This window comes from Pristis pectinata, chromosome 29, assembly GCF_009764475.1.
Source record: "Pristis pectinata isolate sPriPec2 chromosome 29, sPriPec2.1.pri, whole genome shotgun sequence".
Lineage (NCBI taxonomy): Eukaryota > Metazoa > Chordata > Chondrichthyes > Rhinopristiformes > Pristidae > Pristis > Pristis pectinata.
The window spans coordinates 19,939,766-20,425,476 of record NC_067433.1 but is presented as its reverse complement, the minus strand read 5'-3'; the positions used below and the strand labels follow the sequence as shown (position 1 = coordinate 20,425,476).

Here is a 485,711-nt window from a genome sequence, read left to right as displayed (position 1 = left end):
CCACGAAAAAAATATTTTAAACAGAATCCAGTAGTTTCATGATCCCATCATCATCTCCGATACTAGCTTCTTATTCCATATTAATTCAGCTCCCACGTGCATTCCACTTGACAAATCCTAAACCAGGTTTCCTACAACCTATGAAAAATAAATCTGAGACGAAAACAGAAAAGGCTTGAAGCGCACTTCAGGCCGGGCAGCGTCTGTGGGGAGATTCTCCGAGTTCTGGTGAAGGGCGCCGGCTCTGAAACTTTAACTGCTTCCCTTCCCGCAGATGCTGACGGGTGTTTCCAGCATTTTCTGTTTTATGGCAGTAAAGGAAATCGAGACAAAATTACGCACCAACGACTCCAATGTTAATGTCAACACTGGTCAGAGAAACAAATATTCTCTGAATAAAACACGCGCTGGACAATGCACGCTGCTATTTAGTTTCAGGAACCATCATGTAAACTCAAATACAAATTAAAACAAACGAATCACACACTGCAAGTTATTTACAGCTTGTTTTAGTTGTTTAGCTGAATGTGGTGTCATTTTCAAGCTGCCACTTATTGTCACTGCCCGTTGTATTCAATGAACTATTGGGCCATTTCAGAGGGCAATTAAACCCACCAAACTGGACTGGGATATCGGCCAGAGCAGGTCGGGACAGCAATTTCCCTCACGGGACATCAGGTTGTTTTTTTTTAAACAGAATGTGGTAGTTTCACGATCACCATTATTATTTCTGATACTTTGTATTAGCTTTTTATTCCATATTATTTAACACCCATGGTAACGAGAGATGCCGCCGCACACATCCCAAACCCCACACTGAACACAGACAAGTATCCCCACACTTGTGTGGAAGTTGCGGAATAGCAAGAGTTACAATAGTGTGCAGCTGTACAAGGTCCTTGGAAGAATAAACTCCCCCGAGAACAGCATGAAATACCAAGGACATGACCAGACTCAGCAGACCAGACAAAGTGAAGATGCTAATGAAGGGAAGCACGCAGGAACTATTGGACAATGACTCTCTCCTAAAACCAAGATATGATGGGCCGCTTCTGATCAGAGTAAATGTAAATAAAGGATTGAATAACGTGTGGCTTCTACTGGTCATTAATGCCTGTAAGTACATCGTGACTGGTGATTTTATTCCTTGTATGCTAATAAAGAATGGGAAAGGATGTAAAATTTCAACTGGTCAGTGGTTGTATAAAACTGACAATTCTGAGCAGAAGTTTTCGAGCGGTTCAGTAACTGGTGTCGGGCCGCCCTCCCTGTGCACAGGTAAATAAAGCTCGATTGGGAAACGTTTACTGGTTGTCAGAGTCCAGTTGATCGGCGACAACACACTCAATGGAGAATGAATCTGACAACGAAACACACACAGACCTACAAATAGTAGTGATGCAGAATGAATTCCACAAGCGTGTTACACGGGACTAGCATGTACAACATGGTAAACATGAAACAGCCCCGGTGAGTTGGGAACGGGGCACAAAGCAGAAGAACGACGCGTTATTTCTGTGGTGCCACCATTCAGCAAGGTTGATTTGTGGCTTTATTCTACATGGTTGGCTTAACATAATAGAAAATCTATGACACAGATGGAAGCCTCATTTGTCCCTGTTCCAGTCAAAGGGAACAATCCAGCCTAACCCCTCTCTTCTGTATCTGTTACTTCGGCTTAAACAACCTGTCAATCTCAGATGCAAAATTAATAAATACCCAAGCATTTGCAGAAAAGAGTTACAAACGTGTGTGTGTGTGTGTGTGTTTGTTTGTTTTTTAACTGACAATCTCCCAGTATGACATACCCCTCAGTGCCAGAACAACTCGGATGTGGTATTATGCGGGGCATTATACAACTGATATTCATATACAATAAGCAGCATTTCATAAGACTGCCTTAAATATTTTCTGTAACTATACATGAGATATTAATGTACTTAGACAAGGTCTGGCTTTTGACTGTGTCTACCTAGTCACACTGTTCCACTATTTCATGTCCAAAGTAGAATCTTCACCCCATTTACTCAGACTCAGAATTATGCAGCACAGAGAGGGGCCCCTCAGCCCAACTGGTCCACGAGTCAGTCCCATTTGCCTGTGTTTGGCCCATGTCCCTCTCGACCTTTTCTGTCCATTGCTGTTGTCACCGAGTAACTGGACTCTGACAACTTGCTGTCATTTCTCAATCACACTTCATTTACTTTTGCACAAGGAGGACAGTCCAGCCCCCGTCACTGAACTATTCTGAAGTTTCTACACAGAATTGTCAATTTTATGCAGATATTGACCAATTGAAAATTTGCACTTTCCAATCCCTTATTTGCATTAAAAAATATACCAATCCTGATACATTCTTCAGGTGTTAATAACCAATAGAACTACACACTACTCAATCCTTTATTTGCATTTAGTCTGATCAAAAGCAGTCAATTATACCTTAGTTTAAGTGAAAGCTATTTGTCCAATTGAAAAATGCACATTTCAATCCTTCATCAGCACCCTTCTCTGGTTCCGGTTTGCCTGGTGACCTCGGGCCCCAGGCTGTACAAAGAGGAGCTCTGCTCTCAAGGACCTTGCTCAGCACGGGTGACTGCACACTGTTGGCACGCTATCTCTGCCTGCACACTGTTTAACCCTCGCCTTGCCACAGCTTCCACAATATAACTGTCCAAATGTCATTGTAATTGTACCACCTCTACAGCATCCTCTGGCAGCTCGTTCTACACACCCACCACCCTCTGTGAAAAGCTTGCCCCTCAGATTTCCTTTAAATGTTTCCCTATCACCTTAAACTTGTGCCCTCTAGTTTTAGACTCCCCTACCCTGGGAAAAAGACTGACCATTCACTTATCTATGCCCCTCGTGATTTTATATACCTCTACAAGGTCTTATACTCTAGGGAGAAACCCCCCAACCTATCCAATCTCTTCTTTAGACCTCAAGCTGTCCAGTCCTGGCAACATCCTTGTAAATCTTTTTTGTGCCCCTTCCTAGAGCTGGGGACCAGAGCTGTACACAATATGCCAAGTATGGTCTCACTTGTACAGCTGTAACCTGATGTTCTCACTCCTGTACTCACTGCCCTGTCCAATGAAGGCAAATGTGCCAAATGCCTTCTTCACCACCCTGTTTACCTACTAATATCTTTGTAACTTAATGTTCCATTCACACTTCTAATGGTTCCTCCAAACTTTGTGAGATATTCCATTTTGGATATGTGAATCCCCATCCCATTATCTTAAATAATTTACCAGATCACGGATAATAATGCCCCAACACAATGGCAGAGTGCTGATGGTGGTAGAGCCACTGCCTCAGAGTTCCAGAGACCCTGGTTCAATCCTGCCCCCTGGTCCTGTCTGTGTGGCCATTGCACATTCTCCCTGTGATTAGAAGCAAAGTACAAATATTTGTTCAAAGGAAACACATCTTCTGATTAAAACCAGCAGCAGTGGTGTTTTTCCCACAAAGACGTGCAGATCAGTGGGTTGCTGGCCACTGTAAATTGCCCCTCATGTGTAAATGAGTGGTAGAATCTGAGATGAGGTTTCAGGAAAAGTGGGAAGAATAAATGGGCCTGATGTAGGGTTCGTGTAACTGGGTGCTTCATGGCTGGCATGGACTCAGTGGGCTGAAGGGCCTGTTTCTGTACTGTATGAACATGATTCCATGAGAGAAGGACACCAAGAATCACACGCTGTTGGTTAGTACATTACTCCACTATCTGTCTCCTAACCCGCCACTAGAGGAGTCCACTTGACTAAATGGACACATGAATAGAGTGATGTGGGGCACATGTGGTTAGTCTGTGGAAGGTTGCAGGGAAGATTGAGAATGTGGTTAAGACACATTCAGGATCCTGGGCTGTATAAATGGACCCAGGAAGGAAGAACAAGGAAGTCATGATGAACCTTTAGAAAAGGCTGGTTCAGTCACACCTGGATTACTGTGTCCCGTTCTGGGAACCACATTTTAGGGAAGATGTGGAGGCTTTAGAGAAAGTGCAGAAGTGATTTACCAACATTAGTCCAGATACGAAGGATTTTAGTTAGATGGACAGATTAGAGAAGCAGGGGTTGCTCTCCTTGGAACAAACAAGGTGTGAGATCTGACAGAATATTTAATGTTATGAAGGGGAGGAACAGAGTAGAGATGGAAACTACTCTGTCTGGTAGAAGGATGAACAATCAGCCAACATGGAATGAAGATGACTGATAAATAACCCAAAAGGGACATTGCAGTGAGCGGCTTGGGTGTAGGGTGCACTGCCAGGGGTGGGGGGGGGGGGGGGGGGGGGGGGGTTGGTGTGAGGGAGCTGCATTACAACACTCAGACAGAGGGGTGGATGCAGAGCAGCAGGGCACACTCCCTCAACATGGGGACTGATCACATTTTAATGCAATTATTTTCGACATTACTGTTTCTTTTCCAGCATTACTTTTGCCAAGGCCCTGCCCCTGATGAAGGTCAGGATGCCATTCCTGTCCTCTGTTGGAGGCACCAATGCAGAGTCGTTTCTTTTTTGGGATCCTTGTCATTTCCTCACTTTCATTTACAACATTCCCCACAACTTGTTTTCACGGGGACACTGCAAATGACCATCATCGTCCTACTGATATCATCGTAAAGGTGTTTGGTGTTGAATTGGATGTTCACAGGTGGAAAGAGCAGTTAAGAAGGCCTATGGGATGTTAGCTTTCATAAGTCGCGGGATTGAGTTTAAGAGCCGCGAGGTTATGATGCAGCTTTACAAAACTCTAGTTAGGCCACATTTAGAGTACTGTGTTCAGTTCTGGTCGCCTCATTATAGGAAGGATGTGGAGGCATTGGAGAGGGTGCAGAGGAGATTTACCAGGATGCTGCCTGGATTGGAGGGTATTGAATATGAGGAGATGCTTAAGGTGCTAAGGCTCTATTCATTGGAAAGGAGGAGGATGAGAGGAGACATGATAGAGGTATATAAAATATTGAGAGGAATAGATAGAGTAGACAGTCAGCGCCTCCTTCCCAGGGCACCAATGCTCAAGACGAGAGGGCATGGCTTTAAGGTTATGGGTGGGAAGTTCAGGGGAGATGTCAGGGGGAGGTTTTTCACACAGAGAGTGGTTGGTGCATGGAATGCACTGCCTGGGGTGGTGGTGGAGGCAGATACATTGGACAGGTTCAAGAGCTTGTTGGATAGGCATATGGAGGAACTTGAGATAGAGGGATATGCGGGAGGAAGGGGTTAGGTAGTGTGAGGGTGCTCTGATGGACGGCACGACACAGTGGGCCGAAGGGCCTGTTTTGTGCTGTATGGTTCTATGGTTCTATGGTTCATTCCAAGTTTGTTTTCATGTTTCCTTTGCAGCTGAAATCACTGAAGTCCCACCACATGACTAGCAAGCAGTTGCCACGGCGGTGAAGTATTTGAAACATTAGTGCCTGTGTGTGTAACGGACACTATCTCCAGTTAAACTGATCGCATTTTATTTTCCACCTCACCTGTTTGAAGGCAGCAGCGTTTGTTATCTTGTAAACAGGCAATATCTTGACAGAGTCAGAAAAAGTAAAACATCAGCTCCCCATCAGGTGCAGGATGGAACGTTGTCACTCAGGACAAAATCCATCCACAGAGGATGGACTGATGCATTCTGTCCAGTCCCAAAGCCCAGCATTCATCAGGTCGAAGAGAGTCCGATAAACAGCAGGGAGAAAATAATGTACCAGACTGAAAAATAGAAAATAAACTCCAAGATTCAATCACGGAGAATTACAGCATGCTTCTATCTTACACTGAGATGCAAACCACTTGAAATTTTTATAACACTATTGAAGTAAAGTAATTTACAAACTGGACACCCCACCATAAGTCAGCTACATTAAGAAACTGAAATGTACAGTTTCAATACAATAATGCTACATATCAGTTTAAAAATCTCAGACTGAAGTGTTGTTTATATGAAAAAATGTAAACCAGTGGGATATGCCACATCGAATTTAACATTGTGTCACTTGCAATATCGTTCAGGAATGAATATTTAGGTATGCACCTCAACTGTGACTGCAATTGGATTGAAACTATTTATACATTTTGATATTAAAGTTTCAGGCACTGAGATACAAATTCAATAAAGGTAACAAATGAACCTCACACAAAAACATTGAGCCACTGACATACACAGCGAAGTCCTGGTGACTTGCCCCCGGATCTGATGGAAACAGAATGAATCCCACACACAGTGAATGCCGGAAACTGGAACACAACTGGAAATAAACATGGAAATGCAATGTAGAAGCAGTGTCATGGACAGATTATGGATCTAATTCAACACTCATTATATCAGAGATACTGAGTGTATCAACCCACAGTACAGCGGACAGAGAGATGCAGAATGAATCTCACCATTACATTCAATACCCAATACAATCCCGGAGACTGAAAAAAAAAGAATAATTCACAATTCATATAGAACCAATAGCAAATCCACACACAATCATCATCAAAAAAATGCTAAATGAAACACGTAGATATAGAGTGAATCCCATGCTGACCTATGACACACTGACAGGTACAGAGTGAAACCCACACTAACAGATTCATCGTTCTCTGAGAAAACCCATCTGGCCCATCGAGCCTGCTCCACCAATCAAAAAGATCACGGCTGATCTGGCCGTGGACTCAGATCCACCTACCTGCCTTTCCCCGTAACCCTTCATTCCCCTACTATGCAAAAATCTGTCTCTTAAATATATTTAATGAGGGAGCCTCTACTGCTTCCCTGGGCAGAGAATTCCACAGATTCACCGCTCTCTGAGAAAAGCAGTTTCTCCTCATCTCCATCCTAAATCTACTCCCCGAATCTTGAGGCGATGTCCCCTAGTTCTAGTCTCATCTACCAGTGGAAACAACCTTCCTGCCTCAATCTTATCTATCCCTTTCATAATTTTATCTGTTTCTATAAGATCCCCTCTCATTGTTCTGAATTCCAGTGAGTATAGTCCCAGGCAACTCAGTCTCTCCTCATAGGCTAACCCCCTCGTCTCCAGAATCAACCTGGTGAACCTCCTCTGCACCGCCTTCAAAGCCAGTATTCCTTTCCTCAAGTAAGGAGACCAGAATTGCACACAGTACTCCAGGTGCGGCCTCACCAGACCTTGTATAGTTGCGGCAAACCAACCTTGTGCGATTCATGCACTCCTGAGTCGCTCTGCACAACAGCATGCTGCAATCTTTCACCATTTAAATAATAATCTCATCTTCTATTTTTCCTTCCAAAGTGGATGACCCCGCATTTACCAACGTTGTACTCCATCTGCCAGACCCTTGTCCACTCACTTAACCCATCTATATCTCTCTGTAGAGTCTCCGCATCCTCTGCTGTGTGATTCGGAGCGACAAGGCTACGAGTGGAATCAGCCGAGAAGCTAAGTTTTTTTTTACACTACTCGGGAATAGTGGGGCAAGACTGCACAGGCACATGACGTCAGCCAGTAGAGTGCGTGATGTTTGAAAAGAAGACCACCATATCCAGTGGGCAGCTTTCGGAGTGGGCAGTGGAGTGTGAGGTAGCAGAGTAACTGGGCTTTGGCTCAACGGGCTTAGGTGGTAACGGGGCAAGGCGAGGTAGGTGCTAATAGAGGAAAGGAAGTAGAATGAGTATGGTTTTCTGTGCTTGGTGTTACATGTGGGAGGTCCTGGAGTCTTCCAACCTCCAGGATGGCCACATCTGCACCTGGTGTGTTGAGCTGAAGCTCCTGAGGGACCATGTTAGGGAATTGGAGATGCAGCTCAGTGACCTTCGTCTGGTCAGGGAGAATGAGGAGGTGATAGAGAGGAGTTATAGGCAGGTGGTCACACCGGGGCCGTGGGAGTCAGGCAAGTAGGTCACAGTCAGGAGGGGGAAGGGGAAGAGTCAGGTACCAGAGAGTACCCCTGTGGCTGTACCCTTTGACAATAGGTACTCCTGCTTGAGTACTGTTGGGGGAGACAGCCTACCTGGGGGAAGCAACAGTGGCAGTGTCTCTGGCACAGAGCCCGGCCCTGTGGCTCAGGAGGGCAGGGGAGGAGAGAGGAGGGCACTAGTGATAGGGGACTCCATAGTTAAGTGGGCAGACAAGCGATTCTGTGGACGCAGGAAAGGAACTGGGAAGGTAGTTTGCCTCCCAGGTGCCAGGGTCCGGGATGTTTCGGATCGCGTCCAAGATATCCTGAAGGGGGAGGGAGAACAGCCAGAGGTCGTGGTACATATTGGTACCAACGACATAGGTAGGGAAAGGGAAGAGGTCCTGAAACAAGACAACAGGGAGTTAGGAAGGAAGGTGAGAAGCAGGACCACAAAGGTAGTAATCTCGGGATTACTGCCTGTGCCACGTGACAGTGAGCACAGGAATAGAATGAGGTGGAGGATAAATGCGTGGCTGAGGGATTGGAGCAGGGGGCAGGGATTCAGATTTCTGGATCATTGGGACCTCTTTTGGAACAGGTGTGACCTGTACAAAGAGGACGGGTTGCGCTTGAATCCCAGGGGGACCAATATTCTGGCGGGGAGGTTTGCTAAGGCTACTGGGGAGAATTGTTGGGGGGTGGGATCCGAACTGGAGACACTGGGGAAGAAGTGTTTGGCTCTCAAATAGAGAAAGCTTGTAGTTGGTACGAGAGGAAGTATAGGCAGGTGATAGAGAAGGGACGTGCTCAGACCGATGGTTTGAGATGTGTCTATTTTAACGCAAGGAGTGTTGTGAACAAGGCGGATGAGCTTAGAGCTTGGATCAATACTTGGAGCTATGATGTGGTGGCCATTACGGAGACTTGGATGGTTCAGGGACAGGAATGGTTACTTCAAGTGCTGGGTTTTAGATTTTCAGAAAGGACAGGGAGGGAGGCAAAAGAGGTGGGGGAGTGGCACTGTTGATCAGAGATAGTTCCACGGCTGCGGAAAAGGTGGACGTCATGGAGGGACTGTCTACGCAGTCTCTATAGGTGGAGGTTAGGAACAGGAAGGGGTCAATAACTTTACTGAGTGTTTTTTATAGGCCACTCAATAGTAACAGGGATATCGAGGAGCAGATAGGGAAACAGATCCTGGAAAGGTGTGAGAATAACAGAGTGATTGTGATGGGAGATTTTAATTTCCCAAACATCGATTGGCATCTCCAGACAGTGAGGGGTTTAGATGGGGTGGAGTTTGTTAAGTGTGTTCAGGAAGGATTCTTGACACAATATGTAGATAGGCCTACAAGAGGAGAGGCTGTGCTTGATTTGGTATTGGGGAATGAACCTGGTCAGGTGTCAGATATCTCAGTGAGTGAGCATTTTGGTGATAGTGATCATAATTCTATCTCCTTTACAATAGCACTGGAGAGAGATAGGAACAGACAGATTAGAAAGGCATTTAATTGGAGTAAGGGGAATTATGAGGCTCTCAGGCAGGAAATTGTGAGCTTAAATTGGGAACAGATATTCTCAGGGAAAAGTATGGAAGAAATGTGGCAAATGTTCAGGGGATATTTGTGTGAACCTCTGCATAGGTACGTTCCAATGAGACATGGAATTACGATAGGGTACAGGAACCATGGTGTACAAAGGCTGTAATAAATCTAGTCAAAAAGAAAAGAAAAGCTTACAAAAAGAGCTAGGTAATGTTAGAGATCTGGAAGAGTATAAGGCTAACAGGAAGGAGTTTAAGAAGGAGATTAGGAGAGCCAGAAGGGGCCATGAGAAGGCCTTGGCGGGCAGGATTAAGGAAAGCCCCAAGGCATTCTACAAGTATGTGAAGAGCAAGAGAATAAGATGTGAAAGAATAGGACCTGTCAAGTGTAACAGTGGGAAAGTGTGTATGGATCCAGAGGAAATAGCAGAGGTACTTAATGAATACTTTTCATCAGTATTCACTATGGAAAAAGATCTTGGTGATTGTAGTGAGGACTTACAGCAGGCTGAAAAGCTTGATCATGTTGATATTAAGAAAGAGGATGTGCTGGAGCTTTTGGAAAGCATAGTTGGATAAGTCGCTGGGACCGGATGAGATGTACCCCAGGCTACTGTGGGAGGTGAGGGAGGAGATTGCTGAGCCTCTGGCAATGATCTTTGCAGCATCAATGGGGACGGGAGAGGTTCCGGAGGACTGGAGGGTTGCGGATGTTGTTCCTTTATTCAAGAAGGGGAGTAGAGATAACCCAGGAAATTATAGACCAGTGAGTCTTACCTCAGTGGTTGGTAAACCAATGGAGAAGATCCTGAGAGGCAGGATTTATGAACATTTGGAGAGGTATGATATGATTAGGAATAGTCAGCATGGCTTTGTCAAGGGCAGGTCCTGCCTTATGAGCCTGATTGAATTTTTTGAGGAAGTGACTAAACACATTGATGAAGGGAGAGCAGTAGATGTAGTGTATATGGATTTCAGCAAGGCATTTGATAAGGTACCCCATGCAAGGCTTATTGAGAAAGTAAGAAGACATGGGATCCAAGGGGACATTGCAGTGTGGATCCAGAACTGGTTGGCCCACAGAAGGCAAAGAGTGGTTGTTGATGGGTCATACTCTGCATGGAGATCAGTGACCAGTGGTGTACCTCAGGGATCTGTTCTGGGACCCTTACTCTTCGTGATTTTTATAAATGACCTGGATGAGGAAGTGCAGGGATGGGTTAGTAAGTTTGCTGATGACACAGAGGTTAGAGGTGTTGTGGATAGTGTGGAGGGCTGTCAGAGGTTACAGAGGGACATAGATAGGATGCAGAGTTGGGCTGAGAAGTGGCAGAGACAGTTCAACCCAGATAAGTGTGAAGTGGTTCATTTTGGTAGGTCAAATATGATGGCAGAATATAGTATTAATGGTAGGACTCTTGGCAGTGTGGAGGATCAGAGGGATCTTGGGGTCCGAGTCCATAGGATGCTCAAAGCGGCTGCACAGGTTGACTCTGTGGTTAAGAAGGCATCTGGTGTATTGTCCTTCATCAATCGGGGAATTGAATTTAGGAGCCGTGAGGTATTGTTGCAGCTATATAGGTCCCTGTTCAGACCCCACTTGGAGTATTGTGCTCAGTTCTGGTCACCTCACTAGGAAGGATGTGGAAGCCATAGAGAGGGTGCGGAGGAGATTTACAAGGATGCTGCCTGGAATGAGGAGCATGCCTTATGAAAGCAGGTTGAGGGAACTTGGCCTTTTCTCCTTGGAGAGACGGAGGATGAGGGGGGACCTGATAGAGGTATATAAGATGATGAGAGGCATTGATTGGGTAGATAGTCAGAGGCTTTTTCCCAGGGCTGAAATGGTGGCCACAAGAGGACACAGGTTTAAGGTGCTGGGGAGTAGGTATAGGGGAGATGTCAGGGGTAAGTTTTTTACTCAGGGAGTGGTGAGTGTGTGGAATGGGCTGCCGGCAATGGTGGTGGAGGCAGATACGATAGGGTCCTCTAGGAGACTGTTGGATAGGTACATGGAGCTGAGAAAAATAGAGGGCTATTTTCTCAGGGTAGGGATATGTTCAGCACAGCTTTGTGGGCCAAAGGGCCTGAATTGTGCTGTAGGTTTTCTATGTTCTATTTTCTATTTCTTGGTTTATTGTCTGTGCCACTGTAATATTATTATTTGGTGACCTATGGACAACTCCTACCAGCTATTTTTTTCCCTTTACTGCTCCTAAGGGCAGGCATGGTAGTGTAGCGGTTAGCGTAACGCTATTACAGCACCAGAGACCCGGGTTCAATTCTGCTGCTGTCTGTAAGGAGTTTGTACGTTCTCCCCATGTGTTTGCGTGGGTTTCCTCCGGGTGCTCCGGTTTCCTCCCACATTCCAAAGACATATGGATTAGGAAGTTGTGGGCATGCTATGTGGGCACTGGAAACGTGGTGGCACTTGCGGGCTGCCCCCAGAACACTCAAGGCAAAAGATGCTTTTCACTGTGTGTTTCGATGTACATGTGACTAATAAAGAAACCTTGTCTTGTCTTATGGGACTAGGCATCAGCAGACACGGAATGAATCACAAACTGATACCACAGGAACAGAAACTGAACGGAACAATTTCTGCTCCTGAGCTTCACATCCATGCACTGTGCTGCGAAGATCAAAAGTTGCAAATGATATCAATATCAACTCAGGATCTTATCACTGTGTTTGGAAATAAGTGATGGTTAAGAACACAGCGAACCCTTAAAAACTAATTACTATTAGGATATTGTACTCACATTAAATGATTACCCTGGGTTTGCATTTACAGTAAATTACCCCAAGGAGATTAACACTAAATCAGGGTGATAAACTCTACAAAATTATTATAGTTAAACATATAAAGGAAGATGGGATCAGTGCAGTCATCTCAAATGTGAGATTCCTACTTCAAATGATTGGCACTTTGTCTCCACAAGGTCCACTCCACCCATTCCTAATATTGGCTACAGTGGAGTACAGCAGGATTGGTGCTTGGTCCCAATCACCCATCTCAAAGATTTGGCTGATGTGACCAAGTTTACTGATGATACAAAACGAGACAGGGTTGTGAGAATGAGGAGGATGCAGTGAGTTTCAGAGAACAGACAAGGTGAAAGGGTCACCAGCTGGAGCAGTGAGCAAAGCTGTGAGTTTCTGCACATTGACAGAAGAAAAAAAGAAATGCAGAGTAAATCTTAAATAGTGAAATTGTGATGTTCAAAGGGATATGGGTGTCCTTTTAGAACAGAGAACATTACAGCACAGTACAGGCCCTTCGGCCCACAATGTTGTGCCAAACTTTAACCTGCTCTAAGATCTATCTAACTCTTCCCTCCCACATACCCCTCCATTTTTCTATCATCCATGTGCCTATCTAAGAGTCTCTTAAATATCCCAAATGTATCTGCCTCTAGCAGCAACCCTGGCAGTGTGTTCCACGCACCCACCACTCTCTGTGTAAAAAAACTTACCTCTGGTATCCCCCCTCTGTACTTTCCTCCAATCACCTTAAAATTATGCCCCTTCGTGTTAGCCATTTCCACCCTGGGAAAAAGTCTCTGACTGTCCACTCGATCTATGCCTCTTATCATCTTGTACACCTCAATCAGGTCACCTCTTATCCCCCTTTGCTCCAAAGAGATAAATCCTAACTTGATCAACCTCTCCTTATAAGACATGCTCTACAATCTAGGCAGCATCCTGGTAAATCTCCTCTGCACCCTTTCTAAACCATCCACATCCCTCCTATAATGAGGTGACCAGAACTGAACACAATACTCCAAGTGTGGTCTGACCAGAGTTCTATAGAGCTGCAACGTCACCTTGCGGCTCTTGAACTCAATACCCTGAGTAATGAAGGCCAACACACCATACGCCTTCTTAACAACCCTATCGGCCTGCGCAGCAACCTTGAGGGATCTATGGACGTGGACCCCAAGATCCCTCCACACTGTTCCTCCCCACTGCTAACAGTCCTGCCACTAACTCTGTCTTAAATTTGACCTTCCAAAGTGTATCACTGCACACTTCTCCCTTCCACATCCTCATCTAAGCTATTTAAAAATCACAAAGAGCAGGGGTCTGGAACAGATCCTTGCAAAACACCACTGATCACTGACCTCCAGGCGGAATACACTCTATCTACAACCACCCTCTGTCTTCTATGGGCAAGCCAATTGTGAATCCACATGGCCAGGTTTCCCCGAATCCCATGCCTCCCAACCTTCAGAATGAGCCTATCATGGGGAACCTTATCAAATGCCTTACTAAAGTCCATATACACCACATCCACTGCTCTACCTTCATAAATGTGCTTTGTCACATCCTCAGAGAATTCAGTCAGGCTTGTGAGGCATGACCTGCCCCTCACAAAGCCATGCCGACTAGCCCTAATCAGACTGTGCTTCTCCAAATATTCATAAATCCTGTCCCTAAGAATCTTTTCCAATAATATGCCCACCACTGAAGTAAGACTCAGGGTTATCCCTGCTCCCTTTCTTAAACAAAGGAACAACATTTGCCACCCTCCAATCATCTGGTTCTACTCCTGTGGCCAGTGAGGACACAAGGATCATTGCCAAGGGCTCAGAAATCTCTTGCTTTCCATAGTATCCTGGGACATATCCCGTCCGGCCCTGGGGACTTATCTATCCTAATGTTTTTCAGAAGTTCCAGCACATCCTCCTTCCTCACGTCGAGATGTTCTAGCGTATCAGCCTGTTTTACACTGTCCTCGCAAACATCAAGGTCTCTCTCTCTGGTGAATACTGAAGCAAGGTATTCATTAAGGACTTCCCCTACCTCTTCTGACTCCAGGCTCATGTTTCCTCCTGTCCCTAATCGGTCCTACCCTCACTCTAGTCACCCTCCTGTTCTTCACATATGAAGAGAGCACCTTGGGGTTTTTCTTAATCCTTCTCTCCAAGGCCTTCTCATGCCCCCTTCTAGCTCTCCCAAATCCATTCTTAAGCTCCTTCTTGGCTTCCTTGTAACTCTCTAGAGCCCTGTCTGATCCTTGCTTCCTGAACCTTAAGTAAGCTTCTTTCTTTCTCTTCACTAGATATTCCACATCCCTTGTCAACCATGGTGCCTTCACTCTCGCATCCTTGCCTTGCCTCAATAGGACAAACCTATCCAGAGCCCCACCCAAGTGTTCCCTAAACAACCTCCACATTTCCACTGTGCACTTCCCCAGAGTACAGAGGACAGGAGTCCAGAACCAGAGGGGCACAGGTTTAGGGTGAGGGGGCAGATTTAAAGAGGTCCTGAGGGGTAAGTTTTTCACCCAGAGAGTGGTGGGTGTGGATCGAGCTGCCGGGGGTGGGGGCAGAGGCGGCACTGATTACAATGTTTAAAAGATATTTGGACAGGAAAGGTTTAGAGGGAGATGGGCCAAATGCGGGCACGCGGGGCTAGTGTAGAGGGGTTTCAGGGTCAGCATGGACGAGGTGGGCCGAAGGGCCCGTGTGTGTGTGCGCTGTACGTTTAATCTACAACTCGCCGTCCCATCCAGCAGTCCGGTCCTTCGCGATGTTCCGGCCGCTGGTCCACGGACTCTCGCAGCCGCTCCGTCCCGTCCGTACCCGGGCCACGTCTACCGGCCGGGCTGCCCTACCCCGGCCCGGCCCCCGGTCAGCACCCCCAGGCACTGACGGGTCACGTCCCTCACTGGGACGGCGGATCCTCGTCCCTGCTCTGCAGTCGAGGTGGTCACCGAGGGGAGACCTGCGACAAGGGGGTTGAGTCAGGTTTACCGGGACCCCCTACCGCTGATGCACACGGTCACCCCAACAACGGGTGGTGGGAGCGGGATGGGGGGTGTATCGGAGCCGGGACACGGGACGGGGACGGGGGGGGGGGGGGGTGGTGTCTCCGGGGCCGGGACTCGGGGCGGGGACGGGGGGGGGGGGGGTGTCTCCGGGGCCGGGACACGGGGCGGGGACGGGGGGGTGGGGTGTCTCCGGGGCCGGGACTCGGGGCGGGGACGGGGGGGGGGGGTGTCTCCGGGGCCGGGACACGGGACGGGGACGGGGGGTGGGGTGTCTCCGGGGCCGGGACACGGGGCGGGGACGGGGGGGGGGGGGGTGTCTCCGGGGCCGGGACACGGGGCGGGGACGGGGGGTGTCTCCGGGACTCGGGGCGGGGACGTCTCCGGGGCCGGGACTCGGGGCGGGGACGGGGGGTGTCTGGTGTTTGCATTGCTCTGTTCGTGCACCGTCTAATCCAGAGACCCAAAGGAGGAGAGACATGTCGGGAACATTTTTGCTCCCTTTCTCTGGAAATTTGTGCAACGACTCTCCGTGGACAAGATCCATTTTTGAACTGCAGCTGAAGTGGAAGTTCGCTGCAGTGTGGGAGTGGGGAATGGGCCACCTCACAGCCCGCGACACCCTCACAATCCCAGCCTCCGCCTCTCCCGGCCTGGACATCCCACGCAGCGCTTGCCTCCTCCAGGGCTGCCTCAGACCTGACCGTGAAGGAGACAAGTTGGACCAGTTGCCATGAAACAGACAACGCTGAAAACACCGGGTCAGCCACCCACTGTGGAAGAGTTCGTGTTATTCTTAATTCTGACAAGGGCCCTTCAACCTGAAAACTTACCTCTGAACGAGATCGCGCCTGGTGCCCCTTTGAAAGGGTTAACGTATGAGGAGTGTTTGATGCCTCTGGGTCTGGGATGGGCGGGGGTGGGGGGGGGGGGTGGATCTCATTGAAACCTACTGAATATTGAAAGGCCTGGACAGAGTGGACGTGGAGAGGATGTTTCCAGTAGTGGGAGAGTCTGGGACCAGAGGGCACAGCCTCAGAATAGAAGGACATCCCTTTATAACAGAGATGAGGAGGAATTTCTTTATCCAGAGGGGGTGAATCTGTTGAATTCACTGTCACAGACGGCTGTGGAGGCCATGTTATTGGGTATATTTAAAGCGGAGGTTGATAGGTTCTTGATTAGTGAGGGTGTCAAAGGTTACGGGGAGAAGGCAGGAGAATGGGGTTGAGAGGGAAAAATAAATCAGCCAGGATCGATTGGTGGAGCGGACTCGATGGGTTGAAAGGCCTAATTCTGCTCCTATGTCTTATGGTCATTCTTCTGAACTGCAGAGAGCGTGGCCTGCTGGACAATCCCGCTGTCCCAGGAACTAGTCTGGTGAACTTTCCCTCGAATACAAGCATGTCCTTCGTTGGACTAGGAGACCAGGCCTGTACACTCTCCCTGTTGTGTCCTCACCAGGATCTGTCCTAACTGAAGCAGGACATCTGTAGGTGTGTACGCAAATCCTTGCAATGAAAGCCAACATACAGCTTTTCTTCCAGTAGCTTTTTGTACCTGCGTGTTAACCTTCAGTGCTACATGTACAGTAATACTCAGGTATTCTGAACACTGACACCCTTCAGTCTTTCACCATTTAAACACAACAGTCCACCTCTCCGTTCTCTATGTTTTCTAGCAAAATGGATGACAGAGTGGAGTACATCTTTCCATAGGATCCTCCCCCGCCACGTCCTCACCATCTCGTCCATCCCTATCTCCCCCAGAACTTACACAATGGGGGTACATTTGCTGTAGGATTACAAGGTCATCACTAGTCTAGCCTGTTTTGGGACAGGTGATCGATCCAAACCAAACCCGCTCTCTACCTGATTACCTGGCTGATTATCAGTGAGATTACCTTGCTGCAACTGCTTAAGGCATTGGTGAGACCACACCTGGAGTATTGCACAGATTCTGGTCTCAGAGACATACAGCACAGAAACAGGCCATTCGGCCCAGCACACGCATGTGGACCAGTGGGCACCCATCTGTACTAACCCCTTCTTCCAGCACTTGGCCCAGAGCCTTCTAGGCTCAGCTAAACACTTCTTAGACAGCAACTCAGCTTCCACCACTCTCCCGAGCAGTGTGTTCCAGGTACTCACCGCTCTCTGGGTGAGGAACATCCCCCTCAGATCTCCTCTGAATCTCTTCCCCCTCACCCTAAATCTGCATCCTCTAGTGTTATTCACATCTGACATGGGCAAAAGCTTCCTGCAATCTCCACTGTCCCCTCATCATTTTGTATACCTCAATCATGTCCTCTCTTAACATCCTCCTCGTAAGACCCAGTCTCTCCTCGTTACTGAAACGCTCCATCCCAGGCACCGTCCTGGTGAATCCCCTCCACACCCTCTCCAGCACCATCACACCCTTCCTGTAGTGTGGTGACCAGAACTGCAGGCAGTGCTCCCGCTGAGGTCTGACCAACGTTTTATAAAGTTGGACCATTATCTCCCTTTAGCTTTATTCACCTCTGATATGGGGAAAAGATTCCTGTACTCTTCATAAAATATACCCTTAGTCATGCCCTCCCTTAACCTCCTCACAGGCATCCAGTCACAAAAAGAACCCCTTTACCTCTATCTCCTATTGCCAAGTCAACTTTAGATCCAATTTGCCAACCTGCCCTAACCCCTTGGACCAGTCTCCCATGCAGGACCTTGTTGAAGACCCTGCTGAAGTCCATGGAACCACATCTCCTGCACCGCCCTCATTGATACACTTTGTCCAGGTGAGACAGGACCTGCCCTGGACAAAGCCTCGCTGACTGTATGATCACTCCCTGCCTTTCCAAGTGATCATTAATCCTGTCACTCTGAGCTATTTCCAGTTACCTCCCTCCCCCTGAGGTTAGGCTCACAGGGCTGTAATTACCAGACTCTTCCCTGCTGCCCTTCTTGAAAAGGGGGGGGGGGCACGTTTGTCATCCTCCAGTCATCTGGCACCTGATATGTCAAGCGAAGGCAAAAATCCCAGCCAGAGCCCAAGCAATCTTTTCCCTTGCCTCCCATTGCAGCCTGGGATAAATCTCAACCAGCCCTGGGATTTATCCACCTTTAAACGTGCTCGGGCATCGACTACCCCCCCCCCCTTTATTTATGGAGCCCTGCACTGGACTTTCACCCTCCCCTTCACTGAATCCTCCAACTACAAAGTCCGTTTCCTTTGTGAGTACTGATGAAAAGTATTCACTTACGACCTCACCTGCTCTGGCTCCATGCACAGGTTGCCCCTGCTGTCCTAATGGACCTACTCTTTCCCTGGTTATTCTTTTGCCCTTTATATACTTACAGAATGCCTTCAGATTTACCTTAATCCTGTCCACCAGTGATATTTTGTGACCCCCCCCCCCTTTGCCTTCCTTATTTCCTCTTTAAGAGTCTCCCCACACTTTTTATACATTTGGCCTCCCCCATCTTTTGTTCCCAGTACCTGTATCAAACTTTTTGTTTCCTCTTTGTCCAGACCTCGACACCCAGAGCGCTCTATACTTGTTACCCCTGGCTTTTACCCTTATAGGAACATATTAACCCTGAATTTTCATTAGTTCTCTTTTGAATGCTCCCCACTGTACAGGTGTTGACTTATCTGCCAGTAGATGCTCCCAGTCTACCTTTGCCAGGTCCTGTGTAATCTCGATGAAATTAGCCTTCCCCCAATTTAAAACCTTTATTTCTTGGTACATCCCTATCTTTTTCCAAACCACTTTGAAATATATGGAGTTACAGTCACTATCTCCAACGTATCCTCCCCCACTGACACTCCCTCCTTACGTTCCCCAGGACAAGCTCCAGTGATCCTCCCTTCCCTCTTGGTCCATCTACAACTGCATCAGATGTTCTCTTGAACACACCTCAAAAATTCTGCCCCCTCTGAGCTTTTGTATCGAGGAAATCCTAGTTGCTGTTGGGGAAACTGAACTCCCTTCGTACTATAACCCTCTCTGACATCTGCCTACACCTCTGTTCCTCTTGTCTCCTGTTGACTGTCGGGAGGTCTGTCATACACCCCCAGCAAAGTGACAGCACCTTTTTTGTTGCTTATCTCTCCCCATGTGGCCTCGTCTCAGATATCCTCCCTCAGTTCCATTCTTGACTAACGGTACAATGCCATCTACACGGCCTTACCGGAAGATTCTGTGTCCCACGACACTGTCCCTGAAGCTAGAGGGTGACAATTGGTATTGAGCAGGGGCACAGAACTGGATCCAGGGACGGCAGGTCTGAATTAGGTCTGTATTGTCTAGAGAAGGATCAGAGATCTCATTGAAACTTAAAAGCTCAACAGTCTGGATGCAGGAAGGATGTCTCCTTGCTGAGGAGGTTACAAGGGCAGGCACGGTAGTGTAACGGTTAGCATAATGCTTTACAGCACCAGTGACCCGGGTTCAATTCCAGCCACTGTCTGTAAGGAGTTTGTAAATTCTCCCCGTGTCTGCGTGGGTTTCCTCCGGGTGCTTCGGTTTCCTCCCACATTCCAAAGACGCACGGGTTAGGAAATTGTGGGCGTGCTATGTTGGTGCCAGAAGCGTGGCGACACTTGCGGGCTGCCCCCAGAACACTCTATGCAAAAAAGATGCATTTCACTGTGTGTTTCGATGTATATGTGACTGATAAAGATCTTATTAACCAGGATGGGCCATTTAGGACTGAGACAAGAAAACTCCTCACCGGGGGGGTGAACCACTGGACTTCTCTACCCTGGAGACTCAGTCAGCACAGATCCATAGGGATGTGAATGTGAAGGGATATGGGGACAGTGCAGGGAATGGTGTTGAGGTGGATCAGCCACGGACCTGATGAATGGCGGGAGAGGCTCGAAGCTACTGCTCCCATTCCTTACGTCCTCACAATACCAGGGCTCCATGTTCTCCCGAGACCAGACCCTCGTGAACATGGAGCGGATTCGGCCCGGACTGCCCGGTGTTCACCGGACCACAGCTCCTTGTAACTAAATGCTGAGAATAAGCAGCAGATCCAAACGGAGAGGAAGGTGAACGGGCAGAGGTATCTGCAGCTCTCAGTGGCTCTTGCTGGACAGGGAAAGGGGAGGGGAGGGAGCGAGGGGGAGAGTGGAGGCGGGGAGGGAGGGTGAGGTGGAGGGCGAGGGATGAAGGGAGGGGAGGTGTGTGAGGGGAGGGCAGGGGATGAGGGGAAAGGGCGAGGGGAGTGGGTATGAGGGGAAGGGATGAGGGGAGGGGAGGGCGAGGGCGAGGGGAGTTCACGTGAGGGGAAGGGGCGAGGGGAGGGGGCGAGGGGAGTGGGTGTGAGGGGAGGACAGGTTGAGGGGAGGGGATGAGGGGAGGGGGCGAGGGGACTGGGTGTTGAGGGGAAATGCTTCTTCACCAGAACTTGCAGACAGGCACCGAGCTCAGCTGTCTGGCAGTGAGAGGGACCCTCCCGTCACATTCTTCCTGCCCAAAGGGTCACGACCCAAATCATCGACTGTCCATTCCCCCCACAGATGCTGCCTGACCTGCTGAGTTCCTCCAGCAGTTTGTTGCTGCAGATTCCAGTATCTGTAGTCTCGTGTCTCCACTCTGATCTCCAGGTACTGTGGTGAGGACGAGATGCCATCCATCTCCTTGTGGACGCTGTGTCTGCTGAGGACATCTGAAAAGGGATCCAGCAGCAGCAAACCCCGGACTGCGGTCCTTCTCCACAGAGGCCTCGTGTTGACTGCACCGAGCTTCATCGCTCAGCATTACACTGGGCTCTGCTCCAGGGGTTGAGACAAATAGGAGCTGCTGCCAGAAGATGTACACTCATCTGCCTTGTCAACCTAAAGCCTGAAAGCACATACCACTGGGCTCAAGGACAGCTGCCGTCCCGCTGTTATAAGATACTGAACGGTTCCCTAGTATGATAAGGTGGACTGTTGACCTCACAACCTACCTCATTATGACCTTGCATCTTATTGTCTACCTGCACTGCACTTTCTCTGTAGATGTTACACGTTATTCTGTAATTGTTTTACCTTGTACTACCTCGATGCACAGTGTAAGGAAATCTGTAAGAACGGTATGCAAGACAAGTTTTTCCCTGTACCTCGGTACATGTGACAGTAATAAACCAATTCCAGTGAATTTATGCATTGAATTGTTTTGTCCAGTAAATGATAAGAACAACATGTTCTGATTATTCATCGTACATACAGCAAGATCGAAGGATATTTTTGGAAAAAAAACACTGACCTGGCAAGATGCTGGGGTTAGTCACAGTAAACAGAGAAACTGTTCCCATGAGTACATGTGTAAGTAGCAGGGGACCCAGATTTAAGTCAATGGGCAGAAGTAGTGGGGGTTGTGAGAATAAACAAACTTTAACGTTGAATGTGGTTCTGGTTTGCACTGATGGTCTTACACTGACAGTCTACACTGATCCCACGTAATCAATTTGTGAAGCAGAGCGGGGGAACAACATTATTTCCACATTAATATTGAAAGTACAATACAACATCATAACTGCAGTCAGGGTGAAAGAGGCTGTGTCAATGTACCAATGGTGTAGCCATAGCTATTTGTTAGAATGCACAAAGTTATACTCTAAAAGCTCATTGGTGTCCACAGATTAACATCACCTTAATTAGGGAGTTAAATCAAACAACTTGTTGACATGGTGAAGAAAGTATCGGATTAAAACCAACACCATACTTCATACAGCAATATTCACAAATTACACATTGGACAAGAAGCTATTTCTACATCAAATCAGCTTTGTACTTGTGGGTCTGGCTGCAAATTTCTGACCAACCCAGACACAATGGGCTGAACAGTCTCTCCTGTGGTGACCATTTTCTATGATAATCTCACTCTGGGCCTTTGACTTCTGAAGAAGGAAAAGCAACGGACACTCCTTGATTAATGAAAACAAGGCTTTCCTGGAAATAGATCTGTTAAGTAGAATTTTATAGATCAAGAAACCCTTAGATTCTCTTAGATAGCCACATGAATGATAGAGAAATGGGAAGGAAGGGTTAACATTTGGAAGGCAAGGGTTAGATAGATCTCAGAGCAGGATAAAATGTCGGCACAACATTGTGGGCCAAAGGGCCTGTACTGTGCTGTAGTGTTCTATGTTCTAAACCCAGGTGAAAGACATTCTGGTTGTCTGGGCTGTTCCCACATGCAGAGAGTAGTACCAAGTCTTTATAGAAAAAAATACCTTCTTAAATAAAAAACACATTTCCCAAAGAATTCCCTCCCTGGCACAACCTGCCCGTCACCTTTCACCCCTCCTCAGTCCACCAATCACCTCGGGCTCCTGTCTCACCCCTTCTCCTGATATTGGCCATCTCCCTTCTCTGTCCTAATGCAGGGGGTCCCCCCCCCCACCCCACAGATGCTGCTCAACCTGCTGAGTTCCTCCAGTAGATTGTTTGTTGCTCCAGATTCCAGCATCTGTAGCCTCTTGTGTGTTCCCCAAAGAATTAATGCTCTTATAACAAACACTGTGCAGTTACTGCGATCTTCTCACAGATGTGGTGAGTTAGGGTATAATTAGGACTGGGGTCAGTCTGTGTGTACATCAGCCTACCCTCTGTGCCCAAAACTCCCCCATAGAAGGAAAGGACATTGGACGATCAGAAGGGAAGTCCCCTTGGGCTCAGCCTCAGCAACAGGCAGGATTTAAAATACATTCAAATTCAAACCCCGAGCTTGTTTTATGAAGTGTTTGCATCAGCCAGGGTTCAGTTACACTCTCCACCTCGGAAGGTGGCAGGTTTATCCGAGAGCAGGGGTCGGAACATGAACTAGGCTGACGTTCCAGTGTGGTACTCAGGGAGTTCTGCACAGTCAGAAGTGGCACCTTTCAACCCAAGCTCTCCAGCTGCTCCCAGTGAGCAGAACCCCACCCCCCCTCCCCACCCCCAGCACCCAGGGGTCACCCTGGGAGTCCCCGAGCCCACTCCGCAAACAACAATCCAGTGGTGATCACATTACTGTTTGTGGGAGCTTGCTGTGCCGAATGCACTTCCTCATTTCCAACGTTACAACGTGACTTCACTTCTAAATACCTGCGTCTGTAAAAAGCCTGAGGCTGCAAAAGGTGCCACAGGACCTTTTTTATGGTGACAGGGGTTAGAGAGGTCAAAGCAACAGATCCCTGGCTCAGCCACTGCATGTAGGAAACAGTAATCTGTACAACTAAAATAATTTCCAAGCATTTATTGCTGAATACGTTGCTGGAGCCCAGCACTAGGGAGGACGCCAGATATTAGAAAGAGCTCTGTGCTGTCGGAAGGCACCGATCACCACTGGACCCACAGGCGCCACCTGTGAACACACAGTCTGCCTCGCCCGTCACGGACACCGCACCTCGGCAGCAGTCCGCAAGGAATCTGTGGTCACAGCTGCCTCAGCCGGCCGAGGTTCCTTCCTTTCCTTCGTGCCGGGGGCAGTTCGAGTCTCGGTGTTTCCTGCCCGCGGCACAGCTCTGCCTGTAGACGTGCAGGTCATCGATTGCAGCATCCCTCTGAGAGTTCAGGCCCAGCACCCCTTCAATTATCACCTGGAGACACACAGAGCAGTCAGGAGAGAGCTACAAGAACCTCCCTACCTCCGGTTACTGGATGCTGGAGGCTTCTCCCCGTGGCTGCTGCGCTCAGCTGTAGAATTAACTTAAAAATGCACAGATGTTACAGCAGAGAATCAGGCCATTCGGCCCAACTAGTCAGTGGCAGTGGTTACCCCCCACATCTTCGTCTACCCAACCTCTTCAATTCAAAAGCTGACCCAGCTTCCGCGTCCAGCATTAACGTAGAACATAGAAGAGTACAGCACAGTACAGGCCCTTCGGTCCACAGTGTTGTGCCGACCAATATAAACCTAATCCCCATTCAATCTATCACCCTCTCTACTTCACCTCCCTTAACCCTCTATTTCTCTTTCATCCATGTGCCTATCAGCCTCCACCACCACCCCCAGCAGTGTGTTCCAGGCACCCACCAACTCTGTGTAAAAAACCCACCTCTGACATCTCCCCTGAACTTTCCTCTGTGCACCTTAAACAGATGACCTCTAGTATTGGCCATTACTGCTCTGGGGAAAAGGTGCTGGCTGTCCACTCTGTCTATGCCTTTCCTAATCTTATACACCTCTCATCCTCTGTAACTCCAAAGAGAAAAGCCCTAACTCACTCAACCTTTCTTCATAAGACACGCTCTCTAATCCAGGCAGCATCTTTGTAAATCTCCTCTGCACCCTCTCTAAAGCTTCCACATCTTTCCTATAATGTGGTGACCAGAACTGAACACAATACTCCAAGTGTGGTCTAACCAGAGTTTTATAGAGCTGCAACATTTCCTCTCGGCTTTTGAATTCAATCTCCTGGCTTGTGAAGAACAGCACACCATACGCCTTGTTAACTGCCTGATCCACTTGTGAGGCAACTTTGAGGGATCTACTGTATATACTTGGACCCCAAGATCCCTCTGTTTCTCCACACTGCTAAGAATCCAGGCAATAACCATGTATTCTGCCTTCAAGTTTTATCTTCCAAAGTGTATCACTGCACACTTCTCCAGATTGAACTCCATCTGCCACTTCTCTGCCCAGCTCTGCATCTAAATCCCATTGCAACTTATGACAAGCTTCTTCACTATCTACTACACCACCAACCTTCGTGTCATCTACAAAGTTACCAACTCATCCTTCCACTTCTTCGTCCAAGCCATTTATAAAAATCACAAAGAGCAGGGGTCCCAATACAGATCCCTACGGAACACCACTAGTCACCGACCTCCAGGTTGAATACTCCCCTTCTGCAACCACTCTCTGCCTTCTGTGGGCAAGCCAATTCCGAATCCACACAGATAATTCTCCATGGATCCCACACCTCATAACTTTCTGGATGAGCCTACCATGGGGAACCTTGTCAAACGCCTTGCTAAAATCCATATATACCACATCCACCGCACTACCTTCATCAATTTGTCTTGTCACTTCCTTGAAAAACTCTATTAGGGTCATGAGGCACGACCTGCCCCTCACAAAGCCACATTGACCATCCCTAATGAGACTATACTTCTCCAAATGCTCGTAATTCCTGTCCCTAAGAATCCTCTCCAATGGTTTACCCACCACTGATGTAAGACTCACTGGTCTATAATTCCCGGCATTATCCCTTTTACCTTTCCTGAACAATGGAACAACGTTTGCCATCCTCCAGTCCTCTGGTACCACTCCTGTGGCCAGGGAGGACTCAAAGATCATCGTTAATGCTCCAGCAATCTCTTCCCTCGCTCTCCATAGTAACCTGGGGTATATCCTGTCTGACCCCAGGGACTTATCTATCCTAATGCTTTTTTAGTAGCTCCAACACTGCTTCTTTCTTAACCTCGACATGCTCCAACACATTTGCCTGTTCTACACTAACCTCACAATCGTCTAAGTCCCTCTCCCTGGTGAACACTGAAGCAAAATATTCATTTAGGACCTCCCCTACCTCCTTCGCCTCCAGACACATTTTCTCCCCCTTATCCCTGAGCGGTCGTACCCTCACCCTTGTCATCCTCTTGTTCCTCATATACTTGTAGAACGCCGTAAGGTTTTCCTTAACCCCACTTCTCATGTCCCCTTCTAGCTTTCCCAAGTCCCTTCTTAAGCTCCTTCCTGGCTACCTTATAACTCTCAAGAGCCCTGTCTGATTTTTGCTTCCTAAACCTTAAATATGCTTCCTTCTTCCTCTTGACTAAAAATTCCACCTCTCTTATTAGCCACGGTTCCTTCACCCTACCATCCTTTCCATGTCTCAGTGAGACAAACTTATCCAGAACCCCATGTAAGTGTTCCCTAAACAACCTCCACATTTTTTCTGTGCATTTACCAGAGAACATCTGTTCCCAGTTTACGTTCCCAAGTTCCTGCCTAATACCATTGTAATTTGCCATCCTCCAGTTAAATACTTTCCCATATTGTCTGCTCCTATCCCTGTCCATGACTATGCTAAAGGTCAGGGAGTTGTGGTCACGATCCCCGAGATGCTCGCCCACTGAAAGGTCTTTCACCTGACCAGGTTCATTGCCTTGTTCTAGATCCAGCATGGCGTCTCCTCTGGTCGGCCTCTCCTCTAACCCTGCGAACTATTTAGAGGCCTCTCAACTTCCAAAGTCAAGAGATTTGCTTCCCCTAAATTCCATACTTTATTTAAAACTGTACCCTCAAGTAAGATTACAAAACCCTGGGGATGTGTAGGGGGTTTAGCCTCGATGGTCCAGCTTTCAAGACAACGGGTAGGTTTGATGTACGAGCTGGTCTTGCCATCAATTCTGTTGGTCCCTGGCCAGTTACAGGAAAAGCAAAATACTGCAGATGCTGGAAAACTGAAACAAAGGCAGAAAATGCTGTAATAATTAGCAGGTCAGGCAACGTGTGTGGAGAGAGGAACAAAAGTTAAGTTTCAGATCAATGATTCTTCATCTGAACTGGGCCAAATGGGGGCAATTGGAACTAGTGTGGATGGATGTCTTGGTCGGCATTGACCAGTTGGGCCGAATGGCCTGTTTCCATGCTGTATGACTCTGTGACTCCCATCTAATGGAGAGAACAAGACAAGATACATTTCAGAGGCAATGCGTGGAGTTGGGCTTTCAGGCAAAGAAATGCCTCTCACTTATTACATTCCAAGTTCACGGGCACCGAGCTCGAGGCAGAAATTGGGTCAACTTTAGATCTGAACAGGTTTGGGCTTGTCACCGAACATACTGACAAACTTCTACAGATGTCCTGACTGGGTGCATCACGGTCTGGTACGGAAATTCAAATGCACAGGAACGTAAGAAGCTGCAGAGAGTAGTGCACTCCGCCCAGTACATCATGGGCACATCCCTCCCCACCATCGGTAGTATCTACAGGAGGCGATGCCTTAAGAAGGCAAGATCAAAGATCCCCACCATCCGGGCCATGCCATCTTCTCACAGCTCCCATCAGGCAGGAGGTGCAGAAGCCTGAAGTCCCACACCACCAGGTTCAGGAACAGCTACTTCCCTTCAACTATTCGGTTCTTGAACCAACTGGCAAAACCCTAATCACTACAGTATAGCAACACTATGACCACTTTGCACTAAAATGGACTGTTTTTTTTGTTCTAATTGTGTTCTTGCTTGTAAAAATTATGTATAATTTATATTTAATGTTTTTCTTGTGAACGCTGTTTATCTGATGCTCTGTGCCTGTGATGCTGCTGCAAGTAAGTTTTTCATTGCACCTGTGCACACACAGACTTGTACACATGACAATAAACTGACTTTGACTTGAAACTCGACTTTGACTGCACAGGCAGCATAAATGTGTGCATCAGGACACCAGTCAGGCAGCAGGACTTCACCGGGTGCTGGAAATAGCACAAGAGAGCAAGCAGACAGGACACGTTCTCCAGCCGACTTCTTCCTTCCGCTCCTTACACCCTGCGTCTCCCTGTGCATCAGGTTTTGACTTACTCGATATGCCTGTCCATTGGTGAGCACATCAGCCTCAGCCTTCAGCCACTTGCGGTCCTGGTTTCCCGTGACAGACCACAGCTCGTGCCAGTGTGGGGAGCTCTCGTACCTCAGATATACATTTAAGGAGCCTGTTAAGGAAACAGATTTAGGCTCTTGAGATAAAAAAGGATCCTGTTAGCATCACCCTTGTTCTCAGTGTGAAGGTGAATATCAAATCCAATCGGTTGGCAACATCCATCTGCTGAATTCACCACTGGGTTGGGATGTTAACCCTAGGATGTCCCCATCACACCCAGCCACAGGAGGCTGTACGACACCCCCCAAGGTGACACCACCATGAGGGGCTGGGACGTCCCTTCGATATCCTGATGAAAACGTATCCCTTGATCAGCATTGGGTCATTGGCACATTGCTGCTGCTGTGTACAAGTTAACCCCCGGTCTCCCACATTACATTGCTCAGAACACGTCAGAAGTACATTAGCAGCTGTGGGAAGTGCTAAGTGAAAGGCGCTATATAAATGAGTTTATGTAGGGAGTGAACCAGAAGTTTTACTGCTCAATACTGAAGGAGCAGCTCCTCTCTCTGCATCTCTGCACACTGTAGATTCCACTGACTCACACATACACCAGAACACACACAGTTCTAGAACATAGACAAGCACATACACACACGCAGCTCAAGTGCACACACACTCATACACAACACACAGCACAAGCACACACAGCACACACACGCAGCACAAGCACACTCAGCTCAAGCGCACACACACACATGCAGCACAACCACACACGCAGCACAACACACGCAGCACAAGCACACACACACACAGCACAACCACACACACAGCACAACCGCACACAGCACAACCGCACACAGCACAACCGCACACAGCACAACCGCACACAGAGCACACACACACGCAGCACAAGCACACACACACAGAGCACAAGTACACACACACACACAGAGCACAAGTGCACGTGCGCACACACACACGCAGCACAAGCACACACACAGCACAACCGCACACAGCACAAGTGCACACAGAGCACACACACACGCAGCACAAGCACACACACAGCACAAGCACACACACAGCACAAGTGCACACAGAGCACACACACACGCAGCACAAGCACACACACACAGAGCACAAGTACACACACACACACAGAGCACAAGTGCACGTGCGCACACACACACACATGCAGCTTACATACACAAACGAGGCCATCTCATCCTTGCAGTGCCCCGAGCTGTCCCTCTGCTCACTAGCAGCCTTCCTCACACTGAAACCCTGGAACAGGTAAACCCTTTCAGAACAACCGCCCTGAGCTACACACACAGCGCAGTGTCCGGCTCTCTCACCACTCACCTATGTGCTTCCCGTACATGTTGTACCAGAACGACAGGCACCTGTGTCCCCTCAGTAAAGGACTGATGAGCACAGCCTTCTCTCCACACTGCCGAGGGAATGATGCCTCCAGGTACAGGTAACGACCTGGAAAAGAAAATCCGCCGGATCACCTCGCAACCCCAGAAATCGAGGAGTCGCTGAAACTAAAGTGGACCCTTTATGTGATGGGCTGTTAACCTGTCTGTGACTCCCATGTCTGTGTACTACAGCACGGCCCACTGGCTCATCCAACCACTCACTCCACTGATGGACTCGGCACTGGGGACTCTGGAATGTGTTGGGCCGAGGGGCCAGGTGTGAAGTGCAGCTGGTGACACCCCTTGATAAATACTATGATGCTGGAGGAACTCGGGTAGAAAAAAAGATAGAGAGGCTGGGAAAAGGAAGAAGAAGAGGGATAGGCTCTTTTTTCTACCACCCCCACCTTTTTTTCCTCCTTACCTTTGACCCATCCCCCAATGGATCTGCTCCCCTCTCCTCCCCCGCACCTGCCCATCACCATCTCTTACCTTCATCTACCTATCACCACCTTGTGCCCACTCTGCCTCCTCTCTTTTGCCCACCTATCACTGCTCTGCTTTCCCCTCCTATATATCGGGCTTCCCCTTTCCCCATCCTCAGTCCTGAAGAAGGGGCCTGACCCGAAACGTTGACCGCCTGCTTTTCTCCACGGATGCTGCCTGGCCTGCTGAGCTCCTCCAGCATCAGCGTGTTTTTCACCTAGATTCCAGCATCTGCAATCCTTTGTTTCTCTGGTGACACCCCTTCATTTGCTGACCTGCATTAAACATTTGTCTAGCTAAAGTTTTTAACTTTTCTATTTCTTTAGGTACATTTCTAATTATGAGTAATATGTTTTAACAAATTTATTTTTTTTCCAATAATTTTTGTTCATAATAGATTAACTACAATGAACTGTTTCTGAAGATTGGGGACATTGAAATAATGGAATACACCTTTAACAGCAGGAACAGTGTAGGGGCAGAGCTGTGAGACCCCCACCTCACCAAACTAACTTTGTTTCTCTCTCCACCAATGCTGCCTAACCTGCTGAGCATTTCCAGCATTGCCTGTTGAAATAAGTGAACCAGACAGATTTTAACCACATCCTGTCAGTGTTACAGTCACCATGAGTGATACTGACATTCTGTATTCACTTAATTGAATTTCAGATCCCCAGTTGCCAGAGCAGGATTTGAACGAGATCACCAGTCCACGTCTCCAGGTTTAATAGCTGCGTTACTGTGCCCTTCATCCCGGTGGTCCGGAGAACACAGCCCACTCTCTCCGCATGGCCAGATCCCTTAACTCCTGGAATCGATCCTATGAACCCAGCAGGCATTTCTTCGCAATGATTCAGATGGACTGCTGTAACCAGGAGCTCAACCTGGCCCCAGCCTAACCTGGAATCAGAGTGTAATCGCTGATCCGTACATCACAGGAGGAGCCATTCAGCCCATCAAGTCTATGCCAGCCCTTTGTAGACCAATCCAGGATTGTAGCCCTGTGAACTATCAACAACTCAATTCTGAAGAACACAAGCTTCCATCTTCACAGATGTTTCTGATTTACAGAGTCGGTGGTTACAACTCCACTTTTTGACAACAGTAACAGAACCATAGGAAGGTTACCGCCAGGAAAGAGCCTTTCAGTGTGTGCAAGAGCAGTCCAGCCAGCCCCAGTCCCAGAAAATGTAGGAAACACTCAGCAGGTCAGGCAGCATCTGTGGAGAGAGAAATAAAGTTCATGCCCCACCCTGGCAGGGCTCCAGATCCCAAACGCTTGCTGCATTAGATTTGCAAATGCTCTTCACAGCATTCTAAGTACAGGTTACACATCGGAGAGGCTACATTATCAGGTGATTTGATACACAGCTTTACCTACAGGGTGTGTGTGTACAGACATTACTGCAGCCAAGCTCTCACTATAGCTCAGAACCGTGGCTCAGAGGCCGAGCGAGTTCCAGCTGTCCATTGCTCCACCGTCCCTTGAACTGGGACCATTTTGCCTTACCTCCTCGCCCTTTACACTGGCCTTTGCTGTGATCTGCTTTCGGTCCCATCTTCCTCGAGAACATTTGGTAGTGATGAGGCATCCAGTCGAAATCGTCGGTCTCACACTGTTGCCAGCCACACAGACCGTGCTCGAAGTCACACAGGAGCTCCTCGGATGGGTCTCCAACGCCCGAGGCCCAACTGGGGTGAATCCAATTGGTGTCGCCCAAGGGGTCGCTCGCCATGGGGCTGTCCAGTCCGGTGGAAGTCCCTGAAGGAGCAGCTGCGGAAGTGGGGACCAGCTCTGCTGAAGGACCACTGGGTGGGAGGGTTTCAGTAGTGGGAGGCAGCACTGAGGGTCTGGAGCCCAAATGGGACTCGGTAGAGGTCACAGCAGCCAGATGGGTCTGACCAGAGGGCAGGGTCTGGTCAGTGGACGTGGTCTGGTTGGAGGGGGAGGTGTCAGTGGGCGGGGCCTGGTCAGTGGGCGGGGCCTTGTCGGATGATAGAGCCTGGCTAATGGGCGGGGCCTGGCCAGTGGGTGGGGCCTGTCTGGTGGGCGGGGCCCGGTCAGTGGGGGACCAGGTTGGTCCTCGTGTGATCACATGGACGGGCGGCGCAGTGGAGGCGCTCCCTCCGGCGCTCCCTCCCTGGGCTCTCCCGCTCTCGGCCGGTCCGGAGGGCAGGGACGCACCTGGCGCTTCAGCTGACCTGTCCCCCCCGGCCGGAGTGGGAAGGGGCCCCGGGGACGGCAGAGACACGGGCGGGGCGTCTGCAGGGAGCCCCGGGGCGTCTGCAGGGAGCCCCGGGGCGATGGCACCGCCGGGGCCGGGCAGTGACCCTGCCTCTGGGGGATGGATCGCACTGGGTGCGGGACCCTGGTGCCCGGTGGGGAGGGGCACCCCCGAGCCGGGAGGGTGGGTGGTGAGACGGGGGGAGGAGGGCAGCTCTGCCCCTCCGGTCAAGCGGGACACAGGTGGCTGGGAGCGGGCGGTGGGCGGAGGCTGCCCGGGCGGGGCAGCGGGGGACAGGCGTGGGGTGGCCGGCTCCGCGCTCCCGGTACCCGGGCGCCGCCCCTCCCGGGGGTCCCGCACTCCCGCCGTGGGCTGCATCTCTGCGGATCCGCTCCCGGCAGGAGCCCCCGCCGCCCCAGCGCCGGCTCTCCCAGGGAACGATGCCGGTCTCTCGGCCTCCGTGCCTCTCCCCGGCTCCTGGGTGGCACCAGCTCCGTCCAGCAGCAGCTTCCCTGCGGTGGGGGGAGGAGGGGGGGAGGAGGGGGGGAGGAGGGGGGGAGGAGGGGGGAGGAGGGAGGGAGGGAGGGAGGGAGGGCGGAGGGAGGAGGGCGGAGGGCGGAGGGAGGGAGGAGGGAGGGAGGAGGGAGGGCGGAGGGAGGAGGGAGGAGGGAGGGCGGGCGAGAAATGCAAGTGCGGACTTTAACCGGTGAAGTGGCAGCTCGGCTTCCCCGAATCAAAGCCTGAAGCAGATCAGAAAGGCGCCCAACCCCCTCGTGTGGCCCCGTCGCTGGGAAGAGAAGCAGGGCAAGGCCACTCGGCCCTTCGTGCCCGTTCCTGAAGATCATGGCAGTTCCTTTACCTCAGCGCCACCTGAGATCCGTTTAATACCCGAGAATCTATTGGTCACCTTCTTGGATAAGTCAGGAACCTCCGCATCCCCTTGGATAGAGAATTCCAAAGATTCACTGCCCAATGGGTGAAGAAATTTCTTCCCACCTGCCCTGCACGGCCGGCCCCTTATTTTGAGACTGTGATCCCCAGTTGTAGACGCTCCGGGCGGGGAAGTCAGCGCTGTCCCTTCCCTGACAAGCCCAAAAAACAGTTGGTATGCTTCAATGAGGTCGTCTCTTTTTCTTCTAACCTCATGGGATATAGCCCTAGATTCCTCAGTATCTCCGCATGCAACAAACTGGCACCCCAGGCATCAGTCTGGTAATCCTTCACTGCCGTCTGAATACATTAACTCCTTCCTCATTGGGATATCAGACCAGGTTCCAGACATTTCTTGACCGCAAATCCTTCTGAAATAAAGGCCGTCAAACCATTTGCCATCCTCATTGCCTGCTGTGTGTGTGTGTGTGTGTGTGTGTGTGTGTTCAATAATTCATGTCCGGGGCACCCAGATTCCTCTGAACACCAAAATCTTTTAGTTGTTCCATTAAAAGATACTTTGCCTTTATGTTATTTCTACCAAGGTGGATGAGATCACATCGATCCACATTACAGCCAATCTGCTACGTCCTTGTCCCTTCACCTAACCCACCTACAGCTCCCGGAAACCTCCCAAGCCCACACTGCCATCCCACTTTGTACCATCAACATATTGCACTTGAGCCCATAGGCTGGTTAATTGATACACATTATGAACAGCTCCTGCCCAGCATCGATCTCGCCCATTAACAAATTCTCACACAATGCATTCTAATTTTTTTTAATAATCAGGCATAGCACCTTCTCAAAGGCCTCCTGAATGCTTAAGCACACCACATTAACTGGTTCATCCTGATCTATCCTGTGAGATACACATACAAAAATCTCTGCCGATCAGTCAAACATGATTTCCCTTTCATTAGTCTTTGTTCACTCTGCACAATCCTACTTTCATTTTTTTCCTTGGGACCCAGTCGGCACTTTCTTGAGAATAGATCCCAGCGTTTCCTCTACTACTGACGTCAGTCTGTGGTTCTGTGGTTTCTATCTCCTTCCTGTCCTGAAATTGTGGGGTCACATTTGCTATTTTCCAATTGATGTGAACCATTCCCACATCTATGGAAGATGACTCCAATGATCTACAATCTCTGTAGCTGCCTCCTAAACCCTCTAGTGCAGGTCATCTGCTCCTGGGAATTTATCAGCTTTCAATCCCATCAGTTTCTCACACTCGACCTCGGGCGGCCCAATTTGTCTCACTGTCTCTCTGCGCGATAACCTTTATTTTATTTATCATCTTCAAGTAAGATAGAATAACCAAATATTTACCATACTGGAGGCCAGGCTGCTCCTCAAGCCCATCTTGGTCCATCCCATCCTCCAAGGACAGCCCCTCTTCCTAAACCCATCACCGTCCAGCACTGGGGCTGCAGCCCTGCAGGTCAGAGCCCCTCATGTACACCCCCAGGTGGTTTACAGGGGTAGGGGTTCTTCTGCTTCAGGTAGACCCCCCCCCCCCCACCCCACCACCACACTGGTGTAAAGATATTTTCCTCCTCTCCCATCTAATCCCACTAACAATTACTCTGAACCCATGGCCTGGGGATTGATCCTGCAGCTGAGGGAAATGGTTCAGAGGGGAACAGCACTGAACCAGGCCATTCAGCCCATCGAGTCTGTGTTGACTATCAACCACCCATTTACACTAATCCTCGCCCAACACATTTTATTCTCTCCATACTCCCATCAACAGTGGTGCAGCAGGTAGAGCCGCTGCCTCACACCACCAGAGACCCTGGTTCAATCCTGACCTCAGGGGCTGTCTGTGTGGAGTTTGCAAGTTCTCCCTGTCACTCTGTGGGTTTCCCCCGGGTGCTCCTGTTTTGTTCCCACATCCCAAAGACATGGGGGTCAGTAGGTTAAATGGCTGCTGTACGTTGTCCCTAGTAGGTGGGTGAGGGGTAGAATCTGGGGGGAGTTAATGGGAACATGGGGAGAATGAAAAGGGACTAACGTAGGATCAGTGTAAACGGCTGGTTGGAGTTCAGCAGGAACAGTGGCCAAAGGGCCCTGTTTCCGTGCCGCATCACTCTATGATTCTACACGCCCTTACACACCAGGGACAATTTACAGCAGCCAATTAACCCACCAACCTGCACGTCTTTGGGACGTGGGAGGAAACCAGAGCACCCGGGGGAAACCCAAACGGTCACAGGGAGAACGTGCAAACTCCACAAAGGCAGCACTGGAGGTTGGGATTGGACCTGGGTTGCTGAAGCTGGGAGACAGCGGCTCTTCCAATGCCACCCGAGAATGTCCATTCTATTTACTCCAAGTAGTTATCAAAGTTTCTTTTATTTTCAAGTCTGATCTCAGTGAATGGCGGAGCAGGAGTGAGGCATCAGATGACCCCACCACTGCTTTGGTTTCTTGTGTTTGTTCTGCTCTCAACCGTCTCTCAGAGTGAACATTCCGGGTCACAGGAGCAAACCTCGTTCCTTCCTTTTGCCTCTGGTTCTCCTCCCTCACCATAACAGGCCACGACTCTGACGCCTCTGTCTAATCTCCTCGCGGTCCCTGATCAAAACGGAAGCCAAAATGCCTGGTGCACTTTGCACTGCTCCTTCTGCTGGGACATCAGGGAAACGTCTCTCCACACTGCAGGGGAATAAAAAAAGGAAAGTTGCCGAAAGGAGTGTGGGCTTTTCTATCGGAATGTCAGGGGAACTGTTGGATCACGAGTGGATCAGTGCAGCAGAACTCCCTCCCTAACTCCTGAAATGTTTGATTCTTGCCAAAAGGTTTCATTTCTGTCGATACACAGAAAAAGAAACTGCAAACAGCAAAACAAGCCAGAGAGAGTAAAATTAAACACAAGGCTTTTGGGTGAAGGGCATGCAGTCACTGAAAGGTGTCCAATCAGTGCGGCAGTGCCTTAGAAAAAAAATAATCAATGGCATGTAATCAGGGTTATTTTTCCTCCACTCGCTCTGTTCTTGGTGACTCAGGATTTGTTATGGGATCATGACCTTCCTCTCGCAGAAGAACATTTGTATCTATAATCCAGAGACATATACAAGCAGCACTCTGTACCAAATGCTCTGATAGAAGGCATCCTATCTACATACAACTGCCTCTGCAATGTCAGTTTTTTAAAAAAAAATCAGACAGATAAAGGGCTCACTTCACCCTCAGGATGGACGTTTGCTTCCGTGGGGGAAGAACAGACCAAGTCGCATGGTCTGCAATCTCAAACCCTACAAAGGGCAAAGGATGACTGTCAGGAACTGGTTAAGACATTTTAGAGACAGTGATTGTTGTTTGAAAGTTTCTTTGAGGGAAGTTGCAATGCTCGGAAGTTATTGGAAGCCACATACTTCAGAGAACTGTGCAGTCATTTTTGAAGGATTAAGCCAATTATAGTATTCCTTGGAGACATGGATAGGAGAGGTTTAGAGCACTATGGGCCAAACACAGGCAAACAGGACTAGCACACTGGGCAACAGTTAGCGTGGACCAGTTGGGCCGAAGGGCCTCTTTCCATGCTCTATGACATACACTGGTGAGCAGTGAGAAAATGGATGTCTGTGCCTTCCACAAATAACAGACACATTTTGATGATATTTTTCATACTCCAAATACCTTGGTGCTAAAAGGCACGTTGGTACAGTTGGAATGAAGTCTAGTCACTATTGTAATGTTGGAAACACTGCAGCAATCTGAACACAGCAAGCTCCCACAAACAACATGATCAGGACCAAGTCATTTGTTCTAACTGCACAGAGTGAGGAACGACTAAATCGGGCAAGTCCTAGGGCGGGCACAGTTAGTAGTACAGCCGCTGCCTCACACCTCCAGTGACCTGGGTCAACCCTGATCTCTGGTGCTGTCTTGTGTGCAGTTTGCACATTCTCCCTGTGACCGCGTGGGTTTGCCCGGGTGCTTCAACTTCCTCCAACATCCCAAGGATGTGCGCATTGGTAGGGGAATCAGTTGCTGTAAATTACCCCTAGTGTGTAGGCGAGGGGCAGCATCGGGGGGGGGGGGGGGGGGGGTGGTTGATGGGAATGTGGGGAGAATAACATAGGATGAGTGTAAATGGGCATTTGTTGGTCACAGACTGTGGGCTGAAGGGCCCCGTTTCTGTACTGTACAATTCCACACTGTTTCTAACACAAAAAGCTGCTGGGATCTTTTCCATCTTCAAGAGATGTAACATCTCAGCCAATGAGGGAGAGCTCTTCCCACAGCATGACTGCAGTACCAGCTCACATTGGGGCACATTTATTATGCAACCTTTCATCAGGTGACAGAAGGCCCCATCTGCCACCTGAACTACAGGGAGTGATCCCCAGTATTTAATCCATGTTAGTGCTGTGGGTGTGGGATATCTGGGAACTATCACCCTGGTGTTTGTCAGAATTGCTGTGTGCACGATGGTTACTGGGCTTTCTACGTTGCATTGGAACGGCGACCACACTTCACAAGTACACAGGACGCAGATTCAATTCTCTCCTCTACTGAGCCACAGCTGACACTTTATGAGTCACAGAGCTCTACAGCACAGAAACAGCCCTTTCTGCCCATCTAGTCCATGTTGACCTGATCTTCTGCCCAGCCCCATCTACCTGCACCTATACCATATTCCCATCCATGTACCCATCCAAACTTCTCAAAGTTTACAATTGAACCTGCATCCATCACTTCTGCTGGCAGCTCATTCCACATTCGCACCATCCTCTGAGTGAAGAAGTTTCCCCTCAGATTCCCTTTAAACATTTCACCTTTCACCCTAAACCTATGTCCTTTAGTTCTAGTCTCACCCAACCTGAGGGGAAAGAGCCTGCATGCATTCACCCTATCTGTACCCCTCATAATTTTGTATACTGTACTTCTATTAGATCTCCCCTTATTCCCTGGAGCGCAAGAGAATGAAGTCCAAACCTATTCAATCTTTCCCTATAATTCAGGTCCTCAACTCCCAGCAACATCCGTGTAAATTTTCTCTGCACTTTTTCAAGCTTATTGATATCTTTCCTGTAGGTAGGTGACCAGAACTGCACACAATTCTCCAGATTTGGCCTCACCAATGTTTTGTACAACTTCAACATAACATTCCAACTCCTGTATTCAATGCCCCGATTTATGAAGGCAAAGTGCCAAAAGCTCTCTTTATGACCCTATCTACCTGTGACGCCACTTTCAAGGAACTATGGATCTGGATTCCCAGGTCCCTTTGTTCTACCGCACACCTCAGTGTCCTACCATTCACTGTGCAAGTCTTACCCTGGTTTGTCCTCCCAAAGTGCAACACCTCACTTGTCTGCATTAAATTCCATCTGCCATTTTTTAGCCCATTTTCCCAGCTGGTCCAGATCACTTCACAAGCTTTGAAAGCCTTCCTCGCTGTCCACTACGCCCCCAATCTTAGCGTCACCTGCAAATTTGCTGATCCAGTTTACCACATTATCAGCTAAATCATTAATGTATATGATAAACAGCAATGGACCCAGCACTGATAAAGTAAGTTTTTCCTCCACATTTAATCTGTAATGTCTCAGAGAAGCAAAAGAACTTCGTGAAATGACAGTACAGGTTGGATTGTGTCAATTACAAATCCCACACAGCCACTCAACAACTCATGAACTATTTCTGAGATCCATACAGATCCACACTCTTCCTAATCTGACGTCCAAGTAATTTACGGTTGTACTCTGAACTACCAGCAATTCCCTTTTTCATTTTTTTTTTAAGAAAGAAAAGCTAGAATTCCTTCCCTCTGTTCCCACAAGTAAGGAGCAGTCAGACCAACCATCAGGAGTCTGCCCACGGTTCAAAACCCACAAAACTAAGCAGAAGTATCACTGATGGAATCTGAACAACTGAATTCAACTTCACATCTGCTCGCCTCAGACACGGCTGGTGTGAAGTGACTGACTTTGGTAGGTTTCAGTTTACTGGGAGCCACACATTCTCTTAAGAGCATGGGTTCCTCGGGCCCTTACGTTTCACTGCGTCAGCCTGGTCTTTGAGATGTGCCGTGCAGTTGTAGAGCCGGTTAACCTTCAGCAAGTCCAACTCACTCAAGCGGATTCGTTGGCCAATCACAGCATCTGTATCCATCAGCGGCGTCAAGGTTGGCTGTCCATTCTTGGAAAATGCTGACCTGTAATTGGACATCAATACGCATTAAAACTTGACAATAACAAAGCCTGCATTTATGTAGCTGCCATTTTTAGAGCAGCTTTGGGCATTTTGCTCCATCAAAGAAAACAGAATTGCAAACTAGGAGAGCCAAGGACAAGCAACGCTGACACTGGCAGGGCTGAAAGGACAGTTTTAAACAGAAGATGCCGAGGTTTAAAGGAGGAAATCTCCAAGTTTTGTACCAGGCAGCAATTACATTCAGGGCCAGGAGTGGAGATAGGAGAGGGTTGCAGGGCCAAGAAGGTTACATTGGAATCATACATCACAGAAACAGGCCCTTCAGCCCAACTCGTCCATGCTGACCGTGGTGCCCACCAAGCTAGTCCCATTTGTCAACGTTTGGCCCATATCCCTCTAAACCTTTTCTATCCGTGTACTTATCCAAGTGTCTTTTGAAAGTTGTTATTGTACCTACCTCAACCACTTCCTCTGGCAGCTCGTTCCATATTACCTTGATTCTGCTCTAACTCCATCTACAAGTTTGCAGATGACACCACCGTTGTAGGCCGTATCTCAAACAGTGATGAGTCAGAGTACAGGAAGGAGATAGAGGGCTTAGTGGAATGGTGTCATGACAACAACCTTTCCCTCAATGTCAACAAAACTAAAGAGCTGGTCATTGACTTCAGGAAAGGGGGCAGTGTACATGCACCTGTCTACATCAATGGTGCCGAGGTCAAGAGGGTTGAGAGCTTCAAGTTCCTGGGTGTGAACATCACAAACAGCCTGTCCTGGTCAAATCACGTAGATGCCACAGCCAAGAAAGCTCACCAGCGCCTCTACTTCCTCAGGAGGCTAAAGAAATTCGGTTTGTCCCCTTTGACTCTCACCAACTTTTACTGATGCACCATAGAAAGCATCCTATCTGGATGTATCACGGCTTGGTATGGCAATTGCTCTGCCCAGGACTGCATGAAGCTGCAGAGAGTTGTGGACACAGCCCAGCACATCACGGACACCAGCCTCCCCTCCTTGGACTCTTGTCTTTACCTCTCATTGTTTTGGTGTAGCAGCCAGCATAATCAAAGACCCCACCCACCCGGGACAATCTCTCTTCTCTCCTCTTCCATCAGGTAGAAGATACAGGAGCCTGAGGGCATGTTCCACCAGACTTAAGGACAGATTCTACCCCACTGTGATAAGACTATTGAACGGTTCCCTTATACAATGAGATGGACTACAACCTCATGATCTACCTCGTTATGACCTTGCACCTTATTGCACTGCACTTTCTCTGTAGCTGTGACACTTTATTCTGTACTGTTACTGTTTTTACCTGTATTACCTCAATGCACTCAGTACTAACTCAATGTAACTGCACTGTGTAATGAATTGACCTGTACAATCGGTTTGTAAGACAAGCTTTTCACTGTATCTCGGTACAAGTGACAATAATAAACCAATGAAGAAGTTGCCCTTCAGGTCCCTTTTAAATCTTTCCCCCCTCTTCTTAAACCTGTGCCCTCTAGTTTTTAGTTCCCCTTCCCTGGGAAAAAGACTGTGCGCATTCACCCCATCTATGCCTCTCATAATTTTATACACCTCCATCAGATAACCACTTAGTCTCCTACACTCCAAGGAATGAAGTCCTAGCCTGGCCAACCTCTCTCTATAACTCAGGCCCTCGAGTCCTGGCAGCATCCTTGTATATGTTCTCTGCGTTCTTTCCAGTTTAATCACATCCTTCCTATAACAGGGCGACCCAAACTGTACACAAGACTCCAAGTGCAGCCTCGTCAATGACTTGTACAACTGCAACATAACATCCCAACTCTTGTACTCAGTGCCCTGAGTGATGAAGACCAGTGTGCCAAACACCTTCTTCACCACCTTGTCTACCTGTGACACCGCTTTTGATGAACTATGTACTTGTACTCCTAGGTCCCACTATTCCGCAACACTCCCAAGGGCCCTACCGTTCACTGTGAAAGTCTTACCCTGGTTTGACTTCCAAAAGAAAATGCAACACTTCGAACTTATCTGAATTGAAAGCCGTTTGCCAATCTTCGGCCTGCTTACCCAGTTAATCAAGATTTTTGATAACCATCTTTACTGTCCATGACACCAACCATCCATAAACTTACCAGCTGTGCCTTATAAATGATTTGGATGAAACTGTATATAAATAACGAACAAAGGTCCCAGCACTGACCCCCAAGGCACACCACTAGACTCAGTCCTCCAGTCCGAGAAACAACCTTTAACCAGCACCCTCTGCTCCCTACCATGGAGCCAATTATGAATTCAAGCAACTATCACCCTGGATCCCATGTGATCTAACCTTCCAGAGCAGCCTGCCATTCGGGATCTATCAAAGGCTTTGCTGAAGTTCATATAGACAATGTCCACTGCCCTACCCTCATCTATCCTCTTGGTTACCTCTTTGAAAAACTCTAATAGATTTGTCAAACATGATTTCCCACACACAAAACAGTGCTCACTATCCCTAATCAGACTTTGTCTATCCAAATGTTGATAGATCCTGTCCCTCAGAATTCCCTCCAGTAACTTAACCACCACTGATGTCACACTCACCAGCCTGTATTTCCTCGGCTTGTCTTTGCTGCCCTTCTTAAGCAATGGTAAAACATTAGCCATCCTCCGTTAGCCACCTTCCAGAACTTCACCTGTGGCTAAAGATGAACCAAGTATCTCTGCAAGGGCTTCTGCAATTTCTTCCCTAGCTTCCTACAAGGTCCGAGGATGCACTCGATCAGGCCCTGGGGATTTATCCACCTTAATGCGCTTTAAGGCTGCCAATACCTCCTCCGTGGTAATTCGTATGTGGTCCAAGTCATTTCCCTCATTTCTTTAGCATCATTTTCTCCACAGTCAAAAATGATGAGAAATATTCATTAAAAATCTCGTCCACCTCCTGTAGCTCCACACATAGACAGCCATGCTGATCTTTAAGAGGACCTATTCTCTCCCTAGCCATCCTTTTATTCTTAATATGCCTGTAGAATCTCTTGGGATTTTCCTTAACCCTACCTGTCAGATCAATCTCATACGGTCTCTTTGCCATCCTAATTTCCCTTAAGTGTACTCCTACACTTCTTATAGTCATCAAGGGTTTCGCTTGTTCTCGATTGCCTAAACCCAATGTATGCCTCCTCCTTTTTCCTGGCCAGAGCCTCAATATCTCTTGTAAACCAGGGTTCCCTAAACCTGCCAGCCATGCCCTTCACCAAAGCAGGAACGTGCTGCCCCTGGACTTATTGCACTTTTAGACACCTCCCACTTGCCAGTTGTCCCTTTACCCACAAACAGTCTCACCCAATGGACCTCTGCAAAATCCCATCTAACATCTCCAAAATTGGCCCTGCTGCAGTTTAGGAACTTAACCTGTGGACCAGTCCTGTCTTTCTCCATAACTATGTTAAAACTAATAGAATTATGGTCACTGGTCCCAAAGTGCTCCCCTACTGACACTTCAGTCACTTGCCCTACCTTGTTCCCCAAGAGGAGGTGCAGTGTTACATCCTCTCTAGTAGGACCCCACAGAGATAACACGGGCCAAACACTGGCAATGTGCAAACGGGGCTCCACGTAATTTAGCAGAAGGGGAATGAAATTTTGGACAAGCTCAGTTATTGAGGTGGCAGGTTCCAAGTAACTGCCATAACTTCAAGCATTCAGAGCAGGATCTGAAAACTGAGACCTGGAGACCTCCAAGAGAGACAGACAATACTCCACCCATCACCCTTAGACCATAGAACCATAGACCAATACAGCACAATACAGGTCCTTCGGCCCACCATGTTGTGCCGACCTTCAAACCACTCCTAAGATTATCTAACCCCTTCCTCCCACATATCCCTTTATCTTAAATTCCTCCATATGCTTATCTAACAATCTCTTGAACTTGCCCAACATATCAGCCTCCACCACCATCCCCGGCAGCACATTCCATGCACCAACCACTCTGGGTGAAAAACCTCCCTCTGATGTCTCCCTTGAACTTCCCACCCAGTACCTTAAAGCCATGACCTCTTGTATTGAGCATTGGTGCCCTGGGAAAGAGGGCTGGCTGTCCACCCTATCTATTCCTCTTAATATTTTGTATACCGCTATCATGTCTCCCCTCATCCTCCTCCTCTCCAATGAGAACAGCCCTAGCTCCTTTAGTCTTTCCTCATAATCCATACTCTCTAATCCAGGCAGCATCCTGGTAAAACTCCTCTGCAACCCTTTCCAACGCCTCCACCTCCTTCCTATAATGAGGTGACCAGAACTGGACACAGTACTCTACCAGAGTTTTGTAAAGCTGCATCATTACTTCGTGGCTCTTAAACTCGATCCCACGACTTATGAAAGCCAACACCCCATAAACTTTCTTAACTACCCTATCCACCTGTGTGGCAACTTACAGTGATCTGTGGATATGAACCCCCAGATCCCTCTGCTCCTCTACACTGCCCAGAATCCTGCCATCTACCTTGTATTCCGCCTTGGAGTTTGTCCTTCCAAAGTGTACGACCTCGCACTTCTCCAGATTGAACTCCATCTGCCACTTGTCAGCCCAGCTCTGCATCCTATCAATATCCCTCTGTAAGCTTCGACAGCCCTCCACACTATCCACAGCACCACTGATCTTTGTGTCATCTGCAAACTTGCTAACCCAGCCTTCCACCCCCTCATCTTAGTCATTAATAAATATCACAAAAAGTAGAGGTCCCAGAACCGATCCCTGTGGGACACCACTAGTCACAGCCCTCCAATCTAAATGCACTCCCTCCACTACAACCCTCTGCTTTCTACAGGCAAGCCAATTCTGAATCCACACAGCCAAGCCTCCCCGGATCCCTTGGCCTCTGACCTTCTGAAGAAGCCTACTATGCGGAACCTTGTCAAATGCCTTACTAAAATCCAGGTAGATCACATCTACTGCACTACCCTCATCAATCTTCCTGGTCACCTCCTAAAAGGATCCTATCAGGCTTGTGAGGCAAGATCTTCCCTTCACAAAGCCATGCTGGCTGTCCCTAAATCAGTCCATGATTCTCTAAATGCTCATAGATCCTATCCAAGAATCCTTTCCAACAGCTTGCCCACCACAGAAGTAAGGCTCACTGGTCTATAATTCCCTGGACTATCCCTGCTACCTTTTTTTGAATAAGGGGACAACATTTGCCACCCTCCAATCCTCCGGTACCATTCCCGTGGACAACGAGGACTCAAAGATCCTAGCCAACGGTTCAGCAATCTCCTCCCTCGCCTCACGAAGCAGCCTGGGGAATATTCCGTCAGGCCCCGGGGACTTCTCTGTTCTAATATTTTCTAACAGCTCCAACACATCCTCTCTTGATATCTACATATTCTAGAACATTACCCTTACCAACACTGTCCTCAGCGTCATCAAGACCCCTCTCCTTGGTGAATACTGAAGAGAAGTATTCATTGAGAACCTCGCCCACTTCCACAGCTTCCAGGCTCATCTTCCCACCTTTGTCTCTAATCGGACCTACCTTTACTCTAGCCATCCTTCTGCTCTTCACATACAAGTAAAAAGCCTTGGGATTCTCCTTAACCCTACTCACCAAAGCCTTTTCATGTCCCCTTCTTGCTCTCCTCAGCCCTTTCTTAAGCTCCTTCCTTGCTACTCTATATTCCTAACGAGCCCTGTCCGATCCTTGCTGCTTACACCTCATGTATGTTGCCTGCTTCTTCCTAACTAGTTGTTCCACCTCTCTCGTCACCCACGGTTCCTTCACTCTGCCATTCCTTCTCTGCCTCACCGGGACAAATTTATCCCTAACATCCTGCAAGAGATCCCTGAACATCAACCACATCTCTATAGTACTCTTCCCTTCAAAAATGTCATCCCAATTCATACACTCACAAGTTCTAGCCTTATAGCCTCATAATTCACCTTTCCCCAATTAAATATCTTCCCGTCCTCTTTGCTCCTATCCCTGTCCATGACAATTCTAAAGGTTATGGAGCAATGGTCACTGTCCCCCAAGTGCTCACCCACCGATAGATCTGTCAGCTGACCCAGTTCATTACCTAAAACTAGATCTAATATGGCATTCCCTCTAGTCGGCCTGTCAACATACTGTGACAGGAATCTTACCTGCTATAGTGCAGGATGGAGCCATAATCATATTTGGACTTCAAATTATTGGTGTTTTTCTTCAAGAAATTATGTTCATAACCTGAAAGAGAAACATGGCAGAAACTGACCAATCACAGCACACTTGGATATTCCTGATGTCCTGCAATGAGACCATTGCTGACAGGCCACAGGACAGCACAAAACACAAAGGCAAATGGTTCTCAATTTGTTTGAGGAAAGAAAGAGTTGTTTTCTTTGTGTATAAGAAGTTTATTTTGAATTTCACCATTCTGAACTGTTTCTACATTTATACAGCACAGACCCTTCGGCCCACCTCGTCCATGCTGACCCAGATGTCTGTCTACACTAATCCCATTTGCATGAATCAGACCTGTATCCCTCTACACCTCTCCTGTCCAAACACCTTCTAACTGCTGTAAATGTATCCATCTCCACAACCTCCTCTGGCAGCTCACTCCAGGTAACCACCACCTTCTGTGTGAAAAATCTAATGCTCAAATCTTCTTTAAATGTCTCCCCTTCCACCTTAAACCTGTGGCCTCTTGTTCTAGACTCACCTGCCCTAGGGAAAGAAAGACTCTGCTCATCTATCCTCTCTACATCCCTCAATTTTATAAACTTCTATGTCACCCCCTCAGTCTCCTACATCCCAGTGAGAACAAACCCAGCCTGTCCAATCTCTCCTTACAACTCCAGCCCTCCATTCCAGGCAACATCCTGGTGAACCTGTTCTGCACCCTCTCTGTTGTCACCACACCCTTCCCGTGGTGCAGCAACCAGAACTGCACACAGTATGCCAAGTGCGGTCTGTTTTGCAAAGTTGCAGCATGACGTCAGTGGCCCAACCTACCAAATCACTGCCCAATCCACCTGTGTCGCCACTGTCAGGGAGCTATGGACTTGCAGCCCAAGGTCCTGCTCTACATCAATGCTCCCAAGGGCCTTGCCATCTACTGTACACGTCCTGCCCAGAATCTGACTTTCCAAGGTACATTACCTCACTTGTCCTGATTAGATTCCACCTGTCAATGCTCCACCCAACTTTCCAGGCGAGCCACGTTCCACTGTATCCTTAGACAACATTTTTCCCTATCTACAACTCTTAACAAGTTTGTAGAGGACACAAAAATTGGCAATCATCCATGTTATACAAGGTCCCAGCACCACTGGTTACAGACTCTCAGCCCTCCACCTCTGCTCCTGTCACCAGGCCCCTTCTGGATCCAGTTTGCCAAATGCCTTGGATCCTTTCTGCCTTAAGTGCCTGGACCAGCCTACTGCATGGGGCACAGTTGAAAGTCCACATAAACCACATCTACTGTGCTGCCTTCAAATTTTCTTAGTTACCTCCTCAAAAATCAGATCGACGAGACGTGATCTCCCCCCGCACAAAACCCTGCCGACTCCTCTTCCCATCTTTCCAAGCGAATCCTGTCCCTCAGAATCTTCTCTGGCGACTTCCCCACCACTGATGCCAGGCTCACTGGCCTGTAGTTTCCAGGCTTGTCCCTATGGCCTTTCTGAACAAGGGGCAACATTAGGTGTCCTCCAGCCTCCTAGTACCTCACCAGTGGCTAGTGAAGATGCAAACACCTCCATCAGATCCTCATCAATCTCCACCTTTGCTTCCCTTAGCATCCTGGGATAGATCCCTTCAGGCCCTGGGGATTTATCCACCCTAATGTGCTCCAATATTTCTCACACTTCCTCCTTCCTGACACAGATGTGCTCCGGAATATCAGCATATCCCTCGTGTCGCTCCTGCCTCACCCCCTCCTCCCTGCTGAACACCAACAAGAAGAATTCATTTATGACCTTTCTCATCTCCCCTGGCTCCAGGCACAGATGACCCCTCTGATCCCCAAGGGCACCTACTCTTTCTTTAGCTACCCTCTTGCTTCTACTAAACTTATATCAGGCTTTAGGATTCTCCTTAATCCTACTTGCCAGGGCCAGTTCATGGCCCCTTTGTCTCCTATATCCCCTATAAACTTCCAAGGATCCATTCTTTACCAATTTCCTAAACCTGACACATACTTCCCTTCCCCACCCCCTCTCTGATCAAAACCTTCAATGACCTTTGTTACCCAAGGTCCCTTCATCTTACCATCTTTTCCTCTTATCCTTACAGGGACACGCTGACTCCGATCTCTTTACCACCTCACTTTTAAACACCTCCCACCCATCAGATGTTGCTCCCCCTCTGTAGCAGCTGCTCCCAATCTACCTCCCCCAGGTCCTGTCCTACACTATTGAGACCCACCTTCTCCCAGCTTAGGGGTCTACTGAGGATCAACCTTATCTTTTACCAGGAAGCTTTACCAACCTATGGTCAAGATTTCACCACCACTTACCCATCCTCATTGCCCAAAGTCTAATAAAACCACCACCTCCAAGCAGACCAGTGACAATTCAACCTTCTGAGGTGGTGACCTTCCTGTGATGCAAGAATTCACCCCTCCCGCTCTGTAAATACATCTCACACTCCCTGCAACCTGTCTTCACCAAACCTGCCCTCCAGGAACACACAGGGTAGTAGGAGGCGGTGGGGTGGGGGGAATTGGCCCAACAGTTACATCAGGGTCTGAGGGCAGTCTTTAGATATTGCCACTTTGAAACAAGAATTAGGGACCAGATAGGAAAGTCATGCAGGGATCCAGGGGAATTCTGGAGAAATTCCTTCACCAGGGAGCTGCCAGAATGCAGTGCTTATTCCCATGGGGAGCAGTCGAGGGCTGTGTTCAAGGGGTGTTAGAAAAGCAGAAGGAATTGACACATGTTGGTGAGATGTACCTTGTGTGAAGCATGGACTAGAAGGACTGAATGGTCTGCTTCCCTGCTGTAAACATTCACTAATGGAATGTGAATGTTGCTGGGACTGCCAGCCTTTACGGTGCATCCCTGACTCCCCCCCCCCCCCCCGAACCGAGGAAGCCGTTATGAACCAACCGGACCGGTGGACCTGCGGTGACTGGGCAAGGACAACACACCTCCCCTCCCAAAGGGCATTAGCAAACCAGGTGGGTTTTTGACAACAATCAGCAGTTGTGTCATTGCCATGGTCAGACCAATCCCAGGTGTAACTGATGACTTGAATTCTCCAGCTGCTGTGGTGGGATTCAAACTCACGTCCACGGGTCAATGGTCCACAACCCCGTACCGCACACCTCTATCCAAATGGAGCTGAATATCTCTGCCAGACCCAGAGAGACAGGAGACTCCGAGCTTAGGGTTAACCCTAACCTGGAGCTGGAGGACAGGAAATGAAAGGGAAGCAGGGCGTTACCAGGCCACACGTTCTTCCACTCGATCTTGATGTACTTGTCTCGGTCACTCCTCGCATGTTCGTGCCAGAAGCCCAAAGAGTGCATGATCTCGTGTTCAACAACTCCCTTCCCCTTCTTCAGGCAGTGCTGCTGCAGCGAGATGAGCTGCATCCCACCAACCCGTCCCACAGACGCAGAGCACCTGAGAGACAGAGACAAGGACCATTAGCCTCACGCCCAGGGAGAAACGGAAATACAGAGCTCCGAGTGATGGAGCACTGACACCCTGGGGATTCACAGGTCGTGGGCAACACTGGCACAAACCCAGCAGACATCTGCCCTCTGCATTGTGTATGGACTCAGGTCAGCTTCGCTTTGCTGAAGTCAGTAAACCGGAAGGTTTTACAGCAAGATTTCCAATATGGCCATTTCATTCCTTAAATCCACATTTACTTAAATCACTTTAATTCATTCAATTAAACCTCCCAGGTTAGGACCAAATCCCGAATGTATTCGAGACAGAGCAACTTTCCTTTTTCAAAACAGAGATCTGAAAGGAGATGTGGTTATGGGGCTGGCGAAGTGAAAGGGCGCCGGGTTAAAAAGGAAATCAGTCATGGAGCTGAACGGCAGAGCAGGTACGAGGGGCTGGATGTCTGTGTCTGCTCCCATTTCCTCTGTTCTGTGTTTTTATTAAACAGCCCTTGAAATACTAGCTCACTAATTGAAACCACAATGTTACCACATGGTAAAGGATGCCATTCTCAGGGTTGGGTGCACCCGCCCATACATCAGTTGTAAACTTGCCCTTTTCTGCATCAGGAGAGTTCCAGGGGTAACTGGGGACTGGGGGAAGTAGCTTGCATCCAGAGCAAGGAACCATCCGACCGGTCATGCCTCACCTCACTGCTGGGGGTTCTGTACATACCCGTGAATCGGCTGAATAGAGATGAAGTCCCTCTCGTCGGTGTGAGGAACAAATCGGATGCAGGTGAATTTTTCAAAGTCCTTAAAGCCTCGGCTGATGGCTTCCCGGGTCTGCTCATCTGGAGGGAGGGGAAAGTTTTAGGTTTTAGGTCATTTAGGTTTTAAAAACTACAAATCCTGCAGATTAAAAACGGAAAACATGGACGCAGATTCCGAATGTGGAAGGACGTGCATACGTAAATGACGTGGACGTAGGTGGGTGGAGATCAGTGGAGTTGTTGACAATGTGGAGGGTGGTTTTAGGCTACAGGGTGATATCCACATGTTGGTGACATGGGCTGAGGAGTGGCAGATGGAGTTTAATCCAGATAACTGCAAGGAGATGCATTTTGGGAGTACTAATGAGGTTAGATCTGAGGGAGTTTTGAGGAACAGAGGGACCTTGGTGTACTAGTCCAAGATCCTTGAAGCAGGCAGCACAGGTAGATAACATGGTTATAACAGCATATGGGATACTGGCCTTCGTTAGTCGGGACATGGAATACTGAGGCAGGGAGGTTATGGTCCAACTTTATCCAACAGAGGGGATTCACTGGGGTGTTGCAGTTCAGTTATGAGGAGACTGGAGAGGCTGGGTCTGTTCTCCCTGGAGCAGAGGGGGTTAAGAGGGGACATGATTGAGGTATATAAAATTATGAGGGGTACAGATGGGGTAGACTGCAGGAAACTTTTCCCCTCCTCAGAAGGGAATAAAACTAGAGAACACATATTTAAGGCAAGGGGGAAGAGATTTAGAGATTCCCTGAGGGGGACCGTGACCCAGAGAGTGGTGAGTACCCGGAACACACTGCTGAGAGAGTGGTGGACGCAGAGTCACTGACAGAGTTTAAGAAGTGTTGAGATGAGCACTTGAATCGCCCAGGAATAGGGGGCTACGGACCAAGTGTTGGGAGGTGGGGTTAGTACGGATTGGTGTCCACTGGCCGGCATGGACCTGGTGGGCCGAATGGCCTGTTGCCATGCTGGACAAGTCTATGATTTTAAAGAGCATCCAAATGTTGTGGAGTCATTTCTCCCATCAGAGCAGTAAAACACACCCTCTCTACCCTTTCGCATCTTTTAAACACAACATTCCACAGGAAGCAAACCACACCAGCAATCCTTCTGTGTGCACAACTTGCACACGAGAGCTTCTAACCATTAAGAAATTCTGCTGAATTTAAGAAACTGTCTAGGACCAAGTTTTTGCAGCAGGGGTGATGTCCTTGGGTGGAAACTCCAAGTTAGCCCTGCTGTTAGTGTGTGGTGCCCAAGGGCAGACTGTGGCCCTCAGAAACAACAAAGTTGAGAAGTTATGTCTCCGGTTAATTCCCAACAAGGTTCCAAGTCGAAGGGTTGCCACGATCCCTGGTGACCACTGGGGGAGGGACAGGCTCCAGCAATGCACCTCTCTGGTAGTGAGGAGCAACAGTCAGTGCCCGGAACAAGAGCTCACCATCAGAACCAGAACCTGGACCAGGGGTTGGAAGTGGCACAATGACAGCTCTAAATCAGATGTGACCACCTTTTATATCAACAGAAACCCAAATCAGATCAGAGGTAAAAAGGCAGCAATGAAAGTCAAACAATGCCCGAGACAGTGAAGTGGGGGCGTGGTGTTTGACAGCCACCGTGGGCTAAAGGCTTGGGCTCCTCCCTCTCGGATCTGTGAGAACCTCCCCGGATCATTTCCGAGATACTCAGCCAACATCCAAGAGCAGTGACAGACACCATAAACATGTGAATTGTGATCACTGCTGTTCGACAAAACGGATAAACCTTTGCATTTGCTGGAGTGCAGGAACAGACTGCGCGAGAAGATCTGTAGGGTGTCAATTAATCTGGTAGTTACACCTCCACGTTCACTGGAGAAGTACAAACATCGTTGGGCCAGGATCGTGCTCATTAGGCACCGGGTCAGGCTCCTGTTGTCCAGTTTCTCATCGGTTTCAGTTAAGAAGAAAATAAAATCAGGTAATAAGTCAAAGTCCTGTACTCAATCAGCTGACCTCAGCCAGGGATCCCCAGTCCTAATCAATGGAAGTGGCGGAGACAGGCTCACAACTGTGACCGAATTATGGGCTGTTCCACCACAAACCACTGGTCAAAGGCTTTCCCCCATCCTCATCTACCCACCCCCCCAATCGAAGCAGTCAACGCTCGTGGATCAGGGCAACCTCAGGTAATTCTGCGCTCAGTTAACCAGTTTGAAGGACAGAAGTGGAAGGTATTGTAAAGTCTCCAATGTCCTTCAGTTAGACAGAAGGTGTGGCTATTGCAGAGAAAGAAGCAGGCTTCGCTCTCAGTTTTAGTCGAATGTCCAGACAGCAAATCCCTGAGCTCAGGGAAGGAGCAGGTTACACGTCCTACCCTGTCCTACAGGCACTCGGCTCCCAGAGAGAGATTCACGTCTACCCTCGCATGGATGGTCACGGTGAAGATACTAAAGGACTTCAGTATCTTCCAGAAAGGAGCCATGTTTACCAGGCAATGGCCCAACTCAGCAAGGCAATGGTCAGTAGTACCCACACACCTTCAAGGTGGAACAGGGATTGGTTCAGGAACTCCGAGAGGGAGGCAATTCATCCCTCGGTGGTTTGGGGGAAGGCAGTGAGAGCACAGGGATCACCAGCGGTTACATGGAGGATCGAGACCTCTGGGTCTGTGGGTCACATCTCCAAACCTTCAGTGTGTAGGAATGTAACCCCACCAGGTCTGTACACACACACCTTCTCAATGCCAGGTGGGTGCCTCTATTAACTCACTACTTCTCCAAAGATTGTGGGGAGAGGGAGCCATGTCTTTCATCGGCCCCCTTGCACCTGTTCCCACCCGTCAATGCAGGAACACAGTCACAGCCCACTGATTCATACCAACCAGGGCATTTAAAGCTGCCATCTCCGTGTGGAGAGACTGTCCTTCCAACCCCATTGCCACCTACCGTACTGCAGTGAGATCTCGTACGGAATCCTCACCACACCATCCGGTGACTTCTGCCACGTTTGGGTTTTGGACGTTACAGCATTCCGCCAGAGCTGAGTGGGAGAGAGGAAACAGACTTACAGTCACACTGGGCACCTAAAACTTACACCGTGTCAACCTGCTGGCAAATCGTCAGGGTCCCGCTCCCCCAGAGAAGCTTCAGGCGGTGTCCAAACCCAGGTACCACAGTAAGGATTGGCAAAACAAAAGGATGGTACAATGTATCCAGCAGTGTCGACGGGCCACTGAAGGCATCGTGAAGACCCTGCCCCTTCTCCAGGAACAGGGATCAGAAGATAGACAAGCCCATAGATGAAAGGTAAGCAGTGCAAACACTCGGCTTCCCCGCAAAAGATTCACGTCAGCCCTTGCACAGACAGTCACACCACAACTTTACCTGCTTCGGGCAGCTTCAGGAGCAGACTACACACAGATCAGGCATCATCCTGGCAGGAGACATCAGCAGACTGGGACTCACCAGCTTCTCTTCCCCACCCCGCTCCCCACAAGACAAATAAATTGGCACACCAGTTCCAACAAGTCACGAGCCAACGGAGCAGAGCAATGTCACATGAACAACCAGAAACTGAGCGAGAAACTCACAGGTTTGATGATGTCTCCTTCAATGAGGAAGCTCCTCCAGGGCTTTTCGTACTGAAGGATACCTGCAGGCAGAAGATCAAACAGCAGCCGCTCAGACAGAATAAAAAGCAGAGCAGCCAGAGGGAAGTGACTTAGCACGGCTGCTGACTGCCACACACTTCATGATCAGGAATCAGTTTTAAACAACGACACCAGGGCAACCGGTAACTTTCTGAAGTACGTTTCCATTTGCTGGCAACCTGAGATTTCTTTCAGACAAGAAAGCCCAGTTACAGTCATTAGTAAAAGCTTCAAGCAAACTCCTACAGTAACTGCCAAGGACAGCTTACCCCATTTACACTGAAATAAACAGAAGAAAGTTAGGAACATACCTTGGTTAATCCCATCAATTGCATCTTCTTTTGTAAGCACAGTCTTGGCTTGAGCAGCATCCAGCTGAAATTTGCTGTCTTGCACTTTAACTTCACTCTGGCCTGTTGTTGCAACAGGAAAAGAAACAGTTGTTCAATGCAGAGAGCTAAGCAAAACACACAACTCCCAAAACAAAACAGTCACTACCTTTCTGCACAAGAGCCAGAATGAACCACAGGAGCTTCCACATTCTGCAACTTGAATCCGTGACTTAGGAAAAATTGCAAAAACTAATATTCAGCATCAGTGACTCTGTAATATTGGAGACAAGAAAAGAACTTTTAATCAAGTTAATCAAAACTGTTTTGCTGCATGAATGAGAGTTTGAATCTTTCTCCAAACTTGATTGCCAATTTGATCAAAGCCATTCCACCTGTTAACCATGGACAGAAGCTGTTTTAACCCTTTCAGAACTCTATCTATTCAAGCTGACTGCTAACAACATCATACTGTTGTAAACCAAGAGTGCCACTTTGAACAACAGGTATTTCTCCCCATATGAATTTGTACACAGACAAAGGACAGAGAACCACTCTTGCACAGTATGAGCTCACCAACACACCTTCCCAGCCTGTGCCATATTCTCCTCTTCTATCCTGGCCCCTTCTCTTCCCTCTCCCTCCCACCTCAAGGGCTAATTAACCTCAATAGAGTCAGAGCAGAAGTGTGTGTAAAGTACACACAGCTGACGAGGGGCAGGGAGTGAGGAGGAGACAGCCAACTGAGGGTGAGGTAAACACAGAGAGAGATGGAAGGAAGAGCAAGTGTCTTAATCTCAAATATGTGCTGAATGTGCATTGTTTTGTTAAGTGGCTGTGGTATATCTCTGTGTTGTCATGATTTCAACAATGAAAATATCTTTCAGTTTGGCATCCAACAAGATGAACGATACCAGAGTAGCCTGTAGTCTGTCAACACTTCTCAGAGTTGTCCAGAATTCAGCTTCTGAATTCTGAAGAATGATATAAGTGGCATCTCGACAAGTAAAGTAAAAGAAAACGCATCCAGCCTTTACCTCAGAAAAAGCAAATTCAAATCCTGCTCGAAACTGGGGTTAAAGTCAGTTTGTCGACTTTAAGGAATTTAATCCAAGTGAGTCACTTCTGACTTGCACTGGTCCCAGATAAGCAACAGCTTAGTTTTAGAATTCTCATCCTTGATCAAATCCCTTTTTAACCCATCCCTTCCTTTCTCTGTAACCCTGTCCACTTTAGTTGCTCAATCAATGGCGACTGTACCTTTAACTTCCTCACCTCTAAGCTGTAGAATTCTCTCCATAAACCTCCCTTCCTTTGAGGGGATTCTTAAAATCCTTCCTCTTTGACTAAATTTTTCATCATCTGTCCTAACAGCTCATGTGCCTTGGTGTTAAATTGTTTGGGAACTCCAGTTACAATATTCCTGGAGGTTTCAATCTGTTAATGGTGCTTTATAGATACAAGTTGCTAGATCCATTGAGCCTGTTTCACCATCCACACAAACTCTGCATTCTCCCCTCAGTGGATAAGCATTGCCTGGGGAACGTAGTGATTCCAGTCCACTCCCGTGGCTCAGTGCTGGGAATCAAATGTTGATGCTTTCCTGCAGGTCTTCACTCTCTTTGATCTGACCTGGACGTGATTGGTTAAAATAAATGATTCTTTGACAGACATTTCACCTTTAACATTGGAAGTGATAGAACATAGAACAGTTCAGCACAGGAACAGGCCCTTTAGTCCACCACGTTGTGCTGAACTAATTAAACTAATAATTAAATGCCCAACTAAACGAATCCCTTCCGCCTGCACAATGTCTGTATCCCCCCACTCTCTGCACATTGATGTGCCTGTCTAAGAGCCTCTTAAACACCTCTATTGTATCTGCCTCCACCACCACCTCTGGCAGCACATTCCAGGCACCCACTACTCTCTGTGTAAAGAAAGACTTGCCTTGCATATCTGCTTTGAATTTACCCCTTCTCTTCTTAAATGCCCTCTAGAATTAGACATTTCAACCCTGGGAAAAAGACACTGGCTCTCTACTCTAGAGACACAAGAGATTCTGCAGATGTTGGAATCTAGAGCAAAACACACAGCATGCTGGAGGAATACTTGAGACACTTCATCAGGACTCATGAAGGGTCTCGACCGGAAACGTTGACTATTTATTTCCCTCCGTAGATGCTGCCTGACCTGCTGAGTTCCTCCAGCATTTTGTGTGTGTGGCTGTCTACTTGATCTATGCCTCTCATAATCTCATAAACCTCCGTCAGATCTCCCCTCAGCCTCCACCGCTCGAGAGAAAACAACCCAAGTTTGCCCAGCCTCTTCTTAGAGTACCCTCTAATCCAGACAGCATCCTGGTAAACATCTTAAGATATGTATTTATTAGTTAGTCACATGTACATCGAAACACACAGTGAAATGCGTTTTTTCACGTTACTGAGAGTGTTCTGGAGGCAGCCTGCAAGTGTCACTACTCTTTCGGCGCCAACATAGCATGCCCACAACTTCCTAACCTGTACATCTTTGGAATGTGGGAGGAAACCAGAACACCTGGAGGAAACCCACACAGACATGGGGGGAACGTACAAACTCCTTACAGACAGCGGCGGAATTGAACCCGGGTCGCTGGCGCTGTAATAGCGTTTCGCTAACCACTACACTACCGTGTCGCCAATAAACTTGACTCTGACTTTGATCTTTAACAGAATCAGCTTCATTCGAGAGTGAATTAAATGGTGCACAGTGCCTGAACAGAGAGTTGAACCCTGGACCCTCAGATTAAAAGGCTGATGCTCTGCCGACTGAGCTACACAGGCTCCATGGCCTCTCTTCTGCACCCTCTCCAAAACCACCACTTTTTTTTTTACAAAACGTTTATTCACTAAAAGCACTACAAAAACCAACCAACATCAAATACAGTACATCTAATACAGAAGGAAACAACTAGGCAATACTAATACCTGCGCAACACTATGCCCGCCACTGCAACACGCAACACTTCATATCAAAATCGCATCGGAGCCATCCACGACACACGCAATCCCCTGAGGGGCCCACCGAGCGCGGAACTCGGCCAGGGTGCCCATGGAGACAGCGTGCTCCCGTTGCAAAGACACCCACACGCGCACGTAAGCACGGAAGACGGGCAGGCAGGCCGACCTGCCGGAACCCTCGGCCGCCTGCCGCAAAACCACCACTTTCTTCCTATAACGGGGCAACCAGAATGCAATACTCCTGATGTGGCCTAACCAGAGTTTTATAAAGCTACAACATAACTTCCCGACTCTTGAACTCAATGCCTCGACTAATAAAGGCAAAGATGCCGTATGCCTTCTTATCATCCTATCAAGCTGTGAGCTATGGACTTGGACCCCAAGATCTGTCTGTACATGAATGCTGTTGAGGGTCCTGCCATTAACCGTATACTGTCCCTTTACATTTGAACTCCCAAAGTGCAACACCTCACATTTAGCCAGATTAAACTCCATCTGCCATTTCTCCATCCGTATCTGCAACTGATCTATATCCCATTGTATCCTTTGGCAGTCTTCTACACGATCCACAACACCACCAATCTTTGTATGGTCTGCAAACTTGCTAAGCCACCCAACCATATTTTCATTCAGGTCACTGAATCACAAACAGCAGAGGTCCCAGTACAGATCCCTGCGGAACACCACTAGTCACAGACCTCCAGCTAGAATAAGTCCCATCAACCACCACCCTCTGTCTTCTATGGGCAGGCCAATTCTGAATCCAAACGACCAAGTCACCGTCGATACCATGCATCTTAACCCTCTGGATGAGCCTCCCATGAGGGACCTTGTCAAATCCATGTAGACAATGTCCACAGTTCTACCTTCATCAACCGCCTTTGTCACCGCTTCGAAAAACTCAATCCAGTTTGTAAGACATGGCCTGCCCCACACAAAGCCCTGCCAACTGTCCCTAATTAGGCCATGCTTTTCCAAATGCTCATAAAGCCAATCCCTAAGAATCCTCTCCAATAGCTTCCCCATCACCGACGTGAGACTCACTGGTCCATAGTTTCCAGGTTTTATCCCTATTTCTCTTCTTGAATAAAGGAACAACATTAGCTACTCGCCAGTCCTTCAGGACCTCACCTGTGGCTAGAGAGGACACAAAGCTCTTGGTCAAGGCCCCAGCAATCTCATCTCCTGTCTCTCTCAGTAACCTGGGGTATATCCCATCAGGCCCTGGGGACTTATCCACCTTAATGTTCTTCAAGAGACCCAACACTACCTCCCTTCTTTATCTCAAAATGCCCTAGCATATTAGCACGCTCCACAATGATCTCACTATCCTCCATATCTTTCTCCTTGGTAAATACATGCAAACTACTCACTGAGGGTCTTGTCCACACCCTCTGCCTCCAAGGACATGTTCCCTCCTTTATCCTTGAGTGGCCCCACCCTCTCCCCATTGTCCTCGTGCTCTTGATGTGATTGATACCGTGGCTTTGTTGTTAAGTTAGTGAACGAGCAGCCAGAGTTCTGGAGCATTGATCAGAGATACGAGTTTGAATCCTGCTGTCCTAGTGGGGAAATTAAGAACATAAGAAATAGGAGCAGAAATTTGGCTTGTGTCTGCTCCCCATTCAGAAAGGTCACGGCTGATCTTTTGCCTCAATGCCACTCTCCTGCACTAACCCCACATCCCCTGATTCTGTCTGTACCTACACATCTAGTGATCTCTCCCTTCGATGTACTCAGTGACTGAGCCTCCACAGCCACGGTCGGGGAAGAATTCCAGAGATTCACCAGCCTCTGGGTGAAGACATTTCTTTTCATCTCTTTCCTGAATGGCTCACCTCTTATTTTGAGACCTTGTTTCCCCTGGCTGCGATGTCCAGTACATCGATTTTACATCTACTCTGTCAAGTTGTGTAAGAATTTTGCACATTTTCAAAGCTCCCCTTTCATTCTTCACAAAATGAGAGGGTAGCCCCAGTCCGCTTGATCTCTCCTCGAACAAACCTGTTGTTCCAAGAAATGATCCAGTGAACCTTTGCTGCACGCCCTATATCGCACATATATCCTTCCTTAGATAGGGAGACCAGAACTGTACATGGTGTTCCAGATGCCAGGGCCTGATTGTAATTGGAACTAGGCCTGCTTTACCTGAATGTTAACATTCAGTGATTCCCAAGGACATTCAAGTCCTTCTGAGGAATCAGTCCATTCAGTCTCATTTTAAAAAAATCACTCTGCATTTTCCACCAAAATAAATGAGCTACCTTTTTTTCCAGTAAATGAAAATTAAAAAAAAACTGCAGATGCTGGAAATCTGAAGTAATTCCGAGATTCCACCACCAGATGCACATTCCCCTCCCCTTCCCTTCCAGCACGTCGCAGGGATCACTCCCTGATCCACTCTAACATCCCCACCCACTGCTCCCCTTCACGCGGCATTTCCCCTCACAACCAAAGGAGCTGCAACACCTGCCCTTCCACCTCTTCCCTCCCCACAATCCAGATACCCAAACTGGGTGAAGCACTTCTTCCAGCCTAGTGTACTGCATTGGTTGTGCACAGAATGGATGGGTAATCATTTGTGGAGCAGCTGTGCTCAGTCCACAGGAGTGACCCTCACCAACTGGCTGCCTGTCGCTTTAATTGACCGTCCCGCTACCACTCCAATCTCTGTCTGTGGCCTCCTGCACTGATATGGCGAGCCCAACGTAACCTCGAGGAACACCTCATCCTCTGGGCAGATGGCAGCCTGCAGGATCCAACATCGAAATCTCTGACATCAGATCACTTGGTCTTTCTTCCTGCCTGTATCAGGGCCGGCCATTTCTCCTGCCGTCTCCCTCCCCCCTTCTCCCCCCACATCTGTATATTCTGGCACATCCCAGTGGACTACACCACATCCTGACTTCACAACATCTGCCACACATTACACAGACAGTGGAGCTTAACTGTCCACCCAGTGGGTTTCCACCGTTTCACCCTACCACAGACGTTCTCTGTGCTCCACCCATTGTCATCCCCTCACCCACTTAGACTAACTTCTTGTCTCTCTTTCTCAGTTCTGATGAAAGACCTTCGACCTGAAACGTTAACTGTTTCTCATTCCACAGATGCTGCCTGACCTGTTGAGTTTTTCCTGCAGTTTCCGTTCTTATTCACATTTTTCCATATTATATTCATTTGCCATATCCTTGCCTTTTCACTTAACTCTTGATGTCCCCCAAAGTCTTTTTTGCATTCACTTAGGGCCCACACCACTACCCACCTTTATGTCATTCGCAAACATGGATGTTCCCCTCATCAGCACCAATCCTGGTGGCATCCCACAGCTCACAGCCTCCTAACCCAGGGGCAGCCCATTTATTCTTACTCTCTGAGTTAACCAATCCTCAAACACAGTGGTATATTACCCCCAGAACCATCCCAATTTTGTTTAATAAGCACTTATGTGGCATATTGTTGAGGCCATCTGAATGTACATACATTGCACATCATCTGGGGACCAGCATTTTGAATGATGGGGGATTGAAGGGGTTGCAGATTGTCAGTGATATCTACACCTTGTGAACAAATGAATAAGGACAAGCCATACCCTGTGTAACAATGGGATCACATTGACCCAGGAACAACCATTGTTGAACACTCCTAGGACAATGTGGTCTTAGCAGCAGAGTGCTGGATTGAGATGACTAATGCTTAATGAATGCCATTATTTTTTGGTTGACCTTTCCCTATACTTTACCAAACTCCCCATTCCTTCCCTCTCCCACCCTGATGAAGAAGGCACATCTGTGCATTTACTTTCTTAGACATCTGAGAAGATTAGGCTCGTCCATGAGAATTCTCTTGAACTTCTACAGATGCGCTATAGGAAGCATTCTGATGGGTTGCATCTCAGCCTGGTACGGCAATTGCTCTGCTCTGGACCGACGGAACCTGCAGAGAGCGGTAAACACTGCCCAATCCGTCACAGGCTCCTCACTTCCAGTCCATCTTCACGGTGCATTGCTTCGGGAAGGTATCGTCAAGGACGCTGCCTCCCTGGCCATTCCCCTTCATCTCTTCTGCCTTCCAGGAGACGATATAGGATGAAAGACACTGTGACGCTAGAGGAACTCAGCAGGCCAGGCAGCATCCATGGAGAAAATTTCATCTGGATTCCAGCATCTGTAGTCCTTTGTTTCTCGAGAAGATACAGGAGCTTGAAAGCCTGGACATCCAGACTCAAGAACAGCTGCTTCCCCACTGCTGTTAGACTCCTGAACCAGTCACCTCTCTCACACCCCCTTCCCAGTGGTACTGCCACATTCTTGGACTTTTAACTCGACCTCTCTCGGTTACTCCATCATTGCAACTTCAGCATTTCTTTCTGTGCTGCCTCAGACTGCACCTCTACCTTTGCACCATCTGTATTGATTATAACCTGGTACACTGTTTACTCTGAGTTTTATGCAAACAAGGAATCTCATTGCACCTTGGTGTATATGACAGTAACCCAATCTCATCCAACTTCCTCCCACACAATCTGTGGGCCCAGATGATCTGCCAGCATTGAAAATGCCAGTTCTCAATTTTCCCGACCTAACTGTGCAAACACTGCTCCTGATCCCAGTTCCTCATGTTGGCTTCCAAAGATCTGTAACACTTGTCACACTCAGCCGAAGTTTACAACGATGCAAAGAGTCACCAGCACCTGTTGCCAGTGCCTCCAGCCCACCCCTTATCTCTAAACTGTGCACTCCCAACCACCCTCTGAATTAACCCAGCAAGTCATCCAGTTAGGGACAGGCTTTAAATGCTGGCCTTGCCAGCAACACCCACATCCTGTGAATGAATAAAAAAGTCTAGGGACACAGATGCTGGAATCAGGAGCAAAAAAACAAACTGCTGGATGAACTCAGTGGGTCGGGCAGCATCTGTGGAGGGAGGCATCAACCTTCCATTTCCCTCCCCTATGCTGCCTGACCCAGAGTTCGTCCAGCAGTTTGTTTCTTTGAATAAAAAAGGTCTAGCCCTTTCACATCTGGCAGAAACATCCCACTGTGCTTCAGCTAAGGAGGTAAATTTGACAGGCGTTACCCACAGCGAGATCCTACAAATGATGGGCTTGATTGACAGAGAATCTCAGCTGAGGAGGCAGGAGAATGATTTTTTTCCCTTTGAACAGTGGCCAAATTTCACACCCGACTGCACAGGCTTAATGTCTCATCTTAAAATAACACTGTCAATACCTCAACTCTCCCACAGTACAGCCTACAAGCAATAACCCGTTACATTCTCCAATTCTGGCACGAGGTTCAAACCCGCAATTTTCTGATGAGACAGCCTCACGAGTAAATGTCACAGTGTCACTGGGCTGACCAGGCAATTATAATGAACAACTTGTATATCACAAACACTGCTTTTTCTTTATTTGGGAATCCCTTGAAGGTTATTTAGCAACATTGATTCACTATTTATCCATATGGTTATCAGTGTAGCTACTTTCAAAGGAAGACTGGAGAAGCATGAGGGAGAAGGGAACAGAGGGTTGCACTTTGAAGATGGGTTAAGGCTCAAGGGGCACGGCTTGGTGGACTGAGGACCAGTTTCCCACCAATGGATCTAATCCCATTACAGAATCTGAAATGCAGACGAAGTTCTGGCAGATGTTGAACATGAGGGACTCCCTTCCCCCGAGGCCTGATGACTGTGCCTTGCAGTGTACTGGTGCTGTATAATATCCTGGATCAACAATTGAAACATTTTGTCTAGGCTGATCTGGACCCTGAGGAGTTGCAGTGCTGTGTCAGGGGAGGTCACCACAATGCAGTAATTGTGCCTGCTGTGCACACCAGACAAGCAGGGGAACTTCGCAATGGTTAAGTGCCATTAGATGAATTCAAAGTGGGACTTGCACCTGAACCATCAGCTGGCTCAGGGCACCAGCAGCATGACTCCCCCTGTAGGACTCAGCAGCAAGGAGGCAGGGCCGACAGAATTCTCCTTCCTCAGCTTTTGCTTCCTCTGTCAGAATAAGCCAGGTTTAGGCAAATGAAGATTCCAGCGCCAACATTGCCTGTGACCATTCCCTTCCGACACCCTTAATGGGCTTATGCCAGGAGTGTCACTGCCTGGCTTCTCTTGTCCCACAAGATAGGAGACCTGCATCTTATGTCGGAGTGAACCCAAAGATGAATGAAAGTAACGAATCAACAACGTTCCCACCAAACATCTCTTTGGACAATCTGCCACGTGGTCGCTGCATTTTTTGCTATGTACTGAATGTGAGGAAGCTGCGTTCTCTCCCACCTTCAGAATCAAACCACAACGACAATCCTGCCTCAATTTTACTTGGAAAAATAAGCAGTTTGCTTTTTCTTGTTCTTTTATCAACCTAGAACCTTTTTGTTGATGGCAACAAACTTATGGATAATTCAGTGTCTGCTACATTAACAAGGATGTTTGACATAAAACAAACATTAACCATCTTACCCCACCCCACTGCAATAAAGTTTACTCCCATCAAACAGTAATTATAAGCCTCGGCTCTGTTTGGATAATCACAGCCACATCATATCTTTTGGTTAAACAATGTTCACACAAACAATATTGTTTTAAACATGTATAAGAAATTTATTTAAAAATTTTTTTTCTCCCAGTCCAATAATACAATATGTACCAAAATGGGCAAAGTACGGGAACAGAAGGATTGGACACACCAGGGCAATCACCAAGTTCTCAGAAAGCTGGTTGCCCGAAACGTTTCCAGTGTAGCAGCTTCCTCTGTCCATGCACGAACCGTTACATTAACACCACAGATTCTGAACAAAGTGCATCACACATCAGCAATGTCAGAACTCCATACAAAGGGGTGAGCTGGAATGGGACTGTGGGCTAACTGGAGAGCTTACAGCGACCCCTACTCACCGCTACTTACAGAGTGGATCTTGCTTGAAAATGAAGAACAAGATGACTGCTGGGACCAACTGTAAACATTATCCACTGGGCAGAAACCCCGCCAGTGGGCAGTTAAAATTAACCCAGAGCCATAACCTGCAGTGATCCTTTTGCCTTCACCACCAGGTCAGGGCCCAGTTAGCATGTGTGCTGACAAAGGCTTCCATACAGAGCAACTTGCTGGGGAGAGAGGCCTGGACTACAAATGGAGCAGACATGGCTGTTTTCTACAAGGGGCATCTGAAGACCTCACAAGAAACCCAAGGCACTTCCCCCACCCCTGGCCTTCCCTCCCTCTCCTGGCCAGGATACCAAAGCAACATGGTGGGGGACCTGGTAGCATCCTGATTGGCCACAGCTCCTAGGACTTGTGCAGCTGAGGCGTGCACCCCTGTCTGCATGGAGAGCTAAAGTCAGGCTCTTTAAATTTTGCTTCTGAGTCACTGCTTTAGAAGAAAAGTTAAACAGGTCACTTGGACAATACAAAAGGTCACAGAGGTAGAACATCAGCTTCTCCCAGTCTCTGTTCATATGTAGAACAGAGTTCCAGAAATAATGCTGGTCACCTACCCAAACTTGTCACAATGAGGGCCCTTACAGATGGAGACCAGAAATAATCCAGAGATTACAACTGGCGTGCCCCGTGCAGGGTAAATAGAATTGGGTATAAGGGTTTCTGTCGAGAAGTGAGTGTGAAAAATTCCTCCCTTCAGTATATTTCCAACCATTTCTTTCCCCCAGGTTTGCTTCTGCTGCTTGTTTTGAGAACCAAGGAGAATTTCACCAAGTTATAATTTAAGAGCAGAAGGGAAATGTGTCTGGGTTCTCACTAGTGACAAATGCAGGAGGCAGGGTGGTCTGATCTCAGTCCAAACTGTGTTGAACCCGAAACACTTCATTAATTCTGCACTTTGTGGAAACCCAAGGTGGCATTTTATGAAAATTTTGGCAAAATGCAAAGAACTCTTTGGGATGGCTGCATTCCACAGAAAGGTTTGCTGTGATTTTTCTCAGATCCAAAATGTATGATCAGGAACGCAGTCTCTTCAGAAGGAAGCTCCAACTTGCAATCTACAATTACAATTAACTATGAACTAACATTTCTTCACAGACACACTGGGGACCCCCTGTACTAACTGTTCCACGACATGTAACCATTTTATATGTAACCAAACTTTTGCTTCCTAAACTTTCCAAAGGAGCTTCTAGTACCACACGAAAAAAGTCACACTGTACTGCAGGTCAATGAGGACGGGGGTGGGGGGGGGGGGGGGTGAGTTTTGCTGTCACGTTCTTACAATGATGACAACTGACAGATGTCTACACCAGTTTCTTAGCCTCAAAGAAGCTCTTCAGATGCTTCATCTGCCAGATTCCAGTTAGGATCAGAATAATTGTCTGTGCAATCGACCACCACAGAACACGCTGGTTCGTGCTTTCACTGGTCAGCCGGAATCGCTCTTCCCGATACTGTACATAAAAGGAAAACAAGATCAAACTTCCACTTATAGGAACAACACGTTAAGCAACAATAAGCAGATGCCCATCACTTAGTTGGCAAGGTCACCAAGTTAAAGTACCAGGTTCAAGTGCTGGTGTACAATGACCTCTGCTGGCACAACAGGCAACGTAGAAACCTGAGAGGAGTGTAAACTGTGGAAATGGGGACTGAGGGGTTAAAATAAGGGACCAGAAGGCACTTCTCAAAAGGTACAATAACAGGCAGGTAGAGAAAATGGTTAAAAGCATACAGGATCCTGGGTTTATAAACAGCAGCACAGAGTACAAGAACAAGGAATTCATGAAGAACCTGATTTTGCCATGGTTGGAGAACAGTACACAGTTCTGGGCAATGGACTTTGAGGAAGATGTTACGGCCTTGGAATGAAGGCAGATTTACTAAAACAATTCCAGGGATGAAGGACGATAGTAACGTGGGCAGCATTGAGAAGTTGGGTTATGCTCCTTGAAACAGAAAAGGTTGCAAAGAGATCTGTTAAGAGGTAATTAAAACCACAAAGGCCATAGAGGATGGAATCTGTTCCCGGTAGAGGGTTTAAGAACTAGAAAACATTATTGGCAAAAGAACAAGGACAAACGTTTACGAAGGATTTTGCAGGGCTGTGGGAAGAGAGGGCAGGGGAAGAGTCTAGCTGGAGTACTCTAACATGGAGCCAGTATAGATGCAATGAGTCTCCTTCTCTCTATTAGCGAACATCACCGAAAGCCTGTCCTGGTCCAGCCACGTAAACGCCATGGCCAAGAAAGCTCACCAGCTCCTCTACTTCCTCAGGAGGCTAAAGAAATTTGGCATGTCCCCTTTGACATTCATCAACTTTTATCGATGCATCATAGAAAGCATCCTATCTGGATGTATTATGCCTTGGTATGGCAACTGCTCTGCCCGGGACCACAAGAAACTGCAGAGAGCTGTGGACACAGCTCAGCACATCACAGAAACCAGCCTCCCCTCCGTGGACTCTGTCTACACTTCTCACTGCTTTGGTAAAGCAACCAGCATAATGAAAGACCCCACCCACCCTGGACATTCTCTCTTCTCCACCCTCCCATCAGGCAGAAGATACAAAAGTCTGAAAGCACCTACCACCTGGCTCAAGGACAGCTTCTATCCTGCTATTATAAGACTACTGAATGGTTCCCTACTACAATAAGATGGACTCTTGACCTGACAATCTACCTCATTATGACCTTGCACCTTATTGTCTACCTGCACTGCACTTTCTCTGTAGCTGTGACACTTTACTCTGCATTCTGTATTGTTCTACCTTGTACTACCTCAATGCACTGTGTAATGAATTGATCTCTACGAACAATATGCAAGACAGGTTTTTCATTGTACCTCGGTACAAGTGACAATAATAAACCAATTTCAATTCTAACCCTCTGATGCTATGAATAGAAAACCAGAGACAGAACTAATGATTCAGAGTCAAAATTCAAATCACAACACAGTAGCTGGATAATTTAAATTACTAATTAAATAAATCTGGCATTAAAAAGCAAGCAGTTATGGTAACCACTGTAAAAGTCCGACTGGTTCAGTACCTGCTTCTCTTTCCTTTATCAGGCCTATATATGATGCCAGACCTAAAGCAATGTGACTGGCTCTTGGCCACCAGGAACCCACTCGGTTTAATAAGGGACAATCTTCAAATCTTGACCTTGCATCAACCCTCACATTAAAAAAAGTGCAGGAAATTCTGGCAGGTCAAACGGTCTGTGATGATTTAACATTTGTATTTTTATCTGTAGAGGACCTCTACAACCCTCAACCAGGATGTATGGCTGGGGGGCAGGGGGCTGGGGGGTAGTGCAAGAGAAGAAGTTGCAAGAATTCTGCCAGCATTCCCACTCACACAGCCAGTCAGTGACACCAATGCAAGGTGCAAGTTCAAAACAGAGGATTGACCTTGGTGATCTTCACAGGCAGCCTGGATGAAGATTGGACATAGGGGGAAGAAGCTGAAGGTGCCCGCAGAACCTTACAGGAGTCAGTGTCTTCAGGGCAGGAGGGAAAAGTATAATGGAAATCAAGTTCATAATAACCATTTGTTGTAATATTTGAGACCAATATATTCAGCATCATTCAAGCTGGGATTGCTCACTGTGGCTGTGTCGAAACTGCATGAGAAGAGGTATCTGCCCCTTACATCTGCTACAGTTGATGTACATGAAAAGGTGGGCATCAGTAAAGCACCGATTTTGGGACAGGACAATTAAATAAGCTGCTCCTGGTTATCTGAAGATTCACCCTCGCACAGTATACACAAGAACAAAATCAAACAGAGTCAGAGGCCAAGGGATCCAGGGAGGCTTGGCCATGTGGATTCAGAATTGGCTTGCCTGTAGAAAGCAGAGAGTTGTGGTGGAGGGAGTTCATTCAGATTGGAGGGCTGTGACTAGTGGTGTCCCACAGGGATCGGTTCTGGGACCTCTACTTTTTGTGATATTAATGACTTAGATGAGGGGGTGGAAGGGTGGGTTAGCAAGTTTGCAGATGACACAAAGATCGGTGGTGCTGTGGATAGTGTGAAGGGCTGTCGAAGCTTACAGAGGGATATTGTAGGATGCAGAGCTGGGCTGACAAGTGGCAGATGGAGTTCAATCCAGAGAGTGTGAGGTGGTACACTTTGGAAGGACAAACTCCAAGGCAGAATACAAGGTAAATAGCAGGATTCTGGGCAGTGTAGAGGAGCAGAGGGATCTGGGGGTTCATATCCACAGATCACTGAAAGTTGCCACACAGGTGGATAGGGTAGTTAAGAAAGCTTATGGGATGTTAGCATTCATAAGTCGTGGAATTGAGGTTAAGAGCCGCAAAGTAATGATGCAGCTTTACAAAACTCTGGTTAGGCCACACTTAGAGTAGTGTGTCCAGTTCTGGTCACCTCATTAGAGGAAGGATGTGGAGACGTTGGAAAGGGTGCAGAGGAGATTTACCAGGATGCTGCCTGGATGAGAGAGTATGGATTATGAGGAGAGACTAAAGGAGCTAGGGCTTTACTCATTGGAGAGGAGGAGGATGAGGGGAGACATGATAAGAGGTATACAAAATATTAAGAGGAATAGATAGAGTGGACAGCCAGCGCCTCTTTCCCGGGGCACCAATGCTCAATACAAGAGGGCATGGCTTTAAGGTGATGGTTGGGAAGTTCAAGCGAGACATCAGAAGGGGGTTTTTCATCCAGAGAGTGGTTGGTGCATGGAATGCACTGCCGGGGGTGGTGGTGGAGGCTGATACGTTGGGTAAGTTCAAGAGATTGTTAGATAAGCATATGGAGGAATTTAAGATAGAGGGATATGTGGGAGGAAGGGGTTAGATAGTCCTAGGAGTGGTTTGAAGGTCAGCACAACATGGTGGGCCAAAGGGCCTGTATTGTTCTATGGTTCTACACACATCTGTGATGCCTGCACAGTTGAATATTCTCCTTTGCAAAAAAAAACCTTAAGAATTTAAAATCCTTCAAGACACCCCAAACTAGTCAGAAACTCCAATGTCCACATGCAGATGTCATGGTTAACTCCAATGCAACACTACCTCACCACACTAACTGCAGTCAGCTTCTGAACAGTGCTTACTACTCTCTTTCCACAAGATTCAGGGTATGAGATGCCTGGATATTTACATCTCTTACTCCTGTCACAGTATAACACCAGGTGCAATATGTTGTTGGAAACACAGGAGAATGCAGGAGGCACATGTTGCCTTACTTTCTAATTCCACACCAGACCATTCCAGAGACTGTACATTGTGAATGGGGATGTGGCAGTGTTTTAGATTCCTGGGTCACTCTTTTCTCCTTACTCACCCTCTGGTAGTTCTGTTCTTTCTGAATCTGTTCGACCTGGTCCAGCAACTGTCGAACTCGTAGCTGCAGTTCTGTCAGTTTATCCTTTGCGGCAATTTCTGGATAATTATTGGCATGTTCCCCCACTTGGATATCAAGGTGCACCCGCTAAAATAGAAAAAATGAAGGAATTCAAAGGTGTGCATTTAAAGCCACGTTATAATAATGTCACATAATAACTCCAATTAACGTTCGCTGAAACGAAGAGGTATGGATGCATGTGTACTGCCAGTATCACTGAACCTCACACAACTAACAAATGCAAAGCCAAACAGTATCAGCGAGGTATTTAACCGTGGAGGCATTCCCATCTTCAGAACTCCAGCTGAATGCACAGGTGTACAGTAAATTTCCAATTTAGAAAAATACAAATAACTTTGAGTAGAAACATCTGGAGGTTTGACAGAGGCAAAGGGAGAAAACAATTAAAAAGTGAAAATGTGCACTGGAATAAAGCTGATGTGCACTGAAAACAGCTGATAAAAACTTCATGAAAACGAGATTTTCAACTTTAGGAAAGAGCATATTAACACACTGAAGATCTTCAATCTAATCCAAGAGTTGCCAGAGTCCAGCACACATTCTATTCCTTTGAATGCACTGTTCCGAGTTTCACTTTGAGATAATAATGCAGCAAGGCAGAATACAGAAGAACACCAACTGGTGAAAACTCTGACTGGTTTCTTTACAAATAAAATATATCAAAGTACCTAATGCCCAGCTCTTACCAGTTTGCCACCTGCAAACAATGACATCTTTGTCGAGTTGGAGTGGAGGCAAATCTGATGCTCACCCGGAGTGTGTGAGGTGAAGGTAAATCGTCCTTCAGAGCCATACTGTCGGGACAGGATCACCTGTGAAATGGAACAGTCAGTCTACAGGACCCAGAGTGCGAGAACACCAGAATTCATCACTTAGTGACGTAAAACATGTTCAATCAACAGCTCTTGAGAAGAGAACAATGATCAACTGCCTGCATTTTATATCTGAGAACTTTCCCTTCATAGGACAAGGATGCTTGGTTGGTATTCTGCACCCTTACTCAGTGAGCAGTTTCACAGGTCATTTGATTATAGGGCATCACCTAGGAGTCTGAACTCAGCTGCACAGATTACCGTACAGAAATGTGACCAGACACATTCCCAAGTCCAGGGATGCCAATTACAATCCTTCAAGTGCTATCTCATCAACACAGCAGACTTTTCTAATCCAAATGATTCAATTTCCCTCTGTAATTACACTCCTCAGTGGACCTCTGCTTCAGTACTTTAAATTAACCCAAAAGACTGCACTAAAGAACACTGTGTGGGTTATTTCTCCAGCAATGTTTCAGTCCAGCTGCATACTGGAAGGTGCTTACTGAATTAAGAATAATGCACAAGATGAAAGGCACTGTATGACATTCACTGCTATTAAACGCAGCAATTAAAAACATCATTTTCAATTTCCCATTCTTCAGCTGAGAACTTGAAACTTCTTGTACTTCACAGGGCTATACTCTGTCCCAATGTGCAAAGGTGGGATTTTTGGATCATTTGAAATGTATTTGGCAGAGGTGGCTGACTAATTCTGCTAAATACTGCTAAAAACTGTATTATAGCCTCCTTCAGAGATTTGGGGACCAACCTTTCATCTCGAGAACCAGTGATCCCACAATGGAACTAATCAAATTAGAGGAAGACGATTTCTCATTAAAAGGCTATACCCTGTGAATGCCTGCACACTGCTTTGGCACCACAGGAGTCCCGTTTCTTGCTATATGACAACATTTGGGGCAGCACAGTGTCGCAGCCAGAGCCACTGCCTTACAGCTAGGTTCAATCTGACCTTTGGTGCTGTCTACGGGGAGTCTGCAGGTTCTCCCTGTGACTGTGTGGGTTTCCTGCACCTGTTCCAGTTTCTTCTCATGTCCCAAAAATGTGCAGGCCGGTAGATAATTGGCCAATGCAAGTTACCCAGTGTGTCCATATAAATGGTAAAGTCTGAAAGGAGTTGATCAGAATGTGTGGGGAATAAAATGGATTAGGGTAGGACTGCTGTAAAAATGGATGGTTGATGGCTGGCACGAATTCATAGAAACATAGAAAGACTGCAGCACAATTTAGGCCCTTCGACCCACAAAGCTGTGCCGAACATGTCCCTACCCTAGAAATTACTAGGCTTACCCATAGCCCTCTATTTTACTCAGCTCCATGTACCTATCCAACAGTCTCTTGAAAGACCCTATCGTATCCGCCTTCACCACTGTTTCCGGCAGCCCATTCCACGCACTCACCACTCTCTGAGGAAAAAACTTACCCCTGACATCTCATCTATATCTACTCCCCAGCACCTTAAACCTACGTCCTCTTGTGGCCACCATTTCAGCCCTGGGGAAAAGCCTCTGACTATCCACCTGATCAATACCTCTCATCATCTTATACACCTCTATCAGGTCCCCCCTCATCCTCCGTCTCTACAAGGAGAAAAGGCCGAGTTCCCTCAGCCTGCTTTCATAAGGCAAGCTCTGCATTCCAGGCAGCATCCTTGTAAATCTCCTCTGCACCCTCTCTATGGCTTACACATCTTTCCTGTAGTGAGGCGACCAGAACTGAGCACAATACTCCAAGTGGGGTCTTCAGTGGGCCAAAGGGCCTGTTTCCATGCTGTATCCTCTATGACTCTTAACATGCAGTTTGTGTCAGCAGTAGCTGTTCACAGCCCAGGTAAACATTGTACAACTTCAGAACCAAGTCAGTTCTGCACATCGCAAACATTATTGTTCCAACAGGATAGTTCTAGTGGTCCCCTCCATCGTTTTCCAATCTCAGTCACACATACACCTCAACTCCATGCTGCATCCTACCTTCATATCAGGATCACGCACTTCAACGTGCATCCCCAGTCCTGGAGTTGAGGGCAGAAAGGCTTCCAACTGTTTATCCCATAGCTGAGTCCGGTAATTACCTGGATTAAACATTTAGAAAAAGAACTCGGTAGAATCACTCAAACACAGAACGGGTCTTTCACCTCAACAAGTCCACACCAAGGTTATGCTCCACACCAATCTTATTCCAAAGCAGCCTATTCTGTTTTCCTTCACTCCAGCAGCTACTTAAATGCACTCAAGTGAATGAGTCTCAACCGTTCCATGAAATGGTTTCTCTGGAACAACCAATTCATCGGTGACAATCTTACATTTATGATCACTAGTTCTAGTCTAGCTTGAAAATTACTTTCACTGGCTATTCAAGATTTTTAAAGTAAAATGCCCCAGGGTGGGTGGTGCAGCTGATAGAGCCTTTGCCTCACAGCTCCAGCGACCCGGGTTCAATCCTGACCCTGGATGCTGACTGCGTGGAATCTGCACATTCTCCTGTGACCATGTGGGTTTCCTTCAGGTGCTCCAGTTGCCTTCTGCATCCCAGAGATCGAGTGACCACTGTGAATTGTCCCTGGTGTGTAGGTGACTGGTGCAATCTGGAATGGAGGGGGTAGGGGGGAGAATAAAATGGGACTGGGTAAGATTACTGTAGGAGTGGATAGTTGATAGCTGATGTGGTGGGCTGAGGGGCCTGTTCTGGGCTGCATCACTTTACGAAGGCTGAGCACACAGGTCATATCTGGGGCTTCCAACCAAGTTTTGTTGTTACTCTGTAACAACAATCATTAACATCAGCCCAGCCTGCAGAAAGACATTTACCACAGGATGATTCACCTTGTGCAATAAAAAAACAGGATGTCATTAATCAGCACCTTACAACCAAGATTAGGCTTCTATTACATCAATGCAAACTGATGATTATATGGATAGCATATTGAATGTTACCCTGTGGATGACAGGAAGAGGATTTTAATTAGTTGGTATTCACATCCAACTGAAATGATTGTAGATTACAGGCTTCCCCTAATGTTGTTTCAAGTTCCACTTCAGAGCCACAAGCATAAAGTGAGGGCTGACACTCCAGTACAACAGTAAAACAATTTGGTTGTTTATTACTTTCTTGTTTGTGGGAGACAATTGTCTGGCAGCTTTCCAATGTTACACCAATAATTACACTTCAAACAAAATAAAACCTCATTGGTTGGAAAGCACTACTGAGAAATCACAAAGCCATGAAGTTTGGGACATGAATAAATCACCTTTTCTCCTTCACTGCTGGGTCAAAACCTAGTGTGTCGTGTGTGTTGGGGAGGGGATAGGAATGGTGTGAGAGGGAGGGTTCTAAAACAAAAGGGAAGAGTATACTATTACAAGCTGTGCTTCAAGGACCACAATTAAAGGAAAGTTAAAAGGTGTAATTAAACCAGAGGTGAGAAATAAACGTGTGAACAAAATATATATAAAGAGCCAAGCAACCAGTAGAGATTAAGAATAGAGCCTGGTCTTTAGTTTTCTTAGCACTGAATCAAGACTGCACTCTGTCAAGCCCAGGTGGCCACTCACATTACAGCAGCAGCAGCCATTTCACATTAAGTCATGGAAAACAGTTTGTAGGCACCGAAGACCCAGGTCCAACAAAAACAGTGACCTCAAGGACATCTCCAGCATAATTACATACAGTTGACTCTGATAGGTAGATCATGTCATCTACACGCCTGACACCAGACTCCCCAAGCAGATGCTCTGTGATTCCATCACTGTAAGAGATCACCAGATGGACAGAGAATAAGGTTCAAGGATGTTCTCAAAGTCTCCTTGTAAAGGTGTAACATCCCCACTGACTTGTGGGGATCCCTGACCCAAGACCATTCTAAAAGAGCATTTGAAATGGCACCAAGAACCTTGAGTCTCGTCATTAGGAGCAGAGGGAAGCTCAACATGATTAGTGCAAGGAGGGCACCACCTCCCAAACTATCAACCACCGACTCTGTCAAGCACCTCTGCTCCCATTTGTGGCAGGGTGTACAGGTCCCACATTGGGTCCTGAGGCGGCTGATGAAGCCAATGAACAGAAAATGCTGGAAAAACTCAGAAGGTCCAGCGCCAGTGGAAAGAAATAGTTAACATTCCAGGTCTGCAACCTGCATCAAAACAGAGAGAAAACTAGTTAGGCTAGGTAGCAAAGATGAGGGAGGGCAATGGACAGAACAAAGAATTTCTTTGATAGGATTAAATAATATGGCAGGTAAGGAGCAGTCAAGCTCCACAGTCTGTGTGATGTGTTGCTGGTGAAAAGCCTGTATAATGTTGTTTAGTCTGGCCTGATAGGATATGGCCAGCTGGTCAGACTAAACAAATGAAAGAAAAAAGGGGCAAGGGGCAGGCAAATACGGGCAGTGCTCACAGTCAGAAACAGCAAATTATCTGAAGATGAAAAATCAAAATTGAGTTCAGAGGGCTGCAACTTGCCCAGATGGAAGATGAGGTGTTGTTCCTCGTGCTTGCACTGGGCCTTGTTTTAATAGTGCAGGTGGCCACAGACAGAGAGGTCTGAGTGGGATGGCAAGTTAAAGTGGTGGGTAACCAGAAGCTCAGGGTCACTTGTGTGCACTACGCACAGGAGCTCCACAAAGTGATCACCCTATCTGTGTTTGGTTTTTCCAAAGCAAAGGAGACCACATTGTCAATGCTAAATGCAGTACACTAGATTGGAAGAAGTGCAAATGAACAGCTACCTAACCTAGAAAGACTGTTTGGGAAGGGAAGAAGGGAAGGGAAGAAGTGGAAGGACACGGGTTGCATCTCCTGTGGGACGTATGGGAAGGTGCCATACGATGGGAAGAGTAAGTGGGACGTAAGGGTGGAGCAGGGAGTGCTGAAATGAATGCTGAAAGGCAAGGGGAGGGAATTGTGTATCTAGTGGCAGAGCCTAGTCCAAATATTAGAGCCAGGCTAATTTAAGAAACACTACTACATACAATGTTAAGCAGAAGTTTGGAACTCCCTTCCACAACCAACAATTGCTAGATCAATTTTAAATATGAGATTAATAGTTTTTGATAAATAAAGACAGAGGTTTGAGTGAGATCATAGATCAGCCATTAGCTCGCTTAAGGTCAGAGCACACTTGAGTGACTCAATGAGCTCCTCCTGTTCCTGCATTCTCCAAAATATTAACTGCCTAGCTGTGGACAAACTTTGATTTAGGGCTCTCCCTTCGCTGTATGGCCAAGCATTCTTAGCTTGGCAAGTGAAAAAGTTTGGGCTTCACCATACGCTGTGCTGGCCAGAAGTGACAATATTAATGGTGCCAGCCAGTTGGATACCATGAAATCAACTGCCCAATGCCAAGCAGTTGGAACTTCACCTTCCAGTGGCAGGCAGTTGGGAAAATAGTGCCAAGTGCCAACCTGTATGAGTTCAAATGCCCTGCAACATGCAGCCCAATGTCAGTGCAGGGTGCAAAAATGACCACTGTCACTCAGTAAAAGCAATGAAACCTAGTGCCAGCTAGTAGGGATATGGTGCCCAATGTTACCCAAGAGGCACAAAGTACATGTATCCAATACACGGTACCTTGGATGACTATTACATAGGTAACAAGATGCCAGTGGAAGATCCCTTGCAATTATTTGGGGGCAAGGAGCACAGAGCCAGCTAGGAGGACACAGACCGGCCAATAGCAGCAATTTTGAGTAGAGTTCATTGTGATACTCAGTGTCCAGACATCGAGTGGCAAAGTAGCAGACAGTGGAGGGGGCATGTTTACCATAGGACAAGTGGATGGGGGAAAGGAAAACATAGTGCCAGTGCCAGCAGTGAAGAGGGCACACAGCATCACGAGTCCTGGTGCTCAATGACAGCCAGCAGGAGACACACCGCACTATGAGGAGAGTATTTTGATGTCTAATGTTGGCCAGTGAGGCAGGTGTCTTTGGGGGGGGGGGGGGGGGGGGGGTCCGGTGACGGTCAGTGTGGGGGGTCCGGTGACAGTCAGTGTGGGGGGGGGGGGGGGGGAGGTCCGGTGACGGTCAGTTGGGGGGGGGGGGTCCGGTGACGGTCAGTTGGGGGGGGGGGGGGGTCCGGTGACGGTCAGTTGGGGGGGGTCCGGTGACGGTCAGTTGGGGGGGGGGGTTCAGGTGGACGGTCAGTTGGGTGGGGGGGGTCCGGTGACGGTCAGTGTGGGGGGGGTCCGGTGACGGTCAGTGTGGGGGGGGGTTCGGTGACGGTCAGTTGGGGGGGGGGGTTCGGTGACGGTCAGTGTTGGGGGGGGGGTTCGGTGACGGTCAGTTGGGGGGGGGGTTCAGTGACGGTCAGTGTTGGGGGGGGGTTCGGTGACGGTCAGTTGGGGGGGGGGGTCCGGTGACGGTCAGTGTGGGGGGGGGGGTTCGGTTGACGGTCAGTTGGGGGGGGGGTTCGGTGACGGTCAGTGTTGGGGGGGGGGGTTCGGTGCCCGCGCCTCTACCAGGCGGTGACGTTGCGTCCCCCGATGCGCCGGCCACGGCCGCCACGCTCACCGATCACCATGGTCTCGTCGGGAATCTCCTCTATGAAGCATTTTCTCTCGGTCTCGCCGATGTGGAAGTAGATACCGTGCGCCAGGCCGAGCCACAGGCCCAGCCATGCCGCCAACAGCCCACCACCCGTCCGCATCCCCGCCGCTGCCCGCCCCTCACTACGCCTGCGCCCCGCACCCGGGCCAGCGGCGATATGCCTTCGTCATGAGGAGAGCAGTGCGCATGCGCTCTCCGGGCCCAGCCTTTCACCACGCGTGCTTCGAGAGCCGGCTGCCATAACGCGCATGCGCAGCCCAGTGAGGCTTGCGCTGGATAACTTTGGCATTTGGGTTTGTCAACTTTAGAGGTTGGACGGAGTCTACAGGAATAAACCGGTAGAGAAATCTGTACAGTGTTATCTGCATACCAAAGGGGAGGGGTGATATCATCCTGATATTATTGTGCATTTTCTTTGATAACATTATTTCATAAGTTCTAAAGATGTTGCAGAATGGAATAAAGGTAGTTCAATGAAGTTCAGGTTGATGAAGATGTCACATTGATGGTTGTGGGAGCCTCCTGTGTGAAGATTGCCATTGCACTTCCTACAGTAATAACTATACTTAATTATCCATCTCTTTGTGGACTGTGCTTTGGAAAAGGATGCAGTGTTCCTCACTGAGATTCGCCCTGAGCAGCTTGTAACATTGAATCCTCTGATCTGCGGCTTTTCGCAGCGATGCACACTGAGACAAGCATCAACCTACTGGAAGGTCATCAATTCAGCAAAAGATGCACTTTTCTCTGCCCCAAAACAAGTTGGTCTTCCGGTGCAATAAGGTGTCCATAATCAAATGCTGCCGCCTGGCACATTCCAGGTTGCAGAGGGATCACTGCAGCTTGGTGCAGCCACCTCAAAGACTTTATGGTGAAGGACGGCCCTCTTAGGTCTTGCCACCACTGGACACTAAGGGGCAGGGCCCTCAATAACAGCCTCTCAAACACTTCATGGGTGCATTGTTTAAACAAGAAACATAAGTAGCATTGATGCATTGTACTAGAATGTATTGATTTGGTGGTACAATGAATGTAGTAAAAGGCATGAACTGATTGTATTGAATTTCCTGGATAAATTTTATCAATGAAGTATATTTTAGAAATAAAAAAGTAACTACTTAAAAAGCACTCAATTGGCTGTGAAATGCTTTGGGAAGTTATGAAAGGGTTGTGAAAAGTAATATTTAACAATGTCTCTCTTCCTTTCTTTCCACACTGTTTCAGGCTCATGCCATTGATTGGGCAACGAGTCAAACTGCAGCGCACCTCCTTCCCAGGCCAATTGAGAAACATATCAGACTCTTCTGCTAATTAAAGGCAGTGGACACTGGAGACAATCAGCATGTGTGTAAAGAAACAATTATTGTTTCAGATTGAAGACCCTTCATCGGAACAAGGCCACAATGTTGACTTGTGGCCCAATCAATGCCAACAGCCTGGGATCAAGTGAAGGCATCAGGAAAGAAAGGAAGAGAGAGTTTTTAAATGGCACCTTTCACACTTTTTCATAGCATCCCAAAGCATGTTACATGCTTTTTAAGTATAATTATTGTAATGTAGGAAGTGTAGTGGCACCTTGTACACGGGAAATGCCCACAAGTAGCAATTAGATAATCATCAAATGAAATGTACTTAGTAATTTTGATTGGCCAGCACATCAAGTAATAATTCCTCAGCTCTCTGTGAAAGAGTACCATGGGATTTTTTACAAGCAGAGTCTTACAGTTATACAGCATAGAAACAGGCCTTTCAGCCCACCACATCCATGCTGACCTTTCTGCCCATCTGCACCAATCCTATTTGCCCACATTAGGACTGTATCCTTCTTATGCCTTGTCTATTTGTGTCTGTCTAAATACTTCTTAAATTGTATCTGATTCCACCACTTTCTCCGGCAGCACGTCCCAGATATCACTCACTGTGTAAAGAACTTACCCCTCAAATTCCTTATAAAAACCCTTCCTCTTACATTAACCTCTGCTCTCTTGTTTTTGATACCCCTACATGGGAAAAAGATTCCCCTCAACAAAACTAATGCACAGGGGTTGCTATTACATCTGTACATTGATCAGGCATCTTCACTTGCTGAAAATGTCTTGCAAGTAATTTGTGCAAATGCCAGTACAAAGCAATCAGCAGGCAGTGTAAAAATAGGTTATGGTAAAGATAGCTATTTAGCTACATATTATTGCAAGGACTACTGTACCTGCACCATAACCTTGATCTGTCCAGGAAATACCTGCAGAGAACTGCAGATCCAAAGCTGTACCCACTGCAGTAGTTCTCCTTGGTGTGGAACTCTCCCAAACAACATTATTCAAAAGACACCAACTGGCTACATGAAGAGGTTTAACCATCCCATGCAAGCAGGATACCAGATTCTTAATTGTCCAGTCCGGAAGGTAATGCTGTGCAATTTGGTTCCCAATGCAGTTTACTCAGATACTTGATGGTTCTAGCAAAAACCTGACCTAATTCTGAGACATGCTGACTTTGGAGTTTTGGTTATCCCAGCTGTAATCAAAGCTCATATAAAAAAGTCCATCTGCTAATAAGTTAGACTGAAATATCAGGGAGCTCACCAGCGTCTCTACTTCCTCAGGAGGCTAAAGAAATTTGGCATGTCCTCTTTGACACTCACCAACTTTTATCAATGCACCATAGAAAGCATCCTATCTGGATGCATCACAGCTTAGTATGGCAACTGCTCTGCCTGGGACTGCAAGAAACTGCATAGAGTTATGGACACAGCTCAGCATATCACGGAAACCAGCCTCCCCTTCATGGATCCTGTCTATACTTCTCGCTGCCTTGGGGAAGTAGCCAGCATAATCAAAGACCCCACCCACCCAGGACATTCTTTCTCCCCTCTCCCATTAGGCAAAAGATACAAAGGCCTGAAAGCACCTACCACCAGACCCAAGGACAGCTTCTATGCTGCTGTTATAAGACTATTGAACGGTTCCCTAGTACAATAAAATGGACTCTTGACCTGACAATCTACCTCGTTATGACCTTGCACCTTATTGTCTACCTGCACTGCACTTTCTCTGTAGCTGTGACACTTTACTCTGCATTCGGTATTGTTTTACCCTGTACTACCTCAATGCACTGTGTAATGAATTGATCTGCATGAACGGTATTCAAGACAAGTTTTTCACTGTACCTCGGTCCAAACCAATTCCAATTCCACATTGGAAACTGTTGAATTACATTTGTGTTCAATAGGTTTCTTGGAGGAGGTGCTACAGAAGGAAATTGTATTCTCTAAGCATCTATCACAATTGCCCATTTAGGTTGTGGAACAGTTAAATATAGACCAGTCATAAACTACCCGAATGGTGGAACAGAGTCAAAAGGCTGAATGGTCTACTGTTCTGTTGTAACCTCAATCTACAAAATATCGTGAAATTAACAGCTGCCTGCTTTAGATTGATTTTAATTACCTTGAATGTAGAGAATATATCACTGACAACTCAAAATAATCAAAGTGTGAGATTTTTTAATGTTTTTAATTGAAAAATGATCTTATAATTATATAGAGCATAATGAAATATCAACAGTTCCATTAACATACAAACAATCAGAAGCACAACAATCTTTCATAAAAATGGAAAATGCTTGAATTTTTTGTTACTAAGCATCCTAATCATCGTCTTATACCTCTTACACAGAAACCAGGGAAACCAGTACTTGCTGCACAAACACGCTGTGACATCATCATTATTGCTGCTCGGTTTCTGCCAGGAAAAGGTCTCCTTAGAACTTGTTTCCTGAACAGATGTGATTATCTAGTGTGGATGTTATAGGTTTAGTGATGGTGCATTAAATCCTAGAATTCACTGAAATTACAACTACAACAATTTGTACTTGTTACAGCACTTAAAAGTGGTAAAATGCTCCAAGGTCTTTCACATCAAACAAAATCTGACACTAAGTCATGTGAGGAGATACCAGGGCAGACGATCAAAAGCTTTGTTGAAGTAGATTTTAAGGAACTTCATATCAGAAAGAAGAATGGAGTGGCAATGAGATTTAGGGAGGAATGCCAAAGACAGGGCTGACAGCTGAGCCAAAATGGTGAAGAGTTTGAATCTAGGAATACTCAAGAAACTAAGTCAGGTAACTCAGTTATCTCGGTGGGAGATTGCAGGGATAGAGAGGGGTGAGACCATGAAAGGATTTGAACATAAGATGAGAGCTGTAAAATTGGTCTAACGAGTGTGGGGGACTAAACACGGGAATAAATGGGTTACCCTGGCAGCAAGTGGTGACCTCAGAGGAATGTGACCCTTTCAATTTACTGATCTGATGGCAGATGTTGTAACCCACTGCACAGGTCTCTGGGTTATCTCTGTAATTAATCCTCGATGGGATACCTGGAAAGGAATCAGTTCTCGGAGCCCCACTGCACAGTAAATGCAATGACTGTCACCAGGTATTTTTCTGACATTGCAAGCTGAATCCATGTTGAGTTACCATAAATCAAACAAATGGCAATCCAAAAAATCATAAAATGCTGGAAATACTCGGCAGGTCGGGAGAGAGAAACAGAAAGGTCATTAACTGTTTCTCACTCCACAGATGCTGCCTAACCTGAGTGTTTCCAACATGCTCTGTTTTTATTCCATGTTTAGTTACATTTGTCTTCAACTATGTCAGATAATATTTATGCTGGAACTATAAGGGCAGCACAGTGGTACAGCTAGTAAAGCCACGATTTCACAGTGCCAGTGACCCAAGTGCAATCCTCACCTCCAGTGCTGCCTGTGTGGAGTTCGCACATTCTCCCTGTGACTGAGTGGGTTTCCCGCGGGTGCTCTAGCTCCCTCCCCCACATCCATAATATGTGCGGGTTGGTAGGTTAACTGGCAACAGTAAATTGCCCCTAGTGTGTGGTTAGTGGTAGAACCTGGGGGGAGTTGATGAGATGTGAGGAGAAGAAAACGGAATTAGTGCAGGATCAGTATAAATGGATGGCATGGAGGGAAGAATTAGTTTCTAAATATCTACAGGTTGCGGATTGAGGTTTTTACATTTGGACATGGTCTCTATGCTCCACTTCTTTATAATATTTCTTCCTAAACCCATAATAGCCTAACACTGACTCCTACAACCTTCTCTCTGCTCTCCCTTCCTTCCAGTAAGGTGCAAGATGATGCAACATTCTCCTTGGAAGCAAGAGAGTTAAATAGTGTGGATACATGCCCAGGAAATTCCTTCATAACATCAGTGCACTTTGTGAAGGTTTGTGTAGTACAGTGTAAATACAGACTGAGTTGCTGAATAATTATCAGCCTATCCTGATTATAATTCTAGAACAAACATTTTCATGCTTATGGCCACTGTTATTATGGCCAATGTGGCAGCTTCTGGAACAGCACTTTGGTCAATTTGAGTCACTGGTTGTAATGTGAGAACTTTCAGGACAAGAAAGATCACTTAGTCACAGAGTTTACTGGCTATAAACAAACGTAGAGGATCAATGTTCCAGTTGGATCATGGACATCATCCCAGCTCACTTCAGATTTGTTACTTTGGAGTCACCTCTGAAAATCAGGAATGTTTCTCAAAACCAATGGACCAATTAATTAACACCATCAGGAAACTGAATGTTTTTACTTTTCTTCCTCCTCTATGCTTGCATCAATTTCGTAACTGTTACAAGAACCCTGAGTATAGGGCAAAGAGAACATTTAATTTTAACACCCTTCAATATAATCTCAAAGAAACAGTGAAAAATGCACATGGAATAAAGTTAACTAATAGGGGAATGAGAGGACTGTAATTATCTCACTGAGCGGAAGGCAAAAATGAGCCTGATCTCCCCAGATGCAGGAGAGGCAGCAGACAGGAAGCAAAGCATGAAGGTTTGACACTGGACATCTCCCTCCTTGGTGAGGTCCAAGGACCTCCATGGAAAATAGTGAGACCGGCAGGAATCAATTATGGAGGATAAGCTATAATGCAATTAAAGCTATCTCTGTTGAGGAGGAAGTACCAACACTCACTCTTCTCTTTAAGAAGAGATTCACTGACCTGATGGCTCTCACTGGTTGTTTGGGAGTGGTTCTTATGCTTCTCTAAGAAGCCATCCATATCACTGATATCCAGAGGGATTTGCTCGACCGTTGATTCATGGGGCATCTGCAGAAAGGAAACAATCTCTCAGTAATCAATATTCAACACCGTCATTTCTCTAAACTGGGCAGCTGGCGCCAGGCCTTGAAGTTCCAGAACAAAAAAACAAACAGCCAGAGCAACTCAGCGAGTCAAGCAGCAACACTGGGGTGGGTGTGGGAAGGAATTGTTTGACATTTTGGGTCGAGAATCTGCAGCAGGGACTGAGAGTGGAGAGGGAAGAAAGTCAGTATAAAGAGCAGAGGGGAGAGGAGAGACGGGGCTGGTAGGTGATAGGTGGACCAAGGAGGGATGAAGGATGACAGGCAGATGGAGCCAGGTGGGGGAAGGGGAGGGTGAGGGTGGACACAGAGGCTGGAGGGTGATAATCGGGGACACAAAGCCTATTGCGGACAGAGTGCAGGTGCTCTGCAAATTGGTCATCTTGCCTGCACCTGTTTCACCGACGTAGAGGAGCATAGACTAAGCAACTGAGTTTGCAGAGCACCTATGCTGTGTACGCATTGGTTGTTCCGAGTTCCCAGATGCATGCCATTTTTATTTGCACACAGACCCGTCTTTCCTTGGCCTTCCTCCACTGCCAGGGTGAGGCCCAACACAAACTAGAGGAAATTTTCTGCCTGGTTAATCTACAACCCAATGATATGAATATTGAATTTTCCAATTTCAGGTAACCCCAGCTCTCTGTGTTCCCCTCTCCTTCCCCCTCCCATCCATCCTCCAGTCCTCCCATTTTGTCCCCTTTCCCCCCTCCAGCCCGCCCTCACGTTATTTTGTCCCCTCCCCCTCTTGGACCCATCCATCTGCCACCCACTGTGTCCCCTCCCCCATCTGCTTCCATCTGCTCTTCACCTGTCCCCCCATGGTTCCCATTATCACCGTCCTTACTCACAGATTCCGGCACCTGTAGCCCTTGTGTTCCTGCTTATCAGCCCCCAGCCCTCCCCTCTCCCTCCCCCCTCGCTCCATCTGTCCCTTCAGTTTGTCTGCTTCCACCTATCACCCACCTGCCTCTGTCACCCAACCCCACCCCTCCCTCCCCCACCCAACCCCACCCTCCTCCCTCCCCCCCCACCCAACCCCACCCTCCTCCCCCCCCCCCCCCCACCCCCCACCCAACCCCACCCTCCTCCCTCCCCCACCCAACCCCACCCTTCCCCCCCAACCCCACCCTTCCCCCTCCCCCCACCCAACCCCACCCTCCTCCCTCCCCCACCCAACCCCCACCCTTCCCCCTCCCCCACCCAACCCCACCCTTCCCCCTCCCCCACCCAACCCACCCTCCCTCCCCCCTCCCCCACCCAACCCCACCCTTCCCCCTCCCCACCCAACCCCACCCTCCTCCCTCCCCCACCCCAACCCCACCCTTCCCCCTCCCCCACCCAACCCCACCCCTCCCTCCCCCACCCAACCCCACCCTCCTCCCTCCCCCACCCAACCCCACCCTCCTCCCTCCCCCACCCAACCCCACCCTCCTCCCTCCCCCACCCAACCCCACCCTTCCCCCTCCCCCACCCAACCCCACCCTTCCCCCTCCCCCACCCAACCCCACCCTCCTCCCTCCCCCACCCCCCCCACCCTTCCCCCTCCCCCACCCAACCCCACCCCTCCCTCCCCCACCCAACCCCACCCCTCCCTCCCCCACCCAACCCCACCCTCCTCCCCCCCCACCCAACCCCACCCTCCTCCCTCCCCCACCCAACCCCACCCTTCCCCCTCCCCCACCCAACCCCACCCTTCCCCCTCCCCCACCCAACCCCACCCTTCCCCCTCCCCCCCCGGCTCCACCCTTCCCCCTCCCCCACCCAACCCCACCCTCCTCCCTCCCCCACCCAACCCCACCCTTCCCCCTCCCCCACCCAACCCCACCCTTCCCCCTCCCCCACCCAACCCCACCCTCCCCCTCCCCCACCCAACCCCACCCTTCCCCCTCCCCCACCCAACCCCACCCTTCCCCCTCCCCCACCCGGCTCCACCCTTCCCCCTCCCCCACCCAACCCCACCCTCCTCCCTCCCCCACCCAACCCCACCCTTCCCCCTCCCCCACCCGGCTCCACCCTTCCCCCTCCCCCACCCAACCCCACCCTTCCCCCTCCCCCACCCAACCCCACCCTTCCCCCTCCCCCACCCAACTCCACCCTTCCCCTCCCCCACCCAACCCCACCCTCCTCCCTCCCCCACCCAACTCCACCCTCCTCCCTCCCCCACCCAACCCCACCCTTCCCCCTCCCCCACCCAACCCCACCCTTCCCCCTCCCCCACCCAGCTCCACCCTCCACCCTCCTCCCTCCCCCCCTGACTCCATCCCTTGTCATCCTTCACCCCTCCTCGGTCCACCTATCACCTACCGGTCCCTGTCTCATCCCTCCCCTCCTCTTTATGTTGACTGTCTCAACTATCAGTCCTGATGAAGGATCCTGACCAGAGACATCAGTAGTTCCTTCTCTGTTCCCACCCCCCCCCCCCCCCCCCCACAGATGCTGGTCGACCTGCTGAGTTCCTCCAGCAGTTTGTTTTTGCTCCATATTCCAGCATCTGCAGCTCTTGTCTCAAGTTCCGGAAGTTCTTTTAGTTCTTAACATAAATGTCCATTAAACATAATGTTGAAGCTTTCCCAGTAGTCAATGCATAAATCACAGAGTCTATTTGTTCTCAGGTTCAATTCCAGCCTGTGCCAAGTTAAATTGGTACAAGCAGTGGAGCAGTAAGTACACCACGATAGGCTTCAGTGCCCTTGGGGAAAGGAGGAGGTAAATCAGATCCTGATCATTATGCAATGACGCTGCAGAGAAGTGTGTGGTAGCTGTTATGTTGGGCGAGGGACATTCGGTTCAGCTGTGTTATCCCACCCAGTAGCAAAGATTGCAGACTGTCCAAGCTCACATCCAGAATGAGTGAAGTACTGAAGCGCTTTCAATGGGAAGCAACCTGTAGCTCACCAAAAGTCCTGGCCTGAAGGAAAGCACGAGAGAAACGGTACAGTGGTTTATTATTAATAAAAGTGAAACAGCTTGGCAAGTGTGTAAAGGGACGATTAAATATAAATCAACAAGGCAGGGATTCAGAATGTATTTTTTCCAAAGAATATGGGGAGACAACAGAAGTGTATACCAAATAATTAAATTTGGTATATACTGTTCTATCAACCTCACCAGAGGAATATAAGGACCAGAAAAACTGCATAGCATAGCAGCGGAGGCACTCTGACAGGCTCTGACGTGACTTTGCGTCACTAATAGTAGGGTTGCAATAGAGGCAGATTCAATTGTGGCACTCTGAAGGGAGGTGCATAAGTAATGGAAAGGGAAGATTTTGCAGGGCTATGGGGAGAGGGCATGAGATTAGCTGGAAGTTAACAGGCCAAATGGCTTTCTATACTATAACTTTACTGATTTCACTTGGGGCAAAGGAAAGAACAAGTCTGTTCAATCAAACTGACAATTCCACTCTGTGTAGAAAGAAATGGTGATAAACAGGTCGTCCTTATCCTGAACTCAGCAGCAGTTGCAATAACTCTTAAATGTGCCACCTTCAAAGAGGGCAACATGTGCTAGACATAGTGGGAGGATTTTTAACATTCCCTCCACTGTCTGAACAAATCAGCAGTTGGTTGTGGGAGTGGGGAGAGGGAGATTAAACTGTTAATAATTGAAAATCTGACTCCAACCTGTCTACTAGAGTTCCTGCCTCCTGTTGAAGCAGAGCCGACTAGAGGACAGGCAAGAAACTGCTTCTGAGAATTCTGCCAGTAATTAAAGTGGTTAATGAGAGCCGACCTTCACACATTAGATGTAATGATTGTGGACCAGGTTTGCCAGGGCTCAGGAAACCTGACTGCAGACAGGTGGTGACAACAGCCATGTCCAGCTTGCAAAGGCCTTTGCTTGGGTTCCAGAAGGATCCTGGGTGTCAGAGGAAGCTGGAATGATCATCTCCAATACCCTGTTCCCCACTATCTAATGCCTAATCAGTTTGCCTCCCTGTGATCCACTGATCACCTCCTCTAGTGAAGTATTACCACTTCTCCAAGGCCAATTGGCCTTCCCCTTGTACAATTCCAAGCAACCTCTGGTACCACATCCAATGGTCAGCTGGCCTCTCAACCTGGCTGTCTTTCAATGGGATGGGAGCTCTGCACCACCCACAAAGAGGAATCATGGTGCAATGGATATGTTACTGGAACAGCAGTTGACGGTCTGGACCATTGATCCAAAGGCACAAGTTCAAGTCCCGTAACAGCTGAAGAACTCTGGAATTTAAATATTAACTTAATCTTGGTGACAATAACAATGAAACAATAGGATTGTCATAAAAAAAAGTACCGGTATGTCATGAAAATCCATCTGGGTTGTTGCTGTACTACAGGGAACAAAATCTACTGTCTGGTCTGCATGTTATTCCAGAATCACCAATGTGGTTGTCTCTTCACCACCTCCTCAGTGCAGGGGGAGATAGGGATGGACGATAAATGCTGACATTACCCCCCAAACTCCAACTCACAGTCACCTTGGGCAACTAGTCTGCAGCCTCCCAATGCCCAAAGATCATGCACCTGGCTTAGCACAACATTTCAGACAGAGAATCAATCCATCTACAGCAGATCCCAGTTAAGAATACTTGTGATCCTGTGAGGCACTGAACTGATGAATTGTCCTTCTAACCTCACATTCCCAAGTAATGATTATTTAATAAACACTCTGAGAGAATGCCTGACGTACCAGTACAGGAGGTGCTCGGAACAGGTAGCTGAAAGGGTAATACAAGAGATTTATACAAGAGGCAGCATACAGGTCAGCATAGCGCATCAATTGACTGGCAAAAAGGGTCTGCCTGGAGCCACATCGTAACAAGCTTCCCATCTTTCCGTAGCACATGTCCATCTCATGGGTCACCATCTGGAAGCATGTGGAAAAGTAGATTGGATTACTGGTAAATAAAAAGGAATGCACCTCCCTTCAGAACAATCCCCACCAGAACACTGCCAACTTCTCACAGCCTCACACAATAACTGTGGTGGTGAAAACCCTTTCACCTTTGTACCCTCAGAAGACTAGCATACCATCTCTGCATGCAGCTTCTTGCTGTTCCTAAAAACAATCTTGGACGCATACCCTTCCTGACAAGTCATTCTACCTGCTGTTCACCCTCAATCTAAGTCATTGTTTCCTGGCACCTGATCTGAACTTCCTCCAGTGTCTGGAGCTTGTATCTTCCTTTCCATTGCTCTGCTGTGTTGGGAAATCTTGCTCTGGCCTTATTTTCTTTATCCCTTTTACTATTGTATATGGTTCCATAGTGGCTGCTCACAAATGTCTCTTTAGTTACAAGGAAAGTAGACAATTAAGTCGTTTTTCTCTGACTCCATGGTATCAGCCTTGTTGCCCTCCTCTGTACCTCTTCAAGGCCTGAGTGACCACTTTACAACACTTTGCCTAGATCCATGCAAACTGCTTCACTTATGGGCTGGCCACAATGCTGAATGATTTCTGGGAACTTGGAGCACCTACAGGATGCCATGCAGCAATGTGCTAAGCTTCCTTCAACAACACCTCCCAGACCAGCTGTCTCTACCACTGAGGAAGAATGGACACCAGTCTCAGAGACATTCCTGATATCTAGATCCAGGTCACAAATCTTGACTCGGAAACATATTACCATTTCTTCACCAATAGCAGGGTCCAAACTCTTGTGCATCTTCTCTAACAACACTATGGGAGTTCCTTCATCAGAAGTACTGCAGTGGTTCAAGGCAGTAGTTCTCCACCATGTTCTCCGGGGTAATTAGCTGGCCTTGTACGAACTGGGAAAAAGATCATGGCATCTGTGGCTCCACTTCCCTGGTGAGCAGTGAGTCAGTTTACTCTGCTGGTTCTGTTTCAACTGATGGCATGTCTTATGGTTACAAGAGTGAAAAACAAGTGGGGCAGGGAGCAGAAAGCATTAAACTTCAAGAACAAGTATAGGGGTGAGTAGGTGATCAAAATAATAGACAGAAGTTTCAACAGCAAACTGGTTCTGGCAAGATCATTTCCCTGCTTTAACCATATGAATGCCTATGAGTAGCCTATTCAACATAGTTGGGTTCTCAATTAATGCAGGCAGACAAGTATTAATCACAATGCCTAAACAACCTAAGGAGTTTCAATATGGTCTTTCACTGATTGTTAAGTATAACACCTCCACTATCATTGTCTATCAGGGAATCATACACTCCACACTATCTGTGGTCTGCAGATTTGAACAGCTGTACCATTACTGATTTATTTCATTTCATAGCTAATTGGAGATGCCCACTAACCTTAATCCGCTTCCGAACTGAGGTGATATCAGGCCGTTCATTGCTGCTGCTGTCGAGGTGCCTAAAAAGGAGACAAGTGTAAGTTAAGTCGTTCCAACAGCCAACTTCTCAATGGCAGTAGCTCAGCGAGTCAAAAACTTTCTTCCAACTATTGGCAAAGACATAATTTACATCTGACATAATATTTAACCCTTTATTGCTCAGTTTTCTAACAACACAAAAAATTTAAAAATGGGTTTAATGTAAATGGGTGGTCGATGGTCGGTACGGACTCGGTGGGCGAAGGGCCTGGGCTGTATCTCTCACTCACTCTATGACACTGGGAGTACCTTCACCACAAGGATTACAGCCAGTTCTCCACCACATTCTCCAGGGAGTTAAACTGTGAGCCTGGCATAAAGCCAACTTCTTAAGTATGAATAAAGAAAGGCAGGTGAACACATTCAGATACTGGACTTCCTATTCATGGCCAGACTGCTAAGGACTAGTTCACTTCTGCTTTCATTCGCTCTCTTTAGTGTAAATTCCCAGCCAGCTCTCAGATTCAGCACCAATAGCGGCATACATAAGGTGATTGGCCGCTGTCTTTTCTCCAGGATAGGAGGGTGCGAAACTAGAGGACATAGGTTTAAGGTGAGAGGGGAAAGATTTAAAAGGAACCTGAGGGGCAACTTTTACCACACAGAGGGTTGTGAGCATACGGAACAGACTGCCAGAGGAAGCTGTAGAGGTGGGTACAATTACGGCATTTAAAAGACATTTGGACAGGTACATGGATAGGAAAGGTTTAGAGGGACATGGGCCAAATGCAGCCAAATGAAACTGGCTCAGTTAGACAACTTGGTCAGCATGAACAAGATGGGCCAAAGGGCCTGTTTTCCGTCCTGTATAACCCTATGACTCTAATTCATTTCTGATGGTGAACTCACTTGTAAAATTCAGCCAAAAATATATCGAGATTACGAAGTTCTTCAAAAAGAGCTGCAAGAAAGCAGAGGAGATGGTAAAATATCACTCAGTGTTATTACCGAGCAAATTGCCAAAGATCAAAGGTACTTATCTATAATGCCTTAATCTAAGAAATTCATCGCAAGATGTGCACAAGTCCTTAATTAGGCAAGTGGACATCAAGCCAAGGATGATATTAGCTCTAATTGATCACAAATGTTCCATAAGTCAGCAGACTGGAAGCTGGAATATTATTCAACAGCTGGGTCTCAACAAAGCTGCAGAAAACGTCTACAAGTCACAGGCGACCAGTACTACTGGATAGGAGTGGTGATGAAGCTTCTGAAGAAAACTCAAAAAGGACTGAACATGACAGATATGGATAGGTGGAGTGAGGAAGAGTTCTAATGTCAGAGGAGAGAGGAAGGTAGTGGATGAAGCTGAATAAATACAAAAGGGAAGATTGCTGCAGGAAAATGAAACTCAAAAGAAAACTGCAAATGCTGGAAATCTGAAATAAAAGCAGAAATTGCTGGAAAAGACTCAGGACAGGCAGTATCTGTGGAAAGGCCCTTCATCAGGACTGGTGCTGTGTGGGCTTGTTCAAAGCAAACCAAAATTACACACAAAACTAGAAATGACCAGAACTACACTTCTGAGGAGAAAAACTCAAATCAGATCTGTGAGGCATGACGTTCCCTGCACAAAACTGTGCTGTTCCCCATAATCAGTCCCTGCTTTTCCAAATGAATGTAAATCCTGTCCCTCAGAATCTTCTCCAACAACTTCCCTACCTCTGATGCAAGGCTCACTGGCCTGTAGCTTCCAGACTTATTCCTCCTGCCCTTTTTGAACAAGGGACAACATTAGGTGTCGTCCAGTCTTCTTGTACCTCACCAGTGGCTAATGAAAATGCAAAAACCTCCGTCAGAGCCCCATCAATCTCCTCCCTTGCTTCTCTTAGCATCCCGGGATAGCTCTCGTCAGGCCCTGGAGATTTATCCACCCTAATGTGCTTCAATATTTCTTGCACTACCTCCTTCTGGAATATCACTGTATCCTTCTTGTGGCTCTCCAGCCTCTACCCCCTCCTTCCTGGTGAATACCAACGAGAAGTATTCATTTAAGTTCTTGCTCATATCCCTGACTCCATGCACAGATTACCCCTCTGGTCCCTAAGGAGACCTTTGCCTTCCTTAGATACCTCTTGCTTCTAATATATTTATATCAGGCTTCAGGATTCTCCTTAATCCTACTTGCCAGAGTCAGCTGACAGTTAGACAGTTGACTCTCAAGTGGCGAGTTGAGAACCTGGTTGAACCCTTCATCTGAGTCCAGATGAAGGGTCCCAACTCGAAACGTCGACTGTCCACTTCCCTCTACAAACGCTGCTTGACCCGCTGAATTCCTCCAACAATCTGTTTTTTGCTATCGGATGTTGTTCTCCTCCCTAGCAGCTGTTCCTCATATACCTCTCCCAGGACCTGTCTTCCACTATTGAACTTCACCTTCCCCCAGTTTAACGCACTCACTCAAGGACCACCTTTATCTTTTTCCTTGACTTCCTTGAAGCTTTACCGAACGATGGTCACCGTTCCCAAAGGGGTCCTCCACAGACACTTCCACCACTTGTCATTCTCATTTGCTAATACAAGTTTGAGTATAGCCCCTTCCCTAATAGGAATTTCTGCATACTGCTTTAAAAAAAATCCTCGCACGCTTTTTATAAATGTCACCGCATCTAAGTCCCTTACACTAAGGCAATCCCAATAAGTACTGGGAAAGTTAAAATCCCTCACCACTACCACCTACCAAATCAGCGATTTGCCTACATATCTGTTCTTCTAATTCTTGTTGACTATTGGGAGGCCTGTAATATAACCCTATCAAATTGAAAGCCCCTTTCTTAATATTATTTTCTTATTTTATTTTATTATTTTTAACTACTATCCATATAGCCTCATTGGCTAATCCCCTCAGGACATCTTCCCAGAGTACTGCCATACTACTGTCCCTGATCAGCAGTGCAACACTCCCTCCTTTTTTGTACCTCTTCTGTCACGCCTGAAACTTCTATACCTGGAATATTGAGCTGGCAATCCAGTCACATTTCCGTGATTGCAATCCCAAGAGCTGATCCATGGCCTCAGCTCATCCATCTTACCTGCAAAGCTCTTTGCATTAAAGTAACTGCAGTTAACCCTACCAGCCGTCTTGTGCTTCCCCACCTGCTTCTGTCTGCTCAGTCGACTGGCCTTGCCTGCTCCATTTTCTATGTAAGATTTTGTCTCCCCACCTCCTTGAGGTAGGGTCTTAAATTGAGGCAGGGTCGACTTCAATAGTATAAGCCAGGATCTGGTAAAAGTAGATTGGGAGCAGCTGCTAGAGGAGAAAACTTGGATCATTGGGATCTCTTCTGGGGCGGGGGTGACCTGTACAAGAGGAACGGGTTGCACCTTATCTGGAGGGGAACTAATATCGTGGCAGGGAGGTTCACTGGTGCAACTCGGGAGGGTTTAAACTAGTTTAGCAGGTGGATGAGAAGCAGAGCACCAGGTCAGAAAGTGGAGGGATTGAGAGGAAGGTAGATGTCAGGGCCAGTAAGTCCGGAGGAAGGATAACAGGCACAATGGGATGGATGGTTGAAGTGTATTTATTTTAATGCTAAGAGTATTAAGGGTAAGGGTGATGAAATTAGAGCATGGATTAATACATAGAACTATGATGCTGTGGCCATTGTCGAGGCTTGGTTGAGAGAGGGACAGGACTGGATGCTTAGTTCCAGGGTTTTGATGTTCTAGAAAAGATAGAGAGGGAGGTAAAAGAGGGGGTGAGAGTAGCACTATTAATCAGGGACAATATCACTGCTGCACTCAGAGAAGACAAACTGCACGGCTCATCCACAGAGTCTATGTGGGTAGAACTCAAAAATGACTCCGATGGGATTATACTACAGACCCCCACCCCCACCCCCAATAGCCACCGGGACATTGAGGAACAGGTATGCAGGCAGATTAGGGAAAGGTGCAAAAACGACAGAGCTTTTGTCGTGGGTGACTTCAACTAGCCCAGTACAGACCAGGACCTCCTGAGTGCAAGAGGTTTAGATGGGGCAAAATTTGATAGATGCATCTAAGAGGGTTTTTTAAATCAGTATGTAGATAGTCCAACCAGAGGAGTACTGGACCTGGTGTTGGGAAATGAGCCTGGCCAGGTGACTGACCTTTCAGCGGGGGAACAGTTAGAAAACAGTGATCACAAGTCCTTAAGTTTTAATATAGCTACGAATAAGGATAATTATGGATCTTGTGAGAGAGTATTAAATTGGGGCAGGGTAAATTAAATATTAGGCAGGAACTAGGGAGTTAACTGGGAACAGATGTTTTTGGGCAAATCCACATCTGACATGTGGAGGGTGTTTAAAGACCAACTGCACAGAGTACAGGACAGGGATGTTCCAGTGAGAAGGAAGGACAAGGATGGCAGGGTAAGGAGACCTTGGATGTTGAGAGAGGTGGTGAATTTAGTCAAGAAGAAAAAGGAAACATATGTAAGGTTTAGGAAGCTAAAGTCAAACAGAGCCCTTGAGGATTATAAAGAAGCTAGAAAAGAACTCAAGGGAATTATGAGAGTCAGGAAGTGCCATGAAAAGTCCTTGACAAGATGGATTAAAGAGAATCCTAAGGCATTCTATACATACATCAAGAGGAAAACTAAGGAAAGTGTAGGACACTCAAGGATAAAGGAGGCAACGTGTGCTTGGGCATGGAGGACGTGGGCGTGGTCCTAAATGAGTACTTTGCGACGGTATTTACTGAGGATGTGGAGGATAGGGAGATCAGTGTGAACTGTACTAATATGTTAGGGCATTTTGAGATAAGGAAAGAGGTAGAGTTGTGTCTCTTGAAGAACATTAAGGTGGATAAGTCCCCGGGTCTGATGGGATATACCCGAGGTTATTGAGGGAGGCAAGAGATGAGATTGCTGGGGCCTTGACCAAGATCTTTATGTCCTCTCTAGCCACAGACGAGGTCCTGGAGGACCGGCGAGTAGCTAATGTTGTTCCTTTGTTCAAGAAAGGGAATAGCGATAATCCTGGTAACTATATATCGATGAGTCTCATGTTAGGGAAGCTATTCTTAGGGATAGGGGTTATGAGCATTTCAAAGACCATAGCCTAATTAGGGACAGTCAGCATAACTTTGTGCTGGGCAAATCACGTCTTACTAACTTGACTATGTTTGTCAAGGAGGTGATGAAGGTGATCGATGAAGGTAGAACTGTCGATGTTGTCTACATGGATTTGAAAAGGTCCCTCATGGGAACTCATCCAGAAGATTAAGATGCATGGGATTCATGGTGACATGGCCATTTGGATTCAGAATTGGCTTGCTCATGGAAGACATAGGGTAGTGGTTGACGGGACTTATTTTGGCTGGAGGTCCATGACTAAGTGGTGTTCCACAGGGATCCGTACTGGGACCTCTGCTTTTTGCGACATAAATATATGACTTAGATAAAAACGTGGATGGGTGGGTCAGTATGTTCGCAGCTGATACAAAGGTTGATGGGTTGTGGATAGTGTAGAAGATTGCCAAAGCATACAGCAGGAAAAGAAAAGCATACAAAAGGTACAGAGAGCTAGGTAATGTTAGAGATCTGGAGGAGTACAAGGCTAAAAGGAAGGAATTTAAGAAAGATTAGGAGAGCCAGAAGGGGCATGAGAAGGCCTTGGCGGGCAGGATTAGGGAAAACCCCAAGGCGTTCTACAAGTATGTGAAGAGTAAGAGGATGAGATGTGAAAGGATAGGGCCTATCAAGTGCAGCAGTGGGAAAGTGTGTATGGATCCGGAAGAAATAGCAGAGGTACTTAATGAATATTTTACGTCAGTATTCACCACGGATAAAGATCTGGGGGATTGTAGTGGGGACTTGCAGTGGCCTGAAAAGCTTGAGCACGTAGATATTAGAAAAGAGGTGGTGCTGAAACTTTTGGAAAGCATCAAGTTAGATAAGTCGCTGGGACCAGATGAGATGTACCCCAGGTTGCTGTGGGAGACGAGGGAGGAGATTGCGGAGCCTCTGATGATGATCTTTGTGTCGTCCATGGAGAGGTTCCGGAAGATTGGAGGGTTGCGGATGTTGTTCCCTTATTCAAGAAGGGGAATAGGGATAGTCCAGGAAATTATAGACCGGTGAGTCTTACCTCAGTAGTTGGTAAGCTGATGGAGAAGATCCTGAGGGGCAGGATTTATGAACATTTGGAGAGGTATAATATGATTAGGAATAGTCAGCATGGCTTTGTTAAGGGCAGGTCCTGCCTTATGAGCCTGATTGAATTTTTTGAGGATGTGACTAAGCACATTGATGAAGGGAGAGCAGTAGATGTAGTGTATATGGATTTTGGCAAGGCGTTTGATAAGGTACCTCATGCGAGGCTTATGGAGAAGGTGAGGAGACATGGGATCCAAGGGGATATTGCAGTGTGGATCCAGAACTGGCTGGTCCACAGAAGGCAAAGAGTGGTTGTTGAAGGGTCGTATTCTGAGTGGAGGTCGGTGACCAGTGGTGTACCTCAGGGATCTGTACTGGGACCCTTACTATTTGTGATTTTTATAAACGACCTGGATGAGGAAGTGGAGGAGTAGGTTAGTAAGTTTGTGGATGACACAAAGGTTGGGGGTGTTGTGGATAGTTTGGAGGGCTGTCAGAGGTTACAGAGGGTGCAGAGTTGGGCTGAGAAGTGGCAGATGCAGTTCAACCCAGATAAGTGTGAAGTGGTTCATTTTGGTAGGTCAAATATGTTGGCAGAATATAGTATTAATGGTAGGACCTCTTGGCAGTGTGGAGGATCAGAGGGATCTTGGGGTCCGAGTCCATAGGATGCTCAAAGCAGCTGCACAGGTTGACTCTGTGGTTAAGAAGGCATATGGTGTATTGTCCTTCATCAATCGGGGAATTGAATTTAGGAGCCGTGAGGTATTGTTGCAGATATATAGGTCCCTGGTCAGACCCCACTTGGAGTACTGTGCTCAGTTCTGGTCGCCTCACTACAGGAAAGATGTGGAAGCCATAGGGAGGGTACAGAGGAGATTTACAAGGATGTTGCCTGGAATGCGGAGCATGCCTTATGAAAGCAGGTTGAGGGAACTTGGCCTTTTCTCCTTGGAGAGACGGAGGAAGAGGGGGGACCTGATAGAGGTGTATAAGATGATGAGAGTTATTGATAGGGCAGATAGTCAGAGGCTTTTCCCCAGGGCTGAAATGGTGGCCACAAGAGGACATAGGTTTAAGGTGCTGGGGAGTAGATATAGAGGAGATGTCAGGGGTAAGTTTTTTACTCAGAGAGTGGTGAGTGAGTGGAATGGGCTGCCGGAAATGGTGGTGGAGGCTGATACGATAGGGTCTTTTAAGAGACTGTTGGATAGGTACATGGAGCTGAGTAAAATAGAGGGCTATGGGTAAGCCTAGTAATTTCTAGAGTAGCGACATGTTCGGCACAGCTTTGTGGGCCGAAGGGCCTAAATTGTGCTGTAATTGTTCTATGTTCTATATAGATCAGTTGTAGATAGGGGTGGAGAAATCACAGATGGAGTTTAATCCGGCCAAGTATGAGGTGTTGCACCTTGGGAGATCAAACTTAAAGCAATGGTACACAGTTAATGGCAGGAACCTTAACAGTGTTGATGTACAGAGGTACCTAGGGGTCCAAGTCCATAGCTCCCTGAAACTGGCTGCACAGGCTGACAGGGTGGTAGAGGAGGGGTATGGAATGCTTGCCAGGACATTGTATCCAAGAGTCAGGAAGTTATGTTGCATCTTTATAAAATTCTGGTTAGGCTGCATCTGCAGTATTGCATTCAGTTCTGGTCGCCCCATTATAAGAAGGATCTGACGCTTTGGAGAGGGTGCAGGAGAGGTTCACCAGGACGCTGTCTGGATTAGAGGGCATATGCTATAAGGAGAGGTTGGACAAACTTGGTTTATAAGATTATGAGAGGCATAGATAAACAGCTAGTATCTTTTTCCCAGGGTCAAAATGTCTAATACTAGAGGACATACATTTAAGGTGAGGGAGATAAGTTCAAAGGAGATGTACGGGGCAAGCTTTTTACACAGAGAGTGGTGGGTGCCTGGAATGCACTGCCAGGGTGGTGGTGGAGCAAATACCATAGAGACGTTCAAAAGGTTCTTCGATAGGCACATGAACGTGCAGAGAATGGAGGGATATGGACATTGTCTAGGCAGAAAGGATTAGTTTAGTTAGGCATTTAATTACTAGTTTAGTAGTTCAGCACAACATCGTGTGGGCCGAAGGGCCTGTTCCTGTGCTGTACTGTTCTAAGTTCTAAAACAATGTCTAATAAAAGGGAGGCGTTTAAGACAAAATGGTAAGAGTTCAGTGTCAATATGAGCCTGTAAGCGTAAGAAACAGAGCTGGTAAGACGAGGGAACCTTGGTTAACAAAGGCAGTTGAAGGTTTGATCAGGAAAAAGAAGGAAGCACATGTCAGGTATAAGCAATTGATATCAAATGAATCCTTTGAAGTTTGCAGGGGATATAAGAAAGAACTTAAGAAAGAAGTTAGGAGGGCAAAAAGGGAAATGAAATGACCTTTGACAAGCAGGATTAAGGAGAATGCCAAAACCTTTGATGTATATTAGAAGCAAGGGGATAGCTAGGGAAAGAGTAGGTCCCTGAGGGGAAGATTTAAACATGGATTTGCACAAAAGGTAGCTGCAGATTAGGGAGGTAACAATGTGCAGTAAACAGGGTGTTAGAGGCAGGGTGGAAACTTAGGAAAGAGTGGTTAATTGGAATTTCAGAATGGTGGGCGGGGAGGGGGTGGTGATTCTGGAGATTTATCAAGGAAAGTGGAAACCAGAGATAACTCACCTGCTCTTCTTTAAATAATGTCCTGGGATCTTCTTCAATTTGACAGGACAAGTGGGACCTTGGTTTACCATTTGTGGAAATTGAGTACCTCAGTACTACTCAGCCTCACTGTTAACATTGTCTGCAGTAGGCCTTGAACTCACAGACTTTTAAATCAGATGCCAGAGGGCTACCCACTGAAACAGAGCTGACATGCTGGGGTGATGAAGTTGGGAGAGGAGATGGGAGAGACACAAAGACATGTTTTCAGAGCCAGGTACTGATGGGCAGAACAGAGATCATGTTGGGGTTGAGGTTTATCTTGGTAAACAAGGGAGAAGGATGATGTGGCAGAAGTTACACAGTGCAGAACACTGTGAGAGAGCCATACCTGAGCTTCTTGAAATTGTTGAGGAAAGGATGAATGTAAATTGATCTAAGGAGTTGGTTTGTGGGGAAACAAATCCAAATATCTTCATTCCTGACTGATGACTGGTTTTGGCAAGAGTGAACCCTGTAGCATGTGATGGTTCAGTCTGATCAGGTAATAAAAAGTTTAACCAATTGTGCACCCTCAGCTCTCTCCATCGTCTCTCCCAGACCTGAGGAAGTGAAGATGAGGACCGATGGGTGTATGTACAATGGAAGCAGACAACCAAATTCACTCAAGGAACGGAGACTGCAGAAGCTTGAATCTGGAGCAACAAACTAACTGCTGGAGGAACTCAGTGGGTCAGGCAGCATCTGTGGAGGGAAAGGAAGACTGATGAGGCAGGGTTTTGACCTGAAACGTCACGTTGACAATTTCTCTCCCCTCACAGATGCTGCTCGACCCGCTGAGTTCCTCCAGCACTTTGTTTGTTGTTTACTTAAGAAACCCTTAAACCATCAGATCTTCAAATGTGACAGTGGAAGTTTGCTCTTACTTATCAAATAAGGATAGTGGAAGACAATGCTGGCAGGAGCTTGGAACTCACCACTCTTCTCAGTCCAGACCTGCAGTTCACGTGCCAGCTCAGGCACAACCAGGAAGGTCCTCCAGCCTTGTCGTTTCTTGGACTTGAGGATGTCTCCAAAGATGTGATCTCCAATGTACAGAATTTCTTTACCCTTCACCCCCAGCAAGTCACAGATCATGTCTGAAGACCCTAGGGCAGCAAGGGCAGGAAAATCTTTAGACAGCTCAACATGTTTAATTCTCAGGAGGGCCACCTGCATTTTAAACCCGTGCACCATGAGCCATGAGCCATGAGGCCCAACCCATCCATTTTCATATTCATTTTCATATTCCACGCCCTAATCCTTCTGATTGCTTTGTTCTCAAGTTCCTTTAATTCCCTTTCCTTCAATGACTCTCCAGCCCGTTCTCAAACGTTGGCATGGTCTCAACTTAAATCACCAACGCCAATACTATGGCACTCCCTCAGTACCACACAAGAGTCAGTCTTGAATTTTTGTGTTCAGTTCTGGAGGGTGAGGAAAAGAAGATTGAGGAGGTCCACAAGAATCCTCGTCAACATTCATCACTGAACTAATGGATTTTCTAGTTAAAGATCTCATCATCTGTTTGTGGGATCTGAAAGCTGCATTTACCTACAGAAGAAAATGACTTTGCTTCTCAATTCATTTATTGGTTGGATAAACTCTGAGTTGTCTTTGCGATGTGAAAAGCATGATATAATGAAAATATTTCCTTTCTGCAATATGCACACTGATGTTCCTGATACAATTTATGGTGAGCTGTGATACTTGAATGGACCAGGGAGTCCACATAGCAGAGTAGGAAATGCATGCTTTTAAATGGATTAGAACCAATTGGTCAGTATTGGGCCAGATCCTGCACCTTGCTGCCAAACAGTTGCCAATAACCTTGAGGCATCCACTCTGTACCAGCCCCAGGAACAGATTGAGCAGCAGGTGCTGACCAGGCCTCTAGGTATTCTGGGGGTACACCCTAGCACTGTCATGTTGCTAAAGGCCTGATTCACTGTTTTTAAATCTCTTGGATAATCAGAGACATTTAGAAATGAATTTTCTTTGACGAAGAAAAATTTCTTGTTAAAACATACCAAATTTATTTAAAACACATTAAAATATAGAGAAAAATAAACAAATAGCTAAACTTTCTCTTTTTAATGAAGGTTGGCGACCCCATTGAAGCAAAGGGAACCAGGCTTGATGCATCGTTCATGGCTGGCGTAAAGATGCGGGGCCACAAATGATGTGTCCCTGGCTACTTGGTTCATTACACCACTGAGCTCAAAGGTATAATGCTGTTTGATTTGCATTTTTTATAATTTTTTAAAATTCAGGCCGAGTTTCAAGTGTTGCCCTTACGTGGGTGGCATTCATTATTCTACTGGAAAACATGTGCAGTTGTGTAAATGTCATATAGACAGCACAGCTGACTCACCTCCAGAGTAAACAACACCATGTTGTAAGGGGCCAGTGTATGTGCCAATCCGCAGCTTTCCTGATTCCTAGTTTGAATGAGACAAGAACATAAATGAATACCATGCACTGTCTTAGCTCAAAACTCAAGAAAGGAATGAAATATGACAGGTCACTGTGAAAATGCAGTTCTGTCGCTGTATTTGCAGCCTCTAGAATTAGGACAGAACATTGCACTATGCACAGAAGACTTTGACTGAACAGACCTCACAACTCAAAGCCATCGCAGGGAGCAACAGGAAATGTTAATGCAGAACGGCAAACTACCCTGGGAAATGGTAATCCAAATAAGCGAATCATAAATCTCTGATAAACAGCGGAAAACCCTGTCGCAGCAGGAAGAAAAGTGCAGACTTCACACCTAGCCCCTTAATCAGCATGTAAACAGATCTCCGTTACTCACGTTGTCAACCTGCCTGACCACGGTCCCTTCTCCAAAGAAGAGAGGCTTCCGTGTGTCCACCACAATCAAGTCGAAATACGAATGCCAGGAGCGGTGCAAAGTATCTGGCTGGAAATAGGAAAACAGAGTTATCGTGTTTCTGTGTGCTCACCAACCCTCACTGGCTCTGCCATTTAAACTGTTTCCAGTCTCTGTGTGCTCTTTCTCCCATCCTATTTCTGTATTTTCTTCCAGCCCTACAACCCATTGAGATCTCCAATAGCAGCCTCGTGCCTCCCTGATTTTCATTAGCAATCACCTTTCCAGAGTCAAAGCCAAAATCTCTGGACCCCCTCCCCAGGCCTGTGTACTTCCACCTCTCCCTTTACCTCTTTGACCAAACTTCTACCAACCTGGTAACCTTTGTGTGGCTTGATATTATACTTGGTTTATTAATGTTCCCCTGAAGCATTTCCGGACTTTAAAAGCACAATGTAAATCTAAGTAATCACTGGTGCTTTGTAACTGACAAAGACATGAGATTCAAACTTCTTCAACTGTTTCTTTGCCCAGTTTACCTAACCTCATCTGTATATGATTTCAGACCCACTAATGTGGTTGGCCCATGGGATCTCTCTGAAAGGGCCAATAAACCATGGACATGTCAAGAATGGACAGTACAGTACATTCTGGTGTTGCAAGCATCGTCCACATCCCTTGAAAGAATAAAAATAAGTTTTCTGTTGCCCCATTGAGGAAGTGGATAACCAGAAACATTTAACCTTATTTCCAATCTATTCCAAGAGCTGAGATGTCAAACATTGAAAGGGAAAAGCAAGACATAAGACATCTTGTTGCTGTCCTGCACTACTTGATTTGAATCTTAGGAGGGCACTGTAGGTTTGATCTCCTGTGGAAACAGGGTGCAAGAAGAGGACCTGAGCACATTTCTGCCCACATTTGTTGAAGGCAGAGGTGTTCAAATACGTTGAAGGAAATACCGCATGTGGTGCTTATTGTAAGGAGCAGTGGTGTAGCAATATGTAAGAGAATTATTCCTCATTAAATCTAGGATATAGGCAATATCTGTCAGTGAGAACAGGAATTGCCTATATTTGTGTGTGTGTGTGTGTGTGTGTGTGGTGTGTGTGTGTGAGAGAGAGAGAGAGAGAAGAGAGTCAGTGAGAGAGAGGTGGCGAGGGGAGGGTGGAGACAAAGAAGCAGGGAGGGACAGTGTGTGTATGTGTGAGAGAGAGAGAGAGGCAGAAAGAGAGAGTGAGGGAGAGGTGTGGGGAGAGAGGAGGGAGGGAGAGAAACAAGAGGCAAGGAGGGACAGACGGAGAGAAAGAGGGAGAGGAAAAGAGAAAAATGGAGGGGCTTTCATGGATTCATAGAGTTATACAGCACAGAAGGAGGACCTTCGGCCCAACTTGTCCATGCCGACCGTTGAACTAGCCCCATTTGCCTGTGTTTGTGACGGTGAGAAAATGAGGAAAGGGAGAGGAAAGGAGAGGGGGGAAGAGAATACAGCAGGAGATTAAGTGAGAGTGAGGGAGGGAGAAGGAAGAAGTGTGAGAGGGGAAAGGGAGGGACGGGGAAGAGAATGACGCCTGCATATATCTTCACAATGACATCCTGCTCACTTCCCCACGTCTGGCCTCCAAGTGTCCTCACAGAGACATTTAACACCAACAGCTACAGATACCAGGCAGCCAGAGATAGAGCTATAGAATCGTAGAGGGATACAGAATGGAAACAGGCCCTTCGGCCCACTGAGTCCGTGCCAACCATCAACCACCCATTTACACTAATCCTCCATTAATCACATTTTCTTATTCTCCCCACATTTTCATCAACTCCTCCCAGATGATACCACGCATCTACATAGTAGCGGCCAATTAACCTACCGACCCTATGTCTTTGAGATGAGAGAGGGAACCCATGCATTCACAAGGAGAGGTTATAAACTCTACACACACTGCACCGGAGCTCAGTTTTGAACCCGGGTCTCTGACGGTGCGAGGCAGCCACTCTATTAGCTACGCCACTGTGTGGGAGGAAACACACTGAACAAAAAAGCTCAATGAGAAGGTTAGGTGAGGAATTGGTGATGTAGGGCTTGAAGGAGTGAATGGGAGAGATCATGAGCAGACTCCTCATGGTCAGGCAGAGCACTGGAGATAGCGACTGTGAAATTTCATCATTGCTGTTCACGCAGATTAAAAATATAAACAAAACACTCAATACTGAGGGACTGAAGCAAAACGGTAATCAGCCAAATATAACTATGCGTAAGTGCATGAGAAAATAAAGGTCCTGCTAGAGGTTCCTGGTACTGATTCATTGGTGAATCATTGCTTATATTGGCTGGATTGTTGTATTTTTTCACATTCTAGCACACAAATTCCTCTTGGTTCAAAAAGCCTAAGTGTGACTGAACTTCTACACTGAATGTACATGTTCCTTTTTATGCTGGTGAGACTCAAACTAAAATTGATGAAGAGTGAGGCTGTATAGCCCGAGGTGACGGATAAAGCTACTCATCACTTCTACCTCCACTACTTAAGAACACAACTCAACATTCTAGTTCTGGTTGAAAAGGATATTATTTTTTCATATCCCACTGTAAGAGATGATGAGGATGATGAGGATCTGTTTCAAATCACCCTTTTCACTCATTGCCTGGATGACCCGCTCAGTCAGTGTGGCTTGAACTGCATTGGTTTGGATCTTTACCTTCAGCCCAGGTGGGAAGTCAAACAAGAAGTTCATTATAGCCTGCAAAAGAAATGAGTGTGAAGATCAGCACATCATAAGTCAAGGGGTGTTGCTAATTAGAGACATCTCCAGCCTTGCCTCATCACAGACACTCTTCAATGAAAGTCTTTCACTTTCCCTTGTCAAGCCTCCGTGTGTCCCCAGAGATATGTTTAACACCAACAGCTGCAGACACCAGGCTGCCAGAGATAAAGGCATGGAGTCACAGAGAGATACAGCACAGAAGCAAACCCTTCAGCCCACCGAGAAACTTACACTTGTTAGCTGATTTTTTTATTTACTCATTTTCCACAATCCGAGCATAGCTGGCAAGGCCAGCGTTTGTTTCTCATCCTCAGTTGTCCTTGACAATGTGGTAGTGAGCTGCTTTCTTGAACTGCAACTGTTGGGGAGTGAGTCCCTGGATTTACACCCAGCGAAGATGAAGGCCTGGTGATATATTTCCAGATCAGGATGATGTGTGACTGGTGTTCCCATGCACCTGAAGCCCATGTCCTTGACGCTAGAGTCAGGGATTTGGGGGGAGCTGTCGATGTAGAAGGACATTTTATAGACAGCACGCACTGCAGCCACTGTGTGCTGCTGGTGGAGGAACAGAATATTTAGGGGTGCCAAACTGGGGTGTGCATGACCTCCAGTTCTCAGTGGATATTCTTCAGTGAACCTCAACAGCAGGTGTTGGGAAGCTGTGACCAGCTCCAACAGTGGTTCCTAACATGGTCTTTGCCTCTTATGTTTCATAAGTTCAAACTAATTTGTCTTCTGCAGTCCTTCATCCATGAAAGAACCATTTCTGCGAGTGTAATAAACTGAACTGAAAAATATGATCTCAAATGTAAAGGGTCAGTACATAGTTAATGGCAGGAGCCTCAACAGTGTTGATGTACAGAGGGATCCTGGAGTCCAAGTCTATTGCTCCTGGAAAGTGGCCGCATGAGTTGATAGGTAAAGAAGGCATATGGCATGCTTGCCTTTATTAGTCGAGACATTGAGTTCAAGAGTGGAAGTTATGATGCAGCTTCATAAAACTCTGGTTGGGCCACATTTGGGGTATTACAATCAGCTCTGGTCACCCCATTAGAGGAAAATTGTGAAAGCTTTGGAGAGGGTACAGAGGTTTACCAGGGTGGTGCCTGGATTAGAGGCCATGTGATATAAGGAGCGGTTGGACAAACTAGTAATGTTTTTTTCTGGAGCGGTAGAGTTAAGGGGAGACCTGATAGAAATTTATAAAATTATGAGCGGCATAGATAGACAGCTGGTATCTTTTTCCCAGGATCAAAATATCTAATACTAGAGGGCATGCATTTCAGGTGAGAGGGGGAAAGTTCAAAGGAGATGTGCAAAGTAAGTTTTTTTTACACAGAGTGGTGGGTGCCTGGAATGTGCTGCCTAGGGTGGTAGTGGAGGTGTACAATGGTGGCATTTAAGAGGCTCTTCGATAGGCACATGAATGTGCAATGTAGGGATATGGACCATGTGCAGGCAGGAGGGATTAGTTCAGTTAGGCATCATTAGCTTAATTAGTTCAGCCCAACATCGTGGGCTAAAGGGTCCGATCGTGTCTTGTACTGTTCTATGTTCTATAATCCACTATTGACACTATTGACACTGTAGACTGACAGATGCAGAATTCAGTCTACATTTTATAGTGTCAAAGAATATATAGTACTTATTTTCAATAAAATGGAAATGCGTGAGCATCCTCACCCCACCTCAGCACAGCTCAGCAGAGTGTGCATGGACTAAACAATTCCGGGTTCTAGGGCAAACAGTATTGAGTGTACAGATCAGCCACTGAATGGGAAAGTAGCCCCAAGGGGCTGATTGGCCCACTCCTGCTCCAAATGTGCCCAGATTCAATGTTGTGTTCTGTGCTAAACTACCTGACTCAGTCAGGGGTCTGATGAGTGGTGGTAGCTGATACTTTCCTAGATTTGGAAGGGGAAGATCATCCAGAATTTGTGTTCTCAATCCCTCTCCAGGGATTTCAGCAGTTTCGGGAGAAATTAAAGTAACACACAAGGGTAAGTGGAGAGAAGTAACAGTCTGAATTGGCATCAGCCAATTTAAGGACTGGGCCAACTTAGGATTTCACTCTTTACATTAATGACAAATTCCAAACATCAGAATGGATTGAGGATGCAAAATGGGGTCTTTGGGTTTTAATGTTTAGTAATTTACAATCTTGGGATATTGGAAATCATTTCATGGGTGATGAACATTTTGAAGTTAGACATTGTCACAGTCAATGTGCACAGAGCAGAGCACAGCCTCACCAGAAACAATGACCTGAATAACCAGATAGGCTGCTTTAGTGATGTTGCTTAAGAGATAAATGTCCGGCAGGAATCCAGGGGAATAGCCCAGATTCATGGGATCTTCTACTCCATCATGAGGGATAAAATTTTGGAAAAACTAATGGGACTAAAGGCAGACAAGTCACCAGGTCCTGATGGTCAATGCACAAAGGTTCTAAAGGGAATGGCTGCAGGCACAGTGGGGCCAAACACTGAAGTTTTTTAAAACTCACTGAGTTCCAGGAAGGCTTATAAAGTCATGAGGGGCATAGATAAGATGAATTTTCACAGTCTTTTCCCAGGATAGGGGAGTCTAAAACTAGAGGGAATAGGTTTAAGGTGAGAGGGGAAAGATTTCAATGGGGCCTGAGAGGCAAGTTTTTCACATAGAGGGTGTGGGTATATGAGACAAGCTGCCAGAGGAAGTGGTAGAGGTGGGGACAATTACAATGTTTAAAAGATATTCGGACAGGTACGTGGATAGGAAAGGTTTAGAGGGATGTGAGCCAAACACAGGTAAATGGGCCTAGCTGAGGAAGACACCTTGGCTGGCATGGACAAGTTGGGCTGAAGGGCCTGTTTCCGTGCTGTATAACTCTATGTCTCTATGAGTATGACTCTATAAGGGTACCATGGATTGGAAAACCACAAATATAGCATCCTTGTTCAAGAAGAACAGAAAACAAGAAGTGGGTAACTGTAGGTCAGTTAGCTTAACATCTGTTGGCAAAATGGAGTATATAAATCAAGGAAGAAATAACTGGTCATTTAGAGAAGCTTAATGCAACCAAACCAAGTCAACATGGTTTTGTGAAAGGTAAATCCCTTCTGACAAACTTGCTGCAGAATGTAATGAGCAGAGTCGACAGAGGGGACCTGCAGATGTACTTGGATTTCCAGAAGGCTTTTGACAAGGTGCCATATAAGAGGCTTGTGCACAAGTTAAGAGCTCCTCATATGGGGAAGTATGTTAGTATGGATTGAATATTGGTTACTACATAGAAGACATAGAGTTGAGAAAATTGGGTTTTCAGGCTGGAAGGATGTAACTAGTGGAGTGCCCCAACAATCAATTCTTGTCCCTCTATTATTGACTATGTTAATGACCTGGAAAAGAGAGGGCATAAGGTGTCCAAGGTTGCCAATGATGTTAAAATATGTGGGAGGGCATGATGCAATGAGGATATTTGGACTCTGTAACAAGATATATATAGTTTGAGTGAGTAAATGAAAACTTGGCAAATGCTGTTTAATGTGGGTAAGTGTAAGGTTATGCACTTCAGTAAGAGGAATCAATAGGCAGGCCATAATCCAGATGGAAAAGACTGCAAATAAGTGAGGTACAGGAAGATCAAAATGTTCTTGTGCTCGATCCACAAAAAAGTTGGCAGGCAAGTGCAGCAAGTTAGGAAGGCAAATGGTATATTGGCCTTTACTGCAAGAGGACTGGAATTTAGAAACAGGGAGGTATTGTTGCAATAGTACAGGGTACTGGTGTGATCATACCTGGGTTACTGTGCAGAGTTTTGGTTCTCTTATTTACAAAAGATATATTAGCATTGGAGACAGTGCAAAAAAGATTCACTAGGCTAATTCCAGAGATGAGACGGTTGTCCTATTATGAGCAGCTAAAGAAATTAGACCTCTGTTTGCTGGAGTTCAGAAGAATTGTTGAAACATGTAACATCCCCAGGGAACACGACAGGGTAGATGTTGAGATGCTTCCACTGGTGGGAAAATCTTGAACAAAGGGACATATAAGCGGCCAGTTATTTAAAACCGAGATGTGCAGACGTGCGTCACAGAAAGTGGTGTATCTCTGGAATTCTCTACCTCAAAGGGATGTGGAGGCTGGATCATTCGGGGTATTTAAAAGGAAGTATACATATATTTTTTTGAAAGATTGGGAATTGAGAGCTGTGGGGAATCAGCACAGAAGAGGAAATGAGGCATAGGGCAGAGCAGCCATGATCAGTACAGGTTTGAGGGGCCGAGTGGCTTATGCCTGCTCCTATTTTTTTGCGTTCTCTTATTTTAAAAAGACGTGGAACTATAATTAATGTTTCACAAAAGCTTGTTTGCTAACCATTTGTTTTATGCATTAGGATGATAGAGCCAGAGGATTTGGCACTTGCTGTCAGAGTAGCCCAGGCAAGTAACAGTTTAAGGTGGTGCGCACTGCAGCCACTGTGTGACAGTGCTGAAAAGTAAAAGAGAGAAACTGTGGCTATTCTAGGTTTCCTCAAAGTGCTAAAGGGAAGCGCTGGAGTGCTGCTTTCTGCTTCTGTCACTGTAGTGGGGATTGAACCCGTAACCCTCGTACCCAGAGAGAAGCTAAGGCAAGTCTTCCAGACTGGTACCAAATTATCATCAGTTATGTGCCTGGGGCTATTTTCATACTCCGAGCTCATTGATAGAACAATCTCTTCACTGACAGGTTGAGGATGTTCTCTACATACCGCTTGTCCCTGAGCGTTATATTAATTTGTCCCATCCAACATGATAAGAATTCAAGGAACCACTTAGCCCCTTTAACCCTTCCAAAAACAAGTGAGCTTGAGTTGGGTGGTACACTATGTGACAAAAATGAAGTTTATCCCCAAAGGAAGAGTGGCCGGCCCAAGCCCAGTGTTATTGGAGGAGTGAAAAACATGATGATGCTGGAGGAACCCAGCAGGCCAGGCAGCATCCATGGATAAAAGCAGACAGTCAACATTTCGGGTCAGGACCCTTCTTCAGAACCGAAAATAGGAAAAGGGGAAGCCCAATATATAGGAAGGAAAAGCAGAGCAGTGATAGGTGGACAAAAGAGGGGAAGTGGGGTGGGCACAGGGTGGTGACAGGTAGATGCAGGTAAGAGATAGTGATAGGCAGGTGCGGGGGAGGAGGGGAGAGCAGACCCACCGGGGGATGGGTTAAAGGTAAGGAGAGAGAGAAAAAAAAGGGGTAGAAAGAAAGATAGGCTAGGAAAGAGAAGAAGAAGCATGGTTGGGGGGTTGTGGGGAAGGGGTGTGGGGATTACTTAAAGTGGGAGAATTCAACGTTTATGCCCATTTCCCTCCTATATACTGGGCTTCCCCTTTTCCTATCTTCAGTCCTGAAGAAGGGTCCTGACCCGAAACGTTGACTGCCTGCTTTTCTCCACGGATGCTGCCTGGCCTGCTGAGTTCCTCCAGCATCATCGTGTTTTTCATCGAGATTCCAGCATCTGCAGTCCTTTGTTTCTCTTTTATTGGAGGAGTTATGGGACTGGGCCACCCACCACTTCTCTGCAGGTTATTGAACATTACAATACTTTAGATTTAATGCTGGTGGGTCAGGTTTCCACATCACCACTAGATCCGCTGCCACCACGCAGCCCTCCAAGGCCAATCACAACCCCCACCATGATAATACTGGCCCTGAGTGGTCTTTTCATTTCCTGCTCCGAGGGTTCCTCTTCTGGTTTCCCAGCCGCAGATCAGTTCCCCTATTCACTGCTGCTCCTCTGTTAATGTTGACTATAGGTACAATGTTGCGTATTGGTAAATGGAATGCTGTGGTTGAGTACAGGGTGGTGTCATTTGGTTCCTAGCCTGTGCAGCAGATTTTATTTTTATTCACTAGCTAGCAAGGACTATTGCTCATTCCTAACTGCCCCCTGAGAGTGGTGATCCATGCTGCACTTGTATGCTGTTGAGTAGGGAGGTCCACGATTCAGACCCAGCAACAATGAAGGAACATTAACACATTTCCAAATCTTCATGGTGTGCAACTCAGAGGGGAACCTGTAGGTGGTGGTGTTCCCCTGCACCTGCTGCCTTAGTCCTTCTTGGTGGTGGAGGCCCAGGTTTGGGAGGTGCTGTTGGAGTAGCCTGGGCAATAACTACAGTGCATTTTGTCGGTGGTACACACTGCAGCCACTGTGTGGCAGTGGTGAAGGGTGAAAGAGAGGAAGTGTGTGTTTTCCCCCAAGGTTTGAAGACATGCAGTGGTGACTGTGTGGGAAACTAAAGGACTATATGGCAGAAGTGAGCAACGGAACCAACTCAGTCCTACAAAGATTGCCACATGACAGATCAGCAGTATTACTTCTGCTCTGCACCTATTTTATACAGGTATAAAAATAGGGGTAAGTGAATTAATAGCAATGTTTTTAAAAAATAAAGCTTTTTATGCAGCTTGTGGTTGGAATCTCGTGGAGGCAGGGTCCACTGTGGCCTTCAGGAGTGAACTGGATAAATGTATGGTGAAGAAAAATTTGCAAGGCCACAGCAAAGGGGTCGGGTTAAGGACCTAGTGTACTGTTCTGGTAACAGTGCCAGCATGGCTATTAATTCACTTACCCCTATTTTTATACCTGTATAAAATAGGTGCAGAGCAGAACTAATACTGCTGATCTGTCATGTGGCAGTCTTTGTAGGACTGAGTTGGTTCCATTGCTCACTTCTGCCATATAGTCCTTTAGTTTCCCACACAGTCACCACTGCATGTCTTCAAACCTTGGGGGAAAACACACACTTCCTCTTTCTGTGCTGTAATCATGCTGTTTCTATTCTATAATTTCCCACATCAAATGGATAGGGTTAGGCTTTGTTACACAATTATACAGAGGTCACTACAAGTGTCTATTGGACACATAACAAAGATACAACAGATATTCCTGAACTTAAAATTAAAAAACTTTAAGGTATTGGAAACAGACAAGTAGAATGAAGAGAGGCTATTCAAGCCAATGCATCTCTGTCACCACTTTAACAGAGTGTTCTTTTGAAAGTTATTACTGAATTTATTTCCACTACCTTCTCAGGCAGAGCATTTGCAATTAGAACAGCTTGCTGTGAGCCTGAGATCAAAACATGAAAGACTCAGTTGATGGAACGTTGACTGCAAACAGAAACACGTCTTGAAACTGGAGTGCATAATGCCTGTTATTTTAAAAATAAAATCCATTTTGTGTATGTTTAAAAATATTTACATTTAATTTCTAGTGGAAACTCATAATTGGCGTGACCACTTCCAGTTGTGACGGACCTTTCACATAGCTGCCATTTTCCCAATATTGTTCATGCATGCAATGACATCATCAAAGTACTTGCCTGCTACTTATGCTGTTTTGGCAGAAATTGGATCTAAAAATCATGACCTACAGTCTTCATTTTTAACTTAGCAAGTTGGCATACACGTGTAAATTAATGTGTTCCACATAGACATCAATGTTTTGGCCACAGACTGTGCCACAGTGATTTCTATACACAGCACTCTTCCTCACAGGCATTGCTGAAACAGATTGCAGCATTCTGGTTTAATGCACCTCAGTGTCCTGCAGTAGCTTTGGGCCACTGGTGGGACGGTATTCTGCAATCCCATTGCAGGCTTCTGTTTTCCCTTCCCAGCCCCTCAACCACACCGCTTTCCCTCACTTCCACAGCTGCATGGGGAATGGACTTCAAGGCTCTGACTCACTTCCTAGCAGCTGGCACATGAATGATGTGGCACCAGTGAACTTCGCTTTAGCTGCTGTCAGAACCGGACAAAGACCATCTTAATGAAAGATAAAGAGTGCAAACCACAGTAACAATTTTTTAGAACAGTAAATTTCACAAATTTAGTTTGTTTTCCATACGGGTCCCCAGTTGATTGTTGGGACAAAATGCAGCACACTAGCAGTGGGTGAAACCTAATTCCAGAGTAATTTTGTGTGTTTTAAGCTTGTTACAGTTGCTGATTAACCTGGCCTCTACCCAGCTGCGGTTCTCTGCAATTTACTCAAAGGTCCTCAGAAGCCCAGGACAAATAGAACTGTACACTTACATCTGTGTAGGGGTAATCACTATTGGTGGCAAGGAAAACCTTTCCCACTTCTCTCATTCGACCGAGGAGCAGGGGCAATCGAGGCTGTGGAGAAACAAGAGTTACGTCACAGCTGTTCAGCAGTTGTTTTCCTAGAGTGGAGGAGGTTATGGGATGAGTTGGGGGGGCGGGGGGGGGGCGCGCAGGGTTGAGTTCACTGATAGATGGGACAGGACAGAGATTGGTGGTGGGAGTAGGGGCCTCAAACAAGAGGAAACAGACAGCCATTAAATGTAGGAGACAGGGTGGAAAAGTTTCCTTCAATACAGAGGGTTGCAAAATACACTAGATGCATTGGTGACTGAAGTAGAAAACCTCAAGGGTTATGCTGCTGAATAAATAGTTCAAGGAGAGAGGAGTGGAGCAATGTGGAATTAGATAAGAACATGAGATTAGGATTGCATGCGGAGGAACAGAGACAGCATGGATTGGACAGCTGTGATAAAATTCTTATGTCCTTCTCTCTTCTTCTAGGGAAGACAAGGACAGCTGGCACCTAGGAACACAACATGATGATCGAGAAATACATGTTCCTTCCTTACTCTGGATGTTATAAACCTGGAACTCCCCCCACCATCCCCCCTCCCCCCCACCCCCCCGACAGCACTGTGGGAGTACTGTCACCTCTTGGATCCAATGAGGGCAACAAAGGATGGGCATTAAATAGTGGCCTTGTCAGTGATGCCCATATCCTGGAATGAGCTAAATAAAAGTCAGAAGCTCCACATTTTAGCCCAGAGGGACCAGCTCAGAATGTCACTGTGATCTGCAGATGCTTACTTTGTGGTTGGAAATTTGCAGCTTGTCACAGCTGCCAGATATGATTTTCACCATCAGCAACGGAGGCGGTGAATTACAGCCTGTGGAGTGTTTGCTGATGGATCAGTAACATTACCAATAGGGTTTACATTCCCTGAATGAATAGCACATTGACAAAGTATGAGGATCACAGGTTACAAAACAATGTCTATGCAATGTGACACCAGCACACAAGCTATATTTTTGCTGCTTAAATGATACATTTCTGACAAAGCAGTTCAAAAATGATAGCAATGCCTCTGCAGTCAGCAAGTAACTGACTGCTGGCTGGGCAGGTTGCAAACCCACAATTTTATTGCAATGTGCTCCAAACTTCCAGCTACATCAGGAAGATTGTGTAGATATTTGCAGAATAAGTAATATCATGATATCATATTGGAATGGCATGGACAAGTCTCAGAGGAAACAGGATGAATGCCTGGAGACTGCAGTAGGTGCTATCCTTACCGTGAATGCAGAGGCCAATTTCATTTCCTACATTTGGGTATTTCATGTACCTATGTCATCGCTCATTGAAGAAAGTGTGCAAGCAGGTGGAATCAAGGAAACCTACAGAATAGGTGAAGACCATTTGGCTCATCATGTCCTCGTCAGCCAAGGGAATATTATTCAGAGGATTCCCATTTCCCAGCTCTTGGTCCTCAGCTCTGTACATTTGAGCACGTTCACCCAGGATGATTATGGTTTCAGTTTCCACTGCCCCTTCAGGCAGTAAGTCTTTTCATTATTTATTTATATTTTGGGATCTGGGCACCACTGGCATGACCAGCATTCAATGCCAGCCCTAACTGTCCTTGAGGAGGTGAGCCACATTTTTGAACTGCTGCTGCCCTCCTTGTGAAAGTACTCACACAATGCTGCTGGGGAGTGAGTTCCAGGATTTAGACCCAGAAGTGATGAAGGATGGACAATATATTTCTAGGTCAGGGGGCTGCACAGTGTGGAGTGAAACGTAAGTGACGGCATTCCCAAGCAACAGCTGCTCTTGCCCTTCTTGGTGGTAGAGGTGGTGGATTTGGGGGGTGCTGCTGGAGTAGCCTGGCTGAGTAACTTCAGTATATTTTGCAGCCATCATGCATGGAGAGAATGAAGGTACAAGATGGTGGATGGGGTGCCTCTCAAGCGATTTATCCTGGATGGTGTCAAGCTTCTTGAGAATTGTAGTTGCACTCATCCAGGCAGCCGGAGAGCATTCTATCACACTTGTGCATTGCCTTGTACACTTATGCCTTGTAGGTGGTTGAATGGCTTTGGGTGTCGGGGAGTGAGTCACCCGCCACAGGATACCCAGCCTCCGACCCATTCTTGTTGCCATGATATTTATGTGGGTGTGAGGAAGCAAAGGGTTAAAAACTGTCACCATACCTATAGCTGATAGAAAAAATACCTCGCAAGCAAGAGCACGCAAGCTGCTGACTCAATGGATAAGGTGTTCATTACTTTGTCCGGAACCTTGGTTTCAGTCTCGTTATGCTAGACAATAGGAGCACTGGGTGCAATAAACAACAAGTGGGAAGCTTGTCCTAAACAATGAGGGGTGATACCTGTCTTTGAATTTCTTGATTATAACTCAATAATGCTGGACAATAGGTGTAATGTCTGTCTCAGGATCTCTGTGGCTTGACCGAAACTAGCGGCGCCGCATGCATTAAGTGTACATGACAATATCTGTATAAATTTCTGTCTGCTCCTTTGTACGGAGAGACCTCGGAAAGCGACTCTTAACGAGTGCTGAAGAGACCTCTCCTTAGCGGTGCACTGCTAATAAACGCGTTTTATCGAATCGACCTCATGGCACTGTGTTACTTTACAGCGGACAGAAGTGAGAACTTAATTCCGAGATGACAGGTGGTCCAGTTGAGTTTCTGGTGAACTGGTGACCCCAGGATGTTGACAGTAAGAGACTTGGCGGTGATGCCAATTAATATTCTAAATCTTCACCGCTCTGAGGGTGAATTTTTCATGTTTTTCACTCTCTACTGCACAACCACTTCTGCTATAGGAGATTGATCCATTCCTGTAGCCAAGTGGGAAAGCTGAGACTTTATCAGGTCTTCCTATAACTGTAGGAAGCTGGAGACACAGTCGGGATTGGCAGTGGGGATAAAGTGTTAATGATACAGCAAAGTATGCCTCAAATATATCACAGACTGAGTCACAGGGACTGGGGTATGGGTCAGTCACATGACCAACACTCCAAACATAATCAACACAATCACTCCTACTGGAAAATGTGAGATGCTGCTGGCTGGACAGACGAGGCAAAGGAATAGAGATGAGATTTTTTTATTCTTTGCAAACTTAGGCTTATTCAGACAGTTGTTTACAAGCAGATGAGTCAAACTTTGCTTTTCTTTGACAAGGTAGTGCATCAAGGATCAGCAGTGATGACTACTGCTTCTGAGGAATTGCTGCTGAGTGTAAGGAACAGGGGATATGACAGCCATTTGTTTAAGCAAAAAAGGTAAGTTCCTTTCTCACCTATAAGAACATCTCACAGTCACCTCCCATGCAAACTCTGCCTTCCATTTACCTCATCACACAATAGCTGATCTGCTCAGGCCTCTTCTCCTCCTCTGTGCCAGTTCCCCATAGCTATCAATTCCCTCTTTCAAAAATGTAGCTACCTTCTCCTTAAATACCCCCAGTGATCTGGTCTCCACAGCTCTCTGGGGTAGAGAGTTCCAGAGATTCACCACCCTCTGTGAGAAGTAAATCCTATGCACCTCAGATTTAAATGACTGCCCTATAATCTTGTAACCATGTCCCTTCACCTGAGATCTCCCACATGGAAACGTTTCGATATCTTCCCTGTCATGCCCCCTAAAGGATCTCATATTTTTCAATAAAATCACCCTTCATTCTTCTGAACTCCAAGGAATAAACATGGAAGCCAGAAGTCATTAAATAAGTGCAGATTGCCAGCTCTGATTGAGTACCTTCCTGGAGGTTTATTCTTGCTTCCAATCAACTGACACAGTCAAAGAATAATTCCTCTGCACTCCTTGTTATTTTTATTCAGAACAAAAGCATTCATCAAAACGTAGAACATATTTAAAAGTCCTCATTTTGTCTTTTCCCAGAGATTAGTCTGTAATTAACGAGGACTCCAGGACAGCCTTGTCAGGCTGGCAACCCCAAACCCACCAAACAACAGGTGACGAGGAGGTGTACGGGAGTGAGGTAGTTTAGCTGGGTGAGTGGTGTTGCAACAACAACCTCGCACTCAACGTCAGCAAGACCAAGGATCTGATTGTGGACTTCAGGAAGGGGAAGTCGGGAGAACACACCTTGTCCTCATTGAGGGGTCAGGGTGGAAAGGGTGAGCAGCTTCAAGTTCCTAGGCGCAAACATCTCAGAAGATCTACCTTGGACCCAACATACTGAGGCAATCATGAAGAAGGCACGCCAGCCGCTCTACTTTGTTAGGAGTTTGAGGAGATTCAGTATCACCAAAGACTCTTACAAACTTCTATAGATGTACGGTGGAGAGCATTCTGACTGGTTGCATCACAGCCTGGTACGGAGGCTCCAATACACAGGATCGCAAGAGGCTGCAAAGGGTTGTAGACTCAGCCAGCTCCATCAGGGGCACAACCCTCCCCACCATCAAGGACATCTTCAAGCGGCGGTGCCTCAAGAAGGCAGCATCTGTCACTAAGGACCCTCACCACCTGGGACATGCCCTCTTCTCGTTACTACCATTGGGGAGGAGGTACAGGAGCCTGAAGACCCACACTCAGCGATTCAGAATCAGCTTCTTCCCCTCCACCATCAGATTTCTGAACAGTCCATGAACCCATGAACACTGTCTCGCTATTCCTTTTTCTCGCACTATATATTTATTTTTGTAATCTACAGTAATTTTAGGTCTCGGCACGTACTGCTGCCGCAAAACAACAAATTTCACCTCATATAAGTCAGCGATAACAAACCTGATTCTGATTATCATCTGGGAGTTGCAAAGAACCCCCCTGAATCTGCTCACAAATAAAAAGCAGTAAAGTTTCTACTCACATCTTTCAGCACGTATTTTTCTAGATTTCCCAGAGTTTCCTTCTTTAAAATCCCCTAAAAAGAAAGAAGTGAAACAGTTCTAATAAATTTCAACAAACTATTTTATAATCCACTGAAGCAGGGGCAGCAGTCATAGCCTGCACTTCATTATAAACTTAAAATGATCAGAATCTAACCTGGCACTGGGGAAACCTCACCTGGAGGAGCACACAGTTTTGGTTCCATAAGTAAGCAGGAATATACTTGCATTGGAGGCAGTCAGATTAGGTTGTTGGTATTGGTATTGGTTTATTATTGTTCCTAGGCTGAAAGGGGCTGAAGAGGGAAGGTTAAATAGATTGGACCTACCCTGGATGGAGCTGGAAGAATTCGAGGTGATTTATCAAAATGTGTAAGATTCTGAGGGTCTCAACAAGGGTGATGCTGAAGGGGGAATCTAGCACTAATAAGGGGTTGCTCTTTTAAGATGGAGATGAGGAGGAACTTGTGAATCTTTAGAATTCTCTCTCCCAGAAAGCTGCAGAGGCAGCGTCATTGAGTATATTCACGGCTGATATAGACAGATTTTTGGTCTATGGTGGACTCACGAGTTATGGGGAACAGGTAGAAATGGAGCCAAGGACCAACTAGACCAGCAATAATGTTACTGAATGGTGCAGCAGGCTCAAGGAACAACTTGGCCTCATCAGGCTCCTGTTTGCTTAGGATCTTATGAGCAAACCACAGCCAATATGAAACTGCCTCAAGCCCAAGTATTTATAATCTTCCATACCTGACCTTGAGGCACTTTCAAAGATGGGAAAAAAGACGTTATGCTGAACGTGTATCGCTATTGATCAAGAACATTGGATAATATAGTAATATTAAACAAATCATCCTGACCTGGATAAAGTACTAAACTGTTCTTGACCCAAACCCTAATGTTTTATCATAAAATATACCCAACTAAACCAAACCCAATATTCACAGCCAGGTCCAGTTGGCCTCAGGTTTAGTAGCCATGCTCTTGTCTGACCCAACCCAAACCCACCTGGATTTGTAAGCTCACGTCATTTGTGTTGTCAGCTGTGCCCCACCATCCCTCACTGGACTTGCTCAACCTCCTATTGGGTCAAAGGCAAGTCTTCCTTGATGGTTCACACGGCTGTCGTTCAAAGAAGCTGCCAGGGTGAATTATGCCAACTCCTCCATGTTCCACCCACTGTTGCAGTCACCAGACACTTTATTCTCTTATAACTGGACCAGCTATCTCTGCCCATCTTTATATTCCATGCTAATATTTTGCCACCAACATGAAAATAGGTTGTGATGAGGATAGTAGAACTCTGCAACAGGATATAGATAGGTTGAATGAGTGGGTGGGTGAAAATTTGGCAAATGGAGCTTAATGTGGAAAAATGTGAGATCATGCACTTCGGTAAGAGGAATAAAAAGGCAGATTATTATCTAAATGGAGAAAGATTCAGATGAGCAAAGTATGGAGGGATCAAGATGTTCTTGTGAATGATTCCAAAGAAGTTAGCAGGTAAGTGCAGCAAGTGGTTAGGAAGGCAAATGACACATAGTCATAGAGCCACACAGCACAGAAACAGGCCCTTCAGCCCAACTTGTCCATGCCGACCAAGATGCCCATCTGAGCTACTACCATTTGCCTGCATTTGGACCATATCCTTCTAAACCTTTCCTATCCATGTACTTGTCCAAATGTCTTTTAAATTTTGTTAGTATACCAGTCTCAACCACTTTCTCTGGCAGCTCGTTCCATTTACGTTCCACCCTCTGTGTGAAGAAGTTGCCCCTCAGGTCCCTTTTAAAACTTTCCCCTCTCACAAACCTACGCCCTCTTGGTTTTGATTCCCTTTCTCTGGGAACAAAAACTGTGCATTCACTCTATCTATGCCCCTCATGACATTATATACCTCTATTGGTCTTTATTGCAAGGGGGTTGGAATTTAGAAACCGGGAAGTAGTGTTACGGTGGTACAGGGTCCAGTATTATGCACAGTCTTGGTCCCCTTATTTAAGGAAGGATATACAGGCATTGGAGACAGTCCAAAAGTGAGTCATTAGATTAATTCTTAGGATGAGAGGGACGTTAGATCTGTATTTGCTAGAGTTTATAAGAATGAGGGGTGACCTTATGAAAACATATCATATCCTCAGGGCTATGATTGGTTAGATGTCAAGATGCTTCCATTAACAGGGGAATCTTGATCAAGGGGACATGGTTACAAGGGGGCAGCAGTCATTTAAAACTGAGGTGAACAGGAACTTCTCTTTGCAGATGGTGGTGAATCTCTGGAATGCTCTTCCCCATAGAGATGTGGAGGCTGGATCACTGGGGGTACTTAAGGAGAAAGTAGATGCATTTTTGAAAGAATTGGGTATTAAGAGTATGGAGAACCAGCCCAGAGGAGGAGATGAGGCTTAGAGCTGATCAGCCGTGATCAGATTGTACGGTGGGACAGGCTTGAGGGGCTGAGTGGCCTACTCCCGCTCCCATTTTCTAATTTTCTTCTATAAAATGAGTGCTTGCATGAATTAGGTGTTTATCACCTGTGAACTAATGAATGGTTCACTGACCTCTGGCCTGGACAGACGAGGAAGGCGAAGGGGTAATGATACACACAAAATGCTGGAGGAACTCAGCAGGTCAGGCAGCATCTACGGAGGGAAATAAACAGTCGTCGTTTCGGGTCAAGACCCTTCATCAGGACAATAGATATCTCCATAGATACTGCCTGACCTGCTGAGTTCCTCCAGCATTTTGTGTGTATTGCTCCAGATTCCAGCGTCTGCAGAATCTCTTGTGTCTAAGGGGTAATGATACGTTTTCCCCTTAATGAAGCCTCTGTACCTGGCTACACCCCCCATCACCGCATCAACTGTCCTAACTCACTCATTACTTCTTTGACAGCTCCTTCTCCTTTGAGCACCCCATCCATCGCCTCTCATTTATCCTTTATCATCCATTCCAAGTTTCTCCACAAGATGTCATCACTGCTTTTCCCTCTGCCCTGGCACTGAGAGAGTTCCCATCACCAGCATATTCAACTTCTCTGTTCCTCCCCATAAACATGGCCACCTCTTCGATCCTGCCTCTGCACTCTCATGTCCAGTCTTTCTACACCTCCATTCTCCATTAGGAAGGTCTTAAAGCTCTCCGCTTATTTCTGCAACAAAGATCCAACCAGTTCCCCTCCATCAACACTCTCATTACCCTGAACAACTTCTCTTTTGACTCCTCTTACTTCCTACAAATCAAAGGTGCAGCCATGGGCACTCATCAGGGCCCCAGCTACGCTGTGTATTTGTTGGCTAAGTGGAACAGTCCCTGTTCCAAACTTGCTCTGGTACCACTCCCCAAAGCATTCTCCATTACAGCAACGACTGCATTGGTGCTGCTTCCTGCATCCATGCAGAACTTGTCGATTTTATCACCTTCACTACTAACTTCTACCTTGCTCTCAACTTCACTTGGATTCATTTCCAACACTTCTCTCCCTTTTCCTGGATCTTTCTGTCTCCATCTCAGGAGACAAACTATCCACCGACATTTTCTATAAATCCACTGCTACCTAAACTACATCTCTTACAACCTTGTCTCTTGTAAGGATGCCATCCCTTTCTCCCAATTTCTCTGTGTCCGCTGCAAGTGCTCTCAAGATGACACCTTCCATTCCAGGACATCTGAAATGTCCACCTTTTTAAGGAATCATGGTTTCCCTTCTGCTGTGGTTGATGGAGTGCTCTCTCACATTTCCTCTGCTTCTTGTTTTGCTCTCAGCCCACCTCCCTTTAAACATGAGATAGGCATCCCCTAGTCCTCACCTTTCACCCTCCTTGCCTCAACATCCAGCATGTCATCATTTCCGCCAGATGCAAAGGGATGCCACCGCTAGCCACATCTTCCCCTCCCCACCCCTTTCCACCTTCCACAGGGATCACTCTCTCCCTGGTCCACTCATCCCTCCTCATCTGCCCCACCCTGACCTCTGGCACTTTCCCTTGCAACCACAGGAGGTGCAACACTTGTCCCTACACCTCCTCCCTCACCACCATCCAGGGACCTAAACAGCCCTTCCACGTGAGGTAAAGATTCATGCGCACGTCCTCCAACCTCATCTATGATGTGGCCTCCTCTACATCGGGGAGACAAAGCGCAGATTAGGCGACGGTTTTGCAGAGCACCTGCGCTCTGTCCACAATGGCCATCCCAAGCTCCCAGTTGCGTGCAATTTCAAATCCCCTTCCCTTCCGGCCTTGACCTTGTCCACTGCCAGGGTGAGACCTAATGCAAATAGAAGAACATTGTCTTGTCTTCCCCCTGGGTAGTCTACAGGCCAACGGTATGAACACTGGATTTTTCAGTTTCAGGAGCACCTGCCTTCCGTGTTCCCTCTCCTATCTCTCTCCCCTTCCCATCCACCTCCGGTCCTCCCATTCTTGTTCCCTTTCCCATCCTCCCTCCCCACCTCCGCAAACACCTCCTTAATCCACAACGTCGACGATTCATTCTCCCCCCACAGATGCTGCTCGACTTGCTGAGTTCCTCCAGCAGATTGTTTCCTGCTCTTCAATCTGATCTCGACTATCATGGATGGCGCAACCCCTGATCAGATTCTCACTCCGTTCCCCACTTACATTCCTACCTTCTTTCAACATCTTAATCCTGGAAAACGTCTCAATTCCCTCACTGAAATATTAGGTATCCAGTTTCTGGCCCACTATTCATCAGCAGTCCCTTGGGATCAGGTGACTTGTTTCATGGAGACACAAGACGCTGTGGATGCTGCAACCAGGAGCAATAATCTGCTGGAGGAACTCAGCGGGTCGAGCAGCATCTGTGGGGGGGGGGGGGGGGGATGGAATTGTTGATGCTTCGGGTCAGAACCCTGCATCAGAACTGAGAGTGGAGAGGAGAAATAGCCAGTATAAAGAGGAGAAGGGGAGTGGTGAGACTGAGGAGAGAGGTGCGTAGTGGACTGAGGGGGAAGGGGCTGTTGAAAGATGATGGGCAGATCAAGCCAGGAAGGTGGGGTGGGGGGCAGGGGCATGATAATGAGGTAGAACAAAAAACAAGATGATGGAGCCAGGAAGGGGGCTGAGAGGGTGAAGGTGGAGACAGCTGCTGGAGGGTGATAAGCAGAACACAAAAGATGACTTGTTTCCATTCCAATTCTGTGGGTTCTAAGGTGACTGATGAAGCCGTTGTGGAATTCAGACTCTGCCATAGTGGGACAGCGGCTGCTTGACAGGGAGGGTGAATGGTTTGCTCGGGGACCTCTGCGCTGCTTCCACAGTCTTCTTTTGGCCTCTACGTGCACCCGACAAAGAAAAACCTTCTCGAGTGCTCCTCCTCCATTTTGATGTCACATACCAGGGATTCTCACAAGTCACTGAGGACATTATGTTTTCTCAGGAGGGCTCTGAGAACATCCTTGATGCATGTTCTCTAATCCGGTCATCTGTTTTGGTGGTTTGGTGCCAGGGCTGTGAATAATGTGCCCCACTCATTGGAACTGATTGAGTGTAATCAGAGCCTCGATGCTGAGGGTGTTGACTGGAAAAGGATGGTGGCGACAGTCTGCTCACCCTGCCAACCAATTTTCCCCGGATTTGATCCCATCTCCGGTCTCACACTCTCTAGCCGCACCTTAATGGTGAACCTCCCCCACCTCCCCATTCAGTTGATTCTACTGCAACTAATTCCAACCCAGCTTCTTTACTGGACCCCACTCTCAGCTGATATTCTGAAAAGTTCCCTCTCCTTGGATATAGTTCCCTCTGTTTTTAAATTTCCTAACCATCCTCCCCATTCTTGACCCCACTGAACCTACTTCAAACTCTCTTTCCTATCTGAAATTATTCAATGCATTTTCACCTGCCAAATTCATAACATCTTTCCTTAATTCTTTGATCAAATCCCTTTCATCTATTTCCGGCTCAAATAGAAATGATCAAAGTCATAAGCGTCATTCTTTGAAAGCTCAGCTGTGATAAACTGTTCCTTTCCTCTTCCCAACTTTATCTGCAGGTGCCACTGACCAGTCCATTCTCCCACAGTGCCTCTCCCCTGCTGTCCAGCTAGATGACATTGACCTTGCTGATTTAGTGAATCTGCTGAATCACTTGCAATCATTTCTTTGCCCACTCCTGCACTGGACTTCCACAAGGATCTCTCCTTAGCTTCAATGGTACTCCTTAGTTATGTGAAGCCTTTTATAAGAGTTTAAATAATATTTCTGTCATATTAACTAAACAATTGAATAAACTCTAATAAAAGTCAGATATGACCTAAGCTTCCAGTCACCTTTCACTTCAATTATACCATAGTCTGATTTCCACGCTCTTGTCTGTCTACACTGTTCCGAGAAAATTCAGCCTTAACTCAGGAACAATCTTCATTTTTCATTGAGACACATTACAACCTTGCATATTCAACATTGAGTTCAAAGATTTCTCATCGATTCTGAACATCAAATGTCAAAAACTATCTATCTGTGTACCTCTCTTTCCTACTCTCATTCCTTCTCTTTCTCTGGGCGAAATTTTTAGTGAGCATTTCTCATCAGTTTTTACTGTGGAGAAGATCATGATGCTAAGGAACTGAGGCAAATGAGTTGTGATGTCTTGATATTGTCTAAGGTATTTGCGGCCTTAAAGCACATTAAGGTGGATAAATTCCCAGGGCCTGACTGAGTGCATCCTCGGGCCTTGCTAGGGAAGAAATTATGGAGACCCTTGCAGAAATATTTGCTTCATCTTGAGCCACAGGTGAAGTTTCGGAAGACTGGAGGGAGACTAATGTTGTACCATTATTTAAGAAGGGCAGCAAAGACAAGCAGGGAACTACAGGCCGGTGAGCTTGATATCAGTGGTGGATAAGTTACTGGAAGGGATTCTGAAGGACAGAATCTACCTGCATTTGGATAGACAAGGTCTGATTAGGAATAGTCAGCATGGCTTTGTGCATGGGGAATCATGCCTGACAAATCTGTTAGAATTTTTCAAAGAGGTAACCAAGAGGATAGATGAAGGTAAGGCATATGGACTTTAGCAAGGCCTTTGACAAGGTCCCGCACGGAGGGCTGGTCTGGAAGGTTAGATTGCATGGGATCCAGGGAGAGCTAGCTGACTGGATTCATAATTGGCTTGATGGTAGGAAGCAGAGAGTGATGACGGAAGGTTGTTTCTCGGACTGGAGGCCTGTGACTGATGGTGTGCGACAGGGGTTGGTGCTGGGACCATTATTTGTTATTTATATGAACAATTTGGATGAGAATGTGCAAGGCATGGTAAGTTTGTGGATGATACTAAAATATTGTAGACGATGATGAAAGTCATCAAAATTACAGGGGCTCTTGATCAGCTAGGTAAGTGGGCCGAGGATCGGCAAATGCTTTTCAATTCGGATAAGTGCGAGGTGTTGCATTTTGGGAAGTTAAACCAGGGTAGGACTTACACAGTGAATAGGAGAGCCCTGGGGATTGCTGTGGAAATGAGGACCTGGGAGTACAAGTACATAGGTAGACAGGGTGGTGAAAAAGGTGTTTGGCAAGTTGACCTTCATCAGTCAGAGCATTGAGTATACGAGTTGGGACATCATGTTGTAGTTATACAAGATGTTGATGAGGCCACACTTGGGAGTATTGTGTACAATTTTGGTCGCCCTGTTATAGGAAAGATGTCATTAATCTGGAAAGAATACAGAGAAGATTTACAGGAACGTTACCAGACTCGAGGGCCTGAGTTATAGGGAGAGGTTGACAGGCTAAGACTTTATACCTTGTAGCATAGGAGACTGAGGGGTGGCCTTATAGAGGTGTATAAGATCATGAGGGGCATAGATAGAGTGAATGCAGACAGTCTTTTTCCCAGGGAAAGCAAAACAAAGGCGAGGGGGCACAGGTTTAAGGTGAGAGGGAAAAGATTTAAAAGGGACCTGAGGGGCAACTTCTTCATGCAGAGAATGGTGAGTATATGGAACAAACTGCCAGAGGAAGGTCCAATAAGAACATTTTAAAGACAGTTGGATAAATAGATGGATAGGAAAGGTTTAGAAGAATATAGGCCAAACATGGGCAAATGGAACTACCTTAAGTAGGCACCTTGGTCAGCATGGACAGGTTGGGCTGACAAGCCTGTTTCCGTGCTGCATTACTCTATGACTCTCCTGTTCACTCTGTCTAACAGCATCTCAGATTTGTCACACTGCTTGTCTGAATTCCAGGAACATGCACATAAGTTTAAATCTGATAGCTTCTGGAATTGGGCCGATATTGCAAGCATTGGAATACACTCAAAATTTCAATGAAAGTCCATGCATTTGCAGCCTCTTCCATATTTATATTATGGATAAGTCAGTCTCCACTCCAAGATCTGAAGTTGTTGAAGACAAGTTTCTGCCTGACAGCTGCAGGCTGTCCTATTGAGGAAAGCCTTGTGGGCTTAAACTGTGGTTTCATCTGAAACCAAAGTCCTAAGGTGCAAAAGTTAAAGGATGAAATTGAAGCCTGTGTTCTTTATGAATCTTCACACGTACCAGAAAAAAATTGCATTCTCTGATCACCCATCATTTAAAATAGGTTCAATGTGGTGTAAGATGTTTACAATAGGTTCAGTGCAGTGTACAAATAAATTGTATAGCATTTCAAGGATTTCAGAAGTGCTCCTTTTCTATTAAGCAATTTTAAGAATTATTCATAATTGCTAGACTTTGCAATGAGATAGAACGTGGCTTTGATTAGTTCTGAAGTTTTCTTTCTAAATGGTCTATTAATTTCATTTATAATAAAGACAGAAAATGCTGAAAATACTCAGCAATTGGTCGCCTCTGTGGAAAGAGGAAGCTTCAGGTCCTAAAAAGTTAATTCTGGTTCCCACTCCAAAGACAAAACCTGACCCACTGAGTGTTTCTGCTTTTAGATTTCCAGCATCTACAGGTTTTTGATTTTCATTTACTGTTGATTTCACTTATTGCATGAAATGCAGAGAAAGAGAAATCGGCTTTATAATCCTGTTCAGAGGATAGAAAATTCCCTGATTCCATATTGCTTCTGGGAAACTAGTCCAGAATGTTTGCCTTTTCTGTCAAGTTACCACTCCTTATTCAGATCAGTGGCCTGATGTTCGGTCTTCATCCACTCCCTATTTAGGAAAAACTTTAAAATAACTCTCCACTGCATTTACTACATGGGCAGAATCGTTGTTTGCCTACTGCAAGGAAGTTCTGGTACAATGCATTCAGCTTAACATATCCAAATAATACAAAGAGCATTATTTGTTTATGTGAAATCCACCTGTACTGGAAGTCCATCTGCTGCTGTTAATCGATGCGTTTTGGTGCCATTCTGCTGAATAATGACTGAAGTATCTCTGATACCAGAAACCTGTTCCTCTATGACCAGGGAAGTGTGAATGTCAGGCTCGTAGAAAACCTGCAACCAAACTCTCTTTTGTCAGCGTTGGGACATCCTTCTGTGTTGTTTTAAAGCTGGTGACAGACATATCCAAGTTCTGAAGAAATGGCAGAAGAGCTGAAGGCATCAACCACAGTCAACTTTACACAATAACTAGGGAAATATGTTTTAACTCTTTTTTGTAACACAGATGCATGACTGCATACATTTCTGCTTCTTTGCATAATTTTCAATGGACGTGTTTGTTGTAAGAAATGCATTCTCTTGATCATGAAAACCCATTGCAGCTGCTGTGTTGTCATATCTTGAAGATTTCCAATTGACTCAATAATTTCACAGTCACCATCGCTTACACATCAAACTGCACTGACTGTTTGCATCCTACAGGTTTGGGAATTTTGTCTGAAAGAATTGACAGTGACCAATTCATTTCTGATCTGTGTAATAGCAGTTAACTCCAATAAAACGTCATTTTGAGAATGATTCGATACACAAGTGGCACTTTTCAGCACATTAGCCATCCTTTCTTGCCTAAAGGGGTCCCAGTGAATCAACCGTCTCCAAGAAAAGCATTTTCACTTTGATCAGATTCTCAAATTGGTCATCCAATGCATGGCACAGGTCGAACAGTGTCTGACATACAATCAGTTTTACTCCCTTTCCATTGTTTTCTCTTAAGGTGCCTCATCTACCTAACATCAATTCCAAATGTAATTATTTTCTCATTAGAAGTAGCTGTTACACTTAACTGTCATTCTGTGTGGATTGATTACTGAATGCTCTTTTGTTGTTTCTTTAGGTCCTTTTCACCTTTGCTTGTTAAATTTTATGAAAACAAACTATTCTTTTACTTATTTTCTTGAATATTCATGCCATGGGTCTGTTTTGAGTATATGATAGGTTGCTGCATTGAAACAGCAAGATTTCTTGTCCAAGCTTTGTAGGGATTCATAGATTCATACAGTACGGAAACAGGCTCTTCGGCCCAACACGTCCGTGCTGACCAAGTTGCCTACCTGAGCTAGTCCTGCCTAAATGTCTTTTAAACATTGTAATTGTATCTGCCTCTGCCATTTCTTCTGGCAGCTTGTTCCATATACCCACTGCCTTCTGTGTGAAGAAGTTGTGAAGGGTTAAATTTTTCCCCTCTTACCTTAAACCTGTGCTTTCAGCCATCTACGCTCCTGGGAAAAAAAATTCTAGCCTCTCCAGCCTCTCCTTATAACTCAAGCCCTTAGTATTGGCAACATCCTCGTGAATCTTTTCTGCATTATTTCCAGCTTAATGACATCCTTCCTATACCTGGGCAACCAGAACGGCACACAATACTCCAAGTGTGGTCTCACCAACGACTTGTACATTTGTAATATGTCGTCCCTTGTAAATGCCCTGAGCAATGAAGGCAAGCATGCCAAGCACCTTCTTCACCACCCTGTCTACCTGTGCCTCCACTTTCAGGGAACTATGTACTTGCACTCTCTGTTGAAGAACTGTCTTCTGCTAAACATGCCCTTGTTTTCTTCAGTGGAAGGTCCAGACTCATGTTAATATGATGGCTGAACCTTAGATACATTTCTAAAGGATTCTCTTTGGTCCATCACGTTGATTATTTGTCTTTAGTTTGTTTTTAAACTGTTTTTTCCTCTTTCCTGTTTTAACACCACAGCTGAATTCTGCCATTAATCTACCATGAATGTCCATGCATTCCTTAATGTTATGGGAAGAATGTGAGCAAACCCATTATGCACACATCCACAACTGCATGCTATGAGAAAATACATTTACTAGGTTTATGAATTCCAGTGATAGAAAGCACAAAACATAACCAGGGACATGAGCATCACTGGCAAAGCCAGCATTCATCAATCATCCCTGCTTCATTTATCACTTATCCCTACCGGGAAGATTGTGGTGAGCCACCTTCGTGAACTACTAGATTCTCTCTGGTGAAGGTACTTTGGAAGCATCAGTTACGATGGAACTGAGTGGCTTGCTCGGCCATTTCAGGGGCATTTAAGATTCAATTACATTGGTGTAGGTCTGGAGTGACATTCAGGCCAGAGAAGGTAAGGACAGCAGATTTCCTCTCCTAAAGAACTTCAATATACCAGATGGGTTTAAACAGCAAAATAGTGGCTTTGTGATTACGCCAGCTCCTTGTAGAGTCATAGATTGTTAGAGCTATACAGTACAGGAGCAGGGCCTTCAGCCCAACTCATCCGTGCTGACCAAGCTGCTTAACTGAGCTAGTCCCACATGCCTATGCTTCGCCCATATCCTTCTAAACCTTACAAATATCTACAGCGGTATGGTGGAGACCATTCTGACTGGTTGCATCACACCTGATATAGAGGCTCCAATGCACAGGATCGAGAGAGGCTGCAGAGGGTTGTAAACTCAGCCAGTTCCATCACGGCACAACCCTCCCCACCATCGAGGATATCTTCAAGAGGCGGTGCCTCAAGAAGGCTGCATCCATCACTAAGGACCCTCACCATCCAGGACATGCCCTCTTTGTATTACTACCATCGGGGAGGAGGTACAGGAGCCTGAAGACCCACACCCAACGTTTTAGGAACAGCTTCTTCCCCTCTGCCATCAGATTTCTGAACAGTCCATGAACCCATGGACTACCTTGTTATTCCTCTTTTGCACTATTTATTTATTTTTGTAACTGATAGTAATTTTTATGTTTTGCACTGTATTGCTGTCAATAAACAACAAATTTCACGACATATGCCAGTGATAATAAATTTGATTCTGATCCATGTAACTGTCCAAATGCCTCATAATTGTACCTGCTTCTATCACTTCCTGAGGCAGCTCGTTCCATATACCCACCACCCTCTGTGTGATAAAGTGGCCACTCAGGTCACTTTTAAATCTTTCCTCTCTCACTTTAAACCTATGCCCTCTAGTTTTGGACTCCTCTACCCTGGGGAAAAGACTTTTGCTATTCTCCTTACCTATGCCCGTCAAGATTTTACAAATCTCCAGGTCACCCCTCAGCCTTCTATGCTCCTGGGAAAAAAGTCCTAGTCTATCCAGCCATTGCTTATAACCCAAGCTCTCCAGTTCTGGTAACATTCTCAAAAATCATTTTTGCACCCTCTCCAGTATAATGACGTCCTTCCTATACAAGGTAACCAGAATTTTATGCAGTGCTCCAAATGTAGATCAAACTGTTCATACTTATTACCAGACTTATTATCGCCTTAGCACTGCAAATTATTGTTTCTCAAATGCCTATTCAATGCTTGTTTGAAAATCCTAATTGACCCTGTCTCTACTTTCATTGGCAAAGAATTCCAGATCTCTTTTTATTCCTAAATGTCTCTGCTGTTCTGGGATACTCAGGGAAAGAGTAGAAAAAAATTAAAATGTTAAAAATTATTTATCACGTTATTACTTTAAATTTAAACACTATTAATAATTATTACAAAGTAAATAAAAAAGCACTGACCTTATTTAACAAATGGAGCTACACTGGATGTGTATCCAGATCCTTGGCTCAGGAATTACAGAATGCTGCTGGTCTTAGCGGTGAGCAAGAGGTCAAATATGGCCACAGTTCGCTACAATAAGCAGGCGCAGAAGTCTGCTGATGTCTATGACACAGTTACCTAGTGATTCTCAACAGAATTGCCAGCTAACCTTCAGAAGGATCCAGCCTGTTGTTGTTCATTAAAAGAGGTGGGGCAGGAAATGAATGGACAGGTAGAGGCAGACAGCAAGAGGTAGACAGATAGACGTTAAGAGATAACAAATAGAGGCAAAAAGCAAAGCCAATAAGGGAGAAAAAGATAATGAGGAAGAGAGGGGGAGAGAGAGAGAGAGATAGGAGGAGTTGCATGTTGACAGCTTCAGACTCCCAACTGCAGATGCAACTAAGATTCATCACAGATGCCTCACTACAAGTCTTTATTAGTAGTGTTATAACCTTGTTAGTCTCACCAGTCCAAATATGCACCATTTGTGCAGTAACAACAAACTCAGTATTGCAACAGCAAGCTTAAATGTATAGGAATATGATGAAGGAGAAATCCTACAGAATCATGCACGAAATCCATTGTGTCTCGCACATCCTGGAACATATTCCGGTATGACATGAAGAGATCACCACTTTTAAAGCCTGCTTGACAGCTAGGAGAGAAACAAGAGGAAAATTTAGCAATAATGTCATACTTGTAAATCAAGGTACTTTATCAGTGACCACCATTTACAAAGTCTGCAAAATACATACATCTAACCCCTTATTTCCTGTACAATCTCAACAACAGAAGCTTGCATATATTTGTGTCCCATACTACAGAAAATTATTTCAGTGGCCTTTTGGTGCGGAGAGTCCAGAGCAGAGTAAAATGGAAATTTTGGAAGTGATCAGAAGTCACCAATGGGCTAAGGACGTTTTTGAAGAGGGGCATAAGATGGAGTGAAGGATCTGGGGCAGAGGTCCAAAGTGTAATTCATGTGAATGAATGTTAGGCCACTGACTGGATGGTCAGGAACTGGGAACGTAGACTAGAGCCGAAGTAAAGAGCATGAGCTGAGATTATAGACTGCAGGAAGTTACAGAACCAAGGAGCAGTGTGGCTTTGGGGGGATTTCTGGACTCTGGAGGACTTAGAAGTCACACTTAGCTGGGGAATGCATAAAAGTCAGGGAGGTAAATTGTGAGAATTACTTACTGGACAAATTGAAGCATTCTGGATGAATCAAACTGTACATTGAACAGATCACAAGAGGCTGGTCTCAAGGTGACAAAGATCTGAATGAGAGTGAAAGGGAGCTGAGCTAGATGGACATAAATGTTGGCAGACATAGTGCTGGATTAGTTTAAGGTCTGGTTGATTGAATAAAAAGCCTGGGTGCCATTGGTGTAAGTCCTTTTAGGCATACGGAAAGGGGGATAGAATTTGGGGTGAGGCCATGAATTGAGGCCAGTATTTAACAGCTAAAAGTTCTGTTTTACTTCAGATAGGTCTCAGGATGTGGTGTTGTTGGTAAGCAACTATTGTCCTTCACCCCTGAGTTGGTAAACTACTATCTTGAACTACCACAGTCATTCTAGTGAAGTTGCTCCCAAAATGTGGTTGTGTAAGGAGTTCCAGAATTTTGACCCAGTGACAAAGAAGGTAGGGCAACATACTTCCAAGTCAGGATGGTCTCCAACTTGGATGCTGTTGGATGAGTAGTTGTGCTGCGTTTTGTAGATGGTACGTATTGCCAGTGGTGGAGGGAAAGAGCGTTTAAGGTTAGGATGGGACGCTAACCAAGAAGAATGCTCTTACCCTAGATGGTATCAAGCTTCTTGAGGGGTGTGGGAGCTGCACTTGTTCAGGCAAGTGGAAAGTGTTTCATTTTTCCTGACATGTGCCCTGTAGATAGGGGAAAGGCCTTGGGGTGTCGGGAGTGTGTCATCCACTTCAGGATACCCAGCCTGATCTGCTCTTGTGCCCTGTAGATAAGGGAAAGGCCTTGGGGCGTCGGGAGTGCGTCATCCACTTCAGGATACCCAGCCTGATCTGCTTTTGTGCCCTGTAGATAGGGGAGAGGCCTTGGGGCGTTGGGAGTGCGTCATCCACTTCAGGATACCCAGCCTGATCTGCTCTTGAAGCAACTGTACTTGTGTGGCTGGTCTAGTTGAGTTTCTGGTCAATGGTGATTATCACGATATTGCTTCTGGAAGACTTGTGATGGTAATACTACTGACTGTGGAGGGTGTGGAGGGTGATCAGACTCTCTCTTGTTGGACGTGGTCATCACCTGGCACTTTGGTGGCACAAATGTTACTTGCCACTTATCAGCCTATGCTGGAATTTTGACTTGGTCTTACTGCATGCAGTCTGAAGAGTTGCAAACAGAATTGAACTTTGGACAATAACCAGTGAACATTACAACTTATAACCTCATGATGAAAGGAAGGTCATTGATGAAGCAGCTGAAGATGACTGACGCTGACATTGGGCATGCAATGAAAAACAGAGTCCAACACGAAATTGAGGGTTGTACTGAAAGGGAGGTTTGGCCATTAATGAAAATTGGTTTTCATGCACTTGGATACTATCATTGACAGAAAGGAGAGAAGTAGGATGTTACTTAGTGGGAGGTCAGATTCAATCCCATAATTAGCATCTCTTTATCTTTGGTTCTGTCATCCGGTTTGGGTGCAAAACAGTTCCAGATTCATCCATTGTGGGATGAACTAAACTCCTGATCCAGGATGTTAGTGCTAGCGATTGTTCATTGTGGTAACAACGAGGGAAACCTGACAATCTCTCAGGACTGGGGTTACCAATCATGAGCATGACAAACAAGGGCTATAAAACCACAGAGACCAATAAAAACAGATAAAAGAGTACATGTTATTAACTTCATGGAACACCCTTTGAGGGCTGGTTTAAGCAGTCAAAAGGAAATGACTAACAAGGAGTTATATGGATTCGTACCTGCTGTATTCCGAGCAATTGATGAAGAAATCCACTAGACAGGCATAGAGGTAGGTTTCTGCAAAGAAACAATAGATGTTTGAAGCAGTACACCGAATCCAGACTTCAACCAATTTCCTGCTGGAGACCCAAGAGAGGCAACACCTTTATCAATCAATTGTTCTAAATGCATCAACAGTTCTCCACATTAATACAGAGGATTTAGATTGCCACTGAGACATTGTCCATCCTGGGACTGCGAAAATTCACACAGATTAGATTGTTTGTGACTGTGAGCCAAAACTACCACATTGAATTTGCAAATGCCACAAGAACAATGGCCAGGTTAATCCACATACAGTCCACTGCAGGGGCCTGGTTTGCAAACTGTCAAGTGCAGAAGAGGCATTAATCAGATATGAAATGAAGGAAAACTATGATGTGAGGTTAAAGAGAAGTTTGGTATGATTAACTCAGAATCTGAGGGGAGGACAGTGACTTTAAAACTAACCATGCACTACATGCACTGGAGCAGCCGCAGACTTCCACTGGTCCACCTTCCTCCTGGCGATGTTTGTGCATGCAACAAAAACATTAAAATCTTTGTGTTCCCCATCTCTCCTGAAGGTGCCAACTAACACTGACATATTGTTCACAGAAGATGAATACTTTTGTAATCTCCATGTGTGTGCATTCCAGCAAGTGCCAGCAACCTCTTCAACCATAAAAACATAAAAATTTTACAAGACAGAGCAAACCATTCAGCCCATTTTGCCTGTTAGTGGAAGAAGAGCTTCTAGCTTAATGTTAGCATCCAGCACTGGGTCCAAAACCCTTCAAATATATAACAAACGCTTGTCAAATGTGATGAGCATTACTACCCTTTCAGGCAATGAGTTATTCGAAATAGGAGCAGGAGAAGGCTTATTGCCTCCTTAAACCTCTCCAGCAGAAAGGTGAGGTGGGGGAGGGTGGATAAACAAGGATGGGGGAGGGGAGGAAGGGAGGCAGGAGAGGGAATTGATGCTCTGAGGAGGAGAGTGAAGGCAGGTGGGGGCGTGGGGGGGTGGAGTGACCATTATCCTTGTGGAGGAGAGCAAGGGCAAGTGGAAGAGCTAAACCAGCTGCTGGAAAAGGAGGGAGGACGGGGTAGTAAGGAAATGCGGCCGATATGAGGACTTCCAGAGCCCTACTACCCCTGGGATGAAAAAACAAATCTCATCATCCTTCTAGTCCTTCCACCAATTATTTTAAATGTATCTTCCCTAGTTTTTGACACCACAGCTAAGGGAAATATATACGTTATCTACGACCCTTATAATTGTATGCATCTGAATGAATCTCTTTTACTCAGAGAGTGGTGAGTGTGTGGAATGGGCTGCCGGAGATGGTGGTGGAGGCGGATACGACAGGGTCTTTCAAGAGACTGTTAGATAGGTACATGGAGCTGAGTAAAATAGAGGGCTATGGGTAAGCCTAGTCATTTGTAGGGTAGGGACATGTTCGGCACAGCTTTGTGGGCCGAAGGGCCTGAATTGTGCTGTAATTGTTCTATGTTCTATGTCCTAGGTCTTCCCTCAGCCTACTCTGACCAAAAAAAAACCCAGCTTGTCAAATTTAACCTATGGCTAAATGTTTCCAGTCCAGGCAACATCCTCGTAAATCCCCTCTGCACCTTCTCCAGTGCAATAATGTGGTGACCAGAACTGCACGCAGTTGTCGAACTGTGGACTTACCATGAGGCCCAATCTCCACAAGGTGAATGGTTGTACAGTACTTGTGAACAATCAGACTGTATATTCAAAGACACTCTATGTGTCATGAAAATCACTTTCATTGCTTTTGTTTTAACTTGCATCCTGACCACCTCCCTGACCCACTGCCCTTTGACAAAGAGTGAAGGCATTGAGATTTAGCGCTCATTTCTAATCACCAAAAGCTGTTAAAAAATGTTTCAGTTTTCATAATTGTGTGAGTTTAACTTTAACAATCCTGGATTCTATCCCCAGGTTTGGTCTGGTGAGACTCCACCGCATGTTGAGTGAGTGGTGCACTGTACCATCGTTTGGATGCAACAGTAAAGGTGAGCACTTGTCTACTTGAGGTAAATGTAACAAAAAAAGACTCCTGGACTGCTTGAAGAGGAGGAATGGATATCTCAAGTGTTCTGACCAAAATATATCTCAAACAACACTCATTTCAGTCATTGGAATTTGCACATACTTGTTCCACATAAACTGGTTGCCACATATCCCAAAGCTACACTTCAAAAGAATGGGTTTGAGATGCTTTGAGGCAATTTGACATTTGAAAAGTTTGATGAAAATCTAGATCTCCTTTTCTAAATGTTATCTGCAGTTATTTTTAAAATGCAGAATTTTAGGAATTAATGCCTTTACTGTTGCATCCAAACAATGGTACAGTGCACCACTTACTCAACGTGCGCTGGAGTCTCACCAGGCCAAACCTGGGGATAGAATCCAGGATTGTTAAAGTTGAACTCACACAATTATGAAAACTTCAACATTTTTAACAGCTTTTGGTGATTAGAAATGAGCATTAAATCTGTATAAAATCTCAACAACTTTTTTCAATTGAAGGAAGCCAGTTGTGACTCGGTAGCTGTGCTCTTACCTCTGCTTCATATGGACTCCTTCAAATGAGGACAGTTAAATAATGCTTCATTTTATTGCTTATTAATGAAAAGAAATGAAAAAAAATCCTAAATATTAAACTTGCTGGAAAAACTCAGCAGGTCAGCAAGTATTTATGCAAAGAGAAACAACATTTTTGAAGATCTTTCATCAGAATTGGAAGGGTGAGAAAACATGTTCGTTTTCCAAGAAACAAACTGCTGGAGGAACTCAAGAGGGTCAGGCAGCATCTGTGGAAGCAAAGAGATGGTCAGTGTTTTGGGCTGATAGCCTGCATCAAGACAGAGTGTAGAAGGGAGATAGCCAATATAAAGAGATGAGGGAGGGGCAAGGCAGGGCTGGCAGGCACACCAGATGAGGAGGGAGATGATAGGCAGGTGGAACCAGGTAGGGGTGGAGGTAATGGCTGGTGGCTGATAGGTAGAGACAGTGGGGGAGGGGTGGGTGGAAGTAGAGAGAGAGGCTGGAAGGTAATAACTGGAAACAATACGCTGTAGATGCTGGAATTTGAAGTAAGGAAGGGGAACCAGATAAGGGGGGGATGAGAGGCAGGTGGAACTAGTTGGGAAAGGGGATAGGAGAACCAATCCTCTTCTATCCTCTCCCCCACCTGGTTCCATCTGCCCATCATCCCTCCCTTATCTGGTTCCCCTTATCACCTTCCTTACTTATCAGATCCCAGCATCAGCAGCCTCTTAATACAGAACATACAACAGCACAGGAACAGGCCCTTCGGCCAATGACGCCAGTGCCAAACTAAATTAAATCCCTTCTGCCTGCACAAGATCCATATCTCTCATTCCCTGCATATTCATGTGTCTATCTAAAACCCTCTTAAACACCATTGGCGCCCGTTCCAGGCACCCACCACTCACTGTGCAAAAAAACTTGCCCCACACATCTCCTTTAAACTTTCCTCCTCTTACCTTAAATGCATGCCCTCTAGTACTTGACATTTCTACCCTTGGAAAAAAATTCTGACTGTGTACCTTATCTACGTTTCTCATAATTTTATAAACTTCTATCAGGTCTCTCCTAATCCAGGGAGCATCCTGGTAAACCTCTTCTGCACCCTTTCCAAAGCTTTCCACTCTTCCTGTAATGGGGCAACCAGAATTGCACACAATACGCCAAGTGCGGGCTAACCAAAGTTTTATACAGCTGCAACATGACTTTCTGACTCTTATACTCAATATCCCAGCCAATGAAGACAAGCATGCCATACACCTTCTTTACCACCCTATCTACTTGGACCCCAAGATCCCACTGTACATCAATGTTGTTAAGGTTCCTGCCATTAACTGTGTACTTGCCCCTTACATTTGACTTGCAAAAAGTGCAACACATCACACTTGCCCAGATTAAACTCCATTTGCCATTTCTCTGTCTATATCTGTAACTGATTTATATTCTGATGTATCCTTTAACAACCATCTCCACCAATCTTTGTGTCATCTGCAAACTTACTAACCCACCCATCTACATTTTCATCCAAGTCATTTATATACATCACAGACAACAGAGGTCCCAGCGCCGGTCCCTGCGGAACACCACCGGTCACAGACCTCCAGCCAGAATAACACCCTTTCACCACTACCTCTGTCTTCTATGGCAAGTCAATTCTGAACCAGCTCTTGTTTCCATTTATCACCTTGCAGCCTGTCTCGACCTTCACCCCCCCACCCTCCACCTAGCTCCATCTGCCCATCGTCTCCCTCCACATCTGGTTCCACCTATTGCCTGCCAGCTCCTGCCTCACCCACCCTCTCAGCTCCTTATGCTGGCTCTCCCCTCTCTACACTCTCAGTCATGATGCAGGGTCTCGACCTGAAATGTCAACTATCCCATTTCCTCCACCAATGCTGCCTGACCCATTGAATTCCCCCACCAGTTTGTTTTTTTGCTCCAAATTCCAGCATCTGCAATCTCTCGTGTCTCCAGGATAGTTTTCAAGTTCAGATTAAGATTCTTTGACCTGAAACCTAAGATGTTAACCCTGTTTCTCTTTCCATAAACGTTGCCTGACCTATTGAGTGTTTTAAGCACTTTCTGTTTTCATTTCCAATTTTTGGTATCTGCAATTTTTTTCCATTTTCAAGCCTTAAAAAATATGTGAACAAAAGAAAAATGAAAGAACCACACAAATATTTCAGGCAGAATCTGTGGAAAGAGAAAAAGAGTTACGTTTCAGGCTAAAGATCTTTCCATGGACCCTTTTCATGGGTTAAGCTCCTGTCAGGTGACTCAGTAAACAAAATATTGTCCTCTGTGCTACTTACAAGACAACAAGTGTTCAAACCTACCAGCAAGGTTAAAGAGAGTGTTAAGGATGTAAAACCGTTCTATGTCATCTCTTTGGATAAACTTGTTGGAGTATTGCTCAAGAATCTCTGACCTGAGGGAAAAAAATGATGAGAGGTTGGTCTGAGAAAGCTCAAGTCTACATGGAGAGAATCTAACTTGCAATTGTAGCAACAGAATGAAACTAACTCCAGTCTTACAATGAAATATCACAGGTATTGGAGTGAAGGTCAGGTTTATTGGCATCTGGAGTAGAATCAGTGAAGGTTTCAAAAGGAATAGTCAAAGACAGCAGTGAATCTGTGGAAGTCTCTGCCCAGGGAAACAGTAGAGGCTACCTCATTAAGTATAGTTAAGATACAGTTAGATAGATTTTTGCATCGTAGAGGAATTAAGGGTTATGGGGAAAAGGCAGGTGGGTGGATCTGAGTCCATGGCCAGATCAGCCATGATCTTATCGAATAGCGGAGCAGGCTCAACGGGCCAGTTGGCCGACTCCTGCTCCTGTTTCTCCTTGTGTTCAGAGATTTTGAAAGAGGATGTTAAAATATCACACATTGAAGAACTTTGGGAATAAAATATTCCATCAAGCAGATTGATGGAAGGTTCAATCCCCATTGTTCAGGAACCATGAAAGGCAGTTGATTAACAGGGAGGGACATATAGCTGGAGATGTTTAAGGAGTTGGTGTGAGTTGAGGACACGCAGGGCTTTGTAAACCATGGCAGTGTTGCACTGGAGGAGAGGAAGTCGAAGGGGATCAGCGAGGATAGGGTTGATAATAATACACAAACTGGAGTTCCAGAGAATTTGCAGCTTATGTAAAGGGACACTTTGGTGGTCAGTAAGGAAAATGTGGAGAAATTAATTCCTTTGTCTACTGAAGGCATTTATCATTGGTTGCAGCAGCGGTGATTTGGTGAAGATGGAGATAGAGATAACGATAGGGACAGATGAAGTGGATACTTTAAAAAGCAAGCAACAAGTTAGTTTCAACCTAAGCAAGCGATGAAGAGGAGGTAAATGTCAGGATCAGACTGGATGATCACAATGCGTTTGTTGTTCTCACGATGTAAACTGAGAAAGTTCAGCAACTAAAGCGGTGAAATAATTGGACGGGACAGTGACATTTATAAATCCAAAGATGGTGATGGAGAATTAAAGGTGGGCTTTATCAGCTTACACACTAAAAGTTAACTCGTGCTTTTAACAGCATCCATTGGTATAGCATCTCTAACATAATAAAAACATGCCAAGGCAGGACCATTATCAAACAAAAATCTGTTAGTGAGCCATTTAAGGAGATATTAGGGGAAGGAACATACGTTTATGGGGAATATTGTCTGCATGCAGATGCCAAAAATTAGCAGGCAAAGAATTGAACTTTTGAACATTTTCTTAACAGTCCAGGGGTGATATGGGGGGGTGGGGGGGGGGGGGGTAGCGAGATCTATTTCTGGGGAAGAGATATGTTGGAATGGGTTCTGTGGAATAAGGTGACAATGGAGAAGAATTGCACAGTGGTCTTTAACAAAAACTGTCAGAAGAGGAGAGACAAAGTGCTGGGGCCATGTTCATTCAGAGCAACAATGTGATCCTGAATAGGGAGAATTTGGCTGTGGGAAATGGGAGCAACGTGACCAGAGAGATCCAAATGGAATGGTGGGAGAGCTGGCCAGAGAAGAGTGGCAGAAAAGTGGTAGGTTGGAGGGAGCAAAAAGGTAAGTTTGTAGGGAACAGATGGTATCAGGGTTTTGAGAAGGGAGGAAAATAGAAAATAGCTGCTGATGAAAGAACCAGATTGGGGGAGCTTTCCTCTAGAATCGGGTGTATGTTCTTCTGGAACAGGGCCACATATTAGTATGATGATACATTTCATTTAAATGAATTCTTGATCCAATTCCTCAATGCCCAGGGAACAAAGAACTATTGCAGCAACAGGAGAAAAACATTAATGATGATTATACTGGAGCCTGGCCACATGCTTATCTGAGAAGCTCAATGGAACTTTGGGGATGAGGAGGGTTGCAACTTAATTCTTTTAAATTTCTTGGACAATTATATCCGAGTCTCATTTTAGATTGTGATTAAGTGCATTTTGCGCATTTCCTTTGAAGTGGATTTCTCAGCATTCTGGAACGTAGCAACTGGAGAGATACTCCATATCACCCAGTTGTTTGTTCCGTCAGTCACTGCATTTCAACAATAGCTGCTCTCCTGTCAGCAAGGGTTTGGGACAAGAGTAAGCAGTTATAAATACACAAGTGTTATTTTCACTGTGTAAGACACAAGAACTCATCCCTACATTCCAGATATTGTGAAACCTTCCACATGCCAAATCAACTCTAGTTTCGACTTTACTCAAAGATTCTGTTTCATTTTATTTTGCAATTTCTCCATTCTCCTTTGAATTTCTCACTTAATTAATGTTGCTGATGGCACGAAGTACAAACTACCATCTACTAGTTTGGAACTCACACAACCAGTGTGGAACTCATAAACTACACATGCACCATAGAATGACTCTCACGCTAGTGAAAGAATTTTAACCCTCTCCACACATAGCTAGTTAAGATTGCCTGGAAGGGACTTTCCACTGGGGCCATACTACCTTCTCTTGTGCTATGATTTTAATATGTTCTACAGAGCAGGAATGGGGGACCTTTGCCATAAACTGGCTTGATTCTTTAAATATGCAAATCAACCAATTACACCACTGTGACCTGAGCAAGACGAAGTGTTGCGATTTTCTCGTAAGGCCAACCAACAGGAAGAAAAAGTCTGGGGCAAGAAGGCCAAAATCTTTTTATTCTTTTCTCATTTCCTTTAAGAAAGTAACAGAGCAGAAAGTGAATGGGATTGCCCTCACGTCAGAGCATGGGTCCACTGCACACTGATTCTAGGCCATTGTCAGTCACTCTGCACTCATGATTGTATATTTTTACAGGAGAAATTTCTCCAGTAAAGGCCAGACAAAGATGAAATATACAGTGAGCTCACCTGGGGGAATAGAGGCAAAAACAGAGCCTTCACCCATTCCCTCACACTGGTCTAGATCGTGCAAATGGAAAGTGATCTCTGCCTATCGTACAATGGCTACTGACCATTACTATGGAATCTCTCTTATTCCAAAGCTTTTTGCAAGTGCAATAGAGACATAATTCTCAGCAGTGACATTCCTGCCTCCTCAGTGTAGTCCCAGAAAAGTTGAAACCTCTACATTGCCTGTTTTTCTTCCATTAATTTTTTAAACTGGGATTCAGTATGAAATAAACTGCTGGCTGTTTGTAACTAATTTTCCAGAGAGGCTAGGCCATGAGACAATGGTTGAGAATGGCCCAGACACAACACTGCCCTGCAGGGCTTATCCCCAACATTTTATTTTGCTGCATTCCTCCTTGTTGATTGTGGCCAATTCTTTTGATCTTGTTTTGAAACTATCAGAGTCTGTGACCACCAAGTGGAACAGCAAGGGAAAAGGGCAGTTTATAACAAAGTGGAGTTCACTTAAGCCGCAGCTATGTGAGGAATCTCAGGCACAGGGCTTAAGAACCAGCTATTTATATCAAAGGATTAAATGCTAAATGTCATCAGAAGCTACTCTTTGGTAAAGAGAACTTCAGATTTGCAAACCAACTGACTGATTTGGAAAACAAATGCTGTGTAGGTGGGAGTAAGGGGTAATAACTCCCCAAAATGTCCTTGGCAGATAGGGGGCCAGTTAAAATTGCCCAGTTGTCTGAATGATTCAGGAAGCAACTGCTCAACCACAAGGAAACCCAGAAAACAGTAGAGGGATCCTCTTTGGCATTTGTAGAATTCAGCAGCGTTTACCAGGAACCTGTGGTTTATCACCAGGTCATTCCAGAAGGGCCCAAGGGATCCCAAAAGGTAAGGTTTTCCAACAGTTTGGGGAAACCCAACCTACCTCCTGGTTCCCCAAGCACCATTACTGAAGGATCACACTGTACTTCGCAATTGTGAAAATCACTATCATCCCCACAGAAGAGCACTGCCATGTAACCAGCCCCACACCTGGTCTCAGCAAGTGGCCCCCAGGCCCTCCAATTTTACCCATTTCTTCCGATTCTTGCCAAAAAGGCTGAGACAGTGACCTGTAAGACTCATGGTTGTTAAAATACACCGTGCTAATTTCTGGGACAGTGGGGAGATGGGGCATGGGTAGGGGTGGGTTTGAACACGCATTAATGCAGGGAGCCAATGCAACTTAGGAAAGACAGAAGGGAATTGCTGAATGGGGTGTTATATGGCACTGGGGCTATGGTGGGTTGTGAGTTTATCCAAACGTGAGGTAAGAAGAGGCAATTGGTGTCCACAGAGCAGCCTTGATAATGGCCTAGATGTGGGCTTTGCAGCTTGGTGCATGGCCCTGATAATTGTGTGTTGTTGAGGACAGCTTTATTGTACAGATGGCAAAGGGGGTGGATTTAGGACATGAGTTTTAGGTGGGAGCCAAACAGATTTACCAATTTCACCAATTCTGAAATGAAGGCTGTGAGGTAGGTAAATAGACAGCACAACCATTGCGAACCAACCCCGATGGTAAAAAGGTAAAGTTGAATTACCTTGGTGCCTTCGTGGAAGGAATGGGAACAGGAAGTACCACTGAGTTACTCTCATATGTCAACCGCCATACCTTCCTTTGTATCTTTTGTCATGCTCATGTGGCACCAGTCATCTTCTTCTGTGATATGATTCTATAACTAGTGAGTTGCTCTGGTTGAGAGCCAGCAGGGTCACAATGGGCTGAATGGTCTCCTTCTGCATTGTAACCATTCTCTGATTTTATGATATGGTCTCTGGGAATAGTAGTCCCGACTGTTTCATTATCCGACTGAACCAGACTGTGTTGAACCTCTGCATGTCTTGTTCACCCACAGTTCAGCTTTGGTTTCCAGAATCTATCTCACCATTTCCACCTCCACACCTAACTCAGTCAACCTCATAACCTGTATACGTCCCTTGTGGACCACATATCATCAATTGTACCTGGAGTAGAACGCAAGGTTAGATTCAAGCGGACCATATGATAAGACTTTTGAAACATAGAAACTTATGTAACATAGGAAAATAGACCTAGGAGTAGCCCATTTGGCCCTTTGAGCCTGCTCTGCCATTCAATATGGTCATGGCTGAGCCTCCATCTAAAGACCATATTTCTGCACTCTTCCCATACCTATTGAGGCTTTTTGTGTCTAGAAATCATTCAACTCCTTCTTAAATATGTTCAGCAACTTGGCCTTCACAGCCTTCGGTGGTAGAGAATTCCACAGGTATCACCATCCTCTGAGTGAAGAACTTTATCCTCCTCTCAGTTGTACATATCTTTTCTGTATCCTAAGACTGACCCCTCATTCTAGACAACCCAGCCACGGGAAACATCCTTCCTATGTCCAGCCTGTCTAGCTCTATCAGAATTTTATACATTTCAATGAGATCTCCTCTCATTTTTCTTAACTCTAATGAGTATGGGCCTAGTCAATCCAATCCCCCACCATCCCAGGAATAGCCTGCTGAACCTTTGCTGCACTCTCTTTATGGCAGGTATATCTTTTCTAAGGTGTGGACACTAAAACTGTACAGAACTGGTCTCATAAGGGCCCTGTATAATTGTAGCAAGACATCCATGCTCCTATACTCAAAACCTCTTGTAATGAAGGCCAACATACATTTGCCTTCTTAGTTGCTTGTTGTGCCTGCAGGTTTGCTGTCAGTGACTAGTGTACAAGAACATCCAGACCCCTTTCTGCATCCACATCTCCCAATCTACCACAATTTAAATAATACTCTGCCTTTTCATTTTTCCTACCAAAGTGGGTAAGTTCATATTTATCCACATTATATTGCATCTGTCGTGTATCTACCCAACCTACTTTTCTAAATCACCTCAAAGCCTCTTTACATCCTCTTCACAGCTCATGCTGATGTCACAAAACTTGATATTACATCTGGTACTCTCAACCAAGTCACTGATATAAATTATGGGGCCCAAGCACTGATCCCTACGGTACCCCAAAAGTCACTACCAAGCACTGGAAAAGACACATTTTGCTTCTACTTGCTTTCTCTGTACCAGAACCAGAGAGTTTTGCTGTTGGTTATCCATCTGTAACATTGACTCAGTTTTTTTCTCTCAACACTTGTAGCGGTTGCTACCGCGGAATGAACACAAGACGCGAGTCGTAGAGTTTCAGAACAGAACTGGTTTATTTTCCTGCCTTGCGCGGGCCTTTTAAGGGAGACTGTTCCTGCCCAATGCAACCGTCATCAAGTCTTTCCCGCGCGCGGGTTCTCCCCGTCGCTCGGGGAAGACGAAGGCCCGCCGCCATCTTGGGCCTCGCCGCTCCGACACCGTGCGACCCGACTGCTGAGCCGGTTCGCTTACCCGGACAGTGAGTCGCTACACACTGGCATAGCCTGATGTGCTGGACATTCCTACAGCTCGACACTTCACAGCTTTTACATGCACTACTGATTCTCTCTCTCTCTCTCTTTCTCACACACACCCTCGTCACCCTATCAACCAGATGGCTTTATCAATAGCTCATCACCACAGCAATGCTGGCCTCAGAGATTTAATCTTTGTTGTGTCCATCTGTAAGCAGAGAATTAAATTCATTTTTGATTCCTCCTTAGTATGTGCAAAGGCCTGTAGCACTAACTGGCACTACTTGGAATGTGGTAATGCTTTGCGAACTTACAGGAGTACACAGCCTTGACATTAGATTATGGTGAAAGCATGTCTCTACATGCTGTCTCTGACTTTAAGTTACGTGCCTAGGCTGAAAGCCACGAGGGATAAGAAGGTACAGACTGGTATCATGACTGAATGGAAAAGTACTAGGGTAGAGGTTTTGAAGGGTATAAAAAGGGACTACTCCTTTGTGCAGAGGAAGTCTCGCCTTGGGCTGGGGCCGTGACCAGTGCTAACTGGTTTTGCGACCCCAGCCTGAGGGACAGACTGACACAAGGCTGAGAGACAGCTGCAGGACAGGCTGCTGCTGGACACCTGGGCTTCCCTCCGGCATTGCACCCGATCGGTTGATAAGTACTCTTTTTCTGTTATTAAGAGTTCTTTCTTTCTGTATTTTATTCCTTAAAATTCTAATAAAGTAGTTTTTATAACCTTTAACATGTGTATAATGCCTCCTTTGTTTGCGAATACCTCTTGCTGCTGAATCAGAAAAAACAAGGAACAAAATTTTAAAATATTTTCGTTACACCATCTCTCCACCACCACCTTTGCAACTTTAAACTAACTCACTTTTCTAATTCTGACAAGCAGTTAACCCTGCATCTTTTTCCACAGATGCTGTCTGACCTGCTGAGTGTCTCCAGCATTTTCTTTTTAGTCCAGATTTCTAGTATAGCAGATTTAGATTTATTCCCAGTTTCTGTCTCCTACCTGTCAACCAATTCACAAACCATGCCACGTATATTACCCCAAGCCCATGGATTTTAACTTTGCACACTAACCACTTTATGTGAGACTTTATCTAAGGCCTTCTGAAAATCCACATTCCTTTCTCCTTTATCTATTCTACCATCCTCAAGATATATTCATAAATCCGTGTTGACTTTGTACTTTGTTGTAATAGCTACTGGTGTGAATTAAGAGTTGACTGTCTGCAATAAAGAATGCATTGTTGGTAGCTCTGCCTCTGTTATTTGCCTTAGTAAGCTGAAACATCAAAGAGTTACAGACACTACAGTCTCCTAACCATCCATAAGCCATTTTATGCTTTCTCAAATAGGCAGTAAGATTAACATCAATCCAAAAGGTCCAAATTCAGCTGATCACTAATCAAAAGATACAGCAAAGCTATTCTGTCCACAGTTGCTCATATCTTTGGTAAACCACATTCCATAAAAAACTTGATTTCTGCATAATTGCTTAAATTCCCCTCCATGGACACGCAATATAAAAATATTCCAAAAACAAGAGATGATGGAATTGGAATATTTCCTTTGATCTTTTCTCTATTTCTAGAACAGCACAGACAGCCATATCTATCAAGCATTTCTGTGTCTAAAGATGAAATATCCAGCACTGCAACACTTTATTCCTTTATACCTTTGTTTCACAACCTCTCATTAGTATTCCTCTACCTTTGATTCACAACCTCTCATTAGTATTCCTCTGTGAAGACCCTTTTACAGAATGCCTCATCTCCTATACTAAAATCCACAACCTGTCTGAATACCCACATGGTAGAGATGAACGCCCACCTCTTCCTGATGTCTGCACATCTTTCGTCTATTTATTCGTTCACAGGATGTGGACTCCCCCAGCAGGGTGGGGGACACCTCTCTTAGACCAAGAGAAGGCCTCTGAGAGAACATCACACATCTGCATGATGGATGTTCTCTCCACGACAGGCTTTGGGGAGGGAATTCAGAAATGGATATAAGTTTCTGCAGACATCAGTAATGCAGTACACATTAACAGACGGGAAACAGAAAGTTTCCCTATCAAATCTGGAGTCAGGCAAAGCTGCCTTCTCTCCTGCATCCTGTTTGTGTGAGGTATTAAGCCTTTTGCTGAATCCATCAAGAAAGACACTGGCATAAAAGGAGTGACAATCCCAGGCAGCAGAGGCACTCAGGTCAAGTTATCCTGATATTTGGATCATGTTGTTGGTTTCTGCTCAGACCCACAGTCAGTCTGCAGATTGATCAGCGTTTGCAACCAGCCTGAACAGGCCTTTGGAGCCAGAGTCAATCACAGCAAGAGTGAGGCCATGTCCTTTGTCAATTGGTTCCCTTCACTATCAGGTGCGACACCTGAAGGTGCTGGGAATCTGGTTTGGAGGAAGTGGAGCATGCGGCAAGAAATGGCTGCAGCAAGTCATCAAGGTGAAGCAGAAATTGGTGACATGGAAGTGGCATTCCCTTGGAATGGTGAGCAAGAGGTGCTCTTGGTCTTGCTATACATGGCACAGGTGATGCCTGTACCCTCCTCCTGTGGTGTGGCAGTCAGCTGAGCTATCTTCTGTGTCATCTGGAGATCTAGGATGGATTGCATCCATCAGGACAGGATGTACAAGTCTCCAGAGAAAGGGGAGAAAACATACCCAAACATACTTCATCCTGATGGCCACCTTTGTGTGTGGCTGCATCAAGCTGTCCATAAAGCCTGATTTCAGAAATGTTGAGATTCTACATCCCTGGAAAGCATGAGCTTGACCCTTTTGCCATGGAATGTTCCATTCAGTTGCACCTTGCTGCACCACCAGTCACCCTTAGAAAAAGTTCTGTGTAAAAACACCTATAACCACAAGTCAATCAGGCAGTGGTCGGCATGGGAAGTCCTCCTGTCCATCAGAAGGATCCTGTGGGATGGCTCCAGGAAGAGACTGTCACAGTCATTTGCCAGAATGGCTCATCACCAGAACTAGTGTAGCAGTTAGTGTAACACTATTACAGTGACAGCGACCCAGTTCAATTCCCACCACTGTCTGTAAGGAGTTTGTACGTTCTCCCCGTGTCTGCATGGGTTTCCCCTGGGAGCTCCGGTCTCCAAAGAGACGTAGAGGTTACATGCTATGTTGGTGCCGGAAGAGTGGCGACACTTGTGGGCTGCCCCCAGCACATTCTCAGTAACGCAAAAAGACGCATTTCACTGTGTGTTTCGATGTACATGTGACTAATAAATATCTTATCTTATCTTAAGCAAGCACCAAGCTAGCTAGTGGTGAGAAGGGTTTTCCTGGTGATCTGAGCATTTGCCAAGGTCTGGAAAGGGATGACATTATCCTTGGTGTAATTTGTCACAGGATTCTTGTGCTATAACATCGACTGCTGGTGAAAGATCATCAATTCAGTGAAAGATGCACTTTGGTCTGCCTGAAACTTGTTGGTGCAAGAAGATGTCTGCAAGAGAACCTTGCTAACTGACACACTCCAGGGCGCAGTAGTACAAACTGAGGGACACACTCAAGCTTGGTACAGCGACCGCAAAGGCTCTTTACACAATTAGAATTCTGTGTGATGCCAGAAAGAGAAGATGACAACAGAAAGTAAGAGCAGGAGTAGGCCACCCACCCCTCAAACCTGCCACACTATTCAATACAATCATGGTTGATTTGCTCCAGGCCTCAATTCCTCTTCCATGCCAGTTCCCATTGCCCTCAATTCCCCAATCATTCCAGCCAGGCAAAACATCCTCCCAGCAACAAGAATTTTGTACGCTTCATTTTTCTAAATTCTGGAGAATACAGGCTTAGTCTGCTCAATTTCTCCTCATATAGCAAACCCCAGGATCCTGCTGCTGATGCTTAGAAGGAAAATGTTAGGTGGAATGGTAGAAGCTTGCTTCAATAGTTCAGACCGGAATGGACTGGCTCTCTGTACACCTGAAATCACAGAACCAGGACTACTTTCACCCTGCGAGTGTTATACAAAACTCAAATTGTTTTACTCACCCCTTGAGGAAACTGAATCCATGAGCACATACCAAGATGTTTCCATGGGAGTCCACTTTCAGAAGGTTCCCATGTAGCGTATCAAACACAAGTCCTCTGCAAAATATGGTTGAAATGTGAGTTTCCAACACAGATATGCAAAATCTACAGACAAAAGCCAACAATTCATTTACACCAAAGGCAATATTTAATAGGGCAGGGAGATGGTGGGATCACTTTCTCCAGTCATTTAATTTCCACATCTCTCGTTATTTCTCGATCCATCTACCATCAAATAGAGATCTTAAAGAACAGTACCCTATCTAAGAAAAATGAAAAACACAATGATGCTGGAGGAACTCAGCAGGCCAGGCAGCATCCGTAGAGAAAAGCAGACGGTCAACGTTTCGGGCCAGGACCCTTCTTCAGGACTGAAGATAGGAGAACGGGAAGCCCAATATATAGGAGGGAAAAGCAGAGCAGTGACAGGTGGACAAAAGAGGGGAGGTGGGGTGGGCACAAGGTGGTGATAGGTAGATGCAGGTAAGAGATAGTGATGGGCAGGTGCAGGGAGGAGGGGGGAGCAGATCCACCAGGGGATGGGTCAGAGGTGGGTAGAAAAAAGGGAGGTAGGCTAGGAGAGGAAAGAAAAGCAGAGGCATGGTTGGGGGTGGGGATTACTTAAAGTTGGAGTATTCAATGTTCAAGGTTCCAGGATGGAAAATGAGGTGCTGTTCCTCCAGTTTGCACTTGGAATTCTCCTGGCAGTGGAGGAGGCCGAGGACCAACATATCTGTGATAGTGTGGGAGGGGGTATTGAAGTCCCTTCTTTTGTCCACCTATCACTGCTCCGCTTTCCCCTCCTATATATTGGGCTTCCCCTTTTCCTATCTTCAGTCCTGAGGAAGGGTCCTGACTGGAAACGTTGACCGCCTGCTTTTCTCCATGGATGCTGCCTGGCCTGCTGAGTTCCTCCAGCATCATCGTGTTTTTCATCTCGATTCCAGCATCTGCAGTCCTTTGTTTCTCTACCCCAACTACAAAGGTGCCCTAAAAAATCAGTTATCTTAGGTGGAATAAATGTTTCCTGATTCATTAGGAAATTTTCCATCATTATATAGCCAATCAAATGAGACTTGTCACTGTAGTAACTGGAACAAAGGCTTTTGATGAAAGGTCATCAACCTGAATGTTAACTGCATTTCTCTTTCCATAGATGCTGCCTGACCCGTTGAGTGTTCCAACACACAGAGGTTTTATTCCAGATTTCCATCATATGCATTTTTTAAATTTAAGATGCCCAGGTCCAATCTGTCCCACAGTCACATAAAATATATCATCAACACAAATACCCAACATGGAAAACTGCGTAAAATTACCATGTGTGGAAAAACTAAAAATGTGCCAACCCAGCGATGTGTCACAAGAAAGGAATTATATACTTCCAGAAAAGGAATCAGCAAGGATAGAAACATTTTTTTAAAAAAATGGATAATAACCAGAACAATTAACAATTTCTCATGTGATAAAATACAAGATGAATTAGTATTCCAGTAGCTCAGGAGTAGACGAGGGTGAGTTGGATCAGGAGTAGCCACCTGGAGAGTGGGTACAAAGCTAAGGCCTGGCCTGAACTATGTGGAGCCTGGAAACAGGCGAATTTCAACTCAAAGCAGACCTCTTAGACAGACAGTCACATGTTAAGATTGCAGACAAGTTGTCCATTCGGGCCCAAAGCTTAATCTGAATAAGACTTCAGGTCAAAATCAATCCATCAGTAAGCACAGCTCAGTTTGTGATCAAACATGATAAATTGCATCTAAAAGCAATTCACTGTGGGACACATAGAACATAGAGAACGTAGACACATTCAAAGACAACGGTGGAGCTCCCCTAGTCCTCACCTTTCACCCTCACAGCCTCCATATCCAGCACATCATCCTTCATCATTTCCAGCAGCTGCAACAAGATCCCACCAATAGTCACATCCTCTCCTCTCCAGTCCTCTTCGCCTCCTGCAGGGACCACTCTCTTCGTGACTCCCTGGTTCACTCATCCTTCCCCTCCCACCCCTCCCTGACCCCTGACACCTTCCCGTGCAAACTCAGGAGGTGCAACACTTGTCCCTACACTTTCTCCCTCACCACCATCCAGGGACCTATAAAGCCCTTCCAGCTGAGGCAAAGAGTCACGTGCAACTCCTCCAAACCTCATCTACTGCATTCAATGCTCCCGATGTGGCATCCACTACATCAACAACACCAAGCGCAGACGAAGCGATCGACTCAAAGAGCAGCTGCAGTCTGTCCGCAATGGCCATCCCGAGCTCCCAGTTACATGCCATTTCAATTCCTCTTCCCAGTCCCACACCGACCTCGGCCTCCTCCACTGCCAGGGGGAGGCAAAATGCAAGCTTCATCTTCTACCTGGGTAGTCCTAAACCAAATGGCATGAACATTGAGTTTTCCAATTTTAGGTAACCCTCTCCTCTGGCGGGTTGTTTCCCCCTTTCCCCCCTCCTCCCAATCCTCCTTGGGTCCTCCCATTTTTGTCCCCTTTCCCTCAAAGCTGCCCCCAGCCCCCGATCGGCCATCTTCATTCCCCTTCCCCTCTTGGTTCCATCCACCTACTACCACACATTTTACCCCCTTCCCCACCGCCCCCCACCCCCCCATCTGGTTCTGGTCCCAACTCAATGGTATGAACATTGACTTTTCCAGTTTCAGGTAACCCTCACCTCTGTCTCTCCCCACACACCCCCCCCACCCCTTTCTCTCTCTTTCTGATCCTCCTCCAGTTCCCCCCATTTTATCGCCTTTCCCTCACACCCTCACGTCACCCATCTCCGTCCCCCTCCTGGGGTTCCATCCACCTACCACCCACACATTTCACCCACTGGCTCTCCCCCTCCATCTAGTCCTAGTTCCTTCTGCCTTTCACCTCTCCCCTAATGGCTCCCATTAACACCTTACTTACTCATCAGATTCCAGCATTTGTAGCCTTTGTGTTCCGGCCTTACCCTCCTGCGGCTGGCTCCACCTTCACTCTCCCCAATTCCATCTATTATGTATCCCAACTCCACCCCTCCCCCTCCCTTATCTGGCTCAATTTGCACACCATCCTGACTTGGAAATATATTGCTAGCCCTTCATTGTTGCTGGGTTTAAATCCTGGAACTCCCCGCCCAGCAGCAGTGTGGGAGCAGCTTCACCAGGTTCAACCCCACTCTCTCACAGGCAACAACAGATAGACAATAAATGTTCAGATCCCAAAAATGAATGTATAGGACATGCATTCTGTCTATAGCCCTATCCACTTGTACATACTATACAAACATCAGTGCCTCCATTATCAACACAGCCTGTGTGATCCTTGAAAACACACACTATCCACTGGAAAGTATATAATTTTCCAGCTACCAGAACCGAGTTTACTGAGGCTGACAATAGCCCACTGGCCCACAATGATGCTGCACCCCTTCCCCCATAAGTCACTTCCTTATTTATTAGTTTTCAGAACAGACAGGCAAGCAAGCTCCAGTTAACAAAAACTGTCTTTGCAAAACAGCTATTCAAAGTAATTATTCAAATTCCAGTAATATCCTTCCAAATTAATTCTTACTGGTGGTTGAACACAGCATTTTGCAGTGTGACAATGTAATACACCAGAGAAAACATTTGAGAAGTTTGACATGAAGCACAGACGGATAAACTGTTTGAATATTATTCTCAATATTTGCCCTAATACATGACTAGGATTGGCACATCACTGGTTTGATGCAGAAAGTGGTTTAACCAAGGTGAACTCAATTGGACTTTCTTTTAATCATTGATAATCCAATAGTTGGCTTTAAAGAAAATCCAAGTGACAAAGTCATTGAACTCAACCTATGACTCAAAAAAAATTGCTTAAGCTTTGCAGCGTTTGTATAAAACTCTTAATGTGCACTCAGACCACTGTTTGCACTATTATACATTAAGAGATAAAAGAAGGGTTCACCCTGGACATGTATATGTTACTGAGGTCAGTTCTGGATAGCCAAACAAAGATGGATGAGCAGTCATGATTTGACCTACATGCTGAATGAAGGGTATCCTCTCGACATGCTCATGGTATGAAAATGGACAGATTAGCAAGTTGCGAGGAGGACACAAACAGCCTGAGAAGGGATATATACAGAGGTTAAATAAGTGGGCAATGAAAACGCTAATTATCCTTTACACAGAGTGAGACTACAGTATGTTGTGGTACAAAGGTGTCTGGGGGGGGGTTCCTAGCACATGAAGCACAAAATGTTAGTGTGCAGGTACAAGTAATTAGGAAGGCTAATGGAATGTTGGCATTTATAACAAGGGGTATGAAATATAAAAGTAGGGAAATTTTGATATAACTTTAGAGGGTGCTGGTGAGGTCACATATGAAGCACTATGTATAACTTGGTCTCTGTATTTAGGGAAGGAAGTGCTTGTATTGAAGGCAGTGACTAGCTTGATTCCTGGAATGAAGAGGTTGGAGTCTGAAGAAAGATTGAGAAGATTGGACCAATACTTATTGGAGTTTAGGAAAATAAAAGATGATCTTACTGAAGCATATAATATTCTGACGGAGATTCATAGGGTGGATGCAGAGAGGTTATTTTCCCTGGTGAGGGCATCTAGAGCTGGGAGAAAGGTTTTAGAATAAGAGGTTGCCCATTTAAGACAGAGATGAAGAGGAATTTCTTCTTGCAGAGGGTTGTGAATCTTTAGAATTCTCTAACCCAGAGAGCTATGGAGATGGAGGAATTGAATATCTTCAAAGTGGAGAGTGACAGACACTTAAAACTACATGGGAGGCAAGGATTATGTGGAGAGGCCAGTAAAGAGGGGCTGAGGCCAAGGTTGTTACTGAATGGTGGAATCGGATCAAGGGGCCGACTGACCCACCCCTGCTCCTGTCGCATTATTTTCTAACACAGGCTCACCATGCAACTGGATGCCACTGCCATATCATTAATTATTCACACACATCAATGTATCTGCCTTGGAGATTTCCTTACTCCCAGCCTACACACCAACACACACATGCAGCCTCAGAAAATTTATCATAGATAAATACAAGCAAAACATTTTGTAGAACAATGTAAGAGAGGTCAATTCAGTTTCATCGTGACCATAACTGTGATAGCTCTTCCTAGTAAAGCTTCGACTCCCATTTTATTGCCCAGCCTTTGCCTGCATTTCTTTTTTCAAACACTCGTCGGGTTCTTTCAATCAATGCATTGCCTTAAATAGGCCACTCTATGCTACCATAGATCTATGTTAAAAACATTTCTAACTCCCTGTTCTTTATTTTAATACTAATCCTGAATCTATCAACCAAAATCATAATTAATACCCATGTGTTTTCATTCTGAATCCTCTTAAAACATCACCATAATTTTGAAAACCTCATAAATTTTTAGGCGGGCAATCCCTTCACAAATAGTTACTGATCATTGACCCAGTCACATCCAGTATGTGATGGTGTATTTCCTGGTGAACAAACATGATGCACAAATAAGATGAGGGTTTTACCACAGACAAATGGTGCAGAAGGCTATTGTGATGGCTCTGTTCTCTACTTCACTTTCAATGATGCCCATGTGCATTCCTATGGGTCATGTAATATTTGCCCATCTAAGTTTATGGGATAAAATATATTTTTTTAAATTTTTATTTACAGCGTGGTAACAAGCCCTTCCGGCCCAACGAGTCCGCGCCACCCATTTTAAACCCAAATTAACTTACCCGTACATCTTTGCAATGTGGGAGGAAACCGGAGCACCCAGAGGAAACCCACGCAGACACCGGAGAGCCTACAAACTCCTTATAGACAGTGACAGGAATCAAACCCTGATCGCTGGGGCTGTAATAGCATCGCGCTAACCGCTACGCTACCATCAATCAACAGTTCTGAGGCAATTTATCCTGAATATTTACGGTAAACTGCCACATATTAAGAATGGTGAGTCGCTTCATAAATCCATAGCCATTACATTACAGTAGGTGCTGCAGTCAACATGAATGGATGTGACCAATTGGAAATATTAGTGCATTGCCTTGTGCTACATGATAATCAAAATGGCATTAACTTAAGACACAAATTAAACGAGGGAAGAAGTACAGACAATTACTGGAAAAGAAAGTAATCTTTCTTTCTTGTGGGAGGAAAGCGGAGCACCCGGAGGAAATCCATGCAGTCACAGGGAGAACGTACAAGCTCCTTACAGACTGCGGCCAGAATTGAACCCGGGTTGCTGGCGCTATAATAGCGTTACACTAACCACTACACTACTATGCCTCTAATTGATGCATTCTCCAAGTAGAACACACTGATTAGCCGCACCTCCTAAGATGCCATTAATTAAACATTGTTGAAAATACCTGGCAAGAACCAAGGGCAACATCCAGACTCTTGAGTGCATGTTTTAAATACCCCGTGGGCACCTCATTTGCTCTCAGATTCACTGGATTTCTATTCACGATCTCTCTCCAATCCCCATTTTATAGATCATCCTCTTTGACCCACTGTTTCCCTTTTCAGACTTCTTTCTCTGCTTGCTGTTCCCTCTTCAATGATCTCTGTAGTTATCACACTCATGGAATGGGAAAGCCCGTCAAGCTCACCTTATACTTACATAGCAAAATGTCCCATGGAACCTGACAGGAGCATTATCAAACAAACATCAAAAATTGCTCTCTTCTGGCTACTACCATCGAGGAGGTGGCACAGGAGCCTGAAGACCCACATTCAATGATTCAGAAACAGCTTCTTCCCCTCCGCTATCAGATTTCTGAATGGTCCATGAACCCATGAACACTACCTCGTTATTCCATTTTTTTTGCACTATTTATTTATTTTTGTAATTTATAGTAATTTTATATCTTTGCACTGTACTGCTGCCACACAACAACAAACTTCACCTCACAAAAATCAGTGATAATAAATGTGATTCTGATCGACACTGAGCCACGGGAGATATTTGGAGAGATAGACAAAAACTTTGTCAAAGAGTAGATTTGAAGGATCAAAGAAAGGTAGAGGAGGAGAAATTGAGGTTGGGATTTCCAGAGCTAAAGGAACTGCTGCCAGTGGTGGAGTGACTACATCTGTGGACAGCTAGTGGTCACAATTAGAGTAGTGCAGATATCACAGAGTATGACACAGCTGTCAGAGGTTACAGTAGTGGGAAAACACACAATCACATTGGCACCCCACTAATGTCCAGCTGCTTTGTCTCAACCTCCCACTACCCCAGTCCAAAAGTATGCGTATGGAGCATTTTTAACCAGCAAAACAACCAGCTCCCTCCAGATATTCATCTGTCCAATCTTTCTCTACAGGCCACATCTCTGTTTTATTTGAAGTCAAAGAGTCATACTTAAAAAGGAGCTTAATGACTTAGCATTTCCTTACTGATAGAAAGCCACTTTACCCAAAAATATTTAAGAATAAGAACCCCATGGCTGGAACTGTTCACTGTCTCTACTCCACCACCTCCAGTGATTTCAGCTGAAGTTCAAAATGTCCTTCCATCTATCATATTTGCACTTTTCATTATTTTATACATATTTTTCAGTCAAGCTAGCCTTGTTTCTCTGTAAATCACATATAAACATATGGTTTTGGATAAATAACATATCCTTTGATTTACAATTATACTGCAAGGCACATCTGTCCAATTGATTCCTATTGTTTTCAGATGAAGAGTGCAGACTTTCAATGTGCAATTGTTAATCACATCTAAATCTTTCTCCTCGTCCAGCCTTGTCAATGGAGGACCAATCACTGCATTTACATGGCTATTGTTCCTTTTAACAATGTTATTCCTTTATACTTCTCTGCACCAAACTTTCATTTGGCACTTCTTGGACAATATCCTATTTCCTCAAGTTAATTCAAGTATTGCTGAGGGGTGACCTTCCAGAAGTTTATAAAATCATAAGAGGCATAGAAAAGATGGATTGTCACAATCTTTTTCCCAGGGGAGTCTAAAACTAGAGGGCATAGGTTTAAGGTGAGAAGGGAAGAATTTAAAGGGGACCTAAGGGGTAAGTTTTTCACACAGAGAATTCTGGGTATATGGAATGAGCTGTCAGAGGAAGTGGTATAATTGGGTACAATTACAAAAGACATTTGGACAGGTTCATGGATAGGAAAGGTTTAAAGGGAGATGGGCTAAATACAGGCATATGGGACTAGCTCAGGAAGACAACTTGGTCGGCATGGACAAGTTGGACCAAAAGGCCTGTTTTCTGTGCTGTGACTTGACTCTATTTTCTACCTCCACATCAAGTTTAGTTATATTACAAGTCACCCTGCATCTCATCTTATTTACAGGGACTATCTTATTTAAAGTTTTAAACATTGAGCTCTTTAGCTCCTCTATCTCGGACACTACAAAGTGATCCTGCTGAGAGCAGAGTACTACCCAGCTCCCATAAGGGACACAGCAGATTAAACATTAAATATCAGAGCACTTATGATATATGCCAGGTGCACAGCCTTACAAAGACCAGAAAACAGGAACTGCAAAGCAAAAAAAAACAGCAGGTGCTGGAAATCCTAAATAACAACAGAGACTGCTGGTAATACTCAGGTCAGGCAGAGAAACTGTGTTAATGTTTCAACTCAATGACTTTTCACCAGCATCTCTCTCCATAAATACTCTCTGACTGCTGAGTATTTCTAACCATTTCTGTTTTTTATCATGGATGTCAGGAAATGAGTTTTACCTGGTGGGGAAGGTTGGATCATATGTGTAGAGAAGCAATTCCTGGGGATATCCAATTGACACCAAGTGATTTACCATCAGCTGAAAGGCTAACTCTTCATACTCAGGAGATCTGTACACTGTAAAATTAAAAACATTTCAGTGTTTTAACAGTATTATCAAATGCAGATCATTAGACAAAGTCTGCCAACAGCATAAAAAACCAATCAAACTGACTCAGCAAAGAGTTTCTTTTCATTTTTTACTGTCTTGTGAATTTTAAGATGCTGGTTCTTGCCAAAGACATGTTATTTAATTATTTAGTAAGCATCTATTTAATCTTCCACTTTGCTGCATGAGGCAGTTCCTCAAGGTCAAGTATGACGTGTTCACTCCAGTTCTTTGTGTTTTGAGGTGGCTGAGTGGGTGAATGTGGCCATTTTGGGATCCACAGACTCTGGGGCTTGAAGGGACAGGTGGATGATATGTTTGGGAGCACCTGCATTCTTTCCACTATTTTTGTATTGCTTCTCTGTGGTCCCGCAAAGATTCTAGCTCCTTCTCTATCTATGTTCTATGTTCTCCATCTTGACTGGACATGGGTCTAGGATTCCCAAGAGCCGATGATGAGGTTATAATTTTTTAAGGAGGCTTGGAGAATATCTTTTAAACATTTTCTTGAACCGAGAAATCTCTTGCAGTAATGGAATTTGGAGCAGAGTACTTTGGGAGTTTTGTCAGGCACAAGGGCGATATTAAAAGCACTCTATCTATGAACATTATGTGTCTTTCCTGTATAATGAAGAACTATTCTGCAGACACAAACATGGATTTGTTTAAATTTCTTTTTGATAATTTTCTGCTCCTGTATTAATAAATTCTGGTTGGAATATAGATCAATTCCTTTTTAGCACCTTGCTAGAATCCAATATTCTTCTTTAGGCAAAATAGACAAGCCTTGGTAAAGCAGCCAGCATAATCAAAGATCCCACCCACCCCAGATATTCTCTCTTCTCCCCCCTCCCATCAGGCAGAAGATACAAAAGCCTGAAAGCACGTACCACCAGGCTCAAGGACAGCTTCTATCCTGCTGTTATAAGACTATTGAATGGTCCCCTCATACGATAAGATAGACCTCACAATCTACGTCGTTGTGACCTTGCACCTTGTTGTCTGCCTGCACTGCACTTTCTCTGTACTGTGACACTTTACTCTGCACTCTGTTATTGTCTTACCTTGTAATACCTCAATGTACTGTGTAATGAATTGAGCTGTATGGACGGTATGCAAGGCAAGTTTTTCACTGTACCTCGGTACATGTGACAATAATAAATCAATTTACCAACTTAATTTACCAATTTAGGACAGTACAGCACAGGTACAGGTCCTTCAGCCCACCATGCCCGTGCCAACTATGATGCCAATCTAAACTATTCCCATCTTCCCGCACATGGTCTGTATCCCTCTTTTCCCTGGCTATTCATGTCTCTGTCTCCATACTTCTCGAACATTGCTATTGTATCTGCTTCTACCACTTCCCCCAGCAGGGCATTCCAGGCACCAACTACCCTCTGTGTAAAAAACTCGCCTAGTACATCTCCTTTAAACTGCCCCCCTCTCACCTTAAACCTGTGCCCTCTAGCATTTGACATTTCCACCCTGGGATAAAGGCTCTGACTATCTACCCTTTCTATCCTTCTCATTATTTTATATACTTCTATCAGGTCAGCCCTCACGTCTGATGCTCCAGAGAAAACAATCCAAGTTTGTCCAAAAAGCGAGCTGTTGGAGGAACAGAGCATATCAGGCAGCATCTGTGAAGGGAAATGGACAGTTGATTTTTCGGGTTGAGACCCTTCGTCTGAACCAGACAGGAGAAACCTTATTCCCTCTCCAATTATGTCAACTATTGGAACCTTACTGGTGCTCTGGCAGGGACTAGAACCAATCGGGGTACGAACCCAGGCCCTTCCAGTGAACCAGAGGCAGCAGGAACATAAACATTAAAAAGAGGAAGTGGTTCAGGCAGGTACATTTACAACTTTTAAAAGACACATGGATAGGAAAGGTTAAGAGGGATATAGGCCAAAACATGGGCAAATGGGATTAGCTTCAATGGTGTCTAGGTCGGCGTGGACCAGTTGGGCCGAAGGGCCTGTTTCCATGCTGTAATGCTCTATGTGCCCCCAAAGCCAGCCCAACCATTCAATAATAAAAGCAGAAAATGTTGGAAACACTCAGCAGGTCAGTAACATTAGTGGAAAGAGGAACAGTTAACGTTTCAGGTCCAGGACTCTCCTTCAGGGTCAACTGTTCCTCTCTCCACAGACACTGCCTGACCTGCTGAGTGTTTCCAGTATTTTCTGTTTTTATTTCAGACTTCCAGCATCTGCAGTTTTTTTGATTTTCAACCACCATTCAATATCACAGCTGATTCTCCGTGTGGTCCACAATCGTACCCAGTCCCCATATCCCCTGATGCCCTAAACATCCAAAATACTGGTGGTTCCCTACTCTTTATAGTGGAAGTCCCACTGGTTAATACTCAGTCAGGTATACACCCTCCCACAAACACTTAATGACATCACAAGCTGCTCAGTTTAAGGAGTTCGGGCTGTCCTGCAGATTCCCGGGGCTGTAAACATCAGGTTTCTTTAAATGCCAAGCATTTTAAATGCTATTTTTAGTCAATTTGTTAACATTTTAACTAAATCACTGCAACGTTAATCTCTGTTTTTTCTCTCTTCCCCCCCCCCCCCCCCCCCACCCCCACCCTCGCCCTCAACACCACCAGAGGAGATGAAGATTTTTTAAAAACTGCAGATGCTGGAAATCTTGAATAAAAACAGAAAATGGTTGAAAAACTCAGCAGGTCAGGCAGCATCTTTGAGTTGGGCACCACCAGGACTCATGCACATCAGACAGGGAACCATTGTAGAAATCAAGCGATTCCAGCCTTTACAATGAAACATTCACAACTCTCTGGGGTAGAGAGTTCCAAAAGAATTGCAACCCAATGCATAAGAAAAATTTCTTCATCTCAGACTTATACAATCTACCCAAGTTCAAGACTCTCCTGCTAAGGAAACAAACTGGGAAACCCCTTGGAATCTCCAAAGAGCTCACCTCATTCCTGTTACTCTGTGTGGTTTACACAGGTCGTTGGATTCAAGGGCTCTGCTTTCTCCCAACATCTCACAGAAGTTACGAAGTTTAACCAGTGGTGTTCAGGATATGAAAGCTGATGTACCTACCTGCCAAGGTGTAGTCCATGTCGAATCCAAAACATTTAATCTTCTCAAGTGCCAGACTCCTGTTCACAAACACTCTAAAGACCAAACATAAAAATATGCAATTCTCAAACAAATGGGCACAAAAAGTAAATCGAGTCCACTGACAATATGACACCTTTGAACAAAGATGTGTTAATGTCAAACAAAATACCACAGAAGGCCATTCTGAATTGCTTTCATAAATTATCTTGGTGTAATTTAAGAGATGTCCCCCTGGCTTTCACATTGTATTTGGGAATAAGAGAAGACAAAAGGAACGGGGAGTCAGAATTGCTACTGGTAGAGAACCTAGACTGGGAGAATAATTTTGTATGTCCCACTGCTTCTACATTAATGACTCTATGTGGTACCAATCTCAATCCTGTCCTACTACGACATCGTGCAGTTTAAGATACAGTGTGAGCACTGTACGTACCAGTATTAATCTTGTCCCATTGATGTTCTGTATGTACCAGTTTCAGCCTTGTTGTACTGTGGGTTCTGTCTGTACTAGATTCAGTACCTTTTCTCTCTGCCATTGTCAATACAAGTCTCAAGACTGTTCAGCTGTAGCCACTCCATGCACCAGACATAATCCTGTCAAATCCAGGCTGATTGTCCAAACCAAGATCTGGACTAATGCTTCAGAGACACGAGTTCAAATCCCTTTTACTGGGAATTTAAATTCAGATTAATTAAGTGATCTAGATTCTTAAACAAAATAGTATCAGAAATAATTACCATGATGAACTGGAATGTCAGAAAACCGATCTAATGCAAAGGAAGTTCATCGTACTTACTCAACCAACTCCAGAACCACTCTTAACTGCCCACTGAACTGACCCAGCAAAGCACTTGGTTATCAAGTGACAGCCCAGCATCACGTTCTCAAGAGCTATTAGCAAAGGGCAGCTAAAAGGGCTGTTTGCGAGGTGTAAGTGCTGAGCTTGAGGACTAAGTACAGAGGCTTTGATGGGGGGAGGCTTTGGCGAGATGGCTAAGTGGTGACAAGGTACAGTAAATCAAAGTAAGGTCTTTCTTTTTCTCTTTGTGCCAGCAGTAAATTAGGGGTAGAAATGGCAGTCAGTGGAGTAGTGGAGTGGATGCTCCTCCTGTGAGGTGTGGAAGATCAGGGAGAAGTCAGGTGACGACCATGTTTGCTGGAAGTGTGTCCAGCTGCAGTTCCTCTCAGACCACATGGATCGATTGGAGTGGTAGCTGGACTCACTGAAGGGCATACAGGAGGCATAAAGTGTTATAGACAGGGGTTTCAGGGAGGTGGTCACACCGCAGCATCAGCTAGATGGATGGGTGACAACCAGGAGGAGAAGGCAGGTAGCACGAGAATCCCGTGTGGCTCTTCCTCTCTCACACAAGTACACCGTCTTGGATACTGTTGGGGGGGATGGCTTCTCAGGGGAAAGCAACAGCAGCAGCCAGATCAGTGGCACCACATCTGGATCTGTTGAACAACAGGGAAGGTTGAAGTGTAGGTGAGTGATAGTGAAAGGGGACTATAGTCAGGGCCACAGATAGGTGCTTCTGTGGCTGCGACCAGGATGGGTGTGTTCCTCCCAGGTACCAGGGTCAAGGAGGTCTGACAGTGCATAGGGCATTCTGAAAGGAGAGGGTGAGCAGCCAGAGTTTGGGGTTCATATTGGTACCAAAGACATATGCAGGAAGAAAGATGGGGTCCTGCAACGGGAATGTAGAGATAAGAGGAGAGTTTAAAAGCAGGACCTCTAGGGTTGAAATCTAGGGATTACCAGAAGTAGGAAGAAAGTACAGTTGAACGTGTGACTAAAGAGCTGGTATAGGAGGGAGTGCTTCAGATACCTGGATAATTGGGATCTATTCCAGGGCGGGAGGGACCTCTACAAGAAGGAACAGATCACCTCACAAGCTACCCACCCTTCAAAGTCCCCTGTCCCATCAGCCATACCTGCCCCACTCCTGGAAGTATTTGAGGTTCCCACATTGACCCCATCAGCCACCTCAGCACCCATAAGATCAGACTGGAAATAAATCATCCTTGATCTCAAGGGACTGCCTAAATAGAAGAAAAAGTAGAAGTACTTTCAAAAGATATCTAATGACATATTGCATAATAGATGTTCACAAAATTGAAGGTAGTGGGTTAAAGGGAACAGTTGCAGCATGGATATAAAGCTTTCCAAAGCACAGAAAATTAAGTGTTTGTGAATGATTCTCTTTTGAACTGGAATGCAACTTATTACTGTGTAACTCTGGATTTAGTAGCAGGGGCACAGGGGCTTTCAAAAGACATTAATAACTTGGATTTCACCCTAATTTTGAATGCAAAAATGATCCAAAGCATGGAAGTGTGGTAAACAATGAAGACATTGACACAGTAGTGGATCAGGAAACACATGTGGGGTGAAAATTAATGCAGGAAGGTAAGGGATAATCCGTCTTGGTAGGGAAAATGAGGAGAGCTAATGTATGGCGATGGTTTCATCTTACTGAGCTTGCAAAAACAGAGAGATCTGGGGTGTTGTGCACAAATCCTTGAGGGTTATTGGTTAAGTTAACAAAGCAGTTAACAAAGTCAACAAGCAGATAGGATTTGGATTGCACTGTCTGATAGGCTGGTCGATGTAGGCCCAATAGTATCCTTTAAAAGGGAATTGGACAAAAACTTTAAGGGAAAAAAATTGCAGGATTATAGGGAAAGGATGAGGGATCGGGCTAACTGGGTTCTTCTTTGAAAGAGCCAGAGCTGAAGGTATATGCTGTACTATTGGATAATTCGATGATAGGGATAACATTCAACATCTTACCAGGTTATGACTTGATTCCAGTTGCCAAAGTAGTTTGGCAAATTATGATCAGTAATTTATTTTTGCCTGACCACATTTCACAATTCAAGTCTGCGATGAAAAATGATAATCTCTGAGCATTTAATAAAGTACCTTTGAATCTGAGTAATGGAAACAGGCAATGATAACTTTATCTCTCTACTGTGGACATTAACCTACATACAAGGCTGCAACATGCTTACTGATCTTTATCATGTTTAGAAATTTAAGGAATGTCCTCTGTAGATCCAAGTACTCAGCAATTTGAGGTTCTAGCACTTTGGACATGGTACTGAATTACTTACACAGTGCAATCCTGGTAATCCTAATGTTGCAGGAAATTAAAGCTCTTCTCACAATAATGAGAGCAGGTTTGTATCATAGAATGGATAGGACACTGAAGGAAGCCTTTCAGACCATTGGTTCCGTGCACAAGTAATCCAGCCGGTACCGTACCCCACCCTCTCCTCATAGTCCTACAATTTGTTTCCTCTCAGATATCCAGCTCCCTTTAAATGCCACAATTGAATCTGCCTCCACTTCTCCACCTCCCCATAACTATTTGTTGTGTAAAAAAGGTTTTTTTTACCTTATGTTAGTTTTTGTTCTTTTGCCAATCACCTTCCTTCAATATCCACTATAGACCCTCCCCAAGTTACAAACGCCAAACTTATACGTAGTCCGTACATACGAATGAGCATCTGGGAGACTGGTGGGATGGATTTGCTGACTGTTGTGGGCTGCAGACATCCTCTACCATCTGCAAACTTGTTTTGTGGCTGCATTTCTGACTTGCGAACTGTTTGGGTTATGAACAGTTCACAGGAACAGAACCCTGCTGTAACTTGAGGACCAGTGGTTCTTAACCATATTTCATATATTTCATCTTTCTTAACGACATAGGGGAAGACTATTCAGCCCATATAGTTAGGCCGAATATAGATTCTCAGAGAATCCCATCGGTCCCATTTCCCCACTTCCTTCTCCCTCAAATGTCTATCGACTCCCCCCGATTTTCCTACCACCCACCTAAATACTGGAAGTAATTCACATACAAACTTCACACAGACAGCACCTGAGGCCGGGATCAAACACTGGTTGCTGGAACTATGGGGCAGCTACGTTAACTGCTGCGTCACAGTGCCACCCTCCACCTGTAGGAACAGCCTTCTCCACCTCATCCATCTGATTCAGTCATGATTGTAAATACTTCCATCAGGTCCTCTTGCAACCTCCTCCATTCTAAGGCATCCAGCTTCTCCCGTCTATCCAGCTAACTGAGGTCTCTCATCCCCGGACCTGTTTCAGTAAAGTTTGGTGCCCTGAACTCGATAAATAGTCCAACTGTGGCCAAACTATTATTTTATGAAGGATCTTCAAGTCTTCCTTGCTTGTTTCTTCTCTGGTCTTCTAATTGCTCATTGGCATTGGGAGTTGCTTTCCACTGGACATTCTTTCCAAGCCCAGATGCCAAATGCTAAATTGGAAGCCCTGTTTCATAAGGAAAACACCACAGTTACTTGCCTATGCTACTCTGACAGCATCTCCCAAACCTATGACCTTTACCATCAAGAGAGAGAAGGGCTTCAGGTACATGGGAACACCACCAGCTGCAGGTTCCTCTCTAAGTCACAGTTTGTTCGTCACAGTATAGAACAGAGAACAACATAGAACAGTACAGCACAGGAACAGGGCCTTCATACCTGTACTGATCATGATGCCAGTCTAACTAATCCCATCTGCCTGCACATGGTCCGTATCCCTCAATTCCCTGCCTGTTCATGTGTCTGTCTAAATGCCTCTTAAACATTGCTATAGCATCTGCTTCTACCATCTCCCCTAGCAGCATGTTTTAGGCACTTACCACTCTCTGTGTAAAAAAACTTGCCTCCTTCCACCTTCTCACCTTAAAACCATGTAGAATTTGACATTTCCACCCTGGGAAAAAGACTGAACATCTACCCTCTCCACTCTGACTACCTACATAGAAAAGACATTATTGCTCCAAAGAAGATGCGGAACAGTTTAACCAGGAAATTGCCTGGGATGGAATGTTTCAGTTATGGGGAGGGAGTGGATTCATTTTCCCTGGAGCAGAGAGGGATGAGGGGGGTCCCAATAGAAATGGACAAGACTATGTGGCGCCTAGATAAGGCAGACAGTGGTAAACTTTTCCCCATAGGTTTAAGGTAAGGAGTAAGAGGTTCACAGGGGATAGTTGGGTGGATGTGATCTGAAACACACTGCCTGAGAGGGTGGTGGAGGCAGAGAGTCTCACAACATTTAAGAAGTATCTAAATGAGCACTAGAATCGCTAATGCATAGAAGGCTATGCATCAAGTGCTGGTAAATGAGATTAGTATGAATGGGTACCTGATGGACAGGGAGGGATAAGGGCCTGTTTCTGTGGCTCAAAGGTGCCTCACCACCTCTTCCAGACATGGGCAATAAGTGCTGGGATTGTCAGGTGATGCTGAAAAAAATCAACTAAAAAAAATCAAAGCATCAGAGAAAAATAGTTGCAGAAAATGTAAGGGAAGGATGAACAAATTAAACCCCGAAGCTTACTGTATGTCTTTTTGTTGAACCATAATACATACTGATTGTACAGCAGAATATCCACATTACAACATCACACAACACCAAATATAGAACCATAGATGAAAATGTAACCTCAACTTGCCCATATGTTCAACAATCTGAAAAAATCGCCACAGTACCCCACGGCCAAAATTCATGCAAAAAGCTCTTGGAGGCTACAGCAGGATCACAAAGATTAGCTTATTACTTAAGTGGGTAGCACAGGGGCACAGCAGTTAGCACCACCAACTCCTAGCTCCAGTGCTGTCTGTGCACAGTTTGCACATTGCCCCTGTAAATCCATGAGCTTCTCCAATTTTCTGGTTTCCTCCCACACCTCACAGACGTGGCAGTTGGTAGGTCAATTAACTTACCTCTAGTGTAAGTAGGTGGCAATAGAATCAGGGGGAGTTGGTAGGCACAAGGGAGAGAATAGGTTACAGGGAAATAAGTGGGGAAATGGGACTGATGGGATGTTCTGAGAGTCGGCATGGATTTGAAATGCTCTATAAACTCTGTTACACAGAAAAACACAGAACAGTACAGCACAGTAGGACAGTACCGACTTCAGCCCATGATGTCTGTGCCGACCATGGCACCAACTTAAATTAATTCCACCTGCCTGTACATGGTCTGTTCCCTCCATTCCCCTCCTGTTCATCTGTCTGTCTAAACGAATATTAAATGTTACTATCCTATCTGTCTCCACCACCTGGTACTGTGTTCCAGGCACCTACCACTCTCTGTGTTGAAAATTTGCCATAACACCTTTGAACTTTCCTCTCACCTTAAAGCTATGCCCTCTAGTATTTGACATTTCCATCCTGGGACAAAGACTGACTACATACCCTATCTAGGCCACTCATAATTTTATAAACTTCTCTCAGCCTCCAACACTCCAGAGAAATCAATTCAATTTTGTCTAATCTCTCCTTATATTTGGTGCTGGAGACACAAGAGACTGAAGATGCTGAAGCAAAAAACCAGCTGCTGGAGTAACTTTGTGGACGAGCAGCATCCGGGGGGGGGGGGAGGGATAGCTGATGTTTCAGGTCAAGACCCTGCATCAGGACTGAGAGTGTAGAAGGAAGACAGCCAGTATAAAGAGGTGAGAAAGAGGGTTGGAGGCGATAGGTGGAATCAGGTGAGGTGGGGAACGATGGGCAGACGGAGTCAGGTGGGGGAGTGGGGCAGTTTTGCAAAGAGGCTGGTGACTGATAGGTGGAACCAGTTAAGGGAAGGATGATAGGCAGATGGAACAAGATGGGAGAAGGAACAGGAAAGGGAGACCAGGGGAGAAGAAACCCAGCTGGATAAGTGTGTGGGGGATGGGCAGATGCCTCCACAGATGCCACTTGATCCACTGTTCCTCCAGCATTTTGCATATTTGGTGCTGATGGAACAGTGAGCAAGTAAACTGCCAGAAAGTCACTGATAGCAGTCATGCTGCCGGCAGTAGATTCCCATAAATCCAACCTAAAGTGGGTATGCTGATAGCAAATAATCAGTTGTGGTCAGACCCTGGGTTACAGTCCTGATAACACTGATAGGGATACAAAACCCTAGAGGACAACCTGATAACCCACGGCATCAGGGAGTTGACCATTCGGACCACATAGTCAAACCTCCAATCAGAGCAATTTCAGCTTAACAAAGTTTGCACCCCTCCCACCCTAGTTCAAAGATCATGGGTTCAAATCCAACCGCAGAGGTTTGTGAACAAAATTTAGGCCAACATTCCAGTGTACTTGTTGTATCAGAGCTGCTATCTTCAAATGAGCATTATTTTGAGCTAGAACATGGGAGAACTTCCCTGTGTCCTGGACTATATTTATTCCCTCAATCAGCATCATTGAAACAGATTATCTGGTCGCTATCACTGTGCTGTTTGTGCAAATTTTCTGTTGGCAAATTGGCTGTGATGCTCTCTACACTGCAAAGGGAATATACTTCAAAAGTATCACTGTAAAATACTTTAGGATGCCCAAAGAATAGGTAAATAGGTGTGCCTTTGTGTTTTGTAATTTTGCACTAGGAAACTAAAGTAAGACCTGTAAACATGAAAGGACTCTATACAAAATTGAAACAAGCTCAAAAAAGGTGGCGATCACGTTAAGCACTCTACAGGTGACCCCTGTGTTATCAAGGGTGGGGGAGCTGCATTCTTAGAAAACGGTCTGCATTATGATTTTCCGTAATGTGAAGCTGTGTCATCACTGCGTGCATCAAGAAACGTGAATGGAAATAAATGAATTTTGTGTCTATTTATTTACTTTTTCCACATAAATTCTCTGAAAGTGAATTTTATTCCAGATCTCAAATTTTTGGGTACTGATTTGTGAATTCTGTAAAGGTGAATTTCTGTTACCTGAACACCTGTAATGCAGGGGTCACCTGTACCTGAAACAGTAACAGAAAACTACAAGGAAACTTTCCTGAAGTGTTTCCACTGGGATCCATTCTTGGAGCATCATCTTGGACTTCATTTATTTGTCTGGCATCAACTGAGGCCATTCAGCCATCAAGTACAAGCTGGCTCTCTGTAGAGCAATGCATTCAGTCCCATTCACTCACTCTGTTCCCCAAGCCCTGTGTTCTCTCAAGTGCCTATCTAATTTCCTTTTGATTGTTTCCATTTCATAGTAGGCTGTGACTTCCAGGTCTATATTAGTCACTGGTCACAAGGAAAATACATTTTCCTCACATTCTTCCTGCATTTCTCGCAAAACTTTAAACATGTTTGCCTCCCAGTTATAATATCAGCAGCTACTGGAGACAGGTATTCTCTGTCAACCTTATCTAATCCCACGAGTCGTGTATACCTCTACCAATGCCCCTTCAATACCCTCTGCTGCAAGGAGAACAAACTCAGCTTCTCCAGCCTAATCTTGCAGCTAACCTCATTAGGAGGATAGGATGAACTGATTCAGAAGTGTGGAGCAAGGTGTTAACTTTTCTTGTTCAGGCCACTGTGATGCCATTTTCTCTTTCCTCTCTTTCCTGTGGATTCTGCATCTGATGGTTCATTTCAAAGATGACTATGTTTTTTTAAGTTGTTTGCATTTACTTCAGAGATTAATGGTCAGGTGTTCTAATTTTGTATTTTAAGATTATTTCATTTTCTATCACTTCAATTTTTTTTGAATGTGACTACCACTTTGCACATGACTATGCCTACACATTTAAATTCTGCTTCACTAACTTCTCTCAGCCAGGGAATCTGGTGCAGCGTATTTTGTGTGGTATCGGGTGCTCATGGCACCCAGAATCAAAGTGTACATCATAAGTAGGAAAGTCATACCTTGCTGAATATCTGTGCCAAGTAATGTCTTAACCCCCAGGCAAAACAACTCTGCACATTGTAAACTAAATCAAACCCACTTTATACAGTGTAGCAGTAATAACTATTACTTTCTTTGAATACAAAGTCTTGTAACATCATAGCTTTGAATAAACAAACAAAATACAATGCAGGTGATAAATAAGTGAGCAAACTGTAACTGTATCTGCAGTGCTGTAAAGACTGAGAGCACTATTACATTGCTCAGTGTGCATATTGAAATTCAACATGGAGTTTGCAGGTTTTATTATTAAGAGACCTTACATGGAAAACAATTACTCTTGGTCTAAAATTCTTGGAGAATTTCTTAAGAGTTTTTTTTTCCCAAAGAACCCCTATTGCATGTACATTTAAACTTTTAACAAAAGCATCCGAAACTACTGCCCCAGTTGATTTAAACTGCATTCTTTGAACTACATTGAGTGTCTTTACCTGTGGTGATAGTCTCGTTTCAACAGCCGATAATCAATATGATGGCAGTCCCCTGCGCTCCGGAAGCTGAAATGGTTTTCATGAGGAGAGGGCTGATTGCCATGATCTGAGTATTCATCTGTTACACTTCCCATGCTTATCACTTGCTTTCAAACTTGTTTGGTGCAAGTTTCTGGTATAATGCTGCGAAGAGAATTGGAGAATCAATCTTTATCCTACGACGGTTCCAAGAGAAATTGGTCAATTCAGTTCTAGCTTTTCACTCTTGATACATTAACAGTCGAGCTCAGCAGAGAGGCTCCAGTTTATCAGAAGAGCTGTGAGCTTCATCTGACAGGGAGCTCAGCACGTTTCAGCAGCTGCTGCAGTAGATCGAACAATCCCTTGCCGACCTCCTGATGACTGTGTGACAAAATAAATGTCCCAGTACTACCTCCACTCTGCAAATCTTTCTCAAATCTGGATAAAAGCTTGCACAATGTCACAAAGATTTCCCATGGACTGGAGGACAAACAATTCCTAAACTGAGTTATTTTAATTTTGCTCTGCTCCTCCATCTTGTCCAAAACCCATTTTACATGTCACAACTTGCTATCATAAATACTTAATCCAGTTTTTAATTTAGCACAGCATAGGAAAACAAGAGGACAGAAATTGCTACATAAATAATAGTATAGCTAATGTTAAAGAAAGCAAATTTAAATTCAAATTTTCATCTATCCATCTCTGTCAATATAATTTTCTTTTTTTTTTATTTCTCTTCCTCCACTGATTCTTCATTCAATTTGCCTTTTTCATTTACCCTCCTTTTGCTGTGTTTATTTCCTTCTCCTTAAATCTCATCAGTTACCCCATTCACTCAGATCCCAAGTGATATGTGCTGTGCAATAATCAACTTGCACTTTGAGAGTAAGAATACACAGAAGTGAAGAATGCACTCACAAGACTAAATGTTACTCCACGGTCGGCATGGATGAGGTGGGCCACAGGGGCCCATTTGTGCTGTACGTTTCCATAATTCTAAGATACAACCACCAATTTACTTTGTCTGGATCCCTTCATTCCACAAAAACAATTTTAAATGCCTAGTGGACACCAAGGTTTCACCAGTGGAAACAGCGTTTCATAATCTGAAAGTAAATCCCTTCTAAAGAAATTTAATCAATTGGTATTTGTTGGATTATAATTCTGATCAGCTGCTTGTATGACTAGAGGATTAAAGTATTAGGCCCACCTCAAAGGATTTGGGTTTATTTCTGAAACTAACAACCAGAAGTGACCAAGGAATGTGTTACTCTTCAGGGGGCTCAGTGATGGGATAATAAACCAAGGTTACCCCAGACTTTCCTGGTGAATGTGAAATATTCCACTTCTCATAAGGTGTAAAATCCCGTGTTTGTTGGAAGATGTTCCTGCAAACAAAGCACTGCATTTCACTGACAAAGTCAGACATTCATAGACTGAGCTGTTCACAGATTCGATTATAGCATTTAGAAACGATCTGAATAAGTGTCTTGCAGGCCTATGGCGTAAAAGGCAGGGGAACAGGGCTACATAGATTGCTCTCACATGGAATTAGTACAGATCCAATGGATCGAATGGCCTCCTTCCATCCTGAAACTGTTCTGTGAATTCGTGGACGTGTACCAATAAATGTGACCTGCATGACTTATAGTCAGAGAGTTACACAGCATGGAAACAGGACCTTCGGCCCAATGTCCATGCCACCCGATAGCCTTCCTGAGCTAGTCCCACATGCCTGTGTTTTGCTCATATCCCTCTAAACCTTTCCTATCCATGTACCTGCCCAAATGGCTTTTAAATATTTAATTGTACCCAGCTTTACCACTTCCTCTAGCAGCTCGTTCCATATACCCACCACCCTCTGAGTGAAAAACTTGTCTCCCAGATCCTCTTTAAATCTCCCCCCCCCCCCACCTTAAACCTGTGCCCTCTAGTTTTAGACTCCCCTACCCCTGGGAAAAAGACTGTGACCATCCACTGTATCTATGGCCCTTATGGTTTTATGAGTCTCTATAAGGTCACCCCTCAGCCTCCTTTGCTTCAGGGAAAACAGTCCCAGCCTGTCCAGTCTCTCTTCATAACTCTAGCCCTCCAGTCCTGGTAACATCCTTGTGAATCTTTCCTGCACCATCTTTAGCTGGGCAACCAGAACTGCTCATAATATTTCAGGTGTGCTTGCACCAACGTCTTGTACAGCTGTAACACGGCGTCCCAACTTTTGTACTCAATGCCCCATCTAATGAAGGCAAGCAAGCCATGTGCCTCATTCACCGCTTTGTCTACCTGTGTTGCCACTTTCAGGGAACTATGTACTTGTACCGTTAGGTCTCTCTACAACACTCCCCAGGGTCCCGTCATTTACTGTGCAAGTCCTGCCCTGGTTTAACTTCCCAAAATGCAGCATTTCATATTTGTCTGAGTTAAATTCCACCTGCCATTCCTCTGCCCACTTTCCCAGTTGATCTAGATCCTGTTGTAACCTTAGACAACCTCCTCTACTGTCCACCACGCCACTAATTTTGGTGTCATTCAAAAACTTATTAATCATGCCAACTACATTCCCATCCAAATCAATAACATATGAACAACGGGGGACCCAGCACCAATCCCTGTGGCACACCACAGGTCACAGGCCTCCAATCTAAAAAACAACCCAATCCAGATGGAGGGTCTCAACCCAAAATGTTGACTGTCCAATTCCTTCAATTGATGCTGCCTGACCCGTTAAATTCCTCCATCCAGCATCGTGTATATTGCTCCAGATTCCAGCATCTGCAGTCTTTTGTGCCTTCACTACCACCCTCTGCCTCCTACCACCAAGACAATTTTGTATCCAATTGGCTAGCTCATCCTGAATCCCATATGATCTCACCTTCTGGACCAGGTTGTGGACTTCAGTGCTAAAAAATAGGATTAGGTTGGGTACCTCTTTTTTGACCAGCATGAACACGACAGGCTTAATGGCCTCCTCCTGCATTGTAAATTTTCTATGATTATGTAGCCAAACGCAATGCATTGCTGAAAGGAAAACTCAGAGACGTGGAGGCCGAACTGGAACACACTTTACTGTAACAAGCAAAATGCGCGCGCGCGCAGAAGTACCTGAAAGCCTCTCCGGCGGACGTGACATAAGGTTCCTGCTGGAAGGCCCGCCCCCCAGTTAGTCTACAACGCACTCCCGTGCCTCCGCCCGCAGCCGCCGATGGCGGTTCGAGTCCCATGAGTATGGGCCGCTACAATTCTAATTTTTCACAGTCCTTTGTTCATTCCCATGGGTGCTAAATTCTGGGATGAATCTACAGAACAGGTACCCTAGTTTGAGTCTATTTAAGGGAAGTGGGAGAAACAAAAAACCACCAAATCCCATCCCCAGGAAGCGTTGGATCTCACAACTCTCATATGCTGTGCCAGTACTTTTAAACATGGTTTGATCTGCAGTTCAACTAAGCAGGCTTTGGACAAACTAAACAAAAAGCCCCTAGGCAAAAGTGGGATTGTGCGCATTTAAATTTAAAATATAGCCAAATCTGCTTATAAATGAAGCAAAGTTTCCAGTGCTTTATAAGGCACTTTGTCAATATTTAACACACAGCTTTAGATTTGCTACAAAGGCCACTTGCAATGCATAAAGTTGTTCAAACTGTGTCGTTGATGAGTGGTTTTGCAATTCACAAACCATTCAGAGATTTGGTGATGCAACGGTGAGGAGACAATAAGTAAGAGAGTGTCTGGCCAGCAGTACTCACTCATCTCTGGTTATCACACAGACCAGTCCATGGGTTCTGGTGGAGTGGCCAACCCTCTTCATCAGACATTGACTGACTTGTATACAGTTACTGACATGGCCCGCCAGCCCATATCCAACTCTTTCATAGAGTTACCCCACAAAATGTGATGGTTCACGCAAATAAACGTTAAATATAGATAACACTTGAAAGGGTAGATGAAAACGTACAGTGACTGTATTTTCATCTCCCACCCAGTCTCCAACTCTTTAGGTTCCATACAGGCTGTCCCTGGTTAATGAACCGGTTCCATTTTTACATACGTTCATAAATTGATTTTGTCCATAAGTCGGAAAATACACTAAAATCACTCGATATGGTAACGATACCTCCACAGTATTGTGATGTGTGGCATCGATGCACATAAAGCTGATAACTAAGAACAATTACTAAAAGAGGAGCGAGAGAGAGAGGAATCTAGTGCTGCCATTTGTAAGAACGAACGTACATATAATTAAACTAATTTAATATTATGGGAGGTCGCTCATAGAGTATGTAGGTGTGTCCATAAGCTGGGCATTCGTAACCCAGGGACAGCCTGTATGACATAGGAGGAGGCCATTCGGCCCATCAAGTCTGTGCCAGTTCCAACATCAGAGATCACTTTGCAATGTATCTGAGTAAGAACCCCTATCACAACCAGAAACAAGAACCCTGAACCCTGAGTGGCCTAGAAATTAAAGGGAGCTACTGCTTTATAATTCTTGCTAAACAACTTAAAGTATTAACCAGTCCATGGACTTTGAAGCTAGTTTATGTTTATTAACTTCCCTCCAGTATAAAACTGCAAACACTTGACAGATTTTGGTGAATACCTGTTAGAAAGGAGCAAGTGGATGGCCATAGTTCCTGCTTGCTGATGAAAGATTCACTGGTGAGCTTCCTGGTAAGCCATCAGCTGGAACTGCTTTGCAATTATACTGGTGAATGCAGCCAGGTGGAAGAGATCTGAATGCATTTTTATTTCAATTATTTTTTGGGACCTGGGCATCATTGGTAAGGCCAGCATTTATTTCCCACCCCTAAATGCTTTTGAGCAGGTGAGTGCATTTTGCAGAATTCCTTGACTGATCTAAAAGGTGACATCAGCCGAATGTAACCTTCTAACAGAACCTCAGGGATACTCTCACCAGTTTTCCCCTCCCAATCGGTGAAGATCAGCTAATGTGGTTTTGAGGCAGAATCTAACCTTGGGCCATGATGCAGTATTCACTGCCTTAAAACAGCAAAGGGGTCTCCACTCTTATTCTTGGTCTGTTTCATGGCATACTTGGTCCAATAATAGTCAAGCTTTTCACCAATATAATTTAGACACCGGTTTAATACAATATCCCTAATTTTCTGTACACAATTAGTGTACAGAAAATTATTGGGCTTCCCTCCAATTAGGAGTTCCATAGTGTCTTGCTGGCATCATTTGATGTTATGCATGGTCGTGCAGTCCTATCTGATCCAAGAGCTTATATTTCAGTCATTCTGTGGGCCAGCAAGCAGGGAATAAATAGAAGCACAAAGGCGACAAGCCTATCACATGGAATTCCAGATTTGTAGTATCAGCCGAAAAATGCCTCAGTGACTCCGACTTTTCCTTCACATCATCAGGCACAAACTGCCCAACATTTCCTAAGAACAAACAGGTGCTGGGATAACTTCCATTCCACTGCTGAACCAGTCTGATAGATGTCTATGATTGGAATACTTACTAGTGACTAAATTAGCCTGATGACATCTACCCAGTCAGGCACTTGAGGATTTGTTTTGCTATCAACTGCTGTGCTACTTTCCACAATTCTCTAAACTCAGCTAGTTGCTGCATATTCCTCCCAATTCTAGGAATGCTTCAACCATGTGATCAGAGCTAAAAGGTTAATCTCTTCTGGGAGAACGTCTGATAGCAGAAACATTCGTATTCTTTATTTATGAGTCAGTTCTCTTCAAATCTCATTTTACCTGAAATCTCTGCTCCTCTGAAATAAACAATGTCAAAGCTTTTGCTTGCTCCACTCCTTCCACAAGGAAGAAAACAGAAATTTCAGTTGAAAGTGTTTACATCTTCAAAGCGCTATCAGACATGATAAAATTCTGTAGTGTTATCAAATGTGGAGTCCAGGAGCAATACAGAGTTAGCTTGTAAATTCTTTTTTTGTTTTTCATAATTCAACATAAATCCTTTTTTCATGATTTGGCATTTATTATCCACCCCTAACTGCCCCTAAACTGAGGAGACACTTCAGAGACAACCACATTGGTGGGTCTGGAGTCACAGACACACCAAAATGGGCAAGGATGGCTGATTTCCTTCTGTGATCCAGATGGTTTTAATGACAATCATGGTTACCATTACTGAAGCCTGTAACTTTTTATTTAGGTATTTGAATTTAAGTTCCCCCTTGCTGGAATTTGAAAGTCTGTCCAGATCAATGGTCCAGAACTTTAATGGTTAGGCCATAACATTACCATATCTTTACAAATATAGCTGCAAAGTAGATAAAGAGCAACAACAATCTTTTTGGCTCAACAGCCCATGTCAGTTATTGCTCAACCTGAACCTCCCACCATTCATACTCTGACCTCTCCACTCTTCCCTTTCTCCCTCATGTTTATCTAATTCCCTTTATGTTCATCCCAGATACTTGGGCCAACAACCTCTGCATTCTGTTTGTCCTGAATCCCTATCAGGTATATTGTAGAAACCTTATCGTATGGCTCCTGTAACAGGCAAATACCAGTATTACAAAGAACAGAGATAGTTCTTCAGATCTCTCCAACCAACCCTTTTCTTCCCAACCACATACATCAAGTGCCTGCCAAAGGTTTTGGTCACCTTTAGGAGTGTGTCCTGTTGCTGGATATCCTGGGAGCCACCTCTGCAAAGGAAGACATTGACAATGAAATGCACTGTCATCTCTGATGCACCAGAACAGCCTTCAGCCATTTAAAGAAATAAGCCATCAAAGATCAAGACCTCAGACCTGGAACTAAGTTCATGGGCTACCAGGCAGCAGTGATTGCCATCTTCCTGTATGCTTTGGAGACATGGTGAACCTACAGCAGGGAGCTAAAATATTGGAGAAGTATTACCAATCAGTCTCCACAAAATCCTTTAAAATCCACAGTCTACCAGCATTTGAATAGACAAGAGTCTGATTAGAAGGAGACAGCATGGCTTTGTGCATGGGAAGTTGTGCTTGACGAACCTTTTAGAGTTTTTTGAAGGGTAGATGAGGGTAGGGCAGTGGTTGTTGTCTACTTGGGCTTTAGCTAGGCCTTCAACAAGGTCCCACATATAGGCTGGTCTGGAAGGTTCAGTCCCATGGAATCCAGGGAGAGCTAGTTAGGTGGATTGAAAATTGGTTCGGAGGTAGGAAGCAGAGGGTGGTGGTTGAAGGTTGCTTCTCGGAATGGAGACTAGTGGGACACTGAGGAGCAGATAAGTAGGCAGATCTTAGAAAGGTACAAAAATAACAGGGTTGTTGTTATGGCTGACTTCAACTTCCTTAATATTGATTGTCACCTCCTTAGTGTAAAATGTTTAGATGGGGCAGAATTTTTCAGTGTGTCCAGGAAAGATTCCTGACACAGTATATAGGCAGGCCGATGAGAGGTGAGGCCATGCTAGATCTAGTACTAGGCAATGAACCTGGTCAGGTGCAGACCTCTCGGTGAGCGAGCATTTCGGAAATAGTGACCACAACTCCCTGACCTTTAGCATAGCCATGGGCAAGGATAGGAGCACACGATATGGGAAAGTATTTAATTGGGGGAGGGCAAATTAAGATGGTATTAGGCAGGAACTTGGGAGTGTAAATTGGGAACAGATGTTCTCAGGGAAATGTGGAAGTTGTTTAGGGACCACTTGCATGGGGTTCTGGATAGATTTGTCCCACTGAGACAGGGGAATGATGGTAGATTGAAGGAACCATGACTGACAAGAGAGGTGGAACATTTAGTCAAGAGGAAAAAGGAAGCATACTTAAGGTTTAGGAAGCAAAAATCATACAAGGCTCTTCAGAGTTATAAGGTAGCCAGGAAGGAGCTTAAGAAGGGATTTAGGAGAGCTAGAAGGGGACACGAGAAGGCCTTGGCGAGTAGGATTAAGGAAAACCCCAAGGCATTCTACAAGTGTATGAAGAACAGGAGGATGACTAGGGTGAGGGTAGGACCGCTCAGGGATAAAGGGTGAACCATATGCCTGGAGGCAGAGCAGGTAGGGGAGATCCTTAATGAAAACTTTGCTTAAGTGTTCACCATGGAGAGGGACTTAAACAAATGTGAGGTCAGCGTAGAACAGGCTAATATGCCTATGGCACATGTTGTGGTTAAGAAAGAGGCAGTGTTGGAGCTTCTGAAAAACATTAGGATAGGTAAGTCCCTGGGACCAAATGGGATATACCCAAGGTTACTACGGGAAGTGAAGGAAGAGATTGCTGGGGCATTGATGATGATCTTTGCATCCTCCCTGCCCACAAGGGTGGTACCAGAGGATTGGAGGATGGCAAACGTTGTTCTGTTGCTCAAGAAAGGTAATAGGGATAATCCTGGGAACTATAGACTAGTGAGCCTTACATCAGTGGTGGGCAAACTATTGGAGAGGGGTCTTAGGGACAGGATTTATGAGCATTTGGAGAAGCATTGTCTTATTAGGGATAGTCAGCATGGCTTTGTGAGGTCATGCCTCATGAGCCTAATTGAGTTTTTCGAGGAGTTGACAAAACAAATTGATCAAGGTAGGGCAGTGGATGTGGTGTATATGGATTTTAGTAAGATGTTTGACAAGGTTCTCCATGGTAGGCTCATCCAAAAAGTCATGAGGCATGGGATCCATGGAAACTTGTCTGCTTGGAGTTGGAATTGGCTTGCCCACAGAAGGCAGAGAGTGGTAATAGATGGAAAGTATTCTGCCTGGAGGTCAGTGACTAGTGGTGTTCTATAGGGATCTGTTCTGGTTCCCCTACTCTTTGTGATTTTTATAAGTGACTTGGATGAATAAGTAGAAGGGTGAGTTAGTAATTGACATTAAGGTTGGTGTTGTGGATAGTGTAGAAGGTTGTTGTAGGTTACAATGGGATATAGACAGGATGCAGAGTTGGGCGGAGAAGTGGCAGATGGAGTTCAATCCAGAAAAGTGGGAAGTGATACATTTTGGAAGATCAAAATTGAAGGCAGAGTACAAGATTAATGGCAGGATTCTTAGCAGTGTGGAGGTACATAAGAATCTTGGGGCCCAAGTCCATAGATCCCTCAAAGTTGCAGCATAAGTTGATAGGGTGGTTAAGAAGGCATATGGTGTGCTGGTCTTCATTAGTTAGACCACACTTGTATTGTGTTCAATTCTGGCTGCCTCATTACAGAAAAGATGTGGAAGCTCTAGAGAGGGTGCAGAGGAGATTTGCCAGGATGCTGCCTGATTAGAGAATATGTCTTATGAGGAAAGGTTGAGCGAGCTAGGGCTTTTCTCTTTGGAGTGACGGAGGATGAGAGGCGACTTGATAGAGATGTATAAGATTATGAGAGGCATAGCTAGAGTGGACAGCCAGCACCTTTTTCCCAGGGTGGCAATGGACAATACCAGAAGACATCCCTTTAAGGTGAGTGGAGGAAAGTTTAGGGGAAATGTCAGAGGTAGGTTTTTTACACAGAGAGTTGTGGGTGCCTGGTATGCACTGCCAGGGGTGGTGGTAGAGGTTGATACAATTGGGACATTTTAGAGACTCTTAGATAGGCATATGGATGTAAGGAAAATGGAGGGTTATGGGCTGTGTAGGAGGGAAGGGTTAGATTGATCATGGAGCAGGTTTATATGGGTCAGTACAACATCGTGGGCTGAAGGGCCCGTACTGTGCTGCACTGTTCTATTATTACTGACATATGACGTGAAATTTGTTGTTTGGTGGCAGTAGTACAGTGCAAAGAGATAAAAAGCTATAGATCAAAAAATAAATAAATAATGTGATAATGAGGTAGTCTTCATGGGTTCATGGATTGTTCAGAAATCTGATGGCGGAAGGGAAGAAGCTTTTCCTGAATCATTGAGTGTGGGTCTTCAGGCTCCTGTACCTCCTCCCTGACAGTAGTAACGAGAAGAGGGTATATCCCAGGTTGTGAGGGTCCTTAGTGATGGATGCCACCTTCTTGAGGCACTGCCTCTTGAAGATGTCCTTGATGGTGGGGAGGGTTGTGCCCATGATGGAGCTGGCTGAGCCTACAACCCTCTGCAGCTTCTTGCGATCCTGTGCTTTGGAGGCTCCATACCAGGTTGTGATGCAACCAGTCAGAATGCTCCTCACCATACAGCTACTGCAGAGAGTTGTGGACACAGCCCAGTGCATCATGGACACCAGCCTCCAATCCTTGGACTCTGGCTTTACCTCTCACTGACTGGGTGAAGCAGCCAGCATAAGCAAAGACCCCACCCACCTGGGTCATTCCCTCTTCTCTCCTCTTCCATCGGGTAGAAGATACAGGAGCCTGAGGGCACGTACCACCAGACAGCTTCTACCCCACTGTGATAAGACTATTGAACGGTTCCCTTATACGATCAAATGGACTATGACCTCACGATCAACCTTGTTGTGACCTTGCACCTTATTGCACTGCACTTTCTCTGTAGCTGTGACACTTTACTCTGTACTGTTATTGTTTTTACCTGTACTACATCAATGCACTCTGTACTAACCCAATGTAACTACACTGTAATGAATTGACCTGTATGATCGGTATGCAAGACAAGCTTTTCACTGTACCTCGGTACAAGTGACAATAATAAACCAATACCAATAGCAATCTATAGAAATTTGTAAGAGTCTTTGGTGACATACCAAATGTCCTCAAACTCCTAATGAAGTAGAGACGCTGTAGTGCCTTCTTCATGATCGTATCGATGTGTTGGGCCCAGGAGAGATCTTCTGAGATGCTGACGGCCAGGAACTTGAAGCTACTCACCCTTTCCACTGCTGACCCCTCAATGAGGACTGGTGTGTTTTCTTCCGACTTTCTGACATGCAAAGATGACGGAGAACTTTAATCTATATACGGACCGGGCATCCTATGTATGGAGGACCAATTCATATAGAATAAAAGAGGTAGTCTTCTAGGCCAGTACATTGAGAAATCAACAAGGGTACAGATTATTTTAGATCTAATAATGTTCAATAAGAAAGAGTTAAATGATGATCTGGTAGTTAAAGAGGTTTGAGGGAACAGTAATCATAACATCATAGAAATTTACATTAAAAATGGAGGTGATTTAGCTCAGTACGGGTTTTAAATCTGAATAAGGCAAACTAGGAAGGCATGAGGTGTGAATTAACTATGCTAGATTGAGAAATTACATTAAAAATATTAAATGAAACAAGCAATAGCTAACAGTTAAAGAATTAAGACATAGCTTACAAGTAATGTATATCTGATATCTGATTCGGGGGAAATGACTATCAAGAGAAGTCAAAGATTGATAAAAGATTGTTGACTTGATACATTAACTCTGTGTCTCTCTCCACAAATATTGCCTGACCTGGTGAGTACTCCCAGAACTTTTTTAAGTTAAAGATGTTTTTTGATTAAAGGAAAAATTAAGAGCCAAAACACGCAGTAAGCCCAAGGATTGGAAAATGTTCAGAATTCAGCAAAGGAGGATTAAAGCACTGATTAGGAAAAGGAAAGCAGAAGACCAGGGGAGACTAACACAAAACATTAAAATACATTGTAAGTTTCTACAGATATATGAAAAAGAAAGTTTAGCAAAAGCTATAGACTGAGACAGAAGAAATTGTGTTCAACAATAAATAATTGGCAAAGAAACTAAACAAATATTTTGCATCTGTCTTAATGAAAGACACAGAAAACCTTCCAGATATAGTGGAGGATTACAGACCTAGAGTAAAAGAGGGCCTCAAAGCTTTAAAATTATGTATAAAGGAAAAACTGAACTAAAGTTAATGTGGATCCCCTGCAGGAAGTGACTGGAAAAATGTACTGGGGAACAAAGAAAAGACAGGGAAAATAAACAAATATTTTGTGTTGTCTTCACATAAGAAAACACAGAAAATTTCCTGGATACAGTGAAGGACTTCAGGTCCAGAGTGATCAAGAACTGCACAGATTAGTATTGGAAAAATTAATGGGACTCAAAAGTAAAAGATCCCCAAGTGCCGATGATCTGCATCCTGAGGTTTTGGAGAAGTGGCCATGGAGATAGTGGTTGCATTGTTCAAAATCTTCAACAAATTATTTATTTTGAGGTTGTAATGAGCAGTATAGATCATGGAGAGCAAACTGAAGTGCTGTATTTGGACTTTTAGAAGGTCTTCAATATGATGACACTCAAGAACTTATTAAAGTGCACAGTAGTGGGTAACTTACGCGTGGGGAGTTAGGAATGATTAACAAAAAGAAAACGGAGAATAAGAATAAACCAGTCATTTTCAGGTTGTAAGGCTCACCAGTAGAGTCGTGAGGGGCTGTGTGACTGATCATACAAGTGGCAGTGTGGACAAGGAGGACAATGCAGAGGGGCTTCAAGGGATATTGACAGGTTAAGTGAATGGGCAAGGACAAGGTGGTTGGAATAATGTGAGGTCATCCTCTTTGGTAGAAAAAATAGAAACCTGACTTTTTTTTAAATGGTGAGAGGATTGGAAGATGTTGGTGTTCAGAGTAGTCTGGATGTCCTTATACATGAATCATTGAAAGTTAACTTGCAGGTGCAGCAAGAAATTAAGGGGGAAAATGGTATATTGACCTTTAATGCAAGAGAATTGGAATTTATCTTGCTTCAATTATATAGAGGATTGGTGAGACCACATCTGGAATCTTGTGTGCGGGTCTAACCTTCCTCTCGAAGGAAGAAAACTTGCTATGAAGGAAGTGCAGCAAAATTCACAAGATTGATTCCTTGGATGGTGGGTCTGAAACATGAGGAGAGATTAAGCATTCCTGGCCTATTCTCTCCAGAATTTAGGAGAATCTAAGAAGGTGAATCTCAGAAGAATCTCAAAAGGTGATCTCATTGAAAAGTACAAAATTCTTATGGGGATTTACAGGGTATTATGGGAATGATGTTTTCCCTGGCAGGTTGTAGAACTGGGACCACAGACTCAAATCAAGGGTCAGGCATTCAGAAGTGAGATGAAAATAAATTTCTTCACCCAGAGGATGGTGAATCTTGGGAATTTTCCACCCAAGGCAGTTCAGACGTTGGGTATATTGGTAGAAGTAATCCTGATAGAAGTTTATAAAATTTTGAGAGGCATAGATAAGGTAGACGTTTAGAATCTTTTTCCCAGGGTAGAAATATCAAACACTAGAGGACGTGCATTTAAGATGAGAAGGGGAAAGTTTAAAGGAGATGTGTGGGGCAAGTTTTTTGATTACACAGAGAGTGGTGGGTGTCTGGAACAGGCTACTGGGGGTAGTGGTGGAAGCAGATATGAGGCTGTTAGATAGACACATGGATATTCAGGGAATGGATTGATATGGCCAAAGAGATTTAGCTTAATTCAGCATCATGTTCAGTGCAGACATTGTGGTCCGAAGGGCCTGTGCTATCCTGTTGTGTGTTTTATGTTTTATCTATTCAAGGCAGAGGTGAATAGGTCATTAAATACTGACAGAATCAAGGGATATTGTAATAGTGCAGGAAAGTGGTGCTGAGGTAAAAGTTCAGCCATAATCATACTGAACGGTGGAGCAAAAACAAGGGGCCCTAATTATTCAGTATGGCTTACCCTTGTGGGTTTATGATGAGGTATGACCACTGGGTGGCAGCAGGTCACACAAACTAATTAATAAACAGACCAATGATAGCCCAAGGAATGAACAAATTAGACCAGGAAGACCAGAGACTTTGTAAAGTTCTTGTGTATGTGTGGACCTATAGGAATTTCACTGTGCAGGCTAACACAGGCCAGCTGTGTTAATGCTTCTTCAAAACAGGCAAAATTTAATTTTTCACTTTATCTATTTTGTTCTGCAGTTTCATATCCACTTCTTATAATCAATGTTAGTCTTAATATAGTTATCAAAAGGACAACTGTGTTCTATTTAACTGGGTGCATCAGTCCCTGTTATGTGTGACTATTTATATAAAAATCAAATGTCTATTGGGCACCGTGATTTTTCTCTGCCATTTGCTCAGTCGCATAATGTTTAATTACTTCTGCTGCAATTTCCTCTTTTAGTTTGTCAGTCTATGCCTTGCTGTGCAATCAGTTCTTCATTCAGAGCCTTCCTCCTCTCCTCACAGACTCCATCTCTGTGTTTAGCACTCTGTGCAGTTACACTGCAGTCTGTGTAATTAGGTCAGACTCCAAACTCAGTCAGGAAGCATCATGTCATTGAGCAAGGTCGCAATGCCAGTGTGGCAGTGATCCTGCTTAGCAAGAGATGCTCTGAAAGTGAGGACAGTGAGAGCAGAAATAAAATGCTCTTTCAAATCTCAGCCGTGCACTGCTTGATCTGAATTAACTGCTGTCCTGGTGCCTGTGATGTATCAGCTTATTTACCTTGGTGGTTGCTATTTTCTTTTAAACGGAAAGGCAATGCTGATGCATAATAACATGAGAAATTGAAACAGAAATAGGCCATGCAGCCCCTTGAGCCTGCTCCATCATTCAATGAGACCTTGGATGATATTCTCCCTCAGTTGCATATTCCTGAGCTAACCTTCCATTCCATTAATATCAAAAATTCTGTCTTGAATTACTCAACAGCTGAGCCTCTGCATTCCTCTTGGGTGCAGAATTCCAAAGATTTACTTACCCCTGCATGAAAAAAATTTCTTTTCATCTCTGTCATGAATAGCCAACCCCATATTTTAAGATATGACTCCTGGTTCTCAGCACCACAGGAGAAATGTCAACCCTGTCAAGCCCTGTAAGAATATTGCAAGTTTCAGTGAGACTCCTCTAATTCTTCTAATCTTAAAACAGAATAGACCCAGTATGTCAAATCTCTCCGCCCTCCACGCCGCCCCCTGACAAACCTGTAATCCCAGTAATCAGTCTGCTGAACCTTTGCTATGGGAAGGATGTGACTGTGCTGGAGGTGCAGAAGAGATTCACCAGGATGTTGCCCATATTGGAGGACTTCGGTAATAGGGAGGGACTGGATCGTCTGGGTTTATTTTCCCTGGAGCGGCGGAGGCTGAGAGGTGATCGGACTGGGGTACATAAAATATGAGGTGGACAGATGGGGTAGATAGTAAAAATCTTTTTATCCCATGGTGGGGGTGCCAAAGACAAGAGGGCACATGCTTTAAGGCGAGAGGTAGGTTTAGAGGAGATCCGAGGGGGATTTTCTCCCCACTGAGGTGGTTGGAATCTGGAATGTGCTGCCTGATGGAGGCAGATGCTCTCAGAATATTTAAGAAGCATCTAGACAAGCACTTGAACCGCCAAGGCATAGAAAGCTATAGACCTAATATGGGTAAATGAAATTAGTGTAGATAGATATAATAGGTGTCATGGACACAGTGAACTGAAGGGCCTAATAACTTTATGACTCTAAGACCCTTCACCACACTCCCTCAATCACAGTGCATCCTTCCTTGGGTAGGGAGACCAGACCTGTGCACAATATTCCAGATGTAGGCCCACAAGACCCCTAAATAATTAGAACATCTCTGCTCTCGTACTCACATACTCTTGCAATAAAGGCCTTCCAGACTACTTGCTGTACTTGTGTGTCAGCTTTCAATCATTCATGTACAAAGACATTTAAAACATTTAACGAATACAGTGTGTTTCTCTTTTTCTACCAAAGTGAATGACCTTGCATTTTTCCACAATATATTTGAACAGCATGTCCTCAACCATTCACTTCATCTAGCTATGTCCCTTGAAGGCTCTCTGCATTCTCACAGTCCACACTGCACCCAGTTTTGTTGAATCAGTAAGCTTGGATAAATTACACTTCATCCCTCCATTAAAAGCAATGACATAGATTGTAAACAGCTGCAGCCCCAGTACAAGCCCTACAGCAGCCCTTTGTCACAGCCTCCCAACCTGAAGAAGACCTATTTATTCCTACTCTGTTTTCTGTCCAGTATATTATCTCCAGTCTGTATGCCCTGACTTTGTTTAATAATCTTTTGTGTGGCATTATATCCAAGACTTGATGAAAGCCCAATTTCAACACATCAGTTGGTTCAACCTGATGTGTCCTGCGAGATACAACTGAAAACTACCTCTAACACATTTGACAAAAACAATTTCCCTTTCATAACTTCATGTTGATTCAACCCAATCTCATTATTTTTACTGTGACCTGCAACTACTTCCTTAATAATATTTTCTAACATTTTCCCAACCAGTGATATCAGGCTAACAATCTACAGTTCCCTGTGTTCTCTCTCCTCATTTCTTAAGGAGTGAGGTTACATTTTGCTACCTCCCTATCTGAAGGAAGTGTTTTAGAATGTAAAGAATTTTGGAAAATTACAAACATAGCCACCACCTCCAAAACCCCAGGATGCAGGTCAGCTGGTCCTGAACGTCAACTACCGTCAGTCCTTCACTATTTCCAGGAGATTTTCTGTGCCTTCTTCCATGAAGGCAGACACAAAATATTTGTTTAATTTCCCTATTTCCGTCGAACAGAACATAGAAGATATAGAACATAGGCCTGTTTCACAGGCCTGTGCAGCACAGGAACAGGCGCATCGGCCCACAAAGTATGTGCCAACCAGGACGCCAATGTAAATTAATCCTACCTTCTGCACTCAGCCTCTTAAATGTTGCTGTTGCATCTGCTTCCACCACGAGCCCTAGCATCTCTGTACCTACCACTCTCTGTGTAAAAACTTGCTTCACATATCTCCTTTAAACTTTCCCCTTCTCATCTTAAATCCAAGCCCTCCAGTATTTGACATTTCCACCCTGGGAAAAAGGCTCTAACTATCTACCCTATCTATGCCTCTCATAATTTTATAAACTTCTAACAGGTCTCCCCTCAGCTTCCAACGCTCCAGAGCAAACAATCTTAAGTTTGTCCAACCTCTCCTTATAGCTAAAACTCTCTATTCAGGCAGCAACCTGGTTCACTTCTTCTGCACCCTCTCCAAAGCCTCCACACCCTTCCTGTAGTGTGGCGACCAGAACTGCACACAATACTCCAAATGTAGCCTGACCAAAGTTTTACACAGCTGCAACATGACTTCCTGACCTTTACACTCATTCCCCACTATATTTTCTCCTGTCTCAGTCTGTAAGGGACCCACATTAGTTAATCTTTTTCATTTCACGTTCCTGTAGAAGGTTTTTCAATCTGTTTTCGTGTTTCTTGATAGTCTGCTCTTGAATTCCTCTTTCCCTTTCCTTATTCCTCTTGTTCCTCTTTTGCTGAATTCTGAATTTGTCCCAATCCACACCCTGACTGCCTTTTAGGCAACATTAAAAACCTTTCCTTTTGATTTAGCACTACCTTTAATTTCTCTTGATAGGCACAGCTAGACTACTCTGTTTTTTTTTGCCTTAAAAGATAATCATTACTTGTAAACTCCCGATTAATTCTTTAAATGCTAGCCATTGCTTATTTACTGTCATACTTTCAATCATAGTTTCCCGATCTACTGCAGCACTACACGCCCATCCTTGGTAGCTAGCTTTGTTGAAATTTAAGACTCTGGTTTCAGACTGAAGTAAATAACAGTTAATTTTTATACAATATTAATTCATACTTATGATCATTGTCCTCTAAAGGCCCTTAACAACCAGATCATCAATTAACATTTTCTCATTACACAATACTAGATCTGATATATAATAGTGGTGAACAATCTTTTGCAATCAGGAACAGATTTACAATCCAAACCATTTCTGGGGACTGCTCACAAGAACACATTTTATTTCAACTGTCCACAAGAAGATACTAATATCTTTAGTCATGCTTAAAGACACATATGCGATAGTTCCTGCTGCTACCTCAGATTGCTTATGGCTGCACTAAACTGTTCCCTTAGTGCTCCACTCTCTGCCACTCTGCTGCGCCTCGATGCCTCCTCACCACCTCAGTCAATATCTCTTCCTAGCTCCACTCACCATCCCCTTGCTGCTTCACCCATTGCCCCAACATGTCTCACTTGACACATCTTGTACCCTTTGTGTTACATAGCAAGGGATCTATGCCCAACAGGGTGTGTTGTATCTGGGTAGAAACCTGTGAATGGATCTGGATCGAGACAGGCCCAGAAGTTAGGACTGGGACCTACATGGTCTCAATGTATCTCATTCCTGTGTCCCTGGTCACAGGGCCAACACTTCGGGACAGGAGGGCCCTGGGGACCTGAGCCCAGCATCTGATAGGCTGCAAGGATAGCAGCTATGTGCTGGAAGGAGCCATATTATGGACCTTTTGTTGTGCACCATAGGTTTCAAAGAATGAGACATGATCTCATTGAACTGGAAAAGGAGCTTGACAGAAAATATGCTGAAAGGTTGTCCCTGGTGAGGATAATCTAGAACTAGTGACCATGGTCTCATAATACATTTAAGAAGGTGAGGAGGAATTTCTGCTCGAAGAGATTTGTCAACTTTGTAACTCTCTTCCTCGGAGACTGGTGCCTGATCATACAGTGGATCTGTGCAAAGCTGAGACTGACAGACTTTTGAATGCCTACAGAGGCAAAGATTACAGGGACAGAGCAGGAACATAAAGTCAGGATAGAAGATCAACCATAATCTGATTGTACTGTATGGTTTACTGCTGTCCTCATTACATTCCCTTATGAGTGGATTAAAGCTGTGAGCTGCCTGCATAGATTCAGTCTGACTTGATAAGGAAGTTTTATTTTCTGAATTTAAGTTACAGTTGTGTTTTTCTCTGAGCAATAATTTACTTATAAGAGCCTTTTTTTTTGAAAAGGAGCCACTGGGTAGAAAATTCCCCAACATTTGAAACATATTTTAATCATTGGCCCATTGAATAAAGTGTGGTCAATTCATCATTTAACTGTTAATACATGTTGAAAAATAGGAACAGCATTTAATAGGAAACAAAATAAGGAAGCATGTGGTTACTCTTTTAACATATTCAATTTTCAGGACCTGGGTATTATCATTCATGGGAAAGGCTCAAATGAGGGGACATGGTTACAAGATAAGGGGGCAGTCATTTAAAACTGAGGTGCAAAGAAATTTCTTATCACAGAAGGTGGTGAGTCTCTGGAATTCTCTACGGAGGTTTGTGGTGATTAGATCATTGGGAATATTTAAAGAGGAGGTAGATAATTTTTGAAAGATCGTGGAATTGAAGGCTATGGGAACTGGAAAAGAAGAGAAGTCGAGGCCTGGGGCAGATCAACTGTGATTGTATTGAATGGTGTGTCAGGTTTGAGGGGTGGGTGGCCTGCTCCTGCTCTTACTTTATTTTGTGTTCTTCTCTTACGGTCATCACACAGAATTCTACGCGTGTAAAAGGCCTATGAAACTATGTGAGCAGGTCCTAAATGAAGAGTTCACACCCCTTTCTATGATGGTCAAAGGACTTGACAACACATGGGCCACTGATAGGGAATCTGAGGTGTCAGTACAGTCGAACTCAGTGTTGGTAATTTCATTAACTCTCCATCATCACTGATTGTCCCAACAACTACCTCCCTCCCCCCACCCCCCGGTGGAAGATCAATGATGTCGTCTATGTGTGGAACCACATGAGATGGTGAGCTCTTGAACAAATACTTCTCGTCTGTATTTACTGTGGAGAAAGACATGAAGTCAAGGGAACTTGGGGAATTTAATAGTGATGTCTTGAAGAGAGTCTGCATTGCAGAAGAGGAAGTGCTGAAGGTCTTAAAATGAATAAAATGTATAGGAAGGATGTCACTAAATTGGAAAGGGTGCAAAAAAGATTTACGAAGATGTTACCAGGTCTGGAGAGTTTGAGTTATAAGGAGAGGCTGGATAGGCTGGGAGTGTGTTTACTGAAGTGTAGGAGGCTGAGGGGTGACCTCATAGAGGTTATAAAATCACAAGGGGCACAGATAGGGTGAATGGCCACAATCTTTTCCCCAGGGTAGGGAAGTGCAAAACTAGAGGGCATGGGTTAAAGCTGAGAGGCAACTTTTTCACTCAGGGGCTGGTGCGTATATGGAACAAGCTGCCACTGGAAGTTGAAAAGGCAGGTACCATTATGACATTTAAAAGACATTTGGACAGGTACATGGATAGGAAAGGTTTAGAGGGATATGGGCCAAACACAGGCAAATAGGAATACTTAGTTAGGCTTTTTTCAGTGCTCTTTGACTCCCATCCCCACTCCTGATGTCCTCAAAATGTCCTCAAAATGTCCCAGCATCAGCCACCTGCTAGAGTCCCCTGTAATCACATATTCAGCATGTTCCCCATTGCCACAATCAACTTCCTGCTTCTCCTTCCAACCTTTCCCAATCACCTGCTCATCCTGCCCAAGGATCAGCTGCCTTACAATCCCCTCCCCAATCGTTTGACATCCCTCCTCCAGTTGCCACTGCCATCTCCTCCATGATCTCTTCCCCCCAATAATCTGCCCAACTCTGTCCAAATCATCCTAGCAACACCCACCCCCCTCCCCTCTATACTGCCATCATGTCCCCCTAAACCTCAGCCTGATCACCAGACACTTCCCGTCTAATCTCCACACTCCATAAGAGTTTGGTGAGGAAGAGCCTGTTCCACTTCACATGTGCTTTAAGACTTGTACATGACAGAACCTCTGTAAATCCCCCTCAGTAGTGCTCCCTTTCAGTGGGCCAACCAGGTGTTGTCATAGGACATTTAACCCAGGGGCCATGGTGTCCCTGATCTACTCTGATGTAATGGAATCTGTTGAGGTACAATGTCACACATGAACTTCAAAACTTGCAAATAAATTCAAAAGCAACAACTCCCAAATATATATTAATGATGCAATTCCTGAGGCCTTTTATGGTTGTAGAGACCTTTTCTAGGAAAAGAGGAAGTCAGAAAGACCTGTTAACATTATTGCCTGACTTCTTTGATACCCAAGGCAGTTTCTATGTACATCATTCGAACTTCTAGACTACTTACTGGGCCTGGAGGACTTGAGTTATAAGAAGATGCTACATAGGCTGAGACTATGGAGCTTATTAAGGCTGAGGGAGACCTTATAGAAGTATATAAAATCATGCAGGGCATAGATAAGGTGGATGGTCACAGCCACCTTATCTATGCCCTAGGGTAGGGGAGTCTAAAACTAGAGGGCACTGGCTTAAGGTAAAAGGGGAAAGATTTAAAAGGGACCCGAGGGGAAACTTTTACACACAGAGCGTTGGGTATATGGAATGAGCTGCCAGAAGAAGCTGTACGGGTAAGTACAATTACAATGTTTAAAAGACATTTAGATTGGTACATGGACAAGAAAAGTTTAGAGGGATGTGGGTCAAGTTGGTAAATTGGTTTAAATTGGTAAATTGTTTTATTATTGTCACATGTACCGAGGTACAGTGAAAAACTTGTCTTGCATACCATCCAGATCATTTCATTACAACAGTGCATTGAGATAGTACAAGGTAAAACAATAACAGAATGCAGAATAAAATGCTACAGTTACAGAGAAAGTGCAGTGCAGGTAGACAATAAGGTGCAAGGCTATAATGAGGTAGATTGTGAGGTCAAGTCATCATACTAGGGGACCATTCAATAATCTTATAACAGCGAGATAGAAGCTGTCCTTGAGCCTGGTGGTACGTGCTTTCAGGCTTTTGTATCTTCTGCCTGATGGGAGGGGGGAAAAGAGAGAATGTCCTGGGTGGGTGGGGTCTTTGATTGTGTTGGCTGCTCTACCGAGGCAGCAAGAAATGTAGACAGAGTCCATGGAGGGGAGGCTGGTTTCCATGATGTGCTGAGCTGTGTCCACAACTCTCTGCAGTTTCTTTCAGTTATGGGCAGAGCAGTTGCCATACCAAGCCGTGATGCATCTGGATAGGATGCCTTCTATGATGCATCGATAAAAATTGGTGAGTGTCAAAGGGGACATGCCAAATTTCTTTAGCCTCCTGAGGAAGTAGAGGTGCTAGTAAACTTTCTTGGCCATGGCATCTACGTGGTTGGACGAGGACAGGCAATTGGTGATACAGGCTGTTGGTGATACGCAGGCAAATGGGACTAGCTTGGATAGACATCTTGGTCAGCATGAATAGGTTGGGCCGAAGGGCCTGTTTCTATGCTGTATAACTCTCTGACTCTATGACTACCTTTTAACCTGTAAGATACTGTAAGTTAGTCTGATCTCAAACTTCTGCCATCTGTTACCCATTGATTTGTGTACAGTTGTCTGTAAAAACTCACGACTGTAGACACAAGAGGTCAAGTGTGTACACACATATAATACGTCCAAACATGACTGTACCCGAGCATAGGCACACCCGAACATCCATGTGCACACATTTGAATGTACATGTGTAATATATGTGATTAAGCAAAACACAATTTATATTTATAATCTGGAGGCCTCCAAGAACATTTTGGAAAAAAGAATTGCTGTAGATCCTTTCAATAAATTTACTTCCACTGCTTTTTCTTTATATTAATGCAGAATCACAGCAAAGTCAGGGAAACAGACAATCTGACTTCAAGGAAGTGGGAAAATTGAAGTTTAGCAAAATAGCCTTAGAGAAGAGAGGTCACGTACGTTCGTGCTCTTGATAACCAATCAAAAATCAGAAACTGCAGATGTTGGAAACCTGAAATAAAAAAAAACAGAAAATGCTGAAAACCTCAAAAAAGTCATGCAGATGTATGGAAAGAGAAGCATAATATTTCAGGTCAACATTTCCAGTTTAACATTTTCACGTTAACATCTCCACAGATGCTGCCTGACCTGTTGAGTGCTTCCAGCATTTTCTGCTCATATTTCCACCCTAATTGTTTCATCTCACCTTGGCTTTCTTCATAATCTTCAGAGCTGCTGCTTCAAAAGGTGGCAAGAGGCAGATTCTGGTGTGCTCTCCGGATCAGAAGTCATAATTGCCCAGATGCCCCAGCTTGCGAGTGCTCCGTTCCTTCACACAGCAACATATCTGAAACATTAGCAACTCTAAATTAACACAAAGTACTGGCACACATCACATTTCTACTCTGACATAAAATGTTGATGAAAAGTTATTGGCCTGAAGCTCTGGTTCTATCTCATTCTCTGAAGGTGCTGTCTGAATTGCTGAATCTTTCCAGCAGTCAGTATTTTTTAAATTATAAATCTATATTTATCACACAACCAGTATTATCAATGGGGTGAGGGAGGGGAAGAGGAGCTCACAAAACAAGTAGTCATCATTAATGATGATGACAAAACTACTGGATCATTGTAAAAACCCATCTGGCTCAGGGAAGGAAATCTGTCATCCATACCCAGTGTGGCCTTTATGTGTCTCCAGGCACACCGTGAACTCTGAAATGGCTAGTGAACTACTCAGTGGAATGTAAGAATTAGAAGCAGGAGGAGGCCATTCCACCCCTCATTTCTGTCTGCTATATAGCAAGATCACATCTGCTCTTCTACCTCAAACAATGTCCTCCTACCCTACCTTGCCTCATGACTCTAATGTCCAGAAAACTATCCACCTTTGTTTTGAATGTAATAGATGATTGCCTCTCCACTACTCTCTGGGTTAGAGAATCCCAAATATTCACCACTCTTTAAGTTATAGAATTTCTCTTCATTTCCATTGTAAACAGCTACTAATTATCTTGATACTGTGACCCCCTAGCTCTAGAATCCTTAGCCAGCGGAAACATCCTTCCTGCATCTACCCTGTCAAGCCCAGCATTCGCAGTGCTTTGTTTTCTTCTTTTGGAAAAAATTGACACTGTCTCTGCTGATGTTTTCAGTGTTTTGTGTACTTCTACCCCCAGATCTCTCTGCTCCTCTTCTCTGTTCGGACACATTTTCCAGGAGTTATGCAGTCTTCTTATTCTTTTAACCAAAACCCACCATCTCACACATTTCACTGCTTTTGCTAGTTACATGCTCATTCCAATTTTATCCATATGCTCCTAAATGTTGTGGCAATCTTGCTCTGTTTTAGCTATTACTTTCGATTTGGTGTCTCTTGCAAATTTTAAAAGTTTACTTCCAATTCCTGAGTCCAAAGCATTCACATGGGACAGAACTTCCCATCTTTTTGCTGAACTCCTTATTTCCCCACGTTCCATATATGTTGGCATTGACCAGTGGTACCTTCCAAAAGCTTTTTGGGAGTGTAAATAGATTACATCTCCTGCATCATCCTACCCTTTCCTATCAATTACCTCTTCAAAGAATTTTATACTTTTCAATGAGGTCATCTCTCATCCTTCTAAACTCTAGACGTTTAAAAGGACGTAACCTGCTAAATTCCTTCTAAAATGACAGACCCACCATCCCAGGAAGCAGTCTGGTCAATCTTCACTGCACTCTGTCTAATGCTAGTGAATATTTTTTAGATACAGAGACTAAAGTGCGTAATTCTGCAGGTATGGTCCTATGTTAACCCTGTGGCCATGTTTCCCTAATGGCAATTAGTTTACACCTATTAATGACTACTTGTGCCATTAATTGATCCACCTTGTTATGGATGCAGCAGAGAGTTAGATATAGGTGGCTTCTGGCCTTTTAACATTTTCTTTATTCGTACTCTCATTGCTGCTTGCCTTTGCTTCAGCTGCTCTTTTATTTTGCTTTAGCTGCTCTTCTATTTTGCTTTCTGCTTTTCTAAAACTTTTACTTCCCTATTTGCTTCTCTCCCTCCCTAACTATTGTTATTTTAAAGGTCACGCATGGAAGGCCATTCTGGAATGTGGGATCCAGGGAGAGCTAGCTAAGTGGGTACACAATTGGTTTGATGATAGGAAGCAGAGCATGATGATGGAAGGTTGTTTTTTTTAGACTGGAGGCCTGTGACCAATGGTGTGCCACAAGGATTTGTGCTGGGCCCATTGTTGTTTGTTATTTGCATAAATGATTTGAAGGAGAATGTACAAGGCATGGTTGGTAAGTTAATGACACTAAAATAGGTGCCATCGTTGACAGTTAAGAAGGTTATCAAAAATTACTGGGGAATCTTGATCAACTAGGTATATGGGCCAAGAAATTGCAAATGGTGTTCAATTCAGATAAGTGCGAGGTGTTGCATTCTGAGAAGTCAAACCAGGGTAGGACTTTCACAGTGAACAGTAGGGCCCTGGGAAGTGTTGTATAACAGAGAGACGTCAGGGTATAAGTACATGTTTCCCTGAAAGTGGCATCACAGGTAGACAGGGTGATGAAGAAGGGAACTGGCATGCTGGCCTTCATCACTCAGGGCACTGGGTATAGGAGTTGCGATGTTATGTTGCAGTTGTACAAAATGTTGGTGAAGCCACACTTGGTGTACTGTGTACATTTTTGGTCATCTTGTTATAGGAAAGACATCATTAAGCTGGAAAGAGGGCAAAGAAGATTTAGAAGAACGTTGCCAGGTCTTGAGGGCCTGAGTTAGAGGGAGAGGTTGGACAAGCTAGGACTTTATTCCTTGGAGCGTAGAAGACTAAGAGGTGATGTTATAGAGGTGTATAAAATCATGAGGGCCATACATAGGGTGAATGCACACAGTCTTTTTCCCAGGGAAAGGGAATTAAAAACTAGAGGGCACAGGTTTAAGGTGAGAGGGGAAAGATTTAAAAGGGACCTGAGGGGCAATTTCTTCACACAGAGGGAGGTGCATACATGGAACTAGATGACAGAGGAAGTAGTTGAGGTAGGTACAATAACAACATTTAAAAGACATTTGGACAGGTACATGGATAGGAAAGGTTTACAGGGATATGGGCCAAACACGGGCAAATGGGACTAGCTTTAATGGGCATCTTGGTCGGAATGGATGAGTTGGGCTGAGGACCCTGTTTCCATGCTCTGTTACTCCATGATCTCTTTCAGCTTGCCATCCCTCTTCCAAACCTTCCTCATAACATAGAACATAGAACAGTACAGCACTAGACAGGCCATTCGGCCCACAATGTTGTGCCGATCTTGATGCTAATTTATACTAAATGTCCTCCTCCTGTTTATCATCCATGTCCCTCCATTCCCTTCATATTAATGTGTCTATCTGAAAGCCTCTTGAACTCCACCAAGCTGCCTGATTTCACTAGTACCCCAGTAACCCATTCCAGGTACCTACCACTCTCTGCATGAAAAACTTGCCCTTCATGTCACCTTTAAACTTCCTCTCTCTAACCTTAAAAGCATGTCCTCTGGTGTTTGACATTTCTACCCTGGGGAACAGATTCTGACTGTCCTCCCTATCTATGCCTCTCATAATTTTAAAAACCTCTATCAGGTCTCCCCTCAGTCTCCGATGCTCCAGGGAGAATGACCCAAGTTTGCCCAACCTCTCCTTATAGCTCATACCCTCTAAGCCAGGCAGCATCCTGGTAAACCTCTTCTGCACCTTTTCCACATTCTCCACATCCTTCCTACAAGGGGCGACCAGAACTGCACACAATATTCCAAGTGCAGTCTGACTATATAGCTTTGTATAGCATGACTTCCTTATTCTTATACTCAACTCCCCTACCAATGAAGGCAAGCATTCCATACACCTTCTTTATCGCCTTATCCACTTGTGTAGACACTTTCAGTGAACTATGGACCTGGACCTCAATGTACCTCAATGTTATTAAGGGGTATACCATTAACTGTACACTTTCTCCTTTCATTTGACTTCCCAAAGTGTATCACCTCACACTTGCCCGGATTAAGCTCCATCTGCCACTTCTCTGCCTATATCTATATCCCGCTGTGTTCTTTGATAGTCCTTTACACTGTCCACAGCTCTACCAATCTTGGTGTCATCTGCAAACTTGCTGATCCACCCATCTACATTTTCATCCAAATCATTGATAATTATCACAAACAGCAAAGGTCCCAGCACCAATCCCTGCGGAACACCACTGGTCACAGACCTCCAGCCAGAATAACACCGTTCCACTCCTACTCTCTGCCTTCTATGGGCAAGCCATTTCCAAATCCAAACTTGCAATTTATCCTGGATCCCATGCATCTTTACCTTCTGACTCAACCTACCATGAGGGACCTTATCAAATGCCTTACTAAAGTCAATGTAGATAACGTCCACTGCCTTACCCTCATCAAGCACCTTTATCACCTCTTCAAAAAACTCAATCAAGTTTGCAAGGCCTGACCTGCCCCGCACAAAGCCATACTGACGCCCCTAAGTAGGCTGTGCCTTTCCAAATGTGTATAAATCCTACCTCTCAGTATCCTCTCAATAGCTTCCCTCCCACTAATGTGAGGCTCACTGGCCTATATTTACCTGGATTATCCCTATTTACCTTCTTGAACAAAGGAATAACATTTGCTACTCTCTAGTCCTCTGGGACCTTGCCTGTTGCTAGCAAAGGACATAAGCACAAGCAAATGCTGCAGCTACGTCCCAGTCCTGTTATTGTATAACCCATTTTACTTATATAGTCCCTGCTGCCCCAGAAATGGTCCTGACATCTCAGAAATCTAAAGCCCTCCCTCCTGTACCATCTCTCCAGTCACCATTCATTTGCTCTATCCCCCTGTTTCAGTTCTTGTTTGCAGTTGGCTCTGGGGATAATCCTGAGATTACTATCTTTGAGGTCCTGCTTTCTAACCCCTTTCTGAGCTCCCTAAATCTGCTTGTGGGACCTCATCCTTCCTTTCATCTATTGTGTTGCTGCCAACGTGGACTATTTTTGGTTCTTCTCCCCCCCTCCCCCTTTCAGGATGGTCTGCAGCCCTTCAGTGACTCAAGTAACTTTACCACCACCACTACATTGAAACAGAAAATGAATAAAACTGCACGATGAAGCTAAGCACCAAATTCAGAGACAGCAAAGTTGCTCCCATTCCAGTAAACCTAGAAAAGATCTCCGGACAGGCACCCGGGGAATGGTGTCTGGAGACTGGTCAAGTCTGACAGAACTGCACTCACGGAATCATAATTTACAGAACATGTGTTGGACTCCTATGTCACAATCCTGAATGTGTTCTGTCCACCAGGGATGGCTGCAGTGTATATAAGTGGGGTTGGAAGGAGGGAGTAGTCTTTGGAGTCTTAACACTGACTCCTCACTCCATGAAGTCTCATGGCGTCGGGACAGACATGGACGATGAAACCTTTTCCTTATTGTGATCCCACAGCTAATGATGTCCATGCTGAGCCATACTTGGAAGTAACACTGAAGATAGCGAAGTCACAGATGTACTCTGAGTGTAAGACTTCAAACTCTACCACCAGGAGTAGGACCACTGACTAATCCAGCTGAGTCTTGAAGGACACAGCTTTCCACCATCTCCAAGGCACAAGTCAGGAGTGTGATGGAATACTCTCCCCTTGCCCAGGTGTAGCCCTACTTACCTGACGCCTCATTAGCAGCCCTGTAAATGGTTTCATCACTGGGACACCATCATTGCACTGTATACCATTTACAAACTGCACAGGAGTTGCTAGTCTAGGCTACGCCAAACACCTCCCAAGCCCACAAATCTACCACCAAGAAGGACAAGTTCATGGGAACATAGCCACCTGCAAATTCTCCTTCAAGATTCACACCACCCTGACTAGTAAATTACCTTCCTTACAGACTTACTGGTCATGGCATCTACCTTCCTTTCAATCTGAAAGTGGCTGCACAGGTTGATAGGGTGGTAAAGAAGGCATATGGCATGTTTGCTTTATTAGTCAAGGCATTGAGTTCAAGAGTCTGGAAGTTACGTTGCAGCTTTATAAAACTCTAGTTAGGTCGCATCTGGAGCATTGTATTTAATTCTGGTCACCCCATTACAAGAAAGATGTGGAGGCTTTGGAGAGGGTGCAGGAGAGGTTCACCAGGATGCTGCCTGGATTAGAGGGCATGTGCTATAAGGAGAGGTTGAACAAACTTGGGTTGTTTTCTCTGGAGCAACAGAAGCTGAGCGGAGCCCTGATTGGTTTATTGGATTACAAGAGGCACAGATAGAGTAGACAGATGGTATGTTCTTCCCAGGGTCAAAATGTCTAATACTAGAGGGCATGCAATTAAGGTGAGAGGGGATAAGTTCAAAGGAGATGTGCAGGGCAAGTTTTTTTTACACAGAGAGTGGTGGGTGTCTGGAATGCACTGCCAGAGTGGTGGTGGAGGCAAATGTGACAGAGGCATTTAAGAAGCTCTTAGATAGGCACATGAATGTGCAGAGAATGCAGGGAGATGGACCTTGTGTAGGCAGAAGGGATTAGTTTAGTTAGGTGTTTAATTACTACTCTAATTTGTCCGACACAACATCGTGGGCCAAAGGGCCTGTTCCTATGCTGTACTGTTCTATGTTCTAAATATATCGGCATTCCTTCAGAGCTGCTGGATCTAAATCCTGGATCACCCCTCCCAGCATTATAGTTGAAATACATTCACCAGACAAAATGCAACTACCTGAGGGCAGTAAGTGCTGGCCTTACTAATTCAAAAAAAGAAATTTAAAAAATTACAATAATTGCAGCACTTAAAACTCAGTGTTCTAGTACGTTTTCTCAGAAATGTGATAATTCAGCACCACATATGCAACATAACTATCATCTCCACTCACTCCTTTCACTTTGAACATTCTTTGGCTTCAGTGTTTACCAGCAACAAAATATACTGGGGCACCTCCCAAACATGTGACCTCCACCACTGACAAGGACAAGGGTAGCAGCGCTTCCCCTGGAAGTTCTCTTCCAAATCACCCACAAATCTGACTTGGAAATACATCAATATTCCTTCATCATTGCTAGATCTAAATCCTTAACAGCCTCCCGCTTTGCGGAGGATCTACAGATGAAGGAGAGCAGCTGTTCAAGCCAGCAGATGCCCTTTAACCCACTTCCCAAAGGCAATTAAGGATGGGCAAGAAATGTTGTTGCTTGCGTGATATTCACATATAAGATAATCTGCAGGCGCTGTCACAACACTCACAGCACGTAAACCTTGAAGTCAGTCCATGTTACTTGGTGAAAGAGCTTCTGCAACAACAGAGACTAGCTTGATCACAATCTTTTTGGTGAGTGCACAATTGGGGTGGGTGGGGCTTATAGAATTGTTATTGTTATTGGTATTGTTTATTACTGTCACTTGTACCAAGGTACAGTGAAAAACTTGACTTGCATACCAATCGTACAGATCAATTCATTACACAGTGCATTGAGATAGAACAGGGTAAAAACAATAACGGAATACAGAGTAGAGTGTCACAGCTACAGAGGAAATGCAATGCAGTTCAGTAGATAGTATTGTCACCATAATTAGATAGTTTGGGTTCCAGACCCATTCCAGAGACTTGAGCCCCAAAATTTAGGATAATACTCAATGCACTCCAATGAGAGAGGTGTCTTTTAGGTTACAAATTAAATTGAGGACATTATTCAGAGGTAGGGGTGGGGGGGGTGGGGGGGAGAGACGGAAAGCAGGAAACTGCAGGCTAGTTAGCTTAACGTCTGTCATAGAGAAGTTATTGTTAAAGATATTATAACAGAGTACTTAAGGAAAATTCAAGGTAATCAGCCAAAGTCAACATTATATTGTGAAAGGGAAATCACATTTGACAAATTGGATGTCTTTGACAAAGTAGCATGCTGTGGATAAAGGGGAATCCACGTATGATTTCATTTAGTACCAGATAAAAATTGTAGTGAAAAATAAAAGCTCATAATGTAGAAGGCAACATATCAGCACAGAAAAAAGATTGGCTGGATAACAGGAAAGAGAGTTGGCAATCTAGGTCCTTTTCTGGATGGCAAGATGTGCCACATGGATCAGTGTTGAGACCTCAACTTTTTACCAATTTACTTATAAACTTAGATAAAGGCACTGAGGGATGGTAGCTGAGTTTGCTCATGAAGTTCAAGGTAGGTAGAACAGTAAATTGTGAAGAGGACACAAGGAGGCTACAAAGGGAGATGGACAGGTTCAGAGAATGGGCAAAGATCTGGTAAATGGAGTACAATGTGGGAAAATGGGAAAATGTCCATTTTGGCAGAAGATTGGAAAAGTAATATGTTAACTAAATAGTGAGAGATTGCAAAGCTCCAATATGTAGATGGATCTGGGTATGCAAGTGCATGATTCAAAAAGAAACAGTACCCAGGTATTGCAAGTATTTAGGAAAGCCAACAGAATGTTATCACCTATTGTCAGCAAAACAAAAGAGCTGGTGTTTGACTTTAGAAAGGAGGGCAGTGCACATGCCCTGTCTACATCAATGGTGATGAGGTCAAGAGGGTTGAGAGCTTCAAGTTCCCAGGAGTGAACATCACCAGCTTTCCCTTTCCAAACACATAGATGCCATGGCCAAGAAAGCTCATCAGTGCCTCTACTTCCTCAGGAGACTAAAGAAATCTGGCATGTCCCCCTTGACCCATTTATCAATGCACCATAGAAAGCATCCTACCTGGATGCATGACAGCTTGGTATGGCAACTGCTCTGCCTAGGACTGCAAGAAACTGCAGAGAGTTGTGGACATAGCTTAGCACATCATGGAAACTAGCCTCCCCTCCATGGACTGTCTATACTTCTCGCTGCCTCAGTAGACAGCATAATGAAAGACCCCACCCACCCAGGACATTCTCTCTTCTCCCACCTCCCATCAGGCAGAAGATACAAAAGCCTGATAGCACATACGACCAGGCACAAAGACAGCTTCTATTCCGCTGTTATAAGACTATTGAATGGTTCCCTAGTACGGTAAGATGGACTCTTGACATCATAATCTACCTCGTTATGACCTTGCACCTTATTGTTTGCCTACATCCGTAGCTGTGACACTACTCTGCGATCTGTATTGTTTTACCTTGTGCTACCTCAGTGCACTGTGTAATGAATTCATCTGCATGAACAGTATGCAAGACAAGTTGTTCATTGTACCTCAGTACAAGTGACAATAATAAACCAATTTCAATTCTATTGCTAGGGAAATTGAATACAAAAGTAGGGAGATTATGCTTTAGTTGCAAAGGGCGTTGATGAGACCATATCTGAGGTACGGGGTACAGTATTTTTCTCTTTATTTAAGGAAGGATGTTAATGTATCAGAAGAACGTTTACCAGACAAATTTCTGGAATGGGCAGGCATTCATATAAGAAAAGGTCGGACAGACTAGGTTTGTATTTTCTTGTGTTTAGAAGAGTGAGAGGTGATTTGATATATATGAAATATATAATCTCCTGAGTGCCCTTGACAGCGTGGATGTGGAGAGAATGATGCTTCTCGTGGCAGAAACTAGAACTAAGGATCACTTTAAAATTAAGGGATCACCCATTTAAGACAGAGACAAGGCATTTTTTGTTTTCTCACAGGGTTGTGAGTCTATTTCTAAGGCAGTGATGGATAGATTCTTGATAAGTAAGAAAATGGAAGGTTACCACAGTAGAGAAAAATGCAGAGTTGAAGGTACAATTAGATCAGCCACGATCTTATTAAATAGCAGCGCAGGCCTGACAGGCTGAATGGCCGAGTAGTAGTTATGCAGCATGGAAACAGGCATTTCACCCATGCCAACCAAGGTGCCTTCCTGAGCTAGTGCCATGTGCCTATGTTTTGGCCCACATCCCTCTAAACCTTTTCTGTCCATGTAACTCTCCAAATGTTTTTTAAACATTGTAATTGTACCCATCTTTGCCACTCCCTCTGGCAACTTGTTCCATATACCCACTACCCTCTTACAAACTTGTCTGTCAGGTCCCCTTTAAATCTTTCCCCTCTCACTTTCAACCTATGCCCTATAGTTTTAGACTCTCCTACCCAGGGAATAAAAAACCCATGGCCATCTACCTTATCTATGCCCCCTCATTTTATAAACCTCTATAAGATCATCCCTCAGCCTCCTGTGCTCCAAGGCAGTCCCAGCCTATACAGTCTCTCCTTATAACTCAAGCCCTCCAGTCCCAGCATTATCCTTGTAAATCTTTTCCGCACCTTCTCGCCTAATCACGTCCTTCCTATAGTATGGTGACCACCAGGCTTCTATCCCGCTGTAATAAGACTATCGAACAATTCCCTAGTACGATAAGATGGACTCTTGACCTGACAATCTACCTCATTATAACCTTGTACATTATTGTCTACCTGCACTGCACTTTCGCTGTAGCTGTGACACTTTACTCTGCGTTCTGTATTGTTGTACCTTGTACTACCTCAATGCACTGTGTAGTGAATTGATCTGTACGAATGGTATCCAAGACAAGTTTTCACTGTATCTTAGTTCAAGTGACAATAATAAACCAATTCCAATTCCAGAACTATACACAATATTCTAGGCACTGTCTCGCCAAGGACTTGTACAGCTGTAACCTGACATCCCAAATCTTGTACCCAATGCCCTGTGCAACGAAGGCAAGTGTGCCAAATGCCTTCTTGATTACCTTGTCTACGCGTGTCGCCACTTTCTGGGAACTATGTACTTGTACCCTTAGGTCTCTTGTGCCAGGGCCCTGTCATTCACTGTGTAAGTCCTGCCCTGGTGTAGCTTCCCAAAATGCACCACTTTGTACTTGTCTGAGTTAAATTCCATCTGCCTTTCCTTTGCCCACTTTCCCAGTTGATCTAAATCCTGCTGTAATCTTAGACAATCTTATTCACTGTCCACACCTTCTTCACTTGCTTCCCACAACATCCTTCACTTGGCTGGGCCCCAGGGATTTATCCACCTTTATGCGCCTCAAAATTGCCAACACCAGCAATGTCCTGAAACATAATGATATTATGCAAAAATGTTTCAGGACATCGCTGCACTCTTCCCTGAATTCCCTAGCTTCTATGACCTTCTCCACGGTAAATCTAAATGAGAAGTATTCATTTAAGATGTTGCCCTTCTCCCATGGCTCCACACATAGACAACCACACTGACCCTTAAGAGGACCCATTCTCACCCTGATTACTCTTTTGCCTACTTCTGTTCCTAATTTGTACATTTGCATATTAGCTTTCCCAAATGATTTAAAAAAAGCCCATAGCACTATTTTGTAAAAAGCAAGAGAGTTATCTTTCACACCTTTGCCAATATTTATACCTCGACCAACAGGATTAAAACAAAACAGATATTCAGTGTACATTTGGATATGTGACTTTTGTGAGCAAAGCTTTCCTCTAACAGTGATCACACATCTAAAGTATGTTCCGTAGCAAGCACTCTGGATTGTTTAGGTGCCATAAAAAGTTGTTTCTAATTCCTTTCCTTAAAGCATCATTTTCTAAAATATAGGAGGCAAATTGATGATTCTACGGGCCTCTGAAAGTTGCTTTTGGTAGAACTGGTAGCTTGGTACTGGGACAGTACCATGTAGATACATTCGCAGGGAGTTTGCACGCCAAACCCAACTCCATCAATTTTACAGATTGCGGTCAGACAGAGGCCAAGCTCTTCCTCACAGATACGGGTGTAATAGGAATGGGTGGATAATTCTCCCAAGCAGACAATATCAGTGTCCTACCAGCTGACTAGATAACAACACTTGTAGAGGCCAGGGAATGAATTTCCCAACAGGCAGTCACGTAAGTACAAGATCAAAATGCAAGCAGATAAAAAAGCTCCAGCAGATCTATATTTCAAAATTTCAATTCAAAGAGATTAAATTCATTGAGCACAATCTGATCACCACCAGTGAAGTTATGCAACAATGACATTTAAATCTGGTTCAGACAGGAACAGTTTAATCCCCAAGCTCCCAATGCTCCACCGAAAAACTCTACCATCTCCAGTTTAATCATCTTGCACTGTTTCCTTCCCCTGACATTGCTGCATGATGCTTCTCATAACTGTTTAAATCACAGCTGTTCTGTTGAATTGTTAGGTTCTAGATGTTTTGCTTTGTGTGGGGCAGAAAGATATTCAGCACATCATTTTTTTGGCCAGTTCTCCCTCTTTGACAGCTCTTCACTTAGCCTCATTCCCTGTTCCCTGTTGTCCCAATTCTGGTTATCGTAAACTTGGTGATTTACCACCACCACACCGCCCCCCCCAACCCCCTTTACCTTACCACAACTTCTCATTGCTGAAAATCGTTACCTGAGTCCCGCTCAAATTTAGCTGCTGTAACAAACCAAGACCATTTGTTTCTGCCTATCTCTCTTTAACCATGGTTATGTTATGCCTCAGCTATTTCAATTACTTTCACTCAAAGATCCAGTAACAACCAAGTTGGTCCTCCAGTCTCTCAAGGTCTCAGATGCTAGTTAGTAAGATCAGATCTTGACCTCAGTTCCACTCTCATGTTTACTGAGTGGCTTTACATTGTATTTACAGAACAAAAAACAGGCCATTTGGCCCAACAGATCTCTGGTCATGTTTATGTTCCATGCAAGGGCCCCAATCTCCCATCCTTGTTCACAAAATTTCATTAATGTCGCTATATTCCTTTCTCCTTCACACATTTGCCGCATATGTATCCAAGTTAGATGCCATGACCACTCCTTGTAGTGTCAAGTTCCACATTCCAGTCAGTCCCCAGGTGAAGATTATTCACATGAATTCCCATTGATTTATTCATAACTGCTTTATATATGCTGCCCCCTAATTCTGGTCTCAGCCAGAAGTGGAAATATCTTTTCTATGTGTACCTTATTAAACACTTCAATAATCTTTAAGGATTTTGTTTTATCAGAAAAGAGACCAAACCTGTTTAACGTTTTCTGATCATTCTTGTATTTCATATCTTCCCTAGTGCCCCCGTATGCTCTCCTTAACAGAGCACAATTGTTTCCAATATTCTCAATGTATGATACAACATATAATTCATCCTGCACTGCAGAAATGTGGAAGTTGTTTAGGGACCACTTGCATGGGGATCTAGATAGGTTTGTCCCACTGAGACAAAGGATGGTAGGGTGAAGGAACCATGGCTAATAAGAGAGGTGGAAGGTTTAGTCAAGAGGAAGGTTTAGTCAAGAGGAAGAAGGAAGCATATTTAAGGTTTAGGAAGCAAAAACCGGATAGGGCTCCTGAGAGTTATAAAGTAGCCAGGAAGGAGCTTAAGAAGGGACTTAGGAGAGCTAGAAGTGGACATGAGAAGGCCTTGGCAAGTGGTTAAGGAAAACCCTAAGGTGTTCTACACATATGTGAGGAACAAGAGGATGACAAGGGTGAGGGTACGACCACTCAGGGATAAGGGGGGAAAAATGTGTCTGGAGGCAAAGGAGGTAGGGGAGGTCCTAAAGGAATATTTTGCTTCAGTGTTCACCAGGGAGAGGACTTAGACAATTGTGAGGTTAACGTAGAACAGGCAAATGTGTTGGAGCATGTCGAGGTTAAGAAAGAAGCAGTGTTGAAGCTACTAAAAAGCATTAGGATAGATAAGTCCCCAGGGTCGGACAGGATATCCAGGTTACTATGGGAAGTGAGGGAAGAGATTGCTGGAGCATTAACAATGATCCTTGAGTCCTCCCTGGCCATATGAGTGGTACTGGAGGATTGGAGGATGGCAAACATTGTTCCATTGTTCAGGAAAGGGTGGTACATATGAGTGGTACTGGGAGTTATAGACATCAGTGGTGGGCAAACTATTGGAGAGGATTCTTAGGGACAGGATTTATGAACATTTGGAGAAACATAGTCAACATGGCTTTATGAGGGGCAGGACGTGCCTCACGAGCCTAATAGTTTTCCAAGGAAGTGACAAGACAAATTGATGAAGGCAGTGCGGTGGATGTGGTATATATGGATTTTAGCAAGGCATTTGACAAGGTTCCCCATGGTAGGCTCATTCAGAAAGTCATGAGGTGTGGGATCCATGAAAAATTGGTTGTGTGGATTCGAAATTGGCTTGCCACAGGAGGCAGAGAGTGGTTGTAGAAGGGGAGTTTTCGACCTGGAGGTCGGTGACTAGTGATGTTTTGCAGGGATCTGTTCTGGGATACCTGCTCTGTGATTTTTAGAAATGATTTGAATGAGAAAGTGGAAGGACGGGTTGGTAAGCTTTCAGATGACATGAGGGTTGGTGGTGCAGTAGATAGTGAAGAAGGTTGTCATAGGTTGCAATGGGATTTAGATGCAGAGCTGGGCGGAGAAGTGGCAGATGGAGTTCAATCCGGAGAAGTGTGAAGTGATACACTTTGGACGAAGGAATTTGAAGGCAGAGTACATGGTTAATGGCAGAATTCTTAGCAGTGTGGAGGAACAGAGAGATCTTGGGGTCCAAGTACATAGATCCTTCAAAGTTGCCTCACAAGTGGATAGGGCAGTTAAAAAGGCATATGGTATGCTGGTCTTCATTAGCTGGGGGATTGAGTTCAAGAGCCAAGAGGAAATGTTGCAGCTCTATAAGACTCTGGTTAGACCACACTTGGAATATTGTGTTCAGTTCTGGTCACAACATTATAGGAAGGATGTGGAAGCTTTGGAGGGGTTGCAGAGAAGATTTACAAGGATGCTACCTGGGTTGGAGAGCATATCTTATGAGGAGAGGTTGAGCGAGTTAGGGCTTTTCTCTTTGGAGCAACAGAGGATGAGAGGAGACTTGATAGAGGTGTATAAGATTATGAGAGGCATAGACAGAGTGGACAGCCAGCATCTTTTCCTCAGGGCAGCAATGGCCAATACTTGAGGTCACCCGTTTAAGGTGCATGGAGGAAAGTTCAGGGGAGATGTCAGAGATAGGTTTTTTTTTTACAGAGAGTGGTGGTTGCCTGGAATGCACTGCTGGGGGTGGTGGTAGGGGCCAGTATGATAGGGTCATTTAAGAGACTCTTAGATAGGCACATGGACAAAAGAAAAATAGAGGATTATGGGTGGTGAAGTAGAGAGGGGGATAGATTGAATAGGGATAAGGTTTATATCTGGGCCGAAGGGCCCATACTGTGCTGTACTGTTCTATGTTCTAAACTACCTCTTAAATTTTAGCCATTCAGAAATTAATCCGAGCACTTGTTTTCTTCTTTTGGCTAAAAAGTCCTTACTTGTCTCTACTGATGCTTTTACGTTTTGTGTATTTCTACCCCCAGCTCCTCTTCTCTATTTAAACACATTTTCCAGTAGATAGTCTTCCTATTCTTCCAAGACACATCACCTCACATGTTTCCCCATTTCTGTTCTTTTGCCAGTTAGATGCTTGTTCTATTTTCAGTAATATGTTCCTGTATGTTTTGGCCATTCTGCTCTGTTTTAACTATTATTCTCAATTTGGTGTTGTTTGCAAATATTGAACATGTTCTTTCAATTCCAGAGTCCAAAACATTTACACAGCACATAACTTTCCATCTTTTTGCTGAACTCCTTACTTCCTACTTGTCCCCACATTCCACATATCCTGGCATTGATCAGCAGTGCCCTCCTGAAGGCTATTTGGCGACACTATTACAGCACCAGCGATCGGGGTTCAATTCCCGTCGCTGTCTGTAAGGAGTTTGTAGGTTCTCCCGTGTCTGCATGGGTTTCCTCCAGGTGCTCCGGTTTCCTCCCACATTCCAAAGACGTACAGCTAGGTTAATATGAGTTTAAAATGGGCGGTGCGGACTCGTTGGACCGGAAGGGCCTGTTACCACGCTGCAAATAAAATTTTTTTTTAAATTTTAAAAAAAGATTACATCTACTGATTACTATCCTTTCAATGATTTCTTCATAAAAGCCCTGTTGGTGCTGCTGTCTCAGCTCTGGTGAACCGGTTTGAACCTGACCTCAGTTGTTGTCTGTGTGAGTTTGCATGTCTCCCTTCAGCCATGTGTGTTTCCGTAGGTGCTCTGGTTTCTTCACACATCCTGATGACGTACCAACAGACTAAGTGGAAAAAGAACCAGACAGTAATTGATGGGTATGTGAGATAGATTAAGTTGGAGGGGGAAAAGAAATGGGATTGATAGGATTGCTCTGCTGAGAACGACGGGTTTGAATGGCCTCCTTTTTTGGCATAATACTTTAAGCAAGTAAAAATTCAATAAAATTGTCCAAACAACTTTTGAAATTCATGGCAACAATTCTTTATTATTTTCTCATTTTTTGTGACACCTTTGAACAAGGATTTCATTGCCTTTCCTACCACCAACATTAATTTAATAGTCCTTTTTAAACATGGGAATTTTATTATCTGTCCACCAACCATCTCCTACTTTTTCTTTATATCCATTTTTACATCAATACAACAGTGCCTTCACTGTATTTTCCCTACCTACTTTCAACATGTATGCAATGTGTGCAATCCTTGGACTAGTTTCAAGCACAAAGGGGCAACACCAATTTAAATTTCCCTGATTGAAAAGAATATCAGAGATCTACATGGCAGCTCAGTTGCAGGATTGTATTGTGCTCTGCTTGACATTGCCATACTCCCAGCCTGCCCTTATTCTCCACATTTAGGCTTCCAAATCTAATTATTGACTCTTTTCTCCCCCATTCAGCATCATTCTGTGCACCTTCTTATTACAAAGCAATCACCACTGTGGATATTAAAGGACAGATGTAGATGATCAATGAGGTTTGTAGATTGCAACTCAGTGAACTATATTAAACTTTCAAAGCTACATACATCAAAATGTGCTTGTTTTACGTTTTAAATTATCCTTTGAGTGAAACTTTGCAATAACTAGTCACAAAATGTGGTAAGGCCTGGAGAAACTCATTACCCTATCTTCTCCCTGAGAGAATGGAAACTAAAAGGGGGGAGACAAATTGATTAGGAACACATTTTTGAAATGATAGTAATTGGTTAAACATAGCATTTAAAAAAACATGCTTGGAGCTAGAATTTAAACTTGAGTACCGTTAATGCATGGTTATTCTGTATTTATCATGTAAACAAGAATTACAGAAATAGGATGCAAATAGCAGTCTTACTGATGACGCTCAGTAGAAGTCAAAGATAAGGTGGAACGGTGCCATCTCCACCTGGTCTGATTTGCCTTATACATAACCTGTTATGCATGACATGGTTGATTCTCAGACTTATACAGTTGCCAGGACAGGTAGAAATGGTAACTAAGTGCTGGCTTACAAGCAACATCCAAACTGAGATTAAAACAAAAGGGAAAAAAGTAAAAATAAAGGCACAGAAAATACAAACACACGTCGGAATCTGTAAAGAGTAATGTCAGGATTTTAAAACTGTAAGCAAATAGATCGGATGCACTTTTGATTACATACCCCCAAAGTCAATATCCTACTATTGAATCGTAGACTGGCGTGCCTCGCATTTATAGAAGTTTTGGTGTTTAAGAGAAAGACATTTCCTGGTAATAGACTTAGCAATAACCTGACAAAATGTAGGATTTGTATAATCCTCCATAATTTCCCAAAAGCAACTGCAGAATTTGATAGCTCAGCTGCTGGTAATCCCAACGACGATGCTAAAACTAAAAACAGCATAATAACCAAGTGATATATTTAGATACAAATGTTGTCTGTAACCCATGGAAGCCTATAGTGCTACATATACATCACATACTAACTCTGCTGTAAAACTGTACATTGCACCTACTGATTCCAATGTTGCTCCAACACTGGATCCTCAGAATGGTGCCCTCCGAACACCACTTCTGGGATGTGTGCCCCTAACATCATCCTCCAAGCTCTGCCAATATTGTCAAATGAAGGTTGCTTGTATACTGTGTGTTCTCTCTGTGCCAAACAAGATATGCACCTTCATTGCTGCTCTTCCAAACCTGCCATTACACTACGTGCTCCCATTGCTGCCCTTTTAGCACTGCTCCCACTTCCTGGTTGATGCCATTCCTGCACTTATTCTTGCTTGACAACCCCCTGAAATGGCCATAAGCCAATCAGTTGCATCAAACCATTATATTAAAACAGAGAAAGGGTAAAATGGTCATGGATTTAGACAAAGTTACTCCCAACCCAATCAACTTGTCAAGTCCTCCTCATGATTACCTGGGAAGTCTAAATTGAGAAGAGCTATCCCACAGACTAGACATGCAACAGCTTGGCAAGTATAACAGACAATGTTCCAGATCCCTCCATTATAATCCTTGGGTCAATCCTTTCCCACCTGAAATGGTGGTAATGGTATACGAGCAAGAGGAGTTCTCAACATTGACTTTAGACTCCATGGAAGTCTCATGGTATCAGACTGAGCATAAGCAAGGAAACCTCCTGATTTTGACCCACTGTTAATGAATCAGTGCTCTATGTTGAGCAATGCTCATTATTGGAAGTAGCAAGAGCTCTGAGTGTACACTGCGTGGGGTACTTCAATGTCCATCACCAAAGAGTTGCTTGGTGACCACACCACTGACTGACCTAGCTGTCATGAAGGGTACTGCTGCCAGATTGGGTCTATAGCAGGTGGCAATGAACCAACATAAGGGATAAGCCTACATAATCCTGCCCTCATCAATCTACCTGCTGCAGATACTTTATGTCTGTGACAATATTGATAGGAGGGACCACTACACAGTCGTCATAGAGACAAAGTCCCATCCTCTCATTGAGGATACTCTCCATCTGTTTTGTGGCTCTATCAGTGTGATGTGAGGGAAGCTGATCTGGTAGCTCGCTACTGGGGGTCTGTGAGATGCTGCGGATCATCAGCAAAAGGAACAGGAAGATACATCATTGTCATCTATAAACTCAAAGCTTGATATATCCCTCACTCTGCCACTACAGTCAAGCCAAGGCATCAACCCCTAGCTCAATGAGGAGTGCAGAGAAGCACCAAACATAGCTATAGACATGGTTCTAACCTGGTGAAGCTGAAACATACTAATCAGAAATAAGGAGCATGTAATAGACAGAGCTAAGTGATCCCACAAGAAGCTGTAGGAAGATCGTTTTCAGAAGTCAATCATCCCAGCCCCAGGACATTGCTGCAAGTGTTGCTCGTGACAGTCCTGAAGCCCAATCATCTTTGCCTCCCTTCCTTCCTTCACAAGAACAGCAGTGGGGATGATCACTGATGATTACACATTGCTCAGTTCCATTCATAATTTCTCAAAAAATGAAGCAGTTCATGCCTGCAACCAGCATGACCCAGATAACCCCCCCCACTGTGGTTCTACCTATCGCCTACCAGCCTCTGTCTCACTCACTTCTATATACCAGCTACCTTCCCTCTACACTCTCAGTTAGGGTCTCGACCACATCATTCCACACCTCACTTGGTTCCATCTATCACCTCCAACCCTCCCTCTTGCCTCTTTCTCCTGCCTGTCTTCCCTCTATACTCTCAGTCCTGATGCAGGATCTCGACCCAAAACATCAACCATTCCTTTGCCTCCACAGATGTTGCTTGACCCACTAAGCTCTTCCAGCAGTTTATTTTTTGAGCCAGATTACAACATCTGCAGTCGCTTATGTCTCCTGATTAAACATCTATCTCAGCTTTGAATAAATTCAAGGATTCAGCCTCTGCAGCACTCAACACTTACAATCCCTTATTCAGAGGGCTTACTGGTCCTAGAATCTCCAAGGAAGAGAAGCATCCTCCCAGCTAACCAGCGAGATGGTGGGGTGGGGGGGTCATTTTCAGAATGGCAACCTGTAATCAATGGGGTAGCTCGGGGATCAGGGCTGAGACCACATGATTTGGAGGAAGGAAGCAAATGCACTGTAGCCAACTTTGCGGATGATACAAAAGTGTTAAAGGCAAGCTACAAGAACACTATAATATTAACAGGTTAGGTGAGTATGCAAAAAGTTAGCATATGTGGGAACATGTTAAGTCATTCACTTTGGAAGGAAGGAAGGTAAAACAGATTATTATTTCAAAGGAGAAAGCTGCGGTGCAAGAGGATTTGGGGTCCTCATACATGAAGCACAGAAAGCTGGCACACAGATGTGGCAGATAATCAGGATTTCTAGTAGGATGGTGTCTCTTATTTCAAAGGGGTTGGAGTACCAAAGTAGGGAAGACTTACTACAACTGTACAAAGCACTAATAAGACCGCATTCAAAATACTGTATGGTGTTTTGGTCCCCTTATTTAAGGAAAGCCAGATCATTATTGAAGGCAGTTCAAAGAAGGTTTAGTAGGATGGTCCCAGGTATGGAGAGATTGCCTAACCAGTTGGACAAGTTGGAATTTAATAGAATGATAGTCCATCTCATTGAAGTTCTTACAGAGCTTGACAGGCAAAATGCTGGCAGGATGTTTCTTCGCATAGTCATAATCTCGGAATAAGGGTGTGCTCATTTAAGACTGAGATGAGGAAGAATTTCTTCTCTCAAAGTTGTGAGTCTTTGGAATGTAGAGCTGAATCATTGAAAATATTCAATGCTGAGATAGCCTTTTAATCAGTGAGGGAATCAAGGGTTATGGGGGTAGAATGGGAAAGTGATGCTCAACCATGATCTCATTGAATGGTGCAGCAACTTCGAGTGGCCAAACTGCCTACTTCTGTTCTTCTTCCTTATAGTTCTTGACTTGCTGAACATCTTTTGGAAATCCAAGTATTTCACATCTACTGGTTCCTCTCACCACTCTGGCTGGTATCTCCTCAAAGAATGCTAACTAATTTGTTAACATAATTTTCACTAAAAGAAGCAATACTAACTCTGCATGATCAGCATATGACTTTCCAATGTTCTTCTACTACCTCTTAATAAATAATTGTAACATTCTCTAATAATAGATATTAAGATAACTTGCTTGTAATTACCCACTTGTTGCCTCCCACCTTTCTTGAACAAGAGTACGACATTGGCTGCTTCCCAATCCTCCAGTACTTCTCCAGAATCTGAGGATTTTTGGAAGAGTAAACGCAGTGCATCTATTATTGCTGTTGCCTATTCTTTTAGGGTTGTAAGATGCAAACTATCAGGTCCAGGAGACCTATGAACCTTTAATCCCATGATATACAATGATGCATCACAGCACCAGCAACCTGGGTTCAATCCTGACCTCTGGCATTGTCCATACGAAATTTGCACGATCTCCCTGTGACCTTGTGGGTTTCCGCTGGGTGCTCTAGTTTTCTCTCACAGGCAGGCTAATTGGCTTCTGTAAATTGCCTCTAGTGAGTAAAATCTGGCCGGAGTTGAATGTAGTGAAAATAAAATGGGATAGCGTAGGGTTAGTATAAACGGGTGCTTGATGGTCAGCACGGACTCGATGAGCCAAAGGGACTATTCCATACTGTATGACTCTATGACTAATTCTTAGTAAAAAGGCTGGTATTTAATTCTTCCCCCATTTCTTTAATATTAAAAGAATGTTTGTAGCATCTTCTATCATAAACTGCGCAAAATATCTGTCTAATTCCTCTGCTATTTCTTTGTTCCCCATAACTATTTCTCCAGACTCAGTATTCACTTTGACCTCTCTCTTCTCTCCTATATGTGTAGTTACACAAACCCATTTTATATTTCTCATTACTTTGCCCTCATAGTTAAATTTCTCATTCTTTATTTTTTTGCTGGATACCAATCTTTGGGGCTACCTCAAATTTTTGCCACTTAATATGTTTTCTCTTTCAACTTAATGCGTTCCTTAACTTCCACAGTCAGCTGTGGATGAGTCACATCCCCCTTAGAATCCTTCTGCCTCATTGAGATATATTTTTGCTGGCAGTCATGAATTGCCTCGTTAAATATCTGCCACTACTTGTCTATTGTCTTAGCTGCTAATCTGTTGTCCTGTCTACTTTAGCCAACTCTATCCATATTTCTCTGTAATTTCCCTTATTTAGGATTTACCCGGATATTTCAGATCCAAGTTTTGAACTCTTGAGCAGATTGGTAAATTCTATTATGCTGTGATCACTATTTCTTTGGGTATCTTTTACTCTGAGATCATTTATTAAACCTGTCTCATTACACATCACTAAATCCAAAATAGCCTGTCCCTGTTTGGCTCCATAATATATCACTCTAGGAAACTATCACAATGCACTCTATGGATTCATTCTCGTGGCTACCATTTCCAATTTGATTAACCCAACATAGATATGAAGATTAAAATCAACCATGATTAATGCAATCCTCTTTTTACACGTCTATATTATTTCTTGATTTATATTCTTTGCTGCAGAGCACTACTCCGACCGCAGTCTTCTTTCCCATGGTATTTTGTTTATCTCCACCGAAATGAACACTAGATATTCTAAGGCTGGATTGTCTCTCATTATTTATTTTATCTCCTATTAGCAGAGCTACCCCACCACCTTTTCCTTCCTGCCTGTCTTTCATAGAAATGCAGAGGATGTGGAAAAAATTCACAAGGATGTTGCCTGGACTGGAGGGCTGAGTTATAAGGGGTGACCTTATAGAGGTTTATGAAGTTATGGAGGGGCATAGATAGGGTAAACAGTCTTTATCCCAGGATAGGGGAGTTTAAAACTGTAGGGTATAGGTTTAAAGTGGGAGGATTAAAATTAAAAGAGGATCTAAGGGGCAGGTTTTTCCACAGAGGGTGGTGGGTATATAGAATGAAGTGGTAAAGGCAGTACAATTACAATATTTAAAAATCATTTGGACAGGTACATGGATAGGAAAGGATTAAAGGGATACAGGCCAAATGCAGGCATATGCATTAAATGCAAATAGTTTAGATAGGCATCCTAGTTGGCATGGATGAGCTGGGCCAAAGGGCCTATTCTTGCGCTGTATAACTCTATGAATCTATAAGTTCACACATTCATGAATATTGAGTTCCCAGCTTTGTTCTTTCTGTAACCATGTCTTTCTTGTACCTACCAAATAATAGCTGTTTATCTCTATTTGTGATGTTAAGTCATTGGTTTTGGTTGGGATGATGTGTGCACTTAGATATAGAGCTCTTAATTTCATCTTTTCACCACCTTTCCTTACATTGTCCAGTGGCCAATTGTGGCTCGATTTGTTTTTTGCCCTTCTTTCCCCTCACTTCCAATTTATCATTCATTTCTATCCTTGTTTCCTTCTCCTCTACTCCCTGCTCAGGTACCCATCCCCCAGGATACTAGTTTAAACCCTCCCCAACAGAACTACTAAACCCCCCCATGAGAATATTGGTGCTGGCCCTGCCTTGATGTGACCTACTTAGTTGTATCAATCCCACCTTCCCTACAACCAGTCCCAATGCCTTGGGAATCTAAATACCACCCTCCTAGACCATCTCTCTCACCATGAATGTGGCTGAAGGTTCGCTGAGCATGTATAATTATCAACGTTTTAACCAAATGCTGGGGAAGGGATGAACAGGCAGCTAGGAACTGAGGAATGATGGCAATGGCTTTGGGCTTCCCAATATTTAGCGGCAGCAAATTTCTGCTTATCTCCTATTGGGTGTCAAGTATTGTTACAAATTAGAGTATGTGGAGGGGTCAGGACAAAGGATGGCAAGGTAGTTTTGGTTTTTGTCAGCATGGGTGTGGAATAATATTGTATCTAATGTTGCTAGAGCAATACATAAATGTGAAAGAGAACAACAGGACCACAGAGGCATTGGTGCAGGAGGCATCCATAACATAGATGACAATGGAAAAGGTTGAGTGCGGCCCCAACAATAGGAGAATATAAGAAAATAAGAAATAGGAGCAGGAGGAGGTCATTCAGCCCTTCAGGTCTGCTCCGCTATTCAACAAGATCAGATCTGTCTTTCTACCTCAAACATCATGTTCCTGCCCTATCCCCACATCCTTTGATTCCTTTAACATTCAGAAATCTATCAATCTGTGTTAAATGCAATTAATGACTGAGTCTGCATAACCCTCATAGAAAATTCTAAAGGTTAACCACTTAATGAGTGAAGAAATCTCTCCTCATTTCAGTCCTAAATGGTTTACTCCTTAATTTAGATTAAGGGGTAGGCCACTAAAATAGATTAAATTGACAATAAACTAATCTAATCCGAGTCTGTGACCCCCTAGTTTTAGATTCCCCAACCATGGGAAACACCCTTCCCACATTTACCCTCTTGCATTTGCTAAGAATTTCCTATTTTTGAATAAGATCACTTCCCTAAACTCGAGAGAGCAGGGGTCTTACCCACTTGACAGACACATCAACACTAGAAACAGCCTGGTGAATGTTCACTGCACTCCCCCATTAACCAGTAATTTTTCTCCAAAAATGTAACAGTATTCCTTTCCAGGGTCTGGTGTCATTGGCAAGGTATCTATTGGCCATCCCCTGCTGCCCTTGAGAAGATGGTGATAAGCCACCTTCCTGAATGGCTGTCCTCTGGTGGGAGTACTTCCACAGTGCTGTTGGTGACAGAGTTCCAGGACTTAGACTTAGTGATAATGTAGGCCTAGTAATATATTTCCAAGTAGGGTGATGTGCAACTTGGAAAGGAACCTGCAATGGTGTTCCCATGCACCCACTGCCCTTGACCTTCCCAGTAGTAGAGATCATGGGTTTGGGAAGTGCCGTCAGAGTAACCTGGGTAAGTAACTACAGAGCAATTTATAGATGGTACTCACTGTTGCCACTGTGCACCAATGGTGAAGGGGGTACCAATCAAGTGGTTGACTTTTCCTGGATGGTTTTGACCTTTTTGAGAGTTGTTGATGATGCAGAGTGGAGAGTACACCATTACTCGCATGGCTTGAGGCTTGTAGATGATGGAAAGACCTTTGGGTGTTAGGAAATGAATCACTCACGGCAGAGACACAGCTTCTTACCTGCTCTTCTATCCTTCTACCACAGTATTTATGTGGCTGGGCTAGTTGTGTTTCTGGTAAATATTGACCCCCAGGATATTGATTGGGGTGAGGGTGGGGAAAAGAGGGAAGGAGACTGCCCTTAGGATGGGAGGAAGGGACAGTGGAACAACTATCCATTTCCCTCCACAGATGCTGTCTGACTTACTGAGTTGCTCCAGCATCTTGTTTGTGGCTCCAGATTCCAGCATCTGCAGTCTTGTATCTCTAGCTAGCTTTCAGCGACTGGTGAACAAGGACACCCATATCCCTTTGAACATCAACATCACCTAATCTCTCACCATTCAATGAAAACTTTCAACATTTTTCTTCAACTGAAGTAGATAACCTCACATTTTTCACACAGTACTCCAGTTTTGCCCACTCACCAAGCTAATCTACATCCCCTTGAATCCTCTCTGCATCTTCGTCACTGCTCTCATTTTGTGGTCTTTCATCAGCAAATCTGGAAATAACATTTGATCTTCTCAGCCAAATCGTGGATACAGATTGTGGATAGAGGTGGCCCAAGCACAGAACTGCCATTAACTTTTCCAGCAGCAATTTCTTTACTAGTGCTAGAGACGTGACTTAGTTATGATGACGGAGAAGTTGGCCATTCCGCCCATTGCTTCCATGCTGCCTCCAAGCAGCGCAGGCTCCCGGCCGAGGTCAGGTGTTGTCCGCCAGGAGCTTGCCTGCTCTCGCTACAGTTTCTTCCCACAGGGACGTTAATTAGCTCCTGTCAGTGCGGTTCGGTGGCGAAAGACGTCAGTTCGCCCGTCCCCGCCTCCCCCTGCACCAGCTGAGCAGCGGGCCGCCGCTTCCCGTCCCGCCCATAGCGGGGTCCGGCCGCTCGACGTGTGCGCCGGGCCGGGCCGGGCCGCCGTGCGTCAGCGCTGCTATAAGAGGCGGCGAGGCGGGGCCGCGCAGTAGATGGCGGATTGCTGGCCGGCGGAGGCTGCCTTTTGTACCGAGTGTCATAGTCAAGGGTGGGAGGCGAAAGCGCGCAGGGGCCCGGCGCCCGTCCGTGCCCGTGCCCGTCACTGAGGAGCTGCTGGAGCGCCGTGCCTGCCGAGGAGAGCGCGGCGCCGAGCCCGCGTGTGGCCGGCCCTCGCTGCGTGTCCGAGCCGCACTCGCTCTGCCCTCGATCCGTCGGAGTCGCACCATTAATTGGTGAGTGAGTTGGGGGGGCCGTTCGGCCCGTCCTGCTTCTGCTCCCCCTGAGGTGGTCGGAGAGGGGGCGAGGAGCTCGGAGAGGGAAGGGGTCCCGTTCCGCCTGGGCCGCCGGCGGCTCCGGTGTGTTCCGGAACAATCCGGCGGAGCGGCCTCATTCAATCCGGGGGCCGCTGCGCCAGGGGGCGCTCGGGGGCGGGCGGAGGCGGCGGGACGGCGCGCGTGATGGGGGCCAGGGTCCCGGGAAGGGTGAAGGGGGGGGGGGGGAAGGGTGAAGGGGGGGGGGGGGAAGGGTGAAGGGGGGGGGGGGAAGGGTGAAGGGGGGGGGGGGAAGGGTCCCGGGAAGGGTGAAGGGGGGGGGGGAAGGGTCCCGGGAAGGGTGAAGGGGGGGGGGAGGGTCCCGGGAAGGGTGAAGGGGGGGGGGGGAAGGGTCCCGGGAAGGGTGAAGGGGGGGGGGGGAAGGGTCCCGGGAAGGGTGAAGGGGGGGGGGGAAGGGTCCCGGGAAGGGTGAAGGGGGGGGGGGGGAAGGGTCCCGGGAAGGGTGAAGGGGGGGGGGGGGGAGGGTCCCGGGAAGGGTGAAGGGGGGGGGGGGGAGGGTCCCGGGAAGGGTGAAGGGGGGGGGGGGGGAGGGTCCCGGGAAGGGTGAAGGGGGGGGGGGGGGAGGGTCCCGGGAAGGGTGAAGGGGGGGGGGGGGGGGTCCCGGGAAGGGTGAAGGGGGGGGGGGGAGGGTCCCGGGAAGGGTGAAGGGGGGGGGAAGGGTCCCGGGAAGGGTGAAGGGGGGGGGGGAAGGGTGAAGGGGGGGGGGGAAGGGTCCCGGGAAGGGTGAAGGGGGGGGGGGGAAGGGTCCCGGGAAGGGTGAAGGGGGGGGGGGGAAGGGTCCCGGGAAGGGTGAAGGGGGGGGGAAGGGTCCCGGGAAGGGTGAAGGGGGGGGAGGGTCCCGGGGGGGTTTAAAGAGAGGGAGGGGTGCCCGTGATTTGGGGGGGGTTTAAAGAGAGAGGGAGGGGTGCCCGTGATTTGGGGGGGGTTAGAGAGAGAGGGAGGGGTGCCCGTGATTGGGGGGGGTTAGAAAGAGGGGTGCCCGTGATTGGGGGGGGGTTAGAGAGAGAGGGAGGGGTGCCCGTGATTTGGGGGGGGTTAGAGAGAGAGGGAGGGGTGCCCGTGATTGGGGGGGGGCGTTAGAGAGAGGGAGGGGTGCCCGTGATTGGGGGGGTAGAGAGAGAGGGAGGGGTGCCCGTGATTGGGGGGGGGGTTTAGAGAGAGGGAGGGGTGCCCGTGATTGGGGGGGTAGAGAGAGAGGGAGGGGTGCCCGTGATTTGGGGGGGGGTTTAGAGAGAGGGAGGGGTGCCCGTGATTTGGGGGGGGTTTAGAGAGAGAGGGAGGGGTGCCCGTGATTTGGGGGGGGGGGGGTTTAAAGAGAGGGAGGGGTGCCCGTGATTTGGGGGGGGTTTAAAGAGAGAGGGAGGGGTGCCCGTGATTTGGGGGGGGGTTTAAAGAGAGGGAGGGGTGCCCGTGATTTGGGGGGGGGGGTTTAAAGAGAGAGGGAGGGGTGCCCGTGATTTGGGGGGGGGGGTTAGAGAGGGAGGGGTGCCCGTGATTGGGGGGGGTTAGAGAGGGAGGGGTGCCCGTGATTGGGGGGGGTGGTGGAGAGAGGGAGGAGTGCCCGTGATTGGGGGGGGTAAAGGGGGGGAGGGTGCCCGTGATGGCGGGGATGGGGAGAGGGGGTGCCCGTTATTGGGGGTGGGGGGAGGGAGGATTGTGGGTACCCTTGATTTGGTGGGGGGGGGGGGTGAGAGAGAGAATGCGCCCTTTAGACGGGGGCGGGCGGGCGATGTCTTGCCAGCACCGGGCTCCGGTGCCCGGGTGCTGACCGTGCCGAGGGGCGGCTGCGGCCCCCCCCCCCCCCCCCCCGGTTACGGGAGCCGTCGCTTTGTTGTTGGCGGGAACACGTTTCCTGTTGGATGTTTTGAAACGTTACGAAGAGGCGCGAAGAGGATGGCGCTTTAAAATTGTTCCAACTAATTGCGCTTCCGAACCTGATTGAGAGGAAAGGCTGGTACTTTAACTGCCTTGTCGCTTTTAGATAAAGTTGTTGACTCGATATTCTTATTCGATCATTATTCTTATCGGTATCTTATTCGAGTTAAATATTCTTAATACTTTCCTCCATTTTAGATGTGGCTGCATTGAGTGAAACCTTCTGACATTTATATCGGATTAAGTTGCTAATATAGATTACAAAAAAATAGTGATTATGGAGTTGGCAGAGAAAACAATTTTATTTCTGACCAATCCTTCGGTCACTGTCTTCTGCTTTGGTTCAGCATTGTGTTTTTAAAGTGTTCAGAAATGCGATTTTGAATACTTCTAATTTCATTGGGCTACATCAGTGCTCCTTGTTTCCCGCGGTTTATTAAATCCCATATGCACATTATAAATATGAAAACTATTATGATAGTTTGGGATATTGCTTGTTGAGCCAGATTGTTGGGACTATTCAGAAGCTTGGATGGTTTGTGACAGTGAATTGGGACAAATGAAATTCGGAATGAGGTATTGTACGGCCTGTTGTGAGGGAGGTGGGTGGGAAGCAGATTTACTTGATTTCACTGACTTTTCATTATACAAACGTGTTAACATTATTATGGATTGCTGCAGTTTGGTTTCTGATCCCTGCAGCCATGTCAGTGGTTATTATATTTGTGGAACTTTTCGTGGATTCTTAATGCACTTCAGTTATTTCAAAATCCATTTCCACAAACTGGCAGTAATTGGAAATCGCAATAGCCTCATGAATACAGAATTTAATTCAGTTAAGTGAAGCTACGTTTGGTTTGACAGTATGAATGTTATTTAAATATACAAACTGAAGTTAAATGGCTTGATTTCTGCTTCTGAGGCTTTAATGTGAATAAAGTTCAAATCTTTGAAAAAATTCTAATGACACTTGATACCACTGACACCAAGTATATTGATTGACATGAATTTAATCTGAATTTGTTGTTCACAATTTTGTTTTTGAATCTTCATGTTGGAGATCATTTGGCTTGTATACTACTGGATGAAATATCAATATAAGACTTTTCATTTCTAATCTGCTTAACAGTGCAGTATCCAAAATTGATCTTGTAATAGGAAAATGTGATTTTAAAGATATATTGACAAATTGACCATTTGCTATTGAAATTTGTGGCAGGTGTGATTGCTGAAATATTACTGTACATTTATGATGTGTCCTCTACTTCCTCACAGGATGAAGAACGGCCCAAATCTGTTGCTGTGTCCACAATGGATTTCAATTCAATCCCTGTAACTGCTGACTATTGTAAAGACTGTGAAAGACAGACTATCAAACACAGTGGATAGCGAATACTGCTGCACAGTACTTGTGTAGTGCACATTAATCTTCATTCTATTTAATCCATTTATTTATTAATTACATATCAAGATATTTTGTTACCTCATTTTGTATATTTAAGTCAATAGTATTTTTTTTAAAAATCTGTACCTCTAAAGCATTACCAACTTGAGTGACCATGGCATTGGAGGAGTATGTATGGATGGTTGTGGTTGGATTCATCATTGCATTTGTTTTGGCATTCTCGGTGGGAGCCAATGATGTTGCCAATTCATTTGGGACAGCAGTTGGTTCTGGAGTGCTGACACTCAGAAAAGCTTGCATCTTGGCAACAATCTTTGAAACATTGGGTTCTGTACTGCTGGGTGCCAAAGTCAGTGAAACCATTCGTAAAGGAATAATTGATGTGGACATGTTCAACTCGAGTCAACAATTGCTAATGGCTGGGTCAGTCAGTGCCATGTTTGGTAAGTAACAAGTAATGCACTTTCCCTAATTTTATATAAATGAGTCAGTGCCAGGAAGTCATGAAGTTGTTTTCCTTGTATTTAAAAAAAAAGTAATTGTTGTGATGGTGTTCTAGGAAATTATTGTTAATACTGTAAATGTAATTTTTGAAATCAGACAGATACTTTGAAATGAAATGTTCTTTGTCTTCTACAGGTTCTGCTGTCTGGCAGTTATTGGCTTCATTTTTGAAGCTCCCTATATCTGGTACCCACTGCATTGTGGGTGCTACCATTGGTTTTTGTTTGGTGGCTACAGGTGCTCATGGTGTCAAGTGGCTGGAGCTGCTGAAGATTGGTGAGTTGTAATTTGGGCTGAGTGTTCGGAGTATTTAAATGTGTAATGCTACTAAATGTTTTCATTGTTGTGGGGGAGGGGGGTGGTTGTGGAATAAAGTTAACAGTTGCAGAAGGAAAGGCCCTCCATCCCTTGTCAGTGGCCCTGACAATTTTTAGTGTTTATTGTCCTAAGCAAAGATAATCCTATTTTTCATGTTAATGGCTGTTATTGATCCCGAGTACTTGTTTAAATCATTATCTTTATAGCTGGCTCCAGCTTGTTTCTTTGCTATGGGTTGTGTAATAATTTGATTAATTTAAGTCCTCATGGCACTAAGTAATGATTTGTAAAATCCTTCAGAATTGTGGACATCACCCTCTTTGATCCTGCCACTGGTATATAAATGTAACAATCTCAAATGTGCAGCCAGCAGTGTGAAAACATTGTAAATTCCTAATCTGATGCTTAACCAGCTGATTGCAGCATTTGAGGTTGTGGTGGGCACCACATATCTGAACCTATGCTATTTCATTGCATTTTCGGGAAAAAGGTTATTTGTCTCTACTAATATTTCATTTTTCCAATTTGTACAGTTGCTTCTTGGTTCATCTCGCCTCTGCTGTCTGGAATCATGTCTGCTGCTGTCTTTTACTTGGTCCGCTGCTTTATTTTACATAAGGTAAGTTGTTGTTCATTGTGGGATATGAGTATTGGCAAAAGCTATACATAGTCATTTGTAGCTGTGCTTGCTGATGGCAAGCTGCTGCCCTTGGTGGTGCTGATGGAGAATTCCTGGAATGTCCTGTTAAAGGATCAGCAGGATGCCAGCAATGTGACTTGGAGGTAGTGTTCCCATGTGTCTGTTACCCCTTATTCTTTCAAAGTGGCTGAAATGGATTTTGGGAGGTGTAATCAAAGCAGCTTTAACTTCTGCAGTGGAATTTGTAGATGGCATCCCTTGGGTTGCAAAGCACTGGTGAATTCTTCATTTTGAATAAGTGAGATGTATGGTCTGTGCTGCATACCAAGGTTGTGATGGAAGAAAAATTCACTAGAATTTGGTGCTGAATTTTCCAAGTTGGTGCATTTTCAGTTTCCACTAATAGAGGCTTGCAGCAGGCCACTTGTTGGCAAGCTGCACAAGTGATCCATTCTGGCCTTCCACAAACTTGTACACCACTAATCTAATGCTTTTATTGGATGGTGGGATATAGACTATAATGACATGAAGTTTGATTGCTGATCTAATCTTGCAGCAAGGATTACCAGTATGCCGCCTTGAGCTAGTGTTGATCACTATAATAGATGCTTGTGTTCCACTGAGAATTAATAGTAACTATACTCCAACAGTTCAGGGGAGAAGAATCTGGCAAAACAAACTGCTGGAGGAACTCAGTGGGTCAGACTGCATCTGTAGAGGGAAATGGGTGGAGACGCTTCATCTGGCCTGAAAGATTAGAGGGGAGATGGTCAGCATAAAGTGAGGGGAAGGGATGGAGCAAGAGCTGGTGATAGGTGGATCTAGGTGAGGAGGGATGATTAGCAGCTGGTGGAGGCAACAAAGGGCTGATGGAACCAAATAAGGGAGGGATAAGGAACCAAATGTTAATGCAGACTGCCTTTTGTTAGGCACACTGCACGGTCCGTTCATTCACCATCTGGCTCATTTTTGACCTTGCATGAAATTTTCTCCTTTTTTGGAATACATTTCTTGAAGTTTCTGTAAAATTGTTGTACCCTATGTTCCTGAACTATTAACATCAGAGCCCACTCCTGAGATTTCAATTTATGCCGCTAGAGACAATTGAAGGGGATCTGCCTTTGCTTGGAAGGGAATGTGGGCTTGTGTTTCTTGGATTGCTATTTATTCCACTAAGTTGGGTTGGAGTCCAAGTTTGTATGAATGGTAACCCAGGTGAAATGAGGCCCCACTGCATTTTGGGAAATGCCATTTGATCTTGTGTTTAAATAAAAAGATTGCCAATTATAGCAACCATTCTTGGTTCAAAGGAGTCCAGAACCTAATAACCTGAAGCTCTCCAGCAGCTCATTGTTACAGTAGAGACTCTGGGTGAAATAAAACGCTCCTGGACACCCGAGTTGTAATTGCTTGCAAATATTAGCAGACAGTAGCAAACTCAGGACTTAGAGAACAGTGCCTATGTAATTGTTCTTTCTCTGTAGCCTCCTCCATTCCTACAACCTTTTTTCCTGTACTTCCTGGCCTCCACTGTATCCTCTATTTAATATTAATAGCTGTAAGATCTGGAATTCCTCCTCAGATTTTTCTGCCCTCTTTAGGGAACTTCTTAACCTGCCTCCCATCTGTCTCATTTTGTCCATTTAGGTTGGTGTTAATAATGCATGCCTGGGGCATTTTGCTTCATCGAGGCTTTCCAGGTTTGTAGCTGTCGCAATGAACTCAAATGTACATGAAATATGCTTCTCGGTCAGATTCTGAAAATTGAAGATTAAAGTGGAATTAAAGGGAAGAAAGTATTTTATTGAATCCAACACTTTGTGTTGCAGGCTGACCCTGTGCCAAATGGACTCCGAGCTCTGCCTGTCTTCTATGCCTGCACAATTGCAATTAATCTTTTCTCTATTATGTACACGGGAGCACCTTGTAAGTATTAACTAGGTTGGAACTTAAGTGGAGCAATTTTTTTTTAGTGTCCTGAGTATTTTTGTAAAGTAATACTTAGTTGTACAGCACAATATGGACATTTCAGCCCACCAGGTCTATGCTGACATTTGCCCATCTATAATGCATTTACCAGCACTTGGTCTTGTTTTGGTCATTCAAGTCTGGAGACTTGAATGTTGAGTTTCTGTCTCTGCCAACCCTCAGGCAAGTGCTTTCCAGATTCTGTGAAAATTCTTCCTTTGATCTCTGAACCAGCCCCTTGTCTTAAACCTGTCCATTCTGGCTCTAGATATCACTGCCAAAGGGATATGTTTCTTGCTGCTTGTCCATGTCCCTCATAATTTTGTGCACTTCAACCAGATTCCCCTCCCAGCCACTCCTCAATCTCCTCTGCTCCAAGGAAATCAGCCTTTTGCATGACGACAGACATCTGACTTCATTAGTCTTCAGGCCAGAGAATACAACTTCTATGCTTCATAAATCAAGCTTGTGATTTGTCATTACCTGGTGGGTTTGTTTTTCAAAAATAAAACACCTAGTTATGATGTTTCATTATTAATGAACCCAGGACACTCTGCCTGGCAGTAGTGGTTCAAAATGAAGATTGCCAACTGGTGAATAGGTGAAAATGATGTAGAAGCTGCTTCAGTGTGGCTTTCTTGATCACTGCCATAGATGAGTTTTTTCAAAGTACTCTTTATATATTTTGTCCATACAGTAGTTTGTACTGTTGCATTTTGAAATGCAAAATAAGGATAAAACTGGAACTTATTTTTTTTTGCCATTCTAATACTGCAATTTGTGGACCACACTTCAGTAATGTCAGAACTGGATGGCAATGTTCTTTCAAGCCAGCTTTCCTAATGTCATGAGTTTTACTATACTGCTTTCTGTGGGACTCAAGATTCTCATTGGTACGAAAGCTAATTATCCACTGTTTTATTTGAGAGGGGTAGAAATGATATGTTGAAAGACTAGTTCTCTTGTGATTCTGAAGTAAACCTTTTCACATTCCTAGTACTGGGATTTGACCGGATTCCACTCTGGGGTACAATTTTGATTACATTGGGAAGTGGTGTGATCTGTGCATTCATCGTCTGGTTCATCGTCTGTCCCAGAATGAAAAGAAAAATCGAAAGTAAGTGAAATTTAGAGACTTCAATGGTCGAAATGCCACGGTGAGCTTTCAGGTGAGTGCAAGGACATTGGAGGTGCAGGGTGAGGGGAATGTTCAGTGTATAAGTTAACACTTTTTCTGAGTTTACTGAAAAGCAATGTTCCACAATACTCATGATAACTGTAACATCTTTTACTTTCCCTTCATAATGAATAAAATACAAATTTGTTGTGGCTAACATTTGTTTAGAGAAACAATGTCACCAGGCTAAAGGTGGGCTGAGAACTACAAATGTAAACTTCCCACTTGCCCTCACTTCCAATGCCCACCCCTACTCCCAAGATGCTGGGAAATATGACATTATAGAGCTGGAATAAAACAGAAAATACTGGAAACACTCAGCTGGTCAGGCAGCATCTGTGGAAAGAAACAATTAATGTTTCAGATTGAAGACCCTTCATCAGACAGCTTTATAAAGCTGATCTTTGATTCCTTTTCAGGTACCTAGTTATGCTAGAATCTGTAAGTACACTTTGTAGGAAACAACTCTGAATAATTGTACTGCTCTATTACTGATCTAGAGTTTAAGTAGTATTTGGGGAGGGTTAATCAATGTTTTTTTGCTGTTTCTTTATACACAATGATTTTGCTGTAAATAACTTAAGGCTGAAAGAATAAATTGGTGTGGAGTAAGGAGTAGACGCTGCCTCCAGTTGAGATTGTGCTCAACTGAATTGTGGCTTTATTGCTACAGATTGAAAGCATAAAGCCAGATGCAGTCAAGTTGACTGTTAGGGATTCTTGAGCCAGTGGGACAATGCCTGGGATGTCTGGTTGAGGAAGCCATAATACAAGTATGTTCCATCAAACTATCAAGTCAGTAATAAAAAAAATTGAATGTGGAATGTTGCAAGCTTTTCACCTTGCTATTTGCTCTGTACTATTGATGTTCAATTCTATATGGAAGTAGGATGCTTCTGGATGTAGGGGGGTAGTACTTAGTAAAGCTAAGTGACTGATCCACAGTCAAATTATTAATTGAATTTCATTTTCATAAATTTTTGAATTTAAGATTGATGGTTTCAACTGTAAATTTCATGTTCAGAGGCTAAAAATTACTCATTTTGGTATGTGCTCAACAGGAGAGAGAAAAGTCTCTAATTTAGATAATGTACTGGACAAGAAGAGTGAGGATTACTATTCGGTATCCAAGGAAGATTTGGAAGAGCCCCATTTGAAAGTTCCTTTGACTGATGCAGCATCTGAAATCAAGACTCCTGTGACTGATGCAGTTTCTGCTGTTTTGCCTATGAAACAGAGTGGAAGAATTGCTTTCATAGGGGATTTGGCAGAGGATGTGGGAAAGGATGGTGTTTCCAGTGGAGAGATAAAAGAAACCAATATTGATCGTGTGATGAATGGTAAGAGTAAATTGTAGAATAAGTGCTAAATATTTCAATTTTCACTAGTTTCTTGCCCAGAACTCCATACTGGTACAGTTACTTTATCTGGGTTCAGATGGTCATTGGGTAGGCAGTAGTTTGAAGCAAATTCCAACAATTTAGTTTAGTAGATTTTTAGTCTTAAATATTTGTAGTTTTAGAAACTGCTGGTGTTCTAAGTGAAACTATAATAGAATCATAGAACCATACAGCACAAAACAGACCCTTCGGCCCACCATGTTGTGCCGTCCATCAAAACACCCCCACACTACCTAAGCCCTTCCTCCCGCATATCCCCCCATCCCACACTCCTCCATATGCCTATCTAACAAGCTCTTGAACCTGTCCAATGTATCTGCCTCCACCACCCCAGGCAGTGCATTCCATGCACCTACCACTCTCTGGGTGAAAAACCTCCCCCTGACATCTCCCCTGAACCTCCCACCCATAACCTTAAAGCCATGCCCTCTCGTCTTGAGCATTGGTGCCCTGGGAAGGAGGCGCTGACTGTCTACTCTATCTATTCCTCTCAATATTTTATATACCTCTATCATGTCTCCTCTCATCCTCCTCCTTTCCAGTGAATAAAGCCCTAGCACCTTAAGCCTCTCCTCATATTCAATACTCTCTAATCCAGGCAGCATCCTGGTAACTCTCCTCTGCACCCTCTCCAATGCCTCCACATCCTTCCTATAATGAGGTGACCAGAACTGAACACAGTACTCTAAGTGTGGCCTAACTAGAGTTTTGTAAAGCTGCATCATCACCTCGCAGCTCTTAAACTCAATCCCGCAATTTATGAAAGCTAACATCCCATTGGCCTTCTTAACTGCTCTTTCCACCTGTGAGGCAACTTTCAATGAACTGTGAATATGAACCCCCAGATCCCTCTACTCCACACTGCCAAGTGCCTTGCCATTCACCCAGTACTCTGCCCTGGAGTTTGTCTTTCCAAAGTGTACCACCTCACACTTCTCTGGATTGAACTCCATCTGCCACTTGTCAGCCCAGCTCTGCGTCCTATCAATATCTCTCTGTAAGCTCCGACAGCCCTCCACACTATCCACAACACCGCCTATCTTAGTGTCGTCCGCAAACTTACTAACCCAGCCCTCCACCCCCTCATCTAAGTCATCTATAAATATCACAAAAAGTAGAGGTCCCAGAACCGATCCCTGCGGGACACCACTAGTCACTGCCTTCCAATCCGAGGGCAGTCCTTCCACCACAACCCTCTGCTTTCTACATGCAAGCCAATTCCTAATCCACACAGCCAAGTTTCCTTGGATCCCTTGGCCTCTGACCTTCTGAAGAAATGGTGATTATTTTTGCATTTTGAGTTGACATTTTGTCTCCAAGTTATAGTGTACTTGCTGACCTTGAATTCCAAACTTGTTTACAACCAAAGGAATCAAATTCTGAAGTTCAGTTGATTATCTTGTGATAGGATAACCTTGAAAGAGGCATGTTTTTTACATTTAGAAATGCAATTTTCTTTGTACAAGATTTTAAATTTGATTTAAATAATGATTCAAACTTGTATTTTTAACAAGGCTGCTCATTTTCTCCCTGATGAGATTTAATGGGCTTTCCTGATTTATTTTAAATTGGCCTCCAGTCAATTGCTGCTTTTCTGTATGGAGCTAATCAAAAACTTGCCTCCCAATTTAATTGTTACTGTATCTTTGAACCATAGAACACTACAGCACAGAAAACAGGCCATTCAGCCCTTCTAGTCTGTGCTGAAACGGTATTCCACTAGTCCCATTTACCTGCACCCAGTCCATAACCCTCCAGACCTCTCCGGTCCATGTATCTATCCAATTTATTCTTAAAACTCGAGTGAGCCCACATTTACTACATCAGATGGCAGCCCGTTCCATACTCCCACCACTCTGAGTGAAGAAGTTCCCCCTAAACCTTTCCCCTTTCACCCTAAAGCCATGTCCTCTCGTACTTATCTCTCCTAATCTAGGTGGAAAGAGCCTACTGGCATTAACTCTGTCTATACCCCTCATAATTTTGTAAACCTCTATCAAATCTCCCCTCATTCTTCTACGCTCCAAGGAATAAAGTCCCAATCTGTTCAGTCTTTCCCTGTAACTCGACTCCTGAAGACCAGCGACATTCTAGTAAATCTCCTCTGCACTCTTTCAATCTTACTGATATCCTTCCTATAATTAGGTGACCAGAACTGCACACAATACTCCAAATTTGGCCTCACCAATGTCTTATACAACCTCACCATAACATCCCAACTCCTATACTCAATACTTTGATTTATGAATGCCAGGATGCCAAATGCTGCCTTTACAACCCTGTCTACCTGTGACACCACTTTCAGGGAACTGTGTATCTGAACTACCAGATCCTTTTGCTCCTCTGCACGCCCCAGTGCCCTACCATTTACTGTGTATGTCCTACCTTGATTTGTCCTTCCAAAATGCAACACCTCACACTTGTCTGCATTAAATTCCATCTGCCATTTTCTGGCCTATTCTTCCAGTTGGTTCAGATCCCTCTGCAAACTTTGAAAGCCTTCCTCGCTGTCCACTACACCTCCAACCTTAGTATCATCAGCAAACTTGCTGATCCAATTTACCACATTATCATCTAGATCATTGATATAGACAACAAACAACAATGGCCCCAGCACAGATCCCTGAGGCACACCACTAGTCACAGGCCTCCAGTCTGAGAAACAATCATCCACTACCACTCTGTCTTCTCCCACACAGACAATTTCAAATCCAGTTTACAACCTTTCCATGGATACCTAGTATCTGAGCCTTCTGAACTCATCTCCCATGTGGGACCTTGTCAAAGTCCATGTAGACAACATCCACAGCCTTTCCTTCATCTACTTTCTTGGTAACCTCCTCAAGACTCTACAAGATTCATTAAACATGATCTACCGTGCACAAAGCCATGTTGACTATCCTTAATCAGCCCTTGGCTGTCCAAATACGTGTATATCTGATCTCTCAGAACACCTTCCAATAATTTCCCACTACTGATGTCAGGCTCACTAGCCTGTAATTACCTGGTTTACTTAGATCCTTTTTTAAACAACGGAACTACATGAGCTACCCTTCAGTCCTCTGGCACCACACCCGTGGCTAAGGACACTTTAAATATATCTGCCAGGGCCCCTGCAATTTCTACACTAGTCTCTCTCAATGTCTGAGGAAATATCAGGCAGGGGGATTTATCTACCTTTATTCACTGTAAAGCAGCAAGCACCTCCTTTTTAATCTCTATGTTCCATGACACTATTGCCTGTTTCCCTTCCTTCCATATCCACTATGCCAGTTTCCTGAGTAAATACTGATGCAAAAAAACTGTTTACGATCTCCCCCATCTCCTGAGGCTCCACACACAGACGACCACTCTGATTTTCTAGGGGACCAATTTTACTCCTTTTACTCTTCATATACTTGTAGAAACCCTTCAGGTTTGCCTTCACATTATCTGCCAAAGCAACCTCATGTCATCTTTTTGCCTTCCTGATTTCCTCCTTTAGTATTTTCTTTCTTTTTCTATACTCTTCAAGTACCTCATTTGTTCCTAGTTGCCTATACCTGCTATACACCTCTTTTTCTTAACCAGATCGCCAATATCCCTTGAAAACCAAGGTTCCCTATGCTTGTTAACTTTGCCTTTAATCCTGGCAGGAACATGCAAACTCTGCACTCTCAAAATTTTGTCTTTGAAGGCCTTCCACTTACTGAGCACATCCTTGTTAGAAAACAACTCATTCCCAATCCACTCTTCCTAGATCCTTTCTCATTTCCACAAAATTGGCCTTTCCCCAATTTAGAACCTCAACCAGAGGACCAGACCTGTCCTTATCCATAATTAACTTGAAACCAATGACATTATGGTCACTGAACCCAAAATGTTCACCTACATATACTTCTGTCACCTGACCTGTCTGGTTCCCTAATAGAAGATCAAGTATTGCATTCTCTCTTGTTGGTACCTTGTATCGACTTAGAAAACTTTCCTGAACACATTTGATAAATTCCAAGCCATCCAGCCCTTTCAGTGTGGGAGTCCCGGTCAATATGTGGAAAGTTAAATTAAATCCCCTACTATTACAACTTTTTCTTACATCAGTCTGCTATCTTACTACAGATTTGTTCCTCATTCTCTGACTATTGGGCAGTCTATAATACAACCCTATTAGTGTGGCCACACCTTTCCTATTTCTCAGCTCCACCCATATGGCCTTGGTAGACAAGCCCTCCGGGCTGTTCTGTCTACACAGCTGTTTTCCCTGACTAGTAACGCCACTCCTCCCCCTTTCATCCCTCCCCCTCTATCACGTCTGAAACAGAACCCCGGAACATTAAGCTGCCAGTCCTGTCCCTCCTGCATCCAAGTCTCACTAATAGCAATAATGTTGGAATCCCACATGCCAATCCATGCCCTAAGCTCATCTGCCTTACCTACAATACTCCTTGCATTGAAATAGATGCACCTGAGAACATTGCTATTGCGTACAACCCTTTGATTTCTGTCGATAGCTGCAGTCCTCACATGATGTTTTTCCTTCTCCATTTCACTATCTGCTCTAACACTATGGTTCCCCTCCCCCTGCAAATCTAGTTTAACCCCCCCCTGCCTGCAAGTATGTTAGTTTAACCCCCCCACTACCTGCAAGTATGTTAGTCCCCCTCCAGTTCAGCTGCAAACTGTCCCATCAGAACAGGTCCCACCTTCCCTGGAACAAAGCCCAATTGTCCAGAAACATAAAGCCCAATTGTCCAGAAACATGAAGCCCTCCCTCCTGCACCAATTCCTTAGCCACATTTAGCTGTATGATCCTCCTATTTCTAGCCTCACTAGCTCATGGCATGGGTAGTGATCCTGAGGTTGCAACCTTGGAGGTCCTGTCCTTCAACTTTGCACCTAATTCTCTAACCTCTTTGCAGGACCTCCTCCTCTTTCCTATCCACATAATTGGTCCCTATGTGGACCATGACATCTGGCTGCTCACCCTCCCTTCTGAGAATATCAAGAACTCAATCTGAGATATTGCGGACCCTAGCACCAGGGAGGCAGGAGACCATCTGGGATTCTCGATCTCTTCCACAGAACCTTCTATCTGTCCCCCTAACTATCAAATCCCTTATCACTACTGCTATCTTTTCCCTTCTTCCATTCTGAGCTGAGGGTACCATCTTGGTGCCAGAGACACAACCACCGCAACTTGTCCCTGGTAGGTCGTCCCCACCAGCAGTATCCAAAACGGTATACTTGTTGTTGATGGGAATGGCCACAGGGGTGCTCTGCTCTTTTGGTCTATACCCCTTCCCTTTCCTGACAGTCACCCAGCTACCTGCCTCCTGACTTTTAGTGGTGACTATCTCCCTGAAACTCCTATTTCTGCCTCTGCCTCACAAATGATCCAGAGTTCATCCAGCTCCAGTTCCCTAACTGTTTGTAAGGAGCTGCAGCTGAATGCACCTTTTACAAGTGTAGTCATCAGGGACAAGTGTGTTGTCCCTGACTTCCCACAGACTGCATACAGAGCACACGACTGCCCTAGCTGCTGCCATCACTATCTACTCCTATGTTGGAGCAATATTATCCAGTAACTTGTTTACAATAAATTTGCACAGTAACATTATTCCTAGTTACTCGCACTGAAGCTTCTTCAGTGTTCACCTGATGCTGTAAACAAATTGAATACAACTACAGATGCTGGTAATCTGGAATAAAGCAGGAAATGCTGGAAATATTCAAGTTAGGCAGCCATGGGCTAATGACTTGTTTGGGTTTTCCTAGATGATTGAAACTTAAGTTGCATGGAAGGGGTGGAGAGAACAAAGGGAATATCTGAAAGTCTTTTGGTCTCAAAATTCTAATGCAGAGTGGTGCTGCTGGTTGAGAGGGTGATGAAGGCTTATTGGAGATGCAAGTAGGCGAGGGGAAGGATCCTGGAACTGAGCTATGAATACCAGTTACTGGAATTCTGAGGAAAAACAGTTAACGTTTAGATGATAGACTTGTTGTCAGAACTAGCCATTTCTGATTTTTAAAAACTAGAGAGCATTGAATGTAGTTATGAAGGTTGTAATACACCTAATCAGAAAAATCAGAACTGGATTTATTTTCACTGACATAACTCGAAATTTCTTGCTTTGTGGTAGCACTAGTGCAAAGACAAAATCTATAAGTTTTTAAAAAAAAGTAAATCATGCAAGAAAGGAATAATGAGGTAAATAGAATGCTGTTCCTTCAGCATGTATTTTTTTAAATTAGAACAGTGCCTGTGATGCCAAAAGCAGATTGGAGAGGGATGGAGAATTAAGTAATCGCAGTTGGAAGCTGAGTCATCCTTGCAGACTGAATGGGGGGGGTATCCTGTACTGTAAATGCAATCTTCAGTGTAGAGGAGAAGATGTTCTGAACACATAGTACACCAAATTTTAATCACTGCAGGAGTTTTGCCCTCTGGTGGGAAGGCATAAGGGGTAGGTGTTGTATCTTCTGCAGAAGGACTGAGTGGGATATTGAGCTACAGAGTTGAAGGGACTATCCCTTCAGAATACTGGAAGGAGATGTCTCTTTGTGATGAGAAGGTGGCATAAACCAGAGGATCTGTTGAATCTGGAGCTGGGGTGGGAGGTGAGGATAAGGAGAACACTATCCTTGGGGTGAGGGGCGGGGGGTTACCTGTGGTGTTGTAAAGGACATTAGTCACTAATGCTACCCCTTGTTGGTGATGGTCAAAAACAGGAAGAGTTGGAGATGGGCCATGTGAAAGTGAAGGTAGAGGAAATTGGCAGCAAAGGCAAACAGTGGTTGTTGAAGGGTCACATTCTGCATGGAGGTCGGTGACCAGTGGTGTGCCTCGGATCTGTTGTGGGACCCTTACTCTTTGTGATTTTTATAAATGACCTGGATGAGGAAGTGGAGGGATGGGTTAGTAAGTTTGCTGATAACACAAAGGTTGGGGGTGTTGTGGATAGTGTGGAGGGCTGTCAGAGGTTACAGCAGGACATAGGATGCAAAACTGGGCTGAGAAGTGGCAGATGCAGTTCAACCCAGATAAGTGTGAAGTGGTTCACTTTGGTAGGTCAAATATGATGGCAGAATATAGTATCAATGGTAAGACCTTGGCAGTGTGGAGGATCAGAGGGATCTTGGGGTCTGAGTCCATAGGACGCTCAAAGCAGCTGCACGGGTTGACTCTGGTTAAGAAGGCATATGGTGTATTGTCCTTCATCAATTGGGGAATTGAACTTAGGAGCCGGGAGGTAATGTTGCAGCTATATAGGACCCTGGTCAGACCCCACTTGGAGTACTGTGCTCAGTTCTGGTCACCTCACTACAGGAAGGATGTGGAAGCCATCGAAAGGGTGCAGAGGAGATTTACAAGGATGTTGCCTGGACTGGGGAGCATGCCTTATGAAAACAGGTTGAGGGAACTTCTCCTTGGAGTGACAGGAGGAGAGGTGACCTGATAGAGGTATAAGATAGAGGCATTGATTGTGTGGATAGTCAGGGGCTTTTTCCCAGGGCTGAAATGATGGCCACAAGGACACAGGTTTAAGCTGCTGGGGAGTAGGTACAGAGATGATGTCAGGGGTAAGTTTTTTACTCAGTGGTGAGTGCGTGGATTGGGCTGCCGGCAACGGTGGTGGAGGCTGATACGATAGGGTCTTTAAGAGACTTTTGGATGGTACATGGAGCCTAGAAAAATAGAGGGCTATGGGTAAGCCTAGTAATTTCTAAGGTAGGGGCATGTTTGGCACAACTTTGGGCTGAAGGGCCTGTATTATGCTGTAGGTTTTCTATGTTTCACAGGTAATAAGACTTGAGTTTGAGAGCAGGAAGTAAATCATGAACAAGTGTGTAACCAGCTGTGCCTTGTTTCTGTTCATAATCTCTTACAGGAACTGTGCAATTTGGAAGTAGTCATGTGCAGTTCAACCAGGCTATCAATAATCAAACCAGTACCAACAGCTACAGTGGTCACTATCACACTGTACACAAGGATTCGGGATTGTACAAAGAACTTCTTCACAAGTTGCACTTGGCTAAAATGATCGACTGTGCTGGAGACTCGGGTGAACCAGGAAGTAGGCCACTACGTCGCAACAACAGCTATACCTGTTACACCATGGCAATTTGTGGCATGCCTCTTGATTCTTTCAAGCCCAAAGAGGGAGAAGCAAAGGCAGAGGAAATGGAAAAACTGACATCTGGCCTGGAATCGAAGAAACGTATCCGGCAGGACAGTTACAGTAGTTACTGTAATGCTATGGCTGACTCAAATAAAACATCTGAGGATAGAGGTGTGAAGCTTGAAATTGAAAAGACAGACCGCAAGTGCAGTGATGGGTCTATGGATGAATGGCGTGAGCAGGAGAAGCCTGAAGTTTCATTACTGTTCCAGTTCTTGCAGATCCTAACAGCCTGCTTTGGCTCATTTGCTCATGGCGGCAATGATGTCAGGTGAGTAACTTTGTTTTATCCCTTATCTGGAATTAAAAACTTTTCTCAGTTTGGTTGTGCTTGGTGTTTGTGGTAGGGAGCTGTTAAACAATATTAGTTTTCCATAACTTCTATATTTTAGGCTTCCTGATTAATGCATGAGAGAGAATATATTGAACATACAAGATTTGTTTTCAAAGTAGGTAGGTAGGCCATTACAGACATGGAAGAGTACATTGAAGTTCCACAGGCATATCCAAAATTGATGATTATTAATGAGGTTTAACATTGAGATACAGGACCAAAATTTGAGGAGTGACACAAGATTGATCAAATCCATAACAAGGAAACACAAGTATAAAGAAGTTTAAAACTTGAGTCGATAGAGACATGTTGCTGAAGCACAAAAGGGACTGGATTAGTATTTAAAAGATGAATACAAAGAAAAGGGATTGAACCAGTTATAGAACTAGTGTTGACGGGTATTCTGTTCCATGGCTTCATAAGCAGATATTTGTTTACATGAAAACTAAATTCTTGATTTGTCAGCTTGCCTTTATTCCACAATGCTAAGTGAATTCTCCTTCTGTTTTTTTTAGCAATGCAATTGGTCCTTTGGTTGCTTTATGGGTTGTTTACTATACAGAAGATGTTAATTCAAAAACTGAAACTCCAATCTGGCTTCTGCTATATGGAGGTGTGGGCATCTGTCTTGGTCTGTGGGTCTGGGGTCGTAGAGTTATTCAGACCATGGGCAAGGATCTGACACCAATTACCCCCTCAAGGTAAGCAGTCTTCTATGTTGAGGGTGCTGCATGTAAATGATTTGAGTGATTACATTAGCTTAAATCTGCAGAAGCTCATACAAGAAACTGCCTGAAATGAGGAATTTTGATTCTTGTAAAATAGGGAAACTCCCATTTCTGACTAGTTTTGAGCAATCCTACCAGATCAGGTACAGTTACAAGCTTTACAGTCCTCCTCCAAAGATCTGCAGTCTTGAATTGTACTGCAGTAGCAGTGGCATGAAATAAAAATGTAGTGTAGTAAAAATATCAAAATATATATTTAAAACAAAACACTTTTTCAGAATGGCCATCCCTCATTGACCAGAACCCAGAAACGATGAGCTTAAAGCTTTAAGTATGTTACCTAGCGGATTCATTCTTTTGAGTAAATCTAATTTTTAAACCCTGCATCTATTTTAAGGAAATGGCTGAAAGCTGTAAAACTTTGGGCAAAATGCCTGTTTTATTGCAAAAAAAAACCAAACTGTTGGAGGAACTCAATAAGTCGGGCAAGGTTTGGGGGGGGGGGGGAGTGGTAGACTGTGGACATCTTGGGTCAAGACCCTTCACCTGGACAGTTGCAGGATTGCTTGCAGGATTCAATTTCCAGGAAGTAATGGGATTAGACAATTGTAATATTTGATTTTTGTTTTGATTTTTGGATTTAATATTGTGATTTGTAAATTGGCTAGAAATTCCATTCTGGCACACTAGCCAATGAAATGGACTGATGTTGTGTATTTTCTTTTACAGTGGCTTCAGTATTGAATTGGCCTCTGCTCTGACTGTGGTTATTGCTTCAAATATTGGTCTTCCTGTTAGTACAACACATTGTAAGGTGAGTGCCACTTGCATCTTCCAATTGTGACCATGTGATCAATAAGTGTTTAGTGCAACAAAGTAAGATGAGATCTTTAGTCACATGTATATCAACACACAGTGAAACACTGTAGACAATGCCCTTGCATAGTCCTGAATACTGCAATGTTCATGGCTGGCCAGTTTCAATGACTGAGCTTGAGACTTGCAGTTGGCATTTTCACCCAGTCCATTACTGTCAAGACACTTCAACATATGATAGAATTTGCTAAAGTGCACTTCCTCTGAATTGCCTTTTCACTATGTACTGTATTTGTTTCTGCAGGTTGGTTCAGTTGTAGCTGTTGGCTGGATGCGTGCAAAAAAAGCTGTTGACTGGCGCCTCTTTCGAAACATCTTCATGGCGTGGTTTGTTACGGTCCCAATCTCTGGTCTTATTAGTGCTGCCATCATGGCTTTATTCAAATATGCTATCTTGCGAATGTCCTGAGTACCATCTATCTTCAGAGGAGTATTGCTATGGTTGTTACCCTGTGCTACTGTAGACCTGTTCATTCAGATTGTTTAATGTGAAACCTGTTCAATGGAAGTCAAAGCTTTAACTGGAGTCTTTTAACATCAGTATATGTTCAAGGAGTCCAACTTGATTGAATATATGCTGTTCATTTTTTTTTACTTTTTGACTGCTTGCTTTTTAATTTGAGAACCCTTGTCTTTTTTTTGTATAGTGTTTATTACTGCATGTTTTTAAACAAGGTGTAATGCTATTTAATACTGTGAACTGAGCTTTTTGACATTTAACAAATGTATGCATAAAGCACTAGATTCTGATTAAGCCACATGGTAAGCAACCTGTTAGTCCATTTAAGGCCATGTTGAGGTACCAAAGAGTGGGGCAATCAAATGTGCAGTTGTTTTAAAGTCTTCCATTTAAATCTAATGATTATAGAAAATTATTCATTTGTAATTGAATTGGTCAAATGTTCATTAAAGATTAGCACACCTTGTATTATTCTTCTGTATTTTTTTATAAACAGTTGCTGTAGCAAAATGGCACTAATGTGCAAAGCAGGAAACATTTTCACTTGCTGACAGAAGATTAGGAGGTATGGCACCCATGGACACTGCATTTGATTAACGTAATATCCCAAATTTGTGGATCTTGGAGTCTCAATGTCCTGACTCATTGGAATAGGTGACCATTTTGCAGAGCACTGTGCTCTGAATGCAACAGACATCTTGAACTTGCAGTTACATATCACTTCAACCCCTCACATGCACACTTGCCTGTCTGACCTCTGGCTTCTCCACTGCCACTAAGGCCAAATGCAAACTAGAAGAGCACCTGATTCCACTTCAGTAGCCTATAATGCAACAGTACGAACATTGAATTTTCCAAGGTAACCCATGCCCCTCGTGTTCCTTCCCCACTCCTGCCAATCCACCTGCTTATCTCCCTTTTTTTGTTCACCTTTTTCCATTTGTTCTTTTCACTTTTTCCTTTCCTTCCCTCCACTGCTAGCTATCACTACCAGCTCCTGTCCACCTCTCCAGATTTGGAATGAAAGTTCATCAATCTTAAATGTTAACTAAAATTCTCTCATGATAGATGCTGCCTTAGCTGATGATTGGATACTGTACATTACCCCTAGTGTAGGTGGAGAGCTGATTGCCATTTTAGGGAGAATGGGTTGCAAAAACATGTGGAATAAGTAGGAGAATGGTATTACTTGTAGGAGGCCATTCGGCCCATTGTCTATGCCACAAAGCAAGTAATGAAAACTGGATTAAGGATAGACCCTTGTCCCCATTCTTCTGCCACAAATAATGCATTTGTACACCTTTGTGGTTAAGTCGGATTTTTGTTATTTAAATGTAGCTTTTTGTAGAGCATGGGTGAATTATGTGGCAGTCAAACCTCACTGAAGTAGAACTTAAATAACAATGAAGATAGGGTTTGAACAACTTAAAGCAATAACTTCAAATTTTCCAGTACTGATATTCAGTTTATTCCACTTTCTATCTGCAATCTTGGTTTCTAATATTATGGAGTACATTTAGTTTATCAGATGTGATAAACCAGTTATTGATTAATTTGAGGCAAATTATGTATTGAGGAATGATTGTGGTAGGCAAGGCCATTAGTTTCAAGGATAGGACACCATCACGGTGATAAGGGGGTGAGGTGGGGAAGATGGTGCAAAGCATTAGTTATACATTATCATCTATGTATTTGGACAGGTTGGTGGGGGAGGAATTGTACTGGACAAAATGTGACTGAATGGATTCTGCAGGTTTTGGACATAACCAGAGACTTTTAAAACCCCTCTCCATATAAAAGATACAGCAGCAAGATTCCAGAAGACACTAAGAAGGATGTTAACAGGAGTCCTAAGTTTTACACAAGGATCAAAATAATAAAGCTATTAAATACTGCTCAGATATATTTTTAAAAATAAATTAAAAATTCAGACAATGGGTGTATAACATTTTGTATACCTTCAAGTGTAGCTCAAAATTTCATTTGATTAAAAAATATAAAAAAAGAACTCACTTGTGGAACAGGGTAATGAAAGGTATGTTAAAGCAAATTACAAATCAAGTCATAAGAGACTGCAGATGCCAGAATCTCCAGCAACAGTGCTGGAGGAACTCAGTAGGCCAGGCATCATCTTCAGAGGAAATGGACAGTTGCTGTTTCATATTAAGACCCTTCATCTGGTTTGGAAAGAGGGGAGATAGGCATCCCTTCCCTCCACCTTTTTATACTGGCTATCATCCCCCTCACCTGGATCAACCCATCACCTGCCAACTCTTGCTCCACCCCCTCCCTCCACCTTTATACTAGCTTTTTGTGTTGCTACAAATAAGTCATAAGGGATGAGCACATCAGAAGTGCATCCACACAGTTGTCATGTGCTCAGCTTTATTTAAATTTATAATCACAATCTGGGTTGGGTTACATCTGTATGGCCAGTTCCCATCAGCATTCATTATCACTGAATACATTATCTCAAAACACACAGGAATACTGGAGACACTACTCCAGATGCTGGAATCTGGAACAAACAATCTGCTTGAGGAACTCAGTGGGTTGAGCAGCATCTGTGCAAGAAATAAATTGTTGGCATTTAGGGTTTAAACCCTGCATCATAGCTCCAGAAACCCAGGTTCAATTCTGACCTCCAGTGCCGTCTGTGTGGTGTTGTCCACATGGGTTTCCTCTGGGTGCTTGTTTCCCCCTGCATCCCAAAGACATGCAGGTCAGTAGGTTAACTGGCAACTTAAATTGCCTCCAGTGTCAGTGAATGGTAGAGTCTGGAGGGTGCTAATGGGAATGTGGGAAGAATAAAAAGGGATTGGTGTAGGATTAGTTAAAAATGGGTGCATGATGGTGGGTGTGAACTTTGTGGGCCAAAGGGCTTATTTTCATGATGTATGACTTGTAAGAAAGGTTCTTTGAGGTCTCAAAGGGTAAGGACTCTGGACACAGTCTCTGGAGTTTAAAAATGATTTATTCACAAAGAAACATGGGACAGAATGAACAGGAATGGATGCACATTTGCGCGCACACACGCACAAGTAATCGCGAATGTGGGGGAAATCGCAATGAGGGTGAGATGCACAAGCTGGTTACAAATGATCAGGGAAGAAACAATACAATGCCTGACCCCACCGATCAGTACAAGCATCGACTCTATGCTCCCGGGTATCTACTTAGGATGCTCCTAACCCCTGTGGAAGTGCACACTTACCAATGGTCTCTTCGGCATTGTTATGATTCCTGCAGCAATCAAAAAAAAATGAAACACGTACGTGGAATTTTTTATAGTGCTGGAGGGCTGGGTAGTCCAGCCCAGGTAAATCAAACGATCCAATGATTCACGGCCAGGTACAAAGGTGTGTACAGGAGCCAATGGTCAAGGCTGTGTACTAATAGGTGGGTGGAGCCAGACCTTGATTGACAGTGGTGTTGCTTCTGCCCATGTGCTCAATGGTGTCACGTGACAGCCATGACCCTTCACACTACATTTCACCCCTCAAAAGTTACACCAATAGCCAATCATGGGAATAACCATCACTAAGCTAAGAAATATGTGTCAGTGTGCAGTACTGATGGAAGGCAGAAGTGGTTCTAATAATCTGACAAGCACAGCACAAAATACAGAGCACTATAACAATTAGAACGAGGGAGGTGGCCCAGTGGGTGACAGTTGCCCACCATCCCCCCAGTGACCCAAATGGCAACCACCGAGGAGCTGATCCCTTGCCTTTTGAATTTTAGCCACCAAGTCCTGAATGTGAGCAGCCGGGTTGGTGATGTTGCTGGACTCATCAGGGATAAATGTACAGCACTCCCTACCAATCACTGCACAGGTGCCACCATCTGCAGCGAGTAGGTAGTCCAGGGCCATCCGATTCTGCAGGGCCAGCTCCACTGCCATCCTCGTCAGGGCATCCTTGGTGCGTTGCAGTGACATTTTTGTTTCAGCAGCCAACGTCTAGAGCACGCTGGTCATCCGGATGACTTCATGGGACAGTCAGGCCGTGCCACACATGGGAAAGGCTATCATCCAGAACCTCTCCGCCTCCCTGATGGCTCTTTTGTCCCGGTGGCCGCTGTATGCTGGGTGCTCCCCAAGGTCATTGAGAGGGCACCACAAATGCTGGAAAGCAGCAACCGTACCAGCTTGTGGGGAGCCACAGGTAGACACGGCAGCCACAAATCCAGTGGGTCCCGTTCAAAGTCCAGAGAGCCCCCAGCTTAGCGGCGCCACCAGCGGTGGTCACTGATGCACATGGGTACCAGTTTCGCTCACAATCAGTGTGGCCAACTGAAAAGGTGGACCTGTGCTCATTCTGGAGTCTGCACCAGCATTCCCTCGGTTTACTCAGCAGCTGTGGGATGACTCTGAGGGTTGGGACTTGGGTGGAGGTCAAATTGTAGGAAGGGAAATACTAGTTCCTGAAACACCAACCCTATCGGGAATCGCTGGAAGGAATGTCCTGTAGTGGTGAGGGGAGTGGCGGGAGACTGCCATCGGCGCCCCCCCCCCACCCCCAACCAAGATACCAAACCTGACAGGCGCAAAAAGTCTGTGTAAGCAGTTCATTTGAAGATCATCCGGGGGATCAGTGTAAGTGGTAGAGTTTCACCGGCATGTGCTGGGGTTCGGACACAAATCCAGCAGTCTGATTGGTTGGGGGTGTTGGCAAATTCATATGCCATTCTGAGGAAGGTGTTAGCAGGCGATCCGATGCCGATCATCGCAGTGAGCAGGAGTGACTGAAGTAGTGCCATTATCCTGTAGGGGTGGGGGGTTGAGAAACAAACTCATTCTTGGCGGGGCAGGTGTTGGGTATGAAGACAGGTAGGTTAGTTTGACCCAGAATCACGACCCAACGGACCACGCGCAACGACTTCTCCCTTCTGAGGGGGGCCCTGTGGCTGTCGGACCCAAATTCTCCCTGAGCCTTCGGTCTCGGAGGGTTCGGGGTTTTGCAAGTCGGGAGGTGGGGAGTGAGCCAGATGGCGGGATAATGGGGACCCCCCTTGGCCAGTGGGCCGTGTATTCAGCTGTTCGACAGCCTGTTGTAGCACACCCGACTACCCCTGCAGTGTGCGGGAAGGCGTTAGCATGCGTATTGTTTCCTTCAGCAGGCCATTCATTCTTTCTGTCAGGCCTGATGCCTGCAGATGGTAGGGGATATGGAACAGCCACGAGATCCCCACCTCAGCCGCCCAGTTCTGTACTTTAGCCCCGGCAAAGTGTGAGCCCTGATCGGATTGCACCTCCCATGGGACTCCATAGATGGAGGAGAGGTGCTGCAATCCTTTGATTGGGCTGTTCTGGTCAGCCGTTTCACAGGGCACCGCCACCAGGACACCCGAGTATGTGTCCACCATCGTCAGGGCGTATTGCTTTTTATTGTGGCGTGGGAGCGGTCTGATATAGTCTATCTGCCGCACGCAACCCCCTCCCATGCCACGGTGGATGTGACCTGGTGGCCCTGCCAGCCAGCCTCGTGGTTTTACCTGCTGGCAGATGGGGCAGTTTACCACAGTGGTCTTGCACTGGTCCACTGTGAGGGCGACTCCGAACTCCTCTGCCCAACGGCGTGTGCCGTCAGCCCCTAGGTGACCGCTCTTGCAGTGCGCCCATGCAGCTAGAGCACTGAGGTCAGGTTCCTCTGGATAGGCAGTAGTGCAGCATATCTGGGCAGCCTGGTCCACGACAGCATTATGTATGACCTCCTGGGTATTTTTGTGGGTGTGAGCATCCATGTGGTGGACCAAAATCTGTCTTTGGGCGGCCTGATCCCAGATAAGACGCCAGTGTCCCTGTCCCTGGGGGCGTCCATGAATTTCCCACCCCGTTTCGTGCCACCATGCCATCCACACTGCCATACCGTTGGCCACTGCCCAAGAGTCAGTACATAGATGTGGACTGGGCCAGTGGTGTTCTTTGGGGTGAGTGCTACTGCCGCCAGTTTGGCCAATTGGCTAGACACAGCCGCTCCCTCTTTACCCATGTCGGTTTTCCCCGTGTCAGGATGAAGAGCCGCTGCTTTCCAAAATTGTTTCTCCTTTTTCCAGCAGCTGGATCCGTCTGTGAACCAGGCATGCAGTTTTTGTTCAGGGTCGAGGGAGTCGAAGGGTTGGCCCCAGTGCACGAGGGAGGGCTGGATCTCAGACATGCCTTGGGGTGGGTCCTGGGACTGGGGTAAGGACATGACCTGTCTGTGGAGCCGGCTGACCCCTTCTGGTCCGGGTTCGGCCCGGTCCACGATGTACCACTTCCCCTTCACTATCAAGGACCTCTGGGCTCAGCCCTCCGTGTGTGGAGTCAGGGGACTTGACCCAACGCATTATGGGCAGGTGGGGGTGAAGGACCACGGGGTCAGTTCCGGTTTGGTGCTCAGTGGCGACGAGCAACAGGTAGCAGGCAAGCAGCTGGTGCTCAAAAGGGCTGTAGCGAGTTGCAGCCTCAGGCAATGATTTGGTCCAGAAGCCAAGCAGGACTCTGCGCCCCTGGACCTTCTGCCAGAGGCTCCATTCAGCAACCAGCTCGCTAGCAGAGACCTGCAGCTCGAAGGGGACCCCTTCCTAGCGGGGGGCAAGTGGCAGGGCTTGCTTGGCTGCCTCAAAGGCAGCCTGCTGTTCAGGTCCCCAGGAAAAGGTGGCTTTCTTGCGAGAGACCTTATAGAGGGGTCTCAGAAGCATGGTGAGGTGGGTTATGTGCTGCCGCCAATAGCAAAGGAGACCCACGAAGCTCTGGGTGTCAGTTTTGTTGCAGGGGATGGCAAAATTTTAAATTTTGTTTCAGTCAGTCTCAGGAATGTCTCATTTGCCTGCGTGCCACTGGATCCCGAGAAACAATACATTCTGGGCTTGGGCTTGGCCTTGCACCTTTTCCATATTAATGATCCAGCCCCGCTAAGGGAGGAGATTATCATATCAAGAGCCTCTAAGACAATGGCCTTGGAAGGCCCTTGTAGAAGTATGTCGTCAATGTGGTGGGCGGTTGACACCCCTGGGGGAAGTTGAATGGCTTGCAAGTCCCAGGAGATTAACCCATGGCATATTGTGGGGCTATGAATGTACCCTTGTGGTAGACGTTGGAAGGTATATTCTCTCCCGTCCCAGGTGAATGCAAATTGGTCCTGGGAGGTGTGGTGGAGGGGGATGGAGAAGAATGCATTGGCCAAATCCACAACAGCATACCATGGTTTGTCTGGGCCCCTGAAATATCCTCCAGCAGAGTGACTGTCAGGTACAGCGGTGGGGGGGGGGGGGCAGACTTGTTCAGGTGTCTGTAGTCCACTATCATGCACCACGTTCCTTTCTTCTTGCATACGGGCCAGACGGGGCTATTGAAGGGAGAGGCTGCGGGCCGAATGACTCCCTCCCGCGGCAGGGCTTGGACGGCCTCTGTCATGTCTTGGTGTCCCCCGGCACCCTATACTGCTGGCTGCAGACGACCTTGGGAGGGAGGGGGAACAACAGCCGGTTCCCACTTGGCCGCCCCGACGACCACCGTAGCCCGGGAGACTCCAAAAGTGAACTTGCCCCAGTTGGTGTGTAGGGACTGTCCCTTTAAGTCATTAATCCCCAGTATGCACTCAGGTGAGTCTGCTATTAAAACAGTTACAGTTCAAAGAGGCTGGTTCCCGATAGTCATGTGGACCCTGAGTTCCTTCGCGGGCAAAAGGGAACCCCCAACCCCTCTAGCTGCATCTGTGCCCCCCTCCACGCAGCAGGGTTCCCCGAGACAGTGTGTTGGGCACCTGTGTCGGGCACCTGTGTCGCCGAGTGCCATCCACCTCTGCACATTCCCCTTTCCCCAGCAGACCACTACGGGTATGTGTGGCCTCAGGTCCCCCGGGTGGGGGAGGGTGACGGAGCAGACGCGCTGGGGACCCTGGCCTTCATCCTATGGGAGGGGGGTGGAGGTCTGCCACCCTGTGGGTGAGGGTTCCTGCTGGCAGAGGTGGGATATCTCCTGTCGCAGCAGGTCCCAGAGCTGATCCCTGAGAGCAGGGAGGATTGTTTTGAGTGGGCAAGGGGCGGAGGCAGGCTCAGTGTCTGCGGGGGCAGCCCACGTTGTCTGGCGGTTGGGAGCGCCCCTTATGTCGGATTTGGACCCGGGGTGGCTGTGGATCTTCCCCCGGCTGGGCTTCCCTGCCCCCCGCCACCCCCCCCCCGCAGACCCTTTCCAGCACGCGTAGAGAGCGGAGGTCGGGACCCCACCTATGCTGGCGCGGTCCACCCCTGCGTGCAACAGGTCGTATAACTGCTTGCACGTGGGATGGGGGGTTCGTGTCCCTAGCCCTCGTGTCTGCTCTGTGGACCTGGGTGGGTGCCCCCCACTGCATGTACTCCAGCCCTTCCAGGTATCCTGCTACTCCAGCATCCCATACAGTCTTCCCACTAACTGGTGCCACGAGGGACAAGACCACTGGCCTCAACTTGGGGCGCATGGTGGTGACCAGGTATCCTGTTAGCGCACTGGTTGCCATGGTGTTCTCTAAAAGCTCAAGGTCACCAGTCCTCTCAAATGCCTGTCACCAGCGCCATTCCCTGACGACCCCAGTGCCCTCACTGACCGTGCTCCACTGCAGTCACCCATATAAATCCCATTCAAGGAGGGTAGGGTACCGGACCCTCACTGCGGTCACTACCCAGTCCCACAGGGTAGTGTTGTTCCCAGTCCCTCCATGTGGCGCCAGCAGGGCATTGTTAACACTCTGTTGGTCAGACAAGCTCCCCAGGGAGCTCACCTCCAGGTGAGTGAGGCTCACGTTGGGGGCCCCCTCATCCCACAGTCAGAGCAACCACACAGCCAGGTGTTCGCCCGGCCACTGGTGATACCGATCGGCCAGCTGGGTTAGCTCCTTGATGGAGAAGTCCCGAGTCTCCGTGGTCTCGTGCGCTCGCCCCTGAGGTGGCCTCATCCCTGTTCCCCTCCCTCTTGTGGCGGACCCGGGACCGTGTTTGGACGGGTCGAGCCTGCAGGGGTTCGGGTACATAGGGTGGAGGGCGGGTGTGATGGGGCCCCAGCTCTTCGGGCACCCCCTCCTTGTCAGTATCAATCCATATATCCCCATCCCCCAGCCATGCATCCAGCTTGTCGCCGTGCCAGACCAGGGCTCGAATTTTAAATGAATCTGGCTGCTAGCCAGACCTGCGGGCTGCCTGCACCTGCTGTAGCTGAATCAGCCTGCAGGCGACCTCAGTACCTCTGGCCTCGAGGTCATTGGCTCGGGTCTGGGCAGTCTGAACTGCCTCCTGTAGCATGCAGCACCGCTGCTGGAGTGTCTCTATCTCCCTTTCCTTCTGGAGACATGTATTCTGCAACTGGCTAGTAATCCCAGCCTGGCATCTCAGGAGGGATGCAAGCAGCCAGTAGGCACCCCTTTGACCCCCTTTGGCCCTGGGGAACCCCAACTTCTGGAGGAGGGCAACCACGTGGTGCCCCAGTTCCTCACCACGTGGATCTAACTGCTCAGCCCAGTCCACTGGCTTTACCGTGGTCTGCCAGCATGCTGGCCAAGCTCCCAAATCCCTCACTCTCATCTGTCCACCCGGGAATCCTCTCCTCAGTGCCTGCACTGGCCTTCTTCCCCCCTGTTCCAAAACGTCTTTCCCTCGTTTGTGTCCAGCCAAGACCTTTAAGACCCTGCTCGCAGTGCCAAATATTGTAAGAAAGGTTCTTTGAGGTCTCAAAGGGCAAGGACACTGGACAGTCTTTGGAGTTTAAAAATGATTTATTCACGAAGACAAACGCAGGACAGAATGAACGGGAACTGATGCGCGTGCACGCACACACACACACAAAATCGCGAACGTGGGGGAAATCACAATGAGGGTGAGATGCACACAAACACAACAAACTGGTTACAAATGATCAGGGAAGAAACAATACAATGCCTGACCCCTCCGACTCAGTACAAGCATCGGCTCTACGCTCCCAGGAATCTACTTAGGACGCTCCTAACCCCTGTGGGTGCACAATCTTACAATAGTCTCTTCGGTGCTGTCTCGATTCCTGGAGCAATCAAAAACAAGCGAACCACGCACATGTGGCATTCTTTATAGTGCTGGAGGGCTGGGTAGTCCAGCCCAGGTAATTCAAACGATCCAATGATTCACGGCCAGGTACAAAGGTGTGTACAGGAGCCAATGGTCAAGGGTGTGTACTATGGGTGGGTGGAGCCAGACCTTGATTGACAGTGGTGTTGCTTTCGACTATGAGCTCAATGGTATCATGTGACAGCCATGACCCTTCACACTACAATAACTCAATCACTTTCACTGGCAATAAATGAGAAAATCCAGCAAGTAAAACCTAGGAACCGTTGCACAGACTAATATGAAGACCTTATTTTTGCCAGATGAAGGTGCAAAAGAACATGAAATAATGTTCTCTATTCACTGATCCTAGTAAGAATGATGAATCTTGGTTAAAGATCAAATTTCAAAAGCAGCAAGAGAAAGGTTAAAAATGGGTATCCTACAGCCCTCACAACCAATGAAAAGCAATTACACAATATTGAAAGTTTACTAAGAATTGGAAGCTAGAAAACAGCAAAAAAAATTACCTTTTCAATTTATTTTCTTCACTTGTGCTGTCCAAGTCTGCAAGAGACTAGGAGGGTGTCATGTGGCTAGCCAAATTTGATGCATAGCGATTCCAATAACTCAAAATGAACTAAAGTAATTGGTTGGTTAGTTTGCAAGACATGAAACACTCACATTTTCACAGCCTCCTGTTTATTAAGTGAATGATTATCGAGCCAAGTGGCAGCTTTGTATGTTGCCGAATTCAGTGCTTTTCTGCTCTTGACTTTGGTTAGAGGATTTTTGACCATGTGCAACATTATGCCTTGCCACAGTTGCATGATCAGCAGAAAGCCCCCAGTGATGAAGATTGGCTCCATCACGTCACTGGTACTCTAAATCATTAGGGTCAGTGTCACAGCACAGAAACAGGCCTTTCAGTCCACCGAGATCCTGCTGCCAACCATCATCCACCTACTTAGACAAGTCCTGCACTTCAGGTGTGATAGCGAGGGAGGTAATAGAGGTGGAGGAGTTGCTGTTCTAATCAGGGAGAATGTCACAGCTGCATTCAGAGGGGACATACTGGAGGGATCATCCGCTGAGGCAATATGGGTAGAGCTCAAAAATAGGAAAAGTGCAATGATGAGATTATATTGTAGGCCAATAGCCAACAGAAACTAGAGGAATAGATATACAGACATTATGGAAAGATCTAAAAGCAACAGGGCAGTTGTAGTTGGTGATTTTAACTTTTCCGATGTTGATTGGGACTTCCTTAATGCAAGAGGCTTACCTGGGCAAGAATTTGTTAGGTGTATCCAAGAGGGTTTCTTGAAACAGTTTGTGGGTAGTTCAACTAGAGGGGCCATATTGGACCTTGTATTGGGAAACAAACCTGGCCAGGTGACTGACGTTTCAGTGGGATAGCATATTGGAAACAGTGATCATAACTCCTAAGATAGTTATTAAAAAGGACAAGGAGAAAGTATTAAATTGGGGCAGGGCAAATTACAGTGTTATTAGGCAGAAGCCCAGGAAAGTAACTTGGGAGCAGCTGTTATTGGGCAAGTCCATATCTGTCATGTGGGAGTCATTTAAAGACCAGCTGACCAGAGTACAGGATAGGCATGTTCCAGTAAGGAGGAAGAACAGAATGATTCGGTCAGGGAACCTTAGATGACAAGAGAGGTTGTAAATTTAGTCAAAAAGAAAAAGGAAGCATTTGCAAGGTTTAGGAAGCTGAAATCAGACAGGGCCTTAGAGGAATATAAAGTAAGTCAGAAAGAACTCAAGATATTAGGGGAGTCAAAAGGGGACATGAAATGTTCTTGGCAAATACAATTAAATAGAATCCCATGGCATTTTTTACGTACATTGAAAATAAGGGGTGACTAATGAGAGGGTAAGAGTGCTCAAGGATAAAGGAGGGAATTTATGCTTGGAGTCAGAGGATGTTGGCAAAGTACTAAATGAGTTCTTTGCATCAGTATTCACTAAGTATATTTTAATGGTGTATTAAAATATACTAGGCATTTTGAGATCAAGCAGGAGATGGTGTTGGGTCTCTTGATGAGCAATAAAGTGGAAAAATCCCCATCGCCTGATGGGATCTATCCCAGATTATTACTGAGAGAGCCAAGAGAGGAGTTTGCCGAGGCTTTGACGAAGATCTTTGTATCCTCTCTAGCCACAGGTGAGGTCCCAGAGGACTGGAGATTAGCTAACATTGTTCCTTTATTTAAGAAGGGAAATGGGGATAATCCAGGAAATTAAAGGCTACTGAGCCTCACAGGGAAGCTATTGGAGAGGATTCTTAGGGATAGGATTTACTCATATTTACAAGAACATGGACTAATTAGGGACAGTCAGCATAGCTTTGTACAGAGCAGGTCATGTTCTTAACTGAGTTTTTTTTTTAAGGAGGTGACTAAGGTGCTTGATGAGGGTAGGGCAGTGGATGTTGTCTACATGGACTTTAGTAAAGCATTTGATAGGGTTCCTCGTGGTGGGCTGATCAGGAAGATTAAGATGCATGGGATCCACGATGATTTGGTGGATTAGATTCAGAATTGGCTTGCCCACAGAAGACAGAGGGTAGTGGTGGAATGGTGTTATTCTGGCTGGGGTCTGTGACCAGTACTGTTCCACAAGGATCAATGATGGGACCTTTGTTTTTTGTGATATGACTTGGATGAAAAGGTAGATGAGTTGGTTAGCAAGTTTGCAGATGACACAAAAACTGCTGGAGTTGCAGACAGCGAAGAAGGTTGTCACAGGATCCAGCAGGATATAGATCAGTTACAGGTATGGGTGGAGAAGTGGTAGATGTTTAATCAAGGCAAGCGTGAGGTGTTGCACTTTGGGAGGTCGAATGTAAAGGGGACGTATATGGTTAACGACAGGATCCTTAACAACATTGATGTACAGAGGGATCATCTCCAAGTTTGCAGATGATACCACTGTTGTAGTAGGCCGTATCTCAAACAGTTATGAGTCGGAGTACAGGAAGGAGATAGAGAGCTTAGTGGAATGGTGTCATGACAGCAATCTTTCCCTCAATGTCAACAAAACTAAAGAGCTGGTCATTGACTTCAGGAAAGGGGGCGGTGTACATGCACCTGTCTACATCAATGGTGCTGAAGTCAAGAAGGTTGACAGCTTCAAGTTCCTGGGAGTGAACATCACCAACCACCTGTCCTGGACAAACCACGTGGATGCCATGGCCAAGAAAGCTCACCAGCGCCTCTACTTCCTCAGGAGGCTAAAGCAATTTGGTTTGTCCCCTTTGACTCTCACCAACTTTTACTGATGCACCATAGAAAGCATCCTATCAGGATGTATCACGGCTTGGTACGGCAACTGCTCTGCCCGGGACCGCAAGAAGCTGCAGAGAGTTGTGGACACAGCCCAGCGCATTACTGACACCAGTCTCCCCTCCTTGGACTCTATCTTTACCTCTCGTTGTCTTGGTGTAGCAGCCGGCATAATCAAAGACCCCACCCACCCGGGACATCCTCTCTTCTCTCCTCTTCCGTCGGGTAGAAGATACAGGAGCCTGAGGGCACGTACCACCAGACTCAAGGACAGCTTCTACCCCACAGTGATAAGACTATTGAACAGTTCCCTTATACAATGAGATGGACTATGACCTATGACCTCATGATCTACCTTGTTGTGACCTTGCACCTTATTGCACTGCACTTTCTCTGTAGCTGTGACACTTTACTCTGTACTGTTATTGTTTTTACCTGTACTACATCAATGCACTCTGTACTAACTTAATGTAACTGCACTGTGTAATGAATTGACCTGTACGATCGGTTTGTAAGACAAGTTTTTCCACTGTACCTCGGTACAAGTGACAATAATAAACCAATACCAATCTTGGGGTCCAAGTCATACAAATAGATAGAGTGGTAAAGAAGGCGTAGGGCATGCTTATATAAGAGTCAGGATGTCATGATGCAGTTGTATAAAACTTCGGTCAGGCTGCACTTGGATTATTGTGTGCAGTTCTGGTTGCCCCATTACAGGAAGGATGTGGAGACTCTGGAGAGGGTTTAGAAGAGGTTTACCAAGGTGCTGCCTGGATTAGAGGGTATTAGTTATAAGGGGAGGTTAGACAAACTTGGATTGTTTTCTCTGAAGCATCAGAAGCCAAGAAGAGATCTGACAGAAGATTGAAAAAAATTATGAGGCATAGAATCTTTTTCCCAGGGTAGAAATGGTGAATACTAGATGGCATAGCTTTAAGGTGAGAGAGGGAAAGGTTAAAGGTGATGTGCGGCTCCTGTGCGTTTTTTGTTTTATACAGAGTGGTAGGTGTCTGGAATGCGCTGCCAGGGATGGTGGTGGAAGTAAATACAATAGTGACATTTAAGAGGCTTTTAGATGGGCACATGAATACGCAGAGAGTGGAGGGATATGGGTCATGGGCAGGTGGAAGGGATTAGTTTAATCTGGCATCATGCTCAGCACAGACGTTGTGGTGCTGTACATGTACTTTGCTCTGCTGTACTATTCCATTTTGTCCTAATCCCATTTTTTATTCTCACCACAGTCTCAACCCTCTGCAGATTCTACCACTCACCTACACACTAGGGCAATTTACAGTGGCCAATTAACCTACCAACCTGTACTTCTTTGGGATGTGGGACGAAACCAGAGCACCTGGAGAAAACCCATGCAGTCACAAGGAGAATGTGCAAACTCCACCCAAATAGGACTCCATGCACTCAAATGCAATAAAGGCAATCCCTAGGGTTAATAACAAGGTGTTTGTCTGCCATTTCCATTGATACCAATTCCTCACTCCAAATGGTTTCTGGATATGCAGGTCATGCCTAGTCAAATAGGCTGTTCCATAGAAAGGGCCACAACAGGAAGTAACAGCAATTGGATTGAACAGGCCACTGTACAGAGGCACGTCAGGGGAATGTTCTCAACTAGCTTGCAGACTACAAACATGTTTACGGAAGTAATGTCAGTAAGGAAGTGATGACAGTAATGTCAGTAAAAGAGTTCCAGATTTTGTGTGATTGGGCACTTTGGTTGACCACAAGTGGAAAAGATAAACCAATGCATTACTGCACGGCTCTCAACTGGCCCCAACTCTCTTCAATCTCTAAACAAATGACCTACCAACAATCAGATTCCCCAAGTTCACTTCTGTGAATAGCATTTGCTTGTACAAAATTCTGGTCATAAATAAAAGCTTGAGAAAAGTTGCAGACTATTTACTAAAACAGGTGAAAACCTTGCTAAAACTGTCAAGTGTATTCAATTTTAACAGTGATAGCGCCAAATAAGAACTTCAGAAGTTAAAGCATAACCCTACAACAAAACATAGGGAATGGCATTGGGCAAATCTTTGACCTTTTGGGAGCAGTTTAGGAAAACTAGCAAATTCAAATTACAGAACAACTCTATAATCAAGTTAGCAGGGACAAGATAGAAAGTGAACGCAAATACACCCAGGAACCTCGTCCTTGCCTTCGCACACCCCTCACCAGAGTACAGTGCGCTTCTCTGACACTGGCTCTCACAGCTCTCTACAGAAATTAATACTCAATAGTATAAGACAATACTCAAGACTTCAGAATAAATCGGACAATGCGCAATCTAAAAAGTCCAGCCATCAAATAGGAAGAAAAATAGCAAGTTACATAAATAGAAAAATATTGAGCATGCTGGAAATCTGAAATAAAATACAAATATCTGGAATTTCAGATTTTGGTAAAGTATCCCACACCAAATAGCGACAATTTTGGAACACAGGGGGAGCACCGAAGAAATCAGGCGCAGGTTATGTTTTTGCAAGGAAGCAAACAGTTTCACCAATATACTGCAGACGTCCATTTTCACGTCCGACAGCGTTAACACGGGCGTCCGGGATGGGCAGGCTGGGCGCAATCAGCCTGCGTGCAACAGACTGTGTGCATCGTGCTACAGCTGGTTCTGATATCCGTGCCCAGCCCGTCCATGCCCGCGTCCCTCGCCACCGGCCGCGGCCGGGCCAGGCCCACACCAAGAGCCCCACTCACTCACCGGGCAGCCTAAAATGGCGGCCGAGTCAGCCGGCCCAGCCGGTGCGGACAAACCCCCGGCAGAGCTCACTGCACAGAACCAAGGTCGATGCCTCCGCCGGCGGGGACAAACCCCAACAAACGTCGGGAGGGGGTGCCCGCGTTCGCCGCCCAGATGTGGACGGAGACGACACGCAGTAACCATGGAGACCGCTCAGCCCTAACCCGGAAACGCACGCTGCTGCCGGAAGTCGGGTTGGAAGGTGGTGGGGACGCTGGGCGAGTGGAGCGGCGGCAGCCATGGCGGACGTCACCGCCCGCAGCCTGCAGTATGAGTACAAAGCGGTAAGTGGGGCGGGCGAGCTGCTTCGTGCTGGGCTGGAACCCGGGGGATTCCTCCCACGTGTGGCGCCCCTGAGTTAAATTGCCGGCGAGGGTTGGATCCTGCTGGTGGGATGGGTCGGCGCCGAGGCTGAGGCCTGCTGAGGTGCTGAGCCCACGGTGGGTGGTGGGCGACGTTGGGGGAGGGTCTGATCCCACCTGTCCTGGGGTGTGTTAGGGGTAGAAGGCAAAAATAACAGGGGTATACACCAAATAAGCTTTGATCTGTGAAGCCTGGGACCTTGCATGCAACCTCCCACATGTACTTGTATCAGTTCAAAAACCTGGGTAAAGGTTCGCGCTGTTGGGATTGTAAAATGATTAACTACAGCAGTGGTTTAGTGGATTGTGACTTTTTCTAAGAATCACAATTACATTCACGCAACAGGAGGAGGCCTTGCTGTCCATTGTGTCTGTGCTAGTCAAAAGGGAGCCCAATCCTGCCCTATATCACTGGGTCAGTGGTCATGCAGGTCACATCTCCTCAAATGCACATCCAGGTGCTATGTAAATGCGGAGTGCTTCTACTGCTGTCAGACATTGAGTTCCAGATCTCCAACACTGCCTAAGCAAAAAATAGACCAAAAATTTGTCTCTCTGTGAATTTTGAATACATTCAAAGACTTGATCTTTACAGCTCTCTGCAGTAGAGAATTCCAAAGGTCCAGAATACTCTGAGAGAAGAAACTTCCTGTGTTTGCCTTAAATTGGTGACCATGAATTCTGAGACACTGCACCCAAGTTCTCGATCAACAGATTTCCAGCATCTGTAGTCTCTTGTGTACCCAAATTCAGGATTCTCTGACTGGGGAATCATCCTCTTGCTATTTGCCCTGTCAGTCTTGCATGTTTCATTAAATCACCTGTTCTTCTAAACTCAAAAGGGTAGAATATTCTTCAGGGGTCCAGTTGAAAGTAAAGAAAGAGATCTCTAAAGTTGAAGCTTGAAATATTCAATAGGTCAGGCAGGATCCATGGAGAGAGAAACAAAGTTAGCATTTTAAGTTGATGATTTCATCAGAATGTTGACCTGAAGTGATAACTCTCCATTGATGCTGCTTAACCTGCTGAGTATTTTTAGGTGTTTGTACTTAATTGAAATGTTTGCAGTATTTTGCTTTTGGCTCAGTGGTTACTGTCTAGCTACGGTGGATCTATAGTTTTTCTGAGAATTTAGGACAAAAGAAAGGTCAAAACCATCAGTTTTGGTACATCTGTTTATGTTTCTTTCCCACTGGTCTTACTGGTCCACTGCTTTAAATAAATACATTGTTTGTTCCACACTCTTTCCAAACAAGACATATTATTAATTATCTTCACATCATTGTCTCAGTTCTGTTTCTCAAAAACACCAAACCAATTATGTTTCTCAAATGACACAGTGCCCCTGAATTCCCTATTGAGTAGTTGGGGAAGTTTCTTAACTTTGCAGAGCTTTATATATACAGTTGCAAATCTTGGAAAAAGGTGTGTGTGAGTTATTGTTCATCTTGATAAATTTATATTCTTGTAGTAATTTATTTTTTCTCCATTGCAGAATTCCAATCTTGTGTTACAAGCAGATCGTTCCTTAATTGACCGAACAAGGCGAGATGAGCCAACAGGAGAGGTACTATCGCTGGTGGGAAAACTGGAAGGGTCTAGGATGGGAGACAAAGCTCAGAGAACAAAGCCACAGTTACAGGAGGAGAGGCGAGCAAAGTAAGTAAGGCTTATATTACCAACATTTTAAGATTGCAGTTAATTTGGAAATGGGGACATTGATTGTCTCCTAGTCATGGTATACCAATTTGCATGTTGCATGTGTTGTTTTTGAATGGTAAAATTGTTTAAGTACAACATCTGAATGATATAATTGGTGAATCTGAAGTTATTGAAATATTTACATTCAAAAGTTGAACATTTATTTGATGTATTAAAATTTACAGGGCTTCCAGATGATAGGACTAAACTAGAATTAGAAGTTAATTAAATTGATGATAAATGTTTCCTTCCACTTGATCAGCCTTCCAAAAGATCTTCCATTATATGAAATGAAGTAAATTGGTAAATTGGTTTATTATTGTCACATGTACTGAGGTACAGTAAAAAAAACGTCTCGCATATCATTCATACAGATCAATTCATTACAACAGTGCATTGAGGTAGTACAAGGTAAAACAATAACGGAATGCAGAATAAAATGTGTTACAGCTACAGAGAAAGTACAGTGCAGGTAGACAATAAGATGCAAGGTCATAAGGAGATAGATTGTGAGGTCAAGAGTCCATCTCATAATACTAGGGAACCATTCCATAGTCTTATAATAGTGGAATAGAAGCTATATCTGTCTAGTGTGCACCACAACAAATAGTGCAAGTAATATTGGGGCTTTGCAGCTGTTCACATTAAACATTTACATTCTGCTTTCCTGTCCATATTAAGGGAGATTCTATTTTTAGTTGGTGATTGGTTTATTATTGTCACATGTACTGAGGTACGGTAAAAAGCTATGTTTTGCATGCCATCCAGACAGATCTTCCTCGATGTACTTTTCTTTGGAATGTAGAAAAGGAAAAGCAACAACATATAGTGTTACAGTTACAGAGAGAGTGCAATGCAGGTAGACAAATAATGTGTAAGGGCCATGATGAGGTCGATTGAGAGATCAAGACTAAGAGCTCATCTTTAAGTACAAGAGCTCCATTCACAAGTCTTAAAACAGCGAGATAGAATTCGCTGATAGATAGAAAAAATAAATTACTACAAATTATCTATGCCCTTGAGCTTGGTGGTAATTGTTCTCAAGCTTTTGTATCTTCTGCCGATGGAAGGTGGAGGTGAAGAGAGAATGACCAGGGTGGGAGGGGTCTTTGATTATGTTGGCTGCTTTTCCAAGGCAGCAGAAAGTGTGAATAGTGTCAATGGAGGGGAGGCTGGTTTTCGTGATGGACCGGGCTGTGTCTGCAATTCTGCGATTTCTTGCGGTCTTGGGAAGAGCAGTTGCCATATCAAGCTGTGATGCATCCAGATAGGATGCTCTCTATGGTACATCTATAAAAATTGGGGAGGGTCATCGGAGACATGCTGAACTTTGTTAGCCTTCTGAGGGAGTAGGGGTGCTAGTGTGCTATTTTTCTACAATTCACAACGATTGTGAAAGTTCAGGAAAGAAGAAACTACTTACTTGGTAATTTTTGTTTACGAATTCTTGCATCTTATAAATTTGCTGCCATTTAGAACATAGAACAATTACAGCACAATTCAGGCCCTTCGGCCCACAAAGCTGTGCGGAACATGTCCCTACCCTAGAAATTACTAGGCTTACCCATAGCCTTCTATTTTACTCAGCTCCATATACCTATCTAACAGTCTCTTGAAAGACCCTATCGTATCAGCCTCCACCACCGTTTCCGGCAGCCCATTCCACGCACTCACCACTCTCTGAGTAAAAAAAAACTTACCACTGACATCTCCTCTATATCTACTCCCTAGCACCTTAAACCTTTAAAACTTAAACCTCGAACTCTATACTGGAAAATAATGAGAACCAGGCTTGGAAATGATTTAACAGAGGGCTGATCTCTGGGGACTTTCTAGGTGGTATGCTGAAAAACTGTGTGAATGTAATTTTTGTATTCAGTATTTTGGTCAATACATGAATAAATGTGTGCCATTCAGTTGTGGAAGGTGTTTAGACAAGTCTGGTTGATTTAATTTGTTTTGCCTAGGAGTTTACTAGAATTTTTCTGGTCAGACTTCTAGGTCATTTCGCCCTGCTCTGTGAGCTGGATAATGTTTTCCACACAGTGTGTTGCTGTACTCAAATGTGACTTCCTATTTCATCTTGTCTTTCATTTGGGTCTTTTCACGTAGGCGGAGGAAGCGTGATGAAGATCGCCATGACATGAATAAGATGAAAGGATATACATTGCTATCAGAGGGCATTGATGAAATGGTTGGGATTGTGTACAAACCAAAAACAAAAGAAACCAGAGAGACTTATGAGGTGCTACTTAGTTTCATTCAGGCTGCACTTGGCGACCAGGTAAGAGTTTCCAAGATGTATGTAACCTAGACAGCTAGACTACTTTCATTGCCAGTTTACTGGGATAAAATTTTAATGCTTAGCTCCATTGTTGATACAAGGTCCATTGTTGATATAAGCTACAATGAGGCTTCATTTTCATGCTGAGGTAACATTGTTTTGTCAAGGGTTGCTGTCTTCTCAGTGAGACACTGACTTACTTGCCTGCAAGAAATTACATGCGACTTCAGGCAGAAAGGTCGATAAAACAGAATATTGATTTGATATCACATTAGTGTTTTTGGGAGTTTGCTGTGCATAAAATTGGCGCTTGCTTTTGTTACATTATAGTGTTGACTACAGCTCAAAATGTAGGACATCTCAAGTTTGTGAAAGTTGCTATTGAAGTACAAGTCTTTATGGATAGAATTCTGAATGTTAATCATACTGTTTCATATTGTTTTTGCATGATTAACTTATGTAGAAGTAAAGAAGGATAAATAATTCAAAACAGTACTTAAAGATTTCATTATTTCAGCTGCCAGTTTCAATCCAGCTCCTTCCCCACAAGGTTCATCTCTGATTCTTCTCTTCCCTTTCTGGATCTGTCTCCATCCATCTCTGGGGATATGCTAATGGCAAACATCCAGTACAAGCCTAAAAACTCCCACAGCTATTTTCACTCTACTTTCCACAGGGGAGGCTGGTCCAGAAGATTAAGTTGCTTGGCATTCAGGATGAAGTAGCCAATTGGATTCAAATTGCCTTAGCAGGAGAAGCCAGAGAGTGGTAGTAGACGGTTGTCTCTCTGACTGGAGGCCTATGGCTAGTGGTGTGCCGTAGGGATCGGTGCTGAGTGTTGTTGTTTATCATCTATATTAATGATTTAGATGATGATGTGGTAAACTGGATCAGCAAATTTGCAGACACCACCAACACTGAGGGCGTAGTGGACAACAAGGAAAGCTAGCAAGGCTTGCAGCGTGATCTTGACCAGCTAGGAAAATGGGCTGAAAAATAGCAGATGGAATTTAATGCAGACAAGTGTGAGGTGTTGCACTTTGGGAGGACAAACCAGGGTAAGACTTACACAGTGAATGGTGGGCTCTGAGGTGTGCGGTAGAACAAAGGGACCTGGGAATACAGATCCATAATTCCTTGAAAGTGGCGTCACAGGAAGATAGGGTTGTAAAGAGAGCTTTTAGCACATTGGCCTTCATAAATCAGGGCATTGAGTACAGGAGTTGGGATGTTCTGTTGAAGTTGTACAAGACGTTGGTGAGGCTGAATTGTGTATTGTGTGCAGTTCTGGTCACCAACCTACAGTAAAGATGTCAATAAACTTGGAAGAGTGCAGAGAAAATTTACAAAGATGTTGCTGGGACTTGAGGACCTGAGTTGTAGGGGAAGGTTGAATAGGTTAGGACTGTATTTCCTAGACCACAGGAGAATAAGAGGAGATCTTATAGAGCTGTACAAAATTATGAGGGGTATAGATAGGGTGAATGCATGCAGGCTGTTTCCCCTCAGGTTGGGTGAGACTAGAACTAGAGGTCATAGGTTTAGGGTGAAAGGTGAAATATTTAAGGGGAATCTGAGGGGAAACTTCTTCACTCAGAGGGTGGTGCGAGTGTGGAACGAGCTGCCAGTAGAAATGGTAAGGTTCAATTGTAACATTTAAGAGAAGTTTGGACAGGTACCTGGATGGGAGGGGTTTGGAGGGATATGGTGCAGGTAGATGGGACTAGGCAGAAGATCAGGTCAGCATGGACTAGATGGGCCAAAGGACCTGTTTCTGTGCTGTAGTGCTCTAGGACTTCCTCCCACCCTACCTCCTATAAGGACTGTAATCAATTCTCGCAGTTTCTGTGTCATACTTGCTCCGATGAGATCTTCCATGTAAATGCCTCTGAAATACCTTCCTTCTTTGTGAACTGCAGCTTCACCTAATAATTGACATGAGTCCTTGACTGCATCCTTACCTATTTCCTGCACCTCTGCACAGTGCTGCAGCTAGTAGAGCTGCTTCGTCAAAGCTCCCAGCTCAATCCTAACCTCTGGTTCTGTCTATGTGGAGTTTGCACGTTCTCCCCGTGACATGGGTCCTTTCACCTCATCTCTTCCCACCAACTAGTGACCCAAGCAGCTCCTCCAGGTGAAACAGCAATTCATTTACATTGATTGCGTGACACTGCATTGGAAGCAATGTCACAATGTGGCCTCCTCTACAGAAACCAAATGCAGGGTGTGTGCCCATTCTGCTGAGCACCTGTGGGTGTGACCCTAAGCTTCCAGTTGCTTGCCACTTTATTTCTCTGCCCCACTTCCATAGTGAAGTACCTGTCTGTGGCCTGCTATACTGTTATAACAAACAGTTATAACATTACAGGAGGCCACCGACAGGTACTGCAATGTGGAAGCTTGAGAAATAGCGCCTTTTGGACTAAACATTGAATTATATAACTTCAGGTAATTAGTTTTCTCTGTCTGTAGCAGAGTTAGTCATTTGTGAAATTGCCTCAGGTTTTCTCTTCCGATTAGTGCACCTGACCTGTTGGGCACATCCTACAGCATTTCTCAACTTTCTATGCTTGCTTGTTTATATTCTCACCCTCCAACTGCCTCCAGTAAAGTGTCAACAGGCTGACCTCTACATCTTATCCCCATGGCAGCTCCAGCCTTGCCCTGTCACAGATGTTCCCTTTTGTCCTTTCCATCCCTCCCCCATCACCCTACCCCCCACCCCCCCCCCCCCCCACCACCCTCTCTTCAACTAACTTTTCCAGTTCTGACAAAGTGTCTTCAATCTGTTTCCCTTTCCAGAAATGCTGCCTAACCTGCTGGGTGTTTTCAGCATTTGTGTTTTTTTTATTTCAGATTTTCAGCATCTGCAGTTTATTTAATTTTCACTTAAGGTAGATGAATTTGAGGGAATTATTCAATACAGATAAATAGCCAAGAATTTAGAAATTAAATCTAAGTATGTAAGAATGTTATTTGGAGAATTTGTAAGAAAGGTAGGAAAGAAATTTTGAATTTCTCTGCAGGTTGAAATTAAGATGAATGGTTTTAGGCATCGTAAATTCATAAGATCCATCTTTAGGTACTATGGTTTCATTTTGAACCAAAAGGCTGCTGTAGACTGGTCTTTGAAGTAAACATACAATCGACTTCCATGCATTGAAACCGTAAACAAAAAGTGAGTCTTGGTGTTGCACTGATAGTTTAAGTGATTCGTTTCCACTGGATAAACCAAGCACAGGCACGTCTCCACTATTTTCAGGACAGTGATTGGTCTACACTGTGTAACATATTTTACATAAGACCAGTACTTGCTCATCTAAAATTGTTTAATTCTTTGTACAAAGCAAATGATTAGGTAGTAACCTTATACTGATATGACATTATCAAATCAATTTTGCCCAATGAAATTATTCATCAGTAATGGAAAACAAATAAAACTGCAGATGCTGGAATCGGAAACAGAAAGACAAGTGCAGGAAGAACTCAGCCAGGCAAACAGCATCAAGATTATTCACCAAATAGTGCTAACATCTTTCTCTTTTCATATGATTACATTTTGGCAGGTTAATATTTCAATACTTTTCTTTAACTTGTTTTCATTACTTAAAATTATTTTAATTTTTAGATTTAATCAGAGTTGATACACTTCATTTCTTATTGTTTATTTCGCCCTTGTTCTGTCACTTAGTTGCGTGTATCTCATCTTGTCTGCCGTGTGTACCCATGTCACTGCGAAGATGTACTTATCTATCTATTCCATGTGCATTGTTCACTGTATATCGTCTTTGCAGTTACATCTGAAACAAATAATGAGCAATTTAATGTGGGGAAAGGCGGGAGAAGCGAATTAATAAATTTACCACTGTCTGAATGCCATGACATTAATATTTCTAATGTGACCAACTTTACACATACAGCAAGATTATCTTGTTTCTTTTCTAGCCCCGTGATATTCTCTGTGGAGCAGCAGATGAGGTCCTGGCTGTGTTGAAAAATGATAAACTGCGTGACAAGGAGCGGCGAAAGGAGATAGAAATGCTGCTGGGACAGTTGGAAGATACTCGCTACCATGTGCTAGTAAATCTGGGAAAGAAAATTAGTGACTATGGAGGAGACAAAGAGGTGCAGAATATGGGTAAGCAGGACCGACATTTCCCAGTTAAAAAGGAAGGGGTTGGAACTTATCACAGCAAAACTCTGATCATCTGTCATCTGACTGCTCAGAAATCCCTGGGGTTTGAAGTCTGGCTAACCAGGTAACGTTTGCTGCTCTCCAGAACGCCAGTTCCCATTCTCCCTTCCTACTCACTGGGGCCCTGGTTCCTGCACTGCCTTGAAACTTACCGTGTTCACTGGAGCATTTATCATGCTATTGTGTAACATCTTAAAACAAAAGTTAATTTAAAATATGTTGGAATATGAATCGAATAACATCCAATAGTCCAGAAAATCCACTGGTACATTAACCTAAGTTCTGAGTGTGCTGAATTAACAAAATTCTACTGTAAAACAAAAGTAAGTCAATGAAGTGGGACCAGAGGTTTGTTTAGGTATTTCTGTCCTCTTCCCCCACCCATCTCCCCCTTAACACCTCTGCATATTATTAAAACATCTTCTCCCCCCTCAGATGGGTGGAAGTGTATCTGCTGATTTGGGTTTCTGTCAAAGATGTAATACAGGTAGCAGTTTGAAAAGTTTGAGGTTTTTGCTGCAGTATTATGTGTCCTCCTCCCTAAATATTGAAATAGACTCAATGGCAGAGTGCCCTCTATCTCATTCCTGTTGAAATGGTGGATATAGTGTCTGGTCCAGACATATTCGAGCTTTACAGTGTTTGTTCCTGGGTGTCTGCTTTGGGGACGTGAGGTACATTTTTAGAATTTAAAGTAATCAATTGTGCACACCACCTGATCTAAGAAGCAAGTAGCTGGCAAATGTACATCTTTTCCTTTTGATTGCTCTGATTCTTTTCAGACGTTCACATGGAGTCATCCTCCACCACTTAGTAGTTTGAAAACATACATCCTGTGTGTATCGTTATATCAGTTTTGGAGCCTAAGTTTACCCTTGATCAATCAGCTGTTGTAAAGTTACACAATTTTTTCTTATAAACAATGTCTTGAGAAAGCCTGATTGTCTGAACACCTTTCTAATGTTTACTACCATCTCTACCTTGGACTATAAGACATAGAAGCAGAATTATGCCATTTGGCCCATCAAGTCTGCTCTGCCATTCAGTCACAGCTGACTTTTCAACCCCATTCTCCCACCTTCTCCCTGTAACCCTTAGCCCCCTTACCAATCAAGAACCTATTAATCTCTGACTTAAACACACCCAATGACTTGGCCTCCACAGCCCTTTGCGGCAATGAATTCCACAGATTCACCACCCTCTGGCTGAAGAAATCTCTCCTCACCTCAGTTTTAAAGGAACGTCCCTTCATTCTGAGGCTGTGCCCTCGGACCCTGGACTCACCTACTGATGGAAACATTCTCTCCACACTCTACGCTCTTCCACCTTCCTATTCAGGCAGCATATCCCATGTTGGACTTTTACCAATTCCCTTGCCTTTGGTTGCTCTTGAATTATTTATTTTCTGCCATGCGTACATAATTCCATGGCATTAAAAGATATTCACATCTTCTAGGTTTTTCCATTATCTGTGGAACAACAGAATTGCTATTTTTCCAGGGCTGCGGTGTTCCGTAACAATGTTTATCATTACCTGTAATTTGCTTAAAAGCTAGAAATCTTTACCCATTGTTCCTTCGTTTTCTATCTTAACAGTGTTTTGCAACCTGCATTTTTACCCCAACAACTAAATGGGTGTTTTACTACACTGTTTCCCAGACAGTGCCCAGCCATCTCCAGCCACCTTCACTCGTTCCACTGCAACATGGTTTTTAATTGAACTTTTATTTTAAAATTAGCCCCTACCATGAGCCTGCTACCGTGGGGAATACTTCAGAGCATTTCAGTTACATACTGTTAACTTTACAGCAAATTATACCAATTGGGTCACAATAGTAATATAATGCAGTGGTACTGTTGGGTATTTTTTTTTAGTAACAAATGATGTCTCCCTAAATCTAGTACAAGAGTCTATCAGAGTAGGCCTGTACTTGGATAACCTGTGTTTCAGACCTAAACAAAATGAATGGAAATACCAGGCAGTGGTAAGCTTGATCTGTGTTCAAATTTTAGGTGTATGAACCTATGAATTCATATATCTGAAGTCACATTAAAGGTTTCATGAATGACGAAGTAGTGCAGAAAGCAGCACTTTTCTCAAGTCCACAGCTACAGTAAACAGAAATTGATTTGCTTAGATTTTGACAACCAGGTTACTTCTGGACATTCTTATAGTTTCCTACACAGCGGTAGGTATGGAGGCATCCTGTAACACTGCAAGAAAACAGCAACATTATAACATATGTTAGTAATAGATGAGAGTGAACTTCATTTAAGAAATTACATTATTTTTATGTTCTGTATCTGGCAGCAAGGGCTGTATTGTAAATGGCAACGTCCTCTTCTGCCATAATCCCCTTCTCTTTTCACCAGCACTCTTTTTTTTCAACCTGCCCACTTCACCGCTTACCCAGTTGATTTATTAAAACAGTCCAAGATGGGGCAGGGGTATGCTTCCATTTCTTGGTTTTGAGATGTTTGAATTAACAGTGCATTTTCCTCTTTCAGATGACAATATTGATGAGACATATGGAGTTAATGTGCAGTTTGAGTCTGATGAAGAGGTGAGTAAAGCACCCTTGCAGACAGATTACCCTATGCACTTTTGTAACTTAGGTCAGGAAGTTTGCCCATTTGGGGGAGTGGGATGGAGGGGGTGGTAAAGGGAAAGCTAATTTACCCCATTAAACATTTAGAGGTTATAAATGGGGCATAATGCTGATATTACAAAGCTGAGTGTCACTGTGATTTGTGAGGAGGTTGCATCAAGACTACACAGGGAAATAAATGGGCCGAGTGAATAGCTGAGGTCATGGCAGATGACATATCATGTGAAAAAAAATGTAGAAATGCACTATTTTTTAAACAGTGAGAAACTGAAAGATGTTGGTGTTCAAAGAGACCTGGGTGTCTTTGTGCATAAATTGCTGAAAGTTAAGCTACAGGTACAGCAAGTAATTAGTAAGGCAACAATATGTTGGCCTTTATTGCAAGATGTTTTGAGTACAAGAGTAAAGATGTCTTACTGGAATTGCATAGAGGCCACATATAGAATATTATGTGCAGGTCTGGGCACCAGAGGATGTACTTGTGACAGAGTACAGCAAAGGTTCACCATATTAAATCCTGGGATGTGGGTTTGTCCTATGAGGAGATATTAGTGGATAAGCTGATGCTCTGTGGAGCTTGATGGTAGTTTCAGAGATGTTTCCCTTGGCTGGGGTGCCCAGACCTGGGAATCATGGATTCAAAATAATGGGTTGGCCATTCAGGACTGAGATGAGAAAAAAATTCTTCTCCTAGAGACACTGAATCTTTAGAATTCTCCACCCAGTAAGGCTCTGAAGACTAGGTTGCCGACTATACTCAAGACAGAGATGAATAAATTATTAGATATTAAAGTACTTGAGGGATATCAGGTTAGTGCAGGAAAATGGCAGGTGAGGTAAAAGAGCAGCCATAATTTTGTTGAATGGCACGACAGGCCTGAGAGGTTGAATGGGCATCTTTTAAGGTAACATTTCTTTATTAGTCACAGGTACAACGAAACACACAGTGAAATACATCTTTTGCGTAGAGTGTTCTGGGGGCAGCCCGCAAGTGTCGCCACGCTTCCGGCGCCAACATAGCACGCCCACAACTTCCTAACCCGTACGTTTTTGGAACGTGGGAGGAAACTGGAGCACCCGGAGGAAACCCACGCAGTCACGGGGAGAACGTGCAAATTCCTTACAGACAGCGGCCGGAATTGAACCCGGGTCGCTGGCACTGTAATAATGCTATGCTAACCACTACACTGATGTTTTTAGCGTCGTTATGAAAGTGTACATTCATGTATGGTGGGCCACCTGGCAGACAAGGGTAGTGGAGTTGGTGTTATTCATATCTTGTGTTTTTTTTCACATGGGCCTGTGATTAGGGCTGTATCAGTAGATAGTCCAGATATTTATTATTGTTGCAATCAGATATTGCCTTCTATGATGTATGTAGCATTTCTAGGCATTGCACAGTGGTACAGCTGGCAGAGTTGCTGCCTCACAGCTCCTGTAACCTGGGTTCAATCTTGACCCATGATGCCGTCTGTGTAGAGAGTTTGCATGTTTCTGCCTGTGACCATGTGGGTTTCCTCCAGGTGCTCTGGTTTCTTCCCTGATCCAAAAGACGTGTGGGCTGGTATGTTAAATGACCACTATAAATTGCCCTGTTGTGTAGATAGAGTCTGGGTGGTGAGAGTCTTGGAATGTGTGGAGAATAAAATGGGTTAAGTGTAAATGGATGATTAATGGTTGACACAGACAGTGGACCAAAGGCCTGTTTCTGTGCTCCATGACTCTAAAATGGGAACAGCATTGTCATGCCAGTAGATTCTATGAAGTGGCAATTTGTAATTGTGTGGATTCCTGGAATGGGAAATCCTCAGTAGATTATTTATTTAACTTGGCCTTTTTTCTGTTTTTCTGTTCAATTTCTACTTCAGGAGGGAGATGAGGATGCATTTGGTGAAGTGCGGGAAGAAGCATCAGATGAGGACACAGAAGGGGAGGAAGCAGACGTCAGCTGCACGCTTTCTGCTAATGTAAGTCTTGGAATGAGTAGTGTGGTGTGACCATGAATGCCCTGAGCAATGGGGTCCTGTAAGGGAAGCTAGCTGATTGGGAAAATGTTGTTTTGTTTTGCCAGGTTCTGTATTATTTACAAACGCTGACACTGAGTCAGCTTAAAACAAAATACCCACCACTATTGGAAGCAAGCGTTAATAAGAATGACCATTCCAAACTAAAATTGTTGGTGGGTTAACTTAAAATTTGAGACTGGGGTTAATGATACCTTGTGTATTGTGCCACTGTTTAGTGAGCTGTTTTTCCTTTCCTTAGCTGGGTACTGCTGGAGATGTGCTCAGTGCAAAGAAGAAAGACCTTCATCCCAGGGACATTGATGCTTTCTGGCTCCAGAGACAGCTCAGCCGCTTCTATGATGATGCTATTATGTCACAAAAGAAAGCTGATGAAGTGCTGGATATTCTAAAGGTGAGTTCCAAACTGATGGTAGAATGCCCAGAAATGGGCAATGTGTTCTAAATGTAGCCTTTCTTTTAGTTATCATAGAAACATAGAAAAACTACAGCACAATTCAGGCCCTGCTGTGCCGAACATGTCCCTACCCTAGAAATTACTAGGCTTAGTCATAGCCCTCTATTTTTCTCAGCTCCGTGTACCTATCCAACAGTCCCTTAAAAGACCCTATCGTATCTGCCTCCACCACCGTTGCCGGCAGCCCATTCCACGCACTCACCACTCTCTGAGTAAAAAAACTTACCCCTGACATCTCCTCCTTACCTACTCCCCAGCACCTTATACCTATGTCCTCTTGTGGCCACCATTTCAGCCCTGGGGAAAAGCCTCTGACTATCTACCTGATCAATACCTCTCATCATCTTATATACCTCTATCATGTCCCCCCTCATCCTCCGTCGCTCCAAGGAGAAAAGGCCGAGTTCCCTCAACCTGCTTTCATAAGGCATGCTCCGCATTCCAGGCAGCATCCTTGTAAATCTCCTCTGCACCTTTTCTATGGCTTCCATATCCTTCCTGTAGTGAGGTGACCAGAACTGAGCACAGTACTCCAAGTAGGGTCTGACCAGGGACCTATATAGCTGCAACAATACCTCACAGCTCCTAAATTCAATTCCCTGATTGATGAAGGACAATACACCATATGCCTTCTTAACCACAGAGTCAAGCTGTGCAGCCGCTTTGAGCGTCCTATGGACTCGGACCCCAAGATCCCTCTGATCCTCCACACTGCCAAGAGTCCTACCATTAAGACTATATTCTGCCATCATATTTGACCTACCAAAATGAACCACTTCTCACTTATCTGGGTTGAACTGCATCTGCCACCTCTCAGCCCAACATTGCATCCTATCTGTGTCCCTCTGTAACCTCTGACAGCCCTCCAAACTATCCACAACACCCCCAACCTTTGTGTCATCCGCAAACTTAATAACCCACCCCCCCACTTCCACATCCAGGTCGTTTATAAAAATCACAAAGAGTAAGGGTCCCAGTACTGATCCCTGAGGTACACCACTGGTCACCAACCTCATATTAGTTATCATATCAGGCATATTAGTTATCAGTGTCACAACTTTTTATTTTTGTACAGCATTGGCTAATTTATATATAAAATGATCACTTGACAGTACAGCTGGAGTTGCACTTAATTGTTCTTTTCATGTTATTTGTGTTTTTTTTTCATAGACGCAATGGGCTAAATGGCCATAATAGATTCCTTTCTCTCTTAGATTTATTGTGCTTTTGTTTCAGACAGCTGGAGATGATCGAGAATGTGAGAATCAGCTTGTCTTGCTTCTTGGATTTAACACTTTTGACTTTATCAAAGTCTTGCGACAACATCGTATGATGAGTGAGTATTCAGATGTATGTGTGCAGAATAAAAAATATACCCTTTAACTGTATCTGTGCAGAAAGCCGGATATTCCTTCTCTCACTTGGTACTGGTTCCAACTGATACTCAGAACTGCATATACTTCCATAGCTTTTGGTCACCATCTTAGACTAATAGGGGTGAGAACATCTTTTGCTGGTTGTATGTGCCATGTGATTATGAGTCAACGAAAAAGGAGAGTGGGAACAACCATTAGCATTTGATTCTAATGGTTAATGCTCTTATTTTGGAGAGTAAGGGTGGGGCAGTGGTGCGGTAGTTAGTACCTCTGCCTCACAGCTCCAGCAATCCAGGTTCAATCCTGACCTGTGTGGAATTTCCACTTTCTCCCTGTGATCGTGTGGGTTTCCAGTTTCCTATCACACGCCAAGGATGTGCTGGCATGCAGGGAATTGGGGACTGTAATTGACCCCCAGTATAAGAGAGTGGAGCAATGGGATTACTCTGAGAACCAGCATAGATTTAATGGGCTGAATGTCATTCTTTGTCATAATAGAATATAAATATGAAAGGTATGCAAATAGTTTATGCCTCTGTCTATATCATTAAACACCCTTTTCCCTCAGAAAAAAAGGCACATCCACCAGTCTCTGTTGGTATTGGTTTATTATTGTCGCTTGTACCGAGGGACAGAGAAAAACTTGTCTTGCATACCGTTCATACAGATCAATTCTTTACACAGTGCATTGAGGTAGTACAGGGTAAGAACATTAACAGAATACAGAGTAAAGTGTCACAGCTACAGGGAACTGCATTGCAGGTAGACAATAAGGTACAACTCACAGTGACATGGACTGGTGAAAGTAGTGGTTTTGGTCAGGCCGATGAGTGTCACTGTTTCTTGTGACTGGCGTGCTGTATTTTTTCCAGTGTGCAGTCTTACCTGATTTATCTTCTCTTTGTGAAAGACTGGATGGAGTAAAGATTATAGGATTGTTGCTTATGGTCTTGACAAATTGAGTAGCATTAAATTGTGGGTTCAAAGTGGGAATAATAGTATGTCCAAGCCCTCTGTCTTAAATATGTTACATAATTTCACAAACAGCTGTACTTACCTGACAGTAAGTACACTTCACTTATCATTTTCTGTCTGGTCCTGGTAGTTCTGTACTGCACTTTACTGGCTAGTGCTCAGAGTGAGGCAGAGAAGGAGAGGATCCAGAATAAGATGGAGGCAGATGCAGAGCTTTCCAAGGTTCTCTATAAACTTCAGGAAACTGAAAAAGAGGACATAATTCGGGTAAGTCACAGTATAGTCCTCAAACATGCCTGTCCATACCATCATCTGGTTTACAAACTAGAAGCTAAATGAATTTTTAATGATGCTCATCAAAATGATCTGTCCCTTTGTAGGAAGAAAGATCTCGTAGAGAACGAGTTCGCCAGTCTCGTGTGGATACAGACCTCGAAGCAATGGATCTCGATAGAGAAGGGGAGGTGAGTCTAGTTTAAGTGTGAACTTAAAGCAACAACTGTGATATGTCGTAGAAAATCAGATGAAGGCAAATGATTAAGATATGCTAATTAATTGAAAAATTATTCATCTTGGCCTAATTCAGGGATAAGAATAGCACTGTCCCAAGGTGGTTATGAAGAATAAACAATTAGCCAGGGTTCCTGCTGTTGATGCTATTCTGTGAAAACTTGTACTGCATTGGTGAAGCTAGTATGTGCAAACTTATCCTGGAAGTGGGACTCCTTTAACAATAGTCAAGCAACCGAGAGGATTCTCAGTTTTAGAGGTTAAACAGAAGAAATCAGAGGTAGTTATCCTTCGATGATCTAATTGAAGTCCTCAAAATTACTGAAGGAACCAACAACCAAATTGTTTAGAGACATAAGAGGCTACAGATGCTGGAACCTGGAGCAACAAACAATCTGCTGGAAGAACTCAGTGGGTCGAGCAGCATCTGTGGGAGGAAAGGAATAGTTGATGTTTTGGGTCAAAACCCTGCATCAGAACTTGTGTCCGTGCATCAGCCAAGTTGTTAAATCTGGTGAAGAGTTGAAGCATAAGGGTACAATTAAATGAAAGGACTCAATTATATAAAATTAATAGGGACGTTCTCAAGTCCAGGCCTCTCATTTTAGAGAGAGGAAAAACTGCAGGGGGAGAAATTCACCATGCATGGTCAAAGTAATGAAGTTTCAGGAGGTTGCAGTTATTTAATTTTTGGTTTACAGTAGAGATAAATAGATTCTTTATTGGGTCAAAGACTGATGTTTCTATAAGACTGCTTATGCACACTGTGGATTCACTTTTGACAGTGATTGAAATATTTGCCCCTCACTACAACACTGTTGCGTAAAGATGTCAGGATGAAAATTATAATTGGTAAACTGCCAATAGCTGAAGTTGTTGCAACTACAGATATGCTATGAAATAGAGCCTTGGGCTGCCTACAGAGTGGTGATAACTTTGCATAGCCAATAGTGTTCCTGATGCGGCATTATTCTGTTGTTTATGGAGGGAATGACTCGTCTTCAAGACAGTAAGCATTTATTTGTTCAATATTTGTGGTTCCTACTATTAAGAACTGATCTGCTCTTTTAGGTTCTGGCTCCCAGACAAGTTTTGGATTTGGAGGACCTGGCCTTTGCACAGGGAAGTCACCTCATGGCAAACAAGCGATGTCAGCTGCCGGATGGCTCATTCCGCAAGCAGCGCAAGGGGTATGAGGAGGTGCATGTACCAGCTCTCAAGCCCAAGCCCTTCAGTTCAGATGAGGTGAGAGATCAGTGTGAGATCCTTATTTCATTGTAGTTCGTATATATGGCAATTTCTGTTTTGTAATAAGTTGCCTGGTTTCATTGTTGACTGACTGCTAAGCAATCTGTAATTAGTATGCTTTGATAAGTACTGATGATATGTAATTGGCGAAGTACATAGGTGTATCAGTATCTGAAATGTTAACCTGTCTTTTCCCTGTCAGATATTGATTTATTAGTTCAAGCATAAGGTACATGGTATTTCCCAAGAAGGCTGTCATCCTGGTGCAGAGGTTAACCAATAAACCTGCCCTGGTGAAAGCATTGAGCATTTCCTGATGTCTGCCCACAACTGTCCTGAGCCTTATTCGTTGAATGAGATTAATCAATCGTCCCTTGTCCTGAAAAGTAAAGAAGTAATACTTAAAACTCTTGGTAGGTCAGGCAGCACCTTTACAGAGAGGAGTGAAGTTAACACTTTGTTAGCATGAGTCCAGACCAGCGAAGTTAACTCTTCCCTTCTCTCAATTGATGATGTTTCCTGAAGTAATGAAGTCCAGCACTTTCTCTTTGGATCACATTTGCAACATCCACAGTCCCTTGTATTTGAGGTGACTTGTTTCCCTGAGCTGGGCAAAGTAGCATTGATTATAATTACACTGAGATGTAGTATTAATGCATTCTGGTTAAACTTCTATCTGACTTTGATGTAAAGCAGGAAAAGTGGAAAAGTTCTGTGACTGTGACACTGATATTCCTCAGTAAATCACATTCTGAATATTAATTCGTATCCCATAGCAACTGATATCCGTTGAGAAGATGCCTAAGTATACACAAGCAGCATTTGAAGGCTTTAAGACACTGAATCGAATTCAGAGTAAACTATGTAAGGCAGCCATGGAAACAGATGAAAACCTTCTGTTGTGTGCCCCCACTGTGAGTATTCACTAGTATGTTACCATAAATCTGTTTACTGTGTATTCTGCAGTGATTGTACTAGATACCGGCCTTTAATCTAAATTATTTTTCTTTTTACCTGTTTTAGGGTGCTGGCAAAACAAATGTGGCTCTAATGTGCATGTTGCGTGAGATTGGAAAGCACATTAACCTGGATGGGACCATTAATGTGGATGACTTCAAGATTATTTACGTGGCCCCAATGAGATCTTTGGTTCAGGAGATGGTGGGCAGTTTCAGTAAGGTGAGCTTGTGATCATGATGGTGTTCAGAAGCTAAATGCATGGTAGCAACATTCAATCCTTTTGTTTCCTGTCTTGCCTTTTTTCCTTTTAACATCTCCTTCTCATTTCTCTTTTACATTCTCTCCCACCCCAAATGCACCATCAATTGTATTTTTACTTGGGTCAGCCAACTCTGAAAATTCCGGCGTCCCTGGTCGGTATGGCCAAGCAACAAAGGATGCTGTGGTCCTCACTAAAGCAAGCTTCTGTTGTGTCAGTTTGTATAATGTACAACGTGGTGGCTGAGCGCAGAGTCACTACAAGTGCCCTACATGAATTGACTACAGTTATCCAGAGTTAGTTAACTTGCATGGGCTCATAAAGTAGCATTGATTTTCTTTTTTATTTGCAGCGTTTAGCTAGTTATGGGATCAGTGTTGCAGAACTGACAGGGGACCATCAGCTGTGTAAAGAGGAGATCAATGCAACCCAGGTGATAGTGTGCACCCCAGAGAAATGGGATATCATCACTCGTAAGGGAGGAGAGCGTACCTACACACAAATAGTACGACTCATGATAATCGTAAGTATGAAAATAATCACAGGCCGTGAGTCTGAGTGTTCCTCTTGGTGCCAGTGTACATTTTCTGACAGACGTCCCTAATTCAGCACCAGTTTAAACTTTGCCTCAGAATTCATAAGCTATTGAATCAAAAATGTTCATTCTGTTCTCTGAAAGTGAAGCCACAGTAGTAGAGCAAAGAGAGTTTTCCTTTTGATGTTACTTACTCAACCCAGAAGCACTTGTTGACACTGGATGCCGACAGCTCTGAGCAGAAAAATAAAAGCCTGCTAGTGGCAGCATTTATTTTGCTTTATAGACTTGCCATAAGCTATTTATTCCCTGACTTCTCCCTGTCTCAGGATGAGATTCACCTTCTGCATGATGATCGTGGTCCAGTACTAGAGGCATTGGTTGCCCGGACAATTAGGAACATTGAGATGACTCAGGAAGATGTGCGTTTGGTTGGGTTGAGTGCCACGCTGCCCAACTACGAGGATGTTGCCACACTACTGCGAGTTGATCCAGCTAAGGGCCTTTTTTACTTTGATAACAGGTAATTAATTTTGGGACCTGTGGTATACCTTGTGTTTACATGATGGCACCATGCTACTAATTTAGTAATACAGTTACTTGACTAAGTTACTGGCAACTGAATATTGCAATGCCAGTACTCGGTGCATGAATCATTTTGTTAAACATTGTTCAGTTAGTCTTCATACATGAGTTACTTGGAAGGGGGTGGGGTTGTGCCGGAATGGTGATGCAAAGCGCAGGTAACATAAAGACAAGTTAGAAGGGTGAAATGGAAAGCATGGTCTTCATTCAAGTTGCATGTCCATTCAGTGTGAAATACTTATCCGGTCCTGTGTCTTTCACTTCAGTTTCCGTCCTGTTCCTTTGGAGCAGACGTATGTCGGGATCACAGAAAAGAAAGCCATCAAACGTTTCCAGATTATGAACGAGATTGTGTATGAGAAGGTGATGGAGCATGCTGGGAAGAATCAGGTCAGTGAACTTATTTGGAAGCACAAATCCCCCTCACCTTCTGGATTGTTGCATATAGACTCCAGGACAGTGAAATGCAAACCTGCAGCATCCCTGAGTGAATGTGTGCTGCCAGTTTGGATCTGGTTCCTGTATGTCTGAAAATGGAAAAACCAACAATAGGGCTGGTTACCACCAATTCTGTTCACTCATAGTTCTCCCACAGCACAGACAACCCATTCAAGCTCTGTACTTAAATCTCTTAAGAATGCTGTGACTGTATCAGCCCTTAAGGTAAAAATTTAGAAGGCTAGAGGGCCAGCTTATTATTGTTGACATAAATGTCCCTTCGTACTGAACTGACCTGCTCCCATTATGGTGAAAAATTACGTTCTGCTGAGCCAGTGAAATGTTATTTCCACTCTTATCAGCAGAATAGCACGTGATGTGTCTAGAAATTGAATTGTTTTGAATTAAGGCAATCAGACAATAAAAATGTACTATATTCCATATTCTTTTATCCTAGTAATTAATTGATGCCAGGAGTGATAGAGTACTGCTTGTTTGCTGCTCCAAATTCCAGCATGCGCAGTCCCTTGTGTCGCCACCCTAGCGACACTGCTGCTTGGCTGTATTCATCCAGTGAACTGTGCGCCCATGGGGGTGGGGGAGCAGAATTTGTAGAAACTGATGATCTATCTTAAAGTAAAAAACTGAAATTGCTGAAAATCTGAAATTAAAAGGGAAAATACTAGAAATAGTTAACAGGTAGTGGATTATCAATCCTATCAGTGATGGGAAGTGTAAGGGGCTTTCTACCTTTCTGGAGAGTGTTCTGTTCTCTGTGGATAAAGCCTGCACTTCTTTTATCTCTCCGGCTCTCTTTGTCCTCCTTGCAGGGATCCTCTCTCTTCATTTCCTTATTCAACATAGCCCCTTCCCTGCTAAATTTACCATCAGTATGCAGGAGTATCTGAGATAGCCTGGCCTCTAAGTAACCTTTCCTCAAGTTGTATCTTTCATATTTTTGGTTCCTGTTGAACACTTGTAAGAAGATTGATTTTTTTTTAGGTGTTGGTGTTTGTTCATTCTCGTAAGGAGACTGGGAAGACGGCACGAGCAATTCGAGATATGTGCCTAGAGAAAGATACACTGGGCTTGTTCCTGCGAGAGGGCTCAGCTTCCACAGAGGTGCTGCGCACAGAGGCAGAACAGTGCAAGGTACAGCACTACGTTCTTTACTGGCCTTCCTGGAACTACTTCTGTACCTTGTCTCTTCGTTTACTGTAGTGCACAGTTGTCGCATCATTGTACGTTACAGTACTATGTTATCTGGAAGTAAAAAAATACAGAGGTGAATCTCCGTGAGTTGTGAGGAGTGGGGTGGTTTTTCTTGATCATTTGTATGGCTTCAGCAGAACAAGTAATTCCTGAGAAACAGGACAAGCAGTGCTTGTTCTCTCTTCCTGCAGGTAACAAGCCTCAAGTACCAAATTATAGCAAATAAACAGGAGAAACCCTTTGGCAATACACTTCCATTGTGCTTAAAGCATTTAGCAAGCTTGAAACTTGGGGATCTTTCAATTTTAGATAGTGAAACCAGGTGCACATTCCTCCTGTTTCAAATTTCCTGCACCACCTGCTCTTGTTTAATATATTGGACCGAATGTGGGAAAATGGGACTATAGTGTAGATGAGCAGAAGGATTGTCCTGGATGTAACGGGCCAGAGGGCCCGTTCCTGTGCTTTACAACTCTGAGTCTATAAATCCATAACTGTCTCTCTTTCAGAATCTGGAGTTGAAGGACCTGCTCCCCTACAGTTTTGCTATTCACCATGCTGGCATGACCAGAGTGGATCGAACACTGGTAGAGGATCTGTTTGCAGACAGGCATATTCAGGTATGAGTTCTTACATAACTAGTTCCCAAGACTTCTGTTTCCTCTTATGTTTGCATCATGTAGAATTTATCTGCTACTGTACTTTAAGTAAATGGTTCAATGATTGGAGCCACAAACATTTCTTGGTGCCTTGTCTGCCACGCTGCAGGTTGTCTGTACTTGTGCTTGATGGACTCTAGTGGTTTCTAGTTTCATTAAACATAGAGGTCTGGGAGTGAGGGGCATGATGGATAGTCTCCAGTCAGTATTTACAATTCACTTTCCTAGTGATTGGAAATAAATGCTCAAAGGTTCCAGTTACCTTTTCACAAGACAAGGGAGCAGAAGTAGGCCATTCGGCCCATCAAGTCTGCTCCAAAGAAAAGGGGAAAAAGAAAAGAGAAATGGTTGGGGGGGGGGGGGGTGGAGTCTGCTCCATGAGCAAAATAAAAATGGTTTTACATCTAAGAATGACTAATTATGGTCTCACTTGCTTCAGGTGCTGGTCTCCACAGCAACTCTGGCTTGGGGTGTGAATCTGCCTGCGCACACTGTTATTATTAAAGGGACACAGGTGTACAGCCCAGAGAAGGGGCGCTGGACTGAACTGGGTGCACTGGATGTACTTCAGGTAATATAACCAATCATTTTTACTGATCATGTCTTTGCCAAGTGCCCTTTATATTGATAACATCCAGAAACAATCCCTTTTTGACTGTACCAGGAACCTCAAAGACAAAAAAAATACATTGTATTGCCCTTAATGCTACTGGTTGGGAATCAGATAGATTTGCAGTTATCCAGTTGATTGTCCAGTTATTTCTGTTGTAAAGCTCCCATGCAGATGTTTAGTGAAGGTAATACTGCAGTCGGTATGCACAGTTGAAACATCAGCTGACAAAATAGGAGGAAGAACAAGATTAGGGTGGGGCTTGGTAATATCAAATTTCATTTGTATTGGTGTAAATTTCATACAGTATTCATTAAAATAAGTAATAGTGCCCATTGTTCTATTCTAAACAGAGATAACAAAGAGTTGGGATAGAAAGCCAAGGAGGTGTTGGCAAGAATGCCCTGCAGCCATAGTGTGACATTGGGGGAGATTTTTTTAAAATTACATGGTACTTTGTTCACAAATGAGGGTATTGAGAGTATGGGGTTGCCACACTCCTCTCATTCTGAGTGCTCTGCTTCCACCGAGATCTTAGTTCTGATTTATTCACTTTGCTGTTAATATATTTGCAGATGTTGGGCCGTGCAGGGCGACCACAGTATGACACCAAGGGCGAAGGTATCCTGATTACGTCACATGGCGAGTTGCAGTATTACCTGTCCCTTCTCAACCAGCAGCTGCCCATTGAGAGCCAGATGATCACCAGACTCCCTGACATGCTCAATGCAGAGATTGTCCTTGGAAATGTCCAGACCGCCAAGGTGAGAAGCCGGTGTGTTGTTGGGACCTCGGGTTACTATTGACATTATGCCTTAAGTCCAGACCAGAAGTGGAAAGTTTCACCTGCCGTTTGGGAAATGGTTACTAGGGTTCCAGAGCTGAGAAATCACTTTGAGACCATTAATAGAATTTGAACTATAACCTTTGACCTTGCAGGATGCCATTAATTGGTTGGGATACACTTACCTCTATATCCGGATGCTGCGAACCCCCAATCTATATGGGATATCACACGATGAGTTGAAGAGTGATCCCCTGCTGGAACAGCGCAGACTAGATCTCATCCACACTGCTGCCCTCATCCTCGACAAAAACAACCTTGTAAAGTACGATAAAAAAGGTGGAAACTTCCAGGTAAGTGCAAAGCTTTAACAGCTGGCAAGCCTTAACTCGTCTATCATCAGGTTGGGAAATTGCACACAACATGACTAAGATTTAAAGAAACTCAGAAATCTGAGTCAAGCATATTTTTAATGCTAATTGTTAGTTTTGTCCTTTAAATAATTTTTGTTAACAAGTTCGAAGCTACTAATTTCAAATGAATACAATGCATTGTTGTTACTGGAGTTTTTCTGAGTCAGAAATTTTATCCTTTTTAATCCTAAAATGTCTTGTGCAGGTTACAGATCTGGGCCGTATTGCAAGTCACTATTACATCACACATGAAAGTATGGCCACCTACAATCAGCTTCTGAAACCCACCCTCAGTGAGATTGAGCTGTTCAGAGTCTTTTCACTGTCCTCAGAGTTCAAGAACATCACTGTACGGGAGGTAAGTGATTCTAGCAGGTGTGCTGGGCCGAGAAGGACTTGTCCTTCCTGTAAGGAATTAGCAGTGAACCAATCTCTGTCAGATTCCTATGATCCCACTGCAGTGTTTAATATTCAACTAAAATACCTGTAATTCTACAGAGGGATTGAAATATTGTAACGTAATATATATTCTAATACTTCTCAGAGTGGCTGCGGAGCATTCTGGAGGTAGTGGATGTCAAATGTCTTGAAGCACTTGCAGGACATTTTGGAGCAGGGAGTGAACAGCCAGAGGACATGGTACATGTCAGTAACAGCATAGGGAGAAAAAGGCGTAAGGTCCAGCAACATGAATTTAAAGACTTAGGAGGTAAATTAAGAGCCTGGACCTCAAATGTAGTAATCTCGTGGTTACTTCTTGTGCTAGCACTAATAAGTATAGGAACAAGATACTAGATCAGGTGAAAGCATGACTAACATTGGGATGGGTTCTACAGAAAGGTGGAATGTGTCCAAGTGGGATGGGTTACACATGGACAGGACTGGAACCAATGCCCTCACATGCTGTTGGGGAGGATTTAAGCTAGACTGGTGGGGGAGGGGAACCTGAGTGGGGAGAATGAGGAAGAGGAAAAAAGGATGGAAATAAAAAGCAGGAAACTAAAGGAGGACAGAGAGATCAGGGGTGCAAGGCAAGCAGGATCATAGTGTGAAATAATGCTCAGAATGTTAAAGGGGCAAGCCTGAAGTTATTATGTCTAAAGGCGCAATGTATTCACAATAAGATGAATTAATTGCACAAATAGATATAAATGGATATGCTATAATTGTGATTAAGGAGACAATCTCAGGGTGACGGGGGTGGGAACGGAACATCCAGGGGTACTCAATACTTAGGAAGGACCGGCAAAAGTGGAAAGGAGGTGGAGTAGTGTGCTTAGTAACAGAGGAAAACTATACAATAGTGAAGAAGGATATTAGCTGCAAGAAACTGATATAAAATCTGCATGAGCACAGCAAGGGAACACCAAGGGAACAGAAAATGTTTGTGGCAGTTGTGTTATAGACCACCCAACAGTAGTGGTGATGTAGGGAATGGTATTAAACAGGAAATTAGAGACCTGTGCGACAAGGATGCAACTATAACTTCAATCTCCATTTAGATTGGGCAAACCAAATTAGCAATAAGAATGTCGAGGGTAAATTTCTAGCATGCATTGTTCTAACTTTTTGGCCTGTGCATTGAGGAGCCAAGTAGAGCAGGTCATTTTAGCCTTTTTCTGCTTATGTCATTGGTACTGATACTGTGTAATGCGAAAGAATTGATAAACAGTCTTGCTGTGCAGGGCCCCAGGGAAGAGTGACCAAAACATGATGAAATTCTTCATTAAGATATAGAAATGAGAGATTTAATTTGAGACTGGAGCCCTGAATCTAAATAAAAGAAACTGGAGGTATGAGGTGTAAGTTAGCAAAGATAGATTTGGCAATGTTACTTAGAGTTGACAGTGGCAACAACAAGCTTTTATAGAGAGCTGTCTGGCACAAACATAAAACAGCAAAGATGGCTCAAGCATGGATTTTAAAAGGAATTGGGGACAGAATTAGAACCAAGGAGGATAAATATAAAAAGGCCGGTGAAATTAGAAAACCTGAGACTTGGGTGCAGCTTAGAATTCAACAAAGGAGAACAGAGAGGTTGATTAGGAAGGGGAAAACAGAGTATGGGAGTAAGCTTGCAGAGAACATAAACACTAACAGTAAAGGTTTCTGAGAAAATAGTAATGGCAGAGCACTGGGAGAAGAGTGACAAATCCATGTTGACCATGTCCGATCTTGTCAAAGAGAAATCATGTTTGATGAATCTACTGGAATGTTTTGAGGATGTAAATAGATGAGGGAGAACACATGAATCTGGCATATTTTTCACTTGCAGAAAGCTTTCAGTAAGGTCCCACATTAGCGTCAAACTTAAAGCACATGGGATTGGTTAAGGTAGTGATATGGCTGAGAACTGGTTGGCCAGCAGGAAGCAAAGATTAGGTAAGCATTGAGCAGTGACTAGAGGAGTACCACGGGGATCAGTGTTGGGACCCCAGCTATTCATGATATGCAAAGAAAAAAATGATTTGAATGAGGGAATTAAATGTAATGTCTCCAAGTTTGTGGATGACACGAAACTGGGGGGAGGGTGAGCCTTGAGGATGCAAAGAAGCTCCCTAGGTTGATTTGAACAGATTGAGGAAGGGGACAGATACATGGCAGACGCAGTAAAATGTGGAGAAATGTTATGTTTCCAGTTTGGTGGCAATAACGGGAAGGTAGGTTGTTACCTGAATGGTAATAGATTGAGAAAGGGGGAGGTGCATCCGTCGTTGTACTCCATTTGCTGAAGGTAAGCTTGCAGATGCAACAGGCGATTAAGAAAGTAAATAGTCTTCTGGCCTTTATAGTGAGAGGATTTGTAATGAGGAGCAGGGAATTTGTACAGGGGCATGGTGAGACTGCACCTTGAGTATTGTGTGCAGTCTCCTTATGTGAGGAAGGATGTTCTTACTATGGTTGAGTTCAGCAAAGATTCGCCAGACTGACTTCTGGGATGGCAGGAGATTGGGACATTCAGGCATATGTTCACTACATTTTAGAGGGATAAGAGGGGTCTCATAGAACCCCTCAAAATTCATCCAGGACAGATTAAATGCAAGAAGGATGTACCTGATGACCAGGGGGTCCAGGACTAGGTGAGGGGCAAGAATTTAAGACTGAGATGAGGAGAACTCTCTTCTCATAGAGTTCCACAGGTTCACCACTCTATCACAGAAAGCATTTGAAGCCACTTTATTAGATATATTCAGGAAGGAATTAGATAATGGTTTTGCGGCTAAAGGGATAAAATATGAGGAGAAAGCTGGAACAAGAAAATGTATTTGGATGATCAGCCATGATTATACTGAATGCTGGAGTGTCTCAAAGGGCCAATGGATACTTTTGTTCCTATTTTCTATGTTAAGGTACATGTGAGTATATTTAGGGCCGAGGTAGATGTTTGGACTGCAGGGGATGAGGTTTGAAAGTGAATTGACACTAACCATCACCCTATACGTGATCCCGATTGGAGGAGCAGGCTTGAGGGAGTGTGTGTAGGCTCATGGGCTTGTGTATGTTCCAGCTCATTTTTAAGCTTACTTTCTCTCCCTACCCTGCCCCAACACTGCCAAGTAACAGTAGAGCCAGCAGGTATGTGCCCCTCTTTTATAATGTTACCACATGCAGAAGCACAATGAAAATCAGTCTAATTGCTGTGAAAAATTGGGGAAGAGAAGCAAAGGGTCTTTGACCCTAAATGTTAACTCGGTTTTCTGTTTTTATCCTCAGCCAACTGTGTATTTTGGGTTGTGCTGAGGTAGTCCCAGTAGCTTGACATTATAGCAAAGCCTTCTAACAACAAGTAAAATATAGTTCTTTGCTTCATGCATGTACTACATCTTAGTCATGAACAGTGATGATTTTCTCCTTATCTCTGACCCTCAGGAAGAGAAACTTGAACTGCAGAAATTGTTGGAGCGAGTGCCTATTCCCGTCAAGGAGAGCATTGAAGAGCCCAGTGCAAAGGTAGTGGGAATAATCCAGCTCTCATAACCAAGTTCTTTGTGTTCTACCTATTCAGACACTGTGGAGTCACACTTGTTAGAGATGGGGATTTCAAAGTTGAGAATGATGCTGCAAGATCCCATCATTGGGATATTTGAAATGTACTTTTACACTGCTCTCCAGAAACACTTGTGGGCATATTCTGGTGTAATGTATTGGAGCAGGATGAATTGGCATCTATGATGACAGGCCTGAATTGCCATGTCTGAAAGATCAGGCAGCTGTGACTGTAATGGATTGTCTGTCAGGTAGATGGTTGGATGAATTTTGGGACTATTTATTAGGAAGGGACTGCTGTAACTACGTTGGGAGAAATGGTAATATGTCTTGCGAGAAAATTGGTGGTACTGCGATATTGTATACGAGTGAGTGTATGTAAAACTGCACCGCCATTCTGTACATATTGGGAGTCCTTCATCCACAAATAGGAGGTGCTGTTTGGTGGCTGGGGACTGTGTTACTTTATATCAGTGTGCCATTCAGTAGTTGTGGGGTGAGAAGGTGTCGTTGCTGTGCCTGTATACAAGAATGCTGGGAAGCTGACTCGATCTCACATTTCACAACTTCGTGTATGCTGTGTTTCAGATCAATGTGCTGCTGCAAGCCTACATCTCGCAACTGAAGCTGGAGGGATTTGCGCTGATGGCGGACATGGTCTACGTCACTCAGGTGCGTCAACGGGCGTAATAGGTTCATTTGGTTTGGTAATGGTCTTAGTTTCTTTTTTGTTCTGCAGGTTTTGGTTTGCTAACACATTTGTACTGGTGGAGGTGATAGGGTTGCTTACACAAGTATTGAACTTCTGATAAATTGCCTGTTTTGAACATTTGTTCCGATTGTGCTCCAGTCTGCAGGCCGTCTGATGCGTTGCATTTTTGAGATTGTTTTAAATCGAGGCTGGGCCCAGCTGACAGACAAGACCGTGAATCTCTGCAAAATGATTGACAAACGAATGTAAGAAACTGGCGTTAAGTCACATTCTGGACTTGTAATAAAAGAATCTTTAGTTAACTGCATAAAAGAAAACATGAAACTACTTGGCTGTTATCCACATTTCTCCAGTGGACACTCTTCAAACAAGGGTGTTCTTGCTAGGGAATGCAACATATTCCAACCACCCATTTTCAGCATTAACCTGTCTCTAACGTGTACAATGCTAAACAGAGCTGCCTATACTTTCTGGCTATTGGCATTTACTTCTTTGCGTTAGAATTTGGATATCTCGTATTTTGTATAACACAGAAAGTGAGCATTCAGTAAGTTATTTGGTTATTAATTAATTTATTTTTGAGGATATTGGCCACCATGTTTCCTTGTATCATCACTTTTTTTAAAAAAAATGTAGTTCCTTGGTTCTGTGATAAATGGGTTCTTGTTTCTTTGCTCTATCTGGCTTCTCCCAGTTAGTACTGAATGTAGTTATCAGGTGTCTATTCACCTGGATCTGCACTCCACATTATAACTGTTACGTAGTTGTGAGTATCTGCTGGTTTGAATTTGAATCCTGAATGAAGTGTTTGACCCAATTCTTGATCCTGTATCTGACTGTCCTCTTTTGCAATTGAAATTTAATCCACACTGTATCCTGGTGCTTATCAGTAATTTATGGTGTATGCTTGTGGAATCAACAACTGATGGCTTTGTACTTCTGGCAGGTGGCAGTCAATGTCGCCTTTACGACAGTTCAGGAAGCTGCCAGAGGAAGTCATCAAGAAAATAGAGAAGAAAAATTTCCCATTTGAGCGACTGTATGACTTGAATCATAATGAAATTGGTAAGAACTGTGAAATGCATTACAGCACAATATCTACACTGACAATGTGGGATTTTATCCTCCAAGCTGACTGCACGTTCACTGGTTGGAAACATGATTGGGTTTGTATGTTTGTTGGTGATGGGTGGTTCCTTTGTTAAGGGGAGGATGTGCTACCTGTCGGTTAGAATTGCAGAAGGACCAGGCTGAAGATTTTATACTTGTGGCCAGTACAATGTTACACAGGCCTTGATCTTGGGAGTTGTTGTAGTCGCTATTGGATGCTGTCTAAGGTTTGGCCACCAACTGATTACTTCCACTTTTTTTCCAAACAGGGGAGTTGATCCGAATGCCAAAGATGGGCAAGACAATCCACAAATACATTCACCAGTTCCCAAAACTAGAACTCTCAGTTCACATTCAGCCAATCACGCGCTCAACACTGAAAGTGGAACTCACCATCACACCTGACTTCCAGTGGGATGAAAAGGTACAGTCAGTTATAGTTTCTGATTGCAGAATAAAACCCAGTTGCAAATTCGGTTAGAACATAGAACAATTACAGCACAATTCAGGCCCTTCGGCCCACAAAGCTGTACCGAACATGTCCCTACCCTAGAAATTACTAGGCTTACCCATAGCCCTCTATTTTACTCAGCTCCATGTACCTATCTAACAGTCTCTTGAAAGACCCTAACATATCAGCCTCCACCACAATTTCCGGCAGCCCATTCCATGCACTCACCACTCTGAGTAAAAAACTTACCCCTGACATCTCCTCTATATCTACTCCCCAGCATCTTATACCTATGTCCTCTTGTGGCCATCAATTCAGCCCTGGGGAAAAGCCTCTGACTGTCTACCCTATCAATACCTCTCATCATCTTATACACCTCAATCAGGTCCCCCCTCATCCTCCGTCTCTCCAAGGAGAAAAGGCCAAGTTCCCTCAACCTGCTTTCATAAGGCATGCTCCGCATCCCAGGCAGCATCCTTGTAAATCTCCTCTGCACCCTCTCTATGGCTTCCACATTTTTCCTGCAGTGAGGCGACCAGAACTGAGCACAATACTCCAAGTGGGGTCTGACCAGGGACGTATATAGCTGCAACATTACCTCCCGGCTCCTAAATTCAATTCCCCGATTGATGAAGGACAATACACCATATGCCTTCTTAACCACAGAGTCAACCTGTGCAGCCACTTTGAGCGTCCTATGGACCTGGACCCCAAGATCCCTCTGATCCTCCATACTGCCAAGAGTCCTACCATTAATACTATATTCTGCCAACATATTTGACCTACCAAAATGAACCACTTCACACTTATCTGGGTTGAACTGCATCTGCCATTTCTCAGCCCAACTCTGCATCCTATCTATGTCCCTCTGTAACCTCTGACAGCCCTCCAAACTATCCACAAGACCCCCAACCTTCGTGTCATCCGCAAACTTACTAACCCACCCCTCCACTTCCTCATCCAGGTCATTTATAAAAATCACAAATAGTAAGGGTCCCAGTACAGATCCCTGAGGTACACCACTGGTCACTGACCTCCACTCAGAATACGACCCTTCAACAACCACTCTTTGCCTTCTGTGGGCCAGCCAGTTCTGGATCCACACTGCAATGTCCCCTTGGATCCCATGTTTCCTCACCTTTTCCATAAGGTTAATTGAATTTCTTTTCAGCTCAAGATGTCCGAGTGACTGTCTATGTCTAAGTGCTTACCTCAGGATTGTTAACTGTAATTTAATATTTTAAGGTTCCTATCTATCAAATGAAGGTAGAAAATCATGTGGTAGGATTGCTGCTCTTTGTCTGAAAGAATGAGCTGATAATTTTTGATGTGTCCTATCTCTCCACTGCTACAGATTCACGGATCCTCGGAGGCATTCTGGATCCTCGTTGAGGATGTGGACAGTGAAGTCATTCTTCACAATGAGTACTTCCTGCTGAAGGCAAAATATGCCCAGGATGAACATCTGGTCATGTTCTTTGTACCGGTCTTTGAGCCCCTCCCTCCACAGTACTTCATCAGAGTGGTGTCCGATCGCTGGCTCTGTAAGTAACTTGTATTTTAAACAGCAGCTGATGTGGGCAAAAATGCATGCTTCAGTACATGACCATCAACCATCAGCAGCAAGACCCAATTTACTTCTATCCTCGTAACCTGATTAATGTAGATTAAAGTTAATTAACTAATTTCAGTAAGGCCAAATTTAATAACAATCCCCTTATGACTACGGGGAAGATGCCTGAAGTCATCCAAGAGTTGTAGAGTTGTTCGGCCCAGCTCATTCATGCCGACTGTGATGCCCATCTACGCTCATCCCATTTGCTTGCATTAGGCCTGTATCGCTCTACTTTCCTATTCAAAGAACCTGTCCAAATGCCTTTCAATCATTGTAATTGCACCCTCGTCTACCACGTCCTCTGGCAGCTCATTACATATACCCACCATCCTCTGTGTGGAAGCACTTGCCCCTTGGATCTCCTTTTAAGTTTCTCCCCTCTGACCTTAAACCTGTGCCCTCCTCCATCCTAGGAAAAAGGTTCTGACTATCTACCCTATCTATGCCCTCATAATTTTATAAACCTCCAAAACGTCACCCCTCAGTTTCCTGCACTCCAGTGAGAATAAAACCAGCCTATCCAATCTCTTCTTATAAGTAAAGCCCTCCATTCCAGGCAGCATCCTGGTGAATCTCTTCTGCACTCTCTCTCTTGTGACCACATCCTTCCTGTAGTGTGGTGACCAGAACTGTACTGAATACTGACCAATGTTTAGTACAGCTGCAACATGACGTCCAAACTTTTATACTCAATGCCTCGGCCTGTGAAGGCAAGCATGCCAAATGCTGCCTTCACTACCCTATCCACCTGTGTCACCATGGAGCTATGAACTTGCACTTCAAGGTTCCACTGTGCATCCAACTCTCCTGAGGTCCCTGCCATTTATTGTATATGTCCTGTTAGTATTGATGTCCCAAAGTGAATAACCTCATACTAGTCTGGATGAAATTCATCTGCTGCTGCTCCACCCGACTGACCTGTGGCCCTCTGTATTCTTTTACAACCTCTTTCACTATCTCCAATTCCATCTATTTTTGTGTTGCCTGCAAACTTATTAATCAATCCACCTATATTTTCATCCAGGTCATTTGACAAACAGCAAGAGCCTCAGCACAGATCCCTGCAGTACAGACTTCCAGGCAGAAAAACACCCCTTGACCTCTACCCTCTGCCTCCTATCACCAAGCCAATTTTGTGTCCAGTTTGCCAACATTCCTTGGATACCATGTGCCCTAACCTTCTGGACCAGCCTACAATGCTGGACTTACCAAAAGCCTTGCTAAAGTCCATGATGTTTTCCGCAGTTTTCTTTTAATGATCTTTGTTCTTATTGGTTTATTATTGTCACATGTACCAAGGTAGTGAGAAACTTTGTTTTGCATGCCACCCATACAGATCATTTCATCACATCAGTGCGCTGAGATAGCACAAGGGAAAACAATAACAGAATGCAAAAGAAAAGAACGTTATTAGTAATTCTTGGAGCCAAAGAATTTAGGTTTAAAAGAGTAGAACAATTATAATATAATATAGTAATGGATGGATCTGGAGAGAGCAGCTTGCAACGAGTCATCACGGTTTTGCCAATCCTGTTGAAAGAGAATCCTGTTATTTCCCTTGCAGCCTGTGAGACTCAACTTCCAGTTTCATTCCGACATCTGATTCTTCCAGAGAAGTATCCTCCTCCCACAGAGCTCCTGGACCTGCAGCCATTGCCCGTGTCAGCACTGCGGAACAGTGCCTTTGAACACCTCTATCAGGATAAGTTCCCCTTCTTCAACCCAATCCAAACTCAAGGTACTGTCTCTATCATCCAGCACTTTCACTTCTCTCAGTGGGTTTTGTGTGAACTTATTTTCTTGGCAGCGATTACAAATTTATTTTTAAGAACATGTAGAAGTGGATGTAGACACATTATTGATTGAGCAGATGACATTTAATAGTGAAATGGGAAGTGATCATTTTGAGAATGACCAAGAAGAGAACAGAAAGGTTGTGTGTGTCGTGAGGGGAAAAGGCTGAATTGTCACTTTTATTAGAAGATGGTGACTGAAATGCTGCATGAGTCCCAAATAATTGATTCCTTGCATCAGGAAGGTGTCCTGCAGAGTTCTACTGTTCTTGAATGTTAAAATAGCTCCGGTAGAGCTCTTGCTGCTCAGGCAGGCAGTAACCTTACAGCATGAGGTAGTTAAATTTAATGAATTTCCCTATTCTGTGAAAGATCACATTTTATTCTGAGCTTTTTTAAAATGTTCTTTCACGGGATTCATTGGCAAAGTCACCACTTATTCTCCATCCCCAATTGTAACTAAATGAGTGGTTTTCAAGGCCATTTCTTTTCAAAGGTTGCTAAACCCGCCTACTGCACATTTCAGCCAGACAAATAAGCACGTCAGATTCCCCTCCCTGAGGATGCAGGAACCAATTGTCCTTATATACAATAATCTGATAGTGTCATGGTCACCATTGCTGATACAAGCTTTTTATTCTAGATTTCTTTCTTTTATTTAATTAACTGAATTCAAATTGTCCAGCTGCCAAGGTAGGATATGAGCCCATTTGCTCTGGTCATTAGTCCATGCCTTTGGATTATTAACCAACTAACAAAACATTGTTAATGTACTTCAAACATAACTGCAACTCAATCAGTGAGACTGTACTTTTCACCAAGAGTAATGTCTCCTTCCGGGATCCTGGTTTTCATTTTGTTTATCCGGTACCCCAGTGAACTTCCATTTGACCAGTCAGATAGGTAAATCCCCAAACTCTCATTACCACTTCATCTTTACTCTGTTTATCATGGGAGAATTTCTGCAGTAGCTTCAAGGTAAAGTTTCCTGATTTTTGGAATAGCTGATAGTCCTAATGATAGAAGCTGAGGGTGGTGAATGTGAATCTGCCCTCTCTTGCTGCATGTCCTCCGTGGGTGAGAGGTAGTGTTTAACTGATGACTCCAGGTGATTTCTTTCGTGTTTGGTTCATTTTGATTGACAGCCTGTAGTCATGAAATCAGTTGTAAAATAATTCTTTGTCTACTTCCAGTCTTCAATGCAGTTTATAACAGTGACGACAATGTGTTTGTTGGGGCCCCCACGGGCAGTGGGAAGACGATTTGTGCGGAGTTTGCTATCCTGCGAATGCTTTTGCAGAACTCTGAAGGGCGCTGTGTGTACATTACTCCGATGGAGGCTCTTGCTGAGCAGGTAAAATCATGAGCTACAGATGAAGGGAATATAAACAGGTCATGGAAATCAACAAAAAAGTGTTGCTTTGATCTGTTGCTAAAATGCTGTTTTGACCTGTTCTTGGAAACAGATCCCTTTACAATTTGGAGGATATATTTCAATAGTTTTTCCATTAAGTACCCAAACTAAACAGACCACGGCACCCCTAATTTTATACTACCTTAACTCAACCAGGGCAGAAACTAGTTTGCTGCAGTTCAACTCAGTGGTCCAGGGTCAGAATGTGGCAGAGGTGCTGAGTTATTAGCACTGGTTTCAGCACCTCTTTGTGCAGTGTGCCAGCGGCCCAAGTCGTTCCCAGTGGACAAACGTCTTCCTGTCCCTCAAATGTAGCTGACGGAGGGGAGTTGATGCCTTCTGGAGAGGAAGGGACAATTTATTTCCAGATTAAATTTAGACCGTTACATTTGTGTGTTAAGTACACAAGTTTAGAGCTGACAATACCTGTTAATCATCAATTGAATCCCTGGTCCTGGTAAACGGAGGGTCAGTGAGTTTAGTCTCTATTTGGTCAATGTAGAAAGACTGTGAATAAGGAGGTATGCTCAGTGAAGTCGGGGAATATGTTGGTGAGTAAGTACAGTTCCAACAATGCCATCTTCCTCACTGCTCTGCCTGCCATTTGGATGATGCCTGTGTATCGTGGTCTTGGGTATTTATTGTTCTTGATCAGGCTATTGTTCAGAATGGATTGGATATTGCAGCCCTTGTTCCTATGGAAGCTCATGTCACTAGCTGTGAAGGCTGAGTTACAAGCTGCCTTTGTTGATAACTCTGTATCACATTCCTATGCTAACCAGGCTTAACCAGATATTGATTGAGATTAATAGTGGATGTGATGCCATGATGCTCGTAGTGTTGAATAGTCGGATTGCTGGAGTATTATATCCAGTTCTGGGTGAGGCTCTTTAGGAAAGATGTAATGGCTTTAAAAGGGGTCCAAAAAGATTTACTGAAATGATTCCAGGGATAGGTACATTTTGGAACAGAGGAGGATGCGATGGGATTTGTTTTGAATCATGAAGGTATGGAGAAGGATCAAGAACATGGGAACAAAGAATGAAGATGTATGGCAAAAGCACCAGTAGTAACACGAGGAGAAGTGTCCAGAACACTGCCGGGGAGGAGTGGAGGCAGATTCAGTTGTAGCATTCAAAGGGAGCTGGATGAATATCAGGGCAGTGGGGTAAAGTGGGACTAGGTGGATTGTTCTTGCAAGTGGCTGTCTTCTGTACTGTAACCAGACAATGATTTTGCCTCCTTAGGTTTATGCAGACTGGTATGAGAAGTTCCAACAAAAACTGGGCAAGAAAGTCGTCTTGCTAACTGGGGAGACGAGCACTGATCTCAAACTGCTAGGCAAAGGAAATATCATCATCAGCACCCCAGAGAAATGGGACATCCTTTCCAGACGATGGAAGCAGAGGAAAAATGTCCAGAACGTAAACCTCTTTGTTGTGGATGAAGTTCACCTGATTGGTGGAGAGAATGGGGTAAGGTAACGGGACAGAAAGCAAAAACTGCAGATGATGGAAATCTGAAACAAAAGCAAAATATGCTGTCGACACTCAGTCAGTCAGTCAGCAGCTGTGAAGAGGAACAGTTGGTTATCAGTTGGTTGACCTTTCCTCAGAACTAGGGAGATGGTCACACAGCACAGAAAGCAGCCCTATGGCCCCCCCCCAAGTCCATACCTTTACACTGATCCCATTTTCCTGTCCCCCACCCTCCCATCAACTCCCCTCACCTACACACTTGGGACAGTTTAGTGTGGCTAATTAGCCAACCAACCAGCATTTAGTTGGGACGTGGAAGGAATCCGGAGTGCCTGGGGAAACCCATGCAGTTACAGGGGAATGTGCAGACTGCAGACAGGTAGTCAGGCCACTGGGTCAGTGAGGCCGGGGCTCTTCTAGTTGTACCTCTGTGCCACCCCAACGTCAGGAGTTAAAATCAAAGATGTTATAATTTGGAGAGAGGGTTCAGAGGTGGGGAGGGTGTTGATGGTAGAGGGAGGAAGACCAAGAGAAGCTGCAATGACACAAACGGCGGTGGTGCCAACAGAGAGCGGGTGGTGAAGGCTTGTTACTCGCAGCCAGCCTGTTAGTAGAAGGAGATCAAGGACGGGATTGAGAGGAAAAAAATGAATGCTGCAACTATGAGGTACCAAACCCTGCAGGTGCTGGAAACTGGAAGCAAAGGAGAATACTGAAGATACCCAGCAGGTCAGGCAGCGTGTGTGGAGAGAGAAAAATGGAGTTAATGTGATTGTTTCACCAGCTGCTGAAAAGTAGGCAATGTGCCCCCTATTACTTCCTATTTTACTTAACAAATTGATCAAAAATGTGCAGGATTGCTGTTTATTAGCATTAATTATGTGCTATTAATTGACAGGCTGGAAGCACAGTCGGGATACACAACTTAAGTTGACAATTGAATAAAATAGTACGCTCTCCCTGTGGGTTCTGATTCCTCTCAGTGAACCTGTGACTGATATCTTTATTCATTTTCTCCATTTTCAGCCTGTTCTGGAAGTTATCTGTTCCCGAATGCGATATATCTCGTCTCAAATTGAGCGGCCAATTAGGATCGTGGCTTTAAGTTCATCATTGTCAAATGCGAAAGACGTGGCGCATTGGCTTGGCTGCAGCACCACAGCGACTTTCAACTTCCATCCCAACGTGCGTCCGGTCCCCCTGGAGCTGCATATACAGGTACGATGGTGCAGGCACCAGAACCACAACCAGACTTATTACCAGGCTCCAAAGTTGCCTGAAGCTCTAGTCACAATTTTGAAGACATTTAGCCAAAACTTATTTAGTTCCAACACAAGGAATTAGAAAAAAATTCCCAATATCAGAGCAGTCTGCTCCTTCTGAGAAACTTGCCACAGATGTGGGAACTGTGCTCCTTTGGGGTATTCTCTTCACTGCGACACTTGAAGGGGTATCATCTTTGTAGATTCTGAGTAACTGAAGGTATCATCTTTGTAGATTCTGAGTAACTGAACTGTATCGACCTGGTTCTATCCCCAGGTTAGTGCTGAATGAGCTCAGTTGGTGAAGCGTTGTGGGGGTTAGGGTTGCACTAGTTGTTCTCCATATTCCTGATAAGGAACCAAACATTCAATGCTTGATAGCTATCCAGGAATCCCTGCTGGAAAGTGCATATACTAGAGAAAGTAAGGGGAGGGTTTTATTTGGTTCAATGTTGTGATATTGTTGGCTTGCAATAAAGAATGGGGACTTGATCACGGTACAGCTGAGTGTGCATGCGGGACCTGTGCCCCATTAAGAGGCAGCCTCTGCAGGAGAAAAAAATTAGGGCTTGACTGAGGTGCAGGTGGAGGAAACGTTTGACGTTTTAAACCTTTTACTTTGCAGGGCTTCAATGTCAGCCACACTCAGACACGACTGCTGTCCATGTCCAAACCTGTCTACCATGCCATCATGAAGCACTCGCCCAAGAAACCAGTCATTGTCTTTGTCCCCTCCCGCAAGCAGACCAGGCTGACGGCCATCGACATCCTTACGTTCTGCGCCGCTGACATCCAGCCACAGAGGCAAGTTGTGGTAACTTTATGAAAATGTTCTTTCTTGGAATGCCGCCATAGCTTTGAAATGGAGTCATTTTTTCATTGTGGGAGGGTGAGTACTGGAGTAACGATGTCTTACTGCAATTATAAAATTACCTTGGAGTGTTGTGTACAGATTTGGCCCTGAACCTGAAGAAAGGATACACTTGTCATAGTGGGAGTGTGGCAGAGATTAACAGGACTCGATCAGGGATGGCAGGTTTTCTGTGTGAAGGAGGTGTTGAATACCTCCTTGTATTGAATAGATAAGACGTGTTCTCTGGAATTTAGAAGAATGAGAGGTAGTATCATTGAAACTTTAGGGCTTGGGAGGGTGGATAGAAGGGGGGATGTTTCCCTTAGCTGAGGAGTCTAGAACCTTTGGTCTCAGAATAAGAAGTAGGATGAAGAGATTTTCTTCACATACAGTCTGATGAATCTTCAGAATTCTCTACCCTGCAGAGCTGTGGAGACTACATCATTGAGTATCATTCAACACAGAGATAGATTTCTGGCTGTTTGGGGAACTGAGAGATGTGGAGGCAGGATATGAACATCAGAATCAGATTTATTCTCACTGACTTAAATGGTCACTAGCGATGACCTTGATGAATAATGGAGAAGGCTCAAAGGGCTCCTCCTGTTTCTTATGTTCAACTGTTTGTACTCTGGGTATACTGCTGTGATGTCTCATTTTGTTCATGAATTTCGATCTTCAGCCAGGCAAGGTTTAACCTTCTCAATATCTAGTTCAGTGTTTGGGAGAGGAAGTCCACCTTCCTGATGAATGTGCTGGGTGTCACGAGCCTTGTTGCTGTCTTCCCCGGCCTCAGGTTTCTGCACTGTACAGAAAAAGATTTGATTCCATACCTTGAAAAGCTGAATGACAACACTCTAAAGGAGACACTTGCCAATGGAGTCGGTTATCTACACGAGGGACTCAACCTGACTGAACGTAGGATTGTGGAACAGCTCTTCCGTTCCGGTAGGATCCAGAGCTAACAATGGGTCCAAAACGTGGTTCTGTTTGGTGCTAACAACAAATGCTTTTAGCAGTGCAATGAATCCATCCCAAATGGATAATAAGCCCCAGTGCCCCCTCCTCACCTCCACTTGCGCCTCATCCCTCCTCATCCCCTCTGCCTGGTCCTGATGTAGGTGGAGCCCAAAAATGTCAACACACCTTTTGCCCTCCATGGATACTGCTTGACCCACTGAGTTCTTCCAACATTATGTTTTTTGTTCCATTTTGCACAGTTTTGGATTCATTTAGCCAGCTCGCTTTAACCTTCTGGGACCAGTCTCCCATGTGGGTCCTTGTCTAATGCCTAACAGAAGTCCTCTCCATCTGCCTCTGCCAACTCTCTCTTGGTCCATCTCCTGCTCTTTTTCTCTCTTTCCCACCTCCACACTCACTCTCTCCATAATTATATTTACATTATTTTACACAAAAGGTACATTCATACGTTATAAAGGTAAATGCTACATGTGTCTTTAGAAGTACCCAACTGTGTGAAGCTGATAAATGCCCTCATTCTTCTCATTGTTGCAGGTGCGGTGCAGGTGGTGGTGGCATCTCGCAGTCTGTGTTGGGGAATGAACATCTCCTCCCACCTTGTCACCATCATGGATACCCAGTACTATAATGGGAAAATCCATGCGTGAGTATTTTAATTTTGTGTACTTGCTTGTTATCTCTGTAATTTCCAAAGTTTAAGGAAATGGTGTGTAGCACTTTTGAGAACGCTGTTTCAGCACATTACACTGCATCATCAGAAGTGACCTAAATTGACTCTTTTGCTGCTCCAGAAGTCCCTTCTTTTTTACTTATTTTTTATAGTTTGAAACTGTCTCTAGCGGCTGTGGAATTTGAGCACAGGAACTAGCCATGCTGACGATCACACTCGTCACATTAATCCCATTTACCAGCACCTCTAATCCTCAGTGATTCAAGTGTTCATCAAAATACCTTTTTAAGTGTTGTGAGACTCTCTGCCTCCCACCACCCACTCCACCATCAGGCAGTGAATCCCAGATTTCAGCCACTTTCTAGGTTTAGAAACAAGTCTTCCTCGTATCTGCTCAAAACGCACTTTAATGCTCACTTTAGTTTCCTACTGTCTAGCTAGACCTGTCATGATTTTCAAGTTCCCCCCTCCAAGGGAAGCAAACACAGCCCATTCTATTCTTTTGTCCTGCTTAATGCACTTTGTCTCATCAACAACATTTGAGAGATTCTTTTTCCTGTTGTTCATAACTATTGTAAGTAGCAGAAGGCTCTAAGAATAAGTACCAGTGGAACACCAACACTGTTCATTGTGTCAGTGGGACTAGCGGAGTAAAGTTTCAGCACAGACTGTTTTCTGGTCTGTTTTCTGTGCCGTAGTTTTCTATGGTTCTATGATTGAACGCAGAACAGTACAGCACAGGAGCAGGCCCTTCAGCCCACCAAATCTGCCCTGACCATGATGCCAATCTAATTAATCCCATCTCCCTGCACATGATCCACTTCCTCCATTCCCTGCCTGTTCATGTGTCTGTCTAAATGCCTCCCAAGTATTGGTATTGTATCTGCCTCCACCACCTCCCCTGGCAGTGCGTTCCAGGCACCCACCACCCTGTGTGGGGAAAAGACTTGTCTAACATATCCTTTAAACATTGGTTTGTGTTGCTCAGTTATTCCTAATGCATCCGGACAATTTATCTTTATTGCTTTAGCTTCCCTACTTTGTCTTTGGAAATCCAAGTGCACTTTATTTTATTAAGCCACTATCTTAATTGGCCCCTTGAGGAATTCCAGTTGGTTTGTATAGTATATCCCCAATTCACAGCAGGTGTGTTGTGTGAAGCAGATTGCCTTTCTTCACGAATATGACTTATAATCTCTAGTGCACACATGTAAGTCAACTCCATGCTCAGTAAATATTCAGAGTTCTGTATACTTGGGTGCCAATTGACTTGTACTTTCATTACTTTAGGTATGTGGATTACCCCATTTATGATGTTCTGCAGATGGTAGGACGTGCTAACCGTCCCTTACAGGACGACGAGGGACGTTGTGTCATAATGTGTCAAGGGTCAAAAAAGGTGAGCACAATAGGTTCCTAATAATGTGCACCTTTGTTGTTGTTCTGAATGAGCACTCGAGTTTTGACGTATGTCTACATAGTTACCGAAGCTTGGATTCCTCCTTTTTTCCAGGATTTCTTCAAGAAGTTCCTGTATGAGCCACTGCCAGTTGAGTCCCATCTTGACCACTGCCTACATGACCATTTCAATGCTGAGATTGTCACCAAAACCATAGAAAACAAGCAGGATGCTGTGGATTACCTGACTTGGACCTTCCTTTACCGGAGGATGACCCAGAATCCAAATTACTACAATTTGCAGGGTGCGTTATATGGATTATTCACTTAAAGAGGGCTTTGGATGACTTATTCAGCAAAATTGTCTCACTGGCACTTGCAGCTTTTGGTCAGATGATTTCATGTTTAAATTCCACTCCATCATCTAAGCTGACACTCCAGTGGAGTACTGAGGGAGTGCTGCATTGTCAGGGGTGCCATCTTCCAGATGAGCTGTTAAAGTACAGTTCTTTCTGACCTCCTGGGTTGTTGTGAAAGATCCAATGCTAACGGTGGTGTTCCTTCTGGTATTCTGTTCCTCAGACAACAACAACAAGCTTGATCTGGTCATTTGACTCATTACTGTTTGTGGAAGCTTGAACAATGTAGCCGCTACGTTTACTGCATTGTAGCTGTGACTGCACTTAAAGTAGGTCGCTGACTTTGGTGATGCAGAATATCTGAGAGTTGTGAAGGGTTAATATTAGTGTGGGTTCTTTCTTCCTCCTTTACCTGTTCTCAGTTATTCTGCCATTATTTACTCTACAAATACAAATTGAAAAATGCTTGTGCAGCACCAGCTGGAAACTGAGATTGTAATTGTGCTTCATTTGTACCACACAGATCAACTAATACCAGTGAGTATCTTAAATAGGAGAAGGAAAATGAGCAGAATTCTGCTGTGCATTGTGCCACTGTTCAGCGTGCATATATGCTGAAGTCAGTCCCGCAGCAGGGAAGTGAGAGTTCTGGTGCCTGTGGTTCCATCATTGCAAACTCTAAGTCAGTCACTGGAAACATAAGGGGCAGTATAAATTCACCTGATGAATACCTGATATTATGCTGTGGAATTGATTTTCTGGTGGTCAGAGTGAGTTTGTCGGAATGTGATAATTCCCACAAAGTTCTCTAGAAGATTCCAGGCCGGCAGTAATATGTGCTGATTTTTGCATTGCAGGTGTGTCCCACAGACACCTTTCAGATCATCTCTCCCAGTTGGTGGAAAACACTCTTAATGACCTGGAGCAGTCCAAGTGCATCAGCATAGAGGATGAGATGGATGTGGCTCCATTGAATTTGGGAATGATCGCAGCTTATTATTACATCAATTACACCACCATTGGTAAGCACTGGAATATCAGATTCATTGTGGGTTCCATTGTAAAAGTAGTTTCCAAACACCAGTGCTGTAGGTTGATCCTCCAGTATATCTCTGACCCACTGAAGGTGGTGGCCTTCTCCCCTGTGCCTGGGCCGATGCTGTCAGTCATGCTGCAGCATGAAACTGGAAACTGACTTTCTTTTTGTGCGTGTGCTTTGATTTGTAGAGCTGTTCAGTATGTCTCTAAATGCCAAAACAAAGATTCGAGGCCTCATTGAAATCATCTCCAATGCGGCAGAGTATGAAAACATCCCCATCAGGCACCATGAGGACAATCTGCTGCGACAGGTCAGTGGCAAGTCAGGAACATTAGAGGCTGCTGGGTGTAGACTGAGGAGGGTCACAGTGACGGGGGTGTTGCTTGTAGACTGAGGAGAGGAGGGTCACAGTGACATGGATGGTGGGTGTTGGCGGAGGAGGGTCACAGTGACGTGGATGTTGCTTGTAGACTGAGGAGAGGAAGGTCACAGTGACGTGGATGGTGGGTGTTGGCGGAGGAGGGTCACAGTGACGTGGGTGTTGGGTGTTGACGGAGGGTCACAGTGACCTGGGTGTTGGGTGTTGACGGAGGGTCGCAGTGACATGGGTGTTGGGTGTTGGCGGAGGAGGGTCGCAGTGACTTGGGTGTTGGCGGAGGAGGGTCACAGTGGCGTGGGTGTTGGGTGTTGGGGGAGGAGGGTCACAGTGACGTGGGTGTTGGGTGTTGGGGGAGGAGGGTCACAGTGACGTGGGTGTTGGGTGTAGACTGGGGAGGGTCACAGTGACGTGGGTGTTGGGTGTAGACTGGGGAGGGTCACAGTGACGTGGGTGTTGACGGGGGAGGGTCACAGTGACGTGGAGGATGAATGGATGCATTTACTGTTTTGTGTTCCTCACAAGGTGTCCTTATTCCTTGTTCCTTTTCACAGCTGTACCAGAAGGTTCCTCACAAACTGAACAACCCAAAATTCAACGACCCACATGTGAAGACAAACCTCCTTCTGCAGGCACACCTTTCGCGCATGCAGCTGAGTGCTGAACTACAGTCTGACACAGAGGAGATACTCAGCAAGGTGAGGAGCAATGCTTAAGCTTAAGTCTAGTGTAGTAAGATGTTTCTTAACTTAGGATGTGGTTGGTGAGACTCAAATCTTTCTTAAATGTGCTGACCTGCACTATTATTTCCCCCCAGGCGATCCGTTTAATCCAAGCTTGTGTGGATGTGCTGTCCAGCAACGGCTGGCTTAGTCCAGCTCTGGCTGCAATGGAACTGGCCCAGATGGTAACCCAGGCCATGTGGTCTAAGGACTCGTACTTGAAGCAGCTTCCACACTTCACATCAGAACATGTCAAACGCTGTACAGACAGGGTAAGGTCATGGCTGGGTACCAAATACTCTAACCTAGAGTTGTATTGGCAGGGGGTGAGGGAGAGGTCACATCTGCCCACATGGTAGCTGGACCTACAGTTATAACGATACAGTGACCATACAACTAAACACTCAGGACTGTAGCAATGGATTTTGGACTACTTTACTTTTCCTCTACCTTATCCAGTGCCATGCAGTGAGATCTTGTATTGACTTGAGACCAAGGGAGAGAAGTTAAGGTATACTTTGAGAGAGATGAACAATCCTAGAAATCTAATGTATATTGTGTAAACTCCACTAAGGCTTTGCAGCTGTGAATATGAACATTTTCATGGTCTGCCTTTATGCTTTGCTTTGAGAACTGATGTTGGCTGTAACTGAAGGTCTGTGTTTGTTGAGTGATGTGCAGTGATTTTCCTGCAGGGGACCGACAGTATCTTCGATATCATGGAAATGGAGGACGATGAGCGCAACATGCTACTTCAGCTCACTGACGCGCAGATGATGGACGTCGCCCGATTCTGTAACCGCTATCCCAACATTGAGCTCTCCTATGAGGTGATCGAGAAAGAAAACATCAAAAGGTGAGAGTGATTTACTGAAAGAGATGTCAGAAGGCATCGATTGGCCAAGGGAACAGCAGAGATCTTGATTGGTTAAGTGAGTGAGAGTGAGCAAAAGGAAGTGTCATAGAACTGTGCAGAACAGCAACGCGCCCTTCAGCCCAACGGTCCTTGATGCCTATCTGCACTAATCCCATTTGCCTGCATTAACCTGTATCCCTCTACTTTCCTATTCAAGTACCTGTCCAGGTGCGTTTTAAACATTGTATTTGTTTCTGCTCTGCCTCTTCCTCCAGTCCCTCGCTCCAGATAACCACCTTCCTCTGTGGAAAAACTTACCCCTCAGATCGCCTTCACATTTCTCCCCTCTCACCTGAAACCTGTCCCCTTCAGTTGTAGACTTCCCTACCTTGAGAAAAAGGCTCTGAACATCTACCCTATCTATGCCCCTCATAATCTTATAAAACTCTATAAGGTCACCCTTCAGTCTCCAACACTCCGGTGAGAACAAATCCCGCTTATCCATCCTCTCCTTGTGACGAAAGCCTTCCATCCCAGGCATCCTGGTGAATCCTCCTCCTCTCTTGAAAATGGCAACAAAAGGTAGATGGGGCAAACTATGAACTTGTACCTCAAGGTCTCTGTATCAACACTGCTAAGATCCCTGCCATTTACTGTACATGTCCTGCCAGCATTTGACATCCCAAAAAAACATCAGTCCACACTTGTGTGGATCAAGTTCCATCTGCTGCCAGTCCGCCCAACTTGCCAGCTGATCTATGTCCCTCTGTATCCTGAGACAAACTTCTTCACTATCTTTGACTCCACTGATCTTCATGCTGGCAGCGAACTTACTAATCAGACCACCTACAATCTCATCCAGGTCATTTCTGTATGTGATTAACTGCAATGGTCCCAGCACCAATCTCAAGGCTACATCATTAGTCACAGACTTCCAGTCAGTAGAGTAACCTTCCACCACTATCCCCTGCCTCCTGTCGCCAGGCCAGTTTGGAATCCAGTTTGCCAAAGTGTGCTTTAACCTTCTCGACCTGCCTACCATACGCGATCTCATCAAAAGCTTTGGTAGTCTCCGTAAATCCCGTCTACTGGAGGAATGAAAACCAGATTATATAAATGGAGGGACTGCAGAAAGCTGCTACACAGGGATTTGGAGATCCTTGAACATAAAACACAAAGCTGGCATATAGGTTCACTGGGTAATTGGGAGGTTCATGGACTGCTTTCTGGTATTTCAAGGAGTACGAAAAAGATGAAGTATTTTTATTAAGTGAAAATCAAGAAAATGGCTGATGCTAGAAATCTCAAATAACAGAAAATGCTGGAAATACTCAGCAAGTCAGGCCGTACCTGTGGGAAGAGAAACAGTCAACGTTTCAGGTGGAGGGTCTCTGATCTGAAACATTGACAACTGAACAGGGCACTGGTGGGATCACATCTAGAGCACTGCGAACAGGTTGGGTACCTTTATAAAGGAAAGGTGTATTATCATTGGAGGCAGTTTAGAGAACGTTCACTAGGGTGATACTGTGTATGTAGGAATTGTCTTATGAGGAAAGGTCAAACATGTTGGATCCATTCTCATTGGAATTTAAAAGAATGGGAAGTGATCTTATTGAAAAGTTTGGGATTCTTGGCAGGCTTAACGGGGTGAATGGTGGGAGGATGTTCCCCTCGTGAGATTTTGTTGCCACAGAAAGCTGTGGAGACTGAATCCTTGGAATATCTTCAAAGCCGCGATAAATAGATTTTTAATGATTATGGAAATGGCGGGTTATGGGGAGAGTGTGGGAAAGTGGAGTTCATAAAATTTGGGTAAGCCATGATCATGATGAATGGTCGAGCAAACTCGACGGGGCCAAATGGCCAGTTGCTGTGACCTGTGAACAAAGCCCTCATTAAACGGGCTCTTCAATTGACTTAACATTATGAATGATGTGACGTGCTGAACAATGGTTTTTAGGGGCTGAAAATGATCGCGTTCTGAAATATCACTTTATGCAGATATTGAGGCATCAGCTTGCATTGCCAGTGCAGCACTAATCACAATCCCTCCTTGGTGAACGGAGCAGTGGTCTTTACTGACTACTTCAGTAGCTCAAAGGTAAATGAAAACTGACTCAACCAAGCAGGCAATGAAGGACCCACATTTTGACTGAATGGGGGAAAACAAGAATCCAAGAGTACTCCAACTGACATTAAATCTGTTCAAATATATTTCAGTTTTTAAAGGCAACGGTTGCCAGTTACTCACGTAAACATAATGTGCATTTTTGTGCAGTGGTTCCTCGGTTGTGGTAATGGTGCAGCTGGAGCGTGAGGAAGAGGTGACTGGACCTGTCATTGCACCCCTATTCCCTCAAGTGAGTACATAAATCAGTAGGTGAATTTTTTCTAGGTGTCAGTATGTTTGATTTTACTTTCTATTTCTCTAAACTTTATTTAATCTCCTTCAGAAACGTGAGGAAGGATGGTGGGTGGTGGTTGGTGACCCTAAGACAAACAGCTTGATATCCATCAAGAGGCTGACCCTGCAACAGAAGGCTAAGGTTTGTCTCATCCTTTTGCTCGAGGGAGGGAGATGATTATTCATGAGTTATTAACAGTCATGCATGAGAGTGGCTTCCTGTGCTAAATAGGTAGTACGCAGCCTATGTATTTTTTACATTGACATTTGTAGACCAGATGGGAATTAGCAGACAAGGTGGGCTCCCACACTTGGTCCCTAATAACCAAGTGTAACAATTTACTTACTTGGGTAACAATTTACTTGGGTCCATCTCTGACACCTTGCTCCCCTTTCTGGATCTCTGTCTCCATCTCTGGAGACACATTAACCACCGACATCTTTTACAAACCCACTGATTCCCATGACTACACCTCTTCCCACCCTGTCACTTGTAAAGACGCCATCCCCTTCTCTCAGTTCCTCTGCCGCATCTGTTCCCACGATGAGCCTGTCCATTACAGGACATCTAAGACGTCCTTTTTCAGCAAATGGGGTTTCCCTTCCACCACCATCAATGCTGCCCTCACCTGCATCTCCTACATTTCCCGCACATCTGCCCTCACCCGATTTCTCCTCTTCCCCCACCCCCCCGACATAATAGACAGGGTTCCCCTTGTCCTCACCTACCACCCCACAAGCTTCCACATCCAATTCTCTGCAACTTCCTCCATCTCCAGCAGGATCCCACCACCAGGCACATCTTCCTCTTCACTTTCAGCGGGGATCGCACTCTCCGTGAGTCCCTTGTCCACTCATCCCACTCTGATAATGACCCTCCCGGCAGAGGGTGTCATTTATTGCATCCAGTGCAGCCTCCTCTACATCGGTGAAACCCAACACAGATTGGGTGACCGCTTCATTCGAGCACCTTCGCTCCATCTGCCACAAAAGCAAGGATCTCCCGGTACCACCCACTTCAATTCCACATCCCTCTCCCATACTGAGATGTCTGTGCAGGGCCTCCTCTACTGCCACGTTGATGCCAGACGCAGGTTGGAAAAACAACACCTCATATTCCGTCTTGGTAGTCTCCAACCTGACAGCCTCAACCTTGATTTCTCTTGCAGTAACCCCTCCTCCCCTTGCCTTGTCTTCCCTCATTCCTGTAGCCCCCTCACCCCTTCTCTTTACCCTTTCCCCACCCTCATCACCTGCCGATCTATTCCCTACCTCCTTCCCTTTATTCCATGGTCCACTCCCCTCTCCTACCAGATTCCTCCTCCTTCAACCCTTGGCCTCTTCTACCTATCACCTCTCAGCTTCTTACATCTTCCCGCTTTCACGTGGACTCGCCTATCACCTGCCAATGTGCCTCCTCCCCTCCCCAACCTTCTGGCTTCTGCCCTCTTCCTTTCCAGTCCTGATGAAGGGTCTCAACCCGAAACATCGACTGTTTATTCCTCTCCACAGGTGCTGCCTGACCTGCTGAGTTTCTCCAGCACTTTGTGTGTATTGCTCCAGATTCCAGCATCTACAAAATCTCTTGTGTCTCCCACACAAATCTCTTTATTTACTTTGTGACATTATAGTTGGGTACTGAATGAAAACAAACTTCAAATAGGGAAAATACATCATTCTTTCCTGTTGTATAGCCTATAGACGCTGGCAGGACTATAGGCTTACAAGCAAATGCACACACAATGAGGAGAAAATGACTTCAAGATAATGCATTAAAATGGTTAGCTCATGTGTAATGCTGCTCACCATCTAATATATCGTTCTAATTTTTTTCTCAGGTAAAACTAGATTTTCTTGCACCAGCTCCTAGTACCCAACACTACACACTGTATTTCATGAGTGATGCGTATATGGGCTGTGACCAGGAGTACAAATTCAACATTGATGTCAAAGAAGCAGATAGTGAAGGCGAGAGTGACTCTGACTAAATAGCTGAATTCAAGTTCCTTGGCTTTGTAAAAGGGGCTGTTGCTGTGCTTGGAGAACTTCCTACACATTGTCTGTAATTTCACTGTTTTAACTTGAGAGGATAAAGAAATTGAACTGCTTTTGTTGTGATTATATTTTCCAGTAAATGTGGACTGTTGGCTGCTTCCAGCAGTAGGTTTGAAAGTTTTAAGTTACTTATCACTGGCTTGTGGCACAGTTTATGAAGTGTATCTAAAGTTGACCAAGATTTAGCCAGTTTTTTTTATAAAAATCCCTTAATTTGTACATTTTTATGCTGATCCCTTTGGTCTAAGATTGAGCTGTGGTAGATCTTACCCTATATGTGACCATGGTTGCTCCAAATAAAATATGAAACACCCTTGTGTTCAATTTTTGACTTCTGTTCTCCACAGGTTTCAAACTCTGAAGTGATAGCTAGACAATTTTGCACTGCAGGCTTGGGGTGAGAAGTTTTATCCTTGATTCATTAGGGGCTCTAGACATACTGATTTATTGAAGACCATTCAATAAATCATGGCTGATTTTTTTTTGTCAGTGCTACTTTCCTACATGCCCTTGATACCCAAAAGTCAATTATAATCATTCATGAACATACCCTTATAACTGATCCTCTGCGCCTTTTGACACCGACCAAACATTAAGCATAACTTTGGCTGTATTTGATTGTGGACCATTCCAATAACCATAAGCCATCATGTACAAAAGGCACTGAAAAGAAATAAGCCATTAAACGCCTTTGAACCTGCTGCATCCATAAATTAGTATAAATCTCAACTGCATAATCCCTTAGCCAATACCTTGAGTACAAACTTACAGGATTTTCACTATCTTTTGCAAGAAAAAAAAACTGCATTTCTAAATGACCTAAATCTAATTTTAAGTTCTCACTGACACCCACTTTTTCAGCAAGTCCCATGTTATAATTCCTTAAACATTGAGGTTTAGGGGTTATTTCCAAAGGAATTTGATCACTTTATGCAATGATGTAGTGAATCTATATTGTAACCTTTAAGACCAAATTATTCAAGGTTTATTACATGCTATTTCATGAATGATTCATATATGGTCTATTATCAGGAGTACAAATTCAACATTGATACATGTCCTGTAACTTTGGATTTGATCTCCATCTAGAATTAAGCCAGGATCAAGGTTTTCATTTCCAGAAATGACATTTTTAATTCCAAAGCTCCAAGAATTCCACAGAGTTTGAGTTCCTTTTCACTCTTACCCATCAATAACTTAGTCTGGGGAGGAGCAGGTATTTTGGTAGAATACTGACTTACTAATCTTACTCATTGCCCAACCAAAGGCCGTCAGTAGTAAGTACTTTAACTGACATTAAATTGCATGTTATGTTGCACACTATAAGAAATGCAAATATGGAGTTAAGGAAAAATTACAAAACTAGTAGCATTGCTTGTAAACATCTCAACTGGAGCCAGTAGTATGAATGACTTTATTAAACTGTTTTCTTGGAATTCACTCATGATAATAAATGTCAGAACAAGATGGGCAATGGAGAATCAGTTTTATATCTAATGGAACATCAAGAAATAACTACATTTAATAGGACAGGGACAAGAATCAAATTTTGCAGGAATGATCTCATGTAGACCTAAAACCAACAGCAAGATAAATGAGTGCTGATTGTACTTTTTGGCAAATTATACTTAATGGCAACTTATGTTCTGTACAACATTTACTGGTAGATAGAACATCAAGTAGTAAGGTTTTTAGTGCAAATTTGAAAATGGTTACATGAAGTAGTCATAATGATTAATTTAAAAACTGGGCAGCTATTGCACACTGCAATGGTCAGGAACACAGAACAACTAATCTTCAAACTCATACTTCCAGATGCTAATGTCCCCGTCATCACTACACGATGCCAGAATTCCTGCCTGTTTTGGGTTCCATGCCACACAGTTGACGTCCTGAGTGTGCGCTTTTGGGATGTGTGCTGTGAGTGAAAATGTTGGCTGGTGTGGGTCTGAGCCAGGATCCTCCTCAAATATCCTGATCGCATCATCACCACAGGCAGTTGCTATAGCACCTGTTATGTGGCACCTGAAAAAAAGACAGCAAATGTTCATTTGCATTACATAATTGTCCTTTGTTTTTAAAAAGGTTACTTAATTTTGGGAAATAATCTAGGATAATTAAGACTTTTGGAAACCTTCCTGAAAGCCAGATTTGAAACGAGGTTACAGGAAATATTTAGCAAAAAATGAATAAGGGTGATGTTCACTGCTGCACTAAATCATCACATTGCTATGTCCTCTACTCATTAACAGATTAAAGCAGAGTAGTGTGTACTGATCATGTAGTAATTCTAAATGAGAAAGCTGGTTTTCTTGACAGGGGCCTAATAATTGACAACTTGAAACTTACCAGGAAATGTCATAGATGGTGCGTGTATGGAATCCAGACAGGGTGCAGACACATTTCCAGGACAGATCTGACCCACTGCAGACCACACCTGCATGTAGAGAAAAATCACTCAACACATATCCACTTGCAATGCACCCAGGCTGGTCCCACTATGCAAGGCATCTAACCTTTGTGGAACCCTGCTCTTAAAAGAGAAGTAACAGGAAAATATATTCTCGATTCTGACTGATCTGATTTGCTCAATACAAAACATGACACTCATTGTGCATTTCAGCATCAGCAATCTCTGCCTCAAATTAATCCCTCCAAGTAAATACTCAATTAGGATAATGTTTGCATAATTAAATATTTCAACAGTAATCTGCTCCTCATTCTCCTATCCATATCCAGTAAGGCCGATTTCCCCCAGATATTTGGTTTGTCTGTTGCTTTGAACAAAGTCAGCATGAACTGGTTGTGCTGAAGGGCCTGTATCTATGCTGTATTACTCTATAGTCATAAAATAAGAACTTGGTTGCAACCAGTTTAATTTCTTTACCTTGTTCATTACCAGGACTGTATGCTTTCCAAATTTTCACAGTTTTGTCATCACTGCAAGATACTAGATGGCCCCCTGTTTTATCAAAAGCAATGCTCCACACTGTGGACTCGTGACCTTCCAGGGTGTTGGTACAGACCCAGTCATCGTCCTCCTCCTTGTAAAGTTTAATGCTGTTATCGTAACTTCCAGAAGCCAGGAGCTGGTGTAGAGTTCAGAAATATGCATTAAACATCCAAAACAGATCAATTGTTATATTAGTCTGCTAATATTTCAACAGTAATCTGCTCCTCATTCTCCTTAACAGTGTTGATGTACAGAGGGATCTTGGGGGTCCAAGTCCATAGCTCACTGACAGTGGCTGCACAGGTTGATAGGGTGGTAAAGAAGGCACTGAGTTCAAGAGTCAGGAAGTTATGTTGCAGCTTTGTAAAACTCTGGTTAGGCCACATCTGGAGTACTGTATTCAATTCTGGTCACCCCAATATAGGAAGGATGTGGAAGCTTTGGAGAGGGTGCAGAAGAGATTTACCAGAATGCTGCCTCGATTAGAGGGTATGTGGTACAAGGAGAGGTTGGACAAACTTGGGTTGTTTTCTCCAGAGTGGTGGAGGCTGAGGAAGTTTATAAGATTATGAGGGGCACAGATAGAGTAGGCAGCCTGTATCTTTCTCCCCAGGGTCAAAATGTCTAATACTAGAAGGCATGCAGTTAAGTTGAGAGGGGATATGTTCAAAGGAGATGTGCAGGGTAAGTTTTTTTTTTGAAAACACAGAGTGGTGGGTGCCTGGAATGTGCTGCCAGGGGTGGTAGTGGAGGCAAATACGATAGAGGCTTTTAAGAGGCTATCAGAATGGAGGGATACGGACGTGTAGAAACTAGTAGATTATTAATTACTAGTTTAATTAGTTCAGCACAATAGTGTGGGCCGAAGGGCCTGTTGCTGTGCTGTTCTATGTCTCACAACGTACACTATCTGACCCTGGCTTGCCCACTGTATTACAATACAATCTCAATCATTGAGCCACAGTGTCTTGAAACAGGAAAGTCAGGCACAGTGGAATTTATTTCTTATTGGAAACTCTTACCTCTCCGCTTGGGTGCCAGATCACATGTTTGACATCTTGGCTATGAGCATTCAACACACTCACACATTCGTAATCATCATCCTCATCCACTACAACAAAAATAAGAAGTCCGTGTGTAAATGATACCCAGCCCTCATTTCACAAAACAGATCTGCAATTTATGAATGTCAAAAGCTCATAGCAGCCAGGCACATTACAAAACACGTGTATTTTGGTTTCTTAGTGATCCAACTTTGATGTTCTTCTTTAAGATGTTTCCTTTTTTTTAAAAAATATTCTAAATCATTGACGCCATGGATTACTGTACAACAATATAGATCTAAGAACAGGCCCGTCACCTGTTCCATCGATCAATCACATGACTCAATTCCATTTACTGGTCTTAAATCCATGTTCCTTGGATCATCGTCTCAAAACAAACACTTGATTGCAATGAAAAATTTCAAATGTCTGCAGCTTCCACAATTTTGGAAAGCAAGTTAAACATTTACACGTGAAGGTGATTCTAAATTTTAGTATGAATTCACCCGATTCCAATACAACCGATGCCCCATTATATTCCAGCCCGCTTATAATGAAGAATCACATTCCATCCGTTTTCCTCGACTACTTTTTGTACATAATTAGCCTATTTCTCCTAATATTCATGGATGCACAAATATCTGCGTTTCTCCAGGGATATTGGTTTTGCCAATTAGAAAATATTGAGGTGCTTTCTTGGACACACTCTTCCCCATGGCAAACGTATAAAACATTGGTTAGTCTGCAGTTCTGGTCACCACACTAAAGGAAAGATATGATTAAGCTGCAGAGAGGGAATGACCAGGATGTTGCTGGGACCGGACAGTTTGAGTTACAAGAGATTGTTTAAGTGCAAGGCATTGCATTTTGGTAAGTCAAACCATACAGTGAACAGTATAGTCCTGGGGACTGCTGTAGAACAGAGGGACCTAGGAGTACAAGTACATAGTTCCCTGAAAGTGGTGTTACAGGCAGACAGGGTGGTGAAGGCAGCTTTTGGCACGCTGGCCTTCATTAGTCAGGGCACCGAGTATAGAAGTTGGGATGTTATGTTGCAGTTGTACAAGGTGTCTTTTTCCCCAAGGTTGGGGAATGAAAAACCAGAGGGCATAGGTTCAAGGTGAGAGGGGAAAGATTTAATAGGCATCCAAGCAGCAACTTCTTCCACCCAGAGGGTGGTCAGTATGTGGAATGAGCTGCCAGTGGAAGTGGCTGAGGCACAGGTACAATAACGACATTTAAAAGATATTTGGACAGGTACATGGACAGGAAAGGTTTAGAGGGATATTGGTCAAATACAGGCAAATGGATGACCATAGGTGGGCATCCTGGTCGGCACGGATGAGTCGGGCCGTACAGCCCGTTTCCGTGCTGTATGACTATAGGGCTGGGACCGCTTTCCCTGGAGAATTGGAGGCTGAGGGGTGACCTATAGAGTTCTATAAAATCATGAGGGGCAGAGATAGGGTAGCTTGTAACAGTCTTCCCCCCGACCCCCGCCTGGTGGGGAGTCTGAAACTAGAGGGCATGGGTTTGTGAGAAGGGAAAGATTTAAAGAGGACCTGAGGGGCAACTTTTTCCACACAGAGAGTGCTGGGTGTGTGGAACAAGCTGCCAGAGGAAGTGGTAGAGGCAGTTACAATTGCAATGTTTATAAAACATTTGCACAGGTACATGGATAAGAAATATTTAGAGGGATATGGGCCAAACATAGGCAAGTGGGATTAGTTTACATAGGCATCTTGGTTGGCATGGAGGAGTTGGGCCAAAGGGATTGTTTCTATGCTGTAAAACTCTACGAATCATCTGCCACCCTTACTCATTCATGTAGTTTATTGATGTATCTTTGCAACTTTATTCCCATTTATACATCTTTACACTCTGTTCAACAAATTTCCTCAAGTTTTTTACTGACAGATCTTTAAATAGGCTCAATTTGCTAAATATTCTCTCACCTTCCCAAACCCAAACACTTTTATCTCGGCTGCACGTTGCCAGGAGGTTACCAGATGGAGCCCAGGCAACAGACTTCACTTCATTCTCATGCCCTTCCAAAGTTGTCAGACACTGTTAAGAACAAAACATTTGGACTAAGCATCTTATAATCAAACCACAAACAAGACTTAAGAAATTTTGCTGCTTTAAAGTAACTTTGCTACTTCAATATTATGCAAGGAATTTATTCAAGTCCGAAGGGATTCCAAGATAAAATTAATAAAAGAACCAAGTTTGCGTTACCTGTGATCGTCAACCCTGACATCTAAGTCCCAGGCTTGCTCTGGAAACACTTTAGATAACCATAACTTAGTTCCAGATAATCAACAATTCACTTGTTTACAATTCCAGTGACAAGTGGAACATAGACCAATTTGCAGTGGAATAATACATCTCTTCAATTGTTAGAACTCTACTATCTAAAATAATATCATACACCCAAAATTCTCCCTACAGACAAGTTTAGAAAGGTTCTTGAGGGGATGCGCGCGCAGGGGAACTAGAATTCCGCAGTTAGGCATTGTGCATTTAGTTAAAACCAATATGAAAATGCCACCCATCACTGTCATGCCCAATGTTACACTTGCATTACTGGAAAATTATTGGCAGTCAACACATTATTAAAATTTAGCACCAAAACTTGGATCCTCCTGGAATGGCTCCCTGGATCAACCCCATAAGAAAGCACTACAGAAAAAGATGCCAAAATATGCTCTGCCACACCTTGGGTTTTCTCTACTATTCACAAAGACCATGGCTGATCTGATCTTGGCTTCAAATTCACCGTCCTGCCTGTTCCACATAACTATCAATCCCCAGGTCCCAAAACCTATTCTGCTCAGCCTTAAATCAGGTTTGATTTAGCTTCCACAGCTCTCTGGAGTACAGGATCTTAAAGATTTATCACCTTCAGAGAAGGAATTACTGGTGCCCATCTTAAATAGACAGTCCCACTGAACATTTGGAATCGTTGGCAAAAAATCACTAACCAAAGGCTGAGAGACACAGCTTTTTGGTCAGCAGAGGTTACAGTGAACAGGCAGGATAACGCTGCGTGGTCAACTCTTGCTTCTATTCCTTAAATTCTTTACCCTATAACCAAACTCCCTGGTTCAGGTTTCCCAATCAAGGGAAATATTCTCTCAACCTCGCCAAGCCCAGGCAGAACCTCATGTTACATCTCCCATGTTTCCTCACCTCCAACGACTGCATGCGCCCAATCTACACAAACTTTCCTCCCAAAGAACCATCCCAACAAACTCAACCCCCCCCCCCCCCCCCCAATCAGGGGACCATAACTGAACGCAGTCCTCCCGGTACGTTCTCACTGGAGCCCCGGGCAGCTGCACCGAGACCCGTTATACCCCGTGAACAGCCACTCTGTCCCGTCCCCCGCCTGGGGTGAGGGGGGGGGGGGGCGGCTCAGGGGCCCCGAGCTCGGGGTGCGCTACCTCAAATCCCGCCTCCTTCTTCCTCCAGATGCAGGTCGTGGCATCGAAGCTGACCGAGGCCAGGTAGGTGCCGCAGGGCGACCAGGACACCTTGCGGACGGTGCGCTGGTGCCCGTCCTCCAGCAGACACTTGCACAGCCAGGCGGCCCCTGCAACACAGCGAGACACGAGTGAGCAAGGCGGCGGCCCCCGGAGCCCCGGCCCCCCTCGGCCCCGCACCGGCTCGCACCTTCTCTGGCCCAGATCCGCACGGCGCGGTCGCCCCCGCACGACGCCAACAGCGTCCCGGCCGGGTTCCAGGCCACGAACCAGGCCCGGCTGTCGGGATGCGCCGGGAGGCGCGACTCCAACTCCAACCGCCGCTTCATCCCCCGCACACCACCTCCTCACCGCTGATTGGTTGGAGGACTTCCCCCCGGAGCCGGGGCCGATTGGTTACTGACGCAGTCAAACACGCGCCGGACCGCCAATCGTAAACCGACCGTCGATCACTCCCCGCCCCCAGACAGGCGTCACGTCCGGTGACAGTGGGCTCGGTTCCGCTGGGAACGGGGAAGGAGGCCGGGTGCGGCCGCCGGTTGTCCGCTCGGTTATCGCGGTTGGTCGCCGGCGGGGGCCGAGGGAACATGTACGGACCGTCGGGATCGGGTCTGTCGGGGGCGCGCAGGCGGCCCGGGGGCGCGCTCCCCAAGCACACGGAGCGGAGCCTGGCGTCGGCGGTACCGGGCGCGCTGTCGGTGACCGCCCTGTGCACGGCGCTGGCCGAGCCCGCCTGGCTGCGCGCTCACGGCGGCGTGTGCCCGCGGCAGGAGCTCGGCGTCGCCGATGTTTTGGGACACTTGGACTCGGCTCTGCTGGAAGGTAATGGGATGGGGGCGGATTCCTCATCACTGACCCCGTCTCTGTGCGTCGGCTGCGGGCGCTCCCTCCTCCTCCCCCGGGCGCTCCCCCCCCCCCCCCGCCGCCTGTCCCCCGGGGGCTCCCTCCTCTTCCCCCCTCCCCCCCCCCGCCGCCGGTCCCCCGGGGGTTCCCTCCTCTTCCCCCCCCCCCGCCGCCGGTCCCCCGGGGGCTCCCTCCTCTTCCCCCCTCCCCCCCCCCCCGCCGGTCCCCCAGGGGCTCCCTCCTCTTCCCCCCTCCCCCCCCCCCTGCCGCCGGTCCCCCGGGGGCTCCCTCCTCTTCCCCCCCCCCCCCCCCCAGGCCGGTCCTCGGGTGCTCCCTCTCCCTGCCTCCCTGACGTGCGCTCTCCTCATTAAATCACCTGCCCCACGCTCTTGGTTCCAGGTGAGGAATGGTCACTTGGGATCTGACACCTGTGGGGTCGTTGCCACGGGAGTCATCACATTATACTGGGAAGGGTCTAGAGGAGCTTTACCAAGATCTGGTTGAAGAAGTTGCTTCTCATCTCCATCCTGAATATCAGACCATTTTGAGACTGCAAACTCTGGTTCTAAATACCCCAAGCTAGGCAAACCATCATCCCCATATCTACCCTGTTGAACCTGGTATGAATTTTGTACATTTTAATGAGATCAATCCTCTTTTTTCTATTCTCTGGAGGGAATAGCCCTAGCCTGTTTATCCTCCCTTCAAAAGGACAATACCCACCAGGAATAATCTGGTCCCTTTGTTGCAGTCCCTTGTTTTGCATGTCGTTAAATAGGCCAGACCAACACACAATATTCCTTCCATGTTTGGTCATGTCGGGGTCCTGTATCACTGCAGGAAGACATCTTTGCTGTTGCTTTGAATAGCAACAAAAAGCAATGTGCATTTGCCTTCCTAGTTTGTTGCTGTGCGTGTAGGTTAATTTCTGTAATTTCCAAAATTTAATTAATTTTTTTAACTGATGCTTAAAACTGATTTCTTTCAGTTCCTCATTCACTCTAGGCCTGTGTTCTCCACTGTTTCCCGGAAGTGTACAGAAGGATGAGGGCCCTAGATAACCTAGGGAGGACAGTTTCCCAAAGTTGAGGAGGCAAGAACAAGGGACAGAACCTTAAAATAATTCTTAGAAATGTTGTCATCTGGAGTGGTTGGGATCTGGAACTCACTATTGAAAGGCAGATACCCACATCACATTTTTTAAAAAAATAAATATTTGAAGAGCCATGATCTATAGACCAAATGTTGGAAGCTGCAATTAGTCTAGGTAGAACTTTTGCAACTGGGCTCATGAATCTAGCTCGTCTGTCTAGCGACGTAGACTCGTTTCTCATGATTGAGTTTTTTGAAGTAACTTAGAAGGTCGATAAGGGCAGGGCGGCAGATGTCGTTTACATGTCCAAACCAAATCTTTGAGGTTTCGCATGGTAGGCTGCTTTGGAAAGTTAGATCGCATGGGATCCAGGGAGAACTAGCTAATTGCACTCAGCATTGGCTTGATGGTGGAAGGTTATTTTTTGGACTGGAGGCCCGTGACTAGTGGTGTTCCCCAGGGCTCGGTGCTGGGCCCATTGCTATTTGTCATCTATATCAATGATCTGGATGAGAATGTACAAGGTATGATTATTAAGTTTGCAGACGACACTAAAATAAGTGGTGTCATAGACAGTGGAGATAGTTATCAGGAATTACAGAGGGATCTTGACCAGCTGGGTAAGTGGGCCGAGGAATGGCAAATGGAATTTAATTCAGATAAGTGCGAGGTGTTGCATTTTGGGAAGACAAATGAGGGTAGGACTTTCACGGTGAACGGTAGGGCCCTGGGGAGTGTTGTGGAACTGAGGGACCGTGGAGTAGAAATACGTGGTTCCCTGAAAGTGGCGTCACAGGGTGGTAAAGAAGGCTTTTGACACGCTGGCCTTCATCAGTCAGAGCATTCAGTATAAAAGTTGGGATGTTATATTGCGGTTGTACAAGACATTGGTGAGGCTGCATTTGGAATATTGTGTTCAGTTTTGGCCACTGCGCGAGGAGATATGCCATTAAACCGGAAAGAGCACAGAAAAGATTTGAGGATGTTGCCAGGGTTATACGGAAAGGCTTGGCAGGGCTATAACTTTATACACTAGAACATAGGAGACTGAGGGGTGATCTTATAGACATGTATAAAATCAAGAGGGGCATAGATGGGGTGAAATCAGCCTTTTTCCCAGGGTTGGGGAATCAAGAACCAGAGGGCGTAGGTTCAAGGTGAGAAGGGAAAGATTTAATAGGCGTCTGAGCGGCAATTTCTTCCACCCAGAGGGTGGTCAGTATGTGGAACAAGCTGCCAGAGGAAGTGGTTGAGGCAGGTACAATAACAACATTTAAAAGGTATTTGGACAGGTACGTGGATAGGAAAGGTTTACAGGAATATTGGTCAAATTCAGGCAAATAGGTTAGGTGGGCATCCTGGCCAGCACAGATGAGTCGGGCTGTACGGCCTGTTTCCGGGCTGTACAACCCTAGGACTGGGACTGTTTTCCCTGGAGCAAAGGAGGCTGAGGGGTGACCTATAGAGGTTTATAAAATCATGAGGGAAAATAGATAGGGTGAAAGCGAACAGTCTTTTTCCCAGGGTTGGGAAATCAAGAACTAGAGGGCACAGGTTTAAGGTGAGAGGGGAGAGATGTAATAGGAACCTGAGGGGCAACTTTTTCACCCAGAGCGTGGTCAGTATATGGAACGAGATGCCAGAGGAAGTGGTCGAGGCAGGTACGTTAACACTTAAAAGGCACTTGGACAGATACATGGATAGGAAATGTTTAGAGGGACATGGGCCAAAGAAGGGATAAAAATGGACTTTGTATTATGGGTTCCCATAAGGGGGAATCTTATAGAAACATAAAATTATGAAAGGGATAGATAAGACAGAGGCAGGAAGGTCATTTCCACTGGTGGGTGAGACTACAGCTAGGGGACGTAGCCTCAAGATTTGGGGAATAGATACAGGATGGAGATGAGGAGAAGCTGCTTTTCCCAGAGAGCAGTGAATCTGTGGAATTCTCTGCCCAGGGAAGCAGTAGAGGCTACCTCATTAAATATGTTTAAGACACAGTTAGATAGATATTTGCATAGAACCATAGAACAATACAGGCCCTTCGGCCCACCATGTTGTGCTGATCTTCAAACCACTCCTAAGACTATCTAACCCCTTCCTCCAACATATACCTCTATCTTAAATTCCTCCATATGCTTATCTAACAATCTCTTGAACTTGCGCATGTATCAGCCTCCACCACCACCCCCGGCAGCGCATTCCACACACCAACCACTCTCTGGGTGGAAAAACCTTCCTCTGACGTCTCCCTTGAACTTCCCACCCATTACCTTAAAGCCATGCCCTCTTGTATTGAGCATTGGTGCCCTGGGAAAGAGGTGCTGGCTGACCACTCTATCTATTCCTCTTAATATTTTGTACACCTCTATCATGTCTCCTCTCATCCTCCTTTTCTCCAATGAGTAAAGCCCGAGCTCCCTTAGTCTCTCCTCATAATCCATACTCTCTAATCCAAGCAGCATCCTGGTAAATCTCTGCACACTGTCCAACACCTCCACATCCTTCCTATAATGAGGCGACCAGAATTGGACACAGCACTCTGTGTGGTCTAACCAGAGTTTTGTAAAGCTGCATCATTACTTCGGGGCTCTTAAACTCGATCCCACGACTTATGAAAGCCAACATCCCATAAGCTTTCTTAACCACCCTATCCACCTGTGTGGCAACTTTCAGTGATCTGTGGATATGAACCCCCAGATCCCTCTGCTCCTCTACACTGCCCAGAATCCTGCTATTTACCTTGTATTCTGCCATGGATTTTGTCCTTCCAAAGTCTACCACCTCACACTTCTCCGGATTGAACTCCATCTGCCATTTCTCAGCCCAGCTCTGCATCCTATCAATATCCCTCTGTAAGCTTCGACAGCCCTCCACACTATCCACAACACCACCGATCTTTGTGTCATCTGCAAACTTGCTAACCCAGCCTTCCATCCCCTCATCTCAAGTCATTAATAAACATCACAAAAAGCAAAGGTCCCAGAACTGATCCCTGTGGGACACCACTAGTCACAGCCCTCCAATCTGAATGCACTCCCTCCACCACAACCCTCTGCTTTCTACAGGCAAGCCAATTCTGAATCCACACGGCCAAGCCTCCCTGGATCCCTTGGCCTCTGACCTTCTGAAGAAGCCTACCATGCAGAACCTTATCAAATGCCTTACTAAAATCCATGTAGGCCACATCTACTGCGCTACCCTCATCAATCTTCCTGGTCACCGCCTCAATCAGGCTAATGAGGCAAGATCTTCCTTTCACAGATCCATGCTGGCATAGATGGGGAATTAAGGGTTATGGGGAAAAGGCAGGTAGGTGGATCTGAGTCCACGGCCAGATCAGCCATGATCTTATTGAATGACAGAGCAGGCTCAACGGGCCAGGTGGCCGACTCCTGCTCCTGTTTCTTATGTTCTCAAACATGGGCAGGTGGGAATCTCGGTTGGCATGGAGCAGTTGGGCCGAAGGGCCTTTTTCCGCGCTGTCTGACTCCGACTCATGAAATCACAGAAATGTATAACTCAGGAGGCCAGTCAGTCCATTGTGTCCCTGCCATTGTCACGTAGTCAGGAGTTCTCGGTAGGTCTAAAATGATTTGGAGTTACTCCCAAATTTAAAATAGCACCAATTGTTTAATCTTGAAATTAGTTTTAAAGAATGTCAGAATGTAGTTTTTAAATTATCTTTATTCTTGATACTTCCATGGAAGATTCTTTTATCATCTTATGTGTAGAGATTAACCCCATCTTCATTTTCTGCAGAATATTGTATGAACTCTCAGACTGTGCTGCTACTGCGGGTTATTGGTGCCTTCTGTTTCCTGGGGATTCTTTGCAGTTTGTCGGCCTTTCTGCTTGATGTATTTGGACCAAAACACCCAGCACTGAAGATTACCCGCAGATATGCATTTGCACATATTCTTACAGGTCTGTTTAAGTGAAACTGCTTGCTCTTGCGTTATACCAAAGCAGGGTGTGGCTTTATTTTTGATTCTTGCACAATCACTTCGAAAGTGAAAGAAACACAAAATCGTATGGATGCTGTACACACTGAACATATTTAAAGAAAGGATACGCTCAGGAGCTCAGATGGTGAATTGTTAAATAATCGGTACATTACTGTGAGCTTATCTCATCCTTGACCGAGTGATGTTTTTTTTGATTTGACATGTAGTGTTAATATGTGGTGCAAATTCCCCACTAATTTATTTCCTACTTCAGCTATTAATGGGAGGAGGTACAAGGGGTGAAGGCCCTTTGACTACCATAGAGTAAATTACCTTTGGGTACATTGATGATACTCCCTCTCAATTACAAACATTGAGTAAGCTCATTGCCATCGTCTGTCGTCTTTAATATAGTCAGACCACTGATCTGTTGTGAGAATTCCAGGGGATGTAACCTGCCATATATTCCATGCTCCACTCACTGGCTTTCTTTGTTATTACAGTTCTCCAATGTGCCACAGTGATAGGGTTCTGCTACTGGGCATCAGAGCTAATCTTGGCACTTCAGCAACAACACAAGAAGTATCATGGTTCTCGTGTCTACGTGACCTTTGCAGTCAGCTTTTATTTGGTGGCAGGAGCCGGAGGAGCATCCATCCTAGCAACAGCTGCTAACCTGTTGCGACACTACCCAACAGAGGAAGAGGAACAAGCACTGGAACTGCTCTCAGAGATGGAAGAGAATGAACCATATCCAGTAGAATATGAGATTGTTAATCAGTTCCAACCTCCCCCTGCATACACACCTTGATTAGCAGGACATATTACCATTTTTCATCTTAAATCTGTCTTCATTTGATTATTTGAACTTGTACTTTATTTCAGTAGACTTTTATCTAGAGCAGCTGCCTCCAACCCCTTATCACTTGAGCACCTCAGTTCTGCTTGCTGGTGTATTGGGGGTCAGGAGCTGCAGTCATCTTAAAGTCAGAAGTTTGTTGATTGTTCTGCTCCCTTACTGTTCCCCAAGATATGATAGTAGCCTTCTGCAGATGGGTGACGGGAGCTGGAAATCCTTTCATGTAAGCAAAGTACTTGTTCACTGCTATTTAAAGAGACAGTATCTTAAACTATAAAATCTAAATTTGAAGCTTATAAATTTGAAGCATTCTTCCCCTCCCCCCAGAGCTTTTAAATAAACTAGAATCATGTAGGGCTTCTGTTACTCAGTTATGTTTCATTTCACAAACACAAGTGATTAAAAAGTTCAAATTATTTTAAAGGATTATAGCTGGCATTTGATTTTAACTGGCAAGTGTCTTGCATTATACAAGGTACTGTCTCTAGACCTTTGTTCTCATAGCGTTATTGTCATCTGTTCACTCACTTGCTGTTGTACAGTGTCTTAATACCGGGAAATACTTTTCTTTCACTCAGTTAAAAAGTGCCAGCCCTGAGCTTAAGGGAACCTATCAGCATTTGTTAGAGAGGGGTTACTAGACAAATCTATATCGTGAACAGCCAAATGATTCTGTCAGATTGTGCTTCTGGCCATTTGAGGTTATAATATTTAAAGTCTGATTGTCATTGTTGGAAGCCTGTTACCCTTCCCTAATGTCACTTCAAGATAGAAGAAAGCACTTTACGAGATTGGTTTTAGAAACAACAAAAATAATTTGCATTTATATAGCACCTTTTAGCATAGCAAACCATTCACTGCGCCTTGCATCAAAAGATTAAATCTACTTAATATCTGACCAATTTTATGTCTTAAAGGAAGATAAAGAGGTAGAAGTGGGAGAATTTCAATTTCTTCCAATTCACACAATCCATAGCAGCCCTGATTAACACACAGGTTTATGTACATCAGTTGATGTGAAGGAATGTCAACACTGTTCACTTCAGACATTTGGTTCTGATATCAAAAGTTTATTAGTTTAATGAATGCAATGTGAAGATATACAATGGGACCTGTCTGATACAAACAGTATTAATGAGGCTCAAGTGAAATAGGAATTTAATCATGCAACTTTTTAATCAATTGTTTCACCAGTTAAATATGAAATAAATTTTACATTGGAATTATGGTGGCTGGTCACGTTATATTTGTTTTCCAATATAAGCAATCCCAGTTTTAATTAATTTGGATATCCATAATCTTATGGATTATGTGAATCCAGAAAAGTCTGGTGCTTCATTACTGAGAAGCAGTGCACTGAAGTGCAGCAACCTTATCCCTGCAAGAAAAGCGAGCCTTGGGTTTTAGGGGTCCAAATGGGAGTAACTATCTTGGCAAAAATACAGTTGAGGTTATTTCAGTAAACTGACTTCAGTAACTGATGTACTAAATGGAACTTGTTTTTAACAGAATCATCTCACATACATTTTTTTTATTATTTATTAGTTTACCAAGACCACTCCCTGGTGGATGTTTAGCATTGCCTGCTGCCAGTTCTTGGTTGTTCCCTCTCTGCATTAAGCCAGTAATGGATACTGGAGGAGCAACTGCAGAAATGGGAAGAAGCTTATCGAGCCTAGCTCCTGCACATCATTCTCAAGTCATGTGTTATCCTTCCAGCCACTTTACACATTGAGAGTTGGAACAATGTTACTTAAGGGAGCTTAGTCAACAAATAAAATGTAATCAATGCATCATTTCTGATGGGAAATAAAAGCACTGTCAACAAAGGCACATTTAGAGCCACAGAAAGCTGTGCCATGTCTCAGTATCATAGACAGTTGAGAGTAATGGATTTTCCATCTCAGAAGCCAGCGTAACTAACATTTGCCACAAATTAAAAGACCATAAGAATTTCCACATTATTGAAAATAAAATTCTGACTAGCAAAAGCAATCAAAATATTAAAATTATAGAATCAGTGCCAAATGTGTTACACACTGTACACTAAGTAAATGCACCAGAGACCAAAAAAGCTGATGAATTCTACTGTAGAAAGATTGGATGAAGCCTGCATTTGTACAACTGATAACTTGTAATAAAATGTTGAATGTTGAGCCATGATGAGTGGCATTTATCATTACAAGCAATCTGCAAATCCCATCCCTGTGTTAATGTTGATCAATATCTTTAGAAATAAACTTTTCAAAGTGGTAATTGGAGGGCTGTCTTAATCCTTCCACTTGAAATCTCTTGGGCAAAATAACCATGTTCCGATTGGATACAGCTCATGTGTTCAGTCACTGTGCCTAGCTTCTGGTCAACATTCTATTCTGTTAATGTAGCTGCTGCTATTTGTGGGAAATGAAAGGTTAAACCTCTAGCAGAAAATATCTTTAATTGGAACTTATCTCTAGAGTACAGTTGAGAAAGAATAAGTGGGTTTCCTGTGAATTGCCGCCAAGAGGAATGTGCCCAAACAAATAGGTATTTATATCACATCTTTTACATCAGGAAGCTCCCAAGTAATGAAGGACTGATGAAGTATTGTACATATGGAAATGGAAACGGGCAGAAAATGATGATGGACTTGGTCAGGATAAATATTGGTCAGTGTACCAGAGAGTGCTTCCTACTCTTGCAAAATTGTGGGGGGGATTTTCTGGCTCACCTAAAATAAGCAGACAGAACTGGAAGTTCAGTAACCTCAAGCCATAGGTTTTAATTGAATTTTCATATTTTAAATTGACATTATTAAGTAAGGTACACAACTCAGTTTTTGTAATTTTTTTTAACAAAATTGAATAATGATCAAAGTAAAGGATAAAAATGTCCTGAAATGACAGTCATAAATCATAGGTACAAAAAGTTTATTTATAAATTTTTCTGCCAAAGGAGCAATGAGTTTAGCCATTTAAAATAAATCAAAAGTGTAATTTCAAGATTGGCAAATTCTCATTTGGTTTTCTAAATACACCACTTCTGTGAAAGTAATAAGAAAAAAAATGTTTTAGACCACTACCTATAAACCTTTGTGCAAACATTGGCTGCTCACTCAGCTTCACGCGTTTCGTTCCATTTGACATCAATGAAGCCAAGTGTGCAAATGGCAACCAATACTCTCGCATGTATTAAGTATTGACAGATAAAGACAGACTTCTCCCCAATGCCTCAATAAGGAATCCACGGTGCAAGATTTACCATAACCAGGAAATGAGGTAAGGTTACATGTCACAAAGCTTACTATCACAAGTAAACATTTACAAATATATACAATCTCTTCAAATGTTTACAGCTATGTACAAACAAAATGGCTTCAGATTCCTTGTTTGATAAAAACATCTGACAAATCCTCTTTCCCTTTGATTTCGAGATTCTGGAAGATAACAAAACACTCAAGTATGAAACTGCCAAAGTTTCTCAGGCCACTTAGTCCCGCGCAGTAGTATTAACCAAGCCTTTGCCTGACCCAACTGTAATCTGTGCCTCCGAATCAGAAGATTCTTGGCTCTCCAGCCCATCACCTACAAGTTAGAAGGGCTAAATCTATGCTACTCAACTCTTGGATGGACATTCAGTTACTCATGTAGCACCTAATAGAATAATGCTATGTACCTACCTTTTCATTGGCCAAGTGCAACAAACACGCAAATGCCATCGGTACAGACAAATTCTTTGCCAATGTACTTGGCAACCTGCAGATATTTTAAAAAATGAGCACAAATCATTACAATGACTACATACATATAATAATGTCATAGAGTCAGAGCCATACAGCACAGAAACAGGTCCTTTGGCCCACAACATCTATGCTAACCATTAAGTACTCAATCTATGCTATTCTAATTAACCAGCACTTGGTCCATAGCCTCTTGTGCCTTGGTGATTCAACGCACTTCCTAAATGTTGTGAGTGTATCACCCTCTCAGGCAGCGCATTCCAGATTCCAATCACCCAATGGGTGAAAAGATTCCTCCACAGATAGCCTTTAAATCTCTTGCTCCTTGCCCTAATCTTATGCTGTCTAGTCTTAGGCACTTCTGTTATCGAGACATGCTTTAGATTATATATTTATACAGTTTATGCTAAAGTCTCCCACTATCCACATTATGCCCCACATAAATTTTATACACCTCTATCTAGTAGACCTCAGCCTCCTCCAACCCAGCAATATCCTTGTGAACCTCCTCTGCCCCTTCTCCAGTCCTTCCTATACTGGGACAACCAGAACTGCACAGTATTCCAGTTATGGCTTAACCATTGTTTTACAAAGTTGTACCATAATCTCCATTCTTGTACTTGCCTTCATCAACAGGGTCATAAAGGCAAGTATCTCAATGATATGGGGAAAAGCAAGTGCTAAACTAACTAGCTTGCACTTCAGAACAGTTGGCATAATGGGCCAAAATGCCTCCTTTGGAGCTGCATCATTTTAGGATTCTAATTGTTTCCATAAATAATTGTTCAAGAGCAAAATGTGAGATATTCCTAAATCAGCACACCTCTTGGTTAGAGTAGTCTAAACATGATAAAGAAACAAACCTTTCAAAGAGATCCTTGGTAATAGCTGTTAAGCTTTGTTGTCCTTTCACTGTCATTGCGTTGACCGTTGACTCATCAATCGCCCTATCCTTATTATTCAAACAAAAACATTAATGAATGCAGTTATTTCCTTTCAGGACATCACATAATTTTACAGCCAATGAAGGGCTGGTACTAGTGTAATGTAGCAATGGATACCAAAGCCAATTAACTAATGGGTGAGGGGCAAATATTGACACAGACGCCTGGAAAAATTCTGCTTCAAAATAGCAACACACGAGATGCTGGAGGAACTCAGCAGGTCAGGCAGCATTTATGGAAGTGGACAGTCAATATTTTAGGTCAAAACCCTTCATGTAGACTGAAAGATAGAGGGCAGATGGCCAGTATAAAGAGGTGGAGCAAGAGATAGCAAGTGATCGGCGGATCCAGGTTTTGGGAGGGGGGAAGGGGGAGGTGGAGGAGGGGAGGATGGAACTAGTGACAGAGGCTGGGAGGTGATAGGTGGAGGCGACAAAGGGCTGAAGATGATGGAATCTGATAGGAAACCGAAGCATGGAACCAAATAAGGCAGTTGCTTGACTCACAGAGTTCCTCCAGCAGTTTGTTTTTTTGCTGCAGATTCCAGCATCTGCAGACTGTTGTCTCCAAGTGCAGTTGGACGCAAGATGAGTTTCACCTGCACCTATTCATTGTTCATTGAAGGAACACTGAATTCTCCAACTTCTAGTAAACTGTTCCCCCGGTCCCTCTTCTCTCCTCATCACCCAGTTCTTCCTACACTCACCCCAGCCCCCAGTTCTTGCCCATACTCCCTACACCTGCCCATCGCCCACACAGTCCTCCCACTCGTTCCCCTCTGCCCTTCCCACCTCCCTCAGTTGCTTCCATGCTTCACCCTCCCCTCCTATCAGATTCCATCATGGCGATCTCCCCTCTATCTTTCAGTCCAGATGAAGGGTCTTGACCTGAAACGTTGACTGTCTATTTCCCTCCATAGATGCAGCCTGACCTGCTGAGTTCCTCCAGCATTCTGTATGATGCTCCAGATTCCAGGATCTGCAGCTTCGTGTCTCCTCTCTGCTTCAGAATAATCTATTCAGAGAAGACAGTACCTCCATATGTCTTCTCTGAAAGATGCCTTCTCAGACAATGCAGTGCAGTACTTCCTCAGCACTGCACTGGATTTTCAGCCTGATTGTGTCTCAAACCTCTGAACGAAAACTTAAACACACAACCACAGTGCAACAGGAGTGCATCTGCAGTTTCTTGGGATACATAGTCCAGACAGCAACAATCCTTTCGGAGATCACCTTGACTGAGTTATTTCAGCTCCAAAGGATCAATTACTTTCCAGTGTTTGCTGATCCCATTCAGCACATGCCTCACCTTTCGTTCTGAGACTGCTGCATTTCCAGTAAGGAGTTCCCACATGTTCTGCTTCAATCTCTTCACATCCATCATTTTTGCCGTTTTTGAATAATTCAACAGAATTTTGTTGACCTGCAAAATTTCAGGAGCTAGAATTGTAAACTTTTACATCTCAGAGCCAACCAAAATTTCTTATTTTATTCAACACAAGGCCTGGTGTGGGATGAGAAGGAGCTTCCAGCTTTACCAGTGCTTAACCATCCAAACACAGTGGGATCACTGGGAAATGCTTAAATTAGAGACTATAAGCGACCAAGTTTGACTTCTCTGTTGTATGCTCCTCTAAACTGTTACGAGTCACCTAGGTCAGAATATTGTAATACCTGCCCACAAGAACATTTGCCAACACCACTTATTTACCAGTAAAAATCTAATAAGTCTATTTTTACTCCGAGCATGCATAACTTGTTCTGTGTACTGCCCAATTACACTGCAAAGTTCCTTTAATGTCTTTTCTACAACCAACAGCACGCTTACTTTCTGTGGCTCTGCCACTAAGTTTTCTCCTCCATATGTTGTGATATTTGACCACTTTCTGTCTTGCTCCAGGGTATTCCCTTCCTGCTCCATCGCAACATTATCTGCAAACTCAAAGGAGTCATTTGCGCCAACAAATCCATCATGCTCATCATCGCTATCCGTCTGTCAGAAAAATAAAGGGAACCAAGAAAGGAGTTCACTTCATAAGTAAATGATGTTGCCCATTTAAGAAAATTCTGCAAAATGCGTTCATGAGCAAAATACAGACCTGAGCTCTGGGGCAGAAATTTGAAGTATCATTGGGGTTGTTATAATCATATTCCCCAATTTTTTCATCTTGGTCTGAGATGCTTTCTTTCACAGTTCGTTTTATCTGTAAACGGATAATTTTAGTGAAAAGTTGCAAACTGAACAAAGTAACACAAGTGAACAGTGGAAAATGGAACCCTTACTCCAAATGTGGCACAGGATGCCAACATCAGACATCAAATGGAGAATACAAAGCTCCTACCAGAATGACTTAGAGTCATGGAGTGTCAGGGCATAGAAAGAGGCCTCCTGACACTGTGTCTGCACCGACCACGAAGCACCCATCCACACAAATCCTATTTTTCCGCATGCATCCTGATCAACCTTCCCTAACCCCCGATTCTCATGCCACCTGCCTACGCTAGGGGCAAGTTTGCGCTAGCCAATTAGCTTATCAACTAGCATGTTTTGGTACATGCAAGGAAACCAATTCATAGTCCATTGTTCAATCCCACTTCCAATGCACTAATTAGCATTCATTCAAGGAACACTTTTACTTTTAACAAGGCACAACTATTGGTCAAACTGACATAGGAGAGACTGTCTGTTAGATGTTGGGGTTCAATGGGAAGGAACGTTATGTGGAAATACTGTCTATCTAGGGGAGCCAGTCATTTATCAATTTCCTCCATTCTAGTTTTATGTTCTTTTTATTTTCTTTTCTCTACTCACAAGGACAGCAATTTCTTCCCTATCTTCTCCTTACTACATGCAGGAATAGGGCAGCCATCCTTCTGTTACATTGGAAGAAAAGCCAGTAACGAAAACTTGGAATTGACCCCATCCTGTTACACAAGGCCAATGTGTTTTGGAACTTCTCTGAGATGCCTTGCCTCAAACACTCCTCAAAGAGAAAGACTGAAATATATCATCATCTCGTGTTCGTTATTTCAATTTACTGGCGACATCTCCACTTACCTTGATAGAAGGTTTAAGGAACAAACAGGTTATGTTGTTTGGATCATAATGGAAATCTGTAGGCAGTGTTGTCAGCTGTCCGTTATGTCGGTCTAACGTAGCTTTTGAGATTGTTGTGGCAGCCTAGAGAAACAGAATACAATAGTTCACATACTGTATCTCTTGCTCCCCATTAAATCAAGTTACATCCCATAGATCCCAGATCTATATTCTTTGGAGGTTAGAAGAAATGAAGAGTAATCTTATTGAAACCTGAGGCGGTACGACAGGGCAGATGGAAAGATGTTTCCACTAGTGGGAGAACCTCAGTCCTTCTTTAACAGTCAAACCACAGCTTGATAAATTCACCACGTTTATACTGCAGTTGTGGGGAAAAATCCAGGAAAACAGAATAGGAAGCACTGATGTAGATGATCATTGATGTACCACCAGTACATCTCTCACATGCTGCACAATTCAGTGTTATAAGGAAACTGTCCACATCCCTTTCATTTCAAGTGCTCTGTAATCTTTTCTCCATACCCTTTACGTCTGGCTTTCCTCAATAACTCAACAGCTCCTTCAGTGTCCTCTCTCCTTTTACAACTCTAGAATCATACTTAACTGTTCCCTTATTTATCCGCTCATCTTTCCCTTTAAATCTTAGATATGCCAAGTTTCATAGGCTTGGATCGTTAATTTGATATGTCAACTTAATGGAAATAAAATCCCTTGCATTGCAGATCAATAGAACACAGAACAGCACAGAAACAGGCCATCTGGCCCACCATGTCTGTGCCACCCTTGATGCCAATCTAAATTAATCTCCTCTGCCTGAACATAGTCTAATTCCCTCTAATCTCTGCCTATTCATGTGTCTGTCTAAATGCCACTTACATGTCGCTGTCATATCTGCTTCTACCACATCCATTGGCTAGCACATTCCAGGCACCTACCACTGTGTGGAAGAACAAGATTGCCCAGCACATCTCCTTTGAACGTTCCCCCTCTCACCTCTCATATCTGACACCCCAAGATCCCTCTGTACATCAATGCTCCTAAGGGTCCTGCCGTTTACTGTGTACTTTCCTCTTGTATTTGACCTCCCAAAATGCAACACTTCATACTTGTTTGGATTAAACTCCATCTGCTATTTCTCCACCAATATTACCAACTGGTCTATATCTTGCTGTATCATTTGGCAATCTTCTCCTCAATCCACAAGTCCACTGGTCATCAGCAAACTTACTAATTAGACCTCCTACATTTTCATTCGGATCATTTATAGAGAGTATATATCACAGACGAAAGAGATCCCAGCACTGATCCTTGTCAAACACCACTGGTCACAGGCCTCCACAGAGAAACACCCTCCAGCACTACCCTCTGTCTTCTATGACCAAGACTATTTAGTATTCAACTTACCTACTCACCGGGGATCCCATGGGACTTGATCTCCTAGGCCAGCCTATCATGAGGGACATTGTCAAATGCTTTACTAAAGTCCACGTAGAGAACATCCACTGCCCACCCTTGTCAATCCTCCTCGAAGAACTCATTCAAATTTGTGAGACAGGATCTACCCACACAAAGCCATGCTGACTTTCCCTAATATCCATGCTTTTTCCAAATTCGAGTAAATCCTGTCCCTATGGTTCTTTTCCAATAATTTCCCCACCACTGATGTCAGGCTCACTGGCCTATAGTTTCTTGGTTTATCCCTGTTGCCCTTCATAAACATTTTCTATTCTCTAGATTTCTGGGACCTCACCTGTGGCTAAAGTGGATACAAAGATATCTGTCAAGGCCCCAGCAATCTCAACTCTTGCCTCCCTCAGTATCCTGAGGTAGATCCCATCAGGTCCTGGGGACCTATCCTCAATGTTTCAACATCTCCTCCTCCTCGATATCAACGCCTAGAATATCAACATACCCCTCCATGATCTCACCATCACCCATGTCCATCTTGGTGAACACGGATACAAAGTACTCATTAAGGACCTTGCCCACTTCCTCTGACTCCAGGCATAAATTCCCTCCTTTGTCCTCGAGTGGACCTACCTTTTCCCCATCTTGCTTTCAATATACATCCAAAATGCCCTGGGATTCTCCTTAATCCTACTTGCCAAGGACAATTCATGACCCCTTTTAGCCTTCCTAATTCATTGTTTAAGTTGTTTCCTGTTTCCCTTACATTCCCGAAGGGCCTTGTCCAATTTCAGCTTCCTAAACCTTACATATGCTTCCTTTTCCTTTTTGACTAAGCTTAGGATATCTCTTGTCATCCAAGGTTCCTGAACCTTGCCATTCTTAACTCTCATCCTTAGAGGAACGCGATTGTCGTGAACTCTAACCAGCTGGCCTTTAAAATTTAGATTCCCACACGTCAAATGTGGATTTACTCTCAAACAGCCTCTTCCAATCTACCCAATACCATTATAATTAGCCTTCCCCTAATTTTGTACTTTCACCCAAGGACCAGTCTTATCCTTACCGTTAACTATTTTAACACTTATGGAATTATGATCACTGTTCCCAAAATGCTCCTCCACTGAAAATTCAATCACCTGGCCAAGCTCATTCCCCAGTACAAGGTCCAGTATGGCCTAATCCCTCATTTGATTATCTACACTGATTCAAGAAACCCTTCTGGATGCAAGTAATAATCTAAGCTCCTGGCAGTGAGGGACTCCCAATCAATATTGGGGAAGTTAAAAATCACCCACTACAGCAACCCTGTTATTTTTACCTTTTCACAACCGACCTGCATATCTGTTCCTCTAGATCCTGCTTGCTATTGGGAGGCCCATAGTATAACCCCATCACAGTGATTGCACCTTTCTTATCCTCAAGTTCTGCCTACATGCCTCACTGGATCAGCCCTCCAAGATGTCCTCACTAAGTACAGCTGTGACTTTCTCCCTGATCAATAACTCCTCCACCTCCTTTACATCCTTCTTTATCACTTCTGAAACATCAGTACCCTGGAACGTTGAGCTGCCGATCCAGCCCTTCCCTCAACCAAGTTTCTTAATGACTACAACAGCATGGTTTCACGTACTAATTTAGGCTCTAAACTCACCTGCCTTACCTGTTGTGCTCCTTGCATTGAAAGAAATACACCTGTTCAGAAATACATGTTTTCATTAACCCGGCCCTGCCTGTTATTGCTATTAGATTTACTTGACTAAACCTCTACCCTCTCCTCAATCACTCCACCTGCTGACCTACTGCTCTGGTTCCCACCCCACTGCCACAGTTTGAACCCTCATAAGTAATGCAAGTAACCAATGTTAGATACAAACCCTGGTCTCTCTGAAATGATTCTCAAAATTAATGTCCTCTTCAAAGTCAATTTCAAATACTTTCTTTAGTTGCTTTTTCCTGTTTTTATCAAGGATTGCCTCTCCTGATGAGAAAAAGAAAAATTATTGAAGGTGCTTAGAATCACTAACTTCCACTCTACACAGAAAAGATGATCTTCTTGCAACATTTCTGTGCCAATTACAGTTTTCCATTCCGCTTCCACTCTATGTACAGAATTGCCAGAGGTTAAATTATCCAGTGTCTTTTAAAATCATATATATATTTTTTTAAGAAATATCAATTTAAACAGCGAGGATCAGTACCCTGCTTTGAAATAGAATTACTTTCTATGACTGCTTGACCAGGGTAAATTAAACACGTGGACTCAGCAGTACTTCTGGTGCAGGACTTGCACTTGTGTGCATTTGTTGTTGTACTTACCCATGTGTCGAGCTTTGAAGTGCCAGTGATTAGGCCCTGCCCACATCCTCATTATTCTGGGACTAAAATAGGAATATTCCCCTGGCTGGTTTGAAAGTTGGACACATAGGCTGTTAAAATCCACATCTGTGAGCGGAATCACTTCTTTACTATGAAGAAAAGTTCAAGTATGTTAGTGAATAGTTTTCCAATTTAAATATATTCAGATCAACAGATCTTCAATCCCTCTTGATACCGTTCTACTCAAGGAGCCCTTAAGATGCTGATGGACCACTTCAGCAAGCTCTTTTTATTTTTACTCCAAATATCGACAACATAAATGAAACAGATTTCAACTTGTAGTTCTGGGGAACAATGATAATTTCTACAATGCATAAATGTTTCCAGAGCTGGTGAAACACTCTTACCTCCCTTGGTCATGATTCATCATTGATACTTCTTGCTGATCTTGTCCCATAAAATCTCCATCATCGTCACAAACATCCCCATCAAAATCATCCATTGGGGTGTCATGGACGTCCTGGTGATTATCTGCAAACTCTGGCTCTGCATTCACGTCAAATAAGTGATTACTTTTCTTGAATTTCTCTAATATTGAAGTAACAGCCTGGACAGCAGAAATTGGAAAACATTGCAAAATAATCAGTCACTGACAAACAAGAATATTAACAGGTAGTTTACAAACCACTCAGATGGATTGAGGCTAAAAGTGGAATACAAATTTTCTGGCTCATTAACTTTTCCAGTGGTATTTCTTTACTAATACTCATTTCTTAGTTTGCACTGAACCCTTGATTCGTCATTATTTAGATGTTTTTGTGTCTCCCATGTATATAATCCTCCTGCCATTCCCCGAATTCCTATTATAAATACTCCCATCACTGTCTGTTAAGAACCCACATTTGTCCCTGCTAGTCTCTTCCTTTTTATGTGCCTATAAAGTTCTCTCTCTGTTTTTCATGCTTCTCCATAGTTTGATTATGAGAAAATGGAATGAAAATAAACTATGGAGGAGTTTATTTCCTGATCATCTTTGCTGAATTATTCCAAATCCCCAGGCTTATTGTGTTTTTTTTTCGGGCAATTTGCCAAGTCTTTTGTTTAGTTTTAATACCATCTTTAATTTCTCTTATAATCCAAAGCTGGACCACTTTTCCTGTTATGCCTCTGTGTCTTAAAAGGAATGTTACAAATCGTATATTATGCTTTAATTGCTACACATTACCTGTCATACCCTTTAACACAGGTTCCTGATCTATCACAGCCAACCTTTCCTCTACTTAGATTAAAATTCCTGGTTTTGGGTTGAACTGCATCACATCTGAACTGAACAAAAGAGTTCAGTCCATTCACTCAACCATCATCCACGAAACAAGAAGGAATTGCTCCTGCCAGTCATCACAGGTCAGCCTTAGCACATATCCATTCTGAGAACAAGGGTAGAATATTAACTCCACAATCCATAGACAACGCTAAATATGAACTGCCTGCACGATTCATTTCTTCTGCAAAAAACATTGAAGATGATGGAATTATACATTAATGTAAATATAGATGGATGAGGAGGTTAGTGTAGGGGAAAGACACGATTACCTGATTGTGTGCTTCACTGTCCCAATTTGTGAACTGAAAATCTTCAAATGAAGGACAAATTGTCTTGTTCTCCAGAGACTGCTGAAGGACTGTCATAAAATGGAAACGGAGTTTAAATATAGGACAGTTTATGAGTAAGCACGTCAATAAAATTCAATGCATGCAATGAAAGATGCAAGGATGAGATCCACATCCAGAGTCAACAGAAAGCAGATATACTAACAAGATGATTCTACAAAAGGATACAACCAATAATTTTGGTGTTATTTAAACTTTTCAGGCAACATTTATGCAATTGGTGACTTCAACATTTTGTTTTAAATTAACTAAGATGTTTATTCTAAACCAGCTCAATGAGAGTGGCATTGAGTGATATGCACCAATTTGCAGAGAGCAAAGATGACCTGCACTCAAGTAGCTGCAACACAGAAATGGAAGTTAAGAAATATATAGTAATCCAGCATGCTCTGGACGTAGTTGGTGCTGGGCTAGCAGATTTTCCAGACTATTGGATGATATTTTAAACATCTATTAACATTTTATTAACATTCACTATTTAAAAAAATAAGTTACGCCACAACAGCTCAGTAAACCTGTAAATTTAAAGGGAATGCAGGAACCAGGGCTCCAGCAAGTGGACGGGGAGCACAGCAAATACTATTTGCTAAGCCAGATAACAACACATTGGGATTTCTGAATGGTCGGTGAGCAGATTATTGGAGTTTTATATCTACAAAAAGCAGAGAAGGTTCCCAGTTCAAATAACAAGTTCCTGCCTTATCGGCATTGATGAACAAGTACTAATATTTCCTGTCCAGGATTATTCATGGAGAGTGGACATTTTAGATGGTTGAAAGGCTACTGTCACTTGTGGAGCTAGAGCAGGAGCAAGGTAAAAGGGACACAACAAAATGCCTCACTTCTGGAAAAACTCACAGGTAAATAAATTTGTAATCACCACTGGACAGCTTAGTCACACCAGAAGTTCAGCCGCTATCTGGTTAAATAAACCAGAGGATTCCAGAGCCACCTGGCACTAATATAGCAATTAGTCATAAGCAACATTCCCACACCATACTAGAGACAGCCCCTCCCTAGGTGCTATCCATCCCAAAGGAAGCTGACAGTTAATATTGAAGAAATAATTATGGGGCCAATCAACAATTTAGCAATCATATAAACTATCCGATTCCAGCCACAGTAACACGAATTCAATCACTTGAAAACCTCAGAGCACAGACAGAGGCTGCTACATAAATAACTGGAATGCAATTACTGTCCATGTGAAAGAAAACATGCAGCAACATTCTGTGCTTTACAAGGAGAAGATAAAATAACAAATGTTAGGGATAATAGACGTGTAAAAGTATTTCTGCTAACACAAGTGCTAGCATTCAGTGATAATTTTGTTTAAACTTGCCTTGAAGGTCAGATATCTCCACATGATCGATGGGTGGCAGTTCTGGTGCAGAGACAGTTTGAATGAGTTTAGCATCTGAATCAAACACCAGCTGAGCAGAGTGTCCATACGTCTGGAGATTAACCATGAAAACCCCCACTGTGCTGCATTCATCAAACAAAGAGGCAGCTTTCTGGAACATTGGGTCAGCCTAAAAAATGCAAGGTGCCCATTAAATTTCATTTGCCATGAGTTCCGCGTTAGAAGTAAAATAGAAGTAAATTTATCTTCCATGGACTGTGATTACATAATAATTAAAAAGCATACAAAAATCTAGAAGCAGAAGAAAAGCTTCCTGATCCACAGTAGGAAATTAATGTACAAGCAAACCGGGTTTTCTGTTCCTAATTTATATATAGTCATCTCAACTGGAAGTGTGCAGCTATGGAAACTAGAACATGGTTCAGCACAACTAACTTCAGCTGAGGGTTGAAGAGCCCATCGACCCTCACTATCAAGACTTAAACAATATTCAAACTCACTCGAATCACATGTCCACATTCAACAGAGGAAAAACGAGCTCACCTCACACTTTATGTCATTCAAGCCATATGTGATGTTGCTCAAATTCTGTTCAATAGTTTTGTATGAATGCTTCTTTTTGTGTTGTTTCTGAGAGCCCTTTTCATTGTCAGCTTCATTAGATCCAGGATGTACCTCTACATGCAGACAAAGCACAGTCATACTACTTCGGGGGCCAAACAGGATTTATAAAAGGAAATAAGGCCCTTCCCAGAATCTCTAATTTGCAATATTACAAGTTTTTTTATATACAAATTAAAAGTAGGAAAAAAAAAATCCAGGTTTTCACAAATAAGACCTCTTATACTGCAATTTGCTGTACACAGGTGTTGTCACACTGCCTGCCATGGCCCACCTAACAGCAGCCATCCCAGGCAGCCAATGCACAGTGCCTCAGTTGCTTTGTTACTGTGGTAGGGCCAGGAGAGCGCCAAGGCCTCAACTGTGTTCCCGAAGCAGCAGCAGGAGGAAGTTCACATTACAGCAGCACTGTCAATAAATATTGTTATAATGAGCTAACTTTAGGCTGAATTCACTAGCACCTTCACTCCTATGATTGCATCTTGAGCTCAAAGCAGGGTACCAATGGTGCCAAAAATTGAAGAGTTAAAAACTAAATGTTCTTCTCAAAGAAGAAAGACTTAAAATTGATGTCATTTACCTGCACCTGGCTCTTCAGGATTCTTCCCTAGGCCCCCCAGGATCCTGAATACATCTGTATGAACAGCATCCACTCTCACAGCATAGATCTTAGTACTGGCATCCAATGTGCCAGCTGCCATCTGTAGTCAATTGTAAATTAAAATGTTAATAAATCAATACAATAGTTACAAGTTACAGCAGAAAACTATTAAAAATTGTTTTAAATTATCCATTTACATCAAACAATTATGCGCCAATCTGCAAATTAGAAAAATCATCGAACATAGTCCCTTTAAGATTTTGATTTGACCACAGCCAATAACGACGGAGCAGTGCTGGTTACCTTGAAGCTACATTATCAGTGGAAACTCAGAATTCAGAGAATGCTATGTTACTATAAGTTCCCATCCATCTTGAATCATAACTAAGAAACTATGGCTTTCTTGGGAAAGTCAGAATTGTGGGCTTTGGTGTGACAATCAGTTAAGACAGTCATTTAAGCTTCCTTCTCTAACAACCATTTCAGATCTGGATACTCGTGTCATGTCATATGGGAGACCTTTGCATTAATCAACCATGAAACTATATTAAATTCCAAGAATTTTTGGCAGGGCTCACCAAGATACACCAGAGTTTTGTTTCCATAAATCCATTCTGATATCTAACCCATGGCTAGTAAGTTACAATTTTCACAATCTGTGAATAAGATATGTGAGAATACTGTGCACCAATAGAGGCAGAGAAACCTGTCCTGGACTGATGATTACTAGAAATGCTTGTGCTTTTGACTGCAATACAAATCTGCATCTGTTACTCATAAGTAGACTAAATATCATTAATAGTATGGCTGGTAATAAAAGATTCTTTAGCCATGTATATTAATATTTAACATCTCTTTGGATGTTAGGAAACCACCCATCAAATGTTTTATACATGAAATATTGAAGGGAAAGTGCACTATAAATCATGATACGTGAAGCTGATGAATAAGAGATGGTCAGTGATTATTGTAAGTATCACGGTGAAGGTAATAGTTGTCACCCATTCTACTCTTCCTCATTAGGAGCTTTGTACTTTTGTCTTTCAATAATGTACTTGACTTAGATCAAGCACAAGCAATGGGAATACATCCTGCTTTTGAGCAGAGCCCCAAGTAGAGAAATCAGCAGAAGGGAAAACTTAAAATGTTATATCCAGTTGGTGGGTCAGAGATGGAGAGAGTAAGCAGCTTCAGATTCCTGGGCATTAACCTGCCCTGGGCCCTGCAATCACAAAGATAGCATGCCAGGCCTCTAGTTTCTTAGAAGCTTAGGGAGATATGGCATGTCACCAAATAATCTACAGATGCACTGTTGAAAGTATCCCGACTGGTTGCATCCACCCTCCCCACCAGTCACAGCACCTACAGGAGGCATTCTTCAAGAAGGCAGCATCTATCATCAGGAATCGCCACCATCTAGGTCATGCCCTCTTCTCACTCCTGAAGTCCCTCATCACCAAGTTCAGGAACAGCTACTTTCCTACAACGATCATGTTCTTGAACTGACTTGCACAACCCTAAACCTACCTAAGCAATGGAACACTACAGACCACCTCTTACACTACCATAAACTTGTCTTTGATTGTAGCAACACACAAAAAGCTGGAGAAACTCAGCAGGTCAGGCAGAATCTATGGAGGGAAATGGGCAGTCAATGTATCCAGTCAAGACCCTTCATCTGGACTGAAAGATAGAGGGAAAATAACCAGTCTACTTTTCAATTTCTATATTCCTGTTAGCCATCCCCCATTTCCCCATTCTCTATACCTGCCGCATGCTTTCTTCCTTTTGTAATTCCAAGACTCCTTGGAATTGTTGTTCTTATCCTTCATCTTTATGGGAAGATATTGACCCTGAACTTTCACTACTTCACTTCTGTATGGCTCCCACATGTCAAAGAGAACTAATGAGATACAACCCAAATTCTGGAGACAGAGTTAACAGACATCACATCCATTGCAGGACCACTATGAAGTTGCAATCGTCCTTTAGCAAATTCACAAGGAAGATTTTGTAAGAATCAGTTGAATAAGATCTTAAGCATTGTACACTTTTCTAACCTTGAAACTAGTAAGTTCAGACTCCTTTTCTTTGAGGAGGTCAGCCATGTAATCAATCAAGTGAAGACCAAAGGCATTCTTGGTGGTAATTTTCTACAAAAGCCACAGAATAAAATTAGATATAGTATTACTACAAATATCTTAACAACAGCCATATCAGTCACCTTTAACCAACCTGTGTACAGATCTTTTTGTATTTGTAACTTAGCTCCCACTACTGTACAGAGGAGAAAGGCACAAACGTTAAAATAACATGGAACAATTATGCAACTTGGATTATAAATGTACAGACTTAAATGAGTTACAGTAACTTTTCCAATGCAGAGAGAGAGATTAAGAGCTCTTCAGATGTGCATGAAATCTTTATATTTGAACAGACAGTTCAGTATATTGGTCATTGATTGCTTTCTGACAAATTAATTACAAATTAACTGATAACAGATCCATAATCTATCCATAGGTTATCTTGAGAAGTTTTTAGGTGAGATTGGTTAAACATTTTAATATAATTCATTCCCAAGTCCTTGAAATGATAAAACAGCAAAAGTATCCCAAATTGTAAGGAGCATATTTGCTGTAAAATTTCACAGAAAAACTTACATCAAATGCCAGTGCCTAGGCAAAATAAACTCCATACTAGATAGAGCCTGATGGGACCTAGCCATATATGTAGGGTCCATACTCCAACATACAGCATTTGGGTTGGGTTGGGTTGGGTCAGTTTGGGCTGGCACACCACCCAGATAGAGAACTGCCCAGCATTGCTACATGTGAACAGCATGCCTGAGACTACAACACCCATGGCTACGGTCAGGTCAGACCCACAAGCACTTGAGCTCAGGTCATGGCAGCTCTAGCCCCAGTTTTATACCTGAGCAGACTCTGCACCATGGTGCACCAGCATTATCAGATACACACAAAAAAGTACAAGGAAATGCAGAAGAACATCTAGAATAAGAACTACATCTAAATTTGTTTTTACTTTCACTTTCAGAAGCTAATTTGTGCTTTCTGAAATAAACAGGCTGTTACCATCATTCTTTTTAAGGTAATGACAAATAAACATTAATGGCTTTGCTAAATATTATATGCAAAGCCTTTAATCATCCAAAGGTTGACACATGTCACAGTGCAGTTATTTACCAGAACTACAGTGAAGTAATAGGCTATATTATGCACAGAAGATTATCCTTTCAAAATAATTTCACACTTGCTGGTTTACAAATATCCCATTCTTTTAAAATATGAAATATGTTGCAACTGGAAAAACAAACAAGTTCCAAAGTTAGCACAAAGATAGTCCTCTACTTACATTTTCTGAACACAGTTTGATGCAGGTAGAATAATGTTCAGATATCTGATTATTTGATAACTTAGCTTCAAAGGATTGGGGGGTCCCTCTGGAACAAGGAGTGAAAGTCAGAATGAGTTAGTTTAGTGTACAAGAGTTGCTTAGTGCTTAGCATCTAACCAAACAGAGACTTCAGACACATGAGATAATCATACTAGCATTGCCAGCCAGCAAGACACCTCAACATGTATATACAATTAGACATCACTATGAGGTACCAGGGCTCCGAGGGAAGAAAGAAAGAAACCTAGTTAGTTGGTCAAAAGCGTTAGGACATACATGGCAGGAAAAGGAGTTTTGCTCTTAACTATCCAGTGCTCCTTAGTCAAAAGAGTACTTAAATGCATATCGTGAGAAAACAAAACAAAATGAAGCAATGAGCCCTACCTTTGCATTGGGGATACCAGTGGGGTGTCTATGCCACTCAGTTGCAAGTCAGTCACCTTTGAGCGTCTCCTCTCCCTCCTTTCACGCTCGTCATCGTTTCTTGCAACATCCATTTTTACAGTGGTCTTTAAGCTTGGAATAGCCTGCCGCTTTGTAGAGGGAGAAACAAAAATGGGGCCAGCAGGGCTCATGCGGGACACTGGTGTGGAAGTATTCATTTTGGCCTGTGGAAGACAAACGCTAGATAAGAACACCAACACCTGTCACTAGAACATAAAAAAATAGCAGGAGTAGGTCACGTGGCCCCTTGCACCTACTCTGCCATTGCCGAAGATCACCGCTGATCCTTTACCTCAGTGCCACTTTCCCAGGCTAACTGAATATCCCTTGATTCTCTTATGTAAAGGTCTATCAACTTCTATCTCAAAGATAATCAGCAAGTGAGCCCCCATAACCCTCTCAGGTTAGTGAATTCTAATAACTCACTATTATCTGGGTGAAAAAACTTCTTCTCATTTCTGTCCTGAACAGCTGACCCCTTATTTTGAGACAACAATCCTTTGTTTTAGACACCCGAGCCCGCAGAAACAACTCCACACCTACCATGACAAACTCCGGAAAAATTTAGTATGTTTCCATGGAACATTTCCACCTCTCATTCCTCCAAACTCATGACAGTACAGGCCAAGACTCTGATCTCTCCTCATTAGTAAAACCTGCCTTTCCTGGAATCAGTTTGGTGAACTTTGTTGGACATCTTCCATGGCAAGTCTATCCTTCCTTAGGTAGGGAGACCAGACCTGTAAAAATATTCCAGATGCTGTCTCACCTGGACTTTATATAAACTGGTGCAAGATATCACTACTCTTGTACTCAAAGCTTGGAACAACAGCTAACCTATCACTTGCTTGCGGAATCTGCATATTAACCCTTAGCAATTTGTGTACAAGGTCACCCAGATCCCCTGAACACCTATATCCTTCAGTCATTTATAAAAAGTACGTCTTTATTTTTCATACAAATGTGGAAAACCTCACATTTTTTTCACCTGCCTGTCCATGCCCATTCACTTAGCCTGCTTAGATCCCCCAAATCCTCTCGACATCTTCCTTACGACCCACAGCATCACCTAGGTTTTTATCAGTAGCAAATCTATGTATGGTCCTGTCATCTAAAGCATTGACATAGATTGCAAATTTTAAAATGGCCCATTTATTCCTACTGTTTTCCAATCTCAACCAATGCTAGCATATTACCGCAAATACTATGCTATCTAATATTGTTTAATAATGTGACGTCTTATCAAAGGCTTTCTAAAAATCCAAATCAATAGATTCATCCTTACTAATGCTACTAACTGCAAAATCAGAACTCTCACAGATTTGTAATTTGTGAGTTTCCTTTCATAAATCCATGTTGACTTCCCAATCCTATTATTTTCCAAGTGCTCTATTACCACTTCCTTAATAATAAATTCCAGCATTTTCCCAACTACTGATATCAGCCTAAATGATCCACAGTTCCTTCGTTTCTTTCTTTCTCCTTTCTTAAAAAGTGGGGTTACATTCTCTGCCTTCTGATCTGAAGGAACTATGGAAATTTGAAAGATGATGGCCAGTGCATTAACCACCTCCATAGCCATCTCCGTCCTAAGTCCTAATATGCATCAAGAGCTACCAGAGAAAGTGGTAGGAGTGGGTACAATTACAATGTTTAAAAGACATTTGGACAGGTTCATGCATAGGAAGGGTGGAGAGGGATATGGGTCAGATGCAGGCAAATGGGACTAGCTCAGGAAGGCACCTTGGTCAGCATGGACAAGTTGGACCAAAGGGCCTGTTTCTCTGCAGTATAACTCTATCACTCTAAGTCTTGGTTTTAGTCCCATCAATTTCTCCAGTACTAATTTATTTTACTAATTTCTTTCAGCTTCTCATTTACTCAACACCTGTGGTTCCCTGTGCCTTCTTCCTTAGAGACAGACAGATTTCTCTTCTATTTCCTAATTCACCAATATAATTTCTCCTGCCTCAGTCTATCAAGGACACCACATTATCTTTGCTAATCTATTCCTTTATACAGTTTATAGAAGCTCCTACAATCTATCTTTATGTTAGAATACTCCAGTATTCTACTTTCCCTTTCCTTATCAAGCAAACTAATCATTTCTGAATTCTTAAGTTTTCTCTATCCTTTGGTAATGTTATAAGCTGATCTAATGCGATCTGGAACTTCTCTTGATAAGTGTGGCCAGACCTCTTTACTTTTTGGGCTGAAAAAAAAAACTGCAGATACTGGAAACCTAAAGTGAAAACAGAAACTTCTAGTCACTTGACTGCCAGGCAGCATCTGTGGTGAGAGAAAAGCAGACTTAACAATTTAGATCAACGACCCTTCATCTGAACAGTTCTGATGTCCTGAAATGTTAACTCTGTCATCTTTCTACACTTGCTGCGAGACCTGCTGACTATTTCCTTTGTTTTTTTTGCCTTAAAATGGATATTGTATTAATTCTTTACAACTTAGTCATTGTTTACTGTCAAATCTTTTAATGTAGTTTCCCAATCTACTATAGCCAACTCAAGTCTTATACCTTCATATTTTGCTTCATTCAGATTTAAGACCAAGGTTCCAATGTGAACTTTATCACCTTCAATCTTCATATAAAATTCTATACTATGATTGCTGTTCCCTAAAGGCTCCTTTATTACTAGATCAGCAAATAACTCTGTCATGGTATTTATTAACATAATTAGGAGCAGGAAATACCCTTCCCCTCAAACCTGCTTTGTCATTCAATGACAGCATGACTGGTATGATTATAATCTCAACATAAGTAACCTTTTTCCACCTGCTAATCAAGAATCTATCTGCATCTTCCTTAAAAATATTCAAAGGGTCCTCTTCTACCACTCTTAGAGAGACAGAGTTCCAAAGACATACAGCATGCAGAGAAAATGTTTTCACCCCATCTGTCTCAGATAGCTAACTTCATATTTTGAAACAGTGACCTTTAGTTCCAGATTATCTCACAACAGGAATTATCCTCACCACATCCTCCATACCAAGATCCTGCAGGAGCTTATGTTACAATCAAGTCCTCTTTCACTTTTTGAAGCCTAGCCTATCCAAAATTTCTTCATAAGGCAACCCCCCATTCCAGGTCTGGTAAACTATTCCCTGGGACACCTGCATCCCTCTTATCTCAGAGCCCTGTAAACTCACACCACTAAAATAATATTTTTTTTTCCCCTGCCAAAATGGTCAATTTCACATTATACTCCATGCTCCAGGTCTTTGCCTATTCCCTTGACCCATCTAGATGTGCTTGCAGCTTCCTTCTTCCCTCTTAGCTTTGTGTTATCAGCAAATTTAGCAAACATGTCTTCCCTTTATCCAAGTTATTTATATAAATGGGAAAAAGTTGAGATCTCAGCAACAATGCCACCATTCATTACATGCTGCTTATCAGAAAATGGACAAAATAGATCTAAAGTAGCCTGTTTCTGAGATTATTTGTTGAGAAACCAATCTCACACTAATACCATTCATTTTGTTTGCCCAGTCTATATATACAGTAGGTTAAAGTCCCCACAATTACTATACTACCCTTGCTAAATGCACCACTAATTTCCTGAATCAGAATCAGGTTTATTATCACTGATGTATGTAGTGAAATTTGTTGTTTTGCAGCAGCAGTACAGTGCAAGACATAACATTTACTATAATTTACAAAATTAAATAAGTAGTGCAAAAGAGGGATAACGAGGTAGAGTTCATGGTTCTAATGATACAATGCACTATACAACTACTAGAGTTTCAATTCCCATCAATTATTTTTGTCCCTTGCTTTTTCTTAGCTCCAGACAAACTGATTCCACTTCTTGATTTTCTGAACTAAGATCTTTCCTCCATTATGTCTTTATCCTATTCTCTAAAACCAGGGCTGCCCCACCACATTTTCCATTTTGCCCCTTCTTCTAAAAGTTAGGTATCCTGGAGTATTTAAATTCTCAGCCTTGGTCTCTTTGCTGCAAAAGAGTCGCAGATTCAAGGCTAGCCAATTGTAATACACATGGAAAATATATTTCCAGTTGTATTTATTTTCATATTTATTGTACTCCAATCTGCAATACCTGCTGAGTGGTCAAAATACCAAGCAGCAACAGTACACGTTCTACATTGCACAAACCCATGAGACAAATCTTCAATGTTAACCCATGATTGTTTGTCTACAGTCACCATTATGATTTTCAAAATGGCCATTCTGATCTGTCTTTCTGTTACATAACTCTAAGTACATGTGAAAGACAGCTAAACTGCCTCAGTACTGCACTAAATTTCTCTCGGGTAAGTGTCTGGTCGAGCACTTGCACCTACAATCTACTGAGGCAGGAGATGACAGTGCTATCCACTGAGACTGATATCTCTTACCAAAGTTGTAAAGTTTTACCCAAAGTTGTAAAGTGGATTGTGATCATTTCTTTAAATCCCTTTGCTCTTGAAAAATTACATTGCAAACTTTATCCTTAAAATGAACATCTCCATACGACTGGACATATGTTCAAGTACTCAAGAGTCTATTTTGGAAACAAACAGATTTAGTTTCCAATTAACCCAGAAATTAGAAGCAGGAGTGGGTCATTCAGCCCTACGAGTGTGCTCTGTCATTCAATATGTCATCAAAAAGTGAAAATCAAAACAAACTGCAGATATTGGCACAACAAACAATCTGTTGGAGGAACTCAGCAGGTCGAGCAGCATCTGTGGGGAGAAAGGAATTTTCAACGCGTCGGGTCAAAACCCTGCATCAATCCCGAGCTAATTAATGGAGAGAGAACAAGGGTAAAACAAAGTTTTTTGGCTTACAGCAGAAGTCACCAGTTGTGATACACTCAAAAATTAAAACAAGTTTTCTAAAGTTGAACCTGGCATTAAATCTGGGAGGCTGCAATGTAGCCAGAAGATGAGGTGTTGTTCCCCCTTTAGCTGTGGCCACAGACAGACAGGTTGAAGTGGGAGTGGGACGGCAACCGGAATCTCCTGCAGTCTGAACTGCTCTGGACTTTGTCGAGCATTTCACGTCAATTCATCAATATTTTCTATTATTCAGATACACTCATCAGCTGGAATGCCTACATGTATCTGAATAATAGTTCTAGAACTTCTAGAACAGTAATTGTGTTATGGGAACAGTTCTAGAACAGAAGTGTGTTACGGGAATAGAAATCCATTAATTTACCTAACTTAAAGCGATTTTATTTATTTTAGATCTTTAATTAACCTTGTATCACTGAGCTCAGGCACAAGTACACGGCAGGGCGGTGTTATTTGTAAGTGTGTGTGTATAGGGGGGGGTAAAATCACTGTGTGTGCATGTGTGTATGTGTGCGCGTGCATGAAGGAGGGGGTGAGATCACTGTGTGTGTGTGTGTGTGTGTGTGTGTAGGAGGTTCTTTGATCACTGTGTGTGTGGTGGGGGTGAGATCACCGTGTTGTGTGTGTGTAGGAGGGGGTGCGATCACTCTGTGTGTGTGTGTGTGTGTGTGTGTGTGTGTGTGTGGGGGTGTTGGGGGGTGAGATCGCTGTGTGTGTGAGAGAGTGTAGGGGGCGAGATCACTGTGTGTGTGTGTGTTAGTGAGTGTAGGAGGGGTGAGATCACTGTGTGTGTGTGTGTGTGTGTGTGTGTGTGTGTGTGTGTGTGTGGGGGGGGGGGGAGGGGAGTGAGATCACTGTGTGTGTGTGTTAGTGAGTGTAGGAGGGGGTGAGATCACTGTGTGTGTATGTGTGTGTGTTAGTGAGTGTAGGGAGGGTGAGATCACCGTGTGCGTGGGGGGGGGGGTGAGATCACTGTGTGTGTGCGCGCACGCGAAGGAGGGGGTGAGATCACTGTGTGTGTGTGTAGGAGGTTGTTTGATCACTGTGTATGTGGGGGTGAGATCACTGTGTTGTGTGTGTGTAGGTGGGGGATGAGATCACTGTGTGTGTGTGTGTGTGAGGAGGGGTGAGATCACTGTGTGTGTTGGTGTGTGTGTGTGTAGGGGGGTCAGATCACTGTGTGTGTGAGAGAGAGTGTGGGTGTGTGTGTGAAGGAGGGGGTGAAATCAGTGTGTGTAGGTGGGGATGCTATCAGTTTGTGTGTGTGTGTGTGTAGGAGGGGGTGCTATCAGTGTGTGTGTGTACGAGGGGGTGCTATCAGTGTGTGTGTGTGTGTACGAGGGGGTGCTATCAGTGTGTGTGTGTGTGTGTGTACGAGGGGGTGCTATCGGTGTGTGTGTGTAGGAGGGGGTGCTATCAGTGTGTGTGTGTGTGTGTGTGTGTGTGTGTGTAGGAGGGGGTGCTGTCAGTGTGTGTGTGTGTGTGTGTGTAGGAGGGGGTGCTATCAGTGTGTGTGTAGGAGGGGGGTGCTATCGGTGTGTGTGTGTGTGTGTAGGAGGGGGTGCTATCAGTGTGTGTGTAGGAGGGGGTGCTATCAGTGTGTGTGTGTGTAGGAGGGGGTGCTATCAGTGTGTGTGTAGGAGGGGGTGCTATCAGTGTGTGTGTAGGAGGGGGTGCTATCAGTGTGTGTGTGTGTAGGAGGGGGTGCTATCAGTGTGTGTGTGTGTGTGTGTGTGTGGGGGGGGGGGGGGGTGAGCCCGCTGCCCTGACGCGGTGCCCAGGGCTCTCCCGCCCGCCACGCCGGCCAACCGGCCGGTAACCGACCTCTCTCCGCCGGTCCGTCCCGGACCACACGAGCCCCGCACTGACCTGCGCACCGGAACACCGCTCACCCGCCGCCGCCGTCCGTCCCCCTCCCGGGCTCGGAGATCGCTGGACTTCCGGTGCCGCGGACCAACGGCCGTTAGTGAGGAAATTCAAAATCTCCCGCCGCCCAACTGTGCGCATGCGCAACTAGGCCACCTAACTGCGCATGCGCCATTGGCCGGGCCGCCGCGCATGCGTGATGCTGCATAGTTGTCTGCCTTGGAAGATGGAGGTTTGTTCAGCTGTGGGGATTCCTTCAAACGGCGGGGCTGGTTAACGTGTGTGGAGACCCACTGAATCTTCAAGGTAGCTATGAGTGAAGGAGGTCATGTGGCTTATCCTAATGAATCCACTGAGACAGATCCCACATCCTCTGATATTACAGCTTCCAGATTTAATAAACTCAGAATTTTCTTCTCCTCTTGCTCGCCTTGGGATGCATTTCATGTATTAGTCTCTTTTCTGTGTGAAGAATGCCCTGACATCGATCCTAAACGCATTTATCATACGGTTAATGTGGTAAATAAGGACTTCCAAATGCCACTTGATAAGGTGCCACCATGGGCTTGCCCCTCAGTGTTGAAGTCCATGGAATAAGACAGGCTTCAGTAGCATGGATAGAAAGTTAACTGAATTACCGGAAGAAAAGAGTAGTTTTTTTTCAGAGTAGGAGAATATATTGTGGAGTTGCCCAGGAATTGATAATAGGCTTTTCTTAATAAACATTAATTAGGTCTACAGGGCACAGTTTCCAAAATCACAGATGATCCATAACTTGGATGTGTAGTGAATTGTAATGTGGATACAGTGGTTCAGCACCGGAGGCCCAGGTTCAATCCCAACCTCAGGTGCTGCCTGTGCAGTGTTTACTCATTCTCCCTGTGACTGTGTGAGTTTCCTCTGAGAGTTCCAGTTTCCTCCCACATCCCAAAGACGTAGGTTGGTAGGTAATTAGTTGTCATAAATTGCCCTGAGTGTGTAGGGGAGTGGTAGAATCTGGGAGGAGTTGATGGGAATGTGGGGTGAGTAAAATAAAATGCAATTAATGTCAGATTGGTGTAAATGGATGGTTGATGGTCAGCACAGGTTCGGTGAGCCGAAGGGTCTCTTTCCATGCTGTAAGTCTCTAAGACTCTTGGGTAGTAATAGATTCCAAATGTGATGGTGGATTGGTCAGACAGCTGACATATGAAATTTAATGCTGAGAAACAGGAAGTGTTATATTTTGGTAGAAAGCATGAAAAGAGAGCACAATTCTAAAAGGAGTACAGGGATCCATGGCAAACTGTGCATGGTTTGTTGAAGTGACAGGGCAAGTTGAGAAAGTGGTTAAAAATGCATATAGGATCTGATCTTTATAAATAGAGGCAAGGAAGTTACACCAAACCGTTATAAAACACCGATTTGACCACAGCAGGCACATTGTGCTGAAATGATTCTTTAGAATTGTGAATAAACTGAAGAAGTAGGGCTGTTCTCAGAGAAGGTTATCTAAAATCAGGAAGGGTATGGACAGAGTAGATAGAAACTGTTCTCATTCACAGGAGAGTTAAGTAGTAGAGGAGAAAAAAGAAAGGTGATTTGCAAAAAAAAATCGAAATTGATTTTTTAAAAAATTTCAAGTGGTCAAACAGTAAATACTCTGTTTTAGGTTGTAATGGAGGCAGATTCAATCAGAATTTGAAAATACACCCCACAATTCCCCCAAAGGAAACACCTCCAATAATGTATCTGATTTAGCCTACCATTTAATTTATTTTAAACACCCCTCAAAAGCCTTCTTTCAAAGCTAAAAAACAAAGATATTATTGATAAGCAGTGACTGCCTACATAGGCATTTCATAAGGCTCCTATGAGATATCATTAGTTGAGCCTTAGATTTGGAGGTAGCCTTTTAATTTGGATTAGAAGCTTGTAGTTAACAAAGACAGTAATCATCACTTCTTACTCAAAAATAATTTAAAGCTTTTCATTTGTCTTCCTTATGGAACAATCTGTAAATCTATACAATGCTTTACATGTTTAAAGATCTGAAAGTATTGAAAATAAAATAATTTCAGAAAGCAGTTGATAGCCAACATCAACTGTTTTGCTTTAACGCCGTACACAAGTTAATCTGTTTCTCTTTTGGTGACACTGAGTGAAGGAGTGGTCAGTCAGGTTACTACGTATCCTTAAAGGAATGGCATCTTATTGAATTACTAGAGTATACAATTAATATTACATAAAAATCAGTACTCAATTGTTATGTCTGTCTAGATCCACTCCCATTCCAGAAACACTTCTATGTCACCACTGAACAATTCTATCAAAGCTATGCTGAATTTTTTTTTACAATAATGCAAACAAATACTTTGTCCTTTCTCTTTCATGAGCACTAAGTTTAACTGGAGGACATTATCTCTTTCTTGTTATCGTCTCAATTACAGTTGTCCCAAATGTTGCAAGTAGGAAGAAAACTGGGAAAGCCTCCTAACTGCCATATAGTAAGTCACATTGCTTTAACCTTTTACTAAATGGATGATTGTTACCCAAGAAGTTAGTGTTGGATCAATTTCTATTTTGGTTATCTTTTATCAGATGTATCTAATATTAGATGTATATGTCATAGGTGCAAAAAAGTCAAACTGCTGGAGGAACTTAGCAGTTAGGCAGCATCTGTAAAAGGAAATAGATTGTTGACATTTTGGGTCGAGACCCTTCATCTGGACTGAAAGAGTAGAGGGGAAATAGCCAGTATAAAGAGGTGAGGAGAGGGGATGGGGCAAGAGCAAGGGATAGGTGAATCCAGGTGAGGAAGGGTGATTGGGAGATGAAGTCAAGTAGAGGACGGAAGATAGGTAGAGGCAACAAAGGGCTGCAGGTGATGGAGTCTCAAAGGAAAGGAAGGTGGCGCCTGGAACCAAATAAGGCAGCTGCCTGACCCAGTGAATTCCTCCAGTAGTTGCTTTTTTGCTCCAATTCTAGCATCTGCAGTCTCTTGTGTCTTCATTTGTCATAGGTGCAATTGGATGTAAGGAGAGCTTCACCTGCACTACTCAGTAAAACCAGGTTGAAATGTGGGTATCCTTAAGCCAGTAAACATTAAATTCCCACAATTGATGGGAAATTAATACGTCAGAGATGTGAGAATGCAGATTTAGCGCAGACCATAAACTGTTTAATGTTTTGAACTTATTAGTGGAATTGGTGCTGGAGATACTTTTATTCTCGCAGCCTTAGCTCAGACTGAATCATCCACATTCCCATTTTGTTTGCAGACAAATATGAAAGTAACAATTATGTAAAATTTTGGACCATTGATTTATTGTGGCATCTCATCTGTCCTGTAAAATAAATGTATGGGGCTACAGGTAAGCATAGTCCCTCTGTAGCTGAAATGCAGTGAGTTTTTGCTGCATCACATATAATATCAATATGGCCACCATCTAAATGTTCGTAGTTTTATCACCCACCATTTAGTGACGTCAGAGTTTGAACACAGCAGCATTTGAAATAAACTAGCACACTCTGGTGGCGATCTGAGGAAGGCACTTTGATTTAGAAAGAGCAAAGCATACAGTGGGTGAATGGGCACAGAATGAGCAGTTGCTTTGTGAGGAGCAGCATGCTGTCGACTGGGTGGCAGCTTGGCTTGTTGTTTTCTGTGAGAATTAACTGGAAAAAATAAGGTAAAATCTAAGCTCCAATGGTCAAGGCAAAGTGTAGACAGCATAAAGGATGGTGAAAGTAAAAACCTCCTGTAACAGCAAGGAAGGATGCATAGAAAGCAGGTTGGATGGAGATCATGGAAGTTTCAGGAAATAGCTTACTTAGTGGAGGTAGATTGCTTCTAAATTATCTTGTTCGTGCAAACACTGAACGAAATACAATACGGCTTAAAAATGTTATCCCTTTTACATGGAAAATTTGAAAAAATGTTGTTGTATTGGTATTGTTATTGGTTCATTATTCTTTCTTTCTTTTTCAATCTTTTTATTAGCTTCCAAATTAATACAGATTAATATATAACATCAATGATTGTACATGTAATACAAAGAGATCAAGAGAACAATCATGGCATAGGTAATCATAAAGAATAATAAAATATAAAAAAATCTTTAGATCTCACGATCTCTTAGTAGATAAATATAATATAAAACAAAGGAAAGAAAAAGATTTATTTTGTATATAAAAGAAAAGAAAAAATATCCCCAAATCAATAAAAAATTGTAAATAATATAACAAACCAAACTAAGAAGAAAATTTCAAAAAAAAAGGCAAACAAAGAAGAACAAAAAACTGGACTGAAATTTCTCAATAGAAGCAGAGCAATATTATGTTGTCAACTCCGTTCCTCTAAATTGAAAAGTTATTGAAAAGGGATCTATATCATATGAAAGTATTGAATAAATGGACTCCAAATATCTTCAAATTTAAGCGAAGGATCAACAGTACCACTCCTAATTTTTTCCGAGTTTAAACATGATATAGTTTGAGATGTTCATTATTGTCACATGTACCGAGATACAGTGAAAAACTTTTGTTTGCATGCCAACCAGACAGATCATTCCGTACATAAGTATGGTGCAAAAAAACAAACTGCTGGAGAAACTCAGCAGGTCGAGCAGCATGTGTAGAGTCAAAGGGATAGCTGGCATTTCGGGTTGAGACCCTGCCTCAGGACTGAGAATGTAGAGAGATAGTCGACATTAAGTATGATTTCTTGTAATTGGTATTGGTTCATTATTGTCACATTATCAAGATACAGTGAAAAGCTTTTGTTTGCATGCCAACCAGACACAAGTACATCGAGATAGTAAAAAGAAAAACAGAATGCAGAACATAGTGTTGCAGTTAGAGAAAGTTCAGTGCAGGTAGACAAATAAGGTGTAAGGGCTATGGCGAGCTAGATTGGGAGATCAAGAGTTCATCTTTTAGTGAATGAGAGGTCCGTTCAAGGGTCTGATAACAGCAGGATAGAAGTTGTCCTTGAGCCTGGTGCTACGTGCTCTCAAGCTTTTGTATCTTCTACCCAATGGGAGAGGGAAGAAGAGAGAATGACCTGGGTGGGAGGGGTCCTTGATTATGTCGGCTGCTTTCCCGAGGCAGCAGGAAGTGTAGACAGAGTCAATGGAGGGGGAGTTGGTTTGCGTGATGGACTGGGCTGTGTTCACAAGTCTCTGCAATTTCTTGCAGTCTTGCACAGAGCAGTAAAATTGCATGAGCAAAACAAGAACTGTTTGTTTCATCTCTGTGACACCATCAAATGTGAACTGGAGGTGTTGCTATTATTATTTCTATAAGGATCTCTGGGCAATAGCTAAATGATGGAGTGTTTTATGTAAACAGAAAGTTAATACATTTGAATGTCTGATTGCATCCTTGATAAGTCACATCAGTTAATTATTTACAAATTTACCATTACTGTATCTGGATAAATATGACTATGCACAGCAAAACCCCACAAAAACAAAACATATAAAGTGAATAACACATTCATTTGGTTTTGGGTTGTGCTTACTGTCCCAATCAATTCACACATTTTCTCCTGAAGTGAGATTGTGAGATTTGCCTTTGAAGGCAAAATGTATAATTGCTATCTTATAGACACTTGGTAATATCATTGGGTGGGGTGTTGGGAGGCTGGATGTCCATTACTTCAATTGCTGTTATAGCTGCAGGTCAAAATCCTCGATCTGTTTTCTCTTTTTTTTGACAGAAATTTGAACACTTGAACTTTGCCTCACCATTTTTATTTTAATTATTGTAAAGGCCCTATCAATGGCCAATCTGAATATACCATTTTATAGAGAGGGAGAAATTATACCACACCAACATATTATTTGTCTGCTAGGTTACAGTTGGTAAGGAAAGAATCTAGGAGTTCCCATTGGATAAATGTTATTATGGTCTCACTGTGTACTGAAGGATATTATAAACCAGAGTCAACGGGGTTCATATACAATCTGGCTAAGTCATTTTCATTTTTCAAATAAAATCCAAAATTAAGTACTGTATTTCATAGAAAACTAGATTCCTAGTTCGCACAAAAGCAATGTTTACATATTTACTATCAGTACAGTAATATACATCACTGAGCAACTTCATTTCATTTAAATGAATGTATCACATAAGGTCCTTCCTCTTGCACAAGGTGGAAGTAACACTATGCAGTAGCCTTCACTCAAAGATCATTTGCACCATTGTACTTCACTTGAGAGCAACCTGCAGGTTAAATGAAAATAGTTTCTGTGCAAGTGGTGTCCCTCTCGATGATGGTCATCAGGTGTGAGGTATTCCCGGTGCTGTACTTGGCACAGGTGTGGCCCATACTTCACTCCTCTGCCATGGCAGTCACTTCACACAATATACAAATCAACATTCTTTGATGTGTGACTTTAAAAAAAACATGTACTATAACTAGGAATGAATTGAATATGAACTTCCCACAGTGTGGTGCTCCCTCAAGTCTCCTCTCTCACAGCGCGATGCTATTGTCCAATCCCACTGCAACCTCTCCGGATGTGCTTTGTTCTAAGAACTGATCTTTTTTAAGATTGAAAGATTTTTGTTGAGTCAGGACAAGAATTCTAGTGGCACTCCAGAGAAATGAAGAGGAAAATTAGGCTGACCCATCCCTGCATTGGAGAGAGCCTGCCGCACTGTCAGAGGTGTTGTCTTTCTGTAGTGGAAGTTAAAATCCTGCTGCCACCATTGTAAGGATGTGACTGTGCTGGAGAGGGTGCAGAGGAGATTCATCAGCATATTGCCTGGAATGGAACATCTCAGATATAAGGAGAGACTGAATAGCCTGGGTTTGTTTTCCCTAGAGCGGAGGAGGTTGAGGATGATAGGATATATAACAAAAATCTTTTTCCCATGCAGGGGGTACCTAAGACAATAGGGCATATGCTTAAGGTCAGAGGGAGGAGGTTTAAAGGGGATCTGAGGGCAAAATTTTTCCCACAGAAGGTGGATGAATCTGGAATGCGTTGCCTGAAGAGGTGATGGAGACAGATATTCTCATGACACTTAAGGAGCATCAAGACAAATCACCAAGTCACACAAGACTGCAGATCTAACACAAGGTAAATGGGATTAGCGTCGAAAAATAAATCATGTAGCATAGACATGGCTGGCCAAGGGGCCTGTTTAGGTGCTGTACAAAAGGCTCTATGAGAAGAGTCATGGCTGCTCCCCTCCCCCCCAAAAGTTGAAGAGGCTGAAGTTTACCCCATTCAGTTAGGCAGTTGCCTCATTATCACTTTCTGTTTGTGGGAGGTTCCTGTGCACAAAGTAGCTCCAGTGGAACAGTGATTGCAGTTGACTGGCTGTGACGTTCTTTGTGGTAAGCAGAGACTGTGGAAATCTTTGTAATTGGTATTGGTTTATTATTGTCACTTGTACCGAGGGACAGTGAAAAGCTTGTCTTACAAACCGATCGTACAGGTCAATTCATTACACAGTGCAGTTACATTGAGTTAGTACTGAGTGCATTGAGGTAGTACGGGTAAAAACAGTAACAGTACAGAGTAAAGTGTCACGGCTACAGAGAAAGTGCAGTGCAATAAGGTGCAAGGTCACAACAAGGTAGATCGTGAGGTCATAGTCCATCTCATTGTATAAGGAAACCGTTCAATAGTCTTATCACAGTGGGGTAGAAGCTGTCCTTGAGTCTGGTGGTACGTGCCCTCAGGCTCCTGTATCTCCTACCCGATGGAAGAGGAGAGAAGAGAGAATGTCCCGGGTGGGGTCTTTGATTATGCTGGCTGCTACACCAAGACAATGAGAGGTAAAGACAGAGTCCAAGGAGGGGAGGCTGATGTCCGTGATGCACTGGGCTGTGTCCACAACTCTCTGCAGCTTCTTGCGGTCTTGGCCAGAGCAGTTACCGTACCAAGCCATGATACATCCAGATAGAATGCTTTCTATGGTGCATCGGTAAAAGTTGGTGAGAGTCAAAGGGGACAAACCAAATTTCTTTAGCCTCCTTAGCAAGTAGAGGAGCTGGTGAGCTTTCTTGGCCATGGCATCTACGTGATTTGACCAGGACATTATGTGATTTGACCAGAACAGGCTGTTGGTGATGTTCACTCCCAGGAACTTGAAGCTGTCAACCCTCTTGACCTCAGCACCATTGATGTAGACAGGTGCATGTACGGTCAGTGACCAGCTCTTTTGTTTTGTTGACATTGAGGGAAAGGTTGTTGTCATGACACCATTCCACTAAGCCCTCTATCTCCTTCCTGTACTCCAACTCATTGCTGTTCGAGATACGGTCTACAACAGTGGTATCATCTGCAAACTTGTAGATGGAGTTGGAGCAGAATCTAGCCACACAGTTGTGAGTGTATAGGGAGTAGAGGGCTGAGGACGCAGCCTTGTGGGGCACCAGTGTTGAGAATAATCGTGCCAGAAGTATTGCTGCCTATCCTCACTGATTGCGGTCTGTTTGTTAGGTGGCACACTTGTGCAGTAAGTAGAGCCGCTGCCTACAGCTCCAGCAACACAGGTTCAATGCTGTCCTCTGTGTAGAGTTTGTATGTTTTGGGTGTGACCATGTGGGTTTTCCCTAGGTGCTCTGGTTTCTTCCCACATCCCAAAGACATCTGGTGTGGTAGTTTAATTGACTGCTGTTAAATTGCCCCTATTGTATAGGTGAACAGTGGAATTTGGTGTGGTGGGGGAGGTGGGTTATGGTAATACAGGGAGAATAGGTTACAGGGAAAATTATTGGAGTATGCAATTGCTCTGTGAGCCAGCATAGACTAAATGGGCTGAATAGCCTCCTAATTTATTTTGAAGAATGCAAAAGATAAAGTGTTGCCTTTTGTTGCAAAACAGTTGTCATCATGCCTTCAGTAAAAATGTATTGGTGAACCAATTTTGACCAAAACTCCAATTCCAAGGTGTTATTGGAGAACCTATTGTCAGTGCTGAACATCTCAAACAGGCTGTAAGCTGGAAAGGAAATCACGGAAAATTTGCATTTACATATAGACCCCTACTATGTGACTGTCACCAAAACTTGCAAGGCATTGTGTAGATTACAAGATGGCTTTGGTGGGCTGGGTCTGTCCACAACAGGCGTTTGAAAGTGTAAACGTCAGGGAGAAAAACAGGTCCTTCGGTCCACGATGTTGTGCTGAACTAATTAGGCTAATGTCACCTAATCCCTTCTACCTGCACATGGTCCATATCCCTCCATTCTCTACATTTTCATGTGCCTATCTAAGAGCTTCTTAAACACCTCTGTTGTATCTGCTTCCACCACCACCCCTGGCAGCGCATTCCAGGCACTCACCACTCTGTGTAAAAAACTTACCCCGCACATCTCCTTTGAATTTTCACCTTAAATGTCTAATACTAGACATTTCAACCTTGGGAAAAACTACTGTCTGTGTACCCCATCTATATCTCTCATAATTTTATAAACTTCTATCAGGTCTCCCCTCAGCCTCCACCACTCCAGAGAAAACAACCCAAGTTTGTCCAACCTCTCTTTATAGCACATGCGCTCCAATCCAGGCAGCATCCTGGTAAACCTCTTCTGCACCCTCTCCAAAGCCTCCACATTCCTTCCTATAATGGGGCGACCAGAATTGAATGCAGTACTCCAGATGCAGCCTAACTAGAGTTACAACTTTTAAAGTACTGATCAATGCATCTTTGATGTGCTTATGGTTGGACATCAAACATTCTTATATCAGACCATTCATGGTCCTGTAGCAGATATACAGGATGAAGATGGTACAATCAATCAAAAGAGAAAGCTCAATCAATTAAATGGTCACAGGTTTGATTTTGGATTATAAAGTTACGAATTCTCAGGGAAGAGTTTTGGAAACAACTTGCATGGAGCCGTAGAGAAAACTGTTTCACATTCTAAATGGACACAAGGATGAGTCACATAAGAGCACATTTTGTAGTATTTTACATCATACTTTTGGCAACTTCATGTTACATCTTATGTTGTATTATTTATGTTTATATTACTCTATTAAAGCTGATTACCAATAAATAATCTTCTAAGAGTACTGGGTTGTTATGCTCTGTGAGCCTCATCTAGTTTTCCCCACACATATAAATCCAGGCCAAATGCAGAATAAACATAAAAACTACATGCACAGTATGTCCAAGTTTTCTCTGAACATTTTGGTAAAGTTGTGGGAACTGACAAATCAAACCATTTCTTAAGAATACCGAGTTTGTGAACTCATTAGAAAATATAAAAAATGTTTATTTAATGTAAAACAGAGTATAATAGACATCACCCTGTTATACACACATTACACAGGAACATGGCAATTACTAAAATCACTGTGGTTGAATGCCAAGGCCTTTAGTACAAAATATCAAGCTTGAACAAAATATCAAAGATAATGAGTTATTTTGAAAAAAAATCAATGTGTTAAAGGATGAAATTTAGGGTTTCATAATTAATTTCTTTAAAAAGATATGTTAGTGAGTAGTGGATTGCATGAATTTTCATTTGAATGCAATGATGAAACAAGGAATAGTGTACGTTTGTTGGAACAAATACAAAGATTTTTAAAAATGTGGTAAGAGGCAAGAGGGAACACCTGTCAAAAGGACAAATTTTCTTGAACCTTGCCTGGGGAAAGGTTTAGAAAAGTCTATCCTCATTTGGAGCACATTTTTAGCTTACATTGAGGTACATTTAAATCAGCCCACCTCAATTCCGACAAGCAGTTGCAGTGGCGTTCCAATGTACTTGGTTCATGTTCATCCCCAGAAACACACATCAACTAAACCTTAAAGCTTGTGTTCTCTGGTAAAAGGAGGGAAGTCCTGATGCAGGGTCTCAACCCAAAACGTCAACCATCCCTCTGCCTCCACAGATGCTGCCTGACCTACTGAGTTCCTCCAGCAGTTTGTTTTTTACTCCAGTTTACAGCGTCTGTAGTCTCTTGTGTCTCCAATAATATCTGGTTGAGAAGCAACCTCCTTTATTTTAGAAACCTCATGATCCCCTTGTAAAAATATTATTTTTTCTTGCAGAATACACCCTCCCATGAACAAAAAAAAACCCAGGAAATAAAAATCCATGGAGAAAACTGTCATGGCCTACAAATATCAGCACATTCTCTTTCTTTCAGTTTCTTAGTGAAGTCTTGTATAATTTATGCTTAAGATCTTTGCTGTGAAGTTTCACATTTCATAAACTTGGTACTGAAGTTATGAAAAACATAACACAGCAAAAAATGAATACTTTGACATATTGTAATAATTGGAGAATCAGCTGTTTTTGTACAATTCATTTTCGATGAACTCTTTGTGAATGAATCAGGATTTCTGCATTGCATTGAGCAAGAATTAGAAGTTTGGCCACACTAAATTGTTGGTTTGGCTTAAATTTTACTGATTACATCCCTGTAGAAGTACTAGAGCAAAACACAGACTGACACATTGCTTAATTTACCCCTTTGGGAAAAAACCAGGCCATTCACTGCCAGCCTATCCCATTTGGAATGACGATGGCGTCTCACAAAACCACTCAATTACATTTTCAAGAGGAGGGCTAATTCACATGCAACTCTCTAGAAAGGTAGTGGGAATCCTCAGTATACTGTCACTTTTATTATCTTTGAAACATCAAGATTTACAAGTAGGTGGCGAATATCCCATGAGGGGGATGAAAGTGGTGGCTGATGCATTGGAATTATCCAAAATAGTGAACCTCCCACCATCACCCAAGAGAGGAAATATTTGGCCAAGTAAGGGACAACAGGAATGAATGGGATATAAATAACACATCTATTAGATTGTACTCTTAGCAGAACTGTAAATATTACACATCTTAAATAATTCTGCTCCCAACCTGGGAGCAAAGGCAATGTTTTCAGTCAGCTGACTGTATTATCTTTAATGCATTCCATCATTAACGGACCCATGTCCCTCAATATTTTCTGATATTCCATAAGCGCCTGACTGTAAGAATCACGCTCTGTTACAAATGACCGGAAGAGGTTTATAGGTTCTGCTTGCAGAAGCATTTCTGGAATTCCAATTTGCTTAGGAAAGGTTTGATTTCCGATCATAAATCGGTGGAGCCGTTTCTCATCCAAGCATTTTCCAAGATATTTCAAAACATCTCTAAGCCTATGTTCCAGGTGACATTCATGCCAGTTTGAATATGGCTGACTTAACAACAGATGCATAAGGATCGTCTTAAAAAGATAAGACCCAAGAACATATCGCTGATCTGGAGAACTGCGCAGCTTTTCAGTTAGAAAGATCAATATTTGAAGACACTTGAGGTGACAGCTGCTTTTAGGGACATTTTTGGCCATGATTTTCAGAAACCTATACTCACAGACAGCACAAGAAATGTGCCAGTAGGTAGTGGATAGCGTATTATCCTTGGAGTAATCTGAAAAACTAGATACAAGATAGACATCCGAATCCTTCAGTCTCACAGCAGGGAAGACTTTTATGTGAATGGTTCGTCCTGACTGATATTGGACTTTTAAACCACAGCAACCAGTAATATTGTGGAAGGTAAGTACAAAGTCATATTTATGACAAATTTTGTTCCAGGATTGAGCTAATGCAACCCTTAACCATTTCACAACTTTCTTATAATCCAAGTACCAGTCGGAGCACATGATAGAAGCTAGGCAATTGGCATGAACATCAGATTCAAATCTCTTGCTGTGAATAAGGCAAAGAACATCTCCTTCAAGTTCTGTGGTTTTACACTGACAGCCCAACTCAGCGCTGTTTGGTGTGACCATGAGAATCCTGCCATAATTCTGTTTATCAGGTGGGATGTCACAGCAACAGATCTCCGGTTTAAAACAATATCCATCCTGGAGAAAAATTGGAACCAAAATATCATATACGGATGGCGTCTTGCAGCCCCATTTTTCAAACTGACTCCCAATGCCCAGGCAGTCTTCAAGGATCAGCTCAGAGTCCCACTGACAAAGATTTCTGCAGGCTTCCAAAAGATTGTCCACAAAACTTTCTACAAATTCACAGGTCTGCATTGGCTCTTGGCTCACGTTCTCAATGCAGATGTTGTAAAACTGATCCAGCACGCTTTTATCAGGAATGTTTAAAATGTTGCTGTAAATTCTTTGAGGAAACTCATTTTCCTTTTCTTCTTCCTCCTCTTCCTCACTGTTATAGTCATGGGGAATATGTGGCCATGTGTCTTTTCTCCACAGTTCCAGGAACAGAATTGTGACCATTAAGAGAATATTCCAGGTGTTCCAATCCATCTTCTCTGGATCCTCCGCTTTTGCAAACGTATTGACTTTCACATTATGATCACGGTTACTTTTCTCCTCCACTTCTTTCTGGAGCCGCTCCATCTCCAGCTTGTACTGAACCTCCTGCTCCTTCATTCTTGACCGGACCTCTTCACTCTCTACTTCATCACTCAGGAGGCGGGGGTGGTACAAGCTCCCCGTGATCACCAGGAGGCACACGCTGAAAAGCCCCAACAGAGCTGGCATCCTATGAACAACAAGCAGATAATTGGAATTAGCAGGTGGATTGCAATTGAATACAGGACACAGACAATCCTTTCAAGAACATGCATTACCATTGCAGAGACTCACCAGAAATACAGTTACAAATGATGGGAACATTACCATCCATTAAAAACTAATGACTAGAAAATTACGGATGGCACACCTAAGTTCCTGATGCATTATGATTAGATATTGCCAAGCTCAGACCTTCAAAAGCTATATTTGCATGAGCATGATGATTCTAAGGGCAGTAGGTTACTTCACAATTGGGAAGAAACAAATTTGAAAGAAATTGAGGATACCCAATCTATTAATAAAGGAGATACCATAGTCTGCAGAACAGGGGGAAAGCATTGGTAGTATGCCAGTGATCACTAGTTAGAGAAGAGACACAACAGCAATAAAGGGAAATGAGCCCTTGAGACATCCAATTTTCCCCAACTGTAGCGTCTGGTGCATCATAACACTGTCTACGTAATCTTCCAAGACCACAAAGTGAAAAAGGTGAAAAGTCAGGTAAAAGGAGCAATTGAAGGTGGAGGTGAAATATGAAATACTCCTCTCTGACCCCACCATGGGCTTTCAAAATGAGTCTAGGAAGCCGTTCCAACTCTGATAAACACTGCACATTCATCTTACACAATGTGAACTCCATCACAGCCTGAAATAGGCCCAGCTAACTCTTGAAGGACTATTACTCCCTGGAGAAAAAAAGACAGCTCACTACCTAACATAGTTCTGATCTTATAAAGTTAAAATTATAACCATTTCCTCGCCAACCTACTAAATCGAAGCACATACTGACAGAAACATGACTTACTCTCTCTATCTTATAAATAATCAAATCCCCCCTTAGTACAGAGATTTTGGTCAGTAGGATGAGGAGGGGCACAAATGAAATGACATTTTTTAATGGTGCAGGAACAGAGACACATGAGTCTATGTATAAATGTTTGTTTTAAAACGCCTAAGAGATTCTTGGTTTTATTAATAGAGGACAAAACAAGGAAGTTATGTAAGGTGATAGACCTCAATTGGGATATTGTTCTCAGTTCTCGGCAATGAACTTTGTGAAAGGCATCGAGGCTTTGGAAATGTGCACAAGATGTTCATGAAAACGGTACCAGCATTTCTGTGTTTATTTCAGATTTCCATAATCCACAGTATTTTTCCCGAATATCCATTTGTTTTGTTTTTAAATTGCTAATTTCAAATCTTATTTGTCAATCTACATGACCAATCATCACCATGATTTTTTTCCTCACGATACTTTTGACTCTTAAGCACACACTACCTTTTTTTATTCACTTTTCTTTTATATAAATTCACTTTTAAAATTTGCTATTTGTGTTCAATATCAGCTTCATTGCCATCCAAAGTTTTTAATATTTTGTGCAGGTGAGCAAACAAGATCTTACAGTTTAGGTATTCACAAATGAGAGTAACATTTGAAGGCACCATGGTACTTGTATCTTCCCCCCACAGCTGCCAACACAAGAGTCCCACAGCCTAGGACTGACTACCTCTATTCAACCATGCACTCATGGTACTTGTATCATCTTTGATCAGCAGGATCCTTCTTCTCATTTGGACATGAAGCCTTTTATAAGGATTGAAGTAATACTTTTTGTCTAAACTCAAACAGAAGTCAGATCTGACCTTCAGTCACCTTTCATTTCAATCATACCATACTCTGATTTCCATGCTCTAGTCCACCTACACTGTTCCAGAAAAATTTATCCTTAACTCAAGATCTTTCATCTGGACACATTACAATCTTGCATATTCAATGTTGAATTCAAAAGCATCTCACTGATTCTGCTCTATTGTCTTGACCCATCTCTTGAATCTTTACTGGAATGTCATTAGCCATTTTGCCTTATTTCATCAGCCTTTTTATCACTTAATTTCACCCACATCTCATCCTATGACAGACCTCTTCTGTTCTTTCCCCTCCCCCACCTTCACTGCACCTTAAAACTGTTTTTCTAACTTCTCCAGATCTGTTAAGTTTCTTCCTCACTACCTAACTTGCTTGGTTTTTGCAGCATTTTTTTCAATGTCAGATTCTCAGCAAATAGTTATGGATTTGTTACATGCTTAAAAAGTACATTAACGAAAGAATGTGTTTTAAGACATTTTGGAGGAGCAACCATTGACAAGGGAGATTTAATGTATACATTATTCTTGAAAATAAATACCAAGTAAGTTCTAAAGAAGCCTGCTACAAGAAGAAAGAAACTGAGGAAAAGCAAACTAGTGAAATGACTTGAGTTTTAAAGGAGAGTTTCTGACAAATTCTACTACTAGGAGGTGGAAATAAAGTGCAGATTGTTCCTGTTTTGTTTGTTGATCACATTTTCACCAGAACTAAAGAAAAAAGTGCAGAGTCTTCTGAGGTAATAAATCCTAACTATCCATCCACTTTTACCCTGTCAACAGCATTTTAGCCACCTACTTTAAATTGCAGCACAAATCACACAGGTGCATATAACTGTGTATATTTACATAAACGTCTATTAATGAAGTTATGATGAAAGACGAACATTTGAAAAACACTTTCATTTTAAATAAAAATAAAAAAAATCCTGGACTCAACCGGTCAAGCAGCATCTGCATAAAGACATAAAGTTAACGTTTCAGGTCAGAGACTCTGTCTCACTTTTTATTTCGCCATTTTGTCGACAAAGTACACTATGTACCGAGCCCACATTGCCAAGGATCGTGTGTTTCGCCTTGTTTTTAAAATTAATTAAATCATAAGTGCCATTGGGTGTATCCCGTCTACTCTGGGGTCTGTTGGCAGCACTCGCACCTCCAAAGTCAGAAGGTAGTGGGTTCAAGTTCTACTCCAGAGATTTAAGCATAACAATCTCGGTTTGCGCAGCGGTGCAGTACCGAGGGAGTGCGGCACCGTCAGAGGTGCTGTCTGCGAATGTTAGACCGACGCCCCGTCTGCTCGCTCAGATCTCCCGGCACTATTTCGAAGAAGAACAGGGGGATTATCCCCGATGTCCTGGCCAATACTTATTCCTCAATCAATATTGTTAAAAATAGTTTAACATTATCACTTTGTTGTACGTGGGCGAACGTTGCGCGCAAATTAGCGGTGGTTCCTAAATTACAACAATAACTACACTTCAAAAGTGTATAAATGGGTGCAAAGCGCTTGGGGTGCCCTGAAAGGAGCGTTAAAGACACTGCCTACATTGGCACACGTGGTGAATAAACGCACCAGAATGCACGATGCAAAAGAATGAAAAATGCGACTTCAATCAAACTCGGTGGGGTACAAAGTGCGGGCGCAGCCCGGGTCGGTTTGTTGCGGGACGGTAGCTGCCGCAGAAGCGGCGGCGCGGTGATGAGCAACAGTCAAACAAAACATGCCGGGGCTCCTGATTGTGAAAGTAACAGTGTCGAACTTCTGTAGAAGGAGAGGCGCTGAATGAGGGAGGGGGGATGGGGTATCTGTAACCTGGCCTTGAGACAGCAACCCTGAGCCGGCCGAGGCCAGGAAGGCACCGAGGGTCCGGCGGGTCCTACCTGGTCGACCGTGGCCCCCGAAGCCCGCTTCAGCCGGTGCCGGGGCGTCGCTCCACGGGCGGCGCCGCTCGGTTCACGCTGCCATTTCTGGGAAGCGCCGCCTCTCCCTGTGCTCGCAGTGCTGAGGCGGGACAATACCACCCCCTGTGACGCCAGCGGCCGCCAGGCAGCCGGGGGGATCCCGGGCAACTCCCAGCCGGTGCCCCCGCACCCACACCTCGGCGACTCTCTCACCGACAGCCCCACAGGCTGAGAAAGAGGAAATCCCCGTCGCCGCTACTCCCAGGTCTTGGATCTCCCCGGCAGCCCATCCGGTGAAATCGGACGAACTATGTCTCAGGCAGCCGCACTATTCATTCTCCTGTTCGGCTGCAGCTCCCTTGCTGGAGTCCGGATGCTGCGAATCAACCAGAGACCCATCATCGGTAAGTTCCAGCCGCGGGGACTGCTAGCGGGATCTCCCTACCACTATCCCTCCACTCTTAATTCTTGTAGTTCTGCCTACTTCCTGTTCCTCTTAAAGAGTTGTTCAGATCAACGGCACATATCATTCCAAATGTGTGCCCTGGGATCGGTGGTCACCACCTCCCATATCACCAAGTATCTCCTGCCCCGTTTGTGGATCCTCGTGTAGCCACCTCAGAACTGAAGTGGAAGCAGGTCATCTTTGTTCCCCAGGGACTGTGGAAGAAGAAGTCACAAGATCTCAAGATCACAAGACAAGGGAGCAGAAGTAGGCCATTCGGCCCATCGAGTCTGCTCCAAGGAAAAGGGGAAAAAAGAAACAGAAATGAGAAATGGGAGGGGGGAGGACACTATTCTAATCCCAATTTCCGGCCTTATCCCCATATTCCTTGATACCCCGACTATTTAGATATCTATCTATCTCTTCCTTAAACACCTCCAATGATCTGGCCTCCACTGCTGTACCTGGCAAGGAATTCCACAAATTCACCACCCTCTGGCTAAAGAAATTTCTCCTCATCTCTGTTTTTAAACCTGTACCCTCTAATTCTAAGATTGTGCCGTCTGGTCCTGGAATCACCCACCAAGGGAAACAGCCTAGCCACATCTACTCTGTCCAGTCCTTTCAACATTTTAAATGTCTCTGTGAGGTCCCCTCTCATTCTTCTGTACTCCAGTAAGTACAGTCCAAGAGCCGACAAACGCTCATCATACGTAAGCCCTTTCATTCCGGGAATCATCCTCGTAAATCTCCTCTAAACCCTCTCCAACATCAGCACATCCTTCCTAAGATATGGGGCCAAAACTGTGCACAGTATTCCAAATGAGGCCTCACTAGTGCCCCGTAGAGCCTCATCAACACTTTCTTACTTTTATACACTATACCTCTCAAAATGAATGCCAACATAGCATTCGCTTTCTTTACCACCGATCCGACCTGGTGGTTAACCCTTAAGGTATCCTGCACGAGTACCCCCAAGTCCCTTTGTACTTCTGTACTTTGAATTTTCTGTCCTTCTAAATAATAATCTGACTGTTTATTTCTGTTTCCAATGTGTACAACTGCACATTTCGCAACATTGAATCTCATCTGCCATTTCCTTGCCCATTCTCCTAAACTATCTAGGTCTCTCTGCAACCTTCCTGTCTCCTCAATACTCCCTACTCCTCCACCTATCTTGGTGTCATCCGCCAACTTAGCCACAAAACCATTTACTCCATCATCCAAATTGTTAATGTGGACTTGTGGGTTGCAGAACTCCAATAGACAAAGTGAGACATTGGCATAGAAGGTGGAGAGGTTCAGAACCAGGAGTCACAGGGTCGGGCATTTCAAATGGAGCAGAGGAGAAATTTCTTCAAGCAAAGAGTGAACCCTTCAAGCAATAACTGAACCACTGAAAGTTATTGAGGTCAGATCACTGCATATCTTCAGGAAGGAGTTAGATATAGAATGGTTAAAGGGGTATAGGAAGAAAGCAGGAAGAGGATTTTGAATTTGAATGATCAACCGTGGTCACATCGAATGGCAGAGCAGGCTCAAAGGTCCAAGTGGCCTACTCCTGCTCCTAATTTCTTCATCTCTATATAAGTTTTGCATTAACATTTTTAAAAAGTTTACGGGATGTGGGAGTCATTGACAGGCCAGCACTTACTGCCCTTCTGAAGGTGGTGGTAAGCAATCTTGAACTGCTCCAGTCCTTCGGATAAGTTATGTCCATTGTGTTATTGGGTAAGCAGCTCCAGGATATGAGCCCATCAGCTGTGAAGGAACAGCAAAACCCAACAATGGTTTCCTTCCCCACCCCTGCAATCTTCATGTCAGAGTTTCCTAAGTATATGTCCTTGGCCTCCTTCCTCACCTCCATGCGGAACCTTGTGAAGGATGGGCCTGGCCTCATTGCTATGCAATGTTTTATTCAGTTGGATCTTGCTGTACTATCTGTCCTCCTTATAAAAGTTTCTGCAAAAAAAATAGTTTGACCACAAGTCCATCAGGCATAGTCAGCAAGGAACGTCCTGCAAGATCATCAGCTCGGTGAAGGATGCACTCTGGTCTGCTCGAAACATGGTGGTCTTGCAGTGTAAGGACATGTCCATAAGTGAATGTGCTGACTGGCACATTCCAGGGTGCAGGAGTACATGCAGAGGATGCTTGCTGAAGCTTGGGGCAGCCACCGGAAAGGCTCTGTGGGGAAGGACCACAGTCAAAGATCCTGCCGCCACTGGACACCCAGAGACTGGGTCGTAGGTGTATTGCTTAATGAGGAAACATACGTGACATTGATGCATTGTAAATTGAACATATTGATTTGATGGCACAGTAAATATAAAGAAAGACGTCTGTACTGGCTGAATTATATTTACTGTATTTATTTTTATGAATTAAGTATATTTTTGAAATAAAGAAAATACCCTTTAGGATCTTATCTGTTTCAATCATCAGCTATCTTCCACACTGCACTGATGCAAGCCTTGCCGACCTAACCTTTCCTCATAAAATACCAGATGCATTTCTTTTCCTTCATCAAAAATGTTAGTTGACCATTCTAAACATTGAATCCATCCTGCTTGTTTTTCTACATCTTCCTGTAGTCTTTCAGAATTTATCACATTTCTTAATATGGTGCTTTCAGTAGATTTCAAATGGTTCACTTGGATCAGTTTTATGAGCAGGAAATAAAAATAGTTCCAGAATCATCCTCCATGGATATTCTTTGTTGAACAATGATATTCTTGGATAAAATGGTACCATAACATGCACTTGAAACCTTCAAGTAAAGAGGGAAAGTTCGAAAGGTAAATTGAATGACCCTGCACTCCTACATTTACCTTTCCTAACGTGGTGTTTATTGACCCTTAAGCTTGATCTATATTTGTGTTCCCCATAGGGATATTGGCACAGGAATCACATGATCCAGTTCTTCTTCCGCATGGGAAGACTTACATTGGTGCGCCTTATGTGAAGTATCTGGAATCAGCCGGCTGCAGAGTGGTGCCAATCAGGTACGCTTCACAGTTTGTGGGTCAGTTAAACTGAACAAGTGGGATTGAATTGGATGAATACACTCAGATTAGATACATGTCCCATTATGAGAGCAATCTTAGTTTTCTTAGACCAGCCACTTTTTAAATGTGTGAACATGGTAGAACAAAATGACATATAGCTATTGTTAACCATATATCTTAGTTCAAGCCATAGGTTGCCTGAATGCCATGAAGCTAATTAGGAGGAAAGTTGATCAGAGTTCTTTATACTACAACAATGACTACCTTCAGGAAGTATTTACTTCATGGGTTGTGAGTGTTTTAGAAAGTCCTGAGATCATGAAATGCACACTATAAGTGCAACTACTTAACCTTTTCCTTTCCAAATAACCACTAGAGCAAAGACTGAAGGCTGTCTAATATGTGGAATTTCATGTCAGCAAGAGCATGTGCTTTAAGGGCCAGGAGAGGAAATTGTTGAGGGTAAGAGGAAAACAATCCAGCTGAGTAACTAATGAAATGTTTGCAGGTTTTTAATACAGGAAATCAAATACATGAGATGCTTTTGCAATGAATGGAAAATATGTAAATAACATTGGACTTGAAATGCTTGTTTTGAACACAGGCTGAATTTGACACATGAAGAATATGAAAGGATATTCTATTCAATCAATGGGTAAGTAAATCAATAAGTTATCCTTATAACCAGTGAACTGTCAGATTTAAACTAGATGTAAACAGCAGATTCTCCTGCTATAAGATTTGGGTCATACCTGTGCCTTTGTGATTTTGGAATACAATTAGATTTTAACTATTTCTTTGGTGTTTCTGTATAATAACCCTGCTAATCATTTGTGGTTTATTAACAATCTTTTGATTTATGAGCTTATATTGAATCATAGGGTCATACAGCACACTGACCATAAAATACCTACCAATACTAAACCCATTTGGACCTTAGCTTCTGTTCCTCGAAGATTCAGTGAGCGGTGGAGATAGAAGTCCCACAACATATAATAAGTATTTAGTGCATACCAGATTCCAACTACCCTCTGGGTGAATAAGTTCTTCCTCACATCCCTTATGAACTTCTTGTCCCTTATCCTAAACCTATGCCCTCTAGTTTTAGATAACTCTGCCATGGGGAAAAGTTTCCTGCCATCTACTCTAACAACGATCCTCTTAATTTTATTTTCCTCCTGACCCTTCTCCACTTCAAGGAAACAAATCCTGCCTACCTACTCTGTCCTCATAGATACTCTACCCCAGGCAACATCCTGGTGAATCTCCTCTGCACCATCTCCAGTGCAATCATATCCCTCCTGTTTGTTTTCAAGTACACCAGCACTCTTCCTTCTCTTGCCCCAACACTCCCAATATCCCCATTTCCCCATTCCTCCAATCCTCACAAATGCCTGGTGGGGAAAAAAATCACTGAAAATTTGAACTCTGTTCTACATTCAGTTATGTGCCCTGAATATCAGTTTAATGTGTGTACAGCAAAGCCCCCATACATTAGAGGCAATGACCATATCATGTTATAGTGATCTTGGTTAAGGGACAGAACACCTGGAGAAATGCCCTGCTGCTCTCCAGAATCGCACTGTAGGATATCTGATGTCCATCTAACACAAGGGATTGGGCATTGATTTAATATCTCTTGGTACTGCACTGAACTGTTCACAAGACTAACTGCTGATTCGCAGATGTGGAACTTGAACCCGCAGCCTTCTGATTGAAGAGATGGAGGGCTCCCAACTGAGCCCTCACTGACATCTGAATAAATAATTGTGTCAGTATTTGTAATCAATGCTATGAACCATACGAGGAATGAAGAGATTAAACTATTATGGGGATGAAGGAACAAAGAAAATGTACATAATGCTGCATAAAACATTCCATCAGCCATGCATGTCCCTTTCCTCTTCCCAGTGTTCTCTTCCCTGGTGGAGCAGTTAACATGAAGACATCCAGTTTTGTTAAAGTTGCAAAAATATTCTATGATCTTGCAGTAAAGGTAGGTTTAGTGTCGTGTACTTGTTCTGAATTTAATTTGCCTCCAAATAAGACAGGATTTGCTTACCATTCCAACACTTCTGCAAGGTAAATTGTATCTTGCTTATCACCTTTGGCCTCAAGTACTTAAAGTGAATGTGAGCTCTGTCATGGGGATCTCACAAATGTGGTCAGAGGCATTGGCATGGTTTGATGCAGAAATGTCTTTGTTACATTAAAATTTTAACAGATACGGATTATTACTTGCAACCCATGTTTAGTATGTTTATTCTTCTGTTGTTTCATGCCATTTCGGTGTTATTTCTGCAGGCCTTTGATAGTGGTGATTATTTTCCTATATGGGGAACTTGTTTGGGACTACAGGTCCTGGTCACGCTGACTGCTGGAAAGGACTTACTGATAAACACCGACACTGAGAACATTTCTCTCCCACTTAATCTGACCAATGGTAAGATCACTTTGTGACAAAGTATTATGACTTGGAATTTGCCACGTAAAAAGAATTCAGTGGGACTCTGTTGCATTAAACAGGTTGATATTGGTACTGAAAACCAGGTGCAGCATCCCTTTATGTCCAGTTAGCAAGAGAGGGGGGCGCACCAAGCATGCTTAACCAAAACATGTTGATATGAAAATTTTAAAAAAAGAATATAATGCAAAAACAAGTGGCAGGTCAGAACCTGGGGATAAAATACTGCAAAGAGTGATTACTGATAAGGAAGGGAAAAAAGCACCAAATAAAACTGGTCAAAATGTAAAACATACAGTAAGAGTGTCCATAGATATTCTAAAAAAGTGTTAACAAAGTGTGTCAGTTCTATGGGAAAAAGTCTAAGGAGTTGGCAGATGAATTAAACAGGTATTCTGCATCAGTCTCATTGGAGAGGGTATAAGTACACCAGGAACTGTAAGGCAGGGACCATCTCAAGAAAATTACAGTCACCTGGGAAATGTTACATAGGAAATGGTGGAGCTGCAGACTAACAAGTTCCGAGATCCTAAAGGATGTCATCCTAGTGTCTTAATTGATGCATTGGTTTTAATTTTCCAAAATTGCCCAGATTTGGTGAAGATTCCAGAAATATTGCAAATGGAACTCAATTTAATTCAGAATGGGAGGGAGACAGAAAGCAGGAAGCTTCAGGCCATTTAGTTTAACATCTGTCAGAGGGATGATGTTAGATTCTGTCATTATTGACCTTATAGCAGGGTTCTTAGAAAATAAACCAAGGTAATCAGGCAAAGTAGACGTGGTATAGTGAAAGGGAAGTCGAGGGTAACCACTGAATGCTTAGATATCAGAAGGCAATGATAAAGTGCTACATCAGATTATTGTGGAAGATAAAACTCATGGTGTTGGAGGTAACGTTGGATTTAATTGGCTGGTTAACAGGAAACAAAGAGTAGGCATTAATTGGTCTTTTCCTGGTTGGAAAGGTGATGTGCCTCAGCAACGATGCTTTGCCCTCAGCTTTTTGCAATTGATATAAATTACTTGTAGGTCAGCTTGCTAAGTTTGCTGATGAAACAATCAAGGGTGAGCAAGTAGGTTGTGAAGAGGACAAAAGAGGCTATGAAGGACAGAAGAGGCTAAGTAAGTTCAGTGGATGTACAAAGATCCGTCGAATGGAGTGTAATGTGAGAAAATATAAAATTGTCCATTAGCAGAAAAAAATTTTAGAAACATATTATCTAAGTGGTTGCAGAGCTGTGAGATGCAGAGGGATTTGGGTGTCCTGGTGCATGGTTTGCAGGTATAACAGGTAATTAATAAAACTAACGGAATGGTATTGCTTATCGCTAGGGAATTTGAATATAAGAGCAGCAAGCTTATACTTCAGTTTTATAGGGCATTGGTGAAACCACATCTGGAATCTGTTTATGGAATTGATTGCCTTCTTTAAGGAAGGTTGTTATATATTGGAAGCAGTTCAGAAAAGTTTTATTGGATTAATAGCTGGGACACATGGGTTATCTTGTAAGCCCAAGACAAACTGCTGGAGGAACTCAGCGGGTCAGGCAGCATTTGTAGAAGGAAATGGACAGTCAACATTTCAGGCTGAGACACTTCATCAGGACTGAAAGAGTAGAGGGGAGACAGTATAGAAAGGTGAAGGGAAGGGTTGGGGCAAGAGCTGGATCTAGGTGAGGGGTGTGATTGGCAGATTGAGGAGGGGAGGGTGGAAATAGCGACAGAGGCTGGGAGGCGATAGATAGAGGCAACAAAGGGCCACAGATGATGGAATCTGACAGGTAGGGGGAGCAGATGGGAACTGTGGGGGGAGGGGACCCACTTGTAAGATTGGACAGTGTTACATTAATGGCCAAGCGATCCATTTTGTTTAAATGGAAGGATCCAACACCTCCCACCACTTTTCAGTGGTTTTCTCAAACTATGTCATGTTTAAACTTAGAAAAAATTAGGAGTGGCACTGTTGATTCTTTGCTTAAGTTTGGGGAAGTTTGGAGTCCATTCATTCAATATTTTCATATGATACAGATCCTTTTTCAATAGTCTTTGAACTTAGAGGAGCGGAGTTGATGACATAGTAATGCTCTTCGTTCATCGAGAAGTATCGGTCCAGTTTTTTTTCTTCTGAAATTTATTTCCAGTTTGTTTCGTTTTATTACATAATTTTTTTTCAATTTGTTTTTTTTATGTATAATAAATCTTTTTCTTTCTTGTTTTGATTTTTTTTGTAATATATTCGTTTACTAAGAAACCCTGGGGCTTAGAATATGTCTTCTTTTATTCTTTATGACTATATATGTCATGATTGTCCTCCCGAACTCTTTGTATTACGTGTATAATTACCGATGTTATATATATAATATTCTGTATTAATTTGAAAGTTAATAAAAAGATTGAAAAAGAAAGATTGGACAGGCTAGGTTTGTATCTGCTATAGTTTAAAGAAATGAAAGGGGACTTGATTGAAACAGATAAGGTTCTAAATGGTGGTGTGGACAGGATGTTTTCTCTTGTGGGAGAGTCTACACCTGGAGGGTCACGATTTAAAAATAAACCATCATGTGTTTAATATGGAGATGAGGTGAATCTTTGTTTCTCACAGGGTTGTGAGTCTTTGGAACTCTCTTCCTCAAAGGGCAGTGGAAATGGAATCTTTGAATGTTTTTAATATAGAAGTTGATAGATTCTTGATATCTGAAGGGTGAAAGGTTAATGTGAGCAGGCGGAAATGCAGAGTTGAGGTTAAGATCAGATCAGCAATGTTATTATTAAATGGTGGTGTAGACTTGCTCCTAATTTGCATGCTTGTACAGATATTCATATGCACAATGAGAAAGAATCTCTATGGTAACACGCTTGCTGCAGATCAGGAGGAAGTTTTCTGACCGTATTATATCTAGGCTGACTTGTTCATGCAGTGCATTGGAAGTGCTCCATTGCCAGATGCACTCTTTCAGATGTGTGGTGATACAAAACCTTACACTTATTTGAAGAGGAACACATTCATTCATCAACCTCACATCAGCTTCATTTCTTTCTTCCCAGCTGCCGCATCTAGTAAAATGTTCCAGAACTTTCCTCCAGATGTTTACGGTGCTTTGCCCATTGAGCCTCTGGCTGCAAACTTCCATCACTTTTCCCTTCCCGTACAGGTAAAGTTTTGCTTAATGTCTGGTATGTTTTTGCAGCTAGTGCGGTCAGCAGAGGCTGTGCAGTGCACAAGATCTCCTGTGAAAAACTAGTTCAGGAACCAAGACATCAATTGTATTTAAGTATTGGTGCAGCTCTTCACATTACATCCAGTACTGTTTTAGACCTGTTGAACAACAGCACTGTCGTTGACTCCAGCAGAATTAAATGTTTTAAGAAGAGAGGTGAAGAACAAGTTGGTGCAAAGAGGAAGATATTGTAATGTCTTCCATCAGTCAGTTAATTAAATGAAGAAAGTTATTTTTCCACATAACAGTTATCGGTGAGCAAAATCAATCAACTTATCTGAACATATCAGTCCAGAATGATCCTCAAGCTCCTCCTGTGTAGCAAACATATATTTGCTTTATGTGAACCATAATTTCTTTGCTTTTTCGCAGACTTTTCTGGAAAATGAGAAACTGGATAAATTCTATTCGATCCTGACGACTAACACTGGCAGAAAGGGTGTGCAGTTTGTGTCAACTATGGAGGGTAAGGTGAATAAAGTGATATTGCTATTGTAGGATTAAAATAAAGGAGCAAGAGGATAAATGGCTGTACTGTGGCATGTCCTGTACGACGTCCTCATTTGTTTAACGTCCATGTGCATGTGAATTGGTCGTCCTTGAAACATAAGGTCCATAAGAATAGTTCAATTAAAATCATCATGTATTTTTCATCATCCCTCTGTGTACCATATCAACCTCATTGTAGAAGTAACAGGTTGAGGAGGGTTGTTCATAGAACTTAAAGAACATAGAATAGTACAACGCAGGAATAGTCCCTCAGCCCACCGTGCCTGTGCCAACTATGATGCCAATCTAACTAATCCCGACTGCCTGCACACGGCCCTCTGTTCCCTGCCTGTTCATGTGTCCGTCTAAGTGTCTCTTAAACATTGCTATTGTATCTACTTCTACCACCTCCTCTGGCAGCATATTCCAGGCACCCACCACTCTCTGTGTAAAACAAAAAGCTTTCCCCTTCTCACTATAAACCTATGCCCTGTAATATTTGACATTTCTACTTTGCGAGAAAGACTCTGGCTATCTACCCTATCTATGCCTCATAATTTTATGTACATCCATCAGGTCGCCCCTCAGCCTCCAATGCTAGAGAAAACAATCCAAATTTGACCAACCTCTGCTTATAGCTAATGCGCCTCTAATCCGGGCAACATCCTAGTGAATCTCTTCTGCATCTTCTCCAAAGCCTCCACATCCTTCCTGTAGTGGGGCAACCAGAAATGCACACAGTACTCCAAATGTGACCTAACTAGAGTTTTATATAGCTGCAACATGACTTCCCGACTTTTATACTCAATGCCCTGGCTGATGAAGGTAAGCATGCCATACCCCTTCTTTACCACCCTATCCACTTGTGTTGCCACCTTCAGGGAACTATGGACTTGCACCCCGAGACCCCTCTGTACACAAGTGTTCCTAAGCGTCCTGCCATTTACTGTATATTTTCCTCTTGCACTTGACCTTCCAAAATACAACACTTCACACTTGTCCGGATTAAACTCCATCTGCCATTACTCTGCACAAATTTCCAACTGATCCTAGTGTTTCCTTTTGACAACCTTCCTCTCTATCCACAACACCACCACTTTTCATGTCATCCGCAAACTTACTAGTCAGCTCATCTATGTCTTTGATAAGATCATTTATATGTCACACACCTCTAGTCAAAAAACACCCCTCTCCACTATCTTCTATGACCAAGCCACTTTTATATCCAACTCGCCATGGATCCTATATGACTTAATCTTCTGGACCAGCCTATAATGAAGAACCTTGTCAAATGCTTTCCTAAAGACCATGTGGACAACATTCACTGCCCTACCCTCTTCAATCATTTTTGTTATTTCCTCAACAAGACAAGACCTCCCCTGCACAAAGGCATGCTGAATTTCCCTGATAAGTCTGTACTTTTCCAAATGTAAGTAAATTCCGTCCCTAAGAATCTTCTCCAATAATTTCCCTACCTCTGATGTAAGGCTCACCAGCCTATAATTTTGTAGTTTATCCCTGTTGCCTTCTTAAACAAAAGAATATCATCGGCTACTCTCCAGTACCCTGGGACCTCACCGGTAGCTAAAGAGGATACAAAGATCTCTGTCAAGGCCCCAGAAATCTCTTCCCTTACCTCCCTCAGTATCCTGGGATAGATCCCATCAGGCCCTGGGGACTTATCCACCTGAATGTTTTTCAAGAGACCCAACATCTCCTCCTCCTTAACTCTAACCCCAAGAATATCAATATATGCTTCCATGATCTCACCATCACCCATGTCCTTCTTGGTGAACACTGATACAAAGTACTCATTTAGGACCTCGCCCACCTCCTCTGACTCCAGGCATAAATCCCCTCCTTTGTCTTGGACCTACCCATTCCCTAGCTACCCTCCTGCTTTCAATATACATATAAAATGCCTTGGAATTCTCCTTAATCCTACTTGCCAAGGACACTTCATTGCCCCCTTTACCCTTTCTAATTCATTATTTAAGTTGTTTCCTGTTTCCTTTATATTCCTCAGAGTCTTGACCTAAACCTTACATATGCTTCCGTTTTCTTTTTGACTAAACTCTTCCTTAACCTTGCTATCCGTATCTTTCATCCTCACAGGACCATGCTGTCCTGAACTCTAACCAGCCGGCCTTTAAAAGATTCCCACATGTCAGATGTGGATTTACCCCCATACAACTGCTCTCAATCTACTCTCTCTAGCACCTGCCCAATACTGTTGCAATTAGTCTTACCCCAATCTGGCACTTTCTCCCAAAGACCAGTTTTATCCTTATCCATATCTGTCTTAAAACTTACAGATTATGATCACTGTTCCCAAAATGCTCCCCCACTGAAACTGGCTAGGCTCATTTTCCAGTTCAAGATCTAGTACGGCCTTTTCTCTAATTGAACTATCTGCGTATTGTTTTAAGAAACGCTTCTGAAGGCACCCAGCAAATTCTTCCCCATCTAAGCTCTTGGCACAAAGGAGTCCTAGTTAATATTGAAGAAGTTGAAATCTCCCACTATAACTACCCCATTGTTTATATTTTTCGATGATCTGCCAGCATATCTGTTCCTCTGGCTCCTGCTGTCTGTTGGAAGGCCTTTGTTTATAATCCCAATGTAGTGATTGCACCTTTCTTATTGCTGGGTTCTACACAATATGGCCTTGCTGGATGAAACCTCCTCTCTAAGTGCAGCTGTGACATTCTGCCTGATCAATAATGTAACTCCCCCACCTCTTGCATCCCTCTTTATCACGACTAAAACATTTAAATCCTGGAACACTGAGTGAGATTAGCCTGTACTCAGTGGAGTTTGAAAAGATGAGAGCTGATGTTAAAACATATTAGATATTGAGAGGAGCCTATCTAAAATAGATCCTGAGAGGCTCTCAGACTGGAAAATTGAGAATTAGGAGACGTGTACCTGATGCTTTATCTTCCTGGTCCTTATCCAGTAACCTGGCCATCTGCCCATCCACTTCCTCCATTTATCTGCCTGATCATCTCCCCAATCCGTTCTCCAAGGCTTCTAGTCCTCTCTCCAGCCTCTTGGTAAATGCCTTTACCCTCACAAATCCATCATGGACGAGGTTCTTACACACAGCCAGCTCTCCTGCACCAGAGATGTCTTCCCTACCCCCAGGGGTGTGCATATCATAATTTGGAAACCTCTGAGATAGGGAATTGAGTGGAACCTGCTAATGTCAGAAGTATTTGAAGCAAACAGTCTGAATGCAAGTAATGTAAAGGCTAAATAGACATATGTGGGAGAAGAAGTCGAGTGTTTTACTGACATAGTTGGATAAGAATAAATGGGAGTATGCAAAAATGCAGGTGGATTGTTTGGGCTGAATGGCCTGTCTCTGTGCCATGAAATTTAACGTAAATCTGCAACTTAGTGTTACAGAACTATTCCTAAATCACATGGTTGTATTATATACCCATCTGTCAGTTAGAGGCTGGTGGTCTTAAGCAGTTCTCGAGATCAACAGTAATTCTTAGAAAATTGGCAACTGCAAGGTTATTTTCAATCCATAATATATGAATTAGAGCAAACTTGAAATTAAATCTTAATGAATGCTGGAGCAAGTTGAGGCACTGTTGGGCCTATTCCTGCTTTTATTTCATATATTAGAAAGGTAGGTCAGCACAGAGGCACAACTAGTGGAACTCCTACCTCACAGTTCCAGCGACCCGGGCTCAATGCTGACCTCGGGTTCTTTCTTTGTCTGTGTGAGTTACCTCTGGGTGCTCTGATTTCCTCCCGCATCCAAAAGACATCAAGGTTGATGGGTTAATTAGCCGCTATAAATTGCCTCTAGTGAGTAGATGGAGAAAGTTGAAGGGAACATGCGGAGAATAAAATAGGGTTAGTGTAGGATTAGTGTAAAAATGGGTGCTTGATGGTCTGCATGGATTTGGTGGGCTAAGGGGCTTGTTTCCATGCTGAATCTCTCTATAACTCTATGAAAATATTCCATGAGACTTTCTTCTTTTATTGTTATATTATCAGCATAAATGCAAGCTGCAAACAGAACAGAATTATACAATGATCTGCTTTAAAGACATGATGAACAGACGATTATACCTGGCTATTTGTGCATATATTCCTAACGAAGACCTTTCATTTGTCAATCACTCCAGGCATCCATTATCCTTTCTACGGGGTTCAGTGGCACCCAGAAGTAAGTCGGTTTCAGTGGCAGCTGGATATGGCTTTCCCACATTCTCCACATGCCGTTCAAGTTTCCTTTCTCCTGGCTGATTTTTTTGTAAATGAAGGTACTTTGCTTACAGTCAAGATCATGAAAAACATTGAGTCATGATATTTAAAAATAGAATTTTCCCTTTTGTACACTGACAAATAACTTAGAGGTGAATGTCAAATGAATTAGCATTGATACTCACATAAATGTTTAAGACGGAATGAATCTAATCTCCTACCTCAACGACATGTGCAGTACATCCAGCATTGCCTTCTCTATACTTCAGTTCCAGTAACCAAACTGATAGAATGGCAGCTAAGATGTTGGATTCTGTCAGTGCTTCCTATAGGTCAATTGGTGTAGGAAGTGAGTGTCGCACACCTACCAGGAAAGTCCCAGACTTAATGTTTTCTCTGTACTGATTTAGCTTAGGGATATTGCCTTAGTCAAAGGAGGGACAATTATGCAGCGTTTTGTTCCCAAACACTATCCAGTAACCTTGTTAAATGTGTTGGTGTAGATTTTGAAGAAAGCAGCACCTGCCCTCACCATGATTGCTGTACAGCTAAATGTCCTGCTGGCAAGTACTTTCAGACATGAAAATTTGATTGGGGTATTGGACTGGAGTGATCTGTTACCAGAGTGCACTCCTCAGGTTTCAACATAATTTCCTGTGTTACTTCCTCTATTCGTGTTGCCTTCTCTGGTTTAAAAATAAGTCAGAGTTCATTGAGGAGGTGATGCTTTTTGAGGATAAATCACTGGGTGATGTGGTGGCTGATTCTACCAACTGAGTGTGTTGTTATTGGTGTTGGTCTCTGTAGTGAGAATGATATTCATAATGCCAGCCATGTGCTCAAGGCACCACTTCTCCCATTGTTCAATGTGAACCTGTTCTTTATTTTGCTATCTTGCCCTCTTGCTTTGTTTGCTACTAATTACTTAATTTCTTTCACAGCCCGGAAGAGCTTGCATTATTTCCCAAGCCCAGAAGAAGAGAAAGCAGCTCTGATCTATAACTACAACCCACAATATATACCTGCATCCAGCTATATCCAGGTCTACTTTTTCTAAAGAATTACAAATTAGGTTTTAGTTATTGAAATAATTTTGAAAGATATCCACAAAATTACCTCCAGCAGAAAACACATTATTTTCAACTCACCGCCATACTAATCTAAAGTGATGGAATGAATATGGTCATCACTTTCAGATTCAGACCCTGAACTTAATTGCACTATTAATATGACTTGCAAGCTTTAAAGCTTACCATTCCTAACACACTACTCTGCAATTTCCCCACTATTTTGTTATATCTGCATCATTTCTATGGTGATATAATTACTTTAATAAATATATATTCCGCAACTTGGATCTTTTAGCTTTTAATTCACTGCTTTTGAAGGCCCAGAAATTGTTAATGTAATCATTTTTGCACTGTACTGCTGCCTCAAAGCAACAAATTTCACGTCATATAAGACAGTGATAATAAATCTGATTCTGATTCATAGGAAATAGGTTAGTTTTAGATGACATCTTTGTTTGATGAAGGACCACAAGAAAACTGATGTTCTCTTTTTCAGAACAGATTTCAAATTCCAATTCGACCAAAACAACACCAACACCGAGTGGAAAAAAAAGGCAGACAGAGAGAGGGGAGAAAAAGTAAAAAAAAAGATAACAGAGACAGACAACAAACAGGGTAGAGAGGCAGGAAGGAAAGCCTTATCCCTGACTGGCTGATGACAGACTTGAAGCAGCAGTGCCAATGATAGTTCGAGCATAGTGCCAGGAAGAAAGTGGGAAACTTTAAGCAGACAGTAAGTATAAATATTAGGATATTTTCTTCCAATATTTCTTCCTCGTGTGCTGTTGTGTTCTGACTAAAGAGAATCTGAACTGTTTAGCAAATGCATATATCTGGGTGAGCTTTCAACTGAGGGCAAGAGCTGGAAAGCAGCATGAAGGTCTTCATGAGTAAGCACCTTCCAATACTGGTTAAAGACAAGATATCTGATCGTGGGCATTCTTGAATGGAAAATTCACAAAAGGTTCAGGTAGAAAACAGTTCTTCTGGTCACACTGATTTGTTTATGGTGTAAGTATAAGTGAATATCAGGATTGAACTTGCATCTTCTGGATGATTCTTCCTGAGAAAGAAAAGAGAGTTTTTGCACCTGACAACTAATCATTCATGCTTCTTCGCTCAGAGGTTAAGAGCTGATTCCTTACTGTAGTCAGACTATTTTGAGGAACTCTAGAAAGCGGAAACACTTACAGACAAAGGAGATTTAGGACAAAGTAGAACATTTTATGGGGTGTGTTTATGAAACTGTGGATTGCACTCCTGGAGATTCTGATTGAAGCAGAAGTCCATGTCAGTTTTTAAGAATAAATTAAGTAGATGGGTGAACAAAATGGAAATAAAGGAAAATGGAAGCAAAGGCGACAAATGGGATTTGGGCTACTGCTCACAAGGAGGATAAACATGGGTCAGTTTGTGCCAGGTGACCTATTTTTTGTTTCTGTAATTTCCTTGTCACTTATTCATCCTAACTCTGGGTCCTCAAAGGTTCAACTTGAAATATAAATTTTGAAGGCTTTTATGCTCCATGCAGTGTAACTGCATCTTTCCGGGTGTATTCTTGCCCAGCGCATTGGTTTTCCCCTCTGAGATCATGGCAACATAAAGACCGGTATGTCCAGGACTGATTGGTGCCTGTTGGTAATGTAGCAGAACCATCAGTTTCATCTACAATTGGCAATCAAACTATTTTATTGGCATGCCATGCATTTTTGATGATAACTGAATCACAGTGACAATACTTGGAATAGTTCTTTGCTGATCTCCCATATCGATCCCTGATACATGCTATGTTCCCATCAAGTCACATACCCACACCTATTTGTGCCTGTCTTCTTGGAGGTAGAACTTGTAGTACATCATGGACCTCATGATCAGGTACATCAGGATGATGTACCTGATCATGAGATGATGTGAATTAATATGCTTTCCTCGAACATACATCTTTCTCTAATATTTTAACCAAGCAGGCACTTGGGCACATTGTGGATAGTTGACTATCTGGTTGGGTATTGTCGTTTGGTACTGTTCCTGAGGCTGGGAATCTTTCCACATGATTCTAGACAACTATCAGTTGGGTCCCTAATGGTCTTGAATGGATTCAGCTGGCATTTTATCATTGCACCACGAAGGTACATGTTTTAACTGGTTTTATTCCAGTAATTACACTGGACACTTCTGTCTCTGACTCTAATGTTTGGCTGTGATTTGTATCTAAATTTATCAGGTTTAAGCAAATTAGATGTGTCCCACAAGAAGATAGTCTGCACTCTATCATAAGCCAAACTGAAATCTGATTCTATGGATTTCTCATTATGGAGACTGCAGCAGGATTATAAACTCACAAATTACATTACGGTCCAAAAGTAGTTGTTGGTGTTACCCACAGATACCACTTTGCAGGCAGCACTGGACTTCAAAACTGCAGCACAGTCGCATTTATTGACCAGAGAGTTAAACCACACAGAAACAGGCCCCTCAGCCCAATTCGTCCACGCTGACCAAGGTGCCTTTCTGAGCTATTCGCATTTGGCCGCATTTGGCCCACATCCTACTAAACCTTTCCTATCCATGTACCTGTCTAAATGTCTTTTAAACATAATTTTACCCACCTCTAACACTTCCTCTGGCAGCTCGTCCCATATACCCACCACCCTCTGTGTGAAAAAGCTTGCCCCAAGGTCCCCTTTAAATCGTTTCTCTCTCACCTTATACCTATGTCCTCTATCTTTAGATTCCCCTACCCTGGAAAAAACCTGTAACTACCTATCTCCGTCATGATTTTGAAAACCCTATAAGGTCACCCCTCAGCCTCCTTCGCTCCAGGGAAAACAGCTCCAGCCTGTGCAGCCTCTACTTATAGCTCAAGCCCTCCAGTCCTGGTGTAACATCCTAGTGAATCTCTTCTGCACCCTCTCCAGCCTGGCGACCAGAACTGCACACAATACTCCCAAGTGCAGTATCACCAGCATCTTGTACAGCTGTAACGTGACATCCCGTGTAATTAATTGTCTCTAGTCAAAACACTCGAAGGGAACTGATTGTTTTCAACAAAATGTATTGCTAGTTTTTTTTTCCTCATAGATACTGGTTGTTGTTCAGGTACTTCTCAAGTACATTGGTGCTGTTTGACCATGGAAGACAGCAGATCCTGATCTTGTCCATATCCAGTCTCTGCAACTATAATTTTTAGTCAGGGATAATAATCATAAGCATGAACCCTGGAAGATTATTTTCCCTTAATCCATGGTCTTGGGGCCAGTTAGACTGGCATCTACTGCCACCCAGACTGGAATGTTAACATTGAGCATAGAACAGCACAGGACAGGCCCTTCGGCCCACGATGTTGTGCTGAACTAATTAAACGCATGATTTCTAATTAATCTAATCCCTCTTCCCTGCACATTGATCCTATCCCTCCATTCTCTGCATATTCATGTGCCTAAGGGTCTCTTAAACACTCCCATGCTATCTGCCTCCACCACCACCCCTGGCAGTGCATTCCAGGCCCCAACCACTCTCTGTGTAAAATACTTGCCCTGCACATCTCCTTTGTACTTTCCCCCCCTCACCTTAAATACATGCCCTCTAGTATTAGACATTTCAATCCTGGAAAAAAGATACCGGCTGTCTACTCTATCTATGTCTCACATAATTTTATAAACCTATCAGGTCTCCCCTCAGCCTCCACCACTCTAGAGAAAACAGCCCCAGCTTGTCCAACATCTCCTCATACTACCTGTCCTCCAAACGAGGTAGCACCCTGGTAAACCTCCTCTGCACCCTCTCCATAGCCTCCATATCCTTCCTATAAGGTTAACCACCAGGTTGGATCAGCGGTAAGAAAAGCGAATGCTATGTTGGCATTCATTTCGAGAGGTATAACGTATAAAAGTAAGGATGTGTTGATAAGGCTCTATGGGGCACTGGTGAGACCTCATTTGGAATACTGTGTGCAGTTTTGGGCCCCATATCTTAGGAAGGACGTACCGCTGTTGGAGAAGGTTCAGAGAAGATTTACGAGGATGATTCCCTGAATGAAAGGGCTTACATACAATGAGTGATTGTCAGCTCATGGACTGTACTCATTGGAGTACAGAAGAATGAGAGGGGACCTCATTGAAACATTTCGAATGTTGAAAGAACTGGACAGAGTAGATGTGGCTAAGCTGTTTTCCTTGGTGGGTGAGTCCAGGACTAGAGGGCACAGTATTAGAATTAGAGGGTACCCATTTAGAACAGAAATGGGAAGAAATTTCTTTAGCCAGAGGGTCGTGGATTTATGGAATTCGTTGCCCCATACAGCCCAATCATTGGGGGCATTTAAGGAGGAGATTGATAGGTATCTAATTAGTCAAGGTATCAAGGGATATAGGGAAAAGGCTGGGAATTGGGGCTAGACAGGAATAGTTTAGCTCATGGTGAGGTAGCAGAGCAGACTCGATGGGCCAAATGGCCTACTTCTGCTCCTTTGTCTTGTGATCTTGTGATAACGAGGTGACCAGAATTGAACGTAATAATCTACATGTGGCCTAACCAGAGTTTTACAAAGTTGTAACATTGAACTCAATGCCTTGACTAATGAAGGCAAGCACGCCATATGCCTTCTTTACCACCCTATCAACCCATGCGGCCATGTACCTGGACCCCAAGACACCTCTGTTCATCCATGCTGTGAAGGATCCTGCCATTAACTGTGTACTCTCCCTTTATGTTGGATCTCCCAAAGTGCAGCACCTCACACCTGCCTGGATTAAACTCCATCTGCCACTTCTCTGCCCATATCCACAACTGATTTGTATCCGCTGTATCCTTTGGCAGTCTTCTATACAATCCACAACGCCACCAATCTTGGTGTCACCAGCCCTGCCACATCTCAGCACAGCCTCTGCACAATCGGGGTTTGAAGCAGTTACAGCTGTGAAGCTGGGTTCTTTGGTCCTGTGTATTAATGCAAAATGTCTGTGTGTTAAACGGACTACGTGCTATTTAAGTGTGTTCCGGTCAGTCTCACTTGTCATAAGGTAGGTCGGTGATCAGTTCCATGTGCACACTCCCTATCCTCACACACCACCTCGCCCCAACAATCAGTGACTGCTCTCTGGAATCGGAATATTTCAGCAACCAGCCATCTGCTGCAGGAACTCAGCGGGTCAGGCAGCATCAGTCCTGATGAAGGGTCTCGACCCGAAACGCCAGCGATCCCCTGCCCCACGCCAGTTCCTCCACCAGTTTGTTTGTTTCCCAACCTCTGGCGTCTCCATTTCACTGCACTGACCCTGAAGCGTCTGAGACCCCGTCCCCGTTTCTGCTTGTGCTGAGGTTACTGACACGTCCCGAGATGCTGTGACGGGGATGGGACCGGCGACGTCCTCGGCGGACACAACTTTCTGTGCGCCCACGGGCGGCACCAGAGCAGTCATCGCCCGGTGGAGTGAGGCTTTGTGCTCGCTCTCTGCACCGCGGCACTGAACCGTTCCCCACAACCGCACCGGGGGTTGTCCCGCGGCCTGACGGCGGATACCCGAGGGCTGCAATCATTGTGCCGAGCTGTCCGTCTGCAGCCGCCTCCCCTGGCGGCTTCCCCCTGGGCTGTTTCAGGCGAGGGGGCGTGGAGGGCGAAGACGGAGCGCCTGCCGCTCGGCTCTGCGGCACTTGGCCTTGGGCTGGGGAGGAAGAGGAAGACTGTCGGCTCCTTCGGCGTTTATTTTAAGCAGCGTTGGGGACAGACAGCGGGGAGCCGGCGGGCCTCGCACCGTGTTCCCTGGGGTTTAACCCCGGCAGTGTTGACGGCGGAGCGCAGGGGACCCGGCGCTGCTCTGGGGGAGACGGGAGACCACCGTTCCCCATCACCGGCTGTGTGTGGAGATCAGCACCCAGGACCATTGATGCACCCCTTCCAGTGGTGTAACGGTGAGGACATTTCACTGCCCCGTTGTCCCGTTGACGTCGCTGGCTGCGGCTGAGGTCTGTGCGTTGTGTTCCGTGGTCTTCTTGGTAAAACAAAAAAAAAAGGAAGGGATGCAGGCACAGAACAATGAGGATAGTTCTCGCTCGCAGCGCCCGGCAGCGGGCAGACAGGCTTTGTCTCGGTCGCCACAGCGCAGGCTGCTGCTCCCCGCCTCAGGAAAGCGGCCCCGGGGCGGTGGGGAGCTCAGACTACCTGATAAGTAGATCATTTGAGGTTTGAAGTCTTGAAAGAACGAAAGAGGAACGGGCGGTGCGGGGGTCGGTGTGTGAGGGTTGGGGGGGAGCCGGGCACAAAGATTGCAGAGCGGCAGAGATAAAGCGACAACATTTGTAAAAATGTTTGATGTGCAAAGTACATATTCTCCCTTAAAGCATATAGCGAGTGTGTGAGCGGCCTATCGACAGTAAAGGTGCAGATGAAACAATATAACCGAGGGCACTTGACTGGATTGGATCCCAGAAGTAGATTCAGAGCACCGGTATAAACCTCAGTGTGGTGAAAACATCACTCCTTAAGCAATGCAGAAATGGATCTGCATAGATTCCACCTGACAGATGTAGGCTCGTTGGCCCAACAGGTCTCAGTGTTCAGGCCTGACGCAGATCTCTTTTTTTTTCTATCTGCGTTTATCAAATCCCTTTCCCTCATATAAATATCAAGGCTCCAATAAAATGCCTCGGTGCAATCTCCTTGAACTACTCTAAGTGGCAGGGAGATCCACATTGTCATCACTGGGTAATGAAATTTGACCTAACATCTTTGTTTGTCCTTTTAGTGACAACCTTCTAGGTATGCCCCCTTGTTCCTGAGACAGGCACTTGCAGTTGGTTTCTACCACTTGTCAACCCCCTTTGGAGAGATTGGTCACCTTTTAGTACAGAGACAGAAGCCCAGACCCGGTCAATTTTCCCTGATAGCTGCATTCACTTAAATCTGGTAACCTTGGCCATCTTCTCCATAACCGATTTTTTTCCTTATTAGCAAGGACACCAGAACACACAACACAGCAAAATGTGATGGAATCCTGGAAATATATGGAACAGAATAAAGCTGTCCGTCCCACATGTCCACACTGGCCAATGAAGACCTATTTCCACTGAACCACTTTCTGGCTCCCTGTCTGTGGATTACAGCACATCAAGTGCTCATCCTGGGATCTGTGATGAAGTTTCTGCCCACACCAATCTTGCAGGCTGAGTTGCAGATCCCCAGCACTTTGGCTGAACGCATTTTTCCTCAACTCTCCTCCAAACCTTACAGTTACCTAGGTCTTCATCAACACCCAAAGATGCTGGAGGAACTCAGCAGGTCAGGGAGCATCTATGGAGGACAGTACTTTTTTGCACCTTGGGTTATGACCCCTCTGGTAAGGGTGATGGATCCTTCCTGTTCTCCTTATTAAAGCCTCATAATTTTATAAACCTTGATTATAAGCTTCCTTAGCTTCCTTTGGTCCAACGAAAACATCCCCAGCCTTGCCAATGTTTATAATTGACATACTCAAGCTCTGGTAATATACATTTTCTCCTACTCGCTCTAACATTACACTAATTGTGGCCTAAAAATTAGAGTTTTGTGCAGTTCTTGCATGACCTTCCTTCTATTACTTTCTGCACCTTCTTTACCACCTTATCCACCTGCCCTGCTACATTTAGGGATCTGTAGACATGCATCATGGTACTTAGCCAAAGCTCATTACAGGGTGAGCTTTACCTTCAGGTGACGGAATTCTGTTCTAGAAAACCCTTATGCTGTCTATACATCCTGATTTTATTAAATTGTTTTGTTAACATTTCAGTATTTACAAATCTCTTTGCTCATCTACTTTTTAATTTTAATCTTCCACTCCTTTTGTTACCATATTGACAGTCACTTTCATGCATCTGTTTGCAAGCCAGGTTGCATCTCAATGCAGTTTGGGGCACTTCTCCAATGTATTAATTATACCAACTAATTTACTAACTCAATACAATCTGTGCCAAAAGAATCGAAACTAATAATCAGGAAGGCTGGACTTTGAATTAATACGTAATAATTTATTGGATTGCACATTCATACAGCATCTTAATGCAGAAAAATATCCCAAGGAATCTCACAAGTGCATCATCAAACAAAGTGTGAGTCACCCTTCAACATGATAGTAAGGACTGACGATAAAGACCAAGTCCAAAGAAGCAGCTTGAAAGGTCACATTAAAGGAGGAGAGGGAGGCAGAAAAGTTTAGGGAAGGAATTCCAAAGCTCTCTGTCGGAAGGCAATGCCACCAAAAATGAGACAATTTAAAAAGTCCAGTTTAGCACGAGGCCAGAATTGGAGATGCGTATTTATCTCGTAATGTTGTCACATTGGATGAGATCACAGAAATAGACAAGGAGGAATAGAACAAGGATGAGAATTTTAACTGTCTGATCACATAGCTGCTTCTCAAAGACACAGGATGTTCCGGGATCTTAGACGGTATCAGCTATACCCCTCAAAGTTCCCAGATTATTACAACCAAAGCCTAACCTCATGCCCTCATGAATCAGCTCTTCTCTCCTACTCTGTACAATATTGTTAATTTCGTACAACTGGGCTGTTGATCATTTACTTTGGTATGTTATTACATAAATGCCACACTCCCTGTACGGTTGGTTTGTCTCTGCTATAGTGGAAGTGAAATAACAACAGTTATTCTGTATTAGAAAGAAATCGTTGAGGGTGTGATTCTTGCTGTGGTGGAATAGCCTTTAACTAACCAATCCTAGGCTCATGCGTGAGTAATGCAATGGGTTAGGCGCAGAGGGCAGCGAGCAGCAGCTTCTTTAGGACTAAATTTGCAATGGGATATCAGTTAGATAATAGGAAAGGGAAGTGAAAGCCTTCTTACAGATGTGCTGTGTTAGTCATTAACACCTTTGTTTTCTCCCACTTTTTAGGATGTTTCTGTGGTTTGGGGTTGATTTACTCGAATAAATCGTGCACAATGCCTCCAATAACCTTCCAGGATCTTCCGTTAAATATCTACATGGTGATATTCGGCACCGGAATCTTTGTCTTTGTACTGAGTCTGATATTCTGCTGTTATTTTATCAGGTAACCCCTAGCCAGCTGTCAGGTGTCTGTCCAGTCTTCCTATATCATGTATTACTATGCTAATGAAGGTGTGTTGTGTTTGTGCCAATCCACAGTGGTGTCAACATTACACTTTACCATAGTTACACTCAGCAATGTAGCACAGGCTGGTCTCTGAAGAACACACTGACTGCACCAGTGTCAGTCAGCCACTGTTCAGGAAAGCCACCCTGAGACTGCCGAATTGGAAGGTGTTATATTATGGGTCATGCCCACTGTTCAAGATGTCTTGCAGTATTCACTGTTGGCTGGGTTTGAACTTAAGATCCCAGCGGTATGAAACCATTGTCCTACCTCTTTGACTGCTGCCAAATTCTTCATTGCTTCCCCTGTCAGACTTCCATTTGCTCACACTGTAGGAGTCTGTGGTTTTCTCAAGCATCATCTATGCACACTCTTAATGGCTCTGACTGCTTCTGAAAGTGTCACTGACCCCATGAGGTTAGATAACAATGCAGCTCCCCAAGGCAGGTGATATTTATATCTAGAAGGCAAAAATACTTAGCACTTGGATGGGCAGGAAACCACCATTGTGTTTACAAGGGCCGTACTGACACTGCTGTTAACTGGCTGAGTGCTGTGTGGAACCTGGAAGAGGCATCATGCCAAACTATGATTTGAATTACTTCCCTTGCAGGTCTTTCCTGCACTGTCTCCATAGGAGTCCCTGGTATTCTTGGTCATTATCTATGCACGCTCTTAATGGCTGGGGTACTCTCACTGCTTCTGAGAGTGGTATTCTGACCCCGTGAGGTTAAGCAACAATGCAGCTCCCCAAGGCAGGTGATATTTATATCTAGAAGGCAGAAACACTCAGCACTTGGATGGGCAGGAAACCACCATTGTGTTTACAAGGGCTGTGCTGACAGCTGCTGTAAACTGGCTGAGTACTGTGTGGAACCTGGCGAAGGCAGCGTGCATATGATGGGGACAGGAAAGCATCACTTTTCCACCACGTATTGCTCTTGTAAGTTTATTCAGTGATCCAAAAGCCCACATTCACAGTGCTTGTTCGGGAACACAGACTGAGTCCCAAATGTAGATGCCCCTGCCAACATATTCCAGAGTGTTTTGCATCAATTAAATCAGGGAGGACAGGTTGATAAAGCTTCAGACTTGGGAAAATGGTGTTGCATTCTAACTTATGTAAAGTAGGTACTTAAATCCCAGCAGACATGGGCCAAAGGGCCTGTACTGTTCTATGTTCTAGTAACTAAAAGATAATTTCAATAAGTTGTAAGATATTAACCATGGCTGGGAGCCAGCAATCTTTTCCCATGTCTGAAACTTGTGGGGTCAAATCCCATGCCAGAGAGTTGATCATAAATTGAAGCCAACCCTTTAGTGCAGTACTGGCATAAGGGATGGAACGACTTCAGAGAAATATCCTGAGTGTCCAGGCTGATACTTATCCCTCAACAAACACAATTGACATTGATCATTGGGCCACTCATCTCATTGTCTTTCAAGGGAGTTTGCTGCAGTGCATATTACCTGCCGTGTTTCCTACACGACACCAATGATTACACTTCAAAAAAAAATACTAGGTTGACTGTACATTTTGGAGAGTCACATACTTATGAAAATTACAATATATTAGAATTTTATGGGAACGAACTTGCTTTGACATTCCAGATAGAAAAATCACATGCTTGCCATATAATGTCTTGATGTGCCAAAAACTTCCACCTTTATGTCCAGTAAGCAGCCTTTACTCTCAAAAAGATTTCGTAGATGTTGGATACCAAGCCTTTAGTTTTGAGTACCATAGAAAACCTGGAATGTAGAGGGATTCTGATCAAAATGTTCAAATCAGATGTGTTTTCATAAGTAGGTGATTTCCAGCGGTGCTTAGTTAGTACTCAGAGATTGACTGTCACCAAAAGAAGAACATTTTTATTCATATGGTTGTTGAAGATGGAAGTCCTATCAGAAAAAGTGCTGGAAGTAGAATCCAAAGTAGTTTTTGAAATGTGGATAACGGGAGAGAGAATATTGAAGAAATGTGGGAAAGGTCCGGTAACAGGGAATTGATTTCAGAGAGATGGCCTAGACAGGATCTGAATGGTCTCCCATTCTCACAATTCACTGCCTACCCAGCAACGGCTCACACTGACATAGTGCCTTTAATTTAAATTTCTTGGGTGCCTCACAGGAGCACATGCAAAATTTGACACCAATCCAGACAAGGAAATATTGGGGCATTTAGCTAAAATCCTGGGCAAGTAAGTATCAAACAGTCTGAAGGGGCAGAGTTTTAGGCAGGGAATTTTGGAGAGTTTGGGCAGCTGAGGGCACAGTTGCCAGCAATGGAGTGATTAAACTAGTGATGCCCAAGAGACTGGAGCTGGAGGAACAGGGACCTTAAAGACTTGTAGGGCTGAAGGAAGTTACAGAAGTGGAGAGATTTTGACTCCATATTTTTCTCACTTCTCTGAAAGCAGAGGTTTGGTCCTGGTATCTATAACAAATTAGTTAAACCTGTGTGTGTACAAGATAGGAACAGAAGTGGGTGCAGATGAGGGCCTGCAAAAATCAGTGAGAGTGTTCCAAGTCAGATACTGGGTCAGGCACCAGGATCAACAATCATTCATAGAATCTCACAAATTACACCCAGCCATTTAGTACTCTGCTGCCGATCCTGCTGCAGCTTGGGAAAGTACAGCTCAATGCACAAGAACATGAGAAAATAGGAGCAGGAGTAGGCCACCAGGTCCCTGAAGCCTGCCCGGCTATTCAATATGATCATGGCTGGCCTTAACCCTCTTCCATGCCAGTCCGCCGTAACCCTCAATTCCTCGATCTTTTAAATATTTATCTGTCTCCACCTTAAGTATATTTAATGATCCAGTCCCCATCACTCTCGGGGACAAAGAATTCCAGAGATCCAGTACGCTCTGAGAGAAGAAATTTCTACGCACCTCGGTTTTACAAGTGGGCCCTTATTTTGTAGGCATAATGCCACCATTACCTGGATCTTGCATAACCAGTTGTTTCCAACCTGTTTCTTTTTTTCTCGGATCGTTGTGCTTCCTGTCTAGCCTGGGAACGTGATGTACAGGCTCGTCAAGGAAGTCAACTTCCTGAGACAAACAATTGGGCTAAAGGCAGTGGGCTGCTATCAAATATTCAGGGCTATTTTTGGCTCCCTTGGCAGAAGGTTGTAAAGGGTTTATTTTGCACTTATAAGTAAATTGATGCCTGTAAAATAAATTAAAATGGTGTTTGTAAGTGCATGGAGATAACTTCAGCATCTTCACACACATGTGGGTAAAGTGCAGGTAAAACTGTAAGTGGAGAACAGTGGAGAGCAGAGACGTCGGAGGTGGAGGTTGTCTGGATTGTCCATTTAATTGCACTTTCCCCAAATAGAAGAGTGGTAATGTGCTGTTTGCCTCTAAGATTTAAGGTGCCTTGACTGTGCCACAATCTAATTTTTATAGCGCTGAAGGTCTCCCCATTGTGGAATCTTGACTGATTGGAAGTTTGCTTAACTGCTGCAGGATTTCAGGTCAAATTATTTACATCACAGCATAAAGGTGGAGGTTGCTGTGAGGATGGAGACCTCCCACCATCTGGTTTATCAAGAAGGTGGTTGAAGTGTTTTACTAGAACATCAGGCAAAGGAATAAATGAAAAGGGAATTCTTTGTGGGGGTAAGAGGCAAAAGCAGAGGCATGAAACTAATTTGAAACTCCTTTAGAGATCAGACACAGTGAGTCAAATAGCCTCCACCTGTGCTTTGATTCCGTGGGGCTGAGAAACTCACAGAGCACAGCTGCTGTGGCCTGGGGAGTACGTGTCAATGCAAAAATAGACTATCCAGTACCAAAGTAAGTTTGGTAAACAGCACTTTGCAGGATTGTTCTGCACTTAGCATGTCGACTCCTTCAGCCAGTGTTTGAGTTGTCTATAGTACGAATGAGAAACAGAATGTCACAATGAATATTCAACCAGCACGTACCCTCTTATACCCCCATTACCAATGCACTTGATGGTGTCCCTCCCCAGGATCAGTAAAGCTTCTTCCTCAAAGTGTTTGGAGGCTCTGTTCTCATTCTACCAAAGTGACTTCAAACTTCCACTTTGCCACATTGAGTGCCGTAGGTTTTATGCTGAACCCGTCATTCATGCTTTTTTTTAAAAATTCCAAACAAACCTATTCCAGTTTGCCCTTGGCTCTCTCCACCGAAATCCTTCTACCGTTTTCCCAAGTCCTGTTCAGCCCAGGCTCACTGACCTATGTTAATTTCCCAGTACCTGAAATTTAAAATGCTCACCCCTTGTTCAAAACCTTTGTGGTCTTGTAACATTTGCCCCATAACTTCACCTCAAATATTCCATTTTGCTAACTCTGGCTTCTTGTCCATCATCCTCACCTTTTGCCCCCAACACACTCTCAGCAGCCCAGTTACACATTCTGCAATTAAATTCTTCAGTCTCTCTGCCTCCTCATGTCCCTCCCTCCCTTTTAAACCCACCTATTTGACCAAGCCTTTTGGCCACCCATCCTTTTTGTTTTACATGAAATGTCATTTAACGTTTCCTGTGTTAAAGACATACGGTAAATGTGTGTTGCTTCTACTGTTGCCATGTCTGCAGGCTGTCGCTGGACGTGTTTTCTTCTAATGGGAAGATCAAAATGTGAGAATTAGTGTTGGGTACCATGGAGTTCAGTAACTTTAGGCTGATCTAAATACTGAGATGAGGAATGACTGCAGGGAGAATTAGATTCACTACGAGGTTTTCAGAAGGTGAATGCATGTTTAGGTGATGAGTCATTGAAGTACTTCATGGCAGTGTGAGAAAGAGGTCAATTTGAACATCCTTGTGTGCCTGAATCCCCTTAGCTTCCTTGCTGTGATAAAGTCATTAACCTTTTTGCTGCACTTAATGCAGTGTTCAAGATCACTGCACTGGCACTGACTGCCCTGACCGCCTCCTGCCTTGAACCCTGATTGGTATTCTTTGAGGCTATCTTTGTCCCTACCCCAGAAAGTGCATTCCTGTCCCTCACGTCCCACAGCACTACTTACACATTGGGATTTGCAGCTCTGGGGTCCTGCAGTCTGTCAAAAATAGATTGCTATGTGTCTCTTTAGGATACTATTTTCCACCCTGACAAAAGGGACGTATGTCCAATGGTTGAATATTTGGAAATATTGCTGTAAGGAATTTGTCATTTGGCCAAATGCACTGTGGAGGATGCAGAATTCTGTGTTTCTGAATGTCACATAACCCTTTAACTCTAAAGCACACTAACCTGCTTTGAATGTTGTTTGAAATCTGTGCACACAGAAACAACTTAACTCAAAGTGTAAAACTGAATTGTTGCAAAATTGATGATTTCAGCTTTTTGTGATTTAACCATCTGTCTGTTTCCTTTCAGTAAACTCCGACACCAAGCACAGAATGAGAGATATGGATACAAAGAGGTAAAATGAATGGGATCCAACCTTGGGGTGCAGGCTCCAAACTGTAACCAAATTTGCTGATTACACTGCAGCTTTACTGCCCCAGGACTCAGATCCAGTTGAGGTGCTCCGTGTATATTGTTGCCTGAAGGACGACTGCCCCGGAGTAAAGATCCAAGGCAATGGGGCTGATGCCCTCCCACAGCAGCCATTCCCTTCAAATGAGCTGTTCTATTTCAGTATCACTGGCAAATAGTGAAACTTAGACACCACCCTTCCTAAGCACTGGTCAGGGAAGACCAGAAAGGAAGATTGGTGGGGGAAAGAGCCGCTGAGAGTGAGGCGGCATTAATGGAGTACATTTCCTCCATTAATAATCATAGGGTGTAGGTACAGAGTCTGGCGCACGAGGTGCGCGGCAGGGTGTAGGTACAGAGTCTGGCGCACTCTGTGATTCCAGCATTTTCCCCACCGCTGACGTTAGGTTAACAGGTCGGTGGTTTGCTGATTCCGGTCTCCCTCCTTCCTAAGACTTTCAAACTTTTAAAAAATTTTTTATTTACAGCGTGATAACAGGCCCTTCCTGCCCAACAAGTCCGCGCCGCCCTTTTTTTTAAACCCATATTAACCTACCCATACGTCTTTAGAACGTGGGAGGAAACCGGAGCGCCCGGAGGAAACCGGAGCGCCCGGAGGAAACCGGAGCGCCCGGAGGAAACCCACGCAGACACAGGAGAATGTACAAATTCCTTACAGACAGCGACGGGAATCGAACCCCGATCGCTGGCGCTGTAATAGCGTCGCGCTAACCACTACGGTACCGTGCCGCCCCAAAATGATGGGATCATATTCACCACGCTACAACCCAAAGGAAAAATTCCAGAATCTGTAGATCTTTGAAAGGTATCCACTATCTCCAAGTCTGGGTTATAGATCCATGGGATATACTGTATCCGCTGTTAAACTGACCATTTTCCATTATTGGTTGTTTTTTTTTAACCAATATTGTCTCATTTAGTTCTTCATTCTTTCGAGACTCTTGGTTCTCCATTATACCTGGCAGGTGTTCTGTGACTTCCATGAAGAGCGACATTGAGTACTTATTTAATTCTTCTTCAGTTTCCTTATTCCTTGTATGAGTGCTCCTGACTCTATCTGTGGGGCCTTTTTACATACTATAACGGTCTGTCTTAATGCTTTTCTCTAGTTCACTCTTGTACTCTTGATTTTTATTATCAATTTCTTAGTCCTCCTTTGCTCAGTTCTAAAATGCTCAGTCCTTAGGCCCACCGCTCATTCTGGTAATTTTATTAGCCTCTTCCTTAGAGTTAATACCATTCTTTTGTCAGCCACGGATGAGATATCTTTCCTTTTGGGTTTTTTTCTGCCTTGGTTTGTAACTGGGGATTTCTGTAGACTTGTATTTGGGAATGTGCAGACAATTACAGACAGTTGCAATTGCTACATTTAAGAGGTATTCGGATAAGTACATGAAGGGGAGGGTTATGGGCTGAACATGGGCCTAGCTGGGAGGATGCTGAGGTTGGCATGGACCAGTTGGGCCAAAGGGCCTGTTTCCGTGCTGTATTACTCTCTTGACTCTCTGAGATAACTGGAACTGTACCAATATCTGTAGTCTGGTAACTCAATCCCTAAATGCCTGTGGCTTGTCACCAAATGTGTCGATGTCTGTAGGCTGGTATCCGGCAATGTGTTGATGTCTACAACCTGCTCTCTGGGAGACCATTCTGACTGACCAGTAAACATGTTTCTCTCTCTCTCCAGGTTATAACAAGGGGAGATGCAAAAAAGTTAAATTTACACGGGGTAAGTCATTATCATTGTTATTGTAAAGCTATGAGATTTATGCCAATTTTCTGGAACAGAAGAAAAGTGTTTTATTTTAATCAGAGTATTCTGAATTCAGTCATGTTTGGTTGACGGTGAGGTGGAACCTCATTGTAGAAGGTGAAATGAAAGTTGCAATAAGGACTTCTATTTGTCTTTCTTCTGCAGCACACATGTGCCGTTTGCTTAGAGGATTTCAAGATTAAAGAAGAATTGGGAGTGTTACCATGTCAACATGCTTTCCACAGGAAGTGAGTATTCTTTGAGTCAAACTGTTGTTGTACTTGTCCCAGAGCATGCTTGTGGTCAGCTTTAAAACACTGTGGCTGCACAGAAGCAGTTACCACCGGAAACAGCTATTCACAGTATGCAACAGCAGTGACGTGGGAATGCGACATCGGTTTTCTCCAAGACAGTGTCCTCATCAGCAGTTATCATGATTCAGAGTTAATTAGTCCAGTAAGTTTCCATTGTGAGCAGAAGCTTGTACTGACAACTGAACGCTGAGATATGGAAATGCCTTGGTGTTCAGTGATTACTGTGTTTCTGTCTGTGCAGTGTTAGACTATCTGCAGCCAGTGTTTCACTCAACACAGTGTCAGGGTGTTTGTTCTCAGTCTTACTGTGTACATTGAAAGTGCTGTCAGTGTTTCTCTGCAGTGCTACACTGCCTGTTCTGTGCAGTGTTTCCTTCTGTAGTCTTTCCGTTCTGTGCTCACCCACCACCCTCTGTGTAACTTGTCCCGCACATCTCATTTGAACCTACCCCCTCTCACCTTAAATACTTGCCCCCTAGTATTAGACATTTTGACCCTGGGAAAAATATACCGGCTGTCTACCTTATCAATGCCTCTCATAATCTTATAAACTTCCATCGGGTCTCCCCTCAGCCTCTGCCGCTGCAGAGAAAACAACCCAAGTTTGTCTAAACTCTCCTCGTAGCACGTACCCTCCAATCCAGGCTATGATGCTCTCAGCATCCTGGATGATCCCAAGTACGTCCCAACTCCAGCTCAAGTTCTTTCACACGGTCAGCCAGGAGCAGCAGCTGGGCGCACCTCTTACAGGTGAAGTCATCAGGGACATTGGCAGTCTCCCTGATCTCCCACATCCTGCAGGAGGAGCTTGGCACTGCCTGAACTGCCATTCCAGCTACTCTAATAGGGAGAGTAATTCGAAGGAAAACTTTACCTGCACCTACCTGCTGAGCCTCCTCTCACCGAAGCCTCTTGGATCACAGCCTCAGTACCTATACTCAATCACGGCCCTTACACCTCAAACACAGCCACTCCCAAAAATGGCCGCTCCACTAGAGCGTGCCTCCCTTATACACCTGAAAAACAACTTTTAAAATGTTGCTGACTCCCCCACTCCCCCCCCCCCCCCCCCCCCCCCCCCCCGCTGCTCAGGCTGCTGAGAGCGGAAACACGAGTCCTTACCTGAAAAACAACGTTTTAAAAAAAACACAAAACATTGTACACAGATATTTGTTTTGTACAATGTCACATCAACTCTTCTGCATATAACTGCACTTCAAAAGTACATCATTGGTTATAAAGTGCTTTGGAAGAAACAGGTACAAAAGGCGATAAAGAAATGCAAGTCTTTCGGTACTGTTACCAAATGTTTCTCCTCATGTAGCATTGAACTGAATTCATTCTTTCACTCAGTATGCTGCTGTCGTGCCTCAACTTGTATTTCCCTTACAGCGTTACATACCTGTGCTCTCGTTTCACTCTTTGCAATGACACACTAGCTGTGCTCAAGTATTTGAGTTTATACAATGGCACACTGCCTATACAGTTTCAGCTGTACAGTGTCACTGCCTTTAGTTGTGTTTTAACTCTATTCAGTGGCATGTTGCCTGTACCCAGGGATCTGTGATGTACAATAGCACGCTGCCTTTACGCAGTGTTTCGTACTGTACAGCGCTGCACCCTCTCCATTCTCTCAGTTTCTGATGATGTGACCTCCCGCACTAGTGCTTCTAGTCTGTCATCCTTTATCCCCCAGTGCAGGCTTCCCTCCGCTGCAGTTGACAGAACCCCGCATCATGTCTATTTCATTTCTGGACTTCTGCTCTCGCCCTTTCTTCCTCTCCCAGAACCAGGATAAGGTTCATATTTTCCTCACTTTCCTCCCACCAATCTTCACGACATCTGATACCTCTGGGATGCCATACATAGTGCCCCGCTCCTTCCCTTTCAATGTTCCAAAGGGACTGTTCTCTTCAGGACAATCCAGTTCACTCTTAGATCCCCGCTATAAGCCGCTCTCTTTCCCAAGATACCTTCCCGTACAGTTGCAGGTGACGCGATACCAGGTGTCCCCAGCTGCTCCCTTTCCAAGGCCCCAGATACCCTTTCCTTGGAAAAACAGCAATTTCCTTACACCTTATAGTGGTTTCCCCTTCACTGGGAGACCAAAGCAGACTGTGTGACTGCCGTTCAGGACACCTCTATCCTCTTTGCAAGAATAACCACGTTACCAGTCGCTCCCACTCTGACCTGTGTTCTCAACCTCCTCTGCTCATAGAGTCAGAGGGTTGTACACCACGGAAATAGCTTTTAGGCCCATTGTGTCAGTGCTGAGCGTCAGGTGCACATTTACAATAATCCTACATTAATTCCATCTTATTCTCTTCACATTCCCTTCAACTCCTCCCAGATCCCACCACTCCACCTACTCATGGCTTCCATGAGCCTTTCACCCCCCAACCTCTGAGCCCTTCCACCTTCGACTCTTCATCCCTGATTTGAACACTCCACATGTTGGGCCTGGTCTCTCGAGCTCTGGAACTCCCTCCCCAGCCTCTCCACCTCTCTCTCTGCTTTAAGGTGTTCCTCACATGGTTCCTCTGTCAATGGGTCTTTGTACGGTAGCATTCAAGCAACACACACCACTGAGCTGCTAGACAAAGGGAGAAGTGGGGAGTGATCTAATAGGAACCTGAGGGGCAACTTTTTCATGCAGAGGGTGGTCAGTATGTGGAATGAACTGCCAGAGGAAGTGGTTGAGGCAGGTACATTAACAATATTTAAAAGACATTTAGACAGGTACATGGATAGGAAAGGTTGAGAGGGATATGGGCCAAACAGGGGTGAATGGGATTAGTTTACATGGGAATCTTGGATGGCATGGACCAGTTGGGCTGAAGGGCCTGTTTCCGTGCTGTATGACTCTGACACTATGACTAGGGGCATTTTACAGTGGCCAATTAATCTACCAACCTCGATTTCCAAAATATCTAAAAATCTGTTGATCTCTTTCCTGAGTATACTCAGTGACTGAGCATCCACAGTACTCTTGGGAAGTGAATCCCAAAGATCCCCTCCCTGCTGGGTGAAGAAATACTTTTCTCATCTCTGTCCTCAGTGGAGATGATGACCTCTGTTTCAGGACACCCCAGGTACAGAAGCACCAACTCTGCGTGTATCCTGTCAAGCTCCTTGGGAAGGGATTTGAACCTTCCCCAATTATACTCTCATGTTCACAAAGTCAAAGTGCATGGAAACAGGACCCCGCCTCACCGAGTCCACACCCACCACCAAATACTCATTTATACACTCAACCTATGCTAATCCATTTTATTCATCCCCATGTTCCCATCAACTCCCTCCCAGATTCTACCACTCGTAGCCCCTCAGGGCAATTTAAGTGCCATTTAATCTACCTGAACTGGAGGGGGAACCAATATCCTGGCAGGGAGATTTGCTAGTAATATTCAGGAGGGTTTAACCTACTCTGGCAGGGATGGGACCCAAAGTAGTGGTGTAGAGCAAGTTGAAGCAAATGTAGGAGTTAAAGAGAGCAAGTCCACTGGGAAAGCCAGGCAGTCTTAATAGACTAAACTGCATTTATTTTAATCTAAGAAGCCTGACAGGTGAGGCAGATGGACTCAGGGCATGGATAGGTACGTGGGGCTGGGAGATTATAGCTATTTCAGAAATGTGGTTGAGGGAGGGGCAGGACTGGCAGCTAGATATCCCTAGCAGACAAGGTAAAGGAGAATCTTAAAAGATTCTGCAGTGTGGTCATCTATTGGAATGGGCAAGGTCTTAAAAGAATACTCCTCATCTGTATTTACCGTGGAGAAGGACACAGAAGCTGGTGAGTTCAGGAAAGAGAACACTGTCATCCTGAAACATGTCAACATTACGAAAGGGGAGGTGTTGGCAGTCTTGAGGCGCTTTAAGGTGGATAAGTCCCCGGGGCCTGACCAAGTGTATCCCAGGATGTTGTGGGAAGCAAGGGAAGAAATGGCTGGGGCCATGGTAGAGATTTTTCCCTCTTTGTTAGCCACCAGTGAGGTATCAGAAGACTGAGCATGGCTGATGTTGTGCCTTCATCTAAGAAAGGCTGTTAGGACAAGTCAGGAAACTACAGGCCAGTGAGCCTAACATCAGTGGTGGAAAAATTGTTCAAGGGGATTCTGAGAGACAGGATTTACTTGTATTTGGGGATAGTTAGTGTGGCTTTGTGCATGGGAAATCATGTCTCATGAATTTGATTGAGTTATTTGGAAGAGGTGATCAAAAGGGTTGACAAAGGCAGGGCGGTGAATGTTGGCTACATGTACTTGGCAAGACCTTTAACAAGGTCCTGCATGGTAGGCCGGTCCAGAAGGTTAGAACACATGGATCCAAGATGAACTAACCAATTGGATACAAAGCAACACGCACAGAAAGCTGTAGATACTCAGCAGGTCAGGCAGCATCTATGGAGGGAAATGGGCAGTTGATGTTTCAGGTTGAGACCTCTCATCTGGACTGAAAGATGGAGGGGAGATGTTCAGTCTGAAAAGGTGGAGGGGAGGAGTGGAGCAAGAGCTGGCAGGCGATGGGTGGATCCAGGTGAGGAGGGGGGGATAGGGAGTTGGGGGAGGGGAGAGTGGAGAGTGGGAATAGCACCAGAAGCCGGGAGATGATAGGTGGAAGTGACAAGGGGCTGAAGAAGACAGAGTCTAATAGGAGAGCAAGGTGGAGCATTAAATAAAGGGAGTGAGGTGGGGAGGGCAGAGGGGAACAGTGGGGCGAAGGGGACCCAGTGGGAGGAGTGTGTGGAGGAGGGGAACGAGACAGGGTGATGGGGGCTGGGGTGGATCAGGAGCAGAGAGAGAAGGGACAGAACGGAATACACAAGTGGCTTACACCACAGAGAGCGTGTGGTGGACACTTGCTTTTCAGATCAGAGGCCTGTGACCAGTGATGTGCCACAGGGATCGGTGCCGGGTCCCCCGTTTGTCACACCTATTAATGATTTGGATGAGAATATAGCTGGTATGGTTAGTAAGTCTGCAGATGACGGCAAAGTCGGTGGTGTGGTGGACAGTGAAGAAGGTCGTCTGAGGTTACAACGGGATCCAGATCAACAGGGAAAGTGGGCAGAGGAACGGCAGATGGAGTTTAACTCCGGTGGCTGAGAAGTGTTGCATTTTGGGAAGTTAAACCAGGGGTGAACTTACACAGTGAATGGCAGGGCCCTGGGGAGTGTTGTTGAACACAGAGACTTTAGGGTACAAGTACATAGCTCCCTGAAAGTGGTGACACAGGTAGACAGGGTGATGAAGAAGGTGTATGGCATGCTTGTCTTCGACAGACAGGACGCTGAGTACAAGAGTTGGGTCGTCATAATACATTTGTACAAAACATTGATTAGACCACACTTGGAGTATTGTGTGCAATTCTGGTCGCCGTGGAAGGACGTGATTAAGCTGGAGAGGGTGCAGAAAAGATTCACTAGGATGTTGCCTGAACTGGAAGGTTTGGATTATGAGGAGGGACTGGATAAACTAGGTCTGTTTTCCCTGGAGCGAAGGTGGCTGAGGGCTGACCTTGTAGAGGGGCATATACAATCATGAGGGGCAGAGATAGGGTAGATATTACAATTATTTTCCCAGTGCGGAGGAGTCTAAAATGAAAGGGAATTGGTATAAGGTCGGAGGGGAAAGATTTAAAGAGGATCTGAAGGCCAAGTTTTTCACACAGAGGGTTGTGGCTGTACGGAACAGGCTGCCAGAGAGAGTGGTAGGGGCGGGTACAAATACTATGTTTAAAGGACACTTGGACAGGTGCATGGGTAGGAAAGGTTAGAGGGATATGAGCCAAATGCAGGCAAATGGGACTGGCTTAGAGAAGCATCTTGGTCAGCATGAGTGAGTTGGGCCAAAGGGCCTGTTTCCGTGCTGGATAACTACCACTCTGTGATTACCAACCTGCACATTTTTTTGGAATGTGGGAGAAAACTGGAGCACGCAGGGGAAACCCAAGCGGTCGCAGAAGGGTGTAAACGCCGTACAGACAGTAGTGGAGGCGGCCTCATTAGTTTCACCACGGTGCCACCCGTAAGTTCTAGACTTGAAATCATAACCCTGACTGCCTCTGTGGAAATTCAGCCTGATTTTCTGAGCATTTCTAGATATTTTATTTTCAGCATCTGCAGTATTTTGTTTATGCCCTGCCTGAATATGGTATTTCATACTGTACAAAGGCACGCTACCTGTGCAGTATTTTGTGCCGTACAGTGCCTCCAGGCCTGTTTCACACTGTACACTGCCGAACTGCCCGTATGTGGTGTTTCACACTGTACACTGCCGAACTGCCCGTATGTGGTGTTTCACACTGTATGCTGCCGAACTGCCTGTATGTGGTGTTTCACGCTGCACACCGGTTAGCGTAACGCTATTACAGCACCAGAGACCCAGGTTCAATTCCAGCCACCATCTGTAAGGAGTTTGTACGTTCTCCCCGCATCTGCGTGGGTTTCCTCCGGGTGCTCCGGTTTCCTCCCACATTCCAGAGACATAGGGATTAGGAACTTGTGGGCATGCTATGTTGGCACCAGAAGCGTGATGACACTTGCGGGCTGCCCCCAACACATTCTCAGTAATGCAAAAAGACATATTTCACTGTGTGTTTCGATGTACATGTGACTAATAAGGAAATCTTGTATCTTATCTTGTATGTGGTGTTTCACACTGGACACTGCTGAACTGCACGGTAGCGTAGCAGTTAGTGTAACGCTATTATAGCGCCAGCGACCGGGTTCAATTCCAGCTGCTGTCTGTGTGGAGTTTGTACGTTCTCCCTGTGTCTGCGTGGGCTTCCTCCGGGTGCTCCGGTTTCCTCCCACATTCCAGAGACGTACGGGTTAGGAGCTGTGGGCGTGCTATGTTGGCGCCGGAAGAGTGGTGACATTTGCGGGCTGCCCCCAGCACATTCTCAGTAATGCAAAAAGACACATTTTACTGTGTGTTTCGATGTACATTGACTAATAAATAAATATCTTGTATATGTTGTGTTTTGCATTATGCAGTGTTACACTGCCTGTTCTTGGTTTCTGACGCTCTGTGACCTTCTGCAGGTGTTTGGTGAAATGGCTGGAAATCCGCTGTGTCTGTCCAATGTGCAACAAACCTATCACTGGAGCACCAGAGCAGCAGCAAGCACTCGGCACTCTCCTGGATGAACTTGTTTGATCAGTGTTCGCATTGGAACGGACAACAGAATATTCAAGAATTGAGAGAGCTTTCTAACTTTTTTTTTGTTATTTGACTTTTGATTGGAACATTAGAGTGTGAGAGGATCTGAGCCACAGCACATGCTGCAGTACTCTGGACGGAGTGAAACCAGGCACTGGAGTAACCGGGAAATCTCCAAAAAAAACCTTGTATAACTTCTGCTGAGGAATGGAACACTTCCAGCCTTTCAGTTTCTGACTAAGCTTCTTAATCACGAGCACAGGCAACCTCATGGTGAGTTGCTGATCCACACAAGCCAAAAGGCCTCAGCTCTGATTCCCGCATTGTGCTGGCTCTACTGATCACAACTGATGCAATAGTTGGAGAAGCTGCAACTAGGCAACACCCTGGGTGGAGAGGGTCCCCATCCCCATTCTGATCACTGCTCAAGTTGCTCCCACAGAGATGTGTGTGTGTGTGGACAGGAGCTGGCTTGGAGCTGATGCTTTCCACAAATGGGTATTTACACACACACCAGCTGGATAAGGCACAGGTGGGAACAGACTGACGGAGATCAATGTGGTGCTTCACTGGCACGGCACAAGGATCACACAACACTTCACATACACAATGCGGAGACCTGACAGTGCTTCCTGCACCTTGCTGTATACATTGCAGGGCATCTTATGCTGATTCATTCACCTCACAGGGTGCAGGGAACACGCTGTGCTTCTTTCACCTCAGATTCATCCTGTGCAACTGGAATGAGCAGCAACGTGTACAAGTTTTGTCCATGAGGGGCTGGAGTGAAACCTGTTTACTATCATTTGTTCAATGTGATTTTATTTCATAATTGGCAGAGTTAATGATTTAGAATGTTTATTATAGAAATGCATGTGTAAACATTACTAAACAATTAACCATCATCAACCGCCTGATGATCTCTCCCTGACAGCTTCAAATAGGTCAATATATCCCTTTCAGGCACAAAGTGAAAGGTCTCAGTCAGAGCGATGGTGAGATCAGCTGTGCAAGAGGTGGCTGGAAGTGTATCCCTGAGCTCAGGGTTAGGGCACGTTGGTAGAATAGAACAGAGTTCACCCTGCAGTTACCTGCCGAGCTGGTCTTCACGTGGGCTCTCCCGCTACTGTGCTGTACATTACGTGTCTTTTTGTTACTGACTGGCACGACTGTTTTGTACATATTTTAAATAAATGCTTTGAATCCATTCCTTTTACGACGGATTTTCTTTCATTGTAAAATATTTTTTAATAAATATTTGCTCTGAGTGTACCTTTACTGTATGCTCTTAGTGTATTTTGGAATGGGTTTACAAATGTGCATTGTGCAGAGCAGGATTATGCTGAGGTGATTTTATTGTTTATTAGTTTTTCAGGATCTGGGTGTCATTAGCTTGGCCGGCATTTACTCCCCCTCCCCTCCCCTCCCCTCCCCATTGGTACTAAGGTGGTGATGAGCCACAGCTTTGAAGATACACCCACAGGGCGGTTGGGCAGGGAGTTTCAGCATTTACACTCGGCAACAGTGAAGAACCAGCAATAGATTGCCAAGTCAGGATGGAGTACAGCTTGGAGAGGTACCTGTGGGGAGTGGTGTTCCCTGGTATCTGCTGCCTCTGTTCCTGGTGGTAGAGGCTGTGGGTTTAGGAGTCACTATCGGAGTAGCCTCGGCAAATAAGTAGTGCATTTTGTAAATGGTACAGATTGTATCGGCGGCACACAGTGGCCGCAGGGAATGAATGTTAATGATGGATGGGGTAGTTATTAAATAAGCTGCTTTGACCAGGGTGCTGTCAAGCTGCTTGAAAGTTGGAAGAGTTGCACTCATCCAGGTGAGTGGAGAGTATTACATAACATCCCTGACGTGCCTTGGAGATGGTGGAAAGGGTTGGGTGTCAGAAGGTGAGTCACTCACCGCAAGATTCCCAACTTCTGATCTGCTCTTGTAACTGCAATGTTTGTGTAAACTGGTCCAGTTGAGTTTCTGATCAGGCGTCCAGCCAACCCCCAGGATGTTGATGGTGAGGGATTCAACTCAATGTCAAGGATAAGTGGTCAGACTCTCTTGGAGATGGACAGGGTCTGGCACAAATATTATTTATCGAGCCATATCTGAATGGTGCCCAGATCTTGCTGCATGCAGCTCTGGACTTGTTCACTTGTTGCAGAGTTGAAAATGGAATCCAACATGGTGCAGTCATGAGTTAACAGCCCCATTTCTGACCTTACAATAGAAAGGCCTTTGATGAAGCAGATGAAGATGGCTGGGTCTAGGAATCTTCCCTGAAGGACTCCTGCAGTGGTGTCCTGGGGCTGGGATGATTTGGCCTCCAACAACCACAACTGTTTTTCTGTGGGTGAGATATGTCTCCACCTTTGGCGTGTTTTTCCTTTGATGTCCACTGAGTTCATTTACCAAGACTCCTTGATGCCCCCACTCAGTCAATCCTTCCCGGATTTCAAGGGAATCACTCTTGCCTCACCTCTGGTCCATATTTGAACCAAGACTGTAATAAGATCTGGAGCTTTGTGATCCTGGCAAAACCCAAACTGGACATGGGTAAGTGATTACTGGTGGATATTTGATAGTGCTGTTGAAGACATTTACAATTATTTTGCTGATGTTTGACAGCCTTCTGATTGGGTGGTAATTAGCCAGATTGGATTTTGTAGCGTAAGGTCATGGCTGTCATGGGACCGTGACAACACTGGCCCCTCTGGCTGGGATGACACCATTGAGCACATGGCCGAAAGTGACACCACTGTCAATCAAGGTTTGGCTCCACCCCACTAGGTAAACACCTTTGTCCTTGCTGGACCACTCGGACTGGTCTGTGCGAGCACCTTTGTCCTGGGCACATCTACCACTGGTCCGTTTAAACACCTTTGTCCTGCTGGACCATCCAGGCCCCAGCAGCATAAAGTGCCGCATGTTTGGTTTTCTATCTTTTTTCTGTCTCTGAGGATGTTGAGGTGAGCTGTGCACTACTTCAGGGCAGTTAGTTAAGGACTCCCGAGACCAAAGAGCCAACGTTTGTCCAGAATCAGTGTGTCCAAACATTGTATTGTTTATTCCTTGACCACTTGTACCCAGTTATTGTGTGTGTGTGTGTGCGCGCGTGCGCACACCTCACCCCCTGTTGTGATTTCCCTCCACATTCGCGATCTCCTGCTTGAGAGTGTGTGATGAGCATCTGTTCCCATTCATTCTGTCCCCGCGTTTGTCTTTGTTAATAAACCATTTTTAAATTACAAAGACTGTGTCCAAACCTTTATCTTTAAGATACCAAAAGAACCTTTCTCACAACATTTGGCGCTGCGAGCAGGGTCTTGAGGGTATTGGCTGGACACAGGCGTGGGTGGGATGTTCTAGAACAAGGGGAAGAAAGGAAGTGTAGGCACTGAGGAGAGGATCCCAGGATGGACAGATGAGAGTGAGGGATTTGGGAGCTTGGCCAGCATGCTGGCAGACCACGGTAAAGCCAGTGGACTGGGCCGAGCAGTTAGATCCACGTGGTGAAAAACTGGGACACCATGTGGTGGCCCTCCTCCAGCCGTCAGGGTTCCCCAGTGCCAAGGGGAGCCGAAGGGGGGCCCTCTGGCTCCTGGCCTCTCTCCTGAGGCGCCAGGTCGAGATTACTGGCCAGTTGCAGGATACCTGCCTGCAGAGGGAAAGAGAGATAGAGACCCTCCAGCAACGATGTTGCACGCTGCAAGAGGCAGCCCAACGGCTCAGACCCGGGCCAATGACCTCAAGGTCTGGGGTACCGAGGTCGCCTGCCGGCTGATCCAGGCACAGCAGGCACAAGCTGCCCGCAGGGCTGGCTGGCAGCCAGATCCATTTAAAATCCGAGCCCTAGTCCGGCGTGGTGATGGGCTGGACGTGTGGCTGGGAGATGGGGATATATGGCTGGATAAGGACAATGAGGGGGCACTCGACGCGAAGGGGCTCCCTCGCGCCCACCCTCCCCTCACCAACCCGAACCCCTGCATGCTCGACCCGTCACCATGTGGTTCCAGGTCCACCACAGAGGGGAGGGGAGTCAGGATGAGGCCCCTACAGGAGGAAGTGGCCGTGGTCCCTCCGAGACTATGGAGACCCGGAATTTCTCCATCAAGGAGCTAATGCAGCTGGTGGACCGGTACCGCCAGCGTCCGGGCGAGCACCTGGCTACATGGCTGCTTGGACTGTGGGATGAGGGGGCCCCCCAACGTGAGCCTCTCTCACCAGGAAGCGAGCGCCCTAGGGAGCTTGTCTGACCAACAGAGCATTAACAATGCCCTGCGGGCGCCACATGGAGGGATTGGGAACAACACTACCCTGTGGAATCGGGTAGTGACCGCAGTGAGGGTCCGGTACCCTACCCTCCTCGAATGGGACTTATATGGGCGACCACAGTGGAGCACGGTCAGTGAGGGCACCGGGGTCGTCAGGGAATGGGCGCTGGTGACCGACATCTATGAGAGGCCCGGCGATCGCAGGTTGTTAGAAAACACCAGGGTGACTAGAACGCTAACGGGATACCTGGTCACCACCGCGTGCCCTGATTTGAGGCCAGTGGTTCTGCCCCTCATGGGACTGGCTAATGGGAAGACCGTGCGGGACGCCATCACCCTCCTGGAAGGGCTAGAGTTCTTGCAGTGGGGGAAGCCCACCCAGGTCCGTAGGGCAAAGATGGAAGGCTGGAGACACAACCCCCTGTTTTGCGCGCAAACGGCTATTCTTGGACCCGCTGCGCGCAGGGGTGGACCGTGCCAGCATAGATGGGATCCCGACCTCCGCCATTTATGTGCTCTGGAAAGAGCAGTGCGGGGGGACATCTGGCCAGGGGAAAACCCATAACCACCCTGGGATCAAGCCTGACACAGGGGGCGCCCCCAACTTCCAGGCCACACGGGCTGCCCCCGACGACACTGTCTCTGCCCCTCCCCTACTCGAAGCAGTCCCTCCTGCCCTCAAAGCTGAGCTCCGGGACCTGCTGAGACAGGAACTAGCCCATCTCCGCATGCAGGAACCTTCACCCACGGGGTGGCAGACCCCTACCCCCCTCCCATAGGACGAAGGCCAGGGGTCCCGGCGCATTTGTTCCATCGCCCTCTCCTGTCCGGGAGACCTGAGGCCACATATACCCGTCGCTGTACATTGGGGAAGGGGGAACATACAGAGGTGGATGGCACTCATTGACACGGGTACCCAACACACCATCATCTTGGGTAACCCCACCACATGGACGGGGGCACAGATGCAGATAGAGGGGTTGGGGGGTTCCCTCTTGCCCACAAGAGAGGTCACAGTCCGCATGGCCATTGGGAACCAACCCCCTCGACCCGTAACAGTGTTGATAGCAAACTCTCCTGAGTGCATCCTAGGGATCAATGTCTTAAAGGGACTGTCTCTCCATACTAACCGGGGCAAGTTTATGTTCAGGGTCGCACGGGTTACGGCCGTGGTTGGGGCAGCCAAATGTGAACCAGTTGTTGTTCACCCTCCCTCCAAGGTTGGCTGTAGCCAACAGTACAGAGTGCCAGGGGGATGCCGAGATATCACTGAGGCTACTGCAGGGCGCCCGGACAAGCCTTGGCATGCAGTGGTAGATTTAGATATTCATAGCCCCGCTATCTGCATGGCTTAATCCCTGGTAAAACAGTCACGTTCTTATGGGGACCCTAACAACAGGCCGCTTTTGAAGCAGCAAAGCGAGCTGTGGAACAAGCACTGCCGCTTGCTCCCCGTCAGGCAGGTGTCCCTTTTGAACTGCAGGTCTCGGTCAGTGAGACAGTCGCCGAATGGAGCCTCTGGCAGAAGATCCAAGGGCGCAGAGCTGCTTATGAATTCGCCAGCACCTCCAATCAATCAGACTGTGGGACTTGCGTCTGAACCCCCGCACACGCTGGTGAAGCTCTACCACTAACACAGATTCCCCTGGATGCTCTTCGAATGAACTGTTTTCATGGACTTTCTTTTCTCTTTTGCGCCTGTCGGGTTCGGTATTTCGGTTTGGGAGGGGGGCCGGACGGCAGTTCCCCACCACTGCAGCACAGTCTTTCCAGAGATTCCCGATGGAGTGGGTGTTTCAGGAGCTGGTATTTCCCTTCCTACAATTTGACCTCCACCCAAGTCCCGACCCTCAGAGCCATCCCACAGACGCTGAGTCCACTATGAGCACAGTTCCACTTTTTCAGTTGGTCATAGTGAGTGTGAGCGAAACTGGTATCCAAGCGCCTCTGTGCCCACTGCCGATGGTGCCGTTAAGCTGGGGGCTCCCTGCACTTTGAACGGGAACCTCTGGATTTGTGGCTACCGTGCCTACCGGTGGCTCCCCATGAGCTGGTACAGCTGCTGCTTTCCTGTGTTCGTGGTGCCCTATATCCACGCTCTCGATGAACTTGGGGAGCACCCGGCATGCAGTGGCCACAGGGACAGGAGGGCCATAGCGGAGGCGGGGAGCTTCTGGATGATAGCCTTCCCCACGTATGGCACAGCCCGACTGTCCTGTAAGGTCATACAAATGACCAGCGTGCTCCAGACGCTGGCTGACGAAACGAGTACGGCAGCAGAGCTGGCTGCCGTCAGGCTGGTAGCCCTGCAGAATCGGATAGCCCTGGATTACCTACTTGCTGCGGACGGTGGTACGTGTGCAGTGATTAGTAAGGAGTACTGCACTTTTATCCCTGATGAATCCAGCAACACCACCAGCCTGGCTGCTCACGATAGGGACTCGGTGGCCAAAATTCAAAAAGTGAGGGACCAGCTCCTCCAACACGACACCTCATGGGGAAACAGGTGGCTGTTTGGGTCACTGGGGGGATAGTGGGCACCTCTCACCCACTGGGCCACCGCTCCCGTTCTAGTTGTTATAGTTTTTCGCCCTCGTTTCAGTTGTTATAGTTTTTGTATTCTGTGCTGTGCTTGTCAAGTTATTAGAGCCACTTCTGCCTTCCATTAGTGCTGCACCTTGAAGTATATTTCTTAGCTTAGTTCTGGTTATTCCCTTGATTGGTGAGTGGTGTAGCTTTCTGGGGGTGGAATGTAGTGTCAAAGGTCATGGCTGTCATGGGACCGTGACAACACTGGCCCCTCTGGCTGGGATGACACCATTGAGTGCATTACCGAAAGCGACACCACTGTCAATCAAGGTTTGGCTCCACCCCGTTAGGTAAACACCCTCGTCCTTGCTGGACCACTTGGACTGGTCTGTGCGAGCACCTTTGTCCTGGGCACATCTACCACTGGTCCGTTTAAACACCTTTGTCCTGCTGGACCACCCAGCCCCCCAGCAGCATAAAGTGCTGCATGTTTGGTTTTCTATCTCTTTCTGTCTCCGAGGATGTTGAGGTGAGCTGTGCACTACTTCAGGGCAGTTAGTTAAGGACTCCTGAGACCAAAGAGCCAATGTTTGTCCAGAATCAGTGTGTCCAAACATTGTATTGTTTATTCCTTGATCACTTGTACCCAGTTATTTTGTGTGTGTGTGTGTGTGTGTGTGTGTGTGTGTGTGTGTGTGTATGCACCTCACCCCCTGTTGCAATTTCCCTCCACATTCGCGATCTCCTGCTTGAGAGTGTGTGAGTGAGCATCTGTTCCCATTCATTCTGTCCCCGCGTTTGTCTTTGTTAATAAACCATTTTTAAATTACAAAGGCTGTGTGTCCAGACCTTTATCTTTAAGATACCAAAAGAACCTTTCTCACAACAGATTTGTTCTTCTATTTGTGATAAGAACATATCTGGACAATTCTCCACGTTGTTGGATAGATGCCAGTGTTGTAACTACTGAAACAGCTTGACCAGATGTGCAACTAGTTCTAAAGCCCAGATCTTTTATACTACAACTGGGATGCTACCTAGTCCTGCAGCCTTTGTGTATCCAGTGCTCTCAGCCAATTCTTGATACCACGTGGAGCGCCTGACTGGCTTCTGTGGTGATGAGGATCTCGGGAGGAAACCGAGATGTATAACCCTTTTGTCTGAACATTACTGTAAAAACTGAAACACAGGGTCCTAAGGCTCCCCACCCCCACCCCCGCAATCCTCCTGGATAATGTACAGTCTCTGGAAAATAAAATTGAAGACCTCAGAGCAAGACTGCAGTACCAGAGGGACATCAGGGACTGTTGTGTACTCTGTCTCACAGAGACACAGCTCACCCCCAGCACTCCGGACACAGCACTCCAGCCCGAGAGCTTCACTACCCACCGCATGGACTGGATGGCGGAGTCAGGTAAAGCCTGAGGCGGCGGCGTTTGCTTCGTGATTAACTTTGTGATGCACAGATGTGGCGGTTCTGTCTCAGTCCTGCTCCCCTGACCTGGAACATCTGGCGGTCAAGTGTCGTCTGTTCTACCTGCTAAGGGAGTTCTCCGCCGTCATCCTGGTCGTGGTGAACATTCCACTCCTGGCAAAAGTCAAGCTGGCACTGGAGGAGCTGAGCCCCGTGATCAACAGTCACGAGACAGCGCACCCTGATGGCTTCCCTATCATCACGGGGTCTTCAACCAGGCCAGCTTGAAGAAATCTGTGACAGACTACCACCAACATGTCACCTGTGGAACCAGAGGAGCCAACACACTCGATCACTGTTACACCACTATTAAGAACGCTGACGATGCCATCCCGCACCCGCACTTTGGCAAGTCCGATCACCTGGCTGTACTTCTCCTCCCAGCATACAGGCAGAGACTGAGGACGGCAGCACCGGTGGTGAGGACCATGAAGGTCTGGTCAAGGGAGGCGGAGGAGTGTTTACAGGACTGCTTTGAATCTGTGGACTGCACCATATTCAGAGATCCTCGGATCTGAATGAATGTGCCACAACCGTCACCAACTTCATCGAGACCTGCGTGGATGAGTGTGTGCCTTCGAGAACATACAGAGCCTTCCCAAACCTGAAGCCCTGGATGAACCAGGAGATTCGCAGTCTGCTGAGGGCTAGATCTGTGGCGTTCAAGACCAGTGATCCAGTACCCTGCAAGAAGTCCAGGTATGACCTACGGAAGGCCATTGTGATAGCGAAAAGGCAATTCCGTGTGAAGTTAGAGGCACAATCAGACGCACGACAGCTGTGGCAGGGTTTGCGTGCCATTACTTCCTACAAGATGAAACCTAACAGCATAAATGGCAGTGATGGTTCATTCCCCAGTGAGCTCAACCCCTTTTATGCATGCTTTGAAAGGGAGAATAACCCTACACCTGTGCGAATCCCCACAGCATCTGGTGATCCTGTGACCTGTCTCGGAGGCTGACATCAGAACATCCTTCAAGAGGGTGAACCCTCGCAAGGTGTCAGACCCCAACGATGTACCTGGCAGGGTACTGAAAATCTGTGCCGACCAACTGGCTGGAGTGTTGAAGGACATCTTCAACCTCTCACTGCTGTAGTCGGAGGATCCCACCTGCTTCGAAAGGGCATCAATCATACCAGTGCCCAAGAAGAGCAGGGTGAGCTGCCTCAATGACTATCGCCCGGTAGCACCCACATCTACTGTGATGAAGTGCTTTGAGAGGTTAGTCATGACTAGAAATAACTCCTGCCTGAGCAAGGACCTGGACCCACTGCAATTTGTCTACTGCCACAACAGGTCTACAGTGGACGCAATCTCACTGGCTCTCCACTTTGCTTTGGAGCACCTAGACAACAGCAATACATACGTCAGGCTGCTGTTTATCGATGACCACCTTCCTCTGTCTCTGCATCAGGCTGTGCGCGGAACCCAAGTATGTGGGCACCAAGTGTCACTACGTACCGAGGTTCTACCTGTCTCTTCTGTTGCGAAGGATAGGCCTGGCCCCGTGGCCACGCAGCGTCCCTGTCAGCTGGACACTGCCGCGCTACCTGTCCTTCATGGAAAAGTTCTTCCAGGCCAATACCTTTGACCATAAGTCCATCAGGCAGTGGTCAGCATGGAACATCCTGCAGGAGAAGGACTCAATGGAAACTGTGGGGTGGTTCCCTGAGCAGACTGTCCAGACCATCTGGCAGAATGTCTCATCGCCAGAACTCACCAACAAGCACCAAGACCTTGCTTGGCTGGCGGTGAGAGGGGCCCTCCCAGTCAGATCCTTCCTGTACAGTTGGAACCTCACTCCCAGCGCGTACTGCCCCCGGGAGGACGGTGCTGGGGACAAGACGGTCGCCCACCTCTTTGCGGGCTGTAGGTTTGCGAGGAGGGTGTGGCAAAAGATGCAAGGGTCCTTGTCATGGTTCATCCCCAGCAGCAGCGTAACAGAGGATTCTCTGATCTACGGGCTGTTCCCAGGGACACACACAGAGACGGACATCAACTGCTGTTGGAAGGTCATCAACTCGGTGAAAGACGCTCTTTGGTGTGCCTGAAACTTGTTGGTCTTCCAGCACTGCAAGATGTCCGTAGGGGAATGCTGCTGGCTGGCACATTCCAGGCTGCAGGAGTTCATGCTGAGGGACGCACTGAAGCTGGGCGCAGCCAACGCAAAGGCTCGATGGGGAAAGACTACAGTTTAGGGTTCTTCTGCCACTGGATAGGGAGGGGCGGGGACAGGCGAGAAAGCCCCTAAATATTGTAAATACGGGACCGGGTAGCTTCCAGGGAGCCACATGTGTGGCATTGGTGCTGTTTTCTATATAAAAAGGTAAGACTAATGAATGATCTGTACAAGAATGTAAAGGTTTGCACTGTTTTGTAATTGTATATAGTTTGTCTTTTATTATGAATAAAGTTTATTTTGTATTTTAAAAAAATGACTTACAGCTCAACACCATCATCCCCTCAGTACTAATCACCAAGCTTCTAAACCTGGGCCTCTGTACCTCCCTCTGCAACTGGATCCTTGACTTCCTTATTGGGAGACCACAGCCAGTGTGGATCAGTAGTAACATCTCCTCCTTGCTGACAATCAACACAGACACACCCCAAGCATGTGTGCTTGGCCCACTACTCTACTCGCTCTACACTCACGACTGTGTGGCTCAGCACAGCTCAAACACCATCTATAAATTCGCCAATGACACCACTGTTGTTGGTAGAATCTCAGATGGCGACGAGGAGACGTACAGGAGTGAGATAGATCAGCTGGTTGAGTGGTGTCACAACAACAACCTCGCACTCAGTGTCAGCGGTGGAAAGGATGAGCAGCTTCAAGTTCCTCGGCATCAACATCTCGGAGGATCTGTCCCGGGCCCAACACATTGATGCAATCGTGAAGAAGGCACGTCAGCGGCTGTACGTCATTCGGGGTTTGAGGAGATTTGGTACGTTACCAAAGACTATTACAACTTTCTACAGATGTATGGTGGAGAGCATTCTGACTGGTTGCATCACCGCCTGGTACAGAGGCTCCAATGCACAGGATCGCAAGAGGCTGCAGAAGGTTGTAGACTCAGCCAGCTCCATCACGAGCACAACCCTCCCCTCCATGGAGGACATCTTCAAGAGGCTGTTCCTCAAGAAGGCAGGGTCATTAAGGACCATCTCCATCCGGGACATGCCCTCTTCTCGTTACTACCATCGGGGAGGAGGTACAGGAGCCTGAAGACCCACACTCAGCGATTCAGGAACAGCTTCTTCCCGTCCGCCATCAGATTTCTGAACGGTCCGTGAACACTACCTCGTTATTCCTTTTTTTTGCACTAGTTATTTTTGTAATTTATAGATTTTTATGTCTTTGCACTGTACTGCTGCTGCAAAACAACAAATTTCATGCCATATGTCAGTGGTAATAAATCTGATTCTGATTCTGAACCAAATAGTCCAAAAGCTCTGCTTTGTAGTTGACCCTGAGCCGACCTTCCAAAGATGTATCATCTCTGGTATACTTCGGAATGTCCTCATCTCTGCCCCGCCTCAGCTGATCTGCACCCCACATGCTTCTGCTACCTCTAAACCTGTCTGTTGTAACATTTTCCAAGCTGTCCATCCTGACCCACACTAAGTCCTGACTCTGTATCACTCTTGTGCTGGGAAACTACTGATTAACTGACTAAAAACACAAACTTGCTAGATCCTGTCAATCTGAAACCAAAACGGAAAGTTGTGGAAATACTTATCACTTTGGGTCATATCTATAAATAGAAGAATGGAGTTATAGTTTTAGATTGAAGATCTTTCGTCAGAATGTGCCTGATGATTGCTGCATCCTGATGAAAGATCATCAATATGAAATATTAGTTAACTTCTTTTCTCTACAGATGCTGCTTCTAAGAGTCATACTGCATGGGAATGGGCCCTTCAGCCCATCAACTCTGTGCCAACCATCAAGCATCCATTTACACTAATCCCATTTAACACTCCGCACATTCCCATCAACTCCACCCAAATTCTACCCCTCACCTACACGCAAGGGGCAATTTATAGCAGCCGATTAACCTACTAGCCAGCACGCCTTTGAGATGCGGGAGGAAACTGGAGTACCACATTGTCATGGGGAAATGGGCAAACCCCACACATATAGTGCCGGGATCTGCTGAGTACATGATGGACGTGCTCTCCAAAATGGGTTTTGGGGAGGGAACCAGAAATTGGATCCAACCGCTCTACACAGATATCCATAGTGCAGCCCAAATCAATGGGTGGGAGACAGATAGTTTCCCCATCAGGTCTGGAGTCAGGCAGGGGTGTCCACTCTCCCGTCTTGTTTGTGTACTGCACTGAACCCTTTGCCGAATCCATCCGGAAGGACGAGAGCATAAGAGGAGTGACGTTGCCGGGCAGTGGAGACACACAAGTCAAAACCTCCCTGTATATGGACGATGTCGCCGTCTTCTGCTCGGACCCACTGTCAGTTCACAGATTGATCAGTATCTGTGACAGGTTGGAGTTGGCCCGACCGATCCAACGTCCCTTTCACCATCAGGTCCGACTACCTGAATGTGCTGGGGGTCTGGTTTGGAGGGGCTGAGGTGTGTAACAAGAATTGGCTGGAGTGGATTGGGAAGGTCAAACAAAAACTGGGTTTATGGAAATGATGTTCTCTGTCAATAACTGGGAGGAACTTGGTCATCAGGTGCAATGTGCTCTCAGGGCTGATGTTCCTCACTCCTCTGCCTTGGCAATCACCCGGGATTCTTTCAGTTTATCTGGGGTCCAAGATGGGTCCAATGGGTGATACCCCAGTCAGCTGGATGTTGCCACACTACCTGTCCTTTGTGGAAGAGTTCTTCCAAGTAAACACCTTTGACCACAAACCTATCAGGCAGTGGTCAGTGCGGAACGTCCTGCAGACACTGCGGGGCAGGGACACTGTGGATTCTGTGGGTTTGTTCCCTGAGCAAACGGTCCGAACCATATGGCAGAATGCCTCACCGCCAGATCTGACCAGCAAGCACAAAGACCCTGCTTGGCTGGCAGTGAGAGATGCCCTCCCAGTCAGAGCTTTCCTCTACAGACGACATATCACCCCCAGTGCACGCTGCCCTCAGGACAGCTGTGGTTGGGACGAGATGGTCACCCACCTCTTTGCAGACTGTGGATTTGCTCCGAGGGTGTGGAGACGGATGCGAGGGTTCGTGTCCCGGTTCATCCCGGGCACCTGCGTAACAGAGGACTCTCTGATCTCCGGGCTGTTTCCGGGGATGCACACCAGGACAGACATCAAGTGCTGCTGGAAGGGCATCAACTCGGTGAAGGATGTCCTTTGGTCTGCCTGAAACTTCCAGCACAGCGAGATGTCCATAAGGGAATGATGGCACAGTCCAGGCTGCAGGAGTCTGTGCTGAGGGACACACTGAAGCTCGGTGCAGCCAATGCTGAAGCTCTGTGGGGAAGGACCACAGTCTGGGGTCCCTCCGCTACTGCACATGGAGGGGGTAGATTTGGGTGGGGAAGCCCCTTGAACAATGAAAGGGGGATTACCTCAGGAAGCCACATTAGGGGCAATGGTGCTATGTCTGTTTGTGTTTCTTTGTAAGTTTACACTACTGAAAGTAATAATAATGAATAGTTCTTCACTTTGCATATCTTTTTTATTGTGAATAAAGCTTACTTCTGAAATAAAAAAAATCTGCTGAGTAATTCCAGTATTTTCTCTTTTTAACTTTCTGAATACCACTTCTTGAAAGTCAATATTCGCACCTCATCATATCCAGCCCCACCAAGGTCCGGCACGGCAGTGTAGCGGTTAGCGTAACGCTTTACAGCGCCAGCGACCTGGGTTCAATTCCGGCCGCTGTCTGTAGGGAGTTTGTACGTTCTCCCCGTGTCTGCGTGGGTTTCCTCCGGGTGCTCCGGTTTCCTCCCACATTCCAAAGGCATACGGGTTAGGAAGTTGTGGGCATGCTATGTTGGCACCAGAAGCGTGGCGACACTTGCGGGCTGCCCCCAGAACACTCTACGCAAAAGATGCATTTCACTGTGTGTTTCGATGTACATGTGCCTAATAAAGATATCTTATCTAACATTTAGCCCCACTATTTGAGCTGTTGTAATGTTCCCAATGTCTTCAGTCATCGCGGCCAAAGTCCTCTATTCGCTCATTTAAGATGCTATTTAAAACCACGTTGTCCCCCTCTCCTGCCCTCCTAATATTAACTTTGTCTGATAGCAGGCGCCATGTAAATGCAGCTGCTGTTTTTTGAATTGCTTGGCCTCTGTCGCACAGCGTCCGTGCGCCCCAGTAAAGTGCTCGATTTTTCATTGGACTACACGACAAGCGTGCCTGTGTATATTTGCATAATCCGTCTTTAGCCTCTTTTAGCCGGTTTAGAAGAAAACAACCAGAAAACCGACTCCATTTCGCTTAACAATGTAAACTTCACGGAAATAAACACTTTCTTAATTGCAGCGGTTCGTTTCACCCTGACCATAAACGGGTTCTTCCCCAAACATAACCTGTCCCCGCTGGCAGTCTCGCCGGTCCTTCTGGTTCAGAAACGTGATGAATGGGTTTTTCACGCGCATGCGTGACGTGTGCCGCCCATGTTTGTTACGACGCGGGCACATCACCCTTCTGACTTCGAACCTGTTGTAGTGTAGCCTTCCGCCGCGGGGGGCGGTGCTGCGGCGGCTGCTGCTGCCCTGCACCCGGTTCAGTCCCGTTCTACCGTCCCACCGGCGGCGTCCTGTTCCGTTCCCTTCTCCCGGCGTGTTCTCCGGTTCACCTGGTTTTTCGCTCTTCATCGTGCTGGATGTTTCCAGCGTTTAATATTTGTTTCACATTTGACGACGTGTCACTTGTTTCTTTCTGCGGTTCTGTAATTTTCAGCAACACACGCACAAAATGCTGGAGTTTACTCAGCAGGTCCGGCAGCATCCGTGGAGTTTACTCAGCAGGTCCGGCAGCATCCGTGGAGGGAAAGAAACAGTTGACGTTTCGGCTCCAGACCCTTCATCAGGCCTGGAATCCACCTGCCGGTTTCTGCCCCCCGCGCCACACCTTCTTATTCCGGCTTCTGCCCTCTTCCTTTCCAGTCCTGATGAACGGGTCTGGGCCCGAAACGTCCATAGATGCAGCCCGACCTGCTGAGTTCCTCCAGCATTTTGTGTGTGTTGTATTGGACAGGCCTCATTGCTCATATGCTGACAGACTCCAGAAATAGACGAGCTCTGACGGATGACAGAGCTTGGAACAGGCAGACAGAGGAAAAGATTCAAGGATGTGCTCAAAGCCTTCTTAAAGAAATGCAACATCCCCACTGACTCCTTGAATCCTCTGGCTCATGACCGCTGAAAGTGGAGAAGGAGCATTCGGTATGATATTGAAACAATGATGTCATGAACTAGAGCACCACCTCACAGACTAGGCTTCACCCGCCCTGTCAATCACGACCCATTCCTTCACATTGGCTTCATTAGCCACCTCAGAACCCACAAAATAGGAACGACAGCAGGTCATCCTCAATCCCGAAGGACTGCCTACGAAGAAGAAAAAGAATTCCTATTTACTCCTTAAAACCTAAAAGTGTGATCAAACTGGATCTCATTGCACTTCATTAAATTCTAGGTACTAGGTAAATGCAAGTATCCACATGCAGTGTGATTTCCTTCTGCATTCTCATACTGCCCTCTGCATGTTTTTTGTACGATGCTGAATTATAAAACATATTCTTGCCAAAGTATCCGATTGTAATAGCACAACTTGTGGCACTGGAAATTTGCTTTCAAAAGGAAAGTGAAAACAGAAGAATGCTGAAAGGCTTGAGGTAGTGATATCATTAGTGGCGTAGTTAAATTGATATTATACGTTCCTATGTCAATTATGCTTGTGATTACATTGTTATAGGAAAATCAAACTGAAAATGCCGAAAATACTAAGCAGGTCAGCCAGCATCTGAAAAGTCAAAGTCGAGTTTATTGTCATAGGCACAGGTAATGTGTGCACAGGTGAAATGAAAAGCATCATATTTATATAACATCACATCACATGAGCAGCATCTGAGGAGGTTTACCACCGTTTCTCCTCCTATTGATGCCCAACGTTGAGTTTTTCTAGCATTTTCGGTTTATATTTCAGATTCCAACATTGAGCTATAAAACTTTTGTAAGTGACTGACGCTGATTTTAATACTCATGATCTTTGTGCAACAATTAAATGATTAGAGTTTAATATCAAGAGAATAAATAAAAATCGCTGGAAGCGGTGGGGTGATCAGGAGGCGCTCAACAGAGCATCTTAAATCGAAGCCCCGTCTGTTTTTATCTCAGCTTTCGGGCATGTGCGGTATTTTGTCAGCTGATGTCCGGAACTTCCTTGTGCCGACTGCCGCGCCGCCCAGTGGCCAGCAGGGAGCATTACACCGGGGGTGACGCGGCGCGCGGTCGGGGGGGGGGGTTCGGCGCAGCTCTCGCGAGAACGGGCGCGTGTCTCCGGGCGGCCGCGTGAGGCTCCGGGCTCCCGGTCGCTGAGCGGGCGCGATGCAGCACGACGATGTAAGCGGGGGGGGGGGGGCCGCACCGGGGAGGGCCCGCACCGGGGGGGGCCCGGAGGAGGGGGGGCCGCACCGGGGAGGGCCCGCAGTGGGGGAGGAGGGGGGGCCGCAGCGGGGAGGGCCCGCACCGGGGGGGCCGCACCGGGGGGGGCCCGGAGGAGGGGGGGCCGCACCGGGGAGGGCCCGCAGTGGGGGAGGAGGGGGGGCCGCAGCGGGGGAGGAGGGGGGGCCGCACCGGGGAGGGCCCGCAGTGGGGGAGGAGGGGGGGCCGCAGCGGGGGAGGAGGGGGGGCCGCACCGGGGAGGGCCCGCACCGGGGGAGGAGGGGGGGCCGCACCGGGGAGGGCCCGCACCGGGGGAGGAGGGGGGGCCGCACCGGCGGGGGCCCGCAGTGGGGGAGGAGGGGGGGCCGCACCGGCGGGGGCCCGCAGTGGGGGTGAAGGGGGGAGAGAAGGGGGCCCGCACCGGGGGAGGAGGAGGAGGTCCGTCCCCGCACCGGGTGGAGGGTGGGAGGTGGGAGGCAGAAGGTCTGTCCCCAGAGTCAGGACAGCGTGTGTTCGGTACCGAGACGCCGCTAGTTAACCGGTCGGTGGGCGGCGGAGCGGGGAGAGAGGCCGGGAGCGTGAGGGGGTCCGGGGACGGAGGGGACCCGGCTCTCAGGCCCAGCCACTGTGGGCATTGCGGTAAAACCAACATGCTGGAGGTTCTCAGCGGGTTCCGTGCATGGGAACCCGGGGTCAGTGTTGCGGGCCGGTAACCCTTCATCAGACCGAGTAGAGCCGCTGCCTCATGGGTTCGATCCCGACCTCCGGCGCTGCCTGTGTGGAGTTTGCACGTTCTCCCTGTGACCGGGTGGGTGACATGGGCCAGTGCAACACATGTCCAGGCCCTTCAGCCCGCAGGGCCAATGTGAACTGCACACCTGCCTTCACATGGTCGGTATCCCTCCACCCCCTCCCTGTTCACCTGTCTGTCTGAACGCCCCTCAAACGTTGCTGGTGTATCTGCTTCCACCAGCTCCCCTGGCAACACATTCCAAGCACCTACCGCAAAATAAAACTTGCTTCATAAATCTCCTTTAAATTTTCCCCATCTCACCTTAAAGCTATGGTATTTGACATTTCTATCCTAGGAAAAAGACTATCTACCCTATCCATGCCTGTCATATACTATTAGGTTACCCCTCAGCCTCTGACACTCCAGAGAAAACAATCCAACTTTGCCCAACCACTCCTTATAGCTAATACTCTCCTATCCAGGCAACCTCTTCTGCACCCTCCCCAAAGCCTCTGCATCTGTCCTGCAGTGTGGTGGTCAGAACGGCACACGATACTCCAAATGAGGACTAACCAAAGTTTTATACAGCTGCAACATGACTTCCCAACTTTTATATTCAACACCCTGACCAATGAAGGTAGATTTCCTCCAGGTGCTCTGGTTTCCTCCCACATCCCAAGGGCAGGTGGATGGGTTAATTGGCTGCTGTAAATTGCCCCTAGTGTGCAGGTGAGTGGTAGAATCTGGCGGGAGTTGATGAGAATGTGGGGAGAATAAAAAATGGGGTTAATATAGAATTGGAATAAATGGTGGTGGGTGGTCGGTATGGACTCAGTGGGCTGAAGGGCCTGTTTCCATGCTGTATCTCTGAGAAGTGGAAGAGTGGGGATGGAGGGCCATCGACCTGAAGTGTTAACTCTGTTTCTCACTCCACAGATGCTGTCTGACTTGTTGAATATTTACAGTACTTGATGGTTTTAATGCAGAGTTCCAGCATCTGCAGTTTTTTGATTTGTTTTCAGGCATTAAGGAAGAGCATATGTACATTGATGAACATAGGAAGAGATCATGAGCACTGTGACCAAATGCCATGGCCATGGGCTTTGGCGTTATCCCATATGTCCATGTATACTTTAGGCAAACAATGCTTGTATTTGCACACATTCAGAGAGCTAGTTCCGTCCTCATTGACCTGTTAAGGGAAGCATATGGACCTGACACATCATACAACTCACGTTGCACCTTGCAGCAGTGATCCCTACTTCTGGGTCTTGGACAACCTGCAACAGATACCTCCAGGCACTGGGGAGGTACCACCAACAATGTCTTTGCAAAATACGTTGGAAGAATAAGTGAACTATTGTCAAGTGTCCTCTCCTAGGCCATTATCCCCAGCACTGAGGTCCTAGTCAGTCAGCGGCATTGGGCAGGCTATGTTGTTCCCATGCTCAACATGGGATTTCAGAAACAGCCATTCTGTTCCAGGCTCTGCCACAGGAAGAGATTAGCAGGTGGACACAAACATTTATGAGAATGTTCTCAAGGACTCCTTGGGGGAAAAAAGCAAAATCCCACTGACTCTTGAGAACCTCAAAGTGGAAAAGGAGCATTTAGGATGGGTCTGACTACCCCTACTGCTCACCCATCTGTCTTGGCAAGCACTTTCTGCCCCATCTGTGGATGGGTACAGGTCCCACATTGGCCTCACTGGTCATCACAGAACTGGAGTGGAAACATGTAATGCTTGATCCTGAGGGACTGCCTGAGAAGAAGACAACAATTCTATACCATGTATGTTGTGACTCTACATGGTTTCAAGCTACATGCAGCCATGTACCATACTGCACTAGTTCTGCCAGATCTTGATCATCTAATGTACACTCCACTCCAGCAATCTCTGGCCAAAATATCTTAAACCCCTTTGGTATAAACAAAATGCCTAAATCCCTGACCTGACTGTGTGCCAAGAACTGCAGTGCATCAATACAAACATTTGAAGCTAAGTGTTAACTATTTAACCAAGTAGGATTTCAAACCCAACCACTCCTTATAGCTAACACACTCCAATCCAGGCAACCTCTTCTGCACCCTGCCCAAAGCCTCTGCATCTGTCCTGCAGTGTGGCGATTAGAACGGCACACAATACTCCAAATGAGATGAACCCCCAGATCATCTCTCAATCCTATGTGCAAGAAGGCACAATTATTCAGCATTTCACTTTGTATCATAATTAGAATACTTTATCCACTGACTTTTTGTTTTAAGTGATGGTTGCTGGTTTGTAATTTTCTCTTCTGTGCTTGTTTCAATTTGTTTGTGAGAGCTGAAGACAGAAGTGAAATGGATTATAAACAAGTCTCTCTTTTCCAGGTGATTTGGGATATTATCGGAAACAGACAGTTTTGTTCCTATAAAGTCAAGTAAGTAAAGTGATGCAGAAAAACAAATGATCATAGCATAAAAGTGACCCTTGAAGGTAGCGTCAGTTCCCAGTAGCTGCGCAGGAATTGGCCTTCATTCTCCATCTCTTGTGTCACACACAGATCAAGCATTTTGCCTCCAGGGAATATGGACAAAAATCAGAAATCACATAATTATTAGCTGTCACCTAATTATCACCTAATTACTAGTTTAATTAGTTCAGCACATCAAGGGCCTGTTCCTGTGCTGTACTGTTCTATGTTCTAACTGTAGCCTATCTACTGATTTCTGCATTATTACTGTAGACAGCTGGACTCAAACCCCTTGTAAAGCATTACAGCACAGTACAGGCCCTTCGGCTCACGATGTTGTGCTGACCTCTTAGCCTGCTCTAAGATCAATCTAACCCTTCCCTCCCACATCATTTTTCTATCACCCATGTGCCTATCTAAGAGTCTCTTAAATGTCCCTAATGTATCTGCCTCTACCAGCAACCCTGGCAACGCGTTCCACGCACCCACCACTGTCTGTGTAAAAAAAAAACTTGCTCTGGTATCCCCCCTCTGTACTTTCCTCCAATCATCTTAAAATTATGCCCCCCTGTATTAGCCATTTCCGCCCTGGGAAAATGTCTCTGACTGTCCACTCGATCTATGCCTTTTATCATCTTGTACACCTCTATCAAGTCACCTCTCGTCCTCCTTCGCTCGAAAGAGAAAAGCCCGAGCTCGCTCAACCTATCCTCATAAGACATGTTCTCCAATCCAGGTAGCATTCTGGTAAATCTCTTCTGCACCCTCTCTAAAGCTTCCACATCCTTCCTATATTGAGGCGATCAGAACTGAACACAATATTCTAAGTGTGGTCTAACCAGAGTTTTGCAGAGCTGCAACATTATCTTGCGGCTCTTGAACTCATCTACTTTTCATCTACTCTCAATTCATGTAACTATATTGATCAGATCAGTTATTGTGGGAAAGTACTCAATAAACCATGGCATATCATCAGTGAAACAAAGCCAGGTAGAATTGGATCATTGAAATGTACAGAAGGGGCACTTCAGCCCATTGTGTCCAAGGTGGCTGTGAGAGGAAGCAATCAGGCTTAGTTCTAAATTCTTGCTATTTGTCTCTCATGCTGCAGGTTCTTTGTCCTCAATTGCCTGTCCAAATCACATCCCACCACATTTTTAAGGCCCTAGATTCAGACAACTCTGAGTGAAAAGATTTCTTGTCTTCTTTCCAGACCTTGTGCCATTGATTTTGAATCTGATCCTTATTATAGATCAGTTCCCCAGCAGGAAAACCTTTATTAGAACTTCCTATCTTAAAACTTCTGTGAAGTAACATGAACAGGAGCAGGAACAGCCCAGTCAACCCTTTGAACCTGCAACACCATTCAGTAAGATTATTGCCAATCAGATCTTGGTCTCAACACCATTTTCCTGCTTTCTCCTCATACCCTTGATTCATTTGTTTAAATGTCTGTCACTCTTTGCCTTGAACGTATTCAACGACTAAATCTCCACAGCTTTCAAAAAGAGAGAATTCCAAAGATTCATGATGGACAAACCTTTAATGTGAAAGTATTCCTCCTAATTCTTGATAACTGCACAGGTGAAAACACCATCTCAGCATCACCCAGTCACTCCTGTTCAGAATCTTGTTTCGAAAAGGCCACCTCTCATTCCTCTAAACTCCAAAGTGCTCAACTTCAAACTTCATCCCAGTAATCAACCTAGTGAACCTTTCTGTGCACCACCTCCAATGCAATTATATTATTTCTTAAATATGGAGACAAGAATTGTCCACAGTACTCCAGGTGCGGCCTCATCAGCACTTTGTAAAGTTGCATGAAAACTTCCCCACTCTTATACTCCTTGCAATAAAGGAGAGTATTCCATTAACTTATTACTTGCTGTATCTGCATGCTAATGTTTTTGTGTTTCATGTACCGAGATTTTCATCCTTTTGTACCACAACATCTTGTATTCTCACGATATTTAAGTAATAAATTGCTCTTTCACTCTTCCCTTCCATATCCAACAGTGTCTTGCCCACTCTCTTAACCTGTCTATATTTCTTTGCGGGCTGTGTCATCACAACTTGCCAACCCACCCATCTTTGTGTCATCAGCAAACTTGACGGCAGTACAACTGTGTCCCTTAAGTCATCATTGTTGTAAATAGTTGAAGCCCCAACACTGATCCCTGTGGCATTTCCATGTCACTGATTGCTGAGCTGAAAAGGTCCCATTTATCCCACTGTTTTCTGTTAGGCAGTCTCAAATATCTGTGTTCCAAGAATAGTAATCCACACTTTTTCAACGTCTGCTCATGTTTCCAACGGGCTTTTTCTATTTCCTGAAATGTGGTGAGCAGATTTATGCACTGTTACTGCAGCTGGAGCTTAACCAGTGAGTACCAGTGTTTTGGCATGATCTCTTTCATGTTCTGTGTCACGTAAAATAACACTTTTTAAGCACTACGTAAACCTAATCTGCCATCTTTGAATTTGCCTACATGGGAAGTGAGATGTCTCTTTAAATGCAGCTGCCAAAATTGTGTTATTTATCGTGTACTCCCTTTCCATATTCCAGACGGCCTCACTTCCCATTTATCTACATTGAACTCAATTGCCATGTTTCTGCTCATTTTATCCTCCTGCCTTGGTATTAGAAATCTGTATCTGTCTGCCTTAGTTAGTATCACCTGTAAACTTCCTCTGGAATTAATAAAAAAATTCATAAAAGTTGGAAAGAGTGATGGATCCAGAACTGACTCTTGAGGTATACCACTGCTGGTCATCTAGTCTAGTCACATCCATTCACCATCACCTTGGAGCCAGCTGTAGATAATATCTCATGCATAAAAACCTGGTAAACTCTGCTTCATAAACACATCTGTTCTGTAGATGGGGTTTTGCTCTCAGATTGGGAAGAGGTTGTTCATGCGGGCTGATTCTCTTCAAAGTCCAGGATATCTGATGTGCTTTTAACGTTAAACACTATGTAATTCCTTCTAATGTCGTTCATTTTATTTGTAGAACCAAAACTCAGAGTTTCTGTCGTAACGAGTACAATATCACAGGTCTGTGTAATCGTTCATCCTGCCCTCTGGCCAACAGTCAGTATGCAACCATCAAGGAAGAGAAAGGTAAGCCACCTGATCTCTCGACCAATCTGCAGTGCAAACTTTAAGCCTCATTTCTATCACTTTACATCAGTTATGAATGCCTGCATTAACATGATTGATGATACAAGTTGATAAAGAGATTAAAACTATTGTTGATGTGATGAATAACAGCATGAACTAGTAATTATTAGTAATGCTAGTCAAACTGCAGCTAACTTGAGCAGTTTTGTATAATGCATAATATGTAGAAGCTGCTGTATCATCTGCCAGGATAAACTGGGTGCAGTTGGTGTTTCTGTGTGGGTTTGCCCATCGTTGAGCCGTGTTTTAATTCAGATTGTGAATTCTTCCTCCAGCTGGGTTGGCCCATCTCCTCTCTTTGGGATTAATGTGAGGTGTGAGTTTCTCCTGCTGTTCGGGCACAGGCTAAACCTGCTGTTTTGCATCCTTTAGGTCAATGTTTCCTGTACATGAAGACAATAGAGCGAGCAGCCTTTCCAGCTCGAATGTGGGAGCGGGTGAGAATTGACTGACTATATGAATCTTGAAAAGTTTTGATTGGCAAGATGGTCTTGTTCTCCCTTGAGTGTCAAGTGCTGGTTCCTAATAACCTTTCGGGTTATCTGTGTGTGTAATGCATTGTGATGTAAAATTAATTGTGGCTTGTTTTGTCTGGTCAGAGCATTTGGTCTTGCTCACTATCCTAACACAAATCACTTAACACACTGACACTTGTGTTATGAAGGGGGGAGGGAGATGGGGATGGATACCTACGTGAAATGGATGAGGTACATGCATCTGTAAAATATTACATGTATGACATGCATGAAAAATAGCACCATTACTCTAAGTAATGCACATGCAAGGAGCACACTGTACATGGTGCAGTTACTCCTGTAGGCTAGGCAATTCATATGAGAAAAAAAGCCCTAGTTGGACTTTGCTGGAAATTCTCAGCAAGCAGGCAGACTTTGTGAAGCGAGAAACAGTTAGTATTTCAGATCAATGGCATTTAATCCTTGCATCAGAATAGATTTGCCCGTTCAGTTTCTAGTGAAACATTAACCCAGTTTTTTCTCTTCATTGGTGTTACTTTGCCTGTTGAGCATTTCCAACGTTTTTGTCATAGTTCTCCAGTATTTGACTTTTGAACTGTCTGTGGGAAAATTCTCTCTTCTAGTTGTTTCCATTTTCCTGTAGAATTTGAAACCAGGTTTTTTTTTATCTGGAGAAAATGATTTTGTCTTATTGACAAACTTGGTCAGCTTGCTGCTCAATATTTTGCAGGTAAAGCTGAGTAAAAATTATGAGAAAGCTCTGGAGCAGATCGACGAGCACCTCATCTACTGGCCCCGCTTCATCCGGCACAAGTGCAAGCAGCGTTTCACCAAGATCACCCAGTACCTGATACGCATCCGCAAGCTGACTCTCAAGAGGCAGTAAGTCCTTTTTAATGCAAGCCTGGTTTCTGCTTAATCAGAGGGTGACGTGAGTTCAGGCTGTGGTTCTGGGTGTGAGAAGAATCTGGATGGGGGTGAAAGAGTCTTCGTCAGTGGAGTCCATTGAAGATCAGAGGTGGGAGCTTGGATCTACAGTGGCAGGCTCTTTGAACTTGCCATCACTTGTCACCTCCAGAGGCAATATTAAACAAGATAGCAGCTGAGTAGGCTTGAAGATCTTGACATGTAACCATTGAGACCACATTGGATTCTGCTTACAAGAAGTAATTTTATCTGAGCACAACCATATTGTTTGTGTGGCTGTTATTTAACGGTTAAGATCCCTCCAGTAATGTAAACCCTGAATGTTTTCAAAATTACTGTAAAAGTTCCACAGGTTCAATGATCTCAGAGGGGTTAACACGGTGGTGAATGGCTGGTCTCTGCAGTTCACTGAGGGATGGGGTAGGATCTGTTGGTGGGAAGTTTTTCTTCACCCTATGGTTAACTCTCTTGTTTCTCTTCAGGAGGAAGCTGGTACCTTTAAGCAAGAAAGTTGAACGCCGAGAGAAACGAAGAGAGGTAATAATACTGATGTACTGAGGTGGAATGAACGCACTGATGTACTGTTGTCTGTTAGTGTCTGACAGCCTCCGTCTCCAAACTCCATCCTGTCGTTAATGTAAAGCAAATGTCATTGGTGTGACGCAGCAACAGAAGAATCACTGCCAGCCAAAAAAAATATTGGTTGTCATATTAAGGTGGTCACAGCATGATGTGGAATTTTGCAGCAAATCAACCACGTGCCATGAAATGAATCCCACTCCACCTCTCCTTGCTCTTTCCTCATAACCTTGAATTTTTAATTTTTAAATTTTTTCTTAATTAAAGGTAACAGGCCCTTCCAGCCCAACGAGTCCACGCCGCCCATTTTTAAACCCCCAATTAACATACCTGTATGTCTTTAGAATGTGGGAGGAAACCGGAGCACCCGGAGGAAACCCACGCAGACACGGGAGAACGTACAAACTCCTTACAGACAGTGGCGGGAATCGAACCCCGATCACTGGCGCTGTAATAGCGTTGCGCTAACCGCTATGCTACCGTATAGTATTGTAGTATCTAGTTCTTTACTGAACTTTTTTCTGAATCTGTTCCCACCAACTTATAAGGCAGTGTTATCCAAATCATAACACATGGGGTGAATAAATTGTCACCTCTACTCTACCCTACAGCCTCTGGTCTTGAACCCATATCCGGATCGCTCATGTTTCTGCCACTGCAAAAGACTCTCCTTATTTAATCCTGTCAAAGTCATTCACAATCTCCATTACATCTCACCGCCCCTCCCCACCCCTTAAATTTCTGTCCTCTAAGGAGAACAATCTCCAGATTCTCTGTTCCGCGATGTAACTGAAATCTAACTGTCCTGGTAAATTTTAGTAAATGATCTCTGTGGCCCCTCCAAGGCCTTGACGTCCATCCATGGTTTGAATTGAGTGAAAGTGCTCGGCTGTCCCCGTTTATTGGTACTTGTTGTTGATTGTGGTGGCCGGTTTCTTTGGTGGAGATTGCAATGTAACAAAGTCTGACTGGTGTCCTCTTGCAGGAAAAGGCTCTGATTGCAGCTCAACTAGACAATGCCATTGAGAAGGAACTACTGGAGCGATTGAAGCAGGGGACGGTGAGTGGCTGCTTTTAAGAGCTGGGATCTGAGGTTCCAACAAGATAATGATCTTTGTATCTAAAGAGTAGGAACATAACGGGATGCTAATGGAATATTAGCGGATCGCACTGATTGATGGATCTGTTAAATGATGGTCGCTTTCTTATTTCCTCAATGTGTTGCAGTTTGTATTAGGGAAAAGAAATTTCCCACTGACATGAAATGTTCTCTCTCTCTCTGATACAAGTTGTTGTCTCTTCCATCAGTATGAAGACATCTACAATTTTCCTGTTCATGCTTTTGACAAAGCATTGGAGAAACAGGATCATGAGAGTGAGGCTGACTCTTCAGAGGAAGATGATGAAGTAAGTATGGACAGAAGTTGAGAAGAACACGAATCCCTCCATTCTAGTATCTAATCCTGTTGACTCTGATAGAAGTTGGAGGCTGTTCAGATGGCATCTCTCCAACACTTGTGTCTTGGCTCTTTGGTCCTGTGTCACTGAGCATATCTGGCCTGGAGCAGAGTTGTCCAATACATGTAATTGGGACTCCCATCTTTGATTGGGCGATCTCAGTAATTGCTCTGTGTGCTTTAATTATTTAACTCTTTCTTCTCTGCTAAAGCATATAATATGGGTGAAGACCCTACTCTTGGATTCACCAACAGCATCTGCAAGGACACATTGTTACTGTTGTTAGCTCATGTCCACAATCCACTCCAATTCAGGAGAAACCAGTGTGAACAATGAACAACTCCAACAGGGCTCATCAGAGCAACGCGTATAGATGTAGGGAGACTGGGTGGGGAATGTGGCACAGATCTGGAGGGTTGGGAGGCAGAGGGAACTGCTCTTGCGGGTCTCAACATCTGGACAGTCACCCTGATGAAGTGTGGACACAAACCATACTCTGCACAGATAAATTCATATCAGGATTCGGTAAGGGTGGCTGCAACATTTTGCGCTGAATGGTAGTAGATGTGAAACAGATGTACACGGGAAGTGCACTTACCTGCATTTTGCAGGGAATTTTCTGCTGTTACTTCAGGTGGCTGGAAGATGTATCCAGAGCTTTAAAATCACCCTTCCAAATCAGAAGCTGGAGGATTTTGTGGAACTACTGACCACATCCAGCCTTCCGTTTGTCATAGTTTGTCTTCTCTCTCCTCTGCAGGATGTTGGCCAGGTAGAATATGTGGAGGATGACTCCCTGGACGAAAGTGACCTGAGTGACTTTGAGGTAACGATCTGGTGATCTAAGTGGAACCTCTGCTCTCTTCAATTTTGGATAGAGGGGCCTCATTAAATTTTGGGGTGTGGGTACATGAATGGAACATAGTTCTTTCAGTGTAGATACTGTTGGCTGTCCTCAACCATCCCAAATGAGATGCGGTATAGTGATACACTTTAAGGCCAGTTGATCCTCCATCTGGGTTAGATTTACCTCCAGGTGCCAACATTAAGGTCAATATCAAGTTCCACCCCTCAATGTTCTATTGATCAGATTTATTCTGACTTAAAATATATTGGCAGAAAGTAGTAAAGTGCAGGCTGCATTGTGCACAGTGGAACATTCCAGAACACTTCTGAATGAGCTAAGTTGTCTTCCCCTCTAAGTTAACTGAATATTTATCTTTGCCTGCATCCTACGTATGATTGCCACCTGATGGGACCTATTGAAAAGTGAATGATTGGGCATCAGATCGGCAGGATGACCCATAGTCACATACTCCGGTAGCCTCATGTTTGGTTGATACATGAGGAGTAATCGCATGGAGGAGATGGAGAGTGTGGGCAGGAAAGTGTATCCCAACAAGAGGCAGTCTTTGAAAGAGAAATGAAACAGTTAAAGCATGGACCACTTTTGATCAGCCTCCGGCTGGGGCTTGGTTGTGCGTGAGTACAGAATGCAGTAGTGCTGTTAGTGGCTGATGTAACTGAAGCTGGTCTTTCATGCATACAGGCCATGGACAAACTAGAGGACAGTGAAGGTGAGGAGGAATCGGAGCAATCCAGTGATGAGCAGGAAATGGAGGTAGAAACCTCCAAGTCAAAGGGCAAGACACCAGTGAAAGGTCCTATCCGAAAGAAGCGACCATTTGTAGAAATTGAATATGAGCAGGAGACAGAACCAGCAGCCAAAGCCAGGAGTACGTGACAACCTCGTTTGAAGCACTGGTCTTCTAATGAAATGCGGACGCTAAGTTCACTGTACAGATATTTTAAAGCAAAACATCTTGCATGATTTCCTCATTACTGCAGCACCATTGCTGCTCCAACAGGCTTTGATTGAGGAAAGCTGGAACCATTTTTAAGTATCCTTGCAATATGACTCTCAGATTGATTTTTGTTTTGCCTTTTGTATAAAATAATGAATAAAAATGCAAATGAACCACATAACTGTAGAGAAGTTTTCCGCTAATTGTAATATGGATGTTGGACTATAAGTATCAGTAATTGACGGTAATTATCACTTGTCTTGGTGTACTATACTGCTGTGCTATTATGAACTTGACAGCTGGTGTCAGCAGCTACTGTGTGAACCAAAGTGTGGCAGGTAAGGTTGTCTGGTATAGTGTACTGTACAGTTAAATGGATGAGTAAAATGTTTAGAGAATTCCTTCTGTCCTTGATAACCTTTAGAAAAAGAATTTCCCAGTCACACAGCCTCAGGTTGATTCCCTGCTGTGAGGAACTTTTTGTTTATTCAGTTTTCAGAACCTGGGCATCATTACCAAGGTCAGCATTTACTGCCCATCCCTATTTGCCTGAAACAAGGTGGTGGTGAATCACTTTCTAGAACTACTGCAGTCTTATTAAAAATACTCCCACAGTGCTGTTAGATAGGGAGTTCCAGGAGTTGGTGTTGGAACTGCATTCATCCTGGAGAATGGAGAGTATTCTGTCACATAAGATTATTAGTCACGTACATCGAAACACACAGTGAAATACATCTTTTGCGTAGAGTGTTCTGGGGGCAGCCCGCAAGTCTCGCCACGTTTCCAGTGTAACCCTTACGTCTTTGGAATGTGGGAGGAAACCCAGGCAGACATACGGAGAACGTACAAAGTCCTTACGGACAGTGACTGGAATTGAACCTGGGTCGCTGGCGCTGTAATAGCATTATGCTAACTGCTACACTACTGTGCCTGCCCTTTCCTTACTGGTAGATGATGGCAAGGCTTTCAGATCTTAGAGGGGGGTGAGTCTGAAGAGCTGAATTTTCTGGTGGACTTGCAATGAGATGGGACAGTGACCACAAAGTTTTGCCTGTGTTTATTACAGTTCTGTACAGATACAGTTCTCACAACAATTGTTACACGTCTTGCTGCACCTTCTGCAGACACTCCAGCACTGTTGCATTCTCACAGTTCTGCCGCACTCCTTCCAGGAGAACCTAAAGAGCACAAAGGAGATGAAGGGCTGTTAGCTGTATGGTAATGACTCGGGTACAGATTGTCTGGTGGAATCAAGTGACATTTCTTAGCACTACCCTTTGGAGTGTTTATAATGTAAGTACTCCAACCTAAACTTTTTTGAAGCCTGCCCTGATTACGATGGGCTAACTCTGACAGCTCTAATGCAGTTTCCATTGGCCTGTGGACAGAGTGCAGAGTTTTGTAGGTAGTTGCCACTAAGACACAACCAGCAAACTGGACCCCTGGTTCTGTGAAATCAATGCAGTTATTTTAATTTTAAAATATTTTGCTAAGAATACAGTAATTATCTTTGAATAAAAATGTATTTGGAAAAAGCTAATTTATGAAAAGTGGTTTTGTCAGAGTAGTGTGATTGATTTTACTTTCTTTTTAAAAAGAAAGCTTTTCATTTTTAATACCATGGCCTCTTTTACATTCACTTGCGGGGGCAGACAGGGACTCTGAAGATTTCTGAACAGTCCTTATTTTTGTATTATTTATTTGTTGTAATTTGTTAATTTTAATGTCTGTTGTTAATTATAACTGTACTGCTGCAAAACAACAACATTTCACACAATAATTCTGATTTTGAAAGACAGCACTTTCATCAGTGCAGCATTCCCTCAGGAACTCCACTGCAATATCCAACTTCATTTTCGTGCCCAAATCTTGGAGTAAGACAAACTGCAACTTTCTGAATCAGAGACAGAATGCTCCATCTGAGGCACAGCTGAGTTTGGAAGAAATGACAGTTACTGTTTTGAAACATTGATTCGTCAGGGTGGAGGTCTTGACTAATATTTAATGCCCAACCAAAGTGCTGGTAGACCAACGGGCACAACCTTACCGTCACTTTGCGTTCACAACAGCGATTGAGCAGAATCAAGCATTGGGTGGCATCATGTAACAGTTCCTCTCTCACCCGGGGTGGTGTTGGGCTCTGATCAGTTGCCACATCATATATGAATCTGAGTAAGGATTTAAGCAAAACCTCCAGCCTCATGGACATTCTATTCAATAACAAAAATAAAGAGAAAGATTTGTCACACATCACAGCCTCGGGAATGTACTCTTATATCATTGATTCTCCTTAGTTATAGTAGTACCTGGGCCAGGCCTGTTGGATCATGCTCTGGAACGCCTGCAGAACACACAGCCTGGCTGTTTCCTCAGGTCCATCGTACACCTCCAGATATCCAAGAATCACCCTCTGTAACCGCTTCAAGTGCCGAACAACCAGAATTCCGAGCCTGGCAACAGAAGCAAATGAAGGTTCAGTGATGCATATCCTGCCGGTTCCACATCAGAGTGTTGGAGGATCGGAGGGGTCTTCCCGTTAGCAAGGGGTGTCTGCATTCCATGTGTACACTCAGTCCTCATTATCCAGTGATTTGCTGTCTGTGATCCATGTATTCACAAGATTGGCTCCAGATGACTCAATTTTCTAACAAGTATCTATAAATGTACACAGTGAAAAACCAATCATTGTATAAATATGGTGATCAGTTTCCAGACCACTTATGCCAAGAGGCTCCTTGCTACACAAGAGCTGTCTTTGTTTACACAGCTGCTGATTTCAAAGTAGATCACTGCTTGTAACTTTCATTTGAGTTTGTTTACTAATATTTCCTTTTAGGTATATAAGCATTATTTATTAATGCATGATATTGATTTTAAAACTACATGGCATTTATTTGGGTTGTATTAGGTACAAAGGACAAAACAGATCCCTAGTTGTGTCTGCGATTTTTGTTATGGGGAATAACAAGGACTTAGGATAGTTCTGCTTTCCCCAGTCTCTCCTGAAATATTTATTTGGAGAAGTTTGTGTGGTGGCCATTTTGTTGAGGGATGAGTCCAGCTATTGAAGAGCTGGCTATTCGCATACAATAGGCATTTTAGTTTCTCCATTTACCAACAGAGCCTGAATTTTGCAGTAGGATCACTAGGTAATGAATGGGGAACGTTATATTAAACCTCTGATGTTCACAGTTCAGAATCACAATGAGCAATCCATAAAGCTTCTAGCAATCAGGATTTGGGGGGTGGGGATAAGTTGGTTTTCATGGGGATGCAACTGAGATATAGCGAGAATGCATTGCTTCGCATGAGCAGAGAGTCTGTACAACCCAAACTCTCGTCTTGATAATAAATATAGCAGTCTGACCTTTCAATGAAGACAGGCAGGTGCTTGGCATACACTCTTCGAAGAGGAATCTTATCTTCAACCTCCATATGGGTAAGTATCAGGCAGAATACTTTGTCATAGCGATTTGCTCTCTGTTGTCCTCGGGTGACGTGTGGCTTCTCTATGATTGGGAGAAGGTCAAGTAAACAGGACAGCACAGCCTGAAACAGAAGGGATTGGTTATGGTTCATCTTACAGGTCATGCCTGTTCCTTTCCCATTCACTGGAGGTCAAGAACTGTCAAGGCTGATCCATAGTTAGTCTCCAAGAATAAACCGAGCAAATGGTCGAAGGCTCAGCAAGTCAGGCAACATCTACAGCGAGAGAAAGAGAATTAATGTTCCAGGTTGCTAAGTTTTCATGCAGGAGGACTGATCTTGGACAAGAGGTGAGGAATGTGCTGTCGAAACATATCTCATACAGTAAGGATGGTACCAGTCAAATTTGGGTTCAGTTTAAGAGATGCCAGCCAGGCCGTAGTCTACGCCTGCTAATTGAGCTGTCAGTTCATTCTCAGTGACCCTGCATGCCTTCTCTGCCATTTATTAAGATACAGTAAATGCCCATTTACCTGCACTTCATTTCCTTCCACTACCTTCTGAGAAAAAACTCTTACCTCAGTCCAAAATGACCAACAACTTATTGAGACTGTGACCTCTGGTTGTAGAGCCCTCATTCATAAACCCTGTTCAGCTCTGTAAGAGTTTTGAGAATACAGGCCTAGTCTAGTCAAGCCTGTCCTCCTCGGAACCAGTTTGATGAATCTTTATTTCATGGACAAAGTATACCCTTTTTAAAGTAAGACCAAAACTGTAGAACATATTCCAGGTGCATTTTCACCAAGGCCCTATACCAGGTCGATAATTACAATCTCTGGCAGGAGGAGATGGAGGAGACAGGATCACCTTCACTAGTCTGCTTATGAAGTACGTTAATTCTTTGAATCAAGCTAACATTGGGAAAATATTAACAAGATGCAGGGCTAAAACAGACAGGACTCTGCACTGTGTCCCTCTGCCTAACAAAGACTGCAAGTTGCACTGGTAAACGGTCACAAGCAGGCACAGTGAGCGGTGCACGGACACAGAAGGTAGTGGCACTGCCTCAGTTCCAGTGACACGTGGTCAGTCCTGATCTGTGTGTGCACCTTCTCCCTGTGGCTGAGGATTTCCTCCCATGTCCCAAAGGCGTGCTGGTTGGCAGGTTAATCATAATAAATGTGTGTCCGAGAATCGGGTGGGGCTGATGGGCATGTGAGAGAAGAAATGACAAGAGAAAAAGTGGGTGAAATGGACTGATTAGATTGTTCTGAGAACTAACAGACGATGGGCAAAATGGCCTCCCATATCATGAGAAATGAATCACTTTTGTAGCTGGACACTGGAAGAGTTTGCAAATCACGAGGCTGCAATGTTAATGTGAGGGTGATGCCACAGTTGGTGCTACTGCCGCACAGCTCAGGGACCTGGGATCAATACTGATACTGCTGTCTATGTGGTGTTTGCACGTTCTCCTCGTGACCTCCTGGGTTTCCCTGGGTGCTCTGGTCTCCTCCCTCATTGAAGCCCTGCTGGCAGGTTAATCAGCCACTGCTGATTACCCCTTAGTGCAAGGTAAGTGGCAAATGAGAAAGTGGGGAGTTGATGGACGTAGGAGAGAGAATGGGCTACAGGGAGGTAAGAAGGGAAGGGGGACTGATGGGGTCACTCTCCTGGCAGATGGGATGAAATAAAGTGTAGACTATTTTCTAAACAGGGAGTGAATTCAGAAATCAGAGGTGCAAAGGGACTTGGGAGTCCCAGTGCAGGATTCCCTAAAGGTTCACTTGCCAGTTGAGTCAGTAGTAAGGAAGGCAAATGCAATGTTAGCATTTGTTCCGAGAGGACTAGAATATAAAAGCAAGGGTGTAATGTTGAGGCTTTATAAAGGTGTTGATCAGACCACATTTGGAGTATTGAGAGCAGTTTTGGGCCCCATATCTAAGGAAGAATGTGCTGGCATTGGAGAGGGTCCACAGGTTGTTTACAAGAATGATCCCAGGAATGAAAGGGTTAATGTATGAGAAGCATTTGATGGCTCTGGGCCTGTACTCACTGGAGTTTAGAAGGATGACGGGGAATCTCATTGAAACCTACCAAATATTGAAAGGCCTGGATAGAGCAGACGTGGAGAGGATGTTTCCAGCAGTGGGAGAGTCCAGGACCAGAGGGCACAGCCTCAGAAGGACGTCTCTTTAGAACAGAGATGAGGAGCAATTTCTTTCACCAGAGGGTGGCGAATCTGGAATTCATTGCCATAGTCAGCCGTGGAGGCCAAGTCATTGCAGAGGTTGATAAGTTCTTGATTAGTAAGGACGTCAAAGGTTACAGGGAGAAGGCAGGAGAATGGGGTTGAGAGGGAAAAATAAATCAGCCACGATTGAATGGCGGAGCAGAGTTGATTCTGCTTCTATGTCTTATGGTATCATAGACCAAGATGGACAAATGTCCTATTTATGCCATACAGTGGCATACAAAAGTTTGGGCACCCCTGGTCAAAATTTCTGTTACTGTGAATAGCTAAGCGAGTAAAAGATGACCTGATTTCCAAAAGGCATAAAGTTAAAGATGACACATTTCTTTAATATTTTAAGCAAGATTACTTTTTTTATTTCCATCTTTTACAGTTTCAAAATAACAAAAAAGGGAAAAGGGCCCGAAGCAAAAGTTTGGGCACCCTGCATGGTCAGTACTTAGTAACACCCCCTTTGGCAAGTATCACAGCTTGTAAACGCTTTCTGCAGCCAGCTAAGAGCCTTTCAATTCTTGTTTGGGGGATTTTCGCCCATTCTTCCTTGCAAAAGGCTTCTAGTTCTGTGAGATTCTTGGGCCGTCTTGCATGCACTCTCGAGGTCTATCCACAGATTTTCGATGATGTTCAGGTCGGGGGACTGTAAGGGCCATGGCAAAACCTTCAGCTTATGCCTCTTGAGGTAGTCCATTGTGGATCTTGAGGTGTGCTTACGATCGTTATCCTGTTGTAGAAGCTATCCTCTTTTCATCTTCAGCTTTTCTTACAGATGGTTGATGTTTGCTTCCAGAATTTGCTGGTATTTAATTGAATTCATTCTTCCCTCTACCAGTGAAATGTTCCCCGTGCCACTGGCTGCAACACAAGCCCAAAGCATGATTGATCCACCCCGTTGCTTAACAGTTGGAGAGGTGTTCTTTTCATGAAATTCTGCACCCTTTTTTCTCCAAACTTTCCTGCGTCCTCAGCACAAAATTCAGCGTCAGAAGTTTGCAAAGGAACATGTAAGCAAGCCTGATGCATTTTGGAAACGTCCTGTGGACTGTTGAAGTTAAAATATAACTTTTTGGCCACAACGAGCAAAGGTGTGTTTGGAGGAAAAAGGGGACAGAATTTCATGAAAAGAACACTTCTCCAACTGTTAAGCACGGGGGTGGATCGATCATGCTTTGGGCTTGTGTTGCAGCCAGTGGCACGGGGCACATTTCACTGGTAGAGGAAGAATGAATTCAATTAAATACCAGCAAATTCTGGAAGCAAACATCACACCATCTGTAAGAAAAGCTTAAGATGAAAAGAGGATGGCTTCTACAACAGGATAACGATCCTAAACACACATCAAAATCCACAATAGACTACCTCAAGAGGCACAAGCTGAATGTTTTACCATGACCCTCACAGTCCCCCAACCTAAACATCATCGAAAATCTGTGGATAGACCTCAAAAGAGCAGTGCATGCAAGACAGCCCAAGAATCTCACAGAACTAGAAGCCTTTTGCAAGGAGGAATGAGCGAAAATCCCCCAAACAAGAATTGAAAGACTCTTAGCTGGCTACAGAAAACGTTTACAAGCCGTGATACTTGCCAAAGGGGGTGTTACTAAGTACTGACCATGCAGGGTGCCCAAACTTTTGCTTCGGGCCCCTTTCCTTTCTTGTTATTTTGAAACTGTGAAAGATGGAAATAAAAAAGTAATCTTGCTTAAAATATTAAAGAAATGTGTCATCTTTAACTTTATGCCTTTTGGAAATCAGGTCATCTTTTACTCGCTTAGCTATTCACAGTAACAGAAATTTTGACAGGGGTGCCCAAACTTTTGCATGCCACTGTAAGTACTACAAGGGGATAACATTTGATGGGCTTCAAAGACTTTACTCACCTGAATGAGGAAGGCTTCAGGAGTATACAGGTGATTGAAGAGAGCATGGTACACCACCTGTGCCCGGTTATACTGCAAGAGCTCTGCAGCAGGCTGAAAGAGAACACAAAGCTGTTAGGTGCACAGAAACACCTTCAAGGTGTCTGGTACACCTCAAAATAGAATGAGGTAGGAACAAGAAAACTATTGGGCCCAACAATGTCCATTTTAATAAATCCATTTTAGTCCACAGTCTCACTTCAGCAGTAAATTCAATTGTCTCCTGTATTCATCGTTACTGTCCATTAGAACAACCAGCCACCCGTATCCAAGTGCAAGTCTAATGTACTTCTCATTTAATACAATAAATTGATGACTTGTACCTTCAGTTTAGGTTTAAATAAAATGTAGCATTTTAATACGAGCCAATGCTCCACGTCCAATTGATTTAGAAATGCAGTCACTGCTCTGCTGGTAAAGGCAGCAAAGAATTTGCAGAAGGTCCCACAAACAGTGAATATGAACTTCCGCCAGAATACCAGTAGAACTCTGCTGTTCAAATCACATCAGGATCGGTCACAGAACCCAGGCCAGCAGGAGCTTCAGTTTAATACCTAGAAGACAGTGCGGCACTCTCTCAATGCTGCCACGTTTCACACTTCTTCAGAAATATTTCTGCAGACTGCTCCGCAATGGCCCCCATGTGAATCTCCCCCCTCCTTCCCGTAATTCCCACCTGAGCCCCACTCTCTGGCCTCCACGTACCACATTGTCAATGACGTGCTGCAGACACCTCACACCCAGAATCTTATTCTCTGTCCTGTAGTCGTCTGAGAAGAGGAGGGACGGTGGCAGCACTGTGTCCAGGTGCTCAGCCAGCCAAGGCCTCCTCACCCTCTGCAGCAGCCACCGAAATACGTGTTTTGTGGCTGGATTCAACTTCCACGTGTTTCTGTAGAAATTTGCACACACAAATCAGTTACTAGCACTCCATTAAAAAAAATGAAAAAAGCACAGAAGAGTGCAGTGACATTACACACCCATAGGTGAGATCCAATAGGTGGGGAAGGCGGATGTGTGCAGTTCCTGCCAGGAGCACAAGTTCTGGCTATAATACCGAGGAGATTCAACACTGAATCTCCCGCCACACTGACACTACCTGCAGTTGGGCAAGTTACCTACATTATTTACCCCTCTCTCTTCCAGCTGAGAGGAGTTACAAGGTTTATCAGAGAGAGGTGACCACTTGGTGACAGCGAGGAATCTAAAATGGACTCACTTGTTCATTTGTGGCTTCATCAGATGTAGCACAGCTCCTAGAGCACCACAGCCTTCCTCCTGTGATCCACACAGGAGTTCCACAAGAGTCTTGCACCCGGATGCCTGCACTGAGGCAGCCAGCAGCTGATCTGCAGCCAACCGAGATGCTGCATTGGTCCACGGCATCTCTTGGCAGTGTGTGGCACAGAAGATGACCAGATGCGGCAAGATGGCTTTCAAAACAGAGTCGGGTGAAACTCCAGCAGAGCTGGACATTACTTGCATTGGCCTTACTGACAGTTTACTGACGAGAATCTGAAACATCTCAGCCACACTGTGGGCGTTCCCAGGTATCGCGGAATAAGCACTGTCAGGCAGCTCCCCAATGTCGGTCTCACATTGTGGCAATGCTGAGTATTGGGTCAAAGCAACAGTCAGGTCAACGTAGATTTGAACAAGGTTCACAGTTTCACTTTGACGATAATTGTTGAGAAGCCAGAGAGGGTCAGCATGTAAAAGCAAATCCTTTACATCATCCACAACTGATCCTTTATCACTCCTTAGATTTTCAGTTGACAGGTCCTCCAGGAACTTTTTTAGAACCTCCCCAACTACAGGGACTTTCATACTCTGATAATATTCCTCTTGCTCGGTCCTGCTTTTGCCTGCAAGTTGCAGCTTCTGGATGATTTCTGAAGGATCCTCCATGGTACTGGATCTTCCTTTGACTTGTAATCAGAAATTCATATTTAACCTGGGGAAAAGAAAGTATTATTGTGTTTTTGTAGCCAAAGCAGTGGAACGAGTACCAGGAGACGACACAGTACAGCACGTTACTCACATGAATGTCTCAACTTATCAGCTGCAAAATGTAGCAGTTTATCGAAGTGTTTACAGACACTACTTTAGAGGGAGTAGATCACTGACGAACAAATAAAACTAGGAGGCCATTCAGCCCCTCGTGCCTGCTCTGCCTTTCAGCAAGATCATTACTCATCTTTTACCTTAACATTACTTTTCTGTACAACCCCATGTCCTTTAGAAACCTTTAATATCTAAAAACCTATCAATCTCTATATTTAATATACTCAACAAATGAGCCACAGCAGCCCTTTTGTGTAATGAATTCCAGAGATTTACTGTCCTCTGGGTGAAGAAATTTCTTGTCACTGTATCGAATGGTCTTAAAAAGCCCATTTAAAGAATTTTTAAGCAGAAATTGCCTTGATTTATTTAAATCCGCACAAATTTTAGAACAAGCAAAATGTAGAATTTTCACATCTCAACGTGTTTATTTAAAATGCCCTAGTGACAAGCGAAGGATTGATGAGCTAATCAACAAACATTGTATATTACATGAAAGTTAACAAGATAAAAAAATTCTCTAAGCAAAAGACATGCATTTTCTGTTGTATTATAATGTCCTTTGGGCCAGATCTCCATGATTGCAGGCAAGGAACTTGGTTCATTAGAAATGCCCATTTGTCTCGGTGCATTGTCCTGTTTCTGACTGTAGCGTCTCTCATCCTCCACAGTTAAAGTGTTGTCCTGTTCGAAGCTACAAACCCTGGGTATATTAAATACAACGCAAAATGCCGGGAATGCACAAGCTGCAGTCAGTGTCTGTGCAGAGACGCAGCACAATCCCAGCCCGTGTGAAGGTGCAGCTCCTGCCGGGACCCTGCGGCTGCCGTTCACCGGACCCGGCCCGCTCCCCGGGTCCCGGGACAGGCGCGGCCCCGGGTCCCGGGACAGGCGCGGCCCCGGGTCCCGGCCCCGTGAAACTTCAGCCGGAGCCCGGCGGCCCGCTTCAGGGCCTGCCTCGGCCCGCTGCCCGCCCCCGGCTCCCCCCTCCCCCGGCGCCGGCGGACGGCCCGCGGTCCCGCCACCCCCCCGATGTAAACACCCCCTCACCTCCCTCCCCCGCGGCCCGGCATCTGCTTCCGGTCAGAGCTCAGCCCAGCGGAAATCCCTGCCCGCATCGACGCGGACCGGATATTCCGCGGACCCCGCCAACGCACTCGGTGTCACCGCCTCTCTGACGTCCGGACAAATTTAACTCACACTTTAGTTCCGGGCCTTCGTGCGTTGCCCCAGCAACAGCTGGTTCTAACACTGGGCTGACCCCAGGTGAGAGACCAGAAGAACGCGGTCATAACGTTATGTGTGAATAAATCTGTCTGTAGAACGGGGGTGAATCTGATCATGTTGTTTAAAATGTGTAGGAACTTTCCTCTGATGGGGAATTTCAGAGCTGGTCCATCAGAGGTTCTGTCAGGGAAGCGCTGAATATAAAAGCGAATGGAGAACCTGACACAAAGCGTCATGTAAATCTGAGGTTTTCATCCACAAAACCTGTGTCATAACTTGGATTGATTTATGTTAGGGAAGGTATCAGATGGAACTAAGGGGGTGGGAATGGAGATGAGAAACAGATGAGTCCAGGTGGAGCAGTTTGGGCGGCTGAGGAGACTTCGCTTGGTATAAAATTTGCTTTAAAACGAGTCAGAAGTGGACTTCAGCTTTGTTACCAGTTTCTGTTTCTACCACCATCAGAAAGAAAGATGTTAGTTGGTATTGGTTTATTATGTCACGTACCGAGGTACAGTGAAAAACTTGTCTTGCAAACCGATCGTACAGGTCAATTCATTACACAGTTACATTGGGTGAGTACAGAGTGCATTGAGGTAGTACAGGTAAAAACAGTAACAGTACAGAGTAAAGTGTCACAGCTACAGAGAAGGTGCAGTGCAATGAGGTGCAAGGTCACAACAAGGTAGATCGTGAGGTTTAAACCTGCATGTAACTTTTCTCCCTTTGCCCTTAGCCTCAGTTGGTGCTGTATCATGTTACGTGTATAGATCCTTGGGACTGGGTATTCTCAGACACCTCACTGTGCTTCATTTGGATGTTACCAAGGCATTTGTCTTTGAAAGCTTCACAGCCAAGACTCATCCTATGAACATGTTTCCACCAATGTGCTCATCACTAGATGGCAGTGTTAATCAAACATTTAACTAATCACTTCTGCATAATTAAATCCAGCTCTGAGGGAAGCATTTTTCACAAGCACAAAGACTGTTATTACCGGTTCCCCGACACAAGCACTTCCTTTCCACCTGTATCTCAGCAAAACATAGTGGTATAGCTGGTAGGGCTGCTGCCTCACGGCTCCAGAGACCTGGGTTTCCTGCAGGTACTTCCATTTCCTCCCACGTTCGAGGATACGTGGGTTAGTAGATTAATTGGCCACTGTAAATTGTCCCTTGAATGTAGAAGAGTGGTAGAATCCTGGGGGAGTTGATGGGAATATAGGGAGATTAAAATGGGATTAGTGTTGGATTAGATGGTCAGTGTGGATTTATTAGGCCCAAGGGCCTGTTTCTGTACTTATATAACTATGATTCTTAAAAAGTGCTTCCTGATCGAACTCCTAATAGCCTAGCTCCAATTTTAAGGTTCTTGATATTCCTTCAGTTAAGACTAAGGTGCACTCAGCTGGTAGTCTGTGGAATACAAGTTCCAAATCTCAAGTCGTTTGTTGAGGTGATTAGCGAAGAAAATCTTTCAAGAAAGCTTCACCCTCAGGGTGCTGACTGTTGGCACCATTTACACAGCAGCAACAATGAAACATAATCGGGGGGAATGAGCCCCTTTGGAACAGAGTACGGGATGGTGAGGAAACAAAGAGAAATGAGGGTGAAAACAATTAAAGCCACCTTATTTATCGGGCTACACTTGTTTTTTCCATTAGTGAACTAAACAGGAATCCTCAGGTCCCCAATCGTGTACTGTTAAGGAGTGACTCAGTGGTCACACCAAGTCCTACACCAGCTCACAAGCTTTGAGCATAAAAATTTAGGCTGACACTCAAATGCATTTGAGGGGGAGCACTCTCTGAGGTGCCTTCTTTTGGTTGAGGCCCCATTTGCTCACCCAGATCCCACAGACCTCTTTTGAAAGTAGAGCAGGTTTGTTTCCTTTGGTGCCTTGGCGAAGCTTATCCCTTAACCAACATCACTTGAAGAATTATCTGGTCCTTCTCTTATTGTTGTTTATGAAACATTACTCTACACAAATTGGGTGCTTTGTTTCCCTACATTACAAGAGCATCCAGACTGGCTGTGTGTTTATTTGATTGTAAAGCACTTTAGCAAGTCCTGAAGTCATGAAAGATGACATACATCTTTCTACTGTTGTTGGTAACTTTAAGCTGCTGAAATCTAACCAGACCTGCTACAACACACAAAAAGCTGGAGGGACTCAGCGGGTCAGGCAGCATTGATGGAGGGAAATGGACAGGTGATGTTTCGGGTCGATCCCTTCATCTGGACTGCAGCAACACATCCTGTAGTATCATAGCCCAGTCTGATTAAATACCTGGAAATGTAATAACTGTGGATTACACACAAAGCTCTTCCAACATGCACTGTACACATTGTAACCAGCGATGGAGAAGTGGTCCTTATCACCCTGCTCGGTCACAGCTTTAATCAGATGCTAGTCACAAAGGCGAGCATTAAATCCAGGCAGAGGAAAGGTCAGTCCCACTATATACTTCCATTAATCAGACAAAGAGCACCTGACAACATCATCTGATGCAATATTTGTTCACCTGCTGCCCGGGAAGCTGTCTGTGCATTCAACAACAGATAACAAAGGGTTCTTTACTTTCTTATATTTTTGGAAGAAGTGTATCAGTAAGCTGTGATTAGTAAACTCTCAGACTTTAGGAAAACACTACAAAAAAGAATTGGGGAAAACTATAAAGATATAAAGAACACAGGACAGGAACAAACAGAACATTATACCCCTTGAGTCTGCTGCAGCAGTCAATAAGATCATGGCAGATCCTCGCTTGGCACCCAGTCTCCATAATCCAAGACCCCCTTGGTATCTAAAATCCCAGCCTTAAATTTACTCAATGACTGAGGATCCACAACCACCTGGCGTCAAGAATTCCACAGCCCTCTCACTCGTAAGGGAGTTTCTTCTCGCTCTGTCATTCCCTCAGTTCCGTATTCTGCGGCTAGTGGAACCAGTATCTAGGAGCAGGCACGGAGAGAACGTCCTGGAGGGCTCATCCACTGAGGCAATATGGGTAGAGCTCAGGAACAAGGTGCAGTCACTATGATGGGGTTACATGCAGGCCTCCCAATAGCCGGCGTGAGATAGAAGAACAGATATGTAGGCAGATTATGAAAGACGTAAAAGCCACAGGTTACATGTAGTGGGTGACTTTAATTTTCCCAATAATTGACTGGGATTCCCTTTGTACCAGAGGCTTAGATGGGACAGAATTTGCTAGGTGCGTCCAGGAGGGTTTCTTGACACAGTATGTAGATAGTCCAACCAGAGAAGAGGCCATACTAGACCTTGTATTGGGGAAATGTGCCTGGCCAGGTGATCAGGGTTTCAGTGGGACAGAGTTTTGAGAACAGTCATCATAACTCTGTTAGTTTTCAGATAGTTATGGACAAGTCTGGACCTTGGGGGAAGATGCTAAATGGGGAAGAGCCAGTTACAACAGTATTAGGTAGGAGTTGGGAGAATAGACAGGGAACAGCTGTCGTTGGGTAGGTCCACATCTGATTGGTGCGAGTTGTTTAAGGGCAGCTGGTCAGGATTCAGGATCCACATGTTCCTGTGGGGAAGAAAGACAAGGAAGGCAAGGTTCAGGAAGCTTGGATGATGAGAGGTGTTACCAATTTAGTCGAAGAGGAAGAGGAAGCTCATGTAAGGTTCAGGAAGCTGAAATCGGATCGGCCTTTGAGGAATATAGAGGAAGCAGGGGAGAAGTTACACAGGAGGCTAAAAGGGGCCGTGAAGTGTCCTTGGCGAGTAGGATTAAGGGGAATTACTGTTATTATGTTTATTTCTGTTTATTTTGTGATGTAAATTATGTTTGTATTAATTTAAGTTTATGTAATTTCCGTTCATCATGTCTGTAATGTTCTGTGCTGCTGCTGCAAAAAGCTCATTTTCATGGCTGGATATGTATGCCCATGATAATAAACTTGAACTTGTACTTGAATCCCAAGGCATTTTATCCATAAATTCAGTCCTGATGCAGGGTTTTGCCCCAAAATGTCAACAATTCCTTTGCTCCCAAAGATGCTGCTCAGCCCACTGAGTTCCTCCAGCAGACTGTTTGTTGTTTCACCAAGGTGTTGCCTGGATTAGAGAGTATTTGCCGGAGCGGTAAAACAGACTGTGATTATTTTCTGCAGAGGGTTGGAGGTTGAGGGGATACCTGATAGAAGTAGATAAAATAATGAGAGGCACAGACAGGGTCGATGGTCAGAGTCTTTTCCCAGGATAGAAATGTCAAACACCAGAGGGAATAGCTTTAAGGTGACAGCGGGAAAGTTTAAAGGAGAGTTTGGAGCAAATTTTGTTACAGACGGTCTGGTAGGTGCCTGGAAGGCGCTGTGAGGGAAGTGGTGAAGGTAGATGTGATAGTAACGTTTAAGAGACGTTTAGACAGACACATGAACAGGCAGAGAGTGGAGGGTATAGACCATGTGCAGGTAGGTGGGATTAGTTTAGTTGGCATAAGGAGTGGCACAGACATTATGGGCCGAAGGGCCTGTTCCTGTGCTGTACTATGTTTTCTATATGTTTTATTCACATCTACCCATCAATCAAACATTATTCAATTCAAATGTAACTTTCCAAAGAGTACTGGATAGACTTAAGGAATAGAATTGCACATAATGGGCTGAATGGCCTCTCTCTGATCATGTTATTCAATGATTTTCATCTTCTCATTCTTTTCCAATTGTTTTCAGTCTGTATACCAACTCCCCCTGCAGTGGTTTCAACTTATTTACCTAATAAAATCCACTGAACTTTTACTTAATCTTTCCTTACCTCCTCTGCTCTATGGAGACAATCCTGCTTTATCCCTCAGTTGAAATTGTCCATCGTCACTGGTGTTATTCTGATAAACATCCCCTGCTGCCTCTCCAAAGACTTGGCAAAGTCCCGGAATTGTGTTGTGGTTATTACTTCAGATGAGGCTTCACCAGTGAATGGTAAAGGTTCTGATTTTGATGAAGAGCTGTGAGTTCTGTGGAGATGTGAGGCACACTGGATATAGTGGGAGGTGGGGGCAGAAGGAGAAAGATTGTGTTGATTTCTTCATAATCTGGCTTACAACCGCTTGCGAGCTCCCTGTTCTGGACTCTGGCCTCTTGCCCCTGCCCCAATGTCTGCCTCACCATTGGCATGACTTCATTCTTGGCTCAGGTTAATTCCTACCCTTGCCCTTTCATCCTTTAACACACTTGCTAAGAACTACCTCTTCGATCAAGCTGCTCCTTCCTTTGCTTGGCATCTGTCTTCCTTTGTTAATCATTCCTGTGATGCTTTATTACAATCTGTCATTCGAAGCAAATTTAGAGGCAATCTCCAAGGACTAATAATGCAAACCTCCTCACTGTCCCCGTGTTGCCAAAAGACTGAGGACAAAGGTCCATTTCTTGTCTGTTGTATGACAGATCCATGTAATCCAAAAAGATGCTTTTGTGAAATAAACACATAGAAAAGAGGTCCCACTGGTTACAATTGATTTCTGTAGCGCCTTCCATCTTCCTTCTGATGTTACAAAGCATGATTTTGCAGAGCACCTGCACTCCGTCCACAATGGCCATCCTGAGCGCCCAGTTGCGTGCCATTTCAACTCCCCTTCCCATTCCCACACTGACCTATCTGTCCACGGCTGTCTCCACTGTCAGGGTGAGGCCAAACGCAAGTTAGGAGTACCACACATCATATTCTGCTTGGGTGGTCTACAACCCAAAAGTATGAACAGTGAATTTTCCAACTTCAGCTAACTCACACTCCCTGTGCTCCTTTCTCTCTCCTTCTGATCCACCCAGGTTCTCCCTCACCCCTTTTTCCAACTCCCCCAGCACCCTATTACCCAGTTTCATTCCTGTCTCCCACCTGGTTCTATCTGCTTGTCACCCACACACTTGACCCACTGAGGCTCCTACCTTCTCCCTCAGCTGGCTCCATCTACCCACCATCCCTCCCCCTTATCACCTCCCAGCATCTGCAGCCTCTTGTGTCTCCACTCATCGCCTTCCAGCCTCCCCTCTGCAGAATATCCGGTATGGACCAGGTGCAGGCAGAAGGGATTAGGTATCATTAGTTCAGCACAACGTCACGGGTTGAAGGGCCTGTTCCTGTGCTGTATTGTTCTATGATCTAATTTTAAGGCTAGATTTTTGTGACCCAGTAAAACTAAAGGACGTGGGGTCTGATTGATGAAACAGGCTGCAGTGGCTACATGGCTGATTCCTGCTCCACTGTTCCCCACCTTCTGACACGGGGCCTGTTCAGGGCACCGTTCCAACACATACATGTTCAACCTCCAGCTTAACAAACCATTCAATGGCTTCAGGTGAGGCAGTGTGAATGGTGGTGATTCCTCCAGAAATGGATTCCTCAGAACAGGAGGTCAGTATGTGGGTGATGTTCTGACGTGAATGGTCACAATTTGGGCAGTTCCTCATGTTCCACTAATGGAACAGGTGGCCACGCCCTCCCTGGCCTGTCCTCCACTTGGGTCAGTTAGCATGCCTTTAGTTAGTGATGCTTGTGGCTAGCCCAGAGGTGCACCATGAAGAAGAGGGCTGTCATTAGATTGGTGGGTTTAGATTGTGTTCCAGTCATGGCTACTGGTTTTCAGACTGGCATAAGGAGGTATTTAAGGTGCTTAGTTAGAAGGAGTGCTTTGTCGGCAGTCAGGCTACAGTGATACTTTAAGGAGTATACTTTCCCTACAGACATCAGGGGTTCATTGAGGGCTAACATAGGAAGCCAAACAAACTGGGTTGGTCTCAGTGCTTCAGAGATCATCCTCGTGGCTTCCTAATGACATTGATTCAATCATGTAGTTTGAAACAGTGACTGCTGATGTGATAAACCAGCTGAATGTGAAAGGTGTCGGTGGCACCAGGCACATGCCTCTCACAACTACCTATTTGTGAAAGGAAGTGGTTTGGATTTCAATCAAGTACTGCCTGTGTAAACTACAACCTTTATTTGTCTTCCTTTATTATTTTGATTTTGATCAGTTCCAGTAACTTAGTGAATTCCTTTCATTCGATGATTGGGAACCTGGGATTGGCACAGCTGCAAAAACATGCTCTTATCGGTGGTTATGTTTTGCAACAGGTTTTTTAACCTCATTGTGCACAATCTTGCTTCTTCTCAAATATTGTCCTGAGGTTCCAAAGGATAAACGCAAGTTGACCATCCCTGTATTTTGTTTCCTTTTCATTTGGGTACTGAAGTCTAATTTCACAGGTAGAGTCTAATTTCCTGGTGTCCTTGGAGAAACCAGAGATGATTTAATCTCTCCTCTATTTTAATGTGTGCTCTCTGGCAGAGCAGATGGATGGTGATCAGCAATGTTAACTCTGAACCAAAGACCAAAAGTCTAACCAATGGATAAACTCACCAAGTCATTGGAGAATCCCCAAATCTAAATGTTTAACCAGAATGTAACATGAATGCTGAGCCTCAAGATATATCCTGTGAAAATGATACAGTAAAGAGTGGGTGAACATGGTTTTGTAATTTAAAATCCAACAGTATAAAGGAGGGAAGTCAGTAAACATGATGGATCTAGAAGCCTGAGACTGATGTTACAGTCTTGGACATGGAGCTCAGGTATAATGCTTATTTACACAGCAGTTAAAATCCAGAGTGTGAGTGAGGCAGAATAAGAAAAGTTTGGATCCCTCTGTCTAACACATAACTACTGACAGCCAGCATGCATCATAAATTTAGAAATGTAGCCCCCAACTTGTGCTCTTCACACTTTCTAATGAAAGTCAGTGGAAAGAATTTCAGAAGTGAAGTAGAATGCATGGTCTAGGACGTTAGTGCTACCAACGGTGATGTACTTCCAGAGAATTTATTGCCCTTCCCTAATTGCCCTTGAGAAGGTTGTGGTGAGCTGCCATCCTTGAACTGCTGCAGTCTTTCTTGTGAGGCAGGAGGTTCCAAGATCTAGATCCAAAGACAATGAAGACCCAGTGTCATATTTCCAAGTCAGGAGGGTGTGCAATTTTGAGGGGAACCTTGAGGGTGTCCCTATGCGCCCACAGAGGTGCTGGGTTTGGAAGGTGCTGTTGGAAGAGCCTGAGTGAGTAACTGCAGTGCATTTTGTACATGGGAACACTGCAGCCACTTTGCACCGATGGTAAAGGGAGTGAACGTTTAGGGTGGTCGATGAGGTGTCAGTCAAGTCGGCTGCCTTGTCTTAGATGGCGTCAAGATCCTTGAGAGTTGTGTTGCACTCATCCAGGCATCACACCCTGGAGTTGTGACCTGCAGCTAGTGGAAGGGCCTTGGGGAGTTACAAGGTGAGGCACCCACCACAAGATACTCTGTCTTGTAGCCACAGTATTTGTGTGGCCGGTCCAGCTGAGTTTCCAGTCGATGGTGACTCCAAGGATATTGATGGCGGGGGAACTGGGCAATGGTAATGGCATCAAATATCAGGAGGTGGTTACCCTCTCACATTCGAGATGGTCACTGAAGATGTTTCCACTTGGTGGAAACTGAAACTGGAGACCATAATTATAAACTAGTTACAGATGAAACAAATCGGGAATTTAGAAAAAACTTGTTGCACCAAGAGTTTTGAGAATATGGAATTCGTCACCATGAGGATGAGTTAAGGTGAATTGCATCTGGCCACTTAATGAAAGCTGGATAAACAAATGAAGGAAAAAGGAGTAGAAGGATATGTTGATGAGTTGGATGAAGAGGATAGTTGGGAGGAAAAAGTTGCATCCTGTTTGTGTGCTTTGGACCTTTGTACTCTGATGTTTCACTGTCATTTCAAGTATAAATGGTATCTGTGTAGCCACATTGTGCTCTGTCATACACACTGGCCATTTGAGACACTGAACAGAACTGTGGCATGGCTTTATTGACAGCGATGGCGGAGGAGTGTTACAGCCTTTGTCTGACCATCAGTGTATCACCCATCATTCTGAATTTATTCTCTGCTCCCTATTTCTTTACTTTTGGCTTCTGTCATCAGGATTTCTTGCCCAAACCTCTCAGAAGTGTAAAAACTGGCATTTGCAGCAGAGTCCTGGTTCAAAATCATCTGTAAATAAAAGCAAAAGGATTACCTTTGAAATACTGTCCAACATCAGCACACAAATGCTTGACATACCGTGAAACCTCTTTGGCTTAGTTTGATGACATAATTAATCCATTTAAGATAAATTGGTTAATACCTTGTTTTTATAAAAAGTAAAGTAAGGATCTTTTGTTGGTAATACATCAATACCACACACAACAATTCAATCGCTGTAACCCCCTGGATCTGGTCCTTCTCAGAAATAAGGATGTGCATTTCTATAGCATGTTTACTGTCCCAGACTTCACAAAGAATTTCATAGATAATTAAATACTTTTAGAATATAAATGCAACAGTGACTTTGCACAAACATCCTAGAAACAGTAATGGGATAGCTCCATGATGAGCTACAAATTCTATTCTGCAGCTCAGCATTGTATATTACGTGGTTGAATTTGATCAAAAACCCCGTTAGTGCGGTGGCACAACACCTTCCAAAATAAGATATCAGATAAGATATTTATTTATTAGTTATATGTACATCGAACACAGTGAAATGCATCCTTGTGCGTTACTGAGAATGTGCTGGGGGCAGCCCGCAAGTGTCGCCACTCTTCCGGCGCCAACATAGCATGTCCACAGCTCCTAACCCGTACGTCGTTGGAATGCGGGAGGAAACCGGAGCACCCGGAGGAAACCCACGCAGACACGGGGAGAATGTACAAACTCCTTACAGACAGTGGCCGGAATTGGATCCGGGTCGCTGGCACTGTAATAGTGTTATGCTAACCACTACACTACCTTGCCTGCCCCTTTGTTCTGGGTCCTCCATGCATACAATGCACATGAACTTATTTGGCATGCAAGTGACATAATTAGCATGTAATGCATGTTTTGCCATTACTTGTACAATATTCTTGTGCAAACATGGCCTGCACAAGTTAGAGTGTCATCATTATAGGGGCCCATCCATTTCTAGTCTCGGCCAACGAGTCCAAAGCATTCACTGTTTCCCTTAGTGCTCGTTATATACCTCACCCATTTGCCCCCAGAGCCAGTGCCTCCTTCCCCATATACTGTCTCCGCAGGTGGCTCTTATCCTCTTCACTAAACCTTGATTTCTCCAATAGCTTCTTTGCTTGATCCTCACCTGATTCCTTCTCTGACTTCCCTCTCCCCTCCCACTCCTCACCACACCTCTCTGCAGACTGATCCTCCATGCATTCCCCTACCCTGTCTCTACCTTTGATCCTTTCTATCTCCCCCGAGCCAAATATATCTGTGGACATAAAATGTGCAAGTACTGTTCTGTTGTGGATGATACACTGGGCCTCTATCTTTCTAGTGATCTTTTTTAAAATCTCTTACCATTTTTTCTTCATTGACAGGTGGCTTCCTTAAGATGATACAGAGTGGAGAATAGGATATGTTGATGACTCCAATGATGAACATTAGCCATTGGAATCCAATTGCTTTGACAATAGCACCTCCAAGCGAGGGCCCTAGTTGGTAAATATAAAATTATTAATCCTTAAACTGTGACAGCCAATGTTTTCAAATTACATTAATCTGTCTATTGAGGGCAGGAACTCCTTGACTTTTTCTGAGATTGAATGGTAGAAGTTTCTTTAATATTTTGATTTCCAGAAGGCCACAAGATCCCACAGAGAAGACTTTTAATTAAGGTGGTCTCACACTGCTATTGGGTAGGGAGTTCTGGGGTTTAGACCCAAAGACAAGGGAATGGCTGTGTCTTTCTAAGTCAGGATTGTTTGCAGGAGGGAGACCTGCAGATGACATAGTTCGCTTGGACCTCCTGCTCTTGTTCTTGTTGATGATACTTTATAAATTGTTGTGTAATTTATGAATTATATGGTATCACCTTGGGGATGGAGTAAAGTACTAAGGTGAGTAATACCAGTGATTGAGAAATGCAGTTTCTAATTGAAAACATGTTAAATTTGCAAACAAAACTAAATATCTGCACATGCCAGTTGTGCAGGTGGACACTTAAGCAATCCTTCAGGCCTTTATAGAGTTGGGTTAGCAAACATGCCTTTGGATGGTGGTACAATTTCAATTGACATCCAAGGCAATGGCTCCATTCTGAGCTTTAATGGATGACATCAGTTCCCTTGGCTCAAACATGAAGAGTAAACGATGCTCCAAGAGAACAAGAAGCAGGAGCAGAGTGACAGCGTTGGTTGAGAAAGGGGGACCGTAGGAGTGAGGTGTGGCGGGGTGGGGGGGGGACCACGTAAAGGTTAACATCATGCAGATGTCGATTGCAAGAGATAATAGCCCAGCCCAGCTCTTTGAAAAGAGAGAGGACTTGTTTACAACCCAAGGGAGTAACCTAAATAGCTCCATTTTTTGCCAACGTAGTTACGATTGGATAAGTAGCCTCTTTCTGAGCTGTACAGTCAAGAAAATGTGGATATTGACTCACCAATAGCAAATCCCATACAAAGTGCCACATCAGCGATGGCAAACACACTTCCATACACTGACACGTGACGAATATCCACCAGGTGGCCCATTATGGGAACCATCGAAGAATCGATCATCCCTGCTCATATCAAAAGGTACACTCAAAATGAAGGTTACAGAAGTATTTTCCATATAGATCTGATGTTAGAAACATTCAGTTTCACAGTAATGGAAAAGGTACACTCAAAATGAAGGTTACAGAAGTATTTTCCATAAAGATCTGATGTTAGAAACATTCAGTTTCACAGTAATGGAAAGCCCCTTCAGTAATAGATATGGGGTGGAGGACTTGTAGCCTCAAAAACCCAACAGCTTTAAGCAACCTATGTGTGTGGGATTGTGGTCAGGCCTTCACCCATGCCCTCTGTACGTGGTGATTGTTCAGGAGAGGCATGGGCCTGTTTCACCTCTGTGCTTCATACATAACTTCGTTGATAGTTTGAAATAGACTGTGCTAGGATTCAGTTTGAATTAAATTATTGGGCATGTGATAGCTTTGGCTTCTGGAGAATTGTGCCCAATCTTTACATCTTCCCTTTCTTTATAACACAAGCTGAGATCTAGTTGAAAGGACTGTTTTAAACCATGAAAAGTATCAGTTCATGATTAAACCTATGGTTCACCAAAATGCTTGTGTCACAATGATTGGCAAGTTGCTCAAATACATCCCACCACCACGTTAGATGAAAGACATAGCTCAAACCATAATCCACGTCACATACTGAGGCTTGAAGAGTAACTGACCCTGCCTCTTGTCCGACCCTGGTTACACATGCATTCATCATTTTTGTCCTACTGACCTATAGCGAGGCCGGCTCCACAGCCAGGTGCTATCAGCTCAAAAATGTTAGTGGCAAAAGGATGCTAGGGCACAAAGGGTACTCGTGTTAGTATCAAGGAAAGCAAGCACTCAGTAAGAGCTTAAGTTTGCATAAAGTACAAAAAGAAACAAAATGAACATCTTACCAAGATCATACTGATCCCTAAAATCACCATCCCAATCAGGGAGCACAGCCACCTTTCAATACAGAGAGAATAAGGATGTGAGGAAATTTATACCTAAATGTTAACTAATTTCATCATTTAAGACTGGAATACCTTTGCTTGGTTGGACCACAACCTTAATATCTCTATGAGCTATATAAAACCAGTTTGTGAATCACTGGGATGGTTTTGAATTGAATTAATTTTATATTTGCGTCTGAGTGATGACATACATTTAGTAGCTGTCCATTTCTGAATCGATGCCAAGTTCTATTCCACCCTCATTGCTGCCCCCACCTTACTCTGCCTTTCCCTCCAGCCCTTCTCCCCTCTGAGATCCCTGCCTTCCTTGAATTCAGACCTCATATATCCCCAGCTCCCAGTTTTTTTATCAACCCACCTTGCTTCTAAATTTTGGAATTTCTAACAAAAAAATCTCTGCTTCTCTGTTTCTCTGATCTAAAATTCTCCCTAAGCAATTTTGATTAGCATTTTGATATCTCCCTTATCACCTGGGTCATTTTACATATTGTATTAAACACAATTACAAGGGTCTTGCAAATAGATGTCTGGTGGAGAGCATTCTGACTGGTTACATCACCGCCTCGTATGGGGGCTCCAATGCACAGGATCACAAGAGACTGCAGAGGGTTGTAGACTCAGCTAGTTCCATCACGGGCACAACCCTCCCCACCATCGAGGACATCTTCAAGAGGTGGTGCCTCAAGAAGGTGGCATCCATCACTGAGGACCCTCACCACCCAGGACATGCCCTCTTCTTGTTACTACCATCGGGGAGGAGGGACAGGAGCCTGAAGACCCACACTCAACGTTTTAGGAACAGCTTCTTCCCTTCCGCCATCAGATTTCTGAACAGTTCATGAACACTACCACGTTATTCATTTTTTTTGCACTATTTATTTATTTTTGTAATTTATGGTAATTTTATGTCTTTGCACTGTACTGCTGCCACAAAACAACACATTTCACGTCATATAAATCAGTGATAATAAATCTGATTCTAATTCTGACAATTGTTTTACAACGTATTTTGTCTTAAGTTATTGTTGATGGCTCTGTGTAAATATAAGATTTAAAAACAAGATTAGACAACAAAAAACACTTGAGCCTATTTTTCATGCATAATTTGTACAAACATTTTCTGCAGGTTTTTAAATGTTTGCACCCATCTATGGTGGGTGTCCCACCTCTTGGGAAATTAGACCACACACTTTCTGTCTCAGTTCCTTCCCAGCTCAGAAATCATTCTGCTGTCGTACCTCCTGCACATGACGACATCATTGACGTGTGCAGCAGGTGTTTCTGACTAACCAACAGAAGGTTTTTCACTCACTGTTAAACAAGGGCTGTTGGCCCAATGTGATATATTTTTCCCAGCAGGGACATTGAGTCCCCCGTTATCACTGCATCCCCCATATTGATTCTATGTTTTTCTTTTCTGCAGAGAATCTGAACTGATAAATGTTACGGCATCCGTATCCCTCAGTGCTATAACATGGCTCCATGGCCTCCGTGGCAGGGCCTGACTGGGCAGTTCCATAACATGGAGGGCCCCACCGCACAGCACTGCTCTGTTTAACCCTTCCCTCCCCTGATTTTCCCCTTCCCCCCGATTTCTTCCCTGCCGCTCTATTTGTACCCACACCGGTCTATTTTCAGTCATCTTCATATCATTTAACACCAATTAACGAGTTGGCAGCTGCAGGTATCACAAGCACCAGCAATCTATCAATGCACATTGGATTCAACTGGAGAAAACTGCAAGGGTGATCTCTTAAAGCAAGATTGTACAAATATCGCATTTCTATTTGTCATTTGGCAGAATTATAAAGACGCGACATAAATTTATATAATGCCTTCCCAATTTCAAGACATCCTAAAGTGCACCACAAGTATTTAGATGCATTTTGAGGGGCATTCATTTGTAGTGATTCTGGCACCTTAAATATAGTGGTTATATATTGCATTGGATAAGTTATTGTTTGTTAACTATGACACCGTAAAAAAATGTCTGACCCAGTTGGCGACTGTTCCTACCTGCCTATTTTGTTGGCAAGAACACCGAAGAGATTTGTGCCCAGCATGTAGGCAATGGTGGATGGCAGGAAGACCAGACCTATCAGGAGAAACAAACCTGGGTTAACCTAAATGAGAAAGTTGGAGGAAGTTCAGTGTGCATCCATCTTATATGTTACCAAGTCAAATAGTAGATAGTGTTAACAATCTCATACCCAGGTGCAGTTTAGGTGAACACATGGTCTTCATCATCCAGATCGGCAGTGCCTGCTCCTGCATAGCGATGGCCATGTTTGAGAAGCACAGGGATCCTCAAGAAAACAAAACACAACCTCACCCATGAATTCGTACACCTGGATGTGCATGTGACAAATCTGTGCTGAAAGCCTGAACACATACGGAACGTTGCAGAAGCCAGACTAGTCCCTTCACTTTCACCAAATATGTACTCCATAGGGTACATCAGTAGTTCCAGATCATGTGAAAGTGTCTCAGCACTGACATACCTGCATTTATACTGGAACAAGTTTCATTTATGGAGCCCAAAGGACTGCAGAAATAGTCAACTTTCAAGGAAGAACTGAGCTTCAAAGAATTTTAAACCTTAGAGAAAGTCTGGTATTTTACAAGTAAAAGTATCAGCCTACAGCGATATTGTGGATTGGATTATAGTTATGTTCAGCCCTATTGCTCTTTGATCTAACTCTTTGAAAAAAAATTCATTCTCTTATTTTGTATCTTTTTTAAAAATTCATTCTTGGCATCGCTGTCTGGGCAGGTGTTCAGTGCCCATCCGTGATCCGTTGCCCTGAAAAGCTATTGGTGCGTTTCATTCCTTGACTTACTGTTTGTACAAATGAGCACCTTACTGGGTCACTTCAGAAGGTGGTAGTTAAGAGTCAGCCTCACTGGTGTGGGAGTGGAATCACATGGAGGCCAGACTGGGTTAAGGATGACAAGTTTCCTTCCTTACAGGACTTCAATGTACCAAATGGGGTTTACAACAATTTGGCAGCTCTTTGGTCAATTAAACTTTGTGATCTGTGGATTATTAGTCCAGTGGCACCGTCCTTTTCTTAGGCAGCCCCTCAGGATTGATGACTTACTTCCACTCTGGGCTCTGAGAAAGCTAACAAGGCCAGTATGCATTTCACAGACTCTTCCACAAATGGGGCAGGTGGTGGCCAATAGGACAGGTGGATGGGTAGTTTTTGGTTTGCTCCTTCCATAGCTGTGGGCTCCCAATGCAAGGCCTTACCATTCTCTATACCACCGCCAATACTCCTTACCCCACCTAGAGCGGCCATGGGCCAGAGATTCCCAGTGATTAGTGGTGTTGTTGCATTTCTTCAAAGAGGCTTTGAGGATGTCCTTGAATCTTTTCCTCTGCCTGTCTGGTAATCTCTTCCCACAGACAGAGCTTGGAATAGAGCAGGTAATCACTACACTATCATAACCTTTACTTTTGTTAATCTAGGTGCTACAGTCTCTGAAACTGCCATATGCAATGCATAGGTCTGAGACACAGGTACAAACAAGTGTTTGTACAAGGTCCCGGTCATTTTCCTAGATTAACGTTTGTGCTTTATAACTGAACAGAGGTAGCTACACAGTATCTTGGAAACTAGGTTTCCTGTAAATCGATAACCAAGCAACAGATAGATAAGCTAACATTTTCAAAAAAAACTGAAAAAGTTGTAAATAAATCTCAATTGTGTGGTGAGTGCACAAAGAAGTGATCGACTTACCAGTAGCGATCAGAATGTAGGGGTCTCTTAGCAGTGTTAGGAGTGATGAGCCTTTTTGACTCTGTAACCATAGCATAGAAATATCAGTGAGAAGGGCTGCCAGGTAAACCTGCAGGACATTGAACAGGACAATTAGTAGTTTGAATTCTGATAGAAGAACCCTAGAAGCAACTAATTTATAATGAACCATAAAGCTGATTGTAGCATTAACAAGATGAAGGCAAGTTCCAGAACTGAAGTAATGGATATCTTGTTAAAATACTGAACAGATCTTTCAAACGTAAATTCCATGCTGAAATAGAATTGAGTGACCTCCTTGGCTGAACCTCACTTATATTACTTACTTTGTTTGTCAAATTCGGGATGTGGAACAACTAGTTCTGAGCAGAGTAGATGGAAGGAGTGAGATCAGTGTGTAAGTAGATCCAGAATTTTAACATTCAATATTCAACTCCTCAAATTGGGATTTCCACTGTGTTCTTTCTCACTCTACCCTGCCCACCAAATAATCTTCCAAGATCCCGGAGCTTTTCTATATATATCAATCTCATTTTTCAAAATGGAAATACAAGAGACGGCAGATGCTGTCATCTGGAGCAAAAAACAAACCACTGGAGTAACTCAGCAGGTCAGGCAGCATCTGTGGAGGAGAAGGGATGGTCAACATTTTGGGTCAAGACCCTATAATATAAAGTAAGCATCTTAGAGAGCTTAACAGGTTAAAAACAAAAGGATTTTTTGGTCTTCCATTCTTGGTCCAAGAATGCCTCAAATTTAAAACGATGAAACTTGTGTTCTGTTCACTCCATGCCTTTCTCCTTCCTCTCTGTGTAGCCTCTCCCACTGTAAACTCCAAGAACATTCCTCCAGTTCTGGTTTATTGTGGCTCCCTGATTTTCTTCACATTCCCATTGGTAGACGTGCCTTCTACTGCCAAGGTGTTCAGCTCTGAAATTCTGTCGCTAAGTTTCTGTACCACTTCACTGCTCTCATTCTTTAATGTACTCCTTAATAACTATCTCATTAATCAGGCTTTTGATCTCTTTGTCCTAATAGATCAGTGCCTGATGGCATTAGACAGGAACTTGCAAAGATCGATTGGGAGAGGCTGTTAGCAGGTAAAGGGACATCTGGCGAGTGGGAGGCTTTTAAAATTGAGATAGGGAGAGTCCAGGGCCAACATGTTCCTGTTGGAGTGAAGTGCAAGGCTGGCAGGAACCCTGGCTGTTGAGGGATATTGAGGCTCTGGTCAGGAAAGACAAGGAGGCACATGTCGGGTATCAGTCAAGCAAGTCCCTCGAGGAGTGTAAGTGATGCAGGAGTACACTTAAGAAGGAAATCAGGAGGACAAAAAGAGGAAATGAGATATCCTTGACACATCAGGTGAAGGAGAATCCTAAGAGAATCTATAATTATATTAAGAGCAAAAGGGTAACTAGGGAAAGAATAGGTCCCCACAAGGATCAGTGTGGTTGTCTGTGTGTGAAGGCATAGGAGATGGGTGAGGTCTTAAATGAATACTTCTCATCTGTATTTATCATGGAGAAGGTCTGTGGTGGGCAAGCTGTTGGAAAGGATTCTAAGAGATAGGATCTATGAGCATTTAGAGAATCATGGACTGATTAGGGACAGCCAGCATGGATTTGTGAAGGGAAGATCATGTTCCACAAACCTGATAGGGTTCTTTGAGGAGGTGACCAGGAAGATTGATGAGGGTAGTGTAGTAGATGTGGTCTACATGGATTTTAGTAAGGCATTGGACAAGGTTCCACGTGGAAGGCTTCTTCAGAAGGTCAGAGGGCATGGGATCCAGGGAGACTTGGCTGTGTGTATTCAGAATTGGCTTGCCTGTAGAAAGCAGAGGGTTGTGGTGGAGGGAGTGCAATCAGATTGGAGGGCTGTGAATAGTGGTGTCCCACAAGGATCAGTTCTGGGACCTCTACTTTTCATGATATTTATTAATGACTTAGATGAGGGGGTGGAAGGCTGGGTTAGCAAGTTTGCAGATGACACAAAGGTCGGTGGTGTTGTGGATAGTGTGGAGGGCTGTAGAAGCTTGCAGAGGGATATTGATAGGATGCAGAGCTGGGCTGACAAGTGGCAGATGGAGTTCAATACGGAGAAGTATGATGTGGTACACTTTAGAAGGACAAACTCCAAGGTGGAATACAAGGTAAATGGCAGGATTCTGGGCAGTGTAGAGGAGCAGAGGGATCTGGGGGTTCATATCCACAGTTCACTGAAAGTTGCCACACAGGTGGATAGGGTAGTTAAGAAGGCTTAAGGGATGTTGGCTTTCATAAGTCGTGGGATCGAGTTTAAGAGCCGCGAGGTAATGATGCAGCTCTACAAAACTCTGGTTAGACCACACTTGGAGTACTGTGTCCAGTTCTGGTCGCCTCATTGTAGGAAGGATGTGGAAGTGTTGGAAAGGGTGCAGAGGAGATTTACCAGGATGCTGCCTGGATTGGAGAGTATGGATTATGAGGAGGGACTAAGGGAGCTAGGGCTTTACTCATTGGAGAGGAGGAGGATGAGGGGAGACATGATAGAGGTATACAAAATATTAAGAGGAATAGATAGAGTGGACAGCCAGCACCTCTTTCCCAGGGCACCAATGATCAATACAAGTGGCTTTAAAGTAATGGGTGGGAAGTTCAAGGGAGATATCAGAAGAAGGTTTTTCACCCAGAGAGTGGTTGGTGCATGGAATGTGCTGCCTGAGGTGGTGGTGGAGGCAGATACGTTGGTCAAGTTCAAGAGATTGTTAGATAAGCATATGGAGGAATTTAAAATAGGGGGATATGTGGGAGGAAGGGGTTAGATAGTCTTAGGCATGATTTAAAGGTCGGCACAACACGGTGGGCCGAAGGTCCTGTATTGTCCTATGGTTCTATGGTTCTAGGTCATGGAAGCTGGGGAATTCAGGGCAGAGAACAGTGATGTCCTGAAACATCACAAGAGGAGATGTTGGTGGTGTTGCGGTGCATAAAGGTGGATAAATCCCTGGGGCCTGACCAAGTGTATCCTAGGACTGTGGGAAGCAAGGGAAGAAATTGCAGAAGCCCTGGGAGAGAATTTTATATCTTCCTTAGCCATGGGTGAGGCACTGGAAGACTGGAGGGCGGCTAATGTTGTGCCTTTATTTAAGAAGGGCTGCAAGGACAAGCCAGGGAACTACAGGCTGGTGAGCCAAACATCAGTGGTGGACAAGTTATTGGAGGGGATTCTGAGAGACAGAATCTATCTGCATTTGGAAAGGCAAGGACTGATCAGGAATAGTCAGTGTGGCTTTGTGCGTGGGAAATTGTGTCCTTTGAATTTGATTGTGTTTTTTGAAGAGGTGACAAAGAGGATTGGTGAGTGCAGGGCGTAGATGTTGTCTATATGGACTTTAGCAAGGCTTTTGCTGTGTCCTGCATGGTAGGCTGATCCAGAAGGCTGGATCACATGGGATCCAGGGTGAACTGGCCAATTGGACACAAAATTGGTTTGGTGGTAGGAGTCAGAGAGTGGTAGGGGAGGGTTGTTTTTCAGATTGGAGGCCGGTGACCAGTGGTGTGCCGCAGGGATCGGCGCTGGGTCCGCTGTTGTTAATCATATTCGGATGAGAATGTATGTGGGCATGATCGGTATGTTTGTGGATGTCACTGAAGTCGGTGGTGTGGTAGATGGTGAAGAAGGTTGTCTAAGGCTACAATTGTAGCGTTGTAAATGGGAAGGTGAGCAAAGTATGGAATTTAACTCAGACAAGTGTGAACTGATGCATTTTGAGAAGTTAAACACAGGTACAGTGAATGACAGGGTCCTAGGGAGTGTTGTAGTTAAGAGACACCAAGGGGTACATGTACATAGTTCCCTGAAAGTGGTGACATAGGTAGACAATGTGGTGAAGGTGTATGGCATGCTTGCCTTCATTGGTCAGGACACAGAGTACAAGAGTTGGGATGTCATATTGCAGCTGTACAAGTTGTTAGTGAGACATACCTGGAATATTCAGCAGAGTTCTGGTCACCGTACATTAGGAAAGATGTGATTAAGCTAGAGAGGTGCAGGAAAGATTCACAAGGACATCGCCTGAAGGAGAGATTGGATAGGCTGGGACTGTTTTCCCTGGAGTGAAGGAGGCTGAGAGGTGACTTATTTAGCTTTATAAAACCATGAGGAGAAGAGATAAGATGGATTGCCACAGTCTTTTTCCCACTGTAGGGGAGTTTAAAACTAGTCATAGGTTTAAGATGAGAGGGGAAAGATTTAATGGGGACCTGAGAGGCAACTTTTTCACACAGAGGGTGGTGGGTACATGGAGCAAGCTTTTCCTGAGGAAGTGGTAGAGGCGGATACAGCTACAAGATTTAAAGGACATTTGGACTGGTACATGGATAGGAAAGGTTCAGAGGGATATGGGCCAAATGCCAGCAAATGGGACAAGTTCGGGAAGACACCTTCATTGGCATGGACAAGTTGGGCCAAAGGGTCTGTTTCTATGCTTTATCAGAATGTGCGGTATGGATCACCTTTGGACATTTTACCATTTCAGATGGGTATTTAAGTACAAGTTGTCTTAAGTGATTCAGTGGAAATATAAATTGCTGACGGGGAAGGAGCAAAGACTTGGTTACTCACCTCTGGTGCAGGCATGGTGGGCTGTAGAATGCAGAGCTGGAGAACTAAATTGTCACAGAATTCAGTCAATCAATTTTAAAGCAAATTAGCAGTTTCATCAAGTGACTACATAAAGCATGTTATTTAACTGAGTTGTTGGTTAAAATGAATTATTTTTGATGAGCTTTTAAACTACAATCATTTCTAGGTACAATGAATATGCCTTTATCTCTCCTGATTATTTTTCCCTCGATTTATTTATGTGGATCCAAAACTGTGCTTTGGACAGGAGCTGAAGGCAGTCTGCATGCTGCCATTTCCTTATTCCTCTACATGGACACATTGGGCCGAATGGCCTGCCTCTGTGCTGTATGATCCATGACTCTATCTACAGTCACCTCCTTCAGATTCACAGACGTAACTAAGGACAACCAATTGGCAAAGCAGAATGCAGCTCATACACAGTGGTGCTATAATAGACTGGCCAATTTGGAAGTAACAAGTAGCTTCATTTTATAGTTCTTATTTAAAAATATTTTACCTCTTCCCTTGTATTATTCCTTCAGGGCAAGGGGAGGTAACTTGGGGTCAGCTCTCCATCCCTGACAAGTGCTGGCTTGACACTTCTGTTGGCCAGTTTCTCCTCCACAGGGAAAGGGGCTGAACTCTGTACACGTCACTGCCTGATTTCACAGCTCAGGTGGAAACCCAAAGTTGTTGACCCTGGTTAGTTGTGTCACAGAGAACATCCAGGGAAGCTCCTGTGGGAGTGACCAGTGTAGGAGAAGATAGGAGGAGTATTCTTCAGAGTCAGAACTGAGATCCTTTCAATGTACTTGTCCAATTTGTAGAAATCGCTTAGTACGTTCTCAAATTTATATAATTGGCAAAACACTACATGTGGAAAGGTTATCAATGACAATACAGTGAGCGGATCCAGTTTTTTTGGCTCATTGTAAATGCAATGGGAAGAGCAACACTCATCAGATTTTACGCAATCTATTTTGAACAGGCGGTGAACAGAGGGATACAGACCATGTGCAGACAGATGGGATTAGTTAGATTGGTATCATGGTCGGCACAGACATGATGGGCCAGGGGCTTGCTCCTGTGCTGTGCTGTGTGTTCTGTGTTCTATTTACATTGACAGAGATGCACAAAGTCAAAGGCTGTACAATAAAATTAATTAACAGGCTGCTTTTCAATGGCAGGCCCTGTGTTTATTCTGAAACTGCCCACATGACGTCTTCCCAGAATCCCAGCTGACACACTTGAAAAGCAGAATTTTTAAATCGGATTGTGAACAACCCCTGGCTGATGTAGAAACTGGTTCAAACTCTGGACCAGACTAGACTAGACCCAGTGCTGCCTCCTGCGAGGATGATGCAGGGAGTGGCGAGGGAAGTAGGCTGCAGGATAGGTGACCTCTGCCTATCAAACCGCCAAATCAGGTGAAGTAGAACATTTAGTAGGAGCCATTTTGTCCACAAAACTTTCTCAAAATCAGGCCTCTTTATGATGTAACAAAATTATACCAACCTCCATTGAGTAAGGCCAAGGCAGCCAAGGTCAGGAAAGGAGATGACTTTCCTACAAATTCATACATCACGCTTCCAAAAGGTGCTCCGACTGCAAGCAATGAAACAACTGGAATTAATCCACATTCAGACAGCTGCAGGGACCAGAGGGGTAAAATGACCATTCACTTTATTCTATTCTCACTCTTATTAGTAGTGCTACAAATTAGTTCGGAAAGTGCACGAGTGCAGAGCAGGGCGGTGGTCTCGTGGTTCCCCTTCTCTGCTTCGGTTCCTCTTGCTGAGAGAGAATCGTACCATGTGGAGAAACTCATCCTCTTCCGTCTCTAATTCCTTCCTCCCTTCTACCTCCCTCTTCCCTCTCACTTCATCCTCCTCACCCTCCCCTTTTATCCCTCTCCCATTCCTACTCTCCATCCCTCTTTCACAATCTCCCCCCAACCATCTCCCCTCTTACCTGTCATTCTCCCTCCCTCCTCTCTCCCCCTCCCTCCCCTTTCCCACCACCTCCCTCCCCACCCTCCAGCTCCCTCTTCCTACTCCTCTCCTTGTCTTTCCCCATCCTCTTCCCTTCTCCACCTCTCTCCCCTCCCTATCCTTTCCTCCCCCTTCCTTTCCCCCCACCCACTACCCCTCCCTCTTGAAGTTGTGCCTTTTTATTGAGCACCCTTACAAGGAAACACAGGTAATAATAGTTGGTCCTTTCTGTTCCTAGAAATACAACAGTGCACAACTCAATCCAACTGGAAGATGTAAATTACTTACTGAGGACCCCCAATGCCACGCCTCCCAGTGCTATCCCCATGGCTTTGCCTCTTTCATTGTCATCAGTATAATTACTGGCCAACATTCCCAGACCTACAAGGAAAGAAACGGTCCGTTACACAAACATTAACCCTCAGCGAGAAGCAGTGGAAGGTCACCTCATGGGGTAGCATTCTCGGTCTGCCTGTCCATGTTAATCTTCCTCAGAGCTGCAGTGAGTGTGTCACCACTTCTCCATCACATTTCAGAGCCCTGATTATTTGGAACTGTTGACTGGTCTCTGTCAGGATCCTGCTGGTTGAAGTGGGCAGTGTTGGAGTGGGTAGAACTATTTGGTTTTGTTCATTATTTTACTGAATTTACACTACATTTAATTTGTGCAGAACTAGGCAGATAAACAATATATTATGACTGAAAGAAGATAAGCTGACCTATTTGATCTCCAGCACAAGAGGGTAGTGGTGGAGGGCTGTTATTCTGGCTGGAGGTCGGTGACCAGTGGTGTTCCACAGGGATTGGTGCTGGGACCTCTGCTGTTTGTGATGTTTATAGATGACTTGGACAAAAATGTAGATGGCTTGGTTAGTAAGTTTGCAGATGACATGAAGATTGGTGGAGTTGGGAACAGTGATATCGATCAATTACAGTTATGGGCGGAGAAATGGCAGATGGAGTTTAATCCCGTCAAGTGTGAGGTGTTGCACTTTGGGAGGTCAAATGTAAGGGGTAAGTATACAACTAATGGCGGGACCCTTAACGTCATTGATGTACCCGGGGTTCTTGGAGTCCAAGTCCATATCTTCCTGATAGTGGCAATGAAAGTAGATAGATTGGTAAAGAAGGCATATGGCATGTTTGCCTTCATCACTAGGGGCATAGAGTATAAGAGTCAGGAAGTCATGTTGCAGTTGAATAAAACTTTGGTTAGGCTGCACTTGGAGTATTGTGTGCACTTCTGGTTGCCCCATTACAGGAAGGATGTGGAGGCTTTGGAGAGGGTGCAGAAGAGGTTTACCAGGGTGCTGCCTGGATTAGAGGGTATTAGTTATAAGGAGAGGTTGGACAAACCTGGATTATTTTCTCTGGAGCATCAGAGGCTGAGGGGGATTCCTGATAGAAGTATGAGAGGCAGAGATAGGGTAGACAGCCTGAATCTTTTCCCCAGGGTAGAAATGTTGAATACCAGAGAACACTGCTTTAATGTGAGAGGGGGAAAGTTTAAAGGGGGTGTGCGGGGCAAGTTTTTTTTACACACAGTGTGCTAGGTGCCTGGAACGCGCTGCTGGGGTAGTGGCGGAAGTGGATATGATGGTAGTGTTCAAGAGGCTTTTAGACAGGCACATGAATATGCAATGAATGGAGGGATATGGATCATATTCAGGCAGAAGGGATTAGTTTAAGTTGGCATCATGCTCAGCACAGACATCGTGGGCCGAAGGGCCTGTTCCTGTGCTGTACTGTTCTATGTTCTATCTCCATTCTTGATGAATTCATCAACCCTGTCCCCTCCCAACCCCCAACCCACAATTTTCCATTCTGTTCAGTCAATTTCACTGATCTTCTACTCTCAGGACGACTGCTGGATTCTCTCTGGACCAATCTGGTGTCAGTGACTTCTGAACTTTGCTTCCCTCCAAAGTTATGTACACAACAGCTCTAATTATTCCAATTGTGGTGTAGTTGTTGGCTCACCTTGTAGTCCACTTTTTCTGTTTCATAATTCCCCTTCCATTTCAGGAACTCTACTCATCAACCAACCCCCTTGTCTGCTCTGAGCCTGAATGCTGTTCTACACTCAGCAACTGCCTTCAGTGCTTACAATAGGGCATAGAACACTACAGCACAGTACAGGCCCTTCGGCCCACAATGTTGTGCCAACATTTTATCCTGCTCTAAGATCTATCTAACCCTTTCCTCCCACATAGCCCCCTATTTTTCTATCATTCATGTGTCTATCTAAGAGTCTCTTAAATGTCCCTAATTTATCTGCCCCCACAACCTCCGCAGGCAGTGTGTTCCACGCACCCACCACTCTCTGTGTAAAAAACTTACCCCTGACATCCCCTTTATACCTTCCTCCAATCACCTTAAAATTATGTCCTCTTGTGTTAGCCATTGTCGCCCTGGGAAAAAGCCTCTGACTGTCCACTCGATCTATGCCTCTTATCATCTTGTACACCTCTATCAAGTCACCTCTCATCCTCCTTCTCTCCAAAGAGAAAAGCCCGAGCTCACTCAACCTATCCTCATAAGACATGCTCTCCAATCCAGGCAGCATCCTGGTAAATCTCCTCTGCACCCTCTCTAAAGCTTCCACATCCTTCCTATAATGAGGCGACCAGAACTGAACACAATACTCCAAGAGTGGTCTAACCAGAGTTCTACAGAGCTGCAACATCACCTCGCGGCTCTTGAACTCAATACCCCGACTAATGAAGGCCAACACTCCATACGCCTTCTTAACAACCCTATCGACCTGTGTGGCAACCTTGAGGGATCTATGGACGTGGACCCCAAGATCCCTCTGTTCCTCCACACTGCTGAGAGTCCTGCCACTAACCTTGTATTCTGCCTTCAAATTTGATCTCCCGAAGTGTATCACTTCACACTTATCCAGGTTGAACTCCACCTGCCACTTCTCAGACCAGCTCTGCATCCTATCAATGTTCTGTTGTAATATACAGCAACCTTCTACACTATCCACAACACCACCAACCTTTGTATCATCAGCAAACTTACTAACCCATCCTTCCACATCCTCATCCAAGACACTTATAAAATCACAAAGAACAGGGGTCCCAGAACAGATCCCTGCGGAACACCACTGGTCACTGACCTCCAGGCAGAATACGCTCCACCTACCACCACCCTCTGTCTTCTATGGGCAAGTCAATCTTGAAATATATCAGACTTGAAAGGCACAAGATCATCAACTATGACAGGTCCCTGGAGAGTGTTGTAGAACAATGAGACCCAGGGGTGCAGGTACAGAGTGTCCTGAAAGTGGTGACACAGGTAGACAGGCTGGTGAAGAAGATATTTGGCATGCTTGCCTTCATTGGTCAGGGCATTGAGTACAGGAGTTGAGTCATCATGTTACAACTGTACAAAATGTTGAAGAGACCACACTTGGAGAATTGTGTACGGTTCTACCAGAACTGGAGGGCTTCAGTTATAAGGAGAGGCTGGATATGCTGGGATTCTGTTCCCCTGGAGCATAGGAGGCTGAAGGGTGACATTATAGAGGGCAGAGATAAGGTGGACGATCACACTCTTTTTCCCAGGGTAGGTGAGTCTAAAACTGGAGGGCACAGGTTTAAAGTGAGAGGGGAAAATTTAAAAGGGACATGAGGGACAACTTTTCTACACAGAGGGTGGTGGGTATATGGAACGAGTTGCTAGATGACACTGTAGGGGTGGGTACAGTTACAACGTTGAAAAGACATTTGGACGGTTTGTGGATAGGAAAGGTTTAGAGAGATATGGGCCAAACGCAGGCAGATGGGACGAGCTGGGATAGACATCTTGGTCAGCATGGATAAGTTGGGCCAAAGGGCCTTTTCCTATGTTATATAAGTCTCTATTTTGTAAATATAACCAAAAGTGTAACCAATTACTTTTGGCTCCAGTTATAATCCTCACTATATTCACATCCTGTCTTTACAACCTCCACTGACCTTAAGCAGATTCTCTATTTCCAAGAATGTGAGATTTTGTTTACAAAGCACACAATCCTGGTCTTTCATAATTCATAATTCATGTTAAAGCTCAAACTTTCAAAACTGCTTCTGCATCTGGGACCACCCTTCAATCATCTTGTTCTCATTCTTGGATATATGGAGACTTGCTGCTTGTTCTTCTGCCCAAAACACAGCATCCGATAATCCAGTCCGCTTCCCTTGTGTGGTGGAGGTAGACTTAAGAATTGGATAAATATTTAAAAAGGGAAAAGAAAGTCATGAAGCTATGGAGAAAAGGCAGGGAGTGATATTGATTATTGGAGGGAAAAACTGCTGATGATAGAAATCTGAAAAGCTATTTCTGTGTGAGTGAGCCTGATTAGACGGCTTATTCCAACAGGTGTCACAGATATAATGGTCCAAGTGGCTTCCTTCTGTTCTATATCATTCTGATACCAAACTCTCCAAACTGAATTGCAATCAGTTCATTTGACAGTCTGCCACTTTGTTTTAAGACCTTGAAAATCTTTACATCTCTCAATCATTTCTTCTCTCTATAATCTCCAGCCTTTAAAATCCAAACTCAGAAATTGTCCAGTTACTTCCCTTTGATGTTTCTCTCCTATTACTGGCTTCTTGCACTTACCCCTTCACCTGGAGGTCATCAATGTTGAGAAAAATACCTGCTACAGAGGAACACGATGAGCCAATTCCTTGCAGTGTTCGAGCAACAAATAGCTGGCTGTAGGTGTTTGAGAAAGCATACACTGACGAGAAAACACATGGAATTTTCATGTAGAAAGAATAAGAATATGAATGAGCTTTCAAAATGCAACATATTCCTCCACGTCACAGAAGGATACAGATCATTGTTGCAGTGAGGAGGATCTGAACTCATCAGTGTTCTCCTGCCAGACACTCAATAGCCCTTCCCTCCACTGTCCTCCCCATCCTGCCTCACTTCTGTCATTGCACTGTCCTCTAATGTATATCCTTTGACCTCAGTACTGCAGTGTGGTGATAAAATATTACGGTCAGCAGCAGCCCTTAAAAAAGATCTCTTGGAGAACTGTCACTATTGAACCCCTGCTCAATCTTCCATTCATTCCACAAGCTTATTAATTTGAGTAAAACATCTTCCTTAATCTCAAAACCTTGCAGCTTGGTCAAAAGTCTCCTGTACAAGATCATTTGAAATGTTTTCTGAAAGTGAGTACAGAGTATGAACTACATCATCATCCAGCAGTGTTCCATGCATAACATCTACTGAATATTATGCAAGTAAGAGTCTACTCACTTATTGTTGACACAAACAATATCACAAAGCCAGTGAACATTGGAGTGTGATATCCGATTCTGAAAGAAAGAAAGTAGGTTTCATTCAAAGAATGATGAGGACCTCAGGATCTAGGAGAATCCACATTGCTACCTTCATTGTTGTCATGAGGACAACGTTTAAATATTGTACCTTGGATATTCAGTGTGAAGGTAACGCCTTTGTGTATTCCAACAACTTCATGACTGCAAGGAAGGTAGCACATTCTGACTTTGTAGGAATGCGATTCCAAGTACTTTATACGAAGTAAGAACAGCTAGCATAAACAACAGAATACAACAGGCACGAGGACAAGAGTTTATAGGGAAATGGGCCAAGTGCTGGGGAATGGGATTAGGTTGAATATATCTCTTGGTCGGCGTGGACAAATATGGGCTGAAGAGCCTTTTTCCATGCTGTACGACTCTTTGACTCTATAACAGGCTCCTGCTATCTTGGCTGAGAAAATTGGTCAGTTTGTTTATGCAGAGGCTTCTTAAATTTCAGACCCAATAATGATGACAGTTGATTCAGGTTTTGGGGATGTACCAACATGACCAGTGTCAGTTGTAAAGCAGGAAGAAGTGAATTTCAACCCTTAGTTCATCTGGTTAGAAGCCGGGTTGGAAGCTACCCATGAGCAGCCTGGAGAGCAGCTGCAACACCTTGTGTTAGACTTTTCCATCAGCCGAGGAATGGCCAAGAAAAGAGTGACATGAATTACAGCCTTTAGCAAGAAGCCCTGCGCTGTATGGCTGAAAACCCTTTGCAGTAGTTCCTCAGGAATAGGTATAACTCACCGCACTGTGAATTCTCTGTTGTGGCAATGAACAGGAATTGTAAAGAAGCCTTTTCCACAAAGGCAAGGGTGGATTCCCTCCCAGGTACCATGGCTCAGCCAAGACTGTCTTAGGAACTGCCCATTTATTGTGGCAAGTGGGAAATAAGTGAGGCCAACCGGATGCTTCAATCACATATAGGATGGCAGTTTCGCTACAACTGGTCATCTGTCGTGTGGGACACTGCGACCTTAAGCCCAATAGTGGAACGAGATACTGGGATACCAGAGCATGGCACAGCACATTGGTGTTTTGTGCAGCTTGGTCCCCAGCTCACTGCTGCTGGTTCAAATGTTTTCTCGTTTACCTGTTAGTCAGTGCCCCTACAAATGGATTCACCAGGAGCTGTACAATGGCCTTGGAAGCAAATAACAATCCAATGCGAACATTTTCCTCTGCAAGAAATAATTCATTCCTGCTGCACTGAGTCACTTCAGTGGTTGGCTTTAAGTCAAGAGTGGCTGCCTGTGTAGTGTTCCTCTGTTCAAAACCTTCATTCCCGGTCTCAGGTGCTGCAGTGCTCTTCTCAAGTGCAAGATTCATGTCATTAGAATGGGGAAAGACAGGGAGTGGTGTGGGAGGCAGCTCTAGTGGTGTTGAAGTATTAATTTCTGCTTGATGTTTTTCGTACAAATAACTGGGGATGATGGGCACTGGAATAGAAAACAAATCAGTCCTGTAAACACACATTAAACAACATTCTATTGGCTACAGAATAAACAGTTATACAGTCTTAACTTTTTCCTTTTGAAGCAATTGTGGATATGATTTACTGTGAGGCATCTTTAGGTCATGGCAGGGGCCATCTACATGCAAAGCTTTCTTTTTTTGATAGTACGTGGGAAACTTGTTCGGTGCTCTGAAACTTTAGAATACAGCTTTAACCAAAGGCTTTTTGCAACAGTTATGGGATGGTTTTTGGAGACACCTTCCACTGGAGATATCTAAATATGTTGTTGCATTATTTAAATATAAGAGGGGAAAATGACTACATACAAATAATTGGTTCTCTTCATAAGATGCCCTACAGAGTCAGGAGTGGGAGGTTGTAGATTTTAACCATAATTTCCCTCATGATTTCTTTCTGCAGTAAAGTTGTGGTGATGGTGAGATGCAGATACAAGCCAAGGCAAGCAACTTCCTTGGAGAACACCTCAGAAGTTAAACATGAAAGTCTGCTAAGCATTGAGCTTCTTTAGCACATTTAGATAACTTGGCACCTTTTGAGAACTGTTTATAGAGCTCAACCAGTCTCTATTAAAAATTGGAGGCCATAATTCAGTTGGGATTGGGGTCACAAAATTAAAAAAAACTCTCACATTCACAGGGGTTAATATTCTACCAGCGAGTTCCTAACGCAGGATGACTGTAGCAGGTATGATTCGTAAGTTTCTGGATGACACAAAAGTTGGTGGTGCTGAGGAAGGTTATCTAAGGCTATGGGGGGATATAAATCAGATGGAAAGTTGTGGGGAATGCTGGCAGATAGAACTTAATCCTGACAATTACGAAGTTTGGAAAATCATATCGGAGTAGGACAAATACATTAAATGGTCGGGCACTAAGGAATGTTGATGAACAGAGTTCAAGTCACCTCTCATGATGCGTCGCTCCAAAGAGAAAAGTCCTAGCTCACTCAACCTTTCCTCATAAGACATGTTCTCTAATCCAGGCAGCATCCTGGTAAATCTCCTCCGCACCCTCCCTAGAGCTTCCGCATCCTTCCTATAATGAGGCAACCAGAACTGAACACAATATTCTAGGTGTGGTCTAACCAGCATTAACTTGCGGCTCTTGAACTCAATACCCCAACTAATGAAGGCCAACACACCATATGCCTTCTTAACAACCCTAACGACCTGTGTGGCAACCTTGAGGGATCTATGGACATGGACCCCAAGGTTCCTCTGTTCCTCCACACTGCTAAGAGTCCTGCCATTAACCTTGTATTCTGTCTTCAAATTTGATCTTCAAAAGTGTATCACTTCACACTTTTCCGGGTTGAACATCTGCCACTTCTCAGCCCGGCTCTGCATCCTATCAATGTCCTGTTGTAATCAACAGCAACCTTCTACACTATCCACAACACCACCAACCTTCGTGTCATCAGCAAACTTACTAACCCACCCTTCCACATCCTCATCCAAGTCATTTATAAAAATCACAAAGAGCAGGGGATCCAGAACAGGTCCCTGTGGAACACCACTGGTCACTGACCTCCAGACAGAATACGCTCCATCTACCACCACCCTCTGTCTTCTACCGGCGAGCCAATTCTGAATCCACACATCCAAGTTTCCCTGGATCCCATGCCTCCTGACTTTCTGAATAAGTCTTCCATGAGGAACCTTATCAAATGCCTTACTAAAATCCATGTTCACCACATCCACTGCTCTGCCTTCATCAATGTGCTTTGTCACATCCTCAAAGAATTCAATCAGGCTCGTGAGGCACGACCTGCCCCTCACAAAGCCATGCTGACTGTCCGTAATCTGCCTATGCTTCTCCAAATGTCCATAAATCCTGTCTCTAAGAATCTTCTCCAGTAATTTGCCCACCACTGAGGTAAGACTCACTGGTCTGTAATTCCCAGGGTTATCCCTACTCCCTTTCTTAAACAAAAGAACAACATTTGCCACCCTCCAGTTATCTGGCACTACTCCTGTCGCCAGTGAGGATGCAAAGATCATCGCCAAAGGCGCAGCAATCTCTTCCCTCGCTTTCCATAATAACCTTGGATACAGTATATCCCGCCCAGCCCCAGTGACTTATCTATCCTAATGTTTTTCAAAAGTTCCAGCACATCCTCTTTCCTCACGTTGACATGCCCCAGCGTATCAGCCTGTCATACGCCATCCTCACAAATGTCAAGGTCTCTCCCCTACCTCTTCCAATTCCAGGCACGTGTTTCCTCTTTTATCCCTGATCGGTCCTACCCTCACTCCAGTCATCCTCTTATTCTTCACATACATGTAGAATGCCTTGGGGTTTTCCTTAATCCTACTCGCCAAGAACTTCTCATGCCCTCATCCAGCTGTCCTAAGTCCATTCTTAAGCTCCCTCCTGGCTACCGTGTAATTCTCCAGAGCCCTGTCTGATCCCTGCTTTCTAAATCTCAGGTAAGCTTCTTTCTTCCTCTTGACAAGATATTCTACATCTCGTGTCAACCATGGTTCCTTCACTCTACCATCCCTACCCTGCCTCAATGGGACAAACCTATCCAAAACCCCATGCAAGTACTCCCTAAACTACCTCCACATTTCCACTGTGCACTTCCCCAAGAACAACTGTTCCCAATTTACGCTCCCAGGTTCCTGCCTAAGAGCACCATAATTCCCCCTCCTCCAATTAAATACTTTCCCATATCGTCTGCTTCTATCCCTCTCCAAGGCTATGGTAAAGGTCAAGGAGTTATGGTCACTATCTCCAAAATGCTCTCCCACCGAGACATCTAAAACCTGATCAGGCTCATTGCCTAGTACCAGGTCCAGAATGGCCTCTCTCCTCTAGTCAGCCTGTCCACATACTGTGTCAGGAATTCTTCCTGGACACACCTAACAAACTCTGCCCCATCTATCCCCTTTACACTAAGGAGGTGCCAATCATTATTAGGGAAGTTGAAATCACCCATGACAACAACCCTGTTATTTTTGCATCTCTGCAAAATCTGCCTCCCGATCTGCTCCTCAGTGTCTCTGCTGCTATTGGGGGGTCTATATAGAATACTCCCAATACAGTGATTGCTCCCTTCCTATTTCTGACTTCCACCCACACTGACTCAGTCGATGATCCCTCCAGGACGTCCTCCCTTTCCACAGCTGTGATACTGTCCCTGATCAGCAAAGCCACCCCTCCACCTCTTTTACCTCCGTCCCTGTCCCCTTTTGAAACATCTAAACCCCGGAATATCCAGCAGCCATTCCTGCCCTTGTGACAGCCAAGTCTCTGTAATGGCCACAACATCTGTTCCCACTTTACGTGCCCAAGTTCTTACCCATGCTCTAAGTTCATCAGCGTTGTTCCTGATACTTCACGCATTAAAGTAGACACACTTCAGCCCATCCAACTGACTGCGATTTTGCCCTTTCAACTGCCTATCTCCCCTCACAGTCTTTCTACACTCTGCATCTACTTGTACACTAAATGAACCTATCACTCAGGTTTCCATCCCCCTGCCACACTAGTTCCCATCCCCCTGCCAAACTAGACTTACTAGGTGAGAACCTCATGCCCTTTTGCATAAGACGTTTAGGCTCCTCAATATGTTAGCATGTCTAATTCCTCTGTGTGTGAAAACCTCAACCACCTGTGCATGAGCCTCATCTCCTCAGTGTATGAGTTTCTCTCCTTCACAGTGTGAGAAACACAATCCCTCAGTGTGAGATGCTCAAGTCCTCAGTAAAGGAGAAACAATCCCTCAGTATGTGAGAAAGTGGACTCTTACACTGGGACTTGGCCACTTAATGCATGAGAACCTCAGACCCACCAATGTCGTTCATTATCTCTCCTCCAGCTGAACACAAAACGTGATGCTTTATTTGACATTCCTCAGGTAAAATTAAACTTGAACTTACCAACAACAGTTAGCAGAGTATAGTCCAGGAAGAGTGCTATGTAAACAAGAACCAGCACCATTGTTTTGGATTGCCTTGCCTTCCTGAACCATTGCCATATTCTCAACTCTTTTAACCATGTCACCATTTTGGTCCTGGACAGGAGATTTGATCACCTCTTTGGAAGGCCTGAAACATGTCAAAACATTGCTCATCAGATGCAGACAGCAGCAGCCCCTGCACCTAATTAACAACATTAAATACTCTCGGATAACGATGGGTATGAAGGAAAATCCAATCAGAAGCAATCAGGAAGTCTAGTTCCTCTCTGCCTCAGCTGAGACTGTCACATTCCCCACCTGACAGAAGGCCTCGTGGATCTGAATGGTGATTGGGATTCAGTTTTGACGTTTTGGTAACATCACTCCAATCTTGGAGTTAAAATAGTTCCCAAGCAATTTAGTTTCTAGTTGCTCCAGTTCAGAATAATAAACCCCATTCTGTGGTTAAAAAGCAAAAAACTGCAGCTGCTGGAAACCTGAAATAAACCCCAAAATTCTGCAAATTCTCAAGGTCAAGCAACATCTGTGGAAAGAGATACAGAGTCTGTGGTGTTGGTTCCAGTGTTCACTTCTTTTAAAATGAGTACAGATATAAGGGGAAAGGATTCAAGAACTGAACCTGAAAAATGCATTGTAACTCAGCGAAGAATAACACAAATTGAGTCAAGCTAACATATCAACATTACAAGGAAAGTACGGTGTGGCTCTTAATCTCCAGGATCAAGAGTTAATTTATACACAGTCGAACAGAGCTGTGAGCTCATGGAAGTAGGTCACACCATCTCTTGAGGGTAAGTTAGGTTGTATTCAGTTTTTGTTTGGGGTGTTCACTTCACGGGAAAGGCCAACGTTTATTGTCCTTGTGAAAGTGATAGTGAGTCACCTTCCTGAACAGCAGCAGTCTGGTAGTGGCACAGTTAGCGTTACGCTATTATAGCACCAGCGACCCGGGTTCAATTCCGCCGCTGTCTGTAAGGAGTTTGTACGTTCTCCCCGTGTCTGCGTGGGTTTCCTCCGGGTGCTCCAGTTTCCTCCCACATTCCAAAGGCGTACGGGTTAGGAAGTTGTGGGCATGCTATGTTGGCGCCGGAAGCGTGGCGACACTTGCGGGCTGCCCCCAGAACACTCTACGCAAAAGATGTATTTCACTGTGTGTTTTGATGTACATGTGACTAATAAATAACTAGCTTCTGCTGAATGTACCTCCATACAGCTGTTGTGTAGGGACAAAGAAGGCCAGTAATGTATTTTCAACTTAGGATGGTGTGTGGTTTGGGGTGTAGCCCGTACGTGGTGGAGTTCCCCACCCCTGCTGGCCTTACTTGTCTATAGTGTAGAGGCCTGGGTTTGGGAAGTGCTGCTGTTGGAGTATTGCACATGAGTAATCACAGTGTATTTTATACATGGGACTCTCTGCACCCTCAGTGCTCCCATGGTGGATGAAACGAACGCTGAGGGTAGTGGCTGGGGTGTTGACCAAGTGGACTGCATTGTCTTGGATAACGCACTCATTTAGCAGATGGAGACGTGCCTTGTAGATACCGTTATGACCTTGAGATACACAGTGAAGAAGGTTGTGAAAGGATACAGAGGGACGTAGATCAGTTGGAAAGCTGGGCAAAGTAGTGGCAGATGGAATTTAATCCAGACAAATGTGAGGTAATGCATTTTAGGATATCAATTACTAACAGGACATACATAATAAATGGCAGTGACCTAAGGAATGTTGATGTTCAGAGGGACTTTGATGTGCAAGTTCACAGCTTCCTGAAAGTGGCGATACATGTGGAATAGGGTAGTGAAGAAGGCATTTGGCACACTTGTCTTCATAGGTGAAGGCATTGAATAGAAGAGTTGGGACGTCATGTTGCAGCTGTAAATGACATTGGTTAGACTGCACTTGGAGTAATTTGTACAGTTCTGGTCACCCCACTACAGGAAGGATGTGGTAGCATTAGAAAGAGTACAGGAGAGATTCACCAGGATGTTGCCTGCAATGGAGGGCTTTACTTGTAAGGAAAGATTGGATGGGCTTTGGTTATTTCTCACTGGAACATAGGAGGTTAAGGGGTGACCTCATCGAGGTTTATAAGACTATGAGGGTAGATAGTCAGCCTTTTTCTAGGGTGGGGGAGCCTAAAACTAGAGGGCATAGGTTTAAGGTGAGAGGGGAGAAATTTAAAGGAGATTTGAAGAGCAAGTCTTTCACAAGAGGCTAGTGGTTATATGGAATGGGCTGCCAGAGCAGGTGGTGGAGGCAGATACAATTATAAAGTTTAAAAGGCATTTTGACAGGCACTTGGATAGGAAAGGAGCATCCAGGAGGGTTTCTTAACTCAGTGTGTAGATAGTCCAATGAGAGGAGGGGCCATACTGGACCTGGTGTTGGGATATGAGCCTGGCTTTCAGTGGGAGAACGGTTAGGGAACAGTGACCACAGCTCTTTAAAGTTTTAAGATATCTATAGATAAGTATAAATATGGACCTTGTGGGAGAGCATTAAATTGGAGCAGGGCAAATTACAAGAGTATTAGGCAGGAACTAGGGAGAGTTATCTGGGAATAGCTGTTTTTGGGCAAGTCCACATCTGACATGTGGAGGATGTTTAAAGACCAACTGCACAGAGTACAGGACAGGGATGTTCCAGTAAGAAGGAAGGACAAGGATGGCAGGTAAGGGAACCTTGGATGTTGAGAGAGGTGGTGAATTTAGTCAAGAAGGAAAAGGAAGCATATTTAAGGTTTAGAAAGCTAAAATCAAATGCAGCCCTAGAGGATTATAAAGAAGCTAGAAAATAACTCAAGAAGGGAATTCTGAGAGTCAGGAGGGGCCATGAAAAGTCCTTGACAAGCAGAATTAAAGGAATCCTAAGGCATTCCATACATACATCCAGCAAGAGGATAACTAGGGAGAGGGTAGGACCAAGGAGGGAACATGTGCTTGGAGGTGGAGAATGTGGGCAAGGTCCTAAATGAGTACTTTGCGTCAGCATTTACCAAGGAGAAGGATGTGGAGGACAGTGAGATCAGTGTGGAGCGTGCTAATATGCTAGGAAATTTTGAGATAAAGAAGGAGGTAGTATTGGGTCTCTTAAAGAACATTAAGTGGATAAATCCCCAGGACCTGATGGGATATGCCCAAGTTATTGAGAGAGGCAAGAGATGAGATTGCTAGGGCCTTGACCAAGATCTTCATGACCTGTCTAGCCACAGGTGAGGTCCCAGAGGACTGACAAGTAGTTAATGTTGTTCCATTATTCAAGAAAGGAAATAAGGATAATCCTGGAAACTATGGACCAGTGAGTCTCATGTCAGTGATGGGAAAGCTATTGGGAAGGATTCTTAGGGATATGATTTTTGAGCACTTGGAAAAGCATGGCCTAATTAGGAACAGTCAGCATGGCTTTGTGCAGGGCAGGTCATGTCTTACTAACTTGATTGAGTTTTTCAAGGAGGTGACGAAGGTGATTGATGAAAGTAGAGCTGTGGATGTTGTCTACATGGATTTTAGTAAGACATTTGACAAGGTCCCTCATGAGAGGCTCATCTAGAAGATTAAGATGCATGGGATCCACGGTGACTTGGTTATTTGGATTCAGAATTAGCTTAGCCAGAGAAGACAGAGGGTAGAGATTGATGGCTGAAGGTGCGTGACTGGTGTTGTTCTGCAGGGATCTGTACTGGGACCTCTGCTGTTTGTGATGTATGTAAATGACCTAAATGAAAACGTAGATGGGTGGGTTAGTAAGTTTGCAGATGATACAACGATTGGTGGTATTGTGGATAGTGTTCAAGGTTGCCAAAGGATACAGTGGGATATGGATCAGTTGCAGATATGGGCAGAGAAACGGCAGATTGCAGTTAATCCGGCCAAGTGTGAGGTGTTGCATTTTGGGAGATCAAATGTAAAGGGACAGTACATTGTTAATGTCAAGACCCTTAACAGTGTTGGTATACAGAGGGATCTTGGTGTCCAAGTCCATAGCTCCCTGAAAGTGGCCGCACAGGTTGATAGGGTGGTAAAGAAGGCGTATGGCATGCTTGCCTTTATTAGTTGAGGTAGTGAGTTCAAGAGTCAGGAAGTTATGTTGCAGCTTTATAAAACTCCAGTTAGGCCTCATCTGGAGTATTGCCTTCAATTCTGCTTGCCCCATTACAGGAAGCATGTGAAGACTATGGAGAGGGTGCAGAAGAGATTTACCAGGATGCTGCCTGGATTAGAGTGCACTTGCTGTAAGAAGAGGTTGGACAAACTTGGGTTGTTTTCCCCGGAGCGGTGGAGGCTGAGGGGAGACCCGATAGAAGTTTATACGATTTTAAGAGGCATGGATAGAGTAGACAGCTGGTATCTTTTTCCCATGGTTGAAATGTCTAATACTAGAGGACGTGCACTTAAGGTGAGAGGGGGAAAGTTCAAAGGAGATGTGTGTAGCAAGTTTTTTACACAGAGGTGCCTAGTGCCTGGAATGTGCTGCCAGGGGTGGTGGTGGAGGCAGAAACGATAGAGGCATATAAGAGGCTCTTAGAAAGGCACATGAATGCGCAGAGAATGAAGGAATATGAACATTACATAGGCAGAAGAGATGAGTTTAGTTAGGCATTTAATTACTAGTTTAATTAGTTCAGCACAACATCATTAGCCAAAGGGCCTGTTGTTCTGTGTTCTATGTTCTATGGGTAGAGGGATATGGGTCTAATGCAGGCAAATATTAGCGTCACGGTAGCATAGCGGTTAGCGCGATGCTATTACAGCGCCAGCGATCGGAGTTCGATTCCCGTTGCTGTCTGTAAGGAGTTTGTACGTTCTCCTGTGTCTGCGTGGGTTTCCTCCCACATTCCAAAGACGTACGGGTAGGTTAATTTGGGTTTAAAAAAATGGGCGGCGCGGACTCGTTGGGCCGGAAGGGCCTGTTGCCACGCTGTAAATAAAATTTAAAATTTAAGTGGGATTCGCATAGGTAGACTTCACGGTCAGCATCGACGTGTGGGGGTCAAAGGGCTGTACAACTTCATAATGTCATGTCAGGAGGTGAGTCACTTGATGTGGCAGAACAGCAGAATTTTCAGCTGATCTGTTATTTGTGTGGGTAGCATAACTTTACAGCATGCTGTTTAGTACGCTTGTAATCTTGTGTTGCAGCTTTATTTAAGTTGAGCCATTGTGTTTAGGTACAACTAGTCCTGCTCCTAGCACGGTCTTCTGCAATCCTCATTCAACCAGGCTTGATCCCTAGCTTGATAGTAATGACTGTATGAGAGTTAATTTAGGCCATGGGTTTACAGATGGTGGTGAGAATACAGCTCTGCTGTTGCTGATGGCCAAAGGTGCCTCATGGACGGCTGGTTTTGAACTGCTGGATCTGTCTGTTCATTACATTTGGTGTGATGATGGTGTCATACAATGTCTTTGTCTTTACATGGGCTGAGTGATCATCCCTTCCACCAGTGCTGTTGTAGCTAGATAAACTGGTGAGGTTGAGGTCAAGTACATTTATCTCTCATGTTGCTCACCACCTGTCACAGATCCAGTTCAACAACTTTGTTCTTGCAGACTCAGCTGGCTCAGTCACTGCTAAGCCACCCTTAGTGATGGACACTGAAGTGTAGTGTCCCTCCTGGAGTATATGTTGTGTACTTGCTACAGTCAATGCTTCTTCCAAATGGTGATCCACATGGAGGAGCACCAAGTTCAACAGCTGAAGCAGGAAAGTTGGTAGAAATCAGGAAGAGCTTTCCTTGCCCATATTTGATGTGATGCCATGAAATTGCATCAGGTCTGGAGTCTATGCTGGGCTACTCCCTCTCACCTGTATACCACTTTCTCCATCTCTGATGGGTCCGTCCTGCTGGTTGAACAGGATGTACCCAGGAACTGTGATGGAGTAGTCTGACACATTGGCTGTAGGGTTTGATGCTGTAAGTTTGACTGTGTCTGGCTGCTACTCTATTAGTTTATAGAAGAGCTCTTCTAATTTAGATACCTGTACCCAATTGTTTGTGAAGAGGACCTTGCAAAGTCAGTTGGGTTAGGTTCAACTTTGCCACCTGATTTTGGTGCCTGGGTCATTATATCTTTAGCTTGTTGCTGAAAAATCCTTTGGTCTGTTAATATAAAACATTCAAGATTTAAGGATGTTTAGCTTCTTTGAATTGGATGGGCATTAAAAGGTTTAAGGAATCAGATTCACTTGTTCTGTGTGATGCTGTGGAACTGACTTGTTGGACTGTCAGAAACATGGGATAAATTGGAAGTGAGAATGAAAGGGTAGAAGCCAGTGGAAGTAGAAGACTGAAATATTAGAGACCACAAAGCATACCAGCTAAGGAAAGTAGGATTCTGAGTAAAGGATTATCATCCGTTTGTAGACAATTGAAATAGAGGCATTAAACATTCACCCATAAGGCGAAACCTAACAGCATAGATGGCAGTGATGCTTCACTCCCTGATGAGCTCAATGCCTTTTATGCACATTTTGAATGGGAGAATAACACTACACCTGTGCGAATCCCCACAGCATCCGGTGACACTGTGATCTGTCTCGGAGGTTGATGCCAGAACATCCTTCAAGAAGGGAACCCTCACAAGGCGTCAGGCCCTGGCGGTGCACCTGGCTGGGTACTGAAAATCTGAGGCAACCAACTGGATGGAGTGTTCAAGGACATCTTCAACCTCTCACTGCTGCAGTCGGAGGTTCTCACCTGCTTCAAAAGGGCATCAATCATATCGGTGCCCAAGAAGAGCACGGTAAACTGCCTCAACAACTATCGCCCGGTAGCACTCACTTCTACTGCGATGAAGTGCTTTGAGAGGTTGGTCATGGCTTGAATTAACTCCTGCCTGAGCAAGGACCTGGACCCGCTGCAATTTGCCTACTGCCGCAACAGGTCTACTGTGGATGCAATCTCACTGGCTCTCCACTTGGCTTTGGAGCACCTAGACAACCGCAAAACGTATGTCAGGCTACTATTTATCGATTACAGCTCAGCATTCAACACCATCATCCCCTCAATATTAATCAACAAGCTTCAGAACCTGGGCCTCTGTACCTCCCTCTGCAACTAGATCCTCAACTTCCTTATCGGGAGACCACAATCAGTGGATCGGTAGTAACATCTTCTCCTCGCTGACAGTCAACATAGGCACACCTCAAAGATGCGTGCTTAGCCCACTGCTCTGCTCTCTCTACATTCATGATTGTGGGCCTAAGCACAGCTCAAACACCATCTATAAATTCGCCGATGACTCCACTGTTGTTAGCAGAATCTCAGATGGTGATGAGGAGACGTACAGGAGTGAGATAGATCGGCTGGTTGAGTGGTGTCGCAACAACAACCTCACACTCAACATCAGCAAGACCAAGGGATCGATTGTGGACTTCAGGAAGGGGAAGTCAGAAGAACACACACCAGTCCTCATTTGAGGGGTCAGCAGTGGAAAGGATGAGCAGCTTCAAGTTCCTGGGCGTCAACATCTCAGAGGATCTATCTTGGGCCCAACACATTGATGCAATCATGAAGAAGGCACGCCAGTGGCTCTACTTCTAATGAAGTTGAGGAGATTTGGTATGTCACCAAAGACTTTTGCAAATTTCTACGGATATATGGTAGAGAGCATCTGACTGGTTGCATCACCACCTGGTGTGGAGGCTCCAATGTGCAGGATTGAAAGAAGCTGCAGAGGGTTGTAGACTCAACCAGCTCCATCACGGGCACAACCCTCCCTGCCATTGAGGACATCTTCAAGAGACGGTGCCTCAAGAAGGTGGCATCCATCATTAAGGACCCTCACCACCCCGGACATGCCCTTTTCACGTTACTACCATTAGGGGGAGGTACAGGAGCCTGAAGACCCGCACCCAGCATTTCAGGAACAGCTTCTTCCCCTCCGCCATCAGATTTCTGAACGGTCCATGAACCCATGAACACTACCTCGTTATTCCTCTTTTGCACTATTTATTTATTTTTGTAACTTATAGTAATTTTTATGTCTTTACGCCTTGCACTGTACTGCTGCCGCAAAACAACAAATTTCGTGACATATGTCGGTGATAATAAACCTGATTCTGATAGAGGCTTAATGTAATAGAATATTATAGCACAGGACTACCAAAGCTTGTCTCAATGTGCCTGTCCTGGCTGGTACCCTAAAAGAGCTCTTCATTTCCCATTCTTTCTCCAAAGCCCTGCTCTTTTTTCTTTCCAAATATATAAACAAATACTTTTCAAAAGTTACTGTAAAATCTGCTTCCACTACTCTTTCAGAAAGTACGTTCCCAATTGCAATAATTCACTCTGTTGAAATGTACTTCCTATATAAAGGTAACCATTGAATCATACCTATCTTTAAGGAATTTTACTTATTAACATTTAAGTTAAGTACCAAAACAGTGTCATTTAATAGTCCTGTACTTACCCTGTCCACAATACTCTATGCAGTGTGCCTAAGGTTTGCAGAACGCTGTCAGCTCCAGTTTATGGTCTGTGCTGTTTCAGCTGCAGATGGATATGAAGAGAGCAGTAAAGAGCTGTGTCTTTATGAGTAGATTGCAAAAAAGGATTCCAAACAAACATAGTCTAAATGTCCAATCTTCCCTGCGTCATTGCAGGAGGAAATGAGTCAGATACAGGGCGTTCTTTGGGCAGAACAAGGTAAATTTAATATTGATGTAATTAGTTTGCTCAACAAGATAATTTGCATTCAAACCTATTTACCTGATAATTTCAGACCTTCCACTAATTACTTGAAGACTAAAGCTTCCAAAACAGAGAATTTTTGGTAACTTAGATTCTTCTTGTTAATTCAGACAGTTATGAATAAGATTTAATTTTTTACTGTTACAAGCCAGCAACAAAAGAAACACACTGAGTCATGTATAAGTGTTAAAAACTATTTTATTAATAACTACTTATGATAATAAGAAAAATAAAAGTAAAAATGTTAGAATGTTAGAAGTAAAAATGTTCGATCTTAAACATTAACCCCAAAAACTAAACTCGAAGTATGTGTGTGGCAAATTCCCAAACTCCAAGTCCCGGAATAGTTCTCAAAGTTCAGTTCAGCAAGCCGTAAGGTGAAACGTGAGCAAAGGCTTCTTCAACAACCACCGTTGACTGAAGACAAAACGTAGAGAGAAAATAGAGAGTAATTACGAAATCCAAATATTCCACTTTGGAACTCATACAACACCTCAGTGTCTACACAGCAGTGACCACTCCACCACTTTGTTCCAAAGTATCTGCCACCCCGAAAGGCATTCGAGACGTGGCCATCCACACAAATACCTGTTTCCTTCTACAGGTTAACAACAAAGTGGACTCCACCGGATTATTCCAAAAATCCATTCGTGGATTGTAGTGACAGACACAGTTACTGTTTATCATCCATCGATAGAGACTAGCAGGCTGGTCTCTCTCTCTCTCTCTCTCTCTCTCTCTCTCTCTTCTCCTCTGACTGTCTGCTCCAAAAACGTCATTACGTCCTTATCTTCTGTTGTTGTCATCATGCCCCCCCACGCGCACACACACACACACACACACACTACTGTGCTCTATCTTAAAGGAACATTCACCAATAGTAACCTAGTCCGTAACACACCTCCCACCTAAAAAGAATTTTTTAAAATGTTATTTTCAAGAGCAAAAAAAATTTTAACCGCGCTTACAGTTAGTAATGTGTTAATAATTATCATTCTACACAATTACTGAATATCAGATTAGTAAAGATACATGTCTCCCATTTAACACCGGGAAAGTCATGGCTGACTGCCTTCCATGTGACTATGTGACATATCATGTGTTCATATTTCCATTTTATCCATCTTCAAACAAAATTAACTTTCTCATGTGTTGACCTTGTTGCAATTGGAACTGGTCCAATTTTGTTTCAAGGTGTCTCAATTCAGTGTTGTCTACTAGTTTCACTGATACAATGTTTAGATTGTCATAATCTTTAACTGAATTTTCAGACAATTTACTGTCAACAATTACTGCCACAGCTGCATTTATTCCAAAACAAAAGCTTTCAATCTGGCAGGCTTTCTGCAGGCTTTTAAATTTCTGAACATTGTTCTCCTGGCAATTTTAAAGTTTCTTTTTCTCGATGTCCAGACACAAATTCAAAACCTAAGGATTCCTGCACTAACTGTGTCACTGCAAACAAAAGCAAATGGTCTCCTTCATCCCAATCCTCTGGCAATGGGCGAACACAGTCCACAATTACCTTCAAAAAGGGTTCACCAAAAACAGGAATAGGCTTCAAAGGAACCACAAGGGAACTTTGATTCGGTTTTCCTACCATCTCATCACTTGGGAGTGCTTTTTCTCTCAATTCAGTACTCTCAGGGTCTTTAGTCTGCTCCACTATAAATCCTTTCTTGGACAGAGACAAATCTTTATATTCAGGCTCAATACAAGGATCTTGATCCTCCAGTGAAGACAAAAAAAGTCTCAGACAAGTCATCATAATTTGCCTCCTGTTTAGGGCTGTCACAGGGAACAACATCAGGCTGCACAGAACTATCGACCTTGACTAATTCTTTAGCTCTAGCTCTAACAATACTCTTTCACTTCATTGCTAACTCATGCTGTCTCTGTTTATCCTTTTCCTCAAACTCTATCTTCTTTTGTTCCAGCTCTAGTTTCCTTTGTTCTGCCTCAGCATCAAACGTCAGCCAAGTTTGTTCTAACTCTAGTTTCCTTTGTTCTCGTTCAGCCTCTATCTTTGCTAGCTGAACCTGGGCCTCAGAAATCGCTGGTTCACTCCCAGGAAACTGTTTTAACACTTCCTCCTCAAATGCCTTCTTCTCCACATAATGGCCAGCTATCAGTCTCTTAATATCTGCCTTTTTCATAAATCGCGTTACTGCCTCAAGATGTAGCTCTGCAGCAATTTTCACCAAATCAGGCTTCCTCATCCCCTGCAATCCTCCAGGAGTTGGTTTTTTCAAAAACGTATCCATTGTTGCTGGTTTCCACTCAGACAAACCAATTAAAAAGAATTTTATCAGACCGACCAAAATCAGTCGTTCACTAAGACCCCTATTTGTTCAAACCCAGACCTCTAGTACCAGTCTTGAGTTCTATTTCAGACCACCCTCGTCAATCTTGGGATCAATCCCAGATGACTCTTGTCAATCTCGGGAACTATCCTGGACGACACTCGTCAATCTTTGGATTTATCCCGGATGAGCCCCCAATTTTGTTACGAACCAGCAACAAAAGAAACACACCAAGTCATGTATAAGTGTTAAAAACTATTTTATTAATAACTACTTACGATAATAAGAAAAATAGAAGTAAAAGTGTTAGATCTTAAACACGGGCGGCACGGTAGCATAGCGGTTAGCGCGATGCTATTACAGCGCCAACGATCGGGGTTCGATTCCCGTCGCTGTCTGTAAGGAGTTTGTACGTTCTCCCATGTCTGTGTGGGTTTCCTCCGGGTGCTCTGGTTTCCTCCCACATTCCAAAGATGTACAGGTAGGTTAATTTGGGTTTAAAATGGGCAGTGCGGACTCGTTGGGCCAGAAGGGCCTATTACCACACTGTAAATAAAATTTAAAAAAAGATCTGAAAATTAACCCCAAAAACTAAACTTGAAGTGTGTGTGTGGCAAATTCCCAAACTCCAAGTCCAGGAATAGCTCTCAAAGTTCAGTTCAGCAAGCCGTAAGGTGAAACGTGAGCAAAGGCTTCTTCAACAGCCACCGTTGACTGAAGACAAAATGTAGAGAGAAAATAGAGAGTAATTACGAAATCCAAATGTTCCACTTTGGAACTCATATGACACCTGTGTCTACACAGCAGTGACTACTCCATTCCTTTGTTCCGAAGTATCTGCCACCCCAAAAGGCATCTGAGACGTGGCCGTCCACACAAATACCTGTTTCCCACTACAGGTTAACGACAAAGTGGACTCCACCGGATTATTCCAAAAATCCATACGTGGATTGTAGTGACAGACACAGTTACTGTTTATCATCCATCGATAGAGACTAGCAGGCTGGTCTCTCTCTCTCTCTTTCTCCTCTGACTCTGACTGTCTGCTCCAAAAACGTCATTACGTCCTTATCTTCTGTTGTCATCATCATGACACACACACACACACACACACACACACACACACACACACACCACTATGCTCTATCTTAAAGGGACATTCACCAGTAGTAACCTAGTCTGTAACAGTATAGTTTGTGTTAAGAAAAATAGTTAATAACACAGTTAAATCATGGATATATGATGGTAATGAATGCAAGGCGGGTGGAATTTTTGTCATTGGAATAAAAGTACACCAGGATACTACCACAGATACCCAGATCACCTTTAACAGAATTAGATAGAAAGGTAAGACATTTATCTTTCTACACATGGACAATTTTCTCACCTTTAGAAGCTGCAAAAAGATTGCAGTGTTTATCCAGAGCTCTTGGTTACTGTTGGTGATGATCTTTCATTTATTAATATGAAAGTGGCTGCTGCATCTGCACAGAAACTATCTTGGTCAGAACAGCGATCCGAGCAAGTGTGAGATGTTGCAGTTTGGGAGGTCTAATGTAAGGGGAAAGTATACAGTTAATGGCAGGACCCTTAACAACACTGATGTACAGAGGGATCTTGAGGTCCAGGTCCATAGCTCACTAAAAGTGGCCACACAAGTAGATAGGGTGGTAAAGAAGGCATATGGCGTGCTTGCCTTCATTGGTTGGGGCACTGAGTACAAGATTCAGGAAGTCATGTCGCAGCTATATAAAACTTTGGTTAGGTTGCACTTGGAGGATTGTGTGCAATTTTGGTCGCCCCATTACGGGAAGGGTGTGGAGGCTTTGAAAAGGGTTCTCAAAAGTTTACCAGGATGCTGCCTGGATTAGAGGGTATGAGCTACAAGGAGAGGTTGGACAAACTTGGGTTGTTTTCTCTGGAGCTTGGGCTGAGGGGAGATTTGATCGAAGTTTATAAGATTACGAGAGGCATAGATAGGGTAGACAGTCAGAATCTTTGTCCAAGCGTAGAAATGTCAAGTACTAGAGGACATGCATTTAAAGTGAGAGGAGGTAAGTTTAAATGAGATGTGTGGGGCAAGTTTTTTTTACACAGGGAGTGGTGGGTGCCTGGAATGGGCTGCTGCGGGGGTGGGGGGGGGGTGGAAGCAGATACGATAGTGGAGTTTAAGAGGCTGTCAGATAGACACACGGATATGCAGACAACGGAGGGACACGGATCATGTACAAGCAGAAGAGATTTAGTTTAATCTGGCATGGTTTTTGTACTGAAGAGCCTGTCCCTGTGCTGTACTGTTCTATGTTGTAACAAAAGCAGAAATGCTGGAAGAACTCAGCCAGTCAAGCAGCATCTGTGGAAAGAAAAAACAGTGAACATTTTGGGTCAATGATCCTTCCTCAGAACTTCTTGATCAGTGTTGATAGTCTCACCTTACATCCACTTTAGATAACTTCACCTGACAATATATCTTCAAAATGCAGGTATCTTAAGATAAACTATGTGAGGTATCTTATCTTTTCACTGTTTGCACCTCCAGTTTTCAGTTATTCCCTCTTCCTATATTGTAACTTTTTTTTCTCCAATTCCTCTGCTTGGTTTCCTGAAATCCTTTAGCTCCCAATCCCATTCCCATTCCCTCCCTTTCACCTGGACAGCTAGGCATGTACCCGCTGGAGTTTAGAAGAGTCAGAGAATCTTGTCTGAAATATGTAAGGTCTTGAGTCATCTTGACAGGGGGATAGAGAGATATTGCCTCATGGTACAATATAGAAGTAGGGATCACTTGTAGCAAAATTTGAGGTCTTCAGATGGTCAGGAAAAACCAAACCTCTCCAGCACATGCAGGAGATCCCAACAAGAATAAAAGGGAAAAAAATGACAACGAGGTAACAGAAAAGTATTTAATCCTAACTAGATGAAGATTACTTCTAAACCTC

The 485,711-nt window shown here is 44.6% G+C and overlaps 15 protein-coding genes, 1 long non-coding RNA gene and 1 other non-coding gene across 22 annotated transcripts; 8 read left to right on the top strand and 9 right to left on the bottom strand.

The window, feature by feature from the left end:
* Positions 1-23,409: 23,409 nt before the first annotated feature.
* On the bottom strand, positions 23,410-34,125 carry LOC127584178 (basic proline-rich protein-like). The gene is made up of 5 exons (XM_052040759.1): positions 34,083-34,125; positions 31,109-32,335; positions 29,054-29,179; positions 27,673-27,803; positions 23,410-23,744 (listed from the first exon to the last, which is right to left on the bottom strand). Exons 1-5 carry the CDS (start codon positions 34,123-34,125, stop codon positions 23,592-23,594), a joined length of 1,680 nt encoding a protein of 559 aa, XP_051896719.1. The 3' UTR covers positions 23,410-23,591.
* Positions 34,126-34,684: 559 nt separating this feature from the next.
* On the bottom strand, positions 34,685-53,990 carry LOC127584330 (astacin-like metalloendopeptidase). 3 transcript variants are annotated; one of them, XM_052041034.1, is made up of 10 exons: positions 53,830-53,990; positions 53,415-53,519; positions 53,228-53,329; positions 52,857-52,918; positions 52,213-52,306; positions 49,234-49,351; positions 48,326-48,507; positions 45,037-45,118; positions 38,759-38,919; positions 34,685-35,411 (listed from the first exon to the last, which is right to left on the bottom strand). In XM_052041034.1, exons 2-10 carry the CDS (start codon positions 53,455-53,457, stop codon positions 35,335-35,337), a joined length of 921 nt encoding a protein of 306 aa, XP_051896994.1. In that variant the 5' UTR covers positions 53,458-53,519; positions 53,830-53,990; the 3' UTR covers positions 34,685-35,334. The 3 variants fall into 3 exon arrangements, with proteins under 3 accessions (XP_051896994.1, XP_051896996.1, XP_051896995.1); XM_052041036.1 differs by having other exon boundaries at positions 38,837-38,919; positions 53,830-53,864; XM_052041035.1 differs by lacking the exon at positions 53,830-53,990 and having other exon boundaries at positions 53,415-53,533.
* Positions 53,991-62,841: 8,851 nt separating this feature from the next.
* Positions 62,842-76,143, bottom strand: LOC127584225 (transmembrane emp24 domain-containing protein 4). The gene is made up of 5 exons (XM_052040849.1): positions 75,933-76,143; positions 71,398-71,498; positions 69,281-69,406; positions 68,514-68,660; positions 62,842-64,653 (listed from the first exon to the last, which is right to left on the bottom strand). The coding sequence occupies exons 1-5, from the start codon at positions 76,066-76,068 to the stop codon at positions 64,504-64,506; spliced, it is 660 nt and encodes a 219-aa protein (XP_051896809.1). The 5' UTR covers positions 76,069-76,143; the 3' UTR covers positions 62,842-64,503.
* A 4,642-nt stretch (positions 76,144-80,785) lies between these two features.
* Positions 80,786-252,745, bottom strand: LOC127584413 (cytosolic purine 5'-nucleotidase-like). 2 transcript variants are annotated; one of them, XM_052041205.1, is made up of 20 exons: positions 252,722-252,745; positions 190,896-191,036; positions 168,216-168,398; positions 159,027-159,100; positions 155,795-155,912; positions 147,060-147,155; positions 136,617-136,708; positions 131,681-131,738; positions 129,281-129,374; positions 115,810-115,863; positions 110,935-111,018; positions 102,800-102,841; positions 100,085-100,192; positions 99,644-99,710; positions 98,208-98,378; positions 89,337-89,388; positions 88,408-88,468; positions 86,828-87,004; positions 82,008-82,115; positions 80,786-81,640 (listed from the first exon to the last, which is right to left on the bottom strand). In XM_052041205.1, exons 3-20 carry the CDS (start codon positions 168,347-168,349, stop codon positions 81,587-81,589), a joined length of 1,644 nt encoding a protein of 547 aa, XP_051897165.1. In that variant the 5' UTR covers positions 168,350-168,398; positions 190,896-191,036; positions 252,722-252,745; the 3' UTR covers positions 80,786-81,586. The 2 variants fall into 2 exon arrangements, with proteins under 2 accessions (XP_051897165.1, XP_051897164.1); XM_052041204.1 differs by lacking the exon at positions 252,722-252,745 and adding an exon at positions 215,921-216,070.
* On the top strand, positions 216,259-237,116 carry LOC127584412 (sodium-dependent phosphate transporter 1-like). The gene is made up of 11 exons (XM_052041203.1): positions 216,259-216,707; positions 219,957-220,529; positions 220,726-220,866; positions 221,442-221,527; positions 223,378-223,474; positions 224,514-224,633; positions 225,755-226,033; positions 233,962-234,523; positions 235,102-235,287; positions 236,044-236,128; positions 236,435-237,116. Exons 2-11 carry the CDS (start codon positions 220,241-220,243, stop codon positions 236,597-236,599), a joined length of 2,010 nt encoding a protein of 669 aa, XP_051897163.1. The 5' UTR covers positions 216,259-216,707; positions 219,957-220,240; the 3' UTR covers positions 236,600-237,116.
* A 156-nt stretch (positions 252,746-252,901) lies between the features above and the next one.
* snrnp200 (small nuclear ribonucleoprotein 200 (U5)) lies at positions 252,902-302,807 on the top strand. The gene is made up of 45 exons (XM_052041202.1): positions 252,902-253,044; positions 254,618-254,781; positions 256,936-257,107; positions 261,053-261,245; positions 263,811-263,866; positions 265,780-265,878; positions 266,177-266,329; positions 267,629-267,728; positions 268,874-269,010; positions 269,124-269,207; positions 270,325-270,498; positions 271,278-271,415; positions 271,525-271,680; positions 272,073-272,243; positions 272,585-272,778; positions 273,107-273,230; positions 274,281-274,430; positions 275,000-275,110; positions 275,589-275,720; positions 276,335-276,523; positions 276,699-276,896; positions 277,162-277,314; positions 280,827-280,907; positions 281,532-281,615; positions 281,794-281,900; positions 282,602-282,720; positions 283,035-283,189; positions 284,571-284,760; positions 286,396-286,569; positions 287,818-287,978; positions 289,286-289,513; positions 290,543-290,734; positions 291,404-291,582; positions 292,428-292,579; positions 293,147-293,255; positions 294,573-294,681; positions 294,796-294,985; positions 295,897-296,061; positions 296,267-296,388; positions 297,009-297,152; positions 297,272-297,448; positions 297,872-298,032; positions 300,314-300,395; positions 300,489-300,581; positions 302,278-302,807. Exons 1-45 carry the CDS (start codon positions 253,000-253,002, stop codon positions 302,425-302,427), a joined length of 6,417 nt encoding a protein of 2,138 aa, XP_051897162.1. The 5' UTR covers positions 252,902-252,999; the 3' UTR covers positions 302,428-302,807.
* A 1,084-nt stretch (positions 302,808-303,891) lies between these two features.
* Positions 303,892-310,318, bottom strand: ciao1 (cytosolic iron-sulfur assembly component 1). The gene is made up of 7 exons (XM_052041206.1): positions 310,166-310,318; positions 309,937-310,085; positions 308,446-308,557; positions 306,470-306,558; positions 305,382-305,583; positions 304,844-304,931; positions 303,892-304,519 (listed from the first exon to the last, which is right to left on the bottom strand). Exons 1-7 carry the CDS (start codon positions 310,302-310,304, stop codon positions 304,285-304,287), a joined length of 1,014 nt encoding a protein of 337 aa, XP_051897166.1. The 5' UTR covers positions 310,305-310,318; the 3' UTR covers positions 303,892-304,284.
* A 135-nt stretch (positions 310,319-310,453) lies between these two features.
* On the top strand, positions 310,454-318,852 carry tmem127 (transmembrane protein 127). 2 transcript variants are annotated; one of them, XR_007958375.1, is made up of 4 exons: positions 310,454-310,797; positions 315,677-315,841; positions 316,365-316,943; positions 318,266-318,852. XR_007958375.1 is itself a non-coding variant. In XM_052041028.1 (3 exons), the coding sequence occupies exons 1-3, from the start codon at positions 310,563-310,565 to the stop codon at positions 316,670-316,672; spliced, it is 708 nt and encodes a 235-aa protein (XP_051896988.1). In that variant the 5' UTR covers positions 310,454-310,562; the 3' UTR covers positions 316,673-317,948. The 2 variants fall into 2 exon arrangements, 1 of the variants encoding a protein (XP_051896988.1); XM_052041028.1 differs by lacking the exon at positions 318,266-318,852 and having other exon boundaries at positions 316,365-317,948.
* ncaph (non-SMC condensin I complex, subunit H) lies at positions 317,878-343,077 on the bottom strand. The gene is made up of 18 exons (XM_052041027.1): positions 342,967-343,077; positions 336,220-336,443; positions 335,794-335,881; positions 334,482-334,574; positions 332,401-332,521; positions 331,743-331,876; positions 331,179-331,368; positions 329,759-329,847; positions 328,573-328,772; positions 328,166-328,314; positions 327,724-327,827; positions 324,440-324,562; positions 323,481-323,585; positions 323,210-323,374; positions 322,691-322,804; positions 321,302-321,390; positions 320,379-320,454; positions 317,878-320,135 (listed from the first exon to the last, which is right to left on the bottom strand). Exons 2-18 carry the CDS (start codon positions 336,435-336,437, stop codon positions 320,076-320,078), a joined length of 2,118 nt encoding a protein of 705 aa, XP_051896987.1. The 5' UTR covers positions 336,438-336,443; positions 342,967-343,077; the 3' UTR covers positions 317,878-320,075.
* Positions 343,078-343,184: 107 nt separating this feature from the next.
* Positions 343,185-354,100, top strand: LOC127584362 (uncharacterized). Its single transcript, XR_007958378.1, has 3 exons — positions 343,185-343,269; positions 345,393-345,449; positions 353,968-354,100. It is a non-coding gene; the product is annotated as an uncharacterized LOC127584362 (long non-coding RNA).
* On the bottom strand, positions 353,170-360,131 carry LOC127584359 (inositol 1,4,5-trisphosphate receptor-interacting protein-like). The gene is made up of 2 exons (XM_052041083.1): positions 359,991-360,131; positions 353,170-356,430 (listed from the first exon to the last, which is right to left on the bottom strand). The coding sequence occupies exon 2, from the start codon at positions 356,427-356,429 to the stop codon at positions 354,813-354,815; it is 1,617 nt and encodes a 538-aa protein (XP_051897043.1). The 5' UTR covers position 356,430; positions 359,991-360,131; the 3' UTR covers positions 353,170-354,812.
* On the top strand, positions 360,128-375,216 carry LOC127584360 (gamma-glutamyl hydrolase). Its single transcript, XM_052041084.1, has 9 exons — positions 360,128-360,415; positions 363,347-363,461; positions 364,069-364,119; positions 365,376-365,460; positions 365,769-365,907; positions 368,977-369,083; positions 369,522-369,615; positions 373,787-373,924; positions 374,807-375,216. Exons 1-9 carry the CDS (start codon positions 360,322-360,324, stop codon positions 374,920-374,922), a joined length of 939 nt encoding a protein of 312 aa, XP_051897044.1. The 5' UTR covers positions 360,128-360,321; the 3' UTR covers positions 374,923-375,216.
* Positions 375,217-379,781: 4,565 nt separating this feature from the next.
* Positions 379,782-400,035, top strand: rnf122 (ring finger protein 122). The gene is made up of 6 exons (XM_052040973.1): positions 379,782-380,845; positions 383,822-383,978; positions 389,407-389,452; positions 391,217-391,258; positions 391,448-391,530; positions 398,642-400,035. The coding sequence occupies exons 1-6, from the start codon at positions 380,821-380,823 to the stop codon at positions 398,754-398,756; spliced, it is 468 nt and encodes a 155-aa protein (XP_051896933.1). The 5' UTR covers positions 379,782-380,820; the 3' UTR covers positions 398,757-400,035.
* Positions 400,036-413,583: 13,548 nt separating this feature from the next.
* On the top strand, positions 413,584-413,683 carry LOC127584474 (small nucleolar RNA U13). The gene has a single exon (XR_007958400.1). It is a non-coding gene; the product is annotated as a small nucleolar RNA U13 (small nucleolar RNA).
* Positions 413,684-415,421: 1,738 nt separating this feature from the next.
* Positions 415,422-427,499, top strand: mak16 (MAK16 homolog (S. cerevisiae)). The gene is made up of 10 exons (XM_052040987.1): positions 415,422-415,596; positions 418,742-418,791; positions 421,837-421,946; positions 422,379-422,443; positions 423,213-423,364; positions 423,892-423,946; positions 424,974-425,048; positions 425,297-425,395; positions 426,207-426,272; positions 426,996-427,499. The coding sequence occupies exons 1-10, from the start codon at positions 415,582-415,584 to the stop codon at positions 427,188-427,190; spliced, it is 882 nt and encodes a 293-aa protein (XP_051896947.1). The 5' UTR covers positions 415,422-415,581; the 3' UTR covers positions 427,191-427,499.
* Positions 427,500-427,639: 140 nt separating this feature from the next.
* On the bottom strand, positions 427,640-438,065 carry tti2 (TELO2 interacting protein 2). Of its 2 annotated transcripts, none has more exons than XM_052040986.1 (8): positions 437,962-438,065; positions 436,067-436,801; positions 435,553-435,739; positions 434,809-434,901; positions 430,619-430,800; positions 429,558-429,701; positions 429,299-429,461; positions 427,640-428,429 (listed from the first exon to the last, which is right to left on the bottom strand). In XM_052040986.1, the coding sequence occupies exons 2-8, from the start codon at positions 436,753-436,755 to the stop codon at positions 428,349-428,351; spliced, it is 1,539 nt and encodes a 512-aa protein (XP_051896946.1). In that variant the 5' UTR covers positions 436,756-436,801; positions 437,962-438,065; the 3' UTR covers positions 427,640-428,348. The 2 variants fall into 2 exon arrangements, with proteins under 2 accessions (XP_051896946.1, XP_051896945.1); XM_052040985.1 differs by lacking the exon at positions 437,962-438,065 and adding an exon at positions 436,889-437,339.
* A 9,005-nt stretch (positions 438,066-447,070) lies between these two features.
* LOC127584177 (chromaffin granule amine transporter-like) lies at positions 447,071-471,796 on the bottom strand. Its single transcript, XM_052040758.1, has 15 exons — positions 471,736-471,796; positions 467,469-467,814; positions 466,305-466,363; positions 465,691-465,774; positions 461,328-461,420; positions 460,564-460,653; positions 459,046-459,089; positions 454,420-454,480; positions 452,887-452,982; positions 452,693-452,771; positions 450,617-450,668; positions 450,451-450,514; positions 449,610-449,729; positions 448,529-448,662; positions 447,071-447,184 (listed from the first exon to the last, which is right to left on the bottom strand). The coding sequence occupies exons 1-15, from the start codon at positions 471,794-471,796 to the stop codon at positions 447,071-447,073; spliced, it is 1,497 nt and encodes a 498-aa protein (XP_051896718.1).
* Positions 471,797-485,711: the final 13,915 nt, after the last annotated feature.

Excerpts from the sequence above, each read along its gene's own strand:
- LOC127584178 (XM_052040759.1), bottom strand. The coding sequence starts at position 34,125 with ATGGACCAAGATGGGCTTGAGGAGCAGCCTGGCCTCCAGTATG. Across the intron at positions 32,336-34,082 it reads GCAGCCTGGCCTCCAGTATG|GGAAGCTGCTGCTGGACGGA; the intron begins GTAAATATTTGG and ends CCCCCACCGCAG. Across the intron at positions 29,180-31,108 it reads CCAGTGTAAAGGGCGAGGAG|GTCGTTACCTGTACCTGGAG; the intron begins GTAAGGCAAAAT and ends TTTCTTTTCCAG.
- LOC127584330 (XM_052041034.1), bottom strand. The coding sequence starts at position 53,457 with ATGTGGAAGCTCCTGTGGTTCATTCTGGCTCTTGTGCAGAAAG. Across the intron at positions 52,919-53,227 it reads AATTGATGGGATTAACCAAG|GTATCCTTCAGTACGAAAAG; the intron begins GTATGTTCCTAA and ends TTCTGCCTGCAG. Across the intron at positions 38,920-45,036 it reads TCCATCCTGCACTATAGCAG|GTCAGCATTTTCCAAGAATG; the intron begins GTAAGATTCCTG and ends GTCCAATTACAG.
- LOC127584225 (XM_052040849.1), bottom strand. The coding sequence starts at position 76,068 with ATGCGGACGGGTGGTGGGCTGTTGGCGGCATGGCTGGGCCTGTGGCTC. Across the intron at positions 71,499-75,932 it reads CGACGAGACCATGGTGATCG|GTAATTACCGGACTCAGCTA; the intron begins GTGAGCGTGGCG and ends TGTTTAATCCAG. Across the intron at positions 68,661-69,280 it reads TGTTTGCAGGTGGCAAACTG|CGGGTGCACCTTGATATCCA; the intron begins GTAAGAGCTGGG and ends TTTCTATTTTAG.
- LOC127584413 (XM_052041205.1), bottom strand. The coding sequence starts at position 168,349 with ATGGGAAGTGTAACAGATGAATACTCAGATCATGGCAATCAGCCCTCT. Across the intron at positions 89,389-98,207 it reads GGTCTGGACTGAGAAGAGTG|CTCTTTTTGAAGAACTTCGT; the intron begins GTGAGTTCCAAG and ends GCTTTCTTGCAG. Across the intron at positions 81,641-82,007 it reads CAACCAGTGAGAGCCATCAG|GGTTCTTGTAACAGTTACGA; the intron begins GTCAGTGAATCT and ends CCCTATACTCAG.
- LOC127584412 (XM_052041203.1), top strand. The coding sequence starts at position 220,241 with ATGGCATTGGAGGAGTATGTATGGATGGTTGTGGTTGGATTCATCATT. Across the intron at positions 220,530-220,725 it reads GTCAGTCAGTGCCATGTTTG|GTTCTGCTGTCTGGCAGTTA; the intron begins GTAAGTAACAAG and ends TGTCTTCTACAG. Across the intron at positions 235,288-236,043 it reads ACACCAATTACCCCCTCAAG|TGGCTTCAGTATTGAATTGG; the intron begins GTAAGCAGTCTT and ends TTTCTTTTACAG.
- snrnp200 (XM_052041202.1), top strand. The coding sequence starts at position 253,000 with ATGGCGGACGTCACCGCCCGCAGCCTGCAGTATGAGTACAAAGCG. Across the intron at positions 281,616-281,793 it reads ACATGGTCTACGTCACTCAG|TCTGCAGGCCGTCTGATGCG; the intron begins GTGCGTCAACGG and ends ATTGTGCTCCAG. Across the intron at positions 292,580-293,146 it reads GGAACAGCTCTTCCGTTCCG|GTGCGGTGCAGGTGGTGGTG; the intron begins GTAGGATCCAGA and ends TCATTGTTGCAG.
- ciao1 (XM_052041206.1), bottom strand. The coding sequence starts at position 310,304 with ATGAAGCGGCGGTTGGAGTTGGAGTCGCGCCTCCCGGCGCATCCCGAC. Across the intron at positions 308,558-309,936 it reads AGAAGGAGGCGGGATTTGAG|TGTCTGACAACTTTGGAAGG; the intron begins GTAGCGCACCCC and ends TGTTCTTAACAG. Across the intron at positions 306,559-308,445 it reads AAGTGTTTGGGTTTGGGAAG|TGGATGAGGATGATGATTAC; the intron begins GTGAGAGAATAT and ends TTTTTGTTGTAG.
- tmem127 (XM_052041028.1), top strand. The coding sequence starts at position 310,563 with ATGTACGGACCGTCGGGATCGGGTCTGTCGGGGGCGCGCAGGCGGCCC. Across the intron at positions 310,798-315,676 it reads GGACTCGGCTCTGCTGGAAG|AATATTGTATGAACTCTCAG; the intron begins GTAATGGGATGG and ends CATTTTCTGCAG. Across the intron at positions 315,842-316,364 it reads ATTTGCACATATTCTTACAG|TTCTCCAATGTGCCACAGTG; the intron begins GTCTGTTTAAGT and ends TTGTTATTACAG.
- ncaph (XM_052041027.1), bottom strand. The coding sequence starts at position 336,437 with ATGAATACTTCCACACCAGTGTCCCGCATGAGCCCTGCTGGCCCCATT. Across the intron at positions 331,877-332,400 it reads TCCTGAAGAGCCAGGTGCAG|AGGTACATCCTGGATCTAAT; the intron begins GTAAATGACATC and ends GTCTGCATGTAG. Across the intron at positions 324,563-327,723 it reads ATCATTTCAGAGAGACCAGG|GCTGCCACAACAATCTCAAA; the intron begins GTTTGTATCTAA and ends CTGTTTCTCTAG.
- LOC127584359 (XM_052041083.1), bottom strand. The coding sequence starts at position 356,429 with ATGCCAGCTCTGTTGGGGCTTTTCAGCGTGTGCCTCCTGGTGATCACG.
- LOC127584360 (XM_052041084.1), top strand. The coding sequence starts at position 360,322 with ATGTCTCAGGCAGCCGCACTATTCATTCTCCTGTTCGGCTGCAGCTCC. Across the intron at positions 369,084-369,521 it reads ACTTTTCCCTTCCCGTACAG|ACTTTTCTGGAAAATGAGAA; the intron begins GTAAAGTTTTGC and ends GCTTTTTCGCAG. Across the intron at positions 373,925-374,806 it reads TGATTTTTTTGTAAATGAAG|CCCGGAAGAGCTTGCATTAT; the intron begins GTACTTTGCTTA and ends TTTCTTTCACAG.
- rnf122 (XM_052040973.1), top strand. The coding sequence starts at position 380,821 with ATGCACCCCTTCCAGTGGTGTAACG. Across the intron at positions 389,453-391,216 it reads AGAGATATGGATACAAAGAG|GTTATAACAAGGGGAGATGC; the intron begins GTAAAATGAATG and ends CTCTCTCTCCAG. Across the intron at positions 391,531-398,641 it reads CAACATGCTTTCCACAGGAA|GTGTTTGGTGAAATGGCTGG; the intron begins GTGAGTATTCTT and ends GACCTTCTGCAG.
- mak16 (XM_052040987.1), top strand. Across the intron at positions 423,365-423,891 it reads AAGCTGACTCTCAAGAGGCA|GAGGAAGCTGGTACCTTTAA; the intron begins GTAAGTCCTTTT and ends GTTTCTCTTCAG. Across the intron at positions 425,049-425,296 it reads AGCGATTGAAGCAGGGGACG|TATGAAGACATCTACAATTT; the intron begins GTGAGTGGCTGC and ends CTCTTCCATCAG.
- tti2 (XM_052040986.1), bottom strand. The coding sequence starts at position 436,755 with ATGGAGGATCCTTCAGAAATCATCCAGAAGCTGCAACTTGCAGGCAAA. Across the intron at positions 435,740-436,066 it reads ATGAAGCCACAAATGAACAA|AAACACGTGGAAGTTGAATC; the intron begins GTGAGTCCATTT and ends AAATTTCTACAG. Across the intron at positions 434,902-435,552 it reads AGCACGTCATTGACAATGTG|CCTGCTGCAGAGCTCTTGCA; the intron begins GTACGTGGAGGC and ends GTTCTCTTTCAG.
- LOC127584177 (XM_052040758.1), bottom strand. The coding sequence starts at position 471,796 with ATGGTGCTGGTTCTTGTTTACATAGCACTCTTCCTGGACTATACTCTG. Across the intron at positions 452,772-452,886 it reads TTCACCTAAACTGCACCTGG|GTCTGGTCTTCCTGCCATCC; the intron begins GTATGAGATTGT and ends TTCTCCTGATAG. Across the intron at positions 450,669-452,692 it reads CTTGCCAACAAAATAGGCAG|GTGGCTGTGCTCCCTGATTG; the intron begins GTAGGAACAGTC and ends CTGTATTGAAAG.